This window comes from Moschus berezovskii, chromosome 19 (genome assembly GCF_049115385.1).
Source record: "Moschus berezovskii isolate FMDL1 chromosome 19, NW_MosBer_1.0, whole genome shotgun sequence".
Classification (NCBI taxonomy): domain Eukaryota; kingdom Metazoa; phylum Chordata; class Mammalia; order Artiodactyla; family Moschidae; genus Moschus; species Moschus berezovskii.
In genome coordinates, this window is record NC_142478.1 from 53,400,643 (window position 1) to 53,972,591 (window position 571,949).

A 571,949-nucleotide genomic window follows, 5' to 3' on the forward strand; every position below is an offset into this window, starting at 1 on the left:
CCCCACTGAGAGAGGAAAAGATGAGAATAAAAAAGTGTTCTACCCAATGAAGTGGACCTTCTCTATGTGTGTGCCTTTCCAGTTTCTCTTCCACAGACATCACTCTCTTTCTTTCAATTGGAATACTTTATTCATGAAAGAGTTTTGGAGTAAGTCCTAAAATTAAGGACTTATTTATTTTAACAATATTTTGTGCAGACTTGACATCTGGGGAAATCAAAAGGATCTGGAACTGCTAGTCCCTGCCCCCCAATAGCTGTTACAGCAGCCATATTTACATCATTCTAAGCTAATGAGTGGGAGGATTATTTCAATTTTACGTTTGGTCAAACTTCACTATGTGTATACAGTAAGTCCCCTACATGTGAAACTTCAAGTTTCGAACTTTCAAAGATGCGAACTAGCTACTTAGGGGAGTAATCAGGAAAAAGAGTTGCGAAAAACTGCTCTGATAGAGAAGGAAAATGAGGATTAGGGAAAGTTGCTAAGTCTAATTGCTGCAATAGTTATCATCATCATCACTGAAAATATTGTGTATACATCCCCTGAATTAATCCTTCTAACAGTCTTAAGGAGTAGGAACTGTTAGTTGGGTATGTAAGCTAACTTTGTTAGACTTAGTGAATGTGCTCTCAGAACAGAACTAATTCGTATTCAGGGGACTTACTGTATTGCTATTGATTTCTACAATGAAATTTTGTTTTAATCTGACTGTGCTAGGTGTTCGCTAGGAGTTATGGGTGAGACAATGAACAAGACAGCTCTGGTCTCTGATCCTCCAGAACTCAGTGTCTATAAGTTAGAAATAAAGTTGTGTAGTCCCTGACAGTCTCTGATGAGATCTATCAAGATATCTCATTCCCAGAACACTGCTAGAAAGTCAGTATACATGCACTGTTGGATACAGGTGTGATAACTGAGGTCCAGAACACTAGAGCAGGTGTTCAACATGGGGCTCAGACTGGATGAAGTCCTGAGTCCAAACAAGTGTTCCTCCTTCCAAAGCTCATTGTCTCATTGCCTGCCAACATATATCTTAGGCAAAGAAGGCTCTGCGAATTCATCTGCATGATGTCAGGATTTCTAAGACCATCCCAGAGGAGAAATGTGCCAAGCAATGATTAAAAGGCAATCATTACCCCGTGATGATTAATTCTATTTTCTCTCTCCAGATATTTAAAATCATTTTTATTTTTGATACAATTTTTAAATGTTGCACTCCTCTTTAGAGTTATTACAAAATACTGGCTATATTCCCTGAGCTGTTCAATATACCCTTGTATATGTCCCTTCCGTTCACACCTATAGCTCCCCTCCCAACTTCCCCACTGGTAACCATTAGTTTGTTCTCTATATCTGTGAGTCTGCCTCTTTTTTGTTTTATTCACTAATTTGTTGTATTTTTTAGAGGCCACATATAAATGATAGCATACAGTATTTGCATTTTGCTTTCTGACATTTTACTGAGCATGATTCCCTCCAAGTCCATCCATGTTGCTGCAGATAGCAACATTTCATGCTTTTTTATGACTGAGTAATATTCCGTTGGGCCTATACATCACATCTTCTTTATCCATTCATGTGTTGATGGACACTTAGATTGCTACCATACATTGGCAATAAGTAATGCTGTTATGACAGGGTGCATGTATCTTTTCTAGTTAGTATTTTTGGTATTTTCAGATATATACACAAAGTGGGGTTGCTGGATCATATGGCAGTTCTATTTTTCAGTTTTTCAGGGAACCTCCATACTGTTCTCCATAGTGCCTGCAACAATTTACATTCCCACCAACAGTGTGGGAGGGTTCTGTTTTCTGTACATCCTCTTCAGCATTTGTTATTTATGGTCTTTTTTAAAAATTATTTTATCTTTTTATTGAAGGATAATTGCTTTACAGAATTTTGTTGTTTTCTTTCAAACCTCAACATGAATCCACCATAGGTATACATATATCCTCTCCCTTTTGAACCTCCATCCCATCCCTTTTCTCCACACCCTCTCCAGCATTTATTTTTTGTAGACTTTTTGATGATGGCCGTTCTGACTGGTGTGAGATGATATCTCGTTGTAGTTTTGATTTGCATTTCTCTAATAATGAGTGATCTTAAGCACCTTTTCATGTGTTTGTTAGCCATCTGTATGTCTTCTTTGGAGAAATGTCTGTTTGGGTCTTTTCCCCACTTTTTGTTTGGGTTGTTTGTTTTTCTGGTATTGAGTTGTATGAGCTGTTTGTATATTTTGGAAATTAATCCTTTGTCAGTTGTTTCATTTGTTATTATTTTCTCCCATTCTGAGGGCTGTCTTTTCACCTTGCTTATAGCTCCCTTTGCTGTGCAAAAGCTTTTAAGTTTAATCAGGTCCCACTTATTTACTTTTGCTTTTATTTCTGTTACTCTAGGAGCTGGGTCATGGAGGATCTTGCTTTGATTTATGTCATCAAGTGTTCTGCCTATATTTTCCTCTAAGAGTTTTATGGTTTCTGGTCTTACAAATAGGTCTTTAATCCATTTTGAGTTTATCTTTGTGTATGGTGTTAGGAAGTGTTCTGGTTTCATTCTTTAACATACAGCTTTCCCAGAACCATTTATTGAAGAGGCTCTCTTTGCCCCATTGTATGTTCTTGCCTCCTTTGTCAAAAATAAGGTACCAATAGGTGCATGGGTTTATATCTGGGCTTTCTATCTTATTCCATTGGTCTCTATTTCTGGTTTTACGCTAGTATCATACTGTCTTGATGACTATAGCTTTGTAGTATAGTCTGAAGTCAGGAAGGTGGATTCTTTCAGACTCATTCTTATTTCTCAAGACTGCTTTGGTTATTCAGGATCTTTTGTGTTTCCATATGAATTGTGAAAATTTTTGTTCTAGTTTTGTGAAAAATGCCGTTGGTAATTTGATAGGGATCACACTGAATCCTGTAGATTGCATTTCGTAGTATAGTCATTTTCATAATATTGGTTCTTGCTACCCAGGAATGTGGACTATCTCTCCATCTGTTTATGTCATCTTTGATTTCTTTCATTCAGTTCAATTCAGTTCAGTTGCTTAGTCGTGTCCGACTCTTTGTGACCCCATGAACCACAGCACGCCAGGCCTCCCTGTCCATCACCAACTCCCAGAGTTCACTCAAACTCATGTCCATCGAGTTGGTGATGCCATCCAGCCATCTCATTCTCTGTCATCCCCTTCTCCTCCTACCCTCAATCCCTCCTAGCATCAGACTCTTTTCCAGTGAGTCAACTCATCACATGAGGTGGCCAAAGTATTGGAGTTTCAGCTTTAGCATCAGTCCTTCCAATGAACACCCAGGACCGATCTCCTTTAGAATGGACTGGTTGGATCTCCTTGCAGTCCAAGGGACTCTCAAGAGTCTTCTCCAACACCACAGTTCAAAAACATCAATTCTTCGGCGATCAGCTTTCTTCACAGTCCAACTCTCACATCCATACATGACCAGGGGAAAAACCACAGCCTTGACTAGACGGACCTTGGTTGGCAAAGTAATGTCTCTGCTTTTTAATATGCTATCTAGGCTGGTCATAACTTTCCTTCCAAGGAGTAAGCGTCTTTTAATTTCATGGCTGCAATCAGCATCCACAGTGATTTTGGAGCCCCAAAAAATAAAGTCTGACACTGTTTCCACTGTTTCCCCATCTATTTCCCATGAAGTGATGGAACCAGATGCCATGAACTTTGTTTTCTGAATGTTGAGCTTCAAGCCAACCTTTTCACTCTCCTCTTTCACTTTCATCAAGAGGCTTTTTAGTTCCTCTTCACTTTCTGCATTACTGTCTTATAATTTTCTGTGTATAGTTCTTTTGTCCCCTTCAGTTCAGTTCAGTTCAGTCGCTCAGTTGTGTCCAACTCTTTGCGACCCCATGAATTTTATTCCTAGATATTTAATTCTTTTTGTTTGCAGTGGTGAATGGGATTGGTTCCTTAATTTCTCTTTCTGATTTTTAATTATTAGTATATAGAAATTCAAGTGATTTCTGTGTATTGATTTTGTATCCTGCAACTTTGCTAAATTCACTGATTAGCTCTAGTAATTTTCTGATACTATCTTTAGGGTTTTCTATATACAGTATCATGTCATCTGCGAACAGTGAGAACTTTACTTCTTCTTTTCTGATCTGGATTCCTTTTATTTCTTTTTCTTCTCTGATTGCTGTAGCTAGGATTTCCAGAACTATGTTGAATAATAGAGGGGAAAGTGGGCACTCTTGTCTTGTTCCTGATCTTAGGGGGAATGCTTTCAGTTTTTCACCATTGAGAATAATGTTTGCTGTAGACTTATCGTATATGGCCTTTACTATGTTGAGGTAGGTTCCTTATATGCCCATTTTTGGAAGGGTTTTAATCATAAATGGTTGCTTAATTTTGCCAAAGGTTTTTTAATGTATCTATTGAGATTATCATATGGTTTTTATCTTTCAATTTGTTAATACGGTACATCACATTGATTGATTTGTATATATTAAAGAATCCTTACATCTCTGGAATAAACCCAACTTGATCAAGGTGTATGAGCTTTATGATGTGTTGCTGAATTCTGTTTGCTAAAATTTTGTTGAGGATATTTGTATCCATGTTGATCAGTGCTATTGGCCTGTAGTTTTCTATGTTTTTCTGTTTATATGTTTTCTTTCTGTATGTGTCTTTAGGTTTGAAGTGGGTTTCTTGTAGACAGCATATATATGGGTTTTGTTTTTGTATGCCTTCAGCCAGTCTGTGTTTTTTGTTTGAAACATTTAATCCATTTACTTTTAAAGTTATTATTGATATATATGTTCCTATCGCCATTTTTTTAATTGTTTTGGGTTGATTTTGTAGATCTTTTTCCCTCTCTTGTATTTCTTGACTGTATAAGTCCCTTTAACATTTGTTGTAAAGCTGGTTTGGTGGTACTGAATTCTCTTAACTTTTGCTTAAATGAAAAGCTTTTGATTCCTCCATCAGTTTTGAATGAGATCCTTGCCAAGTACAGTAATCTTGGTTACTTGGTAGATTTTTCCCTTTCAGAAATTTAAATATATCCTGTCATTCCCTTCTGGCCTGCAGAGTTTCTGCTGAAAGATCAGCTGTTAAACATATGGGGTTTCCCTTGTATGTTACCTTTTGCTTTTTCTTTGCTGCTTTTAATATTTTTTCTTTGTGTTTAGTCTTTATTAATTTGATTAGTATGTGTCTTGGCATGTTTCTCCTTGGGTTTATCCTGTGCAGGACTCTTTGTGCCTCTTGGACTTGATTGACTATTTCCTTTTCCATTTTGCAGAAAATTTCAACTATAATCTCTTCAAAAATTTTCTCATACCTTTTCTTTTTCTCTTCTTCTTCTGAGAGCCCTATAATTAAAATGTTGATGCCGTTGATATTGTCCCAGAGGTCTCTGAGACTATCCTCAGTTCTTTTCTTTCTTTTTCCTTTATTCTGCTCTTCAGAAGTTATTTCCACCATTTTATCTTCCAGCTCACTGTTTCGTTTTTCTGCTTCAGATATTCTGCTATTGATTCCTTCTAGAGTATTTTTAATTTCAGTAATTGTGTTGTCTCTGTATGTTTATTCTTTAATTATTCTAAGTCTTTGTTAATTGATTCTTGCATTTTCTCCATTTTGTTTTCAAGGTTTTTTTTATAATCTTTACTATCATTATTCTGAATTCTTTTTAAGATAGTTTGCTTATTTCCTCTTCATTTACTTGGACTTCTGTGTTTCTAATTTGTTCCTTCATTTGTGTAGTATTTCTCTGCCTTTTCATTATTTTATTTTAACTTATTGTGGTGTAAGGTCTCCTTTTCCCAGGCTTCAAGGTTGAATTCTTTCTTCCTTTTGGTTTCTGCCCTCCTAAGTTTGGTCCAGAAGACTCTTGAGAGTTCCTTGGACTGCAAGGAGATCCAACCAGTCCATTCTAAAGGAGATCAATCCTGGGTGTTCATTGGGAGGACTGATGCTAAAGCTGAAACTCCAATACTTTGGCCACCTCATGCAAAGAGTTGACTCACTGGAAAAGACTCTGATGTTGGGAGGGATTGGGGGCAGGAGGAGAAGGGGACGACAGAGAATGAGATGGCTGGATGGCATCACCGACTCAATGGACATGAGTTTGAGTGAACTCCGGGAGTTGGTGATGGGCAGGGAGGCCTGGCATGCTGTGATTCATGGTGTCCCAAAGAGTCGCACGTGACTGAGTGACTGAACTGAACTGAACTGAAGTTTGGTCCAGTGGGTTGTGTAAGCTTCCTTTAGGGTGAGAATTGTTATGAGTTTTTTGTTTGTTTGTTTTTCCTCTGATGGGCAAGGTTGAGTGCGGTGGTAATCTTGTCTGCTGATGATTGGGTTTGTATTTTTGTTTCATTTGTTGTTTAGATGAGGCATCCTGCACAGGGTGCTAGGGTGGTTGGGTGATGCCTGGTCTTGTATTCAAGTGATTTCCTTTGTGGGAGTTCTCACTATTTGATACTTCCTAGGGTTAGTTCTCTGGTAGTCTAGGGTCTTGGAGTCGGTGCTTCCACTCCAAAGGCTCAGAGCTTGATCTTGAAGCCAGGAGGGTGGTGTTATTGCAACTGTTAGATTCCTGGCTTCTCAGCCCTGATGTTCAGTGACCTCAAGCAAGTCGTTATCTCCTTCTCTCTAATGCTTTTTTTTTTTTTTTGGCAACTAATGAATTCATCTGCCCAGGACAACCCCTCCAGAGGGAGGTAAACAGTTCCAGGCTCTTAGACCCTATCTGCTAAGTAAACCATTATTCGTGGTCTTTTTCATGATGGCCGTTCTGACAGATGTGAGGTGATATCTCTTTGTGGTTTTGATTTGCATTTCCCTGATGATTAGCGTTGTTGAGCATCTTTTCATGCGCCTATCTTGATTTCTCAATATATTCTTTATTCTGATTCTCGCCTAGCTATGCTGTGCTCCTGAACTGTCTGGTGACCCCCTGTAGACATAAAATCAGTCATTCATTTATCTTCTTTACACATCACTCTCCATCACCCCTATCAGAACTAGGGTTGCCAGGTGACATAATGGACACCTGACTAAATTTGAATTTCACATAGGTTATGAATTTTTAGTATGTGCATGCTAAGTCACTTTAGTCATGTCTAACTCTTTGTTACCCTATGGACTGTAGCCCGCCAGGCTCCTCTGTCCATGGGATTCTCGAGGCAGGAATACTGGAGTGGGTTGCCATGCCCTCCTCCAGGGAATCTTCCCAACCCAGGGATTGAGCCTGTGTCTCCTGAAGCTCCTGCATTGCAGGTGGATTCTTTACAGCTGAGCCACTGGGGAAGTCAAATTTTTAGTATAAGAATGTTCTAAATATTGCTTGGAATATACCTATATTAAAATTATTGATTACTTATCTGAAATTTAAATTTAACTGTGGGATCTGGCAATTTTACTTGGTAAATCTGATCATTCTTCTCATAACATCTTCCTCCTCCTTTTTCTACGAAGCATGAGCAGTGCCTACATAATTATTCTTGTTTTATTTTATGCTCTTTCTCATCTTTAGAAATCTCAATTGATAAAAGAACTAGATGCTAGGGAGAAATATTTTAAATAATTTCTTTCTACATTGATTATTTGCACCTCAAGTCTCAAAGGAAAAAAAAAATCAGACTAAAAAGTACAGGCACAATCCAAGGATCCAATGAAAAATCCTATTCATTTTCTTTAATAAATAGCAGTTTTGAAAACTAGAATTTATAAGGAGATAATATATTTTTGCAAGCTTTAATATTTGAATGCAGGGTTTGATATTTCCAGCCTCAAGAAATGAAATTCTAATGGATAAAAGACAAAAGCTAGAATCCTTTTATGGAAATATATAATCAGAAGCTTCTGATAATAATAGGGCTTATTGAGATGCTTACTCTATACATACAAAAGGATAGATTTATGGAAGTCAAGGGAACATTTGGGGGATTTTCAGTGGCTTAATAGTTTAAAAAGATCTCTAAAGTTATAAGATTATATTGAGCAAAAGAAATAATTAGATTTGTAATAGATAAAAGTGGAGTTGTTTGTTTGGTCATGCAGCATATGGGATCTTAGTTCCTGGACCAGGGATTGAACCCACACCCTTTGCATTCGAAGGGCAGTGTCTTAACCACTAGACCACCAGGGAAGTCCCCAAAGTGTTTTAAGATAGCCTTCCTTTCTACAGTGGAAATAGGGCAGTTTGTATCACCATAGTCAGGGTGTGACTTGGCTCGTACCCATCGTAATATTAAGAACATAAAAGGGGAGTTTTTTTTCACACTAAAATAACTAGAATGATTAATTTTGCCTCTCAACCTCCCCTCTGGGTGAAGGGTTGGGGGTGAGGTGGGAGTGGGGAGTGATGTCAGGGTACATAGAAAAGAATGCTGACACTTACATTGATCCCTTAATCAAATACCCTACATGGTAACATCTGTTTCAGTTCATTACTAGGGAAAAAGCAACTTGATCTTGATGATTTTGAGATAGTGAAATGGATGTGAACAGCTGCTAATAAAACAGGATAGCACTCAAAGAATTTTCAAGAAGGGTGAAGTAAGCAAAGATAAGAAAAAGTTATAGGACTTCCCTGATGGTCCAGTGGTTAAGAATCCACCTGCCAGTTCAGAGGACACCAGTTTGATCTCTGGTCTGGAAAGATCCCACATGCTACTGAGCAACTAAGCCCAAGTGCCACAACTACTGAGCCAGCAAAACAAGAGAAGCCACCTCAGTGAGAAGAGAAGCCCATGCACCACAATGAAGAGTAGCCCCGCTCGCTGCAACTAGAGAAAGCCTATCTACAGCGACATAGACCCATCACAGTCAAAATAAATAAGTAAAAAAAAATTTAGAAAGAAAAATTATGGTAGGAGTAATCATGGTCATCTTTCTTGAGAGGTCTGTCCTCCTAGTCTGGCCACACTGCAAAATCCAGGTGAAGTGCATGATCTGACCACAGCAAACTACAGCTGACCCTTGAAGAATGAGGGATTAGGGGTGCTGACCCTCCAATCCATCTATAACTTACAGTTGACCCTCTGTATTCACAAATTCAATCAACCATGAATTGTGTAAAACTCAAGTATTACTTCCCTCCTGGCTCAGGTGGTAAAGAATCCACCTGCAACATGGGAGACCTGGGTTGGATCCCTGGATTGTGAAGATCTCCTGGAGAAGGGAATGGCTAACCATTCCAGTATTCTGGCCTGGAGAATTCCATGGACTGTATAGTCCATTTTCTCACAAAGAGTAGGACACGACTGAGTGACTTTCACTTTCACTTCACTTTCAAGTATTACTATGGGTGGAGGTCAGAGTGTGTAGGGGGAAACATGTATATGTGGACCCTTGCAGTTCAAGTCCACAGGTTGTTCAAGGATCATTTCTGTATTGTGTGAATATTATCTTCCATAACAGAGCAATGAACCGCCTGCCTGACCCTCTGAGCCAGGTTTGGCATGAGACAACCCAGAATAAGCCATCTCTTTGTATCATCTATTGCTCTGGTTAGCTGTGTGCGTGCTAAGTCACTTCAGTCATGTCTGACTCTTTGTGACCCTATGGACTGTAGCCCATCAGGTTCCTCTGTCCAAGGGATTCTCTAGGCAAGGAGACTGGAGTGGGTTGCCATGCCCTCCTTCAGGGGATCTTCCCAACCCAGGGATTGAACCGAAGGCAGGTTCTTTACCACTAGCACCACCTGGAAAGCCTGAAGGATCATCACAAGATAGTTCTAAGATGAGAAAGTAGAGCCATAAAATTTCTGCAGACATCGAGACAGTGTCCCCCTGTGGATCTACACCCAGTCCAACAAAACCAACCACAAGGGACTTCCCTAGTGGTCCAGTGGTGAAGAATCCACCTGCTAATGCTGGGGACACATGTTTGATCCCTGGTCAAGGGAGATCCCACATGCCACGGGGCAACTAAGCCTGTGCACCGCCCCCACTACTGAAGCCTGTGGGCCCTGGAGCCTTGTGTTCCACTGCACGAGAAGCCACCACAATGCAAAGCTGGTGTACCACATCGAAGAGTAGCCCCTGCTCATCGCAACTAGAGAAAGCCTGAGCACAGCAACAAAGACCCAGCACGGCCATAAACAAATAAATGAAGAACCAACTGCAAAACTGTTTCAAGTGGTCAAACAACAGGGAGTAACGTCAAGACACAAAATTATCTGTGCAGAATCAGGGAGAACAACTGTCAGCTCTCAAAGAAGTAGACCATAATTTGGAAAAACAGGATGCCTCATTCTAATGCAAGTCATTTTAGACACAACATTCTAAAACATCCACACTTCGGGAAAAAAACACGTGATTATCAGAAATTATTCAAATGGAAGACAAAGCAGAATCGCCTCCCATCTCGTGCTGTAAAAACACAGTTGAGAAGCTACTATAAAAATAGCCATGTGAATGGTTGTTTTAAGCTTTTCACAGCTTATTTAAGTCATAAATTGAAGGCTTTGTCTCAGAGGAAGGAAAGAAGTATTTGCACCAGGATCTGTTCCAGAATGACTCTGAAATTTACCATCATGTGGAGGGTGCTAAAGAGAGCCCCTGGCAGAACCAAGCTCCCCCAGCTGGGCTGGCCAGGGAGAAGACTAGAAATGGAGCAAAGGGTGAAACTATGAATGTGTCTCCGATGAGATGGTTGGATGGCATCACCGACTCAAACTCATTTGCTCAGGAGTTGAGCAAATTCTGGGAGATGGTGAAGGATGGGGAAGCCTGGCGTGCTGCAGTTTATGGGGTCGAAAAGGGTCGGACACGACTGAGTGACTGAACAGCAACAACAGAAAAACAAGAGGTTCGATGCAAGTATTGCTGGGAAAACAGGGGAACTCCCAGCAACTGTCCCGCCTCTGGGAGGAATTCATAGCACCTTGTAAGAGTCCTGACAATCAAATCAATTACTTTCAGGACATAATTTCACAATTAGGCTTAGTAAAAATGAAACGTTCACCACATAAAACATGTAATAGAATGGAAAATGGCAGAACCAGTAAGTGGAGAGAAAGAATAATAGTCTAACTCAAATCATTCTGGAAAAGAGGGGGGAAATAGGCCTTAGAAAGGCAGAGGGAGCAAGAGAGACAAACTGAGAAGTCTGTTATCTTAATATCAGGCGGCATATCTGTAAGGAAGGAGACCCTGTGCTTCGGAAGATACACTCAGAGGCCATTTGGGGGGAAAACCAAGCTCTTGAATGTAAAACAATCAAAAATGCTTTTCGCAATTCTTCATGAGATGATGGAGCTTCCCAGGTGGCACAGTGGTAAAGAATCTGCCCGCCAATGCCAGAATCGCAAGAGGTGCAGATTTGATCCTTGGGTTGGGAGGATCTCCTGGAGGAGGAAATATCAACTTGCTCCAATATTCTTCCCTGAAAAATTTCAGGGACAGAGGAACCTGGTGGGCTACAGTCAGTGGGGTTGCAAAGAGTTGGACCCAGCTGAGCAGCTGAGCACACACACACACACACACACACTGAGGTGATGAGAGGAATTTATTAGTGATCCTTTGTGAAAACAAGACGAGCCCAGCAAGTCGAGGGGTATAGAAGGGTGGGAGAGGAACTGAGGCAGCCAGCCTACAGGGCACCGTTTTTCTTTTCTCGATCATGCCCCAAGGCTTGTGGGGTCTTAGTTTCCCAACCAGGTATTGAACCTTCTGCATGGGGAACTTAGGTCTTAACCACTGGACCTCCAGAGAAGTGCCAAGACACGTTATGTGTGTTACAAGGGGGTCCATTCATCTGTCTCAGGACTTGGTGGGCAGAGCAGGAGCTGCATGCCAGGCCCCCCACCACTTCCTCTACTTGGCATCTGTGCAAATCTACGGGCAGTGATCATGGTGGAGAAAGGAGTCCAATCAACCATAAATGGGCTCCAAGGAAAGGCTCCTTGCCTAAAGACCCAGGCTCATGTAAAGTCCAGATTGAAGAGTCAGGGTGTGCTTTAGGCTCCCCATGAAGTCATCTGCATTGCTGTGGTGTAATCCCTCTCCTTATGACTCCCAGCTTCCTCCATATTCGACAGAGTCTCTTGGACTTGCAGATGCTTGACACAAGCAATGCTTCTGGGTAAATAGGGGAAGGGGCTGGCTGGTGAGCTTCTGGTCACAGTAGTTGTTCTAGAAATAGAGGGTTGACCCCTAGTCCCTCTAGATTAGTGGGCTACAGGAAATGACCTCTTTGCTGCAGAAATCTTGCAGAAGTTAGAGTTCACCTCAGGAAGCACAAACTGTCCAAATTTTAGCAGGCTTCTTGGGGCACTAGTGATAAAAAATCTTCTTGCCAATGCAGTAGACTAGGAGACCTGGGTTTGATCCCTGGGTCAGGAAGATCCCCTGAACAAAGGCAACCCACTTCAGAATTCTTGCTGGAGAATCCCATGTACAGAGGAGTCAGGCAGGTCATAAGGTCTCACAGAGTCGGACACGACTGAAATGACTTAGCATCACACTGGGGGGTTTGTGATGACAGCTGCCCATCTACGCTGAGGTCCTGTTGGTTTGGTGAGTAAGGGCTAACCAATGTGTTTTGTTTTTCCAAGGACAGCATCCAGAAACTCTGAAGCAATAACCTGGTGCATTTATAAAAGCTGCCATCACCAGCAGCACCATCTTACCCACAGTCCACAGATTATGCGTGATGGCTGGACATCACATCTGCCAGCTGCTTTGCAACTATGTACAACGTCTATTCTGTGGATGGAACCATCAATGCCTCAGAGGGGCTGAGCCCAGAAGGTCCAGCCAGGTCCCTTCCCCACCCACTACCCAAGCTGCAACCAGAGTGTATCCCAGGGCTTGGTAGGACCTACTGAGAAGCAATATGGTTTTTTCTGCTGGACGTCAGTCTGGAGGAACAGGCAGCCCATGCTGCCCCCATGAGGAAAGATCCCGCCTGACAACAGAACATACATGGCAGACGGCAAGAAATGAGGTTAGGGGACTTCCCAATGGCAAGCCACTCCAGTACTCTTGCCTAGAAAATCGCATGGACAGAGGAGCCTGGTAGGCTGCAGTCCATGCGGTCGCTACGAGTCGGACACGACTGAGCGACTTCACTTTCACTTTTCACTTTCACACATTGGAGAAGGAAATGGCAACCCACTCCAGTGTTCTTGCCTGGAGAATCCCAGGGACGGCGGAGCCTGGTGGGCTGTCATCTATGGGGTCGCACAGAGTCGGACACAACTGAAGCGACTTAGCAGCAGCAGCAGCAGCTGGTGGTCCAGTGGCTAAGACTCTCAATGCAGGGGGCCCGGGTTTGATCCCTGGTCAGGTAACCAGATCCCACACACCACCACTAAGAATTCACGTGCCTCAATTAAGACCAAGAGCAGCCAAATACACAAATAAATAGACTTTTTAGAAAAAAAGAAATGAGGTTAAGAGAAACTCTATTCTGATGAGCCCCTGGATCTAGCTGAACCTTCAAGCCAAACTGTTCATGAATACTTTAGCAACACAAAATGTAATTTTGTGTTATTTGTGTAAGCCAATTTAAATTGGATTGACTGTTAGGAAAGAAAGAGGCCAACCTGATACATATAAATTCAGACCATGTATAGTTAACCTCAGTCTCCCTTCTTTGTAGAATAACATCTACAGGCAAGTGGACATAGGAGCCAGGGGGATGGAATCGGGGAGTGGAGTTGGAGTGGAAGTTTTAGCAGAACGACCAGCCTGAGAACTAGGGTGGGTATAAACGGGTGGTCTTATAATCGCCACCAAAAAAACATTGTGTCCACAAGGTGCATGCATGCTAAAGTCGATTCAGGTGTGTCTGACTCTTTTGGACCCATGGACTGTAGCCTGCCAGGCTCCCCATCCGTGGGATTCTCCAGGCAAGAATACTGGAGTGAGTGGCCATGCCCTCCTCCAGGGGATCTTCCCAACTCAGGGACTGAACCCGAGTCCCTTACATCTCCTGCATTGGCAGGTAGGCTTTTTACCACTAGCGCCATCTGGGAAGCCCATTCATGTGGTATTACCCATGAAATAAAATGCTCTATGAGGCTTATTCGTCTCTCCCGTGGGTTCATAGTAACTAAACAACCACCTTTTAAAAGTATACTATTTTGAAAGAAAGTAATTTTAGTTGCATGGTGAATTACACGGACCAGTGGACTTTGAAAACAGCCTATTCTAAACTGATACACTGGAAAAAAAAAACATTTCTAAAACAATTAATACTGAATTAGATTGCATGCCTCGTTTGGGATTCAGTGTGGAAGATATTTAGACCCCAGAATGGATGACCCATCCCAGATAATCCCAATGGCTCCACCCTCCCTCTAAGTGTTGGGCTTCCCTGATAGCTCAGTTGGTAAAGAAACTGCCTGCAATGCAGGAGACCCCAGTTCAGTTCCTGGTTTGGGAAGATCCTCTGGAAAAGGAATAGGCTACCCACTCCAGCATTCTTGGGCTTCCCTGGTGGCTCAGCTGGTAAAGAATCCACCTGCAATGTGGTAGACCTGGGTTCAATTCCTGGGTTGGGAAGACCCTCTGGAGAAAGGAAAGGTTACCCACTCTAATATTCTGACCTGGAGAATTCCATAGTCCATGGGATCACAAAGAGTCAGACATGACTGAGGGAATTTCACTTCACTTCACTCCCTCTGAATACTGAACTTTACGAGGGCTTGGAGATCCAGAGAAACCATGTTGGCAAAGCTTCAGAGTTTGTTTGTTTTTCTGGGAAACGGGCATTTATTTCATATACAGGCACACAAACCAAAACCAAACAATCAATTCAGTGCCTGAAAACTTCCATGTCCATAGAAGAAAAATCATCTGAAATGTTAAGGATAATGTTCGTCATATCCCTAGAATACTATTTCCTTTTGGCCACACATCAAAAACATAGATGAAGGACAGAGCATGTCACCCCAAAGTGGATCCCTTTGGGATGTTGATTATTTTGAATTGAAGTTACTCAAGAAACAGCTGGTGCAAGAAGGATGTTCTGAACCTCCTTTGTCCCCCCAAAGGCAGGAAATATATCTCCCATGTGGGACCTCCCTGGTGATCCAGTGGCTAAGACTCCATGCTCCCCATGCAGGGGGCCCAGGTTTAATGCCTGGTCAGGGTTTACCAGGTGATGCTAGTGGTAAAGAACACATCTGCCAGTGCAGGAGACATAAGAGATATAAGACAGGTTCAATCCCTGGGTCAAGAAGATCCCACCCACTCCAGTATTCTTGCCTAGATGAATCCCATGGATGGAGGAGCCTGGCAGGCTACAGTCCATAGCTTCGCAGTCAGACTCGACTGAAGCGACTTAACACACATGCAAAGAACTAGATCCCACACGCCACAACTGAAAGATGCCATGTGCCTCAACAAAGACCTGGGGCAGCCAAATAAACTTATTTTTTTTAAAGAGGAAGAAATAAGCTTCACTAAAATACCCTTCTATTGGGTCAGGCCACTAAGCTTTGGGGATTATATATTGCTGAAACTAGCATTGTTTTATCTAATACAAGACAGCATAGAATAATAGATACCTCCTGCAAATGCAGAATGCCTTCAGTATGAAATTTAGCTTCTGCCTCTAAACATTTTTTTTAAATAAAAAATTTTTAAACTCCAGAAATCACTAAAAGGATAATTCTATTATCTAGAACTTCTAGCATTAAAGAATTTTGAAAGTTTCTGGTGTTTATTTTTAACCAAAACACCCTTTTATTTATAAGAATAATATTGACAAGAATTTTTATGAGAATGACTACATAAACATAGCAGAAATTATTAAACTAACTGGTCAGAGAAAGTAATGTGCTCATGTTTCATTTTTATTCTAACAAAAATTCCTATAAAATCCATGTAAACTCCCTATCAGGAAAATACATCAGACTCTTTTATTACCTGCATTAATGTTTATCAAAATATTTGTATATTTAAACCTTTTCTTGCCAGAGAAATCCTTTCTTTTCTCTCTATGGAACATGTATTTTATGGTGCATTAAGCCAACAAGAGAAAAATCGATCTGATGTTTACTCTTATATGTGATTTAGTATAAGTATGCATGTCTCAAATATATAGTTTTTCCTATAACTGCAAGCCCAAGTATTTCTCTCCTACAGGCTCCAGGAAAAATTGCTAAAATAGCTTTGTAATTAATCCTTCCCCGTAGATTAAATTTCTCATTCCATTGTTCTCATTACAATCCCCACCTTAATCTCCTATCACATTTCAGGAACCCAAAGAAATACAGCGAAAGGTTGAAGAATGGGCCAAAAATCACTGGTGCAGTTAATACGAACATTCTAAGAAGGAGACCTTCTAAATGTAGAAAAGTGCTCCATCTGATTTTCTTTAACCTTCTATTCCCTGAACCAAAAGAAATATACTGAAAGGCTGAAGAACTGGCCAAAATCACCTCTATAATTAAGATTAATAAAAGAAAGAGATCCTCTAAATACAGAAAGCTGCTACATTTGATTTTCTTTAACCTTCTACTTGGGACTTCACAGGCAGCACTAGTGGTAAAGAACCCACCTGCTAATGCAGGAGACATAAGAGATGCGGGTTTGGTCCCTGGGTTGGGAAGATCCCCTGGAGGAGGAAATGGCAACCCACTCCAGTATTCTTGCCTGGGAAATCCCATGGACAGAGGAGCCTGGCGGGCTAAAGTCCATAGGATCGCACAGAGTCAGACACAACCAAAGTGACTTAGCCACACATGTGCATGCAACCTTCTACTTACTGATTGAAGTTAGTACTTTGAATTAAGGGCAGTAATTGTTTAAATGCAATGTATGTAATATCCAGCCTGGGTTCAGTCTGCTGGCTGTGAACTCAGATTCTGGATTCAGATGCTCTGCGTATACACCCAGGCTCCATGTCTTCCTTGTGCTGGTCTATGCCTTTGGGAAATGCACTGCAGAACTGCAGCAGCTGTGAGGATCACAGCAATGCCAGCAGGGTCAAGTTAAGAGGAACTCAGCTTATAGTTTCACAGAGAAATTAAATGAGACCTTGATCAAGACTTGCCTGAAGGCCACCCTGCTGCTGTTCTTTTTTGTTTATGAGAACCATTAAATTCTCTTGGTTATTTAAGTCAAATTGAGGATGGATTTGCATCATAGAGAACCACAAGCACTCTAGCCTGTGCAGGCCCACAGCCAACAGCACTTGACCTTTCTGAGAAATGGTAGCCTGTTCTGAAGAATGGGCACAGGTTTTACAACATAACTAATTGTGTATTTTCTGTTCGTGTCACATTGTAAAGTGTTCTGAACTTTAGGTCACTCTGATTTCACAGAAAAAAGGAACAAGAAAAATGTGAAAAGAAAAAAATTTTTGCTCAAAGAAAATAGTAGAAAGTGGGATTGGAAGGATTACAAACACTTTATGTAAGAAAGGATTACCTCCCGTGTCAGCAGCAGTCCTGGATGTCTTGCCCAGTGTATTTTATTTCTTCCAGGGAGGTCCTTCCCACACTCAAAGCATTTCCGTAGTTAAAAAAAACAACAGCCTCCTGAATGTGCCTGTGTTAGTGGCTGGGTGAAAGGAACATGGATCATGAATGAATAGAGAGAAAGTATCGTCAAAGCTGTGGTCTTTCCAGTAGTCATGTATGGATATGAGAGATGGACCTTAAAGGAGGCTGAGCACCAAAGAACTGATGCTTTCGAAATGTGGTGCTACAGAAGACTCTCGAGAGTCCCTTGGATAGCAAGGAGATCCAACCCGTCAACCCTAAAGGAAATTAACCCCGAAAGGAAATCAACCTTACTCCTTGCAAGGAGTGACGCTGAAGCTGAAGGTCCAATACTTTGGCCACATGACTTGAAGAGCTGACTCTTTGGAAAAGACCCTGATGCTGGGAAAGGAGGAGAAAGGGATGACAGAGGATGAGATGGTTGGATAGCATCACTGATTCAGTGGACATGAACTTGGGCAAACTCTGGGAGATCTTGAGGGACAGGGAGGCCCGGCGTGCTGTAGTCCATGGGATCGCAAAGAGTTGGACACAGCTGAGTGACTGAACAAGAGAAAAGGTATATTTTCTATATATCCATTAGGAAGGAAAGGATTAGCAGAGGCTTGTAGTCCACTCTCTTCCTTTATGGGGAGCATCTGGGAAGGAAGAAAGAACACCCACTCTCACTTCTTTTTCTAACTTTTTATTTTGTATTGGGGTATAGCCATTTGCAGTGTTGTGATAGCTTCAGGTGAACAGAGAAGGGACTCAGCCTCACATATACGTGTATCTGTTCTCCCCCAAACTCCCCTCCCATCCAGGCAGCCACATGACAGTGAGCACAGAGTGCTACACAGCAGGCCCTTGCTGGCTACCCATTTCAAATACAGTGGCGTGTGTATGTCCTTCCCAAGCTCCCAAACTACCCCTTCCTATGCCACTCTCATTTCTTAGTACACTGAGGAGATGGCATTGCCAGATGAAATACAGCAAGCCCAGTTACATTTGATTCTTCAAGTAAACTATTTTTTAGTATAAGTGTGCTCCCAATATTGCATGGGATACACTTACATGAAAAAAACTATTCCTTGTTTACCTAAATTCAACTTGTAACTGGGCTCCTTACGTTTAGATGTGTGAGTCTGACAATCTTATCAGGAAAGCTTCTGGGAAACACAATAATGGTATTTGCTAGCGAAAGAAACCTTATGAGTTAGCATGATATACTTTGTCTATGATGCATATGGTAAATACATCTGGAATCCATGGACATATGAGGCATTCGGAGACCCAGGGCCTTTCCAACTCATGACGAAGTGCTCAGCCATCCTCTTTATCTGGCCAGAAGATGAGGGAAGAAAGAACATGAAGGACCCAGCAGGAGGTAACATGGACCAGAGCTAGAAATGCATACATCATGTTCCCTTGGCCAGAACCGTCTAAGGACACTGGGAACACTGTTGAGCTAGATCTCCGGGTGGGGGGCAGCGGGGGGGCAGGACCATGTCTGGTAATCCAATAGCCAGATTTTACTCTATATCTGCCTCATGATCTAATAAGTGGTAACTTTTCTTTTATTAAGGCTTCCCTGGTGGCTCAGTGACAAGAATCTGCCTGCAATGCAGGAGCCACAGGAGATGCAGGTTCAACCCCTAGGTTGGGAAGATCCCCTGGAGGAGGGCAGGGCAACCCACTTCAGTATTCTTGTCTGGAGAATCCCATAGAGAGAGGAGCCTGGTGGGATATAGTCCATAGGGTTGCAAAGAGTCGGACACGACTGAAGCGACTTCCCACACACACATTCGTTATTAGGTATAATTAGATCTGAAAATAATTGCAAACAAGCCCAGATACATAGTAAGCATTGGCTGTTACCATTATCATCAGGTAATTATTTCAGAGAGGTTGTGTGCGAGCCTTTTCTGTGAAGGTAGTGAGCCAGGAGTGGGTGAATGTACTCCTGGGGACACTTCCCTGGAGGTCCAGTGGTTACGCCGCACTTCTACTGTAGGGTGTGTGTGTTCCATCCCTGGGTGGGGAACTGGCCACATGCTACACAGCATGGTCCAAAAAAGCTCTCCTGGACAGGAAATGAGTGCGAAGCTACTTGACATCATTTTTCTGAAGACAAACGGATATGAAACATACTCTGTGAAAAGACAGGTTCCTTGAGCATACAATGGAGCTCAGATCCAAGATTTCCTATTTCCTTAAAGTTCTAAGCCATTCCAATGGAATGAGGCTAAAGTATCCTATAGGTGGAGAAAAAAAAAGAGAATTCAATTCAGATGCTAGAGGGACTTTGGAGGTAACAGAGTATCCCTTTCTTCCATTCTCAAAGGAGGAGAAGGCAATAAAAGAGGTTATGAATGTCTAGAACTATTGGCAGGAACAGATTTTAAATAACACATTTTGATCCCAAAACTTTATTATAGCAAATGGTGGATATTAGATAAAGATGCCTCATGTATCCTCAATAAAGGAGCAATGGCGCTTTCAACCCATTTGAGCTAGTTAAGCTTTCATGGATTAAAAGCCTTTTAATAATATCTGCTGAAAAGTATGTCTCTCCCAATTCCATGCAGCAACAAAAATCATTGTACAACCATTATGTGGGGCTTGGGCCAGAAAGATAATGGTCTCAGTTTTATAAAGTTGGAGGGAGTGATAGATTGTGCCCTGAAGTTTCAGCAGTGCAATTCTATTCAATAAGCGTTCAGAAGTTCAAATGTTTATCTGAATTTCAGGAACTGCAGAGACACGTTTCAGCCCATTGGCTTACCCAGGAGCAGTTTCCTCTCTTTCCTCTCTTTCCTCTCTGCTAAGGAGCATGGTCGGGTGGCATGACAAGAGAAAAATCAGGATGGAGAGAAAGGGTCAGGGTTTTCCTGCTCTGGCACATTCCCCAGAGATGGGAGTGGAAACCAGAGGGTGTCCTGCTTGCAGATGAAACAAGAACCACCCCACCCACGGCATACTCCAACCTCCTTCCCTTAGGGACCCCTAGAGACATCCAGGACCCTGGAAGAGGTGCAGGGCAGTTTTTCAGGGCGGGTCCTGTGCTGATGTTTCCCTGCCAGGTGAGCAAACATCTGTCCAGCTTTGCCTTCCCCCCAGTACCTGAACCCAAGCTGAGAATCTGCTAGGAGCAGAACCCTCCTCTAGTGGGGGAAAGAGAGGCTGGGATGAATGGAGAGAGTAGCAGTGCAATATATACATTGCCATGTGTAAAACAGATAGCTAGTGGGAAGCTGCCATATAACACAGGGAGCCCGGCCCAACACTCTGATGACCTAGAGGGGTGGGATGGCAGACGGGTTGGGAGGGAAACACAAGAGGGAGGCGATATACATATACCTATGACTGATCCATGTTTGTAGAGCGGAAACCACCGCAACATTGCAAAGCAATTATCCTCTAATTGGAAATGTTTTTTAAAAAAGAACCCTTTTCCAGCAGAACCAATATTTCACTATTCGTTAGCTTATTTTGCCTTTAAACTAACTTAATTCAATAAACCCCTTTCTCCTTCCCTCCCTCTTCCCCTTTCCACCTCTTCCTTTCCCGTTTGCCCTCAACATCACATTCTCCTTTCTGTATCGTTTGTAGATCATCAGACTTGAAAGTTGAGGGCCTTTTTAGCTGTTCCTAAAAGATCATACAAATGTGTATCCTTTACCAGGATCACTACTCTGTGATCATAAACGCTTTCTGATCTCCATTTCCTCCCAGTATCAGGGACCACTTAGCTTCTGTCTAGAATAACAGATGAAAACCAAAGCTATAAACTGCCATAGGTCAAGACTCCCTAACACCAAGATATATACACACACACCCCTACCTGATTCTGGGTAGCGATTTTTTTCCACCCAGCATCTGATTCCTTTCAATATTCACCAAAGAAACTGTGCAAAACCTTTGGAACACTCTGTAAGAAGCTTTAACCTAAATGACTTTCATAATGCTCTTTTCCCAAAAGTGTTCTATTTGAGAGAACAGAACGGAAGTTTTCCCCTTTCCGATCAAAACGTAACCTATTTTTGAGTGTGTTCTTTACTTCCTCAAGGGAAAAGAGTCTTAACATTGTGGCATAAATATAAGAACAGATTAAAACTATTCTCCACTTTCCTTCAGAGGTCAGGAGTAGTAAATTTATATCCTAGGATAATACATGGGCTTCCTTGGTGGTTCCGACAGTAAAGAATCTGCCTGCAATGCAGGAGACTGAGTTCAATCCCTGGGTCAGGAAGATCCCCTGGAGAAGGAAATGGCAACCCACTCCAGTATTCTTGCCTGGAGAATCTCATGGATAGAGGAGTCTGGTGGGCTACAGTCTGTGGGTCACAGAGAGTCAGTCATGACTGAGCAACTAATACAAACACACAGGATAATATATGGGCTACTAGAGAAAGGTGTTCATTTCAATTTGGCAGAAAATTAAGCATCCCTTGAGTTATTGTAAAAATGCAGTCGTAAAAATGAATAAGTATAATTTGAATCCAAAATTTAGGTTTTAGGGAAGACCTTTCAGCAGGCAAAATTTGGGGGGAGATCTTCAGGGCATGAGACGTTCCTGAGATTGGTTGGTGGAGAGGCAATAGGTGATGATCCGGGAGCCTCAGTCATCAGGCTTCTGGTTCCAAGCAGTGTGAGGTATGCATGCTTGTGCTCAGCCTGAAGTTACCATTCTTCACCTAGGTTGGCGCCTTAGTTGCTATAGAAGAACTCAGGGATATGTATCAGATTGTTCCGTGTATCCTTTCAGGAGGAGCCGGGACCCTGCCCCACAGCTGCACTATTGTTTTCAAATGGCTCCTCCAAGAGCTGTTTGAATCTGCCCTTTGGACCCAGCATAGGGTGCACCCCATAGCCCTTCCCATGAGCTATGTCCTTGCCATACGGTGCAGATCGTCCAGACAAATGGGGGTCACTCTACAGCCCCCATCCTGGTCTGCACCCAAGAAGGTAATTATGACCTTGAGGCCTTCCCAAGTGGTGCTAGTGGTGAAGAACCTGCCTGCCAGTTCAGAGAGACATAAGAGACACAGGTTCAATCTCTGGGTCAGGAAGATCTCCTGGAGGAGGGAAGGGCCACCCACTCCAGTATTCTTGCCTGGAGAATCCCATGGACAGAGGAGCCTGGCTACAGTCTATAGGGTCACAAAGAGTCGGACACGACTGAAGCGGGTTAGCACGCACGAGGCTGTCTCAAGGCAAAGGTGAGATGGAGGATGTGACAGCAGCAGCCCCAGACACATTACAACACAGGGAAATTCACCTGATGTCAGTTCAGTGCATGTAGTTGGGTCAAAAAAAAACATTTCTGTTTAAAGACACAAAGACACCCTAAGGATTCATGCAGAATGGCAGGCTTTCAGTTTTGCAGCTGCTAGGGGTGGGGAGCAGGAGAATGTGAGGATGTCAGCCTCCCTGTTTGCTTATAGATGATACAAGGAAGAGACTTTTGGATCATCTGTGATTCAGAGGACAGGATCACTCTGTCCTCTGAAGAATAAACCAGAACTCCTCAGAAGTCCCCTTACCCTGGACTTCCCTGCTGGTCCAGTGGTTAAGATTCTGTACTCCCAATGCAGGGGGCCCAGCGTTCTATGGCTGATCAGAGAACTAGACCCCACATGCCACAACTAAGAACCCCACTTGCCAAAACTAAGACCTGGCACAGCCAAATAAATTTTTTTTAAGTACCCCAACCCTCCTGTTACCGTTCCTAACCATTACAAATTGAACTGTGTTCCCCCCAACTCATGTGTTGACATTCTAACCACCACCACCACCCCACCCAGTAAAGTAGAACATGTATTTGGAAATAAGATCACTGTGAAACAGGAAGGAAGGGGGCAGGGCACAACTTTTGAAAGAATGATGTAGCCTGAGGACACGACATAAACTGATTAGAATCAAATCAGTGCAAGATGGTAGATGAGGACTTCCCTGGTGGCTTGGATTATGGTAAAGAGTCCACCTTCAATGCAGGAGATCTGGGTTCAATCCCTGAGTCAGGATCCCCTGGAGAAGGAAATGGCAATCCACTCCAGTATTCTTGTCTGGAGAATTCCATGGACAGAGGAACCTGGTGGCCTACAGTCCATGGAATCACAAAAAGTTGGACATGACTGAGCAAGTTTCACTTATAAAACGGTAGGTGAGTGGACTTCCACTTGAGCCTCAGCATAAGTTCATTGTAATACAAAAGTAAGATAAGTGACACACGCACAGGTACCCAGAGGGTTCCAAGCTGACCATCAGCATCAAAAAGGGGGCAGTTGGCCAAATTTCTGGAAATCCCTGCCCTTTCCAAATAGCTGGAATAATCCTCCCACTTACTAACCTATGATACCCAGGAGGTTCAGTGGTAAAAGGAATCTGCTTGCCAAAGAAGGAGATGCAAGAGACATGGACTCGATCCCTGGATTGGCAAGATCCCCTGGAGTAGGGCGTGGCAACCCACTCCAGTATTCTTGCCTGGAGAATCCCATGGACAGAGGAGTCTGATGGGCTACAGTCCATGGGGTTGCAAAAGAGTCAGACACAACTGAGCATGCACACATGCTTTCATTAACCTATGAAATTACTCAGCCCATAAAAACTAAGCATACTTTATTTCAGGGCTTCTCACCTTCTGAGATGGCCCATACTCTGTCTATGGAGTGTGTTTCTCTCTAAATAAATCCATTTATTGTCCATAACTTTGTCTCTTTCTGAATTCTTTCTGTGACGAGACATCAAGAACCTGAGCTTCATTAAGTCCTGAAACCAGGTACATCATCTCAGTTAAAAGGCCATGAGTTCAAGTCCCAATGTGGGTTACACGGTTTCAATTGGAGATGCAGTAAGTTAAGACGAAGACATAAAGAACAGACTTGTGGACACCAGGTGGGGAAGGAGAAGGAGAGACAAAATGAGAGCGTAGCCTTTAATCATATACATTAACAGATGTAAGATTAGACAACCACTGGAAGTTTGCTGGATGATGCAGGGAGCACAAAACTGGTGCTTTGTGACAATCCAGAAGGGTGGGATGGGGTGGGAGGTGGAGGGAGTATCAAGAGGGAGGGAACATACATATGCCTATGGCTGATTCCTGTTGAGGTACGGCAGAAACCAAGACAATACTGTGAAGCAATTATCCTCCAATTAAAAGATAAATTTAAATTTAAAAAAATGTTTAAAACAAGACAAGGACGTGCTGGAGCAGGGTAGACCCAGATGAGGTATCCAGGATCCTGGGCTGGCCCCACTGCACTTACACAGGCTCAGAATAAAAATTGAGTTGACACTAGAAAGATCAGGAAGAGACATGCTGTCCATGTAAACAAATAAGTGTGATCACCACAACACCTGTGTATTCCTCTTCTCTGAGCGGAGAGGAGACACCCACTGGGAAGATTTTCTTCCTTATTTCCTTTCTCAGAGTTTCCATGCTTCTCTCTGTACAGGACTGTTTTGTGCTCAGATCTGTCAATACACACTTAATTTCTTTTTATCTGAGTATAGTTGATTCACAACGTTGTGTTAGTTTCAGGTGTACAACAAAGTGAATCAGCTACACACATACATATATTCACACATATATGCATATCAGTTCAGTTCAGTTCAGTTCAGTCGCTCAGTCGTGTCCGACTCTCCGCGACCCCATGAATCACAGCACGCCAGGCCTCCCTGTCCATCACCAACTCCCGGAGTACACTCAAACTCATGTCCACAGAGTCGGTGATGCCATCCAGCCATCTCATTCTCCGTCGTCCCCTTCTCCTCCCGCCCCCAACCTTTCCCAGCATCAGAGTCTTTTCCAGTGAGTCAACTCGTCGCATGAGGTGGCCAAAGTATTGGAGTTTCAGCTTTAGCATCAGTCCCTCCAATGAACATCCAGGATTGATCTCCTTTAGAATGGACTGGTTGGATCTCCTTGCAGTATAAGGGACTCTCAAGAGTCTTCTCCAACACCACAGTTCAAAAGCATCGATTCTTCGGCGATCAGCTTTCTTCACAGTCCAACTCTCACATCCATACATGACCACGGGAAAAACCATTGCCTTGACTAGACGGACCTTGGTCGGCAAAGTAATGTCTCTGCTTTTTAATATACTATCAAGGTTGGTCATAACTTTCCTTCCAAGGAGCAAGCGTCTTTTAATTTCATGGCTGCAATCAGCATCTGCAGTGATTTTGGAGCCCAAAAAAACAAAGTCTGACACTGTTTCCACTGTTTTTCCATCTATTTCCCATGAAGTGATGGGACCAGATGCCTATACATATATAAAAGATTCGTTTCCCATATAGGTAACTGCACAGTATTGAGTAGAGTTCACTGTGCTATGCTGCTGCTGCTGCTAAGTCACTTCAGTCATGTCCGACTCTGTGCGACCCCATAGACGGCAGCCCATCAGGCTCCCCCGTCCCTGGGATTCTCCAGGCAAGAACACTGGAGTGGGTTGCCATTTCCTTCTCCAATGTGTGAAAGTGAAAATGGAAAGTGAAGTCGCTCAGTCATGTCTGACTACTGTGCTATGCAATAGGTCCTTATTAGTTATCTATTTTATATATAATAATGTGCTCATCCCCCTCCCCATTTATCCCCTGGTAACCATAAGCTTTCTATATTCGTGACTCTATTTCTGCTTAATACACACTTTATTTTAATTATTTTTCATCTCCCCTAAGTCAGCGGTCAAATCTGCTTCATCCTTCTACCTCTTGTACTTAGTATAGAATCTGGCATATTAATTCATCCGCTTATACATTTACTGCACACCTACAATTCTTGACCCCAACATAAAAGCTGGGAATATAACAGGGAATGAAAACGGACCCACCCCAGGAGGTCACAGTTTCAGCGGGGAAACAAATTTCAGTCAACTCTTCTTGTGAAGGTATGTAAAACGAGCACTGGGCAAAGGCAGAGCTCTGTGGTCCTGTCATCATGTAGAAGAGCGTGATAGGATCGGAACAACAAAGAAAATCCACATGGCTGCCTAAGAATGTAAAATAGCGTGGCTTGACCTGCTTTTGCAGAATCAAAGCAGGTTCCCTGAGAGAGTGGAATTCGAGATGGGATACCTGGAGGGCGAATAGGGGCTAACCAGCTAACAGCAGGGGAGGGACGTTTGGGACACAGGGAACCCACGAACTAAAGGAAATGCAAGAGGAGGGCTTGCAGCTGGGCTGTGGAAGTGCAGGGGTGCCCAGGGTGGGTAGGGGCTAGAAGATGCCTGGCTTTGGTGGAGAAACTTTTTAAATATTTGATTTTATTCTAAGAACAGCAGGAAGGCAGAGTTGGTAGGGGAAAAAGAATAGGATGAGATTTTCATTTAGAAAATGATCCCACTGGCTACAGCACAGAGAACAAACTTGAGGGGCCAAGAGGAATGTGGGGGACTAATTAGAAGATTCCAGACCATGAAGGGGTGTTAGCTACAAGTCTGGGGGGGAGTGAGTGAGAGAGAATGAAATGGGGAACAGGGGGAAAGCATGAAAATTGGGGGATGCAGAAAGGTCCATACGTACAAAGATGCCCGTTTAACTGAGTATATGCGAGGTTACTATCCTAGGCACCTCTTAGTTCTCGTGAGAACTATATGGATGAGAAGAAACAGGTGAACAAATGAAAGAATTCGGTGAATTTAAGCAGATTTCCTTACTGCTGGACATCAAATTGTTATATCCTGATGGTCCTTGTGAGTCACTTAAATAAGATATTATTTTAAATTTCTACCGAGTTATTGGCTATGAAAGTATTTGTTTTCTCAGAAGCCCCCATTTTTTGGCCACAATGTGGGGCTTGCAGAATCTTAGTTCCCCAACTTGGGATCCAACCCAGGCCCCTGGCAGTGAAAGTGTGTGTGGAGTCCTAAACCCTGGACCACCAGGGAATTCTCAGAAGCACATCTCTTAAGAAGTTTTTATACAAAAACAGAATCGAGAACTCTACCCAACTCTCTCATGTTGCAGGAAGGGAAGCGGGAGGGTCTGAAGAGAAGAAGGTTTCCAGGGTCTCAATCTGGGAGCAGAATCAGAAGGAGCAGCTTCAGCATCATCGCTTTTAAAGGGGGGTTGTTGCTGTTGTTTCATCGCTAAGTCGTGTCCAACTCTTTACAACCCCCACGGACTATTGCCCACCAGGCTCCTCTATCCATGGGATTTCCCAGGCAAGAATACTGGAGTGGGTTGCCATTTCTTCCTCCAGGAGATATTCCCAACTCAGGGATCAAGCCTGAGTCTCCTGCATTGGCAGGCGGGTTCGTTACCACTGAGTCACCTGGGAAGCCTTTTAAAGGGGTAGTTTGGCTTCATTCTAGCCCTGGTACTAAATCCCCTAAGGATCCAGAACTGAGCCTTTGGAGAGTCACCCCTCTGCTCAGGACTATTTCTGCATTTGGTCAACACCACCATCCACCTGCCAATAAGACCAGCCTTTTCCTCCACCCTAAACAGAACGCTTCAAGCCAACCTTTTCACTCTCCTCTTTCACTTTCATCAAGAGGCTTTTGAGTTCCTCTTCACTTTCTGCCATAAGGGTAGTGTCATCTGCATATCTGAGGTTATTGATACTTCTCCCGGCAATCTTGATTCCAGCCTGTGCTTCTTCCAGCCCAGCGTTCCTCATGATGTACTCTGCATATAAGTTAAATAAGCAGGGTGACAATATACAGCCTTGATGTACTCCTTTTCCTATTTGGAAATAGTCTGTTGTTCCATGTACAGTTCTGACTGTTGCTTCCTGACCTGCATACAGGTTTCTCAAAAGGCAGGTCAGGTGGTCTGGTATTCCCATCTCTTTCAGAATTTTCCACAGTTTATTGTGATCCACATAGTCAAAGGCTTTGGCATAGTCAATGAAGCAGAAATAGATGGTTTTCTGGAACTCTCTTGCTTTCTGCATGATCCAGAGGATGTTGGCAATTTGATCTCTGGTGCCTCTGCCTTTTCTAAAACCTGCTTGAACATCTGGGAGTTCACGGTTCACATATTGCTGAAGCCTGGCTTGGAGAATTTTGAGCATGACTTTACTAGCGTGTGAGATGAGTGCAATTGTGCAGTAGTTTGAGCATTCTTTAGCATTCCCTTTATTTGGGATTGGAAGCTCAACATTCAGAAAACAAAGATCGTGGCATCTGGTCCCATCACTTCATGGGAAATAGATGGAAAAACAGTGGAGACAGTGTCAGATTTTATTTTTTTGGCTCCAAAATCACTGCAGATGCTGATTGCAGCCATGAAATTAAAAGACGCTTACTCCTTGGAAGGAAAGTTATGACCAACCTGGATAGTATATTGAAAAGCAGAGACATTACTTTGTCAACCAAGGTCCGTCTAGTCAAGGCTATGGTTTTTCCCGTGGTCATGTATGGATGTGAGAGTTGGACTATGAAGAAGGCTGATCGCCGAAGAATTGATGCTTTTGAACTGTGGTGCTGGAGAAGACTCTTGAGAGTCCCTTGGACTGCAAGGAGACCCAACCAGTCCATTCTAGAGGAGATCAATCCTGGGTGTTCATTGGAGGGACTGATGCTAAAGCTGAAACTGCAATACTTTGGCCACCTCAGGCGACGAGCTGATTCACTGGAAAAGACTCTGATGCTGGGAAAGGTTGGGAGAGGGAGGAGAAGGGGAAGACAGATAATGAGATGGCTGGATGGCATCACCGACTCTGTGGACATGAGTTTGAGTGAACTCCGGGAATTGGTGATGGACAGGGAGGCCTGGCGTGCTGTGATTCATGGGGTCGCGAAGAGTCGGACACGACTGAGCGAGTGAACTGAACTGAAACAGAACACATCGTGCCTGAAACGTCATTCCAGAGCCCATTGTGGCTCAGCTCTGAGACGGGGGCTGTGACTTTTCTGCTCTTCCCTTTTGTGTGTATGCACCTTTGGGCTTCAAAGTCTGTGGACGATTTCTCCAAATACCGCCTTGAGCTGCTCTGGCATGTTTCTGACTGGTAATAAAGGCTCTGCCTGTCCCAAGAGCTGCCTTTTCTGTGCTGAAATAAAAAGGAACCAAGAAATAAGACTTTTGAGAAAGTACAAGAAGAAAAAGAGGCTTGCCAATCCCAGGAACGGTCATTAGAATTTTGCACACAAAAGATCCACGTGGAGTTCTCAGAAGGCAACCATGAGAGAGAGAAGGATGGGAAGAAACACTCCCAGTAAACAGAATGCAACATCAATGGCATATGTTTGGGTTTTTCTTTTTTCTGGGTGGGTTTTTTGGGTGAAAGAGCTGTAATTAATTATGGGCAATATCCATGTTTCAGAAGAAGTCAATGGCAGCGGCCTCAGCAGTTGGCAGCCTGCTGGAAATTGACAAAAGCTGATCACATGCAGCCTCACATATATTTTTAAAAATATTTATTTATTTGGGACTTCCCAGGGACGGGACAGCCTGATAGACTGCCGTCTATGGGGTCGCACAGAGTCGGACACGACTGAAGCGACTTAGCAGCAGCAGCAGTGGCTCAGCAACTTCACTTTCACTTTTCACTTTCATGCATTGGAGAAGGAAATGGCAACCCACTCCAGTGTGCTTGCCTGGAGAATCCCAGGGATGGGGGAGCCTGGTGGGCTGTCATCTATGGGGTCGCATAGAGTCGGACACAACTGAAGCGACTTAGCAGCAGCAGCAGCAGCAGCAATGGCTCAGCAGTAAAGAATCCACCTGCCAATGCAAGAGGCAAGGATTCCATCCCAGGGTCGGGAGGATCCCACATGCTACAGAGCAACTAAACCCACGCACCACAACTACTGAGCCCAGGAGCTGCAACTCCCAGAACCTGTGCTCTGCAACAAGAGAAGCCACCGCAATGAGACGCCCTCAGACCGCAACAAAGAGGGCTCTCCACAACTGGAGAAAATCCCAAGCATCAGTGAAGAACAAGCACAGCCAAAAATAAATAAATAAAAATTAAAAATATATATACACTCGAAGGGAAATTTTTTTTAATTTATTTACTTGGCTGTGCCTGGTCTTAGCTGTGACATGTGGGATCTAGTTCCTCGACAAAGGATTGAACCCAGGCCCCCTGCACTGGGAGCCCAGAGCCTTAGCCATGGGACTGGGGAAGTCCCTCCTCCGTCCTTTTATATACCAAGGTCAGCAAGTTTTTTTCAGGAAATGCTCATACGGGAAATATTTTTCACTTTGGGAGCCCTGTGGTTTCTGTTGTCCTTTTTGCACAGAAAGCAACCACGAAGGATACAAACGGACGGCTTGCTGTGTTGCAATAAAATGTTATTTGTGGACACCGAACATAGAAATCAAATTTTTTATTTAAAAAAATTTATTGAAGTTTAGTTGATTTACAATATTGTGTTAGTTTCAAGTGTATAGCACAGTGACTCAGTTTTATGTATATATATATATATATATATATACATAAAATACAGGTAAATACTGGAGAGGGCTTCCCTGGTAGCTCATCTGGTAAAGAATACATCTGCAAAAAAAAATAAATTAATTAATTTAAAAAATTAAAAAAAAAAAAAGAATACATCTGCAATGCAGGAAACCTGATTCAATCCCTGGGCTGGGAAGATCCCCTGGAGGAGGGCATGGCAACCCACTCCAGTATTCTTGCCTTGAGAATCCCCATGGACAGAGGAGCCTGGCAGGCTGCAGTCCACGGGGTGGCAAAGAGTCGGAGACAATCATGCAACCAAACAATAGACAGCACACATAAATATACAGCTATATCTTGCTCAGATTCTCTTCCCTTATAGGTTATTACAAAACACCGAGCAGAGTTCCCTGTGCTCTACAGTGTCCTTGTTGTTAATCTACTTTATAGGTAGTGGTGTGTATATGTCAACCCCAATCTCCTAATCAAATGTTTTCCATACCATGGAATATTCTTTTGATTGTTGCCCTTCTGATCTGTCTCACTGTGGGTCTTTCTTTACATCTTTAGTTGTAGAAAATGTTTTCTGCTAGTCTTCACGTCACTTTCATCAATAATTGCTCTGTAAATTGTTGTAATTTTGTGGAGGGAAAATTATATACCAGTGGAAGGAGATGAGCTGAGGGTCTTTTGACTCTGCCATTGTGGCCATAACCCAGCTATTAAGTTTTATTGACCCATGAGTGTATCACCCATACATCACAGTCTCCCCGGGGGAGGGGACCAGGTCTGGCTTATTTACCAAGGCATCCTTGGTACTGGCAACATCCAGCTCATGGAAGACAGTCAATTAATCTCTATCAAGTAGACACACGAAGAGCAGTCCATATATATATAGGATACCGAGCGTTTGCAAGATTGAATTTCAGGACTTCAGTGGTAGCACAGTGGATAAGAATCCACTTGCCAATGCAAAGGACACAGGTTCGATCCCTGGTCCAGGAAGATCCCACATGCCATGAGACAACTAAGCCCGTGTGTCACGCCTACTGAGCCTGTGTGCCGTCAACTACTGAAGCCCAAATGCTTAGAGCCCGTACTCTACAACAAGAGAGGCCACCCGAATGAGAAGCCCAAGCACCGCAGTGAAGAGTGGCCCCTGCTTATCACCAACTAGAGAAAGCCTGAGCAATGAGGACCCAGCTCAGTCCATAATAAAATTTTTCAAAAGACTGAATTTCAAACACGTGCATCTGAAACTGTGAAATAAAATGCCCCATCTTTTCTCTAAACACAGTTTTTCTAACTACATTTAGCCCTGATGCTGTCAATTTTTCCCCGAGTACCAACAGCTATCTTTGATGTCTTTTACTTTTTTTTTCTTTAACTTTTATTTCTAACTTAAAAAAAACTTCCTGTCTAGTGAGTGAATGCGCATTTACCAAACAGGAATAAACAGATGTCTCTCATTAGTACAAGATGGCTTTCATCTTTCGCACAACTTTAATTTTATTTTCCCATTTAATGTTCATCAAGAGATCATATGGAATAAAGCCTTCAGACAAATAATGCAATTTCACAAGTTTCCGCTTTGGCAGAACTTGCAGAGTTTAGACAGAGGACACTGCAGCTGCCATTGTCAACCCGCTCGGGGATCGAACGAGACAAGATGCACAAGGAAACGCGCCGCCAGTAACAGTAACGAAAGCAAGATGGTATCTGTGTCATTTGAGATTTTATCCCCAATGTTGGAAAGTGCTGGGCATTTCCTAGGTAATTGTTAAATATTTAGCAGATGAACGAACCAAGAAAAAAAGAAAGAAAAGGGCATGTACGTTGTATTTTGCTTTCCCTCTCTTCTTAGTCCATACATACCCTAAATAATTTTGCTGTTACTGTGATTCTTACGTGCTTTAATTTTTTTTTTTTTCTTTTTGTCAAAACCACTTCCAGGAAGATTGTAACCCTCAGAAGTCTACCCTGACTTCAGTGTCTTGAAGCTGAATATTGGGCAGGATTTACAGAAAAAATGACTGGGAAATCGGTAGGACAAGGGCAGAAAGGCAAGGATGGCAGCGACTGGCTGAGAAAAAGCTAAGGTTTGGGGATAACCGGGGCTGCTGCTGCTGCTAAGGCGCTTCAGCCATGTCCGACTCTGTGCAACCCCATAGACTGCAGCCCACCAGGTGCCGCCGTCCCTGGGACTCCAGGCAAGAACACTGGAGTGGGTTGCCATTTCCTTCTCCAACACATGAAAGTGAAAAGTGAAAGTGAAGTCGCTCAGTCGTGTCCAACTCTTAGCAACCCCATGGACTGCAGCCTACCAGGCTCCTCCATCCATGGGATTTTCCAGGCAAGAGTTACTGGAGTGGGTGCCATTGCCTTCTCCGAACTGGGGCATAAAGAGGAGTAACTAGGATCAACGCATTCCTTAACGACGTGTTAAGCTACAAAGTAATAGAAAATCCAGTGTTATTTCTTTATTCCATAAGGATATTTATTATTTAGTAAGCACTGCAGAGCAGGCAGAATTGGGTCAACAACCCAACGATGTCATCAGGGCCCCAGACTCTGACCCCCACCCTCAGCACACTGGCTTACGCACAGAATTTTGAACCATGTAGTATGGAGATGGCTGTCATATATTAAGGCATTGCATCCTCATAGCACAGCCCCAATGGGAGGGAAAGGGGAAGAGAGGGTACTTCTAACATTGCTTTTCCTTTCATCAGAGAGGAAAAAATTTCTTGGAAAATTCCAGCAGACTTCATAGTGTACTTCACAGTCGGTCTCACGGTTCAGCCCAGCACCACTGATGGGCGGAGGGATGAAACGCCCGTGAGTGGCTCAAACCAATCAGGGACTTCCTGGGCGGTCCAATGGTTAAGACTTCACCTTCCAATGCAAGGGGTGCCGGTGTGATCCCTGGCTGGAGGACTAAGATCCCACAGACTGTGCAGCATGGCCAAGAAAATAAGAGTAAATTAATTAATTGATTTTCAGGAAAAAAAATCAGGACCCATGCTTGGGACTGGACTGTAGCCCAGCATTTGTTGCCCAGCAAAATACTACTCATCTGAACAAAACTGGGCAAAAACCCAACCACATCAGGGACTGTCAGTTTCCCTAACAGGTCTAAGTTATTCTAAAGACTTTTAGAATACTAACTGTGGGAGAGACGGTGACAAGCTAATAAAAGTCTCCAGTGTTACTCAGAGGGAGCTCACATTACACGAAATTCACAGCAAAGAAGTGGTTCCCTCCCCAGTTCTTTTGGGGGATGACTTTTTAAAATCTTTATTGAAGTTGTTACCCTATTACTTCTGTTTTATGCTTTGGATGTTTGGCTGCCAGGCTGTGGGGTCTTAGCTTCCCGAGCAGGGACCAAATCCACACACCCCTGCACTGGAAGGGGAAGTCTTAACCACTGGACCGCCAGGGAAGTCTCTATGGGGGATATTCTAATATCATCTCCCCATTCGTTCTGCTGCTAGTTTCTTAAGTTTCTTTCAAACATGTGCTGGGAATTCCCTGGCAATCCACTGGTTAGGACTCTGGGCTTTCACTATCAGAGTGCAAGTTTGATCCCTGGTCAGGAAACTAAGATCCCACAAGCCACATGGTGCGGCCAAAGGAAATAAAAAAAAACCAAAAAACAATAAAACCACATACTCATTTCCCCTTTTAACAAATAGGAAGCCAGCATTCAGATCACCTCTGATAGGTTTTCTTTTCATTGTATCTGTTTTCATAATTAGGAGCTTCCCTGTTAGCTCAGCTGGTAAAGAATCCACCTGCAATGCAGGAGACCCCAGTTCAGTTCCTGGGTTGGAAAGTTCCACTGGAGAAGGAATAAGCTACCCACTCCAGTGTTCTCTGGCTTCCCTGGTGGCTCAGCTGGTAATCTGCCCGCGTTGCGGGAGACCTGGGTTCAATCCCTGAGTTGGGAAGATTGCTGAACCAATATCAGTTTCCCATTCATAGTGTTCACATATGGTTTCCTCTGTAAATGTTTTTAAAATATATTTTTAAAGGAAAATATTATTTTTATAATAATATTCATAAAATACAATAATTATTTATAAAATAATATTATAAATAGCATAGCAGATATGATCATTATAAGGATGTCACATAAAAGACTGAAAATCAGGAACCTGGGTGAGAGGAGTAGGAGAAAACGTTTGGGGACCTCCAACAGCCTTTAGAGTAACTTAGACCTATTCGGCCACTCCAGTACTCTTGCCTGGAAACTCCCATGGATGGAGGAGCCTGGTAGGCTGCAGTCCATGGGGTCGCGAAGAGTCGGACACGACAAAGACTTCACTTTCACTTTTCACTTTCATGCATTGGAGAAGGAAATGGCAACCCACTCCAGTGTTCTTGCCTGGAGAATCCCAGGGATGGCAGAGCCTGGTGGGCTGGCGTCTATGGGGTCGCACAGAGTCGGACATGACTGAAGTGACTTAGCAGCAGCAGCAGCAGACCTATTAGGGGAACGGAAGCTGCATTCACATTACTTTAAGCACAAAATCAACCAACACCTAAGGTTTTATCAGGTCTTGTTTGCCCCTGATGCCATCCTGCCTCTCCAAATAGACCCCAAACAGTCCCGGGGTTGTTGTGGATTCCTGTCTGGACAGAGAGCAGACTGTTTTATTACTCACTGAGTATGCCATGTGACCACTTCTCCTGGAGAGCTGCCACAATGCCGTTTGTTTCTGTAAAGAAGCTGAAGTTTGCAAGGTCATGATTCAAGAGACATTGATTTTTGCCCTGAAATCTTGACTTCTAATGACCGTGGAAGCCACAAGCTGATACATTTATGTCAGTGATGTGTGATTTATATTTCAACGTTGTTTCTAACTAAAGCTGTAACTTGAGTTACAGGAAAGTGCTCAGTGGACAGAATCCCTGTGAGATGATTGGGGCAAAGGGTGGATTTCTTTTTTAAACGCATGAGGATGACATGATGAATGATTTTACTTTAATTGAATTTGTATTGGAGTGTAGTTGCTTTACAATGTTGTGTTAGTTTCTGCTGTACAGCAAAGTGACTCAGTCACACATATGCATGTGTCCCTTCTTGTTTGGATTTCCCTCCCATTTAGGTTACCAGGGAGCACCAGGGAGGATTCTCTGAGCTATACAGTATGATGTTCTCATTAGGTATCTATTTGATACACAGTATCAATAGTGTGTCTATGCCCATCTCAATCTCTAAATTGATTCCTCCCCCCGACGTCCCCCAGCTTGGTGGCCAAACGTTTATTCTCTGTCTGTGTCTCTATTTCTGTTTTGAGAACAAGATCATCTATCCCATTTTTAGGGGCTTCCCTGGTGTCTCAGACGGTAAAGAACTCACCTGCAATGCAGGAGACCAGGGTTCAATCCCTGGGTCAGGAAGATCCCCTGGAGAAGGAAATGACAACCCACTCCTATATTCTTGTCTGGAGAATTCCACTGACAGACTAGCCTGGCAAGCAGTCCATGGGTGGCAAAGAGTCAGACACAACTGAGTGATTATCACTTTCACTTTTTATACCATCTTTTTAGATTCCACATATATGTTTAATGTGTGATTTTTGTTTTTCTCTTTCTGACAGATGAATGATCGCCATCTGGGAAGGTCAGAGCTCAAGCATGCAGGGAAATTTGGGGAGAGGTCAAAACCCCATTCAGACAGAATGTCAGGGCCAAGGAGAGACCTGCCAGTAACACTTGTTGTTATCTTTCCTTCTGTCTCCACAGGGAACCCTCCCAGACTTCAATCTCTGGAAGTCTCCCGAGTACCACAGTGTGTAACAGAGTGTGAAGTGAACTGGCAAAGTGCATCACAAAATAAGCATGTTAAGCAAGAGTGTCATTTTCTGCAGCCAGAAAGGACTCCAGTGCACGGCTTCACCTCTCTGTCTAGACAACTTGTGATTCTCTTCATCTCGGATCTGGGGTTTTGAGCCAAAGGCTAAGGATAGATTCTTCTGGAAAAGTTTTTGACAGATCCCAGAAAAGCAGCATGTGACAAGTGGCAACTAGTGAAGGCAGGTTCCAATTGCCTTTTTTTGGTGAATATTTATGTTCCCTTTTTCAAAGCAAATGAGTCCTCAGAGGAGAAATACATCAGAACCTCTTCAATCCCGACTCCGTGAGGATTGAAAAAGTTTAAAGAATTAGAGATGTGAAAGAGAAACACAATGTTTTTACTGTCAAATTCACATGAAAGATAATTTAAATAACATGGACAAACATCAAAGCTCAACCATTTTACATAATAGTGACTAATAATAATAAATAAGAATGAAGTAATTATCATGATGCAATGATGTAATTATCCCATCAGGCCTGAGAATTTTGCTGTTTTTCCTTTAAGAGTTTGCAATAAAAAGCTACCCGTGACTCATATTTGTCCTGTTAACTTGGATACTTTTCCTTTGTGCATCAGATATTTTCTTAAAGACATGGCAACTTGCCTCATCCCAGTTATCATGACTTTCAAATTAACCGCATTGAAACCAATGGGGTTTGTGGAATTCTACATTGACGGGTTAGCTACACTGATGGAAAATCACAGGAAGATTTTCAATGTTGTGGGGTTTTTTAATTGAGGTATAGTTGGTATACGATATTATATGTTACAAGCATACAATGTAGTGATTACCATTTTCATAATTTATTTATTTGGCTGCATCACGTCTGATTTGCAGCACGAAGGCTCAGTTTCCCTGCAGCATGTGGGATCTTAGTCCCCATCCAGGGATCGAACCTACATTGAAAGACAGATCCTTAACCATTGGACCAGGAGGGAAGTCCCCACAAATTTTTTGGTTTTAGGGTGTTTTTTCTTTTTGTGATTTTCAATTTTTAAAGTTTGTATTTCACGCATAGTTAGTATAAAATATTGGCTACATTTCCTGCACCGTACTGTATATCCTTATAGCTTATTTTGTGCATAATAATTTGTGCCTCTTCATTGCCTCCCTCTGTCTTGCCCCTTCCCATTTCCCTCTCCCTGCTAGTGACCACTAGTTTGTTCTCTATATCTGAGTTTGCTTCTTTTTTGTTCCAATAACTAGTTAGTTGTATTTTTAGATTCCACATATAAGTGACATCATACAGTATTTCCCTTTCTATGGCTGACTTATTTAACTTACCATCATGCCCTCCAAATCCATCAACATGGTTGCAAATGGCAAACTTTTCCTTCTTTTTTATGACTGAGTAGTATTCCACTGTGCATATACGTGTTACATATACAGCACGTCTTCTTTATTCGTTCATCTGTTGATGGACACTTAAGTTGCTTCCATCTCTCGGGCTGCCATTACCAAGCTCCAGCCATGCCCTAAGGTAGTCACAACTGTGAGTGGGACCTCTGACCCCACTTCATGGATGGGCAAGGTCTGTATGAGGACACACATTGGACACAACAGAGTCATGCTCCCTCATCACCACTCACCTTCTTCCCAGGCCCAACAGTACCCCACCCCAGGAGAACTATGAGAGCATCAGGCCGTTTCACCCACCTGTCTGGGGTCAGAAGCCGAAGCTTCCAGGACATAGACACTCTCGGTGAGCCTCCCACTGGGAAATCCCCAAGAAACCCCTGGTGCCCTCCTTCCTTTGGTGCCAGCAGAAAAAACTCAAACCTTTCAGACTCCCAGCCCACAGGGGACCTTTCCCCCATCCGACCCCATAGCCTCTAGTTGATTTGTGGACATGTGTGTGTGTGCTCAGTTCTGTCCGACCCTTGCTACCCTACAGACTGTAGCCCACCAGGCTCCTCTGTCCATGGAATTTTCCAGGCAAGAATCCTGGAGTGGGTTGCCATTTCCTCCAGGGGATCTTCCTGACCCGGGGATTGAAACTGTGTCTCCTGCATTGGCAGGCGGATTCTTTACCACTGAGCCACCTGGAAAGCCTGGAGACCAAAAGTCCAGATCTTTATATGAGATCACTTGAATTTTAAGGTGCAACAATGTATAAATTATTTCTGCATATTTTGACCACAGCAAGTCAGCGTGTTGGATTCGGGCCAAGCCCCTGCCCTGAATCTGCACATCACGTCTTTTTCCTTCTGATTGATGGGTGAAGGCCCTTTTTGAGGACCATCCCTACATCCCACCACATCCCCTGCTCTGCTGCTTCTAAATCCCTTCTCCTGCCTCATCAGACCTGAAGATGCTCCAAGAAGGAAAAGGAGGCAGTGAATCAGTATTCAAAGAAGAGAATGACCAATTTCCCTGGTGGCTCAGGGGTTAAAGCGTCTGCCTCCAATGTGGAAGACCCGGGTTCGATCCCTGGGTCGGGAAGATCCCCTGGAGAAGGAAACGGTAACCCACTCCAGTATTCTTGCCTGGAGAATCCCATGGACGGAGAAGCCTGGTAGGCTACAGTCCGCGGGGTCGCAAAGAGTTGGACACTACTGAGTGACGGAACTTAACCAGTAATCTCTCCCTTGAGGAACCAGGGTTCAAAGGCTTTTTCTGGGGCAATGATGTTCTGACTGCCCCCCAGTGACCCCATCTCCCTTCTTGCTGCTGCTAAGTCACTTCAGTCGTGTCCGACTCTGTGCGACCCCATAGACGGAAGCCCACCTTGCTAGCAACTCACATCTCATAATAGATGCTGATACTGAGTCACTTTTTCAGACTCCTTGGAGATGACATGCAATCCAATGTGGGCCAAAGGAGATTTGAGAGGATACTGATGGACTCTTCTGTAATGTTCCCTTCTCAATAAAAAGAGACACACACAGGATGCTTCACCTCTTTTGAAGCCAGTCCTCTCCTTTCCACTCCCCTCCCCAGAGCTTATCTCCTTCCTGCCTTTAAATGTTAATGGATAAGGATGTGATGCTAGGAGCTCTGACAGCCACCTTGTGGCCATGAGGAGAAAAGTCAAAGAATCACCTGAAATTCTGAGGAGGCTTCTTGGTGTATGAGATGATAACCTTCTGGTTTAAAACTTTCCAGCTGAAGCTTCTATTATTTGGCACTAACACAGGGTAGATCTAGAATGCCAGAGAAACTGAAATCCTATTTATGAAATTTCAAGACCCACAATGAGCACCCATATTATGAAGACTATTTTCTGGGATGGAATGTATTCTTTCTCAAAGCCCCAATCAAAGGTACAGCATGGCTTATGTTTCTTTATAAAATTAACAGGAGCACAATTGCCCTGTATTTTTTTCCAAATGTTGTGAGTCTAAGTAAGTGCTGGGATGTGTTCATACAACCCACTCATGAAAGTGAATAAACATCTCTAATGCTTTTACTCACAGTTCAGAGCTCTGACCTAGATTTATGGGACAAAACCACAGTGTGTGGAATTTAATTATAAGGGGCCAGCAATCTGGCCAACTTCTTTCCATCCCATGTGAGAGGTACAATCTTCCCCCACCACCATCTGCCAGAAAATCACAAGGAAAATATTCAAGCGCAACTTCCTTTTGTCAGTCTGGCAAGTGACCCCACAAAAAGCTCTAAGCCCTCTTAGCCAACTGTGAATACAAATAATTGCTTTCCAGTTCAGAAACATTCATCCTTGCTCACAACCCAGGCTGACAGCAAGCCCCAGACATTCTCTGAATCAGAACCCCCTCTCCCCAACCGAGTCTTCTCCAGCATTCCCTGTGGACTAATGCAACCAATAAAGCTTATTGGAAAGCTATCCCTCTTAGTTTCACTGCCTGATAAAAGTAGAGATGTCATTAAACAATCACTCCATAACAGACCGACCAGATATAATTTAAGGAGATTAAATGGGTCCAATTTTGGACACCTATAGAATTAACATCAAGGAGCAGCATCAAAATAGAAAATGAGGCCCAGCCAATCCCATGCCATTTCTCACCTGAACATTTTATCATTACCCCCATGATGTTCTACATGTGTGTTTCCTCCAGCAACGGGGCATTAGAGATAACACTCTCACCTCTCCCTTTGAATGGCAGTTGGCAGGCTCACTGTCATCAGGCAACCTACAGGAGGGAGCCTTGTTGCTTCTCTCAGAGATAATCTACAACAAAATAAGTACTTAAACTTCCCTGGTGGTCCAGTGGTTAAGACTCCACACTTCCACCAAAGGGGGCACAGTTTCCATCTTTGGTTGGAGAACTAAAATTCTGCCTGCCTGGGCAGTGTGGCCATTTTCTTAATATATTAAAAAAACAAACAAACAATAAAATACACAGCATGTGCACAGTAGTCAAACGAAATTTCAATTAATTCAGAGCTTGCTCCCAGATTTCCCAAGACCGCTTATGATCATGAGCTCTCAGGGCATTGATTCCTCTAGCTCCTGATGTCACACTAAATGGCCTGCATTGAAAATGCTGATGGGAGGAAAATGTATTTGTGCGAGACTGTGGTTTGTCTCTGTGGTTTCAGGACAGAGGAAATAGCATAATCCCTCGCTCCCAACCCCAAGGCCTCTTCTCCCTCCCTCCTGGTTGAGGGAGGTGAAATTGATGGGTTTTGCATCTGTTTTCCGGAGAAGGCAATGGCAAGCCACTCCAGTACTATTGCCTAGAAAATCCCATGGATGGAGGAGCCTGGTAGGCTGCAGTCCGTGGGGTCACTAAGGGTCGGACACAACTGAGCGACTCCACTTTTCACTTTCACACATTGGAGAAGGAAATGGCGACCCACTCCAGTGTTCTTGCCTGGAGAATCCCAGGGACGGGGGAGCCTGGTGGGCTTCCATCTATGGGGTCACACAGAGTCGGACACGACTGAAGTGACTTAGCAGCAGCAGCAGCAGCTGTTTTCAGAGCCGCATGGGAAGATTCTCAACTCAAGGGTGTTTGTGGTTTCCTTCATTTGCCTCTTTGATGACAACCCAGTGCTTCCTCCATCCAAAACATTTCATGAATGGCACAGGAGAGATGATGAATTATCTGTCACCCTTTGCCCTCAGCACAACAGCTTCATTCTCCTGCACCCAAGGCAGTCAGGGGTCACCCCTTGTGAGTTCTGCATCAGCCCCAGGGATCAGAGGATGGAGTCCCACTCCAGCAATTCTGCCAACTCACAGCAACCTTGTTGCTCGATTGCCCCACCTGTAAAGGCAATGACACCTGTGCTACCTACACCAAAGGTCTTACAAAGAACCTCCCACTATGGATTAACATCCCTGACCTCCTGTGGTCATGACCATGCAGTTGTATGGTCCCTGGGGGAAGACAGAGCCCAGCTCAGCAAGGCTGCCAGCTCACCAGGATGGGACACCAGGGGGCAGGTGGGACAGAGGAGGTGACACGGTAATTCTGTAATTGTGACATGGGCTATGCACATCTTCTCCCATCCCCTCCCAAGTTTACACATGTCTGAGACATAGAACATACAACTCATGACATCAAAACACAATGTTTGTTTTTTCTTTTTCTTTCTTTTTTTGGCCATACTCGGCAGCATGGTGGATCTAAGTTCCCCAACCAGGGATCAAACCCGCAACCCCTGCCCTGGGAGCTAAGACTCTTAACCACTGGACCACAGGGGAGTTATTTTGTCTTCTCCTGCCCCTTTCAAATGTATGAATTAAAGAACAGAGACTTAAAGAAAACAACTGTATTGATTTCAGTCCTCCACTGAATTTCTCATCTTGCATAAGCAGTGACACAGATGACAGCCATCAAGACTGGAAATCGTATTATGCTAGAAATTTGTTTACATGTTTATGATCTCTTCTGCACACAAATGGGCTTTCCAGGCTCAGTGGGTAAAGAATCCACCTGCAATGCAGGAGACACAGGCAGACATGGGTTCAATCCCCAGGTGGGGAAGATCCCCTGGAGGAGGGCATGGCAACCCACTCCAGTATTCTTGCCTGGAGAGCTCCGTGGACAGAGGAACCTGGTGGGCTACAGTCCATGGGGTCGCAAAGAGCTGGACATAGCTGAAGTGACTGAGCACACACACATGCATATGAACACAAATACCTTTCTTTTTTCATGATTTTTTTATTTTTCAAAAAAAAATTTTTAATTTTTTATTGGAGTATAGTTGATTTTAAATGGCCTGTCAGTTTCTACTGTAGAGCAAAGTGAATCAATTAGACATATACATATATCCACTCTTTTTTAGATTCTTTTCCCACATAGGTTTTTACAGACCATTGACTAGAATTCTCTGTGCCATACAGGAGGCCACTTTTAGTTATAAACAGTTTATAAACAGTACTGTGTGTGTGTCGCTTCCATTCTCCCAGTTTATCCCTCCCCTCTGCTCCCTGCCTCTCAGGTAACCATGAGTGTGTTTTCTACATCTGCTTTGTAAAGAAGTTCATTGGTGCCACAAATGCGCTTCTTGAGGGCAGGATTTCTGCCTCTCTGTTCTTACATTTTCCCTCCTCCAAGCTTCAGCATCTACCCCCTGTTCTGCTTCTCAGCTGGGAGCCATACCTTCTCTTTTACTGATGAAATGGACACAACCAAGGAAATAGAGAAATGCCTGGCTTGTGAGAGATGTTGAATTAATATTTGTTCTATGAAAGAGAAGATTAGAAGTATGGTATCATAAAGAAAATATGGGTTTCGAAAAAACTTCCTGGATGGCACAGTGGCTACGACTCTGCACTCCCAAGGCAGGGGGTTAAGGTTTGATCCCTGGTCTTGGAACTGGATCCCACATGCCACAATTAAGAGTTTGCAGGCCACATGCATGCCCCTAAGTTGCTTCAGTTGTGTCTGACTCTGTGCAACCCTATGGACTGTAGCCCACCAGGCTCATCTGTCCATGGCACTCTCCAGAGAAGAATAGTGGAGTGGGTTGCCATGCCCTCCTTTAAGGGATCTTCCAAACCCAGGGATAGAACCAGTGTCTCCTGAACTTCCTGCATTGCAGGTAGATTCTTGACTGCTGAGCCACTGGGGAGTCCCTTGCATACCACAACAGAGACCAAAGATCCCACATGCAGCAACACAGTACAGCCAAATAGATAAATATTTCTTTGAAAAAAAATTTTGAACACATTCCTGATCACTGTCTCCTATAACCAAAAACAAACAAAAAAAAAACAACAAGCAAACCAAAGTCACAGGTGAAGAGGATCTTCAGTGTCTTTCCTGACAATAACAGGATGGAGTCCGGCTCTAAGAACCCAGCCAGTGAGAAATGGCACTGCCCACACAAGGGTCAGGGATGAAGACAACCTGGCCTCGGGTCTCAAACAGAGAATGTTCCAGCTCCCTCCATTCTGCAGTGATGGGAGGACCTCACCAGGATGCCCTCAGTGTGATACAGAGCTCATCTTCCCAATCAGCGCTGACCCCTGAGACCTGCTGAATAAAACACTCATTATTATTATTCCGGTTATTTACTGACAGACACAGCAGTTGGAGAAAAACACTGGAATCACTATTGTGCTCATCATCAAAATGCCTCGTTATGGGAAAATGCTCCTGAATGGTGCAGAGGGGTGACCAATCTATCCAGCATTCGTTCCGTCAGTGGAAAATGAAGCTGGTTGAATTGGAATGACGTGAAAAGAAGTTTATTTTTCCTCCTGCCAAGGTTGCAGTTTTCAAGAGCCACAAATGTTTCCAAATCAAATGTTGGATGAAAACATTTGCCACCCAGGACACGCTGGCTGTGGATCTGCTGCTGAAAGCAGTTTACGGGCTCATGTGTGGTGGAGAACTACTCATTAGTGGGGCGCCATCCCCATCATAAGGGCTCACCTGGTGGCTCATTGGTAAAGAATCTGCCTGCCAATGCAGGAGATGTGGGTTCCATCTCTGGATCAGGAAGATCCCCTGGAGGAGGAAATGACAACTCACTCCAGTATTCTTGCCTGGAGAATCTCCATGGACAGAGGAGCCTGTTGGGCTAGAGTCCATGGGGTCAAAAAGAGTCAGACACGACTGAGTAACTAAACAACAGCACAACTATCCCCATCATGGCCCTGGGCCTCCCAGAGTCACTTCCTGCTCAAAGTCGCCAGGAGCCCCAGGGTGTTGTCACTTGGCCAGAGCTGTCTGGTGTCCTCTGAATGCCCATCTGGGGTGCAGGCTGCCTCTGGACTGGCAGAAACTCAGCTCTACTCACTGGGGGGCAGCATGAAAGAGGGTATTTTCTCCCCAGTGTACCACAAGGTTTCCCAGAACCTGCCTGGGCAGCACACACAGGAGCAAGCTCCTCTCCCAGAAGCTGATGGAGTTTATCTTTCAGGAAATACAAGTGAAATTGACAAGGACACTGTCCTCCAGGAGATCAAAAATTGGAGGATGAGTCTGAAAGCCTCTCTGCATCCGTACAGCAAGAACTTTCCTGTGACAGACACAGGGGAGGATACAGGGCTGAGCAGAGAGCCTCTGACCCCTCTGTGAAGGAAATCGGAAGAGAGAGAGGAAGAGAAAGCAGCCAACAGGAGGAAGCACCAAGATCCAGCAACTTCTCTTGAATTTCCCTCTTCCCAAGGGAAATTCGAACGGCATCTCACCATCCCCCAACTCCTCCCACACTGCTCTCTGCTTCTGCATCCACTTTAATCCCTGATTTATGAATAGAATTAATAGAAATCAGTCAGGCATGGCTGTGCCTGCAGTGCTGTGTTCAACAACAGATGTTTCCCAGGGTAATTACAATAGGATAATAACAGGAAAAATGACTGGTCAATGGCAATGGATCATGAGCGCTTAAAGGCCAGGGATTTCACCAATAATACTGTCAACCAAGGACGTGAGAGAATAGACAGTTCTAGGGCTGGAACCACTCCTGAACTTTTCTCTCCTGGTTCCCTTCACGGGAGATCTACGGTGTTACTGAGGTGGTCTTTACATTCCTGGTTTATAGCCTTAATGTCATTGATACCTCATTGGTGCTCATTAATATTGGGTTCAAATTTGACCTTGACATTCCCTTTCCCCACGGCAAGAACGCTGTTCCTCTTGGTCTTCTGACGGTTCACTGATCATCATTTCCAGTTTAGTCAAGGGCTCTTGCCACCCACCCCCCCAACCCTCAGCAAACACAGCCAGCCATTTGGACTGAAGGTCTGCCTAGACAGACACTGCCATTTCATCCAATGATGAAGCAGTAACTGAAGAATCCTTGGGATGATAAATGTTTTAAAACCAATCCTTCCAATTTCCTGTACCTTGGTCTCCACTGGGAAACAGAGGTCAAGAAGCAACAGCTAGAACCGGACAAGGAATAACTGACTTGTTCGAAGTTGGGAATGGAGTATGTCAAGGCTATGTATTGCCACGCTGTTTATTTAACTTCTGTGCAGAGTGCATCACGTGAAAAGACCGGCTGGATGAAATTCAGTCTGTGAAACTGCTGGGAAGCAGAGGAAGTAACCTTATTCACTGTCTCAGTTGGTCCTGCCAGACACACACATCCCGGGAAAACCAGTCTGGAAGACTGTGGGCCTCCCAAGTAACAGACTGTGTAGTACAGTTTATTTGTTTGCTTGGTTTCTTCATGCCATCTTGACCTGGTTTTGAGGTGTTTGTTAAGGACAGTCTGTTTCCCCTTCTTGAGTAACTGATTAAGTGCTCCCCTCCAACCCCAGCCACTTCCTTCCCTTACGGGTCTCCCAGCCACAATGTTCCTTCCTTGGTGCCCTGGACCAAGGACCAAATAACTCAAAGCAATCTCTGTGTCCCTAAACCTCACAACATTATTCAAATTGCTGATCCACGGGGAGAGCTCAAAACTTAGCTCCCCCCACCCTGCTTGTTTCCCCTACAGCCCAGCTTCTGCTACCTGTCCCCAGGTGCAGCCCCCTGCATGGCCAGGCTGACAGCTTTCTCTCAAAGTATAACTGGAAGTGGGGTCCGGCTGCTCACCACTCAAAAGCCAATAAAGAGGCAAGTTTGGTGGAAAGGAAAGTTTGCTTTATTTCAAGCCAGCAACTGGGGAGAGGGCAGACTTCTGTCCAAAGGCCAGCTTCCCTCTTCCCCAACCCTGACAATCAGGGGGCAAGAAATTTTATAGACAGAGGGAGGAGGCTACCTACAGAAACAGCACAGTTAGCTCTGACAGTGCTCTCGAAACTGGTCATCAGCAGTCTGATCAGCATCATCTTGATTAAGAATGCTTCATCTTTAGTTCCAGGGTCAGTTTGTCCCCATTTCCTTGAGGCCATTTCTCAGAACTGTGGCAGCTTATGTCATGACTACAGTCTGGTCATCGTGTAGCTAACTTCTTCCACCCAATGGAGGTTTTTTTAAATCTACAAGACAGCTCACAGGATGTGGCTCAGAATATTATCTCTAGCCCTTGAGGAGGAACTATGCCTGTGTGTCCCCCATTCCTGGAAGCTTCCTGAGTCTTCTAGTAACAGCAGTGTCTGCCTTAGTGAGTCTATGTGATGTGTGTCTGGAATTGCTCTCATAGCAGCCCTTTGACTATGCTTAATGATGAAACTATTATTATTTAGTCTTGTTAGGCTGTTTTTCTTTGTTTCTTCATTTTTTCACTTCTCTGATTAAGCTGGTTCTTTGGCTAAAGTTTTTTCACACACAAAATGCAGGCTGAGGACAAGATGGGCAGGGCGGCAAGGACCATAGGGCCCTGCTCCCCTTCAATAGGAGCTGCAAATTACAGACTTCTGCCTTTCATCTGAGAGGTACTGTGTTACACCCCACTGTCAGAAGGATCTTTGAATCTTATAAATCACTGTCAGCATTTGGGGCCTAGAGGTGGGGGATCTGTACCCTAACCAGCCTTCAGCTGTCTCCCCACTGTGTAACCCAGCTTGTTCCTTGTTCTGCTTCTCCGTTTCTCCTGTATTCCTCAAGCAGAATTGAGGTAGACCAGGGCTTACTCTTGACTCTGACATCCATGATTGCAAGTCCTCATGCTTGTATAACTACATCTCTGTGCACCCAACTTCCCTCTCTTCAGGGGCTGCTATGAGAGCAGGTCCAGACACATCACGCAGACACACTAAGGCAGCCACCACTGTTACTAGAAGCCTTAGGAAGCGTCCAGGGGCGGGCGGCACACAGGCAGTCATTGGCCCCCCACACATGCCAGGGCACTGGAAACAGGAGACAGAAGCCAAATGCTTCCATCAGGGGATCTTAGCAAGGGATTGAGAGCAGATATAGTTGGGGTCAGGTCCTGCATTCTTAAAGCAATACATGTGGGCCTTTTGATATTACCTCCAAAGAAAGGTACATGCCTAGTGACAGAGCTAACCGCCCTCCTTCTCATCACTGAAAACTTCCATTTACATTTCCTGGACTGCGCTGGGAATGATGTTCCCAAATCCTCCTTAAGTGTCTTGTGCATTTTGCATTATACCTTTTGCAATTTAAAAAGCATTTGCTTATTCAAATATGAACACTGAAAACATACCACATATTTGGAAATTCCATGTAGGCTTTAATTGTATTAAGTAAAGAAATCTGGGGGCAGGGGGAAGAAAGAAATTTAATTGGCCTGTCCTCTCTTTAAATCTGGGTTTGATTCCTGGGTCAGGAAGATCCTCTGGAGGAAGAAACGGCTACCCACTCCAGGATTCTTGCCTGGAGAATCCCATGGACAGAGGAGCCTGGTGGGCTACAGTGCACAGGGTCGCAAAGAGTTGGACACGACTGAGTGACTAAACCACCACCACCACTCTAAATTAGAGGCCCTGATTTGGCCAAGACTCTTGCCAATAACCTTGGAAACGGGCCTGTGATTTACCAAAAGTTAAAATTTCAAGCTGAATTCTGGGTCCTTGAGCAGGAGGTTCATCATTTGATTATTATAATTAATATATAAATTATAGTATTATTACATATTGAACTATAGACAGAATTCATTATTAGAAGTGGTGAGAAAGGGCAGAACATAAAACAAAGAAAAAGAAAGACAGAGGGAGAGGAAAAAAGAAGGAAAGGACAAGGACACTTAAGAAGCGGAGTAGGCTGCTCTGTGAGATCAGACGGGAATTCATCTCCGGTATTGCAGAGCCTGGTGCGCGCTCACTAGCAGGACCTGGCCCCACGTGGTGCATTCCTCCCCATCGACGCTAGAGGGCGCGCCCACGCAAGCCCGCCCCGCGCGGGCCCCGGAGACGCTCCCAGCGGGCGACAGGGGGCGCTGTTATAGGGAGGGAGCCTAACCAGGACAGGGCAAGCCGGGGCACCTTCCGGGTGGAGGGAGGCTGCGCGGCCCTGGGGCTGGTGGACCCGGCAGGAGGGAGGTTTTCCCTGTGGGCCACGGGGGAGAGACCCCACCTCGTCCAAATCCCGAAGGTACCGTATGCTTTGGGGAAGCTAGAGGGAGCGTTGCAGTGAGCTCAGTGACCTCTGTAAAATCGTCTCTCGATGTCTCAGAGGCAGGTGTTCCTGGTTTAGAACCTCAGCTCTTTCCATAGCTGTGTGAGACTGGACAAGAAATCCACCTCTCTGAACCTCAGTTCCCTCCACCCTGAAGTGGGAATAATGACCATGCCCAGATGGCACTTCCCTTGTGGCTCAGAGGTTAAAGCGTCTGCCCCCAATCTGCGGGGTCAGATCCCTGGGTCGGGAAGATCCCCTGGCGAAGGAAATGGTAACCCACTCCAGTAGTCTTGCCTGGAAAATCCCATGGACGGAGAAGCGTGGTAGGCTACAGTGCACGGGGTCGCAAAGAGTCGGACACGACTGAGCCACTTCACTTTCCTTTCCAGATGGCACAGTTGGGGCGAGATTTAAATGAGACCCTGCGCCACTAGAGCGGCCAAGTAGCAGGGCATCCGGAACACGCATATGTAACACGCACGTGAGCGCCCGCTCTTTGAGATAGATTCTGCTCATGAAGACAATTGTACACTTTCCCTTAAACCAAATACTGACTCTGCACAGCTAATCAGCCTGAACCTCATTCCATTATTTGCTCATGATTAGTTCTGGCCATTAATCTAATTTTCCGGGTTTAGAATTAGACTTTTACCCTGAGCTAAGCAGAGTCGTTCTCTGCAGCTCTGATAACTTACCTGGCTGCAGCAGAACACTTGGTGTGGTGAAGGGTGTCTCCCCATGTTAGCCTCAAGGACACCTGGAGCTAAAGCGACAGGTGGCAAAGGAAATCTAATTTCCCCCGAGTGAAGTGAAGTGAAAGTAGCTCAGTCTTGGCCGACTCTTTGCGACCCCGTGGACTGTAGCCCACCAGGCTCCTCCTTTCATGGGATTCTCCAGGCAAGAATACTGGAGTGGGTTGGAAATTTCCCCCAAGCCCTAAGTAATTACAGAATGTCACCATAGCCTGAATATTTACCCAGAAGAATGCAGCAATGTGATGACTCCCGATCCGCCCCAAAGCTTAACTGTCATTTAAATAGGGCATGGTATTTGCAATATTAATTTCATTATCTTCTACTGTCTTATCCTTATGCATCTCAAGCATCATACAGAATATATTTGCATGCGTAAAGAATCCATCATCATTGTTTCTCTGTGGCAGAAATGGCTGTTGGTTTGATTTCTGGATCTGAGCATCAGGAAAGTCATGGGATAATGCGTTTTTGCATCAAAGCTTGCTCAGTGTTGGAGAAAAATACAACACAGGGGTTGAAAGGGCAGCTGGACAAGGTGGGCATGTCACATCTATCACTTGTGATACATTCTTGATATCTGTGTGGTCTGATAACTCCTTCTGCTACCAAGTCAGCCACTAGAATAGAAGTCCCTTCAGAATTCCCCAAAGTTCAACCCCAGTCACAGCAGGAGCCTTGGACCTGACTGCAAAATTCTCAGGCTGGAATTGCTGTTACTTCTTTCAATTCTCTTGATTGTGGATTTTTATCAGGGAACATCTTGGACCTCCAGGGAAGTCCTGGGACATCCATTTTTAATGGGAGAAACCAAGACCCAACGGCAGACATGGTCTTCACTTTACAAAACAGAGGTGGGATTCTCCAAAGCAGCTTGCCTGGAAATCACCAAATCGCCACATTTTCTGACAGACATCACTTAGACTTTCTAGTTGTCTTATTTTCACTCTCCTTGGCCTTCAAGTGATGGAGGCACTTGAAGACAATTCAGCTTTGAAGTGTCTCTTCTCCTCAACCTTTAAGAAATTCGCTTTGCATGATCAAACCTCCAATCTGGAATGTCCTGGAGAAATTGTCAGAGGAGCCTCTCTGCAAAGTGTCCCCTCTACTCTCTGATACACACTGTGACCTATGGGTTTCCCCCCACACTGTGGGACCACACAGGGCAGGGAGTAGAATAATGGGCCGCATGGTCTGGATGCCTGGTCTCAAATTTCAGATTTGTCACCTGCCTCTGTTGGTCTGTTTTAATGTCTAAGCCTCAATTTTCTCAATTGTAAAACTCAGAGGTAAATAGGATCTAAGTTATCAGGGAGGATTAAGTTAACATCTGGCAGCTTGCTTCATTACTGATGCAAGTATTCTGAATGTTCTTCTTCCTTCAAATGTTCAGACAAGGCTTGAAATATCCCCCAAATGTGCAGTGAGATGAGACAGCTGGCACAGAGTGTGATGTCAAGGGTTGTTCAGACGCCCTGACCTGGCCCCAGGGTTCCAGCGAGGGACCAGCAGGGATGCTCAAGGTCACCTGCACGTGATCATCCAGGACTGGATGGTTTTAATCATGACAGCTATGTGCTGAGTCCAGCTGTTGACTAGACATGGTGTGTACACAGAAGGAAAATGAGGTGAATTAATGCGGGCCAAGCTGAATTAAGTTATCAACCATCTTGTCTCAGCCCATTTAGTGCTCAACCATAACCCTGCAAGAGAGGGATATTGCTCTCCATTTAGAGATGGAGAAACAGATCAGGGAGGGCAAGTCACGTCCAATGTTCTGCACCATCCATGTGACCACGTCTGGATTCACAGCCATGGTTTTCTGATGCCACGGTCCATGGTGCCTCAAAACCCACTCCCACCACTGTGGGTTTGGAATATTCAGACCCAGGGCACTAGACTGTCCTTCATCCCATTCAGTCCTTCCCCAATCGATTCCCAAGAATAACCAACCTCATGTTCATTCATTGTCTCAGAAGCCACCACTTCCATGACATCTCAGCAACCTTCCTTCCTCTAATGCCGGGCAGGCAGAGACAGTTTTCACTGGTGTCTGACCTGCACAGGTTCATGTGACCCAGGGCTCAGAAGAGTCCCATGGTTGGTTTAATGCTCTGGTGTCACCATCTTGAAACTCTTAACAATTTCACCTTTGAATTTGTGTTTGTAAAGGAAGTCAGATGGAACATCAGGCCACTCGTGAGAGCAGAGAATACATATTTAACTTGTATGCCTGCTGTTCCCTGGCACATATTACACCCATACCAGAATACTGGTAGACCCATCTTCAACTGGCAAGCAAGGGCGCTGGCTGACCCTCTCCCTCACTTTCCTTTTGAACCTGAACTTGCTTTGAGTGCAAAAAGAAGCCACGTGCTGAGAAACACAAATGGTCAGAGAACCCTACTGTGGACTTGCCGACTCATGCTTCTCTCCTACATTAACCACCCACTGATCCTCGAAAGGATGACCCAGAAGAAAGGAGAAAAATAGACCACTGTGGCATTTCTTTTTTTTTCCATCCCTCCTTTACTCGTCAGCAAGCTGAAGGGAGGGATTGTTCCTAGAATATGTGCACCTCAAAACGTGAAATGATAACAGTCAAGCCGGTCTTGTACAACGCTTACACTGTGCTGGCAAGAACAAAATACACGTGCAGTTAAACTCTATAAGATATAGATCCTCTCCATTTCAGTGCCTTTGCATACAAGTTAAATGCACTGGTTTTGACATTTAGAACTGGTCTTATACAGTATAAAGATTAATGACAAAATTTGTTTCCATCCTTCACAATGTCTGTTTACTTAGAATAGCATTAAAGAGCAAATAAGAAGCACCATAAGTTGAGAGAAAAACCACAAGAAAAATCTTAATATTTTTTTACCTAGATACTTTTATCTCTTTTTCTAAATCCCACCTGCAGAGTATGCAGCCACGCTGTCCACAGGGCTGTGTGTTACATCCTCAACTTATACTGCAACTGTGACCGCATTCTCAACAGTAAGGCCAGTACCTAATCCATCTTTGCAACACCACCAGCAACCAACATGAAATTAAGGCCACTAATAGATGCTTTTATTTGTTTCTTGTTTTGAATTCTAGAATGAGGAGGTAGGAATAGGTGTTTTCACAACTGGATTGAAAAATGGAGATATTAAGCAGGAAACTAATTACACAGCTTCTGAAAATAACTTTTAAGTTTGGTTTCCACTTCTTCTCCATCACAAATAAATTTACTTCTAAAATCCTTTAAAGCGCCTCTTGGCTATACACAAAAACATGTCTGTCAGTTGGAAATTTCTCATCCCTGTCAATGGGAAATCTCTCCACTGCAAATAAGAAAACTGGGCTTGGAATAACTTAAAAATAAAGACAATTTATTGAGTCACATAAAGATACACACTGCACCTCAGAGCAGCTCTGTCCAGCAGTTCAACAGAATTCCCATGGCCCTGGTGTTCTTCTGTTTCTTGCGCTTCTTCTCCGCACTTCCAGCTACATCCTAGTCACACCCTCCTCATGATCACAAAATGGCTGCCATCAACTCCCAGGCACAGGAGCGTCCTCATGTATATCTCTGTTTCCAAGCGTGTCTCCAGGGCCTGAGCTGGCAGAAGGTAATTCTAGGTCAACTTGGGTCCTTATCTGTGACCAATGTTGTCGTTGTTGCTCAGTTGCTCAGTCAGGTCTGACTCTTTGTGACCATGGACGGCAGCACAGCAGGCTTCCCTGTCCTTCACTATCTCCCAGACTTTGCTCAAACTCATGTTCATTCAGTTGGTGGTGCCATCCAACCATCCCCCTTCTCCCTCCTGTCCTCAATCTTTCCCAGCATCAGGGTGTTTTCTAATGAGTTGACTCTTTGCATCAGGTGGCCAAAGCATTGGAGTTTCAGCATCAGTCCTTGACTGGAGATCTTATCTGAAAATTAGGTCAGTGCAGAAGAAAATATATCAGAGAGATGAAGAGAGAGAAAGAGAGGGTAGGATTCAGAGCCCTAAGAATATTGATTGAGCAGCCAGATCAAACTGAACCTGAAATCACATTCTTGGCTTTTCACTTATGAGTGCCAGTAAATTCCTTGTTGACTGTTTGGGGTTTTTGTTTGTTTGTTTTCTTGCTTGATAGATCTCAGTTACTGTCAGTCAAAAGAATCCTGACAATTGTAGAACTCATCCATTCAACCACTCATTCGTGAAACAGTCCTCAAGTCCTCTTCCATTTCAGGCACTGGTCTCTGCTTTTTGGAGCTGCAATCCAGAGAGAGAGGATCTACCCAAAGCAATCCCATGGAAGTGATTAATTCTATGTTCGTGAGACTCTGGGCGTGTCACAGACAGCTTGGGTGTAGGATCCTCCATGAGCCATCTGCCTGTTTCAATTTCTAAGAGCCTGGTTGGAGAGAGAGCTGAAAAATGCTTAGATAATATATAAATTCAGGTAAACCCCTTACACGTACATGTTTAATTCCCTGTCCCAATCCCAACATCACATCTAAAAGGCATAGGGGCTTCCCCGGTGGGCCAGTGACTGCGACCCTGTGCTCCCAGTGCAGGTGGCGCAGGTTTGACCCAGAGTCAGGAATATAAGATTCCACACGCCTTGCAGTGCGGCCAAAAGAAAAGGCATAAAATGATATGTCTATAAATTACTCTCATTAAATACAATATTTTTATACCAGGGCAGTAGAGAGAGGAAATAAATCTAGCAGTTTAAATACCCAGTTCTCCATTGCTGTTCATTCTACCAGGTTCTGCGTTGGAACAGCAGGAACACAGGAACCTTTTGATGAAAGCCCTCGTTTAAGCCCCTCCAGATAAAATTCACTTCTGGTTTGTATGTTTGTTTTTCCCTGCGTCTCTGTGCTTTCTCTTAGTTCACAAGAGCCATCAGCCAATTCTCTGAAATTTCTAAACTCTTAAATAAATGGACTTCAACAGAAGACACTGGTTCTTTCCTTCTGATTCTACATCTTCTGAGAGGCATGGTTGAATTTTTTTTCATGCCTTTTGGAAAGTTTCTTCTCTACCCCCAAGTTCATCTCCTCCTATAATTTTCTGTGCAGTTTCAACACATGCTGTTGATATAACTCAAGCTGCATTTTCATTTTCTACCAAAGTTTAAATTTTTCCCTTTCAGACCACGCTCTCTGACTACAGAGATGCTAGTTCCTGTTTGGAGAGTGTAATTGAATGCTGAGGGCTTTGCTGATTTGATTTCCTCCTGGTAGCATGTATATTTCCTAACTTTTCCTTGCACTAACTTAGCTGCAAAAAGCGTGGTTTCAACAAAGCAGCTTTGATATGATGAACCGTTTTCTGATTCATTTTTTGTATCCAGATTGCCACTTCTCATGGAGCTTCTTGGACAGCAGGTGGATCCACCATTTTTGGCAGGTTTCCAAATGATGAGCTGACCCTCACTCTTACAATTCTCTACATGCATAGAGTTGCTTGAGTAGTGTTCTGTTCTATCCAATCCTTCTCTCTTATTTCCCCACTTCTGCTTCCCGTGAAAGCAGGCTAGACTTTCCTGAAGCTCAGCATTTTCATCTGAATCATTCATTGATGATATCAGAAGCTGTTGCCATGCATCCAGAAGGGTTTAACTGCTTGAGATATTTTGCTTTCAGCCACTTGAGACTGGAGATGATCTGCTTTTAGGGACAATAGCTGTCCTTGAATATGAGCTATAAACAATTGAAAGGTTAGTAGGCCCCAGGTCTAGTTCTTTGAGAAGGACTATTTTATCCTCAGATATGGACTTGTTCATGTTTGGATCACTTGCTGCTGATTTACGCATCTGGTCATGTATGGATGTGAGAGTTGGACTGTGAAGAAAGCTGATCGCCGAAGAATTGATGCTTTTGAACTGTGGTGTTGGAGAAGACTCTTGAGAGTCCCTTGGACTGCAAGGAGATCCAACCAGTCCATTCGAAAGGAGATCACTCCTGGGTGTTCATTGGAAGGACTGATGCTAAAGCTGAAACTCCAATACTTTGGCCACCTCATGCGACGAGTTGACTCACTGGAAAAGACTCTGATGCTGGGAAAATTTGAGGGCGGGAGGAGAAGGGGACGACAGAGAATGAGATGGCTGGATGGCATCACCGACTCTGTGGACATGAGTTTGAGTGAACTCTGGTAGTTGGTGATAGACAGGGAGGCCTGGCATGCTGTGATTCATGGGGTCGAAGAGAGTCAGACACGACTGAGCGACTGAACTGAACTGAACTTGTTTGGAGAAAGTGAAAGTTGCTCAGTTGTGTCTGACTCTTTGCGATCCCATGGACTGTAGTCTGCCAGGTTCCTCTGTCCATGGAATTCTCCAAGCCAGAATACTGGAGTGGGTAGCCTATCCCTTCTCCAGGGTATCTTTCTGACCCAGGAATCAAACTGGAGTTTCCTGCATTATAGGCAGATTCTTCACCAACTGAGCAACTAGTTCAAAAAGGTAACCTCAATTGAAGGCAACTTAAGGTCTCGATAAACTGTAATCAAGCTAAGCTTGCCACGGAATTCTATGATATGTTTTATCTCATACAGAAAATCTGCACACTACCATTTTTTTCCTTCCTTAAAATGATGTATTAATATAATCAAAGCAGTCAGTATTTGCCACCATCTCCCAAGAAAACCCCAACTTGGGTCTGTCTAAGCACTCAGACAACATCACGGCAACCTGCTCAACATCTCCAGGACCAGTTATGAGCAACCGAGTACAGTGGTCAGTGCTGAAGGGACTTTTGGTGGCCAGTCCCCTGCTGGGCCACAGCAGACCACATGGAACCCCATGGAATAGTCCTCTTGAACCCTAATCAAAAGCCTGACCACCAGGGAAGACCATCCATGAGGCTGAGAGGAAGCCAGCGGTGCCATTAAGAAGTGTGGTCTCAGGTCTTCCCTGGCAGTCCAGTGATTAACACTCCATGCTTCCAATGCAGGGGTGAGGGTTCAATCCTTGGTCAAGGAACAAAGATCCTACATGCCTAGGGGCACCGCCAAAAAATTTAAAATAAAAAGTGTGGTCGTGGTCTGACCTTTCCCTGCTAACGCATGTGCCACACACATGATGAAAAAAGTGGAAATGAATAAGGATGCTTGACGCCAGAGGTGATCAGCTCGTGCAGGTCCCGCAGGAAACTGAGAATACCCAAATTATGTCAGCCTGCCGCTCTGCACCTGTGGCTCAGGGTGTCAAGGTGGGACCCTCTGCAGGGGACCATGTGTGTGGCATGTCACTGTCCCAAGCTATGATATGGCATACACACCACCCCCTGCTCCTTCCTTTCTGCATTTCAACTCTTCCTCCAGCAGCTACAAAACCTGGTCCTGCCAACAAAGCTCACAGAAATCTCCCTTTCCAAGTTTGCTAATTTCATGTTCTGTGGCTTTTCGGGCAGAGGGAGGGGCAGGGATGGAAGAGGGTGGAGCAGAGCAATGCTGAGACTGGGAGAAATCTGGCCACAAGAGTAAGTAAAGTCGTTCAGTCGTGTCCGACTCTTTGCGACCCCGTGGACAGTAGCCTACCAGGCTTCTCCGTCCATGGGATTCTCCAGGCAAGAATACTGGAGTGGGTTACCAGTTCCTTCTCCAGGGGATCTTCCCAACCCAGGGATCGAACCCAGGTCTCCCATATTAGAGGCAGATGCTCTAACCTCTGAGCCACCAGACAGAAGCAAAAGGGGCCTCATCAAGGATATTTGTGGTTTGCTCACTTTGTATTTTTTTGAAGAATATTTTTATGACATTATTTTAAATATAATTTGCATATAATTAAATGGGCAGGTCTTGGGTGTATTTTTTAAGTTTTTGTTTATTTTTCATTTTTGCCTGCCCTGGGTCTTTATTACTGCACTCAGGCTTTCTCTAGTTGCGGAGAGTGGGGGCTACTCTCTAGTTGGGGTGCACGGGCTTCCCATGCGGTGGCTTCTCTTGCTGTGGAGCACGGGCTCTAGTGGTTGTGGTGCATGGATTCAGTTGCCCTGTGGCCTGTGGAATTTTCGGACCAGGGATGGATCCTGTGTCCTCTGCATTGGCAGGCAGATACTTAACCAATGGGTCAGCTGGTGACCCTAGGTCAGTTAGTCAACACACACCCCAATAAAGGAAAAAACTGCTCTGATTTCTATCCCCAGAGACTTTTTTTTTTAACCTGTTCTTGAATTTCCTGTAAATGGAATCATACACTCAGTACCCAGGTTTTGCTTCTTTCATTTGGTTAAGTCCATGAAGCTGCATAAATGGGAAACATGTTCCTATTTTGACTAGCATCCCCTGTCTGAAAAAAGATACAATGTTTATCCATTCTCCTGTGGATGGCAGTTTGGGTTGTTTCTATTTTTTGCACGCATTATGAATAAAACTGCTCTGAACATGTCTTCCTGTGAAATCATGTTTTTATTGCTCTTGGATAAATACCAAAGAAGGCTCTTCTTAGCTAATATGTTAAGTATATGTTTAACTTAATCGGAAACTGGCAAGATGTTTCCCAAAGTGGTGATAGTATTTCTCAGTCCCTACCGACGCCAGAAAAATTTCCCCTACATCTTTGCCAACAACGGGTGTTTCATTCTTTTTAATATCAGCCATAGTAGATGGTGAATGCTCAGCATACTCAGTTGCCAAGTCAGGTCTGACTCTTTGCGACCCCGTGGACTGAAGCCTGCCAGGCTCCCCTGTCCATGGGATTACCCAGGCAAGAATACTAGAGTGGGTTGCCATTTCCTTCTCCAGGGTGTCTTCCTGGAGGGATCGAACCCTGGTCTCCTGCATTGGCAGGCAGGTTCTTTACCACTGAGCCACCAGGGAAGCCCATGATAGATGGCATGCACTTGCATTTCGTGATCGTTGAAACTGACATTTCCCTGATGACAAATGGGGAAAGTTACTCATTCTTGTGCCTGTCACAGATCTTCCTTTGGGAAATTTCTGTTCAAAGCTTTGACCCATTTTCAACACTGCTATTTGTCTTTTTATGGCGCTTCGGGCATTCTTTGTATATTCTGAATATAAGTCTCCTTCTCTGAGAACGTTTTCTCCCACTCCGTGGATTGCCTGTTTATTTTCTTAATGATGTCTTTTGAAAAGCAGGTTTTTTAGTTTTAATGAAGTCAAATTCATTGACATTTTGCTTATGCTAAATGATCTTGTGGCTTGATTAAGAAAGCTTTACTGACCCCAAGGTTGACAGAAAAATATTCTCCTATGTTTTCTTTGAGAAGTTATAAACTCTAGTTTTTATATTTAGGTCTATCAAGGTGTATTGAGATGTATTTTAGATGTATCAGGGTTTAGGTACAGCTCAACCTTGAAAGCAGTATTCTTTTCTTTTCTTCTTTTTGGCCTGGCTGATCTTAGTTCCCTGACCAGGGATTAAACCCAGGCACTTGGTATTAAGAACCCAGAGTCCTAACCACTGGACCACAAGGAAATTCCCTGAATGCATTATTCTGAGTGATAGAGGTCAGTCACAAAACCCCCATATTGTGTGCTTCCATTTCATGATATGTAATTTATTTTTTTAAACAATTTATTTTTTAATTTTTTCCCTTTTATTTATTTATTTTTTAATTGGAGGCTAATTAGTTTACATTAATGTATTGGTTTTGCCAATGATTCTTATCAAAAAAATCTTTAAAAAATGAATTTTTATGAAAGAATTTACCTTCCTTATCTTGCTTAGCTTGAGCAGGACCCAAAGTTTCTTGGACTCAGCAGCCCCTAGAGATCCCTCACTTATGGATGGGTGTTGTGATATGTCTCAGGTCCCAAAGCTTCCCTGATTACAGATCTGTATTTTAAACACAGCAAGGAATAAGTCAGCTCAAAAGGGAAGCAGCTGTTCTAAAATCACTCAGCACTCACCTCCACAGTTGTCCTAGCCTCTTACCACATCACTACCTTTGTTTCCTGAGAACACTGGCAACATAAAAACCACTTAGAATCTGCATTAACAGTATTACTAGATTGCTCCAAACAAGGGTCTTTCAAAGTGTACAGTGCAATCCATTAGAGCTTTAACAGGTTTTAGGCAAAACTAAGCAAATAATCAAATTAATGAATAACTTATTAAAATGGAAAAAAGAAAACAAAAGTGAGTGACTTATGGAAAATGAGGTTGAGGAAATGTTTCTTTAATGGCAAGACTTCTCAAAACCTTAAATGTAGACTGAAAATTTTCAAGGGGGAGGATCAAAAAGCATTTCTCAAGGTAGGATATGTTCTTGGAATGATCTTTTTGTGTATGTGTGTGTATGTGTTCAATTTTTTAAATTCGTTTCCCTTTTTCCCACCATCTTACCTGGCCAAGTTTCTTTATTGCAACACACTTGAGAAATGGCTGCACTCAGAGGGTACTGCCTTACAACCCAAACGTGTCTTGTTGATCATGTGTGTGTGTTAGCTGCTTAGTCGTGTCTGACTCTTTTGTGACCCCCGTGGACTGTTGCCCACCAGGCTCCTCTGTCCATGGAATTCTCCAGGCAAGAATACTGGAGTGGGTTGCCATTTCCTCCTTCAGAGGTTCTTTTCAACCCAGGGATTGTACCCGGGTCTCCCTCATTGCAGGCAGATTCTTCACCATCTGAGCCACCAGGGAAACCCTAGCCCAAAAATACTTTTTTTCATTTAGAACTTTCCAGAATTTGGGCAGCTTACACCCAGATTTCCCATCTTTAGATGTCTCTGAACAATTTAGAGTAAGAAATATCCTAGCATGCCAGGCCCAAACCTACAGCCCTGTGTGTACCTGGTATGTCTTAAGTTTGTTTTTTTTTTTTTAATTTATATATTTTAATTATTTATTTAGTTATTTGTCTGTGCCTGGTCTCAGCTGCAGCATGAAGAAGGATCTAGTTCCCCAACCAGAGATCAAACCCAGGTGCCCTGAATCGGGAGCTTAGAGTCTTAGCCACTGGAAGTAAAGTGAAAGTAGGTCAGTCGTGTCCAACTCTTTGCGACCCCATGGACTATACAGTCTGTGGAATTCTCCAGGCCAGAATATTAGAGTAAGTAACCTTTCCCTTCTTCAGGGGATCTTCCCAACCCAGGTCTCCCACATTGCTGGCAGATTCTTAATAAGCTAAGCTGCAAGAGAAGCCCAAGAATACTGGAGTGGATAACCTATCCCTTCTCCAGGGGATCTTCCCAACCCAGGAATCAAACCAGGGTCTCCTGCATTGGCAGGCAGACTCTTTACCAACTGAGGTATCAGGGAAGCTCCCTTAGCCACTGGACCAACAGGGAAGACCTCAGGTTTATTTTTTTTTTAATAACTAGGTCACATCTCTTATCTGCTTTGCAAGAATCCTGATTCATGAGAACCGTCATTCAAAATCTATGCTTGGCCATGAAGCTCCCCCATCCAACCAGGGTCCCTTGACCCTGAGGGTCCAGGCACATGAATCTTCCTGCCTTGGCCTGTTCTGTTCCCTCAACCTGGTACACTATTTCAATTTTACCTGCCCATAAGGACCCCACCCCAAACCACTACTACCAGCTCCCTCTGTTCTGGAAAGTATCAGGGACCTGCAGACATGGAGTTTTAGTCCCTCTTTGCTGTACCATGACCCAGTAACAAAGTTAACATTATGATCCTTTACTGTTATGTTAATCAAGTGAGTAGTTATTTTGGCTTTTTATGGGTCATTTCATATGAGTGGAAATATAATCCTTGATGTGGAAAACAATCTGGAGTTTTCTTGTTTTTTCCTATAATTTTCTGTTACTATAAAGCAAAGCATATTGGTGGTTTTAATATCTAGAATATTGCAGGCTAAGGTATGGGGTGCCACTGCCTTCTCCAAAGTTAACATAGGTTTTTAAAAGAGTATTTAATAATTTTCCAACCACAGATTCATTATTACATGTAGTCAGATAAAATGTGAAGTGATAAAATGTATCCTTAGTTTCGTAATTTACTAATTGGTCTCTTAAGGCTTGTATCTTCTCTGAACCCACACCTCATCATCGGGAAGAGAAAATTCCAGATGGTTGGTTCCTGAAAATAGGGTTCTCTCAAGGGCTCAGTAGACACCACCTGTGCCACCCACCTCCTCCCACCTCCCCACCCCGACCATCACCAAAGTACTTCCATCTAGAGGTTTCGTTCCAAGTCAACTTGAACATTTATGATAAAATCATGTGTGAATGTGACCTGTGATTCTTTGATAAAATTATTATTTTGCCTCTGAAAATATTAGCTTTAAACAACTCATCATTATTTACAATTGGCTACATTTCTTTGTGATCACCTTCCCACCTTCAGAAATTCTTGGAAGGTTATCTCACCCGTGAATTGTTTTCAAAAGTCATGAAAATTGTATGGGTTCTAAACTTCTCAATGAAGCTAGCAGAATATTGTCTTGCAGGCATTTAAATGTGTCTATAGTCATTTTGGGTTTCTTAATTTCCTCTTTGTACTTGAGAGTCTGGGTATGGGGATTAGGACTGCCTTAAGGCCAGGCGGGTCTCCTGAGGTCACATCTGGATTTCTGATCCTTGCATTTTGGACAGGAAGTTTGGAGCCTCCTTGAGAACCACACAAAGGTTAGGACGGAAGACCTCATTAGTATATTAGGATCCTTCAGTTTAGTAAGGTTCATGTTTCTCAAAAGAACTTTAAAGGCTAGCAATTCCTGATTAAACAGGAAGGAATCTCTCCACTGGGTAGATCTGACCCATGTGGAGTAACAGTGACAATAATTATGTTCCATTCCTTGTCTCTCTGATCACTTTCCCAATGCACACAGAAAGAGATGTTATTCATCCAACTGACAGACTCCACAACCTGTACCATACAAATTACATTCTGATTCTTGCTGAAAGAGACAAAGTTCCTAGGTCAGAGATGGTCTTAAAATTCTGGTAAGCTAAAAAAAAGAAAAGAATACAATCTCCCCCTGTGTTTTATGAAAAAATAAAACTATTAGGAAGTATCAACTTCAATACTGTTGCTAATCTTGCCATTTAAAACAAAGCTATCTGGGACCTCCCTGGTGGTCCAGTGGTTAAGACTTCACCTTTCAGCACAGCAGGTGTGGGTTTGATCCCTGGTTGGGGAATATCCCACATGCCACACAGTGCAGCAAAAAAATAAAGAAAAAATAAATTTGCCACGCTTTTCTCTAATCCTGAAATTCTCAGCCAATGACTGTCCTCAAGACCTTGAAGACTGCTGTGGAACATAAAGATTTCTTAATATCTTCTTTTGAACAACTATTTGAGGATGGTATAATTTCTTGGAGCCTACCAATGGACAATGTTTTACTATGACAAGGAATCATCCAGCATGTTTTATTTCGTCATTTTCAAATAGTTCGGAAGTGCCTTTACAGGTACATTAAACACACTGTGGAACAGATATAACAGATCATACTGGAAGCCGTGGGTACTGTGAGACAGGTCCATTACACAATCGAAAAGGCACAGAAAAGCAGTGTTGTAATGGCATGCTCTGTTTACAAAAACTGGTGTACACCAGGAAACCAGAATCCAACTCAGAAAAACGGGAAACAGAAGATTACGCTTTTTTTTTCCAATGCTTTGAAACCACCCAAAAGTGCAGAACTGGCTGGGTGGTGTGGGTTTGGCCCCTGCCTGTGTTCTGCAGCTCAGATCGGATCCACCCAAGAAGAATCCGGGACTGGGACCAGATGGCTGAGGATACAGATTTAAATCAGGAGCAAGAACCTCCCTGGTGGTCCAGTGGTTAAGACTCCATGCTTTCACTGCAGGGGATGTGGGTTGGATCCTTGGTTGGGGAACTAAGATTCCACACGCCATGTGTTGCAGAAAACAAAACAAAACACCATAAGTGGTGAGCAAACAGCATGCCCTTTAGACACAAGGAATAGATAAGCAGCAATGAAAAAATGGTTTGCCGCAGGAGACTCATGTGGGTGCCTCCAAGAGGATGGATCTGTGGTATAATACTCAAGTGCAAGGGAGTGTCTTTCACAGTATCTTAGAGCTACTTCTCTTTTCCTGGCTTTGATCACTTCCTTATTTCATGCTCCACTCTCAGCCCTTATCTTTCTTAGTTTGGTTGTTTGCTTCAACCTGCAATGATGTGTCTAGAACATGGACTGTCATGGGGGCCAGGCAATGGGTTGGGTTTTAAATTAATGTCCTTGCTAGAAGTCCAGAAAAATTCTCCCAGTGGAAGTCAACTACAGAAAGGGAATCCCCTACTCAGTGGTCTGTGACCAGAGGAAGCACTTGGATCCCTCTGTCTGCCAGTCCTGGCATCTTTCAGCACATGGGCTGGTGGTGCTGAACAATTCACTGCTTCAGAGTAGCTGGTATGATAGATAGTAGATCCAATGCAAATTTACAGATTCGCCCAGTGGAATAGTAAATTAAACCAACCAGAATGGCAAATTAAATTGTTAAGAACCTGGAGGCATGTGACCCTTGCCAGCCTAAAATATTTATGGGAATAAAGCATGCTCACACTATGTGGGAATACAAGAGTAAAATGGAGATACTACAGTGATTACAGCAAGGAGAAAAAAGGCATATTCTTAAGTGAAGAAATGGCATCGTATGGGAAGCGTCTACCCTGGCATTTGGGGTTATTTCATTTGGTAACTCACATTCCTCGAAAGGAGGTAACTGTAAAATAGATTATTTTGGCTCCAACCTTATCATGGAAAAATAAAACACTGTCCATGCTCTTTGGAGGTAAAGAAAGAAGTGTCGGGTCACAAGTGACTTAAAGCATCTTAGAGAAGTAATGCTATCAAGGGGGTGGAAAGGTCAACATCACATGGACCCTGAATCCCAAAGCAACACCCATCTCTCTGTAAAGTGCTTTCTTCCAATGGGCAGCATAGATATACAAACTGACCTCAGTTTCTGCAACACCTAAAGAGATCATAGTCCTCAAGATAAAAGTAAAGGTTTCATCGGAACAACTGACCTCCAATACTCTGGCCAATTGATGCAAAGAGCCGACTCACTGGAAAAGACCCTGGTGCTGGGGAAAATTGAAGGCAGGAGGAGAAAGGGGCAGCAGAAGATGAAATGGTTGGATAGCATCACCAACTCAATGGACATGAATTTGAGCAAACTCCAGGAGATGGTGAAGGACAAGGAAGCCTGGTATGCTGCAGTCTATGGGGTCTCAAATAGTCGGACATGACTCAGCAACTGAGCAACAAAAATATGTAATGTGAAGATGTCCAGTTTGCCAGTTGATGACATTGTTGCTTTCTTATGAGGAGGATAATTACCCTATCAGACTGGAATTGTTATTTCCCACTTGGAAAAGAGGATAATGTCCTGATCATCTTGACTCTTAGATGAGGCTATAAACACTGCAACCAGGTTAGAATGTCTCTGCACATTTTTGAGTTTAGAAAAAAAAAATGTTTAAAGCAAACACAAAACACCTCTGCAACTGATCTAAATCATATCAAACCATAAAGAAACTACCTCTGTAACTGATCTAAATTGTATCAAACCATAAAGAAACTAACAGGTATTAAGCGTTTCCATATCAAATGTTGCAAATGCAATGTTTGCATTTTGCACACACAGAAATCTAAATCTAAAGGGTTTATTCTTTTACTAGCCTCATTTCAAACTTTCTTTTCTCGTTCTCTTTCAGAAACTGACTTTACTAAACCACATACATGCATATTAAGATCTGAGAAGAGGCGTTGGGGGCTGTGGTTCCTTCCTCCCCATTCCGGGAAGAAGAGTGTGCTGTTGGTGGCAACCACCCACCCAAAGTGCAATGGAGGTCAGGGGCAGGGGGGGAGTGGACACCTGGGAGTGTGTTCAGGCTGTTTTGAAACCTGCCATTCTGCAGATTTGATTTCCAATTTGATTCCAAATCAATTTTCAAATTGATTTCCAATTCCCAGGTTGGTGCTTCGTTCCTCCAATGATGTCTGAAGGACCCAGTGAAAGATCATGCTTGTGGTGAGGCATTCTTTAGGACATGTCAAGTTACTGCCATAGAGATACCCCTTTTCATCCTGATAACAAGGAGTGACATTTGCCAAAATGCCACAGATGATGCTGGCATTGTCAGAATGGGTACACTCACCACAGAGAGCCAAAGGGACTTGTCAATGCAGCCACCCATCAAGCTTTCAGCTGAGACATCATCAACCTTCCAGGAAGAATCCCTGACTCTGTTGTGTTTTTCTTATGGGTCCAGAGCTCTGCCAGTTCTAGGCTCTCAGCACCCCAAGCCCTTGCCCCAAATATGGACACATGAGTGAGTCACAGACAAATAAAGACCAAAAGGAGGAAGACAGCAGGGACCGAAGCAATACATGTCAGCACCGAATCCAACATGGTTTGACACTGGACAGGGACCTGAGAAACAGGAGTCCTCCTTCTGAGACATCCAGAAGAGGTGTCCCCCTATTTGCAACTTTCAAGAAACATTTTCTTTAGGTTTCCATTTATTGCTGCATCAAAGGTATTAAAATCTCTGGCTAAAAAGAAAAATACATATAGTCAAATCATACAGCTGCTGCAATTAAAATAGAAAAATGTGGATAAAATAATGCAACCACTGGAGAATGTTTAAATGTTTATTTTCATGTTAAAAAGGATGAGTTACCCTGTGATTAGAATATACCTTTATGCTGAAAAACAAAGTCACTTTATTTCTGAAATAGTTCTGGGGAAAAAAAAAAAGAAAGAAAAAAGGAAAAAGAATTCCAAAAGTAAGGAAGAGTAAGATCAAAATGTTCTGGCAGATTCCATCCACAGTCCCAACAGAAGCCGCCCTCTAAAGGCTGCATCTCTAATTCAGTGCATTTCACCATGTCAGGTTCTGACGTTTCCCACCATCAGTTTAGGTATTTCTGAGCGGTATGTCTGTACATTTAAAAGCTACAGCTTTGCATGCTTTTATTTGAAAAGGTATTTATTCCAACACACCTTTCAGTGTTTCAGTATATTGCCTATATTACATACAAAAATATCTGCTATCCATATTTGAGCATAACTTTTCCACCACCCATACTGTTCCTTTACATAACAGGTGACACGTGATACATTACACATAGTACAATTTTGAGGGAGAAGATGGTTGCTGGGTTTATAGACCACCTATCTTGTCATTTGCAGAGACTAGAATGGAGATCTGAGGCTGTTTTGAGTTGATGAGAGTAGAAAGGTGATGAAGGAAGGATTCAGACGGAACCACCCTCTGTGGTCAGTGGAGCTGGAATGAGTGGTCTTCCCTGACAGAAACTTTACTGTGGTCCCAACGTCCCAACATTGGGAAGACATTTTTCTAAAAGAGTGAGACAAGAAAGCTGATCAACATGCACAATTCCTAAAACTTAAAATTACCCAGGTACAAAATACTTCTTCCACGGATGTGGCAATGGGACAAAAGTTAATCCATTTTTTCCCTGCATTAATTTTTTATAAATAAAAAACTCTCTGCCTACAGTCTAAGCATGATTACAGTCTGGGAATGCAGCCTGGCCAGTGTGCAACAGAAAACCTCCAGGGGTCAATGATTCTCTCTTGGTTCACACGGAGTATTCTGAGGTCAGCTATCTTGTGTGTTCTTTGGGGAAAGTTTCCGGGGAAAACATCCAGTGTCTTTTCTTTTTGTTTTCTCTCAAATGTAACACTGCAGGTTTAAATTCCAGTAATTTTGTGTGGCAGCTGCTCCTTGATAGCTGTACGCTGGCCTGGAGACAGTAGTTTCATATCCTCCATGGCTGTAGGTCACCTGGTCCTCAAGTGGCATCTGAATTGCCCCTTGTGTGATTCACGGAACTCACAGCCTGCTGTCCCCATTAGAGGCTGCTGGTGTCTGCCTCAGGGGGAGCCTGAGCATCCCATTTTTATGGGAGAGAAAGGGATTCTATCTACATCATTTATTTCAGGTTATTGACACCAATTCTTTGTATATCTCAGCCATAAAAACCTGGAAAATCCAGGCAAATGCATGCCTCCCCCCCGAGAGAATAGTATTTCAAGGCTTAATAATTTACATCACTCCCCCCATTCTAGTTTAAATATTTTGGAAGTATAGTTCCTATTTGTTTTAAATTAACCAGGTTGGAAATCAAGCAGATATAACACATGGATTCTAGTCAGCAGGAAGTATTTAGAGCAGAAAGAGCTTCAGTGAAATTCTGTTCAGCTGAGTAGTTGTCCATGCCCAATCTGAGAACAACTGACAGTGTTGATTCCCATAAATAACTGAATTTCTGGCTCTTCACTATTAACACACACACACACACACGTGGGTATAAGTATGTATGTGTGAGTATAGGCAAGTGTGTGTTGTGTGGTAAAAGGGACTCTTCCCCCAAAACTTTCCATTTGATCTTTATTTTGAGCTGACTGAATCTCAACATAAGCCACCAAAGGTGGTTTATGCAGCCTGTATCCTTCTGGGGGGACGTTAGCTTACCCACAGGGGCAAACTTCAGGACCACGGTCAGCTCCCAGCCCTGTTGCAAAACCAAATGAAAGTGACAGTCGCTCAGCCGTGTCTAACTCTTTGCGACCCCACGGACTATACAGTCCAAGGAATTCTCCAGGCCAGAATATTGGAATGTATATCCTTTCACTTCTCCAGGGGATCTTCCCAACCCAGGGATCAAACCCAGGTCTCCCTCATTGTAGGCAGATTCTTTACCAACTGAGCTATAAACCAAGGGTTCCTTCTAATTCTCCCCAGTGTGTTCTTTGCATCACGTCACGCACTCAGGCCATAGAAGGTGGCCTAACTTGTATGCTCCTGAATAAGTCTCCTCGTGACAATAGGAGGTTCCTCTTCTCTTGAATTCTCCCCATGGAAACTCTCATTTTACCACAGGAAGCCAGCCTGCTGTGTGTGAGACTCACTCCCTGCCTCAGTTGAGGTTCCTCAGTTTTAGAAATGAAACCCCTATTATGTTTGGACTGTCCAAGGGAAAGAAAACTGAAAATATCTTATAGGGGGAGCAGGACTCATATGGACAGTTCTGTTTCCATTAGCATGTGAATTTTTCTCCAGCCCTACACAGTTGGTTTTGAGTAATCTCCCCACCAAGTCCTTTGAAAAGCAGAGGCAGCTTCCTTTGGCTACCAGAGCAGCTCTTCCTACAACGTGTCAGCCATCTCTTTGCAAACTCTTTTGGAAACCAATACCTGGGTCTCTTGACTTCATTTCCCAATCAAACTGGAAGATTTGGGCAACCTTACCAGCTTCAGTTCCTAACCCCCATTTTAAACACAAGAGCAACTGAACACCAGCCTCTGGAGGTCAGGCAGTGCATCACTGGTAACTTAGGCATGGTTTATAAATGTCCTGTAGTCCTGTGGGCAAGAGACACGGGTAGAACGCTATGTCTGCCATGTCATGGCTGGAGGAGGCTAGTTGTCATGTTCCTGTCCATGGAACCCTATAAGACAGCCACTGAATCACACCCTTATAAATAGCCCAGTCATCAGCCATCGAGAGTCAAGGAACTGTTTCAACACCTCCTACAGGTCCTGGACACTTTGGGTCTTTAAAGTTCTACTTCTCTGAGATGCAAATGGTTCAAGAAAGCTTCGAATGAGGAATACTCATCCGGTATCTGTTTTTCCAGCGATCACATCCTAATAGAATGTTGCCATAGTTTCCTAATTGAACTTCTTGCTTTGCTTGACACCAGGATTGCTGTTCTTTGAAAAACATTATTTATTTAAAAATTTAGCAGGAATCATGCTTTTTTTTTTTCTCTCTCTCTCTCTTTTTGCTTGCCATTTCAATTTCCCAAGAGCTATGGTTTTTCATCACAATTGTTTCTCAAGCTTCTGGAATAGCCATTTATTTTATGAATTTTGGGGGGAAAATTGCTTTTCTTAATTAATGTACACCCTGTATAGGTTTTGCCTCTGCCAGAGTCATGACTAGGGATATATATATATATATGTTTATATACGAGCTTTTTTGGTAGTGGGGTGGAAATCATTGAATGGGTAGATTTCTATGTATTACTAAGTTGAAACATCATTCCACTTACTGTTCTAATAAAGTTTTACCCTGGTAAAAGAAAAGTTTTGTCTGAAGGTACTTCCTATGCAATTTCCTTTCTGTGCATATCATTTCTAGACCTTGATTTCAGTTTGGATAACAAATGGTGTTGACCACAAAGCATTAGTTTCAGTACAACTATTTTGAGGACTGCTTTGCCCTCGGAAATGCACTCCAAGAAGGAGGTCCTATGACTCCTGCAAGCAGAAGATAAAAGGTTCACAGTTCATAATTTTTCTCCAAAGTTTTTAAGCATCATGTAGAAAACTGTAAAGAAGATGGCCCCCCTCACAGTACATTAACATTTTAAGTAAAATCCCACGTCCCTATCTGAGACAACAAAGTTCAACCACAAAAAAAGGAAAGACAGCATGAGGATTAGCTTCTTAGCTATTGCCCCTAAGTGATGAAGTGTGGAAAGCTGGAAAGACCCTGAACTCCCGCACAGATACCCAGGAAATAACAGGATGTGGCAAATCGTGGGGACTAAAACTCATATGTAAATCAAACAGATCTCAGAGAAAAGAATGGAATCTCTTGTCTTCATGTTTCAAAAAGAATTTCAGAGGTCAAAGGAACCAGGTGCGAGTGCAAAGATATATAAAAATAATGAGCAATGCTCGTAACAAATATGGGCGGCTACATTCAGCATCTTTCAGGTATGTCCAATCTCAGGCCAAGGGCAAGAAATGTCCACTGTGCTTTAAAAGGTCTAGGAGTAGAAAAATCAAACCCAAGTCTTCTCTAATTCCACACGGCTGTTTTGCCACGAGATGATTAACAATGTCTGTGGGGTCAGGTTTATTCTACTGGAACTGAGCTAGTACCAGGCAGCAGATAAAATTATTGTCTTAGAATTTCTCTAGGACCCACACGTGGCTGATTCAGAGACATTGCCTAGCTTCAAACCCAGCTGCCTTTGCTCTCTCTGATACCTGCTTAGAAAGGGATCCCGCCAGACCGCCACAAATGAAGCTCTGTTAAATCATCCCCTATTGCTGATCAGACTCACGGCTCCACCATTCAAAAAACAGAAGGCATAAAGGTGAATACAAACATGAGAAAGGAGTTCACATCTGGTCCTGCAGCCTCTCCATGTAGTCTCTGAAGCCCTGGGACTCCCCCAGCCCCATATCTGGGCAGACCCACTGGATGTTGTCATCACTGTCAAACAGGATGGAGTTGGTGTAGGGGCCGCCGTCCTCTGGGAGGATGGTGGTGTAGGAAGTAAACTTGACCCTCTTCCTCTTGGGGCCTGTGGAACTCAGAGGGTCGTTTTTCACGTCTTTCTCATAGACATAGTCAGAAGGTCTGAGCAGCTGACTATGGAAAGTCTTCTGGGAACCCCCATTCAGAAGGAAGTTCCTCTCCTCGAACTGCAGCCCCCTGTCAATCATGGTGGTGCACTCCTCCGAAGGGAGGGTCACGTCAACCGGGTTCTCTAGAAGCTCCACGTCGTTCCCCAGCCAGACCCAGTCGTGGGAATGGGGGATGTTGCCTTGCTCGCTCACGGCGAATCTTTTGTGTCTGTATTTCCAAGCAAATGCCACACAGTTGATCAAGAAGACCAAGATGGCTAGGCAGAAGACACAGAGCAGGGCGTACATGCCGATCTCCAAGTCCGTAAGCCCCCTGGAGGTCACCGTGAGGTCACTAGGATTATGGGGTTCCGGTGACTTCCCTTGAGTGGGGAAGCTTGTGAAGGCATCTGGACCACCGCTCTTGAGCATCTTCTTGTCTCTTCCTCCCATGGGAGACTGTGGGGTTGTGCTTTTGTTGGTGTTTTCCTCATGGCCCACAGGGGCGCCGTGCTGGAGCCACTCCTGAGCTGCCCTCTCCTGGCCCCCCTCACGGTCTATGGTGTTGCTGAGGTGGTCTTCATATTCCCGGCGCACGCCCTCAATGTCGTTGGTACCTCCTTGGCGCTCATCAACACTGGGCTCAAATCTGACCCTGATGCTCCCTTTCCCCACGGCAAGGATGCTCTTCCTCTTGGTCTTCTGACAGGGCTCACTGATCATCATTTCCAGTTTAATCAAAGGCCCTTGCCCTTCCCCCTCTGCAACCACAACCGGCCATTTGGACTGAAGGCTTGCCTGGACAGACACCACCATTTCATCCAAAGATGAGACAGTAACTGAAAAATCCTTGGGATCGTAAATGTCTAAAGGTGTCACCGAACCATCGCTGAACAAAATCCAAGAACTGACGATGGCTTCCTAAGAGAAATGAAACCAAAGCATTATGTTATGATCAGGTTTCTTCAAAACCTGCAAATGTAAATATGAATTTCTATGCAATATTATTTAAACATACAAGGTGAGAATTAATTTCTATATTTTATCGTTGTGAACAGCTCTTGGCTTGCCTTGAACTGGCATGAGCCATAAGCCACAGCCCTACTAATGTAAGAAATAGACAATATGCTTTAGCAAATGCATGAAAGTTATTTTACAGTAAGTCCCCTACATATGAACTTTCAAGTTGCGAGTCTTCAAAGATGCAAACGTGTGTTCGCATTTCCAGTCACCCAAGTCAGTGCTTGTATCTAGCATATGTTGTCACGTGTGTGCATCCTCTACAAGTGGCTGTGCTTTTGTGTATCTCACTGTGCAGTACTGTGGAGAGTACAGTGGCACAGCATCTTTATTTCAAGTCCAGGATGTCTGAAAGCAAGTGTAAAAGCAGCGGCAGTGACATAGCTGGTTTTGTACTGCATGATTAAAAATGTTTTCTTTACTTTTTGCTCATTTTTAATGTATTATTTGTGTGAAAAGTATTATAAATGACCGCCTTACAGTACTATATAGCTGATTGTGTTAGTTGGATACCTAGGCTAATTTTGTTAAACTTAGGAACAAACTGGACTTATGAACACACTCTCAGCATGGAACTGGTTTGTATGTAAGGGACTTACTGTAATTTACCACGTGCCAGACAACAGAATTTGACTTTGACCCTTCTAAAAACATTCTGAAAGATCAAACAATTTATCTGAATCAAAATCAGGTGCAACTAATCAGGCACCTGCTCAAGAGAATATTGCTTTGAACTTTCCTTATTAGGAAGCCAATGCTGACAAAGCAAAACATGCACTGGCTGGACATGCTTATGGAAGGATGCATCATAAGATCAGTTTGCTTGAAAGGCACAGCGCCCTAGTATCTTTATCAATGACATGTCAAAGTTTAAAGAGAGGGAGAGTTTGAGAGTTGGCAATCATTGTCAACAGTGGTGAGTGGATGCCATGCTTGTTCAAGTAGCTGAGATGAAATTTCCAAGTGTCAGAGGCAACTGCTTGGGCAAAAGTAAGAATATGGGAGCCTTTGGTCATGGTCTAGCCACAGACTGTGTCTAAAACAGGTAAGGCTGCTCTAAAGCAAGAAGAACATACGAGGAAAATCTGCCTAAGACATTGAGTACTTTTCTCAGAGACAGGACAGATTGGATAAGAAACAGGAAGAAGCTTCGAGAATCACCAGTCCCAGTTATGAGTGCTCTATTTATCTCCTTTGCAAGATGTGACAGAGAGAGAAGCGGTCCCAATTGTCCAGTGACAAAAGGACTCTGGAATCTTACCTGCTGTGGGGCTTGAAGAACATCCTGGGCAGCTGCTGTTGAGACGATGGCTCTTTTGTCCAACCTGTGAGGCTGCAGGGAAAGAGACAAGCCGGCCACCAGTTGCACACCCAGGTCCGCGATAGTGACCCGGTCATCCAGGACGGTCACGGTCTTTTCAGCCAGGATGGAGTCAGAGAGAGGCGACAGGACCTGCAGAGTCAGTGAGAAACCTCAGTGTCTGCTCCTCACACCATTCAAAACTCCTGAACTGGTGTTCCCGCCAAAGTGTCCTCCCAGTTTCCCGTGACACGAGTGTATGCAGGAAAATTGTGTACGTGAGCAAGTCATGAGTGTGTGCATGCTAAGTCATGATCCTGTTCAGTTACGCTCTCTAAGTGAAGGAGTTTTAAGTACAAATATCATCTTGGCGAATTTTCTTTCCTTTGATTCATATCATGATAACACTACTCTATTTTTTTAAGCTTGATTTAATTTAGAGGCAATAACTAAAAATTGCCTACCTTGGTACTAGGCACCAAAGACTGACATTTTTCCAACAAATAATATTTAGTTGTGAAAATGGCAAAATTGCAGCAAAAGCTCTTTAAAGGTTGGTGCTCAGCCATCTCTTCCTACTCCTACTCCTTCCAGTGAGCTTTAGATGTTCACTATGGAACACTTACCCCTGGAGAAGCGAATGGCAACCCACTCTAGTATTCTTGCCTGGAGAATTCCATGGACAGAGGAGCCTGGTGGGCTATAGTCCATGAAGTCCCAAAGAGTTGGACATGACTGAGAGACTAACACACATACACATGGACCACTGATCACCATTGTGTGGGCTGCCGTGTCATCACTGGATAAACCAGCTGAGCAAAGTGGGAAAGAGAATCTTACTCTCCTAAGAAACCATTTTTCTTAATTTACCATCTAGCTTGCAAGCTGGTAGTGGTTCTGGTTTAGCTGCTAAGTCGTGTCCAACTCTTGTGACCCCATGGACTGTAGCCCACCATGCTCCTCTGTCCATGGGATTTCCCAGGGAAGAATATTGGAGTGGGTTGCCATTCCTTCTCCAGGGGATCTTTCCAATCCAGGGACTGAACCCTAGTCTCCTACATTGGCAGACAGATTCTTTACCACTGAGCCATCAGGGAAGCCCTTGCAATCAGGGGTGAATATCAAATGAAGAGGCATATCTAGTGGATAGAATTTCTAAACCCGTCCCCCCAAAGACATTCTGTCTAATCCCTCAAACCTGTGAATATGATGGGAAATCACCCTCCCAACTATCTTATAGGATATGGCATAGTTGGCCTTAAAATAGGGAGACCATACTGGGTTAGCCAGGTGGGTCTCATGGAATCACACAAGCCTTTAAAATCAGATCACTTTCTCCCTGACTGGTAGAGAGAAAGTCAGATTCGAAGAGTGAGAATCTGGTGGTGGATCTGTTCCATAAGGAGGGATGCAGGTGACCTCGAGGAGCAGAGAATGATCTCTGGCTAATAGTCCACAAGAAAACAGAGTCCTCAATCTTGCAATATTTCTTCAAAGCCCCACATAAGCTCAGCCTGACCCATACTTTGATTGCAGCCTTGCAGTACCCTGAACTTGGTACCCCAAGCTCAACTGGACTCCCAACATTCAGAACTCTGAGTGAATAAATCAGTGGTGCTCATGCTGGGAGATGTTAGATTAATTTGTTACAAAGCCACAGAAGAGTGATACAGACTGTAACACTGAATCCAGCTTTGTCAAAAATTGACTTGGGCAGCACCTAAAAATCTGACTTCGCAAACTATAAGCAGTAACTTTTTGTTATTAAAAAACATGCTGCATTATTTCTGCAGAAGGATCCTGTCCACGGGCTAGAAAATAGTTTCCCTGTTACTTTAGTAAAGTGGAGAGTGGCTTTTATTAATTTTAGTGCAATACGTTTTAAAAATTTTTTGTGTCCACTGTTCAAGGTAAAACATAGCTAAATGGTTAATGCTCAAGTTGAGGAAAATAAAACTAGCTTTCACAGGTTCTACTGTCTTCGGTTAGTGACACAAAAAAAGTAAAGGATCACATTAGGAGAAAGATTGCTTAGACTATGTGTTAAATCTAGCTTTGGTAAAAGAAATGAGATATTTTTCTCAACTCTCTAAAAGGCAAACATTTTTCTTTGATTATTCTTTGAGGTTTTTATTTGCTACTCTAGACAATAAGATTTGAAAATGACTTTGACCTACTTTGGGGAAAAATACAATATAATTTTATTATCATCATTTTACATTTTTCAATTGGTCTGTGAATTTTGTGAATTCTATTGTCTTTTATAAAAGCATTTATTTAGTTAGTTGCATGGGGTCTTAGTTGTATCATGTGGGATCTTTCATCGGGGCACACAGACTCTCTAGTTGTGGCTAGCAGACTCTGGAGCCCACAGGCTTAGTTGTTCCAATTCTGCTGGAATTCCAGTTCCCTGACCAGGGATCGAATCCATGTTTCTTGAACTGCAAGGTAGATCCTTAACCACTGGCCTCTCAGGGAAGTCTCTTTAAAAAAAAAAAAAGTAACACAAAATTTAATTTGAGTTTGAACTGTTAGAATTGACGAACCCTCTATCACTGCCCATAAATCTTTGATGCGCACACACACGCTATCCTCCAGCATCTGCCTGGACACTTATCAACACAGACCAGGGCTGGGGGAGGTGGCGAGTGCTGGGTACCTGTACCTGCATGGTGGTGATGCCCGGCTCCCGGCCCACCAGGGTCCTGCCATCCTGTATCTGAGCGATTCTCGGCTCTTCCACCTTCATGAAATCCATCACGAGGTCGGTGATGTCAAACTGCCAGTCGGGGCCCAGCATGTAGGTCAGCTGACCCGAGTCAGGGGACTCGGCCACGAACTGGGTGAGGACGCGCACGAGGGCGTGCTGGTATTGCAGCGAGCACCCTCTCCCCTTCTTCTCCTCATCCTCCTCATCTTCACTGTCTCGGGTGGGCCTGGGACACACACACACCAGAGCCAACGTCATCCTGGTGAAGAAGGGTCCCCGCTACCTCCTTGTCCAGAGTCCCCATGACTGTGATGCTTCGTGTGAACTGGATTTTCTTCCTGCCAGAGCTGCTCACCAGCAGTCACCCTCCATCTGCTGCTCCTTTCACTCCCTGGACCCTTCACTCCCAGTGACCCTGTGGTCACTGAGCATCACACGCGCTCCCACAGGTTGGAACACAGAAGCCCAGCACGGCCCTGCCTCACCCGCCCAGGGCTGGGGGATCAGCCCCGCCCAGGCAGAGCTGCTAACATAACTGAAACACGTCTGACACGCGCGTCCTGACTTCTCCTCCTTCCTCAGCACCCCGGCACTTCCCCCTGTCCTGACACAAGTTCACCTCCACTTGCCTGCCCATGACCTGCCCTGAGAAACCCTCCCTGCCTTCACTATTCCATACACTTCCCCTCGAGATGAACCTGTCTGGCGTCCCTTATGAGAGGACCTGGTTTGGTGGCTGCTGACTGGTCTGCGGGGCCCTCGGTGGACAGGGTCTTGTGTTGGGGAGACAGGAGCAGAGACTCATATGTCCTGAGTTAGAATGTGTGCCAGGTCCTGCCTTACCTGCTCCTGTAAAGTGAATAAATGCTACCTTTAGAGTTCTGACTGCTGCAGGGCGTATGATTTCACTAAATTCTTGGAACAACTCTATTCAGTCACTCTACTGTCATCTCCAACTTGTAGATGAAGAAACAGGAAGAGAGAAGTTAAGTAACTTGTCCAAGGTCACACAGCTATACACGGGAAAGTGAAAGTGAAAGTCGCTCAGTTGTGTCTGACTCTTTGCAACCCATGGGCTGGCTGTAGCCCGCCAGGCTCCTCTGTCCATGGAACTCTCCAGGCAAGAATACTGGAGTGGGTAGCCATTTCCCCCAGGGGATCTTCCAAACCTAGGGATCGAGTCCAGGTCCTCCACATTACAGGCGGATTCTTTACCATCTGAGCCACCAGAGAAACCCAAACGTGGAAAAGCCAGGGTGAAAACGTAGTGGCCTTATTCCAGCGTTCACAGCTTAGCCACTGCACTGTGCTCCACTACGGATGGTTGACATTTACAAGCAGGAAACTGAGAATGGATAATGCAGGAAAGAACACTAGGGCAGTGGGGAATAGAGCTATTCCCTAAATGCCAGGCCTTGTGCTGTGCTTATTATGTGTTGTGTCATTTTACTGAATCCTAAAAGCTATTCTGTGAGGTAGATAATATGACAGTAAACCCACTACATACGAATGAGTTCCGTTCCAAGAGTGCATTCGTTTAAGGTCAATTTGTTTGTAAGTCCAACTGTGTTAGCCTAGGTACGCAACTAACACAATGGGGTTTCAAGTAGCTTACTGTAATGGGTTTATAACACTTTTCATGAAAATAATTCATAAAAACAAACACAGAAAATAAAGAAAGTATTTTTAATCTTATAGCATAGGACCTTGAAAAGTAGTGTAGTACAGTACAACAGCTGGCACTCCTTAATAACATCAGCTACGTCACCCCTGCTTTTATGCTCACTTCCAGACATCCTGGGCTTGAAACAAAGACCCTGTACTGTTCTCTATACAGCACACAAAAGCACAGCCGTTTGTAGAAGATGTGCCCGTGTGACAATGCACGCCAGACTCGTGAACTAGTTTATGGAACTGGACTCTGCGAGCGTGCATTGGCATCTTTGAAAGTTCATAACACGAGGGTTCGTATGTGGAGGGCTTACTATATTACCCCTATTCTAATTTCCTCCTGTCAGAGTAAGGACCCAAGTCAGATCCATCTTAACTCCGTCCCCGTTCCTACCCACTGCAGATGCGGTTTTGCTGGAGCCTCAGTCCCTGAGGACGTTTTGCCTCAGATCTGAGCCCCAGGAGCCTCAGATCCACAGCCCCTCTGAGGCTCACCCCCTCACCCTCACTTCCTCACCTTCGGTTGGAGGCCACTGGGATCCTCCATCCTTTGATCTGGCTCAGCTCCGTGTCCGAGATCTCAACCTGCAGGGGGAGTCTGGGCACCCAGACCGTGACCTCTAACTGGGAGGTGAAGTGCTGGTGGGTGAAGTTCACGATCGTGTCCACTTTGCTCTTCATCTCCTTCCCATTCACAAAAATCAAATCACAGCCATTGGAGACCTTGGGGGAGGGGACAGAATTGCCAGATGCATCAGCAGAAAAAGCACATGTGAAACCTGACAGTAAAAGTTCATGAACCGCAACAGCTCTGATCTATGAGGCCCCAAGACAACCAGGAGAACGTGGCTTGAACAAAAGGTAATTTGTAGGCACTAATTGGTGACAATACTGATAAATAGACTCCAGGAAAACCATTCTGTATTACAAACTACTGACAAGTGAAACCATAAACATAATTTAATGAAGTTCCATAACCTTTGTTGCCTTTTCTGTGTGTTTTTTTCCTTTTCCTCACCTCTTTTATGTACTCAAACCACCACTAATCAAACCCCAGGTGCAGCATATTTCACTAGTGTGCCGTATCTGAAGATGTTTAAAAGGTATCCATATGCTACTAAAACAACACTTCATTTGAGCCGTAAGAGGGATTTTTTTATCCTGAAAAAACCAAGAGAGTTTTGCACTAGATTAAGACCCCTGCACACTCAAGAAATGCATCAGAAATGTGGATACAATTATTTTTGCCCCATTATATTTTGCATTAATTTTACGTGATGGAGATGAGGATGTGGCATTTTGCTATGGACTTTTGACTCAGCACGTGGGGCAGGCACCCTTTTAACACGATGCATTCGCAAGTTAGGTATCAGACAACGTAAGCCCCTGTGGCACTTCACATCTTCCAGAGAAGCAAGGAAAATGTTGATGGGTTTCTCTGCTAGACCATCAGAAGAATGAATGTCTTTTACATATCTTTTACATATCTGACCTCCATAAAGGAGGTCACTTTATGGGCAGAAGACACAAAAGCAACAATCAGTTTAGCACAGAATCACAAAACTGCCAGGGGTCTGCAACCTTCATTTTACAGATGAAGAACCTGAGGCCAGCCATGTGATGTGTCACTGACTCAAGGTCACACACTACTTTTAGGGATGCTGGCCTGCTGGCAGTGGTCCCCAGCGCACCTGGAGTGCCACCAAGAGGCCTGTTTCCCAAGCCACAGAGGAAGACTCGTTCACGACCTTCTCTCCCTCACCTGACTCAGCACCTGCCACCCAGCCTCCCTTCCCAGCCCCAGGCACACACGTCCAGCAGCTTCCTGAACGTGACCAGGTGAACGGCCCAGAGCAACGCCAGCAGCATCAAGGTGCAAACTCTAAGAGCAAGCCTCCACGTTGTTTGGGATAACTATCACCACCTGTCCTCTCCCCCTAGAAAAAGGACATGAACACCTATTTGCTCCCACAAGAAGGAAAGGAGGAGCTTGGTTCACGGGAGAGTGAAATCAAAGACTGAGGAGAAAATAACTAAAATGATGCTTACATCCTTACATCAGAATCACAGACACAGGCCCCTGTCATTGCCACCTCACCATGTCACCGACATCTCTGGGAATCTTTAAGCAGAATTAAGCAAGGCCAGTAATAGGAAGATGGGATGAAACCACAGGGACACTAACCTGACAACCCGGGTTACAAAGCAATGAACAGGGGTACTGAGGGATAACTACGCATCAGGCTGAGTTCATTTGGGGAGTGCTTTTCCACCCTCTCAGAGCTTAGCCCTCCAGAGGCCCCTGACCTCTAGGCTCCACTACTCTGAAGAGCAAAAATTCTGCCCCCAGATGGCAGTGGAAAGTGGCAGTTGATGTGTCTCTCCCCCTGAAATTCCAGTGGGAGTTGAAAAAGACATTCCCATCACTTTTCAAAGTGTAAAAGAATCCACTTCACCTATCTCTCTCTCTTTGTCTGCTTTTACTTCCTAAAGGAGAGAAGAAAAATGACAAACCAAGCAAATCAGCTGTCTTTTAAGGCATGTTTGAGGGACGTAAATCTGTATTGTTGTGGCCAAGACTGTAAAGCGAGCAACCAGAGTAAGATTTTCAATTAAAGCAGAAAAACGAGTGGAGAGCTGGGTTTTTATTTTAAAATCCTGTGAGGCTGACACAATGCCGAGCCGACTGCCCTTCCTTGGGTGGCAGACCTGTTTTAGAGAAACTTCTGCCTTCCCTACAGAGCACTGCAGTGGGAGGCATGAGATAAGACCGCTAAACATCCCTGGACTCAGTGGCAATAGCAGACCTATCTCAAGAGAACAAGGTTCCTCACTGATAAGAACGCTGCGATGGATGCGTTAGGGTTCTGTCCTCACCTTCTCCCAGCTCAAGTGGGCCTCACCCATTGCTAGAACTTTCCCCAACCTCCCTCCAGTACAGACCTCAACTCTCCTGAATCTGCAGGATTATTATAACCTATGTGAGATGCATGTATGTGTGTGTGTTTCCTCTAGACGGAACGGCTTAGTATTTGTTAATTTATTGTTTGTAGGGACTTTATTGGAGAAGGAAATGGCAACCCACTCCAGTACTCTTGCCTGGAGAATCCCAGGGACGGAGGAGCCTGGTTGGCTGCCTTCTATGGGGTCGCACAGAGTCGGACACGACTGGAGCGACTTAGCAGCAGCAGCAGCAGCAGCAGGGACTTTATAGGACATAACTAGTGTAAATAACGACAATTGATTGCAGTAGGGATCTCTTATGGGCATAGGAACTCACTGCCTGTGAGGTTCTTCCTCCTCTGGAAGCATTAATCCCCACAATAATTGCGTGTGGTGGGCACCGTGCCCCTCACTGCACTGAGACTGAATCCAGTGTCGAGAAAGGGAACATCACTTCCCAGGGCTTTACCTATGTGTGTAACGATGCCAGCCAGCCCCCAGGGCTGCTGACACCTGCTCTTTCCTCTGCCTGCTCATGCCAGTCCCCTCCAGAGACTTCCCTCGCTACACAGGACAAAGTCCAAAATCTTGATTACAGCTTACAAGACCTAAGGAAACGGTACTGCCAACTTCTCCAGGCTCCCTTTGCACTCCTCTCCTGCCCCCTGCACAGGCTCTTCCCTCGTGGGTCATGGGTCTTCTCTCCCTGGAACTCTCCCGAACTTATTCCCAATGGAAAACCTTGCCACCGTCTTCCCGTGACTGAAAGACTGAGATCTGTTTGTCATTCATGTCTGAGGCAGATATAACTGGTTGTCTTGGGCCACCCAGTCACACACCAGCACCCCTGCCCCATCACACACACACACACAAACACACACACACACACACCATCTTCCTCTTTTCTGTCCAGCTAATCATAAGAACAGGGCTTCCTTGGTGGCTCAGTGGTAAGGAACCCACCTGACAAAGCAGGAGACACAATAGGAGATGTGTCTATCCTTGGGTCAAGAAGATCTCCTAGAAAAGGAAATGGCAACCCAGCCTGAAAAATCCCATGAGAGAGGAGCCCGGCAAGTTACAGCCCATGGGGTCGCAAAGAGTCGGACACGACTGGGCGACTGAGTACCACACTATGTTAGTTACTCTGGATTGCTCTGTGTTGTATTTTATAATTTGCTTTTCAATATTTATCACTCTCTGAATGCTCCAGGCTATTTTTTAACTTGTTTCTTATCTCTGTTCTCCACCTGAAAGTAACCTGCTTGAGGCCATGGACCTGTCTCTTCTCATCTACTGTGTCTCTACTTCTAGCACAGAGATGACATACAGAAAGTGTTCAATAACCAGACGTTCAGTGTGGCTATGTCACCAGTTTCCTCCGGGTCCCATTCATTCCTCTGCTCCATGAGTAGCCTGAATCTGGATAAGAAGGGGGACGAGGCGGTGTACACCAGCTTATCACATTAAGGACATCATGAGAGGAGGCAGGCAAGTAGAAGAAGCCTAGTCCAAATGCTCAGCACGTTGAGGTAAAAAATCCGATAAATCTGGGTTTCCAGCGATGAATTTGGCCTTTGGGCCAGGAACTGAAAGGGAGATCTCTGTGTCATGTCACATTGTAGAGGCATGTGTGTTGGGGAAGCAGACAGACAGACACTGCAAGGTAAAGATCAGAGTCAGGTTCCTACTACTCATCGTAAAGCTACCTCCAGGGCTCTCTGAGGCCCGGAAGCAACACCAAATGCTGTGTATTCTAATGTAAGAAGAGCTGAGGACGGGAATGTGAAGACTGAAAATGACGGTTCGTGCCATGTTAATCTGTGAGCATTTGCCAGACGGCTTGTCAATGTCATCATAGGAAGGCTGCCTCTAGAGGTTCATTGTTCTCCTGTCAAATTACACTTCTGCAGTTACAGTACTCTACAGTAATAGGGGCAAACAGGGGTGTCCTAGTGGAAATAGTTTTCCTTTGGGTATCTCGTAAGATACATCATTGGCTTCATTTTCTATTCAGAAAAGAAGCAAGAATTGAGTCTATCAGCACCCTCCCTCTGAATCTGCCACACTGTTGATATATCTGTATCTACCATAAAGGCTTTATAAGGTGTCCCTCCTGACCTCTCCCCCAACCTGGAGAAATGAGTTAGAAAGAAAAAAAAGTCACACAGTCAAGAGTAATGGCTGCAGTCTACTTCCTCGACAACTTGGCAAGAGCAGTTTAAGAAGTGTAAATGGTGTTTGTTTAAGCTGAATAAAATGAAGGGTGCCTTCTGCAGTGCTGTTTATAATGAAAATAAAAATATTCTGTATGAAATGCCTAGTTCAATAAATAACAGTGCACACAAATGAAACACCAGGAATCATAAAATAAATTTAAATAAAATTTAAGGAAAGGGAAATATAATCAGGAAATAATATTTAGTGAAAAATGATGGAGTTAAAATTATATGGACACACTCATTCTAATTTTATAAATATATGTTATATGTGTGCATTACTGAAGAATAAAAAGATTTGAGTAATGGGGGAAAGCTATATAATCAAAGAATATGTTTCACAAATAATAATAAATGCTAATTTCATGTGAAGATAGGCAAAAAGGAAGCATGTAAAGGAAAAAACATCTTTCAATTCAACTGTCACCAAATCAAACATTTTGTATTTATTACCAAGTTGAGCAAGTGCATTATGTCTGAGGAGCAGCGGGTACTCAAAATATATTTGTTTGACCTTGAGGGTTTATATCTCCAAGAAATACGAAAAAAGAAAACCAATAGCTATCATGTATTGAGTGCTTACTAGCAACATGCCTTTTTTTTTAGAAATTTACATAGGATGATAGCCACTGATTCCTCTGAATACCCTGTTCATTAAGTGTTTTGTCCCTATATTATAGATGGGGAAAGTAAGGCCCAGGACAGGCACCTCCTGCAGGGATCACAGCTGGTGATGGGGCAGACGTCCTCTGAATGGGGGCAGAGGGCTCCTCACATTGTGTGTTACCCTCTATATACAGCCCACAGAAGGAGGACCTGATTGGGAAAGACAAGACCTAAATACACACACTGGGACTTCTTTATAACCATCAGTTCAGTCAGTCAGTTCAGGCACTCAGTCGTGTCCGACTCTCGGCGACCCCATGAATCACAGCACGCCAGGCCTCCCTGTCCATCACCAACTCCCGGAGTTCACTCAAACTCATGTCCATCGAGTCGGTGATGCCATCCAGCCATCTCATTCTCTGCCGTCCCCGTCTCCTCCCACCCCCCAATCCCTCCCGGCATCAGAGTCTTTTCAAGTGAGTCAACTCGTCGCATGAGGTGGCCAAAGTACTGGAGTTTCAGCTTTAGCATCAGTCCTTCCAATGATCACCCAGGACTGATCTCCTTTCGAATGGACTGGCTGGATCGCCTTGCAGTCCAAGGGACTCTCAAGAGTCTTCTCCAGCACCACAGTTCAAAAGCATCAATTCTTCGGCGAGCAGCTTTCTTCACAGTCCAACTCTCACATCCATACATGACCATGGGAAAAACCATAGCCTTGACTAGATGGACCTTGGTTGGCAAAGTAATGTCTCTGCTTTTTCATATGCTATCTAGGTTGGTCATAACTTTCCTTCCAAGGAGTAAGCATCTTTTAATTTCATGGCTGAAATCATTATCCGCAGTGATTTTGGATCCCCAAAAAGTAAAGTCTGACACTGTTTCCACTGTTTCTCCAGCTATTTCCCATGAAGGGATGGAACCAGATGAAATGATCTTTGTTTTCTGAATGTTGAGCTTCAAGCCAACTTTTTCACTCTCCTCTTTCACTTTCATCAGGAGGCTTTTTAGTTCCTCTTCACTTTCTGCCATAAGGGTGGTGTCATCTGCATATCTGAGGTTATTGATATTTCTCCCGGCAATCTTGATTCCAGCTTGTGCTTCTTCCAGCCCAGCGTTCCTCATGATCTATTCTGCATATAAGTTAAATAAGCAAGGTGACAATATACAGCCTCGACGTACTCCTTTTCCTATTTGGAACCAGTCTGTTGTTCCATGTCCAGTTCTAACTGTTGCTTCCTGACCTGCATACAGGTTTCTCAAGAGGCAGGTCAGGTGGTCTGGTATTCCCATCTCTTTCAGAATTTTCCACAGTTTATTGTGATCCACACAGTCAAAGGCTTTGGCATAATCAATAAAGCAAAATTAGTTGCTTTTCTGGAACTCTCTTGCTTTCTCCATGATCCAGCGGATGTTGGCAATTTGATCTCTGGTGCCTTTGCCTTTTCTAAAATCAGCTTGACTATCTGGAAGTTCACGGTTCACATATTGCTGAAGCCTGGCTTGGAGAATGTTGAGCGTGACTTTACTAGCGTGTGAGATGAGTGCAATTGTGCGGTAGTTTGAGCATTCTTTGGCATTGCCTTGCTTTGGGATTGGAATGAAGACTGACTTTTTCCAGTCCTGTGACCACTGCTGAGTTTTCCAAATTTGCTGGCATATTGAGTGCAGCACTTTCAGAGCATCATCTTTCAAGATTTGAAATAGCTCAACTGGAATTCCATCACCTCCACTCGCTTTGTTCGTAGTGATGCTTTCTAAGGCCTACTTGACTTCACATTTTAGGATGTCTGGCTCTAGGTGAGTGATCACACCATTGTGATTATCTTGGTCGTGAAGATCTTTTTTGTACAGTTCTTCTGTGTATTCTTGCCACCTCTTCTTAATATCTTCTGCTTCTGTTAGGTCCAAACCATTTCTGTCCTTTATCGAGCCCATCTTTGCATGAAATGTTCCCTTGATATCTCTAATTTTCTTGAAGAGATCTTTTGTCTTTCCTATTCTAATGTTTTCTTCTATGTCTTTGCATTGATCACTGAGGAAGGCTTTCTTATCTCTCCTTGCTATTCTTTGGAACTCTGCATTCAGATGCTTATATCTTTTCTTTTCTTTGCTCCTTTGCTTTTCATTTCCCTTCTTTTCACAGCTATTTGTAAGACCTCCTCAGACAGCCATTTTGCTTTTTTGCATTTCTTTTCCATGGGGATGGTCTTGATCCCTGTCTTCTGTATAATGTCACGAACCTCCGTCCATAGTTCATCAGGCACTCTATCAGATCTAGTCCCTTAAATCTATTTCTCACTTCCACTGTATAATCATAAGGGATTTGATTGAGGTCATATCTGAATGGTCTAGTGGTTTTCCCTACTTTCTTCAATCTAAGTCTGAATTTGGCAATAAGGAGTTCATGATCTGAGCCACAGTCAGCTCCTGGTCTTGTTTTTGCTAACTGTATAGAGCTTCTCCATCTTTGGCTGCAAAGAATATAATCAATCTGATTTTGGTGTTGACCAAGGTGTAATTTAAGTTCAATGCTCAGTATCCATTTGGAGGATACAGGTGGATGAGTTGAGTGGTGCGTGCACTATGAAACCACTGCCACACTCAGACACAGAATACTTCCACCATCCCAAAAGATCCCTGGTGCCCCTTTTGGGCCCATCACTCCCTCTACGCTGGTCCCAGGCCACCAGTGATGTGTCATTAAGCAGGAGGTATGGATTCATTCAGACTAGCTTGATAGTGCTCAAGTCCAGGGCGAGGGAGCTGGAAGCAGCAGCTTGGTGCCTCAGACTGAAGTCCAGTAACCTGGGTCCTCATGCAACTCTTCCCCTCATGACACTGAGTAAGTCACTCTCCATCTCCAGGCTCAGACGCCCCATTGGTAAACCTGAGGGCACATGAAGTTTCCAGCTCGTACACCCTCCCATCCTATCAATGGAGGATGGAGAGAGCAAGCTTGGAGACCCAGTGTAGTTTGACATAGCTTTTCTCTGTCACAGACCTCTCATCTGTAAAATAAGGATAAATCGTTCATTTGTTCGATAAATATGTATTTAATGTCAGTGAAGACCCAGAAACTGTCCTAGGTGCTGAGGATAGAGTGATAAAAATACAGTCCCTACTCTTATGGAGCTGACCATCCAGTGGAGGAGACAGACAAACTTGACACACATAGATATAAATGCAATACTAGAGATCTCTTCAAGAAAATTGAAGATACCAAGGGAACATTTGTTGCAAAGATGGGCACAATAAAGGACAGAAAAGCAAGGACCTAACAGAAGTGGAAGAGATTAAGGAAAGGTGTCAAGAATAAACAGAACTGTACCGTAAAGGTCTTAATGATCCAGATAACCACAATGGTGTGATCACTCACCTAAAGCCAGACATTCTGGAGAGTGAAGTCAAGTGAGCCTTAGGAAGCATTACTATGAGCAAAGCTAGTGGAGGTGATGGGATTCCAGCTAAGCTATTTCAAATCCTAAAAGATGATGCTCTTAAAGTGCTGCAGTCACTATGTTGGCAAATTTGGAAAACTCAGCAGTGGCCACAGGAGTGGAAAAGGTCAGTTTTCATTTCAATCCACAAAAAAGGTAATGCCAAAGAATGCTCAAACAATCATACAATTGCACTCTTTTCACATGCTAGCAAGATTAGACTCAAAATCAGATAGCAAGATGGGCTTAAAAGGAAAATCAAACATGATAAGAAAACAGCGATGACCGGAGTTCCTGGAGGTCCAAGGGCTAAGACTCATTGCCCACAAGGCAGGGGGCCTGGGTTTGATCCCTGGACAGAGAACTAGATATAACATGCAACAACTAAAGGTTCTGTACACTGCAATGAAGATCAAAGATCCAATATCCACAGCTAAGACCTGGCACAGCCAAATAAATAACTAAATAAACATAAATATTAAAAAAAGAAAAACAGTGATGACAGCCCAGTTAGAATATTCTGTTCTGTTCCATCCCATCCCATTCTATTTCACTCTACTTTGCTCTGTGCCATTTCATTCCAGTCCATTCTATTCCTTCACTTTTTACAAAATGCTGGTGAGATCCCGTAAAAATTGGCCCTTAATCTGAAAAAAATCCTGCACTTGGGCATTGTGGGAAAGTGATCCTCTACCCATTTTACAGATGAGGAGACTAAAGCTCAGTTAGGTCATCTAGCCAGTAATGGAGGGCCAGGGTCCCAAGCGACATGTTCTGACCTGACCCTGTCCTTTTCTTTTGGTCAAATAGTTGCTATAGTAACCACTGATCTCCTCTCTATTTTCAGTTCATTCTTCAGTTCAGTTCAGTTCAGTCGCTCAGTCATATCCGACTCTCCGCGACCCCATGAATCACAGCACACCAGGCCTCCCTGTCCATCACCAACTCCCGGAGTTCACTCAAACTCATGTCCACAGAGTCGGTGATGCCATCCAGCCATCTCATTCTCTGTCGTCCCCGTCTCCTCCCTCCCCCGCAATCCCTCCCAGCATCAGAGTCTTTTCCAGTGAGTCAACTCGTCGCATGAGGTGGCCGAAGTATTGGAGTTTCAGCTTTAGCATCAGTCCTTCCAATGATCACCCAGGATTGATCTCCTTTAGAATGGACTGGTTGGATCTCCTTGCTGTCCAAGGGACTCTCAAGAGTCTTCTCCAGCACCACAGTTCAAAAGCATCAATTCTTCGGCGATCAGCTTTCTTCACAGTCCAACTCTCACATCAATACATGACCACGGGAAAAACCATAGCCTTGACTAGACGGACGTTGGTTGGCAAAGTAATGTCTCTGCTTTTTAATATGCTATCTAGGTTGGTCATAACTTTCCTTAATCAAGAATAAGGAGCCTGCCTTATCCTCTGCTTGATAAAAATCAAAGACAAAATCATGTCAGCCACATTCCAGTTTCAGTTCAGAGATGTAGTCAGTTGAAAAGAGCACTTCTCCCAATCTTACCAAACTGCAAATTAAAAACTTTTCTTTGCACTTCCCTGGCAGTTGGTGGTTAAAACTGTGCCTCCAATCCAGGTGGTACAGGTTCCATCTCTGGTCAGGGAGCTAAGACTCTACATGCCTCTGGGAGAAAAAACTAGAACATAAAACAGAAACAGTACTGCAACAAATTCAATAAAGACTTTAAAAATGGTCCACATTGAAAAAAAAACTTATAAAAAATAAAAACTTTTCTCAAACACATCAGAGAACTGCTGATGCAGGGCTACAAACTAACCTGGAATCTAGAGAAAGACACACACCCATAGGGAGAAAGAGAAATGAAGTATTTGCTTCCCCAGGGCAGACTCTGCTAGATGCCATATAAGCTAGAAAAAAGAATCCAAGTGACAAATTGTACTGACTTAAGAAAGGCCCATTAGGGGCTCATGTGAGAAGGTTGAGCTTTTATAGCCTGTAAATACATGGGAGCTTGTACCCACTGGCTTGCTCTGTGAATTCCACCAGCTACTTAGGGAAGAGCCAGCAGTGGCCCCGGGGCATCTCTTGTCTTTGGCTCAGGAGGGGAACAGCAGCCACTGCAGGAAACTTTCAGTTCAGTTCAGTCGCTCAGTCCTGTCCGACTCTCCGCGACCCCATGAATCACAGCACGCCAGGCCTCCCTGTCCATCACCAACTCCCGGAGTTCACTCAAACTCATGTCCACAGAGTCAGTGATGCCATCCAGCCATCTCATTCTCTGTCGTTCCCTTCTCCTCCCACCCACAACCTTTCCCAGCATCAGAGTCTTTTCCAGTGAGTCAACTCGTCGCAAGAGGTGGCCAAAGTATTGCAGTTTCAGCTTTAGCATCAGTCCTTTCAGTGAACACCCAGGATTGATCTCCTTTAGAATGGACTGGTTGGATCTCCTTGCAGTCCAAGGGACTCTCAAGAGTCTTCTCCAGCACCACAGTTCAAAAGCATCAATTCTTCGGCGATCAGCTTTCCTCACAGTCCAACTCTCACATCCATACATGACCACAGGAAAAACCATAGCCTTGACTAGACGGACCTTGGTTGGCAAAGTAATGTCTCTGCTTTTTAACATGCTATCTAGGTTGGTCATAACTTTCCTACACACTCCCATATCCTCTGTTTCCTCTACAAGGCAAAAGTCTCAGTCTTCAGGCCAAAGTGTAATAAAAACTGCCACTCAGAGCCCTTAGGGGATTCTGCTGTATCTAAAGTAATCAGTCTGAGTTAAATGTAACCTGCTTTATTAAAAGAGGCCTGCATCATGACTCCTGCAGAGTAATGTGCTTGTGACGACTAAGTGAAAGGCGCTCAGTCGTGTCCGACTCTTTGCAACCCCAAGGACTACATGATCCATGGAGTTCTCCAGGCCAGAATACTGGAGTGGGTAGCCTTTCCCTTCTCCAGGGGATCTTCCCAAGCCAGGGATCGAACCCAGGTCTCCTGAATTACAGGCAGATTCTTGACCAGCCGAGCTACAAGGGAAGCCCAAGTTACCTCATTAAAGTTTATCCAATAAGATTTATACAATAAGATGCTCTAGAACAGGGAACTCCCTCGCAGTCCAATAGGGGGAACCTCACGCTTTCATTTCTGAGGGCCCAGGTTCAATCCCTGGTTGGGGAACTTCATGCTTGTGCTTAGCTGTGTCCAACTCTTTGTGACCACATGGATTGTAGCCCACCGGGCTCCTCTGTCCGTGGAAATTTCCAGGGAAGAATACTGGAGTGGGTTGCTATTTCCTTCTTGAGGAAATCTTCCTGACCCAGGGACCAAATCTGTTATGTCTCCTGCATTGGCAGGCAGGTTCTTAACCATTAGTGCCACCTAGGAACTAAGATCCCACAGTGCAACCATTAAAAAAGAAAGAAAGAAACTTTTTTTTCAGAAAGAAGAAAGCTCTAGGATGGGGTATGCAACCTTTGGGATCCAATGCCTGATGATCTGAGGTGGAGCTGATGAAGTGATAATAGAAATAAAGTGCACAATAAACATAATGTGCTTGAATCACCCTGAAACCATCGCTCCCCACCCCCTCCGATCAGTTCAGTTCAGTCGCTCGGTCGTGTGCGACTCTGGCAACCCACTGCAGCATGCCAGGCCTCCCTGTCCATCACCAACTCCCGGAGTTTACTCAAACTCATGTCCATTGAGTCGGTGATGCCATCCAACCATCTCATCCTCTGCAGTTTCCTTCTCCTGCCTTCAATCTCTCCCCCACCCCCTAGTCTGTGGAAAAATTGTCTTCCACAAAACTGGTCCCTGGTGCCAAAAATGCTGGGGACTGCTGCTCTAAGACATAACAGTGCTCCTGTCCCCAGGGTTTCCCCAGACTATGTTAGACTTTCCTTGGTCAGAGGCAGCCACTTCTCTGAATCGTAACTGTCTATCCCTTGTCTTCAATAAGTAAATATACCATCTTGATCATCTTTTTCCCCCCTAGAACATTACTGAATTGGGCTTAATAGCACTGTGTGACTCTGAACAGGTAACTTAATCTGAGTTTCTGCTCCTTCATCTGTTTTATCAATTGGCCTTCACCTGGCACAAATAGAGCATTTGCCAATAAAATACCTCATTCTTTTAATGACTCACACAAATGGAAGTTGGGTTTTAAAGTTAACTGACGCAAAATTGCAACTAACCAGCATTACACAATAAAATCCCTATTTACACTCACTAGGCACAGAATCTGATTTTTAATATAAAGAATATGCACAGTAACATGTATGCATATGAGACACACACACATGTGTGTGTGTGTGTATATATATAGCATGTAATTGCACAGATGGGCAGTATGTGCATTTTAACTCTCTGCCCAGAACCCTTGAGCAATTCATAGTGTGTTGGTTCTCTCTGTGTACTATGATCAGCTACACTTTTTGTAAATGTATCTTCCAGTTCTTATAATATTTCATCAGTCAAGGGTTTCTCGGTGGCCATAATTCAGTCTCTAATGTCTTCCTGAAGGCCAGAGGGCAATGACACCATCACCACTGATTTGCTCAGCCACCAGAAGAAGGCATCGCACATCTCTGGAAGACGTGGAGACCCTTACATTGTGCTCGTGTGCCCCACAGGTTATGCCAGTGTATACTGATGAATGCATGACCAGGCAGAGTAACGAAGGTAATCAGATTAAAAGATGCACAATTTGTACCCATATATGCGTATATGGATACATGTGAAGGTAAGCACACAATGTTATTCGGGTCCAAATGCATATCATTGTGGGGCTTCCCCGGTGGCTCAGACAGTAAAGAATCTGCCTGTGATACAGGAGACCCTGGTTCAATCCCTGGATTGGGAAGATCCCCTGGAGAAGGGAATGGCAACCTACTCCAGTATTCTTGCCTGGAGAATTCCTACATGAAAATGAATTCTCAGGAGTTAAACTATTCATGTGCTACAGCTTCATGTCCTTTGGGCCCATTGTACAATCATGAACACAAATCCAAATAACAGAACTAGAGTTCCTTGGTGGTCAGTTGGTTAGGACTCGCTGCTTTCACTGCCCAGGGGCCTGGGTTCAATCTCTGGATGGGGAACTAAGATCCTACAAGTCATGTGGTGCAGCAACCCTACCACAACCACCAAAAAACAAAACCAAACATCAGAACTGAAATCATGTAGCAGTCCACTGCCAATGGTGCATGTTGTTTATACATCATTCTGTCGACGATTATAAAAAATGAAAGGGTGCTAAGTCGCTTCAGTCGTGTCTGACTCTTTGCGACCCTATGGACTATATAGCCTGCCAGGCTCCCTTGTAAATGCGACACTCCAGGCAAGAATACTGGAGTGGATTTCCATTTCCTTCTCCAAGGGATCTTCCTGACCCAAAGATCGAACACACATCTCTTATGTCTCCTGCACTGGCAGGTGGCTTCTTTACCACTAGGGCCAAAAAAATGAATATGCAAAGTCAAATTATTCTCATGAAGATTTCCAGGAGATAAGTCCATGGATCCTGACGCAAGCAACCTTCTGTCTGTCCATATATGTACAGGACTATGAGTTAATACATGAATGCTTACTTCTCTGCCTCTGAGATCATAAGGCAAGTATTTTGAGGACAAGCATGCTGCCTTACTCAATTCTCTGCAGCCCAGGCTCACGGCACAGGGCCCAGTACCTTGTAGATGTACAGGAACTGTGCAGAATAAATGAGAGATGAAGTGCTCTGCTCATATCTGCTCAAATCATACAACAGCAACGGGCAAGTCTTATGAGCCTCTCCCCATCCATCCGTCATGTCCAGCACCACACTGAAAGCCTCCACTCTAAGGAGACTCCCTCATTCACTGTCAAGGTCTGATCATGAGGCTTTGCTCTCAGACTTATTTATTCTTATTAATCCTCTTTTCATGCAGATCAATCTCATTTTCCTAGTCAGATCATGGCTGGGACGTGTCAGTTCTTCATTCCTCCAAAGCAATGTGCCCAGTGACCAGCCAAGAACTGATTATCCAGTCCTCCCAGCAAGGGCAGATCTCGGGGCCAGTGTGAGTAGAATGGAGACCATTTCACTTCTTTCCCTTCCCAGCTCATCCAAAACACACTCCCCCTTACAGAATCTTGAAGTCTTGGTGCTACAGAGACCTCAGAGAATGTAACTCTGCAGCCCAGGGAGGATGAGGATCCATCTCAAAGGCACAGAGAGCTCGCAGCGAGCCTGAGGTTAAAACTCAGTGATGATATGCACTGAGGTCCAAGCAGGGCTCTGAGGACACAAAGCAAACCCAAAAGTCCCTGCCCTTGAGAAGGCATGAGTGGAGAAGACAGATGCCTGTGCAAAATACTGTCAACAACAGTGGCTGTTAGGACAGTAAGATTCATATGGTGTTTACAAGATGCTCAGGCCTCACTGGTTGCCTCAGATACACCAACCTTCAGCTCACCTTTATCCAAGATGCCCAGGATGCTCCTCCACTGCAGACCCACTGATGCCCTGTCAACTACAAACTGGCACTTGCCAACAGCATGTGCCATCCACCTCTGTGTGTGCTTGCTAAGTCGCTTCAGTCACATCTGACTCTGTGCACCCCTATGCCCACTAGGCTCCTCTGTCCACGGGATTCTCCAGGCAAGAATACTGGAGCGGGTTGCCATGCCCTCCTCCAGGGGATCTTCCTGACCCTGGGATCAAACCCGAGTCTCTTACGTCTCCTGCTTTGGCAGGCAGGTTCTTTCACCACTAGCGTCACCTGGGAAGCCTGCCATCTACCTCTACAGGTATTAAATCATGCTGTTGCCAATATTCAACACCCCTGAAAGGAGTTCAGGGTGGAGAGCAGAAATGAGGCACTCTGTATTTTGGGGAAAAATTGGCAGGACAGGTCTGGCAGTTAGATATTTTTCAGGAGCTCATTTTACGAGCCCAGTTCTTGTACCTTTTCATATCTAGAAAAGCACTAGACTCTTTCATGGTGATGACTGTTTCTCATGACTAGCTATAACCTTCTAAAAAATGTGCGTTTCATTGCATGTGTACCCCCTTCACCAAAATCACACTGGTGACTTTGACCTCCCCCTGCATCCCGTCTCTTTGGAGCAGTTTCTCAGAGCTATCTAAGGTGCTATCTCCTGGGCTACAGTCCTCATTTTGCCCCAGATAAAACATAACTTGCCACTTTTTATTTCATGCATTTTTTTAAAGCTGACACCTGCTTCCATCCAAATTCATCTTCCCCCTCATCTGTCAAGCATCACTACTCAATGACTGTATTCTGCTAGTCAGGCCACTTCCATGAAGAAATAACAAAATTCTGGCTCTTTTCCACTAGGAGAAAAAAATCCCCATCTGAAGAATATTCGACAAGGTTTGATTCTACCTCGACAGACAAGTGTTTCCTAAATTGTGCCCCTTATCAAAACCATACCAGCAAACTAGGCCCAAGATTACGGTTTGTTGTAAAGTTTAGCATACGTTTCTCTGGGGAATGTTTTCATTTTAGCTTTGTAGCCCTCGACACTGGGAGATTTTTCAAAGTACCACCAACGCTTGTGAGTTTAGGAAAAGATCCAAGCGCTTACTATGCATCAAAAGGTGGCCCAGGAGGGATGAAGAGCTGTTTATCTGGTGAGGGCTCAGCATATGGTGCTGCTCAGCCTCGTGTACCAGCTCGGACAGCAGACACTGAATCTGGTGGAGAGAAGTACTCTGAATGAGGTTCTGTTGGCACGGAGGCTGGAATCACAAGCTTAGGTGTCCGGGGTTTGCACAGCAATTAGTCACATAAAAGAAAGGCATTTTGGCAGGATAAGCATATTCTCAGGGGAATGAGAAATCTGCAGGGTTTGTGTTTTCCAAGCTGATTTTGAAAGTACTTCTGAAAATTTCCCTGAGAAACTTTTGTATCAAAGCATGCTGTGAATTGGGGACTCAAGGTATAAAAAGTAGTTGAGAGGTTTTTTGTTTTTTTATTTTAAGTCTCTGAGACTCCATGGGAAGGGAAAAAGAAAATGCCAACGATGACCTCATCACCAATTCCTCCAAAATCTGAATGTGGAAAAGACGGAGGTTGAAAGGCCCAACCTAAGATCTGGCAAAGACAGGATTGGCTCAGCGCTGCCAAGGAAAGGCTGGGTATCCAGACTTCTCAGAGATTTTCAGAGAGGGACCAGCGACTCAGAGATTAGCCAGGCTGAGCCAGTCACAGAGGGAGGGGCGAAGTGCAGCAATGCCTCAGTAGCACAGAAGTCCCTGGAATTCATCCCCTTGATCAACTTGGAGTCCTTGCCAGTGTGACATGGGCTGATTAAAATCCTGGATATAAAATTTTTCAGATTGGTAACAAAGCACAGAAGTAGCCCCCGTGGCGAAATTACAGCTGTTCTTAAATGACTCTGCCTCATGAAAACCTCTACCTACGTAAGCAATAAACTACAATAATTGCATCTAATACATTGGTCCAATACATCTCACTTAATACAACTTATTTGTCTAAGATATTTGTAATAGAATTCAGTTTACCCATATAATTCACCCTTTTTTTCTTTTCAGCACGACTAGCCTGGGATGCGGAGAAGGCAATGGCAAGCCACTCCAGTACTATTGCCTAGAAAATCCCATGGATGGAGGAGTCTGGTAGGCTGCAATCCGTGGGGTCGCTGGGGGTCGGACACGACTGAGCGACTTCACTTTCACTTTTCACTTTCACACATTGGAGAAGGAAATGGCAACCCACTCCAGTGTTCTTGCCTGGAGAATCCCAGGGACGGGGGAGCCTGGTGGGCTTCCATCTACGGGGTCACACAGAGTTGGACACGACTGAAGTGACTTAGCAGCAGCAGCAGCAGCCTGGGATGATGGAGCTTCTGTGGAGGCTGATAGGGGTTGACACAACAATCCAATCCCTCTGGGTCAGGGAGGTGACATAAATGAGGAAAGGAGGTCTTCGCTGAAAGACAGAAAACTCGGGGATTGTGAAAAACTCTAGGGAGCACCCCAAGCCCTGCTCAAAGGGGTTAGCTCCCACTCCCCTGAGCCTTCCACTGCTACGCGGGAATGTCAGGACTGCATGCAGAGATCTTCTGACTTTGCAAGAGAAATGGAAGATCCAGGGTTCAGTGAAATTTACTAATGTTTGAATGTTGACATCTAAGAATACATTTTAAAAGTACTTTGCTCTTTGTGGGGGTTTGTCTTGGGGACTGTATTTGACTTAAAGCCTATCATTTTGTGGGATTCCCAGGTAGCTCAGTGCTAAAGAATCCACCTGTCAATGCTGGAGACTCAGGTTCAGTCTCTGGGTTGGGAAGATCCCCTGGAGAAGGAAATGGCAACCCACTCCAGTATTCTTGCCTTGGAGAATCCCATGGACAGAGGAGCCTGGAGGGCTACAGTCCATGGGGTCACAGTCAGACACTGACTGAGCATGCAGGCACTATTATCTTATGACCTTTGGCCTAAGGACATCCTGATACAGATGATAGTGAGATAGGAGATAGATAAGCTCTTGGCTAGATATTTACAACTGGCCTCCTGTTCACACCTCCTGGGGTGAGAAAAAGATGGGCTCCAGGTTGGACACTCACTACCAATCCCCTGTTTACATTTCTTGAGGTAAGAGACAAATGGGCTCCGGGTTATCTTTTCATGACTGGATGCTTGTCTACATTTCAAGATCTGCGCTTCTATACAAGAAACGGCAATAGGAATAGGGTGGATAACCAGACACTGGGTACAAAAGAGAGGAGCCAGACCCTATTAGAAGGTCAAGAGGTAATACATTTTCCATGCTTGGGGCAAGGGAGATGCTACACGTGTGGAGAAATCCTCCCAGGGTCCGAAAGACAGGGGAGGCCAGACCACAGTAAGTCTTGCTATTTTCCTCCCATATGCCTTTGCAATGAAATCCATCTTGACTAAGAGGTGTGTGAGCACACCCAGGAGACGGTCCTGAGACAAATTAGCCAGGGAGTCAGAGAAGATGGGGCTTTCCAGATGGTACTAGTGGTAAAGAACCCACCTGCCAAAGCAGGAGACAAGAGAGATACAGGTTTGATCCCTGGGTCAGGAAGATCCCCTGGAGGAGGGCATGGCAACCCACTCCAGTATTCTTGCCTGGAGAATCCCATGGACAGAAAGAAGAGCCTGGTGGGCTACAGTCTACGGGGTCACAAAGAGTTGGACACGACTGAAGCAACTTAGCACACATGCATGCAAAGAAGACAACTGGGCAAGATGAAGAGACCCGGAAGACTCCTCCCCTTAGAAAGGATTTTAACTTCTCAAAGGCTCGACTCAAGCAACTCTCATGCTGAGTTCACCCATGGATATTTCCACATGTACTCTGCTTTTCTAATAAATAATCTACTTTCCTTTATACCTTCTGTCTTCTTGTCTCATTCCGCCTTTCGGGGTAGACTAGGATTGGCCCCTGTCATTTAGCAGTTAGGATTCCTGGTTTCCACCCAGGCAACCAGGGTTCAATCAGGGAGCTAAGGTCTTGCTTCCAGCTGCTACTTACTGCTGCGTGTCCCTGAAATCAATAGGATGTAGTGCAGTGGCACAGAAATACTGTGTTTTGCTTCTTTTTCTTCCAAAATATCAGATTTTGAGGTCCATATCATGACTTCATTAGCATCATGCTCCTCAATTCTTATGAAAACAGTTGCTTGTTCTCCCACAGGCTTTATCAGAAATAGGAAATAGGTTTGTCTCACTTGCCACTACAAATCACTCCATAGTGGCTGCTCAAGAAGAAGCCGGGGCTATAGAAGGAAGGAGTGCTGGGATGGATTAATGATGTCTGGATTGGCGCATGCTAGGGAGTGGGGTCCTACTACATGTTTTGTTTGTTCTATATTATTTACATCCTATTTATGAGACCAAAATCCTTTGGCCCAATGTCCTTGACCAAAGTCCATTCTGTCTCAAACTGGGCCAGAGTGCAAGCACTGGCATTAAAGTGGAAAATCCTTCAAGATTCTCACCACTATTCTGTCACTCCAGAAGGCTGTCAAAAGCACATGGAGGGACTTCCCTGGTGATCCAGTAGTTAAGACTTCACCTTCGAAACCAGAGGATGCGGGTTTGATCCCTGGTCCACAGCTAAGACCTGATGTAGCCAAATAAAATCAAAATTAAAAAGTTCTTTTTTAAAAAAGCCACATGGAAATTCACCGTCCCCACGAGTGGGCTTCAAACACACAGCCAGTCTCAGCACACGGCCGTGGACTACTCTTCCTACAACCATGCATGTAGGAAAAGAAGTCATCAGAGTGTAACCCAAATAGTTATCAAGTGCCAGACACAAAGGATGTCAGGAAGTCGTGGATACGTTCACCTCTCTGAACACATCCCTTGAGGAGTGACATGGCCGAAGCCCTTGATGATGGAAACCGCTCTGGCGTCCGGAGCATTAAAAGATAACTACATTAGGGCAATCGCTGTGGGCTGGGGCCTTTCATTTTAAAAAGAGCCTGTTAAACTGAGCTTTAGAAGTGGTCAAAAATATCTGAAACATTTGAAGAGGGGCCCTTTAAGAAGGTTAAGGCAACTCTGCAGGAAGAAATAAGAGTCAAAAGCAGAGCTTTAAAATCTGAGATTGTTTCAACATTTCAAGTTAAACCTGAAATGTGTCCTTGGCAAATTAATCCAAGAGCAGTGTAAAAGGAATACACTGACTATAAGAATATAAATGATCATTTCCTGCTGGAAGTCCACTGCTCTTGAAAGAAGATTAGAAGAGATAAGAGTCCATTTGTTTAATAGGTGGCCACATAATCCAGCGGTTTCCCAAGTGGTGCAGTGGTAAAGAATCTGCCTGCCAACGCAGGAGGTACAAGAGATGTGGGTTCAATCCCTCAGTCAGGAAGATCTCAAGCTGGAAATGGCAAGCCACTCCGGAATTCTTGCCTGGGAAATCCCATGGACAGTGGAGCCTGGCAGGCTACAGTCCATGGGGGTCACAGAGAGTTAGACACGACTGAGCAACTGAACAGGTGTGCAAACACACGTAATCCAGACCATCCAGTCCCAGGAAAACCCCATTCCATTGTTGCTGGCTAAGACAGAATTTGTATTTCCACCAACTGCTAAAGGCAGAGTTACTTTCCCAAAGTCCATATCGGACTAGGGATAAGTATCAATAAAGCAGGAATAAACTGCTCATGCAAGACCCCTGCATATTCAGGGGACTCACCGAAGTTTTTTCTCATTCATGCCCATCGAGTCTGTGCTGTACTAGTCACTTTTGGCTGAAGAAGTCAGTTCGAGCTCTTTCTTGTTGGATTTTCTTTTTAAATAAACATTTATGTATTTATTTGGCTGTGCCAGGTCCTAATTGCTGCATGTGGGATCTCCCATCTTTATTGCGACATGTGGCATATGGGATCTAGTTCCCTGACCAGGGATCGAACCTGGGCCCCCTGCATTTGGAGCAAAAATCTTAGCCACTGGATCACCAGGAAAGTCCATGGATTTCTTTTTATGTTCACCAGTTTCCAACATGAAGAAATTTCCCTCTATACATTTGAAATGTTTAAGAGAAAAAGAGGCTACAGTTTAATCTTTGGGAGATAATCTTAACCTCATGATATGCATAAAATAAGTCAATGTGCAGATAATCTCAAAGTAGAGGGGAGAACCCTGCCCCTGAAATAAGTACCCTAACCACTCCAATGGGGCTAAGTTCCCTGTGAAATTCGGAAGCTGTCTGTAAAGCCAAAGCTGAGAGCCCAGACTCAGAGTCAAGCTGCCCAAGGTCAAACCCCAGCCTTGGCACTTACCAACTGGGTGACCCTCATTTCTGTAACAAAAATGTCCCATGCATCACTTTTCTTGGATGGTTAACTTCTAAAGTTTATTTAAATAGGCGAGGAGGGACATGTAGAGCTGCGGAGTGGGAGGTACAAACTATTGAGTATAAGATAGGCTCCAGACTTCACTGGTGGTCCAGTGGCTAAGACTCCGCACTCCCAGTGCAGGGGCATGGATTCAATCCCTGGTTAGGGAACTAGATTCCACATGCCACAACTAAGAGTTTGCAATGCTGCAGCTAAAAGATCCAGTGTATTGCAATGAAGATGGAAGATCCCTTGTGCCCCAACTAAGACCTGGCACAGTCAAATAAATAAATAAATTTTTTTAAAATGATAGGCTGTATTGCACCACACAGAGAATATAGCCAATGTTTTGTAAATGGAAAATAACTTTTAAAAATTGTATAAATTTTTTTTTAGGTAATTAATTTATTTTTTATTGGAGAAATTTTTTAAAATTTTTAAATAAATTGCATTAAATGATCTGAGTTTCTCCAGGAAACTCAATGAATTTGAATATAAAGCTGACACATTCTGCCCACCATCCAAACTCTTGGTAGGAGCTGAAGTTGTAAACCAAGCTCCAAAACATCAAGGATAAATATGCCAGGAGACAGAGGCATTATGGCCATAGTTGACCCTACTTGATACTGATGATACAGTCATAGACCCAAGACCCCAGTGAACCCCCAGGACCTTGCCCTGAGCAGGGCCTGATGGAGAAGAGAGGTAAGAGGTGGCCAACAGCGAGAAGGAAGCGTGCGGGAGTGTTTACTGAGGGAGGGAAGCCGGGAGGCTCACAGACCTACCCTGGCTCATTCCAGGGTTTCTCCGCGTGATGCCAAAACAATTCCAGAATGTTAGTTCTTCATTAGAGCTGCTAAAGACAGAAAGATCTAATTAATATTGAAATCAGAATGATGCTGATGGAACAAAAGGTTGGGGATGCAGCAATAGCTATCCTCTGGCCAACAGGAAATATATGACACATCTCCCATCAGGATGGAACAATAAAAGTCCAAATTACCAGCATAAAGAAGGACAAAATTAGGCAATAACATCCAAGCTGCCTGACGACTTATTCTTAGCTGCCTGGCTCTTGGTGGTGGGTGAAGGGAAGGAAATTCATGCCCAGAAATAGAAGAACAGTGTTTTCTGGACGACGTTTGCCAAGCGTCACTGAAAGAGAGAGAAATGGGCTTAAACCGCTCTGGGACTTCTCTCCATCTCCTTCTGATAAAATTAGGATCCATCTGAGGGTTTCTCTGGAAGCTTGTTGGAGCCCACGGCAGACAAGGACCCCTTCAAGGTGAGTCAGTGCAGAGAGACTGTTCTGAACCCACTTCATCAACATCGTGGGGTCCCCACAAGGCCCTCAGTTCCACTCTCACCTGTGACCAGGCCCCATCTTTCATTAGTGAACCTGCTCCTACAGTGCAGGACACACAGGGAAGGTGAGAAGGACAGACCCTGGTCATTTGCCCGTCTCTTTCAACTGGATGATGTGCCAACATTGAAAAGTCAAAAATCTCACATAAAAATCTAGATTTTCAGAAACATCTGTCTTTAATTCTGTCTTTAAATGAGAAGAAGTAGGAAGCGACTGTTTATCTACTTTTCTGTATCATAAATTTGGACACGAAATGGACTAATATTTATGCAAACCTAGACACTTAAACTTCTCCAGCCTCAGTTTTCTGGGCTGTAAAATGGGATAATATTGGGACCTACTGTGTGGGGCTGCTAGGTACATCAGAGGCTGTAACGTGTTTAAAATCAGGGGAACAGAGTCTGGCATAGTATCACCATGGGCTGTGGAGGTTGTCACTGCTCCTTCTAACGGACCCTTCAGAGCAGCAAGAGAAGACATGGACCTGCCTTCAAGGGGCAAACCTGCCACCTGTACAAGGACACACAAAGCACTGAGTCCCTAATACATCCGTCTACACAGGGGACAGAAGCACAAAGGTGAGGACTGCAGCGGTGGCAGCAGGGGGTGGGGAATGTGGACTGGAGATGCATAACAGCAGGAAGAAGGTGGCAGCACAGAGCAGGTGCACCCAACCCAAGTCCAGAAGACAACCGAGCTTTCTCCAGGCACAGGGCGTGGTGGAGGGTTGCTGGGCCCAGAAAGCAGCATGAGCACAGGAAAAGATGCACAAAACCGCACAGGGGAAGGCAGAAATGAGAGAAGGGGAGAAATTGAGTCTAGACGTATTTCTGGATACACCTTCACCTGAAGTCATCATGGCTCCTTTGGCTGCATGTCAATGTATTAATATTTCCCCTTTTGGCTTAAGATAGCTGGATTTGCATTTCCATTGTTGTTGTTTAGTAGCTCAGTCACGTCCAACCCTCTGCAAATCCATGGATTGTAGCCCGCCAGGCTCCTCTATCCATGGGATTCTCCAGGCAAGAATAACTGGAGAGGGTTGCCATTTACTCCTCCAGGGGATCTTCCCAACTCAGGGATTGAACCCGAGTCTTCTGTGTCTTCTGCATTGGGAAGCCCTGATTTCTATTACTTGCAACCACAACAAAGCTAAGCTCAACAATGCAGGATTTCGTCCCAGGCCTGCAGATCCCACTACCTACCACACCTCTCAAATCCTCTCCACCTGAATTGTTCTGTCTCTGGCTCAGTGGCATCAATTCACACCACGTCTCTAAGGAACATGTTCAGGACATGCCCACCCTGCCACCTCATGCCTCTGTGAATCCAACCACTTAAGAAAATCAGGTCACACAGCATTTTGCAGGGACTGTGTGATAACATAAGAAATGCAGCTGTTCTCTCAAAGCTTCCTGCATTCTCCAGAGGTGACATTGGGTTCTGTTTAGTGACCCCCTCACCAGCAGCAGAAAACTTTATATTTTATTTTTGACAGCACATCCGCTGCCTAACCTTGCCCTTTGCAGACCAAGTTTGGAAATAAAGACCTTCCCTGGGGCAGAGAAGGCTTTTAAATGTTTTAAATGTTAATTCCCTTTTATGAGGCCTTTAGCAACTCATTATTGCAAGTCCAGCTGATACCAGAAGGCTGGAAACTTAATTATTGCAGCCAAAAGTTGGAGGGTACCCTCTTCAAGATCAGCATGAGTTTACATTGATTTCTCTCCAAGCGTGAATGAGTTCATCGCCTGCTGGTGACGTATGCCAGGCTTCTATGGTTCTGGAGACCACAGCTCGCTGACAAACAATACAACTACTGACACATGAAAACAGGAGGCCATCACTTAGTCAGGAAGATAGACATTCAAAGATTAAATCATAATTACAACATGGAAATTGCATTTTTTCTTCCTTCCTCTGAAGACCTTTAAAGAAACTTAGCAAAGAACAGAAAATGTGTTGTTTCTGAAAGCATGTTGCTGCTGCTCAGTTGCTCAATCATATCCGACTCTTTGCAACCCCATGGACTGTGACCTGCCAGGCTCCTCTGTCCATGGGATTTCCCAGGCAAGAATACTGGAATGAGTTGCCATTTCCTCCTCCAGAAGACCTTCCCGACCCAGGGATCGAACCCGTGTATCTTGCATCTCCTACATTGGCAGGCAGATTCTTTACCACTGCACCATCTGGGAAGCCTTTCTGGCAGCATAAAGACCCCCAGAGCTGTCTGGATCTTAATTTTCAGAATATGTCACTTCACATGGGGGGTGGAATTGTGACCCCAAAATGATACATCCATGTTCTAGCCCCCGGCACCATGAATGTGACCTTATTTGGAAACAGGGTCTTTTAAACATATTTATTTATTTATTTTATTTGATGTGCCAGGTCTTAGCTGAGGCACCTGGGAGCCTCGATATTCATTGCAGCATACCAGACCTAGTTCTCCAACTGGGAAGCGAGCCTGGGGCCCCTTGTATTGGGAGCTTGGAGTAGCCACTGGACCACCAGGGAAGTCCCTGGAAACAGGGTCTTTGCAGATATAATTAACCTAAAGATCTTGAGATGAGATCATTCTGAATTAGGATGGCCCCTAAATCCAATGACAAGTGCCCTTACAGGAGAATAAGGTCACACGGAGACACAAGGGCAAGACATGTGAAGATAGAGGCAGAGGCTGCAGGGATACGGGTACAAGCCCAGGAACACTTGGAGCCACCAGAGGCTGGAAGAGGCCAGGAAGGATCCTCCCCTAGAGCTTCTAAAGGAACGGAGGCCCTGACCACACCTTGATTTCAGACTTCCGGCCTCCAGAACTGTAAGAGAACAAAGTTATGTTGTTTCAAGCCACTGAGTTTGTGGGAACCTATTATGGGAGCTCCAGAAAACTAATATATGTGCCAAAGAGACTGCAGATGTAACTGAGAAAAGAACCTTGAGATGAAAGGAGTATCTGGGTCCATGGTTCCAAACCTTTTAGGCACCAGGGTTCAACTTCATGGGAGACAATATTTCCACGGACCAGGAGTGGAGGGGATGGTTTCGGATGATTCAACCACACTACATTTATTGTGCACTGTATTTCTAATCTAATGTTGCTGCTGATCTGATAGGAGGTACCGGTTCTGGGACCCAGAGGTGGGGAGCCCGGAGCTGGGTTATCCAGGTGAGCCTAAAGTTCCTTATTAGAGACAGGCAGGAGGGTCAGAGTCAGAGAAACAGAGGTGATGACAGAACCAGTGGTCAGAAAGAAAGAGATTTGAAGATGCTACAGTGTTGACTTGGAAGAGGGGGCCATAGTCGGGAAATGCAGGCAGTCTCCAGAAGCTGGAAAAGGCAAATAGATTTTCTGCTAGAGCTTCCAGAAGCAAGGCAGCCCTGCCAAGCAACCGATTTTAGGGTCCTGACCTCCCATCCTATCAGATAATAAATGTGTTTTGTTTGAAGCTACTAAGTTCATGTTGATTTGTTACAGCACCAAGAGGAAATGGATACATAGGACTTCCAGGTTATGAGGATGGAAACGAAAGTCTTTCAAATTCAGAAAAAGTCAATTAGCAACTGACTTCATGATGGGAAAGCCCTTGGAATGATACTTCAAATGATACTTTGCTACTAGCTCATAAAGGTGCTCCGCATGGAGTCAGTATTTGAACTGACATCACCTGTCTGAAAGCTTACCAACCCCCCAAACTCACTCGCTCTGCATTATTATTATTTATGTTGAGCCCAAGTAGTTCCCTTTTGACTTCCATTCTTGGAATCTAAAGAGCACAAATCTCCTCTGTATTCCAGAGGATGGTCCTCGAAAGACTTCAAAAGAGCTGTCACATCCTCCTCTTCACCTCTCCCGGGGCCTTTTCTTCTCATCACCGGGCTCAACACTCACGTTTTCTTCATTCATTTCTCCTGCGGTTTGATCTCAAGGACTCTCAGCCCCTCAGACACTCTTTGACAGAACACAATCCAATTTCCAGCCTTCCTCTTATGCCTAGAAAGACGTGGAATTCTCTATCAGAGTGACAAGTGACATCTATCATCCGTGACTTATAGAGACCAGGGGACAAGAAGTAGCTCCCTTTCCTCTGAAACCTACTATCAGAAAACCAACAGGACGAGTGTGGTGGGAAATCACAGACATCCCTCCGCCTCCAGAAGGGAGACGAGAGGGAGGGGTAGAGGCTGTGGTGGTCTGGGTGCAGGGGCTTACACACAGGGGTGTCCGTTGGTCCCTTCCAGGTCGAGGGTCACAGGGAGCAGTGTGGGCCCAGGGCTATCTGACCTTGTGAATTTCATAAGAACTTGGAAGTCCAGATGTCTATGTAATAAGCCAATTTTTACAGGGTGGTAGAAAATTAAATAAGCACAGGCACACCCCTGAATCAGATACAGCTGCCAGTCTGCCTACCTGGGACCTCTGTTCTGGGGTCACACACCCATTAATGCCAACAAAAATTATAGCAACCTGTGGCAGTCTCTTCAGACAGGTGGTTCCACAGGGAATTAGAGCCATGACCTTGTAATCCCTTTTAATGGAGTTTAATCTGTAAAAATACTGAATCACCATGCCGCACACCTGAAACTAATATAATATTGTAAACCAACTATACTTCCATTAAAAATACAGTTGGTTCATCAGATCTCACTGTGAACAAAAGCACCACGGTTTCTTGCACACACACACACACACACACACAAGTAATACACATCTTCTATTTTGTTTTAACATGGAAGTAGTTGTCAGCTTACAATGTGACACTGATCCCTTCCAATATTGCCAAGGTTCCAGCCCTTCAAAATCCTTCATGTTCTCAGATTCAGTTTCCCCAAAGTCCCAAATCAAAGAAGCCAATATTACACCTTTCTAAATTCATTCTTTCTCCCTTACCTAAGTCACCATCCCAAAACTCAGAATTTCCATCACATGACGATCTTTGGTGAAACTTGCACAACTCTCCCTGGGGAGTCACACAGAGTCTCCTGGACCACGAAGAAGTGACAGTGACCTCCACAGACCAAGGGTGTCTCCTCCTAGGGTGTTAAGGAGCATCCCCATCTTCGGGGTGTCCCTGGTGATGCTGAGGCCAGAGGACAGCTCTGAGGATGACACTGTACACCTTCGTGTTATGACAAAATGTATGACAAATATTGACACAAGAGCTGTGACAAGTGCATCACGGCCATTTAATGAATCCCTCTCTATTGATGAAGGCCCCGGAATCTGCAACAGAGCCTGGGCTCCCCTCCAAAAAAAAATGTCTACAGCCCTGAGCTTCGTGATGTGCACCCTCTGGTTTGCCAAGATCAGGCCACAGTTTGTTAGAAGAAAGCCCCATCTTCATGTGGCCACGGAAGTGATAATTGAACCAAAAACTTCTGCCTCCAAAAGCAATTCCTCTATCATGTAGGACAGAGGATATTTTTAATATATTTCTGGGAAGGGGAAATAACCAAGTATAAGGCAACAATGGAAACCACGAACTTGGCCTTGCCTATGTAGGGTAGAGCTCTCCAGAAGAGTGAGGGCCCTGCCTTGGGGGGCTCCACACCAGGCTCTCAGGAGGGGATGTGGCTGAAGGGACTATAGAGCTGAGCCATCCGTTTGAGCCCATGGTGGCATAATCACACAGATGCCATCTCCAGGTGCCATCACTAATGTCTCCCTTCTGGAATGATGAGGTGGGGGATGGTAAATAACATGCATTGTCAAAGACAACCAAGGACAATGAATCAATATTTTTCATTCTCCACAGATGAATTTGTGACTTGGCTCAGATCTTTCTAGATTCTGAATATAGAAGGCTTCAGATTTGTTTAATCAAACCTGCCCATGGAGTCCAAGACCTGCCAGGATTAAAGATTAATTTTTTCTTAATTTTAGTTAGAACTCACATCAATTCTTCCTTATCAAAAAGCCATCTCTGGCATTAGGCACAGCTTCCTGCAGGTCACCATGAGAAGGAATCGAGCCCTCCCAGATCTTGTCCACCACAGGGAAACCCTTGCAGGATTTTCTGTTCACCTCAAAGTTCTTCAGAAGGAGATCAAGTTTCATTCAACCTCTGGACAGCAGCCAGTAGAATGGAAAGAAGGCAGAATTCAGCATTACTGTATTTTTTAAAATTAATGAAGACACAGGACCTAGGAGCTCTCTTAGCAGCTTAAAGGATAAAGGATTGCTCTAAAGACGGAAGTCCTTTCTCCTGGGGTTCTGAGCTGCAAAAGGAAACTGCCAACCAGTAAGCCATGAAAAAATTGGCAGGAACTCTGAATTCAGTGATTCAAACAGACCCCTGCAAAGAATATGGAGAAAAAAATCATGGGCTGTTTCCTGGCTGAATTTGGAGCCATAAATCCAGCTAATTGGAAGGAAAATGCAGCAGAAATAATCCATGACCAGATTCTCCAAACTGTGAGCTATGTCCCACTGACACCCCAGTGAAGTTGGGGCACATGGATGGACTTTTAAATAAGTTAATCGTCATTTATTTTCATGTATATTAAGGAAAAATTAGTACATCAAGCTAATGAGTTTTACAATGGATTTTATTGTCTTCTAATGAGACATTTAAGATATTTAATGTTGAAAAAGTAAGGCATTTAGAGAAAACATGTTGAGTAAATCACACTATTTGGCACAGGAAGTTGGCAAAAATTGAGAAGATGGCAGGTAGATTGCTAAAATTCAGAAAACACTGTCCTATGAGAAAAAGAAGGAAAAAGGGGGCCCTCTCCTCCATCCCGGGGCACAGAAACAGCACGCCCAGCTATCTCTGATCCCAGGCGAGTCCCTGTCATCACTCACTCCCTCCTCAGCACCCCCATCGTTCCCTCTTCAGCACCCTTATCACTCCCCATCAGCACCCTCATCGCTCCCCATCAGCATCCCCATCATTCCCATCCCATCAGTACCCCCATCACTCTCCCCTCAGCACCCCCATCACTCCCCCATCAGCACCCCCATCACTCCCCATCAGCACCCCATCAATCAGCACCCTCATTGCTCCCCATCAGCAACCCCATTGCTCCCCATCAGCACCCTCATTGCTCCCCAGCACCCCCATCACTCCCCATCAGCACCCCCATCACTCTCCCCTCAGCACCCCATCACTCCCCCATCAGCACCCCCATCACTCCCCATCAGCACCCTCACTGCTCCCATCACTTCAGCATACCCATCGCTCCCCATCAGCACCCTCATTGCTCCCCATCAGCAACCCCATCGCTCCCCATCAGCACCCTCATTGCTCCCCAGCACCCCCATCACTCCCCATCAGCACCCCCATCACTCTCCCCTCAGCACCCCCATCAGCACCCCATCACTCCCCATCAGCACCCCCATCACTCCCCCCTCAGCACCCCCATCACTCTCCCCTCAGGACCCCATCACTCCCCATCAGCATCCCCATTGCTCCATCAGCATACCCATTGCTCCCCATCAGCACCCCATCACTCTCCCCTCAGCATCCCCATTGTTCCCCATCAGCACCCCCATCCAGGCTCTGCCCTTGGGAGCCTGGGATGCTCAGAGCAGCCGAGTGACAGAACGGGAAGGAAAGGACCAAATGCCTGGGCATCTGGAAAACCCGTTGTACCTTGATGACGTCTTCATCCGCAGACCTGCATTCCACAGCCTCTGACACGTCCACCACCAAACCATCCTCTTGAACTGCCACCACCTTGACGGGAACTGAAACAACCTTTCCAGTGAGAATGGCCGTGTTCAGAACCTCCGAGTCCTGCGCGAGAGAGAAGAGGACTCATGTCAGCCACAGGCACGCCCGTGAGTCCCAGGAGGAGTGACCATCAAGCTACCTCCGACCTTAGTAGTTGCTCTACAATTTAAAAAACTGTCTGTGCCCTCCAGACACCCCTCACACACAGTTCAGGCGTCCCTTTTGATACTGGCCAAATCTTTGGTAAAGGATGCCGTCTTTTCAGAGCTTATTCACATAGTGAACACAGCCTTCATCTCAGTTTCAAATTGGGAAAGACACAGTGCAGAAGGGAACTGGAGGCAGATTGCAAGCCTCCACACTCCTGAGCTGACACCAACACCATCCTTCCTCAAACCACCAAGCACCCCCAGAAACTTCCCAGCCGAGTTCAGGTACCATGAAACCAACAGCATGTTAACTTCTCTCCTCCTCTGACATCACTCAAAGTTTTGTAGGTTCTGTCTTCCTAACTTATCTCCCATCTGTCAAATTCTTTATTTATTTTTTCTTTTTAAAGTTGCAGCGGCACTGGGTGGTGAGGGGGCTTCTCTAGTTGTGGAGCACTCAGGCTCAGTAACTATGGTGGACTGGAGTTTTAGTTGCCCAGCCTCAGATGGGATCTTAGTTCCCCAGCCAGGATCCAACCTGTCCTCTGCATTAGCAGGCAGATTCTCAATCACTGGACCACCAGGGAAGGCCCCCGTCCATCTGTCAATATCCTGTCAACCCCAGGATCAATTCCTCCATGGAAGGACAATCCCCCCACTCAGTCAACTACCACTGGCCCCTAACTGACCTTCCTGTGTCCACAGTCTTCACAGCAGTCGGAAATCATCTTTTTTTTTTAAAGTTTTAATAGAATTCAGATTATTTTTCTACTAGATTAAAACTCTTTGAAAGCATCCTAGCGTTCTTAAGATGAAGTCCAAACTCACGGATGTGTAGGGACCTGACCCTCGTCCATCTCCCTAGCTCCCCCTTGCCCCCTTCCTGCTGTCCGTCATCACAGTCAAGCCTCACAGAGGTCTTTTCTGTTCTTCCAAGAGTAAACCCCGTTCATGACTTCTGCCCTTACATATGCAGAGCTCTCCAACCCCAAACACACCTCACTGTTGCTTCCATCCTTCAGATCTCAGCATATATGTCCACTTCTTTGGGAAACGGGGCTTTTCTGCCTGCTACAATGTGAGTTAGCACTGTATTATCATCTGTCATACCAACTAGTCTGTCCTGCAAGGTAATAACCACAGCTGTCACTGTATATTTATTTTGTGTTTACGTTTTAATCTCTGGCTAGTCATTAAGTTGTGAACTCCCCAAGGGTCCCGTTCTCCTATCAATGAATGTGATTTGGATGGTGCTGACCCATGCCATTAAATCAGGCTTCACAAATGAGCAGATGAACCAAATGTGGTCCATCAAGGTATCCTAGCCCCATGTCCACAAAGACTGATTCAAGATTGAAACCCAAAGGAAATCAGAGACAACAGTAAGAAAAAGAAACAGACTTATGTACACCCGGGGCAGATTCATGTCAATGTATGGCAAAACCAACCAATATAATACTGTAAAATAATTAGCCTCCAATAAAAAAAAAAATTAAAAAATAAAATAAATAAATAAATTAGAAAAAAATAAAAAGAAACAGATTCCTGGGAAAGATTTCTGGGTTCCTGAATCCAGCTACATCTGTGTCTGTTATCTTTGGAAATTTAGAGATACAAACTGTTTTATCTATGCCAGTTTTAATTGGGCTTTTATCACTTGCAACTGAAAATCTTGACTAGTACACAAGAGATTAGACACCATGTTGGGCTCTAGGGAAAGAGAAAAGACAAAAATAAATATCAGTCTCTACCCTAAAGAAGCTCACAGCCTTTAAAGACACTATAATAATTTTCCCAAACTGAGTTTCAAGGAAGGTGACTTTATGTTTCATAACAAATCACAACCAATCTTCAGAACTTGTTGCTTTTATTTCAAATACATTTGCAACCACGTTTCCTTCTTTAGCTTTCTCATGGGTGGCTGAGATGTTTGCAACCATGTTTTCCAGTGTCCACCAACAAACAGCCTTTCAAAAATCCCAAAGGCGGTTTCTACCTGCCTCTGGCACAATGAGAAAGCAATTTGTCTTGTTAAATATTATATTTAAGTCATGCTCTGGTGCCGGAGATTGCTAAAACTTCACCATCTATCAAAACGCAACTCTTTCATTCTGGCCATTTGTGCCAGCTCTAGGTGTTATGTCTTGAGAGCATATTTATATTCCTTTATGAAGATAAGTTTCCATTAACGTGGCACATTAGTGTGGCATCTATAAAAATGGCAAAGTAAGGACATGTGAAAAGTCCTCTGTGAAAGAAATTTAAAAATTGGCCAAAAAAGTAAAAATCCACTTTTTTAGAGCTCTAGAAATAAAACAAAGACTTGTGTAGCCAAGAGAGCATTTCTTCAAGAAAAATGGCCGAATCTTGGTAAAAACAGAATTTTGTGTCATTTTAACTTGATTTACTCCCATTCCCTACTGTCCAGCTCAGTAGTAGCTTTGAAAAATGACACCCCACTTTCACAGAAAAATACCGCTATCTGAAAGCCACGGAAGACAGCAGATCAGGGACGGAGATCGTTCAAAACTTCATTCCCAAAGAAGTGCCATTACCTGACTTGTCTGGTATTTCCTAGAAAATTTCACTTGCAAAGCTTTTTGTATTTGACCTGACTCTGAGTTCATTCCCTGTGAAAAGCTTTTTACTAAAGGTATTTGTTTAAAGCAATTACAGGCAATTAGTTAATTTCATAGCTAGCTGCCTGAAGCAGTGGATAACAGTTGTGGCAAAGGATAGATTCATCAAAAAGTTTAATAAGAAAAGACGAGGAATAGAATTGCCAGAGGGGGTCTGAAATGCTAACACATATTCTGGGGAATCTGTAAGACCAAGCTTATACATAGGGCCGTGTGCATGCCCAGGAAGACCTGAGAAGGCTCTCAGGTCTTGCCCCTGGTTGATTTTGACATTATAGAGAAGCAGGAAGTGAAAGCTAAGGCAGAGCTGTCTAATGCCTGACTGAGGACTGAAAGTGTGTCCCAACACATTCAAAGAGACCCTTGTGGGATTTCCCTGGTGGTCCCGTGGTTAAGACTCTGCCTTCCAATGCAGAAGGTATGAGATCAATTCCTGCTTGGGAATTAAGATCCCACATGCCATGTGGTGTGACCAAAAATCAAAAAACAAATAAACTCTTTTAAAAAGAGGCCCTTGGTAAAGGTTGTGATACTTTGATTCCAGATGCCCATGGAAATCTCTGCCCAATCATTGGCTGACCACCAAGCTAACCAAAGGAAGAGTTCAGTGGCCACAGGCAACAAAGAATAGAAACTTTTCAGAATGCTTTCACAAAAGTCACTAAACAACTACTACCACAACTACTACACACAACAACAACCACAACAAACCTAGGGAAGGGTGGCAGCAACACAGACGGACCTAGAGATTGTCACACATAGTGAGGTCAGAAAGAGAAAGACAAATACCATACGGTGTCACATATATTCAATATCTTGTATTATAATAACCTATAAAGGAAAAAAATCTGAAAATACGTATGTATAATTGAATCACTTTGCTAAACATCTGACACTAACATAATATTGTAAATCAATCATACTTCAATGAAAAAATTTTCTTACCCATATGTTAAGTAGTTAGAATAGGGAAAAGGAGTCCAGAATGGCGGTGGCTAAAAGACAAGGAAAGGAAAAGTCTGCAAAAATAGAAGAAAGGGAGGTCCGAGGACCTGAGTGAGGACCTCAGGTAGAACAAACAGCACTCCTGGTTAGCCCAATTTACATGGGGCAGGCTCAGGGGGAGGAGAAAAAAACTTATAAAAAGAGGAGCCAAAAGGTCGGGGGTCTCTCTTGTCTCTTCATGTCTTTTGGGTCGGCATGCCCTCATGCCTTGAGGATGTATTTTCCTTTTTTTCTAAATAAAACTGAACTGCAACACGGAGCTGTAACACTGATCTGCCCAAGAGCTGTGACACAGCCGAGGGCTTTAACACTGGTCCATTGCTTCAAATTTTTGTTGAGACGAGACAGAACCAAGGAAATTACACACTCCCCTGACACATATATACATATTGAAACAATTTTTGTGTAAATCTCAAGGAAAAGTTGATGGGCTTACGAAAACATCTAATGCTTTCTGAAAGCTTCTCATCTCACTATTTTTTAAAATAAAACTCCATTGTTTTCAGCTATGAAAATCTAGGAGTTGTATATAAATTTTGAGCACATTATTCTGACTATATACTCTCAGACTAAAGATAAAAATAACTGTAAACACATATTGAATTCTACTTAGTTTTGTTTTCCACAGCAGTATGGTTTAGCAATTCCAAAACTACTTTAGTGTACTCTAGGATGGAGCAAATAATGTATGTTGGATAATGAGAGCCAGGTTTCTCATTGCTAGAGAAGTTGAGTTTAAAAATGGAAAGAAGAGTGAACTGTGTGGTCATGAGTCGGAATTAGAAACACCAGCATGAACTCCTGGGGGAATGCAGGTGTAGGTATGTTTATACGTGTATAAATATAGGTATGTGTATGTATATGGTTTTTCTATTTCCATTCGCTGAGAGAACTTAGATACAGACAATGATGGCTTAACAATCAGCACACTTAGTAAAGTGATGCTTAAAATTCTCCAAGCCAGGCTTCAGCAATATATGAACTGTGAACTTCCAGATGTTCAAGCGGGTTTCAAAGGCAGAGGAATCAAAGATCAAATTGCCAACATCCGCTGGATCATCGAAAAAGCAAGAAAGTTCCAGAAAAACATCTATTTCTGCTTTATTGACTCTGCCAAAGCCTTTGACTGTGTGGATCACAATAAACTGGAAAATTCTGAAAGAGATGGGAATACCAGACCAACTGACCTGCCTCTTGAGAAATCTGTATGCAGGTCAGGAAGCAACAGTTAGAACTGGAACAACAGACTGGTTCCAAATAGGAAAAGGAGTACGTCAAGGCTATATATTGTCACCCTACTTATTTAACTTATATGCAGAGAACATCATGAGAAATGCTGGGCTGGAAGAAGCACCAGCTGGAATCAAGATTGCCAGGAGAAATATCAATAATCTCAGACATGCAGATGACACCACCCTTATGGCAGAAAGTGAAGAACTAAAGAGCCTCTTGATGAAAGTGAAAGAGGAGAGTGAAAAAGTTGGCTTAAAGCTCAACATTCAGAAAACTAGGGTCATGGCATCCTGTCCCATCACTTCATGGCAAATAGATGGGGAAACAGTCAAAACAGTGGTTGACTTTATTTTTCTGGACTCCAAAATCACTGCAGATGGTGACTGCAGCCATGAAATTAAAAGATGCTTACTCCTTGGAAGGAAAGTTATGACCAACCTAGACAGCATATTGAAAAGCAGAGACATTACTTTGTCAACAAAGGTCTGTCTAGTCAAGGCTATGGTTTTTACAGTAGTCATGTATGGATGTGAGAGTTGGACTGTGAAGAAAGCTGATCGCCGAAGAATTGATGCTTTTGAACTGTGGTGCTGGAGAAGACTCTTGAGAGTCCCTTGGACTGCAAGGAGATCCAACCAGTCCATCCTAAAGGAGATCAGTCCTGGGTGTTCATTGGAAGGACTGATGTTGAAGCTGAAACTCTAATACTTTGGCCACCTGATGCAAAGAGCTGACTCATTGGAAAAGACCCTGATGCTGGGAAAGACTGAGGGCAGGAGGAGAAGGGGACAACAGAGGATGAGATGGTTGGATGGCATCACTGACTCAATGGACATGGGTTTGGGTGGGCTCCGAGAGTTGGTGATAGACAGGGAGGCCTGACGTGCTGCGGTTCATGGAGTCGCAAAGAGTTGGACACGGCTGAGCCATTGAACTGAACTGAACTGAGACCCAGATTTTAGTTCTAAACACCATTCTTTAAGAAAGGAAACAGCTCCTTAGAGAGATGGGTGATCCTAGGACTGAGGGTCAGAAAGTACCCAGACAATGAGCCTAAATATTGTCCACCCAGAAGGTAATAAATTGATCCAAACAAATATCAAAGGACCCAGGGAGACAGCTTGAAAGGCCTCCAGTGGCCAACCTGGAACAATTTTATAACACTACAAATAATTGTAATTGCTAATCATAATAACTTAATATATATTATATGTAATATATAATAAGCTATTGAATCCAAGCTGATACAAACAAACAGAGAAGAAAGAAATGTCACCCACAGGGTAAAATTCCAACTAATACATGTAAAAAAGAAAGATGAAATTAGAATATACCACTGGGCAACCACCATTTATTACTATGTTTGTAGAAATCACTATTGATGCTACTGATGATTAAAAGTATGTAAGAGAGAGGACATTTGTAGAGTGTCAACGTACCCCTGTGCAAGAGACTTATTCACTTCAAAGAGAAAAACAGTAACTTCGTGGTACCGAAAATTAGATACATCACATTATCCACGTGATCAAAGATAACATCACTGCTAATAAGATAAAGAGACATCATATGTCCTGAAGAGGAAGCAACATTTCCTGAAGTGTTCTCCTCTCCACAAAAAAAGTGACTCTAATAATGAAGAAACAGCAGACAAATCCAAATTATGAAGCATTCTACAAAATAGCTGATCTGTATATTTCAAGTATATCATAGCCTGAAAGACAAAGACTGAGAAACCTCCATATTAAAGGAAAATAAGAGACACAACAAAGGTATGTGTGATCCTAAATCAGATCCCCAAACAGAAAAAAATACCTTTATTTTACTTTAATAAGTGTTGGTGGGACAATCGATGAAATTTGAATACGGTCTGGGGACCACATACTTCTTAGTATCAATATTAATTTCTTGATTTTGATCATTTCACTCTATTTATAAAAGAGTTTGGGGAAAATTCACAGTGAAGTGTATACAGATAAAGAATCAACATGTGCACAACTCTCAAACATTTCATGAAAACAGTAATAATGTGTGTTTGTGTAAAGAAAATATTAATATTTGGGGAATTGTGGTGAGAGTATTTGGAAAATGCATTTATTCAGACTCACAGCAAAGTTTTATATATATATATATATATATTTTTTTTTTTTTTTGGCTGCATTGGGTCTTAGTTGTGGCAAGTAGGATCTTAGTTCTCTGAACAAGGATTGAACCCTTGTCCCCTGAGTTGGAAGGCAGATTCTCAAGCACTGGACCACCAGGGAAGTCCCTGGGAAAGTTTTAAATAATATGAAAAGCCAAAAGAGCCAACAATAAAAACAAATCAGTGAATAAAGATAGAAGATATGGTAAGTGCCTAATGAACACAATTTATGACAATTAATTTCCTTAAATACTTAGATTTAAGTGTCCAACACTGTGATAAATGATTTACATGCATTACCTATTCATAATATGCATAACTACAATAAACATAGTATAATATGAATTAACATCTAATAACAAAACAGCAGTACAGAGTAGTATCTGGTACATCATAAACATTTGATAAGTATTAATTGCTCTTACTAATCTCATTTAATCCTAAAATATCCCTATTGAAGGATTACTATTTTCATTCTCATTTTACAAACAGGGAAACCAAAGCTAGAAGTTCAGTTCAGTCACTCAGTCATGTCCAACTCTTTGTGACCCCACGGACTGCAGCACACCAGGCCTCCCTGTCCATCACCAACTTCCGGAGTTTACTCAAACTCTTGTTCATTGAGTCAGTGATGCCATTCAACCATCTCATCCTCTGTCGTCCCCTTCTCCTCCTGCCCTCAATCTTTCCCAGGATCAGGGTCTTTTCCAATGAGTCAGCTCTTCGCATGAGGTGGCCAAAGGATTGGAGTTTCAGTTTCAGCATCAGTCCTTCTAATGAATATTTAGGACTGATTTCCTTTAGGATGGACTGGTTGGATCTCCTTGAGGTCCAAGGGACTCTCAAGAGTCTTCTCCAACACCACAGTTCAAAAGCATCAGTTCTTCAGCGCTCAGCTTTCTTTATAGTCCAAATCTCACATCCATACAAAGCGTTCCTCAGTTTGGCCAGAATCATTCTTCTGCTGAGCAACCCAGCTTGGGATGTGAACCAAACCCCGCTGCCCAGGCTGCCTTGTCAGCTCTCCTCCCAGCCCCTCACCTGTAGAATGGAGCTAACAATCTATTTTTTGGCCTCACTCGAAAGCTTTAAGGATATAAGATGGATTTGTAAAGGCTTTGATTTTAAAACTTATCAAAAGATGTTATACAAATGTGAAGATTACATTTTAGTAGAAACATCCAAGTAGCCCCAAAGCCCCAAGCCATGACCATGTGTGGCTTCTGGTATGTTCCTTTCCAGCCTCTCCCTCAGTTTATAAGGTCCTGAGTCACACTCTTGCATCCTCTGGTCCCTGGCACAGGGATGCCAATCCCTAAACAGGACTCTGACCCTACTCTGTTTTCAGACACCTCAACTACTGACACCTAAAACGGCAAGACAGGTGTAAACTTCACTCAAAGACGAGCAAGATGTTGGCTCCAACTGAAAGGATGGTTTTCAATCCCACTGTTGTATTATATAACTCTGAAATCAGCCCAGTTCTTCCCCGCTTGATGGCTATTTTTGGATTCTGATCATTTATTACCAACAAAGCAGTAAGTGATTTCTAAACCCAGCTCTTCATGAATCCCTGAATAACTCAAGGATAGTTATCTCAAACAGAATAGCACTCGGAGAGGGTCAATAAAATGTGTGTCTCTGAAAACACTCTCCAGGCATCTCCTGGGTGGGAGCTTTGAGGGAAGAGGCCAAAACTATTTGGAAGGAGCTTCTATCAGGCATCACCCAATGGCCAGGGCAACCTCATTACACCAGGCAACCAAGAGCATGATGTGGAGAATGCTACTTAATGTACATGTTTAGGGGCCACATACAGGGAAGATGGTTTGTGCAGTGGGTCTCACAGTCATGTTCATCTCCAGGTCTGACACAACAGGATATCAGTGGGGGAATCCCTATATCTTCGTGTACGGAGGGAGATTCTACAGGGAATGGGGACTGAGTCAGTTAAAGCCAGGAAGAAACTAAACTCCATGGGATGGGGAGCAGGTTTCTTTTCTTCCTGTGACCCCCTGCACTGCCTGGGGAGCTGTAAGATCACAAATGTAGCTGAAACCTTTCAAAGATGTGAGAGTCAAAGAGAGAATACACAGCTTTGGAACATAGCAAAACAGAGAGTAACAGAGACAGAGAGAAGACAAAGAAAACACCTAAGTCTGAAAAAAGCCAGCCAGACAGGTGCGACAGCACACGCGAAACTGGGAGGTCGGCAGGGAGACAGACAGAGCAGAGACTAAGTTCCACCCTCAGGCTTTCCTGCTTCTTCTGTTTCCCCCAATTCAGGTGGGTCCTGTTTATTCACACCTCTCAGTTCCAACACTAAATAGTAATTATATGTGTTTTCTCCAATTCATTCCTCTACTTAACTATTAGCACTTCCTTAATTATAACTGTAACGTGTAAATAGTGTTTCTCTGTTGTCTGGGGCAGGGGGGGCGCGGGGGACCTTCTCATCCAACTTGAGCTACATTAAAATTTAACACAGCTTCCATTTGCCAGAGACCCAGCAAGTAAATGACATCTATTCAATTAAAATTGAAACCAGATCTGATGGCACTAGGGAGAAAAACTGTTCCCAAAGTAAAGCTTAGTGCTGGGGCTTTCCTGGTAGTCTAGTGGTTAAGACTCCATACTCCCAATGCAAGGGACATGGGTTCAATCCCTAATCAGGGAACTAAGATGCCACATGCTTCATGGTATGGCCAAAAACAAAAACTCCAAAAGACTCTGACACCAAGAAATTTGCAAAGACCAACCACACCTCCTCCATTTTTAGTATAATAGAAGTCTGAATTTTATTTTTTTTATATTTAAAATAGCATAATTTTATTATTTTTTTTTAATTTATTTTATTGGAGGCAAATTACCTTACATTAATATATTGGTTGGTTTTGCCATACATTGACATGAATTTGCCCCAGGTGTACATGTGTTCTCTTTCTTGAACCCCCCTCCCACCTCCCTCTTCCCCATATCCTCCCTCCATGTCATCCCCATGCACCAGCCCCAAGCATCCTGTATCACGCATCGAACCTGGACTGGTCACTTATGATAATATACATGCTACAATGCCGTTCTCCCCAATCATCCCACCTTCACCCTCTCCCACAGAGTCCCAAAGACTGTTCTATATGCCTATGTCTCTTTTGCAGTGGTCATGTATGGATGTGAGAGTTGGACTGTGAAGAAAGCTGATCGCCGAAGAATCGATGCTTTTGAACTGTGGTGTTGGAGAAGACTCTTGAGAGTCCCTTATACTGCAAGGAGATCCAACCAGTCCATTCTAGAGGAGATCAATCCTGGATGTTCATTGGAGGGACTGATGCCAAAGCTGAAACTGCAATATTTTGGCCACCTCATGCAAAGAGTTGACTCACTGGAAAAGACTCTGATGCTGGGAAAGGTTGGGGGTGGGAGGAGAAGGGGACGACGGAGAATGAGATGGCTGGATGGCATCACCGACTCTGTGGACATGAGTTTGAGTAAACTCCGGGAGTTGGTGATGGACAGGGAGGCCTGGCGTGCTGTGATTCATGGGGTCGCGGAGAGTCGGACACGACTGAGCGACTGAACTGAACTGAATACAGGGTTCAGGTTTCCATCTTTCTAAATTCCATATATATGCGTTAGTATACTGTATTGATGTTTTTCTTTCTGGCTTACTTCAGTCTGTATAATTGACTCCAATTTCATCCACCTCATTAAAACTGATTCAAATGCATTCTTTTTGATGGCTGAAAAATACTCCATTGTGTATATGTACCAAAGCTTTCTTATCCATTCATCTGCAGATGGACAGCTAGGTTGCTTCCATGTCCTGGCTATTATAAACAGTGCTGCAATGAACATTGGAGTACATGTGTCTCTTTCAATTCTGGTTTCCTCGGTGTGTGTGCCCAGGAGTGCGATTGCTGGATCATATGGCAGTTCTATTTCCAGTTTTTTGAGGAATCTCCACACTGTTCTCCATAGTGGTTGTACTAGTTTGCATTCCCACCAACAGTGTAAGAGGGTTCCCTTTTCTCCACACCCTCTCCAGCATTTATTGCATGTAGACTTTTGGATAGCAGCCATTCTGACTGGTGTGAAATGGTATCTCATTGTGGTTTTAATTTGCATTTCTCTGATTATGAGGGATGTTGAGCATTTTTTCATGTGTTTGTTAGCCATCTTTATGTCTTCTTTGGAGAAATGTCTGTTTAGTTCTTTGGCCCATTTTTTGATTGGGTCACCAAAGGAGGCAAGAATATAAAATGGACAAAAGACAGTCTTTTTAACAAGTGGTACTGGGAAAACTGGTCAGCCACTTGTAAAAGAATGAAACTAGAACACTTCCTAACACCATACACCAAAATAAACTCAAAATGGATTAGAAAGCTAAATGTAAGACCAGATACTATAAAACTCCTAGAGGAGAACGTAGGCAAAACACTCTCTGACATAAAGCACAGCAGGATCCTCCAAGACCCACCTCCCAGAATATTGGAAATAAAGGCAAAAATAAACAAATGGGACCTAATTAAAATCAAAAGCTTCTGCACAGCAAAGGAAACTCTAAGCAAGGTGAAAAGACAGCCTTCAGAATGGGAGAAAATAATAGCAAATGAAGCAACTGATAAAGGATTAATCTCCAAAATATACAAGCAGCTCCTGCAGCTCAATTCCAGAAGTCTGAATTTTAACTCGGGTAATTTGGTTCTCCGGGACTGTCATTCACCATCTTCTCAGTCTGCAGACTTTGTGAATAAAGTCTCTATGCTTTGCCCCAACAACTCATCTCTCTATTGACCTGTCATGGGGCGAGCAGTATGAGCTTGCACTTGGTAACATGTGTACCTTACATATTTCTGCTTGTTTAATTCACAGAGCAAATCTGTGAGAAGGAACTCTCATCTCCATTTTACAGATCAAAATGCAAAGGCACAAGAAAATACACCCGAATTTCTATTACTACATTTTTGACTAATAGAGTAAGCATCTCATTATACTATAGAGATTATACTACTAAACCCCAGAAAGCCTCACTCTCGAGTCTTCACCCTTATCCACTGTGTTATTTGCTTAGTAAGAATAATATCAACAACAAGGACCCAATATATAGAACAGGGAGAGATCTATAATGCAAAAAAAAATCTAAAAAAATCTGTTTACATATATGTAAACTGAATCACTGTGCTATACATCTGAACTAACAACACAAAATATATATATTAATTAAAAATAAAAATAAGTAAACACATAAATTTTAAGATGAAACACAAAAATAGAATAATAGCAATATGAAAATCATAAAACAGTCCTTGTCAGTAGAATGCTGAGCACTTCATATGTTCTGTCTCACTAATACTCAGAGGGAGGGTCTTTTTTGACTCTTCTCTTCCTTGCGCTATTTCTACATATTATTTTATCTTATAGAAAGTACCACAAATCGGAAATTTTTTAACTCCTTTACTTGCTTATGACCAACCTCATTCATTAAAACTTAATTCCTGGGCTTCTGTTTCTACTTATGACTCAGAATTGCTCCATCTGTTGAAACTAGAAAATCAGATAAAATACATAAAACAACTGTTAATTAGAAAGTGGGCAGAAATTTTTTTAAAAAAATAAGGTGAGTCCCTTGATTATCATAGGAAGATAAATTCAAATAAAACTCTACAGTTTCATTGAGCTGAGAAAACAGAAATTAGAGTTGAGAGGTTGAAGCAACTAGAATTTGTGAGGCAGGTTATCAGAAAGAAGAGGCTGTTGTAAAGAGAAAGAATCCTTGAGATCTGCAGGGGGGCCCTGGGGTCTCTGACTCACTACATCATCCTTAGGATCCATAGGGGATTGGTTCCAGCATCTCCCCTCCCCAGGGTACCAAAATCTGTGGATGCTCAAGTCTCATATAAAATAGCAGAGTCTTTGCCTATCAACATCTTCTCATGGATGTTAAATCATCTCCAGATTACTTATAATACTCAATACAATATAAGTGCTATGTAAACAGTCGCTGATGTGCAGCAAATTCAAGCTCTGCTTTCTGGAAATTTCTGGAATTTTTTTCCAAATATTTTCCATTTGAGGTTGGTTGAATCCAGGGAAATGGAACCTGCAAATATTAGAAGGCTGATTGTACTCATCTGTGCATGCAAGGCCAAGGAGAAAATTTCAGAAAGCAGTAAACTGAACAATTTCAGAACTCACATGGAGCTGAAAAGAGTCCACGTCCCCACCGGCCAGACTGGAGAGCTTGCGGTATAAATGGCACTGGATAGAATGCTTAGAAGGGTCAAGCAAGATAATCAGGCTAAAGCACCCAAGTAAAGGCTGCTCTTGACCTTCCCTAACAAAGCTTAAAGGCAGCCTCAAATGAATCAAATTTATCTGCAAGAAACTTAACTGGGTTTCCCTGGTGGCTCAGTGGTAAAGAACCCACCTGTCAATGCAGAAGACATGGGTTCGATCCCTAATCCAGGAAGATTCCACATGCCTTGGAGCAACTAGGGCTGTGCGCCACAACTATTGAGCCTGTGCTCTGGAGCCGAGGAGCCACAACTACTGAAGCCCACGTGTCCTAAAGCCCATGCTCCGAAACAAGAGAGGCTATTGCAATGAAAAACTCATGCACCACAACTAGAGAAGCACTCGCACAGCAATGAAAATCTGGCACAGTCAAAAATAAACAAACAGTATTTAAAAAAAAAAAACAGAGCCATGTTTCCCAAGTCATTTATTTTTTTAAAGAAAGAAACTTAACCACATGCCAGAACAAAGTCAGCACCATTTAAAGGGATGTAGCAAGACCCGGCACTCAACAAGGTAAAAGTCACCATGTGTGAAACGAAATCAAAAGGTATCGAGTAGGACTTCTGTCCACCAATGCAGGGGACACAGGTTTGATCCCTGGCTCGGGAAGATTCCACGTGCCCTGGAGCAACTAAGCGCATGTACCACAACTACTGAGCCTACCCTCTAGAGCCCACAAGCTGCAACCACTGAAGCCCTTGCACCTAGAGTCTGTGTTCCACAAGGGAAGCCACCACAATGAGACTCCTGCACACGGCAACAGAGGGTAGCTACCACTCACTGCAACCAGAGAAAGCCCACGTGCAGCAATGGAGACCCAGTGCAGCCAAAATTCAAATAAAAAATATTCTTTAAGATGTATCAGGTAACCAGGAGGAAAATCAATCAAAACAAAAGACTCAGAAATTGTGAAAATGATGGAGTTATGAATATGGGGTGGGGAGATTATACACAGAAAATGTTAAATTAAAAGACAATGGAATGACTACTGAGTGCTTACCCAAGGTAAATGAAAACTTATACCCTACAGCAACATAGAAGATTTATTCATAAGAGCCAAAAGCCAGAAGAAACAAGTCACATTTCCATTAACTGGGGAATGGATAAACAGATTATGGCATAGCCATATGATAGAATAATATTCAGCAACAAACCACTGATACACGTGAAAATGTGGATGAACTGCAAAACAATGATGTAAGTCATACATACTGTATAACTCTACTAACTTAAAACTCTGGGGGAAAACAAAAGGCAAAATTATAGTGACAGAAGGTAGATCAGTTCAGTTCAGTTCAGTCGCTCAGTCGTGTCCGACTCTCTGCGACCCCATGAATCACAGCACGCCAGGCCTCCCTGTCCATCACCAACTCCCGGAGTTCACTCAAACTCATGTCCACACAGTCGGTGATGCCATCCAGCCATCTCATTCTCCGTCGTCCCCTTCTCCTCCCACCCCCAACCTTTCCCAGCATCAGAGTCTTTTCCAGTGAATCAACTCTTTGCATGAGGTGGCCAAAGTATTGCAGTTTCAGCTTTGGCATCAGTCCCTCCAATGAACATCCAGGATTGATCTTTAGAATGGACTGGTTGGATCTCCTTGCAGTCCAAGGGACTCTCAAGAGTCTTCTCCAACACCACAGTTCAAAAGCATCAATTCTTCAGCGATCAGCTTTCTTCACAGTCCAACTCTCACATCCATACATGACCACAGGAAAAACCATAGCCTTGACTAGACGGACCTTTGTTGGCAAAGTAATGTCTTTGCTTTTTAATATACTATCAAGGTTGGTCATAACTTTCCTTCCAAGGAGTAAGCGTCTTTTAATTTCATGGCTGCAATCAGCATCTGCAGTGATTTTGGAGCCCAAAAAAATAAAGTCTGACACAGTTTCCATTGTTTTTCCATCTATTTCCCATGAAGTGATGGGACCAGATGCCATGATCTTTGTTTTCTGAATGTTGAGCTTCAAGCCAACCTTTTCACTCTCCTCTTTCACTTTCATCAGGAGGCTTTTTAGTTCCTCTTCACTTTCTGCCATAAGGGTAGTGTCATCTGCATATCTGAGGTTATTGATATTTCTCCCAGCAATCTGGATTCCAGCTTGTGCTTCTTCCAGCCCAGCATTCCTCATGATCTACTCTGCATATAAGTTAAATAAGCAAGGTGACAATATACACCCTTGATGTACTCCTTTTCCTATTTGGAACCAGTCTGTTGTTCCATGTACAGTTCTGACTGTTGCTTCCTGACCTGCATACAGGTTTCTCAAGAGGCAGGTCAGGTGGTCTGGTATTCCCATCTCTTTCAGAATGTTCTACAGTTTATTGTGATCCACACAGTCAAAGGCTTTGGCATAGTCAATGAAGCAGAAATAGATGTTTTTCTGGAGCTCTCTTGCTTTCTTCATGATCCAGCAGATGTTGGCAATTTAATCTCTGGTGCCTCTGCCTTTTCTAAAACCTGCTTGAACATCTGAAAGTTCACGGTTCACATATTGCTGAAGCCTGGCTTGGAGAATTTTGAGCATGACTTTACTAGTGTGTGAGATGAGTGCAATTGTGCGGTAGTTTGAGCATTCTTTGGCATTGCCTTTCTTTGGGATTGGAATGAAGACTGATCTTTTCCAGTCCTGTGGCCACTGCTGAGTTTTCCAAATTTGCTGGCATATTGAGTGCAGCACTTTCACAGCATCATCTTTCAAGATTTGAAATAGCTCAATTGGAATTCTATCACCTCCACTAGCTTTGGTCGTAGTGATCAGCAGTCACCAAAGATGTGGTAGAGAGAAAATTGGTTACAGAAAGACAAGAAGGAACATGGGGGGCTGATGGGAATGTCCCATCTCTTCATTGTGATGGTGGTGACCTAGTTACTCCTGCTGCTGCTGCTGCTGCTAAGTCACTTTAGTCGTGTCCGACTCTGTGCGACCCCATAGACAGCAGCCCACCAGGCTCCCCCGTCCCTGGGATTCTCCAGGCAAGAACACTGGAGTGGGTTGCCATTTCCTTCTTCAATGCATGAAAGTGAAAATTGAAAGTGAAGTCGCTCAGTCATGTCCAACTCTTAGCGACCCCATGGACTGCAGCCTACCAGGCTCCTCCATCCATGGGATTTTCCAGGCAAGAGTACTGGAGTGGGTAGTTACTCCTAAAACCTATCAAATTATAAAATGAGTTTTACTGAACATACACTTTAATCCCTCAAAAAACATAGCAAAAAACTAAATTTCATTTTCTGATTGCTGCATCCCTGGTATTTATTTTTATGCAATAAACAGTTGTTAGAAGAAAAGGGAAGGAATGAGAAAGGATTCACCTGGGTCCATTTTCCAATGGTCAGTCCACTGCTGACCCTACTGTGTGAAAGAACCAAAGTCCAAGGTCCAGGAAGTTCCTCACACTGCAGCAGCTGGTCACGTGTCATATACTGTCCTTGGGTGGATAAAACTCATACACTCTCTTAACAACTCACACACGGGATTACCAACTTCCCCTTTTCCCACATTTCCCCCTTCTACCCAGAGTGGCATAATGGTTCCAAGCTAGTCTGGGGAGCCAGACCCCCTGCTCCCCATCTGACCTATGTCCCTTGGGAAAGTCACTGAAACTCACTCAGACTCAGTTTCCTTATCTGTAAAAGGTGGTCAATAACTGCACCTATGCCTCAGAAAGTGGCCATGAGGCTTAATTAATGTAACACATTTAAAACACTTGGAACACTGCCTGGCCCTTGGTAGCTGCTCGGTGAAGCCTAGTGATTGGTTTTATTACTTCCATATTTTTTTTTTTTCATGGAGAAACTTCACTGTTCCTTCAATACCCTACCAAAGAGTTGTCTCCTATGCAAAGCCTCCCCAAGCGACAGTCCCCTGTAAAAAAAAGCTGATTCCTCAAACATGTCCCAATAGCGCCTCATAAATACATCCTTTTCATGCTGGAAAAGACTCTCCAGAAAAATCCTGAATATTCACTGGAAGGACTGATGCTGAAGCTGAAGTTCCAATAATTTGGCCACCTGATATGAAGAGCCAACTCATTGGAAAAGACCCTGATGCTGGGAAAGATTGAAGGCAGGAGAAGAGGGTGAAAGAGGATGAGATGGTTGGATGGCATCACAGACTCAGTGGACATGAGTTTGAGCAAGCTCCAGGAGATGGTGAAGGACAGGGACGCCTGATGTGCTGCGGTCCATGGGGCTGCAAAGAGTCCGACATGACTTAGTGACGGAATAACAACAAAGAGTTGTCTCCTATGCAAAGCCTCCCCAGATGACAGTTCCCTGTAAAAATTAACTGTTTCCTCAAATACGTCCCAATAGTCCTTATAAATGCCTCCTTTTCATGCACAGTTTCCTAGTGCACATGGTTGTCTCTTGAATGTGCTTTTGTGTGTGTTTTGAAAGCTCAGAGTCTGGCATCAGCCTGAAGTCATTACAGATGTTTGAACAAACTTAATAAATACCAATTTATTTAGTATTTACCGGAACTCTAGTCTACACAGGATGACTTGGGGGAAGTGTAAAGCAGAAAGTCACCTCCTTGGAAAGACAAAATCCAAATAGTTTTAAAGGCACTTTAACCCTGAGTTCTCCTATCAAGAATGAAAACTCACTTTGGAAGAACTTATCTAAAAATTTTCATGAGCTCTGTCTCTAAAGAAGAGAAGCCCCATGTCATCATAGGCAAACATGACCCCAAAACCCACATTTTTTTCTCAAAGCATTTTAGAATTTCTAAAGGCTGAAAGAACTCAATGAAAATTACATCCTATTCTCTGTATTTTCCACATTGAACTTGACAAGGGGAAATATATGATGTCAGGATAGAAGCCATTCTTTCAATCTAGTTGATAAATTATTCACCATCTTTCCCTATGTAAATGTATTAAGAGTAACATGTAAAACAAGCAGCTTACTATATTAAAATTCAAAGTCACTCTGAAGTGTTGCCCCAGCATTTAAAATTAGTGCCCCAGGACTCAAATTAATGGAACTGCTGGCTGCAAACCTATTTTTGCTTTCCTAGTTGCGTATTATCAAATCCAGCTGCCTTGTCTCTTTGCCTGAAACTTTAAGACCATACTGGGCTTGTATTTGTTTTCTACCACAAACCTGATAACTTAAAATAGCAGAAATTAATTCTCTCACAGACCTGTCAATCAGAAGTCTGAAATCAACATTTTGGCAGGGCTACGCTCCCTCCAAGGCCCTAGGGCAGGACTCTTCCTTACCTCTTCCAGCTCTGGGCAGCTCTAGGCACCCCTTGGCTTGTGGTAGCATCACTCTAATCTCTACCTCCATTTTCACATGGTCATCTGTTCTGTGTTTCTTCTCTGAATCTGTGTGCCTTAAATCTTGCTCTTTTTTTCCCCATTAGAACATTGGTTTCTGAATTTACTGGCCAAGATAATCTCTTCTTGAGATGCTTGACTTAATTACATATGCAAAAACCCTATTTCCAAATAAGGTCACAATAACAGGTATGGGGGGGCGGTCAGAACCTGGACATTTCTTTTTGGGAGATACTGTTCACCACTACCTGGCTTGTCTCTTGTTGCACTGTTGAGTGTAGAAAATAAGGTTACCAGCCCCAACCTTTATGTTACAAGGAAAACAATGACAAAACTCTGGCCCTCACCTGTACTGAGAAAAGCTCAAACTTTCTCATTCTTTAATAAACAAATCCCTTACTACTTTGGAAAAACCAGTAGGGTGGGTTTTTTCCCCACTTTCATAATAAATTCAAATTGCAAAACGAGCAATTGTCTACTGCCTACACCCCCTTACCTCTAAGCAGGAATCATCATATTCAGTACACACATCCTAGAAGATCAAAAAGTTTCGTTTTTGCTTTCAAAGAATCAGAAAACAATGCTGGGAGATTTCTAAGAGAGAGAAGCAGTATTAACTCAGCTGTCCTCAGAAAACCACTTTCCACTGTGTGGTGCAGGGGACTCAGGTTCATTCCCTGATCAGGGAACTAAAATTTCACATGCTGCAGGGCAACTAGGCCCACGTATCACAACCACTGAGGCCAAGCATCACAACTAGAGAGTCTGGTGTGCGGTAATTAAAGATCCCACAGGAGGCAACGAAGATCTCATGTGCCACAGCTAAGATCCAATGACACCTAATAGATAAATAAATATAAAAAGAAAGAAAGCTGCTTTCCACACCAGTGATGTCAATGCACACTTCACTGGCGGGGACACAAGGTCTAAGCGGATGGAAGTTGTATAACAACGTGCTCAGGTTATGCATGAGCAGAAGGTGATCAAACAATGTGAATGATGAAGCGGCTGGGGGCTCTGCCTATCTCCTCCAGAAAAGAAAAATAAACATAGTTATCAATTTTTGTTTATCTTGTTGTTTAGTTGTTCAAAAGGGAGGAATTTCCTTCAGACTTGCTTGTGCATATAAATTCTTCTCAATTCCTTTTGAAAGGGGTTCCCTAGACAAGCAGTTTTCAGTATTTGATTTGAGCTTATCCTATTACTAGACAAAGAAAAAAAAAAATCTATGCCTTTACTTGACACTTCAATTAAGGAGCTGTTTTTGATATTGGGAAGGTGGGTGAAGCATGACTTAAGCAAAGAGACAGTTACTGAACCCAGTAATTTAGAACATGCAATGTTCACTGAAGCCCAGAGGTAATCTAATTCCTACATTGATGTGTCATAATGGATTTTGCAAATTATTTTTGAAGTGCCATTGAAACCCCAAAGAGAGAGACAGAACAGAGTGAGTTATTATTCCAGGAAGAGGGATACTGGCTATGCTATAGCACTGGTCCCCAAGTCAGCTCTGACTCTCTTCCATCCTAGGAACTTGACCACTGACTCCTCTCAGCTTCTGTTCTTCCCACAGGGCTGATGGATGGACCTCTTCTTCCAGAAATGCATCCTGGCACCCAGGTCTACAGCCAATCAGCACCTGGCATTTCTTCTGCCCCAACCATTGGTTCAAGGACTGGCACATGATCCCTGGCTGGTCCAATCAGATCAGGCCTCTATAACTAGTAAACTGTAGTCTCCTGGCTGATACAAAGCCTTTATAGACTCTGTTGTAAACTTCATTTCATGCCTCTGAATTGAGACCAACTTCCTTGTGTTGTGTGTAAGAAGGTAGCAGGAAATGAAGTCCTTTTCGGTGGCTTCTCACAAATGGAGCCAACCACATGCTCCCCTCTCTTATCATTTGCAGGTAGACTCTGAAACAATGTAGTCAGTACTGGCCTAAATACAGTTACTGCCTAATTAAGAGAGGGATCCTCACTTAGGACATCAGTCTCAATTAGAGACCAAACCAACACTCTCATGCATAACAGAGCCCTGGGGTTAACGCACGATGGGCTCTAATCAATTTTTTCTCCTAATTACACTTGACATTTCCCTCCCCTGAAAGTAATTGTGACTTCACTTCCATAGCACCCATGCCATTCACACCACCTTTACATCAAGAGATTCACAGCTTCCCTGGGAGGCAAGCAGGGAAGTTAGGACAATTTCCATCATACAGAGGAGGAAACTGAGTCTCCAAGAGGGCACCTGGCCTGCCCAAGGTCTCAGAACTGGTTATGAAATCTTCCCAGAACAGGAACCTGTGCCTTCTCTTCTGGGGTGATATTTCTACTGGGGCACTTTTGTAATTACTTATTTCAGTAAGGGAACGGGTATATTTGCAGTGTAGCACTGTAGTTAAGAGAATACTGTGAGGTCTTTCTTGACTTGGAATCCTGGACCTTCCACTTCCTGAATAGACTTCCTGAATGGACTTGGATAAATGATTTATTTTCTCAAGATCCCACTTACTGAATGTCTGACTACTGGTTCTAGCAATTACTGAGGGAGAAGGGTTAAAACTTCCAACTATAATTGTAGATCTATTTATTTATCCACTCAGTTATAACAGTTTTTGCTTTATGTATTTTGAAGCTTTGTTACTGAGTGCCTACAGGCTTTAATATAAAGAGGATTCCAAATATGAAGTCTGGACTCCATAACCTCAGCAGGATGAACTAGATAAAGGTTGCAGATAGGGATCTCAAATGCTTATTTTCCTCAATTGCCGCATGCATCTTCCTGTCATAGTGAAATTGACTATCATGCCTCCTTCCCCTGAGACTTTGTCCATGGAATTGCTCAAAGGGGAAGTTCCGCATTGTAACAGGAATGATTCCTCTCATCCCAAAAGACTGAGATGGATAACAATTCAACTCAATGTCTTATATCTTCACAATTATCTTCTCAAGCACTCCTTTTTTCTTCACAGACACTTAAGTTAAATGCTTCAAAGAATGTGTTGACAAATGTTTGACAACATCAAAACAATGGCTTTTTAAGGAACAAAGCCCAAATCCTCTTTCAAAGGAAAGAAACTTTCTATAATGGTAAACAATCAACCCCATTTTGACATGTAGATGTCTGAATTTTCCAGTGAGGAAACCACAGAACACTGAACCTGCTAGATACCTAAGAAACTAACTCTTCCACTCCCTAATCATGTTGCCAACATTGTCAAGAATGAAAATATATGGTGTTGGCAAAGAAGAGACACAATAGACACTTTCATGTGATGCTGATGGGGATATGAGCCTGGAAATATCATTTATAATTAATAACCCACAGTTCTTTGATTCAGCAATCCCAGTAATAAGGATCTGTAAAAAGTTATTTGTTGCACTACTGCTTGAAGTGCAAAAAGGTAAGGCAAGAAAGGAAGGAAGGAAGAAGGAAAGAAAGAGGCAGAGAGAGAAAAGGGGGCGGTGCGTGGAAGGAAAGGAAAACAACCTAAATGTCTAACAAAAGAAGACTGATTAAATAAATGATGCCCATCCTATGAAATATTATGTGGCTATTAAGGAGGAAAACTGTTTGGAGTCTCTATAAATCGGCCTAAGGATAAATCATGATATTACAAAGAAATATGCGTAGAATAATTCCATGTTTCTTGGTAGCTTTATTCTTTTATCTTGCAATTTGTAGGAAGGGACACTAGGAACCAGTATCTAGATTTGCCCAGGACGGCCCTGTAGGTGGTATTTGGGGAAGAGAGTAGAGAAAGTCATCTGTATTCCTTGAGACACTGCCTTAGGGACCACAACCACTCCTGTGTTCAGCCACTGGTATCCAAGCAGCATTCCCCAAACTATGCATAGCCCTTAAATGTTTGCCATCATCATGTGCTGTAGTCAATATTTCTTTGACTCAATTCACATTTTCTAAGATTTTTACTTAATCACATTTTTAAAAGGTGTTTTCTTTTCAAATTTATTTTATTGACGTAAAGTTTATTTACAGTCAATGTTGTGTTAGTTTCTGGTGTACAGCAAAGCAATTCATATATATATACATACATTCTTTTCCATATTTTCCCATTGTGGTTAATCACAGGCTATTGAATACAGTTCCCTGTGCTATACAGTAGGACCTTGTGGTTTATCCATCCTACATATAATAGTTTGCGTCTGCTAACCCCAAACTCTCAATTCATCCCTCCCTCACCTCCCTTCCCCACAACACAAGTCTATTTTCTACACCTGTGAATTTGTTTATGTTTTGTAGATTAGTTCATTTGTGTCATATTTTAGATTCCAAATATAAGTGATATCATGGAATTTTTTAAAAGATGTTTATTTACTGTAACATAAATGGAAAGGGTCAGCATTACATGCCACAGGTAAAAAGAAACAAAATTAAATATTCAGAGCTGGAATATAACCTTTAAAATTGTGAATTACTATGTTGTACACCTGAAACTTATATAATATTGTATACCCACTGTACCTCAAACCTATAAAAAAGGTAGTCCTCGCTTTTCAAAGTTCCATTATACACAGATGTCAGTTACCACAGTTTAGTTAAATAACCTGAATCTCCCCTAAAACATGGTTCATTTTTCAGTTACCAAGATCTCTATTCACCAGAGTAAATGTACCAAGTACAAACTTCTAACCAGCTCTTTAAATCTGCCAGCTCTTCAGCTCACAAATCACTACATAAACAAACAGATGGATATCATGATGAGTGACCAATTACATCAATTACTTCACAGTCTGTTGGTGACTGATAACCGTGCATCTGTTATGCAGTTCATAGCCAGAGAGCAAACTATGAAAGTGTGCTGTTTCCTTGTCTCTCAGCGATAAGACCCCCTGCCAAAATGGATCACCAAAAGGTGGGATGGGTCAACAGAGATCAAAGTGCAACACCAAAATGAAAAGCATTGATGCTGAAAGTAGAATGAAAATAAAATGTGGATGGAATCATAGAAGAAATACCTGGGTGACAGGGGCAATATTGACACTACTAGAGTCAAGAAACTAGAGCTACGCAGTTAGAGGAGCTTAATAAAGGTGAATATCAACGTAAGTGAAAAAAGTAGTTGTAAAAAAGAGATCAAAGATGCCACAGAGGAAATGACACCAGTCAACCAATCCCACATTAAAGAAATCTCAGAGATCTTTAACAACATTGCAAGTGCAAAGGATAAAATGTGAGAAGCTGATTCAATACCTAATGAGTGTGACAATCTGTCAAAGCATGGAAAAGATGCTCTCTTCAAATCCTAAGTCAAACAATGAGAAGATAAATGCTGCTCAAACTGCTCTTGATAAGTTTTATACAAAGAAATAAAACACTTTCTCAATGTTGCTACTGTTTTAAATTACCAATGTACCAAATCAATATTACTTTTACTGTCTTTTTTCATTTCCCTATGTATTTTCTAATCAACAACGAGAGTGTTTTTAATGTTCTGACAAAACTTTTTAAAGGTCACAAAACAAACACAATTGCTCCCATTGATTAGTAAGATTGCTTTGCATGGTTTCGGTCTGCTGGGTCATTGACGTGGTCTGACACCACTATGCAAAGCCAGGGCTACCTGTAATTAAAACAAGCACTATTATTAAATGACATTTGGATACTGTTGCCTGTCCAGGGCTTTGGCAAAAGACTCACTGTTTTCCTAGTAAAAATGAGTAAATTCCTAAAGAATTGTTAAAAAATAGTAGAATCCAAGTGAGACTCAGTTCTTGACCTAATCAAAGGTTGAAAGAGAACTGAAAGGAAATCATTTTCTCCTTATGTTATTCGGTTTTATATAACATGCTGTTAATGCCCTATGTACACTCACCTTACTTGTTGGGATGTGTCTTTCCTTCTACAGACCTTTCCTTCTATAGACCCTCCCCTTCCCCACAATGTCAAACCTCACCTGCCACCATGGTCCTCATCAACCTTCAGAGCCTTCCCCAGGCCCTCAGCAGATCTGCTCACCCCCATCTATTATATGCTCTTGTAACAACACCCCAGACTTGCCTGCTACAGCACCTGCCACAACTGTGATCACATAACCAAGTATATCCTTGGTTGTTTCACAAGTGACTTCCTGGTTAGGATGGAAGGACAACGCTTTTTGCTCCTTTCACTCTTCATTGCATCCCACAGGCCTTGCCCTGGGGCCGACATATAATAGATGCTCATTTAATATTTGGTTAATGTTGACTGGGGCTTCCCTGGTAGCTCAGCTGGTAAAGAATCCACCTGCAATGCCGGAGACCCCGGTTCAAATCCTGGGTTGGTAAGATCCCCTGGAGAAGGGAGAGGCTACACACTCCAGTATTCATGGGCTTCCCTGGTGGCTCAGACGGTAAAGAATCCACCTGCAATGCAGGAGACCTGGGTTCGATCCCTGGGTTGGGAAGATCCCCTGGAGAAGGGCATGGCAACCCACTCCAGTATTCTTGCCTGGAGAATCCCTATGGACAGAGGAACCTGATGGGCTACAGTCCATTAGGTCACAAAGAATTGAACACAACTGAGAAAGAAGTGTTGAATGAATGACTAGTCTGCATAATTGCAGGAAATAATACGTTCCCTAAAAAAACATTCAGTGCAGAAAAGCTATTGTTAATCCACAGAGAGCTTGATGCAAATTAAAAGATGGTACCTCATCCATCCCTCAGAAAATTATGATAATATACCGATTTTGTTAGACTGAGGCACTTTACTGCCATCTGCGATACAACTGTCCTACTTAAATCCCAACTCTGCAATGTTTGGGGTGTGGATGACACGGCTGTGGCCATGCCCTTGAGCAGTACGCAACCTGGACAACCTTACTTGCAGTCCTAAGCATGCTCAGACTGGGAAGTCACTTGGCAGGAGCAGAGCCTGAATGCTCTTCTGCAGCCTGGATCACCACATGCCCCTCTCCCAACCTCTCACAGAAGAGTGGTCCCATCACACCCCAGGAAATCCAGTTATCTCCATCGACTGATACATTTCAGACTCTAAAACCACAGAAAAGGATTTCAAATAGCATGAAATGAAATGAAGCAACAAAGCCACTGATCTAGAAGCTTATCTAAAATCTGAGGTTAAACCATTGTCCAAGAAACAGGTGCAGAGAACCTTATAGAGAAATAAAATAGTGCCATTTCAAGAAAACGAAGCTGAGAAAAGGGAATGAGGCCCATCTGCTGGGGTCTCTACAAGCACATGGAAGGGCCTGGGAGTGTGATGAGGTAGTTTTTGGACATGTTACTTTTGGTTTTCTTATAATGAGAGTACATCACAGCAGGAGTCTCAGGGGCCCTGCTCTCGTGGGACTAGAGCTCAGAAATACACAGACAACATGAGGTCATTTCTTAAAAAAGAGCCAAGGACTTTCCTGGTGGTCCAGTGGCTAAGACTCTGAGCTCCCAATGCCAGGGGCCCGGGTTTGATCCCTGGTCAGGGAACTATATCCCACATGCCGCAACTAAGACTCTGAGCTCCCAATGCCAGGGGCCCGGGTTTGATCCCTGGTCAGGGAACTATATCCCACATGCCGCAACTAAGAGTTTACATGCTGCAACTAAAACTCTTGGATGCTACAACGAAGATCAAAGATCCCACATGTCACTACTAAGCTCTAGCACAGCCAAATAAAATAAATAATTTTTTTAAAAAAAAGGAGCCAGACAAAAGGTGGGGCCACATTTACCCTTATCAAATCTCAGTCTAAATGACCTCTCTTCTCCATCTCTGCTGAGAAAAAAAATCCAGTCCTCCCAGGAGACCACTGAACCTCCAGAGTTCCAGTCACCGGTTTTAACCCAGACTGGATTCTTCTCTTCACTTCCATTTCTGTGGGAAGTTGAAGCTATTCAACATTTTCATCGGGAGCTTAGAGCCTGCATCAAATAGAGTGCTATGATCTAATAAAGGAATCATTATTTTTTTGCTCATAGTCATCTGTGAAGAAAATTATACCGGTTATTTTATCAGATGGTGTTTTAAATGAGCTTGAGTATACATAGATAATGCAAAGTGACAGGAGCTATTACTGCGAGGACTTCACAAGAAATTGAGAGGTTATTTCTCCTTTGCATGTAGGAGACTGGAGCGAGAGGCAGGAAAAAAAATCATTTGTCCTTTTGTGGCAAGGAGGCAGAAGAAACGGTGTTCCAGTTCTCAGCCCAGGCTGCAGGGCACTGCATTTATTTCTGCTTGTCCTCTGTTTTATTATTGATTTTATGAAATATGGTTGATTTACAACGTTGTGTTAAGTCCTGCTGTACAGCAAAGTGGTCCAGTCTCACATATATACATTCTTTATCATATTCTTCTCCACTATGCTTTCCCACAGGATATTGAATATACTTCCCTGCGCTACACAGTAGGACCTAGTCTTTTTTAATCTGTCCTCTATATACCAATTTGCATCTGCAAATCCCAAACTCCCAATCTATCCCTCCCCACCTCTCCTCCCCCTTGGCAACAACAAGTGTGTTTTCGAAGACTGTGAGTCCGTTTCTGTTTTGTAGGTAAGTTCATTTATGCCATATTTTAGATTGCACATAGAAGCGATATCTTACGGTATTTGTCTTTTGTCTGATTTCCTTCATTTAGTATGATAATCTCTAAGTCCATGCATGTTGCAGCAAAAGGCATTATTTCATTCTTCTTTATGGCTAAGTCTGCTTGCCTTCCTGTGTGTCCACTGTGGCCATGAAAAGAACAGAGCTAGGCTGGTCCCAGGAGAAGGATGAGACATGTGGCCCAGAGGTACCCCCTGCAACCACCCCAGCTGAACTGTCCCCCCCAAGCCCAATCACCACACTGTCCAGCCACTATATGAGTGACCCTAAATGACTGTGGTTTTAAGCCACTGAATTTTAGGGAACTTTATTACACAACAGCAGCAAACCACTCCAACTATAAAAATTTTTTTTAAATGGAAAGGGTAAAAAGTAAAATATGATCATCTCTTGTTAAAGACTACATAGATGCACAGAAAAGAAACTAGAATTAGATGTGTCACAACATGCCTCTAGGCAATGGGGAAAAAAGATGATTTTATTTTCTTCTTTATAAGTGTCTCTGTTTCATGAATTCTCTTCAATGAGAAAAAATACTGTGAAAAGTGAAATTATTTGCCCGACTCAATTTCCTCATCACTTATATGAAAGACACAGAAAAGAGGTTTCATTCTGTGCTAGACAAGCAGTTTAGTGGAAAGGAAATATGCTCTTGGATCAAAAACCCAGGGCTTGGTTTCTGACCCCAACCCAACCCTTCATCTGCCTACAAGATACATCTCTGAGCCACAAAGCAGTAAAATGAGATCAAGGCATTTAACAGGATGATTTTAAGGATTAAGAGTGGAAAATGTACACAGAAAGGCCATATGATGATAAATCAGAGTAACTCAGCCTCTACGTGTGAGGCCTAAGAATCCACATTTTAGAGTAGCTTGCTGGGCTTCCCTGGTGGTCCAGTGGTTAACAATCCACATGCCAATGCAGGGCACAGGTTCGATCGCTGGTCCAGAAAGATTTCACATGACACACGGCAACAAAGCTTGTGCATTACAACTACTGAGCCCGCGTCCCCTACAGCCTCTGCCCTGCAATAAGAGAAGCCCTCGTGCAAAAACAAGACCCAGCTCAGCCAAAAAAATAAAAACTTTAATAAAAAATTTTTGGGTTTCCCAGGTGGTGCTAGTGGTAAAGAATCTGCCTGTCAATACAAGTGACATAAGAGACGTGGGTTCGATCCCTGGGTCGGGAAGATCCCCAGGAGAAGGGCATGGCTACCCACTCCAGTATTCTTGCCTGGAGAATCCCCTGGACAGAGGAGCCTGGTGGGCTACAGTTCATAGGGATTGCAAGAGTTGAACATGACTAAAGCAACTGAGCACACACATACAAATAAATAATTTAAAAAACTAGCTCCCCATGTGATTTCAAAACTAAAAGAGTAAGAATGTTCAGTCTAAACCACCAAGCATATGAAAAAGAAATGGTGTGATTAGTTTTTGGTGTATGTTTTACTCTAGTAAAGCTTAAAGATAATCCTGCTTTCATTCACTGAAAAGGTAGCCTGAAAGGATCCTGGGGAAACATTTAAACATGATCAATCAAATAAGAATTGGTTTTGGGAAATAAAAATTAATGTCTCTTGGTGTTAATGTTGTTGTTGCTGTTTAGTCATATCCAACTCTTTGCGACCCCATGGACTGTAGCCCCCCAGGATCCTCTGTCCAAGGGAATTCCCAGGCAAGAATAGTGGATTGGGTTGTCATGCCCTCTTCCAGGAGATCTTCCCAACTTAGGGATTGAGCCCATCTTTCCTGCACTGGCAGGTGGATTTTTCCCCACTGAGCCACCTGGGAAACCTTGATGTTAATACTTAACCATATGTGGTAATATATCAGTCAGAGTCCAGTCAGGAAACAGAAACCACATCAGTCATTTGATCAGGAAAAATCTAAGATCTCTTTTTTTAACTTTTTATTTTATCTTGGAGTATAGCCTGTTAGGGTGCTTCCCAATGGTGCTAGTGGTAAAGAACCCTCTGCCATTACAGGAGACATAAGAGATATAGGTTTGATCACTGGGTCAGGAAATTCCCCTGGAGGAGGGCATGGCAACCCACCCCAGTATTCTTGCCTGGAGAATCCCCAGGGAGAGAGGACCCTGGCTGGCTACAGTCCGTGGGGTTGGAAAGAGTCAATCATGACTGAAGCAACTTAGCACGCCTGCAAATAGCCTGTTAACAGTGTTGTGATAGTTTCAAGTGGACAGCAAGGGGACTCAGCCATACAAATACTTGTATCTATTCTCCCTCAAATTTCCCTCCCAGATAGGGATTTCTAACTAACGAAAGGTGGGTAACTAAAAGAAAAGAACTCTAGAGAACATAAGAAGGCAGATGTCAGCCCTAGAGACCAGCTCTAGATCTGAGGGAGGGTGTCCAAGAAAGGATATAACATGAAGAGCACCCCCTCCCCAAGTCTCCGAGGCTGAGATTCAGACACTGCAGAGGGTGTGGCTGCAGCCCACTGGCTGGTGGAGATTGTACTGAGTGCCATGGGCAAGATGGTCCCCAGTAGGTGAGCAGGAAATCACCCACCTGTGAGTCAGTGAAACTCCCTGGACAGTGAGCATCACAGGGTCTTTGCATGATGCTGGGAGCTGTACCACAGGGGATGGAAATAAGACCATATCGTAGTTAGAAAGCCATGTCCCCTGGTACATCTTATCCTGTCTCTCCAGTGGCCTCTTTTGGGAAAGCCCAATATTATACCATCAGACAAAGGCAAAAGTGTTTGCATGGTCCAGCTCCAAGAGGCCAAACCAGGCAGAGAAGATCAGAGTAGGAGCTGATGGGCAATAAAATGAAAACTGGCATATGACTTGCTAAATGTTCTTGAAGGTTCAGGAGCTTTTGTACTCTGAATTTCCCTTCATCTCTTAATATAATAATATGATACTATTTATGATGTTAACTTTCCCTATTCTGGGTATTCTAAATCTGTGATCACTCCTGGGCATATACTCAGAGAAAACTATAATTCCAAAAGATATGTACACCCCAATGTGCATTGTAGCACTACTTACAATAGCCAGGATATGGAGGCAACCTAAATGTCCATCAATAGATTAACGGATAAAAAAGGTGTGGTACATATATACAATAGAATACTACTCAGCCATTAAAAGGAACAAAATTGTGCCATTTGCAGAGGCATGGATAGACTTAGATACTGTTATGTAGAGTGAAGTAAGTCAGAAATATAAAAACAAATATCACATAGTAAGACATATATGTGGAGTCTAGAAAAATGGTACAGATGAATCTATTTGCAAAACAGAAATAGAGACACAGGTGTAGAGAACAAATGTGTGGATGCCAAGGTGCTAAAGGAGGGAGGGGAAGTTAGAAGACTGGGATTGACATAGATACACTGTTATGCATAAAACAGATAACTAACGAGAACCCAGGGAACTCTACTCAATGCCCTGTGGTGACCTAAATGGGAAGAAAATCCAAAAAAGAGGTGTGTTTATGTATAGCTGATTCACTTTGCTGTACAGCAGAAACTAACACAACATTGCAAAGCAACTACACTCCAATAAACACTGTTAAAAGAATCTATGATGAGTGAAACTGACCTATCAGAAAAGGTTTCCTAAATGGTTACACTAGATCATTTCAGCAGAATCTGAATTTTTAAGAAAGGAGATGAAAACAGAGATGTTAAGGAATGTGCTTAACATCACACAGCAAAATAGGAATGAACCAAAAAGTAAAATGTGTCTCCCAGGCCAGTGCTGAAGACGTTCCGTCATCTCTGGGATCTTTAGATCAACATAACAGAGTGACCAAGTGCTCCTGAGGGATTACAGAAAGCTCTAGGCCGTGTTCCCATTGAGCAGAGGGTGGAAACCCACTGTCAAGGAGGACTGTTGCTGACCTGTTTCCCACCTTCTCACCTCAACGACCAGGAACAAGCACAATTAGCTCCTAACTATGATGCACCGACTCCATGGACATGAGTGTGAGTGAACTCTGGGAGTTGGTGATGGACAGGGAGGCCTGGCGTGCTGTGATTCATGGGGTCGCAAAGAGTCGGACACGACTGAGCGACTGAACTGAACTGAATGATGCCTGCGCCGGAGAAGGCAATGACAAGCCACTCCAGTACTCTTGCCTAGAAAATCCCATGGATGGAGGAGCCTGGTGGGCTGCAGTCCATGGGGTCGCTAAGGGTCGGACACGACTGAGCGACTTCACTTTCACTTTTCATTTTCACACATTGGAGAAGGAAATGGCAACCCACTCCAGTGTTCTTGCTTGGAGAAGCCCAGGGACGGGGGAGCCTGGTGGGCTGCTGTCTATGAGGTCACACAGAGTCGGACACAACTGAAGCGACCTAGCAGCAGCAGCATGATGCCTGTGCCATATACAAGAAAGCTCTCCAAGAACTGTTTGACTCGCACAGCAGTAGGAACTGAAAGGCAGCCTAAAACCTAAGAGTGCAGAGGGGTCCACAGAGCCAGAAGGCAGATTCGCTGAGAATCAATAGCCCTCATTAATTCCAGAGATTAACCCAGAAAACACCTGGCAGCTGTTTCAGCACATTGCTTATTGTCACAACAAGCATAATTAATCTCCACGATGATAAACAATACATCACAGCAGCGGACAAAGTCTGTCTTAATGCAATGATGTTTTCAAATATAGCTGATACCCAATCATCTCTTCTGAGAAACTTCACTGGGACTAACCATTTCCCATTACAAAGAGGCAACTTTAAAGGAGATGTTGGGTGATGACAAACGTAGCTGCTTGTTAATACTTTATTCCTAACTCCCGAGGAATTCCAGAGTCTTCAAACTGTTTTCTCGCAGGGCAACAGAAAGAATTAGCTTGAGGGCTCCCCAACAAAAAGGACACTTGCAATTCCGCTCCTTGATAATGTCTCAGCACTGTTCCTGGTGTACGCCCCATTCCATCCTGCCTACATCTCTGTAATAACTGCACAGCAGATCTTCAGAACTTGTCCATCTTGCGTAACTAAAACTTTGTATCTGTTAACTGCCTGCCTGCATGCATGCATGCTCAGTTCTGTCCAACTCTTTTTGACCGCATGGCCTGTAGCCCATGTAGGCTCTTCTGTCCATGGAATTTTCCAGTGGGTTGCCATTTCCTACTCCAGGGGCTCGTCCCAACCCAGAGATCAAACTTTCGTCTCCTGAGTCTCCTGCATTGGCAGGTGGAGCCACTGAGCCACCTCAGAAGCCCGCTAAGTAGCAATATCCCATTTCCTTCTCCCTCCAGCCCCTGGCAACTACCATTCTACCCCTGTGTCTAAGAGGTTGGCTATTCCAGGACATGGAAGCAACCTAGATGTCCATCTGCAGACGAATGGATAAGAAAGCTTTGGTACATACACGCAATGGAGTATTATTCAGCCATTAAAAAGAATGCATGTGAACCAGTTCTAATGAGGTGGATGAAACTAGAGCCTATTATACAGAGTGAAGTAAGCCAGAAAGAAAAACACCAATACAATATACTAACGCATATATATGGAATTTAGAAAGATGCAAATGATAATCCTGTATCAGTTCAGTTCAGTCGCTCAGTCGTGTCCAACTCTCTGCGACCCCATGAATCACAGCACGCCAGGCCTCCCTGTCCATCACCAACTCCCGGAGTTCACTCAAACTCATGTCCACAGAGTCAGTGATGCCATCCAGCCATCTCATTCTCTGTCGTCCCCTTCTCCTCCCGCCCCCAACCTTTCCCAGCATCAGAGTCTTTTCCAGTGAGTCAACTCGTCGCATGAGGTGGCCAAAGTATTGCAGTTACGAGACAGCAAAAGAGACACAGATGTATAAAACAGTCTTTGGGACTCTGTGGGAGAGGGTGAGGGTGGGATGATTTGGGAGAATGGCATTGAAACATGTATATTATCATATGTGAAACGAATCGACAGTTCAGGGTCGATGCATGTTACAGGATGCTCGGGGCTGGTATGCGGGGATGACCCAGAGGGAGGATAAGGGGAGGAGGGAGGTGGGACGGGTTTCGGGATGGGGAACTCATGTACACCCGGGGCGGATTCATGTCAATGTATGGCAACACCAACCAATATAATATTGTAAAATAATCAGACTCCAATAAAAATAAAAATTAAAAAAAATTATTTATAAAAAAAAATAAGAGGTTGGCTATTACAGATTTCTCATCTAAGCAGGATCATGCAGTATTTCTCTTTCTGTGAACAGCTTATTTCACTTCACATCATGTCTTCCTGATTCGTCCCTGTCATTTAAAAACATATCCCATTGCACGTGTACACCGCTTTATCCATTCATCAGTCAAGAGACATTTGTTTCCAGTCTTGGATACCGTGAATAGTGCCACAGTGAACACGAGAGCACAAGCTTCTTTCTGAGATCCTGTTCTTTGTTTCTGTTTGCCTTGTTTCTGTTTTCCCTCTCTGGGTTTTATCACTAATGCCTAGTCTACTGATGTCAGGGTCTTTCCTTCAGATGTAAAGGTCATGATCCAACTGGTTCAAGCCCAATCACACTGCACTTTGGGGGTTACGGTGAGGGAGATGGGGGAATGAGCCCCGTCCTCCTGTCCCCATCCCCCTCTTGCTCTCACACCCACTGCCCACTCATTCACGTGTGAACACAGTCCTGCAGGAACTGATGTCAAGCTCCCTGACCTGTGGCATCGGCAGCACTGTTGCAGGTACCGTGCAGTTTTATAAACGTGTGACTGTGCGCATGTCCTCAGGAGGCTGATGATCCCAAAGAACCTGTGGAGCCTGGGGCTGGGGGCTGGGCGAGTTCCTGGCTGTGACTCTTGCTCTTTCTCTGCCCCATTCACCTGGGAGATGTGGACTGAAGGCCTTCTCCATGGGGACGTGCCTTTTCATCACCAGCAACTTCTCTTTGGTTCTGACATGTAACCACCCGGGTGGTGGCCCATCACCACCCCAAGGAAGACGTGGCAGCATCAGCCCCTCCTCGAGTTCCTGTTTCTTCTCTCCTCCAGAGCCAGAGGAACAGAAGGTTGGGGGCCAGCACACCACGTGGAGGCAGAAGCAGGGCAGCTCATCCCGTGTGAACACCCCCAACTCCCCGCACAGCTGTCTCTACGATGGGATCTCTGGGCAGCCCTAGGGGACCACAGGGAGCTCGGAGATGGACATGAATCCCAGGTGGATGGAGCACAGCCCTCTCCAAACTAGACCACCTTCCATCCAGTCCGATTTCTCTGGATAGGACAGTCCCTGAGGCTGACTCCATCAGTGAGCTCCCCTCCTGCAGACAGCAGGACCTCATAACCTTCACCAGCCAAGGGTGGGCATCTCCCAGGGTCAATGCTCGTTCTGGAAAAATGGGAGAGGGGGTTGGAGGGATGGGTGGCCCGAGGTCCACAGTGCCCCGTCCCCTGGTCTTCTCTCAATGCCACGTTCCTTTTCTCAGAAAAGAACCAGCAGCTTCTCCTGCTGAGTCTAAATCAATAAAGGTACAATTACTCCACCCAAGGATGTCAGGGTTTTAACTTGGTCTTTCATTGCAGGATAGAATATTTTGTCCTTTGTTAAAGCAATTTCACACAAACACACACATTTCTGTTCTTTGTCAGAAAGCCTTTGCTGATATCACCACTGCCAAGAACTGTCTCCCTTATCCATCCCAGCTCCCACCCCAGAGCTTGGCACACAGGACTCTGGCAGGTGTGGGAAGGAATGACTGACAACCTACCCCTTAAGTCTGAAGACCACGTTCTACAGTTTCTAAAGAATGTTGGGATTATGGTAGACGAACCATCAGACTAACCTCATTTATCCTCTAGATCACTTTAAAATGGGAATAAAGGAATAAAAACATTGCAGTCCACAGCAACAACAGAAAAAGGCCATCAGCAGATAACAGACCCGCACCATCTCTGAGGATGGAAAGAAGCAGATGGCTGGGGTAAAAGATGAAGCAAGCAAGACTGGATTCCCAGCATCAGAATTAATAAAGGAGCCACGTAGGAACCACGCTCCACAAAGGTTATCAACGTTACAGACGTTAACAATGTAAAACTTACAAAACCAATACTATCCAGATGGGGAAATGGCAAGAAATCTCAGAAAGTTATTCCTTCTACTTTCCAATTAAAGAGTTGACATCACTGGCTAAATTTGGGTTGTGGAAGAAATAGAGGTGGTGTGGTGATGACGGTGGAGATGACAAGTAGCATTTTTAGTAATACTAATAATAATGATAATCATAGTTCCAAGCCCTGGTAAGTTTTCTTCTACAAACTTCTCTTCCTTAAATTACCAAGGTATTTTAAAAATCAAAATTTCTTGTCAGCTAATGTTTTTTTTTCTTGTTTTATGAAATACAAGGAGTCTACTTCTTTGTCTTCTTGCATCTATAAATGAAAAGGAATTTAACACTTTCACAAATAAAATACAGCCTAGAGTAGGATTTTGTTGTTATAAAATATGGGGTCCAACCACTATTAATCCACCAGTCATTCCTCTGGCTGTGGATTCGTGGATGTGACCCGTCTGGAATGATGATTCTCTAATACCACTGATGTCATACAGGGGGCGCTGGGATTTGCCCTTTTTTCTGTTTCAACACTTACTGAATATGTGTTATTTAAAAGTAAAATGATTAAACCTTTCAGAAAAAGAAGTCACACGCTGGCTTCATTCAGCCGCGGGGCAGGCAGTGGTGCTGGCGGGGAGGCAGCACCTTTCCAAGAGGCCGGATGCTGTGGACCAGGTGTGCAGCAGGTGCGTCTCAGGTGCTGTGCTGAGCGCTGGGTGGGGCCGAAGGAGGGACCTGTATTTCTCACAGTTAAAGCCAACCGGAACTCCGAGGTGAACAAATGGCCGGATGAAGCTGACAGGGGAGAACCCTGGGCCAGCGGGGCAGGGGTTCAGGGAGCCTGGAGGAGGGCAGGGCAGGGCCTGTGAGGTCACGAGCTGGTCGGTCTGTGAGCTCCATCTAGTGGGCACCCCCGGGGACTGCCGCCCGTGATCCCCTCTCCTCGGGAAAAAATTCAAGTCAATCAAAAACGCCATCTTGGCAGTTTGCAAAATTAAAGCGATTTAGGAAAAGGTGTGCAGGACTCTGCAATAAACTATGCAAAACGGCAACTTTAACTTGCCGTTTCTCTCAGGAATATTTAATGTACAGCTGGTATGCCCTGGGGGGGAGGGGAGAGGCTACATTACTTGGAGGCAGCATCTATGTCCATGGGGCAGTGGTTAGTGCCACCCTGTTAGGAAATATTTTAATTTCATCACTATTCTTAAGTGTCTCCTGTTTAAGCACGATGGAATTCTAATGAAAAGAAGCTGATGACATCTATTGTATTCTTCAGCTCAGCTCAGCTCAGCTCAGTCGCTCAGTCGTGTCCGACTCTCCGCGACCCCATGAATTACAGCACGCCAGGCCTCCCTGTCCATCACCAACTCCCGGAGTACACTCAAACTCATGTCCACAGAGTCGGTGATGCCATCCAGCCATCTCATTCTCCTTCGTCCCCTTCTCCTCCCGCCCCCAACCTTTCCTAGCATCAGAGTCTTTTCCAGTGAGTCAACTCGTCGCATGAGGTGGCCAAAGTATTGCAGTTTCAGCTTTAGCATCAGTCCCTCCAATGAACATCCAGGATTGATCTCCTTTAGAATGGACTGGTTGGATCTCCTTGCAGTATAAGGGACTCTCAAGAGTCTTCTCCAACACCACAGTTCAAAAGCATCGATTGTATTCTTACTTTGTAATAAAAACTGTGAATATAATGTTGCCTTATTGAATCCTCAAAGTAACCTGTTGAGGTTGCCCTAGTGAGAATTTTAGTACCCCTTATACAGATAGAATGACTGAGGTGCCAAAGGCAGGCTCAGGTCACAAAGCTTAAGTAAATGGCAGGTTAGATTTTAGTTGTGGCACTTTGATGTCTCTCAGGCACACAGTTCAGTTTAGTCGCTCAGTCACGTCCAACTCTTTGCCACCCTATGGACTGCAGCATGCCAGGCCTCCCTGTTCATCACCAACTCCCGGAGTTTACCCAAACTCATGTCCATTGAGTCAGTGATGACATCCAACCATCTCATCCTCTGTCATCCCCTTCTCCTCCTGCCTTCAATCTTTCCCAGCATCGGGGTCTTTTCAAATGAGTCAGCTCTTCACATCAAGTGGCCAAAGTATTCACTCCTCCACATTTCCCCAGCTGCGGAGAAGAGGTTGTCCCTTCACTGACCAGAACAGAGGCAGGCAAAGTCTTTTGGTTGCAAGGATTCTGGTTTGTCATTTCCAAACAGGATCCTCAGAGGTGGCCCCTGGAATCAGTACCCACAAATGCTTGCATATCCCCAACCCCACATTTTGATAAATAATCCAGTTCATCCACCAACAGGAAGAGAAGTTTTTTTCCAAAAGAAATTTACTTCTTCAGAATACAGCCTTTTGATGATTTTACCACCTCTAAGGGCATGTAAAACAGAAGCACAAACCCTTCACTTAATCGCTCTCCATTTTGTCATTCAGGGCTCGTTAGCCAACAAAACAGAACAATTCCCAAGCAGGAATCTTTGATGAATGCGCTGGCCGACAGACGTTTTTGGTGAGATAGGTCATAAATATTCATGGTATTGACGCAGCCTTAGAAATTTGTCATGTCACATCTCTGCAACAGAAATGTGCAACTTCTATCACTTTGTTCCTTCAACTGACAGTCACCAGTTTCTTTCCTGGACTTGCTTCTTGGGTCTGTTTTTCCTGTTCATCTTCAAGTATTATATGTAAGCAAAGTTTCACCAAAAATGACACAGGTCAAAGGAACCACATATCTTAATGGGTTTCTTCCTTCTCCCTTTCCAGTTTGCTGACTCCATTCCATTCTTCAAGAACAAATCTTTTTATATTGTTATTTTTTAAGTCAGTTAGGAAATGATAGAGCATCTCCATCCAGCTATAGGGCCACTTCGGAGATAGGTTCTCTGAATAGGCTCATTGGCATCACATGCTTGGCTGTGGGGAGTTGACCTGCATCCCACACTTCAGACAGATGCATATGGCGGCACTTACAAAGTGAGTGGCTTCAGTCTTATCCAACCAAGATGGTTATTTCTGGTCATTTGTAAAGTGCATCCACTGGACATACCTTCAGCTGGACAATTTAAAATTACTCCTTTCAGCTGTGAACATGTTGGATCAGTCAGGTGAAACTGTGTCTATATAACCAAGGGAATGGCTGTTTGCTGACCATCCTGTTCTTTCTCATGTATCAGAAAGGCTCGAAGACAGAGCTGAGTCAGGTTTATTGTGGATTCCCACAGAATAATTGCAGGTGTTCCATGCAATCTCCAACAAGTAATTATACTGACAGATTTGTTCTGGTGGAAGAAGGGGGACTCCAGTCTTCTGGATGGACTTTTGAAGTCAGGCTTCCACAAAAATACCTTTCAAAGGTACTGGAATCTCTTTCTTGTCCTGGGAAATGAAGTCTAATCAACACTACTGAATGGAAACACTTTGTAGGTGAGTTAATGACTAAAGACCTGATAGCTTTTAGAGTCATTATCCAGAACGTCCAATCTCACTGAAGATGCTGACAGTGTAGGATGAAGCTGCCCCAAATCCCATCCAGATCTTAGTGGACAAGTCCCTGGCATATACACACCCCTGCCCCTTCCTGCCCCCAATTCATGTCCACGGAAATCTCAGAATGTGACCTTATTTGGGAAGAAGATGAGGTTATACTGGATGAAAGTGGTGAAAGTCGTTCAGTTGTGTCCGACTCTTTGCGGACCCCATGGACTATACAGTCTAAGGAATTCTCCAGGCCAGAATACTGGAGTGGGTGAAGAAGTGAAGTGAAGTTGCTCAGTCGTGTCCAACTCTTTGTGACCCCATGGACTGTTGCCTACCAGGCTCCTCCGTCCATGGGATTCTCCAGGCAAGAATACCGGAGTGGGTTGCTATTTCCTTCTCCAGGGGATCTTCCCGACCCAGGGATCGAACCCAGGTCTTCCACATTGCAGGTGGATTCTTTACTTCTGAGCTACCAGGGAAGCCCAAGAATACTAGAGTGGGTAGCCTATCCCTTCTCCAGCAAATCTTCCCAACCAAGGAATTGAACCAGGGTCTCCCGCATTGCAGGCAGACTCTTTACCAGCTAAGCTACCCAGGAAGCCTGGTTGAGGGTGGACTCAAATGCCATGACTGGGGTCCTTATAAGGAGGGGACATGCAGAGATGCTGACACACACAGAGGCTGAGAAGAGAGTGATGTGGCCCCAAGCTAAGGAATGCCTAAAGCTGGAAGGCCAGGAAGAACCAAGAATCTTCAAGCCATCAGAGGTAGTCAGGCCCGGCTGACAACTTGGGTTTGGAGCTCTGGCCTTGAGAACTATGAGAGAATACATCCCTGTTGTTTTAAGCCATCGAGTTGGTGGTAATTCTTCATGGCAGCCTCAGAAAACTAATGTAGCTTGCAAAACAGACTACTGACTGATCACCATCCTCACTCCTGCTTCTAACAGCCACTGCCATTTGGCACATGATATAAAACCCACTTTCTACCTCCAAACCAGATGGAATTTTTACAAAAGGCATGGTGGTAACCTCCTCTCGCCCCCCAAAAAACAAAACAAAAAACCACGAGAGAGAGAAAGAAAGAAATGGAAACCAGGTAAATATTCACCAGTAGGGAAATAGACTATGGATAAGCCCACAGCAGAATATTATAGAGTAATTTTTTTTAAATGAATGAGGCAGCTCTATTCATCTGGGTACGAAAAAGCCTCCAAGACATATTGTTGGCTGTAAAGAATGTGATACTCAATGCAATGCCCTTTGTTTTCCAACACAGCCGTGCAAAAAAAGAAAAAAAAAGCATTTGCTTTCTGCAGCCAGGTATCTGTGTACGAAGGTAGATACAAAGTTTTGGATGAGAAAAATAAAATGATAAAACATAGTTCATTCAGGGAAGAGGGTTGGAATTGAGGGTAGTCAATGAACACTTGAGCCTTATCTGTAAGGTTTTAGGAGGGTGCATTTAAGCCCTCTTTAGATTTTCCTTTTAAGTTTTAAATAAAACAAGACAAGGGACCAGAAAAAAACCTCATTGATAAGCCTTCAAAGCTTTCTGAGTTACACTCACGACTTAATTACTTAAGACCCCAAAAGCCCCAAAGATGCCTGCTGGGCCTTCCCTGGGGCAAACCATCTCTCCTTAGAGCGGGCTCAGGGCTGGAAACTCCCAAGACAAAGGCTGTCCCCTCTGAGCCCTAGGCCACATGCAAGCAAATGAGCAAAGGAGAAAAACAGCTGTGCAGAGGGCGGGCGAGAGACACTCCATGAGAGAAAGCAGGAGCTTCACGGGATTAACGCCCCCAAGTGGTTGGCGCCATCAGGACAGTCATCCCAGGAAAATAAGTCCGTGCAGAGTCCTTGGAGTTTCAACAAGGCAAGTGGAGTGAACTGCAGTCACTGGAGCAGCAGCCTGAACCCTGCCTAATGTCAAGGGAGCAGAGTGCCAACAAATCATATATTAAAATAGTTTCAGGTGACTCTGTCCTGTGTGGTGGGGGGGTGGGAAGTGGGGGCAGTGGTGAGAAAGAATCAGGAAAAAAAAAGAAAGAAAAGCATATCTTTCAGAAATGTAGCTTTCCCATGGGCAAGCTGCAGTCAAAATGTTCACCAGCCTGGGCTTCCCTTGACATGGCCTGCCCCCGTCCCCACTCTACCCCCTCCCATTATGATAACTAATCTCTACACATCGCACTGGTGTTCTGTCTAATCCAATGACCTCAAAATACCATGGAGCCAGAAATCCCTTCTGTCCTTCGCTGCGTGTGCTGCTCTTCTGAGCTAACTGCCACCGCTTCTATTTTTGATGACTAACACGCCGCCAGGCTCTATTCTGAGAAATGCCCACATGTGACATCACCACAACCCTGGGCCAGTTTCCTGATGGGGAAACTGAGTAACCACAGAATACTTAAGTCATTCTCCCAAGGTCACGTGGCTGCTAAGTGTCAGAGGCAGGATCTGAACCCAGATCCAGAGGCTGTGTTCTAACCACTGCACTGCTTGACACTGAGTGCCCCGCAGGTAACTGAGTGTGCCATCCACTCAGAGCAATTTGAAACTCTGTCGCCTGTGAAACAGGGATTAGGAAGTCTGAGTTGTCACTGATGAAAAGGAGCCCAAGGTCCCTGCCCATTATGACTGTCACCGATATCCTCCTGGTCCAAGTCCAAGATGGGCGTGGAGCCTGGGGAGTCTTTCCAGAGGGAAACTTGTGTCACAAACACACACACACACACAAACCCAGCCCACAGCACACCCAGGAGTGCACGTTTGGCAACTTATTTATTGTCACTGTTCCTCAGCTTCCTTACCACAAGATGGGTGACAGTACACCTCTCATAAGGGTGCTGTCTAATGAATTAATACATCTAATAGGTCAATAGCTTTCCCCGCAATATGTCTGCGTCCTGATCCCAGAACCTGTGAATATATGACCTTACATGACGAAGGGGCTTTGAAGACGCCATTGAGGTAAGGATCCTGAGATGGGGAGAGTGTCCTGCATTGTCCAGGTGGCCCAATGTAATCAGTCCTTATAAGAGGGAGGCAGCAGGGTCTGAGTCAGAGAAAGAGATGTATGATGGAAGCAGAGGTCAGAATGATGTGGGCTAAGTACCGTGGGCAACTCCAGAAGCTGGAAAGGGCAAAGAACAGATTCCTAGAGCTTCCAAAATAATGCAGCTCTTCTGACACCTTGATTTTGTCCTGCAGACCCATCTCAGACTTCTGACCTCCAGAATTGTAAGATACATTTGTATTGTTTAAAGCCACCCTGGGCTTTCCAGGTGGCACTAGTAGTAAAGAACCTGACTGCCAGTGCAGGAGACATAAGAGATGTGGGTTTAATCCCTGAGTGGGGAACATCCCTGGAGGAGGGCTCGGCAACCCTCTCCAGTATTCTTCCTTGGGAAATCCCATGGTCAGAGGAGCCTGGCGGGTTACAGTCCATGGGGTCGCAAAGAGTCACAAAGGACTGAAACAACTTGGTACGCATGCACACAAAGCCAGTCTGTTAATGGTAATTTGCTATAGCAGCAAGAGGAGACTAATACAGACACCGAGAACTAGACACTGGAAAGCCAGTGAAATGTCATCTGTTACTTCCAAGGCCTGGAAAAGCTGCCCCCGGCTTCCTCTCCAAGCTCATCTCTTTCCCGTGCCTTTCCCCAGCTGTCTGAATCCCAACAGCTGGGCCTTCTTTGAGCCCCTCAAGTTAAACAAGCTTATTTCCATTTGAAGATGTACACTGTTCCCTCTGCCTGCAGTGCTCTTCCTCCACAGCCTTCTATAGCTGGATCCTCTTGTCAGTTAGTTCTCAGAGAAAGCATCAGATCCTTAGACAGACGTCTTCTTGACCACTTGACTCTGTCCACTCCCATCCCTGTCTCTTTATTCTATGACCCAGCATAAATTTCTCCATAGCATACGTCGTTGTCTACAGTGGTCAAATGGACTTGTTTCTTGTACTCTGAACTCTCCTCTCCTAGAATGCAAGGACGCAGAGAGCTGAGACTGTGTATATCTGTTCGTCACCATTGACCAGAATACAGAGTAGACACATGAATATTGTTTGAAATGAAGAAGTATTTGTGCCCAAGCCTTGGCATAAAGTTTCAGGTCAGTTTGGCTAAAAAGGAGTCTGATCATCTCTTGCTTTTTCCTAGGTTGAACCTGTGTGTCCAGTTGCCTAGAAACTCATCAAGTGTGTTCATTTTTTATTTCAACCTTTTCAAAAGATAACTTTTTTTTTTATCTGCATGAGTAGAGCTGGGCTTTTTAGTTTTAATAATAATAAGCCACCCCTGGAAAGAAATCTCTAAGCTCAAAGCTGGGTATTGGACAGAAAACCAGAGAGAAGTGAAAGAGAATGAGAGACATGGTGGGGAGTGGGGGGTGGGGGAGAAAAGAAAAAACTCATGCTTTCATACAGAAAAGAAGAGAAGGGAAGGGACATCGGAGGCAGGCAGGGTAGAGAAGCAGAAGGGAAGGGAAAGAGGCATAGTTAGCATCCCCCCAGGTGACCGCCCTCAAACAAAATGCAGATCCCTGTTGATGCAGATCACCCCGTCTATCTAGCCTCAAGAACTAGAGCATCCCAGTAGCTCAGATTACAGCATGGAATTCAGTCCTTCATTCGACAAATAGTAAGTGTCCCAGGCATTGTTCCAGGTACTGGAGACCCAGCTGTGGACAAAACTGACCAGAAGCCTACAGTCAAGGATCTCTCCTTCTGGGGAGGAAGATAGATGATGAATCCTAAATCTCAAACAGTGATGATATCCATAAAGAAGATCCATGAGGGTTAGGCGTGGACAGAGGGTGATGAGCAAGGGGATGGAGCGCCAGTCTGGTCACTGTGGTTGGGGACGCTATCTCTCCATCAGTGGAACTGAAGAGAAGGAATCGGATGTGGGGAGATGGGGGCAAACATGTTTTGGAGGAAAGAGAAGAATCAAGAACACAGATATGGGAGTTGCAGAGTTAATTGTAGGATAGAGGGCTTTATCTGCAAGGATCTCACCCCTGGTACCCAACTTGAGTATGGATGATAGAAGCACCCTCAGAATGTCCTGAAATCACTGAGTGTGGACCCTCTCTCTTTGGTTCTAGACAGGAAGGTCAAAGCAGTGCAGAATGCATTTGAACATTTCCAGTGTGGGGAAGGGTATTAGAAATATGGCACTCCTGGGGTTTATTCCCTGGGACACACTAGCACCATCCTTTAAGGTTCTGGAACCTTGTCCATGACCTTGTTCTCAGATGTGGCCCCTGAGCCTGGTCATGAATCGAGCTTTGGCCAAGCTCAGAGGAGAAAGCTGGTCACCCCCAGGCCAGAAACAGAAACATACATGGTTTCATGGACTCTGGGACTATCCAGGTTCAGCTGGTCAGTTCCCAACAAGGCTCTTTCTGTCCATATACATTTTAGAGTTTGCCAATCCCTAAGCTACATGGGCGGAGAAGGCAATGGCAAGCCACTCCAGTACTGTTGCCTAGAAAATCCCATGGATGGAGGAGCCTGGTAGGCTGCAGTCCATGGGGTCGCTAAGGGTCGGACATGACTGAGCAACTTCACTTTCACTTTTCACTTTCACACATTGGAGAAGGAAATGGCAACCCACTCCAGTGTTCTTGCCTGGAGAATCCCAGGGATGGGGGAGCCTGGTGGGCTTCCGTCTATGGGGTCACACAGAGTCGGACACGACTGAAGTGACTTAGCAGCAGCAGCAAGCTACATGGGAACTCTCAGGGCAATTGACCAGCACTGTCAACTGGTCACTCAGCATAGACTCAGAGCAGCTGTTCCCATCACACACACCTGATGGATTTCAATGCAACCATCTTCTCTCAGGAGCACTTGGTCCTGAGATGATATAGGATGAGACAAAAAAAAGAAACAGGTTCTCCAGGACACGGTTCAACAACATCCACAAAGGAAATGGATTTACACAGCAAACCTTGAATAGTTTTTAAGGAGGCATTATGGAAAGCGGGTAAATAAAATATAATTTAAGTGCATTTCGCTTGTTCAAACAGCTTCATCTGGTGCATAGAAAACAGCAGATTAAAAAATGCACATTTTTTTAATACTAAAAAAGTACTCAGGGAATTCCCTGGAAGTTCAGTTGTTAGGATTTGGGACTTTCACTGCTGGGAAGCCACTGCTGGGTTTGATCCCTGGTCGGGGAACTAAGATCCCACAAATTACATGGCGAGGCAAAAAAAAGGCCTCAAAGAAAACATCTTTGCGACACTGATTCTGAAGCCTGACATCTCACCATTGCAAGTGGGACAATGCCCACAAAGGAGGTCTGGCTGACAAAGATCTCGGAGACGACCAGCTCCCTCGGGGCATCCTCCACTGGGTACTCCACCTGCCAGGTGATCTGCTGGGCACCAGCCAGGCCACTGCTGTTGTCAACTCCGAAGTCCACTTGCAAGATCTCATAGAAGGAGCCATTTGTTCTGGAAAACAAACACACACGGTAAAGTGCAGTTTAAAACTGAGATTCAGCAGAATGTCAAGCACAAGATGAATCGCCACATTCCTCTTTGTCAAACCGAAGGATCGCCAAGTTCAACAAGTCACACGGCAGTGTCGATAGAGCCTGATTCACTGCCATAGATGACCCACACCTCAGAGTGGATGGACCATCCGTCTTCAGGGCTCTGTGGAAAGCAGACCGTCCTTCCCCAAGTGAGCAATTCAGACCGCACCGCGTCTCTGGGCACTGTCACAGCTCTGTCCTCCCCAGCCCTGCGTCTGCCTACATCATGATCCAAGCACCACACACAGGACGTGGCCAAACTCTTCATCGAGTGCTGCCATCTCTCCAGTCCTGAGATGTAGCCTGGATCTGGCTGCTTCTACTGCTACTTACTTGTGTGTCTGTGGACCCATGGTTCAAACTCTGAGCTTCAGAATTTGGGAAGAACATCAGTGACTACATGGACTTGTGGGAGCATCATGAGACCAATCATGGGAAAGGACCCCACAACATGCATGGTTCATGACATCAACTATGAGCCACACAACAAGGTACCATGGTGGATTCTTCATGTCCGCCTGAAATGGGATGGGATGGGATGTAGTGTAAGAAATCCCCACCTGCCTTCATTCATGGAGTAACAACATGGTACATATATTTGGAGGAGGGGGAAGAAAGCGGACAGGGCACACACAAGTGAAAAGAACAAGTGCCATTCTCAGCACCTTTCTACACAGGGAGAGCCTCCCATCGCTGACATGAACTTGTAAATTATAGGCTGACTCTTGTACTGACAGGAGAAGTTACTAAAGAGTTAAAAAGCCACCCAGCATGGGATTCGTGAGTGACTTCTCTCCCATAAGTCTATGTCTATTGTCCTGAATCTAGCTGTACCTGGATCCAAGGAATGTTAACAGAAGTGTGACTGATTCATAGCTCCTAAAACCTCAGTCACTCAGATGTAGAGATTTTTGCCCAGCAGAATCTCCTACCATGGACAGCTCCTTCTCACGGAAAACTTTAGGGGGAAAAACCACAGTATTGACAAAACAGCTATCGTAAATTTGTCCTTTAAATCTTCCATCTAGCTCCTTGTAAGAAAGACAAATATCATATGAAATTGTTATATATGGAATCTAAAAAAAAATGGTAAAAATGAACTTATTTACAAAAACAGAAATAGAGTCCTAGATACATAATAGAAAACAATCTTATGGTTACCATGGGAAAAAGGGAGAGGAGAGGAGAAATAAATTGGGTGATTAAGATTGACATATACACACTATTATATATAAAATGGATAACTAATAAGAACCTACTGTATGGCACAGGGAACTTCACTCAATACTCTGCAATGGCCTGTTTGGGAAAACAATCTAAAAAACAGTGGATATATGTATAACAGATTCTCTTTGCTATATACCTGAAACTATTAATAACACAACATTGTAAGTCAACTATTTTGATGTTCAGTCACTAAGTCAGGTCTGACTCTTTGCAACCCTGTGGACTGCAGCACTCCAGGGTTCCCGGTCCTTCCCTACCTCCTGGAGTCGGCTCAAACACATGTCCATTGAGTTGGTGATGCCATCAATAAACATCTCATCCTCTGTTGCCCCCTTCTCCTCTTGAGCCCTCAGGGTCTTCATCAGGGTCTTTTCCAATGAGTCAGCTATATCCCAATAAATCAACTATATCCCAATAAAATTTATTTAATTGTGGAAAATTTTTTAAATGGGGGGAAATAAAAATTAACTAACATCTATAACCTGACTTACTTACAAAATTACACTTAGAATTAAACTGAGGCACCATTTAAAAAAAAAAAAAGTGGATATATGTTACACGGACCTGTCTGATACGGAATTCTACCCCAAATAGCACTACATTAGAATTAGTCATGCCCAACATTTTTTCCACTTAGTCAAGGTTTTAAGAAACTCTCTGATATCACTGTGTCCGATAGAGTGGCCATTTAAATTGAAGTATAAATGTATTAGGGCTTTCCTGGTGGCTCATACAGTAAAGAACCTGCCTGCAATGAAGGCGACTTGGCCAGGTTCAACCCCTGAGTCAGGAAGATCCCCTGGAGAAGGGGATGGCTACCCACTCCAGTATTGTTGCCTGGAGAATCCCATGGTTAGAGGAGCCTGGCAGGCTACAGTCCATGGGGTTGCAAAGAGTTGAACACAACTGAGCAACTAACACACACACATAAATGTACTAAAGTTACACTGCCAGGTAGTCCCAGCTGGCTGGCTGTGGGTAAATCATCAAGTATCTACTTGCACAAGTATCTATATTGCACAAGTTTCCATGGGGAAGGGAATATGTGTTGGACAAAGGACTGGTCTCAGGAGAGGATGGGAGTGGGCTCACATGGGAACCCCCTAACAGGAGACCCCCTATTTACAGGGGCACTGCCAGAAGGACTTCAGAATCTAAGGGACTTGGGCACTCAGTTCTTGGCGTCAGTCACCTCCCTTTCCCAGCTGCCACACTCCAGCCTAAAGTCACCTCTCATCACCGGGATGCTCCACTTCTCGGTCAAGTCTCCTCCTGCAAGAGATGCTCAGCCTTATCAGATCAGATCCTGGATTTCTCTTTGGGCTCCTCTGTGCTTGTAACCAGATCTAAGGAGCTGCTTCTAATGCCTCCTGGGTCTCATCATTCAGTAAACCTCAGAAAAACCACTGCCAAGAAAGTGAAAATGCAGCACTAGAAGAAAACGAACATAACTCTCTCTGTTACCAGAAGTTTAATCCTGCTAAATCCACACTCTGGCTGTGGGGTGCCAAAGTAGCCAGTCTTTGGGCAAAGGGGGCAGGGTCTGTATGGAGGGCTGCCCCCCTTAACTGTGCTGTTCCCCTGCGGACCAGCTACAGGAACCTGCCCAAGTCCAGGTTAACACATAATGGATTAACAATCTAGTCAGTCATTTTATACACATTTATACACATTTACCTGAAACCAGAGGAAAAAGGGCTTTTACTTTCAGGCAGCTGGCATACCTGGTAATAAGTCCATTTCTATGGAAATGGGTTTATAACTATTAATTTTACCTGCTCCTGATCTATTCTTGATAAGCCTTTCCATTTAGAAAAGTGCTCCATGAGTCTCTCAATTTAATAATTACCCACTGCCTTTGGGGAATTGGGATCAGTGAGATATTCATTAGATACTTTTCTTTTCCCTGGGGTGGAGGGGTGTGTGTGTATGTGTTGTGTGTGTGTGTGTGTGTTTGGAGGGGTCAGGCAGGAACACTGTTTGGCTGCTTCTTCCCTCTAGCTAGAACACACAGCCTCTTCCCAAAAGGACTTGCTTCCCAGAAGTTCTATTTCCCGTGGAAACTTGTCCTTTAATTGAAGTTTAAGCCTCCTCCATGGGACCATGGGACCCCCGAGGTGACACTGAGACACCTTTTTAAGTGCACAGTATGGCTGCAGCTCAGCCGTGCCAACAACAAGGAAGGGGAGGAGAGATGGGAGCAGGGGAGAGAGACGGGACCCAGAGCAGCAGCTGGTCCCCAGTAACCACATCCAGCCCTGTCTCAGCAGATCCCTTGTGATGACAATGATGGTTGTTTTGCAGAAGGAGGTGGGAGGAGGGGAGGTGATGGGGGGACAGGGAGGGAAAAAGAGAGAAAGAGAAAGAAAGAAGGAAAGAGTGTTTGAAAGAATGAACTGTTCTCCAGCACATTGGACCATTTACCTAAATTATTTTTCTCCCTACAAATTTCTAGATAATTCTGAGCTACCGGGCTGAGATGCTTTTGCCACATGAGTTTTTTCTAGAAATGAAGCAAAAGGCTGTCTCTGATCTCAGATCTTCTGTTTTTTCTTATGAGTCTATTTCTAGGCATTATTTTAAAAGATGACCAAAAAAGCACGGGAAATACTGAACAATGATCACATTGAACAAATGCCCCAGAATAAGCCTGTTGGTTATTCAATGTAATACGAGACTGAACCCCGACTTCCTGTCTTGACTGTTCATGTCACCTGCACAACAGTGCACCTGTACTCTGCTGTTCTGACTATAGCAGCGGGCATGGCACCTAGAAAATGGTAGAAGTTCCCAACATACGTGTTTAATTCTCTGAACACACTCAAAAGACCTAATAGGATACCCTGTAAACTGGGGGGGGGGGGGGTTAATTTGCATTCTAAAGCTACCGGTCTGCTGGGTTCTGAGGTGCATGTTCCTGCCTGCCCAGTAAGTATATTTATATACTCTGCTTTGAGAAGATGTATCTGTCTCCACTACCAGAATGTAATCTTTTATTTTTTTTTTGAAAAGGACTTTAAGTTTTAGAACAATTTTAGGTTCACAGCAAAATTGAGGAGAAGGTATGAAAGTTTCCCCATCTGCTTCCTCCCCCTATACACGCAGCCTCCTCCATTATCAACATCCCCCATCAGATGGTACATTTGTTACAATCAGTGAATCTACATGGACACATCATTATCACCCAAAGTGCACAGTTTACATCACAGTTCCCTCCTGGTTTTGTATATTCTACGGGTCTGAACAAATGTATAATGAACAGTGTTCATCATTACGGTCTCACACAGAGTATTTTCACTGGTCTAAATATCGTTTGATCTCTGCCTATTCATCACTCCCTCCCCAAACCCTGGTCACCACTGATCTTCTCAGTGTCTCCCTAGTTGTGCCTTTTCCAGAATGTCACACACTTGGAATCATTAGTATGCAGCCATTTGAGATTGGCTTCTCTCACTGAATAATATGTATGTAAGGTTCTTCCCTGTTTTTTCATGACGTGGTAGCTCATTTCAGCACTGAATAATATAATACCCAATTATGTGGATGGTCCACAGTTTACTTATCAATCCACCCACTGAAGGACATCTTGGTTGTTTCTAATTTTTTTAGAACAAAGTTGCTATAAATATCCATGTACAGGTTTTTGTGTAGGCATAAGTTTTTAATACCTTTAGGTAAATACCAAGGAGCATAACTGCTAAATTTTCTAAACATAAGTTCTCAAAGGTCAAAACCTATCATAACACCATGGTCACTACAATCCCTGGCATTTTCATTTATTCAGTGACATTTATTAAGCACTGAATATGTGTCAGCCATGGAGAATTCACTGATAGACAAAATGGATGAGATTCCTCTCTTAACAGTCAGGTAAATAAACAAATAAGGTTTATTTACCATATCATGATACATGCCATCCTAAAAATAAAATAGTAGAATGAAGTTTCTTTCTAAAAAGTTAAATACTTTTTTTTTCAATTAAAAAGAAATTTACATTTATACCACATATCCCAGCAATTCGACTTCCAGGTGTATACCCCAAAGAAACAAAAACACTAATTCAAAAAAATACATGCACCACAATGCTCAAAGCAGCATTATTTACAACTGCCAATATGAAAGCAACCAAAGTATCATCAATAGATGACTGGATAAAGGAGATGTAAAATGGAATACTACTCAGCCATGAAAAAGAATGGAAATGCCATTTGCAGCAACATGAATGGACCTAGAGATTATCATACTAAGTGTAGTAACTCAGACAGAGAAAGACAAACATATGCCATCACTTACATCCGGAATCTAAAAAATACAACAAACTAGTGAATATAATAAAAAAGAAAGAGACTCATGGATCTAGAGAACAAACTAGTGGGTACCAGTGGGAAGAGGGCAGAAGGGAGGGGCAATATATGGCAGAAGAGGAAGAGGGACAAACTGTTAGGTATAAAATAAGTTATATGAATTTACTAAAGAGTACAGGGGACATAGCCAATATTTATAATAACTATAAATGAAGTATAACCTTCAGACATTGGGGATCACTTTACTATATACCTGCAACATATTGTGCATCAACAAAACTTCATGTAAAAAATAAATAAAATATAAAATGCTAGCTTTCATTTTAAAATAGAATATAAATTAAAACAGGAGACAATGAAAAGCGTGTTTGGGAATGCCTCTGTAAGGAGCTGACATTTGAGCTGAAACCTTGAGGATGCTTAACAGATCTTTAGCAAATGTTTGCTGAATAAATGAATAAATCTATTTTAAGCTTTAAAAAAAAAATCATGGGAAACATTTATCCCAGAATCATCAGCATGAACACAAGGTGCTAACTGAAAAAGAGCATCCTTCAAGCCTTTGTTCAAATATTCAGATTTTTCTGTAACAGCTTATGGAAGAACCAGAAGAAACTTTCTGGCCAATCAAATACAACCCAAAGACTCTTCTGACCACCCCACTAAAAATGTCATCCTCCTTTCCTGCGATTTTGATCCCATTATCCTGCTCTAAGTTTCCCACAGCTTTCACTTTATAACCTGTAAGTTATTTATCTGTTATGTTGCTTCTCTCACACACACAAATGCAAGCAACAGGAAAGCAGGGATTTCTGCCTGTTTTGCTCACTACTGTGTCGCCAGCCCTTAGAACACAGCCTGGGGCACAGTCGTGTGTGCTTAGTTGCTCAGTCATATCCGACTCTTTGGAACCCTTTGAACTGTTAGCCTTTCAGGCTCCTCTGCCCATGGGATTTTTCAGGCAAGAATACTGGAGCGGGTTGCCATTTTCCTCCTTTGGGGGATCTTCCTGACCCAGGGATTGAACTTGAGTCTCCCGTGTCTCCTGCAGTGCAGGCAGATTCTTTATCCACTGAGCCATCGGGGAACCCTGGGGCATAGTTGGAGCTCATTAAATATCTGTTGATGGAATCTCTGAATATCAAACACCAGTTTGAGCAAGACCTCAGAGAAGAAAGTGTGCTTAGGAGAACCAGACAGGCTGTGATATGGTCTTTTGAAGGAGAGAAACGGGCAGGTCAGGGAAGTCTTCCTGGTAGAGGTAGCCTCTTCAAATATTGACTCAGGCCTATATTTGAAGAATGGGCTCAAACAACAGGCAGCTGCTACAGCCCACTGCTCAGGGTCCCTCATCACACCCTCTTTTCCCTCCAGACTTCCTTCCCACTCTGTGACTCCCCCTCCCCCAACATCAGTCCTCCCAGAGAGGAAGGGGGCAAATCCCTGCTCACCAAACCCATCAACAGGGCAGAGGGTCTTTAGTTCATCTCTCTGCCTGTCACTCAGCCCTTTTCATCATGACCTCATGGTTGGCTCTCAGAATCTAGCATGAATAAATCATTTCTTTCTGCAATTTCACAAAATTCAGGCATTGCCCCTGCATTTCTGCTCTCTCCAAAGAACTTGCTGTGGAAAAAATGTTTCAGGTTGACAAATCAGGGTAGCTAGCAGGCAAATGTCTAAAAATATTTAAAAGCCCCTCATTTAGAGCAGGGACTTTTGGACTCAAAACTCTTCTCATTGGTTTAATTTCAAGACTTCTCCTTACATTGCTATCTAGAATCTTGAAAAAATCCTAAGACTGTGTCACCCGGGAGTAGACCAAGAACAGGGTTCTTTTACATTTCTAGCTGACTAGGAAAGTTAAATAGGAAACCCAGAGGTGGTACCTGGGTGCATGTGGCCAGGGCCGTATTTATTGACCACCTCCACTGTTGTGTTTTCATGAACTTTGACTTGGTTGCTAATGTTTTTCAAGGCAGAATATTCACACCAAAGAATTGGTATCTCTGGTTTCTTGAAAGCATAGACAACATTGTCCCACATTCCCATGTGGCAATAATCAGCTAGAGCAGCTAGATGCTGTTCACACTAAGTGGATCAAAGACCTAAGAGCTAAATTTATAAAAAGTCTTAGGAGAAAACATAGGCAATAATCTCTGTGACTTTGGTTGAGGCAGTGGTTTCTCAGATAAAACACCAAAAACACAAACACACAAACACAGAATAAGAAACAATTTCTGCAAATTCTATCAGTAAAATCAAGACACTGTATAGAATGGAGGAAATATTTGCAAAACAGATATCTAATAAACAATCATTATCCAGAATTATCCAGAATATATAAAGAGCTTTTACAACTCAACAATTTAAAAAGCAACAACAGCAGCAATTAAAATGAGGCGAAGTATTTGAATAGCCATTTTTCCAAAGAAGATATAAAATGGCCAATAAACACATGAAAAGATGCTTGATATCATTATCCATTAAGGAACTGCAGATCAAAACCACAGTGAAATCCCACTTTAAACTATTACGATGCCTGCAGTCTTTAAAAAAAAAGGCAGACAAGGGAGGAGGGATAAATTGGGAGATTGGGACTGACATATACACACTATATATATAAAATAGATTACTAATAAGGACTTACTGTATAACACAGAAAACTCTACTCAACACTCTGTAACAGCCTATAAAAGAATCTAAAAAAGGGAAAGTGTTCATGTATAATTAATTTGCTTTGCTGTATACCTGAAACTAACACCACTGTAAATCAATTATAATCCAATAAAAAAATTTTTAAAGAAGAAAAAAATATGTGGGCAAGAATGTGAAGAAATTGTAAACCCCATGCATTGCTGGTGAAAATATAAAATGGTACAGCTGATTTGAAAAATATCTTTGCTGTTCCTCCAAAAATTAAACATAGCATTACCACATGCCCTGGCAAGTTCACTCCTAGGTGTGTATATAATATATATGCAAGAGAAATGAGAACATGCGTTCACATAAAAAGTTGTACATAAGGTGTCCCTGGTGGCTCAGCGGTAAAGAATCTGCCAGTGCAGGAGACACGGGTTAGATCTCTGACCCAGGAATATCCCATTTGCCTCAGAGCAACTAAAGCCCATGTGCCAAAACTATTGAGCCTGTGAGCTGCAGCTACTGAAGGCTGTGTGCCTAGAGCCTGCACTCTGCAACAAGAGAAGGCACCGCAGTGAGAAGCGTGTGCATCACAACTAGAGACTAGCCGCCTCTTCACTGCAACTAGAGAAAGCCCTCACTCAGCAACAAAGACCCAGCACAGCCAAAAATAAATAAATAAAATTTTTTCTTTAATTTTGCACACATGTTGATTGCAGCACTATTTTTGATAATGATATCCAACATTTACCATGGGAAAAGCTCCAAAGTCTTCAATTAGCTAAACACGAACTGTCTTTTAGTGAGCTGTCTTACTGTGGGTTTTCTACATTCCAGGAACTATGCTAGGAACTTGAAGTTCAGTACATCATTCAAACCTCACAGCAGTGCCATGAGGAGGATACTCTCATTATCATTCTTGAGTCGTTTCTGCTCCGGTTGCTGAAGGGGCCACTCCACTCAGCAACCCTTGATAAGGTCAGCAGAGGTCAGCTAGTCACCAGGAAAGAGAAGCATCTTCCGTCCTTATCAACCTGGACTGTCCCTTTGCTTTCTCCCCCCCCCTCCCTCCCTCCTCGTGTGTCTTCCTTCCTTTCCTCTCTTTCTCATTCTTTTCCCTTTCTCTTTGTCCTTCTTGCAGGTAAGTCAGTCTGAGCCATAATGCCCTTCAGAAACGCAAAAGTTGCAAAATGAATACCAAAGTTGACTTCACTTCTCTCCACAGGAGGTTTCCTTCTCATAGTTTAACGTCAGGGAATGCTTCATTTGGCGTCATGGAACAGAGCCTTCCTCTCTTCCGCCTTCTCTCAGTGTTTTGTCTCGCTCTTCCATGATGAGCAGATTTCAAGGCTAGGCCAGGCTGTACCATTAGCTATGGATTATTTTTTCATTTGAATATGATTTCAATACACGTTTATGAGCCTCTAATAAACATTCTAAGCACAGTGCTACGGGGGGGCCACAGTACAAATCAAATAATACAGTTTCCCCCACAGGCCTTATAAATTTTGTTCAACTCTTCCTATGAATTCAGATAAGTTTTGAGAAGAAAGGAACATCTAACAAAACACATTAACCCAGACTACGGGATTTAAGGAACTTGTTCTTTTTGAACTCAGATCTAGTGAAGGAATTGAGAGGAGTTTTCCAGACAGCAGGGGAAAAAATATTTGCATTTTCTATACCTGCAGCCTCTCTTTTAAAGTATATATTTATCTAATGTTTCTGCTCTCACAGGTTGCAAGCTCGTTCTTTAAAACTGGTGAGAATATACATGAAGTATACAAGCAATTCTGTTCATACTCCCCCCTCAATCTACAGCTCTAAAATTCGAACTACTTAACTGTAAGTTAAACACAAAGGTGCATGTGTGCTCACAGACATACAAATAAAATAATGGAGCTACGTAAAAGGAAGAAGAAAAGGATTAACTGACTTATCAGGGTATGTAGCATTATTTTTTAATTGAAGTATAACTGATTCACAATATTGTGTTAGTTTTAGATTTATAGCAAAGCAATTCAGTTATATATTTTTTCAGATTCTTTTCCATTATAGTTTATCACAAAATAATGAATATAATTCCCTGTGCTGTACAGTAAATTGTTGTTGCTTACTGGAAAATAATCTGGAATGTGTGTGTGTGAACATCTGAATCACTTTGTTATATACCTGAAACTAATATAATATTGTAAATCAACTAAACTTCAATTAAAAAAAAAAAGAAAGCTACCATTGTCAACTCTCCCTTGCTCGGTTTATTCTCCTTCTGTTAAATCTCCAATTCATTTTTCTGCAGTAAATACTCCCAGAAACTCTTTATCTAACTCAAACCAGCTCATGATCAGTCTACCAACCCACTGCCCTACTTTCCAAACACAGAAAAAAATGATATTAAATTCCTTGTTTTTTCCATTTTTAAATATTTCAAAGTACCTCACAGAGTGGTGTAAGTAACCTTATTTTTGCTTACCAACAATTTCCCAGAGTGGAAAACAATAAATCTTGATAATGAGCAAACAGCGCGGGCACCTCCACTCTCTCAGCTGCCAGATCCTGGACCATTTCTCACACTAACAACTCACCCTCACTTCCAGCTTATTTGATTTTATCAGCATCACTGTGACAAGCCTGGAGACAGCGAAGACAATTGCCACAATTAATTTTTCCCCCTCTGCCTCTGTCCATCTGACAACATCCCAAAAACCCTTGCAGGAAGACACAGCCCAGAAATCATCTCCCACCGACTCCCCAAATACAGCTCCTCAGAGTCCTCTCTCCGTTTCTTCCTGATACCAACTTTGAACAACATTCTTGTCATGTACAATGACTCGTGGAATCCAGTGCTGTTTGGTTTTTTCCCAATGTTTATTTTATACAGGAGTAGAGTTGATTAACAATGCTGAGTTACCTGCATGTGTACAGCAAAGTGATTCGGTTTCACAAATACATGTATGCATTCTGTTTCAAAATCTTTTCCCATTTAGGTTGTTGCAGAATATTGAGTAGAGTTCCCTGAGCTGTACAGTAGGACCTTGTTGGTTATCTCTTTTATTTTTTTTTTTTTTGGTTATCTCTTTTAAATAAAGTAGTATGTACATGCCAAATCCAAACTCCTAGTTTATCCCTCTCCCCCCATCTTTCCCCTTTGGTAACTATATGTTTGTTTTTAGATTCCACACATAAGCAATATCATATGGCATTTGTCTTTCTCTGCCTGACTGACTTCGCTTAGCATGACCGTCTCTAAGTCCATCTATGTTGCTGCAAATGGCACAAAGTTATTTGTTCCCTCATTGGTCCTCCAGGGAGACAGTGAGGGCATCTGTGAACCTGAACATGAATGACTCCTTCCTTGCCTCGCTTTTACATCAACAGAGCACTTTTTGCCCTCTGTTCTGCATCTAGAACATTTGATATCTGACCCACAGGAAGAGGAGGGCTCTGGTCATTCTCTCCCTGACAATGAAGCACTCACTCAAGGAACTGAGTTTGGAAGCAGTCCCACAGTCCTGTCTGATTGTGGGCAGCATCAGAACCATCCTCCGGCGAGTACAGAGGGGAAAGAGTGAGCTACTCAGGAACAGGGCAGTCCTGGCTGAGGGTGGTCAGCAGTTACGGACAGAGCCTCCGGAATCCACCAGGAGTCTGATTCCAGGGGCAGCGCTGGAGGGAGAGTAAACATCACATTCCCTCATTCATTCATGCTGATACGTTTATGAAGAGGACTATGTCCCTGACTCTGTGCCAGGCTCAGTGGCATATACAAGCAGAGTCCCACACAAAACTCTGATTATCTTTCAAAGAGTCTGCTTCTCAGTGAAAGCCTTTCACCTGTCATGTGGCACCGGATTTCTCTGCACCTAGACTGGAAAGGGCCTCATTAAAAGCAGAATCTTCTGCTGCCTAAGGGGCAGGTTGGCTCCTCCAAGGAGAGCAGCTGCTAATGAGGCGGGGCTCCCTGGGTCACACCCGGTGCTTGCTGGTGAGCTGGGCTCCTCCAGGTGGCTGTGGAGGGCACCCATAAGTCCAGCACACTGCAGGCCACCCTGGTCACCAGAGGCCAGCTGACAGCTGCAATTATCGCCAATTTATCCCCAGTCCTGGTGTATTCCCTGATGAGAAATGGAAGCAGCATCCTGCCCAAAGGATAACACTGGGCTCCCCGTGAAGATGACTGTGACAGTCAGATGATTGGAGATGTGTTCGTGGCCAGCCCAGCAAAGATCAGGCCAGAGACAAGCTGCCTGCAGAATGCTAGATCATAAGAAAGCTCACATTCCACCCACATCATCACTTAGAGACCACAGACATTGACTGTAAATACTAGGAGGACTCACGTCTCTCAGAGGGGTGGAGTCAGAAGGCAAAAGAGTCACGAGGTTTACAGACATAGAGAACAGACTGGTGGCTGCCAACAGGCGGTGGGGGGAGGAGGTTGGGGAGGGATGGATTGGGGGGTTGGGACTAGCAGATGCAAGCTGTTATATAAACAACAAGATCCTACTGTGTAGCTCAGGGAACTATACTCAATATCCTGTGAAAACATAGAGGACAGAAGGGTGGACACCGAGCGGGAATAGGGGCAGGGAAATGAACTGGGAGATTGGGACTGACACATATACACTGCTAGGAATAAAATAGATACTAATGAGAACCTACTGTATAGCATGTAGGGAAAAAGGAAGGTACAGTCTGTAGGACATGTATTAAGTTAACCTTAAAAAGGTGTTCCAATGCACATTAAGTGCCGACAAACACTGTTTGATTCCACTTATATGAAATACCTAGAAGAGCCAAATTCATGCAGTCAGAAAGTACACTGGTAGATGTCAGTGGCCAGGGGCTAGCGGGTAGGGAGGGGGAATGGGGAGATGGTGTTTAAAGACGACAGAGTTTCAGATTAGGAAGGTGAAAAATTTGGGAGATGGATGGTGGTAAGAGTTGTACACCAATGTGAATGTAGTTAGTGCCACTGAACTGTACAGTTAAATATGGTCAAAATAGTATGTCTTATATCGTGTGAGTTTTACCACAAAAAAAAAGTTAAAAAATAACCTGTAAGAAACCATAATGAAAAAGGATATATATATATTACTGAATCACTTTATTATAAGCAGAAATTAATACATTGTAAGTGAAAGAGGAGAGTGAAAAAGTTGGCTTGAAGCTCAACATTCAGAAAACTAAGATCATGGCATCTGGTCCCATCACTTCATGGGAAATAGATGGAAAAACAGTGGAAATAGTGTCAGACTTTATTTTGGGGGGCTCCAAAATCACTGCGGATGCTGACTGCAGCCATGAAATTAAAAGACGCTTACTCATTGGAAGGGAAGTTATGACCAACCTAGATAGCATGTTAAAAAGCAGAGACATTACTTTGCCAACAAAGGTCCGTCTAGTCAAGGCTATGGTTTTTCCCTTGGTCATATATGAATGTGAGAGTTGGACTGTGAAGAAAGCTGATCGCCGAAGAATTGATGCTTTTGAACTGTGGTGTTGGAGAAGACTCTTGAGAGTCCCTTGGACTGCAAGGAGATCCAACCAATCCATTCTTTTTTTTTTTTTTTTTCATACAATGTCTCATTTAATCCCCACAATAACCCAGACACATAGAGTTTTCAAATTCCCAGTCAACAGAGTCTCAGGATAAACTGACCCCACAAGAGTGTTAGTATAAGTGAATACCAAGGTGGGGACTGGACATTCAGAAATAGGAAGTCCCAGCTGATGTTTCTGATGGTTATTTCTTTTTCTTTTTTTATAGTTAAAAGTATTTTTATTGAAAAAGCACAAATGCAAAGAAATGAACAGAGGAAAATTTATGTGTCGAACCTGGACTGGTCACTTATGATAATATAGATGCTACAATTCCATTCTCCCCAATCATTCCACCTTCACCCTCTCCCACAGAGTCCCAAAGACTGTTCTAAATGCCTATGTCTCTTTTGCAGTCTCTTATACAGGGTTCAGGTTACCATCTTTCTAAATTCCATATATATGCGTTAATATACAGTATTGATGTTCTTCTTTCTGGCTTACTTCACTCTGTATAATTGGCTCCAATTTCATCCACCTCATTAAAACTGATTCAAATGCATTCTTTTTGATGGCTGAAAAATACTCCATTGTGTATATGTACCAAAGCTTTCTTATCCATTCATCTGCAGATGGACATCTAGGTTGCTTCCATGTCCTGGCTATTATAAACAGTGCTGCAATGAACATTGGAGTACATGTGTCTCTTTCAATTCTGGTTTCCTCGGTGTGTATGCCCAGGAGTGCGATTGCTGGATCATATGGCAGTTCTATTTCCAGTTTTCTGAGGAATCTCCACACTGTTCTCCATAGTGGCTGTACTAGTTTGCATTCCCACCAACAGTGTAAGAGGGTTCCCTTCTCTCCACACCCTCTCCAGAATTTATTGCATGTAGACTTTTGGATAGCAGCCAAAACCAGTCCATTCTAAAGGAGATCAGTCCTGGGTGATCATTGGAAGGACTGATGCTAAAGCTGAAGCTCCAATACTTTGGCCACCTCATGCGACGAGTTGACTCACTGGAAAAGACTGATGATAGGAGGGATTGGGGGTGGGAGGAGACTGGGACGACAGAGAATGAGATGGCTGGATGGCATCACCAACTCAATGGAGGTGAGTTTGAGTGAACTCCAGGAGTTGGTGATGGACAGGGAAGCCTGGCGTGCTGTGATTCATGGGGTTGCAAAGAGTCGGACACAACTGAGTGATTGAACTGAAGTCAACTATACTTCAATGAAGTAACTTTAAAAAAAAAAATCCAACCTACAGCCTGGACTTGTCTCCCAAATTCCAGACTCTTACTGAACCCGTTTCAGTCGGTTAGGGATCTAAAAAACATCTCAAACTTGACATGAACTTCTTCTCTTCCCAAGACCAAACCACCCCCAACACGTGCTCTTCCCCATAAAGACAAGGCCATCCATCCTTCCAGTTACTCAGGTCACAACCTTGGTCATCCCAAGCACTCCCCCTTCTTTAGTAGCCCAATCTGGGCTATTCAGAGAGCATGTCACTTCTATCTGGGAAATATATTTTTAAAATACCTTCACTTGATCATGCCTACTATACCCACAATGGCCCAAGCCATTGTCCCCTCTTGCCTGGTTACTGTCATCACCTCCTAAATGATTTGCTTCCTCCCTCACCCCCCAGCCCTCCACTCTGTTCTCTCTACATAGCAGCCGGCATACTCCAGTTAAACCAGAAGTCAGATACGTTCACCATCCTATTAAAAATCCTTAAGGAAGTCTCATCTCATTTGCATAAAAGCCCATTTCCTTGTAAGCATCTATAAAGCTTTACACAACCCGGCTCTCCAGCCCCAATGCCCATTATCCTCGCGAATATCTCTGCTACCATCATCCCCTCAGTCACTCTGTCCGAGTCACACTGCTCCCTCACTGTTCCTCTAGCACTAGGCACGCTGCTGCCTTGAGGTCTTCCCTCTGCCTGTGCCTTCTACTGGACCCTCTTCCCTGTGACGTCTGTAGAGCTTACCCCTCACCTTCAGATCTTGCCTCAAAAACTGCCTTTTAGGGGACCCTGCTGAAAGACACATGTCCTACATAGGCCAGCCCTCTCCCCCTCCCCTGCTATTTCTCACCATCAAACATACTCTATTTACATACTTTTGCTGTGGACTGTCTCTGTCTCTTAGACTGTAAACTCAGTGGGTGCAGGGATTTTTCTCCATGTTTCCTGCAATACCTAAGAAAGTACCTGGCCCAGAAGTACTCCATAAATACGTCATGAATGAATGAATGAACTGTGACCCTCAGAGTCCATGCGTCAACTGCACACTTCTTTGGCTTCCTCAGAATGTGATATCTGGATCTTTGGGAACGTCCCTGGTGGTTCCAGTGGCTAAGAATCTGCCTTAAAGTGCAGACGATGCAGGTCGAGGAACTAAGATTCCATATGCCTTGAGCAACTAAGCCCGTGTGCCACAACAAAGAACCAAATAAATAAACAAATATTTTTAAAAATCTGGATGCTGTGTGGGAGGCCCTCCAGCCCATCCCTGGCTGGGTCCATCCACGTATCACTCATTCTTACTCTCTTCCAATGTACACATTCATCTTGGGCATCTTCATAACAGCATCAAGAAAGACTGGATTTTCTGAGTTTCAGCTTCCCTGACTGGGGCCTTCCATCAGTCTATAAGTCATAAAATAGGAAATTCACACAGCGTTGCTCTCTGTCACCAAGTGTCTGCTTCTTTTGGTCACTCCCTACATTCTTCAGTTAGCTGGGTACTTTCTGCAGAGTTTATAGGTGTCCACTGTGAGACTATTAGTATACCAACTCCTTAGCCATGACTAGACGTGGAATCACCAGTGTTACTTTTTTTTCATTGTGGTAAGAACATTTAACCTGAATCTACCTTCATTACAAATTTTTTGTGTACAATACAGTATTGTCAACTATGGGCGATGCTATAAAACAGAACTCTAGAACTTACTCACCTTGCATTCAATGTGAATGTTTTGAAGGCAGGTGTTGTTACAATGGACTTAATAATATGTAAGGATCATAAGGACCACGTTTCCAAGGAGCATCACAAATGATAATGGTTACCAGTTTCATCTAAGAAGGTAAAATATCTACCTTTGGTTTTAGCATTCTCAAAGCAAACGGCAGCTCCAAATCACCTGAAATTCTTTCAAAATCACAAGAGCAAACCAAAAATTAGAGACAGGGACTTCCCTGGTGGTCCAGTGTTTAAGACACTGAACTCCCAATGCAGGGGATCTGGATCAATCTCTGGTCAGGAAACTAGATCCCACGTGCCATAACTAAGAGCCTGCATGCTATAACTAAGACCGAGAACAGCAAAATTAAATAAATAAAGACAAGCCAGCCAGCCAGACAAACAGACACTCTAGGGTGTTCAGAAACAAACCCAAACAGAATCTCTACCTTCATTAACCTTGAAACTGAGTAGGGTTAAGAGAATTCTACAAATAGATTGACATTCTGAATGCCATTTGGGTCAAAAATCAGATTAGAATTCCTGTAACCTTCAATTTACCTGGCAGCTTTTCAATAAATGTCAGCTGGGCAGAAATCCAATGGAAGTGATTTGAAGGCCCCTGTAATTCCCACGGTGTGTAAATCTCCGTAAGTGAGGAGCTCTCCTTCAGGAAACAAGAATTCTTCTGTCGCCAATTAATTAAAACCCAATGATCCCATCACATCTCCTACTTGGCCCATTGTATTAATTACAACAGCCTCAAAAATCTTTCTTATAGGCCAATTACTCTATAGTAATTAGCTCTTAAGTCAACCACAATTAGAAAGGATTATGTGCATGTAATTTCTTCCACTTCTCCTTTAATGAATATATGTATTCAAGCACTCCTGAAATTCTTTACATAGAACTGATCCCACCCTGTTGTATTTTAAGAAGGACTAATTCAGTCCAGAAGAGCCAGTATGAACCAGAATCCTGCATGAAGTAAAAGAAAAAGTGGTTAAAAGTTGAAATTTTTTATTTTATTTTTTGGTCTCTCAAGGATGCCTGTATAACCTGTTACGTATGCATGCTCAGTCATGTCAGACTCTTTGAGACCCTATGGACTGTAGCCCACCAGGCTCCTCTGTCCATGGGATTCTCCAGGCAAGAATACTGGAGTGGGTTGCCATTTCCTCCTCCAGGGGATCTTCCTGACCCAGGGATCGAACCCAAGTCTCTTGTGTCTCCTGCATTGAAAGGCAGATTCTTTACCACTGCACCACCTGGGAAGCCTCATAACCCATTACAGAATACAAAACTAAGATGGTCTGGGACAAGGAAAGACCTCCGTGTGCAGGTTCCAGGGATGAGGACTTTGAGTTCGTGTGGACTCACGAGCCAGCACCTTGATCTTGCCCAGTGCCCACACTACAGCAATCTCATTTCCCACCTCTGCATGTTCTCGAGGATTGAAAACTATTCCAGATAACAATGAGGTCCAATGAGGGTCAGCACAGGTCAGACCCTCAGAGGAAGACAACCACTAATTGGCCTGAGACCATGGGATGAAAGGTGACATCTGTTCCGGCTGCACTAATGAGCTGCTCTGCGGCCGCGCGATGGCCATTTGGCCAGCTGACCTCTGACATCCTGTGTGTGTCCCTATGCGCCATCCACCACCAGAGGAGGGCACATCCGTGCTGGAGGGCAGAGCACCGCTGGGTGAATGGGTAGCTTTGGGAATCAGGCCCAACAACCAAGCAAAGAGAAACTCCTTTTACTTTGCCTCGGAAGCTTCAAGGTCAGTGTCTGCAAAGTCAGTTTCTTTGAAACCGCCATCCAGTCCTAAAGCCACGGTTTGCTCTCTCTGGTGTACACTGACTGGTTTCACTCTCCTGAGAGATGCTAGGAGTCTGGGGAGCACGCTTTCTAAACACAGAATGAGAGCATGTTATTGGAGGTTTGTGAGTCTCTAATGGGAAGCAAACATATGAAGTTAGGACTTTCCCAGAATATCAAGATCAACGTGCCTAGGAAGAAATAAAAAGAGGTCTGTACTTAGTTTCTAATTCCACCAGAGTTTTGCAAACTTATGCTCTTTGGCTGGGTCTCAACTTCTGGACTGTAACTCATTCATTCAAGCATTTGATAAAATGTGTTTGAGCATCTCCTGAGAGCCAAGCTCTATTCCCAGCACTGGGATCAATGGGAGGAAAACAGTCAAGGCTCCTGCTCTCCTGGAGTTTTTATTCTGATAGAAGGAACTGATTACAAAATAAATATGAAATTAAATAACACCAGTATTAAATAGTGAATTTGACAGTCATTAGTGAACTGCTCTAAACACTCTTGGAGTTCCCCATTTTCCAGACACAGGAGAGAGGATTATACTTCTGGACCACCTGAGGTTGGATGGAGCCTGTGTGTCTCCCTTCTGGGCAAGTATTTAATCAACAGTACAAGCTTCTATTACAAGATGAGGTGCTATTTTGGCTGCCTTTGAGATTATGATGGTCAGAGTCCCCAGAGCTCATGAGTGAGAAATAAATCTTTGTTGGTTTTTACCTATAACTTTCTTTTATTTTTTAGCCATGCTGTTTGGCATGTGGGATCTTGGTTCCCTGACCAAGGAGGGAACCTGTGCCCCCTGAAATGGAAGAACAGAGTCTTACCCACTGGACCACCAGGGAAGCCCCAAACCTTTATTGTTTTAAACCACTGAGATTTGGGGGTGGTTTGTTTCACCGCATCATCCAGCCCATCCTGGCTGATGCAGAGATGAAAAGAAAATGCAATCAAGGGAGGAGAGGGATCATTTGGACAGAGTTGTGAGAAGAGATATTTGAGACTTCAGATTTTGGTGACAGAGGAAATAGATCAGTGTTTCAGACAAGGGGGACACAGGGTCAAAGGCTCTGAGTTGTTAATAAGTTTGCCTTGTACAAGGACGCCTGTCCTACACATACACAGGCACTCAGCTGCACACATGCACAAACACCAATACAAACTCACGGAGGGAGTGATGAGCAAGAAGCAGAGGGTAAACAGGCTTCCCAGTGACAAAGAATCTGCCTGCCAATGCAAGATGCAGTTTCAATCCCTGAGTGGGGAAGATCCTCTGGAGTAGGAAATGGCCACCCACTCCAGTAATCTTGCCTGGAAAATCCCATGGACAGAGGAACTTGATGGGCTACAGTCCATGGGGTCGCAAAGAGTCAGACACAATTAAGCACGCACACTGCCACTGCCCTGTGGTCCATCTGCAGACACTGTCATGGACCAGCCTTCAGCCCTGAAAGCGAGTCAGCAGTGATACAGGTTTTTCATAAAACCTCACACATCCCATCAAGGGATGGGTCTTTCCAGAAACCAGTTGCAAATGTGGACCCCACCCATGGCTACAGAGACCTAACCCCATCAAGTTCTCTATTAGCACAAAGTAGAAGAAAAAATTCCGACCACTGAGACAATCAGAGAAGTAAGGGGCGCTCCTGTTCCACAGAGGGGTTAATTTCCTCTCTGAGTCCAAGTCCTGAGCCTGGGTGCTTCACGGCAGTGCCCTGCTGGGTACCTGGTACATGTCAAGCACTGTGCCAGGGCCTTAATCATGTAAGTCTCACAATACGGACTTCCCTCGTGACTCAGTGGTTCACCTCCAATTCACCTTCAATGCAGGGGACACAGCTTCAACCCCTTGTCCAGGAAGATCCCACACGCTGCAGGGCAACTAAGCCTGTGCCCCATAAGTACCGAGCCTGTGCTCTACAGCCTGAGGGCCACAACTACTAAGGGCATGTGCCCTAGAGCCCATGCTCCACAGCAAAAGAAGCCACCACAGTGAGAAGGCCGCACACCACAGTTAGAGAGTAGCCCCACTCTCCGCAACTAGAGAAAGCCCGGGTGCAGCAGTGAAGACCCAGCACAGCCAGTCATAAACGATAAATAAATAAATCTTTTTAGGAAGTCTCACTGTGGTCCTCTGAGAGAGGCTCTACTGTTGCCACGTCACACGTGACAGGACAGTCTCAGACAAGTGAGTGACTTTCCCACGGTGTCACAGTTAGGAAGTCGTAGAACCCAGGATCCAAACCAATACCTGGCTCCAAGGTCATGACGATGCTTGTAAGGAAAAGAGCTGAGGTCTGATCATGATACGGTCCACCACCTAAAGAAAGTCTGCACTCACAAACAGAGGGTGGCCTTTGTAAAGCACAGAAAGAAATGGGGTGGAGGAAACTGGAAACTTGATCTCTGTAGAGAGGAGATTCTGAGCTCCAAGAATTAAGCTCTCAGCCTCTAAAGAGCTCTTGCCTGAGAATGGAGGTAAAAGAGGATGCAGAAGAGGTGATGGAGGCAGGGGGCAGGGGAGAGGATGACATATTAGGAGGCCCTAGAGCTGGCCAAGTAGCCAGACTCATGCCCTGGACCACCCAAGGACTAGAACCAAAGCATTTGGCTCTTTGGCTTTGATATTTGATTAGGCTAATTTAAGCCCCTTCTGTTTGCAACTATAAAAGTTGAGATACATCTGATAGCATTCAAGTCTATCATGAGAAGGAGATGCAATATTTCTTGATACACAAGTGGCATTATTCTACTTGCCTCATAATTTCAACTGTGGTGACTTTCCACTGGCATTCAGCCATGTTTCATCTGATATGTGGGGAGAGCCAAAGACAGCAATAAATCAGTATCAAGTGCTAGCAAACCTCCTTTCTTAAAATCTAATACTGCCTTCCATGGGCAGCCTCATATTTTCAGAAAAGGGACCTGAATGCAGGCAGAAAAACCTCCTTGCATGTGTGCATGCTAAGTTGCTTCAGACGTGACCGATTCTTTGTGACCCTATAGACTGTAGGCTGCCAGGCTCCTCTGTCCATGGGGTTCTCCAGGCAGGAATACTGGAGTGGGTTCCCATGCCCTCCTCATGAAACCTCCTTAAAATGCCTAAATTACTAACACAATGACATATCTCCCAGCCCTGTTGTATAAGCTCATCTTGAAATCCAGGGAGACCATTTTCCAGTTCTTTTTCTCTGTTTCAAAATCTAGAGCCAGTAGCTAGCATCCCATCATAGTTAAACAAGTGAAGAACCCACAGAGTTGAAGGTAAGGCAATTTCAGGAGACCAGGGACTGTGTTGTTTCAACTCAAATGGCTCAAAATAAATTCAACAGCTCTCACAGCCTCTCAACTACCTTGTACTTCAAAGGCTCAGGCACATCTCTCAAGCAACCACAGCCAAGTATTAAGACTTTTTAAAAAGGACTTCGTATTAAAAAGTGAAGACATATTCAAGAATCCGACATGAAAGGAAAGCCCGACATCGTTCCAGCCCCAATATTATGCAAAATGCAGTAACTTCAGCGCACGTCCAATCTGCCCAGTGTCCTCGGCAAGACGTCAGCAAGCCCAGGCACTCTGCCCACTGTCCACACGATGAAGTCTCAGGGCTGTCGCCTGCTGCACCTGGAGTGGTCCCATCAGGAAGCAGGGTTCCACTCATACTGGTTTAATGGAATAGTACAGGATGAAGGGATTATTTGCAGGGGAACAAGAAAAAACCAGAGGTGAGCAAGAGCAAAAAGTTGTCACCTCCCGAGTTTGAAGGGATATGGGGGAGGGAAGAGAATAGTGTTACTGGAGCCCCATGAAAGCTGGAGTCATAGATGGAGGGCCACCTCGCAGGAGTTGTAGCCCTGGGAGTGGAGGGGACCATGCAAGAAGGACTTTTTCTTCCTGCCCTCTGGTCTCCCACTAATGCCTCCCACTGGCTGAGCCTGGCCAGGAGCCAGCAGCAAGGGAGCCCAGGTGACACAATCTGTTGGCATGAACTCCCAAATCACACTGCAGAGAGAATGGAAGATGGACTGCTTGAGGGCCAAGAGACCGTAAGTGGAGAGCTTGTCATTCGAGGTTCTGTCTGGTAGTACCCCATGATCCTCCAGGTGTGTCCCCCTCCAGATGCCTGTTATGGTGCCAGCTCTGCAGAGGCTGAATTCATCTCCAGCACTCCCATTTCTGTTTCCAATTATGGCGGACCACGAGAGAGATTCCAGGGGATGCTGGAGGGCAGTAGGGAGGCATATAGAAATATTGACCCACTGCAAGTTTTACACATTGCAAACGTCTTCCCAGATGTCTTTCATACCTAAGACAAAATGCCTCATTCTAGAATGCTTCAAGCAGTCTGGTCAAGGTCCTCGCAAAGGAGTAAACTGCTTTACACATAATTATTGTCATGATCACAGATTTCCATCTGCAGAGACAGGACTTCTCTGTCCCTGATAGAGGTCTCCTCCCTTTTAATGTCTCTCAGAGCTCACTGTACTCTCATTCACAGAGCCTCCTGCCATCTGAAATCAGGTTTTCATGTTTGTTTACAGGTTTATGCTTGTCTCCCTCACTTGAATGTAAGCTTCAGAAGGGGGGAACTGTGTTCTTTTTATCCACATCATGTCTCCAGGGCACACGGTGTCAGCACCTCTCAGAGATAAGTGAAACTTTTGCACGCCTGAGTGAAGGACAGTTGGGGAGCAGAGAAAGCTGAGCCCCTAATTTTCTCCAGCTGCCGCCCCACCCATCGAGGCCAGCTAAGCAAGGGCAGCAGGGATGCTGACAGCAGGACCATGTGAGCCCTTCTGTCCCTCTAGGAGAGCTCCCACTGCCTCCAGGATCCCGAGGACCCCAACACCTGCCCAGAGCATCACTTGTAAGCCTGACCTACATCCATAAAGTTCTGGCTGCAGGTCTTCGCAAGGTCAAGAAACTGCAAGGGATGATGGGAGATGGATTTGGAAAGGCCATGAGGGATGTGAGGGCACATGAGCCCCAGTAACAGGAAGTAGGCAAAACAGCAGCCCACATTCACACCGATGCTGCTAGAGCCTCAAATTTGAACTGAACACAGAACAGTTTTCACAGACGACCAAAGACCCCATTTGCTCCCCAGCAATGTGAGATGCTAAAGCTGAAACTGCAATACTTTGGCCACCTCATGTGACGAGTTGACTCACTGGAAAAGACTCTGATGCTGGGAAAGGTTGGGGGCGGGAGGAGAAGGGGACGACAGAGAACAAGATGGCTGGATGGCATCACCGACTCAATGGACATAAGTTTGAGTGAACTCCGGGAGTTGTTGGTGGACAGGGAGGCCTGGCGTGCTGTGATTCATGGGGTCGTGGAGAGTCGGACACGACTGAGCAACTGAACTGAACTGAATGTGAGATGAGGAGGGAGAGGGAGCAGGGTGCTCTCATAAACCCTCGGAAACTCGGGTCCTCATGACCATGAACCACTTCTACTCAAAAGAGATATTGGGCCTCCTTGATGAAATGTTCCCCCTTTCCAGGAATTTTCCTGAAAATCCAATCTATTGACTTGGTTTAACTGTCAATCTGATACCTAGTTTTGCAGACTCCTTTTTACCCCAACCCTGTTTCCCAGAGAAAGAGAATGACTTTTCCATCCCTGCTCATTAAAGGGGGTCTGTTTTGGACTCACAGACCTAGAGAATGAACTTATGGTTACCAGTAGGGAAGAGCAGGGGGTCAGGATAGTTAGGGAGTTTGGGATCGACGTGTACATACCGCTATATTTAAATAGATAACCAACAAGGACCTACTTTAGAGCACAGGGATCTCTGCTTGATGTTCTGTAACAATATAAATGAGAAAAGAATTTGAAAAAGATACATGTATATGCTCAGAGGTTAACGCGTCTGCCTCCAATGCCGGAGACCCGGGTTCGATCCCTGGGTTGGGAAGATCCCTGGAGTAGGAAATGGCAACCCACTCCAGTACTCTTGCCTGGAGAATCCCATGGATGGAGAAGCCCGGTAGGCTACACTCCACAGGGTCGCAAAGAGTCGGACACGACTGAGCGACTTCACTATTCACTCACTATATTTTTTTTAAAAAAGTGATCTGTTTTAAATATTGTGCTATGATTTCCAAGGAGGCCTCAGATAAAAACAGAAAAGAAATTTCTCAGTCTTTGAGGCACTGAGAAAACTGGTTGCATTTTCTGCCCATGTCAGGCCCTGCAGTTGAGTCAAACAAGCAAAGGTCTATTGATCCACTGAGTCAGTTGGTCACATGGCACCTGGACAATGGGTAAGTTCAGTGGGGTCCACATGGGTTGTGGCCACTCACAACAGAATACCCTGTTCTCCTACAGGTTCACAGGTGTACAGGCAGCCACGATGCAGAAGGTAAAAGGTTAGGCACACAGCTCGCAATTCTTGAAGAGGTGCCATCTGAGACCTGTGTATGAATGGCTCACAGCGAGCATTGCCTGAATGTGCAGAGAACATTGTGACAAAGAGGGAAAACCAAACTGCCCTCAGTGAGTCAAGGATTTGAGGGGAACTCGACCAATGCAGTCCTTAGAAGCTCAGGAAGTGTGTTCACTCAGACAAGCACCTAGGTTCATGTTTACCTTGGAAGGCCTTGTATTTAGCTATTTATTGCCACATAACAAATTAACCCAAAGTTTAGCAGATGAAAACAATAAACACTTATTATTTCACAGTTCCTGTGGGTCAGATATTAGGGAGCAGTTGAGCTGAGTGATTCTTTTTTTAAAAGCTTTTTCATTTTATACTGGAGTACAGTTGATCACCAGTGTCATGTTAGTTTCAGGTGTACAGCAAATTGATTCAATTATACGTATACATGCATCTATTTTCTTTCAAATCCTTTCCCCATTTGCTGCTGCTGCTAAGTCACTTCAGTCGTGTCCGACTCTGTGTGACTCCATAGACGGAAGCCCACCAGGCTCCCCCGTCCATGGGATTTTCTAGGCAAGAGTACTGGAGTGGCTTGCCATTGCCTTCTCCCTTTCCCCATTTAGGCTGTTGCATACTATAGAGCAGAGTTCCAGGGTCACTCATGACATTGCAGTGAGGATGCTGGGTGGGGCCACATCATCTGAAGGCTTGACTGGGGCTGGAGGAGCCACTTCCAAGATGGCACCCTCACACGGCTGTTGGCTTCAGTTCATCACCACACAGACCCCTCCAAAGAGCTGCTTGGGTGTCTTCATCACACGGTGACTAGCTTTCCCCAGGATGCAAGATTCAAGAAAGAACAAGGAGGAAGGCCTTCTATCACCTGGTCTCGGAAGCCACACACCATCACTCACTCCATAATGTACTCTTTAGAATAGAGTCACTAAGTCCTGCCCACACTCAAGGGAAGAGAGATTAAGCTCCACCTCTTAGAGGAAGGAATGTCATGAGAATGTGTGTAACAGACTCCCCTGATTGTGCAAGGACTCTCCCTTGAGAGTCCACCTGCCAGTGCAGGGGACACGGGTTTGGTCCCTAGTCTGGGAAGATCCCACATACCTGGGAGCAACTAAGTCTGTGTGCCACAACTACTGAAGCCCACAAGCCTACAGTCTGTACTCCACAACAAGGGAGGCCACCACAGTGAGAACCCAAGTGCTGCAACAAAGACTCAGTGAAGCCAAAAATAAAAAAATGTTTTTAAAAGAATGTATATACCTATTTTAAAACTACCACAAGCCTACTGAGCAAACATCAATAAGAGCTGAACTTGGACCTTAACAGGCAAGATAGACTCAGGTTTGAATTTTCCTTTCATCATGGGTTGCTGCTACTGCTGCTGCTGCTGCTGCTAAGTCACTTCAGTCGTGTCCGACTCTGTGTGACCCCATGACGGAAGCCCACCAGGCTCCCCCGTCCCTGGGATTCTCCAGGCAAGAACACTGGAGTGGGTTGCCATTTCCTTCTCCAATGTGTGAAAGTGAAAAGTGAAAGTGAAGTCGCTCAGTCGTGTCCGACCCTTAGCGACCCCATGGACTGCAGCCTGCCAGGCTCCTCCATCCATGGGATTTTCTAGGCAATAGTACTGGAGTGGCTTGCCATTCATCATGGGTTACCTTTGGTTTAAGTCCATCATACCTCAGGCTCCTCATCTGTAAATGAAGATAATGACACCTGTATTGTCTAGCTATTGTGAGAATTTAACTAGGTGTAAAGTGTTCAAGACTGTGGCTGGCATACAGCAAGAATTCAACTCATTTTATTAATATTTTAACTACTATTAACAGTAAAGAAAAACAATTTAGTGTTTTTTTTGCATGTTAATCTCTGGTGCAATACTACCACATCAATGTCACTAATATATCATTTTATTGTTGTTGCTCAGTCGCTAAGTCATGTCTGACTCCTTCAGCCCCATGAACTGCAGCACATCAGGCTTATCTGTCCATTACAATCTCCCTGAGTTTGCTCAAACTCATGTCTATCAAGTCACTGATGCCATCCAACCATCTTCACCCTCCGGTGCCCCCTTCTCCTCTTGCCCTCAATCTTTCCCAGCATCAGGGTCTTTTCAAATGAGTTGGCTCTTTGCATCAGGTGGCCAAAGTACTGGAGCTTCAGCTTCAGCATCAAACCTTCCGATGCATATTCAGGGTTAATTTCCTTTAGGATTGACTGGTTTGATCTCCTTGCAGTCCAAGGGACTCTCAAGTCTTCTCCAACACCACAGTTCAAAAGCATCAATTCTTTGGCACTCAGCTTTCTTTATGGTCCAACTCTCACATCCATACATGACTACTGGAAAAACCATAGCTTTGACTATACAGACCTTTGTCGGCAAAGTGATGTCTCTGCTTTTTAATACACTGTATAAGTTTGTCATAGCTACTCAAGGAGCAAGTGTCTTAATTTCATGGCTACAGTCACTGTCTGCATTGATTTTATCATAGATGGGTTTATATAGTTAAATAATAGATAATTATTTGTTTAAATGTATAACTCCTAAGTTTTCAGCATCCTACAAATAACAACATGATATAAAGTCGGTGATGTCTCCAAGACATTCTGAGTCATATTGTACTAGGACAAAACCAATGTCTAAATTTCATGAAGGTTTACAGGTAGATTCTGCCTTCAAAAGATGCCAGAATCAATTAAAGGTTATACTTTTGTCCTCTTCCATCTAGGACAATTCCTATTGGCTGCCTCTTTTCTTTAAGTGGAAATAAATCAGAAAATCATGACTATGATATTATAGGAGCATGGATTGACCCAGGCATCAAGAAGCCAAGTTTCTAATGTGATAATAATATTTCTACCGATAGCACATACTTTTGCTCTATGCCAACTATGTGACCATGGGCAAGTCTCTTAACCTCTCTTAGCCTCGCTTTTCTAAACCATAAATGAAGGTACTGAATACCTGATTTCTAATGTTCTGTCAAGCACTAACCATCACCGGCTTCTCTGAATTTGTCTCTGGATGATATCTGAGATTGGATAACTAGAAAGCTTTTTCAGACAAACCCAGAGACAATTAAAGGAATGGTTCCACATGCAAATGATGATTGCAAATGTATTTCTTGAGAAAAAAAGTCTCTCAGGATCAACATCTGGCCAAAAAATGCTGATTGGTATACACATGCTTAAATGTGATAAAAAACAATTTCTTCAATGCAGTCTTGTTCTTCATTCTAAGATCTACTGAGTAGACTAGAATACCACCCACAGACAGTGAGAGTTGTTGTCCCTTTTCTTCTAATCGTATCAGCTAGGTTTCTCTGTGAAATGAAGCATCCCAAACTTAGTGGCTACAGCAATGACCAAAGACCCAGCAGCTGGCCACCAGCACAAGAGCCAAGTCTGAAGTCCATAAAAGAACTGTCTAGTTGAGCCCAACCAACATTGCAGACACACATAATTACACACTAAGTAAATGGTTGTTATCTTCGACAGTTTCATTTTAGGGCAATTTGTTTTGCAGCAAAAACTGATACATAATCTTTATAATTTGTTTTTCTCCATGTGTTATTTTCTTGGCTAGACACTTAGTACACTGTCAGCCGTGATACTAAGGCACTTCCTCTTCTTTTGTCCTAACTCTGATTTCCTATTAAACATAATGTTTATGGTAGAGTTCTGAAAGATACTGTCTATCAAGAAAGTTCTTTTCTATTTCTACTTGGCTAAGACTTTTTGCATAAATTAAGAGCTAAAATAGACACTGCTCTCATTCTGTAGGCACTGAGCAGCAGCCCCTTCCAGACAAATGGAAAACTTCTTCCGGGCAGACCACTTTGGGAACATATTGAACAGCTGATGATGGCAGAGACAAGACTGCGACACGGAAAATGATTAACGAATAAGACACACAATAGCTACAGTCAAGTGATGAATAAGAAAGAGATAAGGTCAGGTTCAACAGAAGTTCAGAGAAGAATGAGAGGTTGATGTTCAAAACAAAAGGAAGGCAGGAGAAAAAAGACAGGAAGAAAGGGATGAAAGAAGGAAGGAAGGAAGGGATGGAGGGAGGGAGAAAGAAAGAAGGGAAGGAAGGAAACAAGCAATTCCATGAGGTGAAGACGCGTCAGGGTGGGAAATGGCAAGATATACCTGACAAGTGCATCGAGGCAGTACCACACATTGACCTCGCTGGCTCTTCTTCTTGGGCGCATAGAAAGGCTACACTTGCCAGCCTCCCTGGAAGCCCTGTCTCTGCCTACTGACCAATGAAATATGGGGAGAGGTAACATAAGCTACTTTCAAACCTGGCCTTTGAAAACACCCAGTGAGATGTTCTAGGGTTTCCATGGAAACTTCTAAAGATAGCATGGCAACAAGCACAGTTTCCAGATGGCATAGCATAGGACAGAAGCAGTCCCTGACCACTGCTTGGACTTGGATATCACTACCTGGATGTAGCTCAGAAACTCCATCCAAGCCCTGCTGGACTGTTAACCCACTGAGATACAGGGTTATTCGTTACAGCAGCTAGCATCAATTATCCTAACGAATACAAAAAGCTATGATGTGCAGTATTCAAAGAACCCAATACCTGGAATATCCCACTGAATTCCTTAGAGACTAGCCACTCTGTGCTAGACCACTGGCCTGCAATTCTAGCCCTCAGCTTCCAGTTTTAAAGACAGCCTTCATTTTTGGAGCTGAGGAAGAAAGAATCTTGTTGATTTTCCTGTGAGAAAGAGAGTACCTGTTGTAATAAATTTAATTCCACCAAGGCTGCTGAACAATGAGGTCATGAAGGATACGCTAAATAGCATTTCAAAAGAAAAGGTAGAAAACAGACTGAGGCTTTCTGTTCCCAAGCAGACTGGGGAGTCAGCAGCCCAGGGGATGGAATTCAGACCTCCTATGCTTTCCACATAATCTCAAGACCACGACAATAATACAATAAGGAGGAACAGACAAGGCCACTCAGGGATGCACACAATCTTTGTGAAACTTCAGATTGTTCAGTTCCCACTCCAGCTCCTTAACTTTTTTTTTAACTTAAATTTTATTTTATATTGGAGTATAGTTGATTTACAATGTTGTGTTAGCTTCAGGTGTACAGCAAAGCGATTCAGTTATATGTATACATATATCCATTCTTCTTCAGAGTCTTTCCCCATATAGGTTATTACAAAATATTGAGCAGAGTTCCCTGCGCGGCACAGTAGTCTTTGTTGATCATCCATGTTATACATAGTACTGTGCATATATACACACTACATACTGCCTGGTGGCTCAGACGGTAAAGAATCTGCCTACCAAGCAGGAGACCTGAGTTCCATCCCTGGGTTGGGAAGATCCCCTGGAGAAGGAAATGGCACCCCCCCATCCAGTATTCTTGCCTGGAGAATTCCAGGAACAGAGGAGCCTGGCAGGCTAAGTCCATAGGGTCCCAAAGAGTTGACACGACTGAGCTACTAACACTTTCAGTGTGTATATGTTCATCCCCAATTCCTAATTCATCCCTCCCCTCTATCCACATTCCCCATTGGATGGCTGGATGGCAACACTGACTCGATGGATGTGAGTTTGAGTGAACTCCAGGAGTTGGTGATAGACAGGGAGGCCTGGCATGCTGTGATTCATGGGGTCGCAAAGAGTCGGACACGACTGAGCGACTGAACTGAACTGAACTGAACTGAACCATAAGCTTGTTTTTGAAGTATGTGAGTCTGTTTCTGTTTTGTAAACAGGTTCATTTGCACCGTTTGCTTTAGATTCCACATATAAGTGATTTAGTTTGAGAAAGCAAATTGAAAAATAGTTGAATCAAAGGCAGTACCCTGCTACTTATATTTTAAAACAGTGCTGATGATCTTTTTTAAGCAAGATTTCTTTCTTCCCCATAAGCTACAATATAAAATTGCACTGCATAGTAGGAAGTCTAACTGGGGTGACATCTGACATTCTTTACCTTCCGCTCCTAGCATTTTAAAAAATTATTTATTTGGCTGCTCAGGGTCTTAGGTGCAGCAGACAGGATCTTCAGTAATGGCATGTGAATTCTTAGTTGTGGCTTGTGGGATCTAGTCGCCCGGCCAGTTTAAAGAATAAGATTGAAGGACTTCCCTGGTGGTCCAGTGGCTAGAACTCCACACTTCCAGTTTTGGGGCTTAGATTCAATCCCTGGTCCGGACTAAGATCCCACAAGCCATGAGGTGAAGCCTAAATAAATTAATTAAAGAATAAGATTGAGAGATTAGACAATATTGAGAACAGAACCTTAAAGTGAATTTCTTGGAATGCCCTCTTCTGCTGCTGCTGCTGCTGCTGCTAAGTCACTTCAGTCGTGTCCGACTCTGTGTGACCCCATAGACGGAAGCCCACCAGGCTCCCCCGTCCCCGGGATTCTCCAGGCAAGAACACTGGAGTGGGTTGCCATTTCCTTCTCCAATGTGTGAAAGTGAAAAGTGAAAGTGAAGTCGCTCAGTCGTGTCCGACCCTTAGCGACCCCATGGACTACAGCCTACCAGGCTCCACCATCCATGGGATTTTCTAGGCAATAGTACTGGAGTGGCTCACCATTGCCTTCTCCGGCCCTCTTCTGAGGTCTTTAGAAATACCTTTGTCTCTGACCTTCCTGGGGCTTCCTTGGTGGCTTAGATGGTAAAGCATCTGCCTGCAATACAGGAGGCTCAAGTTCAATCCCTGGGTCAGGAAGATCCCCTGGAGAAGGGAATGGCAACCCACTCCAGTATTCTTGCCTGGAGAATTCCACAGACAGAGGAGCCTGGCGGGCTACAGTTCATGGGATCACAGAGAGTCAGACACGACTGAGCAACTAACACACTGGCCTCCCTGAAGCTCAGTCCTTTGGTGGATCTCTGAATTTCATGCACTAACCTAGTATCTTCCCAATAAATTATATATATATTTTTCACTCATGACTGGTTTTCTATTCTTCCCAAAACAATGACTCCTGTCTAGTCCAAAGTAAAAATTTTCACCCAGACCTCAGCTAACAAAAAGACAGATACCAAAATACCTGATGTTTCTCTTTGCAAAAAAAAAAAAAAAACCCAACAATCAATTAACAGAACAAAAATGCTTTTATCTGTGCTTTAAAAGGAAGCAAATTAAAAATCTAAAATACCCAGATAGAAACGTTTAATCTTTACCCCATCAGAACCTCAATAATTGGTCAATATTAACTAAAGTCACAATAGAAGAGTCTCAATACCAAAAAATATACAAATTTTGTCTGAATTGAAAGAGAAAAAATTTAGGTTCTTGGGGGAAAAAATAAAGGGACTTTCTTAAGAGAAAAAAAAGCAGGTTAAACTTGCCCAGTCGTGTCCGACTTTTTGTGATCCTCTGGGCTATAGCCCACCAGACTCCTCTGTCCATGGGATTTTCCAGGCAAGAATACTGGAGTGGGTTGCCATTTCCTCCTCGAGGGGATCTTCCTGACCCAGGGATCTAACACGTATCTCCTGTGTTTCCTGAATTGCAGAAGGATTCTTTACTGCTTCAGCCATTAGGGAAGCCCATAGGTGAAGGAAGAGTTAATTAGCTTAGCTTAAAGTTCTTCAGAATTCATCCCCATAAGGAAGGGAGTGGATCGAGCACAAGAGAGAACATTTGGACCATAAATCAAGCATGACTTGGCTCTCCGTGTGGCTAGGTTTCTCCAGACAAATTTTTAAAATTATGATAAGATCAGTTTTGAGTTTGAATCTTTTCATAATCCATTCATTTGCCTTTACATGAAAGTGAAATATACTTTTCTTTAAAAACGATATATATATACACACACTCAGGTTTGGTTCAAAACCCAGTGAGAAGTAAAGTGTGCAGTCGATAAAGACACAAATTATCATTTGCATGGAGCTGATGAGAGGCCAGTTCTAACAGAGCTGGTCTTAAATCAGGATTGCAGTAATGCTGTCCTGCACCTGATTACAAGTATCCAGGGATATTTTGCTGAAGTATAGTCAACACTCCATATATAATAGATTGTCATCCATTAACAACGACAGATTTGGCTAGAGAGGAAGATTCTGCTTTATGATATTTCTTGCAAATCATTGCTCACCCTTTGAGCCTCAACAATGAAAATGAGCCTCAGACTCTGTTCCAATCTCCCACGGAGCTGCATGTCTGTGAGAAAGACCCACTCTACTTCTAGGAAGACCTGTTGGGACAGGCATTCAAACCCAAGAATTAGGTAGATATTATTATCATGATTATTATGGGGCTTCCCTGGTGGCTCAGACAGTAAAGAATCTGCCTGCAATGTAGAAGACCCAGGTTCAATCCCTGGGTCAGGAAGATCCCCTGGAGGAGGAAATGGCTACCCACCCCAGTATTCTTGCCTGGAGAAGCCCATGAACAGAGGAGCCTGGAGGGCTATAGTCCATGCGTCACCAAGAGTTGGACATGACTAAGTGACTAACACTACTACTACAATCATTTTCAAAAGACCATCCTGGAAACAGGCTGGCATTTTCTCAAAAAATTAAACATACACATTGTTGTACAGCAGAAACCAACACAACATTATAAAGCAATTATCCTCCAACTAAAAATTTTTTAAAAAATTTAAAGTTAAACATATAATTACCATATGAACTAGCAACTCTTCTCCTAAGTATAGAACTCAAGAAAATACTAGCACACAGATGTTTTATTTTTATTGATTTATTTTTTTGTGGCCAGATGGTGTGGCATGTGGGATCTTAAGTTCCCTGACCAGGGATCGAAGCCACTCTCAACCTGCAATGGAAGTGTGGAGTCTTAGACACTGGACTGCCAGGGAAGTCCCCCACACAAATGTTTACAGCAACACTATTCCCAATAGCCATGAGGCAGAGACAGCCTCAAAGGCCACTGACTAATGACTAGATGGACAAACTGTGGTGTATCCACTCAACAAACTACTATTCATAAAAAGAATGACATCCTCATCCATGCCACACTGTGAATGAATCTCAAAAACACTGTGAAGTGAAAGAAGCCATACACAGAGGTCACATATTGTGTATAGAGCCATTTATATGAAACATCCAGAAAAGGTAAACCCACAGAGATGGAAAACACCTCAGTGATTCCCAAGGGCACAGGTAGAAAATTGGGAAGCAACTGCTTAAGATGTTTCCTAACTAAATAGAGAAGCTGGTGACACAATCGTACAATGTGCTAAATGCCACTGAGTTGTTCACTTTATTTTTATTTTATTTACGTGCTGCGCTGGGTCTTCGTTGCAGCATGCAGGCTTTCTCTAGTCACAGAGAATGGGGGCTACTCTCTAGTTGTGGTGCACAGCTTCCCGTTGCCATGGGTTCTCTTGCTGCAAAGCCCAGGCTCTAGGGTGTGTGGGCTTCAGTAGCTGTGGCATGCAGGCTTAGCTGCCCTGAAGCCTGTGGAATCTTCCTCAAAGAGGGATTGAACTGGTTTCCCCTGCGTTGCAAGGTGGATTCTTCACCACTAGAATACCAGGGAAGCCATTCACTGTGAAATGGCTAACTTTATGTTATGTGAATTTCATAACATAATGATATGAAAGATAATAACAATTTACAAAAAAGTCAATCCTGTCCATTTAAAAAATATATAGGCTCATACTATCAAACTTGTCTTCCTTAAACACTTTTTGACCTCCCCCTACTACCCAGACATTAACTCAAACACATTGTGTTTTAATTACAAGGCACAAAAGTAGGTGACAAGGCTACATATCTAATTAATGTCAACATAAAAATCAGAGATAAATTCCACAGTCACTTTTATACTCAAGATTGGTAATAGCAATCTTTACACAACAGAAAAGCTTAATTGATGTTCCAAATGCTTCCTTAACGTTCTAGAAAGAGGAAACATGACCATGTACGTCTCACCATCACAAAGAAAGGTATAGGGAAAATTCATTTGTTTCCTCTGCCTCACCTCTTAGACCTGCAGCTATTTTTTTTAATTAGTTTATTTATTTTAATGGGAAGGTAATTACAATATTGTGGTGGTTTTTGCTGTACATCAACATGAATCAGCCGAAGGTGTACTTGTGTCCCCCATCCTGAACCCCCCTCCCATGACCCTCCCCACCCCATCCCTCTAGGCTGTCCCAGAGGACCCACTTTGAGCGCCCTGCTTCAGGCATCGAGCTTGCACTGGGTGTCTATTTTACATATGGTAATATATATGTTTCAATGCTATTCTTTGAAATCATCCTACCCTCACTTTCTCCCACAGAGCCCAAAAGTCTGTTCTTTACATCTGTGTCTCATTTGCTGCCTGGCATATAGGATCGTCATTACTGTCTTTCTAAATTCCACACATATGCATTAATATACTGTATTGGTGTTTCTCTTTCTGAATTACTTCACTCTGTATAATAGGCTCCAGTTTCATCCACCTCATTAGAACTGACTCAAATACATTCTTTTTTACAGCTGAATGATATTCCATTGTGTATATATATCACAATTTCCTTATCCATTCATCTGCCAATGGACATTGCTTCCATGTCCTAGCTATTGCAAACGGTGCTAATTCTGCACCTATTTTAAGGGACTATGCATCTTGATATATTTTGGCATATAAAATAATAAAATAATAATACCATAATAATGACGGTGGTAACAAAGCCAGCCATACCACCCTAAATGATAACTTCCAGTGATGAATTGCTTGCCAGGTGGCCCCAAACGTACTTCATTATTTTTCAAACTTTCCTTCCAAACTTTTTTTTCAAACTGTCCTCTAGATGAGGTGACATCTATCTGTCACACACCAGAGCTTCTTAAGGACCCACTTCCCCCCTGCTGTCTATACTGCTTCAGGTGGGTCTGATTCCACCCCTTGCTCCATCCAGATGTGGCCAGTCAGAACCAACTTCCAGGACTTGACTTGGAGTTGTGAGAATAAACATCTTTCCCGGGGAAGTTGTCCAAGGTCAGGAAGTAAGCTCAGAACTGATGGATGCCCTCTACCATACCCAGAGGAGAGCCTGCCTCAGGGTGGCACCATCTCGGGATCCACAGCACCCAAAGGCTGGCGAAGATTGTGTCCTGATGGCAGCCTGGGTCCCTCTTGATGCAACCGTGCCTGAAACTAGACCTGTCCTGCGCTTATCAGTTATGCTGGCCAATTGTTTTCCTCTGTGCTGCCAAGCTGCAACCCCAGGATTAACTAGAACTGGCAGGGAGAGGGAGGGTGCCTACGTCATCTCAGCAAAGTGGACCAAGATGGTCCTCCTCCTCTTAGCCTGGTTTAGGTGAAGATGAACACTTAGAGAAGTACAGGAAGGCAGGATGATAAAACGGGGAAAATGACTCCCAGAGAAAGATGTTGCCTCAAAACACAGCCAGGTATCCAAATCGTTTCCTTACTCTGACACATGAACAAATGGGCAATCCCTGATGGGGACCCAGACTCTCCACTCATGACCCAGGTGTCTGGATGTGCTCCCTACCCTCATTTCCAAGGGGCTTCCCTGATTGCTCAGTGGTAAAGAATCTGCCTACAATACAGGAGACACAAGGGACTCAGGTTCAATCCTTGGGTCAGGAAGACCCCCTCTAGAAGAGGAAATGGCAACCCACTCCAATATACTTGCCTGGAAAATCCCATGGGCAAGAGGAACCTGGCAGGCTACAGTCCATGGGGTTGCAAAGAGTAAGACACAACTGAGTGGCTAAGCATATCCTCTTTTCCAAAGTAACATGAACTTGGAACTTTGCAATTTCTTCTCCTCAGATCCACTCTTAAAGACCAGCTAATGATGCCACTGAGATATGGCTCATAAAGAGTTCAATGGTTCAGGAACAGAAACAATGAGGGACAAAAAGAAGAAAGTATTTGGACCCTGGAATATTTAGATGCTCCAAGAGGCAGGTGCTAAAATGGAGCTGGGAGTGAGGAAGTTGAGAATGATAACCTGGGAGAGAGAAGGAGAAGGAACAGGATGGAGCAGGAAGAGGCTCCGGACTGCAGGGCAGATCTGAAAAAGGCTCGTCTAACCCAAAGTTTAGGAAAGACCCTGACGCTGGGAAAGACTGAAGGCAGAGGGACAAGGGGATGACAGAAGATGCGATGGATGGATGGCATCACCAATTTGATGGACATGAGTTTGAGCAAGCCCCAGGAAGCCTGGCGTGCTGTAGTCCATGGGGTCGCAAAGAGCTGGACACGACTGAGTGGCTGAATTGAAGTGAACCCAATGTTTAGCTCTGGAGCAAAGGCACCTGGGAGGCAAGTCCAGCCTTGAGCAAGGATGACCAGAGCCCAGAATCCCTGTGGTTCACAGCTGATGGCTGGGGGCTTCCTAGGGAGAGAGCAGCCTCAACTCAGCTCTGCAGCCCAGAAGAACCCTGAGGGCTGTGGGCAAGCCTTTCCTAAACACTGTTTGATTCCACTTATACAAGAATATCTAGAATACTCAAATTCACTAGATCCCGAGTATGCTGGTAGATGCCAGCGGACAGGGTGGGGGTGGGGAGGGGGAATGGGGACTTAGTGTTTAGTGGGGACAGAGTTTCAGTTTAGTAAGGTGAAAATTGGAATGAAGACTGACATTTTCCAGTCCTGTGGCCACTGCTGAGTTTTCCAAATCTGCTCGCATATTGAGTGCAGCACTTTCACAGCATCATCTTGCAAGACTTGAAATAGCTCAACTGGAATTCCATCACCTCCACTAGCTTTGTTCGTAGTGATGCTCTCTAAGGCCCACTTGACTTCGCATTCCAAGATGTCTGGCTCTAGGTCAGTGATCACGTTATCCTGACTATCTTGGTCGTGAAGATCTTTCTTATACAGTTCTTCTGTGTATTCCTGCCACCTCTTCTTAATATCTTCTGCTTCTGTTAGGTCCATACCATTTCTGTCCTTTATCGAGCCCATCTTTGCATGAAATGTTCCCTTGGAATCTCTAATTTTCTTGAAGAGGTCTCTTGTTTTTCCTATTCTGTTGTTTTCCTCTATTTCTTTGCATTGATCACTGAGGAAGTCTTTCTTATCTCTCCTTGCTATTCTTTGGAACTCTGCATTCAGATGCTTATATCTTTCCTTTTCTCCTTTGCTTTTCCCCTCTCTTCTTTTCCCAGCTATTTGTAAGGCCTCCTCAGACAGCCATTTCGCTCTTTTGCATTTCTTTTCCATGGGGATGGTCTTGGTCCCTGTCTCCTGCACAATGTCACGAACCTCCGTCCAGAGTTCATCAGGCACTCTATCTATCAGATCTAGTCCCTTAAATCTATTTCTCACTTCCACTGTATAATCATAAGGGATTTGATTGAGGTCATATCTGAATGGTCTAGTGGTTTTCCCTACTTTCTTCAATTTAAGTCTGAATTTCGCAATAAGGAGTTCATGATCTAAACCACAGTCAGCTCCTGGTCTTGTTTTCACTAACTGTATACAGCTTCTCCATCTTTGGTTGCAAAGAATATAATCTATCTGATTTCGGTGTTGACCATCTGGTGATGTCCATGTGTAGAGTCTTCTCTTGTGTTGTTGGAAGAGGGTGTTTGCTATGACCAGTGCATTCTCTTGACAAAACTCTATTAGCCTTTGCCCTGCTTCATTCCGTGCTCCAAGGCCAAATTTGCCTGTTACTCCAGGTGTTTCTTGACTTCCTACTTTTGCATTCCAGTCCCCTATAATGAAAAGGACATCTTTTTTGGGTGTTAGTTCTAAAAGGTCTTGTAGGTCTTCATAGAACCGAATAACCAAAGAAAGGCAATGCCAAAGAATGCTCAAACTACCGCACAATTGCACTCATCTCACACGCTAGTAAAGTCATGCTCAAAATTCTCCAAGCCAGGCTTCAGCAGTATGTAAACCGTGAACTCCCAGATGTTCAAGCAGGTTTTAGAAAAGGCAGAGGCACCAGAGATCAAATTGCCAACATCCGCTGGATCATGGAGAAAGCAAGAGAGTTTCAGAAAAACATCTATTTCTGCTTCATTGCCTATGCCAAAGCCTTTGACTGTGTGGATCACAATAAACTGTGGAACATTCTGAAAGAGATGGGAATCCCAGACCACCTGACCTGCCTCTTGAGAAACCTGTAAGCAGGTCAGGAAGCAACAGTTAGAACTGGACATGGAACAACAGACTGGTTCCAAATAGGAAAAGGTGTACGTCAAGGTTGTATATTGTCACCTTGCTTATTTAACTTATATGCAGAGTACATCATGAGGAACGCTGGGCTGGAAGAAGCACAAGCTGGAATCAAGATTGCTGGGAGAAATATCAATAACCTCAGATATGCAGATGACACTACCCTTATGGCAGAAAGTGAAGAGGAACTCAAAAGCCTCTTGATGAAAGTGAAAGAGGAGAGTGAAAAGGTTGGCTTGAAGCTCAACATTCAGAAAACAAAGATCATGGCATCTGGTCCCATCACTTCATGGGAAATAGATGGAAAAACAGTGGAAACAGTGTCAGACTTTATTTTTTTGGGCTCCAAAATCACTGCAGATGCTGATTGCAGCCATGAAATTAAAAGATGCTTGCTCCTTGGAAGGAAAGTTATGACCAACCTAGATAGTATATTAAAAAGCAGAGACATTACTTTGCCAACAAAGGTCCGTCTAGTCAAGGCAATGGTTTTTCCCGTGGTCATGTTTGGATGTGAGAGTTGGACTGTGAAGAAAGCTGATCGCCGAAGAATCGATGCTTTTGAACTGTGGTGTTGGAGAAGACTCTTGAGAGTCCCTTATACTGCAAGGAGATCCAACCAGTCCATTCTAAAGGAGATCAATCCTGGATGTTCATTGGAGGGACTGATGCTAAAGCTGAAACTGCAATACTTTGGCCACCTCATGCGATGAGTTGACTCACTGGAAAAGACTCTGATGCTGGGAAAGGTTGGGGGCGGGAGGAGAAGGGGACGACGGAGAATGAGATGGCTGGATGGCATCACCGACTCTGTGGACATGAGTTTGAGTGTACTCCGGGAGTTGGTGATGGACAGGGAGGCCTGGCGTGCTGTGATTCATGGGGTCGCGGAGAGTCGGACACGACTGAGCGACTGAACTGAACTGAACTGAACTGAAGGTGAAAAAGTTGGGAGATGGGTGATGGTGAGATTTGCACAACAGTGTGACTGTCATTAGTGTCACTGGACTGCACAGTTAAATGTGGTGAAAATAGTGTGTTTTATATTATGAGACTTTTATCACAGTAGGAAAAAAAATCATTTTTTACAAAAAGAGCAAGTCTTTCCTGAAGAGAGATGGAGCAGCCCTACTGCATTGTTATAGATCCAGGTGTAATCCACAGCGTGGGAGCCTAGCTCTGCCCTGGTGACCCCAACAAATGGAACGTTCAACCTGCTCGTGCCTTTCGAAAATGGCCACTGGAAAGCAAAATAAATGGTATTCTAATGTGGAGGACTTACACAGCCTCCCTGCCTTGAATATGGCCGCTCTTGGATATTTTCTTCTGTGTTCTCACAACACACAAGAGAAACTCTTGAAGGATGTGGTTTGGAGGCTCATGCACTAAGGTCTGGGGAACAAGGTTTTCATCTTGCTTCCAGCATCTTGCACACAATTCTCTCGTGCAGATATGAGAAAGACTACTTTTCTTTTATAGCTGAACACATGCCCCAACTAGCTGGCAGCCGTTTCAAAAACCAGTTGCCTTTGAAGGATTTCTCCTGAAACACCACAAATAAAACTCAGCAGCTCACCATTTCAGGAGAAAAAGACTCTACACTGGATGATGGGAAACCTGGGGCCGAGTGGCAACTACCCTGTCTAGCATCCTGAAAAACTTCTGCACAGCCAATGAAACAATCCACAGAGTGAAAAAGCAGCCTACAGAATAGCAGAAAATATTTGCAAACCATACACCCAATGAATGGTTTCCAGAATAAATAAAAGATTCCTATAATTCAACAATGAGAAAAAGATAATAATTTGATCTTTTAAATGAGTGCAGGGCTTGAATAGACATTTCTCCAAAGAAAGTACACAAATGACCAATAAGCATATGAAAAGATGTTCAACATCAATAATCATCAGGCGAAGGCAAATCAAAACCACAATGAGATACCACCTTACTCCTATTAGAATTTAAAAAGAAAAAAGGAAATAACAATAGCAAGCATGTGGGGAAATGGGAACCCTCTCCATTTAAACTGTTGGTTGGATGTAAAATGGTGCAGTCCCTATGGAAAAGAGTACAGAGGTTTCTAAATTTTTTTAAAAAGGTACTTTAAAAAAAAGGAATAAAGATCCTTGGTACTTAAAAAATAGAATTACAATATCACCCAGCAAGCCCACTTCTGGATATATCACGAAAATAACTGAAAACAGGATCTTGAACAGATAGCTGCATCCTTGTGTTCACTGCAGCCGTATTCACAATAGCCAAGAGATGAAAGTAATCCATGGTATACATGCACAACAGAATTCAGCCTTTAAAAAGAAGGAAACCCTGGCATATGCTACAACATGGATGAAGCTTTAGGGCATGACACTAAGCAAAATAAGACAGGCACATAAAAAGACAAATACTGCATGATTCTACTCATATGGGCATTTAAATAGTCAAACTCTCAGAAACTGAACATAGCACAGTGCTTGCAGAGTCTGGAGGGAGGGGAAAGGGGGAGTTGCTGTCCACTGGATATCAGGTTTTAGATTTGCAAGATGAAAAAGGTCTAGAAATCTGTCACACAAAGTACATAGAGTTAACACTACTGTGCTGTATATTTTAAAATGGCTAAGATGGTCAATTTTAGGGTATGAATTTTTTTTACCAAGATAAAAAATAAGAACTGAAGAAAATGCATTGGCTCCTATGACAGAATATTCCAAAGTGAGCAGACTGGATGTTGTGCTCAAATAACATCATCAGGACAAAGTCGCTTTCTGCTGCTTCATGTTGACCTCATGTTCAGGAGTGGGTGTTTACGAGTCCAGATCCAATCATCCTTCTCTGACAAGCTCAATGGAAAGAGAACCCTTTTCCCAAACTCTTCACACAAAAGTCCGTGAATGGAGTCTCATTGGTGGGCCTTGGTTGACACACCCAAGCCTTGATCACGTGTCTCGAGGGCTGAAATCACTGGAGAGGCCAAGCCCAGGATATGTGGCCACACTGGGAACAGGGAAAGGCATGACCCCCGCCCTGAACAACCCCGACTGAGTGGAAAGGATGGCTCCCATGACACAGTAGGGGTGCACTTGCCAGGAAAATGGAGATGCTGGACAAGATAAAAGCTGTCATGGTTCCCCTCAACTATGAACATCCAACAGAGGAAAAGCACTAAAACTATGGTAACTCCCTGGACAGATATCTGCAACACTACAGAGGTATTTAAGAACAGTATAACCCCAGAAGTTCTTCTGACAGAATGAATGGTAAGTGATTCTATTCCTGCACAGACATCGAGAAGAGACGTGTGGCCACAGAAGGGAGGAAAGAGGAGGGAGGCCGGGATGAAACGGGAGACTGGGACTGGCCTATATACACTACCACGTGTGAACAGATAGCTAGTGGGAAGCTGCTGTATACACATGGAGCTCAGCTCAGTGCTCTGTGATGGCCTAGATGGGTGGAAGGGAGGCTCAAAAGGGAGCGGCTATATCAGTATTTACAGCAGAAACTAACACAAAACTGTAAAGCAATTATCTTTCAATTAAAAATAAATCAATTAATTAAATAAGCAAAATTTTTAAAGTGCATCATTTTATTGTTTTAATTTTTATTTTATATTGGAGTATAGTTGATTTACAATGTTGTATTAGTTTCCATTAAATATGTACCTATTCTTTTTCAAATTCTTTTCCCATTTAGGTCAATACAGAAAACTGAGTAGAGTTTTCTGTGCTACACAGTAGGTCCTTGTTGGTTATCTACTTTATATACAGGAGTGTGTATATGTTAATCCCAAACTCCTAAAAAAGTGCATCACCTTAGGTGAAAATGCTTGTTTGCACAGGTGTGAACTGGTAGGGATGGTCCAATTATGTCTACAGCTTACCGACTGTGCACCAGGTATTATGCAAGCCGTGTTCTGTGCATTCACTCATTTTGAGAGCATGAGAGAGTAAGACACTGATTGTACTGTTTAGAAAGACTGGAGTATAGGTCTATTTCTTCTGTGTTATTCGTTTGTTTAGCTTCATTGTACTGCTATAAAACAAAAGAGAAATCACTTAATCATAAAAAAAAAAGAACAAAACAATATCCAGGATGCACACTGCTCTCCGGCAAATGTGGTAGAAACTTAAACCCTTAAGAGACAAGTAAATCTTCCCATGCTGCACGGTTCTTAGTTTGTGTTTATTTGTTCATTTCATTAGCTAGCCAACAAAAAAAGAAAGTTTTAAAACAATATTTCTCCAGCTTGTCTGCAGTTATGTGATATAAAATACCCTTATTGTGTTGAGGTATAAGCTTCAAACTTTGATAAAGTTAAAAAATTAACAAATCATTCCAAAAAATACAAAACTCCCACCCGAAAAAAAGAAAACACAACAAAACCCTAAAGTGTTAGCTTTCTTGATACATATGCAATAACTACAAAAAAAAAATTCACTTAGAAAAGGTGTTAGAAACTAACTGCTCAATGAACCAAATCCATCTGCTCATGAAAATCCCACAAGCTCTTCAGTCTGACAGCCCAAATTCCCTGAAACATAAGCCCTCACCATGACCTTTCGGCCTTTCATGCACCGTACTCCCAACAAACAACTCTTGAAACATCCTTTGGGCTTTTCCACCTCCATGCTTCATCCCATGCAGTTCCTTTGATCAGATCTTATTTTCCCTACCATCGCCGCATGTCAAAATCATCCTTCCAAAATGCATCAAGTAAAACTCTTCTGGGTAAGAGACAGATAACAAAGTTAAAGTAGTCTAACACAAAACAAACAGACATTCATACCCACTACCCACTAGGATGGCTTAAGCGAAAAGGGATATATGCATCCATAAAGCTGATTCACTTCTTTGTGCAGCAGAAACTAACGCAACACTGTAAAGCAATTATACACCAATAAAAACAAACAAAATCAAAAAAAAAAAAAAAAACATATGCTGGGGAGAAAGGGAAGAAATTGCAACCCTCACACGTGGCTGCTGGGAAATGTGAAATGGTACAGCTGCACGGGAACACAATTTGGTAGTTTCTCCAAAAGTTACCATAGAATTACCATAAGACCCAGTCATCCCACTCCTAGACAGACACTGAAAGAAATGAAAAAATATATCCACACAGCAGGATTCTAATAGAGAAAGAGAGAGAGAGATGTTTGCTTTCCCCATAGTAAAAAGCTTTGGTTCTGGGACTTCCCTGGTGGTTCAGCCGCTAAAGCTCCATGCTCCCAATGCAGGGGGCCCAGGTTCAATCCCTGGTCAGGGAACTAGATCCCACATGATGCAACTAAGAGTTCACACGCCACAACTAAAGATCCCGGATGCCACAGTGAAGATCCTGTGTGCTGCAGCTAAGACCTGGTGCATTTAAATGAGTCAACAACATATTTCTAAACAGTCTTGGTCCTGGTGTTAGGCAGAACTCAATCATAAGCCCAGCCCCGCATCATCACTGTGGCAGATGCAGGAGCAGCCTCTGAGATGTTTTCTTTGACCCACCGGGAAAGTTTGTTAGTACCTCCTTAGACCATCTCTGTACCTCTATTTTAGCACAGCAACTTCATTTGTTTGCTTGGGTGTCCTCCATCAGAAGCTAAAAGGCAGGGACATGTCCCCACCCATCACTTTTCTATGCCAGGTCCAGACTGATGACTCATTGTCACAGATATACACAAACAAGCTGGTGTTTCGTGGAAAGCTGTCAGAGGTCCCTGTGGAAGGTTCAGCCCCTGCATAGAGCCAGGATGGAGACAGTTTGCAGCTCCAGGTAGCACAGCCTCTGTTCTCAGAATTTCATAGTCCAGCACATTCTTCCTTTCTCCTCAATGACAAAGAACCTCTTTTTCTACTTCTGCCCACTAGCCTGTGAGATTCTCAGAACTCGCCTCGTCTGGGCACGGAGGAGACTGTACTGTGTGAATCATGTAAGTTGCTCTGGAGAGCAGAGCAGTGATGCTCAAAACAGGAAGGGAAGCCCCACAGAGAGGGCTCCAGTTGCCCTGGTGAGATCTACTCATAAAAGACTGTATTCTGTTATCCCTTCCCCACTAATGATGAACAGACTGACCTTCCCCATACTGCAGGCTGCTCTCTCACCACACAGATTTTCACAAAATACACCACTGGGCACTCAGTTTATTAAGTGCTGAGCTGGGCACTCAGCTTCACTCTGGCTGCAGTGGGTATGTCTACCGACCAAGGTGGAACCTAACCTCACCTTGACAAACAGTGGGAGAAGCCAGTTGACCAGATGCCCCTTCAGGTTAGATGACCCAATGGACCATTGAGCAACTGACCTGACAAACTGACAGTAATATATGAAGGGTAGTAGTCACTGGAAACAGGGTTAAGAGACAAAGTCTATCCATCCAGGTGGGACTCCCTGGGTCAGCAGGTCCTAAGGTGGTTGGAAGCCAGGTCCAGGCCTTCCTGAAAGGCTGTGACCCAGACTCTAAGACCATTAACTCTTCATCAGTGTATTGAGATGCATAGGACATCGTCCGTGAGTAGTTCATTTCTCGATACCAGGTAAAGACACACAAAGGCATAATGTACTCATAGGAAGAATTAGTGCCTTGCTGGCGAAGACATTAATTATTTAGTCGCTGCCTTGTTCTCTTAATCGACTTCATCAGTTAGAATAATATCAACATTAGTTAGAAGTGCCAGTACTTTTCATCATTGGACCTTGCTGGAAATAATAGATGAATTACAATCTTAAATTGCATATTATGTTTCAGGCAATTTCTGATCATTGGGAGAGCAGGAGGAAATGTGAATCTACAAGAGGTTTCTGCAGAAGGATTTTCTTGTTTCTTTGCCACATTCATATCAAGGGGCTAGTACAGGCATGCCTCAGAGACAGTGTGTGTTTTGTTCCAGACCACAATAAATGGAGTCATGTGAATTTATTGGTTTCCCAGTGCATCTAAAAGTTATGCTTATGGGACTTCCCTGGTGGTCCAGTGCTTAAGACTCCATGTTTCTAATGCAGGGGGCCCAGGTTTGACCCCTAGTCAGGGAACTAGATCCCACAGGCCAGAAATAAAGACCCTGCAAGCCCCCACTATAAATAAACATTTTTAAAAACAATAAAAGTTATGCTTACACCATACCATAATCTATTCAGTGTGAAGCAGCATTATAACTTAAAAAATACACATACTTTAATGTAAAAACATTTTATTGCTAAAAAATATTAACCATCACCTAAGCCTCAGTGAGTCGAAATCTTTTTGCTCGTAGAGGGTCTTGCCTAAGTGTTACCGGCTGCTGACCAATCAGGATGGTGGTTCTTGAAAGTCAGGGGTGGCTGTGGCAATTTCTTAAAATAAAACAACAACAAAGTTTGCCCACTGATCAGTTCTTCACAAACGATTTCTCTGTTGCATGTAGTGCTGTTTGATAGCATTTTACCCACAGGAGAAGGCAATGGCACCCCACTCCAGTACTCTTGCCTGAAAAATCCCATGAATGGAGGAGCCAGATAAAAGCCGGACATGACTGAGCAACTTTCACTTTTCGCTTTCATGCATTAGAGAAGGAATTGGCAACCTACCCCAGTGTTCTTGCCTGGAGAATCCCAGGGACGGCGGAGCCTGGTGACTGCCATCTATGGGGTCGCACAGAGTCGGACACGACTGAAGCGACTCAGCAGCAGCAGTAGCAGCACTTCTTTCAGAACTGGACTCAATCCTTTCAAATCCTACTGCTACGTTATCAACCAGGTTTAGGCAATATTCTAAGTCCATCGTTGTCATTTCGACAGTCTTCACAGCATATTCACCAGGAGTAGATTCCATCTCAAGAAACCACTCCTTCAGGACTTCCCTTGGTGGGTCCACTGTTTAACACTTTGTATTACAAATACAATACTTGTGCAGGGGGTACAAGTTCAATCCCTTTTAGGGAAACTAAGATCCCACATGACATGCAACACAACCAAAAATTTTTTAAATGGAATTGTCACTGATTCCATCATTTCTCAAAAAAAAAAAAGAAAAAAGATACCACTTCTTCACTCATCCATAAGAAAGCAAGTCCTCATCTGTAAAGTTTTATCATGAGATTCCAGCAATTCATACACCTTTTCAGGCTCCATGTCTAATTCTAGCGTTCTTGCTGTTTCCATCACATCTGCAGTTGCTTCCTTCACTGAAGTCTTGAACCCCTCAAAGTCATTTGGGAAGGTTGGAATCACATTCTTCCAAACTCCCGTTTATGTCGATATTTTCACCTCTTCACGTGAATCACAAATGTTTTTAGTGGCATCTAGAGTGGTGAATCCTTTCCAGAAGGTTTTCAGTTCACTTTGCCCAGATCTATCAGAGTCTTCATCTGTGGCAGCAATAGACTTAGTGTATTTCTCAGGGAATAAGACTTGAAAGTTGAAATTACTCCTTGATCCGTGGGCTGCAGAATGGATGCAGGCATGAAAACACACCGATCTTGTTGTACATCTCCATCAGAGCTCTTGGGTGATCAGGTGCATTGTCACTGAGAAGTAATATTTTGAAAGAAATCTTTTTTTCTGAGCAGTTTTTCTCAACGGTGAGTTTAAAATGTTCAGTAATGGGAATTCCCTGGTGGTCCAGTGGCTAAGACTCCATGCTTCCAATACGGGGTGTGCAGGTTTTAATCCCTGGTTATGGAACTAGATCCTGCATGCCACAGCTAAAAGATCCCATATGCTGTTACTAAGACCTGGCACAGCCAAATAAGTAAGTAAATAAGTATCTTTGAAAACTAATAAAATAAAATACTCAGTAAACCATGTTGTAAACAGTTGTGCTGCTTTGTTTTTCCATCTGTAGACCAGAGGCAGTGTAGATTGGGCATAATTCTTAAGGGCCCTAGGATTTTTGGAATGGGAAATGAGCACCGGCTTCAACTTCAGGTCACCAGCTGCATTAGCCCCTAATGTGTCAGCCTGTTCTCTGAAGCTTTGAAGCCAGGCATTGACCTCTCTAGCTACGAATGTCTTAGATTTCATCCTCTTCCAAATGAAGTTTCCTTCATCTACATTGAATATCTGTTGCCTAGTGCAACCACTTTCATGAGTTATCTAAGCTAGATCTTCTGGATAACCTGCTGAAGCAACTATATCAGCTTCCTTTTGCACTTTATTATGGAGACACAGCCTCTCCCCTTACACCTCCTGAACCATCCTCTGCCAGCTTTAAACTCTTCCTCTGCAATTTTCACCTCTCTCAGCTTTCATAGAATTGAAAAGTGTGACCCTGGGTCGGGAAGATCCCCTGGAGAAAGGAATGGTAACCCACTGTGGTATTCTTGCCTGGAGAATCCCATGGACAGAGGAGTCTGGAGGGCTACGGTTCATGGGGTCACAAAGTGTTGGACACGACTGAGTGACTAACACTTTCACTTTTTCACTTTCACCCAACCACCTAGTTCCAGAGCTGAGACTCAGATCCAGGACCTTTGATTGTCAGTGGGTCAATCTTTAGGACTCCTGGAAACAGCCCTGACATTTGGGATTCTTTTTTTTCAATTGGAGTATAATTGCTTTACAGTGTTGTGTTACCTTCTGCTGTACAACAATGTGAACTATCAGCCATGCCTATAAAGACATCCTCTCCCTCTGGAGCCTCACCCCATCCCACTCATCGAGGTCATCAGAGCACTGGGTTGAGCTCACCAGGCTATATAGCAGCGTCCCACCAGCTATCTACCTTCCGTTCCGTTCCGTCACTCAGTCGTGTCCGACTCTATGCGACCCCATGGACTGTAGCCTACCAGGCTTCTCCGTCCATGGGATTCTCCAGGCAAGAATACTGGAGTGGGTTACCGTTTCCTTCTCCAGGGGATCTTCCAGACCCAGGGATCGAACCCGGGTCTCCCGCATTGGAGGCAGACGCTTTAACCTCTGAGCCACCAGGGAAGCCTGCTATCTACCTTACACGTGGTAATATACGCATTGCTACTCTCGCAACTTGGCCCACCCTCTCCTTCCCTCTGTGTCCACATGTCTGCTCTCTACATCTGCATCACTATTCCTGCCCTGGAAATAGGCTCATCAGTATCATTTTTCTAGATCCCATATATATGCATTAATACACAATGTTTGTTTTTCTCCTTCTGACTTACTTCACTTTGTATGACAGACTCTAGGTCCATCCACATGGCACTTAATGCTGGGATTAAATCATCCTGATGACATGGAGACATACAAAGATGGTAAAGATGACAAAGAACAATGGACTGGTTCAAAATTGGGAAAGGAGTACGTCAAGGCTGTATATCGTCACCCTGTTTATTTAACTTACATGCAGAGTACATCATGTGAAATGCTGGGCTGGATGAAGCACAAGCTGGAATCAAGATTGCTGGGAGAAATACCAATAACCTCAGATATGCATATGACACCAGCCTTATGGCAGAAAGCAAAAAGGAACTAAAGAGCCTCTTGATGAAAGTGAGAGTGAAAAATCTGGCTTAAAACTCAACATTCAAAAAAACAAAGATCATGGCATCCAGTCCCATTCAATCCAGTTCAGTTCAATTCAGTCACTCAGTCGTGTCTGACTCTTTGCGACCCCATGAATCACATTACTTCATGGCAAATAGATGGGGAAACAATGGAAACAGTGACAGATTTTATTTTCTTGGGCTCCAAAATCACTGTGGACGGTGACTGCAGCCATGAAATTAAAAGATGTTTGCTCCTTGGAAGAAAAGCAATGACAAACATTATTATTAGATAGCATATTATAAAGCAGAGACATTACTTTCCCAACAAAGGTTTGTATTATAGTCAAAGCTATGATTTTTCCAGTAGTCATGTATGGATGTGAGAGTTGGATAATAAAAAAGGCTGAGCCCCAAAGAACTGACGCCTTTGAACTGTGGTATTGGAGAAGACTCTTGAGAGTCCCTTGGACAGCAAGGAGATAAACCCAGTCAATCCTAAAAGAATTCAACCCTGATTATTCATTGGAAGGACTGATGCTGAGGCTCCAATACTTTGGCCACCTGATGCAAAGAGCCAATTCATTGGAAAAGACCCTGATGCTGGGAAAGACTAAAGGCAGGAGGAGAAGGGGACAACAGAGGATGAGATGGCTGGATGGCATCACTGACTCAATGCACATGAGTCTGAGCATACTCCGGGAGTTGGTGAGGGACAGGGAAGCCTGGCATGCTGCAGTCCATGAGGTCACAAAGAGTTGAACACAAATTAGCAACTGAACAAGAACAACAAAGATGGTCTGCTTTTACACAGTCAAGTCTTGAAACCCAGGAAGAGAGGAACATTCAGGCATTTCCAAAATACAATGATTTCATGTCCAAAAGATAGTTTGGAAATGTTCCTCTTTCATAAATGACACGGGAACATTAGAAAATCATTTCAAACCAAAGGGTATTGCCGAGTCTTGCCAATAAAAGTGAGCAACGTCTCATTAATGAGACATGGTGACATGGAGAAACACCACCCTTCTTTTTCCCAGTAAAACTACTGTAATTAAGCCAGAGCACTGTCTGTGTTATTAAGCAAAATAAATAATTACCGCATGCCCCTGAGGCTCATTGCTAAGCTCAGCCTTGGGCTAAGGCTCTTGCATTGAGTTCTGAAATCCATTTCAGAGCTCAAGTGCAGGGTGACTGAGTAACTTGCACACCGCAATTACCATGCAGACCAAAGGTGCCCGGTGTCCCTCAGCCCACACAATGCAATGATGGCTGGTGTCTGTTCCTTCTGGCTTTAATTCTGCAGATCAGAAAGGGAAGCGATGGTTACTTTCTTCCCATCCCCCGATTCCAAAGCTAGGAAGGAAAGGGAGCCGGCCCCAGGCAGACATCTGATATTCTGGACTGAATCAGAGAACAGCCCAGAGTCCAAAGGTGACCTTTCACCTCACAGCGACCCAAGGCTCACTGATGTCCTGTATCTCCCAGCAGAGGTGATCTCTGGCAGAGAAGGAATTCACCAGCTAATTTTTTTTTACCATTAGCACTAAGTCAGTCTTTCAGACGGACAGATATTAACAGTGGATTTCCTGGACCACAGAGGAAAGGAAAAAACCCCCCTCCATTCAGCATCCTTCTAACGTTCCCTCCCAGCAGACAGAGGCCTTGAGGTGAGCTATGGATCCCGAGCTTCCTTTCAAACCAGGAAGGGTTGAGATTGCAAGGACCCTGCTATAAAGTGTTTCTCTTGTTCATTTTCTTAAGTGCACACTCATGGGTTTCCAAGGACAATCAGTGCAGGCAATCATAATCGTAGATAGAGAAAATGTAACAGAAATAAAATGGATGTTATACATCAAAGACGTGAGAAGTTGTCAGTACTAAGAAGGCAAAATCTATAAACAACTAACAGAGTGTTTATCTTAGTAAAGGGAGAAGAATTTGATCCTGAAATGCACATCACACTCTGAGCCCACCCCATCACCATCCAATCTATTGTGGTAATATTTTAGCACCAAGGATGTAGCAACTCGGACCACAGGGCGAGCTCCCACTCCAGTGAGGCTCAGCTAACAGAGGACTATGAATATTGCACCTTAAAAATAACCTGTCACTAAGAAAACCCTTTTGATCATGGGTAAGATTTGAATTAAGTTGTCTAGGTCAGAAGAGGATTGGAAACGTTGTCAAGTGGAAGTTTCATTTAGCTCAGAAGGCATTCAATGCTTTCAGTGTACTTAATATTTGGGAGATCAATTCCGACCCTGAAAACTTTAAGTTGGAATCATTGGATCACAAGAATCTCAAGATGAAGGCTGAAAGCTTTAACATTATGGGGACCAGTGAGCTTTCTAGAGGGAAAACTTCATTCTTGGGGCCAAATGCCATCCCTAAGCACAGCTAATCAACTCATTAACATGGGTTTGTGGGCCTTGGGCATGAGGCTCCATGGATGGTTCAACAACAGCAAAAATACCGACATAATAATATAGACCCAAAGTTCTCAGGCTGCTGACTGGGCATCAGCCAAGTTGACAATCAATTTTTTTTAGGTGATAATCATCCTTAGGAAAGTCAGAGAAGTCTTTTTCATTAAGAAGTCTTAGACTTCCCTGATGGGAAAGTGAATAAGAATCCGCCTGCCAATGCAGGGGACATGGGTTTGATCCCTGGTCCAGGAAGAGGCCACATGCCTCAGAGCAACTAAGCTGGTCCACCACAACTACTGAAGCTTGAGCACCCTAGAGCCTGTACTCTGCAATAAGAGAAGCCACCACAATGAGAAGCCTGTGCTCTGAAATGAAGAGTAGCCCCCACTCACCGCAACTAGAGAAAGCCCATGAGCAGCAACGGATACCCAGTGCACCCAAAATAAATAAATTACTTTTTTTTTTAAAGAAGTCTTTAGAGAAATTTCACCCATGCTCAATATGTCAATATCCACTCTGGGCTTAATAAGCATTTGGAAACAATACCCATCCCCCCAACCCATGTACTCTTTCCTTGGGTGACATCAACTTATTGTTCAGGTCTCAGTTCGATGTCCCCTCTTCAAGAAAACCATCTCTGAAAGGGACCTCTCCTATATGGTTGGTGGGAATGTTAACTGGTATAATCATTATGGAGAACAGTATGGAAGTTCCTTATAAAACTAAAAATAGAGCTACCATATGACCCACTCCTGGGCATATACCTAGAGAAAACCATAATTTGAAAAGATGCATAAACCCCATTATTCACAGCAGAACTATTTACAATAGCCAAGACATGGAAGCAACCTAAATGTGCATCGACAGAGGAGTGGATAAAGATGTAGTACATGCATACAATGGAATATTACTCAGCCATAAAGAAGAATGAAACGATGCCCTTTGCAGCAAGATGAATGGAGCTAGAGATGATCGATCATACTAAGTGAAGCAAGTCAGACAGAGAAAAACAAGTATCATTTGATACCACTCATATGTGGAATCTAATTTTTTTAAATGATACAGAAGAATTTATTTACAAAACAGAAACAGATTTATGGTTACCAAAGGAGAAATGTGTGAGGTCAGAGGGATAAATCAGGAGCTTGGGATGAACATATGCACTCTACTATATATAAGATAGATAACCACAAGGACTGCTGTGCAGCATGGGGAACTCGACTCAATATTCTATGATAACCTATATGAAAAAAGAATCTGAAGAAGAATTAATATGTGTGTACATATAACTGAATCACTTTGTTGTACACCTGAAACTAACACAACATTGTAAATCAACTATAAGCCAATAAAATTTAAAAAAGAAAGTCACAGAAATTACAGTTAAAAAAAAAAATGAGGAAAGCCATCTCTGACCTCCTAAACTCTATCAGACTTCTCGGTTTTACACCCTCAAAGTTCTAATATTTCTCCTTCAAGATCATTTCTCCTAATTATACTTAACTACCTGTGCAATTCTTGAGAGTCCAGCTTCACTGCCAGGCTCATCAGAAGCTGTCCCTTTCTGCCTATTCAGCATAGATGGACACAACTCAGCACATAACCCAGTGAACGAAAACAAAAATATTTATGTTTTATTTCAATTAAGAAATGAATTACTATCTACTTAGGGATAAAACTGGCTAAGAGTCTTGGTTTACAAATTCTAAATTTTCTAATTTTGTTGGATATCCAAGTGTAGCAGATGTGTAAGATTTCAGTCAGGGCTTCTCTGGTATCTTAGACAGTAAAGAATCTGCCTGCAATGCAGGAGACTGGCATTCGATCCCTGGGTCGGGAAGATCCCCTGGAGGAGAAAATGGTAACCCAGTATTCTTGCCTGGAAATCCCATGGACAGAGGAGCCTGAGGGGGTACAGTCCACGGGGTCGCAAAGAGTCGGACATGACTAGGTGACTGAGCATGCTGAGCAAATACCCTAGAGCACAGGCTATAGGACACTCGGACTTCAGTAGCTGTGGCCGTATGTTTAGACCAGATAACTCAGATGGCCCTCAGTTGACCTGAAATTCCAGGGGTTGGATGTGACCCAGGCTAGGACAATCAGTGTGTTCATTTCATTCGTCACAGGGATTGGTTCAGAGGGGGACACATGACTCAAGCTGGGCCAACGAAACATAAGCTGAGAGTTTTGTTGGAGCCGCTGGAACAGAGGAGTACTCACGGTGAAAAGACTGCACCACCGAGAGGGCAAAAGCCTCGAGCTGCTGCAGGCCAGCTTGTCACCGCAGTGGAAATGAATGAAGCCAACACAAAGGCCAAAGGAGATCAATCCTAAAGGAAAGCACCCCGAATATTCCTTGGAGGGACTGATGCTGAGGCTGAAGCTCCAATCCTTTGGCCACTTGATGTGAAGAGTTGACTCACAGGAAAAGACCCCGATGTTGGGAAAGATTGAGGGCATGAGAAGAAGACGATGACAGAGGATGAGAGGGTTGGATGGTATCACTGACTCAATGGACATGAGTTTGAGCAAGCTCCAGGTGATAGTGAAAGACAAGGAAGCCTGGTGTGTTGCAGTCCATGGGGTCTGCATGGGGTCTGCATGCATGGGGTCTGCATGGGGTCCATGGGGTCGGACGAGACTGAGCAGTTGAACAACAACAAAGATCCAGCTGTTCCTGACGTGAGACGTCCCTTGGATTTTCCATCCCCTTGGATTTTCTTATCATGTGAGCTAAGGTGGGAATGCATTTCTTTATGCATTAAGAGGTGGGTTTCTGTTGCTTGAAGACAGCCTCATGTAAAATACAAATGAAGCTAAGGACCCTGAGGCTGGTGTATTTTCCATCAAACCACCTCATGCACAGAATCAGAGCAAAATGAATTCAAAATCCAGTTGAAGAGGGTTTCTCAGAAGATGATGTTGAAACTGGGCTAGCCTTTGAAGGGTGGAGGAGGTTCAGAAGGACAGAAAGAAGAGGAGGACCTGCTAGAGGTCTGAAGAAGAGCTCTGAGGAAGGGAGTGGGATCCAGGTGTGAGGAAGGGGCAAGGGAGAAGCTTCACTGACTTGGTGAGATTAGCGTGGTGGCACAGTGAGCAGACCTGACAGGAATCTGTCTGGATGTGAGGTTTAGGCTGAATTTTGAGGTTCTGGGGAGAAAAAATAAATAAATGCATAAAGTTAAAAGCACCTTCAGCAGACGGTGGAAGAGGACCACTTACAAAGTTCATGAACAGGTCTGAAGATGTGCTGCCCATCATGGCGCATTTTCAATTTTTATTAATTAATTTACTTTTAGCTGTGCTGGATCTTCATTGCGGTGTGTGGGCTTTCACTGTGGTGGCTTCTCTTGTTGCAGAGCATGGGCTCTAGGGTGTGGGCTCAATAGTGATGCACAGGTTTAGTTGCTCCACTGCATGTGGGATCTTTCTGGACCAGGGATCAAACCCATGTCCCCTGCATTGGCAGGTGGACTCTTAATGACTGGACCACCGGGCAAGTCCCTTTCATAGTGTTTTAAAGTGACATCATTTCAGGAATTCCCTGGTGTCCAGTGGGTAGGACTTCATGCTTTCACTGCCGGAGTCAGATTCAATCTCTGCTTGGGGAATTAAGAGACTGCAAACTGTGCATCATGGCCATAAAATATAAAATAGCATCATCATTTGAAAATTGAGATGCTTCACATCAAATCCAGATGTGTGTCTTCTCTTGAAACCATCAATAGGAGATGCCCCGAAGTTTCAAGAACCTCCCAGCTTTTCTTCTTGGGTGTAGTCAGGACCTCCTCCCAGTGATGTGCTCATCTCATTTTGATATTATTTCTCACCAAGATCAGCTTCCTGATGGCCTTTATCATTCAAATGATTAAGGGAGACCTTTGCAATAAACAGTCTCATAACTCAGACAGTTCCACTGGGGAGAGACCCACGCCCCTTCCCTGCGCTTCATTAATGAAAAACACAGGAGAGATAGGAAAATAAGAAGACAAAAATAACTTTCTGGGAGGAGCTGAATTTTAAAGAGCTTCTTAAAAACTTCCAAAATGAAAAGCAACAAGCATGATGGTCCATCATCTTCAGAAAGAGTAGCATTAAAAGATGACAAAGAAGAGCCAAGATTAGATTTCATGAAAATTTTCCATCTTCTTGCCTGGGAAGAAGAGGTCAGTAGCTAGTCCTCAAAAGAAGTGGAGGGATTTCCCTGGAGGTCCAGTGGTTAAGAGTCTGAGCTTCCAATGCAGGGTATTCAGGTTCAAACCCTGGTCAAGGAACGAGCTCCCACATGACATGTGTTGCGACCGAAGGGGAAAAAAAAACGGTGATTTCCCTTCAAATCCAGTGTCAATGACATACACCAAAGATCCTAGTGCCTGTGGTCTCAGATGAACTCAGTTTTACTTCATCATTTGACTCTGGGCTATGGCTTGAGAACAGAGGAATGGTCCCTGACTCAAAAAGAAACGATATAATACCCCAATGGTTCAAAGAGAAATAGATTCAATTGCAGTAGAGATGATGTGTTTGGTTCAAGGAGAAAAATTAAGATGCATTCCCAGTAGGTTTACAAAGATGTGCCTTGGTCAGCAAGACCCCTGGACCAGTAGATGAGATAACAGAGTCAGAGACTGCTGAGAACTAACCCTACCGCAACCTCCAAGGTGACTTGAGCCAAGAACACAGTCGGTGCTTCTTCAGGTGCTGAAGAGGGTCCCTCTACCAGAACTAAGACGCAGTCTTCCAGGCAGCCTCAGTATTAGGCCCCCTCCTCATGTTAATTTGCATGACCCCATGGAGAGTAGTAACTAGTATGAGCCCGAGGATAGCTGTGTCTAGCTGGCTCCACATAGGCACAAGATTAACGGATGTTCTGAAAGGGGCTGTGCAGTGGACAAATGCTGAAGTCCTGAGAAGATGCTGGGATCACACCCAGACCGAGCTGTAAGGCAACATCCTTAGTACATCAATGGCTGATGTGACCTTTGAGTGTGCAGATAATGTAAACATTCATGACTCCATATAGCCTCATCTGTGTGTTGGAGGTGTTACAGTGAAGAAAGAAGATAAAAATAACCTGGTGAGCAATGATCCTCCTGCTGGGTGGCTCTGTGGACAGGACTTCGTTGCTATTGTTCAGTTGCCCAGTCCTGTCCAACTCTCTGTGACCCCATGCACACCAGACCTCCCTGTACCTCACCGTCTCCCAAAGTTTGCCGAAGTTCATGTCCATTGCATTGGTGATGCCATCCAGCCATCTCATCCTCTGACATCCTCCTCTCCTGCCTTCATTCTTTCCCAGCATCAGGGACTTTTCCCGTGAGTCAGCTGTTTGCATCAGGTGACCAAAATACTGGAGCTTCAGCCTCAGCAGCAGTCCTTCCAATGGGTATTCAGGGTTGATTTCCCTTAAGATTGTTTGATCTCCTTGCCAACCAAGGGACTTTCAGGAGTCTCCTCCAGCACCACAGTTCGAAGGCATCAATTCTTTGGTGCTCTGCTTCTTACGGTCCAGCTCTCACAACTGTAAATGACCACTAGGAAGACCATATCCTTGACTATATGGACCTTTGTAAGCAGAGTAATGTCTCTGCTTTTCAGCACACTGTCTAGGTTTGTCATAGCTTTCCTGCCGAGAAGCAATCATCTTCTGATTTCATGGCTGAAGTCACCATCTGCAGTGACTTAGAGCCCAAGAAGAGGAAATCTGTTACTACTTCCACCTTTTCCCCTTCTATTTGCCATGAAGTAATGGGGCCAGATGTCATCATTTTAGTTTTTTTAGTATTTAGTTTTAAGCCGGCTCTTTCACTCTCCTCCTTCACCCTCATCAAGAGGCTCTTTAGTTCCTCTTTGCTTTCTGCCATTACAGTGGTATCATCCACATATCTGAGCCTGTTGATGTTTCTCCCACCTATCTTGATTCCAGCTTGTAACTCATCCAGCCCGGCATTTCTCATGATGTGCTCAGCATATAGGTTAAATAAACAGGGAAACAGCAGACAGCCCTGTCCTACTCCTTTCTCAATCCTGAACCAACCAGTTGTTCCATCAGGGTTCTAACTGTTGCTTCTTGACCCACATACAGGTTTCTCAGGAGACAGGTAAGATGGTTTGGTATTCCCATCTTTTTAAGAGCTTTCCACAGTTTATTATGTTCCACAGAGTCAAAGGCTTTGTTGTAGTTGATGAAACAGAGGTAGATGTTTTTCTGAAATTCCCTTCCTTTCTCTATGATCCAGCGAATGTTGGCAATTTGAACAGGACTTTACCTGCCTTTTCCTGTTGGTCCTCTTATTCCCAGCATCCACACGGGTCACCCCAATGAAGCTACTCAGTGTGACAGCAACTCAGGGCAGGACTCATCTCCATCAGGATCCCCAGTTCAGCCACTCTTAGAGGCAGGCATCCCAGAGAGCTGATGCTTTGAACATAAGTCACCTCCAGAGGGGCATGCTCCTGGCACAGTCCATATCAGGATCTCCACTCAGCTGCTCAAAACTTGACTGTCCCTCAGCTCTGGAGAATCTTCAGCAATTACACAGCTCACAGCTCCCCAGTCCCTGCAAGTTCCCACCCAAACCAAGTGACAATGGCTGGCCTCCTGGGCCTCCTGGGGGTTCCTGCCCTCGTGGATCACAGGTGTGTGCTGCTGGTTTAATGTCTGAACACAGTCATTTCATGTATTTTGTCCATGTTTCAACTGTTTGCAGAGGGAGGGCAAGTCCAGTCAACGACACCATATGGTCACAAGCTTCGAGCTACCCTTTAAAATAAACACACGTGTGGGACTTCCCTGGTAGCCCAGTGGTTGACCACGCTTCCACTGCAGGGGCCATGGGTTTGATCCCTCATCATGGAATTAGGATCCCAAATGAAAAAAAAATCCTGATTTCTATCAATAGGTCATTTTATGGGTTACATCTAAAATAATAAACAATATTTAAATAAATAAATACATGTGAACCAGGGTTTTCCTCCCCAGCCCCACCCCACGGCCCACATTTTAATGCCTCCGTTCTGGTCTCTCACATGGAATCTGTCTCAAATCCTGTGGATCCTGGCAGACTCCTCTCTGAAATCTCTGCCCTCCTTCTCCCACTCATCCAACCTCAGTGAAGTTGTCTCTCGGTGGGCCTCTGCCTCCCAGTCTTGTCTCCGCTTCCCACAAGCATCATCCTGAGACATACCTGCCACACTACAGCTGTGTTCAAACCCCACCCCAGCTCACAGCCAACCTTGCTCTCCGTCAGGAGGATATACCAGTCACCTCTTCCCCACCTGCCTGTCTAGACCCAGGTCCTGCTTCTTCTTGCCTGCCTGTGCATACCTGCAGGCCTTTGAACATGCTCATCTGGACATGCACACCTGCAGGCCTGTGAACGATGCTTATCTGGACATGCACACCTGCAGGGTTTTGGACCATGCTCATCTGGACCTGCACACCTGTGGGTCTTTGGACCATGCTCATCTGGACCTGCACACCTGTGGGCCTTTGAACCATGCTTATTTGGACATGCACACCTGCAGGCTTTCGGACCATGCTCATCTGGACCTGCACACCTGTGGGTCTTTGAACCATGCTCATCTGGACATGCACACCTGCAGGCTTTTGGACCATGCTCATCTGGACCTGCACACCTGTGGGTCTTTGGACCATGCTCATCTGGACCTGCACACCTGTGGGCCTTTGAACCATGCTCATCTGGACATGCACACCTGCAGGCTTTTGGACCATGCTCATCTGGACCTGCACACCTGTGGGTCTTTGGACCATGCTCATCTGGACCTGCACACCTGTGGGCCTTTGAACCATGTTCATCTGGACATGCACACCTGCAGGCCTTGGACCATGCTCACATGGACCCACATACCTGTGGGCCTTTGAACCATGCTCATCTGGACATGCACACCTGCAGGCCTTGGACCATGCTCACATGGACCCACACACCTGTGGGCCTTTGAACCATGCTCATCTGGACATGCACACCTGCAGGCCTTGGACCATGCTCATATGGACCCACACACCTGTGGGCCTTTGAACCATGCTCATCTGGACATGCACACCTTCGAGCCTCTGCTCGCCCCTCCCCTCTGCCCCAGCCTCTTCCAGCCTTAGCCTTGGAAAGCCCCCAGCAGCTTCACTGTCACCTGTACAATCCTCCCTGAAGTCAAATTGACTGTCCCCGCCTCTCTCTCTGACTCTTCCCTTGCGTACATCACACAGTCTCCATGACCCCTAGTGGGTGGAGGGGCACCTGCCTCTTCTCTCAGGATCGCAAACACTTTGGAGAGCGGGAACTGCATGTTATTTCTTGACTCCCCTGCTCCTGCAAGCATCCCACCCACGCTACATGCTCACATACCGGCTGAACTGAATCAAGCCCTGGCAAGCAGCAGAGGCCGACTGTGATTGATAGAGACACAAGGGCACCCCGGAACACAGACCCCAATTCCAGCTCTGAGCACGGGGGACCATTCATCCTGCACCCCACATAGGACCCAGAGCGGTAGAATTACAACGGCGAAGCCAAGTTTGAAGGAAAATGTTCAAGCCAAGTGAAATCAGGAGGAAAAAGACAGTCATGGGGGTACGCTGGATGAATCCCTGAGAAGAACAGGAGGAGAGGGTGGGAGTGGAGGACCTGTTTCCTGGCAGCTCCTCCCATGTTTCAGCCTCTTATCACCAAGCACATGCAGCTGTATTATCAAGCAAGAGAATAAAAAAGTCTCCTCTGAGTTGCAAAACACACACGAACTTCCTTAGCACAGGTTGCACAAGGGCAGAGCCAACCAAGGGCACGTCCCAGCCCAGACCTGCCAGCAGGTGGAGGGAAGGGGGTGGCATGGGCTGATGGTGGGTGAGAAAAAGAGACAATCATCAAGGAACTGGAGTAGGGTGGGCCTAGGAGAAAGGTTATCGAGCCAAGAGAGCAGAGATTTTTAAGGAGGAATTTAAAAGTGTGTATTTTGCTTCAGAAATTATAAATAAAATTCTCAGACACGGATTTGAGGGTCCACAGGAATTTCTGAAGTGACAGCCTCTGAGGACACAGAGATGAATAAGCCACCATCCTTTCCTTGGAGGAGCACAGAGAGACTGTAGGACACATTTTTTGACTGCTCCCTGGGAACAGTTTTAGGAACATCAGAAAAGTACAGTTAGCTGGCAATCGATAAACGCAGATTTAGGGACTTCCCTGCTGGTCCACTGACTAAGACTCCACGCTCCCAATGCTGGGGGCCCAGGTTCTATCCCTGGTCAGGGAATTAGTAGATCCTGCAAGCCACAACTAAGATCCAGCACAGTCAAATAAATAAGTATTTTTTAAAAATAAATGCAGATTTAACTGACGTGATCTGGGGATTCATCCTGATCATCTTCCTAGGAAAGCCACCTCACCTTTATAAATCAGAAATTGACCCCAATTCATGTTCTATCACCTAGGAATGCTGAGGCCATAAACCACCCCAAAGCTGAGAGTTGCTGGAAAAATTAGTTTATTTCTCATGTGACAAGTCTGGCAGGGGCTGGCCAGGTGCTCGACTCTGCAGATCAGCTAACTGCAGCCCACAGGCCAAATTTAGCCAGACTCACGCCTTTGCAAGTGAAGAGCGATCGGAACACGGCATGCTCATTTGTTTACTGCTTCTTGGAAGACTGTGCAAAGCAAAAAATATTTACTATCTGGTCCTTTATAAAAGGGCTTCCCTGGTGGTTCAGTGATAAAGAATCCACCTGCAATGCAGCAGACACAGGTTCAATCCCATGTTGGGTCAGGGTTGGGAAGATGCCCTCCACTCCAGTAGTCTTGCCTGGAGAATCCCATGGACGGAGGAGCCTGGCGGGCTACAGTCCACGAGGTCACAAAGAGTCAGACATGACTGTGAACATGCACACACATCTTTATAGAAAAAGGGTGTTGATCCCTGGACTACTGCCTGTCATTTGACTCCGGGACCAATCACCTGGGGAAGAGTTCCAGAAATTTCTGCAGCAGTAAATAAATTCTCTTGCATGAAATTACATATGAATTACACACAACTCCACTCATGACTCATTAGCCAGAAATGCCACACAGCTCTACCCCACCACAGAGGCTGGAAGTGCAATCAAATTACTGATGAACTATAGGAGTGACCACATACTATACACCTTCAGATTCCTTTTTTAAAAATAAAGAATTCCAGGGACTTCCCTGGTGGTCCAGTGGTTAAGACTTTGCCTTCCAGTGCAGGGGCTCAGGTTCAGTCCCTGGTCAGGAAGCTAAGATCCCACGTGCTTGCTGCCAAAACCCTGAAACATAAAACAGAAGCAACACTGCAACAAATTCAATGAAGATTTTTTAAATGGTCCACTTCAAAAAAAAAAAAAAAAACTTGAAAATAAAAAGAATTCCACAAACCCTAGAAAACAATCTACCTCAGGCAAAAACCATGTATGGAAACAATCTGGTCCAATGGCCTTTTCAGGAAACTCAGAAGACAGGTCAAGCAAGAATAAGAACACCCCTTCCAAAAAAAAAAAATCACAGAAACACACACCTTTCTCTGATTAGAAATTTTTTCTTATTCAAACTTCCTGGCACTCACATATCCTTGCAAATTTCTCTCAAGCCTTTTCGGAGAGTCTTCATTGCCTTCCTGAACCGGGCACAATTTCAAATCTGATTTCCTTTAGTCACTAAGTGCAAGCTGTGATTCCCACAAATGTCCCTAAGTGACAGGCTTTATCCTTGTCAGCACTCTGTTCTTGCCTCTGAACTAAGCCCCCTGTTCCCAAGACAACGTTTACCACCAGCACTTATGGCTCTCAACTTTCTCCTCCTCCCCTCCTTTTCTGTCTCCCAGCCGGGTCTTTATTCTTTCTCCTTCCATCCCTCCAATTTCCTTCCACCCCACTGTCCCCACTCCTGAAATGTGTACTTGCCTCATCACCACTCCAGACTCTCCCTCCCGACCCCCCAATTAGGAATCACTCCAGAATTCCCTTGAATCATCAATGGCTGTTTGTTGCAGTCTCTTCAACTCAAACTGCTTATTTCTTCTTTTAATACATAGAGCACCTTCTGTTCAAACTGCTGGAGGGCCTTGGATGGTGAGGTGTCTTTTCAGTTTTTAATGAGTTCAATTCAGTGTAGACTCATTTTAAGATCTACATTTAAAGTTCTCTTATTAGCTTCATGGAGGGCAGGGGGAAAGTATCAGAGCCTGGCATTTAAAATTTCACTTCTTAACCTAAAGATATTTCAGAGTTTCCATCGTGATCAAAAATAAGCATCAAAGACACCATATCCACTTAACGAGAAAAACAGCAAAGGAGATAGCCAAGTATTCAAATGCAGAGTCAACAAACTGAGGAGTTTAACAAGATCACCCAGAATGGAATGATTTCTGTCTCCTTACAACTGTATTTATAAATGTTTTCCTAAGAGATAAATAAGCAGATTTTTGGATGACAGAAATGTTTTCTCTTCTAAGCTTTAGGCAACATGTTTGCCTTCTTAGCTGTATCTTTGCAAATGCCTATACAAAAGACCTGAAATTTCTGAAGAGGCCAAGCAGATAAGCTGGCACTTGGCTTCAAAACAGAAGGAGTGCTCATCCAGTTCCCCTCACATCCCATGGGGCGCTGGGAATGACCAGAAACAGCACACGCACACACACACACACACACACACACACACACACACATTGTTTTATGCAGAAAACCTCCTGTTGCCGTTTTTCTGAACAACTGCTGCCTTGAATAGGCTTATGATGGAAAACTGAGCCTGCAAAAAAAAATGCCAGGATCCTATCTGACACCTATTATTTTATTTTAAATGCCACATCAAAGTTAGAATGCAGTGCTTCTTTACTGTAAAGTTGTCATCATAAGAACTCCACTGCCTGTTTCTGAAAATGCAAATTTGGCATTTTCAACAGGGCAACATCAGCCTAGGTGGGGTCTAAGCCAGAACCCAGAAATCTCTGTTCAAACAAGCCCTACTTGAAAGCTCCATTCAGCTCTCCAGAGCCATGTGCAGAAGCCAAACAATAGTAAATTCAGCGAGGACAAGAAATGTCTTCTGTCAGGTCTGGCCCTGTTCCGGGGGAAGGGGATTAGGACAAGCTGCCCAAACAGTAATTAACAAGACAGGGACAACCCCAAAGGGCAGTGTGACTGGCTGAAGCAAGCGAGGTCTGCACACACCAGGCTGAGAATTCCTGCATTGTCTGGAGTTTGGTGACAGTCACCTGCCCCAACTAACTGGCACTTTAAGAAGCTAATGTGCATTTGGAATCTCCAAGAGCAGCATATGAAATACAATAGGAGGCATTTTCTCAACCTATTTTCCCAATGTATCCCAAATGTTTCATGGACTGTCTCTAAACAGACTCATCTACTGTATGTGGCCTTTGGGAAATAACTATGCCAGAGAACATTTTCTATGTTTGTTTCATTTTACTTTATTTCCTTGGTTTTCAATGGGTAATTTACTTTCAGGCCAAAGGTCTTAAGCAACACTGATACAGATCTTTTAAAAGAAATTAGCTTCATCATGCTAGTGTTATAAAAATAGGAGAGTTGGAAAAGAATTTCGAGATTGCAGACTATTGCTCTCGTTTTAAAGTAGGGGAAACTGATGCTCAAAGGAGAAAATGTTGGTATGTGGACAGACACACAGCAAGCTGGGTGGTGGCCAAGATTCCAATGTTTTCCCTGATGCTCAACCCAAGGTTCTGTCATCATTTTATGCTACAGCTTCTTGTCATCTTTAGAGGAAAAACCTACAATGAAGGAGGTGTGATGGGAAAAGCAACTCCTTTTGCAGCCTACAAAGAGGTCACCAAATGCTCTTATTTACAATCCATACCACAAAATCTGAAAGTGAAATGCAAGCAGCAAAAGCTCACAATATGTGACTGAACAACAACAAAAATTTAATGTTGGGTTGTATATCTATATAAAGTGTTTAAATGCAAAAAAATTAGCAGGATTATTAGGAAAATTATGGGCAACAAGCTTTAAGATTTTGGTGTAAGGGTAAAATGCCAAGTCATAGATCATAAGATTGGTAATTTGACTACCATAAAATTTTAAACATATGCAAGATGGAAGACTCCATAGAAAGTGAAGGGACAGGACAAACTAAAGACAATATTGGATACATAAATTAAAAATTAATATCCAACTTACAGAATGAGCACCTATAAATCAGTAAAGAAAAATCAACTCATAGCCAAATGATATGAAAAGAGATTTCCCAGAAATGGAAGTGTAAATGACCAATAAACATATGATAAGATGTTCAACTTTGCTAGCAGTCACTGAAATGAAAATCATAGCAATAAGAAGATATTGTCACTCATCAAACTGACATTATTTAAAAGACTATATAATACCAAGCACCAAGGAAAGAGGCGGGAAATGAGAACCCTCATTCATTGCTGGGAGAGTACCCACTAGCACAACAATTTGGGAAAATAATTGGCTGCTTCAAAATATTAAAAATATGCAATCCCTTAGATTTAGCATTTATATCTCCTGAAACTTCTTCCAGAAAAGTACTTAACATATGTTCATAATGAGATGTGTGCAAATACAACTAACCCACCATTACTGGTGGCTCAGCAGTAAAGAAGCCACCTGCAATGAAGCAGACACAGGTTCATTCCCTGGGTCGGGAAGATTCTTGGAGAAGGAAATCACAACCCACTCCAGTATTCTTGCCTAGGAAATCCCATGGACAGAGGAGCCTGGCAGGCTACAGCTCATGAGATTTCCAGGGTCAGACATGACTTAGCAACTAGACCACATGGGAAAGAGAGAAGATCTGCAAACAAACTAAACATTCGCCACTGCGGGAATGATGAAATAAGCCAGGATACATCCCAACTATTGACTCTTTTGTAGCAGAAGCAAGTCAAAGATACATGTATCCCATATACATTGCAGCATTATTCACAGTAGCCAAGACACGGAGGCAACCTAAGTACCCACTGATGGATAAATGGATAAAGAAGATGTGGTATACATATACAATGGAATATAATTCAGCCATAAAAAAGGAGAAAATCTTGCCAGTTGCAACAACACAGATGGACCTTGAAGGCATCATGTAATGTCAAATGAATCAGACAGAGAAAGACATATACTTATGATATCACTTATATTTGGAATCTAAAAAACAAACAACAAAAACAAGCTCATAGTGCACAGAGAACAGATTAGCAGTTGTCAGAGGTAGGGGTGGGGTAGGCAAAACGAACGAAGGGGATAAAAAGGTATAAACTTCCAGTTATAAAATGCATGTCATAGGTATATAATATACAACACAGAGACTATTGTTAATAATATTGCATTGTATAAATGAAGGTTGGTAAGAAAGTAGATTTTACTAATTCTAATCACAAGAAAAAAAGTTTGTAACTGTGTTGGTGATGGATGTTAACTAGATTATGATGATGATCATTCTGCAATAATACAAATATCAAATCATTAGGCTATATACTTTAAAATCATATAATGTTACCTGTCAATTATATCTTAATTTTTACAACAGAATCATGCCAGAAGACTCCTGCTTTCAATAATATGTGTGTGTGGTCACTCAGTTGTGTCTGACTCTTTGTGATCCTAGACTATAGGCCACCAGGCTCCTCTGTCCATGGAATTCTCCAGGCAAGAATACTGGAGTGGAGAGTCATTCTCTTCTCCAGAGGAATTCCTGACCCAGGGATCAAACCCAGGTCTCATGCAAGGCAGGAGGATTCTTTACTGTCTAAGCCACCAGGGAAGCTGCTGCTTTCAATAATGGTTGTCTGGGTAATCTCAACCAGCTCTCCAGCTGAGGACACAATCAAAGTTGCTCAAAATATAACAATGACTTCATATACATTATTAATACTATGTATAAAGTACTTAACTAATGTGAACATACTATATAGCACAGGGAACTCTACTCAGCTCTACCTAAACAGGTAGAGAATCCAAAAAACAGGGGATTATGTGTACTTATAGCTAATTATGTGTACCACAGCTGATGGAACCTAAGCTATGACCAACCTAGACAGCATATTAAAAAGCAGAGATATTACTTTGCCAACAAAGATCCATCTAGTCAAAGCTATGGTCTTTCCAGTAGTCATGTATGGATGTGAAAGTTGGACTATAAAGAAAACTGAGCACCAAAGAACTGATACTCTTGAACTGTGGTGTTGGAGAAGACTCTTGAGAGTCCCTTGGACTGCGAGGAGTTCAAACCAGTCAATCCTGAAGGAAATCAGTCCTGAATATTCATTGGAAGGATTGATGCTGAAGCTGAAACTCCAATACTTTGGCCATCTGACAAAGAACTGACTCCTTAGAAAAGACCCTGATGCTGGGAAAGATTGAAGGCATGAGGAGAAGGAGATGACAGAAGATGAGATGGTTGGATGGCATCACCGACTCAGTGGACTCAACGGACATGAGTTTGAGCAAGTTCTGGGAGTTGGTGATGGACAGGGAAGCCTGGCGTACTGCAGTCCATGTAGTCACCAAGAGTCAGACTCGACTGAGCGACTGAACTCAACTGACTGAGAGCTGATTCACTTTGCTGTACAGTATAAACTACCACAACATTGTAAGGCAACTATACTTAATAGTAAAAATAAAATACAACAGACAAAAATATATATTCATATAAGGATGACTTAATGAAGGCACCAGAGAAACAAACAAAAACATGAAGAATTACTACACCAGAATCCAGGAGAGAACAGAGGGCCAGGAAGATGAGCCTCGGACTGGAGGTGTCATACCCTCTGTGGGCATTTGTCAGTATCAGATGAGATAGCTGAGGGGCTGAGAGTTTTGACAGCTTCACGGGGCTGGGACAAATAGTGGAGCCAGTATTATTAGGGTGGAGGCCTAGGGAATCTACACATTAAACTGCAATCTCAAAGAAACCTATACTCAAATTCAAAAGACTTAGATTAGTAGGATAATTTTGAAGCAGAAAATGAAAGTTAGAAGAGTTTATACTACCTAGTTTCAAAATAATCAAGATAATGTGGGCAAAGAGACATACAGCTACAAGAAACAGAATAGGCAGTCCTGACACAGACTTGCAAATATATAGAGTAAATGAATTTTCAGCAACAGTAGCAAGGTACTTCAATGAGGAAATAATTTTTTTCAGTAAATGTGCTGGGGGGGAAATTGGGAAAAACATAGCAGAAAAAGGGATAGTTGGAGAGGAAGAGGGAAGTAGATCCAGAGAGAGAGACAAACAGAAGAAGAGAAAAATAAGAGGGAAAACAAGAAAACCAGGGCTTTTACCTACTGCTCTGATGAATTATAGACCTAAACCTATAAAACTCCTACCAGGAAATAAAGTACAAAATCCTTATGACTTTAGGTAAAATTGATAGGACACAAAGACCATGAGCCATAAAATTAAAGATTGATAAATTGGACTTCATCACAACTTTAAAACTTTTGTTCTTCAACAGGCATTGGTAAGAAAATGAAACGAGAAATCAGAACAGAAGCCAGGAGAAAATTTTGCCAATGTGCATCTAATAAAATCCTAGTGTCCAGAATACAAAAACAGCTCTAACAACTTAATAATTAGAAAAGAGTTAACCTGATGTTTTTCTAATGGATAAAGGATTTTGACAAACATTTCAACAGAGATGATAAATGAATGCTAAACAAGCACAGGAAAAGATAGTCAAAATATATAGTTATTCAGTTCAGTTCAGCTCAGTTGCTCAGTCGTGTCCAACTCTTTGCGACCCCATGAATCACAGCACGCCAGGCCTCCTGTCCATCACCAACTCCTGGAGTTCACTCAAACTCATGTCCATCGAGTTGGTGATAGGGAGGTGTAAATAAAACCACAATGAGATACCCTTACATATACTCACTAGAATGGCTAAAATTAAAGACTGATAGTGCCAAATGTTGACAAGGAGTGGGAGCAACTAAAACTCTCCTATACTTCTCCTGGAAGTATAAAATGATACAATCACTCTGAAAAACAATTTGGAAGTTCCTTATGAAATTAAACATACACCTACCATATGATCCTGTGATCCTGAGTATTCAATCATGTGAAATGTGAACATTTTTCCACACAAAGATTTGTATACAGATTTTTATGAGAGTTCTATTCATAATAGCATGAAACTGGAAACAACCTAAATGTCCATGAACAGGCAAATAGATGATAAATCTATACCAGGGGGAGGAGAAGGAATGACGTATTAATACATACAACATCATGAATAAATCTCAAAACATGATGCTAAGCAAAAGATGCCAGACACATCTTTCCATCTATATTAAACTGTAGAAGAGGCCAGTCTAAGCTATAGAGATGGTAACCAGGTCAGTGGTTGCCTAGGAATAGGGGCAGGGAATAGGGAAAACTTTCATTGTCATGGCAACGTTATACATCTTGCTAGTGGTACTTATTAGTCAGGTGAATAAATTTGTCAAAACTCATCAAAATGTACATTTAAAGTGGGTGTGCTTTATTGTATCCAAATTGTACTTCAAGAATTTTTTATTTTTTAGAAAGCAGCTACAGAAAAAGGGAAGATTATCTTGAAAGTAAAAATAGACTGGCAGTAACTTCTCAACACAAACAATGTAAGCCAGAAGACAATATAAGGATATAATCAAAGTGCTGAAAGAAAATAACTGCCAACTTAGATTTCTACCACCAAGTAAACTCCATACTTTGGCCACCTCATGAGAAGAGTTGAGTCACTGGAAATGACTCTGATGCTGGGAGGGATTGAGGGCGGGAGGAGAAGAGGACGACAGAGAATGAGATGGCTGGATGGCATCACCGACTCTGTGGACATGAGTTTGAGTGAACTCTGGGAGTTGGTGATGGACAGGGAGGCCTGGTGTGCTGTGATTCATGGGGTCACAAAGAGTCAGACACGACTGAGCGACTGAACTGAACTGAACCAAGTAAATAATTCTTACAGAACAAAAATAAGATAAAAGCATTTGCATACCAACAAAAACATTTATGTGGAACAAACATTACTAAATAAAATACTAACAAAGGCCAAATAAAAGTTATCCCAAAGTTTTTCAACTGATTAGATCAGGCCCATCAGATTATCCAGGGTCACCTCCTTTAAAGTCAACTGATGATGAAGGTCAAACACATCAACAATATAGCTCATAGCAATACCTAGATTAGATTGAACGACCAGGAGCTATAGTCTAGCCAAGTTAATGCATAAAACTGACTATCACAAGTATTAGCTAATACTTTCAGAGAAGCAATTTTCCAAAGCATTGAATAAGCCTTTAAAATATCAATATCCTGTACCATCACTTCTGCAAATGAACCTAAGAAAATAAGCTAAAAAACAAAGCGTTATTTAGATGAGAAAATTATTTAGAAACAACCTAACTGGCCCCATTCGAGAAATTAAGTAAATGATACAATACTTGTCTGAAGAAACAGTGAGGAGCTATTGAAAGGCTTACAAAAAGTTTACAATTATATTTGTAAATGCCTGTGATGAAATGCTAAATCAAGAAATGCAGGAGAGAAAATTGTTTTACAGAATGTAATAAATTTGGAGAATAAGAACATTAAGTGGAACTAGGAAAAAATGGTAACGGTGATTCTTTGTGCTTTCTGTTTTTCTGTTTTCTGACAATGACCTTGCATTACTTTTCACACTACACGGAGTGAAATAAAGAAGAATGTTCCATGCAAACCACAGATGTCTGTATAAAAGAGAGATGTCATTCCGGTAATTAGGAGTGTTTTGTCCTATTACAGCCTCCAAGTCTTTTGTATGCAAATAAGGTCAATCAATGACCTACTCTCATCTTTAAGAGAAAAAAAGGGGAGAAAGCTAAAAGTGAAAAAAAAAAAAAAAAAAATGACACTTTCCTCAACCCAGCAGAGATCCCAAATAGAAAGGACCTTTTCTGACATAGTTACCTTCCCAAGTCACTGTGAAAGTAACTTTAATAAATTACCAAGGGAAAAAATACACTTTCACCAGCCTTGCCCTTTCCAATTCAGCTCAATTTCACGGTGCACGACTGCCTTCTATTTTATTGTCACTAAGGCACCAGAGAAAACAAATAGAATAAAGACTACCATTGTTAGCAGACGTTTTGAAAAAAAACAAACAAAAAAATTTTTCTTTCTTACAGTTCCAATGGGTAATTTAGTTTCAGTGGCATCTGTTGACAATGAAAAATGTAACCACCATAGCTATAAATCTCCTTTGGTTGTAAATGTTTAATTATAATGTTTCTATTTCAATTTAAGATAAATTCGCTTTCTATCTTAAGAAAGAACTGTTCCCAAGGAAACAGAACAGGGGGAAAAAAACCCAGACCCTCTGAAACTCCTCTAAAGCAGAAATCCAGTCAGTCCTTCCTAACAAGTTACCAACAGGTAACCACAGAGGAGATCAAATCAGCACCCCCATTCCATCCTTAGGAAGTTCTGGCTCTGCTAGAGTTCACAGAGAAACAGATCACACTACACTCCCTCCCTGCATCACATAAAGCAAGTTTCCAGCCACAGATGCTCAAAAATGTTTTTCCCATAGACCTGAACATTACAAACAGCCCACTCTCGCACCACAGTTGTATCTGGTGGATTTCTCTAGAACCGCAAGGAATAATATCCACTGCAGTCTGGGTCTCCGGCTAGGGGTGGGGTAAAGGAAACCCAGCAGAAGCCCATTCTCTACCTCGGAGAAGAAAAATAATAAAAGTGCATCACCCAGAGGAGCCACTCAGAGACTCCTGGTTCTGATCATAATTATAAATGAAAATCTGATTGTAACCCCAGATAAGGAGAAAGTGGACAGTCAGACCCATCCCTCGGGCTACTTCCTACAATTCAGAGGGATCTCTCAGTGTCTGACAGCTGGCAACGGCAAAGCAGGGGCCAGTTTTGACCCTCCGATCATCTTCATTGGCCCACTCCCTCAACATGTGTCAAAACTTAACTTAGTATCTGGAGATTTCATAGAACAGGATGTATGTCTGTATCCAAAATTCAACCCTCCTTGAAGGATAGACTGATTCTACGAACGATGATCAAAAGTTGCCGCAGAGAAACACCCCTCCCCTGATCTCAGCTCAGGTCGGGTGGAGTTCCTTAAGGAGCATTTGCTCCTTGTTCCTAATTAGAACTTCTATCTTTAAAAAAAAAAAAAACTAAACCATAGCCTTGACTAGACAGACCTCTGTTGGCAAAGTAACATCTCTGATTCTTAATATGTTGTCTAGGTTGATCATAACTTTCTCTTTTTTTAAATTTTATTAGAAAACTGAAATATACAATGTGTTTATATCACTCACGGAGTACATGGTGTTGAAAACTGAGAATTTCTATCTTTTTAAGGAGATCATTTATTGAGGGTTTACTCTGTCCCTGGCTCTGTACAAAAAACTTCAGACAATTATCTCGTTTAGTCCCCACAGCACACCTCACGGTAAGCACTGTTCTCTTTCCAATGTCACAGATGAGAAACTGAGGAACAGAGAGATTGAGCCACCTGCCTGAGGTCACACAGCCAGGAAAGGACAGGGCCTGGATCTGAACCCAGATCTGACCCCAAAGACTGCCATTTCCAATGACTGTAGTATTTACTTCCCTGCAGACAAATCAGGCAAATTCCCAAACCATCCCCAGTTCATAGGTAACATTCAGATTCCCAATCGTAGGCACACTGGCTGCCATGAAATTTGAACAACTGTCTGTTATTTCTCTATTTCAGACATCACCAGCTTGGTTTTCCCAGAGGCAGTAACGGCACACAGATACCAGATTTCACAGCTATTTTCTCTCCCGAAATACCTTCTAAACTTGCGGTCTTTTCGGCTTTTCGATAAATCATGATCCAGGCCCCTAGCAAAGCTACTGCTTTATTTGCTGTTGCCTTTGAAACAAGTAAAAGTGGAATCCAAATGGGTTTCTAGGGAGAAAAACAGAACATACCTTGAAATTCTCTTTAAGGATCAATCCAATTTCATTTGCCTAATTGTGTATCTGGGGTTAAGAAAATCAGTTTTTTGGGGAAAAAAAATCTTTGAAAACACTGCATTTGGATTCAAGTCTTTAGGGTGGATTTTTTTAAATTGAAGTACAGTTGATTTACAGTATTATGTTAGCTTTCAGTGTACAGCAAAGTTTTACACACACACACACACACACATATACCCTTTTACAGATTCTTTTCCCTTATCAGTTATTACAAAATATTGAGTATGGTTCCATATGCTTCACATTAGGTCCTTGTTGGTTATCTGTTTTATATATAGTAATGTGGGTCTGCTAATCCCAACCCCTTTAGGATGGATTTCTGAGGAAGGAGTAAACTGTTAAGAGAGCACTTACAAAGGCTAAGCTGTTCTTTCTATTTTGCTTTAATTTAATCCCCACAGTGAGTCTACAAGGAAATTCCCACTTCATAGAAGAGGCTCAGAGAGTTTCTGACAGACTCAATTCACACAGCTGATCAGAAATGGAGGAACCACGATGGAACTCAGTTCTCTGCTTTCAAAGCCCAGGCTACACCTGCTTCTAAAAAGCCCTCTTTTCCCTGGATCTGAGAGATTCTTTCCAGATCACACTGGGGGCTGCTGCTGCCACAGACAGATGGTGGGTGGTGTGCAGGGGATCTCAAGGCCAGAAGGGCCAGCAGACATCCTCAGCGTGTGAGACCTGCTCCGGTGAAACACGCAAGTGTGATTCTCAAAACCAACATTCAGCTTATTTGCATTTAGAAAGAAACCCTGTTGAAATAGCTGCCCTTTTATTGGTTCATTATACTCTTATTCATCTCTCTCTTCTGTGTATCACAGTGGAGAAAAGGTTTATTTCTAATGGGTGTTAAATTGTTTCTTTCAACCTGGAAATCTTATTTTTTCATAGCAACCATACAGGAATCACTACGTCTGTCTTAATACAGAGGTGAATATAATAATATTAAATCTGCAATACTTACAGGTCACTTGCTCTGTGCCAAACTCTGTTGTAAGCAGTTTAGAAAGATAAAATAATTTAATCTTACAACAGCCCTACCAGTAGGTACAAAATTTTCTCTAAAGTTGAGGAAATGGAGGCACAGGAGTTCAAATAACTTATTTACAGTCCTATATCTAATAAGTGGTGATATCAAGAAACATTTCCTAAAAGAAGAACATCACCATGTGCTTAACAATAAATGCCAATAGCCAACCTCAGGGTGATATTGCAAATTTATAGTAAGAAAGATGTATTTGGTCTCTTTCTCTGTTCCTGACACAGAGCTCCTAAAATCTTTGGAACTTCCTAACTGATGAGAATAATAAAGGTGACTTTTGTTCTGTTAGTGAGGTGACTTTTGGAAATGACTTGAGGATGGTGAGGATGGTTGGTTACCAGGGCAACCAACTATGTGACCGGAGGGTTGGAATTTTCAGTCCAGCCCCCCGACCCTGACATTCTAGGGAGGGAGAGAAGCTGGAGGATAATCACTTGCCAATGGTCAATGATTTTTAATCATTCACTCCTATGTAATGAAGCTTCCATAAAAACCCAAAAGGATAGGGTTCAGAGATCTTCTGGGTTGGTGCATATTTAGGGAGAGTGGTGGCCTGGAAAGAGCATGAAAGCTTGGCCCCCTTGCCCCATACCTTGCCCCTATGCATTTCTTCCATTTGGCTATTGCTAAGTTACATCTTTTATAATCAACAAGTAATCTAGGAAGTAAAATGTTTCTGTAAGTTCTGTGAGCTACTGTAGCAAATCAATCAAACTCAAGGAGGAGGTCATCAGAACCTCCGATCCATAGCTAGTAACTCAGAAGCACAGGTGACAAGCTGGACTTGGAATTGGCATCTAAGTGAAAAAGAGAGGGCAGTCTTGTGGGATCTCACACTGACTCTAGGTAGACAGAGGCAGAATCCAGTTGAATTATAGGACCCCAGTTGATGCGGGAGCACTGCTCAGTGGTGGTGGGAACCACCCCCCCACCCCCACCCCGCAACACACACACACGCATTGGAGTTGGGTTCAGAACTTTCATGCAGTTTGGAGGTGACAGTAGGGCATGGAGGGGACTGTGGCAAACAAAAGAGCACAGCCCCCTTGTAAACCGAATGGCCAAGGCAGCATGGGCAGTTGTGATCTTTCGCTATCAGCCTGACTTCATGTTATCAGAACTTCCAACCTCCCCAGAGAAGCCAGAAATGTGTATTTGCAGCCAAATCTCCTCATTTTTTTTAATGTTGGCCCAAATCGAAGGGAAAAAGAAAACATTCAGCAGGCCACACAAAATAGGTTTAAGGCCTACCAATTTGCCACCTGTATTTAGGAGATGCCAATGGACCCCATGCGAAGTACCAATAGCTTATATGTCTATGCAGTTGAGGGGACCTGGTGGGACTCTTGAAAACAAAGACACTGCTTTGCGACTGTCTAATCAAAGGGAAGATACAAGGGGCCTTTATTAACTGGAAAATAACAGTGCACCCTAATGAGCCACTCGGCATCAAAGTGCATCGAATCCATCACTGCTGTTTTTATTTTTTGAAAATCATTAAATATCATTTTCTTTCCCTTTATAGCAAGATCCAAGTGACAACCGATCCATCAGCTTATCTGCTGATGTTTAACTACAGCATTTTGCATTCATTATTTCCTACTTAAATCATTCTTTGAAAAAGAGGAATAACTTCATCTTGCCTCTTGACAGCAGAGAAATTAAATATCAAGACTTTAAGATGAGTGTTTCCCCAACCAAACACCAACAGCAGATCCATAAAATTAAGTCAGAAGAGCATCAACCCCAAATAAGACAGATAGGGACACATTTCTGAAAAACTCCTCTCATTTCCAAAAGTTAAGAAATTTCTAAACTCAGACACAACTTGTTAATTAGTACAACAACTTTGGAGGGCCATTCGGTGACATGAAGAAAGTTGAAGATATTTACACCCAAGGAGGGTGCAATCCCATTGCTAGGACAGACCCTGGAGATTGGGCATCCCATTTTTAAAATCTGGTCCCCAGCAAGGAATAAATTTTGAATTACAACTCAGAAAAATCATACTCGAAGGACACTAAAGTTACATGAAATAATATTTTTTTATTAAATGCTTTAGACTCTCATATTTTATATTCTGTGCTAATCTATTCAATTTCTGTTTTTTTAAATATACTTGTTACTACTCATTAGCAGTCACAACCCTCAGTTTAAAACCATTATCCCAGAGGACCTGGTGCAAACCATTAAGATTGCATGCACAAGAATGGGCAGTAAAATCTATAAGAGCAAAAATCTAATTTAGGAAATATTGCACTGAGGAAAAGAGGCGAGTTGCGGGATGATCCTGATAGCATGATGTCATGTACATAGTTTTAAAACATGACAAACACAGTTCTAGGGAACTTGGTCCATTTGGGCTACTCTAACAAAAATGCCACCTACTGGGAGGCTTATAAGCAACAGAAAATTATTTCTCCCAGTTCCGGAGACTGGAAGTCAAAGATCAAGGTGCCAGAAATTCCCAATGGTTAGGGCTCCATGTGGGATCGTCCCAGACCAGGGAAAACCATGTCCCCCAGATTGGCAGGTGGATTCTTAACCAGCAGTGTACATGTGTGTTCAGTTGCTTCAATCATGTCCAACTCTTTGTGACCCTATTGACTGTAGCCTGCCAGGTTCCTCTGTCCTTGGGATTCTACAGGCAAGAATACTGAAGTGGATTGCCGTGCTCTCCTCCAGGGGATCTTCCCAACCCAAGGATCAAACCCGAGTCTCCTGCATTGGTAGGTGAGTTCTTTACCACTAGCGCCACCTGGGAAGTCCTCTTAACCACTGGACCACTGGGGAAATCCTTAGAGTCTTTTTTATAAGGGCACTAATCTCATCATGGAAGCTCCATCCTTATGACTGATAAGGATCTCCCAAAGGCTTCTCCTTCTAACACCATCACCTTGGAGATTAGGATTCCAGCAAATACATTTCAGAAGCAGGGTGTATGTGGGATGCAGGGGAGACAAACATTTGAACCATAGCAGTATCTACAAAATAAAATTAAGTGAACACTCATAAGAAAGATAAGCATGTATTTCAGAATAGTGGTTAAATCTAAGGAGGAAAGAAGAGGAAAACAATAAGGATAGTTTGGTCATTTGTTTTTGCTTGTTTGTTTTTTGACGGTACCATGCATCTTGAGAGATGTTAGTTCCCCAATCAGGGATCAAACCCACACCCTGGGCAGTGAAAACACAGAGCCCTAGCCACTGAACAACCAGGGAAGTCCTTTTGCTTTTGTTTTTTTAAGGTCTACAGCAAATTTGGGGGAATATCAAAGTGTGACAAAGCTATGCAAAAGATTAGGTGGATATTTGTTAAATAGTCTCTATATTTTCAAATAGGTTTGAAACTGTTCTTAGAGAAAGGAAAGGAAAGAAAACAACTTGTCCACTTAGAGAGCAGAGAGCAGTCAGCTTCCTCGCTCTCTGGACAGCTACGGTCCCTCTCTGTTAGGGGTGGCAGGATGTCAAGGAGATGAGGTGTTCCTAACTAGATCATCCTTCCTTATTCATGCAGTAGCACCTACTATGCACTAGGCATGGCTCTGGGCAACAGTGACTCCATGTGAACAAACACACAGGTCCTATAGTCCTGAAGCCTATGGATTAAGTGCAATTAGTGTCAGAAGTATAAAGTGTAGCAGCAAGAAGAACTCCAAATACATTTTGCAGACAGTCCCCCACACGACAAGGGACCATGACTCCTACCCTTAAGTGTGGGGTGCATTGCAACTTCTTCCAAAAAGGACGGTGTAGACAGAAGAGCATGGCATAGCTTCACAGCAGAGAAACCTAGCAAATACTGGCTGCAACCGGTGAGCAAGGTCAATATCAACAGTGACGAGGGGTGCTGGTCACAGGTACTCTCAGTATGATGTGATGAAATTGAAACTTCACCTCTATAGTCTGCCTCCCAAAACTTACAATCCCAGTCTAACCCGGAGGGGAGAATCCAGGCAAACTGCAATAGGGGGACATCCACAAAATACCTGATCAACATTCCCCCCGAAACCGTCAAGGTCAACAAGTACATGTGAGAAACTGTCATGGCCGAGGAGACAAGATGACTCAATGTGATGTGGTGTCCTGGTGGGATCCCAGGAGAGAGAAAGGACATTAGGTGAAACCCTTTAAAAATCTGAATTAAGTAAGGAGCTTTGTTAATAGTGGGTTGGTCAAAAAGTTGGTTCAGACTTTTCTTTAAGATGTTATGGAAAAACACGAACTAACCTTTTGGCCATCTCAGTAATAACATATCGTTATTGGCTCATTAAATATACCAAATGTAACATACTAATGCAAAGCATTAATAATAGAGGAAACTGTGTGTGGAGAGGGTGGGGAGTTTCTACAGGAAATTTCTTTACTATCAGCTTAATTTTCTGTAAAGTTAAAACTGATCCAAAACATAGAATGTAAAGTAAAAAGTAAAAAGCTAACAAAAATAAAAACAAGAAAAAAGAAAAGAAAAAATAAAGTCTACTAATAAAAAGGTGGATCATCTGGTAAGACGGAGGAACGTCTTCATGGTTGGAAGGCTGCACGTCCCTCCTGCACATAGCGTCAAGTGGCCTTAAGTAGTTACACGCAGATACAGATGACAGAATATGAAGCCACGTTGCACGTGTACCCACGGAAAGCAACAGAGGACACTGGCTATGGGGCTGGATAAAACCAAATCAAATATCCTTTCAAAAGATTTCTAGGACTTCCCTGGTGGTCCAGTGGTTAAGATGCCACTCTTCCACTGCCAGGGACATGGGTACAACCCCTGGTCAGGGAACTAAGAGCCACATGCCTCACGACCAAAAAAAATAGAGGGAAAAAAAGACACAGAGGTTTCTGCTCATACAGGAAAGGAAAGGAAACCAGGCATACTACCTTTTCTGTGGGTATAAAGGAACTGATGCTTGGTTGAGACAGTGTTAAATGAATACTTTTGAATCACACAGTATTTTCTCCAGGAAACAATGAGGGGTTGGAGGAAGCACTTGAAGGTTCATTTGACTGCTTTTGTCAAAGACTTGCACCAGATCTGAAGGTTTCCTGGTTCCAAAGGCCAGTTTGGTCAATGACATCTATAAGGTCATCATAATAAATATGTCAAAACAAGTAAATAAATACATCACAATAAAGACATAAAAAATGATTTAATGGAGCAGCTGGGGTTTCTAACAAATACCAGCCTGAAAAGTCAAACAAAGAGTCATTCCTAAAAGCATGAACTTTGCCGGTTTCCCTCAGTTAATTTCATCAACCGCCTGTCAGAAATTTGGTGCAAAGGCTCTGATCTCAGATCACCATGTGGGCAGACCTTTGGAAAGAAAGCCTCCCATTTCCTCTGACTCAATTTCTGCCTGCATCAGGGAACTACAGAAGTCAAATCCCACAGCAGAAATAAAATCTGCACTCAGTAAGAAAGGGCACGTCTAAACCTCAATGATACTTGAGTGTCTGAGAGAAATTCTAGTCTCGATTTCTGTTTCACAACGGACTTATGATGTATGAAGCTGGCAATGCAGTAATCAAGGCTGAGCTTCCTGCAGCCTTGAACAGTATCGCTTTCATTAGGGATTTGGCGAGGCCACCAAAATCCTACCCAAGTGTTGACCTTTGGCAGAATTTCTCTTCAGCACCTCCCTCTTCTCTTTTTCTCTGGTGCTGGGAAAGGAGTCTTGGGCTTAGAATAATCTGGCATATATTTGTCAAGTGCCTACTATGTGGCAGGCACTGTTCTAGGATCTTGAAGTCTGGGTTCATATCCCAGCTCCGCCAGGCCTAGCTCTGTGACTGTGGACCCTTAAGATCTGAGCCTCACTCTTCCCATCTGTAAGTGCGGTTAGTCATGCTACCTTCTTCAAGGAGATACTTTGATAATTCATGGAGATAATATATAGCATAGAACCTAGCACACAGTAAGAGCTCAGGAAGTGTTGCATTTAATAGAATTTGCTTCCAACAACCCTGAGAACTCCTCCTAAATTGGCACCTCTCCAGTATTATTCAAAGTGGCCCCATCCTGGTCCATCCTCCACAGATGTTTCATATTCTCAGACAATTCAACCACTATAAAACTTTGCATTAAAGGACATTATGTATCCATACCTCTGTTGATGGACATCTAGGTTGCTTCCATGTCCTATGTATTGTAAATAATGCTGCAATGAACATTTGGGTGCATGTATCTTTTTGAATTATGGTATTCTCCAGGTATATGCCCAGGAGTGGGATTGCTGGGTACCTATATACAATGGAATATTACTCAGCCATAAAAAAGAACGAAATTGTGCCATTTGCAGAGATTTGAATGGATTTAGCAATGGGCAATGGCAAGCCACTCCAGTACTCTTGCCTAGAAAATCCCATGGACGGAGGAGCCTGGTAGGCTGCAGTCCATGGGGTTGCTACGAGTCAGACATGACTGAGCAACTTCACTTTCACTTTCACACATTGGAGAAGGAAATGGCAACCCACTCCAGTGTTCCTGCCTGGAGAATCCCAGGGACAGGGGAGTCTGGTGGGCTGCCATCTATGGGGTCACACAGAGTCGGACACGACAGAAGTGACTTAGCAGCAGCTGCAGCAGCAGCAATGGTCATACAGAGTGAAGTAAGTCAGGAAGAGAAAAACAAGTACCATATATTAACACACATTTGTGGAATCTAGAAAGATGGTATAGATAATCTTGTTTGCAAAGCAGAAGTAGAGACACAAACAGAACAGACATATGGATTCCAAGAGGGAAAGGAGGGGCTGGGATGAATTGGGAGATTGGAAATGATGTATAAATACTATTGCTACTATGTATAAAATAAATAACTAATGAGAATCCACTGTATAGAACAGGGAACTCTACTCAGTGCTCTGTGGTGACCTAAACGGGAAGGAAATCCAAAAAAGAGGGGATGTATGTATACCTACAGCTGATTCACTTTGCTGTGCAGTAGAAACTAACAGAACATTGCGAAGCAACTATATTCCAACAAAATGTTTTTAAAAAGCATTCTTGAAAATGAATACAATACAGTGTTAGTATTATACAAAGAATGGTTTAATAAGCCGCCTTCCCAGACATGTTTACATTTGAATTTACATACATCCTTTAAGGGCCCATTCAAATGTCACTTCCTCTGAGAGGCCTTTTTCCTCCATTGAATCCTCTTCTTTGTTCTACTGCACTTGGGCTCTTGTCCTAAAACTGTGCAGAGCGCCACCTACTGGCTGAGTTTGCAGACCTAGCCTCTGTCTCTCGCACCAGAGTTCCCAGCATCTTGTGGGAGAGAGAGCCCTGCTTCTAAAGACAGTAAAAAGTCAAGCCAATTGTTCAGACTCGCTGAGACAGGCAATGGGGAGCCACTAGGTCGTGATGAAAGCGCTATTTTAAGATTACTCTGGCAGCTGGTAACGGAATGGATTAGTGGAGAGAGATCACAGTCAGAGAGGCCATGAGGCAGCCACAGGGAATTTCTAGGAATGAGCCGCATACCACCAGGAATACATTCGTCAGTTAGTGATGCCTGCCTGGTCAGCAGGACGCCCCAGAGGCGTAAAGTAGACACGTGTTTTTAGCAACCATACCTGGACACCCAACTATAAAAGTTTCTGCTCTAGGACATCCCTAGTGGTCCAGTGGTTAAGACTCTGCACTTCCAATGCAAGGGTTGTGAGTGTGATCCCTGGTCGGGGAACTAGGATCCCACATGCCTTGTAGACTAAAAACATTTTTTTAAACTTAATTTAAAACATGTTTTAATGTTTCCGTTCCAAGCCAGCATACTGAGAATTAGGAAAACTTCTTAGTCATCTAAATATAGCCACTTTGAAACCTATTAACTTATTCCCTACATGGTATCACTACTGAAAATGAATATTTGATTAAGAGAATGAAGAAAAGCCATAGAGGAGAAGGTATTTACAAAGCACATAACTGTTAAAGAATTGGTATCTAATATATACCAAGAACTCTCAACACACAAGAAGAAGAAAATAACAGCCCAATTTTTAAAAAAATGGGCTACAGATCTGATCAGACACCTCACCAAAGAAGAGATACAAATCGAAAGCAAGCACATGAAAAGATGTTCCACATTATATCTTCTTGCTGCTGCTGCTGCTGCTGCTGCTGCTGCTGCTGCTGCTGCTGCTGCGTCACTTCAGTCGTGTCCGACTCTGTGTGACCCCATAGACGGAAGCCCACCAGGCTCCCCCGTCCCTGGGATTCTCCAGGCAAGAACACGGGAGTGGGTCGCCATTTCCTTCTCCAATGTGTGAAAGTGAAAAGTGAAGTCGCTCAGTCATGTCCGACCCTTAGCGACCCCATGGACTGCAGCCTACCAGGCTCCTCCATCCATGGGATTCTCCAGGCAATAGTACTGGAGTGGCTTGCCATTGCCTTCTCCTTAGGGAGTTGCAAATTAAAACAATGAGAAACCACTACACACCTCTTAGAGTAAAATCCAAAACACTAACAACCAAATACCCATGAGGATATAGAGCAACAGGAGTTCTTATTCATTGTTGGTGGCAATGCAAAATGGTGCAGCCACTTTCAAAGACAGTTTGGCAGCTTCATACAAAACCAGTTGTACTCTTACCATAAGATCCAGCAATCACACTCCTTGGTGTTTACCCAAAGGAGCTGAAAACTTAAGCCCACAAAAAAATACACACGCAGATGTTTATGGAAGCTTTATTCCCAGTTGCCAAAACTTGGAAGCAATCAAGATGTCCTTCAGTAGGTGAATGGATAAATAAACAGTGGTTCATCCAGACAACAGAATATCATTCAATTTTGAAAAGAAATGAGCTAGCAAGCCACAAAAAGACATGGAGGAACCTGAAAAGCATATTACTCAGTGAAAGAAGTCAACCTGAAAAGTCTACATTCTGTGCAATTCAACTTTATGACATTCTGGAAAAGGCAAAACTAGAAGGATAATAGCAAAATCAGGGGTTATCAGGGTTTGAGGGAGGAAGGGAGGGATGAATACGTAGAACACAAAGGAGTTTTATGGTAATGAAACTATTCTGTATGATACTAGAATGATGGACACTTGTCATTGTTCATTTATCCAAATCCAGAGAATATACAGTACAAAGTGTGTGCTGTCTCTTCAGTCGTGTCCAACCCTTTGCGACCCCATGGACTGTAGCCCGCCATGCTCCTCTGTCCATGGGATTCTCCAGGCAAGAATACTGGAGTGGGTTGCTCTGCCCTCCTCCAGAGGATCTTTCCAACCCAGGGACTGAACCCATGTCTCTTAAGTCTCCTGCATTGCAGGCGGGTTCTTTACCACTAGTGCCACCTGGTAAGTCCCCTTACAATACAAAGAGTGAACCCTAATGTATATTGTGGACCTTAGTTAATAAGAATGCATCTTTATCACGCTAAGTGAAGTGAGACAGAGAAAGAAAAATGTCATATGATACAGCTTATATATGGCATCTAAAATATGACAGGGATGAACTTATTCACAAAACAGAAACAGATTCACAGACATAGAAAACAAACTTATAGTGACCAAAGGGGAAACGTGGGCAGAGAGGGATAAACTGGGAGTTTGAGATTAACAAATACAAACTACTATCTATAAAATAGATAAGCAATTAGGATTTACTGTATAGCAGGGTGAACTTTATTCAATGTCTTGTAATAACATATAATAGTAAACAATCTTAATATATATACACATACATATATATGAATCACTTTGCTATACATCTGATACTAATACAATATTGCAATTCAACTATACTTCAATTAAAATAAAAAAAAAACCCTCTATGGCTTAAGAGACAGTGAAGATGCTCAGTCATGTCCAACTCTTTGCGACCCCATGGACTGTAGCCTACCATGGGATTTTCCAGGCAAGAATACTGAAGTGGGTTGCCATATCCTTCTCCAGGAGATCTTCCCAACCCAGGGATTGAACTTGGGTATGGCTTAAGAGAACCAAGGTTTAATTACTACTCATGCTACCTGTCTTTGACAGGCCAGCAGGGGACACTTCTGCTTGCTATCACTGACAAAGACTCTCCCTAACCAAACCTGAGTCAGGATCTCTGAGCCCTCCCTCCTCTGGACCATGGACTTATCTTGCCCCATCTGTGTAGCCCAATTATAGCAAGAATCCTAAGTCGGTTTAGAATATCCCACCCCATCCTTGATATCTGATCATCCTCTGTCTCCAATCAAATTCCTCATGCCCAAACTAGACATTTGACCGCTCTGGTCTGCCCTCAGCAAGAACCTGGTTTGGTCAGTCTGGTGAGAATCCCTTATTCTCAGTGTCTCCTAGCAGTTTGCCATCTACCGACCCCACGCCCACTCTGTTTCTTGGCTGTAAATCCCCAGCTGTCTTTACTGCATTAGGAACGGAGCCCAATTCCACCCTGGGGTCTCTCTTCCCTTGCTGAAAAGGTTTTTGAATAAAGTCTTTCTCCACCACTTTAACCAGTCTCTTTCTTTAACCATAACTTTAACCAGATGAAAGTTGGTTCTGGTTCTTTCTGACACCTATCAGAAGCCAGGCTGATGGGTGGGTTTTGACAAAGTCTCTTATGAGTTCTGCTCGTCCCCACACCATCCCTCCTCCCATTGGGAGCACTTGACTTGAAAGAAAATGGTGACTAATTGGACAACACGAAACCCAACAACATTGCTGCTAAAGTCATAGTGAGTGAGGTTGCTCAGTCGTGTCCGACTCTTTGTGACCCCATGGACTGTAGCCCACCAGGCTCCTCTGTCCACGGGATTCTCCAGGCAAGAATGCTGGAGTGGGTTGCCATTTCCTTCTCCAGGGGATCTTCCCAACCCAGGGATCGAACCCAGGTCTCCCGCATTGCAGTCAGACGCTTTAACCTCTGAGCCACCAGGGAACCCCGCTAAAGTCATAGCATAATAACTAAAATTAAAAAACTAAAGACAACAAGTGGGGAAAAACATTTGCAGTTAAACATGAGAAAAACTGCTAAATTTCACCAGAAACAGTCAATGCAAATTAAGCCTACAAGAAGACAGCCATATTTCAACTATCAAATTCTCTTTTTAAGGCAATGCCCAACATTGGCAAAAGAGAGATGAGCGTTCTTAAATAAATCAGGCAGGAAAATTTCACAAAAGCTGCAAAAACTTGAAACACTGTCATGTTTTTGAACCTACCCATTCACTTCTAGCTTTCTCTCCCAAAAACTTACCTACAGGAATATACAACTTCGTGCTTTTTTTAAAAAATGAATGTTTAAAGGCAGGAAAAATAAAACAAAAACGGCCAGCAGCAATGCTTTAAAGAGGAAAAAAATGAAACTTGGTAAAAGAACAGAATACACTTCTATAATATCAATAGAATACCATACCGCTTTTAGATATTACATTAAAAATTACAGGTTCTGGGACTCCCCTAGTGGTCCAGTGGCTAACACTCCATGCTCTCAATGCAGGGGACCTGGGTTCAATCTCTGGTCAGGGAACTAGATTCCACATGCTGCAACTAAGAGTTCACATGCCACAACTAAAGACTGAAGGTCTAGCATGCCACAACTAACACCCAGTGCAGCCAAAAAAATCAATAAAAATATTTTTTGAAAATTATAGTCCATTGAAAGGCCCCATTAATCTTGAAATTGTTAGAAAAAAATGTTGATATATGCATATTTGTATTGGCTGGGGGGTGGGCGCGAAAACCCACCACTTTTACCAGTTTTTCAAGTGAAAGTAAAAGCCGCTCCATCCTGTCTGACTCTTTGAGACCCCATGGACTATACAGTCCATGGAGCTCTTCACACTGGAATAGTGGAATGGGTAGCCTTTCCCTCCTCCAGGGGATCTTCCCAATCCAGGGATCAAACACAGGTCTCCCGTATTGCAGGCAAGTTCTTTACCAACTGAGCCACCAGGGAAGCCCAGGAATACTGGAGTGAGTAGCGCATCCCTTCTCCAGCAGATCTTCCCAACCCAGGAATCGAACGGGGGTCTCCTGCATTGCATGTGGATTCTTTACCAACCGAGCAATAGGGGTTGATAATTATTTTTATGGTTAAATATCTAATGACATGAAAAGATGTTGCCATATATTTATTCTACAATATTACAGAAAACAACAACCTTCAAAGGTAAAGAAATTCTAAAATTGAAAAAAGTCATGGATTTTTGTACACTCATATACCCATAAACCCATATGAGTATATACAAGTAGACTCATCAAAACATTAACAATAGTTACCTGTGAATCATACACTGGTTCAGTGATGACTTTTATCTTCTCTCTTTTACTAAGTTGTATTTTCTACAACCAAACACCTATTACTGTTGAAGTAAGAGGCTTTCTATTACACTTAGGCTGAAACTGGCCAGCAGCATAAATGAACAAAGAGTTTCCTACTGGTTAGCAAAAGAGGTGAAATATTTTTAGAACATTTTTTTTTCCTTTTCTTTCACTCGTCTGATCCGTTTTAGGGGGAGGGAAGGGGTTCTCCATTTCCTATAGGTGATTTCTGTGGCCACTTTCTAGAGAGAATTACAAACAACATGATGCATTTCTATACATCAAATCTTGGTTTTGAACTATTCTGACAGCTGGTACTTAGAGGTCTCCAGGTGTGCAGTGACAAACGCTACTGTAAATCCAAGAATTCTGTATTCTAAGTTCCATTATTTTCCAATCTTAAAATTGCTTTAAAAAACAGGTACCTCTATCTTTTGATGGTGCTTAAATTCATTAATATTTCGTTTATTCCTGTATCCCTGGTGACACATTAAAATCACCTGTGGAGGGACTTCCCTGATGATCCAGTGGTTAAAAACCCCCCTTGCAATGCAGGGGACGTGGGTTCAATCCCAGGTCCTGGAACTAAGATCTCACATGCAGTGGGGCAACAAAAGTCCGCAAGCCAAAACTACCGAGCCCACACACCAAAACTAGAGAATCTCTGCACCACAACAAAAGATTCTGCATGACCCAACTAAGACCCAACGCAGACAAACAAATTAATAAATGTTTTTAAATAAAAAGAATCACCTAGGGAGGTTTTTTTGTTTTTAATAGTAATGCCTGTGACCCAGTTAGGGCTAAGGTTTAAGGAACATGTGTTTTTAGAGACTCCCAGGCTATTCAGATACACATCCAGGACTGACATGCCTTGATTGACTCATTCACCAAGTAGTCATTAAGCCCCTTGTATTTGTTTCCTAAGGCTGCTTCAACAAATTACCACAAATGTAATGACCTAAAGCAATGGAACTATCACAGTTCTGTAAGATAGAACTCCAAAACCAAGGTGTCATCAGGGTCTCTGGGGGAGAACCCATTCATTGCTTTCTCCAGCCCCTGGTGGTCCCAGGCTTCCTTGACTTGAGGCTGTATCTCTCTCACGTCTGCCTCCATCTTCACATGGGCTTTTTCTCTGTGTGTCGATCTTAGAAGGACACATCGTTGGACTGAAGGCCTACCCAGATACTCCAAGATGACAACCTCATCTCAAGATTTCTTAATTACCTCTGTAAAGACCCTTTTTCCAAATAAGGTCAAGTTCACAAGTTCCAGGCATTCAGATGTAGAAACATCTCTTGAGGAGCCGCCCTTCAGTGCACTATAGTGAGTATTTCCACATTGTAGATGGCTTGCTAGTGCTATGGGTGCTGCTTTCTACTGAGTTTTCAGTCCATTTGGGACAAGAGAGCTGAAAGAGTGTGCACAGCATGGGCATCTCCCCAGGCCTTGTGAAGAGCCCAGTGTCACGGACAAGAGTGGGGACCCAAAGGGTGAACTGCATTGGCTACTTACTGGTTCTGAGACCTAGGGGAATCATTTAAACTATACCTCGATTTACACGTCTATTGATTGGAAATGACAATCGTTTTTAGCCTCCCAAGGCTCTAATATTTCTGATTTTTAAAATGTGTGTTCCCTCAAAGACTGACAGTGGTGCTGGGCACCTAATGAGAATGACATAGTTTTTCAAGAACTTCTTCAAAAGAATAAGGAACAGACAACAAAACTACACAAAAGTATCCTCAGAGACACTTAAAACGTTCCATGTGTTCTATCGTTTATGTTTTAGTAAAATATTTTATGGAAGGAAAGCAACCAACATGAACTAAATCCGGTGGGAAAATCCACTCGGAAACGGAGGCAACCGTGACCATCACTGAACTGTCTTCTCCCTCCTCCCTCCTCCCCCTCCCTTCTTCCTCCTCCTCTTCATTCTTCCTCTTCCTCTCCTTCCTATTCCCCCCTCCCCCTCCTTCTCTTTCTCCTCCTCCTCCTCCTTCTTCTTCTCTAACTTGGATAAGGCACTTTAAACACAATAAAAGATTTAGCCCGGTTCATGTTGCATGGAGCCAGAAAATGACACATGACATTTATGTGATTAGAGATGACTTTTCTTCTCTTACCACTGTTTATTCCTTAAGGTTTCCACTGTTCAATTTCACAAGCAATGGGTTAGTTGAGTTAGTAAAAAGGGTAATCCCTTGTTATGTTCAACTGGTTATAATCATTTCTGGATTAGAGCAGGTCAAGATAAACTCCTAAAATATTGGATCCAGATGTTCAAACATGGTAACACTTCATGGTAAACATTTACCTTTGAGGTCGATTTCTCTTTCAACTGGGTTATAGTCATGTGAGGTGTGTCTATTTCTTTCAAGAAATCTATTTTAGGGTTTGGCTTTTCTTTCCTACAGAGACTCCTGTTTCCATGGTGCATTCCCAAGAACTTCTCTTTCCCAACTTTCAGAGGAGGATGAGCTCTGCAATGTGGTTTCTGACCATACAAAAAGTGGCAACCTATTTTCTCCAGTGTTTGGGTCCTAATAGTCTGATGGAAACCACTGAAGGAACAATCTCACCTCAACTTAGCTGGTTGCACATTGTTTCCATACCAAGAGTTCATTTCATCCAGCTTTCCTTTCCCTTGGTTTTGCTTTATCTGTTCTAAACACTTTCAAATTTGCTTATTTTTCTAACCTCCTTTCTCCTCTTTGGGCAATGCAACTATTTATCTTGTGGTTTTCATCTTTATTATTCACATTTCCTCACAATGAGTGTTCATTAAAATATTTTAAATTAAGACCTTTACTGCCTTCCTCACCGAGCCCATCGAATCTTCCCATATGACACATTTTTAACTCTTATCACAGAACTTCAGGCAGTGTGTGCATTATGTTCTGTTAAAAACCCTATTCCGCCCAAGGTTGTCACAATTCAGAGATTACAGCTTTCAGTGGGATGTTTCGTTTAGGGATATATTCATAGATTCACTTTGTTAGCCCGGCAAACACGGTCCATGAGCTTGTATTTCACACCTCATTTGATCTCACAATTCAACAACAAAAAAAGTATAAAAAGAAGCAATTATTTATTTAGATTATGGAATGGATTTTAGAAGGATATTAGATAAGCATAAATTGTCATGCCAAAGCAACGGTCCTTGTCCTTCTAACATCCCTGGGGAGGTCACAAACGGAAAGTGAAGAAAAAAAAGAAGAGGACGCCAGAGTGTCCGATAATTATGTAACTCTGGTTATGTAAGGGCTTTTTCTCTCTTGTAACTTTATAAATCTCTTCTAAAGAGAATGCAGAATTGATTCTCTCAAAACCAAAAGTGATAACCACAGACTGTGCTTGTCCTTCAATTTAAAACATCAGCACTTGATCAGTCCAACGTTTCAACCAAATCAATTCCATGTGTGTAAACCGTGGAGATGGCCATTTGAGACCCACACAGTAATTTCTGAGGGTGTAAGTCCAGGCATCCCACTGGGGCTGCTGCAGCCCAGCAGGAGGGTCCAGCAGGACTTCCTAGCCACTTCTTGTTTCTGCCCTCCTGTTTCACCCCAAGAACCCTCTCTCATACTCGAAGTCCAAGTCATTCAGGTGGGTCCAGCCATCCCCTACTTTTACAACTGGCTGCAGAGATTGGTTCAGGGTGAGAACGAGATCCACATTACTCCAAGCAGAGCCTGTGACGAGCAGCCCCAAGACTTGTGCTGGACACCATGGGACACAGCATGTTCTCCCTGAAGAGACTAAGCAAGCAGGATGGATGCTGGGAGCTGCTGGTGGTCAACTTGCCACCAGGAGGGAGAGCCTGCTGGAGATGATGCCAACCCAGAGGAAAGACAAGGAGACAAGTTGCTAGGGATACTGCATCCGGACACTCTTGTTTCCCTGCCTTGAACTTTTCCACGTGCTCCTAGGAGCCCTTTTTGCTTGGACTTTATTCATGCAGACTCACTGGAAAAGACTCTGATGCTGGGAAGGGTTGGGGGAGGGAGGAGAAGGGGACGACGGAGAATGAGATGGCTAGATGGCATCACCGACTCTCTGGACATGAGTTTGAGTGTACTCCGGGAGTTGGTGATGGACAGGGAGGCCTGGCGTGCTGTGATTCATGGGGTCCCGGAGAGTCGGACACGACTGAGCGACTGAACTGAACTGAACTGAACTGAACCTAAGGGCATCAGTCAAAGCCCATCTGATAAACACCCCAGCAATCAAGAGGAAGCCATCCAGTGGAGTCAAAGCAGAAATCAAGCCATAATCCTCGACAGGTCCCACTTTTAAAGAGTGTGCCAAACACTGCTAGTTGACCACCCTTCTTCCCTAAAAGCAAAGACCTTCTCCCAGTAGAAAGTCTGAAAAATAACAGCAAATATTCACTTTCCCAGACTGTGCTAATTCTTGAGCAAAGGCATGGAACCCACTGCTTACTGATGATATCTAAAAGGAAAACTCGAAGGGAAAGTTGTCTTTCCAGTTGAAAAGGTCTTCTCTCCCAGCAAAAAAAAAAAAAGAAAGATACATGAGGAGAAGCCTCCCTCCCTTCCAGTCTTTGTATACAACTAAATAAGTTTGTGATGTCTAGAACTGCTGCAGCCATCTTGCAGCCATGAGAAAACAAGCTGGAGGATGACAGCCAACAAACTGGGCATGATAGAGTGGAAAGATAGAACACACACCACAGTGACACAACTGTGCTGCTAGATTAACCAACCACGGAAACACCCACCTCCAAATTTCTTGTCACATGAAATCACAAAATCCTATTGTAGCAGCCATTTTAGGTGGGAATTCTAGCACTTGCAACTGAGCCCAAATATGTAAATCTTAAGCTCTCTTCATGTATCAACTCAGGATTCGGAGGTGTTCAGATAGCAAGTAGAGATTTCCAGGGAAATCATGGGTTAACGGAGGTCTCAGACTAAAGTTCTGCCAAGGGATGTAAAGGACAATATCCAGAATGTTGATTTGGGAGTGAGAGGCACCCATTTCCCCTGATCAATACCCCTAATAGAAGGCTTTTTGGTCACTCAACCTGAGTCTCTCTCTCCTTTTGAAAGAGATCTTCAAAACAGTCAGAACAGAGTTCTAGCTGAGGTTGGCTGAGGTCACCGAGGATGAGACAGCACTCAACCTAGAAATCCACTGGGAAAGGCAAATTCCACCCAATCTCTCCATTCCTCATGCTCCCACCACTAACCCCCTCATTCATTCACCAAGTGCTCCTGCGGTGCCCAACATCATGCACCTCAAAGCATTTAAAAACAAGGAAAGAGAGACTTCTCTGGCAGTCCTGTGGTTAAGACTGCACTTCCACTGCAGGGGATGTGGGTTCAATCCTTGGTTAGGGAACCAAGATCACACATGCCCCACGGTATAGCCAAAAATCCCCAAAACCAAAAACAAGAACATAAAGAAAAGAGAACAGGTTATGACGATAGAAGGTGGTAAGTAAGAGGTCAGGAAGGGGCTCTTTGCCAGCCTGAGGAGTTGGGTCTCATCCTGGCTGAAGGGGAAGCTATTAATGGCTTTAAAATGGGCAGGAAGATTTCCCTGGTGGTCTAGTATTTAAGAATCCACCTTGCAAAGCAGGGGACTCAGGTTCAATACCTGGTCAGAGAACTAAGATCCCACATGCTGCAGGGCAACGAAGTCTGCACATCGCAACCACTGAGTCTGTGCGCCACAATTAGAGAGAAGCCCTCAGGCTGCAACTAAGCCAAAATAATCCAGCCAAAAATAGATAAATATTAAAAAAACAAAAAAAAACAGGGAGTATGGCATAGCCAGCATTGCTCAGTCAAAAGGGAAGTGAAGACAGGCAAAGAGATCATAGAAAAGGCTATCGCAACAGGCCTGAGCTCATTCTGCCTGTTGGGAGCCCAGATACAATATTATTAGCAATGACCTCCCTCTGCTTCCCAGGTGAGCTCAGCACCATAAAACCCAAGAATGGTATCCGAGTTGGAGAAGATCCACCAACGATATGAAGTTGACCTAACCCCACATTCTGAGTCCATATGCCAATACCCAGGTGTGATATCTGCAAAACAACCACCTTTAAGCACAAAGAGACAATTACCAGACAGCTTAGAGCCACCCTATATTCACTCATTAAAAAAGTACTTTTCCCCCTTGCCTCTTAAATCATTTCTATTTTACCCATTTCATTCTTCAGTTCTTCGCTGCCAACAATAACAATAATAAAATTTAAAAATAATGGTTATCAAACCCTGCACCATGACAAATGTGAGTGCAGGTAATTTTTGAGATTGCCAACCAAATCAGGTCATTGATGTATAAAGAGCATAAAGGATAAAGCCTTCAGCCAGCATCACATCCCATAATGGAGCCATTCAGAAGCTGCAGGACGGAGCTGCGCTGATGAGCTCAAAAGAACACATCGCCCATTAAATGCAGAGGCATTGCTTTATTTATACACACATTATTTTGCTATCAGCGTCTGCAGCCATCCCCAACAAACGGCTACCGAGGTACCTTGAGGATCCCAGCGCTTACCTGCCCTGTGTGTCTGGGTGATGGCCCACGCACGTGAGGGTGGCTGTGGTCTGAACGCTGTCATTATCTATTTCTTCCTGGACTGCCCACTGGTCCTCGCTGCTGACTCTCACTGCAGTTATTTTCACACCGGCTGCTGCCTTAATTCTGTGGGGTAGAAAAAAATATATATGACCATCTTAGTTCAAAACAAAGAGTAAAAACAGGAAGTTAGAACTGATCTCCCCTTTCCTCTGGGAGATGCAAGAAAGAGTGCTAGTAAATGGCTTTCCTTCAAAAACTAAGTGTCTTGTTATTTTCACAAGTGCCCCGAAGTAGGAGCTCCAGCGTTCTGCCACATATGTTAATTTTCTGTTTGATCGGTGTGTTAGGAACCAGATCACTTTCTTCTTCAGGGACCCTGAAGGATGGAGACAAAACAGATGTGTCTGGCAGGCATGGATAGGATCTGGGAGCCGGTTCTTCCCTGGGGGTGGATGAGGAAGGGTTTCCATGAAGTAGAAGGGTCTGAGAGGCTGCAGGGGCTGTGCCAGCTGCAGAGGCTCTGTGGGAAAGAATGCCAGAGTCTCACTGGGCATTTCTCACCCACCACTGTCAAGGGCACCTCCTCACGTGCTCCAGGACTTTCTGCAGACCCTACAGCCCAGCACGTTCACATCCAGGCAAATGAGCAACAGAAATGCATGCGTTTGTTTCCCCAAAAGACCTTCACAAGAAAGTTCACAGCAGCACTGTCATATTAAACCCTGTAGGGAAATGGCCTACATTGTCCATCAAAAGCAGAACTAATAAAATATACAGTCATCCAATGGAATAAGACAGAAATACCAAGAATAAACAGTGTAGTACCACACAAAATTACACAGATGCTGTGTTAGCTTCAGATGTACAGCAAAGTAAATCAGTCATACATATATCCCCCCTTTTATTGGATTACTTTCCAATATATGTCAGTACAGAGTACTGAGTAGAGCTCCCTGTGCCATACAGTAGGTCCTTATTAGTTATCTATTTTATATACAGTAGTGTGTATGTGCCGGGCCTTCTCAGGTGGCGCTAGTGGTAAAGAACCTGCCTCCTAATGCAGGAGACGTAAGAGACGCGGGTTTGATCCCTGGGTCAAGAAGTTCCGCTGGAGAAGGGCATGGCAACCCATTCCAGTATGCTGGCCTGGAGAATCCCATGGACAGAGGGATCTGGAAGGCTACAGTTCATAGGGTCGCAAAGAGTCAGACACAACTGAAGTGACTTAGCACACATGTGTATGTTTTCCAATTTATCTCCCTTGTAACCATAAGTTTTTTTCGAAATCTATATTTCTGTTTTGTAGATACATTTGTAGCCTTTTTTTTTTTTAGATTTCACAAACCAACTATACCCCAATCAAAAATAAAAATACAATAGTGGAGAGAACAATTTAGGAATAAATCTATGTATACTAATTGCCGTCTCCAAACAGGTATCAATTTAATATCTATTAAAACAAATTTAAATTAATTTTTTTAAAACTACATGGATGAACCTCCTATATTTGGAGGTTGAGTGGCAGATGCCAGGTGTCAAAAAGCACATGTGTATAATCCCATTTATAGAAAGTTTGAAACAGTTAAACTCATCTGTGAGGCTGAAGTTAGCATCTGCTACCCTTGGAGCAAGCAGCTGAATGGGTTCCCCCGGGGGGCTTCTGGAGCACCTGCAATGTTTGTTTCTTCGTTTGGGTGCTGACTGCACTACAGGCTGTGAGAATCCACCCAGCTGTGCTCACGTCTATGGAGTTTTCTGTTTGTTCCACGTGGACTCTTACATACACTCATAATCATTCAGCTAGTAAAGAATCTGCCTGCAATGCAGAAGACCCGAGTTCAATCCCTGGGTCAGCAAGATCCCCTGGAGAAGAGAATGACAACCCCACTCCAGTATTCCTGCCTGGAGAATTCCATGGACAGAGGAGCCTGGCGAGCTATAGTCCCTGGGGTCACGAAGAGTTGGAGACACAACTGAGTGACTAACACTTTCACTTTCAGTCATTCAGTATAAAGTTCCAAACAAAGCAAGCAGACTTCATGTTGGTAACAGGAAGGCAAGTCAAGGCCATGGAGAACTTTCACGCTTGGACATGACTTCTCCACTGTCCAAGCTCAATGGGAGTTCCCAAGATGAGTTAGACCATTGCCACCCTGGACACACCTAGAGGCTTTTCCCCCGAACCTCCACCAGCCCTCGAGGTGACACAGTGTAGCCTGAGACTTTGACCTTGTCTATGATGGGGAAGAGCCTCGGAGTCCAGATGAGCAACCTCCCTGTTGGTCCAAAGACAGGTGACAAACCAGCAGCTCTGGACACGCAAGAAAGACACCCGGACTGCAGGCCAGACTCCACCCAGCAGAGCCAAGAGAGGGCAGAGACCCACAGCCTCCCCATCTCCTTCTGCCAGGTCTCTCCAGCCCACAGCATCTGCCACCGTGCAGGGCAGAAGAAAACGTGCCCGGCGAGCACATCTAAGTGTTCGTGTCTGACACTTAAGCCGCCCACTTTAATGGTTTGGTTGTCCACTCAGAGGATGTGCAGGAAAGGATGAACTTTGCCCAAAGAGAAGATGGGGCTTTGCCCTCAACTCAGGAGGTGACCTCTAAGCCCCTGTGGTGTTCTACCTGATTAGAGTATCTTTGTTTACCTGGGAGCCCTGGGTCATACAGTATCAACTTGACCTCTGGAGGGACTAGAGACTAAGGTCAACCAATTAGGCACTCAACCATGTCTGCATGACCAAGTTCTGCACATCAAAGCCTCAGTGAGTGTCTCTAGTTGTGGTTGTGGGTAAGTCAAATCTCTCTGTCTGCTTGGGAAGGTATGCAATGAGAACTCTGAAATCATCAATGCCACGAAACAATTTTCTACCACAGATTATCCACCCAATCCTCTAATATTAAGGAGACTGTCTTGAGTTCCAGGTGCTATGTATGAAGCACCAGGAAATACAAAGATGGGCAAAGCCCAGTCCAGACCAGTGAGTAGCCAATGGTTTTGGTACAGACCAGGGAAGGGCTCATCTACCACCTGACCCATCATACTGTAGAAAAAGACTTACTAACAAATGCCAAAATATCTTGGGCACCTTCCATCTGCCGAGCTGTCTGATACCTTTCATCATTAATGCATGTAACTAACTCCTATACCACCTACGAGGGTAGGACTTACGCTCCCATTCAAGGAAACTTGAGCTGTCACAAGACAGGCAAATTTATGTGGGTGTGGGCAGCATAGAGAAATGTATGCCTTAGCCCTAGAAGATAAATAAGATTAATGTTTGGATAACAAAAGATGCATACATTCTGGTTATTGGAAATTCACCAGCCAAAATATTTAGAAAAGCACATTTACTAATGTTAGAGTTAACCAAACAACTCACAACAAGGAAAGTGCTCACGGGGAGACTAAACCAATGATCATTCAAAAGCATGAATGGCTGCAACTTTGAAGTCAAAACCATCTATGGACAATACTATCCTCATGTTTAAACTGTCCTCCTCTCCAAATACCAATGGAAGCACAATACTAGGAGCTACATGCACCCTGACACTGCTCAGAAATTTTGTTGAATTGTAATAACTAGGATTTCCTGAGGCCAGGCCCATGGGTCACACCTTTTTCCAGGAGCTTTACCTAAACTGTCTTGTGCTTCACCTGTCTGAATGTGTCATCTCCTAAGAGAACTACGAATGGGGATTGTTATTTGAGGTTCACAAATAAAAATCTGTGACACCAAAAGACTACAGAAAAGGACTGAAATCGAAAGTCGATTCCACCATGGAAGCAGGATTCAGTCTGCCCCTCTGGCAGCTACACCTGAGACACAAAAGCCAGTGTTCATTCCAGGCAATCCAGGTTGGGTCCTAGCCCCGCTGTTCATTTTGTCTGTCAGGCTGAGGCTCCTCTTCTCTCAAGAGAGGAAAAAATAAGGATGGGTGTTGTGGGTTGAATAGGATCCACCCAGAACCTCAAAATGTGACCTGATGTGAAAATAGTGTCTTCACTGATATAATTAGTTAAAGGATCTCAAGAAGACACCCTCCTGGATTTAGGATGGGCCTGAACCAATGAGTGGTGTCTTTATAAGAGAAAAAAAAGGAGAAGACAGAGATACAGGAAAGAAGGCAATCTGAAGACAAGGGGAGAGATTGGAACGATCTGTCCACAAGCCAACAAATACCAAGAATGGTGGACAACCCACCAGAAGACAGGAGAGAGGCAGGGAATGGATTCTCCCTAAGAGCCTCCAGAGGGAACCAACACTCCTGACACCTCGATTGCGGACCTCCAGCCTCCTAAGCTGTGAGATAGCACACATCCGTTGTTTCAAGACCCCCAGCTTGTTGGGGAAGCCCTAGGAAATGAATACAGTGACCATGTCATAATACTAATACACAGGCAGAGAGATAATACAACATAAAGTGCTGGCATAGAGGAAGTGCTACATACGTGGATATATTACATTATATTACTTTCTGTGAGGAAAGGAGGAAATTAAGAAACTCAGTTGCCTGGGTAAACAGATGCTGACACATTAATAAAACAAACTTACAAAATAAAGAGCAGTATAGTCTTTTTAATTTATTTTATATTGGAGTATAGTTGGTTAACAATGTTGTATTAGTTTCAGGCGTACAGCAAAGTGATTCACTTATACATATACAGGTATGTATGCTTTTTCAAGTTCTTTTCCAATTTAGGTTGTTACATAATAAGGAGCAGAGCTCCCTGTGCTATACAGTAGGTCCTTGCTGGCTATCCATTTTAAATACAGCAATGCGTATACATTAATCCCAAACTCGCTAATTTTCCTTTCCCCTGACTCTTCCCCAAGAGAAATATATTCCAATTGTCTTTGCTTTGGATGGCTGTGAAATACCAGGCATTCCTGCCTGCCTAGGGAAGCTGGATGCTCCCAGAGACGAAGGTCAGGGAGATGATGGAGTCAGTGATGATGACAACAAACCAGCTGGAAGAGTTTGGATAAATCACTGAACATCTGTGAACTGGCTTCCTCACCTACAAAATGTGTGTGATAAGAATATCTACCTATAATGTTGTTATTATGAAGGTTAAGTCAATCACTGAATATAAAGTGCTTAGAAAAACACCCGGGACAAAGAAACTGATCAGTGTTACCATTAGGAATTTTCTCACCATGAACTACTGCATACTCTTCAGAGATCATACCCTTGGGCATCAAGTCCCCTCCCTATGAGATGTCCTTTAAAACTGCTCTAAGTCTCCATGCGGGACCCCAACCACCTCCTCTCCAAATATGATTTCTCTCATCTTACTCTTTTTCCTTGGCAGGAAACTCTTCTCCGATCCCAAGATGGGGCAAACCCTCCATTTGCCACAGAAAATTCTTATATATATATATATAAAGGTTACTGTGGAGAACATTCAACCTTTGATACTCTGGGTTCCAAGGACATCAGTGTACACCTGACAAATTCTCTAAAATGTTCTGTGATTGTGGTTGACCAAAGAAATAATCCATTTCTGGTTCATATCTGCTTAAATGTCTAGAAGTAGGGCCAGCTTAAGAAGTGACTCATCACAAAGGTTTAAATGATGCCTCCAGCTCCCTAGGCACTTGACCCTGTTCAGCTCTCACATATGTGGGTTTTGTGCACTGACAGGCTCTCTTCTAGTGGTCACAGTGTGGCTGCAACAGCTCCAGATCTCACATCCTCATCAACAAAGGAAAAGGAAGACTCTTTCAAGATTTTGTTCTTGACTCCAGAACAAAATCCTGGAGCCAGGTTTTCATTGGTTGAACTTGACCGAGTATTCAACCTCGGACCTATAACTGTGGCCGAGGTGGGTGAAAGGACAATGCTCAATGGTTTGGCCCATCAATGACCATCCTGCACTAGGTAAAATTAACCCCATCTGAACCACAGGGGAGGGGTTAGCAGGGAGTGGCTGCCAAAAGGAAATTCGAGTTATAACAGAAAAAATGGATGGTCGGAATAAAAAACACAAGCCTGAAGCTAAATTATTGAGGTTCTGCCTCTCTCCTACATAGAAGTTATAAAATTGTCCCTAAATCCTAGTTCTCAGTCCAAACCTTTCCCAATTTTAGATCCTATTTGTTACAACAATCTAAGCCCAGAAAAATCCATGTCTTGCATATTCATTAAGTTTGTTTTAGAGAAATATTTTTAGGCTTAGTAATATTCTTAACTCTTGTTATTTAAAAACTACAATAATCTAAAGCTTGTGACAACGATTAATGGTCTCAGCACTGTAATGAGTTTGAGGGATTTGGGGGCTGATCAAGGGAAAGATACGACCACAAGGTGGCAGTAGCACGCAAAAGCTTTACCTGGGCAAAGATTTGATAGGTTTGCATGTTCCTGTAGGAGTCCCTCACAGCCTAAGATCCTCCAAACTATATGGGGGCCACTAGCCAGAAGGGAAGGAGGGCAGGGAGCCCCAGGGAGAGGAGAATCAGAGAGGGAACTTACATGTCACTAAGCGGAACAGTGGGAAATCTCCAGGTCAAACAGCTCCAAAGCACCACTGCAGCTTGGAGTCTTAAAGCTACAAGATCTATCGCTAAAAGATGTTGGGTACAGTTTTGCAGGGCATGCAAAGCAAGCGAGCTCTAAATGTCTAATACAACATGCTTATTTCAAGTATATTTAAAACAATTAGATGTGTAAAAAAATTGAGTTTGACTCTTAAGCTAACAGGTCCTAGTCTACTATGAAGAAATAAACAATCCAAGAACCAACCTACAGGGATCACTTCTGGTTCATTTATATAACAACTATTTCCTGACATTCACCAAAAAAAACCTTATATTTATATTTCCATAGGGTCTTCATTATATAACTATTTGTTATCTGTGTTCTCCAAGTTACGTGATTACATAGAAAAAAATAACATGGTAAGTTAAGAAACTATTAAATGAACTGAGCCTTCAGGAAACCAATCCCCACTCTCTCTTGGTATTTGGATGACAGTGGCATCAACTCAGCATCTTCTGTCTTTTGGGGAGTGGGGTCGGACCCTGCTGATTTTCAGCTATAAATACAATGCCAATGCAATGAAAATATATTGCAAAGTGTAAATGCCAACCTTAGAATATGGAGGATTGACAAATGTCAACCAAGCTACTGAGAAAAAGGATCCAGCAAAGGATCCACCCCCTTCAAGAGATACTTACTGAAGGTTCACAAGTGAAGAAGGGGAAATCAATGAGAAAAGAGATAAGTGCTTCAAAAGAGAGCAGCTTGAGTAGCAAAGCAGAGTGACGCTCGGGGAAATTGGGGAAGCCTTGAAATACTTCCACTAAGCTGGTCCTTTTTGAGATCATACTGACAACATCAAGTATGAAATGAAAAATGCAACACTGTGCAGTTCTATAAAACTGAAAGGAAATAACAACAAAAAATTGTCAAGAGGCAATGAATGCATTCTTCATTCTGAGCAGCACCGAAAGGGAATTATTGGATTTTGTTTACTTGTTTATCTTTATTTCATTTCTCAAAGAAAAAGAAAAATCCCAACCGGGTTTCATTTTCCTCATGACTTTCTATATGATTTTATGTTCCCGTTTTAAGGGGATTAGTTTCCATTGGCCAGATATTCTCAAATTAAAGAAAAACTTTCCATAACACACTTGTAGTTTTAAATGTCAATGCTCTGAAAAGTGCATATTTTACGTATGTGAAATATACTAACATTCTCTGTTGGCGGGGAACTGGCTTCCTCATAGCTCCTAAAACAGCACATGACTTCCTGACTTTAAACCTTTGCTCATGTTGCTCCCCTCGCCTGAAAAGATCTCACTTGACACCTACAGGACTCACTCCCTCATCTCCTTCAGGTTCCAGCAAATATCTCTTTGAGCCTTTCCCAAACCACCCAATCTAAAATAAAGCCCTATCTAGTACCCACAGACTTTATTCTGTCTCTCCCACTGGATGGAAGCACCAGGAGACTGGGTAGAGTTTTTTGTGTGTGTGTGTTTCCTGCTTTACCCATTGTTCTGAGAGCCATGCCAGGGAAATTGGAGGTACTTAATAACTGCTGGACTCTATCTAACCATCTATCTCTGGGTGCTCCATAAATATCAGACCTTCAGGGCTGAAAATGCCCAGTAGGAGATAAAAACTATCAAGAGCAGGGGACAGAGTTCAGGCATGAAAACCCCGTGGACCAGAGGTTCTTGGACTTTCAGGCTATCAGAATCGCCTAGTTATAGCTCTCTGGACCCCACCTCCAAAGACTGTGGCTCACCAGGTCTGGGTGGAACCCAGCAGTGCTGTTTTTAAACAGGCTGCCATTTTGATGCAGGTGGTCCCCAGAACAATCCTTGGATAACAGTGCTTGGGACACATTTCAGACAATCACATTCTGTCAAGGAGAGTAACGCCAAGGAACATCTGGTGTTCAACTCGCTTTCTGAGATAAGCCCAGCCCTGGGCGCTGGAGCACTTTCAGGATGAGCTTCGGCAAAACTGTAAAGATACTTTTAATTTGGATTCTCCCAGCAAACCACTTTCTCTGTGATAAATTAACCACAGACAGAGGCATGAATCTCCCACTAGGCATCTGAAGACTGGCAAAGGCAGGCTCTGCTGAGAACTCTTTGCAGACCGTGATTTAAACTTGGGAGAGATTAAGGACAGGGGAAAGAGTTAATGCAAAGAGCCTGCTATGCTCATGACTACAGAGCAGGTGGGGCTCCCTCCTGTCCAGGTGGCTGAACTTGGACTCTAAGGATAGATACTTTTGGTCTCAGTCCTAAAGAGAGCAGGAGTCACCTTGAAGGACAAACAAACAACCTGTGCTGGAAACCCTTCAGAGCAGAGCCCTAGAAGGCATGGATTTCAGCTCTGAGAACAGGCACACGCAAAGTGGGATTTTAATTCCAGTGAGAACTTCCCCAAAGCAACACGTGCTGATTCCTGAGGAGCTGTCTCCCGTCTCTTACCTCACTGTTAAACCTTTCACCTGAGAAAGCTAAAAATTCATCAAACTATACATATAGCTTTTGACCAATTGGAAATTTGATGAATTACTCCTTTCTTTTACACTTCCTATGGCACCAGTTCAGTTTAGTTCAGTTCAGTCGCCCAGTCGTGTCCAACTCTTTGCGACCCCATGAATCGCAGCATGCCAGGCCTCCCTGTCCATCACCAACTCCCAGAGTTCACTCAAACTCATGTCCATCGAGTCAGAAATGCCATCTAGCCATCTCATTCTCTGTCGTCCCCTTCTCCTCCTGCCCCCAATCCCTCCCAGCATCAGAGTCTTTTCCAGTGAGTCAACTCGTCGCATGAGGTGGCCAAAGTATTGGAGTTTCAGCTTTAGCATCAGTCCTTCCAATGAACACCCAGGATTGATCTCCTTTAGAATGGACTGGTTGGATCTCCTTGCAGTCCAAGGGACTCCCAAGAGTCTTCTCCAGCACCACAGTTCAAGAGCATCAATTCTTCAGCGATCAGTTTCTTCACAGTCCAACTCCCACATCCAAACATGACCACGGGAAAAACCATAGCCTTGACTAGACGGACCTTGGTTGGCAAAGTAATGTCTCTGCTTTTTAATATGCTATCTAGGTTGGTCATAACTTTCCTTCCAAGGAGTAAGCATCTTTTAATTTCATGGCTGCAATCAGCATCCACAGTGATTTTGGAGCCCAAAAAAATAAAGTCTGACAGTTTCCACTGTTTCCCCATCTATTTCCCATGAAGTGATGGGACCAGATGCCATGATCTTTGTTTTCTGAATGTTAAGCTTCAAGCCAACCTTTTCACTCTCCTCTTTCACTTTCATCAAGAGGCTTTTGAGTTCCTCTTCACTTTCTGCCATAAGGGTGGTGTCATATGCATATCTGAGGTTATTGATATTTCTCCTGTCAATCTTGATTCCAGCTTGTGCTTCTTCCAGCCCAGCGTTCCTCATGATGTACTCTGCATATAAGTTAAATAAGCAGGGTGACAATATACAGCCTTGACGTACTCCTTTTCCTATTTGGAACCAGTCTGTTGTTCCATGTCCAATTCTAACTGTTGCTTCCTGACCTGCAGACAGATTTCTCAAGAGGCAGGTCAGGTGGTCTGGTATTCCCATCTCTTTCAGAATTTTCCACAGTTTATTGTGATCCACACAGTCAAAGGCTTTGGCATAGTCAATGAAGCAGTAATAGATGTTTTTCTAGAACTCTCTTGCTTTCTCCATGATCCAGCTGATGTTAGCAATTTGATCTCTGGTGCCTCTGGCTTTTCTAAAACCTGCTTGAACATCTGGAAGCAGGGAGGTCAGGGGCAGCTGGCGGCGCAGACGCGAGACGCCGGCTCTGGTGAAACTGACCACGCGCAGAAGCATGGCGGAGAAGAGCTACCCCACGCCCGAGGTCAGGGCGGCAGCCGAGAGGAGCTACCCCACGTCCAAGGGGCGGTGGCTGCATGGGCGCAGAAGGGCCGAGAGGAACTACTCCACATTCAAGGTCAGGAGGGGCGGCCTTGAGGAGATACCCCTCGTCCAAGGTAAGGTGCAGCAGCTGCGCTTTGCTGGGGCAGCTGTGAAGAGATATCCCACAACCAAGGTAAGAGAAACCCAAATAAGATGGTAGGTATTGCGAGGGGGCATCAGAGGGCAGACACACTGAAATCATAATCACAGGAAACTAGTCGATCTGATCACACGGACCACAGTCCTGTCTAACTCAATGAAACTGAGCCATGCCATGTGGGGCCACCCAAGGCGGGCGGGTCATGGTGGAGAGGTCTGACAGAATGTGGTCCACTGGAGAAGGGAATGGCAAACCACTTCAGTATACTTGCCTTGAGAATCCCATGAACAGTATCAAAAGGCAAAATGATAGGATACTGAATGAGGAATTCCCCAGGTCGGTAGGTGCCCAATATGCTACTGGAGGTCAGTGGAGAAATAACTCCAGAAAGAATGAAGGAATGGAGCCAAAGCAAAACCAATAACCAGCTGTGGATGTGACTGGTGATAGAAGCAAGATCTGATGCTGTAAAGAGCAGTATTGCATAGGAACCTGGAATGTTAGGTCCATGAATCAAGGCAAATTGGAAGTGGTCAAACAGGAGATGACAAGAGTGAACGTAGACATTCTAGGAATCGGTGAACTAAAATGGACTGGAACGGGTGAATTTAACTCAGATGACCATTATATCTACTACTGTGGGCAGGAATCCCTTAGAAGAAATGGAGTAGCCATCATGGTCAACAAAAGAGTCCAAAATGCAGTACTTGGATGCAATCTTAAAAATGACAGAATGATTTCTGTTCATTTCCAAGGCAAACCATTCAATATTACAGTAATCCAAGCCTATGCCCCAACCAGTAATGCTGAAGAAGCCGAAGTTGAATGGTTCTATGAAGACCTACAAGACCTTTTAGAACTAACACCCAAAAAAGATGTCCTATGGCATACAGATAAGTATATTCCAAACTCTGCCTTGGCCCCCAGACACCCAAAACCAGCAAAAAATGTCTGCCTCCAGCCTAGGGCATGTCTTACTCAGCCACTTACTTATTTACTTCTGGTCCATACTAGGCGCAGCAGACAATGGAGCGGTCCACTATGAACCGGGACTCCAGGTGATCACATCTTTTAGAATCCTCTCCCCCTGAGTGTGGGGAGGGCTGTGCTTCCTTCTAATCAGAATAGTATGACAGAAGTGATGAAATGGCATTCCACAGTTCCATTACATGTTATAGGACTCCATCTTGCTAGCAGACTCGCTCTACAGAATCTCTCTCCCAGGTGTCTTTGAAGGAGTAAGCAGCCAGGTTGGGAGACCCACGTGGCAAGGAGCTTGTGTAGTCTCTAGCAACTGAGGGCCAACTGTCAGTAAACATCCAGGGCCTGAAGTCCCACAATAGCAAGGAAATAAACTCTGCCAACACACTAGTGAGTATGGAAGAAGATTCTTCCCCAGCCGAACCTCAGATGAGAATGCTCGCGTTTAAAGCTGGGATCCCCAACCCCCAGGCCACAGGCCAGTATCAGGCCATTAGGCAATTTTGTTCTATGGGAGCCTAGGATTAATTAGGACCTGGGTCACACAGCAGGAAGTAAGTGGCAGACAGCTGGCAATCCAGGGAATCTCATATGTATTTACAGCCACTTCCATTGCTCTCATTACCACCTGAGCTCCACCTCCTGTCAGATCAGCAGTGGCATTAGATTCTGGTTGTTGTTCAGTCACTCAGTTGTGTCCAACTCCTCTGTGACCTCATGGACTGTAGCCGACCAGGCTTCTTTGTCCACAGGATTTCCCAGGCAAGAATACTGGAGTGGGTAGCTATTTCCTCCTCCAGGGGATCTTCCAGACCCAGGGATCAAAGCCACATCTCTTGCATTGCAGGCAGATTCTTTACTGTCATAGGAGTGCTTGAATCACCCTGAAACCATCCTCCCCACTGCATTTGTCTGTGGAAAAATTGTCTTTCACGAAACTGGTCCCTAGTGCCAGAAAGGTGGGGGACTGCTGATTCAAAGGAGTATGGCCAGGGATGCCAAATGCCCTGCCATGAACAGAATAGTCCTGCCCCACTCCAGATGCCAATAGTTCTCCCACTAAAAAACACTGTATTCAGCCTCCTAGAGATTAATATCCCCACCACCACCTGCACACATGCCTGGGATTATCTTCCCCTGGTAAACTAGACTCCAGGCTGAGCTCCAGACAGTCCCTCACTATGCTGCCCCTGGTCCCATGAGAAGCATATGCTTATTTTTCAGCATTAATGGACAGAAGGGGAAGCAGCTCCCCTACAAACTCTGGATGTGCTGTGTTACAGCCATGAAGGCAGTACCTGCCACAGTTTCAAGTCCATTATTGTCCCACTAGGAGGAATATAGTCTGTTCATCCACTTCACTTCTTTGTAAAGCCCCAGTGTTGGCTCCCACCATGAACACCAGTTCCCCTTCAGATCACATTTAAACATCTGAGAAGATGAAATACAGAAGGCTTTATCCTCAGATTCCCAACCATTGTCTCAGATCATCATGTCCCACAGAGGGAAGTTAAAGAGAGTGTGTGCCTGTCTGAAGTGGAACTGTTCAAGACACAATAGAGAAACACACACACACACATGCACACACACATGCGTGCGCACACACACACCATGAGCAGCACGTGGCAGGGGGCAAGGAGTTTATTATTTTCTCAGAGCTCAACAAACGGCTTCTCATGATCCAATTAGCAAAGTAATATTGTTTTATGGAAACCTAGGATTAGTCAATGTACAGCAATCAAGAACCAGAAATGCTTTTGAAATGAAGGAATTGGGAAAGCAGATAAGTCAGACTCAGGGCTTTGGAATTCAAATGTGGCCAGAATGTATTTCATTTAATTTACAATCTACACACTGCTTATCTATTACATGTCAGGCATTAACCACCTACTATGTGTGGGAGAAATACACATAGAAAAACAGCAGATGGAATATGAAGTTAAGACTACTTTCTGACTTAAAATTTGTACTCTAAGAAAGAAAAAAGGACACTTAAGATAATACATACATCTTAAAAATATGGGGGGAAAAATGGACTCCAGTTCTGTGACTGTGGGAAAGTCATTTAACCTCTTTAGGCCTCAGTTTCCTCATCTGTAAAATGGGACTATTAATACTACTACTACTACCTCACAGGGTCATTGGAAGATTAAATGGAGACAGTGTATACAAAATTCTTAGAACAGAGTTTGGCATATAAGGACTATGCGCAGACTTCACTGTGCTGGTAGTAGTGACAAGAACGCTCAGATGCTGACCCTTTCATAAGCCAACTCAGCTCTAAATGCTGACATTTCCAAGAATCATTCCCTTGGTGGTAAAATGCTTCAGAAACAGTCTGAGAAATGTAGAAAAACTGTTGTGAGAATTGTCCAACAAGCTCCCAATCCTGATCATCTGATCCACAGAGGACCAGAAGGTGTACAAGTAGAATCTACCCGTCATGCACCGCCTCTCCTGGACGTCCCTTGTGATCCACTTTAGCTCAGAGTCTGGGCGCCTCAGGGTAGGCTGACCCCACCCTTGGCTTCAAGGGTTGGTATGCGGTAGCCAATCAAGGGTTGTGTCCTCCTGGACAGTGACTGGTCCAAGGAGGAAGCATGTGACTCACCCAAAAAAATCAGGCTGTCCCATCCCCCTGGCCACAATTGATTGGCCCACAAATGGACATGTCAGCCATAAATTTTCAGGGAAAGTTGAGTCCGGCTCTCTTTTCGCTAAGCAGTAAGTGTTCTAAGAGCCCATCACCTGCCTGAGAATAAAACCAACAGGGGAAAACAAAGCCAATAGGTGGAAAGAGAAGGCTTCCTGGTTACACTAAGCATCTGGATCCAATCAGACCTGAGACTGTCTTTCAGTTACATGAGTCAGTAAATTCCCTTCAAGCCACTTTGAGCTGGATTTCTTCTATTAATATTTGCATTTGCAAGTGCACTGACAAAAACAGCCAGGGCTTGACATTTCTGCCACTCAGAGGACCAAATAAAATCCTCCCGAAGTTCACAGATGATACACAAAGTTACCACCACAGATGGCAGAAGGATGTTCGATATTGCAACCATCACTGTAAGCACAGAAAGCAAATATCAAACAAAGGGAAGCTACAGAAACAATCAGAGATCCTCTCCCTTTGTGATACCCATCACTTCAGAATAAATATTAACAAACAAACCTAAGGTATAAAATTCAACTCATAACTCAAAAATAACCTGACCTTTTATGGAATTAAACTCACTTTCTGCCAAGCCTGCTATTTTTTTTAGAATGTTTGATGATAAAAATCTTCAAATTGCTAGTAAAGAATCATTTAATTAATTTAAAGCATTTTGTGAGTCACTATGAATTTTTTGTCTCCAGCCTGGACACAGTCAAAGGATCAACCTGGTACACTGGATATTTTGTCTCCATGAAGACTTGTCATTAATTTTCAGTACCTTGATATTTATAGGTCCTGAGAAATAAACACACACACATGTATAGACATACACATCCATTTCCCAACATCATCTACAATCTAGAGTATAATGATCCACAAAGTGATTGTTTACAAACAGAACTTTCCAAGTCCCTCTTGGAATCACCTCTGAAATCACCTCTTAGAAGTCTCAAAGGAAATCAAACTCAATGCATCCAAAACTGAACTCATGATCAACTCAGCCAAAAATAAAAGCCACCTTATTCCTCTTGCCCCCTTTGAGAGAAGACCACTCTCTTAGTGCGGGATGCTATAACAAGATACCACACCCTGGATGGCTTAAACAACAGAAATTTATTTCTCACAGTTTTGGAGTCTAGGAAGTCCAAGATCAAGGTGCTGGCAGATTCAGCTCCTGAGAGCCCTCTTCCTGGTTTGAAGATGGCAGCACTCTTCCCGGTTTGCAGATGGCTGGCTTCTTGCTGTGTCCTCATGTGGTAGGGAAGAGAGAGGTGAAAAAAGCTCTCTCGTGTCTCTTCTTGTAAGGGCACTAATCTCATCTGCGAGCTCCACCCCACCCTCATGAGCTAAGTACCTCCCAAAGGTCCCATCTCCAAATACCATCACACTGGGCACTGGGAATCCCACATATCCATGCTGAGTGGGGAGGCAAGGGGGACGTGAAAATTCAGCTCATAGCAACCAGCATACATCAAATTGCTCAAACAAGAAACCCAGGGATCAACCTTGACACCCTTCTTTCTGTAACAGGCTCCCATGTCCAGTCCATTAGCAAGTCCCCTGCCATTGTTCTCACCATGGTAAGCACTCTACAACCACTGCTAGAAGTCACAGAGCAAGCAGGATGATCTCTCCAAATCCCAAGCCATCAAAATGCCAAACCTAAAACTCTTCACTGCCTACCACCATTGTTATAAAAAGTCCAAAATCCCACAAGGCCCTGCATGATCTCGACCATGATTGAGAGACCATCAAACTGCCCAAAGGAGGCAGTGGATAGTCTATTAGCTTTGTGGCTAAAAGCACAAACCCTAGAACCAAACTGTCTGGATTCAAATCCTGGCTCTACCATTTATCTATTCTGTGAACAACTAACCTGACTGAGCCTCAGTTTTCTCATCTGTAAAATGGGAGCATAGTAACCATCTCATACATGTCATGGGAGGATTGAATTTTAAGCACTTTCAGTTCAGTTCAGTTCAGTTGCTCAGTCGTGTCCGACTCTCCGCGACCCCATGAATCACAGCATGCCAGGCCTCCCAGTCCATCACCAACTCCCGGAGTTCACTCAAACTCATGTCCATCAAGTCAGTGATGCCATCCAGCCATCTCATTCTCTGTCGTCCCCTTCTCCTCCTGCCCCCAATCCCTCCTAGCATCAGAGTCTTTTCCAGTGAGTCAACTCTTCACATGAGGTGGCTAAAGTACTGGAGTTTCAGCTTTAGCATCAGTCCTTCCAACACCCAGGACTGATCTCCTTTAGAATGGACTGGTTGGATCTCCTTGCAATCCAAGGGACTCTCAAGAGTCTTCTCCAACACCACAGTTCAAAAGCATCAATTCTTCGGCAATCAGCTTTCTTCACAGTCCAACTCTCACATCCATACATGACCACGGGAAAAACCATAGCCTTAACTAGATGGACCTTGGTTGGCAAAGTAATGTCTCTGCTTTTTAATATACTATCAAGGTTGGTCATAACTTTCCTTCCAAGGAGTAAGCGTCTTTTAATTTCATGGCTGCAGTCAGTATCCACAGTGATTTTGGAGCCCAAAAAACCAAGTCTGACACTGTTTCCACTGTTTCCCCATCTATTTCCCATGAAGTGATGGGACCAGATGCCATGATCTTTGTTTTCTGAATGTTGAGCTTCAAGCCAACCTTTTCACTCTCCTCTTTCACTTTCATCAAGAGGCTTTTGAGTTCCTCTTCACTTTCTGCCATAAAGGTGGTGTCATCTGCATATCACAGGTTATGAATATTTCTCCTGGCAATCTTGATTTCAGCTTATGCTTCTTCCAGCCCAGCGTTCCTCATGATGTACTCTGCATAGAAGTTAAATAAACAGGGTGACAATATACAACCTTGACATACTCCTTTTCCTATTTGGAACCAGCCTGTTGTTCCATGTCCAATTCTCACTGTTGCTTCCTGACCTGCATACAGATTTCTCAAGAGGCAGGTCATGTGGTCTGGTATTCCCATCTCTTTCAGAGTTTTCCACAGTTTATTGTGATCCACACAGTCAAAGGCTTTGGCATAGTCAATGAAGCAGAAATAGATGTTTTTCTGGAACCCTCTTGCTTTCTCCATGATCCAGCGGATATTGGCAATTTGATCTCTGGTTCCTCTGCCTTTTCTAAAACCTGCTTGAATATCTGGAAGTTCACAGTTCACATATTGCTGAAGCCTGGCTTGGAGAATTTTGAGCATGACTTTACTAGCGTGTGAGATGAGTGCAACTGTGCGGTAGTTTGAGCATTCTTTGGCATTGCCTTCCTTTGGGATTGGAATGAAGACTGACCTTTTCCAGTCCTGTGGCTACTGCTGAGTTTTCCAAATTTGCTGGCATATTGAGTGCAGCACTTTCATAGCATCATCTTTCAGGATTTGAAATAGCTCAACTGGAATTCTATCACCTCCATTAGCTTTGTTTGTAGTAATGCTTTCTAAGGCCCACTTGACTTCACATTCCAAGATGTCTGGCTCTAGGTGAGTGATCATGCCATCGTGATTATCTTGGTTGTGAAGATCTTTTTTGTACAGTTCTTCTGTGTATTCTCGCCACCTCTTCTTAGTATCTTCTGCTTCTGTTAGGTCCATACCATTTCTGTCCATTATAGAGCCCATCTTTGCATGAAATCTTCCCTTGGTATCTCTAATTTTCTTGAAGAGATCTCTTGTTTTTCCTATTCTGTTGTTTTCCTCTATTTCTTTGCATTGATCGCTGAGGAAGGTTTTCTTATCTCTCCTTGCTATTCTTTGGAACTCTGCATTCAGATGCTTATCTCTTTCCTTTTGTCCTTTGCTTTTCACTTCTCTTTTCACAGCTATTTGTAAGGCCTCCTCAGACAGCCATTTTGCTTTTTTGCATTTCTTTTACATGGTGTAATTTTCTCTTTTTACAATTCTGGCTCTGTCCTCAGAAAACACAGACTTTCCCCACATATGGCTCTACTCACTGGTCTCTGTTTCTCCCACAGACCCTTTTGCTAGCCTTCTCTTCTTGTCCAGTACTGATAGAGGCTGATGGCTGTGCACAGCATCTCGAGAGGCCCTCTTGTCCTCCCTCTGGCTTCCGGCTGGGTTCAACCAATAGCAGGAGCAGCAGACTAGCTGATGAGAGGAGAGAAGTTGGGGTATTAATGCCCTGGCTTCTTCCTGCTGGTGATGGGGGCTGAGTTTCCCGCCCTGTGAGCGTGGCTCCTGTGGTCCAGCCCTGCCCCACAACCTCCACTCTCACTGGGTTCTTGCAATTCCTTTCCTACTCTTGGGCCAGTTACTGCCTTGGCCCTATCCCCACTCAGTCAAGGCCCCCGTGTAATTCTCTTTGGGTTGCGAACTCTTTCTCATCTGAACCCCACATGCTTCAGGCCTTTGCAAAACTCTTCCTTATGGCTGAACTTTTTCCTCATACCATCCCCCACCTCCAACAGTCCAGTTCATTCCTTTCCATCCTTCAGTTCTCAACCGACACCTCCTCTGGGACGCCTTCACAGGTACACAGGACTGGATTCCTTTTCTCTTTTACTGCGCCTTGATTTTTCCCTTGCGAGCACTTATCACAGCTAATATTAATTAATTATCTGTAAGTTTCTATATACATTATGGTCTTCAGACTCAAAAACTCACCCCAGCAGAGACCACACCGGGCTTGTGTTGATCACATCCCCCACTTCCTCAGCTGCTTTGCACGCACATTAGGTACTCAGTGTGCACTTGTCGAATTAACCAATCACACAATGAAATGCGGCCAGTCCCTGCAATTGGAATGACAGGGTTCGTCCAACCCAGGAAGAAACAAAGCAGTGATGTCCAGGACAAGCCACTTTTGCTTCTAAACCTAAGGCAGACATGCCCAAAAGAGACCTATGCCCTCAATCTCTCTGATGCTAACTGAAAGTGTTAGTCGTGTCCAACACTTTGCAAGCCCATGGACTGTAGCCCACCAGGCTCCTCTGTCCATGGGATTCTCCAGGCAAGCATACTGGAGTGGGTTGCCATTCCCTTCTCTGGGGGATCTTCCTGACCCAGGAATCGAACCCAGGTCTCCCACATTGTAAGCAGATTCTCTACTGTCTGAGCCACCAGGGAAGCCAAGATGCTAAGATGGTTACTAATTATGAAACCTCTCTAGTCAAACTTTATGCTGGTGCCTCTGTGGCAACTTTGGCCACCGAGGCTGGCTGAGGGACAGGGAAGCTGGCATGGATTTTAAGGCCTTGAGACTAGGGGTGGCCCCACTCTCGCCTGTCTCTTACAGTAGCAGCTGAAACAGCGCCTCATTTTCAGTTACCCTCCCCGAACGCCTGCTGAGGGCTTTCACACGTTATCTCATTTGTTCCTCATGAAAATCTGCGAAGCTGCTACAGAGAATGAGTCACACGCCCACAATCACACAAGTGGGCAGACACAGAACTGAGGCCACACCCCTGTGGTCACGGGTCCCAGCCCACACAGCTCCTCCTGCAAGGACACCAGCCAGACTTGCCCCTGCTGGCTCTGCATCCTCTGGGCTGTTTGTCAGGTGAAGTGTTCCAAACCTCTCCCGGGGTTCCTTTAATCTAGATGGAAACTGATGGGAAAAGCAGTGCCACAGAGGAGTTGAGAGCACACCTCCAGATCCCAGTGCCTGGGTCCAAAGTCAAGCGTTGACACTTTCTATCTATGTAACTTAACACTAATTATCTTAACCTCTTCAGACCCATTTCCTTTCTGTAAAATGGGGATAAAGTGTCCACTTGGAGGGCAGCCTTGAGTATTAAATGCAGTACAATGCCTGACCTGACTTACCGCAAACAAGTATGAATCACGTGTTCTGTGTACCTTCTAACCATCAACAGCTTAACCTTCCCCATGAGACAACTACTAGCCTCAGGGGAGGCGGGCATCGTATTCCACTTCACTCCGTTCCTCACCAGTCTGTGGGTGGAAGGGAAGACCCATAATGGGCATGAACGTCAGTCCACAAAGTCATTATTTTCTTTACTTTCTGAAACTCAAATTAACTTTGATTCTCTGTGTAGCCAGGCTGATTTAAAATATAAAAACTGAGGGACTTCCATGGTGGTCCAGTGGCTAAGATTCCACGTTTCCAATGCAAGGTGCTCAGGTCTGATCCCTGGTCAGGGAACTAGATCCCACCATGTGCCGCAAGTAAGACCCAATGCATCCAGATCAATAAAGAATTAATTAATTACTGAAATAACTGAAAGCAGTCTTGCCTGAGATCCTCTCCTCCCCTCCAGGGATGGAGGAGGGGTGGGATTCTGTGTATGAACAAAGATGGGAGGGAGCAGAGGGCTATGAGAACCTCGGTCCTTCACCTGTGGTCCCCGAGATATCCATCATGGCGGCCCCCATCGCTACTTGGGTCAGAGGTGGGAGTAGGGGTAGAGGGGTGACTCAGCAAATTCTCTGCCAGCCTTGGGGCTAGGAATCTTCCAGAAGGCTGCCCGTGTCCCAGCTACTCTGACCCATGGTTGTAAACTCAATTGCCCCCAGGAACCAGACAGGTTTGAAGGTGAGTAGCTGGGCAGGTAGATGCTACAGTGAACAAGTGACTAACTCACTTGCCCCAACCTAAGGGGATACTCGTGAGGAACCTCTGTCTTCAACTCTGCAAAGGAGACCTCCAGTAACAAGATCTTCCATCCATGTAATTTTGCCCAATATGTAACAACTTGGTATCCACCGAAATGCAATGGATCTGCAGCCCCGAGGCTGCTTTGTGGGAAGCATTCCCAGAGGAGTTTTTGCTTTCTCTCCACCCAGGACAATGTTTCTACATTTACTCAGTTCAGGAACACAGTCTCCCAAGACCAAGACCACAGTGACATGGTGTCAGACACATACACCCACACATACGCTATTCTGCAGTTAAGTCCCTATTTTAATCCTGCTGCGACAAAAAGTGATCCATTAGTTCAGATCCTACAGACGCAAAGGAAGCAGGGTAACACATCAGTTACCTATGGCAGTAACTACGTGAGCATCAGAGACCAGGGAGACAAAACTCCAGGTGACACTGTTTTGCTTGGCATCCTGCCAGGGACAATTCTGTCCTCTGCACACAGACCAAAGACACATCTGTTCTTTAGTGAGCGAGCAATCGGAGAACTCAGCTGGGTCCCTGTCTTCTTGGCTCCTACATTTCTAGCTGAGTTTGTAAAAGAAGCTACAACGTTACAGAGACTTGGAAAGTGAGAAGCAGTCATATTTCTTAATCTTCCTTTCAAAAATGAAACTTTCTCTGCAATGGACCATGAATGCACTCTGAAGGGGGAAAGCAAGTATTGTACAGAGACCAGATTTCTGTCTGGGGTATTCAAAGTCGTGGATAACACAGCCGAGGATGTTCAGAACTGTCTTAGGCAAAGTTTCCCCTATCCCACAGGCTCCTTAACTCTGTCATCTCTTCAGAAATATCCTTCAGAGATGGATTATAAATATTACACATCCAGGGTATAGAGAAAAAGGGACCCTCCTACACTGTTGGTGGGAATGTAAACTGGCACAGCTACTATGGAGAACAGTATAGACGCTCCTTAAAAAACTAAAAATAGAACCACCATATAATTCAGCAATACCACTCCTGGGCATACATCCAGAGAAAACTCTAATTCAAAAAGATATATGAACCCCAATGTTCATAGCAGCACTATTTACAATAGCCAGGACATGGATGCAACATAAGTGTCCATCAACAGATGAACATATAAAGAAGATGTGGTACATCTATACAATGGAGTATTAGCCACAAAAAAGAGTGAAATTTTGCCATTTGCAGCAATATGGAGAGAGATTATCATACTAAGTGAAGTAAGTCAAACAGAGAAACACAAATGTCATATGATATCACTTATATGTGGAATCTAAAACATGATACAGATGAACTTATATACAAAACAGAAATAAACTAACAGACATTGAAAACAAACTTATGGTTACCAAAAAGAAAGGGAAGAGGGATAAATTAGGAATTTGAGATTTTTTTTTTTTTTTTTTTGAACAGAGGAAAATTTATGCGTCGAACCTGGACTGGTCACTTATGATAATATACATGCTACAATTCCATTCTCCCCAATCATTCCACCTTCGGGACTCTGTAGGAATTTGAGATTAAAAGATACACACTACTATATAAAAAATAGATAACCAACAAGGGGTTACTATATAGCACAAGGAACACTACTTATTATTTTGTAATAATCTATAATGGAAAGGAATCTGAAAAATAATATAATATGCATATATATATATATGCATATACATTAATTGCTTTGCTGTACCTCTGAAACTAACACATTATAAATCAACTATTATTTTAAAAAATACTACACATCCAGAGGCATATAAGAGAAGACCCAGGTCACAGCTGGGAGATTATCTCAAACTTGGATAACATTTCTCCATGTGATACTAGCTAAATCATGGTACTGCTTGATGTGACACCAAAACTGTATTTCCAAGGTACATTCATCTCGGGAATTGTTCTCCTCTCTGCAAAAGCAAAAACTTAATCAGATAGCATTGGATCTGGGAAAACTCTCCCCTTCTCTGCTCCTCTTAAAAGCCAAGATTATTCCCAACTTGGAGCCTGGCACTCACTGCCTGTGCCCTCTCAACTCTCCCAGGGCTCTTTCTTTATGCCTGTCTCACTCAATTCAGCCTCTTCACTTACTGATGTACCTTGTCGAGTGTCCACAAGCATTTCAAACAGCAACAAACAGGTCATTAAGTAGAGAACAAAAGGCAACAAAGCATTAAGAACAAACAGGCAAAAGCAAGCAGAATCTACTAATTTGCTCTTGTGATGGGCATTTTTTCATTAGCCGGCAGCACTGCAAAATCACTTTTAATACACTACTCCCCAGTTCAGAAGATATCAAGAGCCCCAGTGCTGAGCCATGTCCAGACCATTCCTGGCCAGACATTCTTTCTCCTCACCAGCCAGCTGACCTTCCCTTCCTTCCCCCATGGGTCCATCTGGAGTTGGCTCCATTCAAAATCCTCATGTACTCCAGTACTTGGCTTGGCTGAGAAAACAGGAGCACCACAAACACCAGAACACCAAGAATTTATCTGGGCCGCCCCTGTGAGGATACAGCTTCACGAGGTCAGAGAACTACATCCTCCCCTACTGTAGAGTCAGTGCAATATCAGTACTGGCAAATGGAAAGCACGCAAACACCTGTTTTGAATTAATAAACGAATGAGGGACTTCTCTTGTTGTCCCCTGACTAAGACTCTGAGCTCCCAATGCAGGGGTCCTGGGTTTGACCCAGGGAACTAAATCCTGCATGCTGCAACTAAGACCCAGAATGGTCAAATAAATAAATATATTTTTAAAAATAATGAATGAATTTCACACAAGAGAAATAATATGTGACACTGATCTGCCTGCCATGGGTTAAAGGAAAAATATACTATTAAGACCTTGGCATTCATACATGTATATGTATAGCTGAGTCCCTTTGCTGTCCACCTGAAACATCACAGCATTGTTAATCAGCTATATTCCAATATGAACTTTAAAGTTTTTTTAAATGACGTTGGGATTCATTGGAACCTAGTTTAAATAAATTGCTTATAAAAGTAAAGTAAAATATAAATAAATAAATTGCTCATATTCCCTTTAGTTGCCAAACCCACTCTAAAGTACAGGAAAGTCACAACAATAAAAGCATTTTTCCCTGGGAAACTGTAGCCTGAGAGTTACATCAGCTCTGTGTTGAACACAAATTTTAACAGCATCTGCTCTCATGTGCCCTAGAACATTCTGTCCCATTACGAAAAAGGCTCCTTCTGGACAGAAAGTACATGGGGCATTGACCACCACCACCTTAAAGATCCACCAGGCAGCCTCCAGCTGCCAAGCCCCTTGGCAGGATGGGAAACAAGGGGCTGGTAGAGGAGTGTGGCCTCTCTTGAGAGTCCAGAGAAGGGAAGCAAAGAGCTGGGGACCAGGTCCCCTCCACCCTTGGACTTTCAGCTCTCAAGAGGCCACAGACAGTTTTGTTTTGTTTTAAGTGATGAAGGGGAGGGCTTAACTGGTGGCTTCAAACTCAATTTCTTTTTTAAAAATTGTATTTATTTACTATTTTATTTCTGGTTGTGCTGAGTCTTTACTGCTGCGGGAGCTTTCCTCTAACTGCAGCGAGTGGGGGCTACTGTCTAGCTGCTGTGAGCAGACTTCTCATTGTGGTGGCTTCTCTCCTAATGAAGAACACGCTCTAGGCCGTGGCCTTCAGTAGTTGCAGTTCCTGGGTTCCAGAGCACAGGCTCAGTAGTTGTGGCTCACGGGCTTAGTTGCTCTGTGGCCTGAGGGATCTTCCAGGATCAGGAATCGAACCTGTGTCTCCTGCATTGGCAGGTGGATTCTTTACCACTGAGCCACGAGGGAAGCCCACACACAGTTTTTTATCCCATCAAATATTGTCAGGAAAGAACAGAGATAAAGACCAAGCTTTCATGTCAACAAATTTTATTACAGAATTATACCTCATACAGTTTTAATGGCTGAGATTAAATATTAAAAATTATGTTTATTTTTAACAGTGCTTTTGGGATGTGGGGCAAACACCTCTACTTGAGAGGGCACATAAGAATATTTTAGGAGATATGACAAGGACTTGATATTAAGTAGAGAAAAAGAGTTTCTAATCTTTATCAACCATTTTGATTAAATCGGTAGAAAGCTGAGTGTTTTAATGTCTTTAACCTCTTCTGACACTTGCAAATCTCCCCCTTTAAACAAAGAAAACTAATGACCCCCCAAATCAAGGCATTTTAGAACCTATCACCTTCTAGCTTGAATGTCACAACACTGGCTTTCATGCATAATTATTATTACAGTTGCCTTCTATTTATAGCAAAAGATACTGGTTTTTCCATTTATAGAAGAGATATAAAGCTCCTGTTTTAGGTCAGTTTAGTAAAAATATGAGCTGATTTAAAGAACTGAACATCAGTACTGCTGTTATACAGGGCTTCACAGGTGGCAGGCACAGTGGTAAAGAATTCACCTGCCAAAGGGGGTGATGCGAGAGACTTGGGTTAGATCCCTGGGTAGAGAAGATCCCCCGGAGTAGGAAATGGCAACCCACTGCAGTATTCTAGCCTGAGAAACCCTATGGACAGAGGAGCCTGGCGGGCTACAGTCCACGGGGTCGAAAAGAGTCTGAGACAATTGGGCAGCTGAGCACCACACACACACACACACACACACACAGAAAGAAACAATGACATCAGATGGGAAACACACACACACACACACACACACACACACACTGAAAGAAACAATGACATCAGATGGGAAAAGACAGTGCAACTGCCCAGTCTCTTTGGTCAGGATTGCCAAGGTGATGGGTTTACCTGATAAACCCATTCCTGCCACAGCTACATGTCTAGTTTAATGTGAACTAGAAAAATAGAATAAAGCCAGAAACTCAAGAGATTGATCTTCTGCCTTAAGGGAGCAAAATAACATTTTCTTTAGAGATAAATTTATTTCCTCCCCCAATAGGTATTAATTGAAATGACAATAGTTAAGGGAAAGAGTTTGGGATGGGGGGGTAAGTACGGGAAAACTGAATCCTGGGAAACACCAGTTCCAGGGATGACAGGGACCAGCTCTCACAGGCAGCCTCACACCCTGCATGGCCACGCTGCAGCTGCACCCAGGGGTCTCCGAGCTGCAGATCAAAGAGCCATTTTCCACCACAAGAGGAGGTCTCCCTGTCTGGCTCAATTCAGCTAAGATGAGAGCAGAGGAATCTGAGAATTTCACTCCACGGTGGGTTTGCTCAACAGCTCAGATGAAAGAAGGAAATACATCTGGAGGAGGAATCAAGCTGCTCAGAAGGAACTGAGTTTATCTTCAGTTGTCAAAGCACTCCGCTGGGGAGCACACAGCCTCCTGCCTCACCTGTCTGTCTCCTCTTGTCTCTACCACTAGCGAACAGCTGAGAATGGGAAGTCACAAACAGAAAGGATTTTCAAGCAGAGATAAGGCAAAGAAAACAGATTTTTCAAGAGCAAAACACCCACAGCTTTCACAAATTTAGACTGAGCTAGAAAAATCTGAAACACATTTCAGAAACAATATTATCAAACTGGGCTTAATGGAATTTCTGGGCATCCGATTACAGCCATCTTACCACCCATGTAGGGGAACAACATCTAAGCCACTCTAATGGCTTCGTGATTAAGAAACTGAGGGTCAGAGAAGCGAAGTAATCTGAGTAATCTTTAGGTCCTCCTAAAGAGTCAGGACCAAAACTCAGATGCCCAACTGCTGGCTGTCTTTTCTCTCTGCCATTCGATGTCATGGGTCATTAAGAAGGCAGCAAGAATGCACCTTCTTCATCCTCTTGCACCAAATGTCCTGCTAAGAATTATTATCCAATATCCTGGGACCATCTCTTGGAATGAAAAAGATAAAACCTCCTTGAGATCACTTGGTTTTATCTTTTTCATTCTGAGAGATGATCCCAAGATATTGAATGATAATCCTTAACAGGACATTTGGTGTAAGAGGATGAAGAAGGTGCATTCTTGCCACCTTCTTATTAATAATAAACTATGACAATGGGTGGCTGAGAGAAAAGACACCCAGTAGTTGGACATCTGAGTTCTGTTCCTGGCTCTTTAGGTCCTTACTCAGATCACTTCACTCTTCTGACTTTCAGTTTCTTAATCATCAAGTCATTAGAACAACTGAGATGTACCTCAGCTAGAGGCTTCCCTGGTGGTGCAGTGGTAAAAGAACCCACCTGCCAATGCAGGAAATCCAAGACTCAGGTTCGATTCCTGGGTCGGGATGATTGATCCCTTTGAGTAGGAAATGGCAAGCCACTCAAGTATTCTTGCCTGAAAAATCCCATGGACAGAGGAGCCTTGCAGGCTACAGTCCATGGGGTTGCAAAGAGTCAGACACACCTGAGCAACTGAGAACACATGGATGATATTAACTAGAAAAATAAAGATACTAAACTGCACTGAGAAACTGCATTTGCTTTTGAAGAACAGATTAAACCTATCCTACTTTTGTCTCTGTTTTAAGAATCTAAAGATACTGGGGGTACAATGAAAATTATTTATGTTTGCTATAAAGCACTAACCTAAAAAGTCAAATACTCAAGGAAGGAAGCAAGTAGAGTTCTTGGTTTGCATGCAACAGAAACCCCATCTGGCCAGCTTATGAGAAAGAGATTTATAGGAGCAAGCCTGGGCATCTCATAGAATGAAGGAGAAGGCTGGAGGTCCAAATCCAGAAATGGGCCCAGATCCAGGGCAGAGAGCTGCAGGACTACTATAGAGACCATTTGACCAGAATTACCAGACCCCACCCCAAGCATCCACTTCCGCTGACACCAAACATCCAACAGGTACCCGTGATAAGTAGTAATTGTGCTTCCCATGGGTGAATGAAGAGAATCTCCCTCCACAGAAGATCCACACACACCATCTGTGGACCAGCCAGCAGGAGGAACCCACCACTGTGCCCAACCCAGTGCCTGTGTGAACTATGCATGAGGACACTCACACATGAATACACACACACACGTACATGCACACATATACACGTATGCACATGCAAACAGAGCAGACAGGTGTGAAGCACCCCTCCTCAACCCTGCCCCTCAGCCCACCCAATTTCAGCACAGCCGTGGTGGACAGCTCCACGTGCCCCTACCAGTGAACAACCTTCACCAGCTTGTTCTTGATGGTTTCTCCCAGTTACTGCCCCCGGGGAACATTCAACCAGCTGGGATGGAAGTCAGCAGATAAGCGCTCCAGCCACCCCATCTTCCAGGGGGACAATTCTGAGGCAACTTCTCCGCAGTTCCAAGGATGGATGAAGTCCCTAGGGGCCCCTCAGTGCATCTTTATCACCCCTTCCTCCTTCACTGCTCCAGTGTCCCCACCTCACAGTTCCAGTGTCTGCCATCATCTCCCAGAAGTGACCCACCTGGGCTCCAATTCCTTGTCTCAGGATCTGCTCAGGACCTACAGGCTCACTTAAGTACCATGCAATGTTCTTCACGGAAGGAGGGTAGGCCTTGGACTTGCAGTAGGTTGGACGTTGTTAGAATATAAACCCCTATTGTCCTATCAGATCCACCTATGAATGCCCTGAGCTGGGACAGAGTTGAGGCCAACTTTGGTTTGGGACACACCCTGTGCTTGGCAGCCAGGCTGACACACAAAATCAGCACCTCACTTTCTCTCTCCGTATCTCTCTCTTAAAAGTTTTTATGTGGACCACTTTTTTTTAAAGTCTTTATTGAATTTGTTATAATATTATTTCTGTTTTATGTTTTGGTTTTTTGGCTGCAAGGCATGAGGTATCTTAGCTCCTGACCAGGGATCAAACCCACACTTCCTGTATTGGAAGACAAAGTCTTAACCACTGGACCCCCAAGCAAGTCCCTTTCTCCATATCTCTTGAGCCAATAAGAATCTTTTCAGGAGACCAGAGCATTTAAAACAGAGGAAATGTAGGTGGGAGGGAGGGGTGGACACAGCCATCTGGACACGAGCCACATCATATCACATGAGGCCCTGCAGGTCCACCTGCGTATTCTCAGTGCAGTGCAAAGCCATGAAAGCAGAAGGTGTGGATGACTGGCACGTGCTGAAGGCCACTCTGGTTGCTATGGGGAAAACAGATGCGTGGGGCAAGAGAGGAGACTGGGAGGCCGGTTAGGACATGACATTGCAATACTCTCCACATCAGAGCGGAAGGTGGTGTGCATGGGGGCAGTGGAATTTGAGGTGGAAAGAGTGGACAATTTCAGACTATAGTTTGGAAGTAGAACCAACAGAAGGGTGAACTACTGTACCTCTTTAGCCTCTAGAATCAGGACCTTAGCTATAAATGGCTTTCTATGTAACAGTTCCTTTGTAGGAAGGGGAGTGTTTCTTTAATGCCACACAAGCAAGAACAGGAGACTAAACAAGTGAAACAAAGACATACACACATAACAACAGAGGAAGTTTAATTCAGGGAAGGTGTGACTCCCTCACATGTATGGGTCTGAGCAGGTCAACCAGGATTAGCACAAGTGTGGGACTGGCATGGACACACTTCTCTATACACAGTAGTGGTGGTGGTGGTGTAGTCACTAAGTCATGTCTGACTCTTGCGACCCCATGGGCTATACCCCTCCAGCTCCTCTGTCCCCCCAGGCAAGAATACTGGAGTGGGTTGCCATTTCCTTCTCCAGAGGATCTTCTTGACCCAGACATCAAATCCATGTCTCCTGCATTTCAGGCGGATTCTTTTACCAATGAGCCACCAGGGAAGTCCATATACACACTACTATATATAAAATAGATAACTAATAAGAACCTCCTGTGTAGCGCAGAGAACTCCACTGAGTACTCCGCAATGGCCTAAAAGTAAAAAGAGTGGATATATGTATATGTGTAACGGATTCAATCCACTGCACACCTGAAATTAACATGACATGGTAAATCAACTATACTCCAATTAAAACTTTTTTAAAATAAATAAAATAGATAACCAACAAGGATCTACTGTATAGAACAGGAAATTCTACTTAATTCTTTGTAATAATCTAAATGGGTAAAAGAATTTGAAAAAAATACATGTATATGTATAACTGAACCACTTTACTGCATACTTGAAACTGACACAACATTGTTAATCAGAGCCTCTTGATGAAAGTGAAAGAGGAGAGTGAAAAAGTTGGCTTAAAACTCAACATTCAAAAAACTAAAATCATGGCATCTAGTCCCATCACTTCACAGCAAATAGATGGGGAAACAATGGAAACAGAGAATTTATTTCCTTGGGCTCCAAAATCACTGCAGATGGTGACTGCAGCCATGGAATTAAAAGATGCTTGCTCCTTGGAAGCGGAGAAGGCAATGGCAAGCCACCCCAGTACTCTTGCCTGGAAAATCCCATGGATGGAGGAGCCTGGTGGGCTGCAGTCCATGGGGTCGCTAGGGGTCGGACACGACTGAGTGACTTCACTTTCACTTTTCACTTTCACACATTGGAGAAGGAAATGGCAACCCACTCCAGTGTTCTTGCCTGGAGAATCCCAGGGACGGGGGAGCCTGGTGGGCTTCCGTCTATGGGGTCACACAGAGTCGGACACGACTGAAGTGACTTAGCAGCAGCAGCAGCAGCAGCTCCTTGGAAGAAAAGCTATGACCAACCTAGACAGCAGATTAAAAAGCAGAGACATTACTTTGCTGACAAAAGTCCATCTAGTCAAAAGCTATGGTTTTTCCAGTAGTCATGTACAGATGTGAGAGTTGGACTATAAACAAAGCTGAGAACCAAAGAGTTGATGCTTTTGAACTGTGGTGTTGGAGAAGACTCTTGAGAGTCCCTTGGACTGCAAGGGGATCAAACCAGTCAATCCTAAAGGAAATCAGTCCTAAATATTCATTGGAAAAACTGATGCTAAACCTGAAACTCCAATACTTAGTCCACCTGATGCGAAGAACTGACTCATTGGAAAAGACCCTGATGCTGGTAAAGATTGAAGGCAGAAGGAGAAGGGGACAACAGAGGATGAGATGGTTGGATGGCATCACCAACTCAATGGGCGTGAGTTTGAGCAAGCTCCGGGAGTTGGTGATGGACAGGGAAGCCTGGCATGCAGCAGTCCGTGGAGTCGCAAGGAGTTGGACACAACTAAGAGACTTAACTGACTGATACTCCAATATAAAATGAAAAATTTTCAGAAAAGCTTAGTGCAATAGGAAGCTGCTAGTCCCCCAGGCTAGAAGGAAGGAAGGAAGAAGTCATGGCCCCAGAGCCAAGAGGAGTCACTTGAAGATGACAGAACCACAGAGGGCTCATCAATCAGAAGTGCAGCTGCTGCCAAAGATACCAGAGCTGCCCAGGGCAGAGAGTATGGGAGTGGAATACCCCAGCTACTCCTTTCCCTTGGCCCTCCAGTCTTCAGCCAGTGCCCCCAACTGGCTGCAGGCAGCTGAAGGGAAGCTGGGACCCGCAGGGTCAGCCCTCTGTGATACAGGCAGAGAAAAGGAAGATCCAAGACTGTTTACAAGTGGAAGGTAAATCCTCAATCAGGAAAAAAAAAGGAGCAAAACAGGCAAGCAGAACCTCTATCTTTTATATGATATTGTGACCTGGAAAACGCTCATCACTCAAAACCCCAACTTACACGTGTTTCTCTCAGTACGGCTTCACCTAGGGAGTGTGTTTGCTTCATTCACGATGGAAAGTCATCTGTTGACTTTTTCTTCACATGGTGACCAACGCTTCAATCTCAATTCGTCCCCCCTTTCATAATAGTGGGCTCTGCTCACTCACAAAGCCACGTGCCATCTCCTCCTTTCTTTTTTCTTTAAATTTATTTGGCTACACCAGGTCTCAGTTGTGGCACACAGGATCTTTAGGTGCAACATTCAGGATCTAATTCCCCAACCAGGGATCGAACCTGGGTACCTTGCATTGGAAACAAAGTCTTAACCACTGGACCACCAGAGAAGTCCCTGCCACCTCTTTCCTAACTAATTGGTTAAGGCACTGTAATAGTTTCCAGTTGCTGCTCTAATAAACTGCCATAAAGTTAGTAGCTTGAAACAACACAAATCTCATCATGTTGGAAGTCAAAAACCCAAAATGAGCTAAGATCAAGGGCTGCATTTCTTTTAATCAGGAATTTGAACCAGGCTTCCTTGCTTATTAGTCCACACTTTCTCCACGATACCACATGGCTTCCTGAAATGAGTGAAAGCTGAAAGAAGGGAGCTACCCTTATGTTCTGATGTTATTCAGTCCCTAAATTGTGTCCAACTCTCTGTGACCCCATGGACTACAGCATGCCAGACTCCTCTGTCATCCACTAGCTCCCAGAGTTTGCTCACATTCATGTCCATTGAGTTGGTGACACTATATAACCATCTCATCCTCTGTTGCCCCCTTCTCTTCCTGCCTTCAGTCTTTCCCAGCATCAGGGTCTTTTCCAGTGAATCAGCTCTTCACATCAGGTGGTCAAAGGACTGGAGCTTCAGCTTTAGTATCAGTCCTTCCAATGAACATTCAGGGTTGATTTCCTTTAGGATGGACTGGTTTGATCTCCTTGCAGTCCATCCACCTTCATATCCACTGCTTAATAACAGTATAAATCTCATCAGTCTCCTGATCACAACAGCAAGATCGCTCCCAACTGGGCTACTCCATACTCAGTGTTGTCATCTGTACTGAATCAAGAACATCCCCCTCCTCTCCTCAAACTCTCATTTATCCAAACTGTAACAGCCAAGATCAAGTGGCACCTCCTTTTCCAGACTCCCTAACCACCTACATTTCAAAACATTCCTGAAACACCCATCACATCCAGCTTTGTCAGTTTGTATGTGTGCATTTCATCTCCCAAAGAATTTTGAGATCTTTGTAGGTGAGCACCCCATCTAGGATCTTTTGGTAACTTCTACAACACCAGCTTAGAAGGTACTTGATGAATGGTTGTTAGTCAGAACCCAAAGCAAGGATCTAGAACTGCAGGCATGTGCAGAAGAGATACTTACTCATCAGAGAAAAATATTCCTTCTACATCCGTAAGGGGTCTATCCAAGTCAATGAGAATCCTTTAAGCATGTTCATGATGTCCCCTGAGATACACTAGGGCCTACATAAGTGGAAAAAAATTATGACAAGGAAAAAATACCATGCTAAAGTACCATCTGTATTAATTCTTACTTAATATTTTCTTTTAAATCTTCTCACTGCCTTTACACAAATTTATCTGGGAAAGAAGCAACGTATCAGCACTTAAACAGTATCACTTTCCATAAAGAGAAGAAATCTCTAAAATAAATATAATAAAAGCAACATTATTGAATTCTAGCCAGCCACAGCTGCCTGCTGAAGGCTCCCAACCTGTGCTGTGGGGTTGCACTGTTTAAAACAAAATCAAAGTCAACCAGCAAGGAGATGAGCAAGTGGTTAGGGATGCAAGGGACTCTGGGGCATCAAACAGAGATTCTCTCCTTGACTGAATCACGATAGAAAGAGGATGCAGAAGGAATCAACTCTCACCAGGTAAACTCAATGTTGTGCTCAGTCACTCAGTCATGTCTGATTCTTTGCGATCCTATGGACTGTAGCCCATCAGGCTCCTTTGTCCATAGCATTTTCTAGGCAACAACATTGGAGTGGGTTGCCATTTCCTCCTCCAGGGGATCTTTGCGACCAAGGAACAGAACCTACGTCTCTTGCATATCCTGCATTGGCAGGCAGATTCTTTACCACTGAGTCACCAGGAAAGCCCAATCTTAATGTTACCAAGCACCTATATTTGGTACTTGAAAATCTACACTCATCTCGGGGGGTAGCCTGAAATAATTTTCCCCCACATCTGTGGTTCCCAAAGTATAAGATGCAGACTGATTTTAGGTAGTCAATGGCAAGCCACTCCAGTACTCTTGCCTAGAAAATCCCATGGATGGAGGAGCCTGGTAGGCTGCAGTCCATGGGGTCGCTACGAGTCAGACACGACTGAGAGACTTCACTGTCACTTTTCACTTTCACACATTGGAGAAGGAAATGGCAACCCACTCCAGTGTTCTTGCCTGGAGAATCCCAGGGACGGGGGAGCCTGGTGGGCTGCCGTCTGTGGGGTCACACAGAGTCGGACACGACTGAAGTGACTTAGCAGCAGCAGCAAGAGGAATTTAAATGGAAAAATCATTCTAAAACCTGGTCACTTTGGAGAAAGTGAAACAACAAAATTAAGAACTCATGGGACCATGGAAGGTGAGTGAATTTATGTGTCAGTCTAACCAAAGATTCTAACCACTTTCTCCGGACTCCAACGTTACTATGGGAACAAGAGGCACTGGCCAGTCAGACTTTCAAACCAGGTGTGACAGAATGTGATGTATGCTCCTTAAAGGCAGCCACTGCCTGCTCACCCACCCCAGCTTGCTAATTATGTAACACAGCTGACATCCACATTTCTGAGTCCCAATTTAATTTCTTTATGTCAGTTGAGTTTTTTTCAGGATAAAAGCAAAGAGGTGTTCCTCTCTTCCTTGACTAGCTATAATTAACTCCAAAAATATTCGTCCTCTAGCAGTGAAATGGTCTCTTTATAGTCACCTGGGGAGTCACTAAAAGAAGGAATGGCACAAGATTCTGAGATTGAATAATAAGGCAAGGCACGGGCACTCCTTCTCTTATGAAAACTCACCCCATCTCCTAGTCTTTGAGTGACTGTTGCATATGTAAATAAGCCCATCCAGGGTGATCACAGATTAGATTCAGAGTCTGAGACTGAGTTTCTTAGAGAAAGCAACAATGAAGTTGGATTATTCATACGTGCATACCCACACAGAGGTGGCCTTTTTTGTGTATCTTAGCTCAAATATTACAGTACATTGTGTGCTATCCAGTTGCAGTCCAATCTCTGACACAATTTCCATAATAGCAAAATTTACATACAGATGGCAAATAAATAAAACCTTTCTGCCACTTGGTCTGCTGCTCTTATGGTCAGCAAATCCTATTAGGGACTTTATTAACCTGCTCAGTGATGGAAATGTTATATCTGATCTTACGGAGTTCAGCTGTGCAATCCAGTCCTGCTACAAAATGAAATTTAACTCTGACATGCAACACGAAACCACCAAAACTGAAGGATTTTTTTTTCTGTAGGCAGTTGGAAATAGCCACTCTTTCTCATTTCTCACTTGAGCCACAAATGGTCTCTTCTTTGCTCTCCATTTTCTTGAACAGCACATAATTGCAATTAGCCAATGAGCACAAAGGGAGACAAATGGACCAACACTCACAATTGCCAAGCAGAAGTAAAGACGCCCTGATATGCCAGAAATAAAAAGAAGCATGGGGGAGGGGAGGGGGGTTCTGGAATGGAAGAGGCATTAGAAAGCCTTGGCTGAAACCCCGGAGAAACCCCAAAGGAGGTCTCCTTCCACGTGTTTCCCTATTTCAAGTTGAACCCTGGCAGGAAACATCTAGGACTCAAGGGACTCATTTACTGGTTAAAACCAGCCACCTTCTACATCTACACGAGGAAAGAAATGTGTTTGTGAGTTAGCTGAGAGCTTCACCTCTCTGCAAATTCTCATAAGAATCCTGTAGAATCCTGAAGAATTTCCTGTGTCCCAGGAGAATTTAGATGGAAACATCATCTGTGATCTAAGAAAGATGAGGCTCCAGGGAGAGGACTTTGGGGAGTAAGGTCTCGCTAAGACCTTTTCTTTTGCCCTAACAATGTTCTTCACACCCACAGTTCAGAGCAAGATCCCAGTAGATCAAGCAGTGGCCTCAATAAATCAATCCAACCCTAAGATAAAAATGTGTGGTCTTGGAGCTCTCAAAATGATCATGAAACAGAATGGAAAACACAAGAGTCGTGAAGGAGAGGACGAGAATCAGAGAATGTGAGAAACTTCTGAATCTCCAGCTAACTGTATTAGAAGTTATTTGTTTTCCATTGTAGAGCACTGGGGACTTCCCAGGTGGTGCAGTGGTAAAGAATCTGCCTGCCGAAGCAGGAGATGCAAGAGACGCGGGTTTGATCCCTGGGTAGGGAAGATCCCTGGAGTAGAAAATGGCAGCCCTCTCCAGTATTCTTGCCTGGGAAACTCCATGGACAGAGGAGCCTGGCGGGCTACAGTCCATGGGGTCGCAAAGAGTCAGAAAGAACTGAGCAACTGAGCACACACATTCTATAGCACTGAATCCGTTTTCCAGGGGGACCTTAATAAAGTACCAGACTAGGGGCTCAAACAACAGAGTTCCGGAAAGTCTAGATCTTCCAAAGTCCAAGATCCAGATGCCACCTGGGATGATTTCTTCGGAGACCTCTCATCTTGTCAATGGCCAGGTTCTCTCTGTGTCCTCACATGGCTTTTTCTTGTATGTATGTCTGGTGTCCTCACCTCCTCCTCTCATAAAGACACCAGTCATATCAGATTAGGGTCTGTGCTAATGACTTCACCTTACCTCTTGAAAGACTCTGTCTCTAAATACAATCAGATGGGGGTAGTGGTTAAGACTTCAACATATGAGTTTGGTGGGGACACAATCAGGTCCGTAACAGGTATCCACCCTCATAAGCTAACTGCTGTATCTGGGATGTCAAGGTGTTTGTTCCCTATTTACTGAGCCCCAGCTACAAGCCAGGCACATGTCCTATATGAAACCAACATGCTAGTGTGGGATAAACAGACAAGAAATGAGTGAACAAATAAGTTTGGTTTATTTCATGACATGATAAGCACCAGGAAGAAAAGAGGCTGGAAAACAGGAGCATGGTTGGGACTTCCCTAGTGGTCCAGTGATTAAGAATCCTGGATTCCACTGCAGGGGCATGGATTCCAACCCTGCTCAGGGAACTAAGATCCCGCAAGTCCAGAGGTGCAGCCAAAAAATAAACAAATTTTTAAAACGGATATTCGAGGTAAGAAGGTGGGGAGGGGCCAGTGCTGTTCACCATGGGGAAACATTCCAGGCATAGTGAACAAAGAAAATGCCGTAGGACTCCCTAGTGGTCCAATGGTTACAATTTTGTGCTCCCAATACAGGGGGCTGGGGTTCAATCCCTGTTTAGGGAACTAAGATCCCACATGTCACTGCCAGAATAAATAAATAAATAAAAATAGATATTAAAAAATTAAAATGGTTAACTTTATTTTAAAAAATTCTCTGAACTGGAAGTAGACATACTGGTTTCTGGGAACCAAGAGAAGGTATAGGCAGTTGAAACATGGTGGGAGATGAGCAGAGAGAAGAGGACCGGGTCTTTATCAATTCTCAGCCCACTCTCCCCATATTCTTTCCTGCTTCCTCAGGTCACAATCAAGATCACTGCAAGTCTGTAACAGGACAGGTGCCATTTTACTTTTCACTTGCCATTTAACCCAATCAGGATTTCAAGTACTGTGTATAAAGTATCTACAACTGTGATCCTCACCGATGCAAAAAGGGCATCTTTATTTCTATTTTTTCCTTCTGAAATAACATCGCTGAACATTGATCCTGACATCCCAACCCCAAGGGCAGGCAGAAAGCTTCTTCGGCTAAACCCACCAGGGTAAGCATCCTGGGAAAGACGTTTGATTTCCCATTTATAGGGAAACTGCCCATGGATTTATGAAGTAGCAGGTGCAACTGCATTGTCGTCAGTGAAGAAAAATCATTACTTGGGACCCTGGAGGTAAGTGGCAAGTTTTCTTATTCTGAATTTCAAATTTAATTCGACTCAAGGGAGATTTCATGAGCTCTAACAGGCTGCCGGTCCTTGCCAGAGACACAGACTGCCAAATCAGCAGTCCCCGACCACAGAAGTGCACAAACATAGACACTGACACAAATTCAGTTAATTGCGATGTTCTGGGATAAAGGCTCGATCAGAAGTGTGAATAAAATACTCCAAGAACTTGAAGGAATGGCTGGTGAACTTCCTGCAAAAAGTTTTGTGGATTTAGACCACTCAGATAGGAAAATATGAAATTTAACATCCATTTAACCTTAAAATTGTGGATTATAGGTCACACCATTACATAATTCATTATCTTTCTCCATCCTGGCTTTATGAAATGTATCTAAATGACAGTGAATGGTAGTCAGTCTTACCATAACAGAAGTAGAGAATATCTTTTAATTTTTTTACTGAAGCAACAGAGAGATGAACAGTACACTACACTTTTATTGGGAATCCAATGAAGCTGGCACCAAACAATACTCCACCAAACAGCATGAAAGGATCATACAGTGCAGTTTGCATCTCTCTTTAGTACCTCCCGTTTGAATCTCTCTATAATTATTTACTGTCCAAGTCATTGGCAGGCAACTACAAAACGATGAAAGAGCAAACTGAACCAGCTTCACATTAACGAATCACATGGATCAGACGAACTGTGCGCACAATTACTTATTTTTTAAAATAAAATTCTCAGCCACCCTAAAGTGAGTGGTAGGAGACTTCCCTGGTGGTCCAGTGGCTGAGACTCTGCGCTCCCAGTGTGGGGTGGAGTGGGAGAAGCTAGGGCCCCAAGTTTGATCCCTGGTCAGGGAACTAGATCCCACATGCCACAACTAAAGATCCTGCATGGTACAACTAAGACCCAACACAGCCAAATAAATAAATATTTTTGGAAACAAAACAAAAATTCAAATAAAGTGAGTGGTAAAGGTAAGAAAGACATCCAAATGTGTCTTAGAAATCTACAAGATACACAGGAAGTTCTTTCAGGCCCTGGGAAATCAAACCACCAGGACTTTGAGCTTTGTTTCAGCATTTAAACACATACAGGCTCCCTTAGCTTTAGGGAAAAGAATTCTCCTGATACCCTAGATCCCCTATATTCATCAAATCACAGGTGGCAGGTGCTGCTAATTGCTTACCCAGTATCCATCTTCCATTTCTTCCTCATCAAGAAAACTCTGATTTGAGGTGAGGAGACTGGCAGTATGCCCAGTTAAACACCTACAATTCCCTACTCACTATGGATGGATTTGAGGATGAGAACAGTTTGGCCATTGAACATTAATCAAAAGGCAATGATTGATGCTTCTGGGAGAGGTCCCTAAAGCAGGGCGGACTCAGGTGCACATGATTTTTTGCCCCTCTCTCTCCCCTTCCTTCCTTCTGCATGGAATGCAGATGTGACGGCCACCAATGCAGCAATCATCCTGTGACAGTGAGGGAAAGGCCAAGGGAATCATACAATCCTCGATGCTCTGATATCCTTGATTCACCAGATGGATACCTACCTGTGGAATTTCTTGCCTTTCCCTGAATCTATTCCTGTCTTGGTGAGGTCAGTGTTCTTTGAGGTTTCTGCTACATGTAGATACCCTTTGAATCTCTAACTAATATGCATCACACCCCCAAGCCCCTTCAATCTAGCTTTTATCCCTAGGAGTCCATTAATCATTAAAGTCACCAATAACATCCAGATATAAAATGCAAAGGGTATTCATCTCCTTGCCTGATTTCTCAGCAGTATTCACCTCTATTGACTCTTGTTTTCTGTCTCTTCTCTTGGCTTGTGTGATGTCACATTCTAACATTTTTTTCTGCTGTTTCTCTGACTGCTCTTCTGAAGATTCTCCTCGGTTATTTATCAAATGTTGGAGTCCTTCAGGACTTAGTCACAAGCCCTCTTTTCTTCCCAGCATTTTCACTGAGAAAAATCTCATTTTCCCCAAGGGTTCAATTATTATGATCTGACTGCCCCGAGACTTAAACTTCCATCTCCAGAAGAGATATCTATTTTGATTTTCAGACTCACATTTCTAACTGCCCTTTCCACCTCTCCATCCAAACATCCAATTACAATATCTGAAAATAACATTACACTAGGTAAATTTAATAGCCAAATAGAAATGACAAAGGAAACATTCAGGGAACTTGCAGACTGGTCAAGGGACATTACCCAATGTGAAAAGAACAAGAATCAAGACAGTAAAGAAAGAAAAAATAATAATAATAGAGCCTCAAGCAACTGTTTAGGCAATAGCAAATGATCTAAATTATAGCCCATAATTGATGTGCAGAGAAGTAAGAAAATGAGAAAGAAAAAATCATTTCATTAAATAAAGCTGAAAAGTTCTCAATGTGGATGAAAGACACGAATGCACAAACTCAAGAACACAGCAAACCCAAGGCAAGGCAAGCATGAGAAGGTCATGCTTCAACATACTGTGTCAGCTGAGCTTCAGCATACTGTATCAATTGAAAGGCAGACACAACAAGCAAATGGAAAACAACACATGCCCTACAGTCAACAATGCCATGCGTGGCTGTCTTCTCACTCCCAACAAAGGAGGACAAAAAAAGAGTGAAACACTTTTAAAGTGCTGAAGGAAAAAAATAAATCTGCTAACCCAGATAAATAGCAAAAAATACTCTCTGAGAATGAGGATGAGATACAGACATTTTCAGATAAAAGGAATTCATTACTGGAAGGTTTGCACTACTAAAAACTTCCAAGAGAAGTCCTATATACTGAATAGAAATGGCACCAATAAAGACTTAGACCCCCGGTAGGGAATGAAGAGCATCAGAAATAGTAAACATCTGGATAAGTGCAAAAAGCTATTTTACTTTTTGCTTTTTCCTCAATTTTTTATAATACACAAAATAATTTAGGGTAAAAATTATAATATTGTCTTCTAGAGTTTTTAACATATTTGTATGTAATAATTTAAAATAACTTTAGCTTTTAAGGGCACAGGTGGTTAAATGAACCTACTATCTATCTATATTTTATGGGAAATGGTGTGTGTGTGTGTGTGTGTGTGTGTGTGTGCTGTGTCATGTCCAACTCTTTGCAATTCCATGAACTGTAGCCCGCCAGATTGTGTGTCCATGGAATTCTCCAGGCAAGAATGTTGGAGGGGGTAGCCATTTTCTTCTCCAGGAGATCTTCCTGACCCAGTTATTGAACCCAGACCTCCAGCACTACAGGCAAATTCTTTACTGAGTCACCAGGGAAGCCCTTATATTTTATGGAAAATGATACATGAACTTAAAGTAGACTGTGAAAAGTTATGTATATATTGCAATCCCTTAAGTTATGCAAGTGAGTTTACCCTATAGAAAAGTCAAACTAGAATTCATTAAAATATTCAAATATCCCCCAAAAAGACAGAAAAAGAAAAACAGAGGAACAATAAGAGAAGCAAATAGAAAAAATTAATAAAATGGTGATCCTCAAATCTAACCACTTCAGTTATCACATTAAATATTAACAGAATAGCTTCTCTATTTAAAAGGCTGAGATCATCAAAATAAATAAAAATACAAGACACAATTATATGCTGTCTACAGGAGATATATTTTAAGGATAAAAACACAAAAAGTGAATTTGGCAACATTGCAGAATACAAGTTCAATATATAAAAGTTAATTGTATCTGTACAGACTAGCAATAAAAAAATGTCAAAATGAAAATAAAATCAACAACTCCATTTATAATACCATTAAAAATAAAATATTAAAGAATAAAGCTACCAAAGCTGTACAAGACCTGTACACTAAAAATTATAAAGTATTTCTGAAGAAAATTAAAGATGGTAAATAAATGGGGAAATACATCATGGTCAAGTATTAAAAGGTTCAATATTGTTAAGAGGGCAGTTCTCCATAAATCAACCTATAGAGGCAATGCAATCCCAGTCAAAATCACATGAATATGGAATTCTAGCCAATGATGCACACACTGAACTATTTAGAGGGATGTGAATAAATATCTGCAGTTTGCTTTTCAATACATCAAAAATAAGATGGATTCATGGATGGACAGAGGGATTGACAGATGGACCAATACCTGATAAAGCAAAATCAGTAAAATAATAATGGCAGAATCTAAGTGGTTGGCATGTGGATTCTTACTATAAATTTCCTTCAACTTCGTTATATGTCTGAATTTTTATATAAAATATTAGCAAAAGCATAACTATGGAGTATTTCCAACACCTAAAAGAGTACGAAGAATAATAAGTTAGTGTTAGTCCTTCAGTCGTGTCCGACTCTTTGTGACCCTGTGAACTGTAGCCTGCCAGGCTCCTCTGTCCATGGGATTCTCCAGGCAAGAATACTGGAGTGGGTTGCCATTCTCTTCTCCAGGGGATTTTCCCAACTCATGGATCGAACCCAAGTCTCCTGCATTGCAGACAGATTATTTACCATCTGAGCCACCAGGAAAGCCCACAAAGAAAAAATGAACACAAAACACCCGTAACTCCCACCAACCAGATTAACAAATAAAACAAATACAGCCAAAGTTCCCTGCCTGCCTTCAACCCACCTCTCCTGATGCTGGTGCTTATTACGCTCATGCTTATTTTATGCACCTCTGGAGGAGGAAATGGCAACCCACTCCAGTATTCTTGCCAGGAGAATCCCATGGACAGAGGAGCCCGGCAGGCTACAGTTCATGGAGCCACAAAGAGTAGGACACGACTGAGTCACTAACGCACACACACACACATATTTTACTCACAGACTACATGTGAATGTCTTTATATACAACAAACAGAAACGCATTGCATGTTTCTAAAACTGTATCCCACTCTAAGTCCGAGCTGGCAAAATTTTTCCGCTTAGCCTTAGATTTTAGAGATTTATTCAACAATTATAGCATGAATTCATTTCCATACTTGCAGAGTATTTCTCTATATAAATATTTAGCTATTTATTTATCCATTATTTATCCATTCTCCTCTGATAGATATTTCTGCCATGTCATCTCAAGATGTGGTCTCTCTGAGCATAGCGGCAAGGGGCTCAGATTCTCAGAACGGAATGACCTGGGTTCAAGTCCTGACTTCATGGCTTCCTGTCCCTTGAGGAAGTCATGTAACTTCCTGAGCTTCAGCTTCTTCACGCGACAAGTGGCGGTGGTCCTCAGTGAGGAAAGGAAGAAAAAATAAGATGGATGGATGGGAAGCACTTAGCACAATGTCTAACACACACAGGTATTGATACTCAGAATCAGAAACATAAAAAATGGGACAGCCCCAGGGTGATGGCCAACCCCATTTGGCTCAGGCCCCATCAACACTATCAGGCATGAAAATTCCTAGCTCTCCTTCACAGGGTTAAATGCCTGAAGAGGAGACTGACCCTCAGAACATGGCAACCAGATTCTCACTTCCACTGAGGGTAGCACATCAGGCAAACCTTCAAAGGTAGTTAAGTAGCATCCAGAGATCTTCCTTCATCATGACCCCAGCAGCTGACTCTCCACTGTGCCCAGCAGAGGCCGAGCAGGTCCCAGGAGGGGACTGTTCACAGACATGTGGGCAGGACAGAGGGGGACGCCTAGGGATGGTGAAGTACCACAACGCAGGCAACAGGGGGGACCCTTGTTCAGTTCAGACTGAATTCTTAAATTTATTTTACTTTAATGAATTTAAATTTGAAAACTGATACTCAATTGTCAGAAATTCTGTAAGTATGTTTGGAACAAGGTGGATCTGTGTATCTACCATTATCATCCCTAGTCTAAAGGGATGAAAGCAGAGAGTGATTACTTTATAAAACCTGAATTACAGGAGATGAACTGCCAACAGTTGCTATAGCAACAGATGAAGGGGTGTAAGCAAACCACAGTCTAGCCAGAGGGCAAAGAAGGGGACTAGATATCTTGCCCCATCCCTCTTTTGTTGTCCAGATTCTGCCCAATGCCTGCCATTGGGCAGACCAGACCAGATGATGGAGACACATATGCATGCACACACATACAGAAACTATTAACCAATGAAGTTTCAGCTGTCAGACTGGTAATGATATGCACAATACATTCCTGGATGTGATGGAGCTATACCCTGTGAGTATTTTGATCGGTAAGACAAGTCCCAGAAACAGGGCAACCCTGAGCAGGAAGAACAAAGGTCTTGAGGCTGGGTGCCAAGGTCATACGCCAGCCACCTGCAGACAAGCAGCCCCACCACAAATACCTGGCACAGGGGAGCAGTGGCTGATATTGCTGGCACTTTCCACCCTCCTTATGCCCACAGGCAGGAGTACGTTCCAGAGAGGAGAGGGCAGTCTGGGTTTCCTAGTCTATAAGACAGCTTTGAAAATAACCACCTCAACCTCCTAACAAGGTGTGTGTAGCTTGGCACAAGCTAAGTGTACATCAACCTTTTGGCCACTACCTTAATCTAGGTACACTCCAGTTTCTCCAAACTTAAGATAAAGCAATCCACACAGGGCAAAGTCTCCTTTTGTTGGTTTTTGTTTTGTTTGCTTTGTTCATTTATTGTTTGTTTTTTATACTCCACATGACTGAAAACATAGATACAGAGAACAGAGTAGTGGTTACCAGAGGGGAAGAGGGCAGGGAGGGGGACATAGGTAGAGAGGATCATCTGTTTAACAATGGATGGAAGCTAAGTTTTTGGTGGTGAGCAGAAAAAAATAAGTTTTTTAAAAAATCCCCTTTGAACCTTCACACACTGTTGTTGGAAATGTAAACTGATGCAGCCACCATGAAAACAGTATGGAGGTTTCTCAAAAAACTAAAAATGTGACCCAACAATTCCACTCCTGGATACATACCTGAAAAAAACAAAAACACTAATTTGACAAGACACATGAACCCCAGTGTTCATAACAGCATTATTTATGATTGCCAAAGAATGGGAGCAAGCTAAGTGTCCATCCACAGATGACTGGATAAAGAAGACGTGGCACAGATACATAGCGGAATACTACTCAGCCATTAAAAAGAACGAAGCTTTGCCATTTGCAGCAACATGAATGGACTCACAGGGCATTATGCTAAGTGAATTGAGTCAAAAACAGAAAGACACATACTGTATGATATCACTTCTATGTGGAATCTAAAACATACAACAAACGAATGAATATTACAACAAAAAAGGCTGCAGACTCACAGATACAGAGAACAAACTCAAGTTTACCAGTGGGGAGAGGGGTTGGGGGGGCAATTTATAGGGGAAAAGGGTTATTACATGAAATCCCATGTGTGAAACTTTTAAAAATTGTAAGCCCAATATTCAGAAAACTAAGATCATAGCATCCAGTCCCATCACTTCATGGCAAATAGATGGGGAAACAGTGGCTGACTTCACTTTTTTGGGCTCCAAAATCACTGCAGATGGTGATTGCAGCCATGAAATTAAAAGACACTTACTTCTTGGAAGGAAAGTTATGACCAACCTAGACAGCATATTAAAAAGCAGAGACATTACTTTGTCAACAAAGGTCCGTCCAGTCAAGGCTATGGTTTTTCCAGTAGTCATGTATGGATGTGAGAGTTGGACTATAAAGAAAGCTGAGTGCTGAAGAATTGATGCTTTTGAACTGTGATGTTGGAGAAGACTCTTGAGAGTCCCTTGGACTGCACGGAGATCCAACCAGTCCATCCTAAAGGAGCTCAGTCCTGGTGTTCATTGGAAGGAATGATGCTGAAGCTGAAACTCCAATACTTTGGCCACCTGATGCGAAGAGCTGACTCATTTGAAAAGATGCTGGGAAAGATCGAGGGCAGGAGGAGAAGGGGACGACAGAGGATGAGATGGTTGGATGGTATCACCGACTCGATGGACATGAGTTTGGGTAAACTCTGGGAGTTGGTGACGGACAGGGAGGCCTGGCATGCTGCGGTTCATGGGGTCGCAAAGAGTCGGACACAACTGAGTAACTGAACTGAACTGAATAGAATTTAAAGAATATTTCTTTCAATTAAAAAAAAAAATTCCCCTCTGTAGCTAGACTCCTCAAGCCTGTGACATTTATACTTGCTCCCTACCAGCCTCCATGGGAGCTCCCAGACTCCAGTGAACTTGGGATGGAAAGCAAGGTAGAGATGGGGCTGAGCACCAGTGGAAATATACTCACTGAATTCAGCCGATGACTTTTGGAACTAGTTAAACTTTCTGGGCAGGTTATGGTTTATTTGGGAAATAATTGCCTACCTTCTTTCTAAGTTCTGCTGAAATCTAGGCTTGATCTGCACTTTGACTTGCCGGATTCAGAGCATCTGTGTCTATGCAGTTTCCTCAAGGGAAATCTGAGTTTCCTTTGGGGGAAGAAATGAATAAAGCCTGAATTTGGGCCACCACCTGAGGTAATTTCACCAAACAGGTTGCTACTGGGCTTTTTTTAAGGTTTACAATTTTTAATGTGAACCTTTTTTAGTCTTTATTGAATTTTTGTTATAATATTGCTTCTGCTTTATGTTTTGGTTTTTTGGCTGTGAGGCATGTGGGATTTTAATTCCCTGATCAGGGATTGAATCCACATTCCCTGCAGTGGAAAGTGGAGTCTTAACCACTGGACTACCAGGGAAATTCTCCCAGGTTGCTATTGCTTTAAGTGTGAAATTGAGCACTGAGATTAATTTTTTTTACTTTTCTTTTTCTTTCTTTTTTGGCCATGCCATGCATCTAATGATATCTTAGTTCCCCAGCCAGGGATTGAAATTGGGCCCCTAGCAGTGGGAAGCGTGAATAGCAGTCATCTCAAAACCTTCTGGACCCCCTAAGTACATAGAGCATCTTCTTTCATTTCAGTAGAAAAGGTGTAGTGGCTTCTATAATGACTAATTACTTCAGGCTCACTTCTTTTTTTTTTTTTTTTTTCAGGCTCACTTCTTAATATACAAATAAGCGGTGATCAAGAAGAGCCAAGATTCTCCTGGAATATTCACATCTGATTCATTTATTTAAAAATTACTGCGAAGAGCTGACTCATTTGAAAAGACCGTGATGATGGGAAAGATTGAAGGCAGGAGAAGGGGATGATAGAAGATGAGACAGTTGGATGGCATCACTGACTCGATGGACATGGGTTTGGGTAGACTCCAGGAGTTGGTGATGGACAGGGAGGCCTGGTGTGCTGTGATTCATGGGGTCGCGAAGAGTTGGACACGACTGAGCGACTGAACTGAACTGAACTGAGGCAGGAATCATCAACAGATGGGCAAAAAGTACATGAAAGATGTTGATAGTCACAAATTATCTTCCCAGATGTTATTATTCAGTTCAGTTCAGTTTAGTTCAGCTCAGTCGCTCAGTCGTGTCCGACTCTTTGCCACCCCATAAATCACAGCACGCCAGGCCTCCCTGTCCATCACCAACTCCCGGAGTTCACTCAAACTCATGTCCATCGAGTCGGTGATGCCATCCAGCCATCTTGTTCTCTGTCGTCCCCTTGTCCTCCTGCCCCCAATCCCTCCTAGCATCAGAGTCTTTTCCAGTGAGTCAACTCTTCACATGAGGTGGCCAAAGTATTGCAGTTTCAATTTTAGCATCAGTCCTTCCAATGAACACCCAGGGTTGATCTCCTTTAGAATGGACTGGTTGGATCTCCTTGAAGTCCAAGGGACTCTCAAGAGTCTTCTCCAGCACCACAGTTCAAAAGCATCAATTCTTCAGCGATCAGCTTTCTTCACAGTCCAACTCTCACATCCATACATGACCACGGGAAAAACCATAGCCTTGACTAGATGGACCTTGGTTGGCAAAGTAATGTCTCTGCTTTTTTAATATGCTATCTAGGTTGGTCATAACTTTCCTTCCAAGGAGTAAGCGTCTTTTAATTTCCTGGCTGCAATCAGCATCTGCAGTGATTTTGGAGCCCAAAAAAATAAAGTCTGACACTGTTTCCACCGTTTCCCCATCTATTTCCCAAGACGGACAGGTCATGGTGGAGAGGTCTGACAGAATGTGGTCCACTGGAGAAGGGAATGGCAAACGACTTCAGTACACTTGCCTTGAGAACCCCATGAACAGTATCAAAAGGCAAAATGATAGGATACTGAATGAGGAATTCCCCAGGTCGGTAGGTGCCCAGTATGCTACTGGAGCTCAGTGGAGAAATAACTCCAGAAAGAAAGACGGGATGGAGCCAAAGCAAAAGCAATACCCACTTGTGGATGTGACTGGTGATAGAAGCAAGGTCCAATGTTGTAAAGAGCAATATAGCATAGGAACCTGGAATGTTAGGTCCATGAAACAAGGCAAATTGGAAGTGGTCAAACAGGAGATGACAAGAGTGAACGTCGACATTCTAGGAATCAGTGAACTAAAATGGACTGGAATGTTATTATTACTAATTACAAAAGGGAAAATCATACTTGTAGTAGAGGAACTGAAAAGACATCACTTTAAGAAGGTAACCTAGGTAAATATCAGTGGTGATGAGACATGTCAACATCACATGCCTCCCATACAACAGAGAGAAGGACAAGCACTTCATTGAGGTTCCTACCAAATACACACATCCTCAATTTAATCATGAGAAGATACTAGAAAAATCCAAATTGAGGAACATTGTCAAAAATAACTGGTCAGTATTCATCAAAAACATGAAGGTCATGGAAGAGAGAAAAAGCAAAAAAAAAAAAAACAGACCAAAGATCAGAATTCATCAGACTAAGGAGCTATAACAACTCTAGGCAACGTACGATCCTGGAGCCAAAAAAGGATGTTATGGGAACAGCAGGCACTTTTCCATAATGTCTGTAGGTTAGTTAACAATGTTACAGCCATGCTAATTTCCTGGTTCTGATATTCACACTGTGGCTATGTAAAAAATGTTTGCGTTAGGGAAAATCTGCGTTTTCTGAAAATTTCCTATAAGTTTAAAATCATCCCAAGACAAAAAGATTTTAAAAAATTAAAATAAATGAAATGAAATTTGAATATACTACATTTTGTTTGTTTCCTTCGTGGCCCATAGCTTGGGTTTTAACTGTGTATAATTTAGTTTATTTGCTTGGTTACTGCCTTCCTCCTTGGAAAATACGAGCTTGAGAGATGGGAGCATGTGTGGTTTTTTTCAAAAGGATAAAAGAAAAGCAAACCAAAGGTTGATAACTAATAGGTGATCACAAAATATTTGCTCCATCAATGACAGCTAGACTTCAGCCTGCAGGCTCACCCACCCCATAGTCATCAACTACATTTTCTACCTCCGACACTTCTGATCTCCCTTCTGCCCAGTGCTGAAATGAAAGAAGATGGTCTCTGCAGTCAGGGAATCTAGAAAGCTTTGAGGTATTGACATTCTCAACCTGGTATATATATTAGCAATACCAGGTACAAAAGAAGTCCCCGAGGAAGTGGTGTGGACTGCAAGTGATGTCCATGGGAGAGAGAAAGGACCTCCATGGGGCAGACAGAGGCTGACCAGGAGGTGATGCTTCCTGGTGTCTCCTTGATCCCATGGATGAGAAAGTCTTCAGCAGCCAGTTTTCCCAAAGTCTGGTCCTGGGTCTGCAGGTGGTCCTGATGTTGCACAGACAGGGCTCAAGCAGCAAGAAGTCACAGAGGTAGACAGCCACCCGCTCCAGGATCTGTGACGATGTACAGGAGAAAGTTTCCGCGGCCATCACCTCTCTGCAGCACCTGCTAAACCTCCTTTCAAGCAGAAATCTGACCTTAGGTTGCTTCCACAGGTGATGACACCTACTTAGCACTTAGCAGTGTTGTGTTCTTTGCTCTTGTTATTATTGTAACTTATTTTTACAATACTCTTTCATGTAAACAAGTAATACTGATTTCTATTTATGGTGGCTGATGTAAGGTATCCTTTTAAATGTGTTTATATAAGTTTTAAGTGATTTCATTTAAAGAAAAAGAGCAAATAAAAATTGCACAAAGAAGGCACATGGATATGACTTAACTTACAATGGTAGGATATGGCAGCATCTGATATGACAAAAAAAAAAAAAAATCCTAAAGGGGATGTGTGAATTACCAAAGTTTAGACTACACTGGTACTGCCTACAGTTTGATTAGAAATGATGAATCCTTAATTGAGTCATGAAGATTTTTTAGTTGTGGCATGTGGGATCTAGTTCCCTGACCAGGGATCGAACCTGGACCCCCTGCATTGGGAGCACAGAGTCTTGGCCACTCTTGACCACCATGGAAGTCCCACAGGCCACAACTAAAGATCCCAGGTACCGCAGCTAAGACCCAGCACAGCCAAATAAATAAATACAAACTTTTTTTAAAAAAAAAGAAGAAATGATTAATCAATTCTCACACTGTAGCCAAGACAAAACTTCTGCCAGAAGTAGATCTCCAAGTGTCCCAACATTCAGTATTTATGAAATTCCTACTTATTTATTCCATAAATTCATACAGTCTTGACAATTCACACCCTTCATCCAGGAACAATGCTTCACAACATTTCCAAATTCACTCATTCATTCACCCAAAACATATTTCTTGAGCACTTATTCTGTGGCAGACAGTACCCCGGGTCCTTAGTGCACATCAAAGAACAAAGTAGGCAACACTCCCCACCCTCAGAAACCTCACATTCCAGCAGGAAGAGGTGAGCCATAAATGATGATATATTCTGTCCTTTATATAAATGATAAAGTATGTCCAAAAAATCAGAGCAGTGCAGGGGGCCACAGGAGGAGGTCAGATCATGCCGGGTCTAGGGGCCAATATGAGAACTTCGGCTTTTGCTCAAGACAGCAGGGGGCAAAGGTGGAGGCTGGGAGACCTGTCAGGAGGCCAAGAGAGGACCCTGGCTTGACATGGAGGGAGTTCAATTCCGGATTACTATATAGGAAAATCCTACCAGACATGTAAGTGTGGATGACCCAGAAGAATTGCAGAAGAGCCTGTCAACCTGCCCAGAAGTGCCCCTCCCCATAGACAGCCTCACTTGTTGAATGCCTCTACTGATTGGGAGCTCATCACTTCTAGAGAAAACTCAAGATTTGCTGACAGTTCAAATGGAGGGGTATGTATCAGAGAATGGCAAAGTCAATCTGGTGATTAGACATTTGGCGTGAGCAACCAGAAGGATGTGGTGGCAACAAATGAAAGGGAAGAATCTGGCTGAGCAAAGCTGACGATTCATAAATAGCCACTTAAACAGCTCCCATTTACAAATGGGGAAATTGTGACACAGAGAGGTTAAGTAACCTGCCTAAGGTCACCCAGCTGGCACCTGGTACCTAGGCTGTCTGGCCCCGGAATCTACAGTCTTAACCACTGGGCACCACTGCCTAACAGGATGAGAGGTCAGCCTGGGAGGTTCTCTGTGTAAGCCAAGAAAGAGCTATTTTCATAAATCAGGGATAAAACTTCTCAGGATCACTCTCAGCCTTGGAGACCTTACACATGGAGTGGGAAAACTTTCATAATATGTCAGCCTTTCTTGGTTTGAAAGACTTACCCTGGATCCAGCCTAGCAGCCCCCAAACCCTCCAAACTGCACTTTTTAACCCTTTGCTAAAGGGTTTTGGGGACTTCCCTTGTGGTCCAGTGGTTGAGAATCCACCTTCCAATGCAGGGGACACCAGTTTGAATCCTGGTCAAGGTACTAAGATCCCACATGCCGTGGGGCAACTAAGCCCATGTGCGACAACCACTGAGCTCCCCCCGGCACTGCAACGAAGAGCCAGTGTGCCCCAACTAAGACCCAATGCAGCCAAATAAATATTTTAAAAAAGAAAGAAAACTCTGCAACTTTAAATTTGAAATAACAAATAAATAAAAGGCTTTTCAATATATGGTTAGTTTTAGATATTAGCATTTAACAGAGTCTGTGTTAGAGAACAACCAATCCAACTTTTGCTCAGACTGGCCCCAATACAATATGCAGTCAGAAACATCAATGTAACACATGAAAATTGCACACACCTGCCCCTGGTCCATATGTCTTCACTTCTGAAATTATCTCAGGGAATCTCGTGCACATTCACACTTTGATCTGGGGTTTCATCTGAGCCAGAATGAAATATGTCACATTTCATTCATAAAAGACATGATTAAAACAGACAATCAGTTATGTTGGGAAATAACATATCCCCTATGACCTGAAAACAGTGTTTTATTTTTAAGAGCCTGAATATACAAGAAGATAATAGCCAGACCATCTATGACAAGAAAAGTCTGACCCACAACCTTGCAGCAACCAAGCCAAAATGACAAACCACAACCTCAGCAACAGTCAGCCCAGAAAGGTCTGAAGTTGGTCCACGACTGCCAGCTTCCCTTTTGACAGCCTCTGCTCCCAATTCAAGTTCAGCGAGAAAAAGCCAAATATGCTTCCCAGGCCAGTCACATAAGATGCTCACTGCTTGGGAGCCCCCTCCAGCTTCCCCATACTGACAATCGGAGCAGAACTTTCCCACTTCCTTGTCTGCCCTTGGGTCTCTGCCAAATGTCAGTGATGGTGACTGACTCCCTTGCCAAAGCAAGCTCTGAATAAATAACCTCTGTTCTCATCTAGGTGATCTTCATTTATTTCCACAATTTTAGTGCATTCTTCTCTGGGGCTTCCCTGGAGGCTCAGCTGGTAAAGAATCTGCCTGCAATGCGGGAGACCTGAGTTCAATCCCTGGTTGGGAAGATCCCCTGGAGAAGGGAACGGCTACCCAATCCAGTATTCTGGCCTGGAGAATTCCATGGACTATACAGTCACAAAGAGTCTGACACTACTGAGTGACTTTCACTTTCACTCTTCTCTGGCCATAAAGTTCAGCATAAGAAATAATATTCGGACTTCCCCGGTGGCACAGTGGAAGAAAATCCACCTACCAATGCAGGTCATGAGGGTTCAATCCCTGGTCTGGGAGGATTCCATATGCTTCAGAACAACTAAGCCTCTGTGTCAAAAACCACTGAGCCCACACTCTAGAGCCTGCAAGCCACAGCTACAGAGCTCCCAGGCCTAGAGCCTGTCTTCTGCAACAAGAGAAGCCACTGCTATGCAGTGTATGTGTATGTACGTACATGTACGTGTGCTAAGTCGCTTTAGTCCTGTCTGATGCTTTGCAACCCCATGGACTATAGCCCGCCAGGCTCCTCTGTCCATGGGATTCTCCAGGCAAGAATACTGGAGCAGGTTGCCATTCCCTTCTCCAGGGGATCTTCCAGATGCAGGGATTGAACTCACAACTCTTAAGATTCATGAATTGGTAGGCAGATTCTTTACCACTGGTGCCACCTGGGAAGCCCCATGTATGTATTTAGCTGTGTATGTATAACTGAATCATTTTTCTGTACACCTGAAACTAACAAAACATTGTAAATTAACTGTACTTCAAAAAAGAAATTAGAATTTTATCCTTGTAGGAATGCAATTGATATTGATATACTGGTTTTTAAAATTAAGTTTTAAATATAATTTACATGTGAATAAAGCTTCTGTAAGCAAACAAACAAAAAGAAACAATAGTCATATCTAGGAAAGCATGAAGACAAAAAACTCTAGATGGTGACCCAGAAAGATCTGAAAGGTAAAGCTCAGTCTCCACCTGGACAAGTAGAACCATCCAAAAGAGTGTTTTCAACTCCTGCATGCAGACCCACACGCCAACCCCATCACTTCCCCACTGCACGGCTTCAGATAGGTAACGCCTAACCTCTCTTAGTCTCAGTTTCCACATTCAAAGATGGGCACGAATACTTTGTATGCTGCCTGTGATCATATGAGAGACACAACTTGAGCCTGGCACAGTACACATAATTATTTAAAAGCATCAATTAATCATATCAATTAAACATAATAGCATCAATTATAGTATATAAATAATTGTATCTATTAACACTTACTGAATATCTACAGAATGCCAGGCACTTCTAATTGTTTTACATGAAGCAACTAACTCACTAAATAATACCAGTGATGATGGAAAAATGTTTCACTTCCTTTATTAAAACATTTATTTAGGTGGCTGTGCCAGGTCTTAGTTTCAGCATGAGCGAGCCTCAGTTGCGGCATGCGGGATCTAATTCCCTGACCAGGGGTGGAACCTGTGCCCCCTGCACTGGGAGCACAGAGTCTTAGCCATCAGACCACCAGGGAAGTCCCTGATCTTTCATTTCCTATGAGGCACTCACTGACCACTTCTGTCTCCCTGACACCCACAGTGAATGAGTCGGTGGTGTCTGCCTTCAGAGGTTAGAACTTAGCCCCTCTTTTAAGCACTGCTTTCCCCTTTTTCCAATACTATATCAGGAGTTGCAAAATGCTCACAAGAACCAGATAAGTGAGTGCAATGGGCCGGGCATGGTGGGGACTGGAGTGAGCCAGGCAACGCACGATCCATCTAAAGCGGGAAGCCACTCCTTAGCTACAGCCAACTGTAGCCAGTTACCAAATCTTCAAAACCTTCCGAGAAAATGATATGTGAGATCTCCCTATTGTCAAAGGTTGTCAACTCTTTTAAATATTTTAAGGAATGCCACATGAGATTTAAAAAAAAACAAAAGAGCACACATCTCTGGGTTAGACTTGCTATGACTATCAGTTTGCAAACTAAGTGCTTCTCCTTTAGGACAGTCTCAAGGTCCCACAACTAAAGGCCCCTGGATAGTATTAATATTTTCTGAAGTCTGACAGTTCATGATTTGACCTTTCAGGGCAAAGTCCGTACATTAGAGTTCATTTCAGCTCTAAAATTAACTTCTGTGAGCAGCAAAAAACTTGAGGGGTTTCTACTTAGCATCAAGATGCCACTTCAGGAGGCTCTACATTCTGGATCTTCTTCCAGTCTCAGCAGCTTCTCTCTCCCTAAACTGACCCTCAGCTCTGGCATGACTGAGCCATGCACAGTCTGAGAGGTGCGTAGCTGCCCCCTCCTATCTTCGAAAGGCAGTTGACTGTGGGGGTGAAGGGCACAGGCTCTAGAGCTTGACCACCAGTGGGTTCACACCTACCACTCCCTAGCTGTGTGAGCTTGGGCAAGTTACTTAACCTCTCTGTGCCTCAGAAAAATGGGGATGATACTTGCCTACTTGAGTTGTTTGTTGTCAAATTCAGTGAGTGAAGGAATGTAAACCACTTGAAATGTGGTCTGGTTCTCAGTGAAAGCTATCTAGTACTGTGTGCGCCATTCTGCTGGCCTAAAATGCCTTTCTCAACCAGGTTCCAGGACTTTCCCAACTACCAGGGCATCTGCTCTCCCTTTCCTTGAAATTCTCACTCAATAACATTCTCTCTATACCCGAGATGGCAAATAAGCTGAGTCTGAAATGTCATACCCTCTCCCTCACATGAATTGGTAGGGGCTGCCTGGAGTCCTGGGCTCAATGTGGCAGTATATTAGTAATGTCTGCCATGGCAAAGGGAGTACTAGGTGCTGCAGTTGATTGATCATGTCTGCCTTGGGAGAGTGAGTGGCAGGAGAGCAGATGCCATCCCTATGCCATTCTTGGTCTATAGTGAGCAGCTGGCACTGCCTGGTATTGAAAGAATCTCTGCTGAGCAAGAGTCACTAAAGTGACTAGCACAGGGCTGGGTCCACACCCAGTTCTGAATCAATTTTACCACTAAGACTAACTCAAGGGGCTTCAAATAAGAACCCTTCTTCCTGCAGGCTGCTGCTGCTGCTAAGTCGCTTCAGTCGTGTCCGACTCTGTGCGACCCCCTAGACGGCAGCCCACCAGGCTCCCCCATCCCTGGGATTCTCCAGGCAAGAACACTGGAGTGGGTTGCCATTTCCTTCCCCAGGCTACTAAACCCATTTGGGATCTACCAGAGTATTGGGATCCTCTTGGTGGGTTCTGAACAAGGAAACCTCCAGACAGGTGTGATCTGGGACATCACCCTCTGCCAGAATCAGAAGGACCACACTGGACTCATGATTAGTTCTTATTTTTCCTCACCTGCATCCAGCAAAACAAAGCCCCACCTGCATAGGAGTTTAGATGTCTACCAGCTCAGCATCTGGGGATGAGGAAACAGCAAGAGCCTAACATTCAATGAAGACTCTCCACGCACCTGGAACTATTCTAAGAACTTTATTAACTTGTGTAATCCTCACAACCACCCCAGGAAATAGATCCCGTCATTCCCATCCCACCCATGAGGAAGTTGAAGCCCAGAGAGGTTGGGTGACTTGCCCCAGGGCACACAGCCGGTGCGTAGCAGAGCCATACATTCTACTGCTACCCAGAGACCTTTGTGAGCAAAATAAGCTAAAGACAGATTTGCACCTTTAGCACAGAGAAGTTCCCCACTTTCTGCAATCCTAAATCCAAGTCTTCATCATACAGATAGAGACAGCTGCTTTGCTTTGACAAAGGATTCTTTACTGATTAAAAACTAAGAGGAAGGATGGGACTTCCCCAGTGGTCCAATGACTAAGACTCCATGCTCCCAATTCAGGAGGCCCAGGTTCGATCCCTGGTCAGGGAACTAGATTCCACATGCTGCAACTAAGGGTTTGCATGTCCCAACTAAGACCCAGCACAGCCAAATAAATAATTTAAAAAAAAAAAACTGAGAGGTAGGAGACATTGTCTCAGAAAACTCCTTTATGGACTTAAAAATTCATTTACAAGGTGTCCACTTCTGGGCATTCATTCTGGGATTCTACCTGGCACATCAAGAGGGCAGTGAGAGGTTCAGAATATCAGGTGAGAGCCTGAAAGGGACACACTTGGACCTCACAGCCTGAATCACTGCTTTCCAAGCAGATATTTTAATCCTGGCCTCACAACAGAATTACTTAGGGAGAGCTTAGAAAGCAGAGATGCCCAGAGGCCATCCCCAAATACTCTGCTTGAGGCTGCCTAGTCTGCTGGCTTGCATTGATCTCATGTTTGTAAGTTTCCTCACTGTGGTGGAGGAAACTTAAAATCAACAACCACTTGATAGAAAAACAGTTCACTGATGATCAAGAGTGGATTTCCAGCCCATCCAACCCTGCAGAGCCTCTTACCTAAGAGTGAAGTGGTCTGCCACAGAGCCACTAGTCAGGGAGACCAAAAAGGTGGCTGTGTCCCCTTCCCGGATGAGGTTCAGCGGCACAGAGAGGACGACGTTCTCATCCAGGTTCAGCAGGGACCACCGCAGATCGTCTTGGGTCGGGTAGACCACGACACTCCCGATCCTCTCCCGGGCTGGGGGTGCCGGCGGGGGGCTGTCCTGGCCTGAGTGGATGTTATTCTCCCACTTGCCGTCCTCCTCCAGGGGACACTGACCGGCCGGATCAGCCGGGTAGAGCGCGAAGAAGAGCTCCATGGCCGTGCCGCCGAGCAGGGCCGGGATCTCCTCCTCAGGCTCCAGGTCCAGCCCGGAGCTGAACCACTCGGGCAGCAGCTCCAGTTCGGCCACACACAGCCCCGGGGTCCCTTGCAGCCGACAGCTGGCCGCCACTTCCCTGGCCTCGGGGAAAGCAAACATCTTGACACAGGGCAGTTGTTCCGCAGGGTCATCATCAGCCCAGCCCATCCCTGTGATATAAAACAAGGTCTGCACTTTTGGTCTGTTGGAGTAAATGGAGCTATCGAGGATGTGGGCTTTCACCTTCCAGTTAAAGGGAAACTGGCCCACATGGCCAAAGGGGGTAGAAGTCAGCATGAGCTCCCGGGGAACCGTCTTCTCCACTGAAAATGGACCATAGCTGGCATTGACGACTGGGGGTCTCCTGGCTCGGTAGATAAAGAAGGACTCCACGCGGGTCTGCAGACTGGAGTTCCGCGTGATGTCCTGGTTGGCCTCTTTAAGGAAGAAGGACTCCTCTGCGTTAGAGATGTGGAAGCTCGTGGGAAGGTAAGCGGGGAGCGAGGAGAACCTCTGCAGGCTGTCCACGATGGCTCGGCTCTCCATCACTGCACAAGAAAGGAAAGAAAGGAAGATTGAGAACAGAGTCCAGATTTAATTAACGCAGTGCAAGCTCCACCTACCCACCCCCAGCACACTGCCCACGGGCCACGCCCATCCGTCCCCTGGGTCTCATAACTGTGGAACTCCTTGCATCACATAAAGTGTGTTCAAAGGATCTTCCAAAATAGCCAAGGCAGAGTGGGAAGGAACCCCCAGGTATGACTGACCCAATCGCCCTGTGTCTGAATTACACCCCCAGAGGGAAAACATCACACCCTCTTTTTCTTGCAGATCTCCAAACTCAGAGGATCATGGCTGACTCTGTTGTAATCACCCCACAGAGAGTATGGTGCACACCTACCCATGCACACCTACCCAGCCCACCACACAACCAGGTATTGGACTGTTGTATATGAGGTTTTGATGATTTTATTTGATATTTACACTTCTTCCTGTCACTCCTAGATGGGATGTGTGCAGGGACATTGAGACATCTCCTAATTCTTTTTGAAATGAGGGTGAAGCTATGGTTCAGCATTCCTACTTCTAGAAATCTCTCCTTCTGAAACACGAGTGAGAATGCATTAAGATCTGTTTATCTACAAGGATGCCCCCTACAGCATCCTTTTGAATTGCAGACAAACTAAAGAATGTGTTAATATATGAGGGACTTCCTTGGTGGTCCAGTGGTTACTTCGTGTTCCCAATGCAGGGGGCCCAGGTTCAATTCCTGGGCAGGGAACAAGATCCCATGTGCTGCAACTAAGAGTTCACATGCAGCAAGTAAGGATCCGACATGCTATGATGAAGACTGAAGATATGGTGTGCAGCAACTAAGACCCAGCACAGCCAAATAAATAAATATTAAAAAAAAAAAAAAAAAGAACACATGCACTAGGGTGAGCAGGCTGGATCTAAATCCCAACTTTGTCACTTCTTCACTGAGCAACTTTGGGCAAATTACTTAACCTCTCTGTGCCTCAAATGTCTTCATATAAAGTAGAATATAAATATAAACTATAATAAGGATTAATGAGTTAATAAATAGGAAGAGCTTAGAACAGTGCTGACTCACAAACATGCTCAACCTTTACCAGCTACCATTATTATTATTTATCCGTTTAAACCATTCCAACGATTTAGTAAGAGGAACTGGATAAACTATACACTTTTACAGTGGGATAACAGGCTGGAATCAAGATTGCCGGGAGAAATATCAATAACCTCAGATATGCGTATGACACCACCCTTATGGCAGAAAGTGAAGAGGAACTACAAAGCCTCTTGATGAAAGTGAAAGAGGAGAGTGAAAAGGTTGGCTTGAAGCTCAACATTCAGAAAACGAAGATCATGGCATCTGGTCCCATCACTTCATGGGAAATAGATGGGGAAACAGTGTCAGACTTTATTTTTTGGGGGCTCCAAAATCACTGCAGATGCTGATTGCAGCCAGGAAATTAAAAGACGCTTACTCCTTGGAAGGAAAGTTATGACCAACCTAGATAGCATATTAAAAAGCAGAGACGTTACTTTGCCAACCAAGGTCCATCTAGTCAAGGCTATGGTTTTTCCCATGGTCATGTATGGATGTGAGAGTTGGACTGTGAAGAAAGCTGATCGCCGAAGAATTGATGCTTTTGAACTGTGGTGCTGGAGAAGACTCTTGAGAGTCCCTTGGACTGCAAGGAGATCCAACCAGTCCATGCTAAAGGAGATCGATCCTGGGTGTTCATTGGAAGGACTGATGCTAAAGCTGAAACTGCAATACTTTGGCCACCTCATGCAACAAGTTGACTCATTGGAAAAGACTCTGATGCTAGGAGGGATTGAGGGTGGGAGAAGACGGGGACGACAGAGAATGAGATGGCTGGATGGCATCACCAACTCTGTGGACATGAGTTTGAGTGAACTCCGGGAGTTGGTGATGGACAGGGAGGCCTGGCGTGCTGTGATTCATGGGGTCGCAAAGAGTCGGACACGACTGAGTGACTGAACTGAACTGAACTGAACAGGCAGCTGTAAGAAAAATGATGCCCAGTGGGACTTCCCTGGTGGTCCAGGGGTTAAGATTCCATGCTTCCAATGCAGGGGCACAGGTTTGATCCCTGGTCCCATATGTAGCCAAAAATATAATAATAATAAAGTTATATTAAAAAAAAAGAAAAATGAAGCACAACTGTATCAGTATATTTGCAAAAAATGTCACAATATGTCATTAAACATAAACAGCTATAATCGTAACTCATATAATCCTATTTGGATAACTTTTTAGGATTCCATTTGGGTAATTTTTTAGGTACATATTTTTTTTCTCTCTTTTTTTAAAAATTTATTTATTTTAATTGGAGGCTAATTATTTTACAATATTGTACTGGTTTTGCCATACATTGACATGAATCTGCCCCAGGTGTACATGTGTTCCCCATCTTGAATCCCCCCTCCCATCTCCCTCCCCATATTATCCCTCTGGGTCATCCCAGTGCACCAGCCCCGAGCATCCTGTATCATGCATCGAACCTGGATTGGCGATTCGTTTCACATATGATAATATACATGTTTAAATGCCATTCTCCAAAATCATCCCACCCTCGCCCTCTCCCACAGAGTCCAAAAGACTGTTCTATACATCTGTGTCTCTTTTGCTGTCTCGTATACAGGGTTATTGTTACCATCTTTCTAAATTCCATATATATGCGTTAGTCTACTGTATTGGTGTTTTTCTTTCTGGCTTACTTCACTCTGTATAATAGGCTCCAGTTTCATCCACCTCATTAGAACTGATTCAAATACATTCTTTTTAATGGATGAGTAATACTCCATTGTGTATATGTACCACAGCTTTCTTATCCATTCGTCTGCAGATGGACATCTAGGTTGCTTCCATGTCCTGGCTATTATAAACAGTGCTGCGATGAACACTGGAGTACATGTGTCTCTTTCAATTCTGGTTTCCTCGGTGTGTATGCCCAGGAGTGCGATTGCTGGGTCATATGGCAGTTCTATTTCCAGTTTTTTAAGGAATCTCCACACTGTTCTCCATAGTGGTTGTACATATGTTTATGTATGGTATCTATAGAATCCAAAAAGGATTTTTGAATTTTATCACTAATGTTTCTCCTTTCTTAAAATTTATCACAATAACCATGTTACCTTGTTAATTAAAATACATATAAATATACATAAACATATATACATGTGCATGCATATATGTATATGTGTGTGTGTGTTTCTTTCAAATGTTGAAACACAGAAAGCAAAGACCCAAGAAGATTTTTCAAAGTGAAGACAGCCCACCAGGAACCAGGGTCAGCAAATCAAGCCACAAACAGACAGGGATTCTTCCTTGCCCTGAAACAAACCTCTGCCCCTGGAGCCCAGCTTCCAACCAGAGCAAGAAGAAATAAAGCAGGCAGCAGTGTTTAAAATGCAGCATCATCAGAGGATAAAAAGCAAATAAACACTCCACTGACTCCAACTCCTGGTAACATTTTTTTCTGCAGCCGTTACAAATTCTACAAAATACAGCTTTCTGTTGACTGAAATAATTTTGGGCCTTTTCAGGGCTGTCCTTGGTGAGCTCTCCTTTCCAAGAGAATGACAAAATTGTAATTAGGAGATTGTGAAGCAGACACAATCATTTCAGAGCTGACGCATCCTTTCACCAAGAAGGTGTTCAGAAGGCAAGTTCTCTGCACCAACTCACTTACATGCAGAATCTAAAATAGTCTGATTTGTGGAAGCAGAGAGTAGGATGGTGGTTGCCAGAGGCTGGGGAGAGAGAGGCATGAGGCAGGATGGGGCATTAAAGGGTACAAAGTTTCAGTTAAACAAGATGAATGCCTTCTAGAGAGCCAATGCACAGCAATGGGATACAGTTAACAACTGTGTATTGCCCATTGTAATTTGCTAAGAGAATGGATCTTAGTTTAAATCTTTTCAATACACACACACACTAAGAATGATAATCAGGTAGAGGTAATAGACATGTTAATTAGTTTGATTATGGTGATCACTTCACAATGTTTACATATATCAAAACATCAAATTGTACACCTTAAATATACTTTGTATAGATCAATGATATCTCAATAAAGTTGTGGGGGGATAAAAGAAGAAGAAAGTAAGTTCTCAAGTGTCATCAATATGGCCAGTTCTGGGTCAGATTAATTACTAGAGGAGAAGAGTTATTTTTTTATTCATTTCTCCAATTACCTATCTAAATATATTTACTACTCACTCACTTATATGAAAGTCACAGGGGCAAGACGGATGTGGTTTCTGCCCCAAAAAGTGGTCAGATTTTGGAGAAAAGCATGGCTAACCTACACAAAGCAATTATAAAAATGAATAGGACTTCACTGCTGGTCCAGTGGCTAAGACTCCATGCTTCCAATGCAAGGTGCGCAAGTTTAATCCCTAGTTGGGGAACTAAAATCCCACAAACTTCGTGGCATGGCTCCAAAAAATAAGTGAACACTCAGACCCTTCAAAATGACCATCCCAGTAATTCTCTACCTAGGAATTCACATGAAGGAAATAAGAGATCAAGAAGGAGATTCATGTGCAAGCGTCATCACAAGTATGATTTATAGCCGCAACACACAGGAAACAACCTAACAACTCATCATGAGGGCAGTGATCATATAAATGATGAAAGTCTGACTCTACATGAGATGTTAAGAGATCACAAAAACTACAGTCTCAACAAATATGTAGTGTTGTGAGAAAATGCTTACATCTTGGGAAATAGATGGGGAAACAGTGGAAACAGTGTCAGACTTCAGTGAAAAAGCAGTCATCAAATCTTGTTTTACATGATCCCAAATCTGTTTAAAATATATTTTAAGTAGTAAATATTGTATGCACACAACATATAGACATACATAAATATGTATATGATGCATTTGCCCAGACCTGGATTTCCTCCAGAATGCATCCCATAGATTGGGTGGAATTTGGATCAAAGATGGAGAAGGAAGAGATGACTCTGAAGAATGAGCTTCAACCAAAGGAAAGTTTTAGCTGTTGCCGCCACCAAGGGGCAATTTGTATTTTGACAACGACAAGCAATGCAGAAAGACCATCCCCGATGAAATTTAAATTATTTTTTGATTGGTTTATTTCCCCACTCCAAACTGGGAAGTTAAATTCTTAGTGAATTTGCCCATAAATCAGCTGGCAATGAGGGAAATCTGTCTTCCACAGCCTGACAATATCCTTCAGTAGATATGGGTGGGTACACAGCTGACCAGATTTTGAAAGAGACTCCAATTTTACCTTCCCATAAAATCTATGGTAAGCCTAAGGCAAGGTTTAAATTCTGGATTATTTACAGATAGGGAAAAGGAAATTAAAATAAATGCAAATTTTAATATGATCTGTTTCCATTGTGGATTAGTTTTTTCCATTATCATTTATATCGATATTTTCTATCTCTCAAAAATTGATTTATAAGAAATTTAAAACTGTGCCTTCTCTCTTCTTTATTATGGCCAAAGCTTGTATTTCATCCAAAATAATAGTATGAGTTTACAACCCTGTCCCACCATAACTCAAGCAAAATGCAATACAAATTTTGTCTGAAGGCCTCTATGGAAAACCATAAACATCCGCTGCCAGATCCTCATTTTTGTTCTCAAACTAGATTGCAACAAAATATGATATGCGAATTTAGGAGCATTTTATGGAGTCATGAGACTGTGTCCTTAGAAAAACATCCAGGATCTGAGAAGCTAACATGCCTCCCTTCGGTCCCCTAACATCATATAGTGGCCCCATTCTTCTTCCCATTGGCAGGCAGACCATGTGGCCGGAGGTCTGGATGTGAAATGAGACCCTATTCAGTCTGCTGATTTCCTAGAGGGCTTTTCACCACCCAATGGAATGAGGTGGGAGCTGAGAGCAGAAAATGAGTAAGTCTTGGTTTGGCCCAACTGCAAAGCACTTCCCATCACTGTCCTCCTGATGAGCTAAAGAGAGAATCAAGTCCAGGTTCATCAAGAGCACAAGGTGCTCCAGACAGATGCTCTGTGATTAAAGGATATTCTGAATCACAGATGGCTCCGGGGAAGTCCCAAAAAGAACTTCAGGTGGAAACAAACAACATCCAGAATGAAGCAACTCCCATGGTGTTAGGAATCCCGGTAGGGACTCTGTTACCCAAAGTGCATGGATGGACATCACTGCTGTGCTTAGCACACAAAAATATACTCCTGGGCATGTGTCTCGGTCAGGACTGGAGGGACCTATAGCTATAAGATAATGCAGCCCACAGACTCACAAACTTTTTCGCTACCATCATCAGTCCTGCATGGAAGCTTATTAACAGTCTTGTGGCTCCTGGTAACCCACCTGAGTGTCAAGGCCTGTGACATTTCTGCAGCTGAGTCTCTTCTAATTCCCACAAAAAAACATGGACAGCCAGAAATAAAAGGCTCTCTTTGCAGTGGACCAGATGGGCCACATCTTTGAAAACCATCAGCAAGTGAAACTGCTCACTGATCTGTCGAAGGGTAGTCCTGACGAATAGGTGGTAATTTACTGCCACCATCTAGGCACCCTGCCCCCATGGTCATGGAGACCAGGAGCTACAAGGAAGCCTTTGGGAGCATTCATATCCATTCAGAACAGTGCAGTGGATATTGTTTCTGAGGCAGAGGAAAGAAGTAGGAGATCCTTTATATTCATGCTCTCTGGTCTATCTCCATGATGTTTGTGCGTCTTCCTCCGTGAACTTCTGCACCTGCTGGGAAGTCCATCACCCACCTATGAGTACAGCAGGCTCCTTCCCACCAGGATTTCTCAACTCAGGAAAGGTTTCTCTGATCAGACACTCCAGTCCTATCTCTACTCGTCTCTGCATCATTGGGAACTACATTTCCCAAGCTCCTTTGCTCCCTGGCTTCTGGATGTGATCAGCCAATGTGATGCTCTGATAGAAGATGGAACATGGGAGGTATTTCTCTCCCTTATCTCCCAGTATTTACTGGCAGACTGTCCAGCCCCATCAGAGCTCCCACAAGAATATAGCTCTCTTAGGCAGTAGTTCTAATACTTACTAGATGGTTCCAGCTTCTGGGTTCTGATAATCCTATTTCCCCATTTTGTCCCTTCAGTCCAATTGGTAACAGCTTCCTGCTGTAATTAATTTCTGGATTACTTTACCATTCCCAGAAGGTACTTACCATGCCCAACTTCGTTTCACAGATCTTCCATCACATGACTAACTGATTCCCTTGATTAAATTCCCTCTGTGGAAATAACTAGTGTGCTTCTGTTTTCTCAGCTAGAGTCTGACAAATATATTCAGTCACTATTCACTCCATCCAGTTATATTTCTTCAAGGCCACTCTCACCATCTGAAATTAGCCTTTGTGTTTTTACTTGTTGATTTATTTTCTATCAAGTCTCTCTATTAAAATTCAAGCTCATGAGAGCAGAGACTTTGCCACCCAATTTATGGCTGCATATCCAGGATCTCGCAGAAGAAACTAAACAAATATGTGCTGAGTGCATGTCCATCAATTAAGAGTGCCTTGGCTTAATGCTTAAGAGACTAAATTTCTCTGTGTTCCTTCTGAGCCTTTCTTTGGCTTCCTCCCAGGGTTGTTAATAGATACCATTAATATTAACAAATCATTGGCCCATCACATTATCACTCCATTCATTTCCTCTCAAATATCACATCCCTGTGGTCACTAAGCTGGTTGCTAGGTTTGCCAAGCCTAGAGCTGCAATTTTCATGTGGAGGGAAAAAAATATCACTTAAAGGAGAAATAGCATTTACAGAACACTGGCAATGTGCTAACCTGGGCATATACAACTGCTACATCCATTGATTATCACAATGGTTGTGAGATGAATAGCCTTTGTCCCTTTTGGAAAATGGTGGAACTGAGGCACAGAGAAATTAAGCAGTTTGAACATGGTCAAAGTTAAGGTTCAAACCAGTTCTGTCCAATTTCAGAGACTTTCCACTTCTCTGTACTGCCCCAGGGCCAACTGGTCTGGGGGTTCTACAGTGAAGCCAAGGAGTTAGCCATGGGAAGGTCAGTGAAGGAGCTGGAGCTCAAGGCTCACAGGGCCAAGTTCATGGACAAAACCTCTGCAGACTTAGTGAGGTTTTCATCACTCTGCAGTCACAGGTGACTGTCTCCCACCCCAGGTATCAGCCTGGATTCCCAGGTAGAGCAGAAATATAGATACAGTTGGCCCAGAGCATCACAATGCAGCTGCTGGCAAAGCAGCCAGTGGTCCATACCTTTAAGGTATGGTAGCAATAAATATGGCAGAGCCTTGCTACCTGTAAACCATGTCACATGACCTAAAGCCTCAGGAGGAGCCAGTGAAGCTAGTCAGACCAAATGCTCTCAGATAAAGGAGGAGAATTGCATGTGCTTATTTAGTCATTAACAACCAGCCATGGTGGAATTTATTATACATCCCCATTCAGTCTGCTGCCACCCCCAACTGCATCCCCTAGTTGTACCCCAGGGACCACACGCTTTCCCACCTCTGCATCTGAAACACAAGTCACAGACCACATAACTCAGAAAAGGTAGCAAAAACTTTACTACCCACTTCAAAAGTCACCCATATAAAAGTAAGATGGGGAAACTTGAGTTTGTCTCTCTCAACCAGATAAAATTCACATGGCTGAAAGAGAAGGAGAGACCATACAGACAGAAAGGTATGAGGACACCAGGTCATCAGGCAGGAGGGAGGGATGCCTGCCTTCGTCCCAAGATTCTTCTCAAATCTCAAGCTGGAGAGCCCTGAATGGCCAACATGAGTCCTTCATAAGGGCAAGAAACTGATTTAAAAAAACAGACCAGAGGGACTTGCCTGGTGGTCCAGTGGTTAAGAACCTACCTGCTAACGCAGGGTACATAGGCTCAGGCCCTGGTTGGGGATATAAGATCCCACATGCTGCAGGGCAACTAAGCCTGTGGGCCACAACCATTGGGCCTGCACCCTAGAGCTCATGCCCCACAGTAGAAATGACCATGTAGAGAAGCAGGCATGGTGCAACTAGGGCAGCCCTCGCTCACTGAAACTAGAGAAAGCCCATGCCCAGCAATGAAGAACCCAGGCACCGCATCAAAAAGACCCAACACAACCAAAACCAAAACAAAAATAAATAAATAAATAAAGTAACCTTCTTTTAAAAAAAAAGCAGACTAGAAGCAGGGGAGAAACAGGAAGCAGACAGGAAGTGGACAGGAAGGAGTAAGTCCCTTCTCCCAGCTCCAGTCTTAAAGTCTTCTCTAGCATCTGCCTCCCCTCACCTCTTCCCCCGCCAGCTTTAGCAGAGATTAATGGGAGACAACTGGCTAAGAGAAGTACGGTTTTCTGATTCCAGCCCCAGGAGTGTGGTTTCTGGGGAAGGAACCTGACTGTGTACCGCCCTCCACCCTTCCTCACTGCAAAACCAACACTGAACACTATCATCACTCTTTTCATCTTTTTTTGTAAAACGGAAAATCCTCTTTAGATTTCTTTCAGATTAGTGAAAAATAGTACTTTTGTAGGTCTTTCATAAAAGCGAACTGGCATAAAGTGAACTTTCAAAGAGTAGAGGGGTGCTGGTACTCAAAAATGAATAGTCATTCATCACCTTGAGGGTCATATAAGTCTTGGGTCATATACCAGCAAATCCATTAAGGATTAGATACGGCTTCCTAGGCAGCACAGTGGTCAAGAATCCACCCACCAATTCAGGGGATGCAAGAAACTCGGATCTGATCTCTGGGTCGGGAAGATCCCCTGGAGTAGGAAATTGGTGACTCGCTCCAGTATTCTTGCCTGGAAAATTCCAGGGACAGAGGAGCCTGGTGGGCTACAGTCCATGGGGTTGCAGAGTCAGACACAACTGAGCAACTGAGCACAGCACAGCACACCACAGCATAACCATATATTACAGTGATAATAAAAAAATAAAAAAGAGAGAAATAAGGGCAATGAGAATAGACCTGTTATCACAGTCAACATTTACATATAATCCTTATGATATACCAAGCACTAGTCTAAGCATTTCAAGAATATTAACACTTTTCATCTTCACAATCTTTTTGATTATGAGGATTTTATTATTAGTCCCACTCATGGATGGGAACGTCACTTTGCCGACAAAGATTCGTATAGTTAAAGCTATGATTTTTCCAGTGGTCATGTATGTATATGAGAGCTGAACAATAAAAAAGGCTGAGTGCTGAAGAACTGATGCCTTCAAACTGTGGTGCTGGAGAAGATTCTTGAGAGTCTCTTGGACAGCAAGGAAATCAACCCAGTCAATACTAAGGGAAATCAACCCTGAATATTCATTGGAAGGACTGATGCTGAAGTTCCTCCAATACTTTGGCCACCTGAGGGAAGAGCTGACTCATTAGAAAAGACCCTGATGCTGGGAAAGATTGAAGGCAGGAGGAGAAAGAAATGAGACAGGATGAGATGGTTGGATGGCATCACCAACTCAATGGACATGGATTTCAGCAAACTCCGAGGGACAGTAAAGGACAGGGAAGCCTGGCATGCTACAGTCCACAGGATCGCAAAGAATCGGACACAGCTGAGCAACTGAAAACAACATACTTGGGGAAACTGAGGCTTGGGGAGGTTAAGAGACTTGCCGAAGATCCCAGAGCTGGTAAGAGGCAGAGAGGTTTACTGGATCCAAGCTGTTCAAGTTCCAGGCAGAGAGTAGAGTTTGTGCCTTTAGCCACTGTGCTCTGCTGCCAGCTGAAAGCTTAGCAAGCAAACTCTACATTGTGAGAGCTTCAGCAATAACTAAAGAGACAGCAATTGTGCCTCTGAATTGCCCAGCTCTCAAAACACAAGATGAAGTCACTAGTTGGACACCATTCATAAGATGAAAGTGAGAAGCGAAGCTTTTCCTGGCTCTGAGAGAAATCCCTCCAGTGGTAATGGCCCAAGGGACACAGCAGCATCCCTACAAACAGTGAGCTTATTAGCAGGCTCCCTTTGGTGCTGGGCACACAAGGTGCAGTGTAAGAGCAAAGGCCATCAGGCAAAGGCAATTCTTCAGAAGACAACAGAGTGTGAGCCAAGACAGCTCTACTCTCTGCCTGGAGACAGCTGATACCTCTCAGAAGGTCCAGCTTTACAGGAAGAATAAAATCCAGAGTGAGATCCTAGAGAATGCTGAACTTCAGACTCTTCTCCATGAAATTACTTTCTTCCCAAACCAGCCAATGGATAGCAGAAGTCTCAAGACTATTTTCTCTAGCAAGATCGGGGGCCACAAATATTCTACGTAGACCATCAAAGCCCAGTGTATAAGACTTAAAACATAATGAAGGACTTCCCTTGGGATACAGTGGTTAAGAATTCACCTGCTAATGCAGAGGACACAGGTTTGATCCCTGGCCCGGGAACTAAGATCTCACCTGCCTGCCACGGGGCAACTAAGCCTAAGCACCACAACTCCTAGAGCCAGTGCTCTGCAACAAGAGAAGCCACCACCATGAGAAGCCCGAGCACCACAGCTAGAGAATAGCCCCCATCGCCGCAACTAGAGAAAGCCCATGAGCAACAAGGAAGATTCAGTGCAGCCAAAATAAATAAATAATTTTTAAAAAACATAATGAAGAATATGGATCTTTTTTTCATGATGCCTGCCACTGCTTTTATGCCAGAAAAAAAAAATTCTTCCCCAGCATCCCAGTATCAAACATGTATTCACCTGTATGTTTCCATGGACGGGTATATGTAGATACATGTATGTGTCTACATTTTCATATTTAATTCTTCTTTGAAAATCTTTTTTTTTAACAATGAGATTTTTTTTTTCTTTTTTAGTATTTTGGTGTTTATTGAATTTGTTACAACACTGCTTTTGTTTTATGTTTTGGTTTTTTGGCCACGAGGCATGTGGGATCCTAGCTCTCTGCCCAGGAGCTCTCACCCCCTACATTGGAAGGCGAAGTCTTAGCCACTGGACTGCCAGGGAACTCCCACATTTAATTCTTTCTTTATTGAGGTATTTTTGACAATTGAAAGTTTTACATATTCAAGGTGTAGAATTTGATGGCTTACACTGTGAACTTGTCACCACAATCTAGCTAATGCCCATATCCATTGCCTCAGAACCACCAACATATGTGAATCCACTTGATATTTTTGTTGATGAGCAAATTTAAGATCTACCCTCTTACAAACTTTAAGTATTATATTGAATTCTTGAATCCATCTGAAGCTTCTTTTGGGGTCCAATGTGAAATGAGGATCTGATCGTAATTGGAAACAAGCATATGCTGAGTCAGCCAGAAGTATTTTTATTTGAGTCACAGTTTAAGGGTTCTTTAGTTGAAAAAATAACGTGACTGAATTTAGGGATAGAGGTTTTAAAGGAGTAATTAAGTCAAAATGAGGTCGTTAGGGTGGGCCCTCGTCTATTATGACTGGTTCCTAGAAGAAGAGATTAGGACACAGACACACGCAGAGGGAGAAGATGGCCATCTACACACCAAGCAGAGAGGCCTCAGAGACACCAACCTTGCCCACACTTGGATCTTGGCCCTCCAGCCTCTAGAACTGTGAGAATAAACTTCACTTGCTTAAGTCATGCAATCTGCAGTACTTTGTTATGGTAGCCCTAGCAAACTAATATCAAGAGATTACTCTTCTTTATCAGCTGGTCTTACCTATTTTTTATCTTTAGATTCACTTTAGATTCATTGCGTCCAATTGCCCAAAACACAGCCTCTGTCATATTTTCCTATGTGTTTTCAAATTTTCTAGGATGAACATGTCTTCTTGCTTATTTAATCTAAGAGAAATACTGACATTTTTTCCCTTAAGAAGAAAGATAGGGAATTTGATTTTAAGTGACAGACCAAGCACACTCATTTCCTCACCTCTCTATAGAAACTCCACTACAGAATATGACAGGAAAAGTATAGCTTCCCTGGTGGCTCAGATGGTAGAGTCTGCCCACAATGCAGGAGACCCGGGATGGATCCCTGAGTCGGGAAGATCCCCTGGAGTTGGGAATGGCAACGCACTCCAGTATTCTCACCTGGGAAATCCCATGGACAGAGGAGCCTGGAGGGCTACAGTCTGCGGAGTCAGAAGAGTCAGACACAACTTCAGTTCAGTTCAGTCGCTCAGTCATGTCCGACTCTCCGCAACCCCATGAATCACAGCACGCCAGGCCTCCCTGTCCATCACCAACTCCCGGAGTTCACTCAAACTCACGTCCACAGAGTCGGTGATGCCATCCAGCCATCTCATTCTCGGTCGTCCCCTTCTCCTCCCGCCCCCAACCTTTCCCAGCATCAGAGTCTTTTCCAGTGAGTCAACTTGTCGCATGATTGGTCAAAATATTGCAGTTTCAGCTTTAGCATCAGTCCTTCCAATGAACACCCAGGATCGATCTCCCTTAGAATGGACTGGTTGGATCTCCTTGCGGTACAAGGGACTCTCAAGAGTCTTCTCCAACACCACAGTTCAAAAGCATCAATTCTTCGGCAATCAGCTTTCTTCACAGTCCAACTCTCACATCCATACATGACCACGGGAAAAACCATTGCCTTGACTAGACGGACCTTGGTTGGCAAAGTAATGTCTCTGCTTTTTAGTATATTATCAAGGTTGGTCATAACTTTCCTTCCAAGGAGTAAGCGTCTTTTAATTTCATGACCGCAATCAGCATCTGCAGTGATTTTGGAGCCCAAAAAAATAAAGTCTGACACTGTTTCCACTGTTTTTCCATCTATTTCCCATGAAGTGATGGGACCAGATGCCATGATCTTTGTTTTCTGAACGTTGAGCTTCAAGCCAACCTTTTCACTCTCCTCTTTCACTTTCATCAAGAGGCTTTTGAATTCCTCTTCACTTTCTGCCATAAGGGTAGTGTCATCAGCATATCTGAGATTATTGATATTTCTCCCAGCAATCTTGATTCCAGCTTGTGCTTCTTCCAGCCCTGTGTTCCTGATGATGTACCCTGCATATAAGTTAAATAAACAAGGTGACAATATACAGCCTTGACGCACTCCTTTTCCTATTTGGAACCAGTCTGTTGTTCCATGTACAGTTCTGACTGTTGCTTCCTGACCTGCATACAGGTTTCTCAAGAGGCAGGTCAGGTGGTCTGGTATTCCCATCTCTTTCAGAATGTTCCACAGTTTATTGTGATCCACACAGTCAAAGGCTTTGGCATAGTCAATGAAGCAGAAATAGATGTTTTTCTGGAACTCTCTTGCTTTCTCCATGATCCAGCGGATGTTGGCAATTTGATCTCTGGTGCCTCTGCCTTTTCTAAAACCTGCTTGAACATCTGGGAGTTCACGGTTCACATATTGCTGAAGCCTGGCTTGAAGAATTTTGAGCATGACTTTACTAGCATGTACTTAGTAGTGACTAAACAACAACAACCACACACAGAGGGACAACCATGTGAAGACACAGAAGGAAGATGGTCATTGACAAGTTATGGACACCAGGGGTTTCTGTGACTTTCAGCAAAATACAATGTTAACTGGTATGAAAGGAAAGTAAGGAGTGTCAGCTAAATTCTCATCTTTTACAGAGAGAGCCGCTACTGTTGAAATTTGATTAACTCAAGGAGCAGAGGCATGGGGTATGTATTGGGTTGGCCAAGTTCATTTGGGTTTAACGAAAAAACTCAAACATGTTGGCCAATCCAATAGAATGACAGAAATAAGCACAACTAACAGAACTACAAGTGGAAATGGCTGGACCTGGCTGACTTTAGAGAGACAGCGAGATCAAAGATACAGAGGGATGGAAAATGATTGCCAGTCTTTGAAAGTTATCCTGAGCCATTTTGTTTTTCCCAAATGCATGCATGACTGTGAGGGTGAACAGGTTTTGTCTGCAAGAAGCCAAAACTAGCCAAGCAGGGGAGGACAGCATTGAACAGACATTGGACATTGGAGTGTGGGGTAATGGAAGAGTGGCCTTAATGTTGACAATCAGTCATCACATCTGTGGGAAAAATGGATGGCTACCTGTCAAAAAACAATACTAGAAACAACTGCCTAAGGCCATTGGCAACTGCCGGGTAGCACATCCCTGCTCCCTGCACTTGTTCCATCCTGTGCCTGAAAATAAATGAGGGATTTACCATTCTCCACGCAAATCAAACAAACAAAACAGCAGAAACCTTCTATCCATTGTATTGCAAATGGCTGCTCAGTCAGGGACTTCCCAGCCTCTCATGCGGGCCATGTGACTAGTTCTGACCAATGAAATAAGAGCCTGTCCTGCTTTGAAGCCAAAATTGGTGTCTTTTATCTTCAACCAGTGAGAAGCAGGGGACCCTGAGATTCTAGGTCATGACAGAGCAGCCAGAAGCTGGAAGGGAGCCTGGACCCCTGAGTCTCCACCTGGAGGTGAGCCACCTGCCAAGTATGGCACCCACACTGGACGGGACCGAGAACAAATCTTACAGTGTGTTAAACCACTGCTAGGGTTTTATTCATTACAGCAGCTAGTGACACCTAACTAACACCACACGGTATAGGCTAACAACCTGGACAGCTGTGATCCTGTCCGTATGCAAAAGCTGGAACAAAATTTCACATCTTTTCCTTAAGGTAAACTGTGCTTTCATTAGCGAGGAAATACAGGCAGTCAGAGAAACAAAGCGAAGAGCTGTTAAGCCATCGTGAGAGGTTTCCACGGGGCACCAGATGTAGAAAGAGTGTTATTAAACGGATTATATAGATCTTCGTGACAGTAATTTTGACCTCCTATAGGCACCGTCAGCTGTTAAAACAGTAGGAAATGTTGATGACCTTGTTCTTATTTCCATTTATATTTATTCTAAATTGGACACCTTGGAGATTGTTTAAATAAGAGAGGGAAATTCACTAAGTAACTCTGACAGCTCTGCCACTCTCTGATAGGGGAGGCAGCTGAGGCTTACAAAAGGCAGCAGACACCTGGGCTGGAGTCCCACGTCTGCCATCAGCTCAATTTATGCACCAAGACAAGTCACTTCATCCCCCCCAAGATTCATTTTATAAAGAAGGTGTCAATTCCTGCTGCCCATCAGGGATACACCTCGAGGGAACCCAATAACGTGATTTGTTATTGTGTGACTGCATTACTGAGAATGTCATATGTGGAGTGTCCTTGCTTTGCACTTCTCACTAGTTCAGACTAGCCCTTCTCATCTTCTGGCCATTATTGATAACAAAAATGATTCCTTCAATTCAGAGAAAACCCACACCATGCAAGTCTGAACAAAATGGGCATTTAATGGCAGTTGTGGTTGGAGAGAGAGGTTGCCTTCAGATCTGACTGGAATCAGCATTTAAACAATGTCATCCACGTGCAACTTCACAAATATCCTTCAATGGGTGAAGAGAGAAATATATATCTGGTGGTACAGCGATTGAAGGGGAAACAACTTGCTGGATAGTTGTTTCCATCTATCCAATAAAGCAAATGATGGATATCCACACAATATGGATAAATCTCGAATGCATTTTGCTGCCAAAAAGAAGGCAGCCTCAAAAAGATACCTACTGTATGATTCCATATGTGTGACAGTCTAGTAAAATCAGAGCTGGAGGCATGAGGAACAGAGCAGTGATTGCCAGGGATCAGAGGCTGAGATTTAACTATTTCACTGCAAAACTTCAAAACAAAGGATTAGGGATGGGGTGATGGAACTGTTCTGTATCCTGATTGTTGCGTTGGTTGCATGACTATATATTTGTCAAAAGCTCATAGTGTTATATGTCGAACAGAAACTCATGAAGGAACTACAGGAAGGGAAACAAAGATTGCCCAGTTGGGCAACCACTGTAGTCTGTGTGGTTGTTGTCTCGAAAATCTACTTTAGGAAATCTTTAAGACTGTTGTTTAAGGCTTAAGAGTTTAAACAGCATGAGCTCAGATGCCTTCAACATCCCTGCTACAATTCTTTCGGCTATTCAGCTGCCTGAAAATTTCTTTTCGCCTACCACAAAAATAAGTAAGAGCGGGACTTCCCTGGCAGTCCAGTGGTTAAGACTGTGCTTCCTCTACAGGGGCCTGGTCAGGAAACTATTAATAAGATCCCACATGCCTTGCAGCACAGCCAAAAGGATGAAAAAGTAAGAGTATTTTCTGTCTGAATTAATTTCTCCAGATAATCAGGTAAGTCAAGGTACCCTAAGATGCAGGAAGTGCAGAGTTGGGACCAAAGTAGATAAGCAGAGGGCACAGCCTGCTTTGGGGGAACTAAAAATTGTAACTGAAAAGAGAAGATATCTACACTTTAAAAACTGATAATAAAAGAAGGTAAAAGATGTATTGTTAACTTGCCTGATATGAGTTACGCGTGCCACCAAATTTGAGAAAGAAGACATCAATACTGATTGGGAATTATCACAAGTTTATCATCACTAGGATCCAATGAACAAAATAATAGTAGTTATAGAGTCTTCCCTGGTGCTTCAATGGTTAAGAATCTGCTTTCCAATTCAGGGGACGTGACTTTGATCCCTGGTCAGGGTATTAAGTTCTCACATGCTGTGGGGCAACTAAGCCCTCTGGCCACCTCTAAAGAGAAGCCCGCAATCCGCAACCAAGACACAACACAGTCAAATAAATAAACAAATAAAATATTTTTCAAAATAGTAGCAATAACTAGGAAGTGCCTACTATGTGCCAGTCACCATTCTGCTTTATTTATATCAGCTCTTTACCCAATCCTATGAGATAGGATATTATTTTCAGATTGCTATAATTAGTATTATATAATTATATAAGTAATATTATTATGTCCATTTTATTGATTGAAAAAAAGAAGGCACGGAGAGGTCAAGAAACATGCCTCAGGTTACACAGCATGTGAGGGGTAGAACCAGGATTGGGCTCCAGAGTCCAGGCTCTGACTGCTATTCTCCACTGGCTCCCAAAACATTTCTCCTCTGTTTGATCCCATGACAGCTGATGCCCAGACTCAGTCACCTCCCTTCACCAAAGCAAAGAAGGGCTCCATTATCGCTTCTGACTGATCCTATGACCCAGAATAAAATCCACAAAGAACACAAAGAAAGAAATAGAAACTTCCCCTGGTGAGTGGTGAGGGGAGTGAAGTGCAGAGGGACCTGTGCGTGGTGAGGGTGGGGGCCACAGGGAGTGTATGGGAAATCTCTATACCTCTCAACTTCACTGTGAACCTATTCTGCTCTTAAAAATAAAGTCTGCATTTTAAAAAGTAAGAAAGAAACTTCCTCCCCACACTGGCCCCAGGGGTTGTGCCATGAACTCCTGTCATAGGTAAAACCAAAACCACCCTGGGGAGCCTTGGGAAAAACAAAACCAAAAAACCTTCAGTCCTTTTTTTCTCAAATTTAATTCTGAGTTTATTCTGTGTTGGGCAGAGTCATCTGGAAATAAAGGAACACAGAGGACAGCATTTCTGAAGGAGGAGGTAGCTCCCTGCACCCAACCCAGGACACCCCCGTTCTGGCACTGGGTTACCCCCACCCACCCACCTACCCCTCACCGGCTGCCCCGACCCAGGACTCCTCTCTCCTGCCACAGGTCGCCTCTGCAGCAACAGGGGCCTCGTGCGCTGCAACACTGCCACCTAGTGGCCGAGGCTGTTCCACGCTGCAAGAAGCAAGTGGTTGGTTCCCCATTTCCATAGCTGAAACGGCAGTATGGTTTGATTTGGAGACTTTAACCAAGACTCATTGCTGCTTTCTGGCAGAAAACTATTAGACAAAGCACAATGACTCTCTGGGACCAGATTCTTTGTTGACAGGCAACAGAAACCCCAAGTCTCTTGGGCTTAAGTGAGAAAGGGGATCGCCCCTGCCCCAGACCTCAGCCTGGGACAAAGGGGGACCACAGGCAGCAAAGTGGTGAGGGGAAAGGGAGAAGTATCCAGCACAGCTAGGGTCCCTGCACTCTGGAAGGACCTGAAAGTACACCCAGGAGGGAGGAGGCACCACAGACCCCCAGAGACACTGCTGGGTTTTCCCTGCCACAAACTGGCTCCGAAGACCAGTGATCTACAAAGACAGCGAGCCAAGCAGAGCTCCAGGCTGACCCGATGATCTTTTCTCTCCCTTGTCTTTGTCCACTAGTTTCACCCTGAGAAATCGCAGAGAGGAAAAGAAATGATTTTTGTCTGAATCATTCACATCCTTCCAGGGAAATTCTGGCAGTTTTATGAAAGGGCTTTTCTTCCCTCTTTTTCAGTTCTACTTGCTCCAGGAGGAAATCTCTCCAGCCTCTGACTCAAAAACTATCCATGTTCTTCCCTCTCAGTGACCACCTGAGTGCTGAGAGACCCGAGCAGGGGAAGATGTGAAAACACCGATCCCAACATTGATGAACTCAGCCTGCGTGGTGACAGTGACATGCGGACAGGACCACCCGGCACTGAGCTATCTATTAGGGAACCGTCCCCATGGAAAAAACATAGCCTATCACCTGCTGTACATCCAACCAGAGCTCACTCAGGTCCTGCTCATGTTCCTGGCTTCTTGAAGCCCCCCCAAAGCCAAGTAGTAGGGGAGGAACCTGGGCTCCAGATCAAGTGACCTTGGCTGGAAAATCAGCCCATTTTTCAACCAACTGGTCACCATGGTGAGCACCCCAGCCCCCAGGAGAAGCATGGGGGGAAGGGAGACAGGAGGATGACCCTAGGAGCTCATGGGCATCAGATGGAATGGATCAGGCATTCCTTAGCGTTGCTATCATGAAATGCCAGAGTGGCTTAAACAAGAGACATTTATTTTCTCAGAGTTCTGGAGCTGGGGGCATCCAAAATCAAGGTGTTGGCCAATTTGATCTCTGGTGACAGCCTGCTTCCTTGCTTATAGATGGCTAGCCTCTCCCTGTATCCCCACATGGCAGAGAGAAGGAGTGCAGGTGTCTCTTCCTCTCTCTCTCTTTTTTTTTTTAGCCATGCCACACAGCCTGTGAGATCTTAGTTCTCCAACCAGGGATTGAGCTAAAGCCCTTGGCAGTGACAGCATGGAGTCCCAATCACCAGACTGCCAGGGAATTCCCTGTTTCTTTTCAAGAGCACTTATCCCACCATGGGGGCTTCACCCTCGTGACCGTGGCTAAAACTGGTCACCCCACAATTCACCTCCTGATACTATCACATTCAGTCCACATGACCACCCATCCATCACGCATTCACTCTGCTTACCATGGGCCAGCCTGTGCCAAGCACTGCAGGTGGGGGGACAACGGACCAATGCAGCCCTGCCCCATGAAATTCTGTCTAGTTTGGGGGTATGAACATAAAGAAGTCATTCCCGTAATGAAAAACAAGAGTAGTGACAGAAGAGGGACTTCTAATATAATATTTCCTTAAGATTTTTTTGATGCAGACTATTTTTAAAGTCTTTATTGAATTTATTACAGTATTGTTTCTGTTTCATGTCCTGGCTTTTGGGCCCCGAGGCATGTGGGATCATAGTTCACCGAGCAAGGATCGAGCTCACACTCCCTGTGTTGGAAAGTGAAGCCTTAACCACTGGACCACCAGGGAAGTCCCCTAATGCAATAATCTTGATGGAACCAACGTAGATGTGACCTGCAGTGGATTCAACAGTATCCACCAAAACCTCATGTCCACTTGGAACCTCAAAATGTGAACTAAGGGACTTCCCTGGTGGTCCAGTGATTATGAATTCACCTTGCAATACAGGAGACATGGGTTCCATCCTTGATCGGAAAACTAAGATCCCACACACCGCAGAGCAACTACTGAAGTCTGCTGGAGCCTGAGCAACACAACTAGAGAGCCCATGTGCCACAACAAAAGACCCATATCATGCAATGAGGATCCTGCATGCCATGACTGAGACCCAACGCGGCCAAAGAAAAATAAATGCTTCCTTTAAAAGTGACTTTCATTGAAAATAAGGTCTTTGCAGATGTGATTAGGGCATTTGAATAAAAGCCAGTGGGTGGCATGTTTATAGGGGAAAGAAGAGGGATTTCCACTCACAAGAGAAGCCATGTGAATGAAGATGGGGACAGAGAATAATGGAATGAACCAGGTCAAGGGGTTGAAAGAGGGTCTGGGAGGAGGGGAGCAGCATGGGTGAAGGACCAAGGTGGGGGACACAGAGCACTGCTGCAGCCGGCGTGCGGGAGGAGGGGACAGAAGCAGACAGACTGGAGACGAGGGGAGGTCCAGGTCACTCAGGGCCAGGTGGGGGCCCCGTGATAGTGCCTGGACTTCATCCCAGGGGTGACGGGAAGCCTCTAAAGTGGCTGATGTCATGGGAACACGGCACTGCACAATGCGGTTGGTAAGCCATCGCCCTGGGATGATGGAGAATGGACTGGAAGCAGGGATGACCAAGACAGAGACAGACACAAAGGTCCAAGTCATTCAAGGGCAGTGACCTCGTTACACAAATGGACCAAAGAAGGCTCCTGTCTGCTAGCCAACCCCCACGCTGTTTATTTCTTGAGAACTCAGCTAGGACCATTAGCTCAAAGACTGCTGATGCCAAACTCAATTTTTTACATATGCAATTGCTTTAAATGTAGCCCAAATAACCATGATTTTATAGCCATTTAGATTCTGCTTGTTTTGCATATCCCAGCACTCAACATCTGCTACCTTCCATAAGAAACACCCTGGACAACAAAAGATCCCCAGGTGTCATGGCCCTTGGAGCTCCTTGAGCTCTGGACATGTGAGCCCCACCTCCTCACCCTCGGCTATTTTCCATCTCCCCAGGGAAAGTGCTGCCTCTCTCATGGTTCTGGTCATCTTATGGTCATATCTTTTGCTTTATCAGCTCCAATTTCCTCAAAATACCATGTTCTCTACTGCAGAAAGTTCCAGTAGGATGGAGAAAAGGTTCAAGAGATTTTGAGAGGACTGGGGGATTACCTAGTTATGGTGGGAAGGGAAAGGGAGCTGGGAGAGGAAAGAAAGAATTAAGAGTTGTGCTGGACTGAGGCTCGGGCAAAAGGGTGGGACAGCCACAGAGACCAGGGAGAGCATCCCTGGGGGAGGAGGATGCACTCTACTTGGGGCATAGTGAGTCTGAGACCCAGTAGAAATGCCCATGAAGTCATGCATTAGACACTGCAGCCACAGCTCAGAAGGACTCTGATTGAGGGAGGGATGTGGATGCTGCCAGAAAGGAGGTGGCAAGTGCAGTCACTTGGAGAAGCAGCCCAAAGAGACACCCACAGAGTGGGAAGTGACACCATAATGTGGGGGGCTCTGGCAGGTGACAAGGAGCCTTGAAGAGAAGGCTCCAAGGGGCACTCATGATGTGGGGCGGAAGAGAGATGAATGACTAGAGAGATGGATGTTTTTTATTATCAGAAAAGCCATCATTGGGGTACTTCCCTGGGGTCCAGTGGCTAAGATTCCGAGCTCCCAATGCGGGAAGCCAGGGGTCAATCCCTGGTGGGGGAACTAGATTGTGATGCCATAACTAAGACCCAGCATAGCCAAATAAATAAATAAAAATAAATATTTTTTAAAAGAACAGCTATCAGAGTGCTAGGAAGACTTCTGAGAAGGAGGGATCCTTCCCTGAGAAGAACCCGAGCATTTGACAACAGCTTGGATGAACTCAGCAGAGTTTCAGTGGAGATGCAGTGGCAAGAAGCAGAATGATGGAGGTGAGGAGCAGGCAGAACACGAGGAAGGGAAGCACCGAAAACAGACAACTCTTTCAAGAAATGTGGCCAGAAAAAGGAGGATCAGACTAAGAGTTAGAGGTCCCTCCCCTTGAGTCTGGTCCGAAACAATCTTCTGGTAGCTCTAACCCATCATGCCCTTTGGACGTCCATGGTGCAGATAGATAGAAGTGCTGTCTGCCCAGACGTCCCCCTGAATATCTCCTGTAGGATCTGGAGCTAGGACTTGGGTACCAAATCTCCAGCTTTACTCAATCGCCCCCAAATTCCTAATTCCTGCCATCACCACTCCCCACTTTAAATAGCATTAAGCTGATGTTTACCACCCAGGTTGCTATGACAACAGAATGTCAGAGTGTGCTCCATCCTAAGCTCATGGCTTCTTTATTGAAAACAGGTCAATGAAGAGGGCGGGTAGCTTTTTCAGCAGAATCTGAAGTACTGAAATAAAGATTGTTGAGCCCAAGACCAATCACTCAAAGAAAGCATCTTTCTCCCCAAAGCAGTGAACAGATCCCAAATTGAGTCTCCTGAAGTCCAAAGGTACAGGGACTGGCCAACTGCTGGACTCTTGGGAGTCTTTTCCTGATTTTTTAAGCTTTTGTTGTCTCCCCAATACCTGTTTCTCTTCTCTCCCTTTGAGGAAACACTTTGGTGATTTGGTCATCAATGGGCATGTAACCCAAACCAGACCATCGGGATATAAACTGCAGAGATACAAGTTCTCTGGACCTGTGCACAGGCTCCCCAGAGAGACCTTCCCTCTTCCCCAAAGGGCTGCAAACAGATGTTTCTGCACCGAGCAGGGAGCTCAGAGCTCCAGGGCACAAGTTCTAGCCCACAGAAAGCAAACTGGAAGTCAGTCAGAAACTTGGTCCTTAGAGACCCTGAGCTGCTGGGTCAAGTCTCTGTCTCAAATTGGAGGAATCCTTGCAAGGACACACATCTTGAATCTGTGGCATCCTGTGAGGTTCCATGACTTGTGTAGGAAGAGGAGAAACTGCCACCAGAGACAGGCAGCTAGAAAGTTCCAACTAAAAAATTGGAAACGGAAAACAAAAAGTCCTTTTAAAAACAACACACAGGAAGTGAGCATCTCCTTGCACCATAAAAATGAGCCAGCTTCCGATGAGATGTCTGAGGCCCCGTGTTTCTGGAATTCTTTGCAAAAATGTCACATCTCTGATCAACGACTTTCCAATGCCAACAATCCATAGATTCAAATAATCATTCTTTGAATGTTTAATGAATAAATACATTGACCAACAGATTACTTTCCAATCATTTCTCCAATGCGGCAACTTCTTCCAAACAGATCCAACACAAGCCGGTCTGAACCGGAAAACCGCTCCAGTCTCCAAAAAGTATGTGCGTTCTATGTCCTTCTCCTCCTGCCTGGACTGTGAATGCTTCTCACATAGCCACACCATTTACAGTGCCTCAGAACGGTCATGTTTTGATGAGAATTCAAATGCTTTCTTGTCAGCTGGGATGTTGTGCTTTTCTCCGAGTTTCATGTGTTTCTGTTTCCTGGGACGTGGCAGCTGTGTCCTGAAAAGTCATCTGCATTCCTTATTCAATTTACAAAAATCGTAAACATGATGGAGTTGGTGTCACAGGCTATGATGTCCTCCCCTGTTTCCTAAGGGCTCTCTTGTTTTCTATTTACGGTAGATAACTGTCTATGCCAGTGGGCCAGATGAATTTTGATTGAACCCCATTGAAGTTGGGGTCTTTTCCTTCCCAAACTGGGAGTTGCCACCGTTCAGATCTACTGTGGTTTGGTGAGTCTCTGCGGACACAATCTCATTCATCACTCAAAGGTGTAAAATTGATCATTTGACAAAATCCATCCAGAATTCATCTGCACATATCCTTTGAGTGAGTAACTGGCCTTCCCAGAATTCACCCTAATACACCTGCACACAGGTGAAATGACAGACGGGCAAGGTTCCTCTTGGAAACAATCTTTATAACACTTTACCTTGAGTTTCTGTGTGCCAGGTACTGGTTAAGCACTTCCCATAGATGAGCTCATTTCCTCGTCACACTTCTGGGAGGTAAGCAGGTGAGACCAGGAGCTCCACTGAGAGATGAGGAAGCTGAGGGACACCATGAGGTGAAGCAATTTGGCCAAGCATTTTTGTAAGGGGCCGAAGCCTGGAAACCAGTCAAGTGTTCATCGATAAAAGAATGGCTTCATCAGTGCTGTGACAGCCATACCATGAAATGAAATTACAGGACGTGAAAAAATGCAGCTTTTTATGTTAGGCATATTGCATGTTAAGTGAAAACCACTAGGTGCAAAATAGTGTTTGTGGTTTACTAGTATTCGAGAGGAGAAAACAAACTATATATACATATGGAAAGATATATTTATGTGTTTTTCCATTCATGAAACTCTCTGAACACACTGGGGAAAAGCTAATAACCCTGGCTGCCTGTGCAAAAGAAAACTGGATAGCTGTTGGGCAAATTTTTTTTCATTATAGTATCATCACTTTTTTTCATTATCATCATTTGTATACTTTTTGAAATTTCAGGCATATGAATCTATTTTGTCTTCACAGATTTTAGTAGTCTTATTGAAGTATACTTTACATACCATAAGATGCGCCCATTTTAAGTGTACAGTTCGATGTGAATCTGTACAGGTGTGTAATCATCACCACGATCCAGTTTTAGAACCCTGCCATTGCCCCTAAAAGTTCCCCATGCTAGTATGTAGGTGGCCCCATCCCCACCCATGCCCCAGGCAACTACTGATCTGCTGTCTGACTCTATAGTTTTGCCTTTTCTAGAAATTCATATGCGTATGGAGTCATACCATATGCATACTTGTGGGTCTGGGTCCTTTTACACAGCTATGATTATTTGAAAGTCATCCACATTGTTTCGTGAATCAGTGGGTGATTCCGTTTTATTCTGTTGTATGAATATGCCATAGTGTGTTCATGCATTCACTAGTTGATGGACATCTGAGCCATTTCCAGCTGAGGGCAACGATGAATAAAGCTGTTAGGAACATTTATAAACAAGTCTTTCAATTCTGTTAGGTTAGATACCTAAGGGTGGAACTGCTGAGTCATAGGGTAGGTGTCCATTTCATTTCACTTTCCAAGAAACAGCCAAACTACTTCCCAGAGCAACTGCACCAGTACATCTCCATCAACAGGAGTCCAGTTTCTCTACATTCTTGTCGACACTTGTTATCATCAGCCTTTTGTGTTTTGGCCATCCTGTTGTTCTCATTACAGATTTTTTTTTAAAGATGTTTTGATGTCGACAATTTTTAAAGTCTCTACTGAATTTATTGCAGTATTGCTTCTGTTTTATGTTTTGGTTTTTTGGCCCCAAAGTATGTGGGATCTTAGCTCCTCCACCAGGGATCAGATCCACACCCTCTGCACTGGAAGGCAAAGTCAACCACTGCACCACCAGGGAAGCCTCTCTCATTCCAGTTTTAATCTACATTTCCCTAATGACTAATAGAATCAAGTATCTTTTCCTGTCTTCAAAACATATTTTTAAATCTGAATCTGAAACTACTCTATAGAAACTGAGGAATTTCACATAAAAATTAGGAACTCTGATTTCTCTCCCTAAAATCTGACAAATCTGACATTCATGGAGACCCAACACCTCTTTTCCAGAAATCTTGCTTTCTAATTTTTCTGACATAGGGAAGCAATCCATTGCATATACTGCATATTATAACCGTAATATCTTTAGTGGGATCTGGAGCAGCATCCTTTCATCAAACCAATGATGGTTCCCAGACTTCCCTGATGGTCCAGTGGTTAAGACTCTGAGCTCCCAATGCAGGGGGCCCAACTTCAATCCCTGGTCAGGGAATTAGATCACGCATGCCACAACTAGGACCTGGCACAGCCAAATATTTTTTTTTTAAATAAGAAAACCAACAATGGTTCCAAAGTCAAAGATAGGAACACTCATTCTCATGGTATAAGTCATAAATGAGCTCAGGCGAGGTTTTGCCACCAAATGACTCTGCTAAAAATTTACCCAAAGCATTTCAGTTTTCAGAGCTTTGAGGATTTGGAATTTCACATGAGAGATGATGAACCTGTAATACCTGCTCCCTTGCACCAGAAGGGTCGGTCAGTTCAGTTCAGTTCAGTCACTCAGTCGAGTCTGACTCTTTGCGACCCCATGAACCGCAGCACACCAGGCCTCCCTGTCCATTACCAACTCCCAGAGTTTGCTCAAACTCATGTCCATTGAGTCGGTGATGTCACCCAACTATCTCATCCTCTGTCATCCCCTTCTCCTGACCTCAATCTTTCCCAGCATCCGGGTCTTTTCAAATGAGTCAGCTCTTTGCATCAGGTGGCCAAAGTATTGGAGTTTCAACTTCAGCATCAGTCCTTCCAATGAATATTCAAGACTGATTTCCTTTAGGATGGACTGGTTGGATCTCCTTGCAGTCCAAGGGACTCTCAAGAGTCTTCTCCAACATCACAGTTCAAAAGCATCAATTCTTCAGCACTCAGCTTTCTTTATAGTCCAACTCTCACATTCATACATGACTACAAGAAAAACCATACCCTTGACTAGACGGGCCTTTGTTGGTAAAGCAATGTCTCTGCTTTTTAATATGCTGTCTAGATTGGTCATAGCTTTTCTTCCAAGGAGCAAGCATCTTTTAATTTCATGACTGCAGTCACCATCTGCAGCCTGAACCAGGAAGGTGTGTGCTTTCAAATGCTGGTGATCCCCAAATAGGGGACCAGGACATTTTCTGAAGGCATTTTCCCTTGTCTTATGAGCAGGTTCGGGACTGAGGTAAATGCATTTGCTTCCATTTATGTCAGTCAAAGACCCTGAGATCTGCTTAGATTCCCACCCCCTTGGAACTTCCCCTGTACTTAAAGAATGAAAGGACGCCTGCACTCTTTACAGAGGAAACAAACCTGTTCCTTTTCCTAGCTGAGTTTACCCAGGATTTCCCACCTGTACCCCCCTCGCATCCTCTCCACCAACAGGCCAGCTCCATGCTCACAAAAGCTGATTGTTTCAAAACTTACTGGCAAATCTTATTAAAGTAATCCCCCTCCCTTAACCCAGATTATTACAGCTACCTTTTACAGCAGAATAAAAATTAATTTTCTCCACTATAATAAGAACAATAAGAATGAATCACTTGGGACCAAATAAAGATTACAATTAGCTCCAGCAGAATAAATCTAAATTTAATGCAGACCAGCAATTTCTCTCCACTACTGTTTCCTCTCTGGTTCCCGTATGAATGAGGCTGCTGGGTTAGACTACCTCACCGGCTGGGCCATCGTTAATACAGTTCCAACAAGGGGCTCTGGGAGGAATGTCAGGATTCAAGCCAACACTCCAAAGGCTGCAGGCTTAGTTCAGGACTTGGAGACACTGCGAAGGAAGGCCAAGTCTGTCAGAAACAATGAGCTGTGCTGCCTGAGACAGGTAGCTCCTTCTGGATCCCTGTGGATGGTGTGGTTAGCTAACCACTCTGCATGATTATTTACCCCCTTCTCGTAATTGCATCGCATTTTCCTTTGGGAACAATCTCCTCCCCTTCTTGGTATTTTAGGTAGCTGCAATTCCACTCTCATTTCCAGGAATGGGTACTTGACCCAAGTCTGGCCAGTCAGAGACCCAGCACAGGTCAGTGACAATGAGGCACGGGACTTCTGTTTGAAATATTTGGCAAGAACTCTTTATTCCCTCTGGCTTTGACTGAGAGGTCACCTTATCCCCATACGGATGCACAGAATAAGCTAATCCTCAAGGGAAATCCAAGATAAGGAGAGATATTAGGTTCTGATAACAATATTTTAACTGCTGGATCAAGCCATACCTGAAGCTTTTCAACTGTATGAGCCAATACATTCCTTTTCTCCCCTGTCTAATGTTTTCTGTCTCTTGAAACCAAATGTGCCCTCACAGGCATAACTGTTTCTTGGCATTTCATAGAAAAAGGAGCCCATCACTAAACTGGGCCCTCTGTGATAATAAATAGGGTGTCTGATTCCTCAGAGGACTACAGAAGACAGGATTTCACCCACAAAGACATAATGGCTCAGATCTAGGTCCCAGGCAAACAGGAAAGTAATGGGGTGATACAAGGAGCATGGCTGTCCAGTCAAGACTTGGAAGTATGCTCAACAAGCTAAACAACAAGCTCAGTTTCCTGAAGGGCCAAGAGTTCTGACCTCCACTAGGAGGGATGGGTCTGAGTTTCCCAAGTGTGTGTTGCTGGCATTTCCAGATAATTTTGATAAATAGCTGGTACTTTGAATCCACCCACACTGCCTGGTATCAAACAGCCTGAAAATTCCCACACTAACAAAGCTGCTTCCTGCCTACCTCCGACAAAAAGTAGGTGAACCTGGGCAGTGTCCCTCCATGCAATGCAAACCCTGCACTATGAGTTCAACAGAATGGCAAGGACCTCAAAGATCCCTCCACAGGGCCAATGGGAAGATGGGGTTTGGTTTTTCTTCCCCTTCCTCCTCTCTAGCTTGCAGGTTTCTTCTATCCTCAATAAACTCTATCCCCTGTGACCTTGTGGAATGCATCCTATACCCTGGTGCCCAACAGGCGGCCAGCTAGACTGATCCAGTTTTCGTGACAAAGAGGAGCTGTTGTCTTGGCAAGGCTTTGCCCTAGGGCATCTGACTGATCCCCTGAAGAGCCAGCCTCTCTCTGTGCTCTCTCTATATATTTGAACAGAGAAGACCCCTGTCCTCTGGGGGTCATAGAGAAAGGCCCACCCACAAGCAGAGGGTGGACAGGCTGCCCCCATCACCCAGGGTCAGCGAGAAGGAGGACAGCCCAGACCCGAGGGGAAGCACACAGTTAGTGCCCCCTCAGCAGCACAGGGAGGTTAGTCTGGGGTCACCATTAGCCGTGGGATCTGTGAAGGGTCAGAGTCAGCCTGTGGCCAAGAGAAAAGAAGCAGTGTGTGTGACCAGAACAGAAGGTTGGGCAGCAGCATGAATCAAAACCGACTGGTCCTCATGGGGCTTTGAACTTGAGACAGTAGAGCCATTGACAGGGGAGCATTTGGAGCTGAAAGAGCAGAGGGCCTCTCCTGGGGGAATGGGGGTGCATGTCCTCATCACTTTCCCTCCTCCTTCCCTCCACCTGTCACGCTGAAGAGCTTGTTCGGAGGTTCTAGCAGGGGAGCGCAGCTACTCATATACCCTTGACCAAGACCCGTCCTCCGCTACCAGGGAAGGTGGTGCTCTTCAACCAAGCATCCCTCCAGGAGGGATGGACATGGAGTGGTGAGGGAGGAAGGGGACACCTGCTTAGCCAGCCAGATCAGTCGAATCCACCCAGTGATTAATGGGGTGACAGATGTCACTACCAGATTGCCCTCATGTCGCACCTGTGACCCTGAGTTCACTGTCATCACTGAACTGGACGTAGTATAGCATCTACTACGTCCCGCACATTCAAGGCACCCAGCTCTGAGTGAAATGCCCTGCAGGCACCACCACCGCAGGAAGCCCCTGCACCAACCCTGCGAGTACAGTCACAGGGGCTGCATTCTCCCCTTTCTATAGGTGAGGAAACTGACACTCAGAGAAGACTCGGCTCTAATCCGAGGTCACTGGGACAGTCCAGACACTTCTGATTCTCTTACCACTTCTCTGCCCCACTCCCCGGGGAAACTAAGGCCTCACTGATGACCTCTGGGGACACTCAGTCAGTGCCAGGGAGGAAACCAAGGTCTTTCAGTCCACTGCTTTTCAGACTGTTTTTTTTAGCTCTACATATTTTTGCTAAGACAAACTATTTTTTAATCAATTTTATTGGAGTATAGTTGCTTTACAATGTTGTGTTAGTTTCTGCTGTACAGTAGATTGAATCAGTTATAGTATATATATATATATATATATATACACACACACATATGTACATATATATCCCCTCTTTTTTGGATTTCCTTCCCATTTAGGTCACCACAAAGCACTGAGTAGAGTTCCCTGTGCTATACAGTAAGATCTCATTAGTTATCTATTTTATACCTAAGAGTGTATGTGTATCGATCCCAATCTTCCAATTTATCCCTTCCCCGCTTAACTCCTTGGTATTCATCTACTTGTTCTCTATACCTGTTTCTATTTCTGCTTTGGAAATAAGTTCATCTGCACCATTCTTCTAGATCCCACAGATAATAGATACTATACAATATATGTTTTTCTCTGACTTACTTCATTCTGTATGACAATCTCTAGGTCCATCCACATCTCTACAAATGACTTGATTTCATTCCTTTTTATGACTGAGTAATATCTCATTGTATATACACACCACATCTTCTTTATCCATTCCTCTGTTGATGGACATTTAGGTTGCTTCCATTGTATTGGAAAAGCTTCCATTCCAATTGGCTACTGTATTGGCTATTGTACATTGGGGTGCTCAAACTATTTTTAAACGTATGATGTGATATTTAAGATTTGCAAAAGAGTGTCTGAAACAATAAGTGCACACATACCACTGAAGAAATAAACCATCACAAATCAGCTGATGGCCCTGGGCTCAGTCCCCATCACATTCCCTTCCTGAGCCCAAAGGAACCCCTTTTCTGAACTTGGGGCTCCTCGTGATTGCATTTTCTTTTACCTTGACTACAGTATATATAACGGAGAAGGCAATGGCAAACCACTCCAGTACTCTTGCCTAGAAAATCCCATGGATAGAGGAGCCTGGTAGGCTGCAGTCCATGGGGTCACTAAGGGTTGGACACAACTGAGCGACTTCACTTTCACTTTTCACTTTCACACATTGGAGAAGGAAATGGCAACCCACTCCAGTGTTCTTGCCTGGAGAATCCCAGGGATGGGGGAGCCTGGTGGGCTTCTGTCTATGGGGTTACACAGAGTCAGACACAACTGAAATGACTTAGCAGCAGCACAGTATATAATGTCTACTTACACCACGATATACTGTGTTGTTTCCGGAGTTTTAAACATTGTATAAATAGGGGCATACTCTATTCCCTTGCAATTTGCATTTTCCACTACACATTGTGTTTGTGAAATTCACATCTATTGATACACACTGCTGTCACCCACTGATTCCGCTACTGTATTACATCCCATTGTATGGAAATACCATCTGGATCCATTCTCTTGCTGGATATTGAGGGGGGTTCCAAGTTTCTGTGATGAGATATAATGTTTTAGGAAACAATTCTCATACGTGTCTCCTTGTTTACATTTATTTGCATTTCTATTTACAGTGGAGTTTCCAAGTTGTTTCAGGAAAGAACAACTTTCTTATGGAGAAGCTGATAAAGATGAGCACTAAGAGCTTTCTGGATGTAGCAGAGGCGGTTCTGGAGTCCCTCCCGTTAAGCCTACCCCGCCCTCTCAGCATCCCCAAAAGGTGAAGGCTCAGAGTAGAAGCACAGCAGACAGGGTAATTTGCCAACAGCCACCCATCATGGAAATGAAAGGACTAGAACCGAAAGCCAGTGTCCTGCTCCTGGCCCATGAAAAGCCAAAGACAGGGACTGAGGGAGAAGATCACCTCTTTCTCACGCTGCCCGGCTGGCAAGCCAGGGATGCAAGCGTCCTGGTGCTTCTGCACATCGGCTGCTCATGGCGGGAGGAGGCAGAGAGCCTCTTTCTACGCAGACGCCTATGAGGCCTCAAAAAGCTCTCACTGGGACTTCCCTGGTGATCCAGTGGTTGGGAATCCGATACCTGCCAGTGCAGGGGATACAGGTTCAGTCCCTGTTGTGGGCAGATTCCACATGCCGCAGAGGAACTAGGCCCGTGCGCCACAACACTGAAGCCCACGTGTCCTTGAGCCTGTGCTCCCCAACACGGAAGGCCACCACAATGAGAAGCCCACATACCACAGCTGGAGAGTAGCCCCTGCTCCTCAAAACTAGAGGAAGTCTGCACATCAGTGAAGACCCAGCATAGCCATAAATAAATATATATATATATATATATATATATATATACACACACAAATTTTTAAAAAGCGCTCACTGAATTTAAATAACAGCATTTAACATTTATACAGCACTCACTCTGTGCCATGGGACCATCCCAAGCACTTGACGTGCAGTAATCCATTTTTACTTTCTCTACAAGCAGAGGTACCACGGTCTGCTCCTTCATGGGATGAAACAAAAGCACAGAGAGGTGAAGTCACTTGCTCACAGTCACACAGCTAGCAGGGGTGGAGGCAGAATCTGAGGCCAGGTAGTGGCAGGTTGCCCACTCGGAGCCGCTACTGGTCGAATGCCACCTGTGGCACCCATCCTTAAAAAACACCAAGAATAATGAGAAGGCAGGCACCACAAGCAGAAGCACAAGCTGGGCCAGGAAGGTAGTGCAGAGTGAAGTGAGCAAGCAGAAGAAAATGAAGAGAGGCTTGGGAGGAGCCCCACAGCTTAGCCTCTGTAGGAGACATCGCACCCTCACCCAGACAAATTACTGATCGGTTGTGATTTGCAATTCCTCTGTGCCTTTTCTAGCCTGAATCTACCTCCTCTGGGTGCATGCCTGCCTGGTCTCTGGGACTGATCAAGTTGACAAGCCCAGGAGGATGCGCTCTTCAGTGAGGAAAACAGCAGAAGCCAGGCCTGGTACCCAAGAACCTAACCCACATAACAGTGACTACTCCACCTGCAAGCACCTCACCCAGCCACCCAGGCTCACAGCCTCACAGCCTCCCACGCAGCCAAGGGCAGTGCTTTGCACAAAGAAGACATGTCTCAGTTCATCTTGATTCTGATCTATGATAGAACAGCCAGGCGGCCTGGTTTTGAAAGCCCCTCGTGGGTCAGGACACAGAGAAGCAGAGATGCCCCTACACATGCCCCGTGGCTTGGTGATGCCTGGTACCAACTGTGGATTTCATCAGCACCAAAGAAAGGCAAATCCGTCCCAGCTTCTAACCCCTGAGACTCAGCCAGAAAATGACAACAGCCCCGGAAATGTCGCTAATTTGCGCTGGAAAAAAAGATCTTTGTGCCTCCCTCGCAAGGATTCGTGACCTTGAGCTGTTCCCAGCTTAAGAGGATTTGCCGGGTTCAGGCCCTTGCTGGCTCAGTCTCATGCTGGAAGAAGCGGCTGAGCCTCTTGTGAGCCCAAATGCGGAGGTGCCTACTCAACAAGAAGCAAGAAGCCCATGGGAGTCCGGTTGTCACCTGTCTCCTAATCCTCTCACCCCACCCAGGGCAGAAGGCAATGTCTTCTTGAGAATCTATTAAGGGACAGAGGGGAGGGCCTGCCCCCTGCTGTCAAGTCGATGCCAAATTTCAGCGAAACCTCCAGCTACTAAGGAGTGGCCATTGCTGCAGAAGGCAAGACCTTATAAACATTCTCAGATGCCCACAGGGCATGTTGACACCGGTTCCCAGAGGACAAATGCTGAGCCGGCTGCTGGACCACAAATTGGATGGAGATTTTCAGAGAAAGAGAGCATCATGGAATTCACTCCGCACACTCAGTCAAAGGGTTCTGCACACAGTTATATACGAGCTCCTACACTGCCCAGGCAGATGCCGGATGGAGGGAAGAGAAGAATTCCTAGCCCCACTGATAGGAATTCCATTCGGTTGGTACATACACTGAAAGCCCCTCGTGGGTCAGGACACAGAGAAACAGAGATGCCCCTACACATGCCCCATGGCTTGGTGATGCCTGGCACCAACTGTGGATTTCGTGCAAAGCTAAGATGCAGGAGCCCTTGTTCAAATTTTTTTTTTTTTTTTTTTAGGAATTTCAGCAATTTCCCTGGTGGTCCAGTGGTTAAGAATCTGCCTTCCAAGGCAGGTAATGTGGGTTCGATCCGGGGTCAGGGAACTAAGATCCCACATGCCTCAGGGCAGCTAAGCCCAGAAGCCTGGGTACTGCAGTGAAGATACAGCCCAGCCAAAAAAAAATTCAAGCCAGTGACAACAAAGCATTAAACAAAGTATAGGAGCCTCCTGAGGGTGGTACCCTGTGTAACTGCATGGGTCACATGTCCACAAAGCCAGTCAAGGATGCACGTGGCAGAAAAATAGTTCAGATCAATGGAGGGAAGGAAGGAGAGAGAGAAAGAGGTAAGGGGAAATCAAGAAAGAGAGGAAAATGTGTATTTAACTCCAGAAAAGACAAATCCAATCCATAGCAGCAGAAAGATAACAATAGTTACCTGGGGCTGGAGGGGGTTAGATGCAGTAGGGGATGCACTGTATGGGAAGTGGTACAAGGTACTTTAGAGGTGATAAAAATGTTCAGAGCTAAATTATGGTGAGGATTAAATGCGTATATAAATTGTTAACATTCACCAAAATACTATCCACTTAAAATGGATATATTATACTGTATAAAAATGATACTTCAATAAAGTTCAGTTCAGTTCAGTCGCTCAGTCGTGTCCAACTCTTTGTGACCCCATGAATCACAGCATGCCAGGCCTCCCTGTCCATCACCAACTCCCGGAGTTCACTCAAACTCATGTCCATCGAGTCGGTGATGCCATCCAGCCATCTCATTCTCTGTCGTCCCCTTCTTCTCCTGCCCCAATCCCTCCCAGCATCAGGGTCTTTTCCAGTGAGTCAACTCGTTGCATGAGGTGGCCAAAGTATTGGAGTTTCAGCTTTAGCATCAGTCCTTCCAGTGAACACCCAGGATTGATCTCCTTTAGAATGGACTGGTTGGATCTCCTTGCAGTCCAAGGGACTCTCAAGAGTCTTCTCCAGCACCACAGTTCAAAAGCATCAATACTTTTTAAAAAAAAGAGAGAGAGAAAAGCAAAGAAAAAAGGAAAAGACAAAAGGATACATTGGACCATGCAACTCACAACCCAGAATTGTTTATGCCTGCCTGGACCCAGAGATTGACAGAATCATAAATGTCAATGTTTGTTGAGCCTTGCTGTGTTTTGGCCACTGTCCTAAGGGATTTACATGTATTAACTCATTTACTAGTCACAATTCTCTGAGGTAGGTTTTTACTGTCTCTACTTTTTATTCATTGCAACCTCATGACACATATTTTATAGTGGTAAGTTTGTGCCTTTTTTCCCCTTTGATTCTATTTATTTATTTTTAATTGAAGTATAACTGATTTACAATGTTGTGCCAATCTCTGCTGTACAGCAAAGTGCTTCAGCTACATACATATAGACATTCTTTTTTATATTCTTTTCCATTATGGTTTATCATGATATTGACTATAGCTCCCTGTGCTATACACTGGGGCCTGGTTGTCTATCCAATTCTAAATGTAACAGTTTGCATCTACCACCCCCAAACTCCCAGTCCATCCCTCTCCCTTCCCATCCCCTTGGCAACCACAAGTCAGTTCTCTATGTCTGTGAGTCTGTTTCAGGCACAGCTTGATTAAGTAGTTTGCCCAAGGTTCCAAATCCAGTCTGTAGCTAAGCCAGGATTCAACCCCTGGTGATCTGAGCCCAAGCTCACACTGGAGGTGTTACAGAGAAATTATAGAGTCCGTGTCCTCAGCATAAACAGGCTTCTAAATGACACAGGCAGCACCCAGTGGCCTATATGGCAGAGGCATGGGCAGCCGCTGCCAGCAAAGGCAGACGGTGTTAAGAGAGACCTCTCCACGGGTTTACAGTCTGTGCATTAGGGATGACCCATTCCAGACACTGCCACCATCACGGGTCCCCCCATAACTCCACAGTGACAGACAAGACAATGAGCTGGGGACATTGACACGGCCTATAGAGCCTGCTTCATCACTTCCAAATCCACACCTGAATCCCAACAAATGTCTGTGAGATGAAACCTCTTGGAGCAGCTCTTGGGGGACTTGCCTATCAGACGTTTCTTGGTTGGCTGCCCCGGTGGAATGCAGCTGCCCAGACGCATTAGCTGTGTCATTCATCAGCCCCACAGGCCCCAGGAACAGAGGCCTGTCTCCTGGAAGATGGTGGCACCTGGCCTGAGGCTCTCCAAATGGTGCAGAGGCATCTACCCAGGGACCCCATGGGGTCACCCCAGGAGCAGATCTGCCTACAGCCAAGCTTTCATTCTGAACATAGATTTACTGTCTACCTTTCAAAAAAGAGCTCAACTCCAGACTTCTTGAAGAAATGGTTGATTCTGGAGCAGGAAACATACCAGATGAACCTAAAATGGCTTGTGCCAGGAAATGGGTGAGTATTCCAAAAGTGACGAGGACGTGTCAAGAGGACACACGAGCCAGCCTGAAAGGAGCGCTTGCCAGCAAAAGCTGGATCAATTTAGAGCATCCAAACAAAGAGCAACTCCACGGCTGAAACACATGGAGTATGTTCAAATCTCTGAACTCACAATGATCGTCAAAAACCACAACAGGGAGGATCCACAAGGCTGGATTTCTGGCTTCCCTTGAAAAGCTGGAAGACCTGGCAGCATCAGACCCACATTCCCATATGACTCCAGCTGGCCAGGGCTTTGGAGTCTCTTGACAAGCTGAGCACAAAGTGGTCTCTATTTTGCCACAGTCCTCACCACTCCCTATTACCTGACCTGGAGACAGAATCCCAACAGCTCTTTGGTTTCCATAGGAGCACCTGCTTCACTCCTTTATAACACGAGCCTGTCACCTTGATCTGAAATGTCCTTCCAATCAGACACATCCCTCATCACTGAAAGCCAGGTCTGGCCTGACCAGCCAAGGGAGATACTACTTCAGCTTCTCCAGGCTGCATCTCATGCAGTCAGGAAGGAAATATCAAGATACTGAAAAAAAGATGGATCATATATCCCTCATCCACACTTCCTGCCCTCACCACCTGCCCTCTGAACTGCCCACTCTCTGCCCTGTTTGTATGGGATTTTGAGCACAGGGGCACCATGATATGATTTACATTTTACAAAGGTTTATTCTGACTCCCTGATGAGACCAGACTGTAAGGAGACTGCCATGAAAGCAGGAAGATGAGACAGGGGTCGTGGCAGATTCCAGGCAGGATGCGATGGGGTTTGGAGCAGGTGGAGGAGGAAGATGAGGTCAGACCCTGAATGTATTTGACACCAGGAATGATATGACTCATGCACCTGAGCCAACCGGAAGGACACGATGCCGTCAACTGCCATGTGTGTAAAACTTTCACATCTATTTCAATTCATTTAAATCCCAATTAACTTTGATTTTAAAACACCATTTGGGACTCTGTGGGAGAGGGTGAGGGTGGGATGATTTGGGAGAATGGCATTGAAACATGTATGTTGTCATATGTGAAACGAATCACTAGTTCAGGGTCAATGCATGTTATAGGATGCTCGGGGCTGGCGTGAGGGGATGACCCAGAGGGAGGATAAAGGGAGGAGGGAGCTGGGAGGGGGGTTCAGGAAGGGGAACTTATGTAAACCCGGGGCGAATTCATGTCAATATATGGCAAAACCAACCAATATAATATTATAAAATAATTTGCCTCCAATAAAAAATAAATTAATTACTTAAAAAATAAAATAAAAATAAAAATCCTCAAAAAAAAAAAAAAAAACACCATTTGGAAGTCGCAGCTGCCTCCCCCTCCTGACCCAGGATTGAAATGGTCTCACTTTTATAACAGTTAGGTCCAGATCCCCTATGACTAACAGAGATGCCACACAGGGTGAGCACTAAAGAGCTGGGAACATCCTTAAGTGAGAACTTCCCTTTGATAGGACATGAGTTACAGAATTCTTCAGCAAACACCAACACATACCTCCCTTTCGTCATGCTCAATTATGTCTAAGAATATGTGAACATCTTCCCAAAATAGCCCAGAGAAATGAGCAAGAAAAATTCCACCCTGAAAGGTCTTTCACAGAAGAGTTTGGAAGCCTGGAAACAGGTGTGTATAATTGAACAGTCTCAGGCACCATAACTCGGTGATGGGCTGCCTGACATGACATCGTATTTCATTTCTATAACTGCTCAGTCCCTGCCTTGAGTCAAGGAGACACCTAAGACCATTTCTCAAATCAACAAGCCTATTAGCAGACAGATAGGAGGTGCCCTTCTGAAACCTCTCTCTGCTCAATAAGAGGAAGAACCACTGAGTAGGGAGAAGGGAGAAAGGTCACAAGTGACTCTGTGTGGCTGGCCACTGTCGCCATGGTAACCAGAGGCCTAGCAGACCAAGTAGCCACAGAGAGGCAGCCCCATGGAGTCCCATGGCTGAAAGATCTGAGAGCAAATGGAGAAGTCTTGCCTCCCTGGAAGTTAGGGGTGGTTATGTTGACTTGAGGAAAGGACTCTAACTTGTATGCCTGGGTTCTAACCCAAGCTTCCTTGCTTATTACCTGTGTACTGTGGGGCTTACACAAGGGCTCTAAACCTCAGTTTCTTCATCTGTAAAATGGGAGAGACAACGGGTGTTGTGAGGAGTTAATACAAGTTCTTAATGTGGTGGGTAGTGCTCAGTGATTCTGCTGTCATCCCAGCCACCATTCACATGGTCATCTCCACCCTGGTCTCCCAAAGCCCTGCCACTGCCACCTGGAAGATCTGGTTCAACACCTATACAGGACTAAGGATGGCTTTGCCCTACTTATGGTGGGTGGTGTTTTCCTAACATGGTTACAGCAATATATCCATGTCACGTGCTCTTCTTACAATTGACGTGGACACACCTTCATGGGCCAGTGTCCCCTCCTTTTAGGTAGGGGTTAGCCTGTGGCTGCAACATTAGTGACTCTATGTGACTTCTAAGACAAAGGCAATACATCTTTTCCTGATCCTCCTGGGATGCTGAGCCTTGTAACCGGCCGCCATACTGTGAGGAAGTCAGGCAGCCACAGGGGAAGCCCTTGTGGAGGTGGTCCAGTCACAGTGCACCTGAGATGCCACAGAGAATCAGTATCAACTACCAGACGTGTGAGAGCGAATCTTCACACGATTCCTTCCAGGCGCCCCCAGAGGATAGCAAATGTTACAGAGACAGTTGTCCCTGCCAAAATCATCAATTAGAAAGCAAAACAAAAGTCATCATTGTTTTAAGCTACTATGCTTTGGGTTGGTTGGTTATGTGATCAGAACACAGCTTCTGGAAATTTTAATTTTGAACAGAGCTCAAACTGATCACCATCTATAAATCTCCAGAGGGCTCAACCAGGGGATAGACCTGGCCAAGTAAACACATGTCCATTAACACTTCAGTAATGAATTCTAGAAGGGGAAGAGCAGGTGCTGATTTATACCTGTTACATTGTCCATTTCCACCAAGAATGGAAATCCATGACAAGGATTTATATCTGAGAGTTCGCAGCCTAGGACAGAGTCTGGCACATAGCAGGTGCTAAGTGAATATCAGCAGAAAGAATGAGAACATCCAACATAAACAGATTCAAATAATTAAGATCCTAGAGGGTGGGAACATTCCATCTTGATGTCCATTGGTAATGACAATAACCAAATTAATAAAAGCAAGCTGGAAACATACAGCTCTGGTTAGCATGGAAAGAATTAGCATCTGGCAGGTAAAAGAAGATACACAAAGTGCTATTTTTCTTTTCAAAGCTGTTTCTATGTCTATGAAAAGAAAATGGATGCCTTATTCTGTATAGCACATAAAAACAAAGCATAAAAAAAATACACAATGAAGAATCTGGAGACTTCCCTGGGGCTTCAGTGACTAAGGCTCTGTGCTCCCAATGGAGGGGACCTGGCTTTGATCCCTGGTCAGGGAACTAGATCCCACATGCTGCAGCTCAGAGTTTACATGCTGCAACTAAAGATCCCACATGCCACAACGAAGACTGAAGATCACACATGCTGCAACTAAGACCCAGCACAGCCAAATATTAGCAAATATTTTTTTAAAGAAAAAGAATCTGAATATTTCCTGACTAGGATGTTCTTCTCAGGACTGGTTGTAACAGTGAGTCACTAGAGTTAGCCTAAATGCCCATCATTTGGAAAAGAGTAAATAAACCACGGCTCAAAGGAATATTACACAGCAGGTAAAAAAGCATGAGGGAAGTCTAAATGTGCTAATGTGAATAGGTCTCCAAGATACATTGTTGACTGAAGAAAAACAAGTTGCAGAATACTATGGCCAATACAACACTGAGATAAAAAGTTTAAATGCCATAAATAATATATAGTTCATGGTTCTACATATAAGTAAAATATAAAAACAGTTTGCAAGAATGCATGATCAATTTATAATTGTGATTGTTTCTGGGGTGGGTGATGAAATTGTGCAGAAGAGAATATTAACTTCCCCAGTAACATTCGAGGTTGTCGTTTTTTTTTTTAATAAAATAATCAAAGACTTGTTGCAAATGTGACAAACTGTTAACAGCTGACACATCTAGGTGCTAAGTACACTGATGTTGGTTATGTTACTCTTTGTACTTTTCATATTATTTTCTTTCTCAAAATAAAAATTATGTTTAAAAAAAAAATAAAGTAAAGGCTTTTCACACCCTGCTGGGAGACTGTGAGTGGCAAGACCATTTTAGAGGGCAATTTATTATAATGGCAAATGCATCAGCCTTTGGACACAGCAATCTCAATCCTCAGTGCTGACCTTGGAGAAAGGCATGAGCGCTCACAGGGCAGATGCCAGGATGCTAAATACTGTTTGTAGCAACAAAAAATTAGAAACAGCTTAAATGTCCAGCAGTGGGAAAGAGCCACAGAATCTGCAGCAGTCCCATATTCTAGAACAATATCTAGAAGTGACAAAGAATAACACGGACATCTATAAACTGGTGTGAAATCATCTCCCCAATGTCAGGAGAAAGAAAGCAAGTTGCAAAAGCAATTATGTGAAGTATAGCATTTGTTTGTTGTTTTTGAAAATATGTGTTGCTGTTGTTTTTTGAAAATATTTATTTGGCTTCATTGGGTCTTAGTTGTGGGGTCTTGCAGGGTCTTCGTCACATCCTGCAGGATCTTTGATTGTGGTGCACAGACTCTAGTTGTGGCACATGGGCTTACCTGCCCCGAGGCAAGTGGGATCTTCGTTCTCCAACCAGGGATCAAACCCGCCATGTCCCTTGCACTGCAAGGAGATTCTTAACCACTGTACCACAAGGGAAGTCCCCATTTAAGTACTGTATTTTTCCACAGCTATATATGTTTATATTTAACTGCACAGAAAAGGTCTGAAATTTAAAAAAAAAAAAAGCTGTAATGACTGTGGTTACCTCTGAAGAAATAGTGGGGGCTCGTGATATTGATCATGATAAGTGTGAGGCCTATTCGTACCATTTTAATATTCACATGGGTAAATAATAGTAGCAGTAATAATAATAATGCAAACCCTAAGATGATGCTTCCTATTTGCCAGATGCTGTTCTAAGTGCTTGACATACATTCATCCATTCGATCTAAGCACAGCCCTGTGAAGTTGGGTGAAGGATCCCAGGGCACAGAGAGGTTAAGAAGGTGACCTGGAAATTCCCTAGTGGTCCAGTGATTTCACTACCATGGCCCAGGATTCAATCCCTAGTTGGAGAACTAAGATTCAAATAAGCTGTGCTGCTGCTGCTGCTGCTAAGTCGCTTCAGTCGTGTCCGACTCTGTGTGACCCCATAGACAGCAGCCCACCAGGCTCCCCCGTCCCTGGGATTCTCCAGGCAAGAACACTGGAGTGGGTTGCCATTTCCTTCTCCAATGTGTGAAAGTGAAAAGTGAAAGTGAAGTCGCTCAGTCGTGTCCGACTAGTAGCGACCCCATGGACTGGAGCCCACCAGGCTCCTCTGTCCATGCGATTTTCCAGGCAAGAGTACTGGAGTGGCTTGCCCTTGCTGTGCAGCGCAGCCAAAAAAAAAAAAGAAGCTTACCCAAATCAAAGAGAGTAACAACTTGGGAAGGTTGAAACATAATAACAACATATAAATCCGTGGGTTTATATTAATAATTCTCAAAACCTTTCTGAATCTACACCATTCATTCACTAGTCTGAAAATGAGCCTTCTCCTTGTGCCAGACGGAAGTCCAAGACCTTGTGGGGCAGACATTTTGGTGGGAAAAAGAAAGACCATCCACAGAAAAAAAAAAAATTAAGGACTTCCCTGATGGTCCAGTGGCTAAGACTCTGCATTCCAATGCACACAGCCTGGGTTCAAACCCTTGCTGAAAAACTAAGATCCCACATCTCAGTCAGAGTTCATATGCTGCAACTAAAATCCAGCACAACCAAATAAATAAAAATATATTTAAAAAATTAAGTGTATAGCACATTAGCAATTTCAAGGGCCATGAAGAAAAATAAAGACAAGAAGGGGATAAAGAATGTTGACAGAAGGGAGAAGGATGGTCACAGTGCTAGACAGGATGGCCAAGAACCTTCTCTCAGCAAGGGCCACTGGCAGAAAGGTCTGAGAAAGCAAGGGCAAGAGAATGAGTGAAGCTCCAGGATGACAGAACAACAGGTGCAAATATCCTGAGGTAGGAACATGCCCGGGAAATGCCAGAGACAGCAGGATGCTGCTGTGTCCACATGGGTCAAGTAAACAGATGAGAATTGAAGACCAAGTGGGGAAGCCTGATCACTTAGGATATTCTGGTCCATTTTAAAGATAATGGCTTTTATTTGGAGTGAGACTAGTGCCAGTGAAACATTGTGAGCAGAAGAGGGATGTGGTCCAATTAACATGTAGCAGAATTTCTCTAGTTGTGGAGGGAGAAAGGATCGGGGTGAAGTGAGACCAGGGAGCTGGGAGACCAGGCATGAGACTACTGCGATAGTCCAGGCAAACACTGATGGTGGCTGAGAGCAGGGTCAGGCAGTGGGGTAGGGGAAGGGAGAAAGGGTCAGATTCTGGATATATTTATTAGAAGGTAGAGTCTCAAGAATTGCTAATGTCTTGGATATGATAGAGAGAAGAGGAAGCAAAGATGGTTCCAGGCATTTCAACCTGAGCAGCTAGAAGGATGGAGTTGTCATCAACAGAAATACAGAAGGCCACAGGAGAAATGGGTTCAGAGCAAAGACCAGGTAAGGAGAAGATACCTTGAGACCTCAAGGGGGAGATGTCACATGGACAGTCAGACAGAGAAGTCTAGAGCTCAAGGGAAGGAGTTGGTTGGAGACAAGACGAATAAGCCTCATGCACCATCTGCTAAAACCTGACGTTCTAAGAGCTACACTGGGCGGCAGGTGTGTTTTATGAAGCCTGCATAGTATTTTTAATTTAGATTTATTTTCCCCATTTCTCATAAAAGTCCAGATTTCCAGTCATGGTTTGAAAAATTGGAAGTTCTGGCAACTCTGGACCCCTCTTCCTGCCTGGAGACCAGCAGCATCCGCTCTCATTAGACCAGGCAGCCAACGGTGGCCCCCAACTGGCCAAACCAACCCATCACCTCAACTGCCTGGCCCCCGGGGTGTCTGAGTTTCTGTTCCTGGCACCAGACTCCAAAGACAACCTCCACTTTGACAACTGCTATAGCAACAAAATTAGTGAAGCCTGGAACTTTCAACTTTTTCTCCTCTCTCCAAAAAAGCACATTACGAGGCTCTCTCAGACAAAACAAACTAACATGATCTCTAACTTCAGTGGAGTATGAAGTTGTTAAACACACACGGCAACAGAGAAAGAGATTCAACACCAGCCAGCCATGAATGAACACAAACAGCCCCATCTGGTTCTCATTTGCCTCCTCTTTCAAACTCAAGATCCCCACCAAAACAAAAATTACAGGCCGGTAATGTGTTAGGAAGTTGTCTGCCACACCACAGCACAGAAAATTTCCACTCCCTGCCCCAAATCAGCCCAATGAAGATCAATGCATCGATAAAATGCAATGACGTGTTAACACACACCTTAAAAAAGATTAAATGCTTTTTAGCCCAGTCTTAGGAAAACCTAATAAAGAATTAACTGTCCGCAACACCATGGAATTTCACTCAAGGTTTTACTTTATGTCAGGACTTCTTAGATCATTAACTTTTAACAGACAGGCTTCCCCCAGCTTTGGGACATGTGGCTGCCATCACATGCAGCACTGATAAGTCATTAAAATTGGACCCCTGCTTCCTGTCAGAACTTCAAGTGTGGGCTCCAGCTGATGAATCAAGGCTAAGACAAATTCCAGCCTCGCAAAAGCACGTGAAGGTGTGCAGTTCAAAAATGTTAGCAGTATTCACTCCCCCAAGCCTCTGAGAGCTAAAGTGGAACTACCCAACTACACTCCCACCCACGTCTGAACACCGATGGCAACTCCTGGAGGAAGTTGGAGGACAGATTGGAAAGTAGGTGGGTGGTCTTTGTAAGGCTTCGGGAGCATATCCACACACTCCATGGAGCCGGGGCATTCTCTCCACAAAGAATAAAGGAGCTGAGGCATTCTCTTGCCAGTTGAGTGACTTGAGCAAGTAATACACCTCTTTGTGTCTTCGTGTCCTGTCTGTAAAACAGGCTAATTTTTATCTCCTCCTATCTCACAGAGCTGCTGTGAGGATAAAATGAGTTAATTCTCCCGAAGTGTTTGGACCAGGTCCTAGTATCCACTGGTCGCTCCATAAATGGCAGTTGCTGTGGATGTTGTTGCTGTTGTTGTTGTTATTACAGAGATTTTTTCCATTTGTTGGACAGAGTCTCTGCATCACATAAGGTGTGGGGGGTAGGGCTAATGTCATTGATGGATCACTTCTCTTGGACCACACTTGGGGGTCAAGATGCTGGCTGATGCCAGCTGGGGGCTGACTAAGCTTCCCCACAGCTCCTGGCTATGGCAGGCTGTGACAAGGAATATAAAGAAACCAGAGCAGACTAAGAGGAGGGAGCAATCCCTATTTTAGGTAGAGAAGTGAGGAAAGTAGTAGCTGGAGGGGAAGGATGGAGGAGGCAGGTCAAGGGTATTTCTTTAAGATGGAGCATGTTGCTGTTGGGAAGGGTCCAGAAGAGAGCAGGGGTCTATAATACAGGAGAAAGAGCTAATGAATAGAGTCATCAGGAAGGTGGGAGGAGATGGGGATCAACACGTAAGCCTTGCCAGATTTCTCACCCTTTGCTGTGTCCACCCATCCCTGGAAGATCTTGTCTCCATCCCTTCCAGGGCACGTGTTCCGGAAATCACACTGGTGGGTCTGAAAACCGTCACTGCGATGGGCTAGTGCTGGTTCTGAACTGATTGACATTTTGGATGCCCCTCCCCTCACTGAACATCTCAATTCTTTATCCCACTTACTTGGTTGCAGATAAGTGAGGACAGAAGCTACAACTGCTCCATCTAGAAAACCCAGTATAGAATACAATGTAAGATGCGCAGTAGGTGTTTAATAAATGTTGATGAGATGAATGGCCAGCATGGGCAGCTGCCAAAGGGTCCTATTCAGTTTCCTAAAATGTCAATGGATAGTGTTGGGGCAGCACTAGGCCAGAAGGCTGGCCATCCCCCCACCGCCAACCCCTGCCCGGGTTCTACATGCAGAGGATTGCATGTAGAGGCCATCTGGTGACAGTGAGCCAAGGCAGGTACTCAGGAGCAGGTACTCACCTGCTTGGCACACGTCAGGTCTTCACCTGCGGTGGGAAGGCTAAAGTGATAGTTCCACTCACGCACCTGCCTGGGGACAGGAGACAATGTCCTTCCAAGGGGTGGCGGGTCCCACCTCCTCCCATCCACCCTGGTGGTGTAAGGATGCTCGCTTCACCAAGCGGGAAAAGCCATTCAACACTGACCCAGGCAGGACCGGGGAGCGGACTGAGAATGTTCTGATCTGCACCCAGTGCAGTGACTTATAGCCCCGGCCCATCTCTCTGACACTCTCCTATGGGCCTAGAGCACTGCTCCCCACCCCCAGACAAGCTCATTAACAGTCAGGCTGCTCTCGAAGACCAATTAGGGACAAATGCTCATTCACCATAGCAGCAGCTGGAAATCTACAAGACCAACTGAGCGCAGTTAAGAGATTATCCAGCCAAGGCTGCAGGCTTAACAGCTTTCCTTGGCTCCTCTCACTCTGATCCCAGACTTAAGTGTAAGGAGCCTGGTGAGCTTTGGTGCCCTCCAAACAACCTGGTCCTTATTCTATGATTCTTGGTACCGTGCTAAAGAGTTTGTCTGAAAAGACACTTTGCAGCCAACATTCACGTGTGTACCCATTCATTGAACAAGCAGTTGTTAGCACTTGTTAAGGGGACATGGCAAGGCACTTAGGACCCAGGAGAGAATAGGACCGCATGGCCCCTGCCTCACGGGGTGGACATTCTCTCAGGAGGAAACAGACAACAAACCACACCCATAACAAGTAAATGACGTAGACTGAAGAGGGGACACGAGCAGTGGGAAAACAGGGCAGGACCAGGAAGGACTGGTGTGCTTGGGGGTCAGATGGTATGAGAGCATGAAGAAAGGGGTCACTAAAGCCATGATGGGTGGTGGAATCTGAGCAAAGCTGGAAGGAGGTGAGGGAGGTGGCCAAACAGGCATCTGGGAAGAGCACTCTTGGGGGAGGGAGCAAAGACTTAGGGGCGGGAGGTACACACAGGTTTGAAGAAAAGTGAGGAGGCCAGTGTGCCTGGAGCAAGAGGGTAAGGAGGACATGGGCTCAGAAACATCCCAGGTCAGATCCTGCCAGACCACCTTGAGGCTTTTGTTTGAGTGAGATGGAGTCTTTGTAGGTTCTGAGCAGAGGAAGGACATAATCTAATTTAGGCTTTCAAAAGCTCACTCTGACTTGGGGTAGTCATGAATTACACTGCAAACTCAAAGGCAACCAATAAATAAAGTTTTTTAAACAGAAGTATAATTGATATGAGAGAAGAAAAACTGGAGTCATATAAAATGTTCAATTAGAACCAGAGAAGCAGAAAATAAGTGGAACCCAAGACAAAGAAAGAATGAGGGCAACAAGTAGAAACCAGTAAAAATTCAGTAGATATTACCAAAACTTGGAAACAACCAAGATGTCCATCAATAAATGAATGGGTAAAGCAACTGGTACATCCATACAATGGGAAATTCTTCATCAATAAAAGTGAGCTAGCAAGCCATGAGAAGACATGGAGGTACATTAAATGCATACTGCTAAGTGAAATTAGCCAATCCAGAAAGGCTGCATATTGTAGTGTTCTGGAAGATGCAAAACTACCGAGACAGTAAGATCACTGGTTGCCAGCATTTCAGTGAGAAGGAGAGGTGAACAGGTGGAGTGTAGAGGACTTTCAGGGCAGCGCAACTGTTCTGTATAACACTGTAATGGTGGACACAGGACATGCTGCGCTAGTCAAAAGCCACACAATGCACAGCACAGAGAGCAAACCCTAATGGGACCCACAGACTTCAGTTAGTAATGATGCATCACACCACTGGCTAATCAATTTTAACAAATGTTCCATGCGAATACAAGATGTTAATAATAGGGGAGCCTGGGGTACATGGGAGTATATGGGAACTTTTTGTACTTGCTGCTCATTTTTCTGTAAACATAAAACTGCTCTTAAAAAAAAAATAGTCTGTTAATTAAAAAAAGGATCCCTCTGGCTACCGTGTTGGGAATAGACTAGAAGCAAGAGAGGAAGCAGAGAGGCAGGAGGCAGTCAGGGTGGGGAGAGAAATAAACTGAGTCTGGACATATTTTGAAGGTACAGCCAAGAGGATGTGGGATGAAAGATCAAGAAAAGCCGAGGATGACTCCGGGCTTTTGGAAGATAGATTTGGCACCAAGTGGGATGAGAATGTCTGGGAAGGACTGTGGGCCAGGAAGTCTGTGCTGTCACGCACAAAACTATGGGTTTCATCACATACCCAGGCACAGGTTTCATCACAGACCCAGGCACACAGCTTCAACTCTAAAGATCCGAAGTTCCTCTTGCAAAAGCCAAGTGTGAAGAGATAACCACATTTACATTGAAGTTTACATTGGCCTTTGTATGTACCTTCAGATCTATACATAGACACCAGGACCTCCAGCTCAAATGCTGCCAGTGGCCAGGCAGAGGAAGTAAATGAATGAATCAGACCAGGGGAGAGGCAAAAGGGAGTGGTGAGGACTGTGGTTAACTGCAGAACACCCTCCATCTCAAGGCAGCTCTCTAGCTCTAGCCCACCATTGCCGAGTGTTTCTCTAGTGGCTCAGATTGTAAAGAATCTGCCTGCAATACAAGAGACCCAGGTTCAATCCCTGGGTCAGGAAGATCAGCTGGCGTAGGGAATGGCAACCCACTCCAATAGTCTTGCCTGGAGAATTCCATGCACAGAGGAGCATGGTGGTGGGCTACAGTCCATGGAGTCACAAAGAGTCCAACACAACTTAGCGACCAATACTTTTCATCAGAGTGATGAACAGCCAACAGAGAAGACTGGTCCAGGATGGCTCAGTCTTATGATTTTTCAAGAAAAGCTGGAAATCTGGATTTTTATTTGAATCCTCTCTATTTTTAAAGTTTGGCAACTAACTTCCTTTTTTTATTCTCTGTGGGCCAGACATTAAGCAAGCCAAACAAAACACATCCATAGACAAGACTAGGAACACTCCTACCCATTGTAACTTCTGTTCTAAAAGTTCCTAAAATTTTTATGGTTCTAAAGGGGGTTTACCTCTGAATCAGCAAATATTAATGAACTGAAAGATGACTTTTTATAATAGTACATCAACAAGTAGTATTAAAAGTAAAGCAAAGGTTCTGGATAAAACTACGGCTCAAAACAATACATATACCCCAATGCTCATTGCAGTGCTGTTTATAATAGTCAAGCCATAGAAGCAACCTAAATGTCCATCAACAGAGAAATGGATAAAGCAGGTGTGGTACATAAACACAATGGAATTTTACTCAGCCATTAAAAAAGAACAATCTAATGTCATTTGCAGCAACACAAATAGACCTAGAGATTGTCATACCAAGTCAGATAGAGAATGACAAATATCATATGACATCATTTATATGCAGAATCTAAAAAAAGATAACAAACTTATTTACAAAACAGAAACAGACTCACAGACTTAGAGAATGAACTTAGAGTTACCAGGGGGAAGGGTGGAGAGAGAGGGGTAGATTGGGAGTTTGGGACTGACATGTACACACTGCTATTAATTAAAACAGATAACCAACAAAGACCTACTATATAGCATAGGGAACTCTGCAATAACCGAAACAGGAAAAGAATTTGTGAAAGAATAGATCCATGTGTGTGTATAACCGAATCACTTTGCTATACACCTGAAACTAATACAACATTGTTAATCAACCATATACTAATATACGATTAAAATTTTTTTTTTAAGTAATGGTACAATATACAATGACCCCTCCTGATTTGGCTCAGAGGGTAAAGCGTCTGCCTGCAATGCAGGAGACCTGGGTTCGATCCCTGGGTCAGAAAGATCCCCTGGAGAAGGAAATGGCAACCCACTCCAGTACTCTTGCCTGGAAAATCCCATGGACAGAGAAGCCTGGTAGATTACTGTGCATGGGATCGCAAAGAGTCGGACACGACTGAGCAAGTTCACTTCACTTTTCACAATATACAACACCTATTCAGTACCCGGTTCTGGAACATACAATCGCTTAAATCTTGCACAACCAATTAACCTCATTTTACTAATGAAGAAAATCAAGGCAAAGAGATAACCTTCCCCAGATCACACAGCTACTATGTAGTAAAATAGAGCCTGGAACACTGGAAGGCTAGATCTAGGGTCTGTGCTCTTGGCCACTATATTACACTCCCTTCTAGATGTGGCTGTTGTTCATAGCTCTATTAGCATTGGCTCATTTGGCTACTTAACTAAGCCAAAGCTAAAAATCAGTTTGACACATATTTTGCAAAGCACTGGAGCTGTACAACTAATAGGCAGCATTTACATGTATCTGGTACCATTCTTAGAGTTTCATATTCATTCTCACAATCCTAGGAATGGATGTTACTATTACTATCACCATTTTACAGATAAGACACAGAGGCTCAGAGAGGTAAGTTACTTACCCAAGGTCACACAGCTGGAAAGTGGTAAAGACTGGATGGCATGCTGCAGTCCATGGGGTCACAAAGAGTCGAACACAACTGAGCGACTGAACTGACTGAAGACAGACCAGATTTGGAGTCCACAGGGATCATCTCCCATTACTTCATGGCAAATAGATGGGGAAACAATGGAAACAGTGAGAGACTTTATTTTCTTGGGCTCCAAAATAAATGAATATGGTGACTGCAGCCATGAAATTAAAGATGCTTGCTCCTTGGAAGACAAGCTATGACCAACCCAGACAGCATATTAAAAAGCAGAGACATTACTTTGCCAGCAAAAGTCCATCTAGTCAAAGCTATGGTTTTTCCAGTAGTCATGTATGGATGTGAGTTGGACTATAAAGAAAGCTGAGTGTCGAAGAAGTGATGCTTTTGAACTGTGGTGTTGGAGAAGACTCTTGAGAGTCCCTTGGACTGCAAGGAGATCAAACCAGTCAATCCTAAAGGAAATCAGTCCTAAACATTCATTGGAAGGACTGATGCTGAAGCTGAAGCTCCAATACTTTGGCCACCTGATGCAAATAACTGACTCACTGGAAAAGACCCTGATGCTGGGAAAGATTGAAGGCAGGAGAAGGGGACGACAGAGGATGAGATGGTTGGATGACATCACCGACTTGATGGACATGTTTGAGCAACCTCCAGGAGTTGGTGATGAACAAGGAAGCCTGGCATGCTGCAGTCCATGGGTTTGCAAAGAGTCAAGAAACTGAACTGAATCTACAAACTGACATTTAGTTTGGTTACTAGAGGAACTTGAGTATGAATCTGCTTTTTCAACTATGCATTTTATGCAACCTCAACAGAGCTCAAGCATTTCTGGTGAAAAGTTGGCATCCAAATTGAGAGGTGATATAAATATAAAATCCTCGGCAGAGTTTAAAGACTGAGTCTTAAAAAGGAATGTAAATATCTCATTAATGATCTGTTCATATGGATTACATGTCAAAAAATAACATTTTGGATAGATTGGGTTAAACAAAATACATTATTAAAATCCCACCTGTTCCTTTTTACTTTGTAAATGTGACTATTGAAAAACATTAAATGACACGTGAGGTTCACATTGTACTTCTGTTGGACAGGTCGGTTCTGGGTGACTCTGCAGCCAACATCAACCGTAGATAATGTGGTTACATTCCATGCTACTATCTGCAACAAGCAACAGTGCTTCTCATTTGCTTGATACATCATTTTTATTTCATCCTGGAAATGAATCTGTGAATAAGGTAGCAGCCTTGTTCCCATTTCAAAGAAGGCAAAACTAAGGCTCTACCCTATCTTGCCCGAAGGCCAAGCCCCTAATTCATTGTGGAACCAAGTCTACAATTTAAATCAGAGCCTTAAGCATGGCATGCTGTGGGCCACCTCTGTAATTAGTGCACCCTTTTAGAAATTAATTCAAGGAGAAGTCTAAGCAGACACAGACATGGTCCCAGCACAGCAGCCTGCCCCAGACACCCAAGTCTGTCTGCATCTTTCTAGCATACACACGTGAACATATGTGCATTCACGAAGCTCACACACAAAGCTCAAGGCGAGACGGTCCATGTGACCGGCACCTTCCCAGAATCTCTTCTCCAGCCCGTGATGAGGTTTTTCTCCCATCCTTTCCCTCCCATGTTCCCTTGCAGCTCCTGCCCCAAGGGGCTGGATCCCACCCCCTCAGTCACTGCAGGAATTGCTAGTAGGCATTACTTCCCGCAACCATGACTGGAGGAAATAACCCTACCCAAGGCTCTGGGGTCCTCCTACCCTGGCCCAAGATTTCCCCCATGCAATTTACAGAATAGAGGCAAAACACAATTGTCATAGTAATGGGCTTATTTTAAACTAACAACAACTGTATCTCTCTTTCATTATTTCATTGGTTAATCAGGCTTGACTATTGTTACCTTTTGATCACACCCTCTTTGTGCTTTTGTCTTCTGAGGCATTTGCTTATAATAGAAGAGTTAAGATGCAGAAAGGCTTAAGGAGGCTCTTCTGCACACAATCCTACACTTCTTGCTCTTTTTCTCTGCATAGTTTTAATCAAGTTGATATCTTATTGAATATACAGCTTTTGTTCTGCATTTTTCCTCCTACTTAACTGAGCATAAACACTTTCCCCTATTATTAAAAATTCCTAATACACATCATTTATAAAGAATACCTAATACACCACTGAATGGTTTTACCATAGATTTTCTAAATCATTCTCCTGCCTTAAATCAGTATCATGAATATTTTGAATAGCCTGACTTTGGAGTCAGCAGGGTAGATACTTATAACCTTGAGCAAGTGATAAGCTTTCTAAGCCTCAATTTCCACATTCTTAGAGTGGGTGAATTGGGCTCATAATTCCTACCTGAAAGGTTGTTGGAGGGATTAAAAAGTGATATATGGGCAGCCCTTCCACAGTGCCTGGCACACACCAAGCACTCAATGGCAGCCAAATTATTTGATCAAGGAATCATACTCCCCTCGTTGGAAAACTAAGTTGTTTTACTATTATGAATAGCACTGTAAAGAGCATTTCTGTGTGTAATGCTCGATTCATTTTTCACATTTGAGATTATTTCCTTTTGGTAGATTTCCAGCAGTAGAAATACTGGACCAAATAGTGTATGGGTAATACTGAAATCTCTGCCAGTTCTGGCTTTGTCCAACAGATACTGCCAGCAACGCGAGCATGCCTGTTCCATTGTTTACTGCATAAAAAACCATCCCACATTTAATGGTATAGACCAACACCATTTTATTATAGCTCACAAAATCTGAGGTTTAGGAAGTCAGACCAAGCACAGAGGAGATGGGATGTCCACTTCAAAAAGGAGGCAGTCTCAGCTGGGGAGAGGAATGGTTGGGTTGACTCTAAGACTTGGACTTGGTTCATCTGAAGACTCTTTCACTTATACATCAGAGCATGAGATTGGACAGCTGGAAAGCTGGGTTCAGCTGTCAACCAGACGCCTATCCATGGCCTCTGCATGTGGCTGAGGCTTCCTCTCAGCATGGCGATTGGGTTCTGAGATGAAATTATCACAAGAGGGGAAGTTCCAGGAGAACCAATCTGCATGGCCTTTATAAGGACCTAGACTCAGAAGTCACACAGCATCACTTTCACCATCCTTGTCACAAGTCAGCCTAGATTCAAGGGGAGGGGACATAGACCCCATATCGCTCCTTGGGAGGAATATCAAAAATGTTTGACTGGTTTTTAAATTGCTGCAATATCTCTTACTATGAATTGGCTTGATAAAGTAATGCAACGAAAACACAACCTCTTATCTATAACAAGCAGTCACAAGTGAACAGAGTCTGGCAGATTTTGCCAACAATGAGAGAAAGATTGGATTTAACCTCCCACCATCATGACTTTCTCTCCATAGTCCAGAGCAGGGGTCCAGCTGGAGGCCACAGAACAGAGCAGCCCAGCTCACAAAACAATCAAACACACGACATCGGCTTAAAAACTCCTGGCTGAATGAAATATCCATTGTCTTCGCACACCAAGCAACCATTCCCCAACGTGGTCATACCAACATATCAATTTTTATTTGGTTTGGTCTGGCATGTGACTCAGACCTGACCAATTAGTACTGTCCAAACCTCTGGCAACAGCAATGAGTTAAGAGGCAGGAAAATCTGGTGAGAGTCAATCATGTCACTTCTGCTAAAACAACCATGAAACAGAAGCTCTTTTCCATCGCTAGCTATAACAATGGTATGACCCTAGATTGCCACAGGCTACTCCTTGAAGTGGCAGCCTGAGAAAGAGATCAGTAGCCAAGGCAGGAAGAGGGACCAAGTCCTGGATATAGCCATGCCTGAAGCTGTTCCTCCCAGATATGGCAGTTTAGTGAGCCAATCTTCTCCTTTCCTTAAGCCTGTTTTGTGTTGAATTTCTGCCACTTGTAAACAAGATGTCTAGCTACTACTACATCATCATCATCATTTCCTTGACCTTATTCTTATACCCATCATTCACCAAAAAATATAAAATAAAATAAACTCTTCTTTACCTGCAAACTGCTGAAACAGGAAAAACAGAAACATTTCACATTTGTTCCAGTTCATAAAACCTTTCAAGCTAACACTTAACATCTCTCTCCCATGAGTTCTGTCACAGCAATTTAAAAAATAAAATGGGGGAATAAAAGTGTTTCTAAGCAACAAATTATATATGTAATGGGGGAGGGGGAGGAGAATTAGCAGGTTTAATCTAGTTAGAAACTATTTCCATTTCCTTCTGAAGTTGCTACCTGCATGAAACCTCCACAGGAGAATGAAACAAAGGTTGAGCTATTTTAATTCTTCTCTGATAAGTTGGTAATAAATGCACCCTGGAAAGAGTTTAATGGTGATACTCAGCATAGGCAAATGAATGACATTATTCTGATAAAATAATTTCTGTAAAAAAAGTTACGGCTTTGGATACTGTATTAGTTTTCCATTGTTGTTTATAATTTACCACAAATGTAGCAACTTCAAACTATGCCAGTTTTAGTGGGGACAGAATTTCACTTGGGGAAGATGAAAAAGTTCTGGAGATGAATTGTGATGATGGTTGTACAGCCACGTGAATGTACTTAATGCGACTGAACTGTACATCTAAAGAATGGTTAATTTTACCACAGTAAAAAATGCAAACCCAGTGTTTTGGACACCACAATTCCACTACAGAGTTGGGGAAGGGAGGGTTGGATTTAATCCCTGGTTGCAGAACTAGGATCCTGCATGTCATGCAGCATGGCCCAAAAAAACTTTTTTCAGTGCAAATTTAATTCAGTTTCCATAGGTCAGAAATCTGGACATACTGTGTCTGGGTGCTCTGCTCAAACTCTCACAGGGATGTCAACAGGCTGTGTCCTTATCTGGAGCCCAGAGTTTTTCCCAAGCTCGCTCAGCTTGTTGGCAGAGTCAAGTTCCTTGTGGTTGTAGGACTAAGGCTTCCTTGCTGACTGTGGGAAAGGACCTGCTCTCAGCTTTTAGAGGCCAGCTGTGTTCCTTACCACATGCCCCTTCCATCTTCAAAGCTAGCAATGGAGACTCTTCCTTATGAAAAATCCGTATAACACCTCACATCTCTCAACTTCTTGGTCTCTAACCCACAGACTTTGACGTAAAGGGTCCATTGATTAGATCCCGTCCACTTGGATAATCTCCCTTTCCTAAAAACAGTGCACCATAAAATGCACCCCAATATCCAGAGTGATATACCTCCTATTCAGTCCCAGGAACCATCAAGAACATCAGTGTGAGGGAGTCTGGAGCATCAGAGAACATCTTCAATTTTGTCTACCATGCATGCCCCAAGACCTAGCAATTCCAACCTTCTATATATTTTCCAGAGAAATTCCTGCACTTGTACACAGGAAATGTACAAGAACACTCACTGCAACATTGATTATCATAGTGGAAAACAGCAAGCAGCCTAAATGCCCATCAACAGGAGAATGGATGAATATACTGTGAGATAGTCCTGCAATAGAATACTACACAGCAATGAAAATGTGTCTCAGCAAAATAAGTCCCACAAACATAGCTAGGGAAACAAGTTGTAGGAGAATGTGTGTAATAATCTACTTATACAGTTTATAAACACACCTTTATGCAGTTCATGATTCCCTACAAGAATAGCAAATTTAAGAAAAATGCTAAATTCAAGTAGTGAATTCTTCTGGGGAAAGAGATAGGGGAAAGATATATGGGAGGAGTAAACAGAAGTATCATTGTAACCATCATGTTTTATTTCTTTGGTTGGATGGTGGGTGCTTGGTGTTCATTAAAATGTTCTCTATATCTCCTTGGATGCCTGGAATATTTCATAATTTTCCAGGTAGTAAGCTTTCATAAATCAATAAGAAAAAGTTGAAACTGAAACTCTAGAATTGCCTGCTGTTGAGAAGCTTCAGCAGGTGGGTAATTCTGATGGATAATGAGCTACTTGAATGAATTACAGACCAATACCAGTTAAGAATCATGAACAGGTTTAATTTTCAGTTTTGGATTTGAAAACATACCAACAAACATACCAATGGCTTCTGATGAAGAAACAATCACCAGCTAGAAAAACACACATTGCATCTCCAGGCTTCCTCTTACAAATAGAATATATCTTTGATTCAAGGGGGATGTAAAGCATGACTGAGCGACTTCACTTTCACTTTTCACTTTCACGCATTGGAGAAGGAAATGGCAACCCACTCCAGTGTTCTTGCCTGGAGAATCCCAGGGACGGAGGAGCCCGTTGGGCTGCCATCTATGGGGTCGCACAGAGTCAGACACGACTGACGCGGCTTAGCAGCAGCAGCAGCAGCAAAGCATGATAGAGTGGGGGTTCTATCACTGGGGAGTTGAAGAACGTCCAGATATGTCACCAGGATAACTAGGGGGATAAAAAATTCTCCAAAAGCCTGGGGGATATTCCCAAGGTGACAATGGCTGAGGCCACCATGGCTTTAGAAATCCTGGTTTCATGTGTCCAGAGGGAGTGTGGCCAGATGGCTGCATCCCTGAACCCTGGAAATTCTTGGATTGGATCCACACTTGGCCACTTCAGCTGTGTGACCTCAATCAAGTCCCTTGATCTCTCTGTGCCTTGGGTCTCTGTCCACAACATGTGGGTGATGAAAGGACATCCTTCACAGGGCGGTTCTGAGGATTGAACGTGTGAACAGCTATATAGTACCTATATAGCCCTGGCCACCTGCCAACAGCCACTTGGGGAAGGTTTATCAAGTGAACCCCCACTCCACCTTTCCACTGTGAGGAATGGCCCTAAAACAGAGATTCTCAAAGTGGGTGATTTCCTCTCAGAGGACATCAAGCGATGTCAGGAGACATTTTTGGTTGTCACAGCTCAGGGAGTGGATGCTGCTGGCATCTCATGAGTGGAGACCAGGATGAGGCTCAACTTCCTACAGTGCCCAGGATGGCCCCTGCAACAGAGAAAGATCCTGCCCGCAACGCTAAACCCAAAGTGCTAAAAATACAGTCCCGATCATTGTCTTCCATGTGACAATGCCCATGTAGCTCTGTCTGTACCCATAAGCGGAGAACCATCAACGTAACCAACAACAGGGGACTAGTTACAAAACAAATGAAGAAAGACAGTGAAGTCACTCAGTCGTGCCTGACTCTTTGCGACCCTATGGACTGTAACCTGCCGGGCTCTTCAGTCCACTGGATCTTCCAGTCAAGAATACTGGAGAGTGTTGCCATGTCCTTCTCCAGGGGATCTTTCCGACCCAGGGATCAAACTCGCATCTCCTGCATTGCAGGGAGACTCTTCCGTCTCAGCCACCCAGGGAAGCCCCCAAAATAAATGAAACACCAGCAATCCAGTGAAATGCTGGGAGATTTTTAAAAGAAAAAGTGATGTCTACCTACTGGGACCAAAAGATCTACAAGATAGAGAATAACGTGGAAAAAAAAAAAAAGCAAGATGCATAATGGTGTGAAGACGATCTCTCATTTTTTAGAAGAGAAGGTATAAATAGATGCATTTATTCTGTTTTACGGTTTCTTTTTTTCTGGAAGGAATCTTCTAAAACTGTAAAGTGTTTACCTTGGGGGGGATGCTGGGAGAAGAGGACAGCTCTAACTTTCCATCTTGTATCACTCTGTAACTTTGCACTCTGTATATCCTTCTACTAATATTGCATTTTCTGTTTAAATGTCAAAACAGGAAAAATTATCCCTTGGGGTTATCCAGACATGGAGCTTAAGGCCCTTTTTTGTTTTCTTGTAAGTATCGATCTACACGTGTCTTACAAGGCTGAACAATGATACATTAGAAAAAATAATTACATAGGTGTTAGGTAATGAAATAAGGTGAAATTCATGATCTTAAGTGGGTTGCTGTAGAAAAAATTAAATGCTTCCCTCAAAGATGTCCACATCCTAATCCCCAGAACCTGAGAAAAAGCTACCTTACATGGCAAACAGAATTTTGCAGATGTGTTAAATTAAGAATTTTCTTTTTTTTTTTTTCTTTTTTTCTGACAACACTGCACAGCATGTGGGGTCTTAGTTTTCTGACTCAGAGTCAAACCCATGCTCCCTTGCATTGAAAGCACAGAGTCTTAACCACTGGACCACTAGTGAAGAAAAAATGAAGTCACTCAGTTGTGTCCAACTCTTTGCAACCCCGTGGACTATAGCCTACTATGCTCCTCCGTCCATGGGATTTTCCAGGCAAGAGTACTGGAGTGGGTTGTCATTTCCTTCTCCAGAGGATCTTTCTAACCCAGGGATCGAACCGGGTCTCCCACATTGTAGGCAGACGTTTTACCATCTGAGCCACTAGGGAAGTCCTCAATTAAGGATTTTTGAAATGACACGATTATCTGGGATTATCCCATGGGCTCAATGTAATCACAAGGGTCCCTGTAAGAGGGAAGCAGGGGAGTCAGAGTCAGAGAAGGAGATGTGATGACGGAAGAGGAGAGAGGGTGGAGGGAAAGGAGGGAGATGGAGGGAAAGGAGGGAGATTGAGGGGGCGTGAGAAAGCCAGATTTGAAAATGCTGTGCTGCTGGTCTCAAAGTGTGAGGAAGGGCCCATGGGCCAAGCAGTGCAGGCAGCCTCCAGATCCTGCAAAAAGCAAGAAAATGAGTTCTCCCCAGAGCCTCCAAAAGGAACACAGCCCCGCTGAGGCATTGATTTTATCCCCGTGAGACCGATTTCCAGCTCTCCAGAACTGTAAAATAAAACACTTGTGGGGGTTTTAATTATTTGTTTTGTTTGCAATACTTGTTTGAAGCCATGAGTTTTGAGATCATTTGTTACGGTAGCAATAGAAACTAATAGGTGTGCCAAAGCATTTATATTATTTTCCCACAAAAGGTGTTTTTTCTTTTCTTTTTTTGCTAAATACTTTATTTGATCTGTAATGAACTCTGGGCTCGGCCAGTACTCCATACTGTATATGTGGGAACCGAGGCACAGAATTAAGAAATGACTGTCACCAGTGATCAGGCAGCTACTTGGGGTCACAGTCAGCATTTGTACTCAGACCTGTTATTCCATTCCACCTCCTGATACATATGCTGGCACAGATAAAAGAAGGCTGTACGCAGAGAAGATTCTGCAGCCAGACTGATGGATTCAAATGCTGGCTTGGCCCCTTACTGGCTGTGTGATCTTGAGTAAGTTAATTAATCTCTCTGTGCCTCTATTACTTCATCCCCAAATGAGGATCATAACAACATCGACCTCAGAAGGCCATCGTAGTGATAAAATCAATTCATATGTGTTAAGTACCTGGCACTAGAATGACTTCAAAACAGGTGAATATCCTCAGTATCATTAATCTCAGGTTAACGTAGAGTTTGGCATGATGTTTTTTTCCCATGACAGGTACTCAGTAAACAGGCGTTGAGGGGAATGCTCTTGTTACAGGCACAGGGTTTTCAGGAGCAGTAAGCACCCCCAAAACTCCCTTTTAAGGATGTTTATCTTCTCTAAGTCTTTACAACGCCCATCCCCAGCCTCTGCCACCTCCCCAAGGCCTACCATTAAAGGCTGTTCCTCAGCCCCAGGCACTTTCTCACTTCCCCCCTCTCACACTTTCCTGGAATTCTTTGCCTGTGAACCTCAGTATCTGCCCAGCAATGTATTATCCTTCCTCCCACAAGAGAACCCTTTTACTTTCTGGAACCCCTTCACCTGCCCTCAGTCCTTGTGGTTTCTGATGACATGAACTCCACCCCTAGTCCCAGGCCCAGGCTGGCCAACCAGCTTAAAGCACTCCTGCCTCCAGCCAAAGTGATTGGCTCAGGGATTGTCACATGACCAAACTGATCCAATAAGATTCAATCCTGTAACTATTGGGAGGGAGGTTTCTTTTTCCTCCAATCTGGGAGAATATTATTAAACCTTTGACTGGGTAGGCATATGGGATCTTGGGAATGTCAGCTCCAGGAGGGCCAGGATTTGGGTGTGTTTTCTTCTCCAATATATGCTCAGCACCTAGAACATCTAGCCCATTGCAGGTATGCAATTGCCAGTGCAATTAATAATACTGAATAAAGATTTAATAAGTCTTCTTATTTTGAGAATGAAGCCATCTTGGGACTTAGAGATCAGTTCCAAGGGATAGGTTTGAGCACCTGGATATAACCATACCTGAAAACCTAACTCTGTGGACATTTTAGACACATTGCTAAATAAACTGCAAGACTGACTTGCACGTGTGCCTATAGAGACATTTGTACAAGGACCTTGCAGCATCATTTATAATAGCAAAAGGAAAAAACACCAAAAAAAAAACCACCTAAATATCTATCAATTAAGTACTAGCTAAATAAATTATGGTAAATCCACACAATGAAGTGCCACACCATAGTTATAAAGAAAGAGGCAACTCCCTATGGACTTGTAGGAAGAGTCTGAAAGATCTAAGTTTAAGGTTTAATACAAGCACAGAACTATGTGTAAGCTACTGCAGAGAAAGGTGAGGAGAAAGGGGAGTGGATTGTGAGGTCTAAAGTCAGCTCCATGGCAACCATCCTTGTCTTGCTGCTTAGCTCTGTACCTACAACACAGCCCGGCACACGGAATGTTCTCTATAACTCGCTGAATGAATGAACAAACAAGGTTTTGCTCCTATATGCACGGAAAAGTCTCAGAAAGGATACACAAAACATCTGATGATACCAGCTGTCTCTGGGAAGGAGATGGTTGGGGGGACGGATGGGAGGGAAGGAAACCTCATTTTCAACTTAAACCTTTTGAATTTCGAACCATGTACATGCACATCTGTTCTAAAAAGTTAACTAAATAAATAACAAGACAAAATGTCATCTATTTGTAGAAGGGAAAATCTCTTGTCTCTTTCTGGAAATCCACATTCCGTAGGAAATGGGGTTGTTAACCATGCTTGGTCTCTGTTCTGCATTCTTGGGTGGGGTAGGGGGGCAGTAAAGGCAAATCAAAGTCACGAGATGGCTATTCAGGGACCAACAATGGCTACTGAATCACTGGGAGACTCTGGGAATCCCACTGCCCTCCCTGGGTCTCAGTTTCCTCACCTGTTAAATGGGAGAGTTAGGCAGTGATCTCAAGCTCTGTACTGAAAATCTAGCATCCCTCCAGGAGAGCATGGCAGACAGAGCAGCAGCAGCCTCAGCATCCTCCCCTGGAGCCATTAGCACGCATCTCCCTGGGAGGTGGCATGCACTGGGCTTCCACGTGGGAGCATTTGCCTTGGCCTACATCAGGGCATCACAGGACGGCTGCCAGGAGCTACTCGGAGGCTAAATTATTTTACTCGACATATTACCTCGCCCCCTTCTCTGGTTATTTATGCTCTGGATTTGGCCCTATCAATGCTTCATTATGGAGACTGACACTCGTGGTAATTACGTGTTTCCTTGACCAGATTAGTCATTCGCGGCATCTTCCTTTTTTTTTTTTTTTTCATTCCTGCTCCTTTATCAAGGACAACAGAGCATCTGCTAGTGATGCTCCAGCAAGAGCCAGCACATGATGGGTACAAAAGACCAACCGAGGTAACTCTAGTTTTCTCACTCAATTTTCATGAGTTGGAGATACTGTTCTGGAATATAATGCATATTCAACAGGTTGAAATCAATACCAATTTTGACTGCCGAAGCTCAAAAACTTGGCTGGGATATTATAAGGAGGTTTTGCTGTTGAAATAGCACCTATGTTAAGAAAACCTAATATATATGAATCCGAAATCACAAAGCAGAACAATTTGGTGACTCTGCATTTTACAAAAGCATTTGTCAAAAAGGTCTCTAATTGGCAAGTTCACTGGGACTTCTAAAAGGGGGACTCGTGGTGAAGCTAATCAAATTGGAATTTCACACAGTTGTTTGAGAACATAGTTGCTGCCTAAAGCAGGAACTATTAATAGTGCCGGGTACTCCCCTGGACTTGGGGTTTTTCCATGAGTGAATAGATATCTTTTTTCTCCTGCACCCAGCACTCTGAGGCACTCAGACTATACCACCTCAACGCCCACTACCACACAATCAATACTTGTAGGACCAGCCTAGCAAAAGAGCCACAGTGCGATGGTCATCAAGAACAGGGCACAGGGTTCAGAGAGGTCAAGGGACTTAGTTAAGGTCACACCACCCTAAAACAGCAGCTCCAGAATTTCTGATTGCCACCTGTGGACCCCTAAACAATACACTTCCATACTCTGCAAACCAAATCATCCAAATCGCATTCCCTGCATAGGGAGAGGGCTGTGAAGGTTGAGGTCAGTGGGTATGGGGGTAACAGGAGTAGTAGACAACATGGGTGCCTTGGGGAGCTTACAGCCCAGAGAGGCCAGCCTATGTGCACAAGGAAAAGACACCAGTGCCTACATGAGAGGCTGTTGGAGGCTGTGTGTCAAGGCTATGGAAGAGGTGGTGGGTGTTATGGGAATTCAGAAAAAGATGACAACATCATTGGTCTTGAAAAGACCAGGGCAGGGGTCAGTTGAGTAGAGCTTCCTAATCCACGAAGGACAGGACAGATCGAAATGGGCTGGGAGTGAGGGAGAGAGAGAGAGGCAGATGGCACAGAGAATGCTCAGGGAGGGGGCAATGAGCCTGACCACTGACCAGTTTGAGTGGAAGGAAGGATGCAGCAAGGGGTGGTAAGAAATAAGGCTCAAGTGGGGACCTGCCCAATGGTCTAGTGGCTAAGACTCTGTGGTACCAATGCAGAGGGACCCAAGTTCAATCCCTGATCAGGGAATGAGATCCCACACACAGCAACTAAGAGTTTGCATGCCTCAACTAAAAGATCCCACATGCCGCAATGAGGATCAAAGATACTATGTGTGGCAACTAAGACCCAGGGCAGCCAAATAAGTATTTTTTAAAACAATAATAAAATAACAAGAAGCCTTTTTAAAAAGGCTCAGATGCAAAGAGGTTAAACCAAGGACGTGTAGCACACGTAGCATTGCCTCCCATGTCCAGGACAGACATCAACAGCGATTGCACCCTTCTCTCTCACTGAGCTTCATAATCCTTCTTAACACAGGCTCCAGATAGTCATTACTCTGAACAGTTTGAGATGGAGTCTCTTTGCCATTATCCCCTAATTAAAGAGAGGAAAATCAGTTCAGTTCAGTTGCTCAGTCATGTCCGACTCTTTGCGACCCCATGGACTGCAGCACGCCAGCCTTCCTTGTCCATCACCAACTCCTGGAGCATGCTCAAACACATGTCCATCGAGTTGGTGATGCCATCCAACCATCTCATCCTCTGTCATCCCCTTCTCCTCCTGCCTTCAATCTTTCCCAGCATCAGAGTCTTTTCCAGTGAGCCAGTTCTTCGCAACAGGTAGCCAAAGTATTGGAGCTTCAGCTTCAGCATCAGTCCTTCCAATGAATATTTAGGACCGATTTCCTTTAGGAATGACTGGTTTGATCTCCTTACAGTCCAAGGGACTCTCAAGAGTCTTCTCCAGCACCACAGTTTGAAAGCATCAATTCTTCGGGGCTCAGTTTTCTTTATGGTCAAACTCTCACATCCATATATGACTACATAGCTTTGACTAGACGGACCTCTGTCGGCAAAGTAACATCTCCGCACTGAATACAGCAGTCCTCGGAGCCGCAGCATGCTGGCATAAGGAAAGAGGTCACTGTTACCACCATTACCCCTACCATAGTTTGGCCTCATGCCAAACTACAGGGAGGGAATACAGCCCCATCCATCAACAGAAAATTGGATTAAAAATTTACTGAGCACATTAAAAATTTACCTGCCCATCAGAACAAGACCCAGATTCCCCCACAGCCAGTCCCTACCATTAGGACACTTCCACAGACCTCTTAGCCTTATCCCTTAAGGCACACAGAATGAAAACCACAGCCACAGAAAACTAACCAAACTAATCACATGGATCAGAGCCTTGTCTAACTCAATGAAACTATGAGCCATGCCACCCAAGATAGAAGGGTCATGGTGGAGGGTTCTGACAACACGTGATCCACTGGAGAAGGGGATGGCAAGCCATTTCCGTCTTCTTGCCTCAAGATCCCTGTGAACAGTATGAAGAGAGGAAAATACAGGCACATTATAAGGAGGACCTACTATGCTGCCAAATACAGGCTATGTTATTACTCACCATCATCCTGCTAACTGCATGCCTGGTTAAGAATATCAAGGTTCATCTCCCAATCCATCCCACTCTTCCCGTCCTCCCCCATGTGGCCAAGTCCACATGCCCATCTTCTAGTCTGCATCTCTATTCCTGATAGCTACTGGGAGACTGCTGTATAGCCCAGGGAGCTCAGCTTGCTGCTCTGTGATGACCTAGCTAGGAAGGATGGGGAGGTGGAAGGGAAGTCCATGGCAGATATATGTATACATATAGCTGATCCACTTTGTTATACAGCAGAAACTAATGCAACATTGTAAAGCAATTATACTCCAATAAAAATAAGTAAATAAAAATTTTAAAGCAAATGTATATATATATATATACATATACTATATATATATATATATACATACATATGTATATATTAAGGTTCAGGGATCTTAAGTTCAAACACAGAAAACAAAACAAAAAAGAAACTGATATGAAGCCACAGACTGTGATTTCAAAGCCTAGTTTCTTTCCCCACACCGTGGGACCTCATTCTCTTTTCCTCCAAGTCAGAATTTTATGTCTACGTGGAAACATTTCAACAACTATTCTAGCAGCCAACCTGTATCCCCAGTCCCCACACCTCAAAAGCAAAACAAAGATGCCTCCCCGTTCCTACCCACTCCAAATTCCTAACCTCACTCCCGCTCACTTCAAACACCTCCTTTTTCCCTCGATGCTGGCCTCCAAGGTGCAGGGGTGAGCCTCCCAATTAGGGGGGTGTGTCCGCATCCAGGAACTGCTGGGGAGCACCCCGCTGGGGCACTTTCTGTCTCCCTCTCCGCCCCCAAGGCCAATTCGCCTCGGGTTCCTTTTGGCAATCATTCCCTGGTGTTCCCTTACAGAGGAGAACTTCACGTCGTTCGCTAATTGAATTGTTGTCATGGAAATCACTTTCATTCGCTCTGAAAGGACTGAACTATCCGGCCCCCCTGATTTCTCACTCCTGCCTTTGACAATAACCAGCTGCCTCCCACCGCTCTGCTCTCAACTGCCTGCTCTTCCTTCCTTGAGCAGTCTTACTCCAAATCTGGAGTCAGGGAAAATAAGTTTTGTGCTTGTTTTTCCAATCCTTGCTGTAGTAGTCCATGCACTGTTCACTGAAGAGTTTACTCTCAGCATTTCCAGGGTGGCTCAGTGGTAAAGAATTCACCTGCCAGTGAAGGAGACATGGGTTCAATCCCTGGTGCAGGAAGATCCCACATACAGCGGAGCAACTAAGACCGTGCACCTGACTACTGAGCCTGTGCTCTAGAGCCTGGGAGCTGCAGCTACTGAAGCCCTCGTGCCTAGAGCCCATGCCCCTCAACAAGAGAAGTCACAGCAATCAGAAGCCCGCACACAACTAGAGAGCAGACCCCCTCCAGAAGCCTCAGCCCCAACCCCAACCCCTAGCTCTCCGCAACAAGAGAAGAGCCCACACAACAACCAAGGAACAGCACAGCAGGCAGGCTGGGGGAGAAGTCTACTCTCTGCCTTCTGGGTCAGAGGTGCCACTCATTTCCTGACTCCCTTGTGTGAGGGAGGGGCATGGGACACTTCTGACCAATGAGATCTGGGAAGTTCCTGCTGGGCTGCTGCATCCAAGTGCAGATGCAAGACTCTCCTGCCAGGGCATCCAGCAGCCCTTAAGGGTGGTGGCTGCTACAGCAGCCTGGGTCCCTGAGTGAGGATGACACAGAGCCAAGCCTCCAGCCAACCTGGGATAAACACACAGATTGGGCAGGAATAAAGGTTATTTTAGGCCACTGATATTTTGAGCTGACTTCTTATCTCAGCTGATTTGCCCTCCATCAGAAAAGATAAAGACAATGTTTAGCCTCTTTAGACTAAAGCTAGTTTCTCAGAAGGCACTGGCCCAAGTCATCATTTTGAACACAGTCCTGTGTTTTAGGAGGATCATAAGCTTCTGAAGACTTCATTCTCCGCTCTGTCACAATGCGCTAACTGATAAAGGGCAGGTCACTTAACCGCTCCATGCCTCAGTTTTTGCATCTGTAAAATGGGATGAAAGTAATACCTACCTCTAAGAGGATGGTAAAATTAGTTAATCTATGAAGATTAGATTAGCTACTGCCAAATTAATAAAAATTAATCATTAATATAATCACTGGTACTTTTATTATTATCATCAAGGCATGCACTCTCTGAATTTCCTTTAATGCTGCATTTTAATTTATAATAAATCATTCTGCTTTGGGGTTTCCCCAAATTCACTAGAAGAACTCGTGGAACTCAGTATTCAGTTGTCCTTATGGTAAGCTTTGTTGCATAACCTGATCAGCAAGAGGAAAAGACACAGGCTGAGTGTATAGAAATCTTATGCACAGGCTATCTTATACTGACTCCTTCCCCACAAGGTCACACAGACCTCACTCTTCTCTAAGCCACAAAAACATAGCAACATGCATGTGCTGTTCTGCCCAGGGAAGTCCATTCGAGTCTCAGTGCCCACAGTTTATACTGGGAGCTGGTGATGCAGGAACCCTCTGCTGAGCTTGTGTCCACCTTCCAGACTCTCAGAAGGAAAGCAGGTGTTCAACATAAATCACAAGGTTCGTGTAGTCTGGGAACAGTGAACCACACTTAGAGAACAGTTCAAGTGCTAAGTTCCCAGACTGTTGGCCAGCCAACCATCAAGTAGACCTTTCTAAGGATAACAGCCTCGCATATGTTAGCCCTTTCCTGCACACATCCATACCCTTCAAGCAGCCACACCCCCTTGAGGGGACCTAACTGGCTTTGAACGGAGGGATGGAACCATACTACTGCTGCTGCTGCTGCTAAGTCACTTCAGTCGTGTCTGACTCTGTGAGACCCCATAGACGGCAGCGCACCAGGTTTCCCCGTCCCTGGGATTCTCCAGGCAAGAACACTGGGGTGGGTTGCCATTTCCTTCTCCAGTGCATGAAAGTGAAAAGTGAAAGTGAAGTCACTCAGTCGTGTCCGACTCTTAGTGACCCCATGGACTGCAGCCTACCAGGCTGCTCTGTTCATGGGATTTTCCAGGCAAGAGTACTAGAGTGGGTTGCCATTGCCTTCTCCTGGACCCATACAGTCATAGATAAAAACACTGGAGGTTAGCAAGGCATGGGATCAGCTAGGCCAGCCTGTGCCCTCCAATCCAGGGATGGCAGAGGAATGGCTGCCCGATGAATAGTCCCAGCACCAACGACCCCCAGCTCTGCCCAGTGTGGCACTCCTTCCTGGTGAGCAAGACAGGATGCAGGGGTCAGCTGTGCAGAAGTGGGTCACTTGATCATCCATGCTTGGGTGACATCCAACCAGGGCAGAGCTGTCACTTCCTAGAAGGTCTGCAGAAACTTTCTCTGCTATACTTTCCAAGATTTACCACCTTAAGTAACAAAATCTTCCTCCCTACACCCAAAATAATTCTTTCCTCTGTTAATTCCATTCTCTCTCACGTAGTCCTGTGTGAACAGCAAGAATCAGTGTTTAATATCTTGCCCTAAAAATGAAATGTGAGCATTGGACACGAGTGATAACATAGTCTACTGGCTCTCTACAGTCTGAATTAAATAACCCAACTCACATGCCCTCCCCATCCTAAAAAAAGAATCTCAGGACTTCCCTGGTAGTTCAGTGATTAGGACTCCATGCTTTCACTGCCGAGGGCTCGGGTTCAATGCCCGGTCAGAGAACTAAGATCCTATAAGCCACATGGTTCAGTTCAGTTCAGTTCAGTCGCTCAGTTGTGTCTGACTCTCCACAACCCCATGAATCACAGCACGCCAGGCCTCCCTGTCCACCACCAACTCCCATGGTACAGTCCCCCAAAAAAGAGATTTGCCAAAAAAAAAAAAAAAAAAATTCAATGCTCAAGTGTGGTGCTTATTAGCCAGTCCTGACTAGTGCATATAAAGTTAAAACATAACTGCCTACATACCCATTAATTAAAAAAAAAGGTTAAGTCATAGTACTCCACATCTCTTTTTAATGATGAAATTCACATTTACTGTCATGGAAAGATGTCTTTGACTGACAGGTTTTCTGACATTAAAAACTAATATGAATTACCTGCCCTCGTTTAAAAACAAAGAGAATCCATGTAAAAGTCTGGATTTCTTGATTCTCTACAAGGGGGTCAGCAAACTCTATGATGGGCCAGATAGTAAATATTTTAGGATTTACAGGCCAAATGATCTCTGTTGCAGTTACTCAACTCTGTCACTGCAGTGTGAAAGCAACTGGAGACAACAGATAAACAAGTTGGCATGGCTCTTTCCCAATAAAACCTTATTTATCAACACGGGCAGCAGGCTGGATTTGACCCACAGGCTGTGGTTTGCCATCTCCCATTCTAGAAGCCAGAGATAGGCCCTTTCTCAAATCTTCCATCCCAGGCCTATTGTAAGAGCAAGGGCCACAGTCTCACATTCCTGGAGGGCTGGATGGGGAATGCAGCTGGGAGAAGCAGACCAGAAGGAGCAGCGGTGACTGGGGTGAAGTGAAGAGGTCCAGATGACTCCCATCAGAGAATGCTGGCCCTACGTGGACAAATCTGATGCTTCTAGAGATGCCAGAAATCCCCGTTTTTATTATGAGATCTCTGTTTTTAAATCATAGCCTCTATGAATTTTCCCAGAGGTACAGGGGAAAGTCCTCATGTGAGTTTCTTCCTGAGCCCTTCTCCTTTTCTTATAAGGACATCAGTCATACTGTATTAGCGCCCTGAGGATCATATGACTCTCTATCTACAAAATAAGGTCACATTAGCAAGTACTCGGATACATATTTTGGGGGGACACAATTCAACTCATGGCACCCACACATCCAGCTCAAGGTGTTCCAATTTGCAAGCTCTACCTTAAAATCCAATACAGTGGGACTTCCCTGGCAGTCCAGTGGTTAGGACTCTGCGCTTCCACTGCAGGGCATATGGATACTATCCCTGGACAGGGAAGTCATATCCTACATCTTATGTAGCATGGCCAAAAAAAAAAAAATCTAACACATTAAGCAGATGTGATGAAAGACAACTTTATTAGAATCCCAAACCCTGCCCAAATGGGATTTTCAGGAGGACCTGAACTCCTCTGCCTGCCCTTCACCAGTCCAAGCCCTCAGCCAGTCCCCTTTCCAGATTAAAACATCACACACGCACCTTCTGGAAAGCAAGCCAACTTCCCCGCACCCTGACAGTCGTCATCACATCAGCTGTCAGGGGAGATGCCAGTGCTTCTGTTTATTTGACTGATAGCTACATTGGGGTCAGGTCAAAGCCAAGGGCAAAGCAAGCATTGCTTAACAGACAGGCAGCCCCCAAAGGCATGAGGGACTCACACCCATACAAACAGTCTCTCAAGGTTTCCCCACTGAGAAAAACATCTCATTCCCAACTCCTGCCCAGCCATTCAGCCTTGACTAACACTCCAAACAGCCTTGAGATGCCCGGAATCAAGCACAGCCCAGGGCCAGCTCATCAGAGATCCATCTAATGATGGTTAGAACGCAGTCAGCGATGGATAGTTCATTTCACCTGATGGCTTTATTGTAATTAACCAAATGCCCACAATGACTCTGTGTAATTCTGGCCACTGTGATCAAACCCACAGTCTGAGCTAAATAGCTGAAAAATGCTCAGAGAACACACCTCGGTGGTGACAGCTGCTGCCACCAGCTGGAGTCAGCTGACCCCAGCAAGGTCGGAAGAGAAGCCAGGGCAGTCACAGTTCTAAGAATGCAGTTTATTCTATTTTCCTTTATCTTTTATTCAAACATCCAACAGATGCAAACTATGCATTTAAATAAAAGAATGAATGAATAAAAGTCACCCTGGCGTGGACTTCTTACCTCATTTCTAACACATTAATGACCAGAGTCAAGATCCCTTGGACACTGAAAGGCTATCTTTCAATTTTCATTAGTATTTACCTTTTAAAGATTGACATTGGGCTTCTCCAATAGGTAAAGAATCCTCCTGCCAATGCAGGAGACGGGTCCGATCCTTAGATCAGGAAGATCCCTTGGAGAAGGAAATGACATCCATACAGCATTCTTGCCTAAAAAATCTCATGGACAGAGGAGCCTAGCAGTTAAAAGGGGTTGCAAAGAGTTGGGTATGACTGAGCAACTCAACACACACACACAAATGAAGATTGACTAGCCAAAAGTTTCTGAGGATGGAAAAAAAAACTACAATAAATCCCCAAAGCTAGGAAGACAAGATAATTTACCAATCAGATTTATAATAGCTATTTGGCCAGTGAAATTCCAGATGTTCAAGCTGGTTTTAGAACAGGCAGAGGAACCAGAGATCAAATTGCCAACATCCGCCAGATCATCAACAAAGCAAGAGAGTTCCAGAAAAACATCTATTTCTGCTTTATTGACTATGCCAAAGCCTTTGACTGTGTGGATCACAATAAACTGTGGAACATTCTGAAAGAAATGGGAATACCAAACCACCTGACCTGCCTCTTGAGAAACCTATATGCAGGTCAAAAAGCAACAGTTAGAACTGGACATGGAACAACAGACTGGTTCCAAATAGGAAAAGGAGTACGTCAAGGTGTATACTGTCACCCTGCTTATTTAACTCATATGTAGAGTACATCATGAGAAACGCTGGGCTGGAAGAAGCACAAGCTGGAGTCAGGATTGCCAGGAGAAATATCAATAACCTCAGATATGCAGACGACACCACCCTTATGGCAGAAAGTGAAGAATTAAAGGGCCTCTTGATGAAAGTGAAAGAGGAGAGTGAAAAAGTTGGCTTAAAGCTCAACATTCAGAAAACTAAGATCATGGCATCTGGTCCCATCACTTCATGGCAAATAGATGGGGAAACAGTGGAAACAGTGGCTGACTTTATTTTTCTGGGCTCCAAAATCACTGCAGATGGTGACTGCAGCCATGAAATTAAAAGACGCTTACTCCTTGGAAGGAAAGTTATGACCAACCTAGACAGCATATTAAAAAGCAGAGATATCACTTTGTCAGCAAAGGTCCATCTAGTCAAGGCTATGGTTTTTCCAGGAGTCATGTATGGATGTGAGAGTTGGACTATAAAGAAACTTGAGCGCCAAAGAATTGATGCTTTTGAACTGTGATGTTGGAGAAGACTCTTGAGAGTCCCTTGGACTGCAAGGAGATCCAATCAGTCCATCATAAAAGAGATCAGTCCTAGGTGTTCATTGGAAGGACTGATATTGAAGCTGAAACTCCAATACTTTGGCCACCTGATGCGAAGAGCTGACTCATTTGAAAAGACCCTGATGCTGGGAAAGATTGAGGGCAGGAGGAGAAGGGGACGACAGAGGATGAGATGGCTGGATGGCATCACTGACTCAATGGACATGGGTTTGGGTAGACTCCGGGAGTTGATGATGGACAGGGAGGCCTGGCGTGCTGCTGTTCATGGGGTTGCAAAGAGTTGGACACGACTGAGTGACTGAACTGAACTGACAACTCCTACTCATCCTTTAAAATCCACTTCACAGTTACCTTTCATCTGGGAATCTTTACCCAACTTCTCCAGGCAAAGAAAGTCTCTTTAATAATCAAGGTATTCCTCCTATCCAAAGTCTTATCACGTCACTCTTATTTATTTCTTTCATTTTGTCTGGAAAGCATGTCCCTGAGAAGAGCAAGTAATTCAGTTTCTTTATCTTTGACTACCTTAGCCATTATCATCAGGCTTAGCACATAATGGGATCTGCCAAACATTTCCTGGAAGAATGAGCCTAGACAACATTAGTCCCCGAGGGACATATAAAGATGAGGAAAATTTCAGAAGATCTCAGATGAAGGAAGCAAGACTTACATCCACAAAAAGGTTAGCAGAGTATATTAAATAGGAAAAAGGCTAAATCCACAAACAAATCCTATGAATGCAGAGAGCCGAGTAAGCTGTGTGAGCCAGCCTGAGCTGGTGCTCCATGAGAGAAGTGAAAGCTCCAGGTTAGCAAGGTCTGGGACAGGTAAATGAGAGGCACATGAAAATATAAGTTATAAGAGGCAGCATTGCTAATTGTGTGTGTGATGGTCTGTAGGACAGCTGTGATGTGGCAATCTATAATAAGAAACACATATTTGATCTTCATCCCTATTCCTGGCACAAAGTTTCAAAAACTCTTGAAATTTCATAAGTGATAGAGCCAAAAAGGTGAGAGTGTGGATCTTCCCTGGTGATCCAGTGGTTAAGACTCCGAGCTCCTAATGCAGGGGGTCCAGGTTCTATCACTGGTCAAGGAACTAAAGACCCCACATGCTGCAACTAACATCTGGCCCAGCCAAATAAATTAAAAAAAAAAATTTTTATTTTAAAAAATGGTGAGAGTGTTTTGTTATCCATAGCAAGCCCCTTCAACCACATCCCAGTTTATATTAATGAGGTGATTTTTGCAAAGCCCCAAGACAGCTGCAGAAGGGAGTGGTTCCCAGGGAACCTACCATGTGACTAGAGGTCACCTGACCTCCAGGGAGGCGAGAGAGGCTGAAGGTTGCATCGATCACCAATGGCTGACTTGATTTAATCTATCATTCCTACGTGACGAAACCTCCATATAAACCCAAAATTATGAGGTTCTGAGAGCTTCTGGGTTTGAATGCGCAGAGGTGCTGGGAGGGTCATGCACCCAGAGAGGACGTGGAAGCTCCGAGGTCCTCTCCTTCAGAATTTGCCTGTGAATCCCTCCATCTGGCTCCTCCTGAGTTGTATCCTTTTATAATAACTAGTAATCTAGTAAGCACATTGTTTTCCTGAGTTCTGTGAGTCATGTTAGCAAATGGTTGAAACTGAAAAGAGAGTTATGGGAAACCCCAATTTACAGCCTGTCGGTCAGGAGGACAGGTGACAACCTGGACTTCCCCTTGACATCTGAAGTTGGGGGAGATATTCCAAAACTGAGCCCTTGACCTGCAGGATCTAATACTGTCTCCAGGTAGACAGTGTCCAAATTGAGGTCAACTGTAGGACACTCAGCTGGTGTTGCAGAGAACAGCTGGGTGGTGTGGGGGAAAGCATGCCCCACTCCCTACAACTGCAGTGGAAGTGTTCTGGGGGAAGAGTGTGAAAGCAGAGAAGATACACAGAGTTTTTCCTTTTCAACACCCTTAAGGGACATCCCTGTTTCCCACCTAAGTTCTCAACCAATTAAAACAAAAAAGGCTGCTATAGAGCCGAGTATCAACTTTATTACTATAAAGTTAATATTGGAGAATAGAGCCTATTTACAGGAAGCTGGGCTTCTCATACTGAGCCCCAGAGTTGTGCAGACTTGCTACAATCCCAGGCAGCCCTAGAAATATAAAGGTACAATGAGATACCATTCTGATCCTATCAGACTGGTAACAATTGAACAGTCTGGCAGCAAGTGATGACAAGGTCACAGAGCAACCAAAACACTTCTACATTACTAGGGAGGCCTTAAAACTGTACCACCAGGAAATTCCCTGGCGGTTCAGTGGTTAAGACTCCACACTTTCACTGCCAAGGGCCCAGGTTCAAGCCCTGGTCAGGAAGCTAAGGTCTTACAAGCTGTGTGGCATGGCCAAAATAAAATTTAAAAAGCCAACAACAAAAAAAAAAACTGTACCACCACTTTGGAAAAGAGTGCAGCACCATGTAGTGAAGTTGGAAATGCAATTAACACATGACCCAACAATTCTAGACCTAGAGCCAGAGAGTTCACTCCAGCTTCCATAAGAATACACACCAAAATACCTTCCTATCACCCTTTGTTCATTACAGTGAAAACCAGAAAACCATCTAAATGTCTGCCTGCAGTAAAATGGATACACTGTGACATATTCTTACCATGGAATAGTATACAATTGTAGAGAAGGATGAATTATTGTTATATCTAGCAACAAGGATGCACCTCTGAAATACAACCTTTGCTGGAAGAGAAATGACACAAAAGAAAACTCAGAGCAGAGTTTCACTCAAGAGTTCACAAAGAGACGAACCAAAATAATAGACCACTGGGGACTTCCCTGACAGTCCAGTGGTTAAGACTCTGTGTTCCCAAAGGTGGGGGCAAGGTTCCATCCCTGGATAGGAAATTAAGATCCCACTTGCTGTGTGGCCAAATAATAAAAGAATAATAGACCATTTTGGGAGGTGAACATTGAACAGCAAAGGAGTGAAAAATTAAAATTTAAAGAAGAGTTTCTGAGTGAGGGAAGAGGGAACAAGATTGGGGTGGGGAGCTTAAAGAAGGCTTAAAAGCAGAGTCGACAGAATTTATTATCCAAACCCGAACCTATTTTGAGAGTGAAAGTGGTGTTATTAAGGGTTTTGCCAAAACAACAGGACAAAGCTGAGAAATCAAGCCATACTGTCATCCTCTACCTGTCACCTTTTGACCATATGTGGTAGGTACCTGGGTGTTCATTGTATGCTTGGATTTCTTACATATAATTTATAGATGATTTTGCATTTATTCAAGTCTATTAAAAAAAAAAACCATTAAGTATACTTATGTACAAACTGGCATTCTAAATGGCATATCCCGAACATTCTGTGGTAGGAAGCATCTCCCCATGAGTTTGCCAGCAGCCCTCCTGACCCTCAGCATCTGGCTGCATTTGAGCTGGGAATGACACTCAAATGCAAACAGATGAGCCACACCGTTCAGAACACTCTGGAAATGGAAATACCAACATCTGTGGAAGAGATGGGTAATGACCCACCAGGCAAGGCCACGACACTAAATTAATCCTTAATGTGTCTAAGAGCTTTTTTTCTTTCATTGGGTCATTTAATAACGCGACAGCTCACTTCTTTCCTCGCCTTCGGCTCCCTCATCGCCATGGAGACGATTGTGAATCAGCTATCATAAATAAAAATAATCCAACGGCACACGCCCGCGCCACATGCCACTTGGATGTGCTGCCAACTCGATTTTATTTTTTTCATGCCCAGAACTCACGGGAGCTCAAGCAACACAGGACACCTCCCGAGGAAGAGATGCTTTTCGGTGACTGTTTAAAGACAGAAGTGGGTCTGTCGGGGCCTAGGTTGCCTCTTACCAACCACACAAAGTGGGGTTGGGGGGCAGGTGTTGTTTACCTAAATAGGAATCTCCCTTTGGGGGCCGTGTGTGTGTGCAGAGTCGTTCAGTCATGTCCGACTCTTTGCAACCCCCTGGACTGTAGCCCGCCAAGCTCCCTGGTCCATGGGATTCTCCAGGTAAGAATACTGGAGAGGGTTGCCATGCCCTCCTCCAGGGGATCTTCACAACCCAGGGATCAAATCCATGTCTCTTGCATTTCATGCATTGACCAGGTGGGTTCTTCACCACTGAGCCACCTGGGGAGTCCCATTCATTAATAATTCTGCTATTGAAACAAACTACTCCTGTGTCCTCAAATAATCCCCCAAAGCATACAAGAACCCTGCCAAGACACCATTCTCTTTTGCCACACATTCAATGCCTGCCTAAGTCTGCTCTCGCCTGGGTCCCTGCACCAGTGCGAAGGGCCGTTTACCAAATGTTTTCAGGAAGATGAAATTCCACAATTGGAAAGTTAGTCTCTTCTTAATTTTCCTGCAAACCTCCTAAAGAGACAAAGCCTCCTTCTGGTGCTAATGAGCCTCTAACACTTGGCTGATCACCTTGTTAACAGAGAGACAGCAGGTCTCCGTCTGAGAGCCTTTGGCAAGCAACAGTCTCCAAGCTGGAATGTAAGACCATTGTTTGTTTTCATTGTCTTCATTTTGAAGGGTTTTGTCTATTTATAGCAAGTGATGCTGGCTTTTGTTTGTGAGAGGGATAGAGATTGCTTTTAAAATAAACATTTAAATAAAGCTAATGAATCAATTTTAAAATTACACATTAAATTTTAAAAAGCTCAGGAATATACCAGAGGTGGCCTCAAAAAAACTGTGAAGGGAATGCATTAAAACTAAAGTTTGGGGAACACAGCCTCCTTGGTGTATATTCTCTGCTCCTTTCTACCTTTTCAGGGGCTGGATGTGCACATAGTAGGTTTGCAGTTCAAGTCTACTGAAAACATAAAGGAGGACCAGAAACAGCAGAAAAGCAGGGGTTGGAATAAGCTAAGTGCCAATTACAGGGCAACCTCTTACCATTCCATTCTGACCAAATTTGTAAACTTTTTTCATTCAAAGCTGATCTGTACATGGCTGCAAGCCCCCTATGGTCAGGAAGAGTAGGCTCTCAACAGCAAATCTTCCGCCTCTTCACAGACACACCTGTGGCAGATTTCACCAATCAATTGTGGAATTCTCACCCATAATAGCAAGATGTATGCAAATATTTCTAACACATGAAAATGTTTTAATAAAATGTGAAGTAAGAAAAGTTGTTTTTAACTAGTATGCTGTATTTTTTTAATTTTTTCCTGTGGGCTACCACACATCCTGTTTCGGAAATAGGGAACACAGAAACACTCAAATAAGGAAAGAAAACTGCCTTATTCACACATCAACCAGAGCTACACAATGACCCATCCAGTCCTTCAAGTTTAGAAGGTAATTTGTAAAATAATAAATTGGCTTTTTTAAATTTATCATAATCATTATTGCTCAAGATTCAGTAAAATAAAAATCACCAATCCCCCCCCCCAAAAAAACCCTCAGATACTATTGGTGGCATGTCGACAGATAATCTATCTAAAAATTAATTTGGCAACATGAATTGAAAGACTGAAAACTAATCACACCCTTAACCCAGGAATTGTATTCCTAAGATTCTATAAGAAATAATTCCAAAAAAAGAAAAATAATCAGAAGTACAAGAAAAATCAATTTTTTGCAATAAAGCTGTGGCAGTGAAAAATCATAACAACCTAACTGCTCAAAAATATAAGGGGTTGATAATATTTTAAAGGTATGCCCTTGCATAGAAGTGGTATGCCATCTTCAAAATTAATCCCTGAAGAATATTTAAAGACCTAGGAACATGCTCAAAAGCTTATATAAAATGAAAAAAATCAAGTTATAAACCTTTACATTTAGGATAATGATTTCAGGGTTATGTGTGTGTGTGTATTTACAAACATGTTAATATATAGCATAAGAAGACTGGAAGAAAGTAAATTACTGCTGACTTTTCCCAGATGGTTTTTATTTTAATTCTTTATGTTGTTTTGTAGTCTCTAAATTTTCAATATTAGTTTGAAAATCAAGGTTGGGAGGAAGACTGCTTTCAAAGCATTTTAAGGAGAACTAATAGTTTTACATCCACTGAGTTTGTTTTATATTGGGAGAGGCACTTAAGTTTGTGAATACTTTTAATTGAAAGTAAAGGGGTTGCAGTCATACAACCCAGAAATCCCACTGCTGGGCATACACCCTGAGGAAACCAGAACTGAAAGAGACACATGTACCCCAATGTTCATTGCATCACTGTTTACAATAGCCAGGACATGGGAGTAACCGAGATGTCCATCGGCAGATAAATGGATAAGGAAGTTGTGGTACATAGACACAATGGAATATTACACAGCCATAAAAAGGAATGCATTTGAGTCAGTTCTAATGAGGTGGATGAACCTAGAGCCTATTATACAGAATGAAGTAAGTTAGAAAAAGAAAGATAAATACTGTATATTAACTCATATATATGGAATTTAGAAAGATGGTACCGATGATCCTACATTCAGGGCAGCAAAGGAGACACAGATGTAAAGAACAGACTTTTAGACTATGTGGGAGAAGGCGAGGGTGGGATGATTTGCGAGAATAGCACTGAAACATATATATTACCATATGTAAAATAGATGACCAGTGCAAGTTTGATGCATGAAGCAGGGCATCTAAAACCAGTGCTCTGGCACAACCCAGAGGGATAGGATGGGGAGGGAGGTAGAAGGGGGGTTCAGAGGACACATGTATACCTGTGGCTGATTCATGTTGATGTAAGGCAAAAACCATCACAATATTGTAAAGTAATTATCCTCTAACTAAAATAAATTAACTACTTTTTTAAAAATTTTTAAAATTCATATTCTTATGCCAAAAAAAGAAAGTAAAGAGGTGGCAGTAAGAATTGAAAAGATACCCAACATTTGCAAATGCCAACGTGCCTCAGCCTCAAATACATTCAAATTCCGGCAGGAGGCAGTGTTCTACTTTGAGTAAGGCTGACTTGCTGGATGCCTGACTCATTCATGTAGCACAGTCTCTTGGAGATCTCTCTGATGAGCCTTGAGTAGCAGCAATTAGGAGTAGTTCTGAAGTAGAGCCACCCTGCTGCTCTTTCACCACCCCCACTCCAAAAAGGCCTGAGCTTGAAACTGCACCCCATCTGTGGAAGAAGCTGGGCAAAAACTCTGTAACCGTTCTCACCCAAGAACCAAGGGCACACACTAGAAAGAAGCTACCTGGGATCAGAGAAAGAGTGTTCCCATCCATCCATCCCTATCCATTCCACAAAGACAGGTCGTAAAAACATAGCAATGAACAAGATGGACATAGCTCCATCCCACCTCCACCTCCACAGTCACACAGTGGAAAGACCACTAAACAAGAAATAATGATAGACTACTTGTCATCAGACCCTGTGGTGGGAGAGCCTAGTCAATGTAACGTTCAGCAGAAAACTGAAGGATGACCAGGAGTGGCCAGACCAGGGACAAGGTGGGGGAGACTCTAGACAAGAGGAAGGATGATGTACAGAGGGCACTGGAAGAGTAAAATTGTGCATGGAGTGTGGTTCCCAGGTAGACAGGCAAGGACAAGCTCCCAAGGGCACTGAAAAACTTCTAAGGAAGAAGTGACCTCTGCATTTGTGTGAGCCACTCTGAAAGTCTATAAAGGACAGGCTGGAGTTGGGAGAACGCGTTAGGTTTCCATCTGTAGACAGACCCTTAGCAATGCCTGCATGTTCGTCTGCTTCCATGGGGAAGACAGATCACTCTGCTTGTTAGAATTGTCATCCAAAGCAAGAGTTGGTAGGCCTCAAATGAGATCTTGAATACATGCTTCAGTGCATGGACTTTGATGGCTATCTTGGCCATTCCGAGGCCTTTTTATATATCCTCAGTTGAGTTCCAGATCACTGAGACTGACAAAATCCCTTATTTTTGGATGAATAAAGATTCTGGTGTGCGGGAATTCTACCAGCTGTGTTCCGATATCCTTTCAACAATAACCAAAAAAACAGAAACAAAAAACCCTGGGTTTTTGTTTGTTTTTGCAGGGCTCATGGCCACCATCAATAAAAACTACATTTCCCAGATGTCTTTGCAGCTGAGTGATGTCATATAACTAACGCTCCGTCTCACCTCCTTTCCACCCATCCTTTTGGTTCTGGCCATCATTGCACCCACAGGATCTGCACACCAAAGTCTCTTCAGAGATACTTCCCAGCCATTCTGCTTGTGTAAATAATTCAAATACAAGGAAATGAACAAGTGGAGAGCACCCCACCACGACTGTAGGGCATTGCAGCCTGCGGGTAAATACTTCCCTCTACCCCATCTTGGGCAAACAACCATAAGGTGTCCTTCCCAGTACTCCTGGACTGAACCCCAGTTGCCCACAACAGTAACCAGCTCAATACACAGCCTTGAATTGGTTTTCTCTCCTTCCCTGCTTCCTCTCGCCAGTTAGCCCATTGCCACTTCCTTTGGATCCAGTCGCAAAATAATGATAGACTATTTGCCATGAGATCCTGTGGTGGGAGAGCCTAGTCAATGTAACATGATGAACACAAGCTCTTATCAGGTACTGTTGGCAGGACAGGGTGAGAGAAGTAGGTGAGAAAAGTGTGGGATTAGGACATTAGGGAGGTTTTGCAAGCAACTTCTTTTTTTCAACATTTACTTTATTTGTTTGGCTGTGCTGGGTCTCAGTTGTGGCAAGCGGGATCTTTAGTTTTGATATGCGAACTCTTAGTTGCAGCATGTGGGATCTAGTTCCCTGACAGATACTGAACCCAGGCCCCCTGCATTGGGAGCTTGGAGTCTTAGCCACTTGACCAGCAGGGAAGTCCTGCAGGTGACTTCTTTAAAAGTCAATTTAAGGGACTTACCTGGTGGTACAGTGGATAAGAATCTGCCTGCTGATGCAGGGGACACGGGTTCGATACCTGGTCCAGGAAGATTCCACATGCTGCGGAGCAACTAAGCCCGTGTGCCACAACTACAGAGTCCACACACCTAGAACATGTGCTCTGCAATGAAGAGAAGCCCACACTCGCTACGAGTAGAGAAAGCCCAGGCAAAGCAAGGAAGACCTAATGCAGTCATAAATAAATAAACAAAATGCCTTTTTTTAAAAAGCAACTTAAAGAAGCAAGGACATGTACTTTTTTGCCCTTGGCCATTTCCTACTGTCAGGACCCTGGAAGGGATGACTGGGGCTCCATCTTACACCAGGAAGAGGGACCCAAGCCTTAGGAATGGCAGTGAGCCAGGAGACTGAACCGTGAGGGTTTGGCAGTGGAGCTGCTGTACGAGATCTGGATGGTTATTTAGGCCTTTTTAGATGATGATAGGGAAATACACTTCTATCTTCCTTAAGCTACTATTTAAGGCCTCAGTTATCAGCAGCGAACCTATACTATACGTAACACATACAATCTAAGTGATCAGCCACATTCCACGCCACATCCTACAGGAGATTTAAAGTGATGGTACAAACTCTGGACATTCAGATTTCTCATTTTATTTCAACAAGGACAAAGTTCTAATTCATCTTTGGGTCAGAACACAGTGTATCCTCTTCCAAGTTCCCCTGACAAGTGACTGTGCTGGAACTCCTCAGGACACAGGTAAAGAGCTAATTACCAGACTCCAGTCCCAACGAGGCTCCCAACATCTCTCTCATCTGCAAGAAAAATGTCATTTAAATGGTGTCTCTGTCAGGGAACCAGAAAGGCTGCCCGCCTCACTCCACACATGTCCCACGTTTCCTTCTGCGGCCAAGAAATCGTTATTTTTCCTGGTGCCACTGGAGAGAGGTGAAGCAGCAAGGATCCTCCAAGTTACCGTGAGGCCCCCTGGCCCTGCATCAGCTTCCAAGATTGCCAATGCTCAGGTGATGAAGCCAACGCCAGGGAACTGGCCCAGGTGTGCTCAGAGAACTGCAAAGTAACTGTAGATATAATCAGAAGTCAATCTCACAGAAGAAGGTCTTGTGCTTCGGGGCTGTTATTATTAAGACAGAGGAAAACAACAGCTCTGGCAAAGCACCAAATTAATTATATCAGCTGGTAAAATGTGTTCCAACTTGCTAGTTAATAAGGTAGAGAGGTTCTTCCGAACCATCTCTAAAGGCAAACACCAGCAACGTGGGATGATTGCCAGGGAAACAAAATGAGGTGCCAGGAGGTACAGAAATGGATGCTGGTTCTGGCTCCAAACCGCTGTGTGACACTCAGGAGATGCTCGCCCTCTCTGAGCTTCACAGATCTTTCCTGCTTTATAATTGTAATTTATTGAAAAATTATTTACATGGTTCAACTTCAAAAGGTACAAGATTCTCAAGTAAATATCTCCCTTCTGCTAACATTTTATAGCCATTCAAATCTTCAGAAGCAACCCATGTTATCAGTTTCTTATGAACCTTCCAGAAATATTTTATGTATACAAAAGCACACATATGCACCCAAAAAAAACACACACCCATATACCACTCTTCTTTTTTCCTTTTTCTAACATAAATAATTACATACTATATGCCATGTTCTGCATCCTGTTTTGTTTTTCCACTTAGCAGTATCTTCAGGTTACTATGGCCAACATTAGAGTGTTTTCATTCTTTTTTTTTTTTATGGCTGCATATTGCCCCATTGTATGAAGGCACCAAAATGTTTTTAACCAGTCCCTCTTAATGGACAGGGAAGCCTGGCGTGCTGCAGTCAACGGTGTTGCAAAGAGATTGAACAATGACAATGTCTTGATGGACATTTAGGTTGCTTTCAGCCTTTTGCTACTACAGGGCTGCAGTGAACAACCTCATGTATAGGTTAATTTGCACATGTTCACTCTCTCCGAATATGTTCCCCGAAATGGAATGGCTGAGTCAAAAATTGGGTGCATTTGTAATTTTGATAGACAATGTCAAAACTGCCCTCCAGAGGAAGTGGACCAGCATTGCCATCATCAGTGGATAAAAGTTGAGTCTCAGGACTTCCCTGGTGGTCCAGTGGTTATGACTCCATGCTCCCAATGCAGGGGGCACATATTCAATCCCTGGTCGGGAAACAAAGATCTCATGTGCCACACATGGGCAAAAAATAGGGTCAAGTGTCAACTTCCCCATTGATGAAGCTGATAATGCATCCCCAAACTCTGCCACTCGGTCTTCCCAACCTAGAGTGTGAGTTTTGGCTACAGCTGATTATCATCTGCCCTGTTACTTTCCTTACCGTGGGGAAACAGCCCTCTATAACCATGTGCATATCAGAAGTAAGGGCAAAAAAGACAGCTGTTGTGGCAGAAAATGGCTAATTCCAGTGTCCTTTCTCACCTTTCTCCTCCTGGTAATAGAATCCCCCAAGCTTGAGCTGTGCCCAAGGCTAGATATTGCCTTTCCCATGCCCCCTGGCAGCCAACTGTACCCACATGACTTAGGTCCAGGCTCTGGGAATGAGTTGAAGTGTTGCGTCCAATTCTCAGGTCACATCCTTTGAAAAGGAAATGCCCCACCGTCCACTTCCTATCTCTTTTCCCTTCCCAACACGGGATGATCCACGGGGATAACACAACCTCCATCATGAGAGACCACACTAGGTGGGGCCAGGGCAAAGAGAAAGAAAACCCCTGGCTCCCAGGATGTTGTCGGAGATCACAGCAAATTCCTACCTGGGACCTCCTGCCCACATCAGGATGGTGAAATGAAAAAAAAAGAAAAATGTCTACCTTGGGACTTGCCTGGTAGTCCAGTGGCTAAGACTTCATGCTCCAAATGAACGGGGCCTGGGTTCAATCCCTGGTTAGGGAACTAGATCCTATATGCCACAACTAAGAGTTAGCATGCCACAATTAAACCTTCTGCAACTAAGACCCAGCACAGCCAAATAAATAAATACTTTTAATTGTCTCTTTTGTTTGAGTCATTGGAATTTGGGATCTCCATGATTCAGCCCCTCTCCTTAATCCAAGATGGAAAGAAAGCATGTTTCTCTGTGAATAAGAAGAATATTCCCAAATGTTGAACATGAAAATACCTGGCCTGCTTCACCATGTACATTGCCTGGCCGGTCCCTAGACCCCTGAGTTTGGGGGTCACCCATCCCTAGGTCCAGTACCTTATTTCTCTATCAGTGTGGGTCTCACTGGGGAGCCCATTCCAAAGTACCATGTAACGTATTCAACTTCAACTTAACTTAGCTTCAAAACATTTAGAAAAGACAGAATTATTTGATAATTTATGTTGAGACAACTGATAAGCTATTGGGATTTGGCTACAGAGCTCTAATTCACCCTAATGCTAAAATAAATTCCAGATATCAAATAAAAAGAAATCACAGAAGCACCAGAAGAAAACCTGAGTGACTTTTTTTCTACAATTGTGGACATGAAAAGGCCTAGCCCCAACTCAAACGCACACCCCAACCCTGACCTTCAGCGCCATCTATGTCAAAACAGAAAAACCTTCAGGTCATAGTTTGACAAACTTTGTTCTAGAGCATCATGAATGAACCAGACACAGGGCTTCCCTGGTGGCTCAGTGGTCAAGAATCCGCCTGCCAAATGCAGGAGACATGGGTTCAATCCCTGATTGGGGAAGATCCCACATGCCGCAGAGCAACTAAGCCACAACTACTGGGCCTTCAACTACTGAAGCCCCAAGTGCTCTAGAGCCCAAGCCCCACAACAGAGAAGCTACCGCAGTGAGAAACCCAGGCACCGCAACTAGAGAGCAGCCCCCACTCACCATGACTAGAGAAAAGCCCGTGCAGCAATGAGAAACCAGTGCAAACAAAAATAAATAAATAAATAAAATTATTTTTTAAAAAAAGAATGAACCAGGAATTAATGAAGCCCCCCACCAGGATTTGTAAAGGCAGACATGGATCCCAGGCCTGGAGCCACAGCTGTCACCTTTGCTTTGCCTGGCTGTTCCTGGCTGCAGTTTCACCCAGAGCATCCTACCCTCTCTGACACCCCAGGGCCCTACGTAGCTATGGCAGACAGAATAATGACCCCCCCAGAAAAACGTCCTGGTCCTAACCCCCAGGTAGCACTAGTGGTAGAGAACCTGCCTGCCAATGCAGAAGATATAAGAGATGCAGGTTCAATCCCTGGGTCAGAAAGATTCCCCTGGAGGAGGACATGGCAACCCACTCCAGTATTCTTGCCTGAAGAATCCCATGGACAGAGGAGCCTGGTGGGCTACGGTCCACAGGGTTTCAAAGAGTCAGACCTGAGTGAAGTGACTTAGCACACGGCACCATCCCCAGAACCTGTGAATATGTCACTTTACATGATAAAAGCAACCTTTCACAGGTGGTTAAAGTTCATGATTTTGAGATAGAGAGAGCATCCTGGGCTATCCAGATGGCCCCATGCAATCTCAAGGGTCCTTAGAAGAGAGAGGCGGCGGGGGGGCGGGGGGGGTCAGAGTTAGAGATGTGACAATGCAAGCAGAAGACAGAGGGATGCACTTGGAAGATGAAGGAATGAGCCACAAGCCAAAGAAAATGCGGGTACCTCTAGAAGCTGGAAAAGGTAAGGAAACAGATTCTCCCCTGGAGCCTCCAGGAGGAGCACTGTCCTGCCAACGCGCTGGCTCTAGCCCTTCAGACCATTTCAGACTTCTGACCTCCAGAATGTTGTTCAGTCACTCAGTCATGTCTGACTCTTGGCGATCCCATGGACTACAGCACACCAGGCTTCCCTATCCTTCACCAGCTCCCAGAGTTTGCTCCAAGTTCATGCCCACTGGGTCGGTGATAGTATCTAACCATCTCATCTCTGCTGCCCCTTTCTCCTTTTGCCTTTAAAAGATCCTGAGGTTGGGAAAGAGTGAAGGTAAAAGAAGAGACCTCCAGACTAGAAGATGATAAATCTGTGTTATGTTAGTACATTAAGTTTGCAGTAATTTGTTACAACACCAATAGGAAACTAATACATGAGCCAACAGTAGCACACAGGGCCAAGCAGGTGAACCTAGGCCACAACTCCCTGAGATGGTTGTGACTCTTCCATGTCTGGTCCCATCTCACCATAAACCATTAACACATTTACAAATACCAGGATTTAACATCCAGATTACATGTACCAGATCACCTCTTGCAGCTGGAAGGGACACCAAATTCTTGGTCACACCACATGTCTGGCTTCTGGTTTGGAGACTGTGTCTTTGTACCCATATCTCAAATGCACACCAACTGCAAAAGTCATCCTGAAACCGTCCATTCATTCTTTCTTGCAAAAACTGTTTATTGGCCAATAACTGAGGGTCAGGAGCTATTCTAGGTGCTGAAGTTACACCGTGGAACAGAAATACTCTTGGGTGTTGGGAATATATGGCCCTGAACAAACACAGAAGGTCCTCACTCTGTGGCAGGTACTAAGTACTTTATGAGTAAGAACTTGTCACTGATCACAGCAACCTAGGAGAATAAGTGTTGCTATTATTAGACCTATTGTACAAATGTGGAAACTGAGGCCCAGAAAGGTTAAACGGCTTTGCACAATGTCACAAGCAGTTTGCTTTTATCCACCTCCCTGGACTCCCTGGTAGCTCAGCTGGTAAAGAATCCACCTGCAAAGCAGGAGACCCTGGTTCAATACCTGGGTTGGGAAGATCCACTGGAGAAGGGAAAGGCTACCCACTTTAGTATTCTGGCCTGGAGATTTCCATGGACTGTATAGTCCGTGAGGTCACAAAGAGACAGACACTTCACACCATCCAGCAGGAAAAGACCCACTCACACCAAGTTTTCTTTCCACTCTGGGCTGCCTTCCATGTCTGGAGGGTACAGAGACAAGATATAAGGGAAATCTGACCTCAAACTGGAGGAGATCAGTGTCCCCACAGATGTAAAATCGCCACCTCCCAATTCCACAGAATAATATACAAAAGCAAACTCAGTTGTTTAGTTGCAGAAAGAAGGAGAGGGTAGTTGTAAGTGGAAAACCGCTGGGTAAAAGCTTCCCCTGCTGTGAGCTATTCAATTCATTCATTAAGGATGAAACAGACGCCAATCCACTCCATCCCTAAGGGGCCCAGGAGGCCAGTTTATTGCATCTAGGGGCACCAGGCTCTGCAAGGGTCTTTCCAACCAACTGTGTGTGTGGTAGAGTTCCTCCCTCACCTCTAAGCTGAATCTAAGGGTCAGAAAGTCAAATGCCTGCAGGGATCAGACAGCAACCGTGAATGAACAGAAGCAGCCAATGCACTTGCTTGCATATTAAGTACATAGGAATGATCTTCACTTCTACTAAAATGTTCTTTCCTATTGTTCTTGAAACCCACAGCTCTCTGAACTACCTCTCGTTTCTGACAGAGTCTGAGAAACAGAGAAATGATTTTTTAAAAGGATCCTTTAAGAAAAACAATGGTTCAAGGAGGATTATGAATGGTAACTGACAACTTCAGTGCAAGAGACAAGAGGGGCTGGTGGTGACTACAGCAAAGTAGTGAGTCTATGCCTTGTCCAAAGGGGTGTGGACTACTCAGCTCCACTCAAGGAGTCTGTTTCCAAGGGGGACTGCAGGGCCAGTGTTTTCAGAGCTTCCTCTGTTTCAAGACAGACCAAAGTTTCAGATATTTATGAGCAATAATCTACTTTTTTATGTTGGTGATAGTCTTTTTTCAAACACTCCATAAGCAAAACAAACTATATCTGTTGGCTAGTTTCAGCCTAAAGGGCATCATTTTGCATCTTTGGCTTAGGAGAAAAAAGGGCCATGGATTACAGAAGCAAATTCTAGTGTCTGGGAGAACATACAACCCTCCTTCCTGCCCTTCATCTGGTTTGAGTAAGCTTACATTCAGCCTCTGTACAACCCAGATCTTCTGAAATCATTGCATGTTCGTGCAATGTCATTCTTTCAACAAAATTCATTGGTTAACCGCATAGCTAATAAAAACTTTATTTCCCTACACTCGTAAGGCATTGCATATTAATAAATTCAGATAATTCAGACTTCCAGATTTGGGGTCAAGTAAATTATCCTGGGTGTTCATTGGAAGGACTTATGCTAAAGCTGAAACTCCAATACTTTGGCCACCTCATGCGACGAGTTGACTCACTGGAAAAGAGTCTGATGCTAGGAGGGATTGGGGGTAGGAGAAGACGGGGATGGCAGAGAATGAGATGGCTGGATGGCATCACTGACTGGATGGACATGAGTTTGAGTGAACTCCGGGAGTTGGTGATGGACAGGGAGGCCTGGCGTGCTGTGGTTCATGGGGTCGCAAAGAGTCGGACACGACTAGGCGACTGAACTGAACTGACTGAACTGAAATTGGCGTGCTGTGATTCATGGGGTCACGGAGAGTCGGACACGACTGAGCGACTGAACTGAACTGAACTGAACTGAAATATGGTCATGGTATATATGAGTTTGTCTCCCAACCAATGAAATAAGCAGCATTTCTCTCTATCTTTCAGCTGACCACTGAAGTCTATTTAATGGACCAGACCTTTAAGTCAGATGATATTAGAGCAGCTAATGGTACACAGTCCCATTCTAGGCACTAGAACAGAAGCAAGAGGAATACAATAGTGCATTTCAGGTCCATGAAAAAGGATCTGTCACTCTGGGGAGTCACACTCTGATTTTTTTGGAAGTCAGTCAATAGCAATCTAAGAACATCTTTCTACATCATTTTGCGGGAAAAGTAAGAAAAAACTGGGCAATGAAAACTGTCACAGAATTTAAGATAGGATCTACCTGTCCCCCTAAAACAATTAGGCCAGAAACCTCTTGCAGGGCACATGTATTAGTCAGGGCTCTTCAGAGAAGCAGAACCAAGAGGAGACATATATTAATGGAGATACAGAAAGGTTTATTCTAAGGGATTGGCTCACATTGACTGTGGAGACCACAATCCGCCATCTGCAAGCCAGAGGCCCAGGAAAGTTAACGGTGCCTTCCAGTCCTAAGAACCACAAGCGTCTAATGCCTGAGAGCAGACAGAGATCGACGTCCCAACTCAAGCCGAGAGGGCAAGCTCACCCTTCCTCTGTCTCTCGTCCTGTGCAGGCCATCATTAGCTGTGGTGCTGCCCACCATCACCAGTGCTGGCAATTTGCCTCTCTCTGTTCACCAGTGCAAGTGTTAATCTCTTCCAGAAACACCCTCAGAAACACACCCAGAAACCACGTTTTACTATCTCGGGGCATCCCTTAGCCCCATTCAAGCTGACGCATGAAATTAGCCATCATAGGAGCCAACAGGTAGAAGTTGAAAGCCTCAGAGTTGCCAAAATAAATAAGACATTCAGCCAAAGCAAACACTTTATTTCTTGAAATGAGGTATGCAAACCACAACGGTAGGGAAGGTAACTGGGTGGAACATGGCATTATTTTAAGTGGTGGACAAGGGAAATTTTTAACACATATATTTCTTTTCATATGAGTGAGAAAGAAATATAACTAGCACAACAAACCAGGATGTACAAAGCAGTAAGATTTACAACTTGGGACAGAGCTAAGTTTGATGCCTAAGTTTGAAAACAAGTAGGTCAATTTCAAGATAAATATGAAGAAGTCAGAGTAGCATTAGTATATAGTGACAAGATCATTAGGAAGTTAACAGCAGCTTGTGAAATGCTGGAACTAATTCAAGTCATGATACACTCCAGGGACCAAGACTCACTTTGAAAAAAACTGCAGAATCTACCGTAAGGCTTGCACACAACTGGAGCTCAAAAACCACTGACAAACATGTAAAAACATGACAGTAAAGTGACCACATGAAACGCATCTCAGGACACCAATACCCATTCTGATCTCTCTGTCCTAGCTGCAACCTGGCTGACACAATGTCTTCTGTGATTATCAGTGGCTTCTGCCGAGATAGCCTGCAAACACAGTTCATTCAAAAAGAAAATGTAATTTCTGTGGTTAGGGGAAGCCCTCTCCAGGACAGCAGCTGATGTGTGCAAAACCGAGTGAAGAGATGGTCTCCCCTGGGTCGACAGGGATTCATCAAGAACTGACCAGAAGATGCCGCAGGGAGCTTGACCCGAAGCCACAAGGATGCCTGGACCCACCCATCCTCTCTCGTAACCTTTTGCTTCTAAATCTCAGCTCCTACTGGTAAGGGTGTCCTCATAAATCGAAACGAACCTGAATCAAAGTGACAAGTCTTCGCGTGCTGCATTCCCCCATAAACAAGCAAGATTTATACCTTCCCAGGGCTATTATCCAGGCACATTTATCTTTATTTCTGTGTGTAAGTAATGGGTGTGATGCCTCTGCTGACAAGTCCCAGGGGATTCATTACAGAAACCGTGGATGAGGGGTTCCTCAGGCTCCTCTCCCTCCCCATTCTCAGCATATTTTTCAAACTAAGGAAAGAGAATTTCATTTAAAAGACCAATGGCCCATGTGAATAGCGTCATTCCTGGGTTCCAGCTTGACACAGTAACAGATTTCCAGTGTCCGGGAAGCTGACAAACATTTTTCTGCTTTTCTTTAATTACTTAATCTGGTGACCATTACTGAAGAAATCACAGATCAAAATTAAGGAGAAACTCTATGCTAGGCAGCCCTGTAGCCAGGAGATGGGCCCACTTTGAAATGAATCGTTCCTTTAACCAATTTTTACAAGACACTTATTGTATTCCGGGGGCTCTGATGCACACTGAGAATGAAGGTTTCCAAGTCAGACAAGATCCTCACTCTAGTCTAGAGGGAGAGATAAAGCATCAACAAGTGGACGAGTAAGATTCTTTCAGAAAACAGCTAAGTGCAGTAGGATGACGGGGCTTTATGACCCCATGGACTGTAACCTGCCAGTCTCCTCTGTCCATGGGATTCTCCAGGCAAGAATACTAGAAGGGGTTGCCATTCCCTTCTTCAGGGGATCTTCCAACCCAGGGATCGAACCCCGGTCTCCTGCATTGCAGGCAGATTATTTACTGTCTGAGCCACCAGGGAAGCCCTTAAAACAGAAGGATGGGGAAGCTAAGCTCACTCCCATCCCAGGGACTTTGCCCTTGGTCCTCTCTCTGCCTGAGACATCACAGGCACAGTCATTCTTGTCCTTGGCATTCATTCTAAATGGTCTCAGTGTTCTTGATGATTGCCCGATGCTCTACCATACGTTTGTAAAAATACAAATATCTCAGAACTTCCTTGGTGATCCGGTGGGTAAGACTCCATGCTCCCAATGCAGGAGGCCTGGGTTCGATCCCTGGTCAGGGAACTAGATCTCAGGTGCATGTCGAAACTAAGTAGTTTGCATGCCACAACTAAAAAGATTCTGCAAGCCTCAGTGAAGATCCCAAGTGTGGTAACCAAGACCTGGTGCTGCCAAAATAAAATAAACATTTTTTTCAAAAAAGATGCAAATATCTCCTCTGGCCTCGATGAATCTTCCCCCTTGGATTTTGCCAAGGCTGGCTCCTTCTTCCTATTCAGAATTCAGATTCATTGTCACCTTTCTGGCACCTTGACTGAGCATATAAAGTAGCCCCTGCATCCCAGTCACTCTCTTTCCCATTACCCTGTTTCATCACCTTCACGGTATCTCCCAAAGATGGTGGCAACATATCTCCCACCTGGCATGCTCCTCCCACAATGTAATCTTGTCATTCCTTCCACCAAGAGATGGGAGTTTCCCTCCCCTTCGGTCTGGGTGGGCTGTGACTGCTTTGGCCAGTGAAGTGCAGCACAAATGATACTCTAGGACTTTGGAAAGCAAGGTCCTCCAAGGCCATGCAGGTTGCCTTAAACTTGGAGCCCAGAGGCCACCATGTTGTAAGGAAACCCCATCGTATGCAGGAGCTACATGCATACAGATAATCACACCAGCAGTCCTAATCTTCACGTCATTCCAGCCAGGAGAGTCAGAATGATGGGAGGGGGTTGGGGGCGGTGAGGGGGGAAACAGTGAGGGAGCTGGGAGTGATTCCCGCCCCCAGCCATCAAGTCACCCCCAACCTTCAAGACTTCCCAGCTGAGGCTCCAGGCACTGCGAAGCAGAAACAGTTATCCCCACTGTGCTCTGGTCAAATTTCCAACCTGCAGAATCCAGGACTATAATAAAATGGTTGTTGTAAGGCATTAAGTTTGGGGGTAATTTCTTATGCAGCAAGAGCATCTGGAACATAGCATTTACCACTAAATGAAAGCATCTCCATTATTTGTTGATTTCCACTTCACCCACGAAGCATAACATTCCATTACGCAGGAACTCATGCCTGTTTTGTACACAGCCCATTGAACAGTACCTGGTGGCATGCAAGAGGCTCTTAATAAATATTTCTTGAGCAACTAAAAAGGGAAATAATGGTAAAAACATGCACAGTTTGAAAACTGCAGTATTAGTGTCCTATGGCTGCTATAACAAATGGTGGCTTAAAATAACACTTAAAATAATGCTGGAGGCCAAAGCCCAAATTAGTATCATTGTGCCAAAATCAAGGTGTCAGCAGGGCCACACTTCCTCCCAGGGTCCTTGGGGAAAATCTGTTCCCTGCGTCTTCTGACTTCAGGTGGGTGAGATGTTCCTTGGCTTGTGGCCCATCACTCCAGTCTCTGCCTCTGACGTCACATGGCCTTCTCGTCTTTCTGTCAAATCTCTCTCTGCCTCTCTCGCTATTTAAGGATATTTGAGACAGCATTTGGGGCCCTCCCAGGTAATCTAGGACAACCTTCCCATCTCAAGAGCTTCAACTTAATCACATCTGTAAATTCTTCTGCATATAATGTCACATTCATAGGTTCCAGGAATTAGGATCATCTTCAAAGGGAGGGGACATTACTCAGCCTCGCACACCATCCAGGAAAGCAGATCCAGCTCCTGGCAACGCAGCAGGCCCCCTGGAGCATCCCCCACGCACACAGTTTCCACCCACAGGGTTCTGCCAGCACCACGCCTGTGGCAGATGCCAAACCCAGAAAACTCAGAACCTCTTTATGTTTAGAAAAGCAGGAGCAGAGATTAAAGAAAAGCCAGCTCGGCTATTTATTCTCCATCCACTGACCTTTTGACAAAAATGGGGAGCCTCCATGTATAAAGTGCACCAGCACAAGATTGAAGCATGTGAAATTCCTGCTATTTAACCATTTTTCTACCTACAGAAACTGCAGTTCCTAATGAATCCCAGGCCTGAGGAGGACAAAGATCTCTAACATCTGCCCCCAAAGCCCACTTGTCAGAACTGCTGCCAAGATGCAGAAATCCCCCCCAAGAAGGTTGCCCCAAAAAGGTGAAATAAAGGTAAATAAACAGCCCTCAATAGCCATGAACCAGTTGCCCAGTCTAGCTGCCTCGAATTTCTTTTTAAAAATATTTATTTATTTGGCTGTACCGGGTCTTAGTTGTGGCATTCGGGATCTTGCAGCAGGCAGGATCTAATTCCCTATGGCATGTGAGATCTAGTTCCCTGGGTTGGAACCCAGGTCCTCTGCATTGAGAGTGAAGAGTCTTAGCCACTGGACCATCAGGGAAGCCACCAGTTGCCTTGAATTTCATTCTCGCTTTTGGAAAGGGTATCATGGCAATAGCTGGTGGGTGGGGAGGAGGGACACATCTGCCTTAGCAGCTCCAAAGGCAACTGTGAATAATATGCAAATTAATGGGCGTGGTTGTGTTCTCATAAAACTTTATTTACAAAAACAGGCTGGGGCCGGATTAGGCTCACAGGTTCACGGTTTGCCAACCTCAGCCCCAAGTCCAAGCTTTTGCCTTCCAACCTAATGGACAATCAAACCTTCAAAACAAGCTTGGCAGCACCTCCTACACGCCTGACCTTACTTAAAGCACAGCTGATGCTTCTGCATCTCGTTCAGCGAGGCTGTATTAAAAATATATGAATCCTGTGGACTGACACACTCCATCTTTTAAGGAGAGGCTCTTGTGACTTCCAAACTACCTCCCTGTTTCCTGGTGTGGCTGTCAGAGAGAACAGAGCAGCAGATTCCTGAAGCTAGCCCCGAATTCCTTGCAAGGGAAGCTAATCACTCATCGTCTTCCACAAGATCTTCAGGGCTAGATGACAGGTGCCAGGACATGAACGAACCAACTGACCCCGCATCACTTCTGCAACATCCAAGCAATGAGAAATTCAAATGCAGGTTTCAAGAAAAACACACACAACCAGATGACTTAAAACTCAGTGATGAAGGTTGACAATGGCAGCCTAAAACAGGACCCAGGTGAATCTGCTAATTGTTCCCCCGCATTAGACACTAGTTTCATCAAACCCACAATCAGTCGCTGTGACAACTTCAACTAGAATCTGTCCTTCTGGGGCCACCTTTTCATCTCGACTTGTTGAAAGATGTTATTTTTCCCTCAGACATATCCACTCTCAAGAACATCTCACTCCACCCATCTGCAAACCACGCCTGTGAGACAGAAATAAAAGAGTAAAAAGGAAAGAAAGAGAAACGGCAGAGACCTCACTCCCAGGCCCCGGCTCCCTGCAGCTCATCCTCCAAGGTCCAGACTCCAGAAGGCACACTGGGGGGACCATTTTGACTAACTGTTGAACAAGAAAAGATCCTTTCATACCATGAAGCTGAACCCAAGGGAGCAATTATTAGGAGATAAAAAGAAAAGGCATCTGCATGCAGGAGGATAAATTTGCACACTTTTCCATTTCATTAGGAGAGTCTTCCGCGGATTTTTGACAGTCACCTTGAACAGAATTAGAGAGAGAACTGATAATTGCCTAAAGCATACAGCACAGCCATGCTGCCCCCGTGGGGGCACACCCCTCCCCCCAACACACATACTCATACACACACTCACACACTCATGCACACACACACACACACACACACGCTCACACACAGTTTGCTCTGCGAGCTGCTAAACCTCCCCTCCCTGGTCCCTATTTTGTTTCTGAACTAGGGATGGGGGGAATGAGTCATATGTAACTCAGCTACTTCCATTGAAATGCAAACCCATGTTCCAGCCCACTCCCCCAATTTCTTCCAATTCTTCCTTCTAATCAAAGAGGATGAGGGCTCCCTGTCATTTCCTGGTCACAGCTGCCACCTTTTAAAAGTAGGAAGAGACATGTAAGCACACTCCCAGGCCCCAGGGGAGGGGGAAATGCAGTTAACCAAAACCATAATTCCATCTCTGATCCTGGTGCCACTGAAGAGATGAAGGACAATCTCCCCAGGTCCTTTGGGGGTGACAGGTATAGAGATGCCCCTGGCAGAGTATCAGCTCACTTAACTGGCAGCCAAAACTAACCACTTAACAAACGTCTTCTGCTATTTCTGCGTCTAACCTGATTGAGCAGAGTGGACAGAGCCTGGTCCAAGTTCACCTCAGAATTTTCAAAAACAAGCTGTCCCTTGGGATACTCTGCAAGGTTTTAACATTCCCCTTCTCCCCAAAGTTACTTTTGGTTTCTTGCTCCTTCCCTCTGTCACTTACTTCTTTCAAGCTCCCTGTGTGGGCTAAGATCCACAGAAACAAGGATGAATAGAAAGAAGTAGTAGAGAACCATGCCAAGTGCAAATGACAAAGTCAGACCCAGGTTCAAATCCCGGTCCCACCACTTCTTGGCTGGATGACCTTGAATGTGTTATATTATCTTTCTCTGGCTCTAAATGTAGGTAGTAATAGTAGAACCTCAGGACAGATTATTGTGAAGATCGAAAATGAGGTGACACGTGATATGTGCTTAAAGCCTTGCTCAGTGAATGGTCATTATTACTATTATGATTATTATTTTAGCACATGTTGGACAAGTACTCAACTACAGCTTGTGAGGGGTCTAACTGGGTGCCAGACACATAGTGAAAGCTCCATAAACATGAACTCTTATTATTTTCACCACGAATGGCCAGGCTACTACAGGGACACAGACGTCCTAAGAAGATGGACACATGCTAAAGAAACACAAGGCTAGAGTGTTTAATTCTACCTAGGGAAGAGACGGTCAGAGGCGGACTCCCCCAGGGGTCATTTCCTCTGCCAAGCTCCTTCGCAATGACAGATGGATATTTCAAAATCGGGCAGCTCACAACCCCATCTCACCATCTCACAGGGGAGGCAGGCTGCTCCCACCTAGCTCCACAGGACTCCACACCCAGAGCAAGTGGATTTTTCTAAGCTGTTTTCATCATCTGGTGAGCTTTCTGAGTTCTTATGAATGTCACTATTTTTGTAACTATCCCAGAAGGCTGAGATGGGATCAGGATGGCACATTTTAAGAAAAAGTTGACCAATGAAAGCTTTTCCTGAGGGAGCACCCAGGGCAGAAGAGGACCTTGGGACTCATTGTTCTCAAACCAGGTGGAAGGACTACAAATATCAAGCCAGGAGGCAAATATTTCAGGGAGAGGAGGCTCCAGTGGTGGGCAGGGGTATCCTGGGCTTCTTTAGGAGGAGAGCCTAAGATGATCACCCTGAAACAAAGTTTAGCTCAAAAGAATTGAGCAGATGCCCTCTGGGCTTCCAGCCTTTCTGCAAAGCAGTTAAATGAGCCTTGAAGGCATTCTGGCCATTCCAGGCATCACAAGAACAATCCACCCTAGCAGTTGGCCATTTGTGTTGAGGTGCCATCTTTCTCCTGTGTGACCTTGCCCCCGTGGCCATCGTTGATTGGACCAGATCTGGACACCTGACTCTAGGGGAGTCCATCAGATTCTCCTTCTCGGGCATGTGAACTTGAGACCTAGAGATAGGGAGTGTAGGACTCAGTGGGAGGCTGGAACAGAAGTGCCTAAAGGAAGAAGCTGTGGGGCAACCTCATTCCACCATGGGGAAGAGCAAACAGGAGAAGAGCAGGCCTCGAGAGGGACGAGAAGGAAAGCAAGGGTACAGAGAGGAGGGCAAAGTGACAGTGGGTTCCGGTGACTTCCCATTTCCTGACTCCAGCTCCTTGAGGCCCCGCGGACAGCATTCTGCCATGAGGCCTGACAAAACTCAGCTTTGTCTTGCTTTGGTTTCTGTCTTCAGCACCAAAAAAGTTTCTTACAACTCTGGCCACTTAACAGTGGGAATTCCACCTCCTTAGCTAGTAAGCTCACCGGCATACTAGAGAAATATGCCTGTCCATAAGAAGGGAGAACACAGAACCCTCCTAAATTAAGTAGGAGATGGAATTTAGTCCAAGGATTTGCTGGAGAAATCCTTCCAGCAAATTCTAGGAGGCTTGAGGTCATAGATCAGATGTGGCACAGAGATGTATTCCAATCTGCTGTCTTTTGGTTTGGCTTTTGCCCATCCGCCGTTTTTTATCATAGTTGATTGGGGATTTGGGGTGATATTTTTTAATATTTATTTATTTGGCTGTGTCGGGTCTTAGATGTGGCACTCGCGACCTTGTAGCTGCAGCATGTGAACTCTTAGTCTCAGCTTGTGGGATCTAGTCCCCTAACCAGGGATTGAACCTGGGCACTCTGTATTAAGAGCACAGAGTCCTAATCACTGGGCCACCAGGGAAGTCCCCATAATTGATTGTTACTGTTACAAAATTGGAAGGTTTCACATAAAACACCAAGGGTATGGTCTTTTGGGAAAAAACAACTCTGACAACATTGGGCCGATACTCCTAAGTAGAACCGATTAGCTAGAGCTGAGCTGTCACCAGCTCCTCCATCTGGAGCACGTGGCCTCCAGTTTGCCCACAGTCCTTCCCCTTCCCTAATGTCCCCACCAACCAAGAGTCTGGGTTATCAGTTGCTTCATCAAGCTTACAGTATTGTTAGAGTAGAGAAATATTCCTTTGCACCCAAGTCTCTGCCCAAAGAAGAATAAAAATGTAGGCAGAAAGCAGCAACTTTCTTCCACCCATCCTGATTCACTCCCTTATATGCCTGCCTGAGCCCTGCAGATCTCTGAGTTTGCAATCCTTGGTTTAAAGGCTCATACAGCTGCCTTCAGCAAGGGACCCAGAAACAACAATATCTGAAAGCCCATCCTCAATGAAAAATCTCATCACAAAATACATTTCCAACCAGTTCTTATTTGCTAAAATGCTTTTTCATACTATTTAATATTGAATTTAAAAGCTAGTTGAATTCAGGGACTTCCCTGGTGGTCTAATGGCTGGGGCTCCGTGCTCCCAATGCAGGGGGCCTGGGATGGATCCCTAGGCAGGGAACTAGGTCCCACATACCATAACTAGGAGTTCACATGTCACAACTAACAGTCCTGCCTGAAACAGCTAAGACTTGGCACAGTCAACAAACAAATAAATAAATATATTTTTTAAGAAATCTAGCTGGATTCAGCCCAAATTTAAGATACTTTTTTATATTCAAAACCAGTCTCAATTTCTGAGTCAAACACACTATGTCTTAAGCAGCAAGACACTCCTCCATGCCACTCAGTTCTCAAACTCCCAGGCCAGCCCCAGGAAGATACCTGTGCCCTACTGAAATCTGTTGAAACTGACAATTTGGAAACAAAGAAATTTAAAAAGACCCAAATTGCTCCAGAGCATTGCATTGCACTTAGTGTTAAATTAGCAATTGTTGGAAATGATCTTGTCTTTGTAGACAGAGAAACCTCATTAAATGTTACTACAAAATCAAATAAGGAGATGGAAGCATTAAAGCAGGAAATGCTGAAAGGTCACCTTGGGAGCTATTGGCACGTCGTTCTGGGTTTCTTAAGTGAATAGATAGAAACCCAGATTTCCAGGAAGTAAAGGGTAAGGACAGCTGTGGCTGTTTCCCCAGCAGACCTTGGGAGGAGCCCTTCAGGATCACAAGTGTGGCTGTGTTTAACTGTGTTTTCTTAGCATCTGTATTTGTCTATTTGGCACCCATGCATTACACAGCCAATTATATTAACTATATTTTCTTATTTTCTATATTTTTGATGTTCTGGCATTTGGAAACCTCAAAGATCCAGAGAGTGTCTGCTCATCCAGGGCCAGCTGATTCTTAGAGACAGTAACAGCTTGCCATGAACACACTTTTCACCCAGCATCAACCAATCCCAAGTCCACAACCCCAGCGACTTCCTTTTGTAACTCTTACACCAAGCCAATATTTCCGCTGCCCTAAATTAATCCAGAGCCAGGTGCCAGGCCACTAGAGACCACCCCTGCAGTTCCACGGGAACTCTTTTAACTACTCAACACCAAGCGGTTTACTCTGCCCTGCCTGGCCTTTCCCGGAGAAACCTCAGTAAAGGCTCCCAGCTTTCTCCCTGCTCCTCTCTGCCTCTTGACTCCCCTGGTGCTTCCCCCATGGCCCTACGTGGCATGTGGGACCCCCTCTCTCTATGCTCTGTGAGGATAATCAACTTCTTCCTTCCAAGCATCATTCTCATTTCTTTCTGTGGCCCCACCAGTTTCACTCCACCAGGTTCAACACCTACATTCTTAGGACAAGCTAGACTGGTATTTTTAAACTAAATCACTGTTTGCTGGGCCCAGTGCATCTTCCTTGTGCTCCGCCCCCACTTTCCCATCCAGTCTTTTGGGCCTTCTGTGTTCACTGCCTCAGGGAAGGAGGGACCCAAAGAGAGTTGAGAAAAGAAAAATGGATGTTCAGCTTTTGAGTTTCAAAAGCCTGTGCCTCATGGGGCACACTCAGTACTCCTGTGTTTAGACAAAAGGTTTGATAGAATATGTAATGAGCAAGAGTGAAGCTTCCTGCCTAGAGACTGAGTGAGTTCCCCAGACTGGGGGGAAGGGAGAACTGCCCGGGACACAAGAACAGTGTGAGGTCAGCAGGGCCCAAGACCAGGGCATCCAAGGAGCCCGAGAAGCTCTGACAAGCACAACACAGAACATCAAGGTACCTATTTCTGCCAAAAGCAAAACAACTTGACATTTCCCTTATGCAACAGGGATTTATTGCAGGTAAATGAGCCAGTTTTCTGCAGGCTCCCGAAATATCAGGACTAGTTTATCAGGGACTTCATCCATGGCTCTCAATCCTGCCTCACTTCCTGTGATGGGCACAAGGACATGTTGCCCAGATCCCACTGCCACCAGGGCCTTGTGACCCCAGCTGCTGTGAGTATGGGCTGCACATGGCCTGAGGTCACAGAGCCCAAGGTCGCACCCACTCCCAGGGTAACCTACAACTAGTGACAGATGGAGGCCAGGGCTGTGAAAGTTCCACCATCTCAGCCCAATGGGGACACTCCCCATTAGACACCCTGCACTCTAACCTCTGTCTTAGAGTGTTCTTACTGGGAGCCCAACTTGCAATACTTCCTGTAATAACTGAATGTTTGTGTCCCCCCGGAAATTCATATGCTGAAGTCCTAGCCCCTAGTCTGATAATATTAAGAGATGAGGCCTTGGGGTGTGATCAGGTCACAAGAGTAGAGCCCCATGAATAGGATTAGTACCCTTCTAAGAAGAAGTTGCTCTGCTCTCCATTGTATGAGAATACAACAGGAAGCGGCTGTCTGTAAGCCAGGAAGTGGACACCCAGAACCACATTAGCACCCTGATCTCAGACATCCAGCCTCTTGATCTGCGAGGAATAAATCTTGTTTAAGCTGCCCAGTCAATGGTATTCTGTTACAACAGCCCAAACTGACTAAGACACCTCCTGATTAAATACCCGCCCGGCCCCTAGACTGGTAACCACCGATTAGGGCAAAGGTAAGACTTATGTGTCACTAAGTCCTTTGTGAGCTACGTGACCTCAGGGTGAGGGGCAAAGGAGGAAGTCTGGGGGCCAGGTAGCTGGTTAGAAAGAGGGAGATGTCACAGGTTAGGTTCTCCAGGAAGAAGACTAAGATGGAGGGAAGAGTATAAAGGGTGGTTATTGGCATGCATCCCTGGGACAGCACCTGTGGAAGGAAGAAAAGGGAGCAGGAGTGGGCAGAAGGAGAAGGAGAATCACGGTACAAGCTGATGATTAACAACTTCTGGGCAGACACTCCCCCGCTTCCTCTGCCCCTCCGCCATGAGGCTCCTTCGCACAACAAAACACCAGCTTAGAGTATAACCCAAAACATAAATAAAACAGCCTGAATCAATTGGGCTTATACCTTTAAGTGGAATAGATACACTGATTTATAATTTATTAGCCCTTCCACCAGAGAAGGCAATGGCAACCCACTCCAGTACTCTTGCCCGGAAAATCCCATGGGCGGAGGAGCCTGGTAGGCTGCAGTCCATGGGGTCACTAAGAGTCAGACACGACTGAGCGACTTCACTTTCACTTTTCACTTTAATGCATTGGAGAAGGAAACAGCAACCCACTCCAGTGTTCTTGCCTGGAGAATCCCAGGGACGGGGGAGCCTGGTGGGCTGCCGTCTATGGGGTCACACAGAGTCGGACACGACTGAAGTGACTTAGCAGCAGCAGCAGCCCTTCCACGGGGCACACTCAGATACAAAGCCATAAGCATACTGAAATGCTTTTTGTTATGCATCTAGCCATATAAACTCTATCAAGCCCTATATAAATCCAGATAAAGGTAATAAAGTTAGTGTAGTAAAGGACCAGTGGCAACTAATAATTGATGGCCCTTGGTAACCTACCTAAAATATTACAATAACTGAAGTCTCCAGTTGGAGATTTCATTCTTTTTTTTTTTCCCTCTGAGATAAAGCCATTTTAAGCTTTAAGATATTTAAATACAGTTTGATGGAATTAAGATGGAATTAATCTGGTTTACCCTCATAAAGCTGCTTCTTCAGGTGTTTCTGAGATTCTGTTTTCTTAAATGTGTCTCCCACCAGCTCCTAATTTTTCCCTTAAAGGAAGACAAGACAAGGGCCCCAGAATTGCAGAACCATTGCTTAAACTACTAGCAATGAGTATCAACAAGCCTGTGGGTGGTATTTCTGACTCACCTTCCTGACCACCATCTCCAAGATTTGCTTATGGGAATAAAAATCATATTGGTAGGGATTTTCTTTAAAGTCTTCCGCTACACAGAATCAATGTGCAAATCTAAAGTAACGCTGAAGGATGTGCCCTGCAGCATTTAAGTGCCTCAGGACGTTTCTGAGCTGCAAAATCACAGAAAACCAACTCAAGTTGGCTTAAGAGGAAAAGGGAGTTTATTGGCTGAAGGAAATGAAAAAGCAAGAAGGAGGTCCTACTTCATGCCCTCTGTGAGGGGGCGGGAAAGGGTGCTGCTGGGCAGAGGGGGAAACCATAGTACCACATTCTTGCATTGTCCCAGAAAAACTCCTGAGATTTCCTCCAGCATGTCAGATCCATCCCAGACCCAATTACAGTGGCTGGGGGGTAGCCTTTGATCTGATTGGCCAGGAGGAGGCTCCACTCTGATTGGCCAGAATGTGATCTCTGATTGGTCACATGGGATTAAAGGTACATTAGCAGCCCCAGAACCAAAATTGATAATCAAGGAGGTGGGCAGAGTATGAGGGGTGGGAGTCAGTCACAATGCAAAATCTTCAAGGAACGTCTTTCAACAGAATGCAGACAGGAGGGGGTCTGGCTAAGGCATAGATTTGCTCAGATCTCATCTCACTTTTCCATTTCATGCACTGGAGAAGGAAATGGCAACCCACTCCAGTGTTCTTGCCTGGAGAGTCCCAGGGATGGGGAGCCTGGTGGGCTGCCGTCTATGGGGTCGCACAGAGTCAGACACGACTGAAGTGACTTAGCAGCAGCAGCAGCAGCAGCAGCATCTTCTGTGAACAAGCAGAATCTTGGGGAAACCCCAAGGATACCCCAGAATCTATCTCCTGGGAGGTTCTGGACTAGATAGAAACATTTGTATCAAACCGTTTCAGGCAAGCTGTTCCCTAAAACCAGCAGGAAGAGAATGTCAAACAGGTAAGCATGCTTAGACTTTTTCAGAGCTACTCTAAAGATGCTCAAAGGGATGGATGATTACGGGCACACAGAAAGAAGAAAAAGAACAAGCTTGACAATCAGATCTGAGCTTTGATGGAATGTGTTACCTTTCTAGGTAGTGAGCATCTTGTCACTGGCAGCACTCAAGCAGCATTTGGAAGCATGTCCTTCCATAGGGGAAACGAACCTCTTAGGTTCCCTTCACTTGACTTAATGCCTCCTAAAAATATCCATCCCGTGGTGGGAATGGTAATAACTTAAAACAAGTATAAAATACTGTCCCCTGCCCCCTCCACCATTCACCTAGACTCTCCCAATGCAATATATGATGAAAGTCTAAAACCCCAAACAGCATCACATCAGAGAACTGGAGATGCCTAACAAGCAGATTGAGCCAAAATGACGGAATCCTCCAGACCGCAAAATCCATCACTTCCATCCAGGGGAACAAAGAGCGGGAGGAAACACGCCTGAGAGCCGGCTCCGCTCTGCTTTAACAGAACCAAAGCACTTTAACATTTCACAAAAGAGCCTGAAATGGAAAAATCAGTGTTTGTACACAGAGGCCAACCCTGGTATCCAGAGCTTCCTCCTCAAATGGCACTGTGTGCACTAAAGACACTGAAATTGTCCTTAAGTCTTGCATACTGTGCATTCATGCCAAAGCAAATGGGAATCACTTAATAAGGGCTTCCAAATGCCGCCGCACCAATAATAATAGTAATCACAATCATAACACTGGCACGCTGTTTCGAAACACGCCATCAGAGTTAGGATGGCATGTTAATAAACAGGGCAAGAGATGCAGCCCAGGAAGCCAACTTCCTCATGGATTTAACGAGGGCTCCATTCATATTCATAATCCTATGCATTATTTACATTGATCGGCTTGCTCCCTAACCCCAAACAAGCTCTCATTCAGTGGTTGGTGGGGAAGGTGGGAGAGAGGAGGAGCACTCCCCAAGCTCACACTGACAGCGATGGGGGTTTTATGATCTCAGAGGATTGACATTCCATTCAGCTCAGAGCAATTTCCACTCGATACTGAGCTATCACTTGTCACCAAGCAGAAAGCCAATTAGATCACAGGAGAGGTGCCACCGGTCACTGCCAGGGCCAGAGTGGCCGCAGTCAGAATGCACTTACTTGTTGTGGTCAGTGGCCTGCCTCTGCCTGCCCTGCCATGTGGGAGCAGCACACGAACATCCTAGTTTTTATCTCACCTTGATAGTCGTTTCCATGACTCCCAGCCTGCATCAGTCCATCTGGGCCAGTCGACTCGAGCACCTCAAGGCAGGCAGATCCTGAGTTCAGGGATCTGGAGGAGCAGCTGGGGAGCAGGGTAGTGGGATGGGTATGTGGCTCCTGCAAAGCCACGATGCAGAGCAAGCCAGAGGCTGAGAGAGTCTGTGGCACCTGCTCACCTGTTCCCATGCCCACCTCCTGGGCCCTCTGCACACTGGCAGAACCCACAACATTGAGGCCTGTGCCCAGTGCCATGTCCCCAACACACTCTTGGGTAAGCAAGGAGCCAAGGTGCTTGCATTCATTAAGAACCTAACAGCTCCAATCTGACGTTGGTTCTTGGTTCAAGGAGTGGCGCTGTTCCTCCAAGGCTGGCTGTGATAACCTGCACCAGTTCCCACTAAGGCCTTCAGCCTGGCAACTGGCCCACTGGCCACAGGGTACTAGGGGCCCCAGTTGGAGGGCGATGAGCTCTCTCCACCACCTGTGCCCTGGCCATGACTTCAAGAGTCAGGACCCGAAGGATGCTAGTGTCTACCACAGGTTCCTGTGACCAAGACTAGATGAACTTGCAGGGGGATAAGGGGAGGGCTAGGGCTGCTCAGTGGGGCTCTTTCTCTGACACACAGGGTGGAGTCAAGCCCTCCACCCTCCCCATAACTGCATCGTGGCTCAGCTCAGGTCCCAGAAACAAGGAAGGGTTCACACCCTCTTTCCAGGGTCTTGGTTTTCAGCATGGCTCTTTTATAATAGGATTCTGAAAAGAAACTATGAAAATGGAAGGAAAAATGAAAACCAATCAAACAAAAGTAACCAACAAAAGTACTTTAGTTGTTGCCTTCGAATTATTTCAAGGGACACTGGTTTTCCATTAATGCTAATGGTATATGGTTGTTGTCATAAGGGGGAAAAAAGGAAAGACGTACTGACACATACTATAGCATAGATGAATCTGGAAAACATGATGCTAAGTGAAAGAAGCCAGACGTTGTATGATCCCAATTATATGAAATGTCCAAAACAAGCAAGTCCATAGAAACGGAAAGTAAACGAGTGGTTGCTAAGGGGACAGGGGAGGGGATGAGGAAGAAGAGCTTAAGGGGTATGGGTTTCCTTTAGGGTGATGAACAATTCTGGAATTAGACAGCAGTAATGATTACACAAGATTGTGAGTGTACTAAATTGCTTTTTTCTCATATTTCGATATCTAGATTCCAATAAAATTGGTTTCCTTTGTGATTCAATTTTTGTTGCTGTTGTTCAGTCGCTAGGTCAAGTCTGACTCTTTGCGACCCCATGGACTGCAGCACTCCAGGCTTCTTTATCCATCACCAACTTCCAGAGCTTGCTCAAACTCATGTCCATTGAATCGGTGATGCCATCCAACCACCTCATCCTCTGTTGTCCCCTTCTCCTCCTGCCTTCAATCTTTCCCAGCATCAGAGTCTTTTCCAGTGAATCAGTTCTTCACATCAGGTGGCCAAAGTATTGGAGCTTCAGCTTCAGCATCAGTCCTTCCAATGAATATTCAGGGTTGATTTCCTTTAGGACTGACTGGTTTGATCTCCTTGCATTTAAAAACATTTTCCTGAGACAGCTTTGCCTATCTACTAAAGGGGTCCAAGGTGCAAAATAGGTCAAGAATCCCAGCTTTAAAGGAAACTGCTCTATCCCAGCCCACTACCACTTGGCTACTTTGGGAGCTCTGGAGATGGTTACACGCCTCCACATGCTCACGAGATCACTCATTCAGCAAAGGTTTCTCAGGTCCATACTCCGGATTAAGTCAGTGTCAAGGTCCTGGCCATTCAGAGCTTCCAGGCCAGTGGGAGGAGCAGATGTCCCCCAAGGAATCACACCACACAATCCCTAATCACAAAGTACGATGAGCTGAGCACATGAAAGCAAAGAACAGAGGGGTCAAGGAGTCAGCAAGGTGGAAACTTAACCTGGTCTGGAAGAGGGCTGAGTGGCCCAGGAAGTAGCCTCTGAACAGAAAAGATGGGCTTTCAATTTCCCTGGAAAGTGTGTTTATAGAGCTAGGGTGCATGTACTTTTTAAAATGGTCTCCTGGGGAATTCCCTGGTGGTCCACTGGTTAGGACTCAGTGCTTTCACTGCCGGGGCTGGGGTTCCAGGTTCAATCCCTGATTGAGGAACTAAAATCCCGAAAGCTGTGAGGCAACTGCCCCCAAAAAATGACCTCCTGGGCCTCAAGTGAAGATATCAAGGACCCATGCCTACTCTCTGAGTCTAGACCATCCAGGGCCAGATGCTTCATTTAAGTGGAGGTTTCTTAAGGTCTGGGAATGAGGGTGCCTGCAAGATAGTTCAGCAGGGCCCAGGAGATATGCAGGTGAGCCCTGGGAAGATGTCAGCTCAAATAACGTCCTGTCGAAGGGAGCTGACAGCGGAGAAACATGCCACTAATCAGAATAGCAATTCTGGGAAGCTGGTTCTACACTGACGCCGAGGAAGTGACAGAGACTTATTCCCAAACCAACTTGGAGTGCATTCCCTCAGCTCCAGTGTGATGGCTGCAGCCACTAAACGTGTTGGTCAGTGTTTTGTTGCAGACAACAGAACCACTCCCATTAGCTGAAGCAGAGAGAGGGAAGCAAAGGGCTTAGGGATCATTGGGAAAATTGAAGAAGTAGGCTCTATCGATTAATATTTCAGAAAGGACCCTCCGAGCCACCTGGAGGATCCAGGGCATGAAGAATTACTGTCCCCTGGATGATGTGGAAGCCACCAGCTGAACTGGGAAATCACCACCCTAGCCGCCACCTCCAGAATCACGCCAGCTCTCCCTCACCTCTACCTCCGAATCTGAAGTGCGTGCGCCTGGGCCAACTCACACTCAATTCCAGGACGCTAGCATCATCGAAGAAAAGGTCTAGAAAAGGTCTGAAAACACTGGTTATTTATTTGTGTTTAAAAGTGTTGAGAATAATTAGAAGGAAGAGAATTTGGGAGTTGGTCTGATGTACTAATGGGCCTACAGAAAGGCAAGGATGGGGGCTGCAGCTGCTCACAGCCGCCCTGCCACTGTACGAAGAACACAGAAAAAAGCAGAGCCCAGAGACTGAAAGAAAGAGGCCAAGCTCCAGTGGAACAGCCTCAGTTCCTGGATCCAACCTTGCCTGAAGCCAGAGCTCAAACTTTTTACTTTTTCTTTTTTAATTTTTTTTCCTTATGCAGTTTGACTTGAGTTTCTGTTTTCTATAACCAAAAGAATCCTGACTGTGACTCTAGTTCAACCCCCAAGGCAAGAGAGCCTTAGGTCTATCCTTGGGGACACAGATCAGTGCATGCTAAGTCACTTCAGTCATGTCCGACTCTCTGTGACCCCATGGACGGTAGCCCACCGGGCTTCTCTGTTCATGGGCTTCTCCAGGCAAGGATACTGGAAGGATACTGGAAGATCCCTCCAGGGGATGTTCCCAACCCAGGAATTGCACCCACGTCTCTTAGACACCTGCATTGGCAGATGGGTTCTTTGCCACTAGCGCCACCTGGAACACCACCAGCAGAGCAAATCAGAACCCCCTGGCCTGACTGAATCATCCACACTTATAAATCTCACACTCCTCCTCCCTTCCAGCTCCTAAGCCTGAGACTTCAAGTCATCTCTCCCTCCTCTCTCTCTCTCCTGAATGGACAAGACTGAATTGCCCGTTCATCACCTCCTCCAGGAAGCCTTCCTTGGCCCTCCCAAGCCTGGCATCTCAGTTCTGCCCTCCCACCCTCTCTCTGCACACATGCTACCATAATACCACGTTGGATGGAAATTTGGTCTCCCTTTAGGGAATGAAACTCTCCTGAGAATGAAGGTCTGTATCTTTCATGTTCTATTCCCAGCACTAAATCAGAGATTGGGACTGGATGGGGTTCAACTGATATTTTCTTAACAAAAAAATGAACTCATCTCCTTCAGGTCTACCATTTATTTGCCTTATCTCCCCCTTTTCTTATCAACTCCCAAATTCTCTTCCTTCTAATTATTCTCAACACTTTTAAACACAAATAAATAGCCAGTGTTTTCAGAGGAAACAGATCAACAGTGATCTGCAAAACTATAAAATTCTCCTGTGATCTCAACCCTCCATTTATCTTAGCCATCTCAATCATCTTTTCTCATCTTTTTCTTCCATACATTTCTCTGAGTTTTAGAACTTTCGAAACAAAATCTTTCTCAAAAATCAAACCCAGAAAACAGAACCACTGGACTTACAAAAATTGCTCTTTGAATGCACTGGAAGAAATGAACAAATACAAAATCAACACTTCATGCTCCTGGGAATTAACTTCAGCAGAACAGCCCGAAGCTTGAAGGAGAAGGAACAAGGAGAAGAAACCAAACTGCATAAAGCAGAGAAAGCAAAGCTCAAATCTGAGATTGTTTTGACAAACAGAGGCAGCCACGTGAGAGAAAATATGTAATAACCTCCAAGAAATTCCCCAATGTCTTTACTCTAAGAAGCCAATCCTTTCAGGAAAAAGAAAAGAAAAAGAAGGAGCATAAAATCCAAATACAATCAAGTCTAGTTTTGAAAAACAAATATGAGCAGTTGCTCTGTGTTTCCTGCATCTCAGGCTTTTGTTATTTTCATTCTTAGGTGAAAAGTGCAAAAGAGGAGGTCGTTGGCACATGGAAACCTGCTTCTGGAGCCATGGCGCTTCTGATCAACTCGTGGGGAAATCAGCGGGCATTGGAACCACTGACTGATTCGCTGGACCACACACACCAAGCTCCAACGCGGTGTGTCAAGATTGTTGCTAAGCAGAAAGAATACAGCAACCAGCAATGGAGAGAGCTGCCCTCATTCAGGAGGCGAACTTGACTTAAGCAAGCACGCCTACTTATACTAGTAAGTTGAGATCACGTTCTGCAAAGAAACTGAACAGAATACCAGAGAAAGAACTTAACCTGAGGTCCCAAGAAAGCCTGTTTGAAGTGGGGATTATCAAACCAAAGGCGCATTCCCAGGGCGCCCCCTGGAGGTCACCTGAGGCATTGACGGGCAGCTCCCAGACATTGGTGATTTACAACTCAAACACCTACCTCTCTGGTTACCTAGGCTCTCCTGGCCCCTGGAGCATGTTCAGCCTGATATGGACAGTGCCAGCCAGAAAGAGTGGAGAGGTGGTGATAAAACTCCATTCCTTTGCGGCTGGGTGGGACTGCTTGGAGGTGTCTTCTAGCCAGTCACCCAGGGGCAGTGAGCCCCAGGTGCCCTGTGATCTGCCCATCAGCATGCCTGTGATTACCTGTGCTCTCTTCCCTGTCTCCACTCCCACTGCCTGTGATCACCCCTCCAGTGACCTACCTGCATCCTAATCTTTGTCTCGGGACCAAACTCAGGAAAAGATTACAGGAAAGGGAACCGTCTACCTAAAAGTCTCAAAGGCAGAGAGCTCAGCTGGCCTTCCCAAAGAACAGAAAGGCCAGGTGGACAGGGAGGGAGCAGACAGATGGCATAAGGTGGTGTTTATTTTTTGTATTATTTATTTATTTTTGGTTGCACTGGGTTTTCGGCTCTAGTTGCAGTGAGTGGGGGCTACTCTTCCTTGTGGTACACAGGCTTCTCATTGCAGTGGCTTCTCTGGTTGTGAAGTACAGGCTCTAGGGCACACGGGCTTCAGTAGTCGTGACTTGTGGGCTCTGCAGCACAGGATCAGTAGTTGTAGAGCATGGGTTGAGTTGCCCCATGGCAAGTGGAATCTTCCCCGACCAGGGATTGATCCCTGGGTCAGGAAGATCCCCTAGAAAAGGAAATAGCTACCCACTCCAGTGTTCTGGCCTGAAGAATTCCATGGACAGAGAAGCCTGGTGGGCTACCGTCCACAGGGTCACAAAGAGTTGGACACGACTGAGCAACTAACATTTTTCAAGAGATGATGCTACACAGCAAAGCTGGAGAACCACAGCAGATAAGAGGTCCACCCCAGCATCTGGCATCAGCAGATACGGCAAGACCAACATCACATCAATCTACATATTCAGTATGAGAAACATGAAAATAATTCCAACTTGAAGCCAAAAGGAAAGAAATGTTCTCATCTGATCATAGATATCACAGAACAACAAATGTTCTTATCCTGGAGTCTACAGGATCAGCGCTAGTTTAAGAAACAGCCCCAGTGTGCATTGCAACACTGTTTACAATAGCCAAGACATGGAAGCAACCTACCTGTCCACCGACAGAGAAATGGATAAAGAAGATGTGCTAGAATGGAAACATACATGGAATAATACTCACCCATCAAAAAGAATGAAATAATGCCATTTGCAGCATCATGGATGGACTTAGAGACTGTCAAACTGAGTGAAGTCAGACAGAAAAAGAGAAATACATGATATCACTTATATGTCAAATCTTTTTAAAAAATAATACAAATGAAATTTACCCAACAGACTCAAAAAAAAAAAAAACTCACAAATCTGAAGAATGAACTTATGGTTACTGGGAGAAGCGGGAGAGAAGGATAGACTGGAAGTTAGGGATTGGTATGGGCACACTGCTGTATTTAAAATAGATAACCAACAAGGACCTACTATATAGCACAGGGAACACTGTTCAATATTCTGTAATAACCTAAATGAGAAAAGAATTTGTAAAGAATGCATATACATAAATATAACTGAATCACTTTGCCATACACCTGAAACTAATACAACATAGTTAATCAACTATACTCCAATATAAAATAAAAAGTTTTAAAAAATAGCCTGATGACCATGCCCAGTAAACATGTACAAAGGACTACCATGTACCAGAAACTGTGCTAAGGGACTTCCAGGGAAAGTGTCCACATCCCCAGCTACAAAGATCCATTGGTCTCTTGTGGGAGAGAAAGACCCTTATACATCATTCTATAATAATGTCAGTAAAAGAAATTCCAGTGCACTATCAAATTAGCAGAATATCTAATTATCAAACCACAAGTACTTACTAAATGGCTGCTATTGTCCAAAACTATACCAGATTCCTAGGGAGGTAGCTGTGTGAGGTGGGTCCCCTGACTTGGAGACACAAGCTTATGTTTCCATGAATAGAGTCCTAAGCAACAAAACTTTATCAGTTCAGTGGGGGACTTCTGAGACGACTGCTCAAAGAGAGCTGAAACAGCTAGCAGGGACACCTGCTTCCTCCAGCCACTGGCCAGAAGGTAGACGTGATAGCTGGAGCCACCTTGGACCATGAGGTGACCATGAGAATAAAAGTCACAAGCCGATAATGACAAAGCCAAGGGTAGAAGGAATCCATGATTTTTTGATACATAGAGTTACTACATCAGTGGCAAGAGATGAAAATTAACTTCTCCCATGTTTAAGTCCTTATTATTTTGATTTCCTCTGCTCTAGACAGCCAAAGCTAGTCCTAAATGACTAAAGGCCTAGTAACTACTTTTACCAGACATTTGGTTTAGTTAATAACCCTATTCCTGGTCTGGATAAGTCTCCTTTCCCAAGGTTGACACACTGATCCACCTAAGTCAAAAACACCCAAAGACAATAATATCACAGCCAACAATAATATCACATACACGCCAGTATGACCCTCAAAGAGCTATGGAACAGCTGAACTGGAAAACTTTTGTCAGCTCTCTGATATAACCAACCCATTTGACAGATAAAGAAACTGAGACCTTCTGAAGAAAAAAATATTTTCCCAACTTCTCCAAGCCGGGGTCTTCTTATACTAAAGTAACTCTCATCAAAAAGATCCACTTATTCACTAGAGGAGTCCATAATAATACTTTCACCAGATCTAAAAACAGAAAAGAACAACAAAACAACTTGCCTGAACGCCTAATTAATTAATTGCCCAAAGAAGTCAAGCTTGGGTCCTTAGGAACAACATGGGAGCTATTTATATATTTATGAGAGGGAAAAAATGCATAATGTGACTTTGTACATTTAACCCTGTCCCAATATTTACAGAACATCCCTGTCTGTCTTGGCAAGCAGGTGTCAATTCTATATTTGTGCCTAAAACTTTCTCCTAAAGCCAATTTACAATTCAACTAATCAGGAGATGCTTGTTTATTGGCTGGGAATTCATCAGGAAAATTCCATGATCAGAGGTTGTCTCTTGCAGGCATTTGTCTAGAAAACAGAAGTAGGTTAAAGTTAGAAAAGTAGGAGGCTGATTTTTATTTTTTAAGAAGAAATTCTTGGGAGAGGAAATTTAAGTAATCAAGCGCCTGCAATGTAAGGCGACCACCTCACATTCAAATTTCCATCTCCTTCAAGTTGGAAACACTCTTGGGGAGAAGCTCTAGAAAGAATTAAGGCAGGATTTTAGCAAAGGAACTGTAAGAGAGTGAAGATGCGTGAGAAGACCGAGGTGTCCACACCAGCGTGGTGTGTAATGTGGGAAAAATTGTCAACAACGTAAACACCCGTCAGCAGGGAGGTGTTTTAAATAAATTATAATATATGCAGACAGTGGAAGTATTACACAGCTATTACAAAGGATAAGCCAGATCTATCATGTGCATTTGGGGGGAAAGCTCTAGAATATAAGTGAATTTTTTAAATCAAAATACAATAGTGGTCCAGTGGTTGGGACTCCAAGCTTCCACTGCACAGGACACGGGTAAAATCTCTGCTAAGGAACTAAGATCCTGTAAGCCACACGGTGCAGCCAAAAAAAACTGTGTACACTATGCCTTCCTTCATATAGATAAAAAAGCATACAGAACACACACGGAGACTGCACGTGCATGCAAGATTTTTCTGGAATGACACATAGATGGTATCTTTAAAGACTAAATTTGGGAGGAGAGGAACACAAAAGAAGTTTCACTTTATAACTTTATATACTATGTACTATTTGAACTGTTTTAACCTGTATATGCGTATTTTTAAGTATTAACGGGGATTGGTATGAGAGTTACAAAGCTTTTGTCTTTTTACTCTTCTTTTTTGAGAAAAAATGTATATGCAATTGCTTTCAAATTCTGTTCTCTGGAATCCTAGAATTTAAAAAATACTTTTCGGCAAAGAGTGTGCTGAGCTCCTAACTTGGCTAGAGTCAGAACCGCTGTGTCTTACAGCCTACGTTCCTGCACAATATTTTTCGCAGGGATAAAAGAGTTCCACCACTAAAAAATACATTTCAAAAACCATGGGGACAAGGGCAATATAAATGTGCAAGGTTATTTATACTGTTTTTATTGAGAAAAATATGCCCAAGTTTTCCTGCTTAGATTTAAAGTAAGGCTCTGTTTACTCCATTCTCAGATATGGATGTGGTATAAAACTTCACATTTCTGAGCTCACTGAGCAATTCATGCAGTTGAACCATGCCCCACCCAAAATTCTTGTCCACCTGGAACCTCAGAATGTGACCTTATTTGGATATATGGTTTTGGCAGATGTTAACTAGGTAAGATGCAGTCATAACTGGATTAGAGTGGGTCCTGAATCCAATAAGTGGTGTCTTTATAAGACGAAGAGGGACACCCCTGGTGGTCCAGTGGCTAAGATTCCATGATCCCAATGTAGGGGGCCCAGCTTCGATCCCTGGTCATGGGGCTAGATTCCACGTGCTGCAACTAAGAGTTCACATGCCGCAACAAACAACTAAGATCCAATGCAGCCAAACAAATAAAAGCAAAAATATTTAAGAAAATAGAAGACAGAGACATACACAGGGAGAAGGTCAGGTGACAACAGAGATAGAGATTAGCATGATGTGTCTATAAGCTAAAGAATGCCGGTAACCACCAGAAGCTGGAAGAGACCAGGAAGGACCAGAGCCTTTGGAGGGAGTGTGGCCTAACCTAGGAAACTAACATAACTCACAAAACGGAGAGAGAGGGTAAAGCAGCAGTGTGGACAGGCCACAAACCAACAACCAAACCAAAAGAGGCTCCACCTCTGTATTCTATCTTAAGTAGTTCTCAGGATTTAGCATACTCTGATTCACCAGGAGGGTTTGTTAAAACAGATTCCTGGACTTCTCTGGTGGTCCAGTGGTTAAGAATTCACCTTGGATGGTGAGAGGGAGGCTCCAGAAGGAGAAGACACATGTATACTTATAGCTGATTCACGTCTGTTGTACAGCAGAAACCAATAGAACACTGTAAAGTAATTATCCTCCAATTAAAAATCAATGAAATAAAACAGATCAGTATAAAAAATGAAAAAAAAGAATCCACCTTCCAATACAGGGGAGTCAGGGTCCATCCCTAGTCACAGAACTAAGATCGCACATGCCATGTGCAGCAGTTGGAGAAGACTGCACACTGCAATGAAGACCCAGTGCAGTCAAAATAATTGTTTAAAGTTGGGGGGAAAGAAACCCGCAGATTTGTGGGCCCTACCTGCAGGGCTTCTGGTTGCCTGGGTCCAGAGCAGAAGCCCATGAATCTGCATGTCTAACGGGTTACCAGGTGCTAAAGTTGCCAGCCCAGGGACCACACTTTAAGAAGCACTAAGCTACCAATCAGTCCTTCCAATGAACACCCAGGATTGATCTCCTTTAGAATGGACTGGTTGGATCTCCTTGCAGTCCAAGGGACTCTCAAGAGTCTTTTCCAGCACCACAATTCAAAAGCATCAATTCTTCGGCGATCAGCTTTCTTCACAGTCCAACTCTCACATCCATACATGACCATGGGAAAAACCATAGCCTTGACTAGACGGACCTTTGTTGGCAAAGTAATGTCTCTGCTTTTTAATATACTATCAAGGTTGGTCATAGCTTTCCTTCCAAGGAGTAAGCGTCTTTTAATTTCATGGCTGCAATCAGCATCAGCAGTGATTTTGGAGCCCAAAAAAATAAAGTCTGACACTGTTTTCACTGTTTCCCCATCTATTTCCCATGAAGTGATGGGACCAGATGCCATGATCTTCGTTTTCTGAATGCTGAGCTTCAAGCCAACCTTTTCACTCTCCTGTTTCACTTTCATCAAGAGGCCTTTGAGTTCCTCTTCACTTTCTGCCATAAGGGTGGTGTCATCTGCATATCTGAGGTTATTGATATTTCTCCCGGCAATCTTGATTCCAGCTTGTGCTTCTTCCAGCCCAGCATTCCTCATGATGTACTCTGCATATAAATTAAATAAGCAGGGTGACAATACACAACCTTGACGTACTCCTTTTCCTATATGGAACCAGTCTGTTGTTCCATGTCCAGTTCTGACTGTTGCTTCCTGACCTGCATACAAGTTTCTCAAGAGGCAGGTCAGGTGGTCTGGTATTCCCATCTCTTTCAGAATGTTCCACAGTTTATTGTGATCCACACAGTCAAAGGCTTTGGTATAGTCAATAAAGCAGAAATAGATGTTTTTCTGGAACTCTCTTGCTTTCTCCATGATCCAGCGGATGTTGGCAATTTGATCTCTGGTGCCTCTGCCTTTTCTAAAACCTGCTGGAACATCTGGAAGTTCACGGTTCACATATTGCTGAAGCCTGGCTTGGAGAATTTTGAGCATCACTTTACTAGCGTGTGAGATGAGTGCAATTGTGTGGTAGTTTGAGCATTATTTGGCATTGCCTTACTTTGGGATTGGAATGAAGACTGACCTTTTCCAGTCCTGTGGCCACTGCTGAGTTTTCCAAATTTGCTGGCATATTGAGTGCAGCACTTTCACAGCATCGTCTTTCAGGATTTGAAATAGCTCAGCTGGAATTCCATCACCTCCACTAGCTTTGTTCGTAGTGATGCTCTCTAAGGCCCACTTGACTTCACATTCCAAGATGTCTGGTTCCAGGTGAGTGATCACGCCATCGTGATTATCTTCGTCATGAAGATCTTTTTTGTACAGTTCTTCTGTGTATTCTTGCCACCTCTTCTTAATATCTTCTGCTTCTGTTAGGTCCATACCATTTCTGTCCTTTATTGAGCCCATCTTTGCATGAAATGTTCCCTTAATATCTTTAATTTTCTTGAAAAGATCATTGGAAGGACTGATGCTAAAGCTGAAACTCCAATACTTTGGCCACCTCATGTGACGAGTTGACTCACTGGAAAAGAGTCTGATGCTAGGAAGGATTGGGGGTGGGAGGAGACGGGGATGACAGAGAATGAGATGGCTGGATGGCATCACCGACTCGATGGACATGAGTTTGAGTGAACTCCAGGAGTTGGTGATGCACAGGGAGGCCTGGCGTGCTGTGATTCATGGGGTTACAAAGAGTCGGACACGACTGAGCAACTGAACTGAATTGAGCTACCGATTCAAACAGATGAGAACTTGCCCCACCCCCTCCCTGAAGCTGCAGGTTGAAAAGCACCACATCCTTCTCCTTTATATGTTGGCCTCACGTGTAAGATTTTCTAAAAAAACAAAAGGTTCTACAACTAGCAATTAAAAAAAGAAACTACAGGAAATCTGCAGTGTCTCCTCTCCTCCCAAAATACCTTAGACTGCACAGGAGACATCTGTTGTTTTTGCCTGCCTGGGCTCCAGTCCCCTTCCTCTGTTCATCCCTCCCAGCTCTCTTTCAGGAGCCCTCCTCCCCCACTTCAAGCCCATGGGGTTCAGGGAGACTGATACCAGCCAGCGTGTGAACCAGGCCAAAAGGCTTTCTCTATCTTCCTGATAGCTCAGTTGGTAAAGCAATGCAGGAGACCCCAGTTCAATTCCTGGGTCAGGAAGATCCTCTGGAGAAGGGATAGGCTACCCACTCCAGTATTCTTGGGCTTCCCTGGTGGCTCAGCTGGTTAAGAATCTGCCCGCTATGCAGGAGACCTGGGTTTGATCCCAGGGTTGGGAAGATCCTCTGGAGAAGGGAACGGCTACCCACTCCAGTATTCTGGCCTGGAGAATTCCATGGACTGTATATCCATGAGGTCGCAAAGAGTTGGACTGAGCAGCTTTCATTTTCACTCTTTCATCCTCCTAAGCAGAACAATTGGTTCCAGGATGGGCCCTAGCTGGGCCCCTTTAATGAAATTCTAGGAGAAAGCATAAAACTATTGTGGAAGACTGTTTCTCTTTCCACTGGGATTGCAAAACTGGGAGGATGGGAGCATACAGATCTGAAAGTATCAGCAGCTATCCTGACACCTCATGAGGAAAATCTGCCCAGGAACATTGTCAACAAAGAAAAAAAATAGCCAGAAGCAGGAAAAAAAGTTCCGAATGACACAATTTGAGCCCCTGGATACAGCTATACCTGAAGCTGCAACAGTAGAAACTCTGTGTCTTGATTATTTTAATTGCGGAGCCAATAAATTCTTTCAACAGATGGAAAGATAGATAAACAGATTATTTATTTAGACAGTTTGGGTTGAGTTTCTCTTCATAGCAACCCCAAGATTCCTAATACAGATGTCAATACAGTCTTCTAGGATGTGGGGACTTGAGGACCTGAGAAGGAATGAACCAAGTGACAACAGTGACCCTTTTTGCTGGAATTCAGTGCACTTGCATTGCAGGGACAAATATGTAAGTCCTGATTCAGTAAAGAGCTGAGAGTTCACAAATAAATCCTGGATCAAGTGATGAAATATTAAAGAATCCCCCGAAAGACTTCTTGAAAACGGTGACCTTAACCCGTCACGATGCATTTGGCTGAAATAACAGAAAACCCAACGAAAAGTGGCTTAAGCCATAAGGACGTGTTATTTACTTAAGCAGAGAAATTCAGAGGTAGGCGGCTGCAGGACTGCTTCAGAGGCTCGGTGGCGTCATTAGGGACCCAGGCATGCTTCCAGTTTTTTGCTGCCTTCCTCAGCATGCTGGCCAGCTTTCCCCTCGCTACCGCCACCGCACCGTGGCTACGAAGCTAGTCATCACGTCCTCATGGGACTGCATCCCAAGCAGAAAGGAGGTGGGCAGTAAAGTAGGACTTTCCCCCAACATAACCCTGTCTGCAAACGAGAGCATTTTTCAAAGAGCCGTCTGCACACCTGCTCGCCTATCTCATTGGCCACAACCTAGTCACATGGCCAGCTTTAGATCAATCACTCCAAAGAAGGAGCTGATTGACACATAGCTAAGACCAATCAGGATTCACAAAGGCCCATCGTCTCTAGAATGAATATTATTCTAGCAGCAAAGGAGAAGCAAGGGGGCTACTCAGTGGGCCCACAGGGTTGTCTACTGTAGAGAATATTCTAGCAATCCCCCTGCGCACCACCAGCCTCTCCAAAGCACACATGTGATTTACAACCACAGAAGAGAGCCTTCCAAGCTTGAAAAAGTTCAGCTCTGACCACTTGCCCTGTTGCAAAAGCATCTGAGTTGCCTGTTCTCTGTGGTTTCCAGGGAGTCATGGTGGACACAGCAGTGTTTTCAGAAATGCTGAGATCCAGAGAGCATCAAGACCCAAACTGTTTGACTTTCCCCCAAAATCTTTTCAGGGTCAGCAGCCAAGAGGGTTGCTTCTGCCTTCCCGGTCCAAAGGTGCCAGCCTCCACAGCTCTCCATTGATCAAGGCCCAGACGGCCAAATCCCTCCTCACACACCATCTGCAGTTGTTCACATCCATGTGTTCCGGTCCCGAGAGGCTCTGAGGTGTCAATGAAGGCAGCAGGCCAGGGAATGAGGGGCCATGCAAGTTCCAGCAGGTCCAACCTCAATGAAGCTTCAGGGTCTGTGCTATAAGGCTCAGAAACCAAGGGCAAGGGGAAGTGGGCTTCAGGCCAGTTTCTCCAGAGGATTATGGGCCTGATCCCAGCAACTCTGGGGAACCCCCGAAGCAGATCTGAGATAAGAATTAGACTGCAGATAGGGGTGACCCCAGGAAACATCAGGCGGAGAGTCAGAAGTGAAACAGAGATGGGAAGAGGTCAATAAAAAGAGTTAACAAACTAGAACACTCTTGTTACAGCACAAACACTGTGACCAATTGACTCCATCCTGCTAGGCAGCTGTAAGAGAAAGTACAGGAAAAACTCAGCATTATCCTATAGCAAGGAACTGGACTTCTGGAACTCATTATTTCCTGGCACATCTGATCAGCCTGGCACACAAGCAGAGTGGTTCTGATGGCCAGAGGAAACCCACAGGTGTCAGTGGTGGGATGCTGAACCAGCGTAGTAGTGGCAAGAGGTAAGGCCAGGGACCACAGTTTCTTCTTGGCTTGCCAAATTTGCCTTGGTCTCTGAGCTGCTGATTCTGCATGGTACTGTGAGAGAGGCTGCCCTGGGATTAAGAGGAAGCTGTCCCAAGTGGATCCCTACAGTCCTCAATGCCAGTCCCCCTCCTGGCCTGGAAGGAGTCTGCCCTTGTGGCATGGCTGGCCCCTCCTCCCTACCCCAGTACTCCCGACCCATCAAAAGAGCCCCACAGAGCCAAGTGATTCACATCTCAGACTCTAGAGCCAGACCGCCTGGATCTGAACCCCAGCTCTGCCAAGCTGGTGGTCTTGAGTGAATTACTCCATTAACCTGTGCCTCAATTTCTTCATCTGTAAAATGGGGATGACAGTACCTTCCCTGTGGGCTTTTTTCCCTAATATTTACTTTTGGCTGTGTGGAATCTTAGTTGTGGCATACCAGCTCTTCATTATGGTGCACAGGCTTCTCTCTAGTTGTGGCATGAGGGTTCAGTAGTCATAGCACGTGAGTTTAGTTACCCCGAGGCATATGGGATCTTAATTTCCTGACTAGGTATTGAACCTATGTCCCCTGAATTGGAAGGTGGATTCTTAACCACTGGATCACCAGGGAAGTCCCTCCCACCGTGGGGTTTTTATGAGGATTATATGAGTTAATACATGTAAAGCACTTACAGATCTGATACAAAGTCAGCCCTCAACAAATGTAAAGCATATTAAGTAGCAAGGAACCTGGGTCTCCCCCATATCTTTCTCATCACCGCTCCATGCAAATTCTGTCTAACAGACAATAGAATTTTCAATACCATTTCTACCTGACAATGGCACAGCACTTAACAGTTTATGACACATATGATTATCCATTATTATAACTACCAGTCCCCAAGAGTTTACAAAGTACTGGGTTCAGTCACTAACTAAATATGCTTTCACTTTAATGCTAGAGAACCTTCCCTCTAGATGGAGGGCTCCATGGGAGCTGGGACCTTGTAACAACTTTCCATCACCTTCTATGGTGGGCTTCATTTATCCTGGCTAAATGAATCAATGGAGGAATGACCAATCCAATAAATCCTGCTAGGTAAATCCTATTCCCACTTTACAGATGAGAAAACTGAGACTTCCCTCAGAAAACTGAGGGAAGGACAGACCTGATTCCAAGGCTAGGCATTTTCTACCATGACCTTTTTATTAAACCCACCCCCCACAAATACTCTACTAGTTAGGGAGCACATTTATTAACTATGCAATCTTAGGCAATTTGCTGAACATCTGTGCCTCAGTTTCCTCATCAGCAAAATGGGAGACACCAACACCTTTCTCAGAAGGTTGTTGTGAGGATTAAATATATCAATATATGTAAAGAGCTTAAAAGAGTGCCTGGCACATAGCAAGTACTCAAGAAATGTCAGTTAATATTATTATTAATCCTATTAAAATCAAAGAGGTTAAGTACCTGGTGCATGGTAGAGCTGACTCTGGAAGCCAGGGTGCTAACTGCCAGGCTTGGGCCCCTTAATTTGGTCTGACACCCATACCTGGAAGCAAGCTACTAAATGGAATGGGGAATTGTTCCTGCTGCATTCAAAGGAAAACCAAACAGGTATACTTGAACTTGCACACAAAGATGTACATAGAAGGAGATGCCTGCTACATTTTTTTCAAAGAAAACGAAGACTGGAACGAACCCCAATATCCATCACATGGTAAAATGGGATTTTTGGACTGATAGCAAGCTAAGAGCATAAACTTTACCATTAAAAAAAAAGCATGACAGAATTACCACAGACTTACCGTATCATAATTAACTGGATTAGCATAGAACATAATTAACATCAAATTACCATGTTCAAAAGACATTTAGAACAATCAAATGTTCAAAGTGTTAGTCACTCAGTTGTGTCTGACTCTTTGCAACCCCATGGACTGTAGCCCACCAGGCTCCTCAGTCCATGGAATTCTCCACACAAGAATACTGGAGTAGGTTGCCATTCCCTTCTCCAGGGCAATCTTCCCAACCCAGGGATTGAACCCAGGTCTCCTGCATTGCACGGAGAAGGCAATGGCAAGCCACTCCAGTACTCTTGCCTAGAAAATCCCATGGATGGAGGAGCCTGGTAGGCCGCAGTCCATGGGGTCGCTAAGAATCGGACTTTCACTTTCACTTTTCACTTTCACACATTGGAGAAGGAAATGGCAACCCACTCCAGTGTTCTTGCCTGGAGAATCCCAGGGATGGGGGGGCCTGGTGAGCTGCCGTCTATGGGGTTGCACAGAGTCGGACACGACTGCAGTGACTTAGCAGCAGCAGCTCCTGCATTGCAAGCAGATTCTTTACCATCTGAGTCACCAGGGAAGCTCCCAGCAATTCCACTCCTAGATATACGCCCAAGAGAAATGAAAATAGATGTTCAAACAAAACCTTGCACACAAGTCTTCATAACAGCATTAATTACAGTAGCCCAAAAGTGGAAACAACCCCAACGTCCATCAATGGAGGAATGACAAACATAAGGTGGTAAATCCATACGATGGAATAATACTCACTCATAGAAAGAAAGGAAGTTCTGACACATGCTGTCCAACATGGCTAAGCCTTAAAGACATGATGCTGAATGAAAGAAGCCGGACACAAAAGACCACATATTATATCATTTCAACTGTATGAAATGTCCAGAAAACACAAATCCATAAAGACAGAAAGTAGATCAGTAGTTGCCAGGGGCTGGAGGGAAGGAGAAATGGGGAAGGACTATTAATGAAGATGGTTTTATTTTCAGGTGATGAAAATGTTCTGGAACTAGATAGCAGTGATGGTTTTAACAACATTGTAAATATACTAAATGCCACTGTATTAATAGACTTTTTCTTTTTTTTTTGACCACGCAGCTTGCAGGATCTTAGTTCCCTGACCAGGGATGGAACCTGTACCCTTAGTAAGTTTGGAGTCGTAACCACTGGATTGCCAGGGAATTCCCTAATTGTACACTTTAAAATGGTTTAAAAGGTGAATTTTATATTATGTGAATTTTACTACCAAAAAAATAAGGTATGACTAGCACTTTAGAACGGAGAAGGCAATGGCAAGCCACTCCAGTACTCTTGCCTAGAAAATCCCATGGATGGAGGAGCCTGGTAGGCTGTAGTCTGTGGGGTCGCTAAGGGTCAGACGCGACTGACTGACCTCACTTTCACTTTTCACTTTCACACATTGGAGAAGGAAATGGCAACCCACTCCAGTGTTCTTGCCTGGAGAATCCCAGGGACGGGGGAGCCTGGTGGGCTTCCATCTATGGGGTCACACAGAGTCGGACACGACTGAAGTGACTTAGCAGCAGCAGCAGCAGCACTTTAGAAAAAAATGAAATAAAACTTTTGCAAATAAGACTGTATTTTTATGTTTTACAAAATGTAAATTACAAATGCAACCATTGACCAATCCTTAGACTAAGGCATGAGTAAAATAGTTGAGAGTAATCATGTGATTCATCCAACAAAATCGTTAAGAGCAGGATGCAATGTCCTTCTCTTCTCATTTGACTTTCATTAACATGACCATAAAGATGCGTGTTTTTGCAAAAATATTTCAGGGCATCATCAATTTCCCCAAGGTCATCTCTTATTGCTTTGGTACTCAAATCATTCTATTTTGAAGCATCCGTTAAAATAGCAGTTCAGTCGATTTCCTCTTCTTCACATTCTCCAAGCCTCACGGCTCCAGTCCTGAGAGTTCCTCATTGGCCAACGGTTCTGCTGTGGGTCCGGCAATTTGCCAACATCACTTTCATTGACTTCCTGAAATCCTACATTTCTTGCAAGACTTGCAATTTCACTTTATGACCTACACTGTATTTACAGTTCATTATAATTTATTGAATCTACAATCCCTCAACAAAGATATTGATTAGTGGGATGGGTGGGAATAAACATTACTTTTTTTTCAGCCACACCACGCAGCATATGGGATCTTAATTCCCCAATCAGGGATCAAACCTGTGCCCCCTGCACTGGAAGAACAGTCTTAACCACTGGACATTCAAGGAAGTTCCCCAGTGTTTTAATCTTACTACACTGATGCGTTTCTGTACACTGCCTTGAGTCAATGAAGGAGGAAAGTAGTGATAAATAAGCAACAAAACATGCAGCTCAGAGTACAGACTTATGGTTGCTGGGGTGAGATGGGGGGAAGAATGGGGGAAGGGATGGTTGGAGAGTTTGGGATCAATATGTATACACTGCTGTGTTTAGAATGGGTAACCAACAGAGTCCTACTGTATAGCACAGGGAACTTTGCTCAATGTTATGTGGCAGCCTGAATGGGAGAGGAGTTTGGGGGAGAATAGATACATGTTTATGTATGGCTGAAGTCCTTTGCTGTCCGCCTGAAACTATCACAACAGTGTTAATTGGCTCTACTCCAATATAAAATAAAAATTTTTTAAAAAAGAACACCATGCAGCTCACCCTATGAAGTCAAAGGGGGCAGAGAAACATACTGCTCTCTGAATCACAAAACACCCATTGCTCCTTTTACCCCCGTTCCAGTAAAGGCTGGGTGGGTCTGTTTCTTCCCCCTCTTCTGAAATAGCATGTGCCTAGTTATAGAATAATAGCGTGAGGCCCAGGAGGCAATCCAATTTTTCCTTATGCAGATGTTCAGAGGTAACTGTCAAGACAGTTGCTCTCACCTCAAAAGACAGACTGCCTGGCCACCCAAGTCTGAGCTGCAGTCCTTGGCAGGGAGACCACTCCACAAGGGGGCGCCATTGTGTTGGGCTCACTGGCTTGGCCCAGGCACCGCCAGGAAACCTACTCCTCTTTGCAGTCTCCTCTGCCACCACAAGTTATCCAAATTCTACCAGACTCTCAACTCAAGTCACACCTCCTCCAGGAAGCCTTCTCAGAACTGCCCCTGACTCTCCCTTCTCTAAATCTCTACTGTTCCTGCAGGGGGGTAATCACACTCTGTTTAATCACTTTATTTCAGGCAGGCCAGTTATCTCCAAGGCATTTTTAGGACCTTTCCAGGCTTCTTCCTTTTCAAGGCTTCCATTGGACTAAATGTATTGAAACCCTCCTGCAATCCAGATTATATAAAATTATTTTATGAGTCAAGGCAAACTGAGATTGACTGATCAGTCAACTTTATGTTATTTGGCTGTCTGAACACTATTTTTTGTACTACCATTTTCTTTCTATATTTTGGAACCAATGACTTTTTCGGGTCTCAAATTTTCTGTTTCTTCTTCTATTTCTAAACAACTACTTCTAGCTCTGTGTGAAGAATAACAAAATGTTAAAAACAACCTAATGTCCACTGATTCATTAAAATTAGTGTGGGCAGATTAAAAAATGTATGTATAACAAGCTTAAGATTTAAATACATACTTGATTGTTGTAACTGCTTTGTATTTTTTTCCCAGCTTTACTGAGGTTTAATCCCAGATATACTCGTGAGCCCAAGGCACTGTGCCTACAGAACCCAATAAACAAAACGATAACATTCACCTCTCCAACTAGACATTAAACATCTTAAAGAAAAGGGGTATGTCTTATTCTCACTAAACCCTCATGTGTCAAGTACATGACAAAATGCTCATCAAATATGCCTCCAATTAGTATTCACTGAGCGCCTACTATGTGCCAGGCACTGTTCTAGGTCCTGGGGGCACATTAATGAACTAGACAAAGGAGGTCACTGCTTTCATGAAGCTGACATTCTAATGCAAAACACAGATAAACTGATAATTATATTCTATGTCAAATGACTATAAATGCTGAGGGAAAACAAAGCAAGAAATAATAACAAGAGGGTTGGGTAATATTGGAGGCAGGATGGTCAAAAAATGCCCCTTTGATATGATGACATATGACTGGAATTATGTTGAACTGAGCAAGTGGTCCATGCAAATGTCAGGGAAGATCATTCCAGATGGATGGAACAGTGCATGCAAAGGCCCTGGGGTAGGAGTGTGCTTGGCTTCTCAGGATCTCTCATGAGGCCAGTGGCTGGTGAAGAACAAGGAAGAGTGTGGGGACTTGTGGGCCCTGCTCAGAACTTTGGAATTTTACACTGAGTTAGCTGGGAGCCATGGCGGGGGGGGGGGGGGGGGGGCCGGGACTTGGAGCAGAGAAGGGACACAAACTGATTGAACATCCTAAAAGGCTCACTTTGGTTACAATCTGAAAAACAGATACAGACAGACAAGAAAAAAAGCAGGGAGACCCATTAGGAGGCTATGCAGCCTCCAGGACCTGCTGATTGCCTGCTCGACCAAGCAAACATCAAAGCCAGGAACCTGGTGGTGCCCCCACCTACTGCCAGAAAACACAAGCCCTGTCAGCGTCGTCATCCCAGACCTCTTGGAGATGCCAAAAGAGAAGGGCCTGCATCACCATCTTGGCTTCCTCCGAGACTGGCAGGACGCCCAGATCAAATCAATACTGAATACACAGGGATTTAATCTGCACTTGTTTAAGGACTGGCTGGGCCTCCATGAAATGGCATCATCTTGTAGGCTTGTTAAAGGTTTGCAGCCGAACAAGATCCCATAATCATCCTTCCAGATCTCCAGGCAGCAAGGCTGGGTGGCCCCAGGATTCTTCACACAGACTCAGGTTAGGGCAAGAATGGCCTCAGTTCTGAAAAATGTGATTGGAGAAAGGAAGGAGTCCCTTCCTCAAACCCTGATGCAAAATAACCTCCGTTTATCAAGATGTATTGCTAAGCATGCCACAGAGCAATGCAAAAGGATGCTATTTTTCCTATGAGAAAAGTAGAAAAAAATAAAAATGTGCATCAGTATTGCTTGGATGCACACAAAGAAACTCCAAAAGGATACACAAAAAACAAGCACCTCTATGTAATATGACAGAAAGCAAAAACTATAATACACTGTCAGCATCATCCAGAATATTGGTCCAAACTCTGGTAACGCATTCCTCCGTCTCTGTCACAAGTCCCTAAGGTGCTGCTGGAAACCTCACTTAAACAGGCTATGTATTTTTTTAAGTCCAAATTATCACAACATTCCAGATATTGATCTCTTGAGCAATGATGGAATAATCTAGAGGGTCAGGACCTCTCCCCTTCCAGATGGCTCTAATTTTTTTTTAAGTGAGGTGAAATTCACGTAAGATGAAATTAATCATTTTAAAATGAACCATTCAGTGGCATTTAGTACATTCACCACATTGTATAATCACCAGCTCTAATTCCAGGACATGCTCATCACCACCAAAGTAAACTGGTACCCATTGAACAGTCATTCCCCATTCCTTCCTCCCCTGAGCGCCCTGCAACCACCAATCTGCTTTCTCTCTCTAAAGATTCGCCTGTTCTGGACACTTCATGTAAATGGAACTATGCAGTATGTGGTCTTTTGTGTCTGAGTTTTTAAAACTCAGAATTTTCAAGTTCATCCACGGTATAACAAGGACCAGTACTTTATTAAAAAGCTGAATAATATTATTGCATGGTATGGAAGTGCCATGTTTTCTTTGTCCACTCATCTTTTGATGGACACTTGGATTTTGTCCACCTTTGGCCACTGTAAATAGTGCTGCTGTGAACATTTATGAACAGTATTTTGTTTGAGCATCTGGTTTCAATTTTGGGGGTATAACCTACAAGTGGCATTGCTGGGTGATTTTCTTTTTAAAAAAAAAAAGCTTCAACAAGAATTATATGCTTCCCTTTTCTGCTACCCAACCTAAGCATTTCATAGATTAGGGAACATATGGGGTCATCAAGCTTCATTAAGGGGTCCTCGGCAGCCCAGCGGGAGGGGCTGATGGGAACAGCTCATGGTGACATGTCTATAGTCACAACCTTGGTCCACGCCCAAATCTAGGTCAAAACAACAAGGAGGAATCTGGTCAAGGCAAAGGTTTCTTCTCTCCCACCCAGAATGTCATGGCGTGGGTGTCTAAGATTTTTATATTTCATTTCTGTACTAAAAAATCTAGAAGTCAGATCCAAAATTCTACAGCAAAGAAAAATCACTCAGTAAGCTCCGGGAGTTGGTGATGGACAGGGAGGCCTGGCGTGCTGTGATTCATGGGGTCGCGGAGAGTCGGACACGACTGAGCGACTGAACTGAACTGAAGCTGTCACAGGGACTAAACGAGAAAATCTATGTGAAGCACTAGACTAGGCCCTTTTTTCTCAGTTTTTAGGGGGAAGGTGGGTTGAGTGGTTGCCTCTTTTATTTTCCTTCTAAAATATTTTTAAATTTAATTAAATAGTAAATAATAAATATATAATGGCACAAAATTGAAAAGATACACTGACAAGAAGTAAGTCACCTCCCACCCTGTCCCCCAAACAACCCTGTCCCCTCCCAGGAGCTGCTAATTTCAAGGGAATCAATATTTGCAAACATTTACATATGTATTCTTTTGTACACACACACACACACACACACACACACACACACACACACACGGCAGGTCATACTCTACACCCCCATTCTCCATCTTGCTTTAACCACTAAGAGCACATCTTATCTTTTTTTCATTTTTAAAAAATATTTATTTATTTGGCTGTGCCAGGTGTTAGTTTTAACACACAGAATCTTCCTTGCAGTATGCAGAATCTTTAGCTGCAGCATGCAGGATCTAGTTCCCAACCAGGAATTGAGCCCAGGGCCCTCTGCATCAGGAGTACAGAGTCTCACCCTTTGGACCACTAGGCAAGTCCCTTACAGCACAACTTAGAGTCAGTTCTGAATCACTATAAATGGACCTGCTATGTTCTTTTTTAAATTAATAACAGCTACAGAGTATTTCCTTGCTTGGATATATCATAATTTCTTTTATCAGTTTAGGCTCTTCCCAAATCTCTCCTATGACAAGCAATCACTTCCATCACTATTAGCACAATTTCCACATTTTTGCACACACGGAAATGTATCTGAATGATAAATATGTGGGATGGCTGGGTCAAAGGAAGAAATGGTTTTTAATGCTGATAAATAATGCCTGTCAGCCCATTTTTTAATCAAGGGTGAAGAGAGGAAAAAAGGATCATTTGCAAAACATATCATAGGACAATCTGAGGGGTAAATGTTGGTACCTCCATTTTCCAGATGGGGAAGCTGAGGTTTTGTGATGTCAGAAGTAACCTAGCTGGGTACCAGACTCCAGCCTCTGTTTATTCACCAGCCAGGAGCACAGCCAGGCTGCACCTAAGTTATGTTCCCCGGGGGTTGGACAGTGGTTGGCTCTCTGCCTTCCAGTCCCTGAACTCCAAGTGGCCCGAATCTGTTGATTTATGGTTCTGCTCTGATACCCATATTAATCACCATAACTTTTAATTGAGCTAATACAAGCATCATATGTTGCTAATTACACAATGCGGATGAAAAACTCTTCCAGATGAACTTAACCGCTCAATCTAATCAGAGTGGCAAGTCGTGTTTTAATTACAAACCAGAGCGTACAGGGAAGGCATCTGTGCAGCTTAGCAGCTCAGGGGCCCCACGGCTCCAGCTTGCAAAACACCAGAATCACAGCCAGCAGCCACGGGCATCCTCCACGTGGGGAGGGCCCCAGTGATGGATGAGGCGTGATGCGTCCCGCAAGCTCACGGCCTGCGGCTGACCCAGCCAGGCCCCTTCTGACCAGACATCTGTGCAGCCATGGGCTGCACCCCCGCCCCCGCCACCCCTGTTCCAGCCCAGGAAAGGAATCACCGACTCCTTTTCTCAGGAACTAATCAAAGGCCTGTTATCAGTGACCTTTTCTGAAACATCCTTTAACATCCTGTCAATTTGCCCACACTCACACAGCAGAGAGAATCCGGCCACGATAATAGAGTAATTTCAAGGGTGAGGCAAGACTGAAAAGGGATCTTGGCTCTTTTCTCAACAGAGACACAAAGAGAGCCTTCAAGGCTGAGAGTTAGAGAAAGAAGCTGAGGGAGGGCACGTATTAAAACCTGAGTTTGGGAATTCCTGGCAGTCCAGTGACTGGGACTCTGCCCTTCCAACACAGGGTGCTCAGATTCCATCCCTGGTCGGGGGCACTGAGACCGCAAGTCGCATGGCTTGCCTTCCCAAAAAAAAGTTTTTTTAATTTTAAAAAAATTATTTTTTTAATCAAAAAACGAAGGTGCAAGGAAGCAGGAGAGCTCCCCTGAAGAATCTTCCTAGAGCCCCTGGAGGGAACATAGCACTGCTCACACCTTGATCTTAGCCCAGCAAGACTCATCTTGGACTTCCAACCTCCAAAAGATTGATAATAAACTCAGGTCCTTCTAAGCCACTATGTTTGTGCTAACTTGCATCCGCAATAGGAAACGAACACATTGGCAAATGTCTCCGTGTCCGTAAGGGTCCTGGCAGGAAGAAGAATTCACCCTCCAGGATGGGTCGAATGGGGAGATTTCAGTCAAAGGACACGAGCAGATATCAACTAGCATATAGCAATGGTGGTGAGGCATGGAGATCTTGGCAGGAGCGGGGAACTGTTACTTCCCCAGGGTTTTAAGGGACCAGGAAAGAGCGCAGTGTGGTTGACACCAGTGACAGCCACATCTGGGAGGTGAGGCTTCCTTGCTGGAACAGGAGTAGGTAAAGCTCTGGCAGAGACACCGTGAAGCAAGAGGAGCAAGGGACAGACGCCTCCACTCTCCTGCCCCACCCTTGGATCTCCAGCCTGGTCTCTCACTGGCCACAGCCAACTGGAAGCTGAAGGACAAGGAGGCCCAGAAGATGCAGCCCTGAGGGCCAGCTTCCCAGGCACAGGGAAAGGCAAAGAGATTTGAGAACAGATTTGAGTGAAGGGAACCAACAAATGTCCAGAACACCCTTTTTAAGTGCAATAAGACTTCACTTTCACTTTTCACTTTCACACATTGGAGAAGGAAATGGCAACCCATTCCAGTGTTCTTGCCTGCAGAATCCCAGGGACGGGGGAGCCTGGTGGGCTTCCGTCTATGGGGTCACACAGAGTCGGACACGACTGAAGTGACTTAGCAGCAGCAGCAGCAGCAGCAGCAAACTCTTCTTAACTCTCTCGCTTTCTCTTTTTTTTTTTTTCCACATGGCACAGCTTGTAGGATCTTAGTTTCCCAACCAGTGACCGAACCCTCGACCCTCAGCAGTGAAAGTGGGGAGTCCTAACCACTGGACTGCTAGGGGATTTCCTCTTCTTAGCTTTTTTAAGTCAGACTTTCAGAGCAGGCATCTGTGGTTCTGGCCCTTCCCATGGTAGCCATGCCCCAGTTTTCTTTGCAGGACTCCCTCTACTTCCACTCTCTGCCCAAATGGTACAGGTGAAGTAATTCTACCCGCTCCCTGGCTCCCGGAGAAGGCACATGACCAAGTCAGGCTAATCAAAGTCACACCAATTGGCTCAAGGATTGTCACACAACCTAGTTGCAGTCAATAAAAATCAGATCTGGGGAACCATTGGAAAGAGATGGTCATTTTCTCACTGTGGTTGCTAAGGTGGTAGGATGATAGCCCTATTTTAGTGTCCATCTTTGAAAAGAACCTGCCTGAGAATAAAGCCACCAGAGAAGAAATTAGTGCTGAGAGACAGAAAGAGTCATGATGACATCAGTTGAGGCCCTTGATCAAGCCATACCTGAAGCCTGTGCAGGACATTCCAGTTACATAAGTTTTTTTAATTATCTTTTAGTTATATCACCTTGAATTGGGTTTCTGTTACGTGCAACCAAGATAATCCTAACTGACACACCTCTTCCGAAAGCTAACCTTAATGGTTCCTACTGCCACTTCACACCTCCACAGTGTTAACTCCCTGAACTATATTGAGATTGTTTACCTGTCTGTCTTCCAAATAGTCTGAGAGCTCGTTGGTAGAAGGGGCACTGTCAGCACTGAAATACACTGCCAGGCACAGAGTGAGTATTAATAAATATTTGTCAAATGACTAAATGGATGGATGAACGGGCTGATGAATGCATGAATTATTCTTTTTCTTTTTTTGCATGAGTTATTCTAAAGGCAGGTTTGGCAGCAGCCCAGCCTCCGACATTTTCAGAAAATAGGTAAAGTAGATTCTAACCTGACATTGTTCACCGAGAACCCCTTTAGGTGCTGGGAAGACAGGAGTGAACAAGGTGGTCCTAGGCTCTATTCCCATGGAGACCACACTCTCATCTAGAGCAAAAGAAGTGAGATTGTATACAAGTGAACCATCCATCCAGGCAACAAAGGGAGATTCATTCAGATGGTGATAAGTGCTAAGCAGAAAAATCAAACAGGGTGGTTATTTACAAGAGACAGCCAGGGCTGGAGAAGGCACCACTGGACAAGAAACCACAGAGTGGCCACTGAGAAGCCATTTATCTAACAGTAAAAGCGCCTTTTGGCAGGCTCACAACTCTAGCTCCCCAACCCCATGCTGGCCTACCCCCACCCACCCTCCAAGGCAGGGGTCAAAGGTCGTTCCAATGGTTCTCACATGGATTGCCCATTAAAAGCATATATAGAGCTTTTAAAAAGTAACCCAGGTAGAGACATCCCTGGCAGTCCACTGGTTAAGAATCCAGGTTTCCACTGCAGGGAGGGAGTTGGGTCTGATCCATGGTTGGAGAACTGAGGTCCTGAATGCCACACAGCGTAGCCAAAGAAGAAAACAAAGAGGGGAAAAAAATGGTTGGAAACACTCTGAATGCCTACCAACAGACGAACGAACAAACAAAATGTGATCCACCCCCACCACGGAACACAATGCAGCCCTTAAAAAGCAATGAAGCACTGACACAGGCTGCAACATGGCTGAACCTAGAAACCAAGACGCTTGGTGAAAGAAGCCAGATATAAAAAAGCCACACAGTGCATGATTCCATTTACATGAAATACCAAAAATAGGTAAATCCACAGAGACACCAAGTAGATGGGTGGTTGTCAGGCGATGGCGGGACGGGGAGTGGGTGCTCAGGGGCACGGGGCTTCCTTTTGGGGGTGATGAAAATGGTTAGAAACTAGATTGATTCAGTACTTGCACAACACTGTGGATGTACTAAAACCCACTGAGTTGGTAACACACTTTTAAACAGTTTTATGTTAAGTAAATTTCACCTCAATATGAAGAAAAATAGTGGAGCCAGCTACTTAGAACCTGTTGCCAGTGAGTTCCCTAAACCTTAATTTTATATTGATATTAATACTTTAGCTCACACACACACACAAATATTAAAGCATTAAACCAGGCCACATCCAAGGAGATTCAGCAGGTGCCAGGGCCATGTAAGTGGAAGCAACCCCTCCCTCCCTGCTGAGATTTCTAAAGGCAGCAGAATGCAGCTCTGAGTTAGGAAGCAGCCTGGCCATCCAGAACAAAACCAAGCCTACAAAAAACATCAGGACAAAAGCAAGAAGAATCAGCACCTAGAATGGAGTGGGGAGGATTGAATAATCTTCAGGGGAGATGGAAGCAGTTAGCTCAGGGCTCTTAAAGAGTTAGGGAGAAAGATAACCAAAATCACAAATTCTGTTCCCAGTTAAAATAAACAAGTGCACTGCAGGTTCTTTTATGTCTTCATTACAGGCCATCCGTGAATGAAGCTGGGAGCATCTCACAATGGTGTTTACACCCCACCTTATCCCTCACCTTGTCCCCAGACTCGGCTTTGTGGGCAGGAGCTCAGCTTGCTCAGATTCCCTGGAGGAAATGGTTAAATGTGGGATCGGGTGTGGCCACACCCGACACAGCAGAAAAGAGAGAGGGCATTCCTCACTCACCCCTCACTCACAAGGAGTCAGGAAATCAAGACTTCTTTTTGGTGACAGAGAAAGCCAGAATGAGTGCAAAGAAGGGATGGGGTGGTTGGGAAGGAGGGGAAAAGCCACGTGAGGGCTCCCAAAATGGGCTGAAGTTTTTTTTAATGTATTTTTTTGGATGCCCTGGTTTCCCACCTGCCCTGCCCTAGACATGCCTCTGGCCAGAGGGAGGCGGTCTGCAGGGAGGGGCCCTGCTCCCTGCTCCTGTTGGGGGGGGGAGGCAGCACTCATGGTGGTCTGCAGAGTTGCAGGCTGACACCCGGCAGGGGCAGGGGAGAGGAAGGCAGAGCTGGTTGAGGGACAAATATTTGGGGCAGGAGGCAGTTAAACATCTCAACACCAGACCCACAAATCCAGCAGGACACCTGACACCTCTGCTTGGACCAGGCATCTCCAATCAACCACTGCCTAGAACCACTGCCACCAGCTGATTTGGTTCAAATCAGATCTTCTAGGAGCTCAGGTCAGAACCTCCGGGACATCCCTGACCCTCCCTGCTCCCTACTTCCGCTGCCACCCCTGGTCCAAGCCCCCAGCCCTGCTGCAGCCTCCCCCCGGGTCTCCCGCCTAACACCCTACCCTAGCCCAACCCACATCAGTTTGGTTCCTGCACCACAGCAGAGGGGACTTTTTACAGTGGGAGTTGGTCCAGGTCACTTTGCTGCTTGAACTCTCCAATGGGTCCCATTCTATTCAGGGTAAAAGACAAATGTTCTGCAAGGGCCTGCCAATCCCTTTGTGATCTGGCCTCATCACTAAACTGGTCTCTGCGCTATGGACTGTCTGGTCACACCCATCTCCTTACTGTTTCAAGAACACACCCAGCATCTCCTACCTCAGGGCCTTGGCACCTGCTGCTCTCACAGCAAGAGCAACCTTCCCCCAGTCATGGAGTTGAGACCTCTGCTCAAGTATTATCTTCTCAGCCAGCTCTCCTCCAACCCTGACTGCCCTCTCAATGGCACTCCCTCCCCCTACCCAGGACTCCCCAAACACTCCCTCCTGTTTCTCCATAGCACTCACTTCCCCCACTAGAATCTCCATACCAGAGCTGATCTGCAGAGTCTAGAACACTGCTTGACACAGAGAGTAAGTACTCAATAAATTACTACATGCTGAACTAAAGAATCAGCAACCAAACAACAGATACAGGTGAGACTCACAGAAAAGCATCTGGAAAGATAAGCAATTGTAAGAGTAGTCTACCTCCAGGGAAGGAAGAGTACCTTCAGGATTGGGGAACATTTTCATTTTCTACTAGGAGAAAATTTACACATACAACTTGCTATCATTATGTTTTTTAAATAAAATCAATAGTCATTGTACTGCATAGTGTCAAAGAGAAAACTACTGGGAAAAAAGAAGAACCACCACAAAATACAGAAGGCACTGAGACGGTGACTCTACCAAGTGGCTCAGCCCGGTGACAGGCAGTGTTTGACAAACAAGAGACAAGTGTCTCTGCACTCCAGGCATGAGCAGCACCTTGGTGGGCAGGAGGAGAGGGCACCAAGGGAAGAAAGGGCTCCTTGTGCCTGGCCCTGCTGTCGGGGTCTGGAGCAGAGGAAACTGGAAATCTGGCAGCCCCATGCCCTCAGGAAAGCACGGTCCCTGTGGCTAGGATACTCATTCCTCTGCCACATCAATGCTTGTTCTCCGGGTTCAGGACAAGGAAACCCAGCTGGCCACTGGGTCACCTATGGGAAGAGCGGGTCCACGAGCCTGGGCCCCACTTGGAGCTGGCTAGCTGTGCTTGGCTGGCCAGGTTCTGTACGTTTGTTTCCCAGCCCGGTGCTCAATTATAGAGACAAGATGCCCCTCATGCTTGTTCAAGCTAAACTGGATGGAGGGTCTCATTTTCCTTTTTTTCCTCTCTTTAATCTCAAAGTCTCACACATAGATTGCAAGTGAGGGGATGGGAAAAGATATTTCATGCAGATGAAAATGACAGGAAAAAGGGAATTGCAATACTCCTATCAGACAAAATAACCTTTAAAACAAAAGCTATAAAGAAAGAAAAAGAGGGACACCATATAGTGATAAAAGGATCAATACAAGGAGAGGTTATTACCCTCATCAACATATATGCACCCAACACAGGAGTACCCGGATACAGAAAACAAATACTAACAGACATAAAGGGAGAAACAGATGAGAATACAATAATCCCCAAGCCTCTTAGCCATGGTCCCTGATTCCCAGGCAAGGCCACTTGGAGCACAAGCCCTTCTCTTCAATGTGGAAGCTCCCTTCCCAAATCAAATCGAATTTTCCAAACATAATTCGTCTCGGGTAAATCACTGACCTGCGCCGTGGTGGGCATCCAAGTGGCAGGAAGCATATGGAAAGGGACTGCTCCCCCCGAAAGCTCAAATTAATTCAGAAAGGGGTCCTAGGAGGGTTCTCATGGTAACAGGGTGAGGGGCATGTGAGGATCAGGAGTGACAGCTGGGACAGCCCTGCACCTTGGACCCCAGTCGCAAAGCTGAAAATTGGCTTCAGCAAACCCAGCAAAGGAAAGCAAGTCTAACACTAGGCTGCAGAATGGAACTTCCTTCCAGCAATGCTTAGAAAGAAGCCCCCTGCCAGAGACCCTGCGTGGCTGCCCACTACTCTCAGACAAATGTCATTTGCGCTCAGTGGAATATGATTCAAGCCATAAAAAGGAGCAAAGCACTGATACCTGCTACAGCGTGGATGAACCCTGAAAACATGCTAAGTGAGAGAAGCCAGGCACAGAAGATCACACATTGAGGATTGCATCTCTGAAATGTCCAGAATAGGTAAATTCATAGAGACAGAAAGTAGATTGCCAGTGCTGGGGGATGGAGGAAGGAAGAGTGGCTGCTTAAAGGGTATGGGGTTTCTGGGAATTCCCTGGAGGTCCAGTGGTTAGGACTCTGGTTTTCACTGCCAAGGGTGCAGGTTCAACCCCTAGTTGGGGAACAAAGATCCCACATGCTGCTAAGTGAGGCCAAAAAGTAAAAATAAAGGGCATGGGGTTTCTGTTGAGGTCATAAAAATGTTTTGGAACTAGATAGAGGTGATGGTCACCCAACACTGTAAATGGACAAAATGTTGCTAAATTGCACACATTAAAATGGTTAATTTGTATGTGATCAAAATAAATTATTTTTTAAAAAATCCAAATTCTTCCCCTTAGTCTACAGGGTCCTGCACAACCTCAGCCCCATCTGCCTCTCCAACTATATCTAATGTCATCCCCATTCACTGCTTAACCGGTATCAGTTACACTAGACATCATAGGTGAGCCATCAAGGAGATCTGAGTTCCAATCCTGGCTTTGCACAGCCCATGTACATCAGTTTCCACAACTATTAAATGAAGGAGTTGGGTTAGTTGATGAGTGGGAGATGCAAATTTAATTCCCCAGAGCCACACTGTCCAATACTTCAGCCAGTAGCCAAATACTGTTTAAACTTAAGTATATATGAATTCCAATGAAACAGAATCATAAGTTCAGTTCCTTAGTGGGCCACATTTCAAGAATTCCACAGAGACATGTGGCTCGTGCCTACCATATTGGACAGCACAGATAAAGAACATTCCTGTGACTGTAGAAAATTCTATTAGACAGTGCTGGTCTGGAGGGCTCAGACAGGTGACATACAAGAGCCATGCCTTCTGGATGGAATGGGAAGCTCCTTGACAGTAGGGGCTACATCACCAGCACCTACAATAGTGCCTGGCACACCAAATGCCCAACTAAATATCTGATGACTTGGTTGGCAAATGGATTGGTGAATGTCACTCAGTCACACGTCTCTGGGAATGTGGACGCAGTGCAGACCGTACTGCTGCTCTCCAAAAAGAAGCCAAAAATCCAGATTTTAATACTAAACCTTTCAGCTCTTGAATATTGTCCCAAAAATTATTAAAGGACTAAGCTGGCCAAATAGATAGGCCCCTTGGCTGTCTGTGGCCCTGAGATGCTGGCTCATAACCACTGGATCAGGAGGTAGCAAAGATTCCTTCCATGTGTGCCTCAGGACCTGAAGTTCCAGAACGCTGCATGGAGAAATCAGCAGGTCACAGAAACTCTAAAACCTCCCATTCATTCCCCCAGGGGTTCCTGGAAGAAGCCCAGGAAGAAAGAGCCAATTACATTTTTCCCCTTTTAAATGTGTGCTCAGCACAGAAACAATTTGCAGGGGCCCCAGGTGAAATTAACATTCCAATTCAAGCCTCTCACACAGAGAAAGGTAGATACCAGCACCATCCTGGAATGCTAAAGAACTCGCAATGAATCCCTTAGAAAGGAGTGAAGGAGCAAATTAATAAAGAGGGAAAGGGAGGCAGGTGGAGAAGAATATCTAGGAACCAAAGCCACCGCCAGGATAAGATAGAAGGCTGTGACTAGTGGCCCTGTGGTGGTGGACCCCTCACCAAGCCTGCTGACCACACACAAGTCCAGAGACTATAAGGGGCCTCGTTTAAAGCATAGGCTCCCAAAGCACATCACCAGAAAAGGGCTCAGGACATCTGCTACCTCTGAGGAAGACCAGCAGGACATTACTATGCAATAAAAATGAAAAGGAAAGGGGACCAAGTCCACTGCTCCCCAGCTGGGGATTCGGACAGTTCTGCCCTCCATCCTATCCCTCACAGCACAAGCTTCCTGGATCCAGGAGCATGACACTCCTCCCTCCATCACTCCATCACTGGTCAGACTTATCACTGACCAGAGGTCTCTGGCCATCCGTCACTGGTCAGAGGTCCTTTCCAGCGGTTCCCAACCTTTTTGGCACCAGAAACTGGTTTCGAGAAAGAGTATTTTTCCAAGGACTGGGGTAGGAGATGGTTTCAGGATGATTCAATCATGTTACATTTATTATGTACTTCATTTCTATTATTATTACATCAGCTCCACTTCAGGTCATTAGGCATTAGAACCTGGAGGTTCATGACCCTTAGACAATTCACTGATTAATCCTTGCTGAGGCCCCTCTACCTGCAGCCATTTTTCTCCAAGGCACTTGTGATGGCTTTAAAATATGCCTGCAAATTCTTTGACACTCTTCTGATCATGAGAGGGAGTCAAGTTCCCCTTCCCTTGATTATGGGTTGGCCTCCAGTGAGTAAAATGCATTTGGATGTCACCCTGAGTGACCTCCAAGGCCGGGTCATTGCAATGGACTTACTTCACTCATGAAAAGCATATAAACATGGATCTGTGGGAAAAGCATGTTTGTTTTATACACTGGCATCAGATAGGAGATCATACTTTCTCTACATGCAAGAAAATTCTACTGATCCTAGAAAAAAATTTAAAAATCCTATCACTAAAAAAAAAAAAAAAAAAATGTTGGTAACAGCATTATTCACAATAGCCAAAATATGGAAACAACCTAAATGTCCATCAACAGATGAATGGATAAAAAAGATGTGGTATACATATACAATGGAATATTACTCAGTCATAAAAAAGAATGAAGTGATATTTGCCACAACATAGGTGGACCTAAAGATTATCATACTAAGTGAAGTAAGCCAGAAAGAGAAGACAGATACCGTATGATATCACTCATATGTGGAATCTAAAATACGGCACAAATGAACCAATCCACAAAACAGTAACAGATTCACAGGCAAAGACATCAGACTTGTGGTTGCCAAGGGGTAGGGGGTGAGGGAGAGGGATGGACTGGGACTTTGCGGTTAGCAGATGCGAACTATTCCATCTAGAAAGGATAAACCACAAGATCTTACTGTATAGCACAGGGAACTATATCCAATCTCCTAGGATAAACCATAATGGAAAAGAATATTAAGAATAAAGAATGTACATATTACATGTGTAAAACTGAGTCACTTTGCCACACAGCAGAGATTGGCATAACATTGTAAATCAACTATACTTCAATTTTTCAATGTTTTTAATTAAAAAAAAATAATGTTGGTATCAGTAAATGTTTGCACAGTGTTATCATAAAAGTCATCAGTTAAAACCTAAAATATTAAGGGAATTGGCCACGTGCTACCTCTGATTAGCACTATTGTTTGTGACTTGTTCTTTCTGTTAGGTTAACCCACCCACTGTGAAATTCACAGTCTCACTGCGATTTCTGTGGGCAGATGTGCACTGCCTCTGGAGGGTAGCATCAGAGATGTTTTTGCCTTTGACATCCAACGTCCCAACCCGAAGGCAGGTGCAGGGAGATTGAGATCATTTCTGAGACACTTTTGACTGGCAGGGGGAGGAGGGGAGACAAGGAAGAGCCTCACATACTGGTAATTACTGACAGATGGCATCTGCTGTGTCTGACAGCATTCTAGGCACTGCAGTAGAGCAAGAAAGGGGGTTAAAAAAAATTCACACAACTCTGCCCTACATGAGCTCAGACTCAAGGAGAGGTAAGGCATGTGACACTTTCTAGATTTTGTCAAGCACACAGAATGTACAGGCTTTCCAAGGAGGAGCAGCCATTGCCAGGCAAGGGAATCCGAAAAGAATTTCGCAAGACTTCATCAAGACTCTTGCAAGTGACAGAAACCCAACTCAAAGTATCTTAAGGAAAAATGTATTGGTTCCTGAACTGGGGAAGTTCTAGATCAAGTTGGCAGGAGCAGCTATTTTTGGAGACTCCAAAAGGGTCACGAGAAAACTCTTCCCTTCCCTGTCTCTCGGCTTTGGTTACCCCATGAGTTACTGAAATGCAAATCAGTGTGTTCAACGCACAGTGAGACCAAATAATACCAAAACATGGGAGCTTGGAGCAGAGAAAGGTTTACTGCAGGGCCCTGAAAGTAGCTGGGTGGCTCATGCCTTAAAACTCTCAAACTTGCTTCCTTGTGTGAAGCTTTCAATACCTTGTCCAGGAAGATCCCACATGCCGCAGAGCAACTAAGCCACGACTACCAAGCCTGGGCTCTAGAGCCTGGGAGCCACAACTACTGATCCCACGTACTGCAACTACTGAAGTCCGTGCACCCTAGAGCCTGTGCTCCACAGCAAGAGAAGCCACGGCAGTGAGAAGTTCGAGCACCACAACTACAGAAGAGCCCCCACTCGCTGCAACTAGAGACGCACTCAGCTGAAACAAAACAAATCAGTTAAGTTGCTGCTGCTGCCGCTGCTAAGTCACTTCAGTCGTGTCCGACTCTGTGTGACCCCATAGTCGGCAGCCCACCAGGCTCCCCCGTCCCTGGGATTCTCCAGGCAAGAACACTGGAGTGGGTTGCCATTTCCTTCTCCAATGCATGAAAGTGAAAAGTGAAAGTGAAGTCGCTCAGTCGTGTCCGACTCTTAGTGACCCCATGGACTGCAGCCTACCAGGATCCTCCGTCCATGGGATTTTCCAGGCAAGAGTACTGGAGTGGGGTGCCACTGCCTTCTCTGATCAATTATCTTTTAGAAAAAGCCCCAAGCTCCCCAAAATCTCTCAGCAAAACCCTTTTCTAGGAAGAAGGAGGGAGGGGCACGGTTGTTGTTGCCAATATCTTGGCATCAGATCCTTTGTTCTTGAGGTCAGGCCGTGGTCAGGTAAGGATGTTACTGTAAACCTCCACCAAACAAATGTTATTCTCTGTCCTGACAAGAAAGGGTAAGGTCCCAAGGCACAACTTTCCCCCTCTGAGTTCCAGGCCAGGCTAAGAGGAGGCAGAACTCAGTTGGCGGCTCCCTCAGGGCCAAGTCCCCAGACCCCATCCAGCTGTCATCGCTGAGGGAACGGGCACCCAGGACCCAGCCAGCCCTCAGGCCACCCATACGGTGGGAGCCAGGTCCCGCAGACTTCATCCTATGCAGACAGCTGCTGCCATTAGGTTGCAGGGATGAGGGGAAAGCTCGCCTCTGCCTCAAGGTCTGGACCTAACCTGTGGGAGGCCTTGCGAGGGCTCTGGAGCTCTGCGGGACACAGTCTCCAGCCTGTTTACTGGGTCCCCGTCCTTCCCCTGCTCACCTACTGGCCTGAGGCCGGGTATGCCAAAGGAGCCCAGGATTCTGCCTCTTACCTCACTTTCCACCTGACGACCACCACTCCAACCAAAGAACAAATTGCCTCACTCAGGATCACTCCTTGATGGTTGGTTGCTTGTGGGCTAGGCCTACCGCGGTGCCAATCAACGGCTGAGCAAGACCACTAACGGTCACTCCTTGACAGTTGGTTGCTTGGGGGAGGGGCCCGCTATGGCACTGACCAATGACAGAGCAGGATCACTAATGGTCACTCCTTGACAGTTGGTCACTTGTGGGTGGAGCCCAATACAGCACTGACCAATGGCTGAGCAGGACTATTAACTGTCATTCCTTGACAGCTGGTCACTTATGGGTGGGGCCCACTACAGCACTGACTAATGGCTGAGCAAGATCACTAACTGTCACTCCTTAAGAATTGGTTGCTTGGGGGAGGGGCCCACTGTGGCACCGAGCAGGACCACTAACTCACTCCTTGACAGTTGGTCAGTTCCAGGTGAGGCCCACTACAGTGCTGACCAATGGCTGAGCAGGACCAATAATGGTCCAGCGGTAACCATTGCCTAGTAACAGGGTGGGGAGGTAATGGCCCACAACAACAGCCTGCATGCTAAGAGCTGCTCTCAACTGTGTTCTATTACACATGTTGCTTCCTTTACATGCAGTTCCAGAATGGTAGGTAGCTTCTCAGATGATCACTAATATTCATCACCTGATGGCATTCATGGTTTTTGTGTGGTCCCCTCCCCTTGAGTAAATGTCTTCTGATCACTGTTATACCTCAGTGTAGAAGGGAGATCACTTCTGTGATTAGGTCATGAGAAACTGTCACTTAGTCACTTTGATGAAGCCAATCTCCTTCTATATGGAGAGGACCACGTGTCAAAAACCTGAGGCTCTCAGTCTAAGAACCCACAAAAACTGAATCCTGCCAACAACCATGTAAGCACAGAAGCAGACTCTTCCATGGTCAAGCTTTCAGATGAGAGCTCAGCCCTGGCCTACACCATAATAGCAGCCTTGTGAGAGATCTGGAAACAGAAGCTAACCTGTGCTGACCCACAGAAACCATGAAGTGATACATGCAGATTGTTTAAAGCCATCAGTTTGTGGCTTAAACTTGTTACATAGCAATAATAACGGGTACATTCAGGCTCTCATCCTCCCAGCTTAGCAACTGCAACAGAAAAGGAAGCCTCCCTCCCCCAGTGCTTGCAACAAACATCCCAGATCTGGATCTCATTGGCCCAGCTTGGGTCATGTGCCCAAGCCTGAGCCAATCCTTGAAGCCTAGGAGATGAGACGTTCTGGTTGGTCAGGCACAAGTCATGAGCACGCCCATGGCACAGTAGGAGGAGAAAGTAATCAATAACCAAACCTCAAAGCTGGGAAGCAGTGATTTCCCAAAACAAAATCAGGGTGTTACTCTCAGAGGAAGACAAAATAGCAGTCAACCACTATCATACAACAAGACTTGGTATGAAGTAATGTGGAAGAAGAGATAAGGGGAAAAAAGCACAAAAATGAGCACCAGGGCACATAGCAAGTGTTCAATTAAAAACTCAATGGCTGAAGAAGAAGATTAAGCCAGGGCTAACATTTATTACAGACCCATGTGAATTCAAGCACTACGTTGATTCTTAATACAAGATCTCCCTTAATCCTGACATCCCAAAAAGTAGGAGTTTCTACTTTCCCCCTTTCACAAATGAACATGCTGTGGCACAGAGAGGTTAAGTAATTCACCCAAAGTCACAGAGCAAGTAAGTGGCAGAATTGGGATTTAAACCCAAGCAGTCTGACACCTCAATTCATGATCTTAATTTCAGTCATCTGTTTGAAAACAGTTTGTAAGTGCAGCTGAAGGAGAAGCAAACTATATAATCAAGCAGTGAGAGAAAGAAAGCTGACAGGAGGTGCCAAAGAAGTTCATCCTCTCATTCAAACACTTACTAAAAACTTTCACAGAGAATAAGAGTTAGGGAACCATACAGGATGGCAAAGCTTGAAAAAGAAATTCCAGCAGCTTCCTCCCTCATATCGTCCTCAATTCTGTAATGAGGAGAAGCAGAATTTAGTTGCCCCTTAGAAAATAATCTGAGATGACAGGCAAATTGATCAAGTAGGACGAGGAGGCCACTCTGGAGCCTGTTTAAGTGAAGCTGGTACCAACGGTGAGGCCGACCCCCTCTTCCCCAGCACTTTTTTCTCCTGAAATATACAGACCTTCTTAACAGCTCAGCCCATAAATTTAAGAGAAAAACACTTTAACTGGGCTGGGCGTGGGGCGAGGGAGTGGGTGGAAGGAGAAAAAAATATCATAGGGAAATTAAAAATTCATCATAAATTCATGGTGCTTTCTAGAGAACTTGTTGCATTAGAAAGGAATGTGTCTGTGTTAAGTGCTATGGAGACTCAGACTGGGGAACAGGAGATGGCTCTCTTCTAAGATTGAAGCTCCCAGAATCTAGAGAAATGCCACGAGTAGAGGGACCAGCATTTCTAAGTCCTTCGGAGACCATCCATCGCTGGAACCACTGGGAATGGAGCCTTGGGAAGCATCGGCAGGTCATTGTCATCAAAAAGCAAGCACCTCTTGGCAAGAGGGCTGGATTCTAAGAACCAGCCCCCGACCACTCCTGTTTTTCTGTTAACTCCACTTCTTCAGGTGTCAGTTCTTTCGATAGCTGTCACTCAGTCACACCCTGCCTGGCTTTCCTCAAATGTCTGGAAATCTGGGTTGGGTGCCGATTTCTGCACAGTGTTTCTACTGGATAGGATGGACATTTGCATATCTTTCTAAACCTCCTTTCAAAGTTTGGGGAATCCTCCATTTTCTGTGTGCTTAGTCGCTCAGTTGTGTCCAACTCTTTGTGACCCCATGGACTGTAGTCTGCCAGGCTCCTCTATTCACGGAATTCTCCAAGCAAGAATACTGGAGTGGGTTGACATGCCCTCCTCCAGGAGAACTTCTGAACCCAGATCTCCCAGACTGCAGGCAGATTCTTTGCCATCTGAGCTACCAGGGGAGCCCTGAGGCAGAAGAAAATCACTAAATACACCTTGAAATTTCCCTCCAATGAAACAAAATAGCAGGCAGTGATTTTTAAAAAAATAGTTCTATATGTACATGGATACTGGGGAAGAAATTATGTATATTCCTACAGGGAAAAATACACAACAAACTGATAAACAGAGCAGTTACCTTTGGGAAGAAAATTACACAAAGGGGACTTGGGGCCTATCTGTCACATTTTTAAAACCATTTTCACAGCTTTGACAGAGGCAGTGCTGTGCAATCGCCAAACTGCTTTCACCTAAAAAAACTGTTTCCCAGGTTCCCATCCTAAGAGGAAGAATAAAATCTCAAACACAAACACACACACACAGTGCAATTATAAAAGATCCTGATTGTTTATACCTTCTCTCCAAATGTTTTGCTATTCCTGCTGAAGTATTCATCCCCAGCTACTAATTATCCCCCCAATATCCATTCTTTTCTTTTGCCAGAGTAACAGAACTTTTATTTTCAGCAACTTCAAAGGAAGACTGCATTCCCCAGATTCCTTCACAACTACATGTGGCCATGTAATCTCATCATAACCAACAGGATATAAGTAGAAGCATCTTGGGGCTGCTTCTAAGACTCTTCTGTAAAAGACAATTGATACAAATCCTTTACCCTTTATTTATCTGCACCCCCATCCTGGTGCCTGGAATGAAGATGAGATGGCTGTACCGGTAGCTGCCATTTTGGGCCATGAGGGCAAAGACCTCAACTTAGAAATGGTAGAAGGAGAAAGGGCCCATGAGGCTTTCACAGAACAAAGCCAACCTACAGTCCTGGGCTACCGAGCTCCAACATCTGACCTGGGAAATAAACTTACTTTTTAAGCCAACACTTTTTTTTTTTAACCAAGCCACACAGCTGTGGGATCTTAGTTACCCTACCAGGGAGCAAACCTGGAACCTGGCAGTGAAAACACCAAGTCCTAACCACTGACTGCCAGGTAATTCTCATGTCATCACTATTTTAATTCTCTGTCACTCACTGATGAGCCCATTTTCAATAAATACACCCACCACACCACAGCCCGGCTTTATTTCCCCAGTGAAACACCAAGCACCATCCCTCCTGGGTCGCCTGAGTCCCATGCAACTTAGCCCCCAGTACCAGCAAAGCAGAGCAGTAAATTCAGGAGGTCCCAAACAAGGCAATCTCAGCAGCCCCAGTGGGGACCCAGAAACCCTAAGAGAAAGAGCCAGGCTCTCTACTTAAAAATCAGCACTATTGTGACTGAAATGTCTCAAACTTTCCTGATTTCCTCCCTTGAAACTCCCCCGCTCCTTTCCCAACACCCCCACCTTCATTCTTTCACTAAGGCCAGTAGTCCAGCCACACCTTTCCCATGCTAATAAAATAATATAAAAGCACATGTGTGAAGGGATGGGAGAGGGGTGAGAGGCAGCATGGTCTGCTGGTTAATATGCAAAGTACCTGGATTAAAACCCCAGCCCTGGTAGGAATGTAAATTGATACAGCCACTATGGAGAACAGTATGGAGATTTCTTTTAAAAATTAGGAATAAAATTACCATATGACCCAGCAATCCCAACCATAATTGAAAAAGACACATGTACCCCAGGTTCATTGCAGTACTATTTACAACAGCCAGGACATGGAAGCAACCTAGATGTCTACTGACAGATGCATGGAAAAGTTGTGATATATATATACAATAGAATATTACTCAACCATAAAAAGGAACAAATTTGAGTCAGTTCTAGTGAGGTGGATGAACCCAGAGCCTGTTTTATAGAGTGAAGTAAGAGAAAAACAAATATTGTACACTAACACATATACATGGAATCTAGCAAAATGGTACTGATGAACATATTTGCAGGGCAGGAATAGAGAGTCAGGGGGCTTCCATAGTGGTTTATCAGTAAAGAATCCACCTGTAATGCAGGAGACATGGGTTTGATCCTTGGGTCGGGAAGATCCACTAGAGAGGGAAATGGCAACCCACTCCAGTATCCTTGCCTGGGAAATCCCATGGACAGAAGAGGCTGATGGGCTACAGTCCATGGGGTCACAAGAGTCAGACATGACTTGGCGACTAAACAACAACAAATAGAGACTCAGATGAGAGAACAGACACATGGACTCAGCAGGGACAGGAGAGGGTGGGACCAACTGAGAGAGTAGCATTAAAATATATATACCACCATATGTAAAACAGATAGCCAGTGGGAATTTGCTATATGATTCAAGGGACTCAAACAGGGGTTATGTGACAGCCTAGAGGGGTAGGATGGGGTAGAAAGTCAGAGGGAGGTTCAAGAGGGAGAGGAAGAATGTATACCTATGGCATATTCATATTGATGTATGGCAGAAACCAACACAATATTGTAAAACAATTATCTTTCAATTAAAAATAATCTTTAAATGGATATAATAATAATATCCACACATCTCCCCAACTTGTTGAGAATATGAGTTGATTCATGTAGGCATATTAGAACTATGATGGCCATATAGAAAGCAACATCTAAATATAGCTATTTTATACACATAGGAGACTTTGGGTCAGTTGTTTTTATTAAAATGGCATGCACAGGCTAAGTTACCCTGCTGCTCACTTTTCTCCTTGACAATAAGCCCTGGTCATCCCTCCAGGACAAGGGAGGTCCAATCCATTCTTTTTAATAGCAACATAGTGGTCCCAGCATGTAAATACCACTATTTAGTCCGGAATTACTTTATTGATGAACAATCAAGGTTTTTTTCTCTTTTTCACCATTACAGACAATGCTGCTATAAATATCCATGAGCATACAATCTTACCAGTGGTGCTTTTGTTTCTAGAAAGCATAGGTTTCCCAGCAGTGAGGTTGCTGGGTCAAAGATCAAGTTCTCTTTTCATTTATATTAGCAGGTTACATTCCAAATGGTCTGTGCTTTCAACCAAAGCAACTAAGATATGTGTGAGATCACTGGACTGGGGTTTCAGAGGTCACATGCACAAAACAGAAGCCCCAGGAGATTCAGGAGCAGCCAGAAAACCCACAAAAGGGCGGGAGGGGTAAGTGTTGGCTCCTTGAGGGAAGAGCACCAGAGGTATCAATCCAAACATGAGAGCTCTCCCGACCTGGGGCAGGGGGCTGGCAGTGGATGCGGGCCGAAGATGGGGAGGGAATGTCCCCACCTCATTTGGTAGCCTGTCAGAGTAAATTTTCTTCCTTCTGGTGGAAGCACCCAGATTTTCTTTTGGGAAACAATTCCCTGCCTACCTCTCTGGCAAGTTCCTTCCAATTCTGGCTCCCGAGATGAGCTTCTGACTTAAGGGTGGCTGATCAGATGAAGGATTCCATCCCCACAGCCACAGTTCCTGGTTGAGAGGCCAGCACACAACCCATGTTAGTTCAGTAAAAGTCAGCCCTGAGATTCTTGCTGGGACAATTAAGAAAGAGACATTTGATTTTTGCTGTTGGAGGAAAGCCGATAGTCAGCTTTGCCGTCAAAGAATTAGATGAACACAGGGAAAAAGAGAACCAGGAGATGGAGGGAGAGCATAAGCTCTCATTAGGAGAGTGTTAAGCCCCTGGATCTAGCCATGCCTGAAGCTGTTTCCTCCTTAAGCTTCCCACCTTCGGGGACTAGTATAAAAATTCCCAATTTTGTATTTTGCAACTATGATAATCCAGATTTAATACACTGGCATACTCTTGCATGTGACACGTCATCTCCATGAGTGCACCTAAAATCTTAAATTCAGAAACTTAAAATATCACAGACCTCGATGTCACAGATAAAAAAGAAAAAGCTATGTTACTCCGGGAGTTGGTAATGGACAGGGAGGCCTGGCGTGCTGTGATTCATGGGGTCACAAAGAGTCGGACACGACTGAGCGAATCTTTAAAACAACCAAATATGAAAAAACACAAGGTCATAAAAGAGATCCATTGATCAGAGTCATTCTGAGTATAAAATAACTAACCAGTAGGTTCCTTTAATACTAGCTCCCTCCAGCAGCATCCCTACAAGGGGTCTTCTGAGCCATGAGCCATCAAGCTTTGCCTGCAGAATAAAAAATATCTCCTACACACGTGTGCTACTATTTTTAAAATGTTACATAAATGCTACTGTAATTACCAAAACCTAGTTGTTCAAAAGCATTACTGAATTGATGGCAACTTTCGATCAATATGTTTTCCTTTTTTAACCAAGAGATACCAAACCCACAATTCTTATTCCAACAAGCTGGATAATCTTTTAGACATTAAAAGGGGATACTTGTTTTGACCATAGGGTGCTATAAACACAAATTTACAGAGCATTCCCTGCTTGAACATTTAAGGTAAACTTTGTCTTTGAAAGGGCCAGATAGTAGGCAATTTATTTAGGCTATGCAAGCCATATGATCTCTGCCACAACTACTCAACCCTGCCCTTGTTGTGAGAAAGCAACCATAGATAGTCAGTAAACAAACAGGCTTGGTGCAATAAAACTTTATTTACACAATAAACAGGTCGAGGGCCGGATTTGGTCTATGGACCCTAGGCTGGTGATGCCATTTAATGGGTACAGAAAATAACAAGCAATGAGACAGGAGCCACGGCCAGCACAGGGTCAGATGGAATTTACACATCTCTCAACTGTTGTGAAATTGGATGAAGAAAATAAAATTTGATTGACACTCAACTTTTCAGCTACACACCTACTAAATAAAGCAAGTACACCTGCAGTGGCACACTAACAATAATAAACTGTGCCAATCACATCATGAACACAGGAGAAACTGTTTTCTTAGAATATCAGTGGTTCCAGCAAGAAAAATGAACCCCACACTAAAGCTGATAGGTTCACAGCTCAAATCTGACCTCCACCTCCAATTTCCAAGGACAAATAGTACATCTGAACACTGGTTTCCTCAACTGTCCTACCAACATTATTAATAACTGCCCCCAGCTATTGAGCACTTAGCATGTGCTGGACTCTTGCTAAGAAGCATTTGCATCTATCGTCTCATAGGATCTTCTTAACTTTATCCTCGGTAATGATGTGTCTTTATGTCTGTCTGACAGATGCGGAAACACAGGCTCATTCATCCCAACCTTCTCCCCAGGGCCACTGGGAAGAACACATAAAAGGCAAAAAACCAACTTACAGATAGATGTTAAGTTTGGTTTGTTAAGTCCACCGTTAGCATACATTGATTTGAGGGACTTCTCTGGTGGCCTAGTGGTTAAGAATCCACCTGCTAAAGCAGGGGGCACCAGCTCGGTCCCTGGTCTGGGAAGATCACACGTGCCGTGGAGCAACTAAGCCCGCGTGCCAGAACTACGGAAGTCATCATGCCCTGGAGCCTGTGCTCCACAAGAGAAGCCACCAAAAGGAGAGGCCTGCACACCGCAACTAGAGAAAGCCCATGTACAGCAACCAGGGCAGCCATAAATAAATAAATATTTATATATATATATGTATATATTGATTTGGCCCCTATTCTAAAGTACAGCGGTAGGTATATAATTGGCTCCCAATAAATATTTATTGAATGAGTCTATCAATCAGCATATCCCATAGGGCAAGTTTCAAACTACACCCCAAATCTCACCACTTCTCACCTCCTCTCTAGCTACCACTTTGATCCAAGCCACCAACATCCCTGGACTATTACAATAGCCCCTCGGGGCTCCCCCTGCTTCTGAGTCCTATGACTCAAAGCACCATCTCCTCTGCTCAAACCTGCCAGTAATTCCAGACTCACTCATTCGAGGCAAAAGCCACAGTCCTTACCAGGTTCTGGTCCCTATAATCTCATCTACTAGTCAGCGCAGCCTCAGTGGCCTCCTTTCTGTCCTTGAACCTGCCAGGCACCTTCCCACCGCAGGGCCTTTGCATGGCTGTTCCCTCTGCCTGGAACACTTGGCTGCCTCACCTCCTTAGGTCTTTACTCAAAGTCACCTTCCTGATCCTGCTATTTAAAATTGCAAAACATCTCTCCCCAGCGCTCCCTCTCTACTCCCTCACTTCATGTTTCTCCAAAACCATTAACAACCATTTAATAAACAGCATATCTTAGTTATTTACCTTTTCCAGTGTCTGTTTCCCTGTGCCTTAATGCTAACCCCACGAGGATAGGGACCTGTGCCCGCCCTGTACCTGCCGTATCACCAGCTCCAAGTATAATGCCTATCACAGTGCAGGTGCATAGGAAAACGTGTGTCAATGAACAAAGGCAGGATGAAGGAAGGAAGAGAACGGGGTGAGGTTTTGAAGATCAGCACAGGGGACACAGGTCCATTTTACAGATGGGGAAACTGAGACTCCAAGAGGTCAAGGAGCCAGACCAGTGCTCCCAGATCTTCCAATTTCTTGAGAGAAGCCGAAAACCTGGATATTGACATCTTCCACTTTTTAAACGCCAGTAACGAACAAGAGAAGCCTGCAGACCAGATATGGCCCAGAGGCAGCCAGCGGCTCTCCACTGGCCTGGAAAAGTTCCACTGCAATGTCACCTTAAAAACAACTTTTTTGGGGAAAACATTTTCCGTCTACACCATGCCCCTCCCCTTCCACTCCCTCCTGGGCAGTCTTTGGAACAGATTCAGGGAGAACAAAGTCCCCTCCCACCTGGCCACCCCTTCCACCCCTTCCTCCCCTTTGCCAAAGCATCCTCAGCACTCTGCCCAGGTGCCCCCGTCCCCACTCACCTGGCCCCCTCAGCTCACCCAGGAGAGCCTGCAGCGGCAGATGGCACAATTTCAGAGAGAAACATAGCGAACCAAGGCTATAAATCCATCCACAGCGCACAGCATGGAGAGAACCAGGCACACAAAGGGAGCCATGGGTTCCGAGAGCCTAGAGAACAGGCAGGGCCCATCCACCACTCCAGAGTCCTGGAAAGAAAGCCAGGACCCTCTGCCAGGCACGCAGAGTCAGCCCCGTGAGCTTCAGGCTGCAGCCACAGCAGTATTTTTATGTGTCCATTTGCTCCAGTGCATTAAGAGCCCTGGTGGGAGGCATTCCAAGCACAAGCAGACATTAGAGATGCGGTATTTTCTGAGTCACCCTTCCTAGGCACTGAATCCTGGGCTCCGAAGCCCAGCCATGATGAGTGAGGTACCCCAACAGATTAATTTAGGTTAACACCGCAAAACAGCCGGTGCTCAGAAGCGCTAGGCAATTCTAGAGTCTCCATCACCTTCGGTAATAAAATACAGCAAATCCAATTGGACTCTATTGATTTTTTTTTTAATGTAACTATTTTGGGACTGAAACATAAGGAGAGGGTATTGATCAGTTCAGGAGTCAGGTGTCAGGGAGAGAAGTTCTGTGCACCCCAACTGTGGCCCCAAGGCAGGCTGAGCAAGAGAAGATGACAGCATTCAACTCCAAAGAACCCAGGCTTCTTTCCCACCTTCCCTTGGCAGAGAGTGAGCATCAGGGGTCCCTCCTGCCCTGAGTTGCCAGGAAGATGCCAAACAAACACCTGGATGGAGAATAAAAGTGACAAGTGGCCCTGCTTTATTTCTCCCAGTGGGGCTATCACCACCTGACATTAAATTATGTATCTGTCCATTGTTTTATTATTGTCTTACTCTGCCTGAATGATGGCTCCTCAGAGTGGGAGGCAGGGGGTGTCTTTTCTGGTCCCTGCTGTGTCCCCAGTGCTGAGCACCGATTAATGTCTGTTGAATGAATGATTGAGCTCAAGTGGTCAATGACCTTCTTGATCACTTGATGCGGGCCAGGCACCACACAAAGAACCTTTCAAAGAGTCAAATTCCTCCTGCCTCTGTCACTATTCTCCAGGTTGGCTCATTCCGATTTGTTTTGTCTCAGATAAGAAAAATGCCACCTTCTCCAAGAAGTCTTCCTGGACCACCCACACTCTCCACATTGCATTGCTTTGTACCGAATACAAGGAGCATAAATTACTGCCCGAGACGTTCCTAGTTATGGATTTGCTGGCTTCTTGTCCCTTGCTCAGTCACACTACACCTGTCCTAGAATGTAAGCCCACAAGGTCACAGGTACCTAAGCCTGAAGGTGGGGAAATTGAGGCAAAACTCCAAGCCATGGAGGTACCTTAGGGAGAGGGGAGACAGGAGTCAGGCACTTTGGGGAGGAGACCCCACCCTGCCACTCACGGGCTGTGTGGTCCTCAGTGAGTCCCTGAGTTCCTCTGAGTCTCGGAGCCCCTTCCCCAACTGGGAATACATCTGAGCCCTGGGGGAGAGGCCCAAGAATCCAGCGAAATCATGGAGTGAGAAACCACTTGGTAGGCAGCCTTGTCCTTCTCTTCAGAGGTTTGACTGTTGCAGCAAAGAGCCCATCAGCCCCTCCCTTCCTGCCTCTCCTCCCCCCACACCTGAAGGACACCCCCCAATCAGTCTCCCTGTTAGTGTCTCCCAACCTTGTGCCAAGATCAGCAGGAGAGTTCAAGGCCTGCTGTAGTCTGAACGGTTGCGTCCCTCCAGACTTCATATGTGGAAATGTAACCCGCAATGTGATGACTGCAGGAGGTGAGCCTTTGGTGAATGAGGTCATGAGGATGGAGTCTCATGATGGGATTACTGCCTTTATAAGAGACCCCAGGGACTTCCCTAGTGGTCCAGGGGTTAAGAATCCGCCTTCCAATGCAGGGGGTAAGGGTTCGATCCCTGGTTGGGGAACTAAGTTCCCACATGCCATGGGGCAACCAAGTCTTAGCGCCACAATTAGAAAGCCCGCACGCCACGGCTACTGAGTTCGTGGGCTGTGGAGCCCATGCTCCAAAACAGGAGAACCCTGCACACTGCAACGAAAAGCTGGTGTACTGCAGCTAAGACCCAATGCAGCCAAAAAAAAAAAAAATCATATATCTTTAAAAGAGCGAGACCTCAGAGAGCTCCCTCGCCCCTTCTACCAAGTGAAGATGCGGTGAGGAGACGGGCATCTATGAACCAGGGAGAGGATTCTCATCAGACTGTAACTATGCTGGCGCCATGACCTTGGACTTCCCAACCTCCAGGACTATCAAGAATAAATAAATGTCTGTTGTTGATAACCCACCCAGGGAGCGGTACTTTGTTATCACAGCCAGGATGGACTAACACAGGGCTTATTCTACAGACGGGGAAACTGAGTCTTGGAGAGGTCAGGGGGCTAGAAGGGGCTAGATTCAGATCTCCCAATTTCTTGAAAGAAGCCAGAAACCTGGATGGAGATACTGCCACCTCCCACTTTTTATGTTGGCAACTAAGAAGAGATGGCCCAGAGGCCCAGAGGCAGCCTGATGCCTTCCACACACGCTCAATTTACCAAAACATCAAGTCCTGGATGGACCTAGAGATGGTCATACTAAGTGGAGTAAGCCAGATAGAGAAACACAGAAATCACATAATATAGTTTACTTGTGGAATCTGAAAAGATGACAGAAATGAACTAATTTACAAAACAGAAATAGACCTATAGACTTAGAAAACAAACTTTATGGTTACCAAAGGGGAAGGCATGAAGGATAAATTAAGAGTATGAAATTAACATATGCGTACCACTATATATAAAATAGATAACCAACAAGGACCTACAGGTTCTTGTATAGCACAGGGAACAATACTCAATATTTTTTTAATAACCTCTAAGGGGAAGCATCTGAAAAAGAATATATATGCATAACTAAATCACTCTGCTGTACACCTAAAACCAACACTGTAAATCAACTATACTTCAATAAAAGTTTTTAAATTTTAATAAAATAAATTATAATATGTAAAACTACTTTAAAAAGGAGATTAAAAGGAGAAGGGAATGACAGGGGATGAGATGTTTGGATGGCATCATCGACTCAAGGGACATGAGTTTGGGCAATATCTGGGAGATGGTGAAGGACAGGGAAACCTGGAAGCCTGCAATGCATGGGGTCACAAAGAGTTGGACACAACTGAGCAATTGAACAATAACAACAGTTTAAATATAAACATTCTAGAAATGCTAGAAAATATCAAGCATTTTAAAAACAGTATTTGGGACTAAAAAATAGTGCCACACCCTGCCTTGCCAATGTACCCCCTCGGCTCCTAAGCAAGGTAGCTGTCATTAAAGGACCAGAATTCCCAAAAATGGGTTTCTCAAAAAAGACTGAGCTCTGTTTCCAACTCAAAACACATCCCTGAATCCCCTGGGCCCAAATTAGTTTCAAAATCCAATAAATTGCCCAGAAAACTCAGTGTTAACAAACACAGAGAAGGTAGCGGCTAAGAGCACTGGCTCTGAGACAGATACACTGTGCTTTCACAGCCATGGCCCATCCTTTTGTGGCTGTGTGACCTTGACAGGTCAAGGCACCTCTCTGGGCCTCAGTTTCCTCATCTGTAAAGTGGGGCAAACACAAGTCCTGAGCCCATCGGGGCCATTGAGGACTCAATAAAGTAAAATCAGAAGAGGGCTTAGGATGCGCAGTAAGTGTAGATCGGGGTTAGTTGCACTGTTTGTGATTCTCAGCTACACTGAACTAGAAGAACCAGGGCAGGAGACAAAATGGAAAGGTGAGGGGTGTCTGCCTGCCAAAGTCTCACCCTTTAATGTAACTGTCTAATCCCTTGAGGGCACAGAACTCAAAGGATTCCTAGTTACCTGCAGAGTTGATGCCAATCTGTTTGATTTATATGGCTGGAAACCTTAGCTTGAATTAATAGGTGTATTTGCTGCAGAGAGAGAGCAGGAAAAAAAGTGAAATAACCACCCACCACTTTGGAATGTCTGGCTTGTCCACACAGTTCTGTGCAAGGTTGTGAAGGCAAATCTGACTTTGTGAGGAGGTGGATAAGGCACAAACCAGTGCCTGGACTGGAATCCTGACCCTGTGTGACCTCATTACTTGGTATCTCCGGACCTCACATCCTCATCTGTAAACTATGAATAATGAGGGTATTCATTTACCCCGTATTACAGTATTTCACCCTGTTTAAACGATGAGGAAAAGTCTGAGATGGTCCCTGCAACACAGGGAGCAACTTCAGAAGCATGTGACTCCATCATCACCCCATCATTCCATCACCATCATCACCATCCCATCACCATCATCACTTTCATCACCACCACCATCATCATCCCTTCACCATCATCATCATCATCCCATCATCCCACCACCATCATCATCATTGTCATTGTGATGATTTGCTACCTGCCTTTTGAGTTGACATTTGCTATTTTGGCCACCCCCAGCAGCTGTCATTCTCATGACCTTGGGCTCCTTAAATGGAGTCACAGTCCTCTGAAGGACCAGAAGTAGAACTCCGTGACCAGAAAGGCTCCTCTGTGTAGGGTGGAAAAGTCCTGGGCGAGGAGTTTAAAAAAAAAAAATACAAGAGAAATTACAGGAGCCATGAGCCCTGATCTGTCACCAATCCACTGTGTGACCCTAAGCAAGTCACTTTCCACGCCTGAGTCTCCTTTGTCATTTGCAGAGAGGGTTGCTGGAGAAGATGCTCCAGAACACTTCTTGCTCTCCAAGTCCAATCATTTACTCTGGAAAGACTTGGTGGGACCACTACCACCCCATGTTGCTGCCTCAAGTGCCAGGGTACCTCCATCTCCCTATGGTGATGGGAGGTAATTCATCTGCTGAATCCCATAGCTTCAAAGGGAAATGCACTCTCTCCATCCCCATTCAATTTTAGAGCCAGGAGGGAAAAAAAAAAGGAGGTGCCCAGCCACATACAATGGGGTGGGGGGCGGACTGTGCGTACATCCAGGGACAAGGCCCCTGCAAGAGCTCTGCCGGCCCAGAGACCACCCTCTCAGATTTCACGTCGACAAACGAGGGGTTTCTTGTGCTCCTTTGGACCATGGCAACCACTTCCCTCATTGTTGGCTTCAAGCATCGCAGCTCATGCAGAAGCCTCATGCCTCCCAAGTTCCCTGCATCCGGTGGCAGGCGGGGGTAAGGAAGGCAGAATGAAATGATTTACTCTGGGAACCTCCACGGTACAGCCATTAAATCACTGGGGTGGGGGGGGGGCGACAGCACTGGCATACCACTCGTCATCATCCCCAAGGCCACCTCTCTAAAGAGCAACACTACACACAGGCAACCCCCCCCGCCCAAAATCACTATTGTAATGAGAAAGAAATATACCACATGCCATGCCAAGGTGCCAGGCACGGCTAAGAGCATCTCTGCCTTGAAGCCAAAGTCTCCCCCGCTCACCCTCCCATCAGACTAGCAGGCTCTGCCACTCACAACGACCCTCTGTCGGGGGTTCCCCACCCACCCTGATTTTATTAGACCTCGAGCACAATGGGTCAATGGAGCAAGGCACGTCCATTTTCCCCAGCAGGCACTGGAACAGCGCCGCTAATTTGCAAAGCCATAGTGTGCACAAAAGTGGCTTGAATAATGGGGGCCCCCTAGTCGCTAAGCCGGGAGATTTGTGCTGACTCTTACCAAGTACAGTTCCATATGTTTAAGCGCTTGCAAGGCTCAAAGAAGTACACCCACCACACTCTTTACCATGGCAGCGACCTACGCAGGAGGGGGGAGGGGGGCACAAAGCAGACAGCCCCTGTGTGTGATGGGGTAAAACAGTGTGTCCTTCCGCGCCTCTGAACTCTTGCAGCCCCTCTCCTGGAGCCTCAGTCAAATGTGGTCGGGAAATCACGCCAGAAATTAACCAGAAAATCCAACCAGCTCTGAAGGATGCTCTAGCTAATTCCTCTGAACCTTTCAACAAACGGTAGGCAGCTAAGTATCTTTCAGGAATTTCAGCCTTGTTTCTTTTTTTTTCCTCCCAGCTCTCCTAACTGGTGCTAAATATAGAGTTATCAACTGTTGTCTATGTCCCTGGTGGGGATCAGAGAAAGGCTTATATGTGTTTGCAAGGACCTGGTGGCAGCAGTGGGGGTTCTGTCGTAGCAGCACCTGTCAGAATGAGCTGCCCAGCTGAGACCTGGGGGCAGACTAGGAACCCAGGCCAGCACCAGGTTTCAGGGATGGTATACCTTCCCAGGCAGGACTGGGTCCCCCAGAGACAGGCACCAGCTCTTTTGTTGTTAGCGGAGTGGGGAGCCAGGGTTCACCATATTCCCTTCCAAAGCATTAGGCAGGCAGCCTCTCTGGGAGATTTCTCATCTTCACTTAGCAGCACATCCAGGCAAACTCTGACCGCCCCCACCCCTCCACCCCGTTCAGAAACAAAACCGAGACAAAAACTGCAATTTTCAAGTCCGAGGGTACTGTGCACTTTGGAGAACAGGCTCCAGGGCTTCGGCTAAGAGGAAACAGCCTCAGCCTCAGCAAACAGCCCCTCTTTGGTACCACAGAGGACCGCGGAGAGCTGAACAGCGATCAGAGCTGCTTATTAGCCAAGCAGATTGGATTCATCCACAGTTAAGCCCAACACCGCTCTCTAAATCGAGCCAAAGCTGAACGCTGATGGATATCTCTGACAGAAGGCTTTCTCCGAGTGGAAGGTTTTATTTAATATTTTGGGTCACTTAAGGGCATCTCGAAGCAAGACAATATTTACTTTTTCCATGCAAATACATCACACATTAAGTTGGCAAACAACGTTGGCTCCTGACTGCAACCCTCCAAGACAGTTGAAGCTGAAAAGTTATAGTTGTATTTTTATGCTGCGTTCTGGGTGGCTGTGTGGTTTGTTTATCAACAAGATGAGAAGAAATTGTCCCAAGCAAAAGCTACCTGCTCCCAAATCATGGATCCTGATGTTAAAAGGTTTGGAGACCCGAGCTCTCCAAATGTACATGAATGCTGCTGGTGACTGTTCCCCGTTCCTCTAAGCCTTTACGATATTCTTCGCTGCCTGGGGTGGGAGGAGGGGAGGAACTAGCATTTTAGGATAAGCGTCCTCGGGAACCAAGGTGTAGCCACACCAAGGTGGTAGAAAGCTTTTCAAACTCCAGCGGAGACCCAAAATACCTGACTACCTTGCCTTTCCCCATTCGCTAGGTTTTGGCAACAGCTGCGCCGAAGCCAGCGGGGAGCCAGGCTCCATGGTACCCAAGCAATGGCTCTAGGCATCACCACGTTCCAGGCGCCTCTGCGCGCCCGGAACTGCCTGTCCGCCTTGGGGTCAGGGCACTGGGGCAGCCCGCGTTTCCAGGAGGCTAACAGCGGGCTGCGCCGTAGCCAAGGGAAGGCCACCTGGGGAAGGGGCCCCTTCGGCGGGGATGTAAAAGCAGGAGGGTGCCGCGGGGCTTGGGGAGGGGCTGCGCACCAGCCAGACAGCTCCGACCGAGGCGACCTCAAAGTGGGGCCCCGCAGGTGTCCTGGGAAAGCCGGCGGTGCGTCCGCGGGCATCAGGAAACGGAGAGAAGGGGCCCACCGACACTGCCTCAGCAAAACCGTCGCGGGAACCGGGTCCTGGAGGGGATGTTGCCCCAAGGCAAGGCGAAGAGGCGATTCGATTCCCGGAGGCGCGCCCCCACCCGCCTTATGAGGCTGAGCGCACCCGGTCTGTTGCCTCTTGCGCGCTGAAAGGATACGCAGGAAAGCTGGGGGTTTGGGGAGGAAGGCGGGCAAGCTCTCGCGCTGGGCAAAGGGGTACGTGCTGGGGACCCCTGGGTTCCCAGAGTCTCCTTTGATCTGTCCAAGTTCGGGAGACGCAAGCTGCCGGGGACTTGAGAAGGAGGTGGCTGCCCCGTGCGGGAGCCAACTTTGTGCGCTGCGGCCGGGGTCGGGGATGGGGACTGGGAACGCGTTACCTGGGCACCGGAGGGCCGTCAACGCCAGCAGGAGCCCGAGCGGCGGCGCCCGGCCCGGGGGCGGCATGGTCCTCGGCGCGCGGTGGGCCTGGCCCGCTGCTCCAGGGAGCGGCCCCCGCGCCTACGCTGGGGCGCCGGGCATGGCCAGCTTCCAGGGCGCCGCTCTTCCCCAGACGCAGGCGGCGGACGCTGGCGGCTCTTCCTGGCTGCGCCTCGGTGCGCTCTCCCGGGTTCGGCTGTGCGCGGCCGGGGAGCAGGGGGCCGCGGGGGCTCAGCGCCCGGCGCCCTGGCCCGCCGCCCCGCACTTGGCCCGAGTTGCGCAGCCCCCGCCGCCGCCGCCGCCGCCGCGACTCCCGCGCCCCGGCGCCCGTCCCATTCCGGTCGCGCCGCCGCCGCCGCCGCCTCTGCCCGCGCCAGCTGCCGGCCGCCCCTCGAGCCAGCGAGAGAGTGAGCGAGCGCGCGAGCGCCGGGGAGGAGGGAGGCGAGGCGGGAGGAGGGAGGGGCCGGGGAGGCCGGGGGAGGGGCCCGCCGCCGGGAGACCGGGCACCAGGCGGGGGCCCCGCGATAGGCGGCGGGACGTGCCACTCCCCGGCGTTCCCGGGGGAGGGCGCCTGGCCGCAGAAGGCCCGGGAAGCCCCGCGGGGGTGGTCAGGGCGTTGGCGGGCACAGGGACCGCCGGAGGGATGACCTACTGGGCAAAGTGCGGACAGATCCGGGCGCATTCGGGCGTAGTGGCGAGAGTTCCCAAGGTCGCGGGACGAGGGAGATGGGGAGGGTCCTAGTAGCGGGGCAGCGAGTCTGGAGGGAGGTGTCTGCGGGGGACGGGGACTGCGGGACTGCGCAGACCAGAGGTCCTGGGATAGGTCCGGCACAGCTTGGGGGGTGCTTGGGGGGGAGGGGAAGGCAGGGGAGGCCTCGGGGAGTGGGGGGCTACCTGAGGAGTTTCTTTAGCGCACTAGGATCGGGGCGTGGACGCGCTGGCTGGGCGCGGTCAGGGGTCCTGAGAGAGATCGAAGGCGTCTTAGGGATGGCTACCCACGCTTAGTGAGAAGCGCGGACCCTTGGGGGACCCTTCTTTACCCGAGCTAGAGGACTCGCCTGCCCATTTCTCGCAGGCCCTAAGAGCGCGCGCAGGGAGGGGGCGCGGGCCAGAGAGGTCCCCGGAAAGAGTTCCCCGCGCAGGGTCAGACAGCGACCGCGCGGGGGTGTAGCGGAGCCAGGGATGAGGACCGAGTGGTCGGATTCTTCCAGCCTTGGGGCAGGGCCTCCGCGGGGGTCACAGTGCCCATTTTCCGGAAGTCCTAGATTTCCGCCCCCTCCCTGGGCGCCGCAACCAGGCTAGGCCGGGACGTGAGGGTTGGGGGTTGGGGGGGGGGGCGAAACAAAATGGATGAATCATGCTGGGTGCACGTGGGGGCACCGCCCGCGGTCCTCAGATGCCCTGAAAGTTGCTCCAGAGCCGGCAGTGTAAAGGGTGAGGCGGGGAAGGGGGGTGGGCCACCTGCGTTGGAGTCTTTGCCCTAGCCCCCATTATATCAGCCTCTGGCTCCAGTATCTCGGTCTTCCATGAAAAAGTGGGTCAGACTCCTCGGAAACAGTCAATAAGGCAGCGGTGGGGTGATGCAAAGACAAATTTGGGGAAGACTTAAGAGGCCTGGAGACCAGGCAGAGAATCCTGGCCCTGCCACTCTAGCTGTGCAGCCCTGGAGGGAGTCATTTAACCTTGGCAGCCTCCGTCTCTCCCATCTGAGAAATGGAAGCCACTGCCGCGTCCGCCTGGTGTCCCAGACAACGTATATAAAGCCCCCGACCTATGAAGTAAGAGCTCATTAAAAGGGATCCGCTATCCACATTACCATTCTCATCATGATGGTCATTATCATTATGTATCTGATTTTCCTCTGTGGGCCCAGAGCTCACATCAGCAGAACAATCCTCCGCCCCTCCCAGCTGGCGAGGAGGGATGTCGGGGGACAGGGCACCTGCTTCATTAGTACAGACAAGCTCATTAGCAGCGGCAGCACTCAGCTCTTCCTAGATAAAAGAAGGAAAGAGCCAGGGGCAGGTGGCTAGTCTCAGGCCCAGGTTGACTGCGAGACATAAAGGGATCTTCCGATGCAGCTAATAGACTCCTTTCCCAGGGAACTCCTTCCCCCGCTGAGATCTCTTTGGGCTGGAAGCCTGGGATGCAAGGAGAGCCACCTGACAAGCTGGACAATGGGCAGTCACTGTGGGTCTGGGATGGCCTTGCACAGGGCCCATCAGTCCTCTCTCTGTGACTGTCTCCCCAGAGCAGGAGGATGATCCTGGAGAAGCTGCCAGGGCTTTTTTGGGATCCTCCGTGCCCAGCTGTGCACAGCTATCTCTTTTCTTTCCCCAGCAAATTCAGAAGTATTTGCTGAGCACCTACTGTGTGCCCGACCTGTGTGGGTTGATGGCGGTGGGGAGTTCTCCAGCTCAGAAGAGGGGACAACCCAAACTCAAGGGACCCAGAGGGAAGTCCCCAGAGGAAGCGAAAAGCAGGAGTGACCCCGGTTGTCTATGCTAAAATGCCCCAGGCATCTTGACCAGGCAGCAGAGCTGGAGGGCTGTGACCAAAGATAAGAGGTCGTTTTCTGGCAGGGGTGCAGGGGAAGGGGGTGAACCGATCCAGCAAGTCCCCAGGCCAAGGGTCTGTATGCTATCAGGTGATGGCAGACAGTGATTGCCTGCCTCCCCCTGCTCTGGACCATCCCTGCGGACCCCAAAGAGCCACCCCGCTTCTCCAGGGCGGAGCCTAGGCTGGGGGCACAGACATCTCACTTTGCCCACCTCCACAACCGCAGCCCCACCCCTAACCCCACTCCTACCCCAGCCCATCCTAGCTGCGAAGGCCTCCAGGTGTCCCTGGGCACGCCCTGGTTCCCACCTCTGCGCCTTTGCTCTAGCGAACTCCTCCTCTGGGCACTTCCTTCCCCCGTCTTCCCGCAGCGGGAAGATCTCTCCCTTAAGATTTCAGCTCAAATGCCAGCTCCTCAGACAGGCCTTCCCAGACCACACCATCTAAAACAGACCCCCACACAGCCCACTCCCTCTGTAGCCCCCTCCCTTCGCATATTCTGAGTGCTGCTATTCAGGAGCTAAAGTAGACACGGTTCCCCCACCCCGTGATCGATGCTGCTGCTGGTGAAACCAGAGGCTGTGAAGAAGGCTCTGGCTCTGAAGGTGGCTTTTGTGTGATTTTGGACCAGCACCTAACCCTCTCTGAGCTCTTACGTAAGCAAAGATGAGGATTCCAGCCCTGCCTCAGTCTATCCCGCGGCTGGATAAGAACTTCTGCATATTAACCAGGCCCCTGAGTCTCTACCTAATGGGGTGGTTTCAAGGGTTATTCTGAGCAGGAAAAAAGGTCTATCTGAATTCTGAAGATACTCAGGGAAGGTGGGAAGGACTGGCAGCAATGATGTAGGAGACCACAGGTCTCCCACCTCATCCTCCCGCCACCCAGCAAATCCCAGAATCTCACGCCCAGCCTGCTGCACTCAGAGCTTGGGGCAGGATCAAAAGATTGACACACAGTCCAGACTCTCCCTCTGTGTGCAGATGGGGAAACTGAGGCCAAGAACAGCCCTTCCCCGCGTTCTGCAAGTGTGGGGCCCCCAGTCGGAAGCCCTCTCCTTCGGGTTAGGCTCCCCCAGGCCCCGCCAGCCCTCACCCACCTGGCAGCCACCCCCTACGCGGGTCCCTTGGCGCCTTTCCCCGCCCCTAGTTCTGCTCCAACTCAACCCACGCGCCCGCCCGGCTACAAGCGTGGAGCGACACTGCCATCTCGTGGCTGTCTTTGGCGCTGCGGGTCTGGCCTGAGCACTGAAGAAAGACCGCGGAGAGGACAGGGCGGGGGAGGGGGAAATGGGGGGCACCAGGCAACGAGATTTCCCCAGCTCCCCCAGCTCGCAGAGGCTTGAAGAGACCGCTGTGTCCTCTGCACAGCCAGCGCTTCCGACACTCTGGCGGCGACCCCCGCCGGAATCACTGGTTGAGATGTTCTTTGCAAGAGGGATTGTCTTCGTTTTCCAATGCAAATAAATGCTCAAGGTTACCTGAACCATCGCTGGCATTCTCTCCAGGGAACAGAATAGACGCAATCAGGTCTCCGCCACCCAGTTAATGGTGGGGAAGGGGACTCTCTCAAAAAAGCGGTGGAACTCACTTATATAGGAAAACAAGAATAATTCCGTTCCTGGATATATGGACCAGTGATGGAAGGAAGGGGGCCCGCTTCTGACCTTTCTGGGGACCGAGGACCTCAAGTACCCCGTCCTCTTTCTCCACTTCATTTTTCTGTGTAACAGTTACTTCCAGCATCATATGTTTCTTCCAGGAAGAAACTTCTGGACTTCTGGTCTCTTTCACTGCACCTGTCTTGTTCACCAAATAGCCGGTGTCAAGAATAGTACTGAAGGCAAGGGAAATTTCTAATAATAGTGGTCAAATGAATGAGTGAATTGAAAGACAATAGATTAAGGATTGAGCCGAGAGCCTGGCAGGCTACAGTCCATGGGGTCACAAAGAGTCGGAAATGACTGAGGGGCTAAACAATAACAACCAGGAAGGCAGCAGAAGCCCTGATGAGCTTGTGAAGATGGAGGACAGAGGGGAACTTGAGTTGCTTTCAGGTAGCGCCCCAGAGGGTGGGGAGACCCCAGGGAAGCATGGCGTCCTAGAGTGTAAGCAGAAAGAATACTAAGCAGCCCTCCTGAAACTTCCAGCGTGGCCTGGAAGCAATAGAAAGTTCCCCAGATTCCCAGGAGAGGTGGTGGGAGGGGGTGTGAGAAAGCAGCCTAGAAGAAAGGCACCAGAGGGGTGGGATTTTGGAGCAACTTTAAAGGTGTAGAGCTGAACAATGACTCATCCTTGGAAGCAAGGGGATGGTATTTAACACAGGCTGGGCAGGCACTGCTCCAAGTGCTTTCTATGGTTTGATTTTTTAAATTATGGTAGAATGCACATAACATACCATTTTAACCATTTTTTTAATGGGAGAGTTGAGAAGATTTTTTAAATTATTTATTTGGCTATGCCTGGTCTACAGGCATACAGGTCTACAGCATGCGGGATCTTTTTTTTTTTATTGCAGTATTTGGGATCTTTCAGTTGCCAGCATGCGAACTCTTAGCTGCAGCATGTGGGATCTAGTTCCCTGACCAGGGGTTGAGCCTGGGCCCCCTTCATTAGGAGCACAGAGTCTTAGCCACTGGACCACCAGGGAAGTCCCCGTTTTAACCACTTTTAAAGTGTCCAATTCAGTGGTATTTACTACATTCACAAAGCCGTGCAGTCATCAGTTATATCGAGCTCCAGAACTTTTCATCACCCAAAACAAAAACCCTGTACCTAACCACTGTCCCCAGCTCCCCCAGTCTCCTGTTACTCAGTCACTCGGTCATGTCTGACTCTTTCCGACCCCATGGACTGCAGCACACCAGGCTTCCCTGTCCTTCACCATCTCCCAGAGTTTGCTCAGACTCGTGTCCATCAAGTCAGTGATGCCATCCAACCATCTCATCCTCTGTTGTCCACTTCACCTCCTGCCCTCAATCTTTCCCATTATCAGGGGCAACCACCTACTCTGTGTCTCTATGGATTCACCTGTTCTAGACATTTCATGGAAGTGGTATCATACAATATGTGATCTTTTGTGTCTGGCTTCTGGCACTTAATGTTTTCAAGGTCCATCCCCATTGTAGTATAGACCAGTACTTCATTCATTTTTCTAGCTGAATAATATTCTATTGTATGGATATAACACCTTTGTTTATCCATTCAGTTGTTATTAGATACTTGGGTTGTTTCCACCTTTTGGCAGTTATGGATAGTGCTGCTATAAACACTTGTGTCCAAGATTTTGTTGCAACCTATTGTCCATTCTTTAGGGTTGATATGTTTTAATTCACAGTCATCTATTTTCTGATTGAAGAAACTGAGGCACAGTGAGATTAAGTGATTTGCCTATGGTCACACTACCCGGAGAAAGCAATGGCACCCCACTCCAGTGTTCTTGCCTGGAAAATCCCATGGATGGAGGAGCCTGGTAGGCTGCAGTCCATGGGGTCACTAAGAGTCAGACACGACTGAAAGACTTCACTTTCACTTTTCACTTTCCTGCATTGGAGAAGGAAATGGCAACCCACTCCAGTGTTCTTGCCTGGAGAATCCCAGGGGCAGGGGAGCCTGGTGGGCTGCCGTCTATGGGGTCACACAGAGTCGGACACGACTGAGTGACTTCACTTTCACTTTTCACTTCCATGCATTGGAGAAGGAAATGGCAACCCACTCCAGTGTTCTTGCCTGGAGAATCCCAGGGACGGGGGAGCCTGGTGGGCTGCCGTCCATGGGGTCTCACAGAGTCGGACACGACTGAAGCGACTTAGCAGCAGCAGCACACTGCCAGCAGAGAGTGGCAGAATCAGATTTGACTGCAAGCAGTCTCACTCCAGGATCCATTAGCCACCAAGAAGGATGGATTTCGCTTCCCCCACCGACTGTTGCCTCTGCACAACCCAGGCCCCCCAAAAACCTGATGCAGCCTTAGCTTTCTTCTCAACACATTCCCAATCGGTTTGAGTGGCAGTGTGTCCCGCCCTGGGAGCAGGGGGATGAATCCTCACACATCCAGAGCAACCACAAAACCTCATACCAGAGATTGTTCTTATTGAGGTGTACGACCCACTGTTGACCAATAAGATGTAAAGGAGAGTTGTGGGGAGATTGCTCTCCTTGATCCGATGAAAGAGGCAAAGGGTCCTTTATTGCTCTATTCTTCCCTCTTTCTTCTTGGCATTTTGTAGAGTGAAGGTGTGATAGGAGGACTGTGGCAGCCTCTTTTGACCTTGAGGCACCGCAATGCCCACAACTACAATGGCAGAGCAGAAAGACAGAGAGCTTCTGACAACCCTTGAGCCATGGTGTCGGCCCCGGAAGTAGTGCCTCCAAACTTCCTGTTCATTGAGATGAAAACAATTGTTTAAGAACTGCCTTTTGGACAGCCATTACTTGCAGCCAAAAGCAGTCTAATCGATACAGGCAAGAAAAGCTCAAACCACTCACAAAATAATTTAAGTCAAATGGTAGAAAAAATACAGAAAATTGTATTTCCTTTATGCTGAATTTGTGAGGGTTAAATTATTTTTCAAATTATGTATTCCTGGCAGAAACTCAAAGATACAAATATTGAAAGAACATAACTCTCATCCCCCAGAGATAACCATTCCTAGTTCCTTAATCGGAGAAGGCAATGGCAAGCCACTCCAGTACTATTGCCTAGAAAATCCCATGGATGGAGGAGCCTGGTGGGCTGCAGTTTGTGGGGTCACTAAGGGTCGAACACGACTGAGCGACTTCACTTTCACTTTTCACTTTCACACAGTGGAGAAGGAAATGGCAACCCACTCCAGTGTTCTTGCCTGGAGAATCCCAGGGACGGGGGAGCCTGGTGGGCTTCCGTCTATGGGGTCACACAGAGTCGGACACAACTGAAGTGACTTAGCAGTAGCAGTACCTTAATGCTTTTCCCACTGACTTATTTAAAATGGACTCAGATGGCATGTATTGTTTTAACTTGCTCTTTGCACTTAATTATACATTAGGAACATCTCTCCACACCATCTAAGCATTTTTCTATATGATAGTTTTAATGTGTGCCATCTTATCATTGGAAATGCCACCTTTTGTTTAACCAGTTTTCATGTGGCTGAACATGTGAAGTCATTTACAATTTTTCAGTGTTCAAAAGCAACAGTCTCATTTCTGCACCTTTATACATGTTCTTAATTATCTTTACAGGGTGTAATCCTAAAAAACAAATTGTCAAATGAAAACCTGTGCTGTTGAGGATTTTCACATCAAATGCCTCTGGGGAAAGTTGCACCCGTTTAAATTTCTGTAGCGCATGGCAGTGTCCTTCTGTTCAAATCTGGATTTGAGGTCTATAAATTCAACCTTGTTTGTTTTATTTCTCTTTTTCTGTTTGCCACACTGGGTCTTTGTTGTGGTACACAGGGCTCTCTCATCATGGTATGAGGGCTTAGGTGCCCCCATGGTATGTGGGATCTTAGTTCCCCAACTAAGGATTGAACTCACGTCTCCTGCATTGGAAGGCAGATTCTTAACCACTGGGCCATCAGGGAAGTCCCTATTTATTCTTTTTAAAAACATCTATTTCTGCTTCATTGACTATGCCAAAGCCTTTGACTGTGTGGATCACAATAAACTGTGGAACATTCTGAAAGAGATGGGAATCCCAGACCACCTGACCTGCCTCTTGAGAAACTTGTATGCAGGTCAGGAAGCAACAGTCAGAACTGGACATGGAACAACAGACTGGTTCCAAATAGGAAAAGGTGTACGTCAAGGTTGTGTATTGTCACCTTGCTTATTTAACTTATATGCAGAGTATATCATGAGGAACGCTGGGCTGGAAGAAGCACAAGCTGGAATCAAGATTGCTGGGAGAAATATCAATAACCTCAGATATGCAGATGACACTACCCTTATGGCAAAAAGTGAAGAGGAACTCAAAAGCCTCTTGATGAAAGTGAAAGAGGAGAGTGAAAACGTTGGCTTGAAGCTCAACATTCAGAAAACAAAGATCATGGCATCTGGTCCCATCACTTCATGGGAAATAGATGGAAAAACAGTGGAAACAGTGTCAGACTTTATTTTTGGGGGCTCCAAAATCACTGCAGATGCTGATTGCAGCCATGAAATTAAAAGACGCTTGCTCCTTGGAAGGAAAGTATGACCAACCTTGATAGTATATTAAAAAGCAGAGACATTACTTTGCCAACCAAGGTCCGTCTAGTCAGGGCAATGATTTTTCCCGTGGTCATGTATGGATGTGAGAGTTGGACTGTGAAGAAAGCTGATCACCGAAGAATCGATGCTTTGGAACTGTGGTGTTGGAGAAGACTCTTGAGAGTCCCTTATACTGCAAGGAGATCCAACCAGTCCATTCTAAGGGAGATAAATCCTGGATGTTCATTGGAGGGACTGATGCTAAAGCTGAAACTGCGATACTTTGGCCACCTCATGCGACGAGTTGACTCACTGGAAAAGACTCTGATGCTGGGAAAGGTTGGGGGCGGGAGGAGAAGGGGACGACGGAGAATGAGATGGCTGGATGGCATCACCGACTCTGTGGACGTGAGTTTGAGTGTACTCCGGGAGTTGGTGATGGACAGGGAGGCCTGGCGTGCTGTGATTCATGGGGTCGCGGAGAGTCGGACACGACTGAGCGACTGAACTGAACTGAATATACATTCTCTGATTTATGCAATTAATGACAGATTTTCCCTTCAGATTAGATTTTTGTGTATTATGAATTTGTCAATATCCAAGAGATGGTTGCTATGAAATTTAGTGAAATTATCACTCCAAATCAGGAAAGGAGTACATCAAGGCTGTATATTGTCACCCTGCTTATTTAACTTATATGCAGAGTACATCATGTGAAATGCCAGGCTGGATGAAGCACAAGCTGGAATCAAGATTGCCAGGAGAAATATCAATAGCCTCAGATATGCAGATGACACCACCGTTATAGCAGACAGCGAAGAAGACCTAAAGAGCCTCTTGATGAAAGTGAGTGTGAAAAAGTTGGCTTAAAACTCCACATTCAGAAAACTAAGATCATGGCATCTGGCTCCATCACTTCATGGCAAATAGATGGGGAAACAATGAAAACAGTGAGAGACTTTATTTTGGGAGGTTCCAAAATCACTGCAGATGATGACTGCAGCCATGAAATTAAAAGACACTTGCTCCTGGGAAGAAAAGTTATGACCAACCTAGACAGCATATTAAAAAGCAGAGACATTACTTTGCCAACAAAGGTCCATCTAGTCAAAGCTATGTTTTTCCAGTAGTCATTTATGAATGTGAGAGTTGGACTATAAAGAAAGCTGCGTGCCGAAGAATTGATGCTTTTGAATTGTGATGCTGGAGAAGACTCTTGATAGTCCCTTGGACTGCAAGGAGATCCAACCAGTCCATCCTAAAGGAGATCAGTCCTGAATATTCATCGGCAGGACTGATGCTGAAGCTGAAACTCCAATACTTTGGCCACTTGATACTTAGAACTGACTCATTGGAAAAGGCCCTGAAGATTGAAGGGGAAGATTAAAGGTGGGATGAGAAGGGGACAACAGAGGATGAGATGGTTGGATGGCATCACCAACTCCATGGACATGAGTTTGAGTAAGCTCCGGGAGTTGGTGATGGACAGGGAAACCTGGAGTGCTTCAGTCCATGGGGTCTCAAAGAGTTGGACACAACTGAGCAACTGAACTGAACTGTAATGTTGTCATCACTCATTATCACAATTTGTAAAACACTCCCCGTGATAAAATCTGAGTGCAAATAATGGTATAGTGCCATGTCCAGAAAATATCTGGGTTTGTCCCGTCTGTGTAGTTCTTTCTCCTGACCACGTATGCCCATGTGCATTTTAAAATATTTTTTCTTCCTCTCACAAATTAATTATATTTATCTTTTAGTATTTGTTTAGGGGAGCTTCCCGTGGGAAAATTAGAGAGCTTTTAACCACGCCAGGATTAATGCTAATTACCTTCTCCGGATTTTTCAAAGCATGGAAGCTCCACAGAGGTACAGGAAATGATTCAACACAGGGCAGGATTGTGTCCTTCAGCACAGAACAGGATGGGTGCAACTGTGGAAGCGTTGATGGAAGAAAGGAAACACGTGCTTGATGGATGTGTAGTCCTACACATTCCTGTCTTGGAGAACGCAAGTTAAAATTGCTTGGCTTGTCAAATCATTGCATTTAGCCTGCATAGGGCCAAGAGATTTCTTCTTGTCTGGTACCATAGGATTCAGAGCAATGTTACATTTTCTAAAGACAAAAACTTAAGTCAAAATTATTTATTGGCTCACATAATCAAAGTGTCCTTGACTCCAGGCTTGTCTAGTTCCAGGGGCCCAGTGTTCTCAGGATTCTGTATCAGCAGAATGACAAGGAAGGAATATCATTTGCCACAGTGAGGTCACATGCCTATTGCTGGACGAATCACTGTGCCCAAGGGGATTGGGTATGTTAATTGACCAGACATGGGTCCAATCCAGGAGCTGGGAGGGACATCAGCTCCGCCTAAACCACGCCCCCTGTGGGTGGGGAGAGGTATGTTTCCTTGGGAGATCCATGGTGCTATTTTCAGAAGACGGATATATAGCAGATCACATGACTGATGGGCACTGCCAGTAACCTCTGTGTGAAAAGGACACTTCTCTGTTGATGAGGGAGCTTCTGTCTCACTCTTACAGTTCCCAAACACCCATTCATTCAGAAGGCAAAAAACAGAGGCGAAAGCAATGCTCGTGCTTTTAAGTGTGTATAAAAAAAAAAGGGAGAGAATTTTAAATATAGCTGCATTTCTTTAAGAATATTGGTGTTGAGCAAGTCCTGTACTTTGAACCCTAGAGCTGGAGTACCTCAGTTTTTCACAGCAACACCTGCTAGTAGTAAGGCAGGAGGTCTTGGTTAAACATACAAGTAGAGAAAAGCTCAAGTCAGAGCATCATTAATGAATCAACATGTTCGGTTCCCGTCATTAGGCTTCCCTGCCCCAGAGGAGGAAACCTGCCCTTATTAGCTCAGATATGGGTGCCCCTTAATATCAGAGAAGCTGAATATGATCATTTTTGTCTTGCTGTTTGTTGAGACCTTCCAATGTAACAAACCGTTTGACCGTCCCAGTAAAGTCGGAGAGGGGTTTTTACCTCCATTTTACAGATAAGGAAATTGAGTCTCCGAAATTTAATCAGTTTGCTCCAAGTGATTCAAAAACCAGAGCTGTCCCCAGAGCCCTATCTTAGGCACCACAGTGCTGTTACTCCATCTCCTCAGAAAGCTATTCCTAATATCAAGACGCAGAGCTGGGGGGACTTCCCTGGTGGTCCAGTGGTTAAAAATCCGCCTTGCAATGCGGGGGATACAGGTTCATGCTGTGGGGCTACTGAGCCTGTATGCCACAACTAGAGAGTCCATGGGCCATAATGAAAGGTTCCAATTGACACACTAAAGATTCCCTCACGCAGCAACTAAGACCTGAGGCAGCCCAGTAAACAAGTTAATCAATTTTTTTTTTTTTTTTTAAGATGCAGAGCTGGGGACTTCCCTGGAGACTCTGCAGTGTGTGCGGGTTCCATCCCGGTGGGGGAACTAAGATCCCTGCATGCCTGATGGTGGGGCCAAGACGATTAAAAAAAAAAAAAAACTGCCTCAATAGATGGTCATACAGTTAACTATTGAGAGCCGCTTGACTTTTCCACCACGTTGAACTTGAACAGGAAATAGCAACCTGAGCTATTAGGACTGATGACGGAACTTTACAAAAGCTGATTGGCTGGGAAAACAGGGACCTGGCAAGAAAATTCACGTGCCTTAGAGACGCCAAGGAGCTGAGCTCTATGGTGGGCCCCAGGCAGAACCAGCACCTGTTTGGGGGCAGGGGATGCCATCGAGTTTATTAAATGCAGCAGTGAAAGTCCCCCCTGGGTACAACATCTTTCGAACCACACCATCTAAATCTCATGGCAATCATCTCCTTGACATTTACAAATTCATAATGCATAATGAGCTAACCTGAAGTGGAAATCTTTTATAAATTGCATAAAACAGAGAGTGTATATTAAAAATGAATACATAAAACAAACCAGGTTGAGTTTGTAGCCCTCAAATAAACTGGCCATGGAAGGAACATTCGTACACAGGACTTCTTGAGATTTTAAGTTTGTAATTTTGAGGAAATCCTATTTTCTTATCTTTAATTAATATTATTATTAATATTATTAAAATTAATATTATTTATTTGGCTGCACCGGTCTTAGTTGTGGCACATAGGATCTTTAGTTGAGGCTTGTGGGATCTAGTTCCCTGACCAGGGATCAAGCCTAGGCCTCCTGCTTTGGGAGCAAGGAGTCTTAGCCACTGGACCACCAGGGAAATCCCAGACTCCTCGGGATTTGAGGACGGGGCCAGTGGCTGAGAGAGCTCTCTGAGAGGCTGATGCTTTCCCATTGTTTTTGGGCAGGTCCCCAGGCGGGGTGTGGGTGCTCCTGCAAGGCCCATGAGCACTGTTTGGTGTCCTGGGTTTTGCCGATGTCTGCTGCAGGTTTCAGAAACACAAGTGAGTTTTGAGTTGAAGATGCTGTGTTTGTTGCCTGAATTCACAGAGTCATTGAGATACATGGGGGCACTCAGGAACACACAGCTAAGTGGCAGAGCTTAGATCTGACTTCCATCAATCTCTTTTCTACTCCCACCCTCAGTTTCTCTTATCTCTGTGATTTACAGGACAGAACTCGCCTTCCATCCCTAGAGGTGGATGCTCTGAGTGTGACATCAGCCATGGACTGATCTTGAGGTCGGGGCTGCTAGTCCACCACCACCCACAGGTGCCCCATCAGCCTCCAGGGCCACCTTGCCTGGTGCCAGAAGTCCTCTCCCTGTAGAAGCGAGGCCTAATTTCCAGAGCTCCTTGGGAGAGCTCATGCAGCTGAAATGAGAGGCTGGAAACGCTAAGTATAACCGCTTGAAGCAGTGCTGACAGCTTCTCGCTGAACGAAGGTCCTGATTATATAACGAGGCTGCCTGGGGAACGAAGCCTGGTGCCTGTTCAGATTTTGCAACAAAAAGAAAAGAAAAGAAAGAAAAAGGAAAAACAAATGAAGAAAGTTAAAACTGTCCTCCTTAATCCTCACTCACTCATTCTTTGGGTAAATATTTATTGAGCCCCTACTTTGCACAAGGTGCTGTTGTGGGCGCTGGGGATACAACAGAGATTCAGACCAAATTCCCTGCGTGGGGAAAGCTGACATTCTAGTGTGGTGAGAGAGACTATAAACCAAATAGATTGGCAAAATATATAGCAAGTCAGATGAAAATAAGTACAAAGAAGAGAAATAAAACAAGTAGAGAAAATATTTTTAGAGTGGGAGGGAAGGGAGTCAGAAAAAGCTCCCTTGCAAAGATGACATTTGAGCAAATATTTAAAAGAGTGAGAGACTGAGCCACATGGGGGCTGAGGGCTGAGCCTTCCAGTCAGTGGGAACTGGAAGTGCAAAGGCCCTGGGGTTGGATGGTGTTGCTATTAAAAAGGCACAAATAAAGACCCATAGTCCAGACTGGGAGCACTGCAGAGACAATGGACAGAAGGTGATAACTCGCAGCAGCCAGAAAACAAAAGCTAATGTGGTTGGGTCGGCATGGGCTAGGAAATGGCTGCTGAAGGGGAGGAAGAATGAGAGGTGAAGAGTGGGGGAAGTTGATTCATTCGTGCATTTTGGGGGTGAGCAGAATTCTAAGATTGCAGCCCTGTGTAATCCCCAGGACTGTGAATATGATGGATTTGACTCCTGGAGTATTCCTGTGATTAGGTTATCTTATACGGTACAGTTGATTTTAAGAAAGGGAGCTTGGGACTTCCCTGGTGGTCCAGTAAGACTCCTCACTCCCAGTGAAGGGGACCTAGGTTCAGTCCCTGGTTGGGGAATTAAGATTCCCCCATGCCCAACAGTGAGACCAAAACAAACAAACAAAAAAAGTGTGGGGGGGGGATTATCTTAGGTGACCCCTTAAAAGCAACTGCATTCTTCCTGAAGTGAGAAAGGCTCTCCATGGGTTTTGAAGTCTCCAACCTCATCCCCTGCCATTCTCTTCCTCTTCTTCTTTGTGTGGTAGCCACCTGGCTTTCCTTCTCATCCTCAAACACTCCAAGCTTGTTCACCTCAGGGCCTTTGCACTTGCTGTTTCCTCTGGCCCAGATCATCACATGCCTGGTCTCTTCACATCTTTCCAGTTTCTCCTGAAATATCACCTTTCAGAGAACTTTGCCAACCCCCCCATCTAAAACAGCCCTCACCAGGGACTTCCCTGGTGGTCCAGTGGCTAGGACTCCAAGCTCCCATTACAGAGGGCCTGGGTTCAATCCCTGGTCAGGGAACTAGATTGCCCAAGCTGCAATGAGAAGATCTCGCATGCCACAACTGAAAAAAAAAAAAAAAGATCCTGCATGCTGCAGTGAAGATCAAAAAATCCTGCATGCTGCGACTAGGATCAGGTACAGCCAAATGAAAAATTTTAAAGAGCCCTCTCCCCCCACAAATCTATTTATCTTGCTTTTTAAAAATCTCTTCATAGCATGTATTATTCTCATATTTTATTTGATTTATTCATTTACTTGCTGCTTATCTTTTCCACTGGAATATAAGCTCCAATACTGCAGAAACCACGTCTTCCTCTATCTCAAAGAGTTTAGAACAGCTCTTGCAGCATGGAAGACACTCAATAAGTATCCATTGACTGAATGATTGGAAAATTCCTCTGATTAGTCAGTGGTTGTTTTTATTTCTTCCAAGAGGTGTGGGGAAAGCACTGAAAAAGGAATAATTCATGGAAAAATGAAAATCCTAAGCTATAGCGAGACAGTCATTTGCATAATGACAAGCATCTGATTTTTAATATAATTCCACCTCCAAAGTAAAATGTTAGCTATTCAAATGAAGCCAGGCCCCATGAAAGGAGTCAAACAAACAGGAATCACAAGGATGGAAATCAAAATCCTTCTGTGGCTGAATACCCCCCATCACAGAACAATTTTAGTTTTTGCCATCTAGAACTTGCCAGCTATTCCAAACATGTCAGCTATCTAATCCAGCACCAAGCCCCAACTTCTTTCTCCCTGACCTCCTCACTCTCTAAGAGATGGAAAAGTCAAATAGTCATTTTCCCAGACTGTCCTGAAGACCTACTTCTGTCCAGTGAGATGAAATGGAAGAAATCTAAAGATAATCGGGGAATGCCTTCACCTCCCAGAAATAAGAACAGAGGTTACTGATCAAGCCCTAGCCCTTCTTCCTGCTTTAAATGTCACCATGATGACTAGAGTTGTAGCAGCCATCTTGTGACCAAGAGGAGAAGACCCAGAGAGGATCAGAGATTAGCCCTTACATTAGTGTGCAGCTTATCATCATCCAAAAATGACTACCTCTAGAATTCTTGATAAATGAGAAAAGTATTAAGCCACAATAGTGAGGTTTTCTGTTACCTCCAAGCAAAAATAATTTCCTATCATTACACCAGCTGTGTGATTACAGACAGATCCATGTGAGTGAACAAAATTGTGTCTTTTGTCTGAGCAGTTTCATATCCAGGCTCTGATTTTATCATCACAACACTCCTTAGAGTTTGGATGAGCAGACTCTAGTTTCCCCATCTGGTAGATAAAAAACTCTGAGATTCAAAGGGATGAAGTGACTTGCCAAGCATCACACAGCTAAGTGGTAAAACTTGAGACTCAGAACTACAACTTGGACTTCCAAATTCCTAGTTCAATACATGGAAAGACAAGAACCTATAATATAAAATAGGATCCCTTAAAAGAAAACATTCATTGTAGACCTCTGTTTGATGGCTTTAGGCCAATAGAAAACTGTCAAAGCCAATTAGAAACCTAGGACTCAAGTGGTCCAGTCTCAGAAGAGCACAGTCAGCCCTCCACATCCACAGGTTTTTCCTCTCCAGATTCAACCAATCATGAATATATGGAGGCAAAACCCATGAATTTGAGGGAAGACTGTATTCACTCACTGTACTAGGTCAGTTTATATATGAGACTTGAGCATCTGAGGATTTTGGTATCTGCAGCAGCTCTAGGAACCAATTTCCCTCAGATGCTATATTATGGTCAGAGTAACACTGTCCATCAATCATAAAGAAATTCCTAAATAACTCAAGGTCCTTATTTATTTTTTAATAACAACCTCCTGGTCTCTCTCTCTTTGTTTTTAAAGGGGGGAGCACACTGGGGGCTGTGCCATGTGACAGGCAGGATCTTAGTTCCCCAACCAAAGACCGAACCCGTGCCCCCTGCAGTAGAAGTGGGGAGTCTTAATCCCTGAACTAATCAGGGAAGTCCCAAGGTCCTTATTTACTTTTACCGTAAAGGATGGGTCACAAAAATATTTCTTAAAATTCTCTTTTCCTCCTGATCCATGTTCCTCCCCCTTCACACCTCCTCTCCTTCCTTCAGACTCTTCTGAACCCTCTCCCAGACTCCCAGGTCTTTCTCCTTGAGCCAGTTGCTACTTTATTATCTCTCAGCCCCAAATCCATCCTTCTTTGCCCTGCTTCAAGACACTGGAGCTGGCCCCAGGAACATTTCTTTTCTTTCTTTCTTTTTTTTTTTTTACTTTTTGGCTGCACCCTGAAGCCCTAGGGATCTTAGTTCCCCCACCAGGGATTGAACCTGACCCCCTGCATTGGAAGGTGGAATCTTAACCATTAGACTGTTGGTGAAGTCCCTCCATGAGTATTCTCCTCTGATAGCTGGTAGGACGTTAGGCTCCATCCATAGAGGGCGGGAGGTTGGCAGTCCCACTGCTTTCATTCAGAGCAGAAGCCCAGCTGCTCTCACACCAGCGTCAGCAGTGCTCCGGGTCCTGTCCTCCTTGCCGGGCAGCCTTGAAGGGTAGGCACCCTCTCCCCACCCAGAGGGTCATTTCCAGAGAGCAGTTCACACCCTCCAGCAGTGGGGGACTGTACACACGGACCAGCCAGAGCCTTCACCTTCTGACACCTCTTCAGTCCAGCAGACTCCGTTCTTGTGGTTGCCAGACCCTCTTTTAAGAACATCAGCCCCGGGTAGGAGGCAGGAACTGTAATCCCTTCATCATCCCCTTTCCCTCAGCTGTTCCTTTGTACCTGCTACTTCTGGACCCCCTAGAGTCTTCTATTATCACCTCCCCTCTGTTCTTTTTTTCAATTTGGCCACACCATGCAGCTTGCAGGATCTTGGTTCCCTAACCAGGGATTGAACTTGCACCCTCAGTAGTGAAAGCAGAGTCCTAACCACTGGACCCCCAGGGAAGTCCCTTCTTTTATCCCTTTAGTTCATTAATCCCATCATTCTTCATATGATTCTTTGTAGTCAACATTCCCAGTTCAAATTACTGATGACATTTCTGTTTCCTGGTTGGACTTCGACACAGAACTAGCTGTGGGAATGATTCCAGGACACAGACCCTGAAAGATGGGTTTCTGAGATTATGTTGGTCATGTCCTTAGGGTTGAGGGCAGTGCAGGACATGTTGGCAATGTGTAATATATACACCCATATTGTTAGTCTCTAGGTCAAGTCTGAAACTCCAGTACTTTGGCCACATGATGTGAAGAGCTGACTCATTTGGAAAGACTCTGATTCTGGGAAAGATTGAGGGCAGGACGAGAAGGGGACGACAGAGGATGAGATGGTTGGATGGCATCACCAACTCAATGGGCATGGGTTTGGGTGGACTCCGGGAGTTGGTGATGGACAGGGAGGCCTGGTGTGCTGCGGTTCATGGGGTCACAAAGAGTCAGACACAACTGAGTGACTGAACTGAACTGAAGTCAAATCTGACTCTTTTGTGAGCCCATGAACTGTAGCCTGCCAGGCTCCTCTGTCCATGGGATTTCCCAGGCAAGAATACTGGAGTGAGTTGCCATTTCCTCCTCCAGGGGATCTTCCTGACCCAGAGATTGAACCCATATCTCCTGAAGTGGCAGGTGGATTCTTTACCACGGAGCCACCAGGGAAGCCCATGCACACATACAGGGCTGTGTACTTGTTTTATCCTTTCCCCCTCACAAGCAGATCACAGATCCAGACATTATATCAGGTAGGGATGTGACTCCCATGAAAGTAGATGCAAAAGCCTTTAGGTTTTATCTTTTTATCTTCCCAAACTCCCAGTTCTTTGGTTCTAGAACCATAAACTTAAATGGCCATATGAACCAAGCTAAGTAAAATAAATGAGTTAAACAGGGCAGGTGCAGGCCAGTAGGGGATGGTAGGGACTGCAGTAAACTGGAGGAGTCACGATTCGCTTAATGGCATTCAGATTTCATTGTTTTTCTAATTTGATTATTTATTTATCTTTGGCTTGCTGGATCTTTGTTGCTGCACATTTGGTGTTCAGTCACTAAGTCGTGTCTGATTCTTTGTGACTCACTGTTGCTGCACACAGGCTTTCTCCAGTTGTGGCAAGCAGGGGCTACTCTTCATAGAAGAGCTTAGTTGTCCAGCAGCATGTGGGGTCTTCCCAGGCCAGGGATTGAACCTGTGTCCCCTGCATTGACAGGCGGATTCATAACCATTGGACTACCAGGGAACTCCCTAGATTTCATTGTTAAGGAGCAATCCTGGGGAACAGGTAGGTGTGTCCCCAGATTGACTGAGACTTCAGAAAAGCATAAGGGAATCAAGGCTCAAAATAGAAATAAATTTGAGCAGTAGAGAAAGGAAAGGGAATTACTGTGGGAGACGCCTGTCACCTGGATCTTCCTTTCTGCATTTGGGGAATTCCCACAATCTGAGTCTTCATAAGAAACAGCAGCTACCTCACCTCATCAATGCCGATTGATAATCTTTAAAGAATTAAAACTAAAACTCTGAATGCTTGTTATTTCTTTGACACACTTCACATGTATTTGTCATTTAATTCACATACCTCTAGGGGAGCACGCACAATTATCATCCCCATTTTACAGATTAGCAAACTGAGGCACACATGATGCCCAGGGGTGCACAGATCATAAGTGACAGAGCCTGGATTTGGACCCATTTAAACTGAGAGCCAAAGAATTGGTATCTTCGAAGTGTGGTGCTGGAGAAGACTCTTGAGAGTCCCTTGGACAGCATGGAGATCAAACCAATCAGTCCTAAAGGAAATCAACCCTGAATATTCATTGGAAAGACTGATGCTGTAGCTGAAGCCCCAATACATTGCCCACCTGATGCGAAGAGCGGACTCATTGGAAAAGACCCTGATGCTGGGAAAGATAGAAGTCAGGAGGAGAAGGGGATGATAGAGGATGAGATGGTTGAATGGCATCACTGACTCAATGGACATGAATTTAAGCAAGCTCTGGGAAACGTTGAAGGATGGGGAAGCCTGGCATGCTGCAGTCCATGGGGCGGCAAAGAGTTGGACACAACTGAGCCACTGAACAAATCTGGCTCCAGAGCCTGTGTGCTTAATGCCTTGCTTACATTTCAGCAAGGGTGTGAGAATGTGACAGAGCTTGACCAACCAGGCTTTGTGAGGTTTTTTGTTTTGTTTTTAATGTGGACCATTTTTAAAGTCTTTATTGAATTTGTTACAATATTGCTTCTGTTTTATGTTTTGGCTTTTGGCATGCAAGGCATGTGGGATCTCAGCTCCCCAACCAGAGATTGAACCCATAACCCCTGCATTGGAAGGCAAGGTCTTAACCACTGGACCACCAGGGAAGTCCCTTGACCAACTAGACTTTGAGTTGAGAACTCCTGACCTGAAGAAGCAGAGACAGGAAGAAACTCTCCTGGGGGCAGCAGCAGCAGCCAGTGTCCAGAGCATCAAAGTTCAGCAACGCTGGCCTCATCAGGCTGATGTTGCAGCATGCTTCTCTCTGTCTGGACATCCTCACTCATTTGGGGAGTGTATTTTTGCAGCTTCTCAACAACTCTGTGAGCATCGTTGGCATTGTTTCAGGAAATTCTTTTTCAGCTTGAAGCAACTAGACCGCCTCCGCAGCTCACATCCGGGTACCCTGACTGGTACGGCTTTGTCTGATGCACACCTGTGCTCTGTGGTTGCTGCACTTACAGTAAGCTCCCTCCAGACTTGAGCTTCTTTGAAAGAGATTTCTGGTCTTTGTGACTCACCCATTGCAGATTCAGATGGCCCTGGCTTTCCAAACTCTGAAGCCGTTCCAGGAAGAGATCAAGGCTGCAAGGTAAGCTCTGGCTATGGAATAACCACACCTGTTCTGGGGACAGCGGCCAGGACTGCAGAGGATAGTATGGTTTGGACTCGGTATCTTGAGCTGATCCAGATGAGGGGTGGTTTTTTTTTTTATCACATTTCATCATTATTAAAAATTAGCTCTGTCATTAGCACACCAAGCTATTGACTCAAATCCATCCCACCATCTGGAAGGGGCTTCTGCAAACAGCATGGGGCCCAGATGGATTTGTTAGGAGAGTTGTGAGCAGAGATCAGCTGAGAGGGAGGGAACGACAGAGTGGGAGAGAGAAGCAAAGTGACAGACAGAGGGTGAGGAAGATAAACAGAGTGGGATCCACTTGCCATTTGCCCATTTCACAGAGGTGGACACTGAGTCCCAGAAGAGGCGATGTCACAAGCTGGCTTAAGGCCAGGCCTTCTGATTTCACAGCCTTCTGAGGTCGACCTGCTGTTTATGCATGTTCAGTAATGATGCCCATTCTCTTCTGAGAGGAGAACCCAGATTTTCCTTTGGGGAACTATAGCTCTCTTCTTTGGGTCAAGATAGTTAGATATGGATGACCCCGCCCACAAGTGGCCACATGACCCAAGTCTGGCCAATCAGATTCACAGGGAGGGTTCCAGGATAAGCATGTAACCCAGTTTCAACCAATGGGAGTCAGACTTGGGAATTTTGCTGGAACTTTTGGGAACGTTGTATTCCTTGCCCCTGGGAAGTCCAACCTGTTAAAAAATAACCCTGGTGTATTAGTTGGGTAGTTTGGGAAGCAGACGCTCAGATGAGGTTAGGACAGAAAGAGATTTATTGGCAGTGACCCCTGTAAAAGACAGATGTGATGGGAAGCAGGAGTGGAAAGAAGTTTTCAGACCATCATGGAGATCTGACCACACAGTGCAACAGCATAGCACTGGGAAGAAATGACTAAGCCCTAACCTTACCACCACTGGCTGAGACCACCTGGGATCAGCAAGGCCTGGTCTCAAAGACTCGGGCAGACCTTGAGGGAGCCACATCTAGGGGCTGTCAGCTAATTGCACTCCTGGCGCTGATGGCAGACTCCTCCTTGAAAGGAGATCTATAGCACGCCTCCTGGTGGGGACACATGAAACTGAGGGTGGACCTCTTACCCAACAGTGACTCCAGTGCAGAGGACAGCAGACCCTAGGTGAGATGCAGGGAGAGCATTGAGGACATTGTTTGAGTTCCTGGATCCAGCATACTTGAAATCCATCCTTGGGCTTTTCAGTTGCATTAAACAATAAAGTCTTCCCTTTTCAGATATGCCAGAGTTCTGTCACTTGCACTCCAAAACTAACATTCTTAGTCAAGTCAGCTTCTTTAAGTTCAACAAGTGACTATCTTAGTTAACAGAATCCCACTGAAACATCTTCACAGATCAAACTGTCTGAGCTGGAAACCATAGCTGTTGGGTCAACATGTTCTATCCCCTCAGCCCTAGTGATTGGGTCAAGGATCGCCATAGAGGCTGTTATGATCGAGCGCTACAAATTTTAGGAAGTTGCATTCACATTCCTATCTCTAAAACATTTTCAAAAATTAACAATTAAGTGGTTAAAATGCAATGCCAATTTTTTTTCCTCATTGATGGTCTCTTATTAGGAAGTGGATAATTACATTTTTCAAAGTATACAGTTTTGGGCTTCACTAGTGGCTATGGTTTTTCCCGTGGTCATGTATGGATGTGAGAGTTGGAATGTGAAGAAAGCTGATCGCCACAGAATCGATGCTTTTGAACTGAGGTGTTGGAGAAGACTCTTGAGAGTCCCTTGGACTGCAAGGAGATCCAACCAGTCCATCCTAAAGGAGATCAATCCTGGGTGTTCATTGGAAGGACTGATGCTAAAGCTGAAACTCCAATACTTTGGCCACCTCATGCAACGAGTTGACTCACTGGAAAAGAGTCTGATGCTAGGAAGGATTAGGGGTGGGAGGAGACAGGGACAACAGAGAATGAGATGGCTGGATGGCATCACTAACTCGATGGACATGAGTTTGGGTGAACTCCAGGAGTTGGTGATGGACAGGGAGGCCTGGCATGCTGTGATTCATGGGGTCGCAAAGAGTCGGACACGACTGAGCAACTGAACTGAACTGAGTGGCTCAGTGGTGAAGAATCCACCTGCCAAAGCGGGAGACAAGGGTTCAATCCCTGAATCAGGAAGATCCCACATGCCATGGAGCAACCAAGCCCATGTGCCACAACTATTGAGCCTGTGCTCTAAAGCCTGGGAGCTGCAACTACTGAAAGCACCTGGGCCCTAAAGCCTGTGCTCTCCAACAAGAGAAGCCACTGCAATGAGAAGCCCTCGCACCACATGCAGAGAGTAGTCCGCACTCCCCGCAACTAGAGAAAAGCCCACGCAGCAACGAAAACCCAGCACAGCCAACAATAGATTTTTAAATATATATATGTATACATTTTTCTTTGAGATTCAATAAATCAATTGAAAGTAGTGGCCAAGAGTAGGGGCCATAGGCACGGCCCACCTGGGTTTGAACTCAGCTCCAGCACTTTCTGGCTGTACGACCTTGGGCAAGTTACCTAGACTTTGTGCCTGTATTTCTTCATCTGTAAAATGGGAGACATGATAGCATCCACCCCAAGGACCTGGCAGGAAGTTAAATGAGTTACTGCCTGTAAACGTGCCTAGGATAGTGACTGCCATGTAATGAGTGTTATATATAAACATCATCATCTAAAATGTTTTTAACATCACCCTTAGATGTTTCCGTTTTCCCAGATTAGACCTTGGTACAGAGACAAGGGCTGGTCCCTACCCACCACGGCTTGGAGGGAGCCGGTGAGCAGACCAAGGGGCCTCCACCACCTTCTGTTTGTCTTCCTGTAAGGAAAAAATATGCAAACAAAGACGAAGCTCTGTAACCCAATTTGAGCATCTCATTACAATTACATAATGCTATTTGCCGGCTTTGTGTTCTATTTGGCAACTTGTTAAAGTAATTGAACAAAATATAACTAATGAACAATTATAATGAAGTTCATAATTAGGTCCTTGAAACACTTGATATGGAAAATATTTCAGATGCTTAAGAAAAAAAAACAGTACTCAAGTGAGGTGAGGCAGATTCAGAAATCAGAGAAAGCTATGGATGCTTTCTCTGGTTTGTAATGAAGAAAGTGCCCCCAAATCATTGTCTGACATTGAGAGGCTAATTTAAATGAGATAGCGGATATGAGTGCCTAGCCCAAGGCATGACACATAGTAAGTGTATAAGAAATATTAGTTCCTTCTATCCTTCTAGCAGGAAGGTCAATGAAGGGTAAACAATGTCATCTCTTGCTCTCTATGGGTTTTTTTTTCCCATTTTTATTTTATTCTGGAGTATAGTTGGTTTACAATGTTCTGTTTGTTTTAGGTGTACAGCAACGTGATTTTGTTACTCATAGACATGTATCTATTCTTTCTCCGGTTCTTTACCCATATAGGCTATGACAGCATGTTGAGTAGAGTACCCTAGGCTTTATAGTGGTCCTTGTTGATTATTTTGTAGATAGTGGTATGTATATGTCAATCCCAACCTCCTAATTTATCCTTCTTCCCCACAACTTTCCCCTTTGGTCATCAGATGTTTGTTTTCTAAGTCTGTGAGTCTGTTTCTGTTTTGTAAATTAGTTCATTTGTATCAAATTCTAGGTTCCACATCTAAGTGGTTGCTGCTGCTGCTAAGTCACTTCAGTCGTGTCTGACTCTGTGTGACCCCATAGACGGCAGCCCACCAGGCTCCCCTGTCCCTGGGATTCTCCAGACAAGAACACTGGAGTGGGTTGCCATTTCCTTCTCCAATGTGTGAAAGTGAAAAGTGAAAGTGAAGTCGCTCAGTCGTGTCTGACTTGTAGCGACCACATGGACTGCAGCCTACCAGGCTCCTCTGTCCATGGGATTTTCTAGGCAAGAGTACTGGAGTGGCTTGCCATTGCCTTCTCCCATCTAAGTGGTATCATGTGATATTTTCGGTTCTGTCTGACTTACTCTGCTTAGTGTGATCATCTCTAGGTCCACCCATGTCGCTGCCAATGGCGTGATTTCATTCTTCTTTTTCCTACCATCTGTGTCTTAGGGGGCGTCATGGGGAACTCAGTAGTGAAGAACCCTGGCAGACCCCCACTTCAGCTAAGGGATCGCTCTGTATAACGTTTTCATTGTTTATCCATGTTGTAGCAAGTATCGGAATTGTATTCCCTTTTATAGCTAAATAATATTCCACTGTGTGGATAAGCCACATTTTGTTTATCCGTTCATCTGTGGGGTTGTTTTTTTTTTTTTTTGGCTATAGCATTCCACTTGCAGGATCTCAGTCCCTAATCAGGGGTTGCACCTGGGCCACAGCAGCAAAAGCTGGGAATTCTAACCAGTAGGCCACCAGGGTACTCCCTGCATTCATCTGTTGATGGACATTTGGATCATTTCTACCCTTAGGCTGTTGGGAGTAACATTGGTATGAACAGGAGTTCCCTGGTGGTCCAGTGGCTAAGACTCTGTGCTCCCAATGAGGGGGCCTGGGTTCAATCCCTGGTCAGGGAACTAGATCCTGCATGCCACAACTAAGACCCAGCGCAGCCAAATAAACAAAAATAAATAAAATTTTTTAAAGGATAAATAAATCCTTCCTTAAAAAAATATTCCTATGAACATTGGTGTACAAATACCCATTTGAGTCTTTGCATTCAATTCTTTGGGGAACATGTCTAGGAGCAGAATTTCTGGGTCATACAGTAACTCTATGACTTCCCAGGTGGCTCAAACGGTAAAGAATCTACCTGTCACGCAGGAGACCCTGGTTCTATCCCTGGGTCAGGAAGATTCTTTGGTGAAGGACATGGCAACCCACTCTAATATTCTTGCCTGGAGAATTCCATGGACAGAGGAGCCTGATGGGCTACAGTCCATGGGGTGGCAGAGTCAGACATGACTGAGTGACTAATATTTTTACTTTCACAAGGTAACTGTATTTAACTTTTTAAGGAAATGTCAAACCGTTTTCAAAGGGCCATTTTATATTCCCACAGCAACGCATGGGGTTCTGATTTTTCCACATCCTCACCAAAGCTCAATTTTTGTATGCACATAGATAAACTCAAGTAAAAACCACACAAATCAAGACACAGAACATTTCCTGCACCCCAGAGGCCACCCTTGTGGGCCTGCATATTTGTAAAAGGCTCCGCAGTAGCCAGGGCTGACAACCATACCTTCAAGTCCTCGAAACTCGCTCTCTGGGAAGGCTGGCTGATTCCCAACCTAAAAATAAACCTCAGGTCTGAAGATGGAATATTAAAAATGACACTGTCACCTTGACAGAGTGGCTAATAATGCCACGGCAGGCAGAAGCCCATCGATCATGGGCTGCTGCCTTCCGCTGGGGAGCTGAGGAAGACTCTGGGACGCAAAGGGGAATATAGATCGGATTCAGGACACGATGGAATGGATGCCCAGCTGTCCACGCCCCGGCACGGAAATTGCCACCCGCACCTCCCCAGACCTCTCTGCCCAAACTGCAAACGTGAAATCTAGCAGCCAGGCATAAGGGCTGACCTCCTCGAATTCAATTTGCAAGGTCAACCATGCAAGAACCCAGGCCTAATAGAATTGTCACATCTGCGTCGCAGTCATTTACAACGTGCTCTTGCTGGGTCTGAACATGAAAGCAATTATGTGATACATACTTTGGCAAGAACCTGAAGTCCCCATCAGAAGGAGAGAGACACTGTGGAGTCGGGAAGTTTTGGGGGTTTTTCTTGTTTGTTTGTTTTAAAGAAAGAACTAACAGGAAAAAGCCACAAAAACACATTTATTAAGAAAATTTGAAAATTTCCGCTTCTCCAGAAATCACATATGAAGACCTAAGAGTCAGAATTCTTTTGAAAGCTCCATTGTCTTAAGAGTATAAATATAGCATCCTCTGAAAAACCCACAATTTCAATCAAGCTGGAATAATGGGAAGGACCATTCACAGAACGCTGTCTTTTAAAATTTCATGACACATGAATTGATTCTCCTCCAAATCTAATTAGAGGCTCAAGCATATGAGAGGGTTTGTGATGGCGTCAAAGTGACTTGGAACTGTACATGGCAATTGATCTTTTTCACTGGAGTGTGATTTTTTTTTAATCAATCTAGACAGTCAGGAACCACCCCTCCCCAAAAAAGAACTACCCAAAAAAAAAAAAAGACCACATAATGAGGTTTTGATTATCAAAAGAGGGATTCTCCCTATTCTTTGGGGAGTCCTTTCCAAAAGGTTCAGCCGGAAGGTAGGGACCAACATCGGAAGCCAGTCTGCCTGTGCGACCTTGCGCAAGTTCCTTGAACTTAGTGCCTTATTCCCCATCTGCAAAATGGGGATAATGATGCTATCGACCTTCCAGGCTCGTAGTCTGGATCATTCCCTTGGAACAATGCCCAGCACATTGTAAGAACCATAGCAATGTTATTAGCATCAGCCAGCCTAAGGCTCAGACAAATGGCTCCAGCCCCTGAAGCCGTGGTCCTGAGTCCTGTTCATTGTAGAAGGACAGTGGGACAGATCACCCAGCAGGAGTCACAGCCCTTGGCCACCAGGACAGCCCAGACTGATGAGAAACAAGCTCATTGCCTTTGGCAACTGGCACCTGGTTCAGCTGTCAGTACACAGAGGGGACCCAGGCGGTCATTATCAAAGCTGCAGGCGCACCGTCTGCTTGATGCGGTGTGACATTCATTAGCTCCTTCCAGCCCAGCCTGAGTGGGAAATGAACAGCAGCCACTTCCTCCTGTATACCTTTTCTCAGTTCCCCGTTACCACCAGTGGTCCATAAGCATCACTACATGCTGAGGACCTACACGGGGACCACTGACTGGCTCAGAGAGGGTATCGTCCCAGCTCTCCTAGGAAACGTTGCCAGGAAAGGGGCTCTGGATGCACACTGTTTAGGGAGGCTACAGCCAAATTGCCTGGAGTCAAACCCCAATTCTATCCCCTATTAGCTTAAAGACCTCAGGCAAATTAACCTTGGTACTTTAGTCTCCATTCTGAGGAAACAGGGGTCATAAAAACATCTTCTTCATGGGGCAGTTGTGAGGATTGAAGGAGCTGATACTTGATCACCTAAGCACGCAAAGAAGTTTTGTTGTATGAGTGCTTTTTTGATTTGTTTTTTGTGTTTTTTTTTTTAGTGTTCAGCATACATGTTGGAGTTTGTAGAAATCTAGTTTAGTTCACAAACTAAATGAATTGCTTTCATGACCCCCCACACCCCTAAGGACATCAAGTTAATCTCAGTCCCATGTGGGAGTTCTCCTCTCTCTCCAGGGTCATGCATAACTCTGGGCAGGAGTGTGTCTGGCCCCAGGAAGGGAAGAGGGGAACATTTTCTCATCAGCATCTCCTGCCACCATGGTACCCGCTGAAGTGGCTTCCTTGCTCCCTGGATCACCTCTGGTAGAGCCTGGGATGGTGATGATACAGGCCTTGCAGGGCTGCTTGGGGTCAAATGAATGGATGTCAGACCCTTAGAATGTTGTCCCACCCGTCCATGCTAGATGGTCCATCTGTGTGAGCAGTATGACCACTTGATTTCCAGAGAAGCTGGCAAATCTCCCAATTTCTAAATTAGATAAAGATAGTAAAACATGGGGACTTCCCTGGTGATCCAGTGGTTAAGAATACCTGCCAATGCAGGGGACACAGGTTCGATCCCGGGTCCAGGAAGATCCCACATGCTGTGGGGCGACTAAGCCCGTGTGCCACAACTGCTGAGCCCATGTGCCCCAGAGCCCATACTCTGTAACAAGAGAAACCACTGCAGTGAGAAACCCAGGCACTGCAGCTAGAGAAGGCCCCTTGACGCAACTAGAGAAGCCCGCACACATCAGCAAAGACCCAGCACAGCCAATTTTTTTTTTTAATTAAAAAACCAAACAAAACATGGGAGTCGAACAAGACACATCTGTAGCCTAGATCTGAGCCCTTGGCCATTGGCTGGAGATGTCTGTTCCTTATTGCCAAGTTTAGAATGATAGTCCCATGTTACAGATGGAAAAGCTGAGGCCCAGGATGGTTGACAAGCTTTCCGAGGATGACCAAGCTGGCCCAGCCAGTACTCAAACCCAGACAGCTGGCTCCAGAGCCAGTCCTTTACGCTTGTGCTTCCTACTAATGGCTGTCCCCATGAGCCAGAGCAGGCTCCTGCTGTCCCCAGCTTCCCTCGGGCTACACCCGACCCTCCTCTTGTGTTCCCATCACCAGCTTTGGCCCTACTTCAAAGGAGCTCTGGGGACTTCTCTGGTGGTCCAGTGGCTGAGACTCTGTGCTCCCAATGCAGGGGCCCATGTTCCATCCTGGTCAGGGAACTGGATCTCACATGCCACGACTAAGACCTGGAGTGGCCAAATAAATAAATAAAAATTTTTAAAAATAATAAATAAACAAGTTCTGATTACTACTGCTATATAATTACCCCAAATTTAGTAGCATATAACAAAATGAATTTTGCTATGTATCATGGATTCCACGGGTCAGGAATTCAGGCAGGGCTTCACTGGGTGATTCTTCTGTTCCATGTGGTGTCAGCTGAGGTCACTTGATGACATTTGTGTGGCAGAGGGCTGGTCCAGAGGTCAAGGCTGGCACCACTCATGTGCCCAGTGCCTTGGCATGGATGGCAGTAATACTGGATTCTGCTGGAATTTTTGGCCAGAGCACCTTCATGTGGCTTGCCTGGTGTGATGACCTTGAGGTCATCAGATTTCTCCACCAGCGTGGGAGAAGTGTCAAAAAATATTCTGCCATTTTTCTTGAACTACCACAACTCCTGAGAGCCCTCTCTTCCTAAAGGAAATGCTAGCTCCGAGAATATTGCACTTTCATAAGATGGATTTATCCCAGACAGAGTTGCCTCTCCCAAAAGGTGACCTGCCTCACTTTAAATCTGGCTGATGCTCAAAACCCAATTCTGGTGTTTGCCGTCTGTGCAAATAAGTCTCATTTGTGTTCATTACACACGAACATTCAGAACCAGAGAAACCAATTTTTTTTTCATTGAAAGTCTATTTGGGAACTCTTCCAGCCAAGATCCAGGTAATTCTGTAATTCTCTAGCCCTCCTCCAACAACACCTTCATGTCCACCCTCCTCCACCTGTGGAATGATCGCCACGGGCATCATTCAGAATGAGGCAGGGCCCTAAGCTTGAAATCCAGCAACAGCTCTTCTTTCTGACCTTGAATCCTGCCACTTCACAGATGCCCCATAACTGCACTGAGTAGGGGTGCTAGCATCATCAGGAACCCATACTCACTGCACCCTGATTCTCCCCGGAGGGACCTCGCCTTCCCCACACTCGTCCCAGGTGGTCCTGCTGGGCTGGCTCCACACTGCGGCTGCAGGGGTGGGCACATGACCCAGCTGAACTATGGGGTCACTGTAGGGTGTGCATACTACGGACGGGGGTCCAGATTGGCACAGCAGGACAGGCTTCCAAGGAGAGGGGGTGTGGGCATTTGGGGAATGAAGAACTTCAGGGAGATGAGACAGGGTTTGACCTGAGCAGTTTCAACGCCTTTGTTCATCGGTGCTTCCGTGATTTCTGCCTCCAGCCTCACCCCTGCCTCCCCCAGCCACGGCAGGTGGTTGTTCCTCTTCGTCCCATGTCTTGGGTGAGGAAACTGAGGCACAGAAAAGGAAAGTGACTGGCGTGACGTCAGGTGGTCGGAGGGGGTGAGGAGAGAAGGAGGAAGAGGTGAATGGGAAAGAGAGAGAGGACGGGAGGGGAGGGAAGGGGAGCAGGGGCCCCAGGTGAGGGCTGGAGGAAGAGCGGCAGTGTGCCACCCCCCAGGAGGGCTGAGCCCACCAGCCCACATAGCGGCAGCCTCCACCAGGCTGCAGAGGGCTCAGAGGGGGGCATCTAGATGCCAATCCAGCATCTCCCAGAACTTTAAGGACAAACATTAGATTTCAGAGCTTTACTTTGCAGAACTTATGTTATGGAAATACAGAGTACATGTCTGCCCACCACACCCCCATTTTCTTAATCTGGAAATCTATTCTACGTCACCAGGACCCAACTTGTTTTCTGAGCAACCTGAAATTCTGTGGTGCAGAGGAGGACCCCGGGAACAGAGAGAGAGAGACACGGGAGGTTAGAGAGACTCTCCTAGAGAAAGAAGGAAGCAGGGAGGAAAGGACGGAAGGACTGGCCCCTGAGGAAAGATGAAAAGAACCAGAAGGGCTGGTTGCTGCTGCCTCTGCTTCTTAAAGGAAAGCCATATGCTCCTTCAGGACCCATCTCCCTCACACTCAGTCCCAGAAGGCAGGGCGTGTATGGGGGCAGAGGACACCGATGACATCATGGAGCCCCTGGATCCAGCCATACCTGAAGCTAGTCCCAGCACCTGAGGCTTCAAAACTGTGAGCCAAAACTGTCACTTCAGCCAGTTTCGATTGGAGTTTCTGTCACTCGGAGCCAGGAAAATCCTCAGTTGAGATTGAAAAAACCAAGCGGATGCCAAAAAGAATGAGACCACACTAATCAGGTGAGTACGAATGATGAGACCAGCAAGCTCAAAACCCAGAAAATGAAAAACTGGGTCCAAGCTGTGCCTTTCCCTCTCTCCAAACCCAGCTTGACTTGTGATTTACAGTTCAAGTTAAGGAAAGAGAGAGTAGGAGGAAGCACAGGGAGGGCGTCCTGAGATGAAGAAGTCTGGAAATTGTTCCAGGGCATAATGAATTGACTAACAACTGCTTCTCCCCTGGAAGTCATCTAATGAAATTATGAGACCATCCACTTACTGCTGTGATGGCCAAGAGCGTGCTCCAAGATGATCAGCCGTGACAAGGAGCCAGTGCTTAGCTCATAATGTGTTTTAAACAATGTCTAAACGGGCCTTTGCTTTTCTGCTTTGACAGTCTTCAAGGTCTGGGGACAAGATGGCAGCAGGCATTCAGAATGAGTTTGTGCTGATGTCTGTGGCAGTCGTGGCTCAGAAAGAACCTCGGCTCGTCGACGCAGTTCAGGCTTCCCAGCTGAATCCGACAGGCTCCCCATCACCCTGGCTGTGTGTTCAACATCTACTTGCTTCATGAACCAAAGCGTTCTTGTGATCTGTGCACGAGTGATGCTTGGGGTGACAGGGTGGTGTGGGGGGCAGGGGAGGGAAGTTCCTTTTGCTCACCTGGCAGGGGTGGTAGGGATAGGTTGCTGGGTGGATGGAAGACTTTTCCAGAAATCAGCTTGCCAATTTTCTCCTTCCCTCCTCTCTTCTGTCACTCATGGGAGGTGACCAGGGGCACAGAACATGGCAGCCCTGCCAGGCTGCACTGCAGGTCCTAACACTCCCTTGGAGCCGCTGCCGGGACACGTGTGCTAGGAGCTGGAAGGACAGGACCCGGGAGGAAGGCTTAGTGCAGCTGGCTGGCAGGAGCTGGGGTTTTGAAGAGCCATGCTCGGGCCAAGGCACTCCACAGGAGAGCCGGCACGGCAGGCGATGGAGTGACTGTTGTTCCAGACCATCTGTCTCTTGTTAATGAAGTTGTCCGGCACGGCTTATTAATAAGGATGCGTGGGCTCAGCCAGCCTGGGATGTCTTGCTAGAAGTAAAGGGCATGGCGATTAAGCTTTAACGACTCCTCAGAGACAGTCAGTGTGAAGTGGGTTCCAAGCAGTGGGCCATAGGAGAGGGTTGAAGGGTCCCAGGCCTTACCTGAGCCCTGGGAGGGAGGCTGGCAGGCCGGCAGACTGGTCACATGGGGGTGGTCAGCAACCAGGGGTCTTGCCTGCTCACTCTCCCAACTCAGGGCTCACAGTTTGCCTTCCTGATGACTCCCCCACAGCACCCTCGCTGAGTTTGCAAAGCCAGGTAGGCAGAATAATTGCCTCCCCCGGCCACCACCCCCAGCGAAGGATGCCCACATCCCAATCTCCAGAACCTGTGAAAACATTAGGTTATGTGGCCAGCAGGGGTTGAAGGCTTCAGCTGGAATTAAGCTTGCTAGTCAGTAGATGTTGGGGTTCCCAGGTGGCTCATTAGTAAAGAATCTGCCTGCCAACGCAGGAGAGGCAGGTTCGATCCCTGGGTTGAAAAGATTCCCTGGAGAAGGAAATGAAAACCAGCTCCAATTTTCTTGCCTGGGAAATCCCATGGACAGAGGAACTTGGCAGGCTACAGTCCATAGGGTCGAAAAAGAGTTGGACATGACTTAGCGACTAAACAACAATCAGTAGATGTTAAAATAGGGGGAGTATCATGGATTATTCAAGTGAGCCCAGTGTCATCACAGAAGTGGAAGAGGGCGGCAGGGGTGTCCCACGCTGCAGGCTTTGAGGATGAGGAGTGAGCCCCCCGTCCAGGAGGCAGGCACCTCCAGAAGCTGGAAGGCAAGGGCGCCTCCTAGTGCCTCCAGAAGGAACAGCGCCTGCTGACACTGATTTCAGCCCAGTGAGACCTGCCTTGAGATCCCCAGAACTATCAATTCGTGCTATTTTAAATGTGTGGTAATTTGTTCCAACAGCGACAGGAAGCAAACAGGCATTCTTGGGAGATATGGCCAGTTCTGTCCAGAGCACTGCAATAAAGTGAGTCACATGAAGCTTTTGATTTTCCAGCGTGAATAGATTCATGCCCAGTCGTGTCTCTTTGTGATCCCATTGACTGTAGCCCGCCAGGCTCCTCTGTCCATGGAATTTTCCAGGCAAGAATACTGGAATGGCTTGCCATTTCCTCCTCCAGGGGAATCTTCCTGACCCAGGGATCAAACCCATGTCTCCTGTGTCTCCTGCTTTGCAGATTCTTTACTGGCGGAACCATCGGGGAAGCCCTCGAACAAAGGTTATGTTTTCACTATACCGTAGTCTATTAAACTGTGTGATAGCATTATGTCTGAAAAATAATCCATGTACCTTAACTAAAAAATACTTATGGCTAAAAAATGCTAACTGTCTGAGCCTTCAGCAAGTTGTCATCTCTTTTGCAGGTGGAGGGTCTGAAGGACTGGGAGAATTACCAAAATGTGCCACAGAGACACGAAGTGAGCAAATAGGACCAACAGATTTGCTCAACGCAGGGTTGTCACAAACCTTCAATCCGTTTAAAAGAAAACAAAACACAGTATCTTCAAAGCACAATAAAACAGTCTACAATAAAAGGAAGTCTACAGGGATTTCCCTGGTGATCCAATGGTTGGGACTTCGCCTCCCATGCAGGGGGTGTGGGTTCGATCCCCGGTCGGGGAGCTAAGATCCCACATGCCTTGTGGCCAAAAAAAAACCAAAACATAAAACAGAAGCAAAATTGTAACAAGTTTAATAGTTTAAAAATGGTCCACATCAAAAAAAAAGAGGTCTGTACACAAATATAATAGGTCTCGCTTAAAAACTCTACCAGCTCTCCAGACTGTATCCCACCTCCCCACAGCAACTACCCCCCCACACAGCAAGCAGTGGCCTGTGGCCAGTTCTGGCCCCTGAAAAGTAAGCAGGTGCACACTGGGTGGGTTTCCAGAAAAACCATTGTTTTGATGATAAAAGCTGAAGAGGGACAGGTTTTTTGCCTCTCACCCAGTCCTCATCTTGCCTGAGACACAGATGGGAGGCTGGAGGTGGGCAGCCCCATGGGAGGACGGTGGAGCCCAGGAGATGGAGGAGCTGGGCCCCTTTAGCCCCTACACCCACTCAAGAACAGCCTGCTTTCAACCTCCCATGACGTGAGAAAAATAAGCCTTGCTGGGCCCAGCCTGGATGCTATGACACAGAGCCAGACACCATCCAAGGGACATACGTGTGGTCTTGCAATGGTGAAGGAGTGCCAACCAGAACCCTGGCGACTCTGAGCTCCAGGGGAGTCCAGGGTGAGCATGTCCTCCCCGCTGGGGTGTGACCTCATGTTGCGAAGGGCTCTGGGGCCATTCGATCACCAGGCAGGTCCACTACATACCAGGGGCCCAGGACACGCTCCCACCATCTGGACCAAATATCTCGCTGGCCCATCAACACCAGCTTGACACCCTCAGATCCAGCACCCGCTGCAGAGAACACACGAGCACGCCGGTGTGTGCGTATATACATATATGTTTATTGCATTAAATGCCTCATAGCAATCTGCCCTGTTTTTAAAATCCACAAGAGAAAAAGGTTCAAGAAAGTTTTCCACTGTGCTCGGTTTTAAAAAATACAAAAATGAAAATATGATGACAGGAGAGTGTTAAGAGGCCGAACTGACAAGTACATTCAAAAGTACATCTGGTGGCTGGTGTGCGGGTCCTGGGTCCTTGGGCAGGGCCGTGCAGTGAAGCCACGTCCCCCGAAGCCCAGCAGCTCTGCCTCGGCAGGACCTGGGTGACCCGCCACCTGGGGCTTGCCCACATTCCTGAGTGACACCCCTCATGAGGTGAACATTACCCACACCTTCACATGCCCACATACCACACACTTAATTAACATTAAAAAAATTTTAAACCACTCAAAACTCCACGGAATAAAGAGATCCTATTAAAACATGAAACCCAGTTGTTCTCTAAAGGCAACTGGAGCTCTCTGTCTGCTGAGGGGCGCCGGGGTTGGGGTGACAAACGGCTGCCCCAGGAGCTGCCTGGACTCCATATGTGACACACAGACGGGACAGCGGTTGGCCCAGGTGCTGACGATCTGCTGTGAGATGCTGTAAAGTCACCCTGGGACGGGTCCCATGACGAGTAACACACCACAGTAGTTAGACGGGCCCTGAAGGACGGCAGCCAGAACTGGGAGAAGATAAAGGGGAGAAAGAGATCAAAATGGACCACAGCATAAGGCTGCAAGCTGGTTGATCCCCAGAGCTGAGCTGTCACAGGATGCCCACCGACCCTGGACAAGGGACTGGGTATCAGCCGTAATGGTGCACACACAGCTGACCCCAGCTCATCCCTGCAAGTGTGCAAGAACACACCCCCCCCAGGATCACTGAAGGTCAGGATCCCGCAATGGTGGGTGGAAGACTTGGGAACCCTCCAAATGAACCTGCGGGATGGAGAATGGTTCTTCTCCTGGGCCTACGGACTTGGCTTGAACCCCCTTCCAAAGAGCCGTAGGTTTCTAAGTAATTTCTTGAATGTACAGAAATGACAGTACAGGCGCGTGTGGCTGAGGAACATGCTGGCCAGCTTGGCTCAGAAGTCCTGCAGCTGAGGGATGTCCCGGTACAAATCCAGGGTCTCGGGATTCGAGAAGGCCCCTCGGTGCTCCACCGTCTTCCCAGCGATGATCTGCTTCACAGCCACTTCCACCTTCTTGCCGTTGAGGGTGTACTGCCGGTGCGGGGGAGGCAGGGGGAGCAAACAGAAAGACTGTTTAGACCCAAAGAGGAGGGACTTCCCTGGCAGTCCAGTGGCTAAGACTCTGCACTTCCAATGCAGGGGACCCAGGTTTGATCCCTGGTCAGGGAACTAGATCCCACATACTGTAAGTAAGACCCAACACAGCTGAATAAATCAATCATTAAAAATAAATATTAAAAAAGAAAATCCCAGGAACATCCTTGGTGGTCCAGTGGTTAAGACTTCACTTTCCAAGGCAAGGTGTGTGGGTTCAATCCCTAGTCAGGGAGCTAGGATCCCACATGCCTCAGGCCCCCAAAAAAGCAAAACATCAAATAGAAGCAACATTGTAACAAATTCAATAAAGATTTTTAAAATGCTCCACATAAAGAAATCTTAAAGGAAAAAAAAAGAAAAATTGAAAGGGAAAAAAAATTCCTTAGCTCTGGTATCTGGGCACATCCAAGCCAAAAAGACCATGACCTGGGACTCTGAGAGCAAGTCTTTCTCAGGGGGTGACTGTGGGCAAGTTCCTTAACCCAAGTTCATCTCCTCAAATGTAAAATGGGACCACAACACCCAGCCCAAGTCTGTGAGTTCCCACACACGGCTCTCGTGTGTGACTATTACACTGCATTTTCATTATTTATATTTACTTTTTACACTGCATTAAAATAGAAAGGCTAGCTTATTCCAGGAGTGGACTGGCTTCCTGTGACTCCATCCCCAATCACTAGAAAGCGAGCATCATCCAAGAGCCTCTCGAAACTTCCACCACATCTTCCCCCAGAACCATCATCTGAACGAATGGGACACTGCTTTTCCTATAATCGGACTCTCTCCAAATGTTCAAAGCTCCCTCTGAAATTCATGGCATGTGTGCTTCATCTTTAACTCCAATGGGCATTTGGCAGCCGTGCTGGCATGTTTAGAGGTCAGGAAAATTCTGGAACAAATAGAGTTCTTTAATAAAGCTGCCAGTGCTCTGATCTCTCCCTGCACTGGCACTTTTTCTTCTTTTTAACCTGAGATGTAATTAAAATTTATTCACTGAAAACCTCTGTTGACGTCTGAACTAATTACAGATCTGAGTGCAGGCTTACGAGGGACTGCCCGTCACTGGGGCGCCATCAGTCCCTCTTGCCCAGAGATGCAAGCGTGTCATGTGATTTCTGTGCTTCTAAGCACTAAAGCCCGAGTAACGGCTCGTGGGAGCTAACAACTTACATCTCCCATCAGCCGACAAAATAAACAAGGTGTTGTTTTGGAAGGAATTCCACTCCTGCTTCCTGGTGAGAAGGGCAGGGGGAAGCAATAGTTCCCCCAGCTCCTGCTGGAACCCCTCCTCTCCCCCACCCAGGAGGTAAGTCAGAGCCTCCGGTCAGGACGGGCCAGTATGTCAGCCGTGACCAGGGATGAAGACCTGCTGGGACCAGGGCAGTTATGGCCACCGGGCCCTCCAGCCAGACAGGGCTTCAGATGCCCACTCACATTCCCCTAGGTGTGACCAGACCCCCGGCTGTGATCTTGGCCATGGCCAGTCCCAAGCACCGTGGCCCAGCAAGACCCCCTAAGCCAGCCCGGCGACACAGGGTGAATCTTCTCCTAAGTGCTTCATTAGTTCGGACCACGGGGATCTGAGAATACAAGGGTGCCTGTAAAATCTCCAGGGATCCTCGACATGACCTCATAGGCCAGGAGTCACGACCCCACAGGAAGATAGAGGAGGAGAGTGCTGAGCTGGGTGCCTGAGAGTAAGGGGACAGAGCCTGGCTGAGGATGAAAAGACAGGCCAGGGTCTTTCTCCATGTCCAAAAATTCGCACCACTAGTCTTGTGAGCAGATCAGTTCAGTTCAGTTCAATTGCTCAGTTGTGTCCGATTCTTTGCGACCCCATGGACTGCAGCACGCCAGGCCTCCCTGCCCATCACCAACTCCTGGAGCTTGCTCAAACTCATGTCCATCAAGTCGGTGACGCCATCCAACCATCTCATCCTCTGTCATCCAATTCTCCCCTTGCCTTCAATCTTTCCCAGCATCAGGGTCTTCTCCAATGAGTCAGTTCTTTGCATCAGGTGGCCAAAGTATTGGCGTTTCAGCTTCAGCATCAGTCCTTCCAATGAATATTCAGGACTGACTTCCTTTAGGATGGACTGTTTGGATCTCCTTGCAGTTCAAGGGACTTTCAAGAGTCTTTTCCAACACCACAGTTCAAAAGTATCAATTCTTCAGCGCTCAGCTTTCTTTATGGTCCAACTCTCACATCCATACATGACTACTGGAAAAACCATAGCTAGATGGACCTTTGTTGACAAAGTAATAATGTCTTTGCTTTTTAATATGCTATCTAGGTTGGTCATAGTTTTTCTTCCAAGAAGTAAGTGTCTTTTAATTTCATGGCTGCAGTCACCATCTGCAGTGATTTTGGAGCCCCCCAAAAATAAAGTCTCTCACTGTTTTCATTGTTTCCCCATCTATTTGCCATGAAGTGATGGGGCCAGATGCCATTATCTTAGTTTTCTGAATGTTGAGTTTTAAGCCAACTTTTCCACTCTCTTCTTTTACTTTCATCAACAGACTCTTTAGTTCTTCACTTTCTGCCATAAGGGTGCGTATCTGAGATTATTAATATTTCTCCCTACCACCTTGATTCCAGCTTGTGCTTCATCAAGCCTGGTATTTCACATAATGTATTCTGCATATAAGTTAAATAAGCAGGGTGACAATATACAGCCTTGACGTACTCCTTTCCTGATTTGGAACCAGTCTGTTGTTCCATGTCCAGTTTTAACTGTTGCTTCTTGACCTGCATACAGGTTTCTCAAGAGGCAGGTCAGGTGGTCTGGTATTCCCATCTCTTTAAGAATTTTCCAGTTTGTTGTGATCCACACAGTTAAAGGCTGCGTGAGCAGATACAGACTGGGAATTCACCATTCTGACAGCAAAGGAGACAGATTCGTTCTCAACAAAATAAAGGCCAAGGGGACGATCACAGTCTAGTTCCCCAAAGTGTTTCGGATGCAGACAGAACCTGATCTACTGAAGGGTTACCTGAGACCCTCACCAGGGAAAGTCAGTAAGTGACACTGACTCAAGATGTCCCTTCTCACTTCCTGGCCGGTCCAGTGGTTAGGACTCTGTGCTTCCAATGCAAGGTTACAGTGGGTGGGGATTTGATCCCTAGTCAGAGAACTAAGATCCCACATGCTGTAAGGTATAACCAAAAAAAGGAAAAAAGAAGTCTCTTCTCTCCCTGAAAAACACTGTCCCCACTGTGTCACCAAGAGTCACCCACTGAGGGACTTTCCTGGTGGTCCAGTGGCTAAGGTTCCATGCTTCCAATGCAGGGGGCCTGGGTTTGATCTCCAGTCAAGGAATTGGATCCTACATGCTCCAACTAAGACCTGATGCAGCCAAATAAATAAATAATAAAAATAAATATTAAGGAGAGAAAGAGTCACCCACTGAGAGAAACAGAGAACTTCCAGGTCACGGGGTCCTTCCTATACATAACCAAAGTGGAGAACCAATGTGTGGATGGTATAAAAAACCCTGGTTCTAATTGTACCTCACATCCCCACCAGATGGCTCAGTGGACAAACCATTCACCTACAAAGAAGGAGACGTGGGTTAGATCCCAGGGTTCGGAAGATCCCCTGGAGGAGGAAATGGCAACTCACTCCAGTATTCTTGCCAGGACAATCCCAAGGACAGAGGAGCCTGGCGGGCTACAATCCATGTGGTCTCACAAGGTTGGACACAACTGAGCACCCGCAAGCATGCAAGCACATCCCCACTCCTAGCGTGACGACTCTCCATCCCCTGGGGGCACAGTTAACCTGCTCCCATCCCCCACACCCACGAACAGCTATTGCACAAGCTTGGCTCACCTGCACACTCGATGGACTATGTGTGTACCCATGCACACCCAGGTGTGTGCACCCACATAGGGCAGTCTCCTCTCTATGCTGACAGAGGCATTGGTGTTATAAGCAAGGTAAGTTAAAGCTGTGATCTGATCTCCTTCCCCACTGAGAGCCTAAACAGAGTACAAGGCAAGGTGGGGGCCGCTTTCTGAAGACGGGCCTCTAAATAGATTCAAATCTTCCTTCTGCAGGCCAGAGCTAAAAATTCAAAGGCAAGAGCAACAGCACCCCAGCGGCTCTTTAAAAAGTTAAAATTAATTTTCGCATTAATAATTTGAGAATACACTAAAACCACACTGGGGAAAAGCCAGTCGGTCAGTCCGGGCTGGGCCTGCTTACTGTCTGAAAACCAGTATTGAGCAGAAGTTGTCATACATTCAATTTACGAGGGGTTAAAAAAGAGAAAGAGAGACGGATGGCAGAAAAGAAAAAAGGATGGGGCCAGGGTTGCCAGGCAACATGGAACAACTATATATAAAACATGAGCAAGCGTCTAGCTGAGTGCTCCAGAAGCAGGGGGGCTCTTGAGGGGCCCTACCGGGATGCCCTGCGTCTCTAGAATGAGGCTGGGCACGTGCCGGGCAGACAGGCCGAGGCGGATGGCCTCACGGATCCGCTTCACCAGGTCAGGCCGGAAGGTGTGGCCGGAAGCCATCTTCAGGAAGAGGATCACCCTCTCCTCCCCATCCTTGTTGTACTGGGGGACACACAGGCTGTCCAGCACCTCCTCGAAGGCTTCCACTGCAGAGACAGGGCGAGGGACAGGGCCTTGCTCTCACACCATCCCACCTTGACGGGGACCGCCATCGCTTCCTCCAGCCCCCACCCTGAGGAAGAGCTTCTTGGGAACAGGTGGAAGGACACCCATCACCAGCAGAGAGCCACAGCTCATGCTGGAAGGGTTGCTGTCTTACAGAGAGCCGGGCATGCTTACTTCCTCAATTACAAATTTAAAAAGAAAAGGAAGCAAGCACCTTGGTGGGGACTCCAGCACTGGAAGAAAGGCTGGAATCACAGGGATCGAGACTCCATCCTGGCTGCACAGCCCTGACGTGACCTTGGGGCTCTGACATCCCTATGAGGTCACCTCCCTGGGAGGCTGATTCCACGGCTTTGGTGGGGGCATTTTGAAGGCCCATGGGTAACTCTATTGTGCGCTGTCTTTATCTGGTGCTGAATAGTGCTGTGTGACTTTCAACAATCACACAACCTCTTTGTGCATCCTTCTTCAGCCATAATGAGTAGATACAAATGACCAACCCCACGGAGCTCACCATGAGGCTAAGACTTAATGGAATGGGGGTGGGCCACGGGACCTTAAGAAGCCCGTCTTGAGGTTTTACAAGCTACAGGCAGTGTGGGACGAGGCATGTTCTAGAAAGAAGGACAAGCTCATACATGTCTGTTCTCACAACCAGAGGCAAATGGGCCAGTTATGCCAAAAGGTGGGATCTTTGGAGAGCAGGCTAGGACCCTCCTTCCTTCCCTCCTGGATGACCTGAGAACTATTCCAGGAGAAAGGAAAATGCTCACCAATGTTATAGATTTCCGAGCTGCCGAATCGCACTCCATTGGGGTTGAGCGTGCCGTCACTGCAAAGAAAGACGAGGTCATGAACACACAGTGGCTCCTCAGTGAGGCCGGTTGTGGGGGCTGGGGGACAGTCACCCCCTTCCCACACCACCACCACGCCCACCCAGTCCTTGCCGGCTGCCTCCCCAGCTTCTGATCCTGACCAACCTTTCTCCCTCTAAACTCAAAGCTAGACATCAAGGTGTCCCCTAGTGTGGGAGCATCCACCACCTCCTGCCCTTCCCACCTGTACAAGTACCCCTCTCCCAGGTGCGGATGCCCCAGCACTCCCACACTCCCACTCTGGGAAGGGCCATAGCTACTGTAGACAGATGCAGGCTTTACATCTGCCAAAGCCCTCGCCCCCACCCCGCAAAGCCCCCCAATCCACCATTTTGGGGCTCAGAAATGCGGATCAGGCCAGACCCGCCCTCGGGAAGCTGACACAGGAAGGGCCCAAATGGGGTACAGTCAGCCCACTCCCAGACTGAGCCAGTGGAGGAGCCCAGGATGCAGGAAGCAACCCCCACTCCCTAGGTGGTCTGCAGGGAACAGAAGCCAGGTCTGCAGACCCCTCACCTTCGGCCCAGCATGACAATTCCCCCGGTCTTGGGGTTTATCCTGCAGTAGTCGCCGTGCGCCCAGACACCTGTGGGGAGGCAGAGGGGGTGGTCACCCTGAGGGAGGCGTGGACAGACGCCTGAGGTACGTATGACAGAAACGTAACTCTTACCAACAGACAGAGCCGAGGCCCAGAAACAGGTGTGACGTGGGGCTGGGGGCAGAACTGAACTGACTGTTCTCACCCCCAAAGGCATGCCTTCTAGTGGGGTCCACCCTACACCCAGTTCTGAGATGCAGCAGGGCGTGAGAAACGCCCCCTGCAGGCACCAGCGAGGAACTGACGGGCTGAGAGCAACACCAGCAGTGAGAATGTGAAGGGGACACTGAGCAGGTCGATGAAGCTTCAAGGGGGGCCTCTGAGAAGAGGGTGAGAAAGTACAAGCCCCAACGGAGGAAGAGAGGGCAACCTGGGGCGGCTGACGGAGCAGGTCTGGGGGAGTCAGGGCCCATCTCGGAACAGAATAAAGAGAAGCAGCAGGACTAGGCAGGAGGCTACTATACCAGTCCCAGCAACGGAAGCCTGAACTAAGGTACCAGGCACGTGGACAGAGACTTAACTAGCAGGAAAACCCAGGGTGCACGGAGGGCAGAAGAGGAATGGGGGACCCTGACACCGTGTGCCCTCAGCCGCCCCCGTGTGGCCCGCAGCGTACAGCTGGGTCCTGGGCTGGTGATGTTCAAGGAGAGGCCCTGGACACAGCAAAAGAACAGACCCAAGGGGGCTGGTCAAAGAGAAGCCAAGCCTCACATGGGAACTGCCAGGGAGAGGCCTCCCTCCTTGGGCTAACACAGCCAGGCCAGGATCAGCCCCACAAATAGAGGAGGCACTCCGGGTGTGAATATCTGAGAGCATGGCCCCACTGGCTCTGCACAACTTGCAAGCAGCAGCCTGGCCTCCTGAAATAAGCCCCAGAGTTCCTGTGATCCACAAAGAGAAAATAGTAGATAAAACTGGCTCAGGGCCTTCACGGACACCATCTCGTCCTTCCCAATTCTTAGGACCGTTTTTGACTCTTAAGCGCTAACCCAATCAGCGCAAGACTGGATGAAATGACTTATGTTCAACCTATGTCCGTCCTGAGCATGACCAGTAGCTTCAGATCCCATTACCTTATCTGCCCTTGTTTCTTCATATTTATTCATATATCCCACCTCTTTCCAGAAAGTACTTGAGGAAGCTACCTATCCAACCAACTGTATGATGGGATGATTGAAAGAATCAGAAACTGCACAGGGGTGAGAGGATGGCTCCAACAAAGCAATGATGGCAGCTCTGAGCTTCCTGGCAGCCAAGGCAGAAATGGAAATACCACAAGTCACAGAGTATTCATTTTCTCTAAGAAGGAATATCAGCACTTCAAAAATAAAGATTTTTCTGGGACTTTCCTGGCTGCCCAGTGGTTAACACTCTGTGCTTCCACTGGAAGGGGAACAAGTTCCATCCCTGGTCGGGGAACTAAGATCCCACAAGCCACATGGCATGGCCAAAAGGGAAAAAAAAAAAAGGCTTTTTATGAAATTAATCCTGAAGAGACATCTATCATGTAAACCCTTGTATACGTAACAAAAAGTGACAGCAAAGACAGTTTTCAAGGAGCAGTGTACTGAGCTGAAGATGAAGAGATGTCATTTCTTAGATGAGTCTTCAAGCTGAGGTTCTAATCCTTCCCTTAGACGGAAGCCTTTGACTCTTCAGGATCATCTGAGGAACGTGACTCTCCCTCCCCTTCCTTTCTCTTCTCTGCCTTAGTATGTCACAACAGCTACACCCTGGCAGGATCCAAGGTGGGGCTTACACGTAGCAGGCATCCAGTAAGGACCAGGCCACATGGGCGGGGGATGTTCCTGCTAACTCACACGGGAGGTGCTATGTTGGGTACAATGGCTTTCAGATGGGACGTTACACGGAGACACGCAAGGCTGAGCAGAGAAATAAGAGGGATCGGCGGCACGTTCTACCCCTGACAGTCACCTGCCACCTTCTGATTTTCCACATGTGGTTTATGCAAAATCGAACCACCTTTCTAGACACTGAAGAGAGCAAGTACTTGGTATAAATAACTCTGGAGCAGAAGGCTTGCCAAATTATGAATTACATAGCAGCAATAACTCAAGGTTGCTCATGAAATAAGATAAGGAGGAGGCAGGGATCAGAGCTTTAAATAAAGAGACTTCCCAGCTCAGGGGCAGGGCGGCGCTCCAAAGATGAGCGGAGAGGGCAGCCTGAGTGAGTGACAGGCCTGAAATTAATTATCCCACTGCAAAAGCTCTCTTCTCCCATCACCTCCCTGAGGACTGGATGACGGGGTGTGAGACAGTGGAAACCCCAGCCAGACACCTATTGCACAGGCATCTCTCCCTGAATAGGCACACAAGTCTGGGTAAGGGAGCAGCGACCACCACCCCACCCCTGCAGCCCTGCCCCTACACAGGCAAACAAGTGGCTCATGCCAGCCCCCAAGTGCCGGGCTCAGGGCCAAGCAGCTATGGGCACGGAGGATGTTAAGAGTAGAGTAAACCCAGATCAGAGTTTCGTATGATGGCTTCAAGATGAAAGTGACAAGATACTGATCAAAAATTCATCATCACCCGTCTGGCGGAAGGAGACAGGAGCGGCCTCACCAGGTTTCAGCAGGAGAGGGGGCTGGCAGGGGGAGGATGCACCCAGAATTAGATCCCGAAGGCCCAGCCCCGGCGGGAATCTGGGCAGCTCCGCCTGCATCCTCGACCCACCTGGGAACTTGGAGAAATACGCCTTCCGGTACTTGCTGCCATTCTCGTCATTCCAGAAGTGCGTGGGCTGGCAGGGAAGCGGCTTGGTGCACACCAGCTCACCACTCTCCCCCCACACGGCCTTTCCTGGTCGGGGAGGGGCAACAGGTACGCTGAGCACACACCACGGCCACACCTCGGCGCTCTTTCTCTCCTTTTTTTAAAACTACAAGCTATTATACAGCATTTCAGACACACACAAAGCTACGGAGCTGGTCCCACGCCCCTGCCCGTCCCTCTGACATCACAGAAAGCCACGCTAATCCCTCCCCACACAACTCTCCCAAATCTCTCAACTGGAACGCTGTAATATTCCCTTGTGTGTATTAATACTTTTACTACATCCACTTGCATCTGAATAGCGTCAATGTGCATGTTTCTAAACTCTGCATGGGTGGCAGCACACTGCCCCTTGTGCCTGCATCTTACCCCATGTCCTTATTAAGGTTAGGACATGAGGCCATTGGTGGGGCAGCCTCAGCAGTGTTTCCAAAACTCAGATGCCCGCCTTGCATGCCGAGCACATGGCCCTCCGTCTATGTTCCTGCTGCTGCTGCTGCTGCTGCTAAGTCGCTTCAGTCGTGTCCGACTCTATGCGACCCCATAGACAGCAGCCCACCAGGCTCCCCCGCCCCTGGGATTCTCCAGGCAAGAACACAGGAGTGGGTTGCCATTTCCTTCTCCAATGCATGAAAGTGAAAAGTGAAAGTGAAGTCGCTCAGTCGTGTCCGACTCAGTGACCCCATGGACTGCAGCCCACCAGGCTCCTCCGTCCATGGGATTTTCCAGGCAAGAGTACTGGAGTGGGGTGCCATTGCCTTCTCCGGTCTATGCTCCTAACCAACACCTATTCCTCTGCTTCAAGCTGAAGGCAGATGGGGAGCCAGTGGGGGTTAAACCAGGTTCAGAGGCCAGCAGTCTGCAAGTGCTGGTGGGGAGAGGTAGCCCCTCAGAGGGGGCAGTTTTGGACTACTGTCCCCCAGCAAAGCTATACACCCAAGTGCACCCGGGTCACCACTCATGCCTTGTCACAAAGACAGAAAGGGTTTGGGGGCATCACCTTGCTCATTCCATGCCTCCACAGCCATGCCCAGGTTCCGAGCCTGAATCTCCCCTTTGTACACAGGAATGGATGGATTCTGGCCCATGAAGCAGGAAACGATGTCAGTGCCACCTGCCAGCAAGAGGAGATGGCGGATTCACAAGACCGAGACCAGCTGCTCGTGTTTTTCACTGGTGAACCCTCCAGGAGAAAAGACCCTGCAGGACAACCTCTCCGACTCTGTCTCTAGACAGCTGAGGTTCTTTTCAAGGAAAGAGCAGGGAGGTTATTCAGAAACTGGCACAAACCTCCTGGGTCTGGGTGGTTTATTTATTTATTTTTTTGACCAGGACTTCCTGCTGGAGGAGAAACCAGTGAACGACCTCCCGCGGTCACACTGAAATCTGAGACTGAGGTTCGTGGGAGACTGAAGTGTGGCCTGTTAGATCCGCCCGCAGGCACTGCCGCGGGAGGTGGGTCACGTGCAAAGGCTCTTTGCTGTGGTTCACGTTCACTTAATCACCCGAGAAGCAGAAAGCCTGTGGTCCCAGGAGGGCGAGTCTCACGTGAGAGACAATGTGCCCGATGGGAAACACTCTGATTTCAGGAAGGAGCCTGAAAGGGAGTCAGACTCCGGGTGCCATCAAGGGGAAATGGCATTAACCCCCAGACCTGGACAACCACCCCCTTGACAACTGTCCCCTAGGGCGGGCACCCAGGGAGGGCAGGGCCCTACGTGATTGCAGGGCGGGATGTCCTGAGGGCAGAGACATGCAAGGGGCCCACCCAGGTGCATGGTGGAGGCAGATGGCAGCCCAGGGAAGAAAGTGGGGAGGGTATGAGTGGGGGTCACCCAAGGAGCCCCCGACTCTGTCCCTTCCTAGACTCGACGATCCAGACACTGGCTGATGCTTCTCACAAAAACGGGGAATCGTGTTCACTGCAGTGACCAGCTAGGTTGGACCAGCCCCCGGGGTCCAAAGGAGGCACAAGGGCGTGAGCAGAAGTGTTGCTTCCTCTGCTTCAGGATGAGAGCTGGGTTCACCAGACAGGGGTGGGAGGACCGACTGAGATCCTAACAGGCGTGCTGCCCCGAGATGGGCTGGGCTGGCCTGGGAAGACGACCCTGTGCCCACACGACCACCACACCCCTGCCCACCAGGCAGGATCTGGGGAGGACCAGGGGATGGCGGGGAAACTCTGGCTCTGGGACAACAGAACCAGGTCTGAATCCCACACTGGGACTTCCCTGGTGGTTCTGTGGCTAAGATTCTGTGCTCCCAGTGCAGGGGCCCCAGGTTCGATCCTGGGCCGGGGAACTAGATCCTGCATATGCTGCAACTAACACCCAGCACAGCCAAATTAATAAATTTTTGCTTTTTTAAAAATTCTACTCTGTACCCTTGCTAGCAGGTGGTCCTGGCTCAGTCACTTAGCACGCCCGAACTTCGTTTTCTCTTTTGTAAAGAAAACAGGCTCTACCAGAATCAGTCGTTTAGGATCTAAGGTTACAACTGATGTGAGGTGCATGTGTATATTTCCCACCCTGGCAAAAGTTCAGGAACTGCTAATTCCTTGTCTGCAGCTTCTCCCTAGAATCAGCAACATGAACTGAGCACACCCTGCTGATTGTTTATACCAATAGATTCAAGCTGGTGGGCTTGCTGGGTCAGAGAGTAAGCACACTGGGCAGTCAAGCCTGGTCCCCAAGTCCTCTGATCCTTCCAGAACCCTCTCTACGGCACAGGCACACAACAGGTTCGTACCTGAGATGGAGCCCAGCAGGACGCTGCTCTTGATGCACCTGTAGACGTAGTCGTAGCTCTGGGCTTTCAGTGGGGAGCCAGTAGACAGGATCGTGTGCAGTGTCTGGAGACTGTGGGTTTCCACTAGAGCCAGAAGCACCGAGAGATTACAGCCAAATCCAACGCCCTGTGCTGGCTTGCAGGAAACGGGTAAGACAGAGGATCTGATTTCGTTTCCAGGGACGGATGCGCAGGGAGGCATGCTTACCTGGCCTCATGTCTTTCTCTTCGAGCACAGACAGCCACTTAGCACCCGTTCCAAGGATGGTGATGCTGACAGAAAGAAAACACCAGAAACCCGTCAAGGCTCTTCCATATTGCAGGTAACCAAAGTTTTCTCCTATTAGTGACCCATTTAGAACGAGGCTGCAAAATCCGAGACACATCATTTTTCTGGGCTAAACTTATACTTAATATTTAGTTGAAAGCAAGTCACAATACCTGTGTTACTCTGGGGCCAGCAGTGACACAGCACTCAGGCTCTCATTAACCTTTGGCTCTACTTAAAACAACTGTTTGTACATAAACCCACTATCTTTGGGGACACTTCCCTGGTAGTCTAGTGGTTAAGAATCTGCCTTCCAATTCAGGGGACAAGAGTTCAATCCCTGATCAGGGAACTAAGACCCCACATGCTGCAGGGCAACTAAGCCTGCACTCCACAACTAGAGAAGCCTATGTGCTGCAAGACCCTGAAAAAAAAAACCCGTATCTTCCTAACTGTAGGATGATCTCTTTCAGAGATCAAAGGAGGCCACAGAATCAAAACCCCTCAAATTCTGAGCTCACAAGATAATTTTCCAGGGAAGTGGAGAGGGCTGCATGAGCTTTTGTTAGAAGAGGTGCCATGCTTGGAATTGCTGACCCATCTTCTTCCCTTAAATCAGCTCACGTTTGTATGAAACTTACAAAACTGCCCCTCTTCTTTTTGAACGTTTCAATTCTACAGTCCTTTATCCCCGAGTCTTCGCTGAGAATGACACATTGTGTGAGTATAAATATTGTGTTTTCAAGGAGAGACTGTTATTTAATGTTCTGCTTCCTTCTAGCAAGGCAGCCCTCAACATGAAAGCTCTAGCTTCCTAGGTAAAGGATGTTTTCTCCTGGGAGCCAAAGGAGGCCATAGAATCCAGGTTCCAGGACTTCCCTGACAGTACAGGGGGCAAGGGTTTGATCTCTGGTAGGGGAACTAAGATCCTACATGCCATGTGGCATGGCCAAAAAAAAAAAAAAATCCAGGTCTCGCCTCTCCTCTCTGGGCAGTAAAACCTATCCCTTTACACCTGACTGGCGAGATTCATTCCAAGGAGACAGCCATGCTCTGTTTCATGTTCAGAGGCAGAGACACACAAAACGCTGGGTGATTCAGGGCTCACTGGGCTGGGAGGTGCAGAATCCATGGGGGCGGGAGGAGGTGAGGGGGGTCTCAAAGCTACTGTCTTTCACACCTCCTGTCCCTTATTCTCTTCACTTTTCAGGGACACCCTGCCGCCACTAAAACCTCAGATGCCTCCTGGGTCACTGCGCCCTGCTGCTGCTGCTGCTAAGTCACTTCAGTCGTGTCCGACTCTGTGTGACTCCATAGATGGAAGCCCACCAGGCTCCCCTGTCCCTGGGATTCTCCAGGCAAGAACACTGGAGTGGGTTGCCATTTCCTTCTCCAATGTGTGAAAGTGAAGTTGCTCAGTCGTGTCCGACCCTTAGCGACCCCACGGACTGCAGCCTACCAGGCTCTTCCATCCATGAGATTTTCCAGGCAGGAGTACTGGAGTGGCTTGCCATTGCCTTCTCCGCACTGCGCCCTAATGATGGCTAATTTGGAAGCTGAGAGGTTGCAGGGAGCAGGAAACATACTCAAGCCCCTCCCCAGTCCCCCACCCCAGCTAATTTCATAAACTCAGATAGTGTGACTAATTCCAGATCACTCTGAGCATTAAGGTCTCAGCCCCTTCAGGAATATCTGTATTTTAACAGAAGACCAGGGACCACCTCCAGCTACACGTACAGAGATCTCCAACCACCAACCACACATAGATTTCAGCTCATCTGCCATCTGCTCCCTGCCCAAAAACCGAGGGTTGTCTGTGGTCCTGAAGGGTGTTTAATTCACAGGTGTCCCTGCAAACCGTGACCCTGGTTATGTGTAGAGACTTAAGACAGCGTCCCCGGGGCCAGCCCATAGGCCTGCTTGTCTGAAGAAGCGGCGAGGCCTCCCCATCTGTCTCCAGGGCTTGCATAAGATGGCTTAAAAAACAGAGTTCACAAAGCACAGGTGCCCTTATGTGGGTGCTCAACACTTTATTCTTAGCTAGCGGAGCTGGGAATCACCCCACAAGAAATGAAGCAGCTCCCAGCTCGCTGGGTCAGGATCCAAGCCCCAGAGCTCTGCAAGGAGCCACGCGCAGACGAGGAGCTGCCAGCCTGAGCCCATCTCCTCTCACGTGCCCTCAACGCCATAGTTTTCGGGGATCACGTAGTTCCCTCAAGGGCCCCAGTGGTGTCCCATTTCACTCAGGAGAAACCCACCCTGCAGGTACAGCCCGGAAAGCCCGGGGGGCTCAGGATCCCGCCCGCACCTCTCATCAGCCCTCATCACGGTGGATCACCTCCCGCCCCACCTCCCATATCCGGACCACAAGGGCCTCCTTCCAGCCTCCCCAACACCCCCATCTTGGTCCTTTCTTTCTGCCCTCAGGGTCTTGGCACCTGCTGTTCCCTTGGCCTGGAACATGAGTCTCCCAGTCCTAAACATGAACTGCCAGCTCAGTTAAAAACCTGGACAAAGACTTCAGAATTCTACCTTAACCCCAATCAGAATGTTCCCTGGGCTAGATTCAGGGAGCCTAGAAACACCCCAAAGAAGACAATCTGTCCTTTAAAAGAGTCTTGTTCACACCTACAACATGATCGCTCAGTTATGAAATGTGTTAGTAAGCCTGTGAGCTGCCACGATGATAGTCAACAAAGATTGTGTCTCTAAATGTATGGACATTATTTCCTCCCCTCTCACCCATGGAGGCGGCCGGAGCACTGGGGTGTCCTTCACTCACCCCTCACAGGTTGCCGGATGGCCCCTGCCTCACTGAACCCAGCAAGTCAGCCCTCGCAGCCAGGAGAAAGGCCAGGTCAGAGGGGCCCGGAGGACAGTGTCCAGGGCACAGATCAAACCAGGATGGAAGGCAGAGGCCTGGCACATGCTTACGAACAGTCTACTGGGCTGCGAACATATGTACACTCCCATGTGCATACCTGCACACGCACACAATCACAGGCCAGCACATACACACTTGCTTACAGACGCGTGTGCTCCCCCGCTCCCACTTACCTAGGCACGTGAGCACACATACATGCATATACACAGGCACGCACATGCACACCTGCACACAATCAGATGCACACATACACTCATTCATGGACATGCATGCTCACACACTGTCACACTCAAGTGCAGATATGCTCATACTCACACTGCCACACTCAAGAGCATATATGCTCACGCACTGCCACACTCAAGTGCAGATATGCTCACACTCACACCGTCACACTCAAGTGCAGATATGCTCACACACTGTCACACTCAAGTGCAGATATGCTCACACTCACACCGTCACACTCAAGAGCATATATGCTCACACTCACACCGTCACATTCAAGTGCAGATATGCTCACACACTGTCACACTCAAGAGCATATATGCTCACACTCACACTGTCACACTCAAGAGCATATATGCTCACACACTGTCACACTCAAGAGCATATATGCTCACACACTGCCACACTCAAGAGCATATATGCTCACACTCACACCGTCACATTCAAGTGCAGATATGCTCACACTCACACTGTCACACTCAAGTGCAGATATGCTCACACTCACACCGTCACACTCAAGTGCAGATATGCTCACACACTGTCACACTCAAGAGCATATATGCTCACACACTGCCACACTCAAGAGCATATATGCTCACACTCACACCATCACACTCAAGTGCAGATATGCTCACACTCACACCGTCACATTCAAGTGCAGATATGCTCACACTCACACTGTCACACTCAAGTGCAGATATGCTCACACTCACACCGTCACACTCAAGTGCAGATATGCTCACACACTGTCACACTCAAGAGCATATATGCTCACACACTGTCACACTCAAGAGCATATATGCTCACACACTGTCACACTCAAGAGCATATATGCTCACACACTGTCACATTCAAGTGCATATATGCTCATACACTGTCACACTCAAGTGCATATATGTTCACACTTCTGCACATATATACACATTCACACTCAAGTGCATACAGGCGCACACTTGTGCACATATACACACTTTCACACTCAAGCACATGAGACTCACACTTGTGCATATATACATACTTTTACACTCAAGTGCACATATGCTCACACTTGTACAGATACACACTTGCATACACTTAAACACATATATGCTCACACTTCTGCACATATACACATTCCCTCATCCACATGTGCACACAAACATACACTTACTCACACTCAAAGCTGGGTCTCCCTGGGTCCTTCAGCCTTCAACTTCATCAGCTCTAAGCCCTGGGGAGGTACATTTGTCTCTCCAATCTCTTCCGTAACCCACACACACACGTCAGAAATGCCTCCACCTGCACCCAGCTTACAGGTCTTAAGGGCAAAGATCTTTAAGTTGCCTAAGTTCCCAGGAATTTGATTAACCTTTTGCTGGAAACAATCTCATTAGGAAATAACCTTCCTGGCTCAGCTCGTGAGCCAAATGTCAGAATTTAAATATTACCCAGGCCAGAGTTAGATTTAAAATATTAGTGGCCAAGGATTTAAGAACATTTGTGGCTCATTCTGTTTTCCCAGTGCGAGCAGACTCAAACGGAAAGTAATTAGACCATTTCAGAGTGTGGCTGACTTCCGGGCCCCAGGAGCTCTGCCAGCTGCCGTGTTCTTATTCCTGGAAACACGACCATTAGGCCAACAGTGACCAGCAACCACAGCAGCGAGAATGCATCAGCCGGTGATGATTAATTCATCAGCCAACAGAGTGCTAATGAGACAGGGTCTTCTGACGGTTTCCAGCAATGACGAGGGGGACGGGACTGGGGGATAAATGGGGCCACTTTGCCCTTCCCCTGATGTTCCACTTCAGCTGACTCTGCCCCTGTCGTCAGGATGCCCGCCTGTCACCCTGTTAACGGGACTGCGGGGAGGCAGAGATGCCCGCCTGCAGCACTGGCAGCAGGGCGTCTGGGCACACTGCTGAGTCCAGGAGACCCTCGAGGCACTGGTCAGCCCTGAGGGCTTGCAGCAAGGCGGCTGCGAAGGCCGAACACTGGGAACTCTCCAGGGACGGACCCACCCTGCCCTGGATGAGAGGATCCACAGCATCCCCTGGCCAGGTTAGCACGTTCAGCCTGGATCACCCTCTATCTCACTCCGTGTAAAACACGGCTCTAATAAGCCCTTCTTCTGCCTCTCTGCTGAGCTGTTCTGCAAGCTTTTAGAATCCAGAGTTCCAGAAATAAGACCATGCTCCCTTTCTTGGCGTCCGAGGTTTCAGAGCTCACCCCTGGGCCAGGGGTGGGAGGGGGCAGCCCCCTCCTCACCACACAGATGTGACTGGTCGGTCCCTGTTGGGGTGCCCACCCCTTCCCACCTCCTTGACAACGTTACCTGCCCTCAGCACCTACACATCCTCACACAGCCCCCCACCAAGAGAAGAACGTGGACAGACAGGGGTGGGGTACAGGGAGGGGGGTTGTGAAGCATTCCAGACGACAGAAGACCCTCACAGCGGCCACCCTGCATCTGAGCATCCTGGGCACTTACCCGATCCTGTCAACCAGATCCCAGAGCACATTGGGTGTTGGAACCAGGGGGGAGCCATCGTACAGGACCACAGCGGCCCCCGTGGCGAGAGCAGACACCACCCAGTTCCACATCATCCAGCCAACCTGGGGTGGACAGAAAGGAACACGTGTCAACCGAGTGCTGGGCGGGCTGCTCTCGGCCCTGTCACTCAGCCTCTCACATCCCTAGAAACCATCCAATGCTGAGCCAAAGTTGCCAAGAACTGCCTGTCCAAACATGAGATGCCCTGAACTGGCAACTGCCCATCAAGAGTTGACGGCGTGGATCAACATACACGTATACACGAAGACATGTCGGAGAACATCTCCTGCAGCCTCGCTGGTGACAAGAGGGACTGAGGGTCACAGAGATGAGAGTGGTCATGTGGTGCACACAAACCAAGAACTGGGTGCTGAAGTGGCCCATCCACATCGGACACGGGGAATAGTGCTGGCACCTGCAGCACCCTACAACTTCCAACAAATTCCTTTTCAGTTTGAATGGGTCAGAGTCCCTTTACTGTTCCACAGGAGTAAGGAATGACCAGCCTCATGGCATCTCTGGAAAGTTCCTGCCCCCGCCCCTGGTGAGCCACAGATTTCAGTCACGTGACTCGCCTCCCCACCTCTACAGGCTCAAGAAATTGAACTGTCAGTCAGTCTCCTTTGTTTCTCTGGAATTCCCCAGGGCACCAGGTCTCCCAGTGGCAACCAAGGTCAACACAGGAGGACAGGCCAAGGTAAGGAGGGACCTTGGTGCCAATTTAAGGAGGCAGCCACCTGGGGGGAGAAGGCAGTGGCAGAGGGAGAGACTGAGATCGACAGGGAAGGATCCCACAGCAAAGGCCATGTGCACGCAGCCTGGGGTCTTATGCACACAGCCTGGGGTCTTATGCACACAGCCTGGGGTCTCGTGCACACAGTCTGTGGTCAGATGCACGCAGCCTGGGGTCCATGCACACAGTCACGAGTCAGCTGCACACGGCTTGGGGTCTCATGCATGCAGTCTGGGGTCTGGGGCACGCAGCCTGCAGCTTGAGCTGTACTTCTGACTATTGACACATGTGATGGGGGAGAAGTGAAAAGGAGAGTAAGGATAAACGCCCCCCTACCTGAGCAAACCAGAGCCCGCCCTGGAGGGCACTCACCGTGGTGTAATACAAGATGATGTCACTGCTGGTCATGTTGCCGTGAAGAATGTGTTCCTTCAGGTGCTGGATGAGCGTCCCCTGGGGAGAAGTGAATGAGCCAAGCAGCTTCCTCCGGGGCACAAAGGCATGTACAGAACAGACACTTGGCCCCGGAGCAGGAGAGGTCAAGGAAGAGGCAGAGTTCTGACAGCCTTGCTGTGACGAGCAATCTCCCATCCCTCTGTCACCTGACCCCTGAGACTCCCAAAGGACACAAGAGGAAACCCTGACCCTCTCCTGCCGACCTGCAGGCTCTGAGCGCCACGTGACCAGGCACCCAGGGGATCTCGCACAAGATCTGAAAGCTAGACCAGGGACGCAGCCCCTCCAAAACCCCTGAAAAGGCTGGACCACTGCACTCAGTCTGACCACAGACAGCATCCGCTGGCCGACAACAATGATAGTCCTGGATGTTTATGAACCTTTGGGACTCACATATTAAAATGAGCCTTGCAACCCTCATTGGACCCAAGAGAAATAAAAAAACAAGCCATTAGGAGATGACCCCTTTGAAGGCACAACAGAAACAATCCTACCCACCAGGGACTTCCCTCGTGGCCCAGTGGTAAAGCATCTGCCATGCAATGCAGGGGACGTGGGTTCAATTCCTGGTCAGGGATCTAAGATCACACATGCCTTGGAGCAACTAGCCCATGTGCCGCAACTCCTGAGCCTGTGTGCCACAACTAGAGTCCATGCACCGCAACGAAAAGATCCACACGAAGCACGAAGATCCTGCAGGTGACAACTAAGCCCTGACACAGACAAATTAATTAACTTAAAAAAAAAAGAAACAATCTTGCCCAGCAAATTCTCTAACTCAAGGCCAGAGCCCCTATTCCAGAGTCTGTCCTGGACAGCACCCTGTCACCAGGCCCGCAGTGGGGGCAACCTGCCGAGGGATGGGCCACACGGGGTTGGGTAGATGGTGGTAGAAAGGTTGCTGGGAGGGTTCTCCAAGGCCACCCTCGGTCTGCAAGAGCTGAGATCCCTCAGCTTTACCGCACATGCACTGTGGGCTCAGGGGCCAGAACCCAGGACAGTCACAGGCTTCTTTGGAAAATCCCACAATACACATCGTTTTCACTCAGAGTGGTGAGTGATCGTGTGGGGACAACACACATTTTGGGAAATCTTCTGATGAATGCCAACCTTTCACACAGCAAATTCTCGGAAAGGACTCGGAGCTCCCAGATCAGACAAACCTGAGGCAAATCCCCTTCCCATTTCCCTTAAATCAGCATCTAAGCTTTATCTCTGCCTGGATGGTCTGCCTTTATAAGCCCAGCCTATTCATAACCCATCACATGTTGTTCATTTGCCTAGTACCCCCATTTTTTGTTTGTTTGTTTTTGACCGTGCCACACAGCTTATAGTATCTTAGCTTCCTGACCAGGAACTGAACCTGTGCCCCTTTCAATGGAAGTTCGGAGTCTTAACCACTGGCTCTCCAGGGAAGTCCCATACCCTCACTGCGTTGACAGCACAAAACTGTCCTTAGCTTATGAACCTTTTGTTGTTGTTGTTGCTGTTCAGTCACTAAGGCGTGTCTGACTCTTTGCAACCCCATGGAATGCAGCACGCCAGTTTTCTTGTCCTCCACTATCTCCCAGAGTTTGCTCAAACTCATGTCCACTGAGTCACTGATGCCATCCAACCATCTCATCCCCTTCTCCTGCCTTCAATCTTTCCCAGCATCAGGGTGTTTTCCAGTGAGTCAGCTCCTTGCCTTAGGTGACCAAAGTATGAATCTTAATGAGTCAAATTAATAGTTCTTCTCTTAATTTTTAAATATTTATGGCAAGTCTGAACACTTTCCCTGAGGGTCAGGAAATACAATCAACACGGTTTCCTGGAAGTCAGGCAAGAAGACTCATTTTAAAAAGGGAAGAGAAGGAAGCTATTTTCTGGCTCTTTCATGGGCTCAGAAAACACAAACCAGCAAACCAGGCCCACACCCCCTAACAGCCCTAGGGGCACAGTCAGTGCTGGCAGTCCCAGCTTGCTGTTTTCAAGTTTCCTCTCCAGATCACTCTTGAAAACAGGAAAGATGCTTAGTCACTTCTCTGGAAGTGCAAGAGCCCAGCGAAGCCAGAATTAAGTAACTTTCCCTGACTTTTCCACACCCTAAATATACCAGGCACAATGATTTTATGAGCCAACTACATTAGATCTAATATATTTTTATGTTCCACTCCTAAAAAAGTGACGTTCACTAGGCAAGTAGCACTAAAAATAAAAGTACAGTTGGACATTTCAGCTTTTCCTAAAATGTGCTGTTTGTCACATACACCCCACCCTCGCCTGCAAGGTTTCTAAAAAGCCTCATCTCTTTGGTTAGGTATTAGGCTTCTGACCAGGTGGACTGGGGCGCCCCCTCCAGGGGAAGCACGATGCCAGCAGCCACACCTTAGAGTGGGCACTCCAGACTCAGTGTGATGAAACAGGATGGTTTGAGCAACAGCAAGAACTCGCTCCTATGGGAGGGGGGTTCAGGAAGGGGAACTCATGTGCACCCAGGGCGGATTCATGTCAATGTATGGCAAAACCAACCAATATAATATTGTAAAATAATTAGCCTCCAATTAAAAAAGAGAGAGAGAAAAAAAAATTTTTTAAACTAAAAAAAAAGAAGAACTCGCTCCTAAAGGCCACTTGGCTTGGCCAGTGTTGCTTCCAGAAAACAAGGCTTTGGCCCTTGATATCCCCTCCCTCCCGCCCCAGGGCTTCTGGGAAGTTGCCCACTGTATATGAACAAGCTGTGTGCATCTGGTGGTTATAATTCATAACCTGCCATCAGACTGTCCGTGGACCCAAATCCAGGTAATAACAAAGCTGTGTAATGTGTTAACTCTTTTCCAAGTTCTAATGAAAACACTGTGTAAAGAGCTGTATAAGGTGTTAATGTGATTCCAGTGTAAATGTTTCCTTCCTAAGGCAGGGATTCAAACAGTTTCTAGGTGCAGAGAACATCTATAAAAGCTAAATGAGCTAGGATAAGAGAAATTTTATATTTCATCTTCAAATACCACCATCTGACCAAGCAAAACTAGAAAGCTGTTTGAGAACGTGAGGTCTCTCCATTCAGATAACCCTTGGGCCTCCAGGAGGGGGGGAAGTGAGACCATTAGTGTGGGCTATCATCCACTGTGACTGATGTTCTTACAGAAAGAGGAAATTCAGACACCCAAGAGACACTGGGAATGGCAGGAAGAACAACTTCCCCCATGATCCAGTTGCTATGATGCTGTGCCCCCAATGCAGGGGACCCAGGTTCAATCCCACATGCCACAACTAAGGCTTGTTGCAGCCATGTAAATAAACAGTAAATATTTTTTAAAGAGCTCCATCAGGGATGTATATGCACAGAGGAAAGACACTGTGAGGACACAAAGAGAAGGCAGCCACCTCTGAGCCAAGGAGAGAGGCTCAGAGGGAAGCCACCCTGCCCACACCCTGATCTTGGACATTCCAGCCTCGAGAACACAGAGGAAGTAAATCTTTGTCATTTAAGCCCCTCTGCTGCTGCTACTGCTAAGTTGCTTCAGTCGTGTCCGACTCTGTGCAACCCCATAGATGGAAGCCCACCAGGCTCCCCGACCCCTGGGATTCTCCAGACAAGAACACTGGAGTGGGTTGCGATTGCCTTCTCCAATGCAGGAAAGTGAAAAGTGAAAGTGAAGTCGCTCAGTCGTGTCCAACTCTTAGCGACCCCATGGACTGCAGCCTACCAGGCTCCTCCACCCATGGGATTTTCCAGGCAAGAGTACTGGAGTGGGGTGCCATTTCCTTCTCCGTTAAGCCCCTCAGGTCCATGCTATTTTGCGAGCACAGACTTTTGACTAACGCAGCTTGGGAAATCATTCAATTAGTTGTACTTTGTAATGTAACCTGTTAACAGGGAAGAACAAAATCCGACTCCATGATGGATCTGTTTCTCTTACTTTAAAGTTTGCTCTCGATTGCTTCTGTTACTATAATCACTAAAAAGATGCTGGCTATAACTGTGAGCATACATAATAGCCTGCCTTGGGGAACCTGCCCCCTCTGCCTGAAAGTTAAACTAAAGAGCCTTTGTTCAGTTCACAGGATTACATTCTGACTCAGTCCACCTGGGAATGGCTGCAGGAAAGAAGAAATTAACACATCCCTTCCCCGAGGCTGGCTAAGCCAGGAGATATTGTGCAAGATTTTCAGCCTAATTTTTCCTCATCTCCTCCCGCTTCTATTCTATAAAATAAACTGGGATCCAGACCCTGATAACATGGTGCTCTAGGGCCCTAGCCCGCTCGGACGCCTGGCTCTCTGAATGAAGTTGCTATTCCTTGCGTCACCGTCTCGTCTCCCAATTACTGGACTGTTAGGCAGTGAGCAGATCAAGTTTGGATTCAATAACAACCCCGTGTCTTTCAAACTTTTTGACCCCAACCCACTGTCAGACAGAAGTTTTATGATGCTGCCCTGCACCTGCCCATCCATACCTGCACTTAGATGACAGTTTGGAGAAACCACACCAACTCCTCCTAAGACCTGTGATGTGCTGATATTTCCTGTTCTCATCTATCCTGTTTCCTTCTGTCTAAAATGTGGCAAGACCCATCCCTTGGGCTCACAATCCCCTCAGGGATCACCGTGTGCAGAGGGACCAGGGCAGCGCTGCAGAACCCCTGACCTCGTGGTGATGGGGTCACAGCAGCAAGGCCAGCATGCCTCCCTTGTCTCGCTTGAGGATGGATCTCCATGTGGCACCCTACCAGGAAAGTGGGGATGGGGTGCCACCTTCACCAACAGGGAGTCCCCGAGCAGACCTACCCCGGCCGAGTGCACCATGCACTTGGGAGCTCCTGTCGTGCCCGACGAAAACATGATGAAGAGTGGGTGGCCGAAGGGCAGTTGCTCGAACTCCAGCTGGGGGGCTTGGTCGCCTTGCCCGGTGGCCAGGAAATCCTCCAGGAACACGCTGTGGGCATAAAGGCACAGGAGAACAACAGTGAAGGTTCTAGAACGTTGGGGGATGGGGGGCAATCTGCCGAGTCCTCCCATTCATTCCCCTCCATGTCTACCTGGATGACAGCCTGGACTCCAGGACCCACCTTATCTGAAAACTTTTGTGAGAGAAGGGAGAGTCAGGGCTCATGGACTACGCTAACTGAAGGAAAACTGAGTGAAATTTTTGCTTTATTAATGCCACTGACAGGGACTAAGGGCTTTTCTCCTGAGAGTCTAAGTGCTTTAATACTAAACACAGCGGAGGGGGACCGCTTGCAATTAACACGTTCTGCAGAGGAGGGGTTCTGAACTGATGCTGGAGTCCTCAGAACCCAGGAGCCTCCCATTTGCTACTCAGCATCTGATTAGCAAATGCCTTGTTCCCCAGGGCCCCCAAGGGAAAATGAGAGCCAAGTGGGCCTGAATCCTTCCGTCCCCCCACCCCCATCTCCCCAGCCCCCAGGAGAAGGGAGGGGAGGAGGCGACAGGTTTAGAGATCTCTTCTGACACGTGAAGGTCACAGCAGGAAGGTGGGATCAAGGTCCCACAAGAGAGTTTCTATGATAGAAATCCTGCCAGACAATGATCCTATTCTCACTGACTCCCTATATCCTGAGGTTTACAATGGCCAGATACAAATATCTGTCCAGGAACAAGTATGATTCAGCCCAGTTGTCGGCTCTGGCCTAAACAGCCTGCCCTCAACTGTGCCCCCAAAGCTGACTCAAAGCCTCACTGTGCGTGATCAAGGGCCACCAAAGGGGCTGTCTTCTGAGCAGAAACAGGACAGCGGAAGCCACAAAGCCACGTTGGGAGACAGGTGATTTCTCTCTTTTGAGATGAGTAGGAAAAAATCAATCCCTGAACCCCAGCCCTGTTGCTCCACTGGTTTAGAAGGGAGAGGGGGGAGAGAGAAGAAAACAAAACTACTGTTTTGACAAATGGAACTTGCTTTCAAGGAAAAGGGAGAACTCAGTTCAACTTGGCTGGCAACAAACTGCCAACGAGGATTACTCTGAACTATTTACAAACGCAGGCACACGCGAGTGAAGACGCACAGGGGAGGCATCCTTAAAGATGAGCCTGTCTCCCGGGGGCAGCGCGGCCATTTGAAAGGGGCACCCCAAATAATTCAGTTCTGAGCAGTAAATAAGCAGAGTCCTCCTCTCCAGAGTGTCAGGAAAATTATTCACTGTGGAACCCTCCAGCCAATGGAAGCCCCCACCTCCCATCCGAACCCCATTTATATAAAGAGCCCAATCTATCAGATGCTTCACACAGAGAAAAACCTCTTCTTTCCACTAGTCTATAAATCACAGTAAATAGTGATGACTTTTGCTGTTTCTTCTAAAAATGAAAAGCCAAAAGGGTGGTCCTGTTACAGGTGTCTGCACACAGGCGCAGACATGCTTTCAGTTTATTTATGGCACCCAGCAATTGAAAGCTGGACAGCAACAGGGCCTGATTCCCAGGGTGGCCCAGAGGGGAGGGGGACTCTCCACATTGTCTGCAGCTAAATGAAGTGGTGGATGTTAATTCTCCTAGATGCTCTCATTTTACATCAATCACCAATAAACACATACAGAAAAATAAAAGCCGGGTCATTGTGGGGCCAGCAGACCATCCTGTGTTCCTCCTGGCATCTGTGCATTATGACCCCATCGATAAAACCAAGGAGGGGAGGGAGGCAGGAGGGAGGTTCAAGAGGGAGGGGACATATCTATGGTTGATTCGTGTTGATGTATAACAAAAACCAACATAATATCGTAAAGCAATTATCCTTCAGTTAAAAATATATAAATTTTTTAAAAAGGGAGCTAAGGCTGGGTGTAATTTATCAAGGTCGGCAGGGTTCCCACAGTCTCGGAGACAAGCCCATGCCGTAAGGCTGGCCTGTTAAGGACCTATATGTCCTGACCCGGGTGCTCCAGAGGACACAGCTTACTCCTGACTGGGCTGTCACCTGCTCATAATGACAGACAATGTTACTGACAGCTAACTTTGTGCACACTGTTAAGCCTGAGAGGCAAGTACTATTATCCCCATTTTACAGATGGGGAAACCCAGGCATAGCAAGGTTGATCGCTGGCCCAGTGCCACACAGCTGACATATGACCCAGAGCAATCTGGCTGGAGGCCACAGCCTTCAGGGGATAGTCACTTTGCTGCAGCTCCTTTCAGCCTCTAGAATCCTGGTACCTGCAGCTATCCCCCGATCTGGGCCACCTCTCAAGGTCACTTCAGGTGTCGCCTCCCCCTCCCACAAAGAAGCAACTGTGCTCATATCTCACTTGCTGGGCACTGCCTGTGTCCTGACTGAGCGAGCACAGCTGTGTCTACTGGGATCAGTGGTCACAGCTCACCATTCCTGCAGGTGTGCCTTTCCCCTGAGCTTGACTGTAAACTTGGGGACAGCAGTGAGCTTTATTCTGCTCAGTGCCTCAGGAGGTGCCCGGATAGAACTGCTCAGCCATGTCCACCCAAGAGCAAGGCCTCCACACCCCTCGATCCCTGCACATAGCACACACAGGAACCCCACCTGTGGCTCTGAGGCTGCTCAAAGACTCTTGCCCACAGCCCAGACACAAGGCTAAATGGATAGGTTTACCTGTGCAGGTAAACACCTCTGATCTCAGAAGTCTCTCCTTGGGACTTTCCTGGCAGCCCAAAGGTTAGGACTCTGCACCTCTACTTCAGGGGGGAAGTGTTAGACCCCTGACCTGGCACTAAGATCCCACAAGCCAAGAAGCATGTCCCAAAAAACCTACCTCTCTTCAGTGATCTCTTTAAGAGAGATAAGGTGGACAGTAAGACCTTCAGGAAGAACCTCTACTTGGAGCAAATCATAATCCATTTTATTGATGCCTATTCAGAATTAAGGTGCTCACCATTTTATTCAGTGCTCAAGGCCTGAAGTCTATTAGTTTATGAATGTCAGAAGAGGAAAGGAAGATGCCATTAACAAGGGGGACAAAAAACAGGTTCTAAAATGGAAAAAAATGTATTAAGCATGCGAATGGCAGCCCACTCCAGTATTCTTGCCTGAGAATCCCATGCACAGAGGAGCCTGGAGGGGTCCACGGGGCCCCAAAGAATCAGACACGACTGACTAACACCACCACCACCATTCCTTTGTACACACGCATATGCATATAAATACACGTGCACACACACACAGACACCACATCCACACACACGGAAGCGCACACATCTGTGTAAACACATCCACACACGTATGCACATGTGGACACACTTTAGACACTATTCAGAACCGCTCTGGCCAAATGGCCTGGCCCATCCAAGCCCACCACCACTTCCGAGAGACAAGAGACAGGAAGAGTGAGGATGCCTGGGACAGACTCGGTTCTGCCGCTAAGTCACCATGTGGCCCCAAGGGACTCCCTCTGGGCCCTCCAGTGCCCATCTACAGAATGATGATTTTTTTTTGGCTGCATCAGGTCTCAGTTGCAGCACTCGGGATCTTTCCTTGTGGTGCACAGACTCCCTAGTTTCGGCTTGCAGGGTTAGTTGCTTTGCAGCATATGGGATCTTAGTTCCCAGATCAGGGATTGAACCCAAGTCCCCAGCACTGCGGGGTGGATTCTTAACCCCTGGACCACCAGAGAAGTCCCCATGGGATGATAATTTTTAACAAAGATACCCTGTACCTCCAAGATGCTCCCACTCCAACTGGAAAGAGTCACAGAACCTGATGCCCAGTGGGGCCTTGACTGTGTTCCATATGGAATTAGTGATCAGCGTGTGGTTGGCTCACCTATTTGGAATCTTGGAGATGTCTATCTTCTCTCTGGAGGAGATGTAAGGAATCAATACCACTTTTTTTAGGTCTGGTAGTCCTAAAAGCAGGGGGAGAAGAACACACAAGCTTATAGACCCCGACAAACTTAGTCACTGATCTTTCTCTCTTTTTATGAAATGTAAAACAACCTAGGGCTGCGACTGCTCTGTTTTTGTAGCTCACAGCTACCAGGGGCTCTTGGGAGCCCTGGGGCAGGACTCTTGCCCCTGTGCCCCGCCCCTCCATGCCAGCCCACGCACCCTTAACGACCCGCTGCAGCTTGTCCATGTGGCTGTGCTCTTTGCCGTTGTATACGACGGCCTCCACGGAGAAGATGAGCTTCGGCTGGATCTGAGAAAACCGGTCCAGAACGCCCTGGGGTAGAAGGAGAGAGCCATTGTTGCAGAGGTCCAGGGGTTAAGAATCCACCCTCCAATGCAGGAGAGGCGAATATGGTTCCTGGTTATGAGAAGGGGACAACAGATGATGAGATGGTTGGATGGCATCACCAACTCAATGGCCATGAGTCTGAGTAAACTCCGGGAGTTGGTGATGGACAGGAGGCCTGGCGTGCCGCAGTCCATGGGGTCGCAAAGAGTCGGACATGACTCAGCGACTGAACTGAACCGAACTAATGACCTAAGATCCCACTTACCTCAGGGCAGCTAAGACCACCCGCTGCAAACTTCTGAGTCTGCGTAGCACAACCCTTACCCCACCCCACCCCTGCAAAAAGAAACATCATTGTTGCTCATCCAAAAGGCAAAATCTCCCAGTAGCCCATGGGACCACTGTATCTTCAGGGAAAGAAAAGGGAGCATGACCATGGCTCAATGAAGCCATGTCCCTGCATTCCTGTCACCTGGAGGCCAAGAAAGACAGCCAATCAAACCAGACATGCACCTGAGACAGGATCATCACTTCACAGAAAACATCAATGCAAAGAAACACCAGATGGGCTCACAGACACACACTGAGTCTATCAAGTGGGAAAACAACTTGGTGTTTGCACCACCACAATGGTGCCCCACTTTACAGAAAGAACCTTCCAACACGGCTCCTCTGGCATATGTAAGGGAAGGCGCACCTCCCCAAAAGGAAGCTCTGTATGCAAAGCGGTCCCAGTTGGGTTCTCTTTGATCTTCAATGACAGAGGTACCTGAATCCTCCAAATGACACTTTTTGCTAAGCAAATGGATAAACCCATAAACATGTACACTTGTAAACCAGCCCATTTGAAAAAGCAGGCTCTCCACACCCACCAGTCTATTTAAAGCACACATGGAATCACCATCCCTCTCAAGCACATCCTTCTCGCTGAGAGAAGGCACACTTCTCATGCACACACAAAACTGACAGGTGTAGCCTTGAGACACACTGATACAACCTGCATGCAGCCCTGAGGGTGACAGGTACAAGCTCTCACAGTCTCCCCTCCGGCTCCCCTTCCAGCCTGACAAATACAGACTATGGCAGAGCCATCTTCATTCACAAAAACAGCATCTGGGAAGGCATCACCAGACTCCGGACTCCTGGACCAGCATTCCTGGTCCCTTGCATGTAAGCCCAGTGTAGCAGCTCAAGGTCAATGCCTGGGGCTACTCCAGGGATGTCAGAACCTCTGAGTGAGGATCTGATGGAAGGGTCTCCACCCTGATTGCAAGATACAGGCCAACTGTGGCGGGACGATTAACTAAACTCACCGGGTAACTAATTAACTGGCCTGGAGTGGGCCAGGCACTGCTTCTCAGAGTTCCCCAGGAGTCAGCACAGCTCATGCTTAAGACAAGGGGAAACCAGGGCCCCTAGGAATGGTCTTGTTGACAGCAGTGTTGAGGTGGCCTGGCAATCTGGGCTTTCACAAGCCCCTCAGATGATTCTAATGCATGATAAAATTCGTGACTCTCTGGACTAAAGAGTGAAGAACCGAGATTCTACTTTCAGTGTCATCCATTTTCAAGACACAGTGCCAGGCAAGCAGAGTTCCTTGTCCTTAGAACATACAATCTATCTGGGGGAAAAGTAGCAAAGCAATTAAATGTCACTGTTTCTAATTTCCAATTGCTTTTAGTGAACTACATCCATCCTTTAGGTAGCCAGGAAAACAAAACAAGAGAAGAAAGGAAGGAATAAAGCTATAAGGAAAAATTTGTGATGGGTTTGATCAATAAAACCAAAATCTTTTTTCCAAGAAGATCAATCAAATAAGCCTCTTGACAAATGTGATCAAGAAGACAGATAATATTTCTAGCCAACACTTACATGGTACTTATCACGTATCATACACTATCCTGGACACTTTACTAATATTCATTCATTCAGTGCTCTGACACAGCATTATTTTCCCCACATTACAGATGGATAGACTGAGGCCTACAATCATCCAAAGTCAGGAATCACACTTTACTTCAGAAAGATTAATCAATGACAAAGCACTATGTTCAGTGTTGTTAACAAATTGCCAAAAAGCAGATGAAGTGGATGATTCCCCAAGAAGACATAAATTTATCAAAAATGATCCAAGAAGCAGTAGAACACCCGAAGAGAAAATAACCATGGGAGAAAAAGCAGTCAAAGGTCTACCTCTTAACACAGACACCAGGGAGGGACAGAATTGCAGGCAAGTGTTGCCATATCCTCAAGCACTAGAACATTCCCTTTAAACAAACCATTTCAGAAGACAGAAAATGACAGAGAACAAGCAAACAGAAAAAGAGATTACAGACCAATGTAATTTACTACACTAACAGATTAAAAGGGGGTAAAGCTTGTGATTATCTGAAAAGCTTTCGCTTTCCTCACAAAAAGCTTTACTAAGCTGGACACTTCCTCACTGACAACAGTGTCTCACAGAAATCTATGGCAAATACATCGCTCTTGATGGAGGAGAGTCCGGTAGGACATCCCAGGTGGTCCAGTTTAGGACTCCGCACTTCCACTGCAGGGGGCCCAGGGTCGATCCCTGGTTGGGAACTAAGATCTGGAATGCCACAGTGTGGCAAAAAAAAAAAAGTATCCTGGCAAAAAGCAGAAACCAGCTTCCGTGCCCAGACTGCCACGGTGTCCTGGAGTTCCACCCAAGCCAGGAGCCGGGAGCCAGGAGCTGGCAGAAAGGAGCCGAGCAGCAGACAATAGAAATGGCTATGTTGAAAAAGGCCCGTGAGAACCACCAGCTGAAGCAGCAGAACTGCGTTAGGCAAGGTGGCCATGCACAGACTCCACAGAGCGGCACTTCTCTGGTGGTCCAGGGGTTAAGACCCTGCACTTCTACTGCAGGGGATTCAATCCCTGGTCGGGAACTAAGATCCCACATGCCAAGCAGGGCATGGAAACAAAAAAAAAGAGAGAGAGAGAAAACAACAGCAAGCTCCACATAGCAAAATAAACAGTTTTTTGAGGGTTTTAAGAGAGTCGGAGAGTCCTCACTTAAGCTGGGAAGAATATTTTTGCCCATGAAAACATCTACATGTACTGAGTGTTCAACATCCACCTTTCCAGCTGGTGGCAGGCACTCACACATCTGATTTCCCATCCCCAGCAGCAGGCTGGGGCTATGATCAGCTCCACATCCTTGCTGAGGCAGGACCAGCATCACGTGCCCAAAGCTTCACAACCTGCCAACGGCAGAGCTGGGGTTGCAGGTTGCTCCATCTGCCACGGGGGCTGGTGCTCTTAACCACAGCACTGCCTCTACTAAGGAAAGACTATCCCTCAGGACAGGAAAGCCACCAGGCAGCAGAAGAGAGTCAGGGATGGGGTCCCCACAGACTGAAGAGGGGGAGGAAGCAAGAACCATGGCCAGAGCATCCCAGGACGCCTCCGCAGAGCACCTCTGCTCAGGGGCAGCAGGGCAGCAGGCTCCGCAGTCAGGTGGAAGGGGAGCAGCCGTTCTGAGCTGAGGGTGCCACGAGAAGAGCCCAGGGCAGGGGGAGCCAGTCCAGGGCAGAGGGAAGCTGGCCCAAGGCAGGGGGAGCCAGCCCAGAAAAGGGAAAGAACTTCTAGAACGTCTGGGGCCAGGGAGGAGCAGGATGGGGCCAGACAGGAGCCCTGGAAGGAGGCAGAAATTTCTCCATAACACCTAGCATCCTTCTGGTGGACTAGCCCACACAGGTAGAAGGACCAGAGAGCAGCGACCTGGGGCTCAGACATTACGGAAGTGACTCCTGGTCACAGGGAGAGAGAGCAGACAGCAAAGACAAGTGTTTCAGAACCAGAGGTCAGAACAGGGCACCGTGAAAAGACTCAGAGACCCCATGACATAATGGTGGGGTTCCTGGTGGGTCGAGCTAGGATCTCTGAGCATCAGAAACCAGCTGTTGGCCTATTTCAGTCCAGGAGAGGGATGCTCAGTCGTGACCGCTCTCATGTCACAATGAAACGAACACACCTGTAATCAGCTGACCTGATTCGGCGCTTAGCAACCAGCCCAGCGCTGTAACCAACAGCCGGGCCAGTGCTGGATCACATGGACAGCCACCCAGAGTGAGAACAGTTCTCCTGTTTATGTGCACATATGGACGCGTGTGCACAGGTACACACATACACACACACAGCAACCTGAAAGCATTCTGCAAGAGCGAGGGCTACAAGCCACTGGCCTGGCTCTCGGATGTGTGGCTATCAAAGGCTGGACTACCCCAGCGTCTCTGAAAAAGCCACCCATTCAAAGGTAAACAGTGACACAAAGGAAAAACCAAATGTCAACACACACAGGACCTGGAGGTCTTGGTGAGGCTGGAAGGTTGGGGATCTGAAGAACAAGCACCCCACCCACCGGGAGATGTCCCTGAGCCCACTGCGGGGCGGGGGTGGGGGTATCCAAGGGAAAGGGTGGGAGAATTGGAAGGGACGGGAGGAAGGGTGAGGTGACAGGCAGTGGTAGGGCAGACCAGAGCCAAGGGGTGTCAAGGGAAGTGAGAAATGGCCACCAGCATCCTCGAGTAAAAGCGGCATCCCCACCCTGCCCCAAAACAGCCCATGCAGACAGGCACACAGCTTGGCAACAGAGGGGGTCCTGTCATCACCAGCCTAGTTAGGCGAGGAGGATCATCCGTGGGCAGGTCTCCATCCACATGTATGGAGACCCTGCCCCCATACCTGTAAACTGCCCAGTAACTATCCCCCATGCGTGTGCCACAGAACTAGAAACTACTTCATAGTCACTAACAATGTAAGCCAGTCACAAAAAAAAAGTTAAAATCAGCATTTGCAAGAGAGTGGCAATTTTCCCTTTACTACAGGGATTTTCAGTGATCTGCAACAGAAAATGAGTCAAAGTAGGAAAGACATTTGTACTTCACTGCAAATTTCAGAAACGGACCCTTTATTGAAACTGGAGGACCATCTAAAAATGGTGATGCTGGAAACTGAGAACAGTAGCCTCTGTTTTGTTTACTTATTCGGCCACACTGGGTCTTAGTTAAGTCACGCAGGATCTTTAGTTGCCTCATGTAGGGTCTAGTTCCCTGCCCAGGGATCAAACCCGGGCCCTCTGCACTGGGAGCACAGTCTTAGCCACTGGACCACCAGGGAAGTCCCCAGGAGCCTCTTTTTTAAGTAGAGATTTGCACACCACTGAAGAGGACCGTCGCAGGCCCACAGGACTCCTCTTTCCCACCCCAGGCCCCATCTCATCATTAACTCTCAGTGCTTCCCTGCAGGTTTTAGCTACTGGAAGAGAACAGAGAAGATACCTGAGGCTCTGGGGTCACTGCTTTCTACTAGGTCCTTGCTGTGTTTAGTTGCTCAGTCATGTCTAACTCTTTGCAACTCCATGGACTGTAGCCCACCAGGCTCCTCTGTCCATGGGGATTCTCCAGGCAGGAATACCGGAGTGGGTCTCCACACCATGCTCCAGGAGATCGTCTAACCCAGCCAGGGATTGAACCCAGGTCTCCCGCATTACAGGAGGATTCTTTACCATCTGAGCCACCAGGGAAGCTCACAGGTATCGATGCCCACATGAGCAAGTGCTGTGGTCCAGGTTACTTGGACCAGGGCTTCCCGGACACAGGGCTCACCCTTGGGAGCTGACAGGTGGTACCAGCAGACAGGGGGCCCTGAAGTCACCAGGCTGATACATGAACTGTCAGCTGCTCAACACTCACTCCTGGAGACTGTGCGCATGACCATCTGCCTCTGGCTCTACACCAGGGGCTCAGCAAAATGAGGACCACCTACCAGAACTCAGGGCAAAGTGAAGCGTCTTAGTAGAAAGATGTTTGGCCCTGTCATTTTCTGATGGAATGGAGGGTTCTCCCCGGACTCAGGTCATTGCGTGGCAAAGATTTCTCTGAATCAAAAGTGCTGAAGGTCGTGGCCACAGCAAAGCCACGCTGCCATCTAGTGTGCACGCGCGTCCAAGGACAGCCACCACATCAGAAAACCTGAACCAGCCTCAACCCAGGGAAGGAATGCCTGGGACGCCCTCCAGCGGCACCCACGGGCTGTGTCCTCTACACTACAGGACCTCGGACCAGTCAGCCGGAGTGGCCTGTGGTGGTGACATTCCGCACAGGACAGATTCATGAGAACAGGCGTGGGCTCAGGGCCACCTGCTGATGCTACAAACAAGAGGGAGGTGACCTGTCCCCTAAGGCCGCCCCGCCCTGAACTGGTGGCTCAGACCTGCCACCAGAGGTCAACTCACGACCTCTACTGTCTGCAGCTTCTGACACCCTCAGGCACGAGCTTCAGTCAGGCTCTAGAAGGCCACAGCCACATCCTCCTGCCACACAGAGCTCTGCCAACATCTTTACGACTGCTTACAAGTTCCAGTTCACTCAAAAACACCCACCCCTCTGGACTTCCCTGAACGTCCGGTGCCAAGGACCCTGCGCTCATAACGCAGGGGGCCTGGGCTTAATCCCTGGTCAAGGAACCAAATCCCACATCAGGAACGTCTGACATTTACTAAGCTTGGGGGTGGGTCAAGCACTGTCCCAACACTAGATGGGCGTCACTGCTGCTGTCCTCACAAGCTTCCTGCGGTGTGTCCCCAGGAATGGGAACCCGGAAGCAGCAGAGCCTGATTCAAACCCAGGCAGGAGCCTGCCTGCTGGTAACCTCCATGCCACATGCCTTCTCCAACCCCGAGGCACCTTCACCACTTCTGGGCAACATAGCTTAAGGGCTGCTAAGGGATCCAAGGACAACAGTGCCCAGGGACAGGCTCCCACAAGGATGGCCCAGTCCCAAGCTAAGAGGGCCTTGGGGATCAAGAAGTCACCCTGGAGCTTCAATCCCAAGTCAGTCCTGGCTGGAGGCGATCTGGCAGAGGCCCAGCAAAGCCCCAGGAGGCACAATCACGGCCACCAGCGATGAGGGCTGAGACGACCACCCTGTCCCTGAACTCAGCAGGGCTCGGGCCTCACTCCATGGGGCCAGGACTGGCCTCGGCCAATCACTTCACTGCTCCAGGCCTCCATGTTACAGAGCCACGTCTATCCCTCCTCTGAGTGGTACAGGGGAAAATAAGAAATACTGTGAAATCTTTTCCAGAAGAGCGAGCCTTAGGACAGACATCGGTGTCAAACTCACACCCAAAATGCCTGGCCCATGGACCAGGCACATGGGTCACAGAGCAAGGCTGGAAAAGCACCATCACTGCATCTATAGTCCCAGTGAATCAACGCTCCCACGCCGATCACGGGCCCACACAGTCTACACTTGTTTCATGAGACTCCCTCTTTCCATTGCCCCTGCCTCACACATGAGGACAAACAACTCACCCAGGGATGCACAGGCAGCAAAGCCAGGCCAGCCCTTAGCCCCTGGGCTGCTCTGACAGATGCCCAGAGCTGGGGCCACGCCCAGGGCAAAAGAAGAACAGTCTGGGAAGAGGCCCACTGTGTCCTCTAACAGAGGACTATCCTTGTGGCTCCTAAGGCTCCCTCAGTCCTAAGGCTCTGCAACCAGGAGAGGACCCTGATCGGGAAGTGGAGAGTCCCAGGAAGTCCTGCTCTACTGTTTCTTCCTTCCCCCTGTGGGGCTCAGCTTCCTGCCCCTGCCTGGGTCACTCTACAGCTGGTGCACCTTGGTCCCTGGTACCCTCCAAGTTTAAGGGAATAAAAAGGCTCAACCCACTCCCATATAGGGTGCAAAGTTCAGACCCAAAGTAAGAGACGAGGGCTTCCCTAGTGATCCAGTGGTTAAGAATCCGCCTTGTAACGCAGGGGACACCGATTTGTTCCCTGGTCTGTGAAAATCCCCCACACCACAGACCAACAAAGCCCGTGCGCCACAACTATTGAGCCTGCACACCGCCATGCTCTACAACAAGAGGAGCCACCGAAATGAGAAGCCTGCTCACAGCAACGAAGCGCAGCCCCCACTCACTGCAACTGGAGAAAGCCCTCACGTAGCAATGAAGACCCAGCGCAGTCAAACATAAATAAATAATTTTTAAAATACTTTATAAAGAGATCAGAAACGGCAATGTTGGAGGCCTTGGGGGAACTTCTGTGAGCAAATCTGGAAAACAGTCTGCAGAGGATAAACATCAGAAAACTTCATGTGGGCATGAAGTCACCAGAGCAGCGCTCAGGCACTTCTTACTGGATGCTCAGAACACTGCCCATCACATGTAACACACACTAATGCAGCCAATACACATCGGACGTGAGGAAAATTACAGAAAGGAAGGAAGAATCATTTACTTGTAGACTTAAGAGAAGATTTGGCTCTGTACTCTCCCAATGGCCCAGTGGTTAAGACTCCACCTGCTAATGCAGGGGTCATGGGTTCGATCCCTGGTCCAGGAAGATCCCTCATGCTGCAGAGCAACTTAACTCATGCACCTCAGCTATTGAGCCCACACACCCTAGAGACCCTACTGTACAACAAGAGGAACTACTGCAATGAGAAACCTGTGCACTGCCAACGGCGTAGCAGCCCCCGCTCGCCACAACTAGAGAAAGCTCAAGAGCAGCAATGAAGACCCAGCACGGCCAAAAGTAAGTTAATCAATTAATTTAAAAAAATATTCAGCTCCGTCTGGCACCTTCTCTCCCAAGGATCACAAGTCACTGGCTGGGGAGATGGGAGGTCATAGTGAAGCCATTTTCCTCCCCACCTTGCTGGTCCCACCCTGCAGCTGCCCACACCCTGACCCAAGATATCAGGCAGAAATCACAGGGAATGATTCCTTGCAGGGGAAGCACACCCAGGGCACTTGATGGGTCCCCAACTCACATTCACGCCAAAGTCTGGGGACGTGGAACTCCAGATGGCCCCAATGCTCGCAGCCGCCAGCATGGCCTCCACGGCATGTGTGCTGTTGGGCAAGTAGCCTGTGGAGAGGACACAGGGAGAACGCTTGGTCAGGGTGTGAGGATGCAGAAGACTTCCAAAAGCACCTCCTAGAGCCAGAGCAAGAGAGGGGAGAGGGCTGGCTGTGAACGGCTCACAGAGTAGGGCCAGGCCCACCCCACCCACCTGACAGCTCCTGCTCAGATGCCGCAATCACCTGCTGCCAGCCTGACCGCTTCCTGTCATCAGCCCCTCCAACCCACTCCGATCAGTGACTCCCACAAAATCTGGTCTGGCCTCTTCTCCCTCCACTCTGGCACTCACTCTGGGCTCAGTCACAATAGCCTGCCTTCAGTTCTTCAGTAGTTTGAAGCTCCTGCTGCCTCAGGGCCTTTGCACAGGCTGCATAAGCTATCTAGACACTCCCACCCACACCAGCCTTCCCTACTGGGCTCACACTCATCCTTCAGCACTGAATGCAAATGAAACTCCCTCAGGGAAACCTTCTCCAAGGGCACTCCATGAACTCAGGTGCCCTGGCCAGTCACCCACAAAGCATGCCATATTTCTCCCTCACCAGATTTACCATAATAATCACCTAAGGAAAATCATAACTGGCAGCTTATAACTGGTTCTCTTGCGAGGGATGGCACTTCGACTGTCTTGTTCTCTGCTTTACCAAATGCCTTCTGTCACACCCTGCAGATCAAGGCCGTTTGGCCGGCCGGTGGGTGGCTGTTTGGATGGAGGGAGGAGAGGAGAGGCTGTAGGTGAATGAAGACAGAGCAGAGACACATACAAGCCTGAAAGGGGCTCAGGCCTGACTTCAAGCAGGAGGCTGGGCTTCTACAGTAATAGAGGCAGAGAACCTTTATAGCCAAAGAGACTACCATCGATTAAACAGATTGTCTTAAATGCTCCAGAGGAAAAGATCTGTGCACAAGGCAGCCAGGAGCAGAAGGGCCAGGGCCTCCCCCGAGCACGGCTCCCTGGTTACACAAAAGCCCTCTCTGCTTCAGCACCCCATGCGCCCTGGACAGCTCTCCTTCTGCTCCTCCTCTGGAGAAGGGATAGGCTACCCACTCGTGTTCTTGGGCTTCCCTGGTGGCTCAACTGGTAAAGAATCCACCTGCAATGTGGAAGACCTGGGTTCGCTCCCTGGGTTGGGAAGATCCCCTGGAGAAGGGAAAGGCTACCCACTCCAGTATTCTAGCCTGGAAAATTCCATGGACTATACAGTCCATGGGGTTGCAAAGAGTCAGACATGACTGAGCAACTTTCACTCCCTTTTTTCACTTCCCCCGAGGGTAAGTCCACCCCCTCTGCAAACACACGCCTAGTGCCAACTTTCAGTGAGACCCTCGGGAGAGAGGAGATGGTTAATGGCTATACCAACATGCCCAGTGGCTTCTCCTGCTGACGCCCTGGCCTGTGGTCCTGGTCCCATGACCCCTGGGGGCAGAGAGGGCAGCCTCACAGCTGGACCCCCCAGACCTCGTGGACTTTAGAGCCAAACAGAGGAGACCGATGATCAAATAATCACAAAAACCAAACAGAAAATTACTTGGGTTGGCCAAAAATTTCATTCGGATTTTTTCTGTAAAATGACACATTCTCTGAAGACAGAGGATGAGATGCCGACAGAGGATCCAATGGGGGCAACCCAGGGGCTTCCCTGAGTGACTCCTGAGGGTCCAACGGGGGCAACCAGGGGGCTTCCCTGAGTGACACTATTTGCGGGAAAAGTTACAGGCCAGTGGGAGGAGGCTGGCTCCCCACAAATGATCTGCTGGACACTTCGGAGGAGCGTCCAGCAGTCAGGGAGGGACTGAGGAAAGGCGAGGGTGTGAGAAGGCAGGGAAGGAAGCAAGAATGCAAGGCCTGTGCAGACCTGCCCCTGGGGGGCAGCAGGAGCTAGTGAGCTTCTGAGCAGGGGACAGACACCCTTGATGCCACAGGGGTTGGTGTCTTGAGCAAAGCCATGTGGCCAGAAGACAGAGAAGCTCTCTCTTTTGGTTTAAGAACAAGATCTGATGTCTGATCCTAGAAGGAACAACTTAAACATTGACCCCAGCATCACAGCAAAAAGCACACAGAACCCCAGCTGGCTGTGAACTGGAAACTGTCCCTGGACGCCTCCTCATTACTGGCCCCAGCCGGGATGCTGGAGGATGGGCAGTACTGAGAAGGCACACCTGAATTCTCCACCCACGAGAAACTCTGTACAACCAGTCAGGTCAGCCTCTCTGCCGCCCTGTTTAAAGATGAAGAAACTCGAGGTCCAGGGGATGAGGAAGTTCTCGTTCAAACCCACAGACCCTACTAACGCATATATATGGAATTTAGAAAGATGCAAATGATAACCCTGTATACGAGACAGCAAAAGAGACACAGATGTATAGAACAGTCTTTGGGACTCTATGGGAGAGGGTGAGGGTGGGATGATTTGGGAGAATGGCACTGAAACACGTATGTTGTCATATGTGAAACGAATCACTAGTTCAGGGTCGATGCATGTTACAGGATGCTCAGGGCTGGTGTGCAGGGATGACCCAGAGGGAGGATAAGGGGAGGAGGGAGGTGGGAGGGGGGTTCGGGAGGGGGAACTTATGTAAACCTGGGGCGAATTCATGTCAATGTACGGCAAAACCAACCAATATAATATTGTAAAATAATTTGCCTCCAATATAAATTAATTTTAAAAATTAAAAAATAATTTAAAAAATTAAAAATAAAATAAAAAATAACAAAAAAAAAAGAATTTTTTCCAAGAAAAACATACACATAATTTTATATAGAATTTCAAAGGGTTCTTAGTCTCTCAACTAGGAACTTAGTCCAGAACTGGACTTAGTCTAGAGACTAAGAACCATGGATTCCTATGGTTCAGTAGATCCTAGTCTTTATATCTCTGTTTTAGATGTTACTTTTACATTTTAAAACACATATTTGGGCCACTATTTCTATAATTACCATTTTATAAATATAGCAATATTATAATATTGATAAATATATGAATATAAATTATTAAAAGACCCAGTTTGTGACAGCCGTATATTATCTTTCATCAAAAATTAGTTGATATATTTCAAAATAACAGTAGAACAACTACTTAGTATTACATAATCTAACAATTTGTAACATTAAATACAATTGCTCTACTAAAAAAAAAAGCAAAAAAAAAAAAACCCACAGACCCAAAGGCAGCACCAAGTACAGAAAGAAGGCCACCTGACTCCAGAGAGCCTGGTACCCTCAAAGCTGCTAAACAAATTCTCACCAGGAAAGACTACATGGGAGAAGCCACGCTGAGGAAACCCTGGTGGGGATCCTGAGGGACAGTGTGGCCACCAGCTTGGCTTAGGGAAGCTGGGCCCAGGGGTCCTGCTCCTATGCTGTAGCACCAAACAGTTACAATTGATTGTTTAACAGATCTGTGATGAGGTGTCCTGGCCATGAAATTTCATGTCTCATTAAGTAACTCAGGGAATTCCAAGGCGGTCTAGCGGTCAGGACTCTACTCTTTTGTTGCTGAGGGCCCAAGTTCAAGCCCTGGTCAGGGATCTAAGAACCCACAAGCAGCATGGCCCCCCCCAAAAATAAAAGTAACTCTTTAAAATAATCTCCAGAGGCCAAGTATTTTCACATACTTTATGTTGACAGCCTTGTGAACTGAAGCTGTCTGCATGCATGCATGCTAAGTCACTTCAGTGTGTCCGACTCTTTGCAACCTAAGGGACTATAGCCCTCCAGGCCCCTCTGCACATGGGATTCTCCAGGCAAGAATACTGGAGTAGGTTGCCATTTCCTTCTCCCAGGGATTAAACCCGAGTCTCTTGCATCGCCTACAATGGCAGATGAGTTCTTTACCACTAGCACCACCTGGGAAGCCCTCTCATTTAGATCAACACCCAGTTTTTTATGAATTGGTGAATTTTCTCCCCTGGACCTCGGTTTTTCATCTGGGAAACAAGCAGGTTGACGGCACCACCCCTGACATCTGTGCGGTGGATGTAATCAGTCAGGTGAATCTCCACTGATAAAACTCCCTCTGCTGGGTTTTCGGGATCAGTCTATAGTCATGTCAACAGAAGCAGCAAAAATCACAGTATGGAAACTACCCTCCGAAATTCCTCTGGAAAGCATTGCGTTGGAGGTGGGCAGACCCAGAAAATGCAGCAGTCAGCTTTTCCCGGCCTTTGAAGAGTCAGTGGTAAAGAACTCAACTGCCAATGCAGGAGACACATGAGACTCAGGTTCGATCCTGAGTCAGAAAGATCCCCTGGAGAAGGAAATGGCAACCCACTCCAAAATTTTTGCCTGGAGAATCCCATGGACAGAGGAGCCTGGCGGGCTATAGTCCATGGGGTCGCAGAGAGCCAGACATGACTGAGCACGCACTGATGAACTCTCTGGCTTGTGTTTCATTAAGGACTACATTTTGGAACCTCCCTGGCAGTCCAGTGGCTAAGACCCAGTGCTTCCAAAGCAGGGGGCCCAGGTTCAATCCCTGGTTAGGGAACTAGATTCCACATGCCACAACTAAAGATCCTATGCATCACAACTAAGAGTGGGCACAGTCCCATAAATAAATTAAAAAAAAAATTTTTTTTTAAAAAGGACCATGTTTCATTAAAAAAAAAAATACACAGCTGTGAACACTGGCTCCTACTCAGCACGAAGACACACTCACACTGGGGCTGGGAGCCAAGGACTCTGAGAGCCCAGCTCGTTCCGCCAGGCCGTCCTTTCAGTAATCGTCCTTCCTGGCCTAGTTTGTGCAGCACACATATGCACAAGGCCACGGGCAACCCCACCCAGCTCCACCGCATTTCTTCCCAGCCACTCCCGTTCCCAAGCGCCAGGAGCCAGAAATACCCACCAACGACCCGGTCTCCTCTCCTCACGCCCACCTTCCTCATCGCCGCTGCAAACAAAGCCACCTGCTGCCGCAGCTCTTCAAAAGTCACCTTCACGATCTCCTCCTTGCCTTCCCCTGGGAAGAGCAGAGGGACCGGTCACTCATGGACTGTCCTAAAAAGAGAGGCTCTGCTCTTCGAAAAAGACACGTGTACCCCAGTCTGCATAGCACCGCCATGTACAATAGCCAGGACATGGAAGCAAGCTAGATGTCCATCGACTCACGAATGTATAAAGAAGATGTGGTACGTGTACACGATGAAATTATCACTCTGCCACAAAAAAGAACAAATCTGAGTCAGTTCCAGTGAGGTGGAGGAACCTAGAGCCTGTTATACATTGTGAAATAAGACAAAAAAAAAATCAAATATACTATATTAATACATATATATGGAATCTAGAAAAATGATATTGATGAACCTATTGGCAGGGAAGGAGATGCAGATGTAGAGAATGGAGTTGTGGACACAGTGGGGACGCCAGAGAGTGAGGCGAATGGAGAAGGTAGCATCAACATATGTACACTATCAGGGGTAAGACGGAGAGCTGGTAAGGCGAGAAGTTGCTGTGAAGCACAGGGAGGCCCTGGAGAGCTGGGATCGGAGAGGGGACGGAGGCGAGCAAGGGAGGGGATGGATGCAGAATCATGGCTGATTTGTGCTGTCGTATTGCAGAAACCAACACGACACGGTAAAAAGAAAATTTTTTAATTTAAAAAAACAAAAAAAGATTCTGGGGAATTCCCTGGTGGTCCACTGGTTAGGGCTCCATGCTTCCACTGCAGGGGCTTGGGTTTGAACTTAGGGAACTAAGATCCCACACTCCACACAACCAAAAAACAAAATAAATTTTTCAAAAAAGAGAGAGAGAGATTCTGAGTAACAGACATGGATGAAACTCACACCTGTACAAATTCTAGTTAGAAAACATGCCTGGGAGACGTTACACAGATGCAGAGAATGCAAAATAAGATACACAGTTACCCAACGTTACGGAAAAGAAAAGCTGTGGAAAAGGGCACCTCTGAGACACACTCAGAATCTGCCATTAAAAAATTTCTTTTTTTACTATTGGCAATGCTTTTATAAAGTGAAGAATTCCTTGATTTGGTTGTGATTTTTTTAACATATATAATTTTCCAAGGGCTGGGGCAAGAAAAGGGGAAATCAATGTTGAGTGGGTACTGAGTCTCAGGGAAAAAGTTCCAGAGAGCTACTGCATGGCAATGTGAATATACTTAACACCACTGAATTGGACACTCAAAAAATGGTTAAGATGGTAAAGTTACTATTTTGTGTTCTCATCACACACGTGTACACACACACACAACCCAAAGGTACCAAGATATTGTTTGGAAATAAGATATCAGATTCTGAATGCTTCAGAACCAGGACTTCCCTGGCAGTCCAGTGGTTAGAACTCCACGCTTCCAGTGCAGAGGGCCAGGTCCAGGAACTAAGATTTCTAATGCCACCTGGTGCAGCCAAAAACTAAAACAAAAAATACACACTAAGAGAGGAAAACCCGAGCAGTTGCTGGGACTCACGTGCGACATAAAGGGCCACTCGGTCGTTTTCTTTGTGTTGCAGGAGGTTTTCTGCATAGTTGAGGCGACTGCCTTTGAACCACTCAGGCACATCGGCGATCCCTTTGGATGTGTCCACGACCTAGAGGGACAAGAGCAAACCAAGACACACATGCACGAGAGGATAACACCAAGGATGCATGCAAGTGACTCCGCATCCCAGGAAGCCAACTAACCAACCAACCCAAAGCGACACTAGATTGTTTTATAGACTGAAAGCTGACCTGGCCCAAAGTCTGGAAACTGAAAATAGAAATGAATCCGGTACTGTGTACCTGACAGTTGCTGAGAGATCTTAAGCATTCCCACCAAGGGGAAAAAAAAAGGTAACTGTGTGAGGTGATGGCTGTGTCAATTATCTTGGTAATCATTCCACAAGATATGTATGTATTAAGTCATCACATGTACTCTTGAAATACATAATTATACATAGCAATTATTCCTCACCAATGTTAAAAAAAATTAATGCCAAGGGAAAACACCATCCCCACTAATTTACTCTGTCAACAATTATTAAGCCCCTACTTTATGAAAGATGCTGATGAGAGAAAGTAAGACAGACATGGCAGATGCCCAGTGTTCCAGGTGTAACCAGGAGCATGGATACCAGGGGGTCAAAGTGCAGGGCCTACCTGACCCTCCCACCACAGTTTTCAGAAAGCAGGATCCCTGCCTCTGTCCTCAGGGGCTGGAACCTTGGTTTTCTTCCCCAGGTGCCTGCAGATGAACCTTTCAGAATGGCTCACCTCACAATGAAACCAACAACACAACAAATGATTTTTTGAATAACAGAGTTCCCAGTCCCTGGATATTTATTGAGCATAAAGAGCTGGGATTTTTCCTCTAAAATCCAGGTTAGGAACTTTCCTGGTAGTCCAGTGGTTAAGACTGAGCTTCTCCTACAGGGGGCACAGGTTTGATCCCTGGTCAGGGAACTAAGATCCCACATGCTGCATCACCAAAAATAAAATAAAATCCAAGTTAACAACAAAACTGATAGTTTAAAAAACAACTATGTGAATGCATGTAGCATCAATGAATATATACTTTAAAATGGATAAAATGGTAAATTTTGTGTTATGTGTATTTTACCACAACTCTAACAATTTTTATTAAAAACAAAGTGATGCCCTACTCTTAGGATCACTTAGAGTGGCAAGACAGGGTCTGGGATCCATGCTCACTGGGAGGTTCCAAATCTGCAGAATACCCATGAGGTCCTTGACCCCAAAACAATCTCCCAACAATTCTCTGAGGCAATGACTTTTTCCCACTGTTGTGAGGATTTAAAATAAGATAGGATTCAGTCTTCTCCCAAATCAACACTTTATCCTGAATCATAACCACGATCCCCCCAAATTAATGATTTTTCAATGTAACCACAAAAAGAACGTGTAAGTGAAATCTCTACTTACCTCATCATACATGCGTGAGAAGACAATGCCACTGAATTTCCAGAATTCTGCCCAGAAGTCTGAATATGACTCAACCGACCAATGATACAAGTCATCATAATTTTCTGGAAAAAAAAAGACGTACAGCTCAGGTAAATCTCAGGAGGAAACTTAGTTCAATGATAAGATGGAGTTACGTGTGTCTGAAGGCTTCAAAGGCATTTGATGAGAAAGGATCTTGGGAGAGCAGGGCACCTTAGTCTTTGTTGAAGCAAACCCACCACTGCTAGTCCCCAGAAGGAACCAAAGCAATGAGGCAGCTGATTTTTTATCTTAACCAGCATGTCTGAGACCATGGATTCTGGACCCAGAAGGCCTGGGTTCAAATCCCGGCTTGGTCATTTGTTAGCTGTGAGGCTTCAGGCAAGCTATGTAAGTGCTATGTCTCTGTTTCCCCATCTGTGAAATGGAAATGATTAATAACAACCTGCTTCACAGGGCAAATTTGAGGATTTCAATGAGCCCAGGTATAAAGTACTTAGGGGCTTCCCAGCTGGTACTAGTGGTAAAGAATCCACCTGCCAATGCTGGAGATGCACATTCGATCCCTGGGTCGGGAAGATTTCCTGGAGGAGGGCATGGCAACACACTCCAGTATTCCTGCCTGGAGAATCCCATGGACAGAGGAAGCTAGCAGCCTACAGTCCATAGAGTCACAAAGAATTGGACACGACTAAAGTGACTTAACACATTATTATACCCTACAAACTCAGAAAACCTAAATAGATTTGAAAATTCAGCCCAAAACTGGAAGCCTGCCAATGACTCTTCATGCCAAGACAATGCTATGGGGATTTTTTTGTATTATTTACTTATTTTGATTTTTGAGTAAGTGCTACATTCACAGGATTCAAAATTACAAAGTAAATAAAAGATTACATGGTTAAAGAAAAAAAAACCTCCCTCTCTCTTACCCCACAACCCTCTAACTTTTCTGGTCCAGAGGTAACCGGTGAAAGAGATTTTTTTGTGCGCGACCTTGCAGATTTTATGTGTCAGCAAATACATCCCTCTGCCTCCCACTTTTACACAAATGGAGGTACGTTCTTCTCAGCAGGTTCTAATCCTGGGACCATGGGCAAGTCCTGTCCCCTCTTTGGGCCTTTTTAATCTCAGTATGTTTTCAACAGGACTTAAAATTCATCCACTGGTGCCCTCAGGGATGATAACAGTTCAGCAGGAAGCTGACCAACAGGTCAAGTTCTCTCACTGCATCACTCAACTACCGTTTTCATCATCCTCACTGGGGATGTATCCAGAGGATGAGTGATCCCTTCCCTTAGCAGTGTCCCTCCTCCATGTGGCATCCAGTAAATTCTGTTTTAAAAGAGTTCTTTTTTTTTTTTGTTTGGCTGCACTGGATCTTAGTTATGGCATGTGGAATCTAGTACCCTGACCAGGGATCAAACCTGAGGCCCCTGCATTGGAAGCTCAGTCTTAGCCATGGGACCACCAGGGAAGTCCCAGCATCTAGTATTTGTTTTCAGTCATGCTGGACAACAGAGCCGGAGGAAGAAAGCAATCGCTGAGAACCAGGGCAGCAGGGGCAGGAGGCTAGGACCAGGGAGGAAGCCAAGAGCCCAGGCCATGGGGCTTCTCTGGCAGCAGAGATCGGGACAAAGTGGGAAGAGTCAGCATAGCCGTGATGAAGGGAAGGGGGGGCCTTAGAGCTCTGAGTTTAAGAAAGAGAAACTGGTGTCCCAGCAATGATACCTGCCCCTCCTCCAAACCCTACAAGAGACCCTCCCCCGAGCCCCACCCTATATCTACTCAAGCCAGGAGCCACAGCCCAGGTCAACCAAGCTCACAGGGAAAGACGCCAGGGATGGTTGCATCTGGGAGCCTGGAGCCAGCCCTGACTCTCGACACAGTGCTTGGGGACCTCAGGTGGGCCACGCTATCTCTCTGGGACTGTTTCTCTCGAGTGCCATCTGCCAACTGGCTGGAGACAGCCCCGGGTCCTCCCATGACAGTGCAGGGTTAACCTGCCCCTCAAGCTAAGCTGGATGACTGGCTTTGAACCTCAGCTCTTGCCACTTACTAGGCAGCGACCTTGGGCTGGCTGCTTCACCTCTCTGAGCCTCAGCATCCTCACCTGTGACACGGGGACAACAGCAAACAGCACGCTGCTCAGACACTGGCTTCAGGGCTGACCATCTGGGTGCAAGTCTTGCCACTCTCTAAACTAGATGATGTCACCCAAGTCATTAATCTTCTCTGGGCCTCCGTCTCTTCCTCCGTAAAAGTAAGATAATGGTACTTACCGTGGGGTCACTGCAAGGCCTGCGTGAGTCAAAGTACAGAAAGCACTAAGAACAGTGCTTGTCAGAAAGGAGGGCCCAAACATGTTACTCTGAGCATCACTCGTGACACATGATGGACCTCTTGACCGCACCACATGAGCTCAGACAAGGAGACAGGGATGAAAAAGCACGTGCTAGCAAGAACCTGCTGCCATGTCCTCCGTCAAGGGAGGCAGTGCCAGGCCCAGGGCGCTTCTCTGGCAGCGGAACCTCTGGAAGGCCTGGAGGAAACTGCACTAGACAAACAGGTCCTGCAGGTCCTCCCTCTCCCAGGATTTTTTTTTTAATCATCTTGGTCCTCATAAATTGCAAAGAGCTCTGGCACCAAACCAAACATCCCCCGCCCAGGCTGACACAAGAGATGGAGCCGGAGCTTGAAATGCAGGCCTCCCCTGGAGACCTTGAGAGCCCATCACAAACTGCATCCCCAACAGCATCTAGCAGGGTGGAGGAATGTAACCAGCCTGCTGACCCAGGAGCTGGAGGTTACAACAGCATCTCCACTTCACAATGATCCATGGAGAAATGGGTGGAGTTTGTGCCCAAACTCTCCCACCGTCCACAACTCTCCAGTCAAGCAGGGACTCCAGGGCTTCTGTTCACACACATACACCCCAACCTGGGCTCAGAGGCTACAATCCAGACACCTGGGTGAACAACCACAGGCATGTCTCGTTTAGTGTGAACGATGCTCAGAAAGAAACAGAAGCAGCTGATATTAAATTTGGGTTTCAGAATGAAATTCAGAATTTCTGGCTTCTCCTGAGAAGACGGGGCACCTTGACTGTGGGAGCTGGCCAACAGGTGTCCACTCCCTGGCCCCGGCTGAGCCAGGCTGACCCAAAGAGCCAACCAGCTATTTTGGAAATGACCGAGTGCCTTGTGAGGCTGGGTCAGAAGGTCATAAGGACACTGCAGTTCATGCTGTCATGATCACTTGCTCTTCAAGAAGCCAGTGGCCATGTTGGGAGGACACTCAAGCAGTCCTAGGTGGCAAGTAGCGGAGGCCTCCTGCTCATAACCAGCAGTGACTCACTGCCACGCGAGCCAGCCCCTGAATAGTGTGGCTGCCAGCCCCAGTCCAGCCTTCTGATGAGAACAGATAGACACAGCCTTGGGAGACCCAGAGCTAGAACTGTCCAGCTGAGCCCCTCCCAGAAGCCTGGCTTATGGAAACTGAGAGATACTAAATGTCTACTGTTGTTTAACGTCACTAAGTCCTGGGGTGATTTGCAATGAAGCAACAGGTAGCAGTCACACAACAAACAGCTAAAGCGGGTAACAGCTGCCCCAACTGACCCTTCACACACATGCGAGAGGCGACCTGATACTGCAGTTCAGGGCACTGACTCCAGCCCTACTGGTCACGGTTGTGAGACCTCAGCCAAGACTCTGAGCCTTCAGTTTCTCAGCTGGGAAACTTGATGCAACCCCCATCTATCTGGGCAGTTTACTGAGGATTAAGTTAGTTAATCCATGTAAAGTTACCAAATGAGGCCTGGCGTATAGGAAGGGCTCACTAAACATTCACTGTTAATATCTCATCACCTGCCTGGTCCCTGCAGGCCTCTGAGTTTGTAAGCCCTGCCTGCAGCTTCACTGGCTTCTTCCTCCCCACCTGTGAGAATTCTGACCCGCCTACACCTTTCGCATCTCAGCTCAAGGTCCTGTCAGCCCCCTTTAACAGCATCCTAATAGCCCCGGGGCTCAGAAGGTGGGCGGCACACGCCCCTACATCTGCTGCTACCTTTGTGAGAGCCTTCTCCCCACAAGGACATTTGAGTTGTTTGAGAATGGAGACCAAGCCTTCTTTGTGTTGGCCAGTTTTCCCCCAGATGCTGGCATGCGGAGACGAGTTGCAGTTTGTGATGTAAAGACACTTGGACCAGTCCTCCAGAAGAGCATGTACTGGGACTTCTCTAGTGGTCCAGTGGTAAGGCTCTGGGTTCCCAATGCAAGGGGGCAGGGTTTGACCCCTGGTCAGGTACTAGATCCCACATGCTGCAACACAGATCAAAGACCCCATGTGCTGCAGCTGAAAGACCTGGCACAGTCAAATAAATATAAATATATATATATTTCGATTAATGGTGGTGTATGAAAAGCAAACAGTAATGTGTACCATAAAGCTGGTGGCACTCCCTCCCCTAGTGACCGAGAGCTGGTACATGTAGTATGCCCCCATGGCCTTGCAAACAAGGCCAAGTGTCACAGGCATATGCGCTGGGCTGGGGCTGAAGGCCGCACCCGAGGTCTGCACCCGGAGGACCCCAAGGTCTAGGTGGGCATGCTGTGGATTCCCAGACGAACTCTGCTGGAAGCCATGACAAGAGCCAACCAACCTATGGTTCTGGTCCTGGAAAAGATTGCACAGTTCCAGGGAGGCCCTGCCCCTCCAAAACACAAGGACAGAATCCTCCCACTAACAGTGGTCTGGGGTGGTTTGGGGAATGCCCCCCATTCACCCCATCTCAGGGTTGCAGTAGGGCTGAGCCAGCCTGTGAGGACTCATTCCTTGTTCTCTCCCTACATCCAGACAAGAGCATCACTCAGTGCTGCCTACCAGCCACTGCTGATGGCACAGACAACACAAGTTCAAGGGTGCTGTGTTTAAGCAAATAAGAAGGCTCACAAATAGGGGATTCCCTGATGGTTCAGTGGGCAGGACTCCATGCTTCCACTGCAGGGGGCACAGGTTCAATCCCTGGTCAGGAAACGAAGATCCCGCATGCCTCACAGACCAAAAAAAGAAAACATGTTCACAAGTAAATGAAAAGGCAAGACAGGTTAAAAGTCCAAATTACATGCAACTGGAGAGACAGGAAAAGAAAAGTGGGCAAAGAGAATAATCAGAGAAGACAGCATTTGAGTTGGCTCCTAAAGCAAAGCCCAAAATGCCCAGGGCCAGGCCTGTGGAAAGGAGAGAAGCAGGGTGGGTTAACTATCAGGAATAGAAGAGGAGGAAGAGAAAAAAAAACCAAGGTCTAAAGCACTCCCACCAAGAGAGAAGCCCCACTCAGCTCAGCTGATGCTGCCTGTGGGGACATGAACCCATCATCACGGGCCGGTGGGTTTGCCAAAGAAGCTGGAAATCTTGCTTTTCCTATGCAGTCTCTCAAGGAGACTGCAACTCAGTGTGAGAAGCCCAAACTAAGTCTGCAGGTTCACCCTGGCCAGCAGGCCACCAGTCCCAGCCTTGAAGGGCAGACAGGAGTTGGGCAGACAGGCTGGGGGCTACTGGTGCCTGCCAGTGTCTGCTCAGCCACCCCCACTGGCCAAGTGTGGCAGAGCGCTCAGCCTGATCGCCCTCACGCCCACCCAATGATGTTGGTCCTCTCATTATGCCCATTTTACAGATGAGGGAAACCAAGGCTCGGGAGATCCGGTGACTTCCCTCTGACCACACAGCTAGTAAGTGGCAGAGCCAGTTCAGAATCCCAGCAGTTGGATGACAGCTCAGCCTCACACATCTCACAGGAATGCCCTTCTGTGAAATTATTTTGTAAAGCGTCAGGGAGAACAGCTGGCAGAAGAAAAAGAGACATGGAATCAAGGCAAGGAAACACAAAAGAAGGATGTGGTTCCACTCCTGGCTCTTGGTGGGAATCAAGTCTGTGCCCCAGGGAGTTTCCTGGATGTCCAATGGTTGGGACTCTGCTCTCACTGTCAAGGGCCCAGGTTCAATCCCTGGTGGGGGAACTAAGATCCCAGAAGCTGTGCAGTGTAACCAAAAAGAAACAACTCTGTCCCCTAATCCAAAACACATTAACTTACCAACTATTACCTGAAAAAAAGACCTAGGGAGTAATAAGCCACACCTGTCTCCAGGGAGCAGGCAGCGGGAGAGGGAGGGAGCTGGGTGAGCAACTGAAGGGGCTACCTGTAGAAGCTATGACGCCCACTGTGCTGTGGAGGACATGGAAGCTGCCAGGTGGCAGGATGTGCAAAAAATCCACGGTCAACAAGGAGCCATTGTGAGCCTCAGAGCCCAGGTGTGACCAACCAGACCTTCGCTTCAAGGCTGGTTAGGCAAAGCCCGCAGGCAGCAGGTACTGAAGAGAAAAGAAGCAGGAAGGAGGAAAACCAGCCAGTGTTCAGGGAAGAGGAAACCAGGGCCCCCAGGGAGATGCGGGCACTGGGGTGGAAAGGGGACCATGCTGGAAGGCAGACAACCCAAGCCTCCATTCCTGTGGGGCTCCCTGAGGACAGTGATGCCACCAACAGAAACAGGAGTCCCTGTAGCTGGCAGAGGGGCCAGACGAGGGGGAAAGGGTCACAATGAGATGAAAAATCGCTGAAGGGAGGATGCAGGAAGTAGGTGGACAGCCAGGTAGAGCTGGCGGAAAGCTTCTCACTCAGAAAAGGGCCATCGCACCCAGGTGGCTCCTGAGGACAGGGAGGGAGCTGGAAGCAGGGTACTGGGCTAGGTTCTGTTTGGGGCTGGGAGTGTAAACACATAAGGGGCAGGAGTTCCACCCCAATCCCAGAGACAGCCTCCTGCCTGAGCATCAGCCATCTCCTCGATGCCCAGAATCCAGGCTGGCCTCTAGCAGGGTCAGCCTGGGGGGGGCGCCATGAGGGGTCAGCACCAGGTAATGTGGCTGGCAAGTGACCCACCCCTCAACAGAAGGGAAGAGCTAAGGGTCAAAGAAGACCTCGGTCAGAGAGACAGAAGCCCCTGGGATGGGAGGGCAAGACTCCAGGGAGCACTCCTCACAGGTAGGAATGCCTAACAAGGGATCTCTCAGTTCACAAGGGTTCCGAGACCAGAGGGGTGAGCCTGCCAGGGAGATGGATACTGCAGAGAAGAGGAGACTGGCCCCCCAAGAAGAGAGGAAGTGACACCCCTCACAGACACGAGGGCAAAACCCCACAGTCAGAAGATGTCCCACCCCCTAGGGAGCGGGCACCCTGTCCAGTGGCTCCTCCAACCCCCCAGAAGCGGGAAGATGAAAATCAGGAGACCATTCCTACAACTAAGAGGGGCCCTGACCCCAACGTCCAGGAAAAGGGGTTTCCCGGGACTCCAGGAGGAGTGTCTCTCTGCCAAGTGGTCCCTCGGACGGCCAAGGGAGGAGCCCGATTTCTGAAAGCCCCTGGTCCAGCCAAGAGGTGGCCGGGGAGGCCCCCGGGACGCGCACCCCGCACTCACCCAGTGCCAGGCCGCAGGCGGCGCCCACGGCCGCCCGGAAGCGGTCCATCTGCGTGTTCTTCTTGCTGTCAGGCTCCCACATCACCTGGCACTCCAGGATCTCCTCCCGCCCGGCCCGCGGTTCCTTGGACATGGCTGCGGCGGGGAAGGCCGGGGCTGCGCGGGGGACCGGGACTAGGCCGGGGACCGAGCCGGGGGCGGCGGCAGAGGCCGGGGAGCGAGACCCCGGGTGAGCGGCGAGGCAGACGTGGAGCAACTGCACGCGGAGCCGCCGCCCCGCCCGGACTCCCAGCGGGCCCCGCCCCCCAAAGCCCCCGCCCTTCTAAGGCCCCGCCTCTCCCGAATGTAACCCTCCGCGGGCGCCGCGCCTCGAAAAGGAGTGCTGCCGCCGCTCCGGGACTACAACCTGCGCACGCCCACCCGGTGGTGCTGCGCAGGCGCGTTGGGCTCGGCTCCCCAGCCTCACCTGGAGAGCGAAGGGGTTAAACCGGGGCCGGAAGTCGAGGTAGCGACCACAGACTCGTTCATGTGTTCTTTCTTTAACGATTGATTTTTTTTTTTTTCTTGGTCCTACCCGTATTTACCGAGCGCCTGCTGGGTACCGGGCCCTGTGCAGGCTTTGCAGATACATCACCGAGCGAAGCGTAATTCCTGCCCTTAGTCAACAAGAGATAAGGGGTGGGGGACAGGTGTGGGGAGGAGCGGGGTCAATCAATACATTATATAAATGTCATACATAGTATAATACATACAATAAAAAACAGTATACCAATGAGTATCATACATAAAAAAGAGGAATACAATATTATTCACGTAATAAAAGGTAATAAGTGCTATGAAAAATCAGGGAAGGGTAGAAAACATGGGAGGAGTGTTTCTATTTGAAAAAGGTTATCAGGGAAGGTCCCATTAAAAAGGTTATTATATCAATAACTTGAGGTAGGAATGAGCTACTTAGTAACCTGGAGGAAAGTTTCCAGGCAGAGGGAACAGCAGGTGCTAAGGTCCTGAGGCAGGAGAGTGTTAGGTGTGGTTAGTGAGCTGGCTGAGAGGCCAGTGTCTTTTCACTTGAGACCTAGGGTAGAAGACAAGGTCAATGAAGGAAGAGGGGGAAGCTCAGGTGGATTCCTGGAGACCAATGAAGATTTTGGCTTTTACATTGGGTGACACGAGAACACTGGAAGATTGTGAACTGAAGGACCTACTCTGACTGTAACTGTCATAGGAGTCACTCTGGCTGCAGCATTGAGAATAGTCTTCAGGAAGCAAGAGCAGGAGGACTGATGGAGGTGATGCTTCAAGAGATGATGCTTGCTGTGGAGATGGAGAGGAAACTGCCATAGGATCCTTTTTTTTTTTTTTTGACTGCGCTGGGCCTTCGTTGCTGCCCGTGGGCTCTCTCTGGCATGTGGTCTTCTCATTTCAGAGGTTACTCTTGTGGAGCACAGGCTCCAGGGCATGTGGGCTTCAGTAGTTGTGGTGCACAGGCCTAGTTGCCCAGCAGTGGGATCTTGCCCTCCCACCACCACCTGCTTTGGAACTCATGTCCCCAGCATTGCAAGGCGGGCCCTCAACCACTGGACTACCAGGGAAACCTGCAATGGGAGTTATTTTGAAGTTTCATTTGCTGTACTCTTTCATTTGCACCTTGGTGCTGTTCTGGGGACCTTCCCATATTCCTCATTATTTATTCTGACAGCAACCCAGTCAGCTTCTCCCAAGTAACAATTTTTTGCAGTGCTGGCATTTTAGGAAGCAACCCCCTCCCTCCACCACTTAATCTTAAATAACTCCCATCTCCCAGTCACAAATAAACATAGGTGCTAGCTTAGAACAGAGTGCTTACTATGTTAACACAACTTCCAGAATTTCCCCTTCCCCTGACCTCCAAGTTCTGGGGCCAATTCTAGCTCTGTCCGCAAGTCACCTCCTTTGTGAAGGTGGCTGCATCCGTGCTAAGTCACTTGAGTCATGTCCAACTCTTTGTGACCCTACAGACTATAGCCCACCAGGCTCCTCTGTCTGTGGGATTTCCCAGGTGAGAATACTGGAGTGGGTTGCCATTCCCTTTTCCAGGGGCTCTTCCCAACCCAGGGATCAAACCCAGGTCTCCCATATTGCAGGTGGATTCTTTACCATCTGAGCCACCAGGGAAGCCCAGAAAAGGGTAGGAGTCCATCTCAACTCAGAAGGCTCATCTTGGAGGGACTCTTGTTTATATGTTCATCCCTTTAACAGTGGACTGCAGATCCCATGGGAGAAAACTCCCTGTCTAACTGGTCTCCACAGGGTCCCCAGAGCCTAAGCCATAGTAGGAGCTTAAGAAATGTTCATTCATTCATTCAGAAATGTCCAGCAAGTAACTGGTGTTGGCTAGCAAGGGCGGGGGTTGGGGGTCACTGGGTAAAGCATAGACCTAGCCCTTATGGGTGGAGAAGGCAATGGCAACCCACTGCAGTACTCTTGCCTGGAAAATCCCATGGACGGAGGAGCCTGGTGGGCTACAGTCCATGAGGTCGAGAAGAGTTGGACACGACTGAGCAACTTCACTTTCACTTTTCACTTTCATGAATTGGAGAAGGAAATGGCAATCCACTCCAACCTTCTTGCCCGGAGAATCCCAGGGACGGGGGAGCCTGGTGGGCTGCTGTCTATGGGGTCGCACAGAGTCGGACACGACTGAAGCAACTTAGCAGCAGCAGCAGCAGCCCTTATGGGGGTTTCCCAGATGGCACTAGTGGTAAAGAACCTGCTTGCCAGTGAAGGAGACATAAGAGATGCAGGTTTAATCCCTGAGTTGGGAAGATCCCCTAGAGTAGGAGATGGCTACCCACTCCAGTATTCTTGCCTGGAGAATCCCATGGACAGAGGAGCCTGGTGGGCTACAGTCCATAGGATCACAATGAGTCAGACAAGACTGAAGCCATCTAGCATGCACACAGCCCTTTTGGGGAGTGGAATTCCAGAGCTTTACACATAGGTTGACCATTTGTCATGAAGCCAGAGGGGGGCTGGATTGATACACCTGACAGCTACTTGGTTCATTCTTACTTCTTTCAGCTCAGAGCCACCCCCCCCCCAACAGCCCATAGAGGCACAGGACCTGTAGGGGAAGCCAAGGGAGAAGTAAGCTACAGTCAAAATAACTGGCTCTTTGTCCTCACCCCTTGACTGTTTCCCAGACACACCTTGGTTGTGCCTTTTCAGGCCCCTCCTCACTGCCTCATACCCTTCTTTTTTGAATTTTTAAAATTTATTTATCTATATTTTTCTTTTTGGCCACACCGTGTGGTATGTGGGATTAGTTCACCTGCCAGGGATCAACCCTGCTCCCCCTGCACTGGAAGCACAGGGTCTTAACCACTGAACCGCCAGGGAAGCTTCTTAACAAGCTTAGAAGGGAGTGAGGGAAATGGAGAGATTCAAGAAAGTTCTTCCCATCTAAAATGGGAACAGAGAGGAGAGGGATAAATTAGGCATTTGGGATTAATGTATACACACTGCTATATAGAAAATAGAAAGTCAACAGGGACGTACTGTAGAGCCCAGGGAACTCTGCTCAATATTTGGTAACAACCTATATAGGAAAAGAATCTGAAAAAGAAGGAATATATGTATATGTGTAACTGAACCACTAGCTGAAACACATCATAAATCAACTATAACTCAATGTAAAATAAAAATTAAGTTGAAAAATAAAATGGTAACAGAGCTGGAAGAACTTTCCTTTACCAAGAATCTTAAACTTTATGTGGGTAACCCCTCTAGGATCTCTGAAATTCCCATTTCCCCATCTGCCCAGTTGCTTTCTTTCTTCTTTTTCGGCTGCACTGGCTCATGGTTGCTATGTGTAGACTTTCTCTAGTTCAGGTGAGCAGGGCCTACTCTAGTTGTGGTGCGAGGACTTCTCATTGAGGGGGCTTCTCTTGTTGTAGGACACAGACTCTAGGTCTCATGCTCAGTAGTTGTGGCACATGGGTTTAGTTGCCCAGTGACATGTAGAATCTTAGTTCTCTGGGCCAGGAATCCAACCTATGTCCCCTCTGCACTGGCAGGTGGGTTCTTAACCACTGGACCACTAGGGAAGTCCCATCAGTTGCTTATGTTTGATTTAAGGATTCAAATGGATATTATTTATACACAACACTCCTGACCTGTGCTTCTCCAAGCTATTCTAGCCGCTTCCAAAAAAAGTGAAAGAACATAGAAATTTTCCAGATGAAATGCACTTGCCTTATAATCAGAGGGCTGACCTTCTAGTCGCTGCTTTGGGATTTCCCCTATGTTTCCCCTTAAGTTCACCGATGTTCATTTTTATTTTTCCCACTGTGGAATGTGTTCAAGTAGATTTTCCATGTTTCAAAGTTCTCATTATTATACGCTTGACCTTTAACCGCTAGAATAAGTTATGTGACAATATTGAGTCCTCTGGAATATGTTTCATGTGAAAGGCATGAGTATTTGCAAAAAACCCCGATGATCTGGAAGAGAAGCGGCATCCACACTTGACATAGGAGCCAAGATTATCAGAGGAAAGCGCATATGTTTTTGAAACATGAATTTCATGTTTCTCTTATCACTTTCACTCTTCACTCTGAGAGGTTTCTGTTCATTTTGGTACTTCCCTTACCCATGTGCGACAGTCTCAATCAAGGGACCCCCAACCTTTTTGGCACCAGGGACTGGTTTCATGGAAGACCATTTTTCCACGGATGGTGAAGTGTTGGGGGAGTGGCTACAGGATGATTCAAGTGCATTGCATTTATTATGTACTTTATTTCTATTATTACATCAGTTCTACCTCAGATCACCAGAAGTTGGGGACCCCCTAGTCTAGACCATATGAAAGTGGAAGTCGCTCAGTCGTGTCCAACTGTTTGCGATTCATGTCCATGGAATTCTCCAGGCCAGAATACTGGAGTGGATAGCCTTTCCCTTCTCCAGGGGATCTTCCCAACCCAGGGATCGAACCCAGGTCTCCCGCATTGCAGGCAGATTCTTTACCAGCTGACCATATGAAGCCATCAGTAATAACTAAGGAAAGTCAGATCCCCAAGTCAGGACCCCCTCTGTCACAGCTCCTGTGTCTCAGGATTACACAAGGACAAAGAAGTTGAGAACTGAAGATTCTTCACCTGCTGATCTTCAGGAAGAACCTCCCAGACAGAGGGCATAGCAAGTGCAAAGGCCCTGAGGCATGCTTGGCACAGTCAAAAGGTAGTGACTGTACAGGGCCTTGGGAGGCTCTAGGGTAAGGACTTCAGATTTTATTCAAAGTGCAATCAGAAGCCACTTGGAAAATGCTGAGTAGGAGAAGGATCTACATTTCCAAAGGATTATTCTAGCTGTTCTGTGGTCACAGAGTGAATAGGGTTGGGTTTGGGGGGGGGCAGTGTGAAGTGCAAGCACAGAGACCTATTAGGTGGATATTGGTGGAAACATGGAGCTGCTGAAATAAAGGGAGACTGTATATACATCGGAGAAGGCGATGGCACCCACTCCAGTGCTCTTGCCTGGAAAATCCCAGAGATGGGGGAGCCTGGTGGGCTGAAGTCCGTGGGGTCCCTGGGGGTCGGACACGACTGAGCGACTTCACTTTCACACATTGGAGAAGGAAATGGCAACCCACTCCAGTGTTCTTGCCTGGAGAATCCCAGGGACGGGGGAGCCTGATGGGCTGCCATCTATGGGGTCACACAGAGTCGGACATGACTGAAGTGACTTAGCAGCAGCAGCAGCAGCAGCAGTATATACATATCATGGATAGGAACACAGCAGACAAGATTACAGCATCTTTTGACATCTGCTCCATGGATTCCATTGGATGACTATCTCGTCATTTACTTAGCTCTTAGCAGTAGCAGCATTCATATATATATGTGTGTGTGCTGCGTGCCTGATAACTCACTTCAGTCGTGTCCAACTCTGTGTGAACCCATAGACTGGAGCCCACCAGGCTCCTTTGTCCATGGGATTCTCCAGGCAAGAATACTGGAGGGGGTTGCCATGCCCTCCTCCAGGGGATTTTCCTGACCCAGGGATCGAACCCACAACCTGGATCTCTTATGTGTTCTACATTGGCAGATGGTGCCATTACCGCTAGTGGCACCTGGGAAGCCCATATGTGTATATGTATATATATATATATGGAGTGGGATGCCTTTTCCTTCTCCAGGGGATCTTCCCAACCCAGGGATTAAACCCAAGCCTCCTGCATAGCAGGCAGATTCTTTACCATCTGAGCCACCAGGGAAGTCCCATAGGTCTATATGCTTCTCTATAAATATAGGCATCTGATTTATACATCTCTAAATGTCTATATTCTTAAGGAAATGGGAATACCAGACCACTTGACTTGCCTCTTGAGAAATCTGTATGCTGGTCAGGAAGCAACAGTTAGAACTGGACAAAGAACAACAAACTGGTTCCAAATAGGGAAAGGAGTACATCAAGGCTGTATATTGTCACCCTGCTTATTTAACTTATATGCAGAGTACATCATGAGAAACACTGGGCTGGATGAAGCACAAGCTGGAATCAAGATTGCTGGGAGAAATATCAATAACCTCATATATGCAGATGATACCACCTTTAGGCAGAAAGTGAAGAAGAGCTAAAGAGCCTCTTGATGAAAGTGAAAGAGGAGAGTGAAAAAGTTGGCTTAAAATTCAACATTCAGAAAACTAAGATCATGGCATCCGGTCCCATCACTTCATGGCAAAAAGATGGGGAAACAATGGAAACAGTGACAGACTTTATGTTGGGGGCTCCAAAATCACTGCAGATGGTGACTGCAGCCATGAAATTAAAAGATGCTTACTCCTTGGAAGAAAAATTATGACCAACCTAGACAGCATATTAAAAAGCAGAGACATCACTTTGTCAACAAAGTCCGTCTAGTCAAATCTATGGTTTTTCTAGCAGTCATGAATGGATGTGACAGTTGGACTATAAAGGAAGCTGAGCACCAAAGAATTGATGCTTTTGAACTGTAGCGTTGGAGAAGACTCTTGAGAGTCCCTTGGACAGCAAGGAGATCCAAGCAATCCATCCTAAAGGAAATCAGTCCCAAATATTCATTGGAAGGACTGATGCTGAAGCTGAAACTCCAATACTTTGGCCACCTGATGTGAAGAACTGACTCATTTGAAAAGACCCCAATGCTGGGAAAGGTTGAAGGCGGCAGGAGAAGGGGACAACAGAGGATGAGATGGTTGGATAGCATCACCGACTCAAAGGACATGAGATTGAGTAAACTCTGGGAGTTGATGATGGACAGGGAGATCTGGCGTGCTGCAGTCCATGGGGTTGCAAAGAGTCGGACACAACTGAGTGACTGAACTGAACTAAAATGTCTATATACGCATAGAGATATTTTGGAAGAACCAAGGGGATGTGTTGCTGCATTAGAAAAGCAGTCCTTGGGAACTTCCCTGCAGGTCCAGTGGTTAAGAGTCTGTGCTTCCAGTGCAAGGGGGTGCAGGTTCGATCCCTGACTCGGGAACTAAGATCCCACGTGCTGTGTGGAGTGGCCATAAATAAATTTTTAAAAGATGGCCCATACCTCATTAAGAGCTTTAATTCTGATTTTAAAAAAAAATTAAAGCAGTCCTTGGAGTCCAGAGAAGATGAAAACAAGCTATAACAAGAAACTGATTTTCCCCAAGTCCTAACCAAAGGAGTCATGAAGTAAGACTCAAAGAAGATGAAAGAAGACCTTCTGGCCTGAGAAGCTGGCATATTTCCATTTCCAGCAGCTACTGCAAAGCAGGTCCTCCCAGGCTGCTCCAGAAAAGAGGTGAAAGTGCGATTCCAAATGGGGACTCAGCCAAGTCTGCTGAGTTTACCAGGCCAAGGGAGTTCTTGTTCAGGCCTCCATGGCGTGATTGCCTCAACCGTCCCTGCCCATCCATGGGACTGTGGAAATCAGGTGAATGGTACCCAGAGGTGCCTTAAGTGATCGCCCAAAGTTCAACCTCTCCACCTCCTCTCCAGCACCCAGGGAAGAGGAGAGAAAACGATGTGGCCACAGTCCACGATCCTCACCAGGAAAAGGAGTGAGTACATAGTGAGAAAGTCACCTGATAGAATTCACAGACGAGATGTTGAAAGACGCTGTAATCTTGTCTCCTGTGTTCCTCTTTTTTATAGGGAGAATGTATTCAGTTATTGCTTGTGGTGTTAAAATGTATCATCTTTGGAAATTCCCTGGAAGTCCAGTGACTGAGACTCCACACTTCCAATGCAGGGGGCATGGGTTTGATCCCTGGTCAGGGAACTAGGATTCCACATGCTGCATGGCATGACAAAAACCAAAGGCTTACCATCTTTGTTTACCCATCTATGATCTGGCGCCCCTTGAGAATCTTCACTCCACAAGGTCAGGGTCTTTGTCAGATTTGTTCAGTATGATAAGCTGGCACCCTGAAGATGTTCCATAAAGATACACAGAACAAATAAATAAATAAAGATACACAGAATGGACAGTGTGTAAATGTCCGTTCCAAATGTCCATCCATGTGCAGAACCCTCCACTTCAAGCCTTCTCTTTCCCGCAGCCTAGAAAGGAAGATTTCCACCGGCACAATTGGACATGAAATTCAGTCTTCCACAAACTGGTTTTGACCCACACAAAAGTCTAGAATGGGATGGGCCAGGAGCTAAGAGACTGAACAGGGCAATCACAGCATACCCCCGCCCCCCACACACAAGAGTCAGGGGCTAGAATGAAATGAGGAACCTCAAGGCTAACACTCAAGGTTCTCTGCCTGGACAGACTGAATGAAAATATGTTCATGAAGCATATTTTCTATATTCAAGGAAAAATCAGAAGACTGTATTCTTATTCACTGAAGCTAATTCAAGAAGATGAAGATTGGGACTTCTCTGGTGGTCCAGGGGCTAAGACTCCTCACTCCCAGTGCTGGGGTCCAGGTTCGATTCCTGCTCAGGAAACTAGATCCCACGTGCCACAACTAAAGATCCTGCATGCTGAAACTAAGGCCCAGTGCAGCCAAATAAATAAGTATTTTTTAGGAAAGGAAGATGAAGCCATAAAATCTGTTTGATTTTTTTTTAAGGATCTTGATTACTTTTTATTGGTTACAAATTTTCATGACAATTTTCCATTCCCAGAAAATTAAATCTACATGCAAAGAATGATTATTTGTTATGATTACTAATTTTTAAAATAATACATTGCTATATATTAGGAACTTCCATAACTATCCCATAACTATTCCATAACTAAATTAAAAAAAATTTTTTTTCCTAAATATTTTTATTAAACTGAATTGGAGTTGGATTAAATCACTATTCTGAAAGTGACCACAGAAACTGTGAATAATATCAGATGAAGGACACATTTTTAAGAAATTGGTAATATTATTTTGCAGTATTTTTCTCATATAAAAGTGCCAGGTAAGTACTTTTTTCATGATTTCCTTCAGAACTGAAAGCTTTCATGGAGACGTTGAATTTGACATACATTTTGAAGAAGAAATAGAAGAAAACAATAGAATGGGAAAGACTAGAGATCTCTTCAAGAAAATTCAAGATACTAAAGGAACATTTCATGCAAAGATGGGCACAATAAAGGACAGAAATGGTATGGACCTAACAGAAGCAGAGGGTATTAAAAAGATGTGGCAAGGATACACAGAAGAACTTACACAAAAAAAGATCTTCATGACCCAGATAACCACATTGGTGTGATCACCCACCTAGAGCTAGACATCCTGGAATGCAAAGTCAAGTGGGCCTTAGGAAGCATCAGTATGAACAAAGCTAGTGGAGGTGATGGAATTCGAGTTGAGCTCTTTCAAATCCTAAAAGATGATGCTGTGAAAGTGCTGCACTCAATATGCCAGCAAATCTGGAAAACTCAGCAGTGGCCACACGACTGGAAAAGGTCAGTTTTCATTCCAATCCCAAAGAAAGGCAATGCCAAAGAATGCTCAAACTACTGCACAGTTGCATTCATCTCCCACACTAGCAAAGTAATACCCAAAATTCTCCAAGCCAGGCTTCAACAGTACATGAACCATGAACTTTCAGATGTTCAAGCTGGATTTAGAAAAAGCAGAGGAACCAGAGATCAAATTGCCAACATCTGTTGAATCATCAAGAAAGCAAGAGAGTTCCAGAAAAACATCTACTTCTGCTTTGACTATGCCAAAGTTTTTACTGTGTGGATCACAACAAACTGTGGAAAATTCTGACAGAGATGGGAATACCAGACCACCTTACCTGCCTCCTGAGACATCTGTATGCAGGTCAAGAAGCAACAGTTAGAACTGGACAAAGAACAACAGACTGGTTCAGAATCAGGAAAGGAGTATGTCAAGGCCGTATATTGTCACCCTAATTATTTAAGGCCTGTGGGATCTTAGTTCCCTGATCAGGAATAAAACTGCATCCCTTGCATGGCAATGTGGATTCTTCACCACTGGACCACCAGGGAAGTCCCTTATTCTGATTATTAATTTTTTTACTTTTTTATCTTCTGTCTTCCCCCATTTCCACAAGGTTCCTTGAAAGCAGGGAGCTTTCTCCTTGTGTTGGCACATGGCAGGCACGCAGGAAATGTGTCACATGAACACAAATGTCCCTCACAGCTCATTGATCTCTACCACTGTGGGCTCACAGCAAACAGAGGACACGGGCCAATTTCTTGTGCTTTCTGTTCAACATTCAGTCACTCAACACCATCCACAACCCGGAGATTCACTGTCTACAAGGGTTTTAAGACAGTCTTAATCCTTATTAGCTGAGTGCTTCTGGTGAAAGACATATTCTGATAAGAAGAAGCCTCATTTAACCTGAGATTTAGACCAGCCCTGCAAGTCATCCAAGACTTCCTATGGTTTCCTTTCTAGACTGTTTTTAACAGGGCAAGAAATGGTGACTAGATGAGGTGACTTTCAACCCTCTGGCTTGATTTGGCTCCTTATGTATTTGCAAAGTTCATTCTTCAGAAACCAGGCTTCCAAGGAAAAGGACCAAATTTCATGAAAAACAGTCTCTAGTGTAGTCAACACTGCAAATGTTGAAGGAGTGGGCTAGATGGTGTGAAAGATGGAGAGAAATCTTCTAAAATTTATTTTTATATTAAAATAATTTTATTTTTGCAGAGCAATCTTATTTTCATACGCACAGAGATTTCCCTTTCCTTTTTTATACAGTCTCCTGTGAGCACAGTAAAAGGCCTCCAGGAGGCTGCCCTTTGCTGGGAAACCTTCCCCCATCACGTTACCCCATTTCCTTGTTGGTGGTTACAATTCAAAATACTGCCCAGATTCTCCACCCCATGGCCGTTTTTTGCCCCACCCACAGCGCTAATCACTTTGTGGAAGGAAGTCCTTGCTGTGCCTTCAGCAAGCTCCAGAGCAGCACTTGGTTCTTGCCCATCGGTTCTGGGAAGAAAGAAGCAGCTGAATACACTTACGGAGGGATTCAGAATTGAGGGTTCAGAATTTGTCTGTCTATATTATGTCTCTATTGGGCATTTCTTTTGGCAATATCGGACAGCTTAAATCTTTCACTTATTTTTATTAGGGATCTTTTACTTATGTAGTCAAGATTCTTTTGGTTTTGATTTTAAAATTTTTAGGATGTCAGCAAAGAGTTTGATGGAGGGGGTCCTTAGAAGGAGGGAAAGGACACTCTGGATAAAGCTGTCCGGCTCTGCTCTTTTTTTTCCGTTTGGCACAACTGCGTTCGTGTAGGCGTCTTCCAGGATAACCTCGCCAGATGCCCCTCCACGCCCCGTGACCCTCCACTAACCCTGGGCCAGCAGAACCCGCCCTTCCAGGAGCCCGCGCCCGGCGGCGGCGGAAGAATCCAGGCTGCAAGCACGAACCACACTTAGCTCCCACACTGATTGGCTGTCTGGGAGCTGGTCTCACATCAGCTCAGGCCGTCTCTGAGAAAGGCGGGCCTTGAGCTTCAACCAATAGCAAGGCGTTCCGTTGCATCGAGGCCACGCCTCTCAGCCAATCGTAAAGGGGATTCAGAAAAAGGCGTGCCCAATTGGCGCTGGGCAGGGGGGCGGGGTCATCCTTGACCGCTAAGGCCGAGTGCTGTCACCTTGACAACCTGTCTCAGGCGGGTCACCCTGCACCAACTGTCTCCCCCAGTCCCGAAATATTCACCGTTGATCTCACTGAGTCACAGCCTCGAGCTCGACACCTGTGGGGCTAAAGGAAGGGTTTGCTTCTATGCTGGGACACGCTTATTCTTTCACGTAGATGTGCAGATGCTTGTAGAGGGCTCCTAATATTTGCGAGACTCAATGCACTTGGGGAATCAGAAGGAACCGACCAAGTCGGATGGGAAGAAAGTGAACAAATTCATCAGGTAACTCAAGTTAGTGAGAAATGTCCAAATATAATAAAGTCACAGAACAGAGAGTGGCTGAGGGCGGAGGTGAGGAGGCGGCTACTTTTGAGGTGGACATGGCCTGGGTTAACATTTGGATTCTTTAGAATACAATTGTGATCCTGTTGTTCAACTGCTCAGTCGTGTCCGACTCTGCGACCCCATGGACTGCAGTTCGCCAGGCTTCCTTGTCCTTCACTATCTCCCGGAGCTTGCTCAAATTCATGTCCGTTGAGTCAGTAATGCCATCCAACCACCTCATTCTCTGTTGTCTCCTTCTCCTGCCCTCAATCTTTCCCAGTATCAGGGTCTTTTCCAATGAGTCGGTTCTTCACATCAGGTGGCCAAAGTATTGGAGCTTTGTGATCTTTACCAGGAGGCACCTTTTCAACCATCCCCTTTACTTGGCTATGGCACAAGCACAGGTATAGGACCTGAAGGCTGGATTCCACAAACACAGGTGACTACAAGGAGATTTCATGTTATCATTATCTCAGTGTATTAAAAAGCAGAGACATTACTTTGCCAACAAAGGTCCGTATAGTCACAGCTATGGTTTTACCAATAGTCATGTATGGATGTGATAGTTGGACCATAAAGAAGGCTGAACGCCAAAGAATTGATCCTTTTGAACTGTGGTGTTGAAGAAGACTCTTGAGAGTCCGTTGGACTGCAAGGAGATCAAACCAGTCAATCCTAGGATATCAATCCTGAATATTCATTAGAAGGACTGATGCTGAAGCTCAAGCTCAAGCTCAAGCTCCAATACTCTGGCCACCTGATGTAAAGAGCCGACACATTAGAAAAGATCCTGATGCTGGGGAAGATTGAGGGCAGAAGGAGAAGGGGACAACAGAGGATGAGATAGTTGGGTGGCATTGCCAACTCAATGGACATGAGTTTGAGCAAGCGCTGGGAGATGATGAAGGACAGGGAAGCCTGGCATGCTGCAGTCCATGGGGTCGCAAAAAGTCGGACACAATTGAGAGACTGAACAACAACTGCCTCAGTTGGTCCCACCAGACTCCTTACCCCTCCTGAAGACTTGGTTATGAGGTTATTGAATTCTCTCTTCAGCACAGGACCATGATATGTGTGTGCTCAGTCCATTTCTTAGGTTGTGCTGCCTTGTGGTGAGGTCTGAGAATCTGTGGAATCTTGTGAAGGTGATTGTGGTCGGATCCCAAAACACAACATTTCAAAGCAACACTGTGTCTTGTTGGAGACTTCATACCTTCACTGCAGAATGCCACAACTCCCCCAGGACAACACCTTAGAAAAATGATCGAATTCCTGCTTCACCTTACAGGAATTCATTATTTCAACATTTATGGTGCATTTCTTCTTCAAATAGTAATATACTCAATAGTAATACATTCAATATCACAGTAATCCAAGCCTATGCCCTGACCAGTAATGCTGAAGGAGTTGAAGTTGAACAGTTCTATGAAGACCTGCAAAACCTTCTAGAACTAACACCCAAAAAAGATGTCCTTTTCATTGTAGGGGATTGGAATGCAAAAGTAGGAAGTCAAGAAACACCTGGAGAAACAGGCAAATTTGGCCTTGGAGTACAGAATGGAGCAGAGCAAAGGCTAGTAGAGTTCTGCCAAAAGAATGCACTAGTCATAGCAAATACCCTCTTCCAACAACACAAGAGAAGACTCTACACATGGACATCACCAGATGGTCAACACCGAAATCAGATTGATTATATTCTTTGCAACCAAAGATGGAGAAGCTCTATACAGTCAGCAAAAACAAGACCGGGAGCTGACTGTGGCTCAGATCATGAACTCCTTATTGCCAAATTCAGACTGAAATTGAAGAAAGTGGAGAAAACCACTAGACCATTCAGGTATGACCTAAATCAAATCCCTTATGACTGTACATTGGAAGTGAGAAATAGATTTAAGGGACTAGATCTGATAGAGTGCCTGATGAACTCTGGACGGAGGTTCGTGACATTGTACAGGAGACAGGGATCAAGACCATCCCCAAGGAAAAGAAATGCAAAAAAGCAAAATGGCTGTCTGAGGAGGCCTTATAAATAGCTGTGAAATAAAGAGACGCGAAAAGCAAAGGAGAAAAGGAAAGATATACCCATCTGAATGCAGAGTTCCAAAGAATGGCAAGGAGTGATAAGAAAGACTTCCTCAGCAATCAATGCAAAGAAATAGAGGAAAACAATAGAATGGGAAAGACTAGCAATCTCTTCAAGAAAATTAGAGATAGCAAGGGAACATTTCATGCAAAGATGGGCTCCATAAAGGACAGAAATGGTAGGGACCTAACTGAAGCAGATGATATTAAAAAGAGGTGGCAAGAATACACAGAAGAACTGTACAAAAAAGATCTTCACGACCCAGTAATCACGATGGTGTGATCACCCACCTAGAGCCAGACATCCTGGAATGTGAAATCAAGTGGGCCTTAGAAAGTATCACTACCAACAAAGCTAGTGGAGGTGATGGAATACCAGTTGAGCTATTTCAAATTCTGAAAGATAATGCTGTGAAAGTGCTGCACTCAATATGCCAGCAAATTTGGAAAACTCAGCAGTGGCCACAGGACTGGAAAATGTCACTTTTCATTCCAATCCCAGAGAAAGGCAATACCAAAGAATGCTCAAACTATTGCACAATTGCACTCATCTCACACACTAGAAAAGTCAGCCTCAAAATTCTCCAAGCCAGGCTTCAGCAATATGTGAACCGTGAACTTCCAGATGTTCAAACTGGTTTTAGAAAAGGCAGAGGAACCCAAATTGCCAACATCTGCTGGATCATCGAAAAAGCAAGAGAGTTCAAGAAAAACATCTATTTCTGCTTTATTGACTATGCCAAAGCCTTTGACTGTGTGGATCACAATAAACTGTGGAAAATTCTGAAAAAGATGGGAATACCAGACCACCTGACCTGCCTCTTGAGAAATCTGTATGCTGGTCAAGAAGCAACATTTAGAACTGGACATGGAACAACAGACTGGTTCCAAATAGGAAAAGGAGTACGTCAAGACTATATATTGTCACCCTGCTTATTTAACTTATATGCAGAGTACATCATGAGAAATGCTGGGCTGGATGAAGCACAAGCTGGAATCAAGATTGCCAGGAGAAATATCAATACCCTCAGACATGCAGATGACACCACCCTTATGGCAGAAAGTGAAGAAGAACTAAAGAGCCTCTTGATGAAAGTGAAAGAAGAGAGTGAAAAAGTTGGTTTAAAGCTCAACATTCAGAAAACTAAGATCATGGCATCTGGTCCCATCACTTCATGGCAAATAGATGGGGAAACAGTGGCTGACTTTATTTTTCTGGGCTCCAAAATCACTGCAGATGGTGATTGCAGCCATGAAATTAAAAGACTCTTACTTCTTGGAAGGAAAGTTATGACCAACCTAGACAGCATATTAAAAAGCAGAGACATTCCTTTGCAACAAAGGTCCGTCTAGTCAAGGCTATGGTTTTTCCAGTGGTCATGTATGGATGTGAGAGTTGGACTGTGAAGAAAGCTGAGCACTGAAGAATTGATGCTTTTGAACCGTGGTGTTGGAGGAGACTCTTGAGAGTCCCTTGGACTGCAAGGAAATCCAACCAGTCCATCCTGAAGGAGATCAGTCCTGAGTGTTCATCGGAAGGACTGATCTTGAAGCTGAAACTCCAATACTCTGGCCACCTGATGTGAAGAGCTGACTCATTTGAAAAGACCCTGATGCTGGGAAAGATTGAGGGCAGGAGGAGAAGGGGACGACAGAGGATGAGATGGTTGGATGGCATCATCGACTCAATGGACATGGGTTTGGGTGGACTCCAGGAGTTAGTGATGGACAGGGAGGCCTGGTGTGCTGAGGTTTTGAGGTCGCAAAGAGTTGCACATGACTGAGCAACTCAACTGAACTGAACTCAAACTCAGAGGCTGAAAAAGGATCAAGCCACTTACATTTTCTTTTTTTTGAGTATAGGAAAAAAAGTGAAGAAATTCTCAAACTGGATTATGATTTAAATGTTTATATTTAATAAGAAAATGCTTTTAATTAGTGTTAATTATTTTAATTCAGACAATGCTATTATTTTTGTTCATTTTGGGAGAGTTTTTTTGGCTGTGCCGAAGGGTATGTGGGATCCTAGTTCCACAGTCAGGTGAATCCACACCCTTGGCAGTGAAAACTCAGAGTCCCAACCACCGGACTGCCAGAGAAGTCCCCAGACAGTGTTAGAATATGTACACAGAGCAATGTTTTGTGTTAGAGGAAACTTTGGGATTAAAGATTTTGATTCGATATGTACTTATGATAGAGAGTATATTAAGTTGCATGATAAAAAGGCAACTTTAAACAGAAAACCTTGTGAATCTGTGACTGTAGAAATAATCACTCTTAGAGATAAATACATGGGCTACTTTGAGGCTTTTGTGAAGATGGGAGCCAGAGCCAAATTATAATAAATATATAAATATGACTGGAAATACTAAAGTAGAAGGAGGAAAATGACACTCCAATCATATAACTCCAGAAATAAAAAGACAATCTACCCTAAGCTCATAGCTTCTAATTCTGGTAGGGTTACATAATGATGTTTCCTTTTCTGTTGTTTTCTCCAGTTCTGTTCTTTTAAACATTTTCTAAACATAGATTATAGAACATTTGTGTAGAGCTTATATTTGAATTCTCCAATTATTAAAATTGACTCTTTTTAAAAATTTTATTATTTCTTTATTTTTGGCTTTATTTTGGCCCTGGGTCTTCGTTATCACACAAGCACTTTCTCTAGTTTCAGGCTTCTTGTTGCTGCAGCTTCTCCTGTTGCAGAGCACAAGCTCTAGAGTGCAGGCTCAGTAGTAGCGGTCCACCGGCTTAGTTGTCCCAGGGCATGTGGGATCTTTGAGGACCAGGGATTGAACTCCTGTTCCCTGCTTTGACTTCCCTGTGGTAAAGAATTGGCATAGTGGTAATGGTAAAGAATGCACCTGCCAATGCAAGAGACATAAGAGACGTGAGTTCAGTCCCTTGTGGGGAGGATCCCCTGGAGTAGGAAATGGCAACCCACTCCAGTATTCTTGCCTGGGAAATCCCATGGACAGAGGAGCCGGGGAGGGCTACAGTCCACGGGGTCACAAAGAGTCAGACATGACTGATCAACTGAGAACACACACACACATACCCTGGCATTGGCAGGCGGATTCTTAACCACTGGACTAGCAGAGAAGTCCTAAAATCTGCCCTTTTTCGTGATGGTATTATTTTATAATCAGTCTTATAAACAGAGACTTGCAATCATTGAAATAAAACGCTCCCGGAAGAATTTTGACACTAAGAAACAAATGTAAGACAGGAGAGAATCCATTGTCATAATGCAGGCAAAGTGTAGACACTCAATATTTATTTATTCACAGATGCCTTTTTACCCAGAAGTCTGATCGAACACAAAGTAGAGTTGGGGACAATCTTCTTCTAACTGACTGGGGCCTTTCTGAAGATTCGGGCCAGTCTTCTAAAGGACTGGGGCCGTATGTAGGCCTGAACAGGTCTGATCATCTCATCCTTTGTTTGGATTCCTTTTCTTATTCCAATCGATTGACACAAATGCCGATTTCATACTCTCTTATGAGATCGCTTCTTGCAGCAGTTTCTTTTGCTAATTCTGTTCATTTTTTATTGCATGGTCTATGATTTACATTTTCCCAATGCTGAAATTTTTTTATTTAATCAACATCCAGTTCAAACACTCAACCAGAGACAGGACATGGGCATGCATACCTCTGCCACAGAACAAATAACATCCTACTCCACCTACACCACTGAAGAGTAACCTGGGCCCCAAATGAAACTGGCCCACCTTAGGGAGACCTGGGATTAAACACTACTGTTCTTATTTCACTCTGGCTAATAATGCTCTCCTCACTGCATTACAACGGGCACAGGTAGGACAAATAAAGTGTGGGGGGATGGGGGGAATGGGAAGCAAGTTTATCCACTAGAAGAAAGCTGATCGCCGAAGAATTGATGGTTTTGAACTGTGGTGCTGGAGAAGACTCTTGAGAGTCCCTTGGACTGCAAGGAGATCCACCCAGTCCATTCTAAAGGAGATCGATCCTGGGTGTTCATTGGAAGGACTGATGCTAAAGCTGAAACTCCAATACTTTGGCCACCTCATGCGACGAGTTGACTCACTGGAAAAGACTCTGATGCTGGGAGGGATTGGGGGCAGGAGGAGAAGAGGACGACAGAGAATGAGATGGCTGGATGGCATCACCGACTCAATGGACATGAGTTTGAGTGAACTCCGGGAGTTGGTGATGGACAGGGAGGCCTGGCATGCTGCGATTCATGGGGTCGCAAAGAGTCAGACATGACTGAGTGACTGAACTGAACTGAACTGAACTGAATGATGTAAATGCACCTTTTCATTCAATCTCCATAGATTGGTTTCAAATTTTCTGAAGCAAGGGAAAGATGGGTAAAATGAAATTAACAGTCTGATTCCTAGAAGACTATAGGCAAAACTAAATACTTAATGATGTTCTATTCTATTCTATAATAATATTATGTTGTGTTATATATTAATGTTACAAAGTGGTATAGTTGCACTAAGTGCAACCACTTGCATAAAAGTCATAGAAACACAATAGGAACTTTTTAAAAATATTTATTCAGCTGCATCAAGTCAGTTGTAGCATGCATGATCTTTTAGATATAGCATGTGGGATCTATTTCCCTGATCAGGGATTGAACCCAGGGACCCTGCATTGGAATCTTGGAGTTGTAGCCACTGGACCACCAGGGAAGTCCCCAGTATGGGGACTTAAGGTCAATAAGTCAAATTGAACAAGTGCAGCTTCTGTTGATCGGAACAAATTTACTGACATTCTTCATGTCCATCAATAAAGGAATGGTTAAATACACTGTGGTATATCCATTAAAATGGGATACCATATGCTAAAGAATGGTACAGAACTCTGAGATATATGTACAAAAAAACAAAACAAGGTTCAGAAAGTGTATATAATGTGCTATTATTAGTTAGATAATGGTACATACAGGCTCCTGTAGTCCTTGGCTATCTCTTGCATGAGTCACAAGAAACTGATGAAGGGGTTTGCGTTGGGGAGGAGAATGTGATGGTCATGGGAGCAAGAGCACTAGATATTGTTCATCCAACCCCCTTTTGTTCCTCTGAACTGTGTACTATGTGATTATTTATCTTTTAAAAAAATTTTATTATTATTATTTTAGATTTTTATTTATGGGCACACCAGGTCTTAGTTTCGGCATTTGGGATCTTCAGTTGTAGCACATGGGATCTAGTTCCCCAACCAGAGTTGGAACCCAGGCCCCCTGCTTAAGCAAGAAGAGTTAGCCACTGCATCACCAGGGAAGTCCCCGATTACTTACCTTTGCCAGCAGGTCTCAAATGTTTTTGTTTCAGGACTGCTAAAGATGGAATGTCTGTGTTCCTCCAAATTCATATATTGAAACCCAATGCCCAATGTGATGGGCTTTGTGAGGTGAGTAGGTCATGCAGGTGGGGCCCTCATAAATGGGATTAGTACCCTTATAAGAAGAGCTAGCTCGCTTTTCTCCTACTATGTGAGGACACAGAGAGAAGACAGCCTTTTCTGAACCAGGAAGCGGGTCCTCACCAGACACCACATCTGTGGGTGCCTTTATCTCAGACTTCTCAGTTTCCAGAACTGTGAGAAATAAATGTGCAAGCCACCCAATTGATGGTACTTTTGTTATAGACGCCCAAACAGACTAAGGCAAGGAGCTTTATATATATATATATATATATATATATACTTTGACTTACAGAAGACCCCGAAAGCTTTTGTTTTTGTGGTTGATTAATCAGAATCAGCAGAGAAGGCAATGGCAAGCCACTCCAGTACTCTTGCCTAGAAAATCCCATGGATGGAGGAGCCTGGTAGGCTGCAGTCTATGGGGTCGCTAAGGGTCGGATACGACTGAGCGACTTCACTTTCACTTTTCACTTTCACACATTGGAGAAGGAAATGGCAACCCACTCCAGTGTTCTTGCCTGGAGAATCCCAGGGACGGGGGAGCCTGGTGGGCTGCCGTCTATGGGGTCACACAGAGTTGGACACGACTGAAGTGACTTAGCAGCAGCAATCAGAATTAGAATCTATCAGAATTAACAATCAAATTAGAAATAATTACCAAATTAGAATAAAAACTGAGAACCTACACACACACACAGTGTTGACCAAATTTCTTTTGGGTTTTTCTGTGTAGAAAACCATATAGAAAAACATGAACAAACTTTTTGGCTAATCCAATGCTGGAGAAGACTCTTGAGAGTCCCTTGGACTGCAAGGAGATCCAACCAGTCCATTCTAAAGGAGATCAATCCTGGGTGTTCATTGGAAGGACTTATGCTAAAGCTGAAATTCCAATACTTTGGCCACCTCATGCGACGAGTTGACTCACTGGAAAAGACTCTGATGCTGGGAGGGATTGGGGGCAGGAGAAGAAGGGGAAGGCAGAGAATGAGATGGCTGGATGGCATCACCAACTCGATGGACATGAGTTTGAGTGAACTCCGGGACTTGGTGATAGACAGGGAGGCCTGGCGTGCTGTGATTCATGGGGTTGCAAAGAGTCGGACACGACTGAGCCACTGAACTGAACTGAACTGAAGAACTGAATATACTTATTTAAATATAATAGGGACTTCCCTGTCAGTCCACTGGTTAAGACTTAATCTTTCAAGTCAGAGAGTGCAGGTTCAATACCTGGTCAGGGAATTAAGATCCCGCAAGTCTCCCAGCCAAAGGAAAAAAGAAAAGAAAAAAATCAAAACATAAAACAAAAGCAGTACTGTAACAAATTCAATAA

The 571,949-nt window shown here is 45.0% G+C and overlaps 2 protein-coding genes across 3 annotated transcripts; both read right to left on the reverse strand.

The window, feature by feature from the left end:
* Positions 1–69,893: 69,893 nt before the first annotated feature.
* Positions 69,894–304,246, reverse strand: TMEM132B (transmembrane protein 132B). The gene is made up of 8 exons (XM_055405463.2): positions 303,357–304,246; positions 246,985–247,131; positions 153,971–154,157; positions 108,747–108,890; positions 78,273–78,478; positions 76,040–76,310; positions 73,336–73,527; positions 69,894–71,975 (listed from the first exon to the last, which is right to left on the reverse strand). Exons 1-8 carry the CDS (start codon positions 304,244–304,246, stop codon positions 70,827–70,829), a joined length of 3,186 nt encoding a protein of 1,061 aa, XP_055261438.2. The 3' UTR covers positions 69,894–70,826.
* A 193,525-nt stretch (positions 304,247–497,771) lies between these two features.
* AACS (acetoacetyl-CoA synthetase) lies at positions 497,772–550,999 on the reverse strand. Of its 2 annotated transcripts, XM_055405132.2 has the most exons (19): positions 550,713–550,999; positions 543,219–543,322; positions 541,765–541,885; positions 540,181–540,294; positions 535,242–535,339; positions 526,310–526,424; positions 526,026–526,107; positions 522,074–522,221; positions 517,220–517,300; positions 516,052–516,176; positions 510,416–510,480; positions 510,169–510,291; positions 508,421–508,534; positions 507,322–507,447; positions 504,544–504,613; positions 503,926–503,984; positions 502,931–503,133; positions 498,282–498,457; positions 497,780–497,914 (listed from the first exon to the last, which is right to left on the reverse strand). In XM_055405132.2, the coding sequence occupies exons 1-18, from the start codon at positions 550,843–550,845 to the stop codon at positions 498,320–498,322; spliced, it is 2,019 nt and encodes a 672-aa protein (XP_055261107.1). In that variant the 5' UTR covers positions 550,846–550,999; the 3' UTR covers positions 497,780–497,914; positions 498,282–498,319. The 2 variants fall into 2 exon arrangements, with proteins under 2 accessions (XP_055261106.1, XP_055261107.1); XM_055405131.2 differs by having other exon boundaries at positions 497,772–498,457.
* Between the last annotated feature and the right edge of the window lie 20,950 nt (positions 551,000–571,949).

Coding starts and splice junctions, on each gene's coding strand:
- TMEM132B (XM_055405463.2), bottom strand. CDS start 304,246: ATGGAGAGCCGAGCCATCGTGGACAGCCTGCAGAGGTTCTCCTCGCTC. Junction 108,891..153,970: donor GCATTGTCCCACTTGCAATG/GTGAGATGTCAG, acceptor TCTCTCGCGCAG/GACTCGGAGGTTCTGAACAC. Junction 76,311..78,272: donor CCAGTGGCCTCCAACCGAAG/GTGAGGAAGTGA, acceptor TGTGTGTCCCAG/GCCCACCCGAGACAGTGAAG.
- AACS (XM_055405131.2), bottom strand. CDS start 550,845: ATGTCCAAGGAACCGCGGGCCGGGCGGGAGGAGATCCTGGAGTGCCAG. Junction 517,301..522,073: donor GCATGGTGCACTCGGCCGGG/GTAGGTCTGCTC, acceptor ACTTCTCCCCAG/GGGACGCTCATCCAGCACCT. Junction 508,535..510,168: donor CCTGCTGGGCTCCATCTCAG/GTACGAACCTGT, acceptor TCTTGCTGGCAG/GTGGCACTGACATCGTTTCC.